Source organism: Carassius carassius, chromosome 37 (assembly GCF_963082965.1).
Source record: "Carassius carassius chromosome 37, fCarCar2.1, whole genome shotgun sequence".
In the NCBI taxonomy this organism is placed as follows: Eukaryota; Metazoa; Chordata; class Actinopteri; order Cypriniformes; family Cyprinidae; genus Carassius; species Carassius carassius.
Window position 1 is genome coordinate 14694762 of NC_081791.1, and position 552296 is coordinate 15247057.

A 552296-nucleotide genomic window follows, 5' to 3' on the forward strand; every position below is an offset into this window, starting at 1 on the left:
TTTGATGACTGGCTTATTTTTTGTAAAAAAAAATAAAATAAAAAAAAAATAAAAGGCCCTAACAAATATATACCAAAGAGCACCAATACTGAGTTAAGCAAAATTAATCAAATTAATAAACTGACTGTGCACATTAAATTAATAACTGACAGTTCAGTCAGTGGATGTAAGCATTTGTTTCCATTTCTTAGCTAGCAAACAGTCAACTGATTGCTAGTTTCAATAAAATATGAACAAAGAACAAAGAAAAAAAATTATGGGGAAAAAATTTAGGGGGGAAAAAAGACGACTCAAGTCAGGAACAGTGAAAAGGACATCAAATTAGACTTCTGGTATTAGATGGTCCATATTTCACCTTCCGACACTTGAAAAGTTTTGACAACCACTGATTTAGCAGAACGACAATAAGACCTACAGTATAGTACTTTACTCTGAAGTTTGTCAACAATTAAGTAGTGAAGCTGATTAGTAATGAAATATTGGGTTGTAATGGAACTATATATGAATCACACAGGGGGTGATTGAGAAGACTGAAGTCTGATTTCAGGCTTTTGTCCGTTATTTACAGTTCCTACTGACAGTTGTTGTAGCCCATGACTTTCAATCGGATATACTCTCTGACTTCTGTAACTTTTTTCTCCAGATCCGCCAATTCATCCCGCTGCTTCTGCATTTTCTGCTCGTTCTTGTTGAATTTTCTCTCCAGTTCTTCAAAAAAGGGGGCACACAGAAAAACAAGAAGATGAGAAAAGATCTCATCTCAAAATATTCCCATTTGTTACAGTGTTTAATAACAAAAAGATAGTATGAAAAGAACATATTAAATAACACTTGGCTCATAGGTTCATTTGAGCATAAAATGTCAGTGCTTTGCTTTAGTAAATGTTCAATGCATTTAGACACATACTTCTGAGGGTGTCTATGCCTGTAGTGGCTTTCTCCAGCAGTTCCTCTGCTTCTTGCTTCATCTCTCTAGCTCTCTGGCTAATGTTACCTTCTCCTGTCCCCCCCACAGAGTCCACCTTCTCTTTCAGCTCCTTATACCGATTCTCAGCATTTACCAGTTCCTTTTAAACCCAAACATGCACAAAATAATATAATAAATAAATGTTAATGGAAGAAGCTCTAAAATATAACTAGACGTGCACACACACACACACACACACACACACACACACACACACCTCTTGAAGTCCAGCAGCCTCTTGAGTTGCATTGTCGGACTGAGCTTTGGCATCTTTTGCCATCTCCCTGTTCAGCTCCGTTTTATTCTTCAATAAATCCACTTCATGTGACAAATTGGCCAGTCGCATCATCACACTCATGAGGTTGCTGCCTAAATTTAAGAGTTTGTTGTCAAGCTGTTCAGGAAAGAGACAGAAGCGGATCCATTCAAATCTTAAACTATGATTCAATATCATTTCAATAATGCTGCACACAATCATGAGAAAAATACAGTTTCCACAAAATAATTGTAAGCAGCCAACTTTACCGTAGTAGTGATGTTCTGGGCATTCTTGAGGTTTTCCAAGGCTGTGGTCATTTCCTTCTCAGCTTTTTTTATGGCACTCTGAGAGGTTTCAAGTGCTTCTTTAGTTTTATTGATATTATCGCTTACCACTTCAGCTTGTGCCCTACGCAAACACAAAATCACACACACATACAAAGTCATTTAATAAATGTGGATTTCTGTGTAAAATAACAAGCAATGTTTTCTCTCGCTTACTTTGCATCTTGAGCTCTCTTAAGCAGATCCTTGACTTTGGCCAGTTGCTCTGAGGTGTGATTAAATACCCCCTCCACGTCGGTGAGGTTGGCGATGTTAGCCTTGATCTGCTCGATGATGTTGAGTATTACGGTCCTGTTTACTGGCAAGGAGATTGCCAAAACCTGCTGGGCCACTTTTTCAATGCTTTCTGGATCTGCTCCCTCCTCTGAATATATCAGTTGTAGTATTAAGAAAAAGGCTTTTTATTGTTTTTAATTTTTATTTTTTTTAATGACAATTTATGATAGTTAAACATGTTAAAATGACAGTTCTGGATCTCTTTTTTAAACTTTTGTTCCTCAGGCAAAGTAAAAGCATTGGTGAATACATTTTCATTTTTGGCTGAACTATCCCCTAGACGCCTCTGTATTTCACACATCCCAAAAACAAAACCGAAAACGCAATCACAACCACTTACCATTCAAAAAATCTTTAATCTTCTGAATGAAGTCTTTAAGCATCTTGTTGGAGTTCTCAAAGAGTTCTTTCTTGCCCTGGGCTTTATCAAGAGTGTCCTTCGCTTGAGTCTTCACAGTCTGGGTGAGTGTAGCAATGTCTCGGAGCTGAGAGTTAAGCAGAGATTGTTCAGGCTCTTTCCGAAGCACAAATGCACTGCACATGCTCAAACAGACACCCGTTTACCTTTCTAGCAATGGTTTGTAGCTCCTCACTGGTCGTGGTCAGGTTCTTATGAACATCTTTAGCATTGTCCAGGGCCTTCAATGAGGCACCAACAGTTCCTTTACATTCTTTCCCTCCACACTTCAGCAGACCATCGCTATCACGGCAGCCAGCTCCTCCACAGGGGCTATCTGGACAGCTACTATTAGCACTAGCATTGCCATGGCCCCCACATACCTTAAAACATAAGAAAATTAAGAATGCGTCACTGATATAGATTCATGATACTCCCTTCCAGGTCTCAAGCCAAAGATTTGACCAAAGTCTCTACCTTGTTGTTGAGGCGCTCGAGTTTTCGGTCAATCTCATGAGTTTTTTCCTCCAGTTCAGACAAAGATTTCTTATTGGCGGTGACTGTACGCATGAAGCTGTCTTTTCTTTCTTTCAGCAGAGCTTCGGTACGGTTACGTGTGTCTTCAGACTGTTCCACAGGACTCTGGGGTCCATATACGGAGGCATTACAGCGCTTCTCTGAATTCAATGAAATCTGGTAGTACATGCGAACGTTTTCAAACTGCTCTGTAAAACAAAAACGACAAAAGACATTAACAGCTTAAATGTTTTTGAAAAAAATGAATGAGTGAATGAAAAGGTGGTTTCCCTGCTAATTTAAAGGATTGGATTTTAAAATTGTAAAGTGTCATTTGCAATCCATTGTACTTTTAGAATGTAACATATGTATGTGACAGGAAAACAGGACAAACAACAAAAAAGACTTTTATTTTATTGATTGGATGGTGAAAAGTAGATTTTACATATGAAAATGGAATGCAGGTTTGTTTGCTAAATAATACTCACGTAGTTATTTGGCTATTAGTTCATATTTTACATTCCAAATACCTTTTAGAAAAGTTATTTTTTTTCAAGGAATTTTGATTAAAAGATTACAAACTAATCAAGTAATTGAGCATTATTTTTCATTATTAATTGTGGATGTTGAATTCAATAAATGTCATATGTCTATATTTTTAACTAAATACTACTTTACCTTTCAATCCAGCATCGTGGTATTTCTCCAGCTCTCTGCGCAGTCGGTGAAGTGTATTGTTCAAGTCCTTCAGTTCTTTCTCCATTGCAGTTAGGTTTCGTTTCAGAGCATTGTCAAGGTCTGCCGTCACATTCAGCTCCCGACTTACACCCATCAGACGCCCATCAGTCAAAGCTATCTCCGCTCTGAAAATATGTCCATTTGAATGGAAAAAAATGAAATGTGAAACCAAAGTCCAGAATTTTATAATAGCAAAGTGCCAACGCAACTAACATTTTATGTTTGGTGCATAATAAAATAGTGTTTGCAAAATAATACATAGTTTAAATTTAACTACAAGATTGATAATATAAAGTTATCTTTGTTAATGTAGGTGACACAAATGATTTTTAGACCCTGTCTGCAAGCTTTACTAAAGTAATAATACATTTCCACTGTGCAAACATTACCTCAAGTCATCAATGGCCTGGCTTATTAGGCTATAGATTCCCTCTCTGTCTCCATCTCGAATCAGGTCTTGAATCTGTGCGAGCTTCTTCTCTAGTTCACGTATGCGGCTATCGTTGACTCCGGGAACCACACCCTCTTCTAGGATCATGGCAATGACATCCTTAATGTGAGTCAGATCTCTGCTGATCTGGCACACAGCATCATCCCATAGCTGGAAGCAGGGATGACAGGGAACACACTTTGGGAAGTTTCCGGTAAAGCCACGGGAGCACTCTTCACAGCGACGTCCTGAAGCCTCCTTCTTACACAAACATGCTCCTGTTACACGGTCACACTGAACCATCTCGGACCCCAGAGGGTGGCAGTCACACTCTGATCAGAGGGAGATGAAGGAATAATGATATGACACAGAGATGAAACAGGAGTAAGTGTACTGTATGTGCTCTACTCACCTTCACAATGCACTCTGGGATCACCCCAGTGAAATGCCTCACATTCACTGCACTGTTGCCCTCCAAAACCTGGCTGACAATGACACTGGCCACTGAACTACAAGTATAGAGGCAGAAGAAGAAAATTATTATGCCATAAAACCATTAAAATCCAGTCTCTGTTCAGAAAACAAAAAATGAGATTAATTAATTATAAATAAAAAAATGTATCTGAAGCATCTTTGATCGTAATATAAGTCTAAAATGTCTGATACATCTGTTTGAGGTAATACATTTTTAGATATCTATTCTAGTTTGTCTTTTTAAGTTTAGATATAAAATTTTAATGTTTTTACTTATGCAAGAAACACTATCATTCAAAAGTCTGGTCTATCTTATGCTCATCAATGATAAATTTATTTGATTGAAAACAGCAAAAATAATAATATTATTAAATATTATTACAATTTAAAATAAAAAAATTCTATTTAAAAAGTAATTAATTCCTGTGATGTCAAAGCTGAATTTTCTGCATCCATTATTACTAATTTTTTTTTAATTGTGATAGGAAATAATTCTAATATGCTGATTTGGTGCTCAAGAAACTTTTTCTATTATTATCTATAATAGGCTGCTTAATATTCTTGTGGAAACTGTGACCATATTTTTAGATTTTCAAGAATATCTGAAGAACAGAAAGTTAAAAAGAGCAGCATTTATTTGAATTAGAAATATTTTGTAACATAACACATCCTTGCTAAATAAATTTTTATAAAATTTTTATATATTTAAAAAATATTTTGTAGCATGTATATTGGCAATTTAAAAAAAGTAAATTCCAAAGTACATAATACATTTATCATTGTTTATTTTTGTTATGTCCCCTTGCTTTGTACTTTATTGCATTTTTTTTATCGTCTTGTACTTCATTGTATATTCTTTATATTTATTGTCTCTGTTATTTATTGTCTGTTCCTCTTCTACCCTGTCATTCTCGTGAGGAGATAACAAATATAATTTCAATCTTAGTAGCATTTAATGTTTTTGCATGTTTTTGCATAACAATAAACAGTTGCCATGTTCATTTAATCACATTTGGGGGTTTGTCTACCTCTGTTGTAATGTATAGTCACGTCTGCTCGTGCCATTTTACCTCAACCTATGTGTTTATTATTATATATTGTTTTATGTTGAGGTTTCAATCTTGAGAGACTAACCCTGATAACATACAGATGTAATGATGAAGAAAGATACTGCATGCCACAGAACATACCATGTTGCAGTGGGTACTGAGGGAATTTGGTTGGGCACATTCGCAGGGTTCACATCCAAAGTCTGAGCCAAAGTTCCAGTGGTTGGGGGCACAATTGTCACAGTTGTGGCCAATGATATTTGGCTTGCAGGGACATTGGCCAGTCCGTTTATCACAGTGACACACTCCATCAGTACAGTAGCCATCTACAGTGCCTGCAGTTACACAAGTACAGCCTGCAGGATGAGACAGAGTGCAGAATTACACATAAATGCATTAATTGTCAGTAATTGTAAATGCAATTACATTTTGAAGCATAAGAGTCACTGTACTTACGCCTACAGTCCTGAGTGAGTGCATTTCCATAATAACCTGGTTTACACTCGGAACACGAGTGGCCGTCAGTGTTATACAGGCACCTGAGGCATTGGCCGGTTCGTGGGTCACATGACTCTGGGTCCTGGGGGTCAATGTTCCTGTTGCACTGACACGGCTGGCACGTCCCTCCAGGCTGCTCAGGAACCCCATAGTACCCAGGGGCACAGCGATCACAGCGAGGACCTGAGAGAGAACACTGTCAGTAAACCTAGTTAATGAGAATTATAAACTATTAATTTTGAGACACTATTTTACCTGCATATCCTTCACCACACTGGCAGAGGATCTGGTTGGAGGCATATTCCATGTGACAGGAAGCTCCATTAGAGTGTCCGCTGTCAGGGTGTCCTGGACATGGACAGGGGCGACAGTGCTCGCCTGAACCCAATATTGGGTTACCATAAAAACCGTTTGCACACCTAAAGTAAGAAAGGGCAGAATAATAGATACATGTCTTTAGAGAATAATATCTTATTCATTTTATTTCTAATTAATTACTTTAAGTCTTGTCTAACTACACTTATTACAGGGCAGCCTAAGGATACATGCATATTAGCATAATACCACATATTAATTATTATTAATTTATTATTATTTTGTTAAAGGGGTCATATGATGCGATATAAAATTTTCTTTTCTCTTTGGAGTGTTACGAGCTCTTGGTGCATAAAGAAGATCTGTAAAGTTGCAGAGACTAAAGTCTCAAATCCAAAGAGATATTCTTTATAAAAGTTAAAAGTCAACCATGCCCCCCTAAAACGGCTGGTTATAACATGCCCACACATCTCTATGTCACAATGTGGGAAGATTTGCATAATGCCATCCAAATGTTCATGTAAAGAAAGAAGGCTTAATTTTTTTTCTTTCTGTTGCTGCCGGCGCCATGTCGTGGAGTCGCAGTTCACAGATGGGATCACAGTTTGGTGAGGGGCGTAACATTTCCATCACACACTTGAGGTATTCAACCAATCACAACGCACTGGATAGCTGGCCAATCAGAGCACACCTCACTTTTTTAAAAAGCTGAGCTTTGTAAAAAATCGCTGCGTTTCATTTTTTGTCTTTAAAAGATTACATTTTTACTGTTTTACTTATTTTAACTGTTTTAGAAAGTCTCTTACAGTATATATGCTATTTAATAAGAAAAATACAGTAAAACAGTAATATTATGAAATATTGCGATTTAAAATAACTATTTAAAATAACTTATCTATATGAATATGTTTTAAAATATTTATTAAAATAATTTATTTCTGTGGCAAAGCTGAATTTTCTACATCCATTACTCCAGTCTTCAATGTCACATGACCCTTTCAGAAAGCATTCTAATATGCTGATTTGCTGCTCAATAAAATTGCTTTAATAATTTGTCATATTTGATATAAAGATTGTGACAGCTTTCCCTCCTTTGCATGGCATGCATCACTTTGTGACATAAATCATTGATTCAAATGTAATTAATTAACACTGATTTAGTCAGTGTATTGTCCTCATTATACAGTCTCTCACCTCTCACACAACTGTCCAGCTGTGTAGTCTCTGCACTCATAACAGGCACCCGTTTCAGGGTCACAGCTCTCCGCATGGCCATTACACTGGCACTGTCTACAGTTTGGAAATCCCCACTGACCTGGCTGGCATTCAGAGCACTGGCGGCCAGTCGCCCCATGCTGACACGGACACTGGCCCGTCACAGGGTCACACTGATGCCCTACAGAGCCCTGAGAGTGGCAGTCACATACTGATGCGGGCAGAGAAAAGGGAGTTAGGACCAATGAGAAATATGTCAAATTTATTTAAAATCTAAACGACATTTGTGAAAAAATAGACAGTTACCATATTAAAAAAACAAAGATGGCATTATTCATTTAAATATCAGTTACTCTTACCAGAGCAGCCATATGGCCCAAATCCGTATGTCCCCGGCGCACACTGATCACATTTACGGCCAATAACATTGGGTTTACAGTGGCATTGACCCCCGACTTTATCACACTCGGCACTCAGTGAACCCTGAGGGTTACACTGACATGCTGCAGAAATAAAAAGTTCATACTATTATCAAGCCATTCATAAGAATCTAAACAACAGCATGAGATTGATCTGAATAAAAAATGAAGTGATGTGACTGTGATGTGACTGTTGTTCTGACAGGACATTGTAGAGGGATCTCCAGCTTTGACCTCACCACTGTGTGACTCACCCAGGGCACCGTTATGCATGATTGCGGAGATGCTGCAGATGAGAGTAGTGCACAGCTCGGCCAGCGCAGGCATCGGCAAGGTCATGAAGGAATCCAAACACATGTACAACTCCATCTCCTGACGTCGACGCTCATCTGGGGTGTCGTCACCCTTGAAACCTGGGAGTTCATCATACCTGGGTATTAGTACAAGCTGTGGGGGGAGAGAGAGAGAGAGAGAGAGAGAGAGAGAGAGAGAGAGAGAGAAAGAGTAAGCACTTGTCATTATTAGATGAACAGAAGTCTCAACAATTATGTTAATGCACCAGCAGGGGGCAGTATTTGTTTTAACTGTGGTTAGGAAATTGCAACACATGCTTTCCTTGTTTTAAAAAGGTACAGTTCACCCAAAAATGTAAATTCTGTCATTAATTACTCATTATTTAGTTGGGCATCATTAAAATATTACAGTTGAACCACTGATGTCACAATGGACTGTTTTGAAGCTAGGAGAATACTTTTTGTGTGCAAAAAAACAAACAAAAAAAGAAATAGCAACGTTGAATATATTATTGAATGAAGTAGAAATTTTTTTGTTTTCTTTCCACACAAATAGTAATCCCCTAGCTCAATAACATTAGAATTGAACCACTGATGTCACATGGACTACTTTAACGATGTCCTTACCTTTCTAGGCCTCGAACATGGTTGGACCCTTGCTGTCTAGTATGCAGAGTTAGAAAGCTCTCGGATTTCATCAAAAATATCTTTATTAATGAATGAAGGGCTTGGAACAACATGAGGGTGTGTAATTAATGACAATTTTCTTTGTTGGGTGAACTATCCCTTTAAGATTTTAATAATATGTAAAAATGACTGAGGATGATAAATGAGAGAGGATCCTTACTGAGTCTATCAGAGTGAAGGCGGTGAGATGTCGGTGAGACACGGCATGACGCTGGAAACGGATGGACACCACATACTGGTTGTTTGGCTCAAAGCAAAAGGGCCTTGGCATTTCAACAAACCTGTCAAGTGTTACAAACCATTATAACAATATTCATTAACAGTCTAATCATACATATTTATTTTCTTTTACTCTACATATCAATTACAAAATGTCTAAACAATGAGGTCCAAAAGTCTGATGAGATCCAGTGAAAATCTTAAATTTAATGTCTAATTATTCTAAATGACTTAAAAATATATAATACAAAGAAATGTTATGGCATGACAAAACACTGTGACCAATTTCAGAAGATCATAATCATATACGACTTTTCCAATTGAAATAAAAACACATTTTGAAGATGGACACACTTCCATTTAAAAGTTTGTTTTTATGCTAATCCAAAAAGGAAGGAAAATAAAGTCTCTTACATATGCTCACCAAGGCTGCAATTATTTAATAAGAAAAAAGACAGCAAAAATAATGTGTAATATTGTGAAATATTATTGTGATTTAAAATAACTATTATCTATTTGAATATGTTTTCAAATGTAATTTATTTCTGTGATGGCAACGCTGAATTTTCAGCATCATTATTCAGTTTTCAGTGTCACATGATCCTCCAGAAATCATTCAAATTATTATCATTCTAATAAAAACCTTAATATTTTGGGGGGAAATAAATAAATAATAATAAAATAAATGAATAACTGACCCCAAACTTTTGAATGGTAGTGTATATCACAGAAATATGAAAGTGCCATGTGAGATATGATTAGTATTTTTATTCACAAAGACCAGTATATTTGACCAGCTTTAACTGGGTGGAGCACATCCAGCTGCTTCCTTTCCCTATGTTACAACATTCATTGACTCAAATCCCATTCCAGCACCAGACAGCCACCCTTGTTTAGTTTCCCTGGGTTAGACAGCAGCTCCACCAGCCTGACAATGTCTGAGAAGTCTTATCTCCTGCCTGGGTTTTATTTTTCCATCGAAAGACTTAGACCGGTAATATATCCAGACTGAACTTCCTGAACTCACATGGCTCCCTCCCTCCCTCCTTTCATTTTCTCTCTCTTTCTCACTCTGCCAGTATCTTATTTTTTATATTTAAAAAATGTTTGCTCAAAAGGTTATGCAGCTCTTGACAGAGTCTAATTTGCTCCTGCATTCCCTGATCCCTGGGACAAGGCCAGAAATCAGATTAGAGTCAGATTGCAATGGCACCCAAAAACTCACCTGTTGCAGGTAAATGATCAAAACAACTGCTGTGGAACTCGGTTTCCCATGAAGTTAAGGTGGCTTAAACAAACTTACAAAAGTATTTTGTACATAATATGCAATAATACATATGTCTACACTACACTAACTATGAATGGAGTGCTTACAAAGAAATATCAGTAAGTAATTGCATCCAAAAACGAAGCATTCCTGATATGTCAGGTAAACACGGACACACACAGACATAAACACAATGGTATTACCTCCTGTGGTGGGACATTGTGACTGTGTACATCTGCTCTGTGGGCAGCATGTTTCCACAGCGAAGACTTGTGGGTAAATCCACAGACGTGATGCTCACTAGAGCCTCCCAGTCCTCTGTGGACTGGATGCAAACAAAAAAGAACAGACAAAATGATTAACAATACAGTATCATTAACTTTAAATCAAAGATGAGATTTTGAGATATTTTATTAAGTACAGTATATATGCAATTTTTTTTTTGTTTTTAGGGGGAATTTGGGGAGGGGTGGGGGGGCATTGTATGATTGTCCAGTACAAATGTTTCTTTAATCAAAATAAATTTACCTGAAAAAAACAGCAACAAAAAATAACATTAAGTGGGTTTATGCTTATAACCAGAAGAAGAAAAAAATCTGTGAATGAGGTAAGAAAAAAACAGTTTAATATTTGAATTATTTTTCTGACCTCACTGTCAGACATGTTTTTCTTGTTTTAAGCTTAAACTCACTTAATTTTGATTTATTTTTCAGAAAAACAAAACTTTAAACAATGTAATTTTCCTTCTTTATTGTCTTTACTGTACTGATTTAAGAATGTTTATATTGAAAAATAAGACAAAAATACTAAGTAAATACTAAAATACTAAGTAAAAAATACTAAGGAAGAAAATAATTTTTCGAAGTGTTTAAGGACATTTAAACTGGTTTTAACTTATTTGTGTTTTGAACCGTGGTAGCTGGTTTCTAAGATTACCTACCAGCTAGTAATCAGTTATTATGTTTTGAAATAATCTCTCAAGTGTTTCAGACCACACACCTCTGGCTCGTATCTGATCATAATGTCATATTCCATAGCGTAAGGGATGTTGCTGATGATGAACTCGAGGCCAGCGCCGTCTTTAACCCGAGCGAAGCCCGGCCCGGTCCATGTGACCATCTGACCCGGTTGTCTCTCTCTATGCACTGTGCTTACACTGGGCTGAAAACAGATTCACAGATTAATATTAAACTAGATACAGCTGTGTGAATGCGGATGTGGAGTTATCTGCTACTTACAGTTTGCTGCAACTGTCGGATGCGTCTCAGTGCTGCCCTCTGCTGTTGGGCGATGTGCCGGCGATGATGACGCCGGTTTCTTCTCAGCTGATTGTTGAGATGCTGCACACAGTCAGTCTCAGCCTGAGGCCTTAGGTTGCCCTAAGAACAAACACACAAACTATATAATATTCATGATATTACATTTATATATATATATATGTCCAGAATCTCCATGCTCTCATATTAATTCTTCTACAACTGCTCCATTATGAATTATATATACTCTGCACACAGTCAGAACATTTTCAATGTAATGCAGTCTTGGTGAGGATAAGAGTCTTTTTTAACACCATTAAAAACCTTCTTACCTACGACAAACATTTGAACACAACATGACACCCATTCTGAAAAAGGTGAGTGAGGTGACAGGCTGAGAAAGTGTGAACTGGAATGATGATGGGGAAGAGTGTGAGAGACTGTGTGAACCAGACAGTGCTGGTGTGTGTTTATATGTGTGGTGGGCATTAATAACTCTCCCTGACAGGCTGGCATCTCTTCTGCTCTCTGATCTTATTCTGGGTCACTTCAGCTGTGGAGCATTCTGCAGTCTCTGTGTTTGTTTGTGTAAGCCACAGAGTTACTGAGGGGGGTACAGTGACCTATCCTGGAAAAACCTCATTAAATTACAATGAAAAAAAGACAAGAAAAATTAATTGAAAATATTAATATATTTGTGAAAGATTCATTTTAACTGTAAAAGAAAAAAAGGAAAAACTGAATCTTTAACCATTGAATAACTAAAGCTGAAGCTACTACCAAACCTCAGTGTGACTCAGAGGTTATGATGGTATCAGATAGCCATGCCGCTCTGATTGTTTTGAGCTGTGGTTGTGAAGTTACCTGAGGGTTCATCTCACATGAATGTAAACCCACAAAGTAGACATTTTTACATTTTACACATTAAATCAACGTTTAAAGACTGAAAGATCCAGCTGAACCCAAAAATTGGGGAATTCTTTTACAGGCATGCACATATTAATCTCTCAATTTATGTGCCTGATCCTGTTTCCGTGACCCATGAGACCAGCATCACCCCCAAGAGCAGAACAGACACCTATTCATAACAACAGGAAGATTTATAGCAGTACCCTGATAATATGACATGAACTCTGCATAGTTATGGCTGCCAAAAGGAAAAATAATACATAGTTAAAATGCCAGTATTAGGTGGATTTTAGAAATGTGATCTCCGTGCAATTGCGCATTACTCACTGGAAGAGTAGGATCATCAGGGGAGCGACCTATAGCTTCCTCTGCTTCATACTTGTTATAATCTAGAGAAGCACAGAAAAACGCAGGCTCCACTTCAGAACACTGCCGACCAATCAGATGAGGCCGACAGTCACACTGACCGTTGTCCATCCTGCATCTGAAGGTGAAAGAGAACAGAGTTTAGAGAATATTGTCATAGATATCTTCAAAATGCTTCAAATCAAGAGTTTAATGATTTGTTTTCATAATGAAATCAGTGCATATTCTGTAGAAGCCCTCAACCTTTTCCTCAGTGTTTTTTCACATTTTCACATATATATATATATAGTTAAAATTATATAGTTAAAATCACATTTCACATATATATATATATAGTTAAAATTGTATTTATTATACATTATGTAAAATGGGAAAAATATTTATAGGGAAGAAATACATAAAAAAAACATCTGGAAAATAGATTCAAAATGTTCATTATTTTCACCTTGCAGTTGGGCACTTCCTTTCAGTTCAATTCTCTAAACTAATTAAATAGTTCCTTACTTCAGTACCCATCCCAGTCAAATCCCAAAAGAATGCAGGACTTTAATCTTGGCAAATCAAAACTACACCCAGATACCAGACACTTCCGTATTGCTAATCAAGGGTAAATACACATTTCAGTGCAATAACTAACATCAGTAACTCACCTGTTATTGGTTGCTCCACCAAAGTCACAATCGCAGGGTCTGCAACCAGCCAGATCATTACTGAGTCCCCAGTGTTCAGGCTGTACACAAACAAATTCATACAGGCATTTTCTGCATTTTAAATCTTAAAACTGCTAATATTTTTGTGCTGGTTATTGCTTAAGGAGAGAGTGAAGTTGTACCAGGCACTGATTGCAATAGCGGCCAGTTACGTATCTCTTACAGGAGCAGTCACCACTGATCTGATCACACGGAGCCCCAATCATAGTGATGCCACGGGGGTCACAGTTACATGCTGCCAATGACATACACATAAGCAAAATAAATATCAAATACAGAGGCCCCTTAATGATTATAAAATTTTAGAGGGACCAAAATTTTTTAACTGTTTCAAATCCGGACAGTTTCAAATGTAAGGTGAACATGTTCATGAGGAACTTGAGAAGAACTGACTTTACATCCACTAAACACACACAATCACTTACGCTGGCATCCTAATGGGTTGTCAAGACTGAGTCCATAGTGTCCCTCTTTGCAGTAGTCGCAGCGCTGACCCTTGACATTCTCCTTACAGCGACACTGACCTCCAATCATACCCAGATCCAGATCAGTATGACTGTCACAAACTCCTCCCTCCACAGATCCCACTGGGTCACAGTCACAGGCTGCACACACACACAAAGGAAACGACATGAACAACAGACAGGAGAAAACCACGCACAAAAAGAGAATCCAATGGAAATGAACAACTTACGGATACATGCTGCCGGGTCTCTGATGTCTTTAGTTGGATCCTGATAGTAAAAATGTTTACAGGTTTCACAGTTGCGACCCATGGTGTTGTGGAGACAGTTGTCACACACACCTCCACTGACGTTCCCCGTAGCCAGGTACACCGCCATGTCAAAATGACACTGGTTGGAGTGACCGTTACAGTTGCATTCTGGGAAAAATCACAAGTGAAGACTTATTTGCCATTTGTATGTGTATTGAACTTCATGTGTGTGTACAGTGTCTTACCCCTGCATGTATGTGCGTTATCAGTCTCAGCGGGTCTCCAGGGTGCATCATGGTAGAAATCTCTACAGTGCTCACAGTTTAATCCCACAGTGTTGTGCTTACACACGCAACGTCCATGAATCTGTCCAATCAAAAAGATGGGATTTGTTAAATAGTGTGCTCCATTCACAATCAAACAATATTCAAGCTGTTATTTGAAATCAGTTTGACCAATACCCACCATGCCTGGATACCTGAAGGTCACTCCGGGTACTGGTGCGCACTCTGACGCGTGACCGTAGCAGAAGCAGCTGCCACGCACAACCAGCTCATACAGCGCATAGTAATATTTCTGCAGAACTTCCGGACGCCGATCAAGCAGGTTATCACCCAGAGTGTGCAGTTTAGTGAAGTTTATCCGGAGATTAGTGATCCGTAACAAATCTGCGGGAAAATAGTTAACAAACTGTGATTGGCAGCTGCATTAAATGCAGTGCTGTATACACAAAATGAACACTCACTACAGTAAATGAGAGAAAAATTGGCTTAAGTAAAAGTTCAGTGAAGAAATGTAAACACAAAATGTTTTCTAAAACTTTACTTACCCTCTGGCTATCCAAGATGTAGATGAGTTTGTTTCTTTATTGGAAAAGATTTGGAGAAACTTACTCACCAATGGATCCTCTGCAATGAATGGGTGCCATCAGAATGAAAGTCCAAACGGCTAATAAAAACATCACAATAATCCACATGACTCCAGTCCATCAATTAATGTCTTGTGAAGTGAAAAGCTATTTGTTTGTAAGAAACAAATCCATCATTATGATGAAACTTCAAACAAGTCTTCTATCTGTAATATTGTTTTCTTCGGTAAAAAAAAAGTCAGGAGAGAAATATGGACAGATCAAGCTCTGTTTACACAAAAACCATCCAAAACAGATCTAAACGAATATGTCAGTGAAGTTTGATGTCAGAAGACAATAGTGGAAGGACTTTTTCACAGGAGGAATCATTATCATGGATTATTTGATCACATTTTGGCTAGAAGTGTCGGTTTAATGTTCAAACACCATAACGATGGATTTTTCTTACGAGCACACAGCTTTTTACTTCACGAGACATTAATTTACGGAATGGATTCTTGTTGATTATTGTGATTTTTTAATCAGTGGTTTGGACTCACATTCTGATGGATCACTGTATTCACTCCATTGGTGAGCAAGTGATGTAATGCTAATTTGCTCCAAATATGTTCTGATGAAGAAATAAACTCGTCAACTTCTTGGATGGTGAGTAATAATCCCATTTAGAATAGGAGAAATATATTTTTATAAAAAATATTACACAACAGTTACATGGAAAAAGATTTGTTACATTTCACTAACCCTGAATGTCAAGACTGTATGGGTCTTTGACATGGATCGCAGGATCAAGCACTTTGTAGATGACCTAAAAAAGAATATTAATACAATCATATAGTGGGACTGTGGGTGAATGCTACACTCAAGAGTAACATAAAAAACAAACAGATTACAACATATCCTTATTAAAATAATCTCAGCACACACACACCTCTCCTTCAGTGGACGGCTCAATGTCAGAGTAGCGCTCCTCACAGATGACCTCATCAATAAACCGCAGCAAGTGGGCAGGAATCCGGGGAAAAGTCTTGGTGCAGTTGTACGCAAAGTAGCGATATGGCTTCCATGTATGGCCGAAATCAGAAGAACGCTCAATTATCATAGCAGCAGGCCTAAATGTCTGTGGAAATGCAAACAGAAGGAGATAGGAAGTTGGTTCACTTTTACTGACATATATATTTATCTATTACTGAAATATATTGTTGTGCTTATGTACTTCCATTTATATTGCATACATACTTTAAACTTCATGATGAGATGAGTAAAATGGAACTCGGCCTCAAGATTCAGTCTAATACTGACATTCTCCTCTCCTGCACACAATAAGACAAAAGATTAGGTTATTTGCGTAACCACGGATCTCTGATAGCATTAAGTGAGGTGTCTCACTTTGGAATAAGCCCCTTCTGTGTATTCCTCAGAAGCACAATACCATTACGCTAGCACCAGTTGGCTGGCAGACATGACGTTGTGTCAGGTAGTGGCTCCCTCCCCTCTGTATAAAAGTTTATAGGTCACCTCTTCCTTGCTTCACACAGCAAGGAAGGTGTTCCGGTTAGACACCTCACTTAATGCTATCAGAGAACCAGGGTTAGGCAAATAACCTATTGTTCTCTTTCAAGCATACGTTTTGGTGCCTCATTATGGGATATTCTAACTCCTGTATTGCCAGATTGCCTGTCTCAAAGTCTCCTGCCAACCAAATAAACTATTATAGGCCTGGTAAAAAAGGATAGTTCACTCAAAAATGAAAATTCTGTAATTAATTACTCACCCTCATGTTGTTCCAAAACCCATAAGATCTTTGTTTATCTTCAGAGCACAAATTAAGATATTTTTGATGAAATCGGAGAGCTCCCTGACCCTCCCATAGACAGCAACACAACTGTTATGTTCCCAGGTCCAGAAACCTAGCAAGGACACCAGTAACAGTCCATTTGACATCAGTGGCTCAACTTCAATTTTGTGATGCTACAAAAATACTTTCTGTGCGCAAAAAAAAAAAACATAACTTATTCAACAATTCTTCTCCACTGAGATACAAGTTCCACCATTTTACCATTTTAAGACACAAACAGCTGATCACTCTCTCTGAACCTTTGTTCTCTCCATGTAAATATGTAAAGCACACACCAGACATAACGTATTCAGCCTTTGCTGTTCTGCTGAAGCAAAAGGCAGTGGATTAAACTCAAGAGGAATAATATAATTGACCACCTTGGGCATAAAAGCAAGACTAGGTTACACACTGAATGTACAGAGAGTGAGTGAAAGTCACTCACGCACTTTGCTGAAGCCAAAGTTAACAGCAGCTTAAATGCAAATAATTTCAGGTCAGCCTTGTCCAGTGGCTCAAATGGAGTCACAGAAAGTGCATCAAGCACCAGAACCAGATCCCATGAAGGAGAAATTGGTTCTTGAGACGCCCTTCATAAACCCAGCATACCAAATGCTTCCTAACAGTTTTATTATCAAAACCTAACTGACAGGCAGATATCGCAGCCAGAAACACCTTTATGGTTGAGAACGCTTTAACCTGAATGCGTACAGGAGAGTGCGAGGCCACTAGTGCGCCAGTGCGTCTATTCCCAGGGGTGCGTTCTGATCCTTAATTGAGCATTGTTCTGCAGCACAGAAAGATCCGCTGTTGCTCTACCGTATATGCTCCAAATTTGACCGACAACTTCCATGTTTCAATTCTCCATAAAGGTGTTCTCCCCTGGACAGCAGATCCCTTGTACGTGCATCACCCTCAGGGATAAAAGATTGGCATTGCTCTACAAAATCAGATTGTGTGCCAACATGTGTAAGGGGAGTGATCTGAGACCTCCCTGCCTGTTTATGTAAGCCACAACTGTAGTGTTGTCCATTCTCATGAGAACATGATGTCCTTTCAGAAAAGGAAGAATGTTAGAAAGACAGCTAGCATTTCCAAGTAGTTTATGTGAGAGTTACTCAGATGGGGACTCTATCTCCTGTTCACTGCCCTGCCCTTGTGAATGCCCCCCAGCCGGACAACATCGAATCCGTTGTTTTGACCTTTCTGGCCTGGACAACGCCCATAGGTAGCCCTTGCACTAGAAAGCACGGGAGCCGCCAATGATACAGTGCCAAGACTGCCACTGACATCACTCTCACTCTCCTGCGGGAGGGCCGTAACGGGGTATAGTCTCAGAGAGGCTACCCAGCGTTGAAACTCTCTTATAAATAATCCAGTAACAACCCTAGATACGTTATTGACTGTCTGGGAACTGAAACACTCTTTTCGCTTATGCTTAATTTTAATCCCAGTTTCTGTAGATGTTTTAGGAGCAGGGCTGTGAGATCCCTCGCTTTGTGCTCCGATTAAGCTGTCACCAGCCAGTCGTCTATGTAGGTAGTGAGACTAATGCCTTTTTCTCTGAACGGAGTTAGGGCCGCTTCTGTTCATGTCACAAATACTCTCTGGCTGAGAGATAGGCCGAAGAGAAAGACTAGATATTTGAATGCAACGCCAAGGAATGAAAACCTCAGAAATTTCCTGTTGGGCAGATATATTCTTATGTGAAAATATGCATCCTTCAGGTGGACTGAGGTAAACCAATTGCCTGGGCGCACCAATTTCAGAAGTGTAGAATGGGTTAGCATTCTGATATTGCACTTCTTTAGGTATTTGTTCAGTGCACAAATATCTAATATGGGACGGAGAGCTTGAGTCCTTTTTTTTGGGACTAGGAAGTATCTTGAGTAAAACCCACTGTGACTTTCCTCGGGTTATACCACTCATATTGCCTTTTTATTCAACACGGAGGTAATCTCTTCCTGAAGAACATGTACTAATCCTTCCCGCATCTGAGAATAAATTACTCCTTTGAATGCGGGGAGAGGTGGCAAACCCCTAACAATCTTTCCGGAGCTTCTGGAAGGGGTTTCCATCACCTAGAAAGTCAGTCCGTTTACTAGTAAAATGCCCGTGTAGGGGGGATCTGATCTTGATTTAGAGGATATAGAGAAGGAGGGCCTTATTTGCATGCCCCCCATGGAGTCTTTAGTCTTTTAGGGGTAGGTGAAAGTGGCGTGGTGGCCAACAAATCGACTATAAGCACAGTATCAAAATGATGAGCTAGCAACCAACGTGGAGACTAGATGATGGTTATCTGAGTTGGGTAGACTTCTGGTGTGAAGCGAGAAGAGGTTTTTGAATGTTGTAATGACATTGCATCACTCATTTTATACAGAGGGGAGGGAGCCACTCCCTGACGCAGCACCATGTCTGCCAGCCAATTGGGGCTGGTGTAACGGAATTGGGCTTCTGAGGAATACGCGGAAGGGCAAATCCCATAGTGAGACACTGAAATGTATGTTTGAATGAGAACTGAAGGTTATTATCTACAACACTGATTCTAGTGGTTAAAAGTTTGCAAGGTGGCTAAATGATGCCTGTGTTCATTTTTTAATCAAGTACTATACATTTGTAGTCCCATGTAGTCAAAAATGTTCCCTTAAAACTCATATTTGATTATTTAAATGTTTTTTCTTGTGAAAATAATTTTCTCATGCCTTAAAATAGCTTGAATGTAACTACACCCCTTGCCTCATTTACTATACACAAATCTATGAATAAGCAAATTAGCCCGCCTTTACTCAGTTACACCAGCCAAGGTCTCCTGGACCACGGATAATGACTGATAAAACTGTATTTTTATTAATGGACAACTACAGTGGATACTGTAACATTTGTCCTCAAAATTCCTTGAAGACTCGAATGCAGCCAAGTTTGTGATTCCAATTTGCGAACATATGCAATGAAGTGAGGCCACCGATGGGGGAGAGGTGGGTCTGACTCCAGGCTACTTTTACACTGTTACCGTGGGTTATTATTCCAGTTAGTGGATCTAAATACAAATAAATAAGTGTTGAAAACAATGAAAAATATCAACAGCTAGTGAAACATCTACAGAAAAATATAACCTGGCTGCCTTCTCGCTAGAGCCCCTCCTTTACAGCACGATTACTGATATGCTAAATGACAGGATCCCTTGACGTGACTGGTTATTGATTTTTGTGACGTAGCAAAAAAGGGTTTGTTTCAAACTGCGTTTCTGGGACAGCCTTTGGGAAAGTACAATTTTAAGGAAAAATATTTAGAAAAAATACTTTTAAAACACTTGTCATTACACTTATTATCTTTATTACACTTGTCATCACCATGTATTAAATAAGAAAAAAACTGACTAAATAAATAAATATACAAATTATTAATCACAAATTATACAAAAAAAAATCTACATGATCTTTTAGGTAGTAGAATTATTATCTTATACATTTTTTTGTTTTAATTTGGTGTTTTTAATTTAGTTTTAAACATTTATTCATTCTATGCTTTATATTTTTTCAATTTGAATATGCAGTACTACTAATTACCATTAGTGTGTAGTAATAATAATTAATTTGAAGAATCATTCATTTTAACGTTACTTATTAAATTGAAAATAAAATATATAATAATAATAAATAAAATGTTACAGTTTTTCATTACTAAGTTTACAAAATCCTAAAACCAAAGTTCAAAATAAATGTAAATGTAAAGTATAAAAAATGTTAACATAAAGAATAAAATAAAAATGTGACTTTTAATGCAATCTCAAAACACAACCCTCACGTACCATTTACAGATTGCCACCAGGTGAGTTCTCCTCTGCCGTCTCTTTGGTAGATGACATTCTCTACCCTGTGGCTGTTGTCATGATGATAGGCATTATATGGCTTCTGAGAGTCACACTTAAAGCACTTATTTAAATCCTGCACAAAGACATAAAAAAGAAACAGTGAAAAAAAAAACGGCGTTCAGCCTGACAGGAGCTTCTCCAAACCTTTTTACAGGTACATTTTCATTTGTAACGACTTAAACCAGCATGGCTTGCGGCTCAGGTAGCTGCCAATACATACAAAAAAAAAAAAATCTGGGTCATAGCTTGAGCAAAATATTCCCTCAGAATGGGAGGCATGTTCCATGCCAACCTGGAAGCAGAAGAAGAGAAGGGAATGGCTTTCTGGATTCAGGTCAGAACATGAGCGTTAGCATGGACGAACGCCAGAGCACTGAGTTGTTGTCATGAGCAACAAAATCTCCAGCAGTGGCCTGGCTAAACTGACTGAGACACGTGTATTTCTTCAGCTCCCTTGAAAAGGTCATAGCTATGACCAGGGGAAGCTCAGTATCTATTTCATATCTTCACAAGCTCTGCATGACACTGATATCAGCACTTCTACAATATTGTGCTTACCACACACTAGACACATGCTTACTGGGGTAGTTTTGAGTGTGAACTGCCAACAATAGGATTAGCAGTGATCAACTGGATTATGAACTACAGGAATGCTATACTGAGACCCTGCAAAAAACACATTTCTAATTCCTCTAGCGTGACTTAACAGCTCTGTGGATTCACACAGTTTAAGTGCATGGAGTGAAATAAGGGATAATAGATAAAGAAAGACACTTTCTAATATTTCTGGTGTACCAGTCTAGTTTAGGAAAAGTTTAATTTATTTGTCTATTTGATACAAGATTATTTACACAAGGAATAGGATTGGTTAAGTTTAAATTTAGATTTATAAAAATAATGACTTGGATATGTCTAAAAAAAAATTTAAGCACAATTAAATTACACAATAGTTTAAATCAAATTGAGAAAATAAAAAAAGAGTTTAAAAAAGATTTGTTTTTAGGTTTGTTAAGATATATTAACATCAATTATTACATTTAGCAAAAACATTTTTAAGCATTGCCTTGAAATTAAATTAGAGCATTCATTCATCAATCCATCCATCCTCATTAGTTCATTAATCCATTCATCCATCCATATTCCTTCATCCTCATTTATTCATTAATTGATTAATGAATAAATCCATCTGTATTCTTTAATATACATTTAATGCAGGTCTTTGGCATCAAGAAGTTTAAAAAACCCTGGTCTATAGGAGGTTTAGATGATAGAAAAGGTATGAATCTTGTGATGTAAAAAAGACCAGAGTAAAAATTATGGATTAAGTATGACAATTACTACTGTGCTTTTCGATAATAATAAATAGCAACGCAGTCAGTTAAAAACTAGAATTTCCATTTGACACTCTTGACGGATATATTGCATTACAAACGGAAATATGGAGAACTCTGCAGACACTATACTGACAAACAAATTGTCAGACCGCTGACAGGTAACACCTGCACTGACAACAAAATGAGCATTACTCTCTCGGTCTAGGATGTATAGTGCCTCCAGGCAGTTGAACAGTTTGTTAACTTTATGCACCCAAAATGCTTTAACGAGAGGAACATACTTAGAACCTAAAAGAACACCAGACATTTTAAATAGACATTCATAAAATATTAAACAGTCAATGAAAATACATTTTATGAGGGCAGAAAAGAGTGCTTTACAGACACCCGGAGGAAAAGGGAGGAGTAGTGATTTAGGATAAAAGAGGAAAAGCAAACAGAAGTAGATGAATACAAGATCTTTTGAATCACACATGCATTAAACAGAAAAGCCTTAGGCTGCAGATTTTACTTCAGTGAAAAAGGTGTGCCATACTGAGCAACACATGTGCAAGACAGAAATGTGTATAGTATCACATAATATATCAAGTGTGCAGGTGTACATTTGTGTGTGTGTGTGTGGATAAAGACATAATTTTGGGGATCAAATCCATACAAGGATGATAAAAAAAAAAAAACATTGTGGTGCTTGAACAAACGGTTTTAATAAAGTTGTGAAGGAACAGGTAATGTACTGTAGATGACAGATTTTTGGGTGAACTATAATTTTTATGAAAATCCATAATTGGCAACAACAGAAGTCAATGGAAAATCCCTGGCATGACGTTAAACTGTGTTGAAATGCAGTGATATTTTGATGAATGGTAAGTTTTCAATTACACAAATTTATCTTACATAAAAAAATAAATAAATAAAAACTTCTAAAGGGGCGGTGTGCACGAGCAAATCTATCATCATATGACAATAATATCTGTGAGCACAGGGCAAGGCCGTACATGCAGGAGTAGAGAGCATGGTTTACACAGCATGAGATCATGTTTCTGTGTCTATATGAAAGAGAAAGAACAGTTCAGGAATAACGTTGGCTTTACCTGCAAATGACTGACAATGCAGTATGGCTCAGGCCCATCAAGGCCACAGGTAGAGGTGGCGGTCAGGTTAATAGCTCGGCCAATCAGAAGGTTTCCCGTCGCCGGATAACAGCTGCCATCCATGCAACCGTGTGGGGCAGAGGGCAGCTCCTGAGCCACAACTGGAAGAACTTTAGAAAAAACAGAGAGGACGTGTCTGTCATTAGCTGTGTATTTTGAGTCCCCAAGCAGTTTACTTCTTCCTACAGACTTTATTGTTTCGCTTGACACAGGTACTGTAAGTAAACTTTTGCAGGAGGTGCACAATGACTTGTAGGTGAATTTCCTTTTCCACTTGCTGTGAAGTGATTTCTTATACATATACTCCTTATCTGCCTTTTGGACATATTAACATATACATTATTCACTACAAATTTCACTTAAGATGACCAAATCTCCCACAGTTTTGTGACTAGAATGCAGCTTTTAAGGAAGTGGTGAATGCAACTGATCCACATTAAGATAATGTGAAAACTCGTTTATCAGTTTTTCCTGACCCACGCCAGTTTTCTTTCCCCATGACAGTCAAAGATTGGATGGCACGGCATACAAGCAACGCGGCTTCTGTTTGATGACCTCATGGGGCTCATGGTCCCACCCAGGCGGCAGAATCAAAGACTGTGGTTTAGTTTCTCATTGAGTCAGGAAAATGACTGGCTTTGTTCCACATGGTTACCTCTGCAAAGGGAAATCTCAAAATGCACTGCATTTGCCTTTTTAAAATCTATCATAGTTTAGCAAAATCTATTGAGTTTATCATAGGGTTATCAGACATTGTCAAATCCAGATGTGTGGGAGGTCTTACATGGATTTCGAACATTCATCTCTAACTTTGTGGAACTATCATTACAGAGGACTAGCATGTAACCGCACCCTCAAAATATACCAGCTCATAATGGGTTAGGATGTGGCAGGTGGAGAATGGCGATAATCATGTGACCGTACATCTCAATGTGTTTGACCCTCTTATCATTGCATTATAATTACAACAGACAGGTCTCAGCAGTCAGGGGCTAGAAGCATTTTGGAAAACCAATGTCCTGGTCAATCTTTGGGCCCCTCAGTGCAAATTTTTTAACACACTGCTGACTCAGAATAATTTTTTCATATCAGACATTTATTAGTTCTCAGCAGTAACACAAATTTGATCCTCATTATAGTCACATTTAGCAGATTAGAGCAGGACAATAATTTTTTTTTTTTTTTTTTACTTTTTTGACAAAACAAGCTGGATATAATATAGTTTAGATTTTGCAATTAAATAAATAATCATGCAACTGAGACTGGGTGCATTGCTCTCTATGTGTACTGTAGGTAAAGTTATATTTAGCTGTTTAATATTTTGCTGGGCGATACTTTAATATATCACTAGGCATACAATCAGTAAATCATTCAATTACCCAACATTGTTTTTTTGCACAAGAGTGCAGATAAGCCTACAAAGTTCATAACAGTATCAAAACCTGGCCCCTTCTCAGTAAAAAAAAAAAGAAAACAAGCACCATAAATTCCATTTGATTGCGTCAAGGTGCTTAACAGTGTGTGAGAGCATTGAAAGGCTTTATGGTTAACTCACGTACTGTAAAATTCCACATAATGAAGGAATAAAGGTACTGATCTTTGGAATGTGTATCCACATATATCAGACTCTCCCTGGGTAAACAAATGTGCTATATGTATGCAGCTAAACATCTGAAAACCACCAGGACTCGATAAAATATTAATATACATATACATATACACACATATATATATATATATATATATATATATATATATATATATATATATATATATATATATATATAATGCTTAATAAGATGAAAATGTTTTATAAAAAGTATTATATACATATACACTGTAATTTTTTTAAATACATAGAAATTGTATTCAACACTTTGTGTTATATTTTTAAGAGTGAGTTGGGATTCCCGTGACACACATATATACATATATATATATATATATATATATATATATATATATATATATATATATATATATATTTATATTCCTGCAAATACCTTTTGTTCACAGTCTCGCTAGTTTTCTTAGTAGATGAGGATATTTCAAAGGCAATCTGTTGAGGTTCAGGTTGCTAATTACAGGACAGGTGTCTGAGGAACTTTCATAAGCACAGAGTGTGCTTCTGTCTTTACAGGTCAAACACACCAGAAAATACCATTTCTCTATAAAGAGTTTTCTGGCTGATAAGAACTGGAAGCTGCATCCCTCATAACAGCTAGATTCTCTGAGGTAAAGGATGCATTTAACACATTTTCTTCATGACTTTTCATGTTCTGACTAGCATGGGCAAAACGTGACTTTATGAGTGTGTGTTTGTGGATTTGAGTAGTAGGCAAGAATAGGTTTTGGCTGTTTTGCCATAGTCTGTCATTGAGTCTATACACATTCTTTTTCTCCTTTAAAGTGTCAGCATAAATGTTGAAAATACTGATAGAGGGAAAGATAGATACATAGGCATCACATATAGAAAAATGGATGATATGTATATGCAGTGGATTATTCCCTCTAAAATCTTTCAGTAGACCAATTAACTACAATTAATAAAAAACAAGCACTGCAATCTAATAGTTTAAGGCCATATTGGAGATAAAAAAAAATAAAAACAGTACAATTTGTAACCACAAAGTAATTTCAAGCTCCATGATTTTCTTGCAATTTTATACAGTAAACAGATTCATATTATTTATATATATTTATATAACAGTTTCTGGTTCATGAATCTGATTGGCTGAGAGCCTTTTCCAGCAGTGTTACCTTAGAGTGATAACAGAACTCTTTGTATCACTCTGCTTGCAGTATTTCTCACAACAAGTGTCAGGGTGGATGCCTAAATACACTATAATTTTATATTAATGGGTCATATGATGCGATTTACATTTTTCCTTTCTCTTTTTGGTGTGTTACAAGCTCTTGGTGCATAAAGAAGATCTGTAATGTTGCAAAGACTAAAGTCTCAAATCCAAAGAGATATTCTTTATCAAATGTAAGACTCTGACACGCCCCCTACACTCTAAAAAATGCTGGGTTAAATATACAGTAACCCAGCACTGGGTTAAAAAGGGACAAACCCAGCGGTTGGGTTATTTTGACCCAGCAGTTTGGCAGAAGTGTAAAGTCCAGGGGTCAGAAAGTAAAAGTCCTGCCATATCTTTATTCCACCCATGAACTCAGACAGCTGATTTCACCGGAGGAGGAACCAAGTCATTCCTTTCAAGTCACAAGCAAGTCTCAAGTCAAATCCTCAAATAGTTAAAGTTAATGAGATAATTAAGTGACTAATTAAATGATGATTGTGCATTAGTGATGAACACCTGCTGTTAACTGAGAAGTACGAGGATGAGATGTTGATGTTTTATTGGTTAAAATGATGCAACCATCATGGAGATCAGTGTTTGCCTTAGTTGGGCTCTTGACCCTTGACTTGCTGCGTTGATGTTTATATGTGGTTGCCACAACCCCCGGCTGCTCCTTCATCGAATCCCCCGGCCTTACTCAAGCCGCTGGCCATTCCTCACTCTTTGCAAAGACAATCTGCCACTTCTGACTCAGTTTGTAATGGGTTTTATTGTTTCAGTAGACAGGGCATAGAGGAGAAACAATAATGTACATTATGTGGGAAATAATGTGTTTTTTTATTCTTAAACCACAACATATGTTGTGTAACAGTATATTGAGTCTGTGGATAAACTCTTAAAGGGACTGCTGCTGTCTGTCATGTCAGACAAAGAACAAAAGACAAAGAAAATCACTTTCTGCTCTTGACTGAATATGTTTTATAACTTTAATGGTAAGCGTTAATTTGTATTTAATTTTTACAATGAACACTACAGAAATTACATTTGAAAATATTTACATTTGATTACTTTAATTTCTGTAGTATTTCTTACCAGAATAAAAACTTACTTTACCTGAAAAACTGAAAAACCCTTATTTTTTCTATTGCATTTATTTGTGCTGTTGTTTGCAACAGTTGTTGTTGCTGTTGTTGTTGTTGTTTTTTAATGAAAATAAAACTTTTTGTTGAAGAAAAGTACATTTTTGTTTCTACATGCTGTCAATTATAGTTCTTAAAAAAAAAATTTAATCGGCATCGGCAGATCACACTAACAAAACATAGGAAATCTGAATCGGCCAAGAAAATTGCAATCCTTGCATCTCTACTAAAAATCTTGATTGGATCATCACTATAAATAATTATACATGATAAAAAGAAGACTTTTTAAAGATTGGTATCAGTGATAGGGGTGGGAATCTCTAGGCACCTCGTGATTTGATTCGATTACGATTCAGAGGGCTGCGATGCGATGTTAAAGCGATTATCAATTAATCTTTTGTTTGAATACAGATTACATTTTTTCGTACTGCCTGACTATTAAAGCAGAGTATCTGGAATGACCCATAATGAATTTACTTCCAATATTTTATTAATGAAACAAATGGAAGTGATTTGGCAAGTCAACAACAATGTTACAAAGAGCCAATGGAAAATGAAACACGTGCCTGTAAAAGCATACTTGTAGTAAATTAATACATATTTAAGCATATTCTGTAATATGGTTTCTCATAATTGTTGTGTTTCCACAATATTTTAGTTTGGCTTGACACAACTTGCATATAGTGTGGCTCTTTTCCAGGGTCTTTCCCCCACCAGCCAGAAGCCAAAGTGCTTCCATACACTAACTCGTAATGCAGACGGTGCTTCTTTCACATGCACCATCATGCATTTGTTATACCTTTACTACACACGTCAGTGGAGCATTACGGCTCCAACGCTACCATCAGAGCTGATTGTGGGCACTCTAGGCAATGCTTCCATTTATCCACGCTGCAGCACGATTTCACCTCTTGCTGCGTCAAATGTGAAAGGGCCTAAACACTGTGAGTTAGCAACGGTGTGAGTTGGCAACGTGTAGAGAATCGAACATAGAAAATCAATTTTTGACATTTGTGAATCGATACAGAATCATCCATGGAACGATTATTTAATATTTATGAAATTTATGAAATATTTATATTTAGTCATTTGTCAGATGCTTTAAGCCAAAGCGACTTACAAATAAGGACAACAGAAGCAATCAATTGTAGTATTAAAACAACTAAAAAAAGATCCAAAACTAAAAGATAAAACTGTATAAATACTAGCTATACACATTTTAAAATTAAAGAAAATAAAAATGACAAATGCATACAACAAAATTTCAAAACTTAACATTTAAATGAAAAACAAAAAATAAAGCTAAAACTATAAAAAATATTAAATGACCATTGAATCAAATTTTTTTCCCCACCCCAATCGGTGATCGTATTGGCAGATACTTTCTGTGATCAGTAATCGGTGATCAGCTTCAAAAATCCTGATTGGAGCACCCCTAATATGCAGCCATGTATATAACGGAATAATGTAACTAATCATCACGAGTACACACCGTTTCTCAATATGGATGTAAACAGGATCACAAACAATCATCTTTTATGTTAATCACCCACAAACTACATTAGCTACCGCACACCTTCTTACCTAAATGCCACATGTACAAAACACACAGATACAAGCTAAACATCTGGCTGAAGACACAAAAACGGTTCCAGAAGCAGATGAGCATCTGCAAAGTGACGACAGTACAGGAATGCCAAGCCAGGAAAATATCATTCATTAAGAGAAAAATTCCAGGTGTAAAAGTATCTCACACTGGTCTTACAAAATGCCCATCTGTAGCTAAGGAATGGCATTCTACAAACATTCGACAACAAGCCACCGCATGTGCTGAACTGCTTGTCATGAGGAAGCGGAGACCACCACAAAAGAGACTAATGTGTCTCCAAACAATCTGACTATGCTTATGTCTTCTATAAGCTCTAAGACTAGGGATACATGACAAATTATTTCAGTTTTCTGACCATATTAGAGATTTTTTTGAACGTTTTAACAATTATTGGTCAGTATTAGATATTTATTTGTGCTCAATATGAATATGTATTTCCAAATCATAATATTATAATGCTATGATGCCTAAATTAATAAGTGGACTTATGGATTGTGATTCAGGAATAATAGGTGGTCTAGCATAGACAAACCCTGAAATGGAATGTGAAAAAAAAATCTGATAGTGAACCTGCAGGTACCGACAAAACAAGGCAGCTATTGTTGTTTAAATCAAACAATCACAACTGAAAACTTGACAGATCATAATTAGATTATTCCCCCATATCCAGATCGAACTGATATAAAGCAGGCTTAAGCAATGCACCATAAACCTGGCAGACCTTTAGATTAAGTCTATATGCAGTTTATTCCAAAATAGGCCAGAGTTCACAAAGTACACATGCTGTAAGACACATAGAGACATTCCATTACAATGGCACACGGTCACACACCTTGATCATATTCCTTGTACAATCATTAACACAAAGTCTCACTGACCTACATCAAGTACAGAGAGTCAAGTCGGCACAGAGCCCAACATTTGATTATGTGCCAGAAGAAAATACTGTAAAACACAAGTCCATGTTATCTGTGATGATTAGCATTTGAATTCTTGGGAAGCAGTGGATAAATTTGTCCAGGTGTTCATCGTCCGTTATAAATTTATAGCATACCTTTGGCCTATATGGAATGAAGGAAGCAAGCAAATAAACAAACTCCCTCTCATTCAGCTTTTTACACTGGCCTGCAACATGCCATTCAGATTACAAATTAAAATGTGATTTAAAAAAAAAAAAAGATTGGTTGTTACACCAATTTACATACATATAATGATGATAGGGTCCATACCTGTCAACACCATTTTTTCAGGAAGTCTCCCATATTTCACACCCATCTACCGCTCCCTCCCATTTTGTTATTTCTCCTTGAAAACTCCTGTAAATTGTATGGCCCAAACCCCAAGGTTGTCGGATCTTTTATCAAATGCATCCTACTCACACAATCAACACATCATACAAATTTCAACCCATTTGTGGCCACAACCAGGCAACCTACAACTCACCTGAGCTGTTGAGATCTGCGCATGGAGTAGCGCAAAACTATTTTAATGATGTCCTTACTACCTTTCAGGGTCTTGAATGTGGTAATTATATTGCTGTCTATGGAGGGTCAGAAAGCTCTCGGATTTCATCAAAAATATCTTAATTTGTGTTCCAAAAATGAACAAAGGTTTTATGGGTTAGGAATGACATGAAGGTCAGTAATTAATGACAGAATTTTCATTTTTGGGTGAATTATTCATTTAAATAGGTTCTACTAGTAAACCATAAGAATCTACTGGAGGTTTTTTTTTAACACTCCTTCATTGATCCCAAATTCCCAGCCACTACTTAAAATGTCTTTTAAAGAGCCATGTATGGAAATCACACACCTGTGACTGTTATCGTTCCTAAAACATTAATCTCATGCTCTAAATTCTGGCTGAACACTTAAACACAGCTTTCCGAGGCAAAAGGAAAAACAATGCAGATAATAACTTCATACCACACATATTCTTACAATTCAAAAGACCAGGAAAGGAACTCAAGTCCTCAAGTGTGTGAAGAGAGTATGTCTGAATGCATAGTATTTATGTAGTACAAATGTAGTTAGTCTGGATTAAATTCAGACTACATACATTCATACTAAATAGAATACCTTTTTTAAAAGCTGAAAAGTTTGTGCACCTTCTCATATAGAATAAAATTTTGGATGCAGCTCAAAACTACGAGCTATGGCTCCAACTAAAGCAGCATCATTTTACTGTTCAGAACAGCCTCACATTGGGAGCGGACCTACAGTATGATGTCTAAACATGCCATCTGGATAGGCAGCTCACTAGGGTTTGGAACAGTGCCAATATTACAGATTTTTTCCATTTTCCATCCATTTAAATCATTTAAGTCATTTAATATTTTAAGTGAAGTACTTTCAACAGGGAATACATATTTAGTCATCTAGCTAAATAACTAATGATTGAGCATATAAGGATCCTGATAAAACAATAAATGAACTGATAATTGTGCTGTGCTACAATGAGAATAATGGGCCAAATTGAGCGTGTTGATCCCCCTCTCCCAGACATGTCAAAGCTAATGGCCATCCTCAGCACTGCTCTCATTCCATTCCCAGTCAAGCACGCTCGATAATGAAATTCTGCTCTCCACTCTTATTCTCCACTTCTCTAAGTCTTGTTCAGTTTTCATTCTCTCTTTTGATTCAGTGCATATACTAGAAGAGTCAAAGAGACTGGATTTAAATCTGCATCCTCTGCATGAACACCAGGTCTTCCTGTCAGAAGTATGAGTCTAATTAACCTAAAAGGAAGCATGTTTGCACTAAATGAATGCCAATAACTTTTTTTTTTTTGCATAAAAGGATTTGCTTTTAAAAACGTGAGCTCTAGGGCAGTGAAATTAAAACCATAGGTCTATAGATGCATTTAAAAGCCAAACTACACTGAACAAAATTATAAACGTAATACTTTAGTTTTTGCCCCCATTTTTCATGAGCTGAACTCAAAGATCTAAGACTTTTTTTATGTACACAAAAGACCTATTTCTCTTAAATACGGTTCACAAATCTGTCTAAATCTGTTTTAGTGAGCATTAGATTTGGCATATCAGGATGCTGATTAGACAGCATGATTATTGCACAGGTGTGCCTTAGACTGGCCACAATAAAAGGCCACTCTAAAATGTGCAGTTTTACTGTATGGGGGGTCCGGGGTACATTTTAGGACATCCTCAGACCTCAGTCATTAAATGAAAAGGCGTCATGCCTCAGACAAAACGGCATCGCTCCTCGGGACTGAAAAGCTTCAGGTCTCAGGAAAAACGACATCAGGTGTCAGGTCTCATACACAGACGAAACGGACTCAGGTGAAGTAACGCGTTTCCCCGCTCCATGTGATGCACACACGCACGCCGTTCAGAGGAAGTGGTATATAATGGTTGATTGATGGCAAAAGGAGGTAAGCAGTGTCTGATATATTATACTTATACTAATTAAGTTATATAGGGAAGAGAACATGCATTTCGAGAATCATGTATGAACTTTTTAAAAGTTAGTTAGCCATATTGCAACCAGCGAGCTTTTATTTTGGCATAGTAGCAAAATTACCCTTATGAAAAATAACCATGGTTTTACTATATATATATAACACCAGAACGCGATACTCCACCTGAGTCCGTTTTCGTCTGTTCGTCTGTCGTCCTTTTTTCAGGGTCCGTTTTATCTGATGTCTAATTGTATGAGACCTGACGTCGTTTTTCCTGAGACCTGAAGATTTTCAGTCCGAGGCGAAATGTCGTTTTGTCCGATGAGTGAAGCCTTTTAGTCTGAGGCATGACGCCTTTTCATTTATTGACTTAGGTCTGAGGATGTCCTAAAATGTACACTGTACTAGCTAGTAGCCAGGGACATCTGTGCACTCCGAACGTGTGTTCTTAATCCAGATCAAGTTGATAGACTGGTGTTTAGAATGCACGTAGATATTCGAATATATTCAAATACATTGCATGATATTTGATATCCATTCAAATTTGATTTTTCTCAAAAGTGACAGCCCTAGAACATGTTGTCGTATACGCTGATCCAGAGCATCTCAAACATGCTCAATGGGTGACATGTCCGGTGAGTATGCTGGCCATGCAAGAACTGGGATGTTTTCACCTTCCAGGAATTGTGTACAGATTCTTGCAACACGGGGCCATGCATTATCATGCTGCAACATGAGGTAATGGTCATGGATGAATGGCACAACAATGGGCCTCAGGATTTCGTCACGGTATCTAAGTAGTGCGGTCACGATAACCAATTTTGCTGGACGATAAATTGTCCCAGAAATTATCGCGATAAACGATAATATTGTCATTCTGAGACCAGTTTCAACTAATATAATGATAATGGCACAATAACGCAGGTACAGCTTTTCAAAGATCAATAAACTTTTATTTTATTTTATGGCAGATTCAAAGCAAGAAATATCAACATGTTGACTTTGTGTGGCTTAAAATTAATTAATTTTGTATGTTATATTATGTTTATATGCCAGTTAGGGATGCTCATATTTACGTTATCTACGTTATTAACGATATCTCTTCATTGCCGGGACACCTGTGCCTTCGGAGAGGATGTTTTCTGCCACGGGCTGTCCACAGGCTGCGCTCCAGACTAACCCCACATCGTGACATGTTACATTTCTTATATAAAAATTTAAAAAAGAAATTATCGTGGCCGAAAAAACTATGAAGCTCATTTTTTTTATTGTGCAATTAATTGATTTATTGACTATCGCGACAGGCCTATATCTAAGTGCATTCAAAATGCCATCAATACAAAGCACCTGTGTTCGTTGTCTATAACATACGCCTGCCCATACCATAACCCCACCGCCACCATGGGCCATTTGATCCACAATGTTGATATCAGCAAACTGCTCACCCACACGACCCCATACACGCTGTCTGCCATCTGCCCTGTACAGTGAAAACCAGGTTTCATCTGTGAAGAGAACACCTTTCCAAAGTGCCAGACGCCATCGAATGTGAGCATTTGCCCACTCAAGTAGGTTACGATGACGAACTGCAGTCAGGTCGAGACCACGATGAGGATGACGAGCATGCAGACGAGCTTCCCTGAGACAGTTTCTGGCAGTTTGTGCACAAATTCTTTGGTTGCAGTGCCATTCCTAGTTAGGATACGTGTGCTTTTTCCCAATTTACTGAGTCTTCCGTTGCCCCACAGTTGCAGACTTGGCATAAAACTCTGTTACTGCGTCTGGTACAGAGTTGCCTTCTTCTCTCTGGACCTGGTATTGATGTCTCAGCTTTTGCCACAGTTGGATTTTACCGTGTTCCCATTGACTCCTTTGTTTTCAAGTTTTTCACATGACCTTTCATTTTGTCATTGTGCTCTGCCCTCCCTCCCCAATGGCTGCCGAAGGAAACTCTGGCAGCGGTGGTGTGCCCTCTTATCTGGCTTACAGGGCATTGGGAAGGTAACAATTTGAGATACATTTGTTCCGATACACTTGCCTGTCAGCATTTGCATTCTCAAATTATGTTACACAGTTCGGGTTGTGGCATTTTCCATAGGGACCCCTAACGTCAGTCGATGTAACGTCGAACGTGATTGACTGAAAGGGATGTCCCTCATTGCACAACCTCGAAATGCGTTGAATGCCGGGATGCGTCTTGGCTCCTCAGCAAACGAGTGGATGCATGCCCGCCATCTTATATACCCGTATGTACGGAGGAGTGGCTTGGCATGCAAATTCAAATAACTAATTCTCATTGGCCTTTTCTTCTAAAGCTCAGAGGCAATTGGGGCTCCCAAGTGAGAACGCTAACATCATCGACATAACGTCTCCATTACCTCCTTCAGGGAACGAGTGTGTGAATTAGTGTGAATGGCACCTAAGGCTAAACTCTAAAGCAGCACAACTTATTAGAAATTCACTCTTATTTGTATGTTTGCATGTTTATGTTGGTTGTTACAGAAATTTGTGATCTCTCAGTACAGTGCAAACATCGACAGAACTTTTCCTTGTCTTGTTTAACAGAGTTCGCTGCAGGTGTATGGTTTCCTCTCCATAATGCATATACCTTTCATTATGAAACACAAAGGACACAAGGACAAGCATACACAATGCCTCTGATTACTTCTCTTCAGAGAGAGAACGGCCAGGCACTGATGCTAAAGGAGAGGGGTAACAGGTTGGTTATGTTTTTGTTTACTTAACTCTAGGTTGTTTCGTGTTGAAAAGGGCTCTTGTAGGAGCTACTGTGAATGACCGCCTGGGTGGGGGGTTGTGGCTTTAAACTTTGTTTAAGAAGTTTATCCCTGTTCACCTCACTGGAGAGTCAGATTTTGATAATCACATGGGATTGTCTGTGTTGTCATCAGTCACTTTATGATCCCACCCTTAGCTTTTTATCTGACATCTGGAAGGTAAAGATATGACCACCAAAAACTAGTATATGCAGAAATCTGTTCAATTTAACATGTGACTCACCCATAAGTAGAACAATGAAATATCTGGCCATCATCATGGACTATCAAACAATCATGGGCAGCTGATTTCCAGGAGCCTGAAATGTAAAGAAAAATAAGAAAAAGTAAAAAGATTAAAGTGGTTCAGCTCACAACCAAAATGTACCACTAGGTGGTAAAGTTATTCATACAGTGCATTTACAACAAGGTGTTTTATATGATTCATAATTCTTCAAATTTAATTTTGCATGATCAGAACTTAAAACAACAGCATCTGACTGTGAAAAATGTTTTCTTAGTATTGAAATATAGCAATATAATGTGTTTATTATAGCTTTGAATATCAAAGGTTCTAATTTTCACAAAATGTAATTATTCACTGGACACAAACAATTCCAAATATGATTTAAAAGGCGCTTTAAAGTTTTCATATTGTGTAGGAAATTTGTAAACAAACTTTTTGTTTACATTATACAATCAATGAAAAAAAAAATGAACTTAAGGTTAATGCAGCAATTTAATTAATTATTAACATTAATAATAAATATTAAAAGTGGTAATATATTAAAGCAATCTAAGTAATAAAAACATACACTCAAAATTTAATGGTCACTTGTGATGCTGTACTGACTTAGGCTAAGCACACACCTGTCAAATATAGTAAAATAATCTACATGAAAATAAATAAACATTAAATAATAAAAATAATTAAATTATTACTTTACTTTCACGCATAACTTATTATACATTGCTTTAAAAAAATATATTAAAGCACTATAGTATATAACACGCAGTGCAATTTAACTAGACATTTCACCAAATTAAAACTGAACATTTAAGGTGAGAGTGGAGCCAGCTTTTGTCTGGCGGGAGCATGTGTGTGATCTGAAGTGAGGAGCGCCGGGCCCCTGGCTGCAGGCTCTTCAGTGTGCGGGTGAGAGGAGTGACAGGTCAGCTTCACCACACAATACAACAGCCTCTGTTTCCCACACAGCTTCCACTCCATATTTCACAGCCTCAAAATCCTGTCACACTCACTCAACTACTATAGCGATATAAATGTTTTCACTGATATCTGCAAATACATCAAAAGCACAGAGCCACAAAAGCACAAGTAATTTATATATTTTTTACTTAGTAAATAGGAAGTGCATAATTGTGATTATGAAACAATGTGAAAACAATTAAACTCTTTACTTATTCAGAAATAATCAACTATCAAATCTAGCATAGCATACTAAGAAATTATGCCTTCCAGATAAAGAGCACAACAAGACAAGAGAGAAAGGGAATAACAGGATGAAGACTGGATTTACAGACCCAAAACTGGCTGGCAATGCAACAGATAATACCAGCATTACCTGCACATCACCTTCATCCATACCTACCAACCAAAACACAGCAGAGTCTCTGATTCTTTATCTAAATCCTTATATGTAAAATACAAGAAACATATAGTACTCACGCAAGCTCATGAACTCATAAAAATCCTCTGGACAGGGATTTCTCAGAAAAGCTCCCTCGGAGGGACAAAAAGGCTGAGGCTGGTTGTGTGTGATATTCTGGCGTGTTAAAAAAAAAGTGTGTAAAGTTGAGCACAAAAAAAAAGTACAGACACAACTGGCCTTTCCGGACAAAAACAGAAGGACCTGCTTAAGCCAATCAGTGGATGGAAAACGGTTCCCCCACCTTAAGCGCAGCAATGGGGTGAATGGAGAGCAATTCTTATTCAAATTCAGCTGTCACTCTGAAAGCCACTGTGTGAAAGGGGGAGCCGGTCTCCAGGCTGACGGAATGCACTGAACCATTGTTTAGGGGGGCGTTGAGCTGGTTAAGGGGTACAGAGGGGAGGGCAGTGATGCTTTGGCTTTCTCTGACCACACACACCTTCTCCCCTTCCAATACAACTCTGAATAGAAGAAAAAACTGAACTGAACTGAAGATATTGGTGCACGGAAACATAAAAACACTATATTTCCCTAGAGGAGTTATGTTTTTCTTAAAATGTAGGTTATATTTTGATGCAGTCATTACCAATGAAGAACATTCCTGAACTATCAGCATTTTATTTTTATGTCATCACCAATAGCATTAGTTATTTCCTGAACATACCTAAGCCTGAAGTGCACATTCAGGACTCAACAAAAAAGATTTGTTCTCCAAATAATATAATAAAATAAACAGCATAAAAAATGCTATCAACCAATCAATAAACTTTTATTTATTTAATATAAATATATTTGCTGGCCCATTTGAACAGCTAGTATTTTTCTTTTCACTGTTGGTTAAATAAATAAACAAACAATTATATATTATCACTTGTTCTTCTTGTGCCTGAGCATAAAATAATTCTAATAAAACATTCTGTAACACACTTTTGTTGTAAAGCAATGACTGCCTCGCAAAACTGATTTGTTTGATGCTTCCAAGACAATAAATTTTGTTCAAACTTCACCTGTCGTCAGCTAGATAGCGTTATCTTGATAACATATTTCAATCAGTTTAAACAGAGATCAACATGTTTACATTAACACTTAACACAGAATAAATATTGCAGTGATGAATATTTATGTATAACATATTAAAACACTCCTTATATTAAATAAAGAGACTAAACTGACGTTGGTCTTCAGTGTTCAATAGACTGCCAGTATATCTGAGACAGAAACTTTCTCATGTATAGCACACAAAGTTGTTAAGACAGCAGCTTAATGACTTTATCTGCAAACATCAGCCGTTGCAAAGGCCAACCTGACCACATAAAGAGAAAGACTACTAATTTATACACTGCTCCGTGTGTGTGTTCACGGTGTGTGTGTTCACTGGTGTGTGTGTGCACTTTGGATGGATTAAATGCAGAGCATTAATTCTGAGAATGGGTCACCATACTTGGCTGTATCTCACGTCACATCATTAAGGATGACTGACTCATGTTGAGCAGGTGCACATGGGTGTGAAATGTGGTAAACCATCTATTTCCTAAGATAGTTGCTTGGTAATGATGGTTATCACTGGTAACTTATTGATTGAAACTCACTTTGTAGTGAAGTAAATGTTTCAAAGCCAGCATTACCTGAATGAACGGAGGTATTTGACTCTTAAGTCCTTGCCTTATCGGAAAATGACGTGTATAGATATATGCTGCTGAGGGCTCTTCTGTCAGATAAAAACCCTTGAAAACCCTCAGCAAATGTGAGAGACATCAGCTCTGAACAAGGCAGGTACAACAAATGTCTGACATCTCAGTCTACGAGTTACAGGTAGGTTTCAGAGAGAGATACAGTATATCTTGGAAATAGAGACGTCATATAAGCCAAAAACACAAAACTAAGGAAGAGTGACAACAGAACATAATCAATTATTGAGAAAGAGCTGAAACTAAGTGTTTGGCTAATTTGACAGAGCTGATTATTGGGCTGGGTGGTATATTGAGTTTGTATAATATATCGATTTTTTTTTTTTTTTAATAAGTGATACAGTATGAGGCAATACCACCCATATCGATATACAGTAGTTTAATATGAGCGCATCTGAATAATAGCAAAACGGCGCACAATAACTGTCATATGTAGAATTTTTAACACTGCATAAGTCTATTTTATGATATCAGATAGCAGTAACTGGGTAATCAAAACATTTAATGCAATCAATCTGTGTTCTTGTGTTTATTTACTTTCATTTTTAGTTTAGTGAATTGAACTTTGAAATGCAGTATTGTTTTAGTTTTTTTTTTTTAAGTTGTAGCCATATGTTACATTGCTAGATTATGTGATAATCCATCTATCAAAACTTTTTGCATATAATGGATAGATAGCATAACCTGCTTACACTAAATACCAAGATAGGCCTATAGTATTGGCTACTGTATATCGCATTCCAACCCAAAAATACCAAGATATGATTTTTTTTGGACATATCTCCCAGCCCTAGTTCACAATGTAAACATCTAAACCTCATGAGATCCAGCTCACAACAGCCAACAAGAACATACTGTTCACATGACTAAAAAGAGTCTGCAAGAGAATCATCCTTATTCAAAATATTAGCAGATAAAGTTACTGTATGCTATCATTCACACACAAAGACTTATCATTGTTGTGTGTAGGCGACAAGAAATCATAGATCTATCTGATTTGCCTGCTTTTTTTTCATTTCGTTTTGCTTGCCTAGTCTAACTGTGGTAAAATATACCAGCATCTAATACATGTATATAATCACTTGGTATAAGAAGGATATTGAATATTTATTCAGGACAGGCTCTGTCTTCTGTACTTGGTTTAAATACCATCTATCATCAAGGTTAATCTCTAACCAACCTGAGGGCACTCACGTGAGCTCCATTCCTACGGCTTTTCCGGAGTAAGACCAAACAGTAGCCAAGAGTAAACTAAAAACCTGTGCTTGCTTTCAGATTCAGTCACACAGCTATAGCATTTCCTAACACTTGCCTTTTCCATGAAACACAAACAAAAAACACATTTACGATAATAAAAAGTCAATCAACTGACTTGTTAATAATTTGGTTGGTCATGCCCTAATGTCATTGAATGCTATTATGCTAATAAATTGAATGATCGCCAAATATAATATTTTAATGCCTAAAATGAGTCATTTAGGCCCATAAAATTTTCCATTTGGTAACTGTACAGGCGGTCAGGAAAACGGAGTTATTTTTGCTTGAAACTCATGACATTTTTTCACATAAACCCAATACAAAAGCTGCTCTTTCTGTTATAATGAAAAAAGCATGCTGATCTTTAATAGGTTAGTTACAACTTTGCCTGGTGTATGACCGGAAAGGTCGCAGATACCTGATTTACGAAGAATCACCAATCAGTCTGACAGTGTTTGATGTTTGATATTATTGCAACATTGACGTCAGTGTTGGCTGAGTGTAAGAGGGAATCACTGGACAACTGTGCAAAATATCTAAGATGTGCCAAAGAAGATGCAGCTTTTCATGACTATTCCATTTTTGGGTCAACTATTCCTTTAAGTACTGTATGTATGTGTTTTTTATGTTCATGTTAACAGTTAATACATAATTATAGGTCATTAATAGATCATAAAATGACAATGGACTATGGAAATTGCAGAAAACTAATATCCCTAATGTATACAAAGCTGTGACTTCATGTAACAGTATAGCAGTATGTTCCTTTTATTTGGTGTGTGCAGGATGAGGAGAATCCTGTGGCCCCAGGGTCCTGAGGAGACACAGTAGTAGAGTTGAACGGCTCATAAACATGAACGATGGGAGCCGAGTCGCGGCTGGAGGGGAGCCGTTCTTTCTGTCGTTCTTTTATCCTATGCGTATTTCACACAGATGCACACAAATGAGCTCCTCCGCGAGACAGAACAGTTATAGGGGGAGGGGCGCACCCAGCGCAGGCCAACCATAGACTGTAATAGCGTGATGATATTAGTTATTAGTTGTGCATGTTCATTGCAGCCCACTTTGTTATTGTTCATTGACTTGAAGGGGCTGATGTCCTATTTGCAAAGTTTACAGTAGTAATAGTATGTAGTATGTAGACATTTCCATTTTATTTATTCTAATTTTATCTACTTTAAATATTTTTTGTTTTCTATCAAAATGTTCTTGTGTGATAACAATGTTCTTGTGTGAAAGTGTTTGTAGTAAAAGCTGTTTTGCACAGAAATTCATTGCAGCCGGCTTTGTTTTTGATGTTTATTTGAGTAGGTATTGTATGAATAACATAAGTCAACGTAGCTTTACACACACACACACACACACACACACACACACACACACACTTTGTACTAAAGGTAAATCCAAAATAGTGATGTCACTGTCTAAGCAGAGGGATTTGTGCAACCCTATGGAATATAGTCCACACGTGACAAATGAGGTACTAATCAATATTTCAGAATAATTCAAACTCAGATATTGGTGTGTGATATCTGAGTTTTAATTATTTGGCTACAAATCTCACCTCATCATTCCTCCCAGTGATTATTTCCAGGATAAACTCTTTTGAACGGCTCTTTGAAAGTAACGGATCGCGAAGATCCGGATCCCCTCAAAGAGCCATAAATCCCATCACTACACAGTAGTGCATGATCAAAGAACCAATTACATGTTAAAGAATTCCTCATGTTGCACTGAATGATCACCTTTGAACTTCCACAGAATGAAAGAATGAGAAGAAGACCAGGTCTTCCAGAGAGGGTCATTCAAGAATGTTCAGTAGAGTGACGAGTGATGTTCCAGAACTGTTCAACTCCCTGTATTCCTCTCAGAATACTAGAGAGAGCTACATTACTCTCCAGTGTCCACACTGATTTTAACTAGGGTTGGTGAGACCAATAGAAGTAAAATTCCACCATTTTCAATATTAAAATGTATATAATTGTTCAATTAAGTACATATTTAAACAAATAAATTGTAATTTGTTAATATTTAATTATTTGTAATTGCAGTTAACCCTATAAAGCCTACTTTATCCTACTGAATATGCAAATGTATTTTGGCCTCTCAATTATTAACATGATCAGAACTTTGCTGTACACAATCTTCTACATGCTTTCTGTCAACTGACTAATTTTTAGGCTTTCTAGCGTAATTCTAAAAATGTCTTTCTGCTGCGAAATATTTTATGACTTTACATGTAAATGTAAGAATAACGTTTACATCATAAGTGGTATTTCAAGGTGAAATATACTGGACTGTTATCTGGACTGTTGAACATTTTTTATAAAAATCATGAATGTGAGTATCAAATATGATACATAATCAGGACTTTAAGAATCTCTCAATCATAGCATTAAACTATATTTTTGACCCCAAACTATTTAAAAGCATTTATAAATATAATTTCACTAATGCATATTATTGTGAGATACAGAGTGATAAGGGATACTTATATGCATTTTATGGAACTAGACTGCTGTTATAAAAATCTCGTTGATTCACAAGCAATCAGAAATTATAGAAATTAAAAAAACTATAGTCAGAAAATATTATATTTTTTAGGCTCTGTGTCTGCGTATATCTTATGTTTTATTTGCATGCAGAACTTCATTCCATCATCATTTAATCATGTCTGACAGTGAAGAATACATCATCTGTCTGATGAGACTGCTCATGTGCTGCTTCAAAAACCAGAAAATCCCAACAATCACAGGACTGACATTTTAAATAAGGCTCCAGAGAGAATGAATGGCCAGCGCAGCTATCATGAGACACAAATGCGTAGAATATATTTTGACAGCTTTTCCAACAGCTGTGAGAAATTATTGCAGAGGCTTCAGAGTTCAGACATAATCTATCATTTCCAAAACATGGGTTTAAACTAATTTTAAGATTATCTGTGTTTGGGAGGGAAGATTTGGGTGGGATTGCTATTAATTAAGTCAACTAGGTCTATAAATCCTGGAGAAAGCTAACCATTAACGTTCACATTCATCTCAGTGGTGGTTACTCAGTTACTCAATTCATTTCTCGAAAACACCTTCTTTTATGTCCCACAGAAGACACAAGGTTTGGAAATGACGTGAAGATGAGTAAATGATGACAGCTATCTTATCTCCATTGAGCTGTTCTTACATTCAGAATAAAGCATGGAGGAAATGATTGGGAACATGGAAAGTCTCCGAATGTGATAAGCTGATATATATATATATATATATATATATATATATATATATATATATATATATATATAATCTTATGACAACCAATAAGAAAACAAAATTCACTGCTTACATGCATCAACTAGCCTATCCTGTATGCATACCCCAGATATACATGATTCAATTTTTTATAGCTAGTATATTGTAATTTATGCATGTAGCTTAACACACTGTACTTGATATTCATATAGTAGTTCAATTCTGTCGATTTAAAATTTGAATGTCTTTTTTGAAAATGTCAAGAGAACATGAAGGTCTGCTCAATTTATTCCGATGACAGATCTCCATCCCCAGATGACAGATGATTTTCCACTCTTTAACTACTGTATCTGAGCTTGCTTTTTTCAATCCAATAGAAAGCGTTTTCCTAACAAGTTTTTGTACTTTTGTTTAGACATAGAAAGATGAAAAATGGTACGAACATCAGTGTCTTTCATAAATCAGTCGGTAGCCCAAGGCAAACACTAAAACCCTACATAAAAAGGTTCCACCTCCCACACGACATGAATGTAATGGTAAAACCAAAGGAACAGAAAATGTGCAGCATTACACTTAAAATAAGAAGTTCATGTAGGCTAATGTAAGAACTGCCCAGTTCCCAAAACTGCTACTTACTAAAAGATTATAACCGTTAATCTTTTAAAATAAGCTCAAACCGGTAAAAGTGCATGTAAATGAATCAAATTACAAAGTTAGACAGCCGAGGTTAAACTCTTACCTGTGAGCTGACTCTCACAAAGACTGGCAGCAGTGCTCCTCTCGCGAGCTGCGCGTTCACCTGTTCAGTGTTCACATGCACAGTTCACTTGTGAAGGAGGAGTCCACGCGGTTTCTCCTCGCGCTGTATTATAAACAGGTAAGTGTGTTTGTATGGCGATGTCATGTCTTGTCTTTTAAATAGACAAGATTTGAGAACGTATACGCCCGTTTGTAACTTAGAGTGGCGTGTCAGTTTTGAAATAAGAAGGCAAAGTATTGTTTTGCAGTCATTGCTTAGTTCCGTTTCATTTTGCTACCTACCATTAAAACAGATGGTAACATAATTCGATAGCGAAAGTGCTACCTTACAGATTTTGCTTCCAGCATGATATTAATAAGATATGAGGCTTTATTAACATGTACACCTATCCCAAACCTAAACCTACCCTTACAGTAAATACAGTGTTGGTATAATCTGATATGTTGCATTATTTGTCAGAACACCGGCCCTGGCCAATTTGCTCCTCCAGGCAAGATTTTACCTGGTGCCGCCTTGCCTCACAGCCCATTCCACCAATAATCACTGTGTTCAGGATTTAAACACTTCAAATTTAGGGCCTTTTCACATAGGCTGAACACCTGAAGATATACTTGAATTACTATATAAATGAGTGAAACACAGCATAGATAATTGCATGCAAGAAAAAAAAAAGAGTTAAAATGGTGTATTCAGCCCTCATTATTATTATTATTATTATTTACTGGTGGGTTGTGTGTGATATATTGACAAGGAAAAAAACTGCTAAATACACAAAAGAAAATATGACACAGATAACAATTTATGCAGTTTCTAATATTGTTTTTATATTGTGTTGGGTAAGTACAATCTGGATCCTTGACATTGAGGGAAAAAAAAGAAGAAGAAAAAAAAAAAACCTACTGGGCTAGTGATTTAAGAATTATTTCTGTCGTGAGACTAAAGGCCAAAATTGCAATCTGCTGCCCCCCGATGGTAGTGACCGTCAAGTACAAAATGCATCACAGTGCACCAGTTTAACTGACTAATTTCTCAAACCTGAACAAGTCTTAAATGAGGCAACAGCACAACAAAAGTGCTGGAAAAAAAGTTGTAATTCAGTTACAGTTTGTTTATGTCCTAAATGTCTCGCTGATCTGAGACACATCACTGATTTCCACAGTCCCCTTCTGTTGCTGTTTCACCTCACCATGTTCATTTTGGTTGATTCTGCCATGTGGACAAGATCAGTTCAGTCCATTATTCATCCTTTAGTCAAAAAGAGGGTTATGTTTTAGAAGGAGGGCAGAGATGGCCTGGTTACGCTGAGCACAGTGGAACATGTATTTCACTCCTGATAGGTGCATCACATGATCCTGTTTCTTGAGTGTCTTGCAGTCTGTCAAACTTCTCACAATCTGTTGAAGAAGAGCAAAGTGTAACATTGCTGATTGCATTGAGGGCTCTGTGTTTGATTCTTGCAGTATCTGTGTAGAGCGTTGTCTCAGCATCTTGTGTGATCTAATAACAGACAATTAAATATCTGAAATAGATCTCATTCATTTCACACAACTTTTCTCAGATTCCATTGTTTTCAGTTTTACAAATCCAAAACCTTTGTTTATTTCCACATGCATGAGGCATGTTTCAGTCAGTAAGATTGAGTCAGTAAGATTTTTGATTTGATTTGATTTTTTATATTTTAACAAAACTGATAGTAAAGACATTTCTAAAGAATCATGTGACACTGAAGACTGGATTAAAATTCCATATTAAAATGTATAAAAATAGAAAACATTTTTTACAATATTACTATTTTTACTGTATTTGCAACATCTAGACATCATTTATTATGACAAATAAACATAGCCTTGATGATGACAAGTGACTTCTTTCAAAAACATTAAAAAAAAACTCTTACTGACCTTTGGCAAAATAAATGTTTGCTCTAAACCAGTAAATATATCCCAAAAATAATTTTCATGCACAGTCATCCACCTGTACAAATAATAATAAAAAACTTTCATGTCATCTTTTAGCTGTGAAAACAAAGAGGGTATTTATTTTTGAACAAACCAGAAGGCAGATTGCCAGCTGCAATGAAACTATAAATTAAATCATCTGAAACTATGTACCTTCAATTTCTAAACCAAATGAACTCCCACCATTAGCGAAAAACACACACCTGATGAGGTATTGTTGGCATTTTAAGGTGCACTGCAGTCATCCTTGGTCAGTTTATTTTCCAACATCATGTTGTGTTTCGTCATTCTAAAAGAAGATTTGACTACAACTGTGAGCAGAGAGAGGATTTTACTCCAGAGAAAAAAAATGTACAATAAAAAGCGTATTTTCATCAAAAACTACTTACAACACATATATACTAAATACATACTAGCAACACATTCAAAAACACTCACCTGTGAGACTATGAACTCCTACAGGTCAAGACATAAATATGTATATGTTGGACAACAGATGAAAAGGAGATGGATATGGGAGCATTATTTGCCCTTCATTTTAATCATCTGTGTAATTGATTGATTTCTGACCCTGCTTGAGTGGTTAAAAGGTTAACAACTTTTAACTTCCCCCCCAACCATTTCCTGTCTTTTCATCATCTACAAAGTGGTCCACATTCTGCTCGTATGAAGGGGATGCCATACCTTTCAGCACGACCGATTTCAAATGGTGCTAGAAAACCCCAGTCCACTCTGAACACCAGAGGAAATCAGTCACGCTACACAAGGTAGAAGCATAGCGGAAGACTGATTTTGGGTGAGATCATTAAATAAGATTTTTAATAAATAGCATGAATGCATTCAAAAGATAAAGCTAATTGAATGCCACTGTCATCCACAAACACATGTCTGCTAATGAGCATAAGAGCCTTCTTCTAGTCTCATTTACTCATACTGATTAATAGACTGCTTCCTGCAGACCTTTCAATACATAGCATACACATTGTTTTTGTTGGTTGCTGTGTCTCTGTGGTAATTGGAGGGGCCCTCTGGAGGACGCTGCAGTGTGTCATAGCAACTTAGCCATGGACCATCAGTGCTGAAAAGAGGGGACATCCCAGAATCAGCATGACAGCGGATCTGAGATGTGGGATATAACCAGCACAAACACACACGTATTTTCGAAACATGCTTTAATTGCTTTTAAAATCATAAATTTGATTTATTTCACATCATTTTTATACATAAACTCGAAATAACATCCTTCAGTCATTCAAGTTTAAATGAATAGATAAGTCACTTAAATCACCAGAAATTTAAAATTCCATCATCATTTACTCACCCTCATGTTGTTCCAAACTCGTATGCTATTATTTTTTTTTAAGTAGAACACACAAAAAAAAAATGTTTTTGAATTATTTTGCAATAAATTGAACTTTGTAATGTCTGTGACTGTCAAAATAAAACTAGAAATGAACCTTGAAATGAGTCCACATATTTAAATATAAAGGTTAAAAAAGTGCCATAGTACACAGGAAAGCATTAAAAGAGCTATTCAGTAAGCAGTTATGTTACAACATGCACACTATGTAGAGTATAAGAGTTAAAACAGCTTTGAGAAGACAATCTAAATTTAATTCACTGTGATCTGTTCCAGTTTAAGGGCAGATCTCAAATCAAAAATTTTTTTTTTTTTTTTTTGTGTGTGTTTTTTCTTTTTGTTCAGCTTACTTATTTGTTTTTAATGTATAACCGGTATGTCAATATGTCCTCAGGCTCCCTATTATAAGCTTGGATAGCTTCTTTGGGAGACCTGATTCACACATATATGTGCTATCTGAATTATGCCATTTGTTCTGATATTATGTGTGGGTGAACTAATAAATACAAATGTGATGCTTGTTTCAGAGGTGATGTTTGAAGTCATTAACAAACATATTGGATTTGAAATAGTCTGTGATATAGCTTCAACTATTTACTTTAAAGTTTTTCCCTTAATATTTCAAAATTGTTTTTTTTTATAATATTTCGAGAATATGCAACGTGTGCATGTCTTTTAACAAAAAGAATGTGTCTTAGGGTTTCGTGAAGATTAGCCCTTGAGGCCAATAAGTTGTGTTTCTGTCAGTTTTAGTTAAATGTAATTAGCCACACCTGTACTGAACCTGAAAGACAGATTTGGTTAAAGACACACCTGTGGTATGTACACAAAAAAGTTAGGAGTCATTAAAAACACACAAAATGGAATGGAATTTGAATCCAGTCTTTAACATTTGTCCCAGGAATCCGCTGATTCAGTCTTTTAATGACCTAAATTAACTTTTGAGAAATATATTTCCAAAGGTTCAGTGCTATTATGAGCAGAGATTTATCATTTAGCAGACACTTTTATCCAAGGAAACGTACGACTGAGGAAAACAAACTGATGTGATCATAAGTGACAGCACAAGGATGTGTGAAGGCACAAGTATATGTTATAACACTACCTTAGTTGAGTCTAGATGTTACAGCATTTTATTATTATTATTTGAATGCTAATACTATGCTCCAGATAACCATATGTGCATAGGGTTTTTTGTACCTTGTTTTAGTATATAGGGCACCCATAAAATCAAACAACATATACTGTCATTTCTGCATGCGCCTTTTAAAATCATTTTTTGAAGTCTGTGTTTAAAGTCACCTTGATGATTAGCAATTTTCTTTGGGCAGAATCTTTCAGTAGTGATACAGAACACACTAATGAAACTATATATACACTATTACCTCACAATGCTTTACAAATTTTATTTATATTTTTACAGTAATGTGTTATTGACTTTTGCATTGATTTGATAGTAATCAGAAAAATACTCATTCTCGCTTTTTTTAAATAATTGTGGGCTTGTCTGGCATGAACTAGGTCAGTGCTTTTTCTGCACTGGAAACCATTGCTGCTTGACTCTGTCCTCCACATGCACTCAGTAACTTGGACTCATGCAGATATGAGCCGACTTGCCCACTGACACACCCTTAAGTAATTACTGGAGCTTCTCAATTATGAAAAACAGGTTGAATCAGATGTGGCTTTTTATTTTTTGAGGGCGTGACCTCAAGGAGAGCACATGGCGATGGGATATGACCACAAATCCATGTAGGTTTAAAAGCAGGGAGTCATGCAGATGGTTTAATGTAAAGCAATGCTATAGTTCTAAACATAGTTCAGTGTAACTGAACCAAAATACCTATGGGGCAGGGATCCTCAAATCTGGCCCACGAGATCCACTTTCCTGCAGAGTTTAGCTCTAACCCTAATCAAACTCACCTGAGCATGCTAATCAGTGTCTTCAGGATCATAAGAAAATCACAGGTAGGTGAGTTTGATCAGGGTTGGAGCTAAACGCTGCAGCGCATTGGCCCTCCAGGGCAAGATTTGAGGAACCCTGCTATAGGGTATCAAGTATAAAGCACAAATATTTGTGTTACAATATTTATAGCATATTATCTATAAATATTAGCCTCAGTTCACGAGAAGCATATTTTCTGTAACATTTATATTCTAATATTATTTTAATATTAATTTTAATTACGTATGATAAATATACATAGTAAAAAAAATAGTTTCTTATAACATGATAGAATAAATACCTTTTTGTCTGTTAGACTCACCTGTGTCTGAAGACGTTGAATCAGCAGCTGAAAGTGAATGTATTTGAAGACCAACTATGAAAAAAATCTATAAATGATAACAATGTTCAGTCTATTCTAAAAAAAAAACTAATCTTACCTTTAGATAAAGTGCTATGAGAGCTTGTAGAGCTCTTATAGTGAAGAACAGACAGTCCCAAAAAAGACACTCAGCCAGTGTGTGGGACGACCATGTGCTCATCCTTGTCAGAAACACAGTGATGCCGTCTTGGCAAAAACGTGTGTTTTTAGTGTGGAAGGAATTGAGGAAGAATGAAATAAATGAATGCTGAGCTGTTTTAAAGACGAAACTTGATTAAAGGAGAAATTTAAAAATACCAGAAAATAACTCAACAAAGGAAAAGACTGAAGGAAGAACAGCATGATGTGAGAATGCAATGGATGAGAGACGAGAAGCTAAGAGAAGCATGGACGCTTGTCTGTCTGGAAACAGTCTCTCAGACAGACTTGACAGCCCCCCGCCCTTACCCCCCAAACTGCTGGCTTTGGAAACACCCCTACACCCACAAAACATCCCTCCTTTCTCTCCCTACCATCACCAACAACCACAACAACTCTACAACACGGCCTTTGTGCAGGGAATTTCAGGTTTTATGCCCTATTTTTAGTACTGTTATCCAAAACTAGTCTATTGTTTACAAGCAACGTGTTTTTAGGTCTGTTGTCTCATGACCCAGTGCATGTGAGGTGAATATGGGCCAGGGTGCCCTCTAAAGGCAACTACTGTAAATAGCAGGATGGTACTCACATGAGAACATGATTACACTTTAAATACAAGATCTAATTTCCTGGTGTGTCATACTTATTACTTACAGTACCTTGTGTGGTACATTTAGGGTGCTTTTTGTCCTTTTAGGAATTTGTCAGCCCCTAGACACTTTCATAGTATATAGCAGCATAAACATCCTGACAAACATCTCCTTTTGTATCCAGCTTAGCAAAGGAAATCAGAAAATCAAGTTTGGAATGATATTAGGGTGAGTACAGGTGTATCTCAAATTAGAATGTCAGAGAAAAGTTCATTTCAGTAATTCAACTAAAATTGTGAAACTTGTGTATTAAATAAATTCAATGCACACAGACTGAAGTAGTTTAAGTCTTTAGTTATTTTAATTGTGATGATTTTGGCTCACATTTAATAAAAATCCACCAATTCACTATCTCAACAAATTAGAATATGGTGACATACCAATCAGCAAATCAACTCAAACACCTGCAAAGGTTTCCTGAGCCTTCAAAATGATCTCTCAGTTTGGTTCACTAGGCTACACAATCATGAGGAAGACTGCTGATCTGACAGTTGTCCAGAAGACAATCATTGACACCCTTCACAAGGAGGGTAAGCCACAAACATTCATTGCCAAAATCATATTTCCAATATTACAAAAACCGCATTCTTCCATCTTAGAAACATTGCCAAGCTACGAAACATGTTATCTGTTTCTGATGCAGAAAAGCTAGTTCATGCTTTCATGACCTCTAGACTGGACTATTGTAATGGACTTCTAGGTGGTTGTTCTGCTTCGTCAATAAACAAGCTACAGGTAGTCCAAAATGCAGCAGCTAGAGTCCTTACCAGGTCAAGAAAATATGATCATATTACCCCAATTTTACAGTCTCTGCACTGGCTACCTATTAAGTTCCGTATCAGTTACAAATTATCATTACTTACCTATAAGGCCCTAAATGGTTTAGCTCCTGCGTACCTAACTAGCCTTCTACCACGCTACAACCCATCACGCACCCTAAGGTCACAAAACGCTGGACTTTTGGTAGTTCCTAGGATAGCAAAGTCCACTAAAGGAGGTAGAGCTTTTTCACATTTGGCTCCCAAACTCTGGAATAGCCTTCCTGATAATGTTCGGGGTTCAGACACACTCTCTCTGTTTAAATCTAGATTAAAAACGCATCTCTTTCGCCAAGCATTCGAATAATGTATCCCTTAAATTGTGAGTGTAGTTGCATCTGCATTTTTATTCTTTAGCTTGGGTTAAACTAATTTTACTTTGTTGGATCAGCAGCTATGCTAATGATGTCTCTATTTTGTTTCTATGTTTTGCCACGGGATTTACATCCCGTGGTAACTAGGATTTACACAAGCTCCAGTCTGGATCCAGAACACCTGAGAAGAGATGATGCTGACCCTCAGAGGACCCCAGATGATGCTAACCTTGAATCAACAAACAGAACTAACAATTATTGCTACATGTGTGACTGCATCCTATAATTACTATTAATTAATAATATTGATAGTTCATCATCTAGCTGACTACGTCTTGTATTATTATTATTATTATTTTTATTTTTCTAAAATCCTGTCAAACGTGCACAAACTACTAGCTACTACTAAATATTGTAGAAACATAATTTTTGCTTTGTAACGATTTGTATTGTAAAAAGCGCTATACAAATAAACTTGAATTGAATTGCCGGGCGTTGTGTTTGGAGTTTACGGCGGTTGACATAAACTGGTTTGTGACTGGATTGAGATGTTTTCTGGGGTAAATGAGGATGATGAAATGGAGTCAGATGATTGGAATCTAGTAAGTAAGAAAGGACAAGAAAAGAGAATGAGTGGGCGAAATGAAACGAGGTTGGAGTATAGCCAATCCAGTAAAAGAGGATTAGAAGAAAACAGCTCTGAGGAAGAGAGTAGGGTTGTCCGGAAAAAGATTGAAAGAGAGCAATATAAAGTAATTCTTAAATTTAGAAAGGAAGATGAACATGTTAACCTAAGTCCAGTAGCATTGTCTAGAGAACTGAAGAAAAAGTTAGGAGAAGTGGACACGGCTAAGATTTTGAGAGACGGAAGCCTGTTGGTGATATGTAAAACTGATGAGCAGAAAAACTAAGCTCTAAAAATTGAGAATGTATGTAAGAAAAAAGTGAATGAAAGAAAGATCTTGGGAGAAAAACGGCTGAAACAGGGAGTAATAACAGGCATTCCAGTTGAGGAGGATCTAGAAAGACTAAAACAAAGTATTTCTGGGGGTGAAGTAAGTAGAATAAAAAGGTTGCAAAAAACAATGAATGGGGAAAGAGTTGACAGTTTGTCAATTCTTTTGGAGTTTCAGGACTCTGTGCTTCCAGGAAAAATCAAAATTGGGTACATGAGTTTTGTAGTGAGGCCATATATTTCTCCCCCACTCCACTGTTATAGATGTCAAAGATATGGACATATAGCAGCGGTGTGCAAAGGAAAACAAAGATGTCCTAAGTGTGGAGGTGATCATAGATTTGAAAATTGTGAAGAGAGTGCACAGGACAAGTGCTGTAATTGTGGTGGGCAACATCGGGTAACATACAATGGATGTAACGTAAGAAAGAGAGCCGTGGAAATTGAGCAAGTAAAAGTTGTAAATAACCTAAGCTATGCAGAAGCAATAAAGAAGGTACAAGAGCAAAGGAGAAGTGATGATACTGGCAAAGACATGTCAAGTCAAGAGATTGGGCGAACAGAGGAAAGTGGTACAACACTGACAGTGGATAGACTAATTTTGTTTGTGTTAAAATTAGTTATGTTAAAATTCTAAATTTTTATAATCCTTGTAAAAGACTATCACTAGAGGTGTTGGGTGAACTATTTGTACACTTAGAAGGAAAAGTTATATGTTGTGGAGATTTTAATGCTCATAGCACACTATGGGACAATTGCAATGATGGAAACGGAATAGTGATTGAAGAATTAATGGAGTTAAAGGAATTAGTATGTTTAAATGATGGTGGGGGAACAAGGGTTAATGTGAGAACAGGAGTAGAATCAGCTATTGACCTTACACTTGTGTCGAGTTCACTAGCGGGTATATGCGTATGGGAGGTGATTAGAGAAACAACTATAGGGAGTGATCATTACCCTATAACAATTGAGTTAAATCCAAGTTTAGAAAAATGTGATACAAGAGGAGTAGACAAATGGTTCTTTGAAAATGCAGATTGGGAGAAATTAAGGAGTATAAGTGAACAAGAAATGAAAAACATTAAAGTTAAAGAAGGGATTGATGAGGTTAATAATGATATTTGTAATGCTATATTGATATCAGCAAGTCAGTCTATTCCAAGGAAGGGAGGTAGGAAAAAAAAAGAAGATTGTGCCATGGTGGACAAAAGAGTGTGATAAGGTAATTAAATCTCGAAATAAAGCTTTTAAAATGTTAAAAAAGAATCATAGTTTTCAGAACTTCATTGAATATAAAAAGATGCAAGCAAATGTTAGGAGAATCGTAAAAAATACAAAAAAAGACTATTGGAGGAGGTTTTGTAACACAGTGGGAAGGGAAACTGAAATTGGGCAAGTATGGAATATGATAAAAAGAATGAATGGGATAAAAAGAGAATTTGGGTATCCAGTATTAAAAGATGGTGATACAATAGCAATAAAAGATGAAGAGAAAGCAGAAATGCTTGCAAAAAGTTTTGTTAAAATACATAAATCAGATAATAGTAGTAAGGAGGGTAAAAGAGGAAGGGAAAGGACATTGGAACAGTTTAAAGACTTAATACAGAATGAGGAATTTAATAATGAACAATTAAATATGATATTTACAAAGGCAGAGTTAAATCGAGCTCTTAGAAAAATCAAGAATTCAGCTCCAGGTATAGATCAGATTTGCTATTTAATGCTAAGACATCTCAGTGAAGTATCTAAGGAAGTTTTATTAAATGTGTACAATAAATCATGGGAAGAAGGAAAATTACCACAAAGGTGGAAGGAGGCGGTGATAGTACCAATACGTAAACCGGGGAAGGATGGTACAAATCCAGGAAATTTATAGACCTATTGCGTTGACATCTAATATTGGTAAAATAATGGAAAAAATGGTTAATGAAAGGTTAACGTATCATGTAGAAATGAATAAATTCTTATCCAAATATCAGAGTGGTTTTAGGAGATGGAGAAATACAATGGATCCGGCGGTGTGTTTAGAACATGAGATAAGAAAAGCACAAATAAATAGAGAAAGTGTAGTGGCTGTCTTTTTCGACATAGAGAAAGCTTATGACATGATGTGGAAAGAACGGTTGTTAATTAAACTGTATAAGTTAGGTATCAAAGGTCAAATGTTTAGATGGATCAAGGATTTTTTATCAGACAGAACACTAAAAGTGAGAATAGGAAACAGTTATTCAGAAAAATTCACAATTGAAAATGGTACTCCACAAGGAAGTATAATAAGTCCTTTATTATTTTCCATTATGATAAATGATGTGTTTGAAGATTTGGATAATGGGCTGGGCCTCTCACTGTTCGCTGATGATGGGGCAATCTGGAAAAGGGGAAGGAATATTGATTTTATTGTGAAAAAATTACAGGAGGCTATTACAATAGTTGAAGAATGGTCATATAAATGGGGTTTTAAATTCTCAGTTGATAAAACAAAAATAATGTTGTTTACAAGGAAGAAAGTGGGAAGTGAGGTGAAACTAAAATTATATAATCAAGAACTGGAAAGAGTAAAATATTTTAAGTTTTTGGGGATATGGTTTGATGAAAGAGTTACGTGGGCGGTGCATATTCAGAATATAATAAATAAATGTAAGAAAATAATAAATACAATGAGATGTTTAGTTGGTAGTGAGTGGGGAGCAGATAGGATGGCATTAAAGGCCATGTATAATGGATTGATTAGATCTGTGTTAGATTATGGGTGTGTGGTTTATGGATCAGCTGCAGAAACATCTCTTAAAAAGTTAGATAATATACAGAATCAGGTATTTAGACTATGTACAGGAGCTATAAAAACTACTCCAATTACAGCGCTACAGGTGGAAATGGGGGAAATGTCTTTGGAAATGAGAAGGGTACAGCTATCATTGAATTACTGGGTTAATTTACAAGGCCATAGTCAAGAGCATCCTACACTAGACACGTTAAAGCCATGTTGGGAGAAAGAGAGGAGGAAAACTAAAAGTTTTGGATGGACTGTGATACAGAAAGCCACAGAACTTAAAATTAATCAATTAAATGTTAGTCCTACTGTTCCATTACCAGTAATAAAACCTTGGGTACTTCCAGATGCTATAGTTGATTTTACATTGTTAGAACAGAGAAACAAGGGTGAGGAATGTAATTCATATAATGTACAGACATATATTAATGAGTACTACAGTTATGTTCAGATATACACAGATGCATCAAAGAGTTCAGACAACAAGATAGGAGTAGCATTTACTGTCCCAGAGTTTCATTTATCAATAAGGAAAAGGATCAGTGATGAGCTATGTTTATACAGGGGAAATGGTTGCATTATTATTAGCAATACAGTGGATAGAAGAAATAAGACCTGTGAAATCAGTTATATGTTCAGACTCATGTTCATCATTGGCTAGTTTACAATACAGTCATTCAGAAAGTAGACCAGATATTTTAATGGAGATAATGCAAACAATATACAGAATTCAAATGATGGGGATTAAAGTAGTATTTTTGTGGGTGCCTGCACATGTTGGTGTCCAAGGAAATGAAATTGCAGATAAAGAAGCAAAAGAAGCAGTTAAAAACAATGACATTAATTTAATTGTTAATTTAAGTAAGAATGAAATAAAGAGTATTATCAAGAAGAGACTAAAGGAAAGGTGGCAAAAACAGTGGGGCAAGGAGAAAAAAGGTCGGTGGTTCTATAGAATTCAAAGGAAAGTGGGAGAGATGAGAATTGCAGGGAAAAACAGGAGAGAAGAAATTGTAATATCAAGGATGAGATTTGGACACACAAGATTAAATAGTACACTTTATAAAATGGGTAAACATGATACGGGAAGATGTGATTTATTGTGGGCAAGAGGAAACAGTAGAGCATGTTTTAATGCATTGTCAGAAATATGAGAATGAAAGAAGGTTGTTAATTCATAATTTAAAAAAAATAAAAATGCAATTTATACCAAAGTATATTCTGCAAAATAACTCGAGAAATGAGTGTTATAATTTTATTCTTCAGTTTCTTGTGGAATCTAATCTGTGGGAGAGAATTAAAAAAAAAAAAAAAAAAAAGTCATCTTGATCCACACTCCATACCAGTTGGTGGCGGAAATACACCATTGTGTTCTGTGTCAACCTCCAATAAAATCCAAGAAAAATATTCATTGCCAAAGAAGCTGGCTGTTTACAGAGTGCTGTATCCAAGCATGTTAACAGAAAGTTGAGTGGAAGGAAAAAGTGTGGACGAAAAGATGCACAACCAACAGAGAGAACCACAGTCTTCTGAGGATTGTCAGGCAAAATCGATTCAAGAGTTCGAGTGAACTTCACAAGGAATGGACTGAGGCTGGGGTCAAGGCATCAAGAGCCACCACATACAGACGTGTCAAGCGATTTGCTGAACCACAGACAACGTCAGAGGCGTCTTACCTGAGCTAAGGAGAAGAAGAACTGGACTGTGGTCCAAAGTCCTCTTTTTTTTTTTTAGATTAAAGCAAGTTTTGTATTTCATTTGGAAACCAATGTCCTAGAATCTGGAGGAAGGGTGGAGATGCTCATAGCCCAAGTTGCTGTAGCCAGTGTTAAGGCCAAGTGTTGAGTTTCCACAGTCTTTATTTATAGTGATTATTTGGGGTGCAATGTTATATGCTGGTGTTGGTCCATTGTGTTTTTTTTAAAACCAAAGTCACTGCACCCATTTACCAAGAAATTTTGAACAGTTTCACAGGTGTGTGCTTTTATGTGGAGGTGAGCTGATGAGGGAATGGTGTACAGGTGCCGGTGATTAGAACTCAGGTGAAGGAGTGCGTTGAGATTGGCTCATTGGTGAGCCTGACCGATCTGTGACAATTATATATATCAATGCACTATGATACTTTATGCTCTGACATGTGGATCAAAAGGCACCTGGAAGTCAGAGGGTAAATTGCACTCCTCCAGTAACTCCTATGACCACCTCCTATATGACCACCATATGCTGGTGAAAAAATTGACATCCTGCCACCTCACTCTGCAAATACCAGAAAAAAATGTGTCCAATTTGTTTGCTCTGTGTTCCAGGAAATTGCAATAGTTAACCTTTTGGTGAAAATTATAGAGGTGAATATCATCCTCTAATGAAGCATGTACAGCTGCATTCATGACTCACCCTTAGTTCTCTTTTGAGAAGGAATCTCGCCCAAACAGCTATCATGATATGGTTCGACTTTAAGGGTCTACAGAAAATGACATGCCTTTATTAGGTTTTCTCAATTACCCAACTATGAGTTCCAAGAAAGAGCTTTAAGAATGCTCATTACTTTGACACTACACCGTAGCACTGTATACAGTATACAGTGGGTCAGTTACATTTGCATAACTTTTTACCTGAACCAGCTGCGGAAGGTACTTCAGTACCTCATCATTGGATAGGATGTCTAATCTTTGAACCGCCAATCTTCTGACCTTCATGTGTGCAAAATCAACACTCAGAAGCTCAAGGGCCACAGACAGCTCTATATCTTCTGGTCCCCAGTGACTCAACAACTAATGGACATCCTGGACCACAGTTGGCAACATCCAGTCAACTGTAGAAAGAACCTGAGGTAAATTTGAGTTATAGTGGACACTTTCTTCTTTAAACCTTCTGAGGCGATCTGTCCTTGTGAAAGGTGTTGTTGGAGAAGCCTCATTGGATGGTGAGGAGAATCTTGATTCTCCAGAGAGGTCCAGTGTAGAAGAGTCAGAAACGGGAGATGTACCTCAACCAGAAGAGCTCTTGCCATGTGGCAGGACAACGGGAAAGCTGTAGCGATCCAACATAAGGGCTCTGTGGTCAATCAGCTGAAGGTTTACAAAGTACTGTACAGTACTTGACCTTTTCCTTTCTGGGAATTTTGTACTTTAGAGGAGGTTGACTTTGTGTCCTTGGTTGACGTGTCTTCTTCCTAATTTAGCTCTGTGAGGAATATCCCTGATCACAATGTCTAATTCCAACCAGGTGTTCCACAGCACTTCATCCGTAACCTCTTTTGAAGTTGAACAAATTGATAACACAGCCTTTCTTCCATTGATTATGGTGGCTTCCAGTGGCCAGTACTCTTTACTTACTGTGTTTTCTGGAAGGGATGAGATTGCAACCACTGAGAGATGAAGCTCCAGCATGTGTTCAAGGCAGTGCTTGACCCACAGGTAGCCAGAGAGCTGGAAGTCTCCAGTCCTGCCACACACATGGAGCATATAATCAATTGACCATCCTTCGAATGACAGGTCCTTCCTTTTGATTACCAGAAGATCTTGAGGAGGTCACAGGGGATGTGTCAGGTGAGCTTTAATTGAAAAGCTTGAACTATTATAATAAAGAGTCACTGAGAGTTTCTGTTGAAGGTAACCTTGCTAGTCATTGATCTGAAAGGGCTCCTGGACCTGGGGGCTGTTCCATAAAAGCCGCTTAGAAAAGCGGGGATTAAAGTCCAAAACCTGACTTGAATGAGCCGAGCTAAACATCCGCGCTTAAATTGGTTCCATAACAGTAAGTTGAGGATCATGTGATCTTACTAATTTGAGTCAGGTTTAAATAGTCTAGATAATTGCGCGTGCACGCCATTGTTTAAAAGTCCTGAAAAGTCGAGCATGGGTCAATCGATTTACTGTGGGCTACCATGGCAACAAAAGGAAAAGATAGAGCAGCGATGTTCACGGCAACGGAACAGCGTTTGCTATTGGAAACATATGAAGAATTTAAAGATGTCTTCACCAAAAAAGGCAATACAGCGGCAATAAATAAAGCAAGAGAGAAAGGTTGGCAGGAAATTGCTGATCGTCTCAATGCGTAAGTAGCGGTGTAAGCTATTTAAAATACTTTATCAACATTGAATGTGTGTCACAATACATTGCAAAGTTTGTGTGTGAATAACCGTAACGTTAATTGCTTTCACTCAGCAGCAACTTAAGTGAAGGAAAAAGAACCTGGCAGCAGGTGAAAACAAAATATAAAAATATAGTTCAGAATGGTAAGTAAATCTAATGGTATGTATATATGTTATCAATGCCAGCTTGAAGTTACAACTATTCATTTTTTTATGTATTTTTTTTTTTCAATTGCAGCAACCAAAAAGAAGAATGAGGTTGCTGGCACTGGGGGAGGGCCACCACCAGCCAGCTTCACTCCTGCAGAGGAGCTGGCTTTGGAAATTAATAAAGGGAGGCCCGTCCTTGAGGGAATAGAGGGGGTATATCATCTAAAATGATATCACGTAGTATAAGGAGTGAGTATATAAAAGGTGTGCGTTTTATTATGATTATTCCTTCCTGACTAACTGATTTCCTCCTTCCTTAGGCATTGTAAGCCTAAGTACACCATAGCAGTAATGTCCATAGCAACTACTGTAGTGGTGCATTTTGGTAAAAAAAAAAGTTTTCTATCAAGATTCTGTATGCTTTATGGATCCACCAGACATCATGTTGCCTGTGAGTATGAGACCATTTAAATCAGTCATGTAAGCTAATGAGTTTAATCAGTGGTCACAGGGAGAAGGCCCATCAGTTGAGGAGGATGAGGAGACTGTGTCTGTATGTTCAAGGAGGCCTGAGGTAGTCACAGGTTCCATGTGATACTGTATTGAATATTAAAAAGTGTACTTGTGTGATAAAATGATCATAATGTGTTTTCAGGATGCTGACACTGTTCTAGAGCCCTCTCAGTCTGGGACCACATGTGACAAAGTGAGTATTAAGAAATGAAAACAATGTGACAAGAGTATTCAATGAAATGACTTAAATCTATGTAGCTACAGAACCCAGAAAACATAAAAGGAGTGTATAAACGCTGCCTCCTTAAACAAATGGAAGCGATTGATATCGACATCCAGTATAAAAAACTGAAGATGAGGAAGTTGGAGCTGGAAATTCAACAGCTACAGAAAAATGCAAGTAGAACTACCATTTTTAAAAAAGGAAAAGAAAAAAAAACGGTACCTTTTTGATCACTTTCCACAATTTATTTGTGTGTTTTCACCCCTAACAGGCAGATTCACTCTGAATAAAGACAAATCACATTAAATACTTTGACTTCTGTGTGTTTGTTCAACTAAGGAGAAAGTTGAGGGGCCAGTGGAAAATTTTAAAAGCTACACATGGTTTAGACCATATTAAGCAAAATAATTATTTGCATATGTGTCTCGTATAAGTCTGCCTGTTTCGTTTTCTTCCAATACTGCTTCATTGCCCCGGTCTTCCTCTTCAACAATCCTTGGTTGCCTCTCTCTCCTCAGACAAGCAATGTTATGGAGCACTACACAAGCAACTACAATGTCACATGCCCTAGGTCAGGGATAGGCAACTCCGGTCCTGCAGGGCCACTATCCTGCAGAGTTAGGCTCCAACCCTAAATAAACACACCTGAACAAGGCAATCAGTTGTATCGGGATTACTAGATAGATACAGGCAGGTGAGTTTTTATGAGGGCTGAAGCTAAACTCTGCAGGATAGTGGCCCTCCAGGACCGGAGTTGCCTATCCCTGCCCTAGGTGGAGTCACTCTGAGGTGCTTCAGACACTGAAACCTTGACTTTATCAGCCCAAATGCCATCTCTATACGACCTCTTGTGCGTGCATGGGCAGTGTTGTAGCGGTGCTGTGCCTCTGTCTGGGGCTCCTGATAGGGAGTCAAGAGGTAAGGCAGGCATGGGTATCCCTTGTCTCCCAGCAAAACTCCTGAGAATTCTCCTGCATAGACTGAATGAATATAGATATATATAATGTAGTTTTTTTTTTTTTTTTTTTTTTTTTTTAGTGATTACTAGCATACCTCTTGCTAGTTGCTGGTAGAGAGATGAGGCTCTAAAGATTCTGGAGTCATGCACAGAGCCTGGCCATTTGGCCTCTACATTTGTGATGATGCAATCTGCATCACTAATCATCTAAAATAAATTAAACCTGTAGGTCACTACATTTTAATTGCAATGAACTAAACACTGGTGCCCAGCTTAGTACAGAACACTTAGTGCTAGAGCATAGCCTTCAATATAATCTCAGTGGGACCGTACCTGTACATTGATGCTGTGTACTGATTTCCTATTCACAAAGTCCGTTTCATGTGGACCAGACGGACACTTAATACGCACATGGGCGCAGTCCAATGCACCGATAACATTTGGGAAACCTAGGAAAATTATGTTTGTTTTAAATATGTCCCATGTAAAATCAATAGTCAAGAAATATTTCCATGTTTTATAGTTATTTGAACTTACCAGCTATTCCATAAAAGGCATGTTTAATGGTACGAATAGCTTCGTGGCCAAGGAATTTGATGAACACTGAGTAGTCTTTTTAAAGAAAGGTACACAGTTCGTACAGAGCGGCAAACTGATGCTTTGCTGATATTCTCTGCATCTCCAACTGTGTACAAAAATGTTCCACTGGCAAAAAAGCGAAGTGCAATGCACACCGTCTGTGGGACTGTGAGCGCTCTGTTGCGGCTTGTATTATTTTCAATATATGGGCTTAGTAATCTACAAATATATGCAATCCCATCTCTTGAGAACCTATATCGCTCATACAGGTAGCTGTCATTAAAAGCCAATGGATCTGACCTGTCTCTGAAAGTTCTCTCTCTTTGAAATGCCCTCCGCAAGACTATAGCTCCCTCATCCACCACCTCATCTATGAAAGGACACGCCATGGTTAAGTTTGGAAACTATTTCAGCTCCCTATTTATATACTTTTAATTAATTACCAAACTCATTAACCAAACTCACCAATTAAACACAAAAGTTTTGAACATTTCTTAGTGTATTTATACCTTATAATTTCTTAATTTATTAGTAAAGTACATTTGCTTATTTATTAAAAAAAAAAATTATTAATAGTGGTTAAGTAAAATAAAATGACATCGAAATACCAGAAGGTGAGTATAAATGGTATGCTCGTTAAGCCTGAACTCAGACTTAGCCTGACATTTAGCCTGCCCCGGACCAGGTTAATTTGCCAGCATAAGTTGCCGGGGTAACTGAATTTGAACTTTTGTAAGTTTGATTTATGAAACCGAATCTACCAAAAATAAGCCTGACTAACCGAAATAAGCCTGGCTTATACTCTAATCTTGGTTTATGGAACAGCCCCCTGGAAACCTTCCCTGACTGGCAACTTGCAAATAAATACAAGGCTGTTATCTGAGCAAGGTTCCTGTTGTTGATGTGCATCTCATTTGTTCTCCATGGATGCTGGAATGGAAGTTAACATGAGCACATTCAACTGTAACTAATTTTATTTTTTCGTGCTGTGCATAGTGTGTTGCTATGCAGTTGCTTGGATATTAAGCAAAGTAAAAGTGGCCAAAATGTATGGAATTCAAAGAAAGAAACTAATGTAATATGCACTATGACATATTTCTACAGATTTTCACATGAGATCTAAAGAAATAAAACCAAGGTGAAGTTAGTCTTAATGAGACTATTTTACTTTCCAGCCATGATAATGTTGCTTCCTCATCTTTCCCCATCTTTGTGAGATTAAATAATGTATTTAGTTAAAAAAATATATTAAAAAAACAAAATTTCATAGTGCTAGTGTTTTTTATTTGGTGGTAAATTGCCAATGTATATGAAATTTATTTTTATTTTTTTCATGTGTGCATGTCCTTGTGTGTGTTTTTATATGGCCACATTTTATGTAGATGACTAACATTACATTGTATATTTTTAAATGTTGATTTTGTGTTTCTCTCACAGACTAGGTGCAGCTAAATATGATAATGACTTACTAAATATCACAACAAAAATTTTGCACAGTTTAGAAGGTACACAGGGCAGCTCAACTTAACACTGCTATATCTCACTCCACTCTCTCTTACTGATATTTAATCAGTAAACTATTATTTAATTAATTAAATGTGAACCTTAGTGTAAGTGTAAAGTGAAGTTTGGCAATGCCCTTTTTTTGTGGTAGCAAGTTGTATCATTCTTGTCTAATTTAAACCAAAAATCTTATATATACATACTGAACATGTTTTTTTTTTTTTTTATAAATACAGTTTTAGTTTGAGGCACAGGCGATGACTATAAAGGTTTTGCAACACACAAACTGGCTCCGCCAATGTATAATTTTTGAGCCTTGCTCTAATGCCTCTGCTAAAGCCAAGAGAATCTACAGACTGTAAGTACTATAATCCTTACAAAATGTTGTGTTTTACAACATGTTTACAATTCCAGCTGAATGACAAGTTGTGTTGTATGATTATAATGGTTTAGAAAATTGCACTCACCTACAGAGCATACGTGTCTTTGGTTTTAGGTCAGTTTCTGTGGCTTGTGTGTGAGCCACAGTGCACTTTCCCTATAATACATCAATGTGCAGTGACTGATTGCACAACAACTAATCATTTCCTCATTCTTTTGTCTTTCTGCACCTGAGAGGAAGAACTTTTGATCACTACATGCTTATTTTCTCTTGTTGGTTTCATTTAATTCAGAATGATTTTTCCACGGACAATTATTTTTATTTATTAATAGATTTTTATCGTATATTGCCGTTTCTCTGTATATAAACCCAAAATGTACTATTATTTTAAGTGTTCATCCTATAATTAAAAGGCCCTTTAAATACAACTGGCCTTTAAATGAACTGAACAGTGACTAAAATGCTAAAGAAAAAAGTCACTCTCTTTAATCACTAGAGGGAGCTCACCAATAATTATTTACAGCGTTTAAGCAAGACTGGTCAGATTAGAAAGTACTTTATCTCCATACAAAAATGAAAAGGGGTTAAGGCTAGATGGTGTACAGATGTGGTTTCTGGGCATGTGCACATCAATATAGCATATTCTTTGTCACATTGTACAACAATTACTGTTTTTGCATTTTTATAAGGGTAAGTTTAGGGTTGGGGTATTTTGGAAGCATGCAGGAGAAAAAAGAAAATGTTGTTTTGCCACTAATTTTTACACATGATAATGAACTTTCAGTTTATAGAAACATTTCACCCTCATTTGAATTTTTGCCATTTTCCCACACTTATCTAGCCATTTAATATACTTAATATACTATTTTAAATAGACTTTGAACTCTATAAATTGGTAAAAGCACTTTTCCAAGACCAAAACATGAGTTGCATGATCGATAACAATATTAGGACAGACTGATCACATTTGAGATTCATTGCAGGTTTTTAAAAAGTGTCAAGCATTGCATTAATGCTTCATGTTCCATTAGGTTAAATTAAAAACAGATTTTCTGAAGAAAATGTGAGTGGTGCTTAAAGTGCAAAGTTGTGGCATTTTTAAGGTGATCTGAGTGTTTGTTAGTATTTTGCTATGCGGTCTGTCAAACATTGCTAAATATTCCACCCACTATACACTGTATGGTTTTGTCCATCATGTCCTGTGTTATGTTTATGTGGGGTTTTTTTCAGCAGTTAGTCAACGGGCAAAAATAGTTAGGGTTATTTGTAAGCACCAAGTCTAACTGCTTAGAAAATATAAGCACACCTCTAATCGACAAACCATACAATTAAAGAAAATAGTCTGAAAAAATATGAAAGTTGCTTTTTAAACACTTACTCGTAGCAACCACTGATTGAGAGATGAAAGAGAGTCTGGAAAATTAAGTTAATGGATTTGATACCATGATTTCCACTAATGAATAGTGCAGGTATCAGACATCTCTATGGAGACACCATGAAGTATAATCAGGTATTTGTATTATTTTGGACCAAATAATTATCATGATATCTCACAGATACATTATATTTTGCACATTCAATTTAGCTAAATTTACTTTTCTACTCAAATTACAACAAAACCAATGAGAGTGTAAACAATAAACAGTGTCTTCATAATGCATAATTGAGCATCAACAAAATGAAAGTTGAATTTTTGGTCACAATAAATAAAGAATCAAACAAATATGAATTAATAAAATGTAGCTATTAAAACATGATTCCTTTTTTGTCTTTTCTACTTTTGTTTTTGTTTTCCATTGTAAATATTAAGCTACAGTATTAGTCTGCAATTAAATGCTGATATATGTTATACTGACATACAGAAACTGAGTTGTTTCACATTTACTCATTTCTGCTATGCCTTTTTACAGTACATCTGCATTCTTGGCAAGTATCATTAAGAATGTTAACATAATTATATTTCACAGCTTTAGGAATATGTGCATAAGGTTCTATATAAACTGACAGATATGCACTTTAATCAATGTGGTTAAGAGGGGCATCTGTGAAATTCAGAGTAATTTACTTCCTTTTTTGTCAAAAATAGACCAAATAAAATAGGTGGTTAATATTAAGCAATCAATCACATATAAAAAATATAAACATAGGTGATACTTCACAATAAGCCTCAGTTTTACAGCATGTTGGGCAATGCAAAAGCTTTCTTAACACTGTTTTAAAATTAAAAGTTTTTATGCATCAGTTTAATAATTTCAGTTTTTATGGACGAACAATATATTTATAAATTAACACATACCTACATTAATAAATGATGTTAGTTCATGATGCACTAAACAGTTTGAACCTATATGTAAGGTGTTACCGAATTATATTTATATAGAAACAACATTGTATAGAAACACAAGTAAAGGCATGTTTTATGAACAAAAGACACATTACATTTGAGTCAAGATTTACTGTTTTACATCTTGCATTAAAGTTTTATAATGTGCATTATTATAATCCCACAATAAACCATGGAAACCACACTCTTCTATTCTTTTTTCCTCTCTGCTTCTTCAAAATGTTGCCAGGTAACTGAAAATTCCCTGAAGCATCTTGAATATCGGTCTCATCTAGAGGTTGTCCTCCTCCACCACAGACTGACCTGCTGGAAAGGCTGAACGGCGTTACGTGCCTCCTGATACATGCGCAGGTACGAGAATGAGTAGGAACAGATGCAAAGCAGCGTCACCACAAGCCCAGACAATTTTCGAAACACAGCAGAGCCCCATGGAAAGCCAAGGTGGGCCTCCAAGGTGTCCGGCTCACAAAGGAGTCCCGTTATGGGTTTCCCCAACAATGAGCTCTTGTGCCCTAAACTAAGCAAAACAGTGATCACAGACGATAAGGATAGTGAAATAATAAAGGCGCTTGGTGGTTAGTACAACAAGGTAGTAGATGGCCTTGCAAACATACAGGTAACGCTCCAAAGCCATGCAGGTGATGGTAAACAGAGTGCAGAAAACACAAACAGTGTTAATAAACAACTGAGTTTTATGCACCAAGCGCCATACAGAAGAGTGGTCTTTTGTAGCAGACAGTATATGCCACCGTTGGACCTTGGGTAACAATGAGTAGGACATCACTTACTATGAGGTTCTTCAGCAGAGCAACTCTGCACTCCACAGTATGAAACATGATAAAGCACGTGGGAAACGTATTTGGGCGACGACAAGTGCTTTTATGACAACTTCGGCAGTTTGACGACGCATGTGGATGATGTTTGCATTTGTTTCGCCTGCACGCGATGTGTCTCCAGAAAAGATGCAGACAGGTGAGTGACTTGAATGAAGGTGGATCTTAAAGTCATTCAAAGAAGCATATCTGCGTAAAAATAACCAGCTGAAAGAGTTCGATTCGATTTTCCATTAAGACTGTTTAACTGTTAAAACCGCCGATGAGTATTAGGTTGGTTTATAATAATCAAGGATTGTTGCTTTCTGAATTTTAAATAAAGTAAAATAAAGAGAGGGGTCAGCTGAGGTGGCTCGGGCATCTGTTCCGGATGCCTCCTGGACGCCTTCCAGGGAAGGTGTTCCGGGCGCGTCACACTGGGAGGAGACCCCGGGGAAGACCTAGGACACGCTGGAGAGACTATGTCTCCCGGCTGGCCTGGGAACGCCTCGGTGTCCCCCCAGAAGAGCTGGAGGAAGTGTCTAGGGAGAGGGAAGTCTGGGGTTCTCTGCTTAGACTGCTGCCCCCGCGACCCGGCCCCGGATAAGCGGAAGAAGATGGATGGATGGAAAATAAAGAAAAAAAGTTTCTTAATGTTAGGCTATTCATTGTAATGGACAATATGCGTTTGTACAAAACTGAAAAAAATTTTTTTAAGTAATTTCCTTATAAATTCATTTAAAATGTTTAATATTAAATCAACATATTAGAATAATCAATGATTTCATTTGTTAATCAAATAATCATGTAGGCTAATCAAATAATCATTTGATTAAAATAGATGGCTAAAATTCTCTTGAATACCCTATATAATAAAAACTAAATGACCTGAAAGCTTTTTTTTTATTGATTGATTGGGTGATTATGAGTGCAATTCAAGTATATATAGCATGTTTGTGTCACGTTCGGTAATACAGGAAACACAGAAGAGATCCAAGTGCAGGTAAGAGGTTTATTGAGGGGCAATCCAAAAGGGTAAACAGTCCAGGCAGGGTCAAAACCAGAATATCCAATAAACATGAAAACAAAACAAGAACACACGGCAAGAGCAGACTATGAAAAGTATCACACATAAGACAAGGACTCCGTGACACAGACTCAGACAGACCGGGTATAAATACACAGAAGGATGATGAGGGAACTGGAGACAGGTGGGGAACAATCAATTAACTCAAACAAGGAGGAAGGTGACCAAATAACGGAACAGGAAGTGATAAGGTGACAGACACCGTGGAAAAGGAGGACACCTAGTGGAAACCCAGGGAACACAACCCAGACACTGTGACAGTACCCCCCCTCTACGGAGCGGCTCCCAGACGCTCCAAGACAGACACAAAACAGAGACCAGGAGGGAGGCGGACAGGTGGAGGCTCAGGGGGAGGGATGGAGGGCCAGAAAAGAAAAACATGGGGAACAGGCACCAGAATGTGAACACAAAACAGGAAGACCAGGAGGGAGGAGGACCAGAGGAGGTTCAGGGGGAGGGACGGAGGGCCAGACTAACAGAGGGGAACAGGGACAGAAGTGAACACATAAAACAAAAAACAACATGAAACCCCCCCCAGGGCGGAGCAGAAGACCACCACGTCCGTGTGGTGGAGACTGGAGTCCCCCAGGGCCGAGCAGAAGCCCACCACAACCATGTGGTCAGAGCGGAAGCCCCCCAGGGCGGAGCAGAAGACCACCACGTCCTCGTGGTCGACGCCAGAGTCCCCCAGGGCGGAGGAGATGACCACCACGTCCCTGTGGTCGATGCCGGAGTCCCCCAGGGTGGAGCAGAAGCCATAAAAGGCTCTGGAGGGTCATCGGTGACTAGCCCTGGCTCTGGAGATTCATCGGTGACTAGCCCTGACTCTGGAGGGTCATCGGTGACTAGCCCTGACTCTGGAGGGTCATCGGTGACTAGCCCTGGCTCTGGAGGGTCATCGGTGACTAGCCCTGGCTCTGGAGGGTCATCGGTGACTAGCCCTGGCTCTGGAGAGTCATCGGTGACTAGCCCAGACTCTGGAGAGTCATCGGTGACTAGCCCAGACTCTGGAGGGTCAACTGGAACCTGACTCGACTCTGGAGGGTCAACTGGAACCTGACTCGACTCTGGAGGGTCAACTGGAACCTGACTCGACTCTGGAGGGTCAACTGGAACCTGACTCGACTCTGGAGGGTCAACTGGAACCTGACTCGACTCTGGAGGGTCAACTGGAACCTGACTCGACTCTGGAGGGTCAACTGGAACCTGACTCGTCTCCGGAGGGTCAGCTGTGACTGTCATCCTGTGCAGCGGCGCTGGGTTAGCGGCCATCTTGTACTGTGGCGCAGGACTGGCGGCCATCTTGTGCTGTGGCTCTGGACCAGTGGCCATCTTGGGCATTGGCGCTGGGTTAGCGGCCATCTTGTGCTGTGGTACTGGGCTGGCGGCCATCTTGGGTTGTGGTGCTGGACCGGTGACCATCTTGGGCATTGGCACTGGGTTAGCGGCCATCTTGTGCTGTGGTGCTGGGCTGGCGACCACTCGGTGCTGTGGCGCTGGGCTGGCGGCCATCTTGGGCTGTGGCGCTGGCTCAGCAGCCATGATGTGAACAGTCTTGGGAATCTCTAGGATCTTTGACAGCATCTCGAAGTAATCGAGAAATGTCTCCGTGGCCATCTTGAGCTGTGGCGCTGGGCTGGCGGCCGTCTTGCTTCGTGGTACTGGGTTGGCGGCCATGTTGCCTTGTGGTGCTGAGCTGGCGGCCATCCTGTACTGTGGTGTGAGGCTGGCTTCCATCTTGCCTCGTGGTGCGGGGTTGGTGGCCATGCACTGCAGCAGCGCTGGGTTGGCGGCCATCTTGTGCTGTGGCGCTGGACCTGCGGCCATCATGGGCAGTGGCGCTGGCTTTCTCCTTCTGCCATGGTGAGACGGCGGCTCTGGTCCCTCCCACATGAGCCCCGAGTCGAAGGGGGGCCATGGTGGAGAGCGATGCTGAGCTTCCTCTCGCCCACCTCCTCCTCAGCGACCTCCCCTGGTCCCCCGAAACACGACCAGGCGGGTTCCCTCAAACCGATTGCTTCTCTCCCGCTCGGTGGCTGGGGAGGAAGCGTCAACCGACATACCGCTGGATCTCTGTGTTGACTGAGTCCTTTTGTCACGTTCAGTGATACAGGAAACACAGGAGAGATCCAAGTGCAGGTAAGAGGTTTATTGAGGGGCAATCCAAAAGGGTAAACAGTCCAGGCAGGGTCAAAACCAGAATATCCAATAAACATGAAAACAAAACAAGAACACATGGCAAGAGCAGACTATGAAAAGTATCACACATAAGACAAGGACTCCGTGACACAGACTCAGACAGACCGGGTATAAATACACAGAAGGATGATGAGGGAACTGGAGACAGGTGGGGAACAATCAATTAACTCAAACAAGGAGGAAGGTGACCAAATAAGGGAACAGGAAGTGATAAGGTGACAGACACCGTGTAAAAGGAAGGACACCTAGTGGAAACCCAGGGAACACAACCCAGACACTGTGACAGTTTGTCCCAAAATTCAGGTTTACAATAAATACAAAGCAAGTAAAGTAGGCTACACTCATTACATTCTCCAGTTCAATTTCACTCCAATCACAACAAAAGTGTAGCATAAATTAAAAGCAACTTTTTTTGATGATTTTCGTATCATGGAGTTTAAGTCAGAATTGCCATAAAATGTGATTCGCAACGGTTTTGTTATATATATGTGCAAGTACACAACTTTATAAAGTCATATATATATCTGTATATATATATATATATATATATATATATATATATATACATATACATATATATATATATATATTATTCGATTTCATTTGTATGACGTTTGAGGTGAACTAGGCAAAAAATATATATAATTAACATAATTAACATAGTTAAAAAAAAAGCTTCTGTGAGTAACCATTTCATATCGTCTTCGTATTTGTTTCATTCTTGCCACTAACAGAAGCACATTAATGAAGGAAGATAAAAATGCTAATGGACGTGATTAAAAATAGAGTGAACTTGTGGCGGTGAAAGGATGCAGGGAGAGTTGAGGTAAGCGATTGTTTATATATCCTTGGGTTGTGATTGACAGCACACGCTACTCACGAAGCTGATTAGATTTTTTTTTCTGCATGTACAGAAAACTATGGAAAAAAGCATAAAAGCAACACTGATTTATCACATCTCAGTAGACAATTGATAAACCAAATCATGTGGTTCAGAGTATAGGTTATTGATACATAATTAGGCCTATCGACTATTGAAACATAGGCGTACATCGACTGGCTCATTTTTCACTTATGATTTAAGGACAGGACAAGAGCAGGGCGTTCACTGCTTTCTCCTTATTTAGCTTGCTACACATCTAGTTGTTCTCCCGAGATTCAGCTGCTGTGCTTAAGAATGTCCAAGAATAGAGTGAAGAAAAAAGGAGGAGTGTTAGGCAGAGCGACTGGAACGAGAGGTTGACAGTTGCTGCTGTCACTTACCTCTGCTAAAGCGTCTTGGAGAGCTTGGGGTGACATAAGGCACTCATGAAGAATAAATGCTTGTTAACTGAGCCTATGTGCAGCAGCCCCACCAGTACACGCTAATGTGTAGTACTGGATGGGGGCTGGATTAGAAACTGTGATGACAGGACACTCACTCTGCCCTGAGTGATTTGTTAATTTATGTAAAGCTATAAATAATGAGTAAGCAGCTATTCGGATGCTTCAAGTCATCCTCATAAGTTTTTGGAAACTTTTTCACTAATAGAAGTTAGTGAGAATATATATATATTTATTTATTTTTTTGTGAAATGTAGGACTATATATGAACTGATGATTATTGGAAGCATACTTGTTTGTTCTGTTAGATCCTGTCAAAAATACCAGATTTGTCTGGTAACTGATATAATAGATATAAACAGATATAAATATAATATAATATAAATAGTGAATCAACGTATGAATCAATTAAATTGGAATATAAATGGCTTACATTTTATTGTAAATAATTATATGAATAAAGGGAATAACACAATTAAATTATTATACTGAATGTATTTTTTTATTTAATTTTGATGATTAGAAGATTACAGCTTATGAAAGTAAAAAATCCAGTATATCAAAATTTTCATTTGAGTTTCATTAAATGACCATCCCTACAGTATAATTCCGGGTATTTCTTGTTCTTTTAACCACAATAATGGGGAAGACTGCTGACTCCACAAAGAGGATAAGTCACAGAAGGTCATTAATGAAAGGACTGGCTGTTCACAGAGTGCTGTATCAAAGCATATTAAATGCAAAGTTGACTGAAAGGACGAAATTGTTTAGGAAAAGGTGCACAAGCAACAGGGATGAACACAAGCTTGAAAATACTGTCAAGCAAAGCCGATTCAAACACTTGGGAGAGCTTAACAAGCAGTGGACTAAAGCTGGAGTCCGTGCATCAAGAGTAACCTCACTCAGACATCTTCAGGAAAAGGGCTACCAAGCCACTTCAGAAACAGAAACAACATCAGAGGCATCTTACCTGGGCTAAGGAGAAAAAGAACTGGACTGTTGCTCAGTGGTCCAAAGTCCTCTTTTCAGATAAAAGTAAATTTTACCGAAAGGTCACTTTAGTGTCACTTTAGCACTTTTAAACGGAACCCCCTGTGCAAGCCACTGTTCACAAGCTATATGGTTGAATAATATTTTAGTTCAAAAGTTTTAAACAAGCCATTTAAAAAAAAAATGTTTTATTGATTGATGTGTCAGACCTACAGTTGCTATGCTTTCAAATTTCATGCCATTTGTAATTTCACAGTATTTTGACCACCTAAATTAGCCTACTACACTTGTGAAGTCACAATTCTAAAATGGTCAAATTTGCTCAGGCCGATGACATTGTGATAACTTCTGATAACTTTTTAACTGCAGGCAGAAATAGGCCTATATTATGGAACAATACAAATATTTGGAGTGTCCCTTATTCTGTCCCTTATGTTCTTAAAGAATAAACACTTATTTTCTACAAGAATACAAGAATAAACACAATAAAGAATAAAAGATAAAGAATCTCAATTGTCTCTTATTTTCCATTTCTGAAGTTAATTGTCAACCCTTATGATGACATAATTATCTTTTGACTCCCCTGACAGCAGCACCTTGTTCAAAACCAAAACAAAAACAAACCTCAGTTGTTGGAGATATGCGAGCGAATAATAGATAAAAAAACAAACAACAAACTTAAAACTTAAAAAAAAAAATGTTTTACTTTACATGTAATTAATCTATAGTATATAAAAGTTTCACTTTTTGAAATAAGTTACAAAAATGTTTTTCACAATATTCTACTTTTTTTAGATGCACCTATATATATGTTTTTATAGTTCAGAAATGTAAGTGAGGATAGCAAACTAAAGTTAATTGTGACATATTATACCCCAGAATTTCTTCATATAGTGGACTATCAGTTAAATTTGAGATCAAAAATTTATTAGACACTTTGATATGACCATGTTTTTTATTGCTAATAGGACCTTTTTTATACCTTAGGCTGAACAAAATTAAGCAAGGCTTTGTAATTGGTTGACCTAAATTGGTATTATTAAGTACTTACATTTAACATCGGAATAATTTTGATTGTAATCCATTACATATCTTTTCAATATCTTCTCACAATATTGAAAATTGTGAGAATAAATTGTTTTTTCACTATATATATATATATATATATATATATATATATATATATATATATATATATATATATATATATAGTGTAGGCCTATTTGTGAACATATAAATATGGGAATCATATTTCAGTTGTTATTTTTTCCCCCTAATGACTACGCTGACTACTTCATTTGCCACATCTGACTCTAAATCACTTCATTCTTTCTGATTTCTTATAGAAAAACGTGTGTCTGATACCTTCAGACAGGTTTTTGCCTTTAACTGTGACCATGACATAAGTCTACATTTGGCTATTACATCTTTACACATCATGACTTTAATTTTACTATATTGCAAGTTTAGTTACAACTTAGTGTTTATAAGTGCTGGGTGTGTTAAGCATGTGGATCAAGACTATCTGCTAAGACTTGGAGTAGATATTTTTGTAAAGCCTACGAAACTCTAGCAGTCAGAGGATTATTAGGAGAAACCGGATAAGGCATGGAAGGGTAATGACAGCGAGCCTTAAGAGTCTGACAAGGTCACTCCTTCTGCTGTCATATTGAAGAAAATATAAACACATGTAGAAAGAAAGAAAAGCAGCAGACTTCCAGTCATATGGACTGACTATAAAGCTTTAATAAAAACTTATTTTTATTAGTGTGAAGAACTTTGTAATATTCTAAATAACTTTTTGCGCAATGGAAAGGTTCCATGGATGTTATAGTTTCTTTATGGAACCACTGATTCCAATAAATATTTTTTACTTTTAAGAATGAGGTTAGCAATTAAGCTTTCATGGTAGAGCCACAGTGGTTGATATCTTTCCATTTTAAAGAATCTGAAATTGTATACTGTCTGAGAATGAAGGACTACAACATTCATGAGGAACAAAATTTATGACCCTTTATGACCCTTCTACATAGTATGAATGTGTCATATGAATGTAATCCAGTAAAGTAGGTCATCCAGGGACTTTTCACCTTCTATTTTATAAATACTATGATGTTTTTCACCTTCTATATAGTAGGGAAATAGGCATATTCAGACACAGTGATTCATACTTCACAGAACATATTTTTTTACAGTCACAATGTTCGTAGCTCTTCAAATATGCTCTCGTTTCATACAAACACAACTTGCACCATCTTGTGTCTGTTATCGTTTGTAGTGGAAATTAGCTCAAAGGATTAGTTTTAAAGGACTTTAAGCTTTAAGTTAGTGTAGTTATGGGCAGTGTTGGGAAAAGTTACTTTTAAAAGAAATGGATTACAATACTCCCTAAAAAGTAACTAATTACGCTACTTAGTTACTTTTTATGGAAAGTAATGAGTTACGTTACTTTTGAGCTACCTTTTAAATCTGGCCAGGGCTTGCTTGCTTGTTTTTAATATAAAAAGTTAGTATTTTACAAATGTAAAAGCCCTTTCACAACAAAGGTGAAATGAGTATGCCTCAGGCTGAAGGAAAAGTAAATTCATCTCTTTACAGCAGAAGGCACAGCTCAAACAAACTGCATGAAGAATATGACACAGGAGGTGAAAGTTCAACACTATTTAGCAATAACAAAAATGAAATGTGGATCATTGAAGTTCAGTAGCAAAGACATTGGTTAATAAAATGGGATTACATACATAAAGGGTATTTGTCTTATTTAACAGATTTAATTATTGCAGGTTTGTATAATATTCTGAGTTTGCATTTGAATGTTTCTATTCATTTTGAGGAATATTTAATCTGTTTTTGTGCAGGTGAGATGAGTAAATACATGTTCATATTTAGTCACAGCATGCACAATGCAGCATGCACAAAGCCTCTGCACTTGCTTTTCTACTAACATGGCAACGTGAGAGCTGTCGGTCAAGACATAGGAACAAAGTAACTTTCGTTACTTATTTGGAAAAAGTAACTCAAACATTTCTCACTAAATTAAAAATGTAATGTGTTACTTTACTAGTTACTTAAAAAGTAATCTGACTCCGTAACTCATGTTACTTGTAATGGCTATGGGTAACATTTATGAACATTATGAATCTCAACATTTCATGTCCACATATTTGTATATTTTGAGAATATACACTCAGAAAAATGGTACAAAAGATGTCATCTGGGCAATACCTTTTCAAAAAGGTCAAACTTTTATATTATAGTACCTAAACTGTACATATTGCTGCCTAAGAGTACCCTATCCATCTTTTTTGAGAGGGTGGCTGTGTAATAAACCCCTTCAGGGTGATACAATGACCAGCTGACTGTGAAGCCTTACATGAATCTCATTGTCTTGTTGTGACTCACTGTTTCCTAATATGCATCAATCTGATGCAGATCCAAGTGAGACGGTCAGTATAGACAGAGATAATCAGCCAAACTCACTGTTAGATGACAGATAACGTGAAGAAACAGTCATGTGGGTGAGGGAACTTATCCCACCTTGTAGCCTACATCTGTCTCTGGAATCTGTTTATCCACTGCTTAAATAACCTTGTGTTGCTTTTTTAAATTATTATTATATTTTTTTCTTGGCAGGGAAATGCCATTGAGACCACTTGTCCATCCTTCAGCTAAATATGGGGCAATGAAGGACACATAGAGGTGGCAGTGGATTAGAAAGGGATGAAGAAGTAGGGTGGGACATTTTTTAAGTCTGAACAGACATTGGTTGACAAGTTCAGTCTGTAGAGTTTCTTGTCCAATCCTGGCCATTTTCTGGAAGAGTGAGAGTCTTATTAGAGAGTCTGGAGACGTACATTTAGGAGGAAGGCTGCTGGACAGAAGACTGTTATTGTTTTCATATACGCTTTGATCTCAATAACAAGCTGTCAATATGGTAAGATTTCTGGAAATTATTAGATATGATTCATACTTATGACTGGACAATATTCTTGGAGATCTAGAAGAGAATGGAAAAGTGGATATGTGTAGGTTTAACATGGCCATTTTAACTTAATGAAATCAAGCTGATTCGGTCACATGAAATTATATTTTCCTTGAATAAAACCAGTTTGCATAGATGCTACACATAAAGCACATTTTAAATATAGAACTTTATGTGTCAACACTGAGCCTGTTCAAATATAAGGCTTTCATGAGTCTTTTTGGCTTGCAGTGTTTTGCAAATATATTTACAGTACAATTAATATTCGAACCATCACTACTGTTAAGTATTTTCTAGTGATTGACAAGTGACTTTTCTTCCTTGCCTTTGCTAGTGTTGGTGATTGTGGTTTCTGGATACCTGTGGTAATCCACATCATCAGAGAGGGAACTAACAGGGTTTTATTACAGTGCTAAGACTATGGTCCTTTGACATTTACAGTGTCATTCTGTGATTCCTCCTGAGAATGTGAATGTGAACAACATGATTCTGGATCTATGAGAGGTGAGAGATGTATATTCATGTTGGTTCTAAATAGCCTTTTTAAACAAAACCAGGGCAAGAACAGGCAAAAGGGTCACTGGGTACTTTTTGTGCCCTTCCCTATCATATTGAAGTGAATCGTATGGAGATTTATTACAGTAGGAACTGCAGCTATATTTAAACACTGTGTTCAGTTCTGGACTATGCAAGAACATATTGTTTGACAGATCTCTTGTACTTGTACATTTATCTTACATGTTCCAGAATACATTTCATGGAGAAACTCATTGATGCAATGTACAGTAGGCATATAGAGACTGTACGCTTCTCCCATATCATGCCTTCTTTAGGGAACATATTAAATACAATTTCATGAAATGTTTATGCATTCAATATTATTACAATTTGAGGACTTGTTCTTACTTATTTCCTTTTACTCTTATATAATATTATTATATCACCTTCATTACTAAAGTGAGATATGAGAGATCTTGTCATCATTAGGTAAATAAATCAGTTTCATTTTTCTGTCGCATTGTCTTTTTTATGGCTGTAGAATTAATCTATTCAAATAATAGTGTGTTCTTTCCTTTTAACTCTTCAATAATAGCTTTAGTAGAAACCCATTAAATCTGCTTCACTTGAGGACATATGGAAGTGGAGTAAATTCCGCATGTTATCTACAGTGATTTGTGATGTGGAGCTAGTCATGACATTATTCCTTCAGTTCTAAATAGATGTTACTTAATTTATTTTATATATTTATTGTATATACATAACCATATACTTTTTAATGTATGCATTTTTAATTTTGTTTTGTTTTTCTAAAATCTAAAGAAATTGATTAATTTAATTATTAAACCCTTGTGCTCTCCTCATTTCGTAGTCACACTCATGGTCTCAAAAGTGACCAGACAGCTGAAATTTAACTTCTTTTTTTTTCTTGAGTGAAATCAATCTAATATATTTTTGTTTTAATAATATTATTATTATTATTTTTGTATTTTTAGATAATTTTATGGTAATAATTAATATTTATGCAATAAGTATTATACATTTTTCCAATTGAAAATAGTAACAAAAGAAATTATCTATTTTTTTTACGATTATTTTTCTATCAATGCAGTATCTCTTATTAAAACTGAGACTAGGCCTTTAAAGAGTAACTAAACCCTAAACCAACTTTTTTTAGTTAATGATCTATAAGAATGGGGCTTTATTAGTGCTGTTCATTGATTCGAGTAACTTTTTTGACATTTCAATATAAAGTGTTTTAATTCTACAATATATGGTGTAAAAACATCTGAGTGCTGCCCTCTTCAGGTTGAACGGTGGCTACTGCAGTTGATTTTTCCTATTGGATGTTGCGGTGGCAAGTGACGTAAGCGGTGGCAGGTGACGTAAGCAGTTTCCAGCTCACCACGCCCCTTGGTACGAGCTACCACGCCCTTGGCAGTATAAAACCATCAAAATCACTGTAGTGAGTCAGGAGCTGGAATTGCGAGTATTGGTAACGACCAGGATAGACTAATATAGCATCTATTTAGCATAGCAGTTATATAGTTATTTAGATCTTCAAGTTAGCGTTGATTTATCTGTATTTAGTACAGTGGTCAGGATGGTACGTAGGTGTGTTGCTAGTTGCGACAGCACTGCTGGACTGCATAGTTTACAGGCAGACTTTAAAATTAAGCGCCAGTGGTTGCATGTACTTGACCTGGAAGACCGCAACTTCCCGCCTAGAGCTCGAGTGTGCAAACTGCATTTTACACGGGATTGCTTCTCCAACGCAATGAAGGTGGAAATGGGCTTCTCCACACAGCTCGCGCTGAAAAGCGACGCGGTGCGGGAGTTAAGACCGCAGTTTGAGCCAGCGGCTCGAATTGATATGAACAGACACCTCGACACCCTCCACTTCAGGTGAAAGTGGGGGAGAAAAGTCCTCTACTTCAAATGATCGCTCTGTTGCAAAGCTACTTGCGTCACTACAGTCACTCTCCATTTTAGCGTCTCTGACAGCAGCTGTCAATCAATCTGTCACTGCGAGTCTCAGGATCACGCCGCACTCGCTCAGCCCCGCCCTAGGTTCGTCCCCTCTATCTCCGCTGTGATCTGCCCACTTTTCAGCATTTTTCAAATATTGTCAGTGGGTGGAGTCAGGCTCTGAGCAGGGGTTTAGTTACACTTTAAAATACTTTTTTTAAAGCAGATTAGCACCTCCTGGTGAGAGCAAGGAAAGAAAAACATGTAATTTCATGGTATAACCACTAGATGCCTGTATATGAATCAATAGAGAGACGTTTGAATTCCATAGTTGTTTTTATACATAACTGTTTGCTTTTATTAGGTTGTGGATTTAAATGCATATTAAGGCATTCTCAAAGACTACTGCTTGTCAAGGTTTATATATATATATATATATATATATATATATATATATATATATATATATATATATATTAGGGCTGCACGCTGACAAGCTACTCAATATCGCGTTTATAACCAAATGCGATTCATCTGCGATTATGAACGCGATATTGCGTAGATTGTCAGCAAACTACGGCTCTGTGTAGAACGTGCTGCTCCATTTGAAAGCAGGTAATGGATATTCAGTACTAATCACAGAACCAGCTTTACTAAAGAGGTATGACAATTGCAAGCGATGAATCGTCCAGCCCTTTTTCAATTATTATTACTATAGTCAAACCTGAATACAAAAATTATTTTGTTATACAAAACATTAAAACTCTATAAAATGTAATAAAAATAATCAAGAACGCTTTATCGGAGCTTAATCCTTCTGGGCCTGATCTCGTTTTAACCTCTTATTTCAGTTTTCTGACTCATTTTGGCTATATGGTTATGGCCATACCAATTCACTTGAGTGTGTATATTTGTGTGTGAGAGTGTATGTGGCTGTTTTGCACTCCTGATGTTTTAGTGTAACCCCTTCCTTGCTGTTATTGTTCCAATACTGAATTGTAGTTGAATTATTGATTTTATTTTACATAGTAAAATAAAAAAATTATTAAATTAAAAAAAATAAAAAAAATAAAATAAAAAAAATATTTTACATTATTTTACATAGTTGCTGTGTTGCTGTGCATAGTTGCTGTGCCTGTAACTCAGACAGTTACAGGCACACCAGTTCATGGGGTGTGTGTATACAAGTGTGTGTGTGTGTCAGCGCGAGGGTGTGCTGATTTTACACTCTAGATGTTTTAGAGTTTCACCCCTTAATTGCTGTGCAATTTTTTCATCATGGGGATTTGTAGATTGTACACACACAAATTGTCTGTATTTTCATTTATTTTTTCCCATTTCCCATTAATTTCATATAGTCAGTCATATTTGACCAAAGAACATGAGTGTGACAATTTTTTCTACGAGCACTTAGCTTTTCGAATCATGCCCTCATTTTTTGTGGGTGGTCACACACCAAGTGCCATAAAAGTCACCAGTTTCTCTCCATTCCAATGAAGCTAAGATTTTTTAATATTCAAAATGTAAAATTCTTGTGTGTAAAAGACCACACAAGGGTTAAGTGTCTCAAGTGTCCACCTTCAGGTTACCTGTAAAGTATTATTTGAGATTCAGTCTATAAATAAAATATGAATTTAATTGCATTAAATAAAATAGAAAGCTAATTACTTACTGTAATTTTGTTATGTATGATAAAGGCTATTGCATCATTTGTTTGAAAATTTCATCTGATTTGATATTTGTTTATTTAATGCAGTGATAATATTTCACTTTTACACTAATGCTGTTTGATAATTAATATTTATTATAACTCTTATTTTACCAAATGCTTTTTAAGACCACTTGAGTTTCTACATATTTTTACTTTATAAAGTTGAACTCAGACAGAACTGTTTAAAAGGAAATGCTTTTCAGAAAGTTGTCCTTGTCTGATCTTTATTTGCCATGAATATACCTGGAAATATATTTTCCTTAATCCAATACTAGGAACCACATGTGAAGGTTGTCCAGTTCCAAATAATGAGCAAAGTCATTTCAAATTTTCAGTCTGATTTGTGCACCATGCGGATCTTAGTATATCGCATTCTTTTTTTTTCTTTTCATTAGCCCACTGATGCCCAGAATGATGCCCGCTCTTTCCTGAGTGAAGAAATGATTGCTGGTGAGTGTGAACTTTGGCAATCTCTACATGATTTTGCTCATTCAGAAAATTTTATTCACACTTCTTGCCTTTAAGTGGTGAATATTCAGTTTATAAAAATCTTATTATGCAGCTTTTCACATCTTGTTTTAAATTATTTCTTTTTTTTCCTTTCTTTCCATCTCAAATCAAAGAGTTCAAGGCTGCCTTCGACATGTTCGACACAGACGGTGGCGGTGATATCAGCACCAAGGAGCTGGGTACCGTCATGAGGATGCTGGGTCAGAATCCATCCAGAGAGGAACTAGATGCCATCATTGAAGAAGTAGATGAAGATGGTAAGTTGGGTCGTGTCCCAAAAATGGACTACACTGAATAAGAGTTTACATGCAAAATGTGAATTCTGTCATTATTTACTCACTATCATGTAATTTCAAACCTGTATGATTTTTTTATTTTATTTTGGTGAACATAATAGATATTTTGAAGAATGTGGGTACCCAGCCGTTGACGATAGCCATTGACATAGTTTTTCAATACTATGAAAGTCAATGGCTACCGACAACTGTTTGGTTACCAACATTCTTTTTATTCTATTTATTTATTGATTGATTCATTATTTATGAAACATTTTAGGTTTGTAACTATTCACAGCAGAGCCTGAACTTTTGCCATATACATAAAAAACATGGGGGGGGGGGGGGGGGACTTACAATATAATATTAAAAAACAATATTAGCAAGATTACAAGTAAATTAATAAAGTGTCAATAAGGTCCAACCAAAATTGTATTGTCTTTCTGGTGACACCATGTATAGTTTGGCTGTGTTACACTCCAAAAGGACAATGTCAAGCAAATACATATGACATCCAAGTAAACCTAACTGGGGTGGATGGATCAAACCACAATTTCAGAATAACCTTTTTGGCAGCAGTAATAGACAATAGTATGTTCCTGCACAACCGGAGGCTGCAGATTCAGGAACGCAGATCTAGGACCGCAGTTCTAGGACCCTAGTTTTTCATGACAGCGCCACCTACCGTACTGGACGATATAGCGATGGCTGCAGTTTCAGGACCGCAGTTTTAGTACCCTGTTGTTTTAGTTTGCAGTCACGTTACTTTGTATATAGCATCAATATATTAATCTCAGTAGTATTTGTTTTTAAATGTGATTTTTGATTCAAAATGCAGCAGAGGTTAATTACTAAGTGTGCTTTGAGTCACAATTTTAAATTTAAACATGAACTTACACAAAACATAAATATCAATTTTGTAAAATTGATGTAGGCCTATATCAATTTTAAAACAATTGTAAAAAAAGAAGAACCTCATTCATCATTGCAAAACAATGCCAAAACAACAGGCTAACACATACTGCAACTAGGCAGTCAGTGCAGTTTAATTATGAAAGATATTTTATACATAAATATGGTAAAACAACGACTATTAAGCCAGTATTCACACTAATACATTAAGCTGCAGGTAAATCTTACAAACCTTACATCAACCATGCTCTTGTCATCTGATAAGTTTAATTACTGTGCAGGCTAGGTTCACTTATAATACTTCGTCATTAAAACTCAACAAGGATTTATGAAATCATGGCCACGAATTAACGTCGTAGTAATTAATAAAACTAGCTCACAAATTCTTAATTTGGTGGGAATTAATCATTAATTCATAGTTAGCAGTTCTCTCTATGTAATCTTCGCACTGTTAAAACGTTATAAAATAAAACTTAATTAAATATCGGTACTCACCGTCTGATTGCTGTCCACGTCGTCCATCTTTAATTAGTGATGATCCAGTACGGTAGGTGGCGCTGTCACAAAAAAACTAGGGTCCTAAAGCTGCGGTCCAAGAACTGCGGTCCTGAAACTGCAGCCTCCGGTTGTGCAGGAATACCCTTCTCGTAAGAGAAGCAGATAGAATCCCTTTTTTTGATTGACATACAATGACAGCAATGAATCATCCAGCAAAAGACAAAGCAGTGAGTCCTTATGGATTTGAGTCTTTAGAAGATCCAACAACAAGTCCTGTATGAAGGACCAGAGCAATACAACTTGGGAACAATCCAAAAACATATTCATACATGTCCCTTGACTTGAGCTGCTAGTGAAAGAAGGGAGTATTAAATACAGTTATTTTATAGTAAACTTAAAAATAAAATACTATTATTATTATTTTAATTTGAACCTTAATTATTAATTTTAATTAGATTTTTTTTAATTTGCAAACTTAAAATCTGCAAGCTTTTATTTTGGTGGGTTGCCAGCAAGTAAGTCTATGCACTTCCGGGTTTAGCACTGCCGATTGTAGAGTATCAGTGCATGAAATGTCATGGTTTTGCATTGTGCTTAAAAAATGTTAGCGGGTAGCCTAGATTTTTGCTTTTAGTTTGAATAGAAATCTTATAAAGTACAGTTTGTCAGTCTAAAATGGTAATTGTGCATTAAAAGCTGTCAACCATGTCGGTACTCAAATGTGCGCTCTGAACTAATTGTTGTGCTTGCGGACCTGCAGACCACTTGCAGTATGTGTACCCCTGATTATACTCACAAAACTTCTGGAAGCCATTTAAGAATCCATCCAGTTTATCATAGGATGAGGTGATATTTTAATCAACCAGGGTATCCATAGGCTTTCACTACAGATCCTAATCTTAAAGGGGTGGTTGACTGTTTTTTCTAGGTTTGATTTATTGATTATGAGGTGCAGTCTAACATGCGTTCATGCTTTGTTTTAAAAAAACACTCATTATTTTTTCAAATAATTTATCTTTATTTTTCACCGCTCTGTTCCTTCTCTGAGAAATGCACTGATTATTTCCTGCTTTTATGAAGCCACTCCCTCAGACATACACGATAGACTCTGATTGGTTAGCTAGTCCAGTGTGTTGTGATTGGCTAAACCGCGTCTAGTTCATGTCTAAATGTCCCGCCCCTGTCCTCAGTGGCATGTGCTTTGGTTGTATTGTAAACAATGACGTTGTCTACAGTATATTGCAACCACCCTTTTAAGTACAAGTAAAAGGAGAATCCTGGGAAAATTAATTCATTCTTTAGAATCTGATAGGACTTGAGCCCATAATCATTGTACAGGTCTTTTAAAGTGTAAATACCACATTCAACCCAGCATTTGGAAATTAATGATTTGTTACCAGTACAAATATTATTATTATTATGCCAAATTAGTTTCTAAATCGGCCATGGAACAGGGGTGTCATCTGGAATGCTAAATAATAGGGTAGGGTTAAGCCACCATGAGGTTTTAGCTGGTGCATAGATTTAAGACGAATTCTTGGCCTTTTATTATTCCACAAGAATTTTGATACTGCAGTATTGATCTCTTTAAAATAACCAGCAGGTGGTGTCAGAGATAACACAGAGAATAAAAAGTTTATCCTCTGAAGTATATTCAACTAATAATAATAACTATTTTAAAGCTACATCCGGAGAAGTGCCAGCTGATGCAGAAAGCAGTAACCTTTCTGGGCTACTATATGAGTGCAGCAGGAGTGGCCACTGATGATCAGAAAACTGCAGCTGTCTGCAATTGGCCAGTCCCATGCAGCCTTAGGCAGTTGAGGGCTTTCCTGGTGTCATAATATCGGAAATTTGTCCCAGGGTTTGCCACTGTTGCCACCCTTCTCCATCAGCTAACAAAGAAACCACAGCGGTTTCAGTGGGGACAAGAACAGCAGTAGGCTTTGTGTCATGCCATAATCTTAGTTGCACCAGACCCTAGATTACCGTTCATCCTGGACACAGATGCGAGTAATGTAGGCCTAGGCACCATTCTCTCCCAGGAGGTTATAAAAGGGGAGAGAGTCATAGCCTATTACAGTCTGGCCTTCAGCAGAGCAGGGCATAATTACTATGTAACCCAACAAGAACTTTAAGCCGTGGTAGAGGCAGTTCAGCCATTTCAGGCATCACCTCTGTGGTCTCCCTTTTGTGATCCGAACAGATCACGCATCACTGCGCTAGGCTGTTGTCTTTCTGGGAGCCATAGAAACAGGTTCTCGGTGGATAGAACTCCTACAGGAGTTTCAATTGACCATCCAGTATCGGAAGGGAAAAGTCATCAGAATGCGGCTGGGTTGTCAAGATGCACCTGTCGGGCTACTTGCCCACAGTGTGAGCTGTTAGCTGGATATATGAGGCAGAAAAATGTCTGACAAGACCCCAGAAAAGCAGATGTAGGGTTTTTGTTGTTCATTGCTGCCTGATTAAAATGTAGCATGGGCCATTGAATAGCATAAGGACCCGAACTCCAGGTACTCATTAACTGGGTGAAAACAGGGCAAAGGCTAGCGTGGGAAGAGGTTGCGGCTTTTGAACCAGTGGTGAGGGGGCTGTGGTCCATGCGAGATGGCCTGGCATTGAATATGAGTGTTGCGGAGGGGATATATGGAACCTGCAACTGGCATAACCAAGTGGCAGAGAGTAGTGCTGTCATCACTTGGTTTTGGAGGCAATGGATGGACAGCTGGAAGTAGGAAATTTTTTGGGTGAACAAAACATTAAAGTACTACTGGAACACCTTTTCTTAGGTATGTAGAGTCCTACTGTCATCTATGTGATGCCTGCACTGCCAAAAAAGGGGCAAACGGGGCAGTCACATGCCCCACTGCAACAACGTCTGGTCGGCTGTCCCATGGATCATGTGGCTGTGGCTGTGTTTGGACCATTTCCCCAGAGCCCTAGAGGAAATCGGTTTGTGGTGGTCACCATGGACTATTTTACAAAATGGCCGGAGGCCAATGCTGTGGTTTTTCCACAGAGAGGCACTTATAGGACCAAAGTGCTTTATGAATTTCACTCTTTCAGTGGATATTTTTGAATGGACAGTTATAGATGACAGAAGATGAATTTCAAGTGGAAATGGATGTGCATGTCAAAACTAGAGGTGAATAAAGCAGGGCTGATGGCAACCACAGGAACGTTGTCTGCTCGGATTAACCCATGTAGTGGTCTATCTTGATGATCCTGATGATCCTGATCACTGGGGTGATGGATGAAGGGCACTTGCAAACCCTGGATGTTGCGATTACTCAGCTACAAGATGCTGATCTGCGCCTAAAAATGAACAAATGTGAATTCCTTTAAAAAGAAAGTGCATTACTTGAGTCATCTGGTTGATGCCCAGGGTTTACAAGCATTTGCAAGCATTGACAAAGGCTCTGTGTCCAAAGTCCTTTCAGGCAAGTCGTGCCACCCGGCCGCCATCTTGGCAACACCTCTGGGCAGCTTTTTCAGAATAACAAGACCAGCTTCTATCTAAATGAATGGGCAGAGAGTCAGAACTGCCCTTTCACTGGTCACCGGGACATGAAAACAGCATGTATAGAAACAGCAGTAAAATATAATAAATATCGCTGAAAAATTTTGATGACTTTGCCCCAAAATAAGGTTTAAAATGCCTTTTTCCCCACAGGTTATACCTTTACTACGCATGCGCAAGGGTTCCTCAACTGTGCGCATACGTCAGTGGAACCAGACGATAGGCTTAAATGTTTCCCGGCTTGACTGTTAAAAGCAGATGATTGGCTTTCCAGCGGGAGAGGCGGGACATGTGCACACAACCGCCATCTTTGCCGTTACGGGTTTTCCTTATATAGTTGTATTGAGGATTGAGAAAGTGGCATGTCTCTTATAAACTGTCTTTGTATGTCCCACTAATGTCACTTAATTAAAAGCTTACTTGGGGGTGCTGAACTGCTATAACAAGCTTCTACCTAATTTGTCCAGTGTCCTAGCTCCCCTCCACTGACTGTTAAGAAAGGGCACACAATGGTGCTAAGGCGATTCCCAAACTAAGACTTTCCAGAAATCAAAGGAACTCCTACAGTCGGCAGATGTGTTAGTACACTATTCTTCTGAGAAAGAGTTGATCCTCTCATGTGATGCCTCTTTATACGGCCTGGGAGCTTTCACATCGAATGGAAGATAACACTAAGAAACCCCTAGGGTTTACATCCTGTACACTGATACCAGCAGAACGACAATATTCCCAATTGGGAATACAGTTTGGAAGTGGAACAAGATCAAGGTAATCCAGATAAAGTTTTAATACTGGACATGCTGGAATTCAAACCAGTTAGATTATGCGGCCCCTTTCTTGGGAAAGATGTTTTTGGTAATTATAGATGCACAGTCTAAATGGATGGACATTTACCCCATGACCTCATCAACATCACAAGCTACCATTGAGAAACTTACCTCAGATCTTATTTTCTGGAAATGGCTTTTTCTTCATACCTTGGAAACCAGGTTATCAGAATTCTTGTTCAACTATTGGATCACCCCACATTCGACAATAGGGGTGTCACCTGCCAAGGTGCTCATGGCAAGGAAGTTGAGATCTACTTTCAATCTTCTCTTACCAGACCTTAAAGCCAAAGTGTTGCAAAAACAACAACAAGGGAGTCATGACAAAAGTGCCAAATTGAGAGTGTTCATGGCTGGAGATGACGTGTTAGTGCGTAATTATAGTTATGTTCCCAATTGGATACTTGCTGTCATTATGAATGCCTCAGGTCCTGTTTTCTATAAGGTTGCAACAAATCCTGAAGTGACATGTTGATCAAATCCGAATCTGACATACAAACAAGTTTCAGGACTTCACCTGGTAAACACTACCGTCTGAAAAAGGGTCCCTGTTTCCTGAAATTCCCTGTTCTACTGAAATGGAGACTGCATCCGAAGTTGTTTAAAGCCTGGTCACGAAAGAAAAGGAGGCTGTGAAGATCTTCAGTTGCCTGAAAAACTGGATACACCAGCTGCTCTGCAGTTGCCATGAACCTCAGAGGAGAGACGTTTCCCCATTCATCTCCAGGACTATGTTAGATAGCTGAAACATAGCTACAACCAAGTTATCAGAATAATTCTGAAAAAATGAAAGGAGATATAAGAACCAGTGATTACTCTATATATAGTTTTGACTGCTTGTAGAAATAAACAGCCAAACCACAAAAAACTCCACTCAATTCTGTCGAATGCTTTCTCTGAGTCTGCTTGTTGAATAAAATGAAGAAGCCTATGTACATTGACTGCAGCAAATCTCCCCCATAAAACCTGATTAGTCTTAGTCAATTAAGTCTCCTGTACATCAATCCAATCTTAAAGCCAGGGCTTTTGTAATTAGCTTTGAATCTGTGGATAGACGTTTTAAACAAGTTACACACAAGTTTCAGGACCATATCACATTATCTCATATCACATTATCAACTCCTCTCTTCACTCTGGAACATTTCCCTCAGCATTTAAGCAGGCTCAGGTAAGCCCACTGCTGAAGAAACCATCTCTAAATCCAGCACATCTAGAAAACTACAGACGGTATCCCTTCTTCCATTCATTGCAGAGACACTTGAGCGACCTTTGCTCAACCAGTTCCCTATGTTCCTTGTACAGAACAACCTCCTGAACAGCAACCAATCTGGCTTCAAAAGCGGCCATTAAACTAATTCGGCCCTGCTGTCGGTTACTGAAGCCCTACGACTGGCAAGAGCAGCTTCAAAATCCTCAGTACTCATCTTGCTGGACCTGTCTGCTGCTTTTGACACTGTTAATCACCATATTCTCCTGTCCACCCTCAGAAAGATGGGCATCTCTGGAACCGCACTCCTGTGGTTTAAGTCCTACCTCTCTGACAGATCCTTCAGGGTGTCTTGGAGGGGTGAAGTTTCTAAGTCACAACAACTTGCTACTGGGGTTCCTCAAGGCTTAGTACTAGATAATCAGTTAAGCTTCACAGACCATATTGCTACAACGACCTGGTCCTGCAGATTTGCCTTATACAACATTAGGAAGATTAGACCCTTCCTGTCAGAGCAAGCCACCCAACTTCTTGTCCAAGCTCTTGTTCTCTCCAGACTGGACTATTGTAATACTCTCCTGGCAGGTCTTCCTGCAAGTACAGTACTATCAAGCCTTTGCAATTGATCCAGAATGCAGCAGCGAGGGTTGTCTTCAATGAGCCAGAAATCAGCTCAATTTACTCCTCTCTTCATCAGGTTACACTGGCTACCAGTTGCCGCTCACATCAAATTTAAGGTACTGATGCTTGCCTACAAGATGACCACTGGCACGGCACCAACATACCTAAGCTCACTAGTTCAATCTTGAGTGCCTTCCAGAAGTTTGCGCTCTGCAAGTGAACGACGCCTTGTGGTGCCATCCCAAAGAGGTTCAAAATCACTCTCACGGACCTTTTCCTGGACTGTGCCAATCTGGTGGAATGACCTCCCGATCTCGGAGTCTTTACTCATTTTCAAAAAACATCTAAAGACTCATCTTTTTCCGCCAGCACTTAACCAACTAATACTAGAACTTACCTTTTTTCTTTTCTTGTCTATCATTTTCTTAAAAAAAATGTGTTCTGTACTAGACTAACTGAGACTTGTCATGGCATTTGTATAGTGTTGTTGTTCTCTTGTTGGTCTGATTGCTTCTATTGTTCTCATTAGTAAGTTGCTTTGGATAAAAATGTCTGCTAAATGATTAAATGTAAATGTTAATGTAGAGCAGCAGGTTAATTGGCCCGTAACTATAGCATTTGAGTGGATCCTTCCCTTTCTTCAGCAGCAAAGTTATTAAAGTTGTGGTAGGTCCCTGGGTAAAGCCCCTTTTTCGTATGCAAAATTAAGAGAATTAAGAATCAAGGGGGCTATAATGTCCCATAGTGTCTTCAGTAACTCTTGGGGAATTCCATCTAGCCCAGGGGCTTTATTTCTGCTCATGGAATGCAGGGCAGATTTTAATTCCTTAATCGTCAAAGGGCTATCCAATATATTGCGCTGAGAGTCATTTCATTTGGGAATATTTTAATGTTTAAGGGATAAACCAACATTTGTTGGGTTAGAGCTGGAAGTATACAAATGTTGGTAGTAGTTTTCAAATACTCTGTTTACATCCTTAGGTTGAGTATATAATGAGCCCTCATGTCTAATAGCCGATATACTGGCCTTAGACTCACCATCGTTCAACCTCAAAGCCAATAGCTTGGAAGAGCGTTCTCGATAGAAATAATATGATTGTCTAGTACAATGTATGATGAATTCAGCTCTATTTAAATATATAGATTTCAATTCTGATTTAAGAACAGTTACTGTTTTGGCTTTGGTCTCACAAAATGTAGATCAATTTGATTTTCTAATTCAAATTTATGGCTCTCCCTACAATTTTTATTAAAGAATGAAAAGCTTATACATTTACCCATAATGAAGCATTATGGGTAAATGTAGGGTACAGGGAACACAGGTACAGGAAAGAATATATAGCCTGAATGCAATATAAGTCACTTTGGATACAAGCATCTGCTAAATGCATAAATATAAATGTAAATTAATTGGTTTCCCATAATACTTGGGGCTCCGTGGCTGAATCTCTGTTAATCGGGTAAAAACTCTGCCAAAGAGCTGCATAAATCAGCCACAGATGTAAAGTCCTGTAACAAGGAGGTATTAGATCTCCATTGGTTGTGTCTGGCAGCCATCGATGCAGGGTTAAAGATGTAATTATTGAAGAATGATCATATAAAAGAAGTGGTGGTTACCAACATTCTTCAAAATACCTCTAGCAGAATCATACAGGTTTGAAACAACAAGAGGGTTGAGTTAATGATGACAGAATTTTTATTTTTTGGTGAATAATCCCTTTAAACTTGTTTTTTTCCTACCACATTTTAGAAACCAAATACACAAACTATTTTCTGTTCATTCCTGTCTGCATTTCGGTCTGTCCCATCACATCTCAGTTTTGCATTCTTAGGCAGTGGCACTATTGACTTTGAGGAGTTCTTGGTCATGATGGTGCAGCAGCTAAAAGAAGATCAAGCTGGCAAGTCTGAGGAGGAACTATCTGAATGCTTCCGTGTCTTTGACAAGTATGTAATGTGATGTTACCATCGAAACAGTGTGAGGAAAGGTTATTAGGGCCCAAGAAAAAAAACTTACTTACACTATGGTATCCATGCTCATTGTATCACAGACACAAATATTTGTTGCCCTTTCTACGTAAAAATCAGTCAAATCAAATCATGTAACATGAATGTTGTACAGTCTCGCTCCAGACAAATGATTTGATAAAATGATTTGAAAGCATACCGAGCCACGGAAGAGACACTGTTTCTCAAGCGCATTCTGTGAGCACGATTTGAGGCTGAGAGAAACATGTACAAATGTGTTTCATTCATTCGTTCATAATCACTCACGTCCCTCTTCCCTGGCCAACACACTTTTGCGTATCACCTCCAAAAGTCTAGGAGCAGCACTGGTTGCAGTAGAGTCATTCAGATTACTGGGCACCATCATCTCTCAGGATTTGAAGTGGGACAATCACATTGACGCTATTGTGAAAAAGGCCCAGCAGTGGATGTACTTCCTTTGCTCACACAGTTTTACTTGGCTGTCATTGAGTCTGTCCTGTGTTCATCTATAACTGTTTGGTTTGGCTCAGCTTCCAAATCAGACATCAGGAGACAACAACGGACAGTCAGGATGGCTTAGAAGATTACTGATGTCCCCCTGCCTAATCTCCAAGACATTTACACCTCCAGAATGAGGAAAAGGGCTGGTAAAATCACTCTGGACCCCTCACACCCATTACACTTCCTCTTTGAACTGTTGTGCTACAGAAATCTGAGGACCAAAACAGCCAGACACAGAAGATATTTTCCCCCAGGCCATTTCCCACTTGAACAACACATCTCAGGACAGTATATCTAAAAATAACTTACATTTTACATGTAAATAGCTCATATGCACAATCACAATTCTGTCTATTGACATTTTCTTTTTCTTTTTTTGTTGATTCTCTTTATTTTTAGTAGGTTTTTTTTTTTTTGTAAATTATATGTATGTATGCACTATCTCTGTACTTTCTGTACTGGAAGCTCCTGACACCAAGATGAATTCCTTGCGTGTGTAAACACACTTGGAAATTAAGCTCTTTCTGATTCTGATACTGATTCTGATTCTAATGGTTCAAACCCTGATACATAGAACAAGCAGACATTTTCATTATTAAAAATTTGTATTTCATTATAAATACTAATTTAATTTCTAGCTTTTTTAGCATCTCTATACAGACACTATAAGTGCCCTCTCATGCTACTGACGTGGATACCAGTAACCAATATTGCTTTATGAAAACCTGTATGAAATACTCATAATATATTTAATAGCAATTAACTGTATCCAGGGCCAGTTCTACGGGAGTGCTAGAGGAAACGAAATGAAAGCAAGAGAACATCAGTTGAAGCTGTAGAAATAGGATACTGGTGAAAAGTGTTTTCCAAATATTTTCCAAGTGTGTATTTGTGTTTGTACTTCAAAGCTTTCTGAATTCAAAGTGTTTTTTGTAGCAATTATCAATGTAGTGGTCAGACTTTGTTCCATGTTTTCCTTCTTCCTTTTTTTCATTTTTTGAGTAGTCATTTGTTTTTCTTTTGTTCTCCGCGGTATGAAGACCGCCCGCTGTGAAGTGTACCCGCCGCGCCATTGTCATGGCCACAGCCGTGGCTCACTCCAGCTGTGCTGAAGACAAGCCTGTCAACTGCTCAGAAGTCAAGTTCACCAGCTGTGCTGAAGACAAGCCTAACAGCCTCCCAGAAGTTAAGCTTGCCGGCTGCACTGTTGTCAATTTCGCTAGCCGTGGCTCTCTCCAGCACACCGGTCGCTCAAAGACAAGCCTGCCGGCAGCTCTGAATTCAAGTTTGCCGGCTGCTCTGAAGTCAAGCCTGCTGGCCCGCCTAGATTAAATTTGCCTGCCGATACGAAGACAGGCCCGCCAGTCATGCTGATGTCAAGCCTGCCAGCCAGGGCTCTCTCCAGCCCGCTGGCCACACCGATATCAAGCCCACCGGATGCTCCGGAGTCAAGCCTCAGCGCTCGCTCCAGTGTCAAGCCTATCAGCAGAGGTGTCAAGTAACGAAGTACAAATACTTCGTTACATTACTTAAGTAGAAATTTGGGGTATCTATACTTTACTTGAGTAATTATTTTTTAGCCGACTTTTTACTTCTACTCCTTACATTTTCACGCAAGTATCTGTACTTTCTACTCCTTACATTTTATTATTATTATACAAATATTTTTATTGATTTTTCTGTTTTCCACAAACACAATACACAGAACCATGAACAACATTAATTCTGGATCTACATACTTATTCACACATCAACATACACACCCCTGCAGCAAAAAAAAAAAAAAGGGAGGGAGGGAGGGGGGGGAATACACATAGTACTGATTATACTATACTGGCCAATGAAGATTCAAATAAGATAAAAAGGGCTGCCAGACCCCATAAAACTTTGCAGAGGTACCTCGGATAGTGTATTTAAGATGCTCAAGTTTAAGACACGACATCACCTCAGTAACCCAGCGTTTGTAAGATGGTGGCAATGCCTTTTTCCAGTTGAGAAGAATCAGGCGTCTAGCCAATAATGTGGAGAAAGCTATGAGCTCTATCTGATTGGTTGTTAGCTGCAATTCTTCCGGCACTACCCCAAAGATGGAAGTCAGAGGATTGGGATCAAGATCTTTGTTACAAATAAATGAAAACGTTCTGAAAATGTCAGCCCAGAATTTTGTTAATCTGGGGCATTCCCAGAGCATGTGACTCAGGTCTGCTGGTTCCAGATTACATCTGGGGCATGTTGCGTCTGACCCTGGATACATTTTAGCCAGCTTGCTCCTAGAAAGATGGAGCCTGTGAAGTACCTTAAATTGCACCAATTCTATTGCCCGTTGCCAAGCTAAATCAGATATTTCTGTACCCAGCTCCTCCTCCCACTGCCTCTTTATATGATCAAGAGATGGGGAAGCGAATCTTTGGATGTTCTCATATATGATAGACACCATACCCTTAAGAGAGGAGTCCATATTTAAGAGCTCATCAATCCAGCCACCCTCTGGCTTGTTCAAAGAAGGAGAAAAATGTTTTTTGACGAAACTACGGACCTGTAGATACCTAAAGAAGTTGGATTGAGGTATCTCAAAATCTATTCTTAATTGCTGGAATGAAATAAACATGTCGTCTTTAAAGAGGTCCTTAACACGCTTGACTCCATTTCTAGACCAGCGCTGAAATGCAGAATCTATGAGGGACGGAGGAAACATATGGTTCGACAGGATGGGAGCTGAGTGCAATGCTTGTTTGCTGTTGAACTGAAGTCTGAATTGTGACCATATTCTAAGTGATCCGCGAATAATCCGTTATTCGTAAAAAAGCTTTTGCTCAAGGGAATTGGAGAACAGAGCCGAGAGCATAGTGATACTGGGTTACACGCGTGCTGTTCCATGAGCAACCAAACTGGGGCTTCCTCCCCCAACATGTCAGAGAGCCAAAATGTCAGTTTATGAAGGTTAGCTGCCCAATAATAATGCAAGAAGTTCGGCATTGCCAATCCACCATCCTCCTTCTTCCTTTCCAGATATTCTTTCCTTATGCGGGGAATTTTTTTATCCCAAATAAAAGTAGAAATACAACTGCTCAAATCCTTGAAAAATGATTTGGGTATAAAGACTGGCACTGTCTGAAATAAAAACAAAAACCTTGGTAAAATTGTCATTTTAATGGAATTGATCCTCCCCGCCAAAGATAAGGGAAGAGTTGACCACCGTACTAAATCGCGCTTGGCCTTATCAAATGCTGTTTTAAAATTACTGTTGAATAAATCCTTATAACTGCGAGTTACATTCACACCTAAATAAAGAAATCTGTCGAGGCTTACTGAAAATGGAAAAGATTGGAATGCCATTTGATGCGCTCTGGGGGAAAAAGGAGACTCTTTGCCAAATTAATTTTATATCCCGAAACATTTCCAAAATCGGAAATAATTGTAAGAGCAATCGGTATAGAGGAATGCGGATTGGACAGAAAGAGGAGGAGATCATCTGCATACAGCATTAGTTTGTGAACAAGTCCCTCTCTATGAATACCAGCCAAACCGGCTGCATTCCTAAGCATAATAGCAAGGGGTTCAATAGCAGCATCAAAAAGCAGAGGAGACAGCGGGCACCCCTGTCTTGTCCCCCTAAAAAGCGGAAAGCATTTGGATATTATACTATTCGTTCGAATAAATGCTTGAGGGCTGGTATATAGAATTTTGATCCATGAACAGAACACAGGGCCAAAGCCAAACCTCCTAAGTGTTGTTAATAAGTAAGCATATTCAATTCTATCAAATGCCTTATGAGCATCTAAGGATATTAAAACCTCTGGGTTAGTGTTAACCTTGGGTGAATAAATCACGTTAAATAAGCGGCGGAGATTGCTAGATAACTGCCTGCCAGAAATAAAACCAGTCTGATCTGGATGAATTATTTTGCTCATAATTGGCTCTACTCTAGCTGCTAGCACCTTAGCCAGGATCTTATAATCGCAGCAAAGTAAACTGATCGGGCGGTAGGATTCACATTTAAGTGGGTCTTTATCCTTTTTAAGAAGGACTGATATGGTGGCTTGTGTCATGGTTGGAGGGAGAGAATTTGAAACGAGGGCCTCTTCAAATACCTTACTCAACAGAGGCGTTAACTTGGCAGAAAACTTCTTATAAAACTCAGCCGGGTAGCCGTCAGGGCCTGGCGCTTTCCCAGATTTTAATTTCTTAATTGCACTGTCAATCTCAAGAGCTATTATGTTGCCTTCTAAAGTGGATCTGTCTGAATCATTAAATGATGGCAACTCTATGTTGCTGAAAAACTCTTCTATCCTGTCAGTGTCATTCACCTCCGAAGTATATAAAGCCTCATAAAAAGATTTAAACTGATTATTAATACCCTGTTGATCTGTAATAATATTGCCCTCCCTGTCTTCAATTGCCGCTATAATACCCGCCGCTGCAGATTGCTTCAATTGATAACACAAAAACCTGCCCGCACGCTCGCCATGTTCATAATGAATTTGACATGATTTCAAATAGAGATCCTCTGCGCGCTCGCTGGTCAAAGAATCAAATTCAGCTTTTAACAGGAGTCTCTCCTTATGCAACACCTCAGAGGACAATGCACAGTGTGACTGATCGATTGTCTTAATTTCATTCAATATTTCCGTAATCCGCCACGATTTCCTTTTATTAACACTAGCTTGATACGAAATAATTTGACCCCTCACAAACGCTTTCAGAGTGTCCCATATAGTACTGTAACTTATCTCTGGGGATTCATTTGTCCCGAGGAAGAAATCAATTTGAGTCTCTATGAATTTAACAAAATCTTCATCTGCCAAAAGCCTTGAGTTTAGGTGCCACATACGCTGAGAGATTGAATTACCTGGGAAACGAAACTTTAGTAATACTGGACTATGATCTGAGATAACTATATTATCATATTCCACTTGTGTCATTAGAGGGAGTAGTTTCTTATCCAGCAGAAAATAATCAATTCTGGAATATGTTTGATGCACCGGTGAATAGAATGAAAACTGTTTGGATGATGGGTACTTAAATCTCCAGGGGTCCATTATGCCATATGTTTGGAGAAAAGCATTGATACATTGCGCTGATTTACTAGCTGGAATAGCCGTAGAACTAGAGCGGTCCAGAATTGGGTGTAAAACACAATTCAGATCCCCTCCTAAAATTAAATTATACGTATCAAGACTAGGTAAAAAAGAAAAGAAATCACTAAAAAACTGTACATTATCCCAATTAGGTGCATATACATTGGCCAGGACCACAGGCATATTATAAAGTCTGCCCTTAATTATTACATATCGACCATTTTTATCCTTCACAGTGACCTCCTCGACAAATTGTACATTCCTATGTATAAGAACAGCAACTCCTCTACTCTTACTGTTAAAGTCAGAGTGGTATATTTGCGTAAAGCCTCCTCTGTGAAGTTTGGGATGGTCCTTGTTCAGCAAATGAGTCTCCTGCAAATATACTATATCCGATTTGAATTTATTAAGGTGGCTGAATACCTGGTTTCGCTTCACTGGATGATTTAGCCCACGTACATTCCAACTAACCAGCCTCGTTTCCGCACCACCTATGCTACTAAAGGCCATCGAATAAATTTCTCAAAAATGCCAGCAGAGGACCCCTTTGCGAAAGAGAGAAAAAAAAAAAAAAAAAACTTGTGGGTGGGTGGGGGTGGGGGTGGGGCTGTTCCTAAACACACAAACAACATATGCATGAGTTTAACTACAATACAGAAACTGACCATAACAACAACCAAAAAAAAATAAAATAAAAATTCTTTGCGTATGAGAATGCAACCTCTTCCAATTATCACTGCTCCCAATTAGCTTACCATGTGAGCCCCCACTTAAAAACAGAACAATATAAGGCTCTTACACTTATTGAATTACTAAGCTACCCCAAACAGAGCACCAGGAGACAAAAACAAAACAAAACAAAAACATTCTGCTCTTGAGCCACGATTTCTGTGAAGTTTGAGCACGTGACTGCTTGTAATGTCTCTTAGACATCTGACAAAAGCTTCGGGGCTCAATATAAACTTAGTGTAAACATTATATAAACATTTTAAGTGAAAACAAAATGAACACCGGCTAACCATAACAGTACCAAACCTGATTTGAACTTCGACGGAACAGTCCTTAACTTGGTTAAGTGAACTCAGTGAACTGCCAGCCGCTGATGTATGTGCGATCGTCACTTTCCCTTACAAGTCAGGTTCTTCAGAATGAAGTCTTTAGCTTTCAGCGGGTCCTTGAAGCTTGACTCTCGTCCATCCTGTGTCGTAATCCTCAAAATTGCAGGGTATCTCAACCCAAAGCGAACCCCCTCGCAGTTACGAAGCAAGCTCCTCACTTCATTGAAAGCTGCTCGCTGCTTGCTCACTGTCTGAGTGAAATCAGGAAGAATCCGTATCCGGTCGCCGTGAGCTGTAGTGGCTAGCTTCAATTCCATAGCTTTCTTCAAAATATCCTCTTTCTCAGAGAAGTAATGACACCTTACCACAAAGGCGCGCGGTGGTTCATTGTCATCAGTTGGTCTGCTGCAAAGAGTGCGGTGGGCTCGGTCCAAGAGTGGGGTCTTGTCGAGGTTCAAGGCCTCTTTCAGGAGGCCGGCCACAAACTCAGTTATCCGTTTGCCGTGCTCTCGCCCCTCTTTAACTCCTGTAATGCGAATGTTTGAGCGGCGTGACCTCGCCTCCAGATCTTCACTCCGTTCTCTCAATACGGCCAACTCCTTTTTCATAGCCATAAGCTCCTTCTCAAGAGTAGTAGTGGAGTCCGAGTAGCCGTTCATCGCAGACTCCAACCCATTCACCCGCGCCTCCGCTGCTTCCAGCCTGGCATTAACAGCATCCACGGCGCTGCGTAACTCTGTTCGGAGCTGATCTACTTGGCTGCAGAGTTCAGCTGATTGGGCAGCAGCCTTCTCTTCTATTTTTGCAATCAAGTCCTCTTTAAGTGAATTAATTGCTTGAAGAACCACGCAGTTGTCACTAGCTGAAGTTGTGTCTTTCTTTGATGTCGCGTGGAGTTCGGCGCTAGCATTAGCATTTTGACTGGCAGTCGATTCTGCATCTCTGCGGTTACTCCGGCCCTTATTCATTTTCCTTAAAAAATAGCCCAAACTGCAATCAGCCCAACTGGATTAACACTGGTACGCTCTTATTAACACACCAGGGCAGCTTTAGCACACTAATATATAAAATAAGAGCAAAATAAACGAAATTTAAAGCTGGTTGTGGGGAGCTCGATAACTTTACGTATTCACATGGCGCCGCTCCAACCACTCCTTACATTTTAAAAATAGCTTCGTTACTGCTATTTCATTTCGGCTTGTTTTCATTCCGGCTTGTCATCATTCAAAAAAAAAAAAAAAAAACTATCCAGACAAATCGCGCCATCCGGATGGAGTGAATTTGATTGTGGTTGGATGAGAAGTATAAACAGATACCATTCCGACACTCTATTGGTTTGTACGCGATCCATCGCACCTGCACAAGACAAAAATCACATCACACTCCAGTCAGGACATAGCCAGTTTTGGGTTCGTTTATCAAAAAATATATTTCTTAAAAGTAAGGTTGGGTATGGAACCGGTATGCACCTAACTGAATAAGAGGAAGCAGATTTCGGTGCCTTTTAAATGCCTGAGCGATCGATTGAAATATTTGTCCTGGTTCTCCGAAATGTACACAAGAAGCACGGGCATCGCTAGGCTTTTTTAGCGGGGCTGTAGCATTTAGCTCCATAAACCGTACACAAATTTGTTTTCGCCTCAGAGTCATTCCCCTTAAGTTTCATATGAAATCGGCGTCAGACCGGTCTCTTCTCCGCGCTCTTCAATCCGCAGACCGCGGCGGAGCAGCGCGAGCGGAAACAAACACAGAGGACACAAGGTATGTGTTTATCGAAAGATTGTTAGAATATCCGTATCTGTGCAGTTCTTTGTCATAAATGCAGTTTACAAAAGGTCACGAGGGAGCAGTCGGTTTCTCGTCTTCTGTAAAGTTTTCGCTGCGTTCACCGCTCATCACTAAACAGCTGTTTCCTCCAGCGAAAATCTAGCCCTTAACACATATGAACGAACACTTAACACTTATTTAAATATACTTAATTTAATCGTACGTACTTCATACATACACTAGCTACTGTGCAAAAGTCTTGGGCACGTTAGTATTTTCACTAAAGAATGGTGTTCGGCCAGTTATTTATATACTTTGCTGTTTCAGTATAAAATATCAGTTTACATTTCCAAACATTCATTTCTCCGTTGTCAGACTGCTTGTGCATTCAAAATCTCACTAGATTATTAATAAAATTAATGGCAAACTGATATGTCCTACTGACACACTACAGCAAAAGATATAAATAACTGGCTTAAAACCCTTTTTTGGGGTGAAAATACTAATGTGCCTTAGACTTTTGCACAGTAGGCCTACCCTACTTTACAAACGACTGTTGCTACTTTATAAAGAATGAGCATACAGTCATTCACAGAATGGATTAAAGACAGTGACAGACAGCACTCTTCTTAACTAAATATCAGAGTGAGTGACAGAGATACAGTCGAAACATTATGTGTGTTTTTTGTATTAAGTAATGACCCAGATTATGAAATACATTTATTAGCCTTAGGCCTTAGATTGAGCACAACTTGGGAAATTAGAGCATCCAAGGTGAAAGCTATGTATTTATTTTAAATATTTGTAATGTTCTTTAATGTTATCCATAGTTTTTTTGTGGGTCTTTTTTTAAAAGTATCGGTTCAGGCACCGTTTAGGCGCCGGTACCGTTTTAAAAGTATCGAAATGGCACTGGATTATTTCTCACTGGCTCATTTACCAAATGGGTGCTTTCTCTTCGTCCTCCACAAATTAAGCTACTGTAGGTAGTTCGGTAGCGAGACGTTTTAATAAATTATCGTTTGCGATTGACGACGCGATTGACAATGTTGTGATAAGTAGGCTATACCAACTCTGTAACTCGTTACCCCCCCCCCCCCCCCCACACACACACACACACACACTGGACATAGCAAATACAGGAAGCTATCAATCAAGAAGGTATCAGGATTATGAGTTATTTTTCATTTTTAGTTTTTGATTAATCACTTGGATTAATCATTAATTATGACAGCACTATAATCTTTATTGTATATAGACAACCATACAAGGCTAATTGTTTTTTAGCCTCCACCAATGTTCTTGTCCATTGCCCTTGCAGATTCCTGCAGCTAAACTTGGATGTACATTTACATTCCATTAAAGGTTATTGATGACATGCCTCTGAAGTTTGACTTTTTGCACCATAACAATACTTATAGGCAACTATAGGGTGACCATATGAGCCATTTTCCCAGGACACGTCCTTACCAGGATTTTTATATTGCCTAAAATATCCAGATTTTGGCTGTTTGTGCTTTGCAGATCGATCATTGTATGGCATTCATAAGAGCTATAGAGAGCAGAGCAGACTGCTCCTTATGCATTAAAACCACTCTCTTGGTACTTTGGTGTCATACAATGATTGGTGCGCAGCGATGCTTCAAGTTGAATGAACGAACAAACACCTAACATGTACGTGTATTTGCGTTACTCTGATCGTTCTCTGTAGATCTCACCTTATCACACGCCACAATTGGTTGATTATGTAACATACCTGCATGTTATTGGTCAAACTACTTTGGATGTTTTAGGCAATATAGAAATTCTGGCAAGGACGCGTCCTGGGAAAATGGCTCATATGGTCACCCTAGGCAACTAGTCATCATTTCTCTAGTTCTTTAATGTATTTGCATTGTACTAAAGTACATTCATTTTCAATGGGCATATATGCGGCTGAAACAGGTAGCCTAGTGCATCCCAAATTTTTCAACATGAACATTTTAATATAACATTATAGTCATTATGGCCTATGGCTTTTAGAATAATGTTTTTTTGAGGAGGTGGGGTAGTGCACAATAGGCCCCTGTGGCGCGGCCTAAGCTTTTGTTCTTAATGGCATTTTTTTCCCTTACATTACTTTTACTTTTATACTTTAAGTAGTTTTTTAAACCAGTACTTTTACACTTTTACTTGAGTAAAAAGCTTGAGTTGATACTTCAACTTCTACAAATACTTTTTCTACAGATACTTCTACTTCTTTTTAAACCCTAGTATCTATACTTCTACTCAAGTAATGAATGTCAATACTTTTGACACCACTGCCTATCAGCCCCAGAGCTTACTCCAGTGTCGGCTCTGCCCCCAGGGCACAAATTATGTCCAAATAGATGCACATTAAGGCTACTGATTTTAGAATCAGCCTCAGTGAACTGATTCTGGAACTGGGCCCGTCTGTATCTGGTTTATATTTACATATAAATATATATTATATTTATATATTTACCCCATATATTAAAGTTTCTTGTCTATATTTTGACCATGCATGGTCCTCTCCACTACCGTGACCTAGATTACACAAAATTATGACAAAATTATACCCTGATATATAATTTCATGACGATAAAGTTTGTCTATTTTAAAATCATATTTGTATTGTTCCAGAGACAGCTCTAGTTCTCAACTACATGCGGGACAAGCATAACTTCTAATCTGGCCAAAGTAAATTTCTTGTAAATGTAAATCGTAAATTTTCTATATTAATTTGTGCATTTTTCAAATGTTTACTAGAGGTGCAAAAAGTAATAAACAAAAATCTGAACATAAGCCAATATTTTACTTTTCAGGCAGCATTTTTGTGTATGGTTCTAATTTCAATTTTGGTTTTTAGCATAGCATTTGAAAATACAACAACAGTTCTTTTTTTATTTTTCATAATGAAAAATGAATGGATGCAAAAGTACATGGACTGATGCTAAACTGTGAATGGATTTTGGATATCTTGAAAGGTGTTGTCATGGTGAGGGATTAAAATAATGACAAAATGGTGAAGCAGAGTCTCATATTGTCTGACAAGTGCAATACTTTGTACATATGGAGAACATTCTGAGGAAACATACTGAGTTTCATGAATTTATGATCAGTGTTGGGGAAAGTTACTTTTAAAAGTAATGCATTACATTTACATCCGTACAGTAGAATGCAGTAGAACAAATTTCAACACACTTCAGCAATAAAAACACATGTTTGTCTAGCGTAATTTTTGCTTATTAGTGAAAGTGAAGTGACATTCAGCCAAGTATGGTGACCCATACTCAGAATTTGTGCTCTGCATTTAACCCATCCGAAGTGCACACACACAGAGCAGTGAACACACACTGTGAGCACACACCCAGAGCAGTGGGCAGCCATTTATGCTGCGGCGCCCGGGGAGCAGTTGGGGGTTCAATGCCTTGCTCAAGGGCACCTAAGTCGTGGTATTGAAGGTGGAGAGAGAACTGTACATGCACTCCCCCCACCCACAATTCCTGCCAGCCCGGGACTCGAACTCACAACCTTTCGATTGGGAGTCCGACTCTCTAACCATTAGGCCACGACTTCCCCGACAAATATTACTATGGTTGACCTGGATCATCGATGGTCAGAAGCAAAGACACTGGTTTATGGAATAGGATTAAATACATGAAGGATATTTGTGTTGTTTAACATTTAAAGGGTTAGTTCACCCAAAAATTAAAATTATGTCATTAATGACTCACCCTAATGTCGTTCCAAACCCGTGAGACCTCCGTTCATCTTTGGAACACAGTTTAAGATATTTTAGATTTAGTCCGAGAGCTCTCAGTCCCTCCATTGAAACTGTGTGTACGGTATACTGTCCATGTCCAGAAAGGTAAGAAAAACATCATCAAAGTAGTCCATGTGACATCAGAGGGTCAGTTAGAATTTTTTGAAGCATCGAAAATACATTTTGGTCCAAAAATAACAATAATTTTTTCTTAATTCAGTATTGTCTTCTCTTCCGGGTCTGTTGTGAGTGCATTCACTGCAGAAAGATTGACTCGTTCTCGGATCACCATGTAGTGATGGGAAGTTTGTTTCTTTTCTGCAAGCCGTTTCTTTCAGACAGTTCGATTTAATAAACCGGTTGAAGAAAACAGTTCACCGGTTCTTTTGCGCTCTACGTAATAACGTCATTGGCAATGATTGCCCTTCATTCAAGCCTTCGGTTTACCTGGGCTCATAACATTAGCACAGAATCAGTTCAGAATCAATCACCAAAAGAACCAGTTCGGTTCAGACGCTCTGTGTCAGTCTGCTTCACGCTGAATTACACATGCGCAGTATCATCAGCTCCTCGGTTCTCGAATCGGACGCGACCGATAGAAACGGTTCTTTGTTCAGTGTACTGTACTGGTGATCCGAAAACCGATGCAACTGGTCTTTGTTCGTTATCTGGCTCGGCTCTGTGTTCATCTCGGTGAAGATGCTAACCGTTTCAAACGATTCAGTTCGATTTGGTGAACTGGTTCAAGAAGATCCGGTTACATCGAATGATTCGTTCGCGAACCGGATATCACTAAACTGCAGTGTTGTGAACGAGCTCACAACAGACCCGGAAGAGACCATGCTGAATAAAGTCGTAGTTTTTGTTATTTTTGTACGAAAATGTATTTTTAATGCTTCAACAGATTCTAACTAACCCTCTGATGTCACATGGACTACTTTGATGAGGTTTTTATTACCTTTCTGGACATGGACAGTATACCGTACACACAGCTTCAATGGAGGGACTGAGAGCTCTCGGACTAAATCTAAAATATCTTAAACTGTGTTCCGAAGATAAACGAAGGTCTCACGGGTTTGGAACTAGAGGTCTGCATTCCCACGGCTGTCCCGCGGGAACCATGGGACCCGACCACATATTTTGCGCCGCGGGTTTAAATTTCCGACTAAAACATGGTAGCGGTCGGTAACTCTGGTGTAATTTGAATGGGAGCGGTCGGTCATTCAATATCACGTTCCCGACATCCTTTCAGAGCAGCATATCTTCGCTTTACTTACTCTTAATCGTATCGACCACCCGGTATAGGCTACAGCCTGCCCTGCACTCAGGACCGTTATGCACGCGCTGCATGCATGGACCAGTTTTTTCTGCGTCATGCATTGTATTTGAGGGGTCTGTGCGTGCAGCATGTGCATAATGGTCCTCAGGGCAGACTGTAGCGGTGGTAAATATATGGCCCTCAAAAAGAATGGCAAAGTGTGGATGCGCTGTCCTTGAAGGACCTTCAACTTTGTTGACAGCAAAATGTTACGTATTTTGACAATACGAATAAAAATAACAAAAACGCTTCCATTTTGTACATTTTTTCTTATTTTTTCTCTGCGACATTTTTCCCCCTACTGTGTTGGCAGCAAAATGTTAAATTTTGTATCTTGACAAGGTGAATAAAATAATATATACAATTTTTGTGCAGACTACATTTTTATTTTCTCTGTGGAAATGTAAATGTGAAATTCTGGAAACAAAATCTAAATTTAGCGGGATGGTCGGGTCGGGAAGAAAATTATTCTAAGCAGACAGCGGGTGAACAAAGAGTGTATATATATTTGGAACGGGTGGGTGCGGATATAACCCCAGAGGGAGCTGCCGGGAGCGGGACTTAAAAAACAGTCCCACGCAGACCTCTATTTGGAACGACATGAGGGTGAGTCATTAATGACATAATTTTCATTTTTGGGTGAACTAACCCTTTAATTATTGCAGGTTTGCATCATATTCAGTGTTGCATTATTTTTATTCATTTTGAGGAATACTGAATGTTAACTGACATTTTAACTGACAGATGAAGGTTGTGATACGAAAGTAAGAAAACTGTCAGTTTGATTGACAAATAAAAGCAGTCAATCATTTCTATGCATTGGCAATATAGTTTTACGTAAATATTTTACAAATACTTATAGGTAATTCAAATAATTAAAAACATGCGTATTAGACCCAGTGTACAAGTTTGTGTGTGTGTGTGTGTCTGTTTCACATTCTTGATGTGATCGTTTCATTGCTGTAAACCTAACAACCAGACTGCCAGAGGGGTAAATGCATCTGCACACTGTGCACTTAATGTCCATTTTACACTTTTAAGGGAAAAAAATAAATCTTTGAAGTGAAAACTCTACAGGCAAAACATTGCTGGCTATAACCTCGCTCTACTCAATAATTATAGCAAATTGCACCCAAAATTCAAGACCATCTATGTGACATGAAAGACAGAAAAATTTTTGCTTTTTGTTTCTCTTTGTTTTAAACTCCTTTATTTGATTACTTTTTATATCTAGTTGTAACCATAATTAATAATTATTAAATTAGATTAAGTTATATTTTGCTATTTTTCTTTAATTGTCATATTCATATGGTTTTAAAATGTTCAGTAATTTCCACTTCCAGCATGACTTTAACACTTATTAATGGGGTCATGAACATTATGAGGTCCCCTTATAATGATGACAAGATTTTTACTTCAAAAACATAATTGATAAGTAATAAGCTATTTTCTGTCCTGTTTTAAACCCCCTCTTCAGTGAAGTGAACAGAGGACCAAGCTCTTACTGACACAGTCTGGATCTTCATTACAAATAAAGTTCTCCCACTCTTTCCTAATGTTGGGACCAGAAGGAAGGTGATGCAAAGACTGTTTTTTTCCACAACTTGGCACTGTTCAGCACCATGTTGTATTCGGAGCATCTTTATCTTTCGTTTTCTGCATAGAGCTGTGTTCACCTCTCTTGTTATTTACATTATGTACATAAATTGGTGGGCGGGGCTGAACAGGCAGTGATGTAGAAGCAGGCATTGATCTTCCGTGGAGGCGGTGTTTAGCCATACTATTACATCATAAAGTGGTACGTTCTAAACTCTGTCATTTTGGCAGATTTGATTCAATATAAGTGTATTTTACACTAACAAGAAAGTTCTTAAAAACGTGCAGGATGTTTTTAAAGTACAGTGACATCTTATATGTCAAAAGATCAAGGGAATTATGGTTTCTCAGTTCATGACCCCTTTAAACAAAAAACACTCATGTAATCATCCTGACATCACAAAACAACAAGTCCCTTAGCTTGACAACAAAATCAAGAACAATTTTGTAATTAAAACAGTATTATATATTTTCCCAACAGGAACCAAGATGGTTTCATCGATCGTGATGAGTTCGGTGATATTTTGCATGCAACTGGCGAGCCGGTGACAGAAGAAGACATAAATGAACTCATGGCAGATGCAGATACAAACAAAGATGGGAAGCTTGATTTTGATGGTAAAGCGAATCTTATTTTTTCTATTTTCTGTCCTGCCCTCATGTGGAACAGGAAAGTTCCAAAGTTTTTTGTTGTTGTTGTTTTGTAGATTTTTTGTTACTACATAATGGAAGAATAATTTTGGTTTCCCAAAGAACCTTTCAGTGAATGTTTGTTAAAATGTTAATTTTTTTATTAGTCTGAAGAACATTTAAATAACCTAAAAAACCTTACTTTACTACAAAGTACATTTTATGGAATGGAAAGGTTGCGTAAATGTTAACATTTCTTTATGGACACATCAATGCCAACAAAGAAATTTTGCTTTTTAGAGTGTAATAAGGCATATATAGATATGAATACACATATGCTTATCGATACAATATAATCTAATGCCGTCTTTAGGGAGCTCTAAATAAAACGCTAGCATATTAAATATAATTTCATGAAATATTTGTATATTCAGATTCAATGGAATGCAATATGAGGACTTGACTTGACTCTTATTATCTATTTAAAAACATCTGTATTACTGAAGTGTAATATGAGAGTTCTTGTCATAATTAGGTAAATTAAAGGTGCAATAGGTTGTTGTCTAAACAAGTATTATAATTCCTTTTAACTCTTCGATAACAATATAAAGTCATTAAATTTCCCCAATCTGAAAACACATGGATGGTAAAAATAAGTTAATCTGAATGTTCTCCACAGTGCTTTGTGATATGGAGTAATTTTTTCTTCTTCATGGAATTCTAAATACATATTTTATTTTATTTTATTGCCTATCCATGGCCATGTTTATTTTTTTTAATTGTGTTACTTTTTCAAATGGTAAAAAATTGTAAGAAGGTTATTAATAAAGGAAATCAACAGATGGTTGACAGGTGGTAAACAGATCTTTACCACCATCAGTTCATTAGAATTTATGTTCAGTCTATACTTATGACTAACAGTCTAATAATGTATTACTGCATTAAATGTCATTTAATGTCATTGCATTAAATAACAAAATATCGAACCAATAGCTTAATTTTAAGTATGAAATAAGCATAATCTGTCTGCAAATTGAGTCTGATTTGGTATTTTTTTATTTCATGAAGTGATAATTGTATGTGTGTGTGTGTGTGTGTGTGTGTGTATCTACAACATAAAAGTTTGTTCATGGAACCATCTTTTAATTAAGAACTTTTATTTTTAAGAGTTTATGACAGCAGATTTAATTACACACAGATATAAATAGATGTCATTACACATGTACTCATGGGGATTCTTCTTCCTGAACTCCAGTTGTTAGTGTGTTCTTCTGAATCCCCCGATGTGAGAGAAGACAAGCATTTTCTTTTAGAAATATAATAGCCATCGTATGATCACAGCATTTGAATACAAAATATGTTCAGAGTATAGAGAGTATTAACAATGCCAGGAAAGGGGCTTGTATGTTAATTCGTATTACATTTTTTATTTTCATTCCAGAGTTTCTTAAAATGATGGAGAATGTCCAGTAAGAAAAAAACACATGCCATCTCCTCCAACCCCTAATGACAGCAGTCAGGATTTCCAAGAACAACCCCCTGAGATGTTTAAAGGAAAAGAGGACTGAGGAAACACAACATCACCCTGCTTCAAATAACACACTAACAATAAAGATGGGCTGGAATTTGCTTTGAGGGACAGAGAATATTATAGATCAGTGCCGTCTTGTTGGAAGTGTTTCTTGTGGGACTGCACTTTAATGGTATCTATAAATAACTCTTCAGAGGAAACCACTTACGCCTCTCCCCTCAGCTGTCTCCTACTACACCTGTTTATTCCCAAGACATTCAGCAACCTTCCTTCAACCCCCTTCCCCTCTCCCTCACCCTCTATGGTGATTCAGAATAACCCTGCTACAGCATTAGCCTTGGAAAAAGACTTAATGTTGTCATGGCAATAAGGAATCTCTTAGCTCACATTTTAGCAGTGTCTGCAAAAATCTATTAAAAAGGCACATCTTGGCCAATCTGCTTGTTTGTTTGGTGATTTTTTTTACTGTGATTGTATCTAAAATTATACAGACTCTCTGTGAATGTTAAAACGTACAGCTCTAACTTTTTTAAAAGCTAAATCCATTAAAAGGTTGTTATGAGGCCAAATATCACATTTCCAGAAGCTGCAACTCATAACGCTCATGTGATCTTCTCACCCACCTTGCCCATAATTTCACTACAACCAATCCGCAAAACAAGATCATCCCACCATGTTGGTTTCCAGAACCCCAAGTCCATAACACTCTGGCCGTCCAGTAGATCCATAGTGTTGCAGATTGTATTTATCTTTTCATTTGTTGGTCTCTTCTGATATTTTTCATACTTAACCTGCCTACAGGGCAGAGTTTTCACAGGGCCAAAAAAGGTAATGAAAAAGATCCATTTCGAATCCTAATGTCAACGTTTTGTGTCAGGAACATGCAAGTTATACATATATGAGTTCTGAAAGATGCAAAAGGTCAGAATTCCATGTTTTCTTCTCATGGTAGAAAGCCATGTGATCCTTCTGACACCTCGTTATCTTCAGGTCATATTGTTGGAGATGTCATCTCATGCCAGTGCCATAATGCAATTCTCCAGAGCTGCAATGATATGCAAACTGCAAAACCGGACCTTTCTGCTCTCCTAAAAATCTCCTTTTAAATCTCTCCATTTCTGCCTGGAAGTATATAGTCCACAACCCCCTCCTCCAAGTTCCCCCACATCCTTCTCCAATCCACGTCTGTACAATTACTCGCTCAGGAATCACATGCCAAACATGGAAACTCCGGTTTAGGCTCTTCGGGGTTTGGGGTACCTGTGTTGCCATTTGTGTTGTTGGGTTTCGGTTGGGGTGGAGTACAGATCTAAACCGTTTGCTATTCAGGGCACGCTGAAGATTTGCAACACAGCACCTTCTCAAGAGGTTTAGGGTTTCACTACTTGACTAAAGGGGTGGGAGTGGGTGGGGGGGGTGCAGAACATTATCGTCTCTCTCCATTTTAAAAATGAATTTCCATCTGTATGCTACTTATTTTAAGCTATTATAAGCCATTTTAGTCCATCATTATGCTACTTCTCAAATTAAGTAGAAATTTTAAGGGGGAATTAGTGAAAAGCAAAGTCTCTGGGTGAAAGTCTGCCAGGATTTCATGCCTAAAAATTAGTGTGGTCAACATTAACATGCAATTTTCACAATTAAGTTTTACCAGACACACTAAATAATTATTTTATTGTGCCTTTGATTTGAATAGATCTTCCAATAAATACAGGCTTTTTGACAATAAACACACCAAAATAAGGCAGTTACCATTTTCCTGTATTCTGGCAGACTGTTCTTAAAGTATACTCATTTCACATTTCTATTGGCTTATGGGAGCCGTCGAACCCTAAAAGTTCAGGATTCTAAATCTGGAGGCCTGGGGGCGGGTCTTGGGTGGCCTGTTTAAAGTGTGTCAGAACTGTCACTTGACGTCTAGTCTTTCTGTTGGGGTGCGAGTGCACTGACCACTGCTTGTCCCCTGGATATAAGTGAGGAGGCTAATCCACAACTATGGTAAGAGTTTAATTTAAGCAGTCATTTTTGCTAATGAACGCATGAAAACAAAATAAAACCTAGTCAAAAAGTCAGAATTACATTTCTGTCATTATTAATAATGGATTATATAAGGTTAAAATATTTTTAATAGTTCCCTTGCAGTTTTGCATGCATTTAATAAAGCTTTAAATAAAATTGATAAATACAAATGTACTTTAGGATGACTGAAAAAAAAATCCTTTTAGTTTTAAAAAATAGATTAAAATATATTTCAATCTGTTTATTGTGACTTCTTTCATTTTCTTTTTCTTTTTTTTATCAGACAATTTATCTATTTTGGACTCATTTTTGCCTGGCCAATAATGTCTGATGAGTATAATCTGAGAGTAACTTTATTAGGGGTTATTTTTAGATGACTTTATTATAGATTCAAAGTTAACTGACTGCTAATTAATCTGTTACATAGCCAAGATTTTTCTCTGACAAAAAAAATACTATTACACTTAATATCATAAATGAATCACATTGCAGCAAAATCAACTGTAAAATTGCTCATTGCCATTTTTCTGATGTAAAGTTTTAACAAGGATAAAAAAATAGCTTGAAGGAGTTTAATTATTCCAAGATCAAATAGCCAAAGATCACCAAGAAATATCATCCATATAGGCCTATCTGTTAAAGTATAATGGTACGAATTGTTGTTTAAAAGAAGGGGTGGTCAGAAATCAGTAAGATGGACATCCTGCTATTTGATATGAATCTGGTCAGCAGGTTTGGTTAAGTAGGTTAACTAAAAGCTGAGGCGACACATTTCAAGGATCCTATTTCGGAATTACCATGTACAGTCACTGACTGTGAGGATAACGTGTTGAGACTTAAAATAGTCGCAAATGGTCTTTGAGGAGTGCTCTGAGTACCATCTGTTGTTTGCAAAGCTTACAATCCTGTCTTAATGGAAACAGATTATTAGGAAAACAAAAACAAATGACTCGCCAGAGGAACCAGGGTTTCTCATTTATCAGATTAATGCATTGTATTGTTTATATCTGAAATTAACTGTTCATAATGCAACTGTTTCACAGACTGACGCGCAACAGGAGGCCCGCTCATACCTGAGCGAGGAGATGCTTGCCGGTGAGTGTAAACAGATATAGGCCTATCGCCAGTATCCACGTAGTTCTGTTCCATTGAACTTTATGTGTCTATTTCAAAGAGTTCAAGGCGGCCTTCGACATGTTCGACACTGATGGTGGCGGTGATATCAGCACCAAGGAGTTGGGTACCGTCATGAGGATGCTGGGTCAGAATCCAACCAGAGAGGAGCTGGAAGAAATCATCGAGGAGGTCGATGAAGACGGTTAGCCAAATGCTAGAGCTGGGGGGGAGGGGGGGTTGTTGGAGGTTGGATACATAGAACTATACACTAGTCAACAAAACCTTTCATCAATGTTGTCCTAAAACCTAAAACCAAAATTCACTCTTGTCTTAGGACAACTTTGATGAACTTTTTTGTTCCACTTCAAATGTTGACTACTATAAAACGCTGTAGACCAAAAAATCTTCCACGCAAGCTCATCCCCATGCATTCTTGTGCTGCCGCTAGGGGCGCTACAGGGGAAAATCTTTTATTTCCTTCGGGACACATACTGCCATTGCGGAGCAATAGTTTAAAAAGTATCTTACTAAGACAAAAAAATTTAAAAGCAACTTACCCTGAATATTATAGCACCCTATTTTAAAGTCAAAAGCATATGAATGATGCTTCATCCTTCAGGCCTATGGAAGAGCGCATGTCAAATATGTATGTCTGTGTTTTCACACTTGCGTTGAAGTGTTTCTAGCCTACATGATGATGTCCGTATATTTTTATTATTCATATAAATGATAATATCTGTTCAACTTAACTGCATCTTTAAGCGTAAAATACAAAAAAATGTAGATTGTAATAACTACTTCATACTGGAAACTGTAGGCAGCGGATCCATCGACTTTGAGGAGTTCCTGGTCATGATGGTGAGACTCCTAAAGGAGGACCAGGCCGGCAAGAGCGAGGAAGAGTTGGCCGAATGCTTCCGCGTGCTGGACAAGTATGTCATCTGATATCTTCTTGTGTGCATCTGTTTTTGAATGTGGCCCAGGCTCACTTTAGCATATGCAACACTATGAATCTGCAGAAACGGTGATGGCTACATCGACAGAGATGAGTTTGCTGAGATCATCCGCAGCACTGGCGAATCCATCTCAGAGGAAGAGATTGATGAGCTGCTTAAAGATGGAGACAAAAACAACGATGGCATGCTGGACTTTGATGGTATGATGGTTTATAAATTACATTTCCTTTTATGTATGAGCGTGCAGTGTTGGGGAGTAACTAGTTACATGTAACAGCGTTACGTAATTTAATTACAAAATTATTGTAACTGTAATTAGTTACAGTTACTAAGAAAAAATTAGTAATTAAATTACAGTTACTTATGAATTTTTTTACGATTACAAAGGGGATTACATTTGAATATTTACACACATCCACATACAGATTTAACTGATTTCTTTCCCAAATTGCACTGACTATTCTGAGACATACGCCCTAATAATCATAAAAACCGAATGTACTAAAGCGATCATTTGCGAATCCGCCATTTGATAATTAAATCTCTAATAAGTCATGAATTGTTAGTCATGACTCGCGCGCTCTCCGCGCCTCCGCCAAACGGTTTGGATCAGACTCAGAGTAATCACTGCGAGAGAGAGAGAGAGAGAGAGAGAGAGACATACAGAGAGAGAGCGAGAGAGCGAGAGAGAGATACAGAGAGAGAGAGAGATACAGAGAGAGAGAGAGAGAGAGAGAGAGAGAGAGAGAGAGAGAGAGTGGACTGCTGGAGCAGAGAAGCAGAACTCCTGTTCAGGGTTTCAGGTCAGTTTCATCTGTAAAGATGCTTTTTTGTCTTTGTTTTTTTATTTATTTAATCAAGCAGCAGCATGTTGCTCATCAGTCATCACTCAAAATACTATATTAATACTATATTTTATTATATTATACTACATTATTATCAGTTGTAATGTTACAGTAGTAATTTAGCTGAAAAAAAATTCTGATTATTTTTTTATAGGTTTAGGGGGAGCTACGAGAGACAACAACACAACCCTTACAAAAATTAACATTTTAATATTTAACTATAAATCCAGAGAAAATGGTTACTTTTGTTTAACTGTGATAACCAAAAATGTAAAATTATTTTACAAATGTATTTATTTAAAAATAAATACAAATCCATTTGCAAAAAAAAAATAAAAAACAAGGTTATTTTACTTTTATATAGGCTAATAAAAGCATGGTTAATTTTTGTAAGGGAAAAACATGACTCGTGTACAGTATTAGGATTTTTCGATAAAGATATTGTAGTAGCTATTGTAGAGTATTGTATTGTAAAGTATAGTTTTGTTCAATCTTGAGTATTAAAGTCATGAGAGAGATGGATAACAGGGCAAAATAAAGAGACTGAAGAGAAAAATGGAAGTGAAGGTCCAGTTCAGGAGAGAACTTTTAATTATTTTGCATGTCCCCAAATTAAAGATTTAAACCTTGTTTATGTCAGGTCCATACAAAAAATAGTTTTGTCCATGAATTAGTTTGTATGAGTTAGAATTTTCCAGTCTGAATTTTTTTCCCAGTCCGCCCCTCCTTTAAATTAATGGCAAAGACATGGTTTCATTTACTACACATAGGCCTACTGAAGCTCGCAGTGTTTTCAACCTCTGCTGCCTCAATATAGGAGTAAACGAGCACATAAACATAATTTCTAGAACTGCTCTGTGTCACTTCATGTGCATTTTACTTATTTTGAGAAACAGAATACGACACATGCTTATTAGATAACTGTATTTAAGTTTATGTATATGATTTTATTTATTATTATTTAATTTTCACAAATTTAGAAAAGTAATCAAAAAGTACTCAAAAGTAATTAGTTACATTACTTTAATAAAGTAATTGAAAAAGTTACACTACTATTACATTTTAAACAGGGTAACTTGTAATCTGTAACCTATTACATTTCCAAAGTAACCTTCCCAACACTGTGAGCGTGCATGAATTCAGTCCAGGTATTAAAACAACACCTGTGTCCATTTTTCCCCAGAATTCCTCAAGATGATGGAGAATGTGCAGTAAAACAGAGACTCAAGGACATTCCTCTCCCCTCTCACCCCTGCAAACAGGAACCTTTACCTCTCAGTGCCACTCAAATTAACTTCCCCCTTTTGTCCTCTTTCTGCCTCCATTTCACCTCAGCAGACAGACAGATAAACACCTCTGTGGGGTTTGCCAAGGTTGGGCTCCCACTGAACCCTCATGCAAGACCCAAGGAGCCAAGATGTGGTGTGGTTCACAGGCTCATCATGTTACGATGGCGCTCAAGTTCACTAGAAGCACATGCCATGGTAGATCCCACATTTGTGGGTGTTTAGTCTAGATCAGCAGCTTGTTACCGCTGCATAGACCAATGCCAAAGCCAAACCACTTCACTGTATTTAAGAACTAATGCTTGAAAACAGAATAAAAAATAAAACACACGTTGTTTAGTTGGTCTGACATTTTGATTTTTATGGTTTCGTTTTGAGGAGTTTATCAATTAAACATTGCTTTTTTTTCTCTGACCCCAATTAGTTGACAATTTCTGTATATACTAAAGACTATAATTAGTACTGTTTATGTAAAAACAAAACCCAAGTCACAATGCCAATACGGCATTCAGTTTGCTTAGACATGCTGTAGGAATAGCTCTCCTTCTCTATTGCACATTTAGATTTTTAACATGACATTCTTTGTGTGCTGCAAGTGTGTAAATCAGTAAATTGTGTCTTGTTTATCTGGTCAATGGCTGATGAGTATTATTTGCAAAGTAAGGGGATGCAGACTAATAATACAAATGTAACTGATGACAAAGTACATTACAAATTCCTCTTTTTTATGATCATGACATACACTGGGGGCGAAATCACCAAATGTTAAAAAGAATACTGAATGAGTCTTATAATAATAATCTGGCTTATAATACATGTCTTAATGTGATTTGCATGTCTAAGATATAAACAGAAAGCCTAATGTCACTGAAAATTAAATAGTTTAAACACATACATAAATAAATTTAAAATTAAAAACCTCAAGATTTCCCCAAATTCCATGCATTAGTTATATTTACACTATTGGCAAGATATAAATGTCAACTATTTTAAATGATTTCCCCTTCTCAGCTTTATCAGGCACAATTTAGCAAAGCAATTAATTTTATACTTGAATTAACCCTTCAATTTACAACAAAATATTTCATCATAATATAATAATATTAATAAAAATAAAAAATGCAAAAGATAAGGTGCACTTAAATGCTTTTCAAAATAATAAAAGTTGCATTAAACGTTTTACAAATGTATTTTTATTGTACATCTTAAACACACACAATGAACACTCATGAAGTATGAACTGGCAAGCAACTGAATAAACACAAAGCTGTAAGAAAAGTGGACAAGGGTTCTCAACAGGTAAAATCCCATTATAGGCGAAAATAAAACGACCCTTTTCATGGATTGCATGGACAACATGGCAACCGATGGCCTATTTCAAGACCCATAATTTGCCTCGTCAAAGGCTTTGCGAGCCTTCTTCAGCTCCTCGTTCATAGTGAGCAGGTCCTTCACTCTCGCAAACTTTCTAGGGTCCTTGCGGATGAGAAACACGATGTCCTCCACCTGCACGCGACCCTGGCGCCCTATAGACATCGCCTTGTGTGTCATCTCCGTGATGAACTCGATCACCAGATCCTCCAGTATATCCACCGATTCGGTGTAGGGATTTTGGTCGTCTCCAAACCCATACATCATGCAGCGAAGCTCCTTGGAAAAAAGCCGCTTTCTTTTACCTTGGCCCGAGTCTGCCCCGTTACCTCCGTCGTCTAAATCCTCATCAAACCCGGGATCATCCTCTTCTTCAGCCATTCTTTAAACGAAACGCAGCGCGCTGGTTAGAAACAGCCATTCAAAACACAAGCGTCAATTGTTCTATATTATAAGAGAATAACAGACACCGCGTTTACGTATAACTTACTTGTGAAAACCGGACGGGAACAAAACAAAACACCCCAGCCACCGAATGCAAAGACAGGAATTACTGCTAATTAATTTCCACATGACGCGCCAGTGGAAGAAACCGTCAGCGCCCCCTGGAGATCTGGATGACGGGGGGGGGGGGGTGGAACGTTCGAATCATTTCTGTGAATTGATTCTTTTGAACAAATGAATCCAGTGATTCTTCTGCGTCAAGCTCAAGTAAAGTCATACTACAGTTGTGGCCAAAAGTTCTGAGAATTACATAAATATTGGAAATTGGAAAAGTTGCTGCTTAAGTTTTTTTAATAGAAATTTGCATATACTCCAGAATGTTATGAAGAGTGATCAAATTAATTGCATAGTCCTTCTTTGCCATGAAAATTAACTTAATCCCAAAAAAACCTTTACACTGCATTTCATTGCTGTCATTAAAGGACCTGCTGAGATCATTTCAGTAATCGTCTTGTTAACTCAGGTGAGAATGTTGACTAGCACAAGGCTGGAGATCATTATGTCAGGCTGATTGGGTTAGAATGGCAGACTTGACATGTTAAAAGGAGGGTGATGCTTGAAATCATTGTTCTTCCATTGTTAACCATGGTGACCTGCAAAGAAATGCGTGCAGCCATAATTGCGTTGCATAAAAATGGCTTCACAGGCAAGGATATTGTGGCTACTAAGATTGCACTTAAATCAACAATTTATAGGATCATCAAGAACTTCAAAGAAAGAGGTTCAATTCTTGTAAAGAAGGCTTCAGGGCGTGCAAGAAAGTCCAGCAAGCGCCAGGATCGTCTCCTAAAGAGGATTCAGCTGCGGGATCGGAGTGCCACCAGTGCAGAGCTTGCTCAGGAATGGCAGCAGGCAGGTGTGAGCGCATCTGCACGCACAGTGAGGCCAAGACTTTTGGAAGATGGCCTAGTGTCAAGAAGGGCAGCAAAGAAGCCACTTCTCTCCAAAAAAAACATCAGGGACAGATTGATCTTCTGCAGAAAGTATAGTGAATGGACTGCTGAGGACTGGGGCAAAGTCATATTCTCTGATGAAGCCCCTTTCCGATTGTTTGGGGCATCTGGAAAAAGGCTTGTCCGGAGAAGAAAAGGTGAGCGCTACCATCAGTCCTGTGTCATGCCAACAGTAAAGCATCCTGACACCATTCATGTGTGGGGTTGCTTCTCATCCAAGGGAGTGGGCTCACTCACAATTCTGCCCCAAAACACAGCCATGAATAAAGAATGGTACCAAAACACCCTCCAACAGCAACTTCTTCCAACAATCCAACAACAGTTTGGTGAAGAACAATGCATTTTCCAGCACGATGGAGCACCGTGCCATAAGGCAAAAGTGATAACTAAGTGGCTCGGGGACCAGAATGTTGAAATTTTGGGTCCATGGCCTGGAAACTCCCCAGATCTTAATCCCATTGAGAACTTGTGGTCAATCCTCAAGAGACGGGCGGACAAACAAAAACCCACTAATTCTGACAAACTCCAAGAAGTGATTATGAAAGAATGGGTTGCTATCAGTCAGAATTTGGCCCAGAAGTTGATTGAGAGCATGCCCAGTCGAATTGCAGAGGTCCTGAAAAAGAAGGGCCAACACTGCAAATACTGAATCTTTGCATAAATGTCATGTAATTGTCGATAAAAGCCTTTGAAATGTATGAAGTGCTTGTAATTATATTTCAGTACATCACAGAAACAACTGAAACAAAGATCTAAAAGCAGTTTAGCAGCAAACTTTTTGAAAACTAATATTTATGTAATTCTCAAAACTTTTGGTCACGACTGTACAGTAAAGTCAACAGGAACACTTTTGTGTTGATTATTTATCTTTTTATGCATGGCTTTATTTAGATTAGAACTGAGATTTATTTTCCTTGGCTGCTGTTTTTGTTCTTTGTTATTTTTCTTGATGCTCTGTTATATTTTGTTTGTTGTTTCGCCCATCAGTGCTGCCAAGCAGTTTAGATTAAGAAGTGTATTTTTATGTTTGGATTTGTTCTAAATAGTTATAATTATTGTTAAATAAAATTACATGCAATCAATTTAGCCACATTATGTCTTTTATACGTGTTGTGGATATAATTATTTTTGTTTTACATTGTTAATGCACGCGACATAATACGATTGTATGTAAGATATTCTAAATAAAACTGTAGAGGTTTTGTAAAAAAAAAGAAAAAAGTATTTGTATAGGCTACTTTGAATCATAAAATATATCTGATAATATGTTATTGTGACTTTTTTTGACAAATTTCACATACACAGCGGCAAACGTAGTGATTATATAGTTTTAAGGTATTAGTTGAGTTTTTATGCTTATTGGTTATTTTAAGTACATATAACAAAACAAATCCAGATTTGCTAGAATTTTAAAGATCATTTACAACTTTTAAACTGATGTCTTTTTTATTTAGTTTACTTCTGTATTTACATTTATTTTTCTCTGTCTTTCGTAAACACTAATAAACACATTGTATTTGGGAGGGAGTTTTCGTGTAATTTCGTGTGTCCATCAGTTAAATGTTCACTTCACAAACTACCAGCTCACTCATCGGTTCTCGGACCATGTCTGTGGTAATTACATTATTACAAGACAACTTTATTCTAGATTCAGACGATGAGAACCGCTCAAGATCGCGTCAGGATCTGTGTCGGCGGGAAAATGGCGTGTTCAGCGTCTCGCAGATCAGCATGCCGGGCGAAGGAAGGACAGCGTGGCGGGTTAAGCGACGGCTGTGGTGTGAATGGAGGAGGAGAAGGTTGGAGTAAAACGATGAGAAAGGAGGATGCAGGGGCGGACTGGCCATCGGGAGCACCGGGACATTTCCCGGTGGACTGACGGTAATTCTGGCCTGCCGGCTGCCGCTGTGCAGTCGATCAGACTGACGTGCAATAGGCTGGTATGCAAATGCAAATTAATTGACGGACTTATGAATCTACGAATCAGACGATCGCTGAGCGAAAATGACACCACCACACGACTAAACATCAGCGAAGCACTGCCTAACTGGCTATTTTCCCGAGGCAGGCTTTATCTTAGAAAATCGCGCAGAAAATGGAGCGTAAACGCAAAGGAGGAGCAGGGAGGGAACGTATAAAAATGAGAAAAGCCCTGGCCACAAGTCGCTGCAAAATCCCAGCCATGTTTACCAGTAAGGGAGCAGGTCGGTCAGAATTACATTTATATTTACTAGGGATGGGAAGGTTCACCGAAAAAACCGAACCGTTCGGTTCTCCACACATGGTTCGTCACACGCTGGGACCGCTGTTCCGCTTAAATCTGACAAAGCATCTGTAATATTAACAAGTAAAACAAACAGGGTTCAGTTAATATATGTTTCTGTTGATGGATGCGCATTCTGGATTCCCAGACATTACCCTGGGCAAATCATTCACTCTTGTTCAATACTAATAAGAACACTGGATCAGTGCTTTATTTTAAAGTGACAGTATTTATATTAATCGAACAGCCACAACAAATAAATCACTCACTGCTCTTGATTAAAAAGCTTTTGTAACTTTAATAAAGAATAATTTTTAAGTTATAGTCCAAAATGCAATGTTGTTTAACATTGTCATTCCTTACCTACTTATTTGTATTTTTTATTCTTTTATTATTTGTTTTAAGTTCTGTCGCTAACATTCTGTTGTACTGTGGAGCTTCTATCACGAAAACAAATTCCTCGTATGTGTAAACATACCTGGGAATAAAGCTCATTCTGATTATTTTATTCAATTTCTGTACCTAAAAACTAATGCAAGACCTACCTAAAAAAACCCTGAAAGTCAGTTTATTTTATTTGTATCTTTACTCTATTGTATTTATTTGTGCTGTTGCTTGTAGTTAGAATATACTTTATAATATGATAAAATATATATTTTTTGAAAGTGTAGTTTTTTCATAAACATAGCACATACAGTACAACGCTACCGAAACCGTGACTCTAAAACCGTGAAACAAACCAAACTGTGAAAAAGTTGAACTGTTCCACCCTAATATTTACATAATCATTTGGCAGATGGATGCTTTCATTCAAAGCGACTTACAATAGATAAAATCTATTCAAAAAATAATAATATTACAAATGTATATAATGATAGAAGTTCAAACTAGCACACTGTTTTACATATGGGATACAGTTTTTTTTTGTGCCAAAATTGACCAGAAATTTTGATTTTCCATTACTAGCCTACAATATGTAACCTAGTCTACAATGCTTATTTATTTATTTTGAAGGTGACAAAGGAAGCAACAGTAGCACTAGTGCTGCTAGTGCTCCTGCTGTTGAACAAGAGAGGGTGGACAGTTCAGTTTTTGAGTCAGAGCAGGAACCTTCAGGTAAAGTTTAAGCTACAGTATAAGCAAAACTAAGCATGCTGGCTATACTCTTAGAAAAATATGTGCTTTTATGATTTATAAGGTTATCAGTAGTAGGACTGTGATCACTGGGACATACAATTGATGGCTGCATAATTAATATCGTTTATTGAAAGCAGGGGCGAAAATCTCATCTAAATGTTGGGGGGGACAATAAACATAACATATCTCACGAGCAAGTTTTGAAGGGGACACCAATAAAACTGGCAAAATTGTACTTAAGGATGTGTACAAAGAGGAAAGCCTTACTACTATTGCATGGAGACCGTTCCGTTAGTTTTCAACTTTTTCCGTTGGTGAAATAGAGCTAAAACAGGCAATATGGTGCCTAAAATGCACTTAATATTAACTTCTTGTTTATTCAATTTTTATAAAAATCAAAATCACATTTGTTATGCTAATATCTGGAGAACAACTGCACTCTTAGTATGATGTTATATTAGATGTACTATATTAAATGAAATAAACCGACCAGTGGCGGCTCGTGGATTTTAAAATAGAGGAGGCAAACTAAATGTATTGGTCTGGGGATCCCTGCCGATTGTTATTATTGGCTTAACCACTTTAAAATGGCTTTTTGGCGCTGAAAGTGAACACTCGATGCTGATTGGTTCTCCTGGCCTCCCCCTCCCCTTCTCTTTCACGTAGCGGTGTAATTACATCAGCAAATTCGGCACATTCGCGATAGAAAAGCTTTCATGAAATGGTATTACAACTGTGAAATTACAAACAAAAATATATACATTCTGAGACATGAACTGAAGTGAATAGTGAATTTTATTAACATTAAATCTTCCTCATTTTCACCTCAAAATTTGGGGGAAACTGTGCCTCCCCTGCCTCACCCGACGAGCCGCCACTGAAACCGACTAAATCATAGTGAACCATTGTTGCCAGACGTACGATAAATATCGTATTTGTACGATAAGTTTTACCTCTGTACGATGTACGATCAATAATGAAAAAATCCCGTAATGTACGATAATTTCAGAATTTAATGAAAATTTAAATGATGGTAGTTGCAATCATAGGGCTCCTTTTCTCATACAGGAAATCGGCTCATTACAGACACTCTAAATGTGTTCGTGTGCACCTCAGGGTGTGTTAAGAATGCAGGAGAGTGCCCTGCTTTAAAGCCAACGAGCACTATGTTGCGGTCCATGACAGCAAGAACCCCTTCAACATCTGGCAACACGCAGGATTCCGATGACAGCAGCTCAAATGTTGAGTTAACTGCACCATGCAGCAACAGCTAAATTCCTTCTTCATTGGACGCGACAATGCAAGTGTTAAAAATCATTTTAATATGTTTTATTATGCGCCGGGACGCAGACAGTCACTGAAAATAATGGGATAGTATTTGTCTCATTGCTTCCGTCCAACAATAAGCCTTGTTATCTATTATGTTAATTTGCAGGTCGTGTCAAAATGTTGTTGGTTTAGAATAGATAAATAACTCATGTACTATGACTCATGTACAGGGCTGGACTGGGACAAAAAATCGGGCCGGGCATTTTTGCCCAGACCGGCCCACTTTATGATCATAAACACCACCCATCTTTGCACGCCCTTAATTATATGCATACCAACTTCTATTCATTAAAACCACTAATGCCATGTAATGAGTGAGTATAGGACCGAGTGAGAGTTAACAGATGAAATAAGTCAAAATTGTATATTTATTAATACAGTTGAACTATACTCCACAGCGGTGAATCCTAAAACAAGCTATAAGCGGCTCTGGCATAGCAATACCAGTGTTTCTTACAGGATTTTTGTTAAAACTATGGTGGTGTGTCCTCGGTCCTTCTAGGGGGGTTCGGGGGCATGCCCCCCCCCCCCCCCCCCCCGTGAGAAAATGTTGTGCATTTTAATGTTAAATTCATTAATCTGGTGCACTTTGAGAGTTCAAAATTAAAAGCTCCAACCCATATTCAGTGTGCAAATTAAACAAAGAAAATTTCAAACCTCTTTTAGTTACAGTGTCTATTTACATTACACCTATACATAATAATAGTTATAATATTAATCCAATGACAGTAATAGCCATATTTTGTAAAACAAATGCACAAAAAAATAAAGGAAACTTTCTTATTTAGTTGTACCAATTTCTATACTTGAAAGAGATAAGCACATGATCTTTTATTTTGACGCAAACTGCATCAAGCTTTTATTTTGGCGGAAAACATGGTTTACAAATGCCTCTTATTAAATTTCTAGTGAATTGCGGTAATCGTCAACTATGCAGATGTGGAAATAATCTACACTCATGACATTGCCTAAGTGTTTTGAAAGTAGTTATGCTTACCGCAGGCTCTACACTTTCTCATCTCTCTCCTGATCCTCCGTCCTCACTATCATCATCTGCCACAGGAGCTGATGAAGGTCAGAAAACATATATTTTGACACAGTTTACAGTGTCTGCTTTAAGGGCCTGGTTCTATTTTTTCACGCTATTTATCTGCACATTCCTTGCGTTTCTTCTCCATCTTTTTTTACAGATACACACTGACACTGCTGCCGCTCGCTCACTCGTTTAAAATTGTGATTGGGCCAGCCCAGTGTCAATCAAGAAAAGAGCCAATGGGCCGCTGATCTACGTGTTTCATGGGCTGGTCTGTCAGAAAAAAAACTAACACTGACTTTGACCAATGCATTACACCGGCACAAACCCAGCGCCGCCAATTAAGCAAAACAAAACAAAACGAATGGGCCGCCGATGTACAAATTTTATGGGCCGTTTAAAAAAAAAAAAAAAAAAAAAAAAAAAAGTATGAGTATGAGATATCGGCCCAAAAAGCACGTCGGCCCACCGGGCAAATGCCCGGTATGCCCAATGGCCAGTCCAGCCATGGGTGGAGGGTGTGCAACGTTTATAAAGAATAGGGTGGCTTATAGGGAAATAAGGGTAGATACACAATATGAATGTATTAAGGTGGAAGTATGGACAACATTAGGAAAAGTAACAATAATAAATTACTACAATCCTTGTTGTCAAAAATCATTGATGGAATTAAGTAACAATTGGAGTAAAGAAGAAGGTATAGGGATATGGTGTGGTGACTTTAATGCACATAGTGTGGTATGGGGAAGTCCAAAATCAGATAAAAATGGCACAGTGGTGGAAGAATACATGGAAGACAATTTATCGGTATGCTTAATTGATGGTAGTTGAACAAGGTTTGACATTAGGAGGCATATAAAATCATGCGTAGATCTAACAATAGTCTCAGCGTCAATAGCAGCAAAATGTCAATGGGAGGTGTAAGAACAGTCTTCAGTTGGGAGTGACCACTTTCCAATAATTTGTATGGTAGGAGCTGAAATGCAAAGAAGTATGATAGTAAAACAATATAGATGGAAATTTGGAAAAGCTGATTGGGAGAGAGAATAGGAATAGAAGGAAGAATGTATAATTGGGTTTTAAGTTTTTTATTTGACAGAACAATTCAAGTTAAAGTGGGTGGTGATACTCAAATTCTAACTGTGCAAAACGGAACTCCTGGGAAGTGTGATTATTCCTATATTATTTAATATAATGATTAATGACATATTTGGAAAAGTGGCTCCGGGAATCAGCACTGGGTTATATGCAGATGATGGTATAATGTGGAAACGAGGAAGGAATATATATTTTAATATGAATAAAATTCAAGAAGCTATAGAAGTAGTTGAAAAATGGTCGTTAGAATGGGAATTTAAATTCTCAATATCCAAAACATGTTACCAGATATTTACAAGGAAGAAAATTAAAGAGAATAAACTACTTAAATTATATGGGTCTTCTTTAGAGAAAGTGTCAAAATTTAAGTGTCTAGGAGTATGGTTTGATGACAAATTATCATGGAAGGACCATGTAGATTTTATATTAAAGAAATGTGGAAAAATTTTAAATGTAATGAGAGCAGTAGCAGGTCAAGATTGGGGTGCTGATAAACAGTCATTAAAGGGCATTTATGTTGGGCTTATGCGATCAACCCTAGACTATGGATGTATTGTTTATGAGTCGGCATCATAAACGTTGTTAAAGAAATTAGATGTCATGCAAGCTAAAGCATTAAGACTAATTTTAGGAGCAGTTAAAACCACACCCATTGCAGCATTACAAGTAGAGACATCAGAAATGGCATTAAGTATAAGAAGTATAAGAAGACAGAAACTAGCAATGGCGTACTGGGTAAACCTACAAGGACAAAAAGATAGTCATCCTGTAATGGAAGTTCTGAATGATTGCTGGGAAATTTTAAATGCAACTGGTAAGGGATTTGCATGGAAAATAAAGGACTGGGTTAATGAAGCTGGGGTAGAGTCAATATCATTTGCTCCAATAGTGGTAGTATCCCCAATTCCACCCTGGATAATAGATCAACCGGAAATAGACCTAAAATTACATGAAAACAGAAGGGAAATGAATGAAGCAGTTAGGTTAAATACATATGTATATGAGTATATAAAAAAATCATACTACACGTTTCTTCAAATTTATACAGATGGGTCAAAGAGTACAGAGACTGGAAGGACAGGGGCTGCATTCTATGTTCCAGAGTTTGAGGTGAGGAAGGCTGGAAGGATAACAGATGGTGCATCAGTATATACAGCAGAGATGATAGCTATTTTAATGGCACTAGAGTTAGAGAAATTTATGTGGGTACCAGCACACGTGGGAATTCAAGGTAACGAGGAAGCAGACAAGATTGCCAAAGAATCAATTAAAATGAAAGAACCAAACATAAACATTGCACTCAGTAGATCAGAAGGTAAACATTTAATTTCAGAAGCATGCAATAGGAAATGGCAGACAGTGTGGGACTCATGTAATTAAGGTCGCCACTATTACAAGGTTCAAAAAACCATAAAGAAAAGCAAAATAATTCACAACTTAAGTAGAAAAGAACAAGTTATTTTCACACATTTACGAACAGGACGTTCAAATCTAAATCACACTTTACACATTATAGGGCAACATGACACAAGTCTATGTGATGTCTGTTCAGTAGAGGAAACTGTAGAGCATGTTATGCAGAAATGCAAGACATGAAATACAAAGGAGGATTCTTAAGGAAGAGTTACAAGCAGTAGGATGCCAAGAATTTAATATAACTAGCTTATTAAATGATGGTCCAAATTCAAGGAAACAAATGCATGCAGTCATGAGATCTATTAAGAATAGTGGTCTAGATAATAGGATATAGGAGGGTTATTCATTCTTTTCACACTCCATCACAGTAGGTGGCGGTATGCACCTTGGAAGTTGGTGCGCAACCCGCCATTAAAACCAAAGAAGAAGAAGATCGCGTCAGTCCGATTCGTGAACGATTTGTTTCATGAACCGGTTCAACTGATTCATCAAAACGATTCGAATCAAAATAACGAACCGATCAGCGCTAAACATAGCAACCAGTCAACTATTTTAACGCATTTATTTTGTCTTTGGTACTTCTTGTGTGCTTAATAAAAATTCAGAAAAAGCTTTAATTTCAAAACATTATGTGTAGGATTCAAATTTTCCCGGGCTGCAGAGCAACTGTCAGCAGAGCAACGTCCACGTCACAGCAGCAGAAGTAACTACACAGGGCTTTCTGTCTGTAGGCTCACAAACAAGAGCAGTAACAGTTATTTGAATGGTAACGTTACAATTGAATGGCAGAGTTTCCCGTTAATGTTAACTTGGTGCTCTGACACGACTCGCGTGTCCAGATGATGGTTACATAGAGTTTAATGCTACCAGCTTTTTGTTTTTCGAGGACTATGTCAACAGTGAGGTAAGAAAATGTGGTCGCTGACCTTAGCTAGTTCTGGTTAGCCGTGACTTAACGATAAATGGCACAGCCAGCGTGTGCAAACTGTCAACAGCATCAGGTGAAGTAACGTAACTATAGTTAGGTTTAGTGCTCGCAAGTGCGTGAGACAATGTTTAGTTTATTTATTGCTTAAACGCCTGTCAAAACAAAACGTAAGTTTCCTCTCGCACTTCATTAGACATTTTAAAAGCACAGCTGTTCTGATACAATACGTTGCACTGTTCAACAAGTGCTTCTTTTATAAATAGGCTACTTGCGCACACCAAACTTTGGCCCTGCATGTTTTTATAAACCTACCCAGAGTTACTATTCTATCTCTGTTTAATTCTTCTTGCCTTCCTCTTGTTGATAGTGTTTAGCTGTGCCGTGTCGGATCTGGGTTGTCCCAGAGGATGGCGTGCCCGACACAGGTGTTCTGCAGGGCGCTGCGCACCGTGGGCCTGGTGCTTTTCTACTATGTGTTTTCCATTGGCATAACATTCTACAACAAGTGGCTCATGAGGGTAAGATATAGTTCAGCTGGGTAAAAACCTGCACTTATTTTTGTCCATTTGGTTTGTATAATGTCTGTTTTTTTTTTATCTGCTTCAGGACTTCCACTTTCCTCTGTTCATGACGCTGGTCCATCTCGTAATAATTTTCAGTTTCTCCACACTGACACGCTTTGTCATGCAATGCTGGACGGGAAAGCCTCGAGTGACACTTCCCTGGAAGCTTTACCTTTCTAAAGTGGCCCCGACAGGTAAGGAGTTTTTGTTTGTTTTGGGAAAAAATTCATCAGTAAGTCCAAAGTACAAAAAATGTGTTTGAATGAGTGTCATAATGGAAGCTGAGGAGATAAAACATGTTATCTTTTCTGTCCAACACACACTCTGGGTGGGTGAAGTCCAAACTAATTGAATGTAGAGAATCTATTTGATCTCTGCTCGGGTATTTGGGAATCATGTTCACAACCCCATTATTCAAGTTTTAGCATGTACAGTATATACTTTGTACTATACTGAGACGGTGATTCATCATTCAATAATATTTGTACAACTGTTTGTCTGTGTCCATCAGCCCTGGCAACAGCGCTGGATATCGGATTGTCCAACTGGAGCTTCCTTTTCATCACCATTAGTTTGTAAGCATGCTATTACCTGAGAGATTTGATTTTACAGTGCTTTCAAGGCAGCATTTTATTCTTATTTCTCAAACATAAAACAGACATACTTGCTGTGTACGAAAGGCCGTAGTGTCATGCTACTCTTACTATTTCTGCAGTATCCAGAATGTATACTGTGAATAGTAAGCAAATTGTCTGTATGCAAGGAATACCCAGATCTACTACATTTGCCAGAATCTGCTAAATATAACTCAAGAACACTGAAATCAGTACAAGTACAAGCAGTGTTCAGAATGGGATACTACCATAAAACTCGTACTTTATTGCAGTATGTATAATGTGAATAGTATGTGAATTTTCCATGTAACGTTTTATCTTCAAATTGTGAGTGAACTGGAAACAGGGAATAGTATTATAAATGTAACACTTTTATATGTATATACACATATTACTGTAAACTACGAACTATTGCTCTGTATCTATAAACAATATAATTAGTAGGGCATAAAATGTAACTTAATTTCTGTGGCACATTTCCGATCAAATCATATGACATCACCTTTATCTCTATAGCACTTTATACAGTAGATATTATACACAAATATATTAAATAATAATATTGAAGCAATATAATATATTAATGAAATGTATTATTATTTGCACTTAGTGTAACTAGAATATATCGCTTTTCCACTGAGTGTAGACAGCTTAAAGCAGTTAAAGACAGCTTAGTGCTGATCCAGTTCTGTTCAACATGTTAAGTTAATTAATCATGAGATGAGTTTAATTGGGCAATGTAGCATTGTTTGCTAGTATGCATCCTTATTAACAAGCCTTTGTAAAAGAATGGTACACTTTTGTTTGTAATGTAACAAGTATGCCATATTGAACACAGTCACAGACTTCATTCAGACATTTCATAGAAATTGTTAGTCTTACATGGAAAAGTGCTGTCTATTTTTAAATGCATATGTAATTAAATGCATACTTAATTGAATAAGTCATGGGAGTGTGCAGTGACTGTTAAAATTATACAAATCATTTGTTATTTTCAGGATGAAACCACACTCTGGATGAAATCATAGCCTGAAGCTTAAAAATCTTTCTTCTCTTCATACTCTACATTATTTTCTGTGAAATCTATCAACGCCAATTATCCAAAATCTGCAGTCTGGCTCTGACTTTTAGCAATTCATTTCAACTCCTACAGACTACAAATTGGGGCAAAATCAGTGCAATAGTCATGTAATGTATTCCGGTCTTAAAATCTGAGCACTTGACCTACAGACACTGGTGTTTGTTTCAGGAAATGCAAGTTAAATTGAAACTACTTGAGAATTTGGGGTTTCTTCTAGGTACACCATGACCAAGTCTTCAGCTGTTCTCTTCATTCTCTTTTTCTCTCTGGTCTTCAAACTGGAGGAACCGGTAAGTGTGAAATACACTCAGTATTTGAATAAAAAAAGAGACCAAAAATGTGAAAACTGCATGTGAGGTGTTAACCCAACTTATTTTTTGTGTTTATCTTGATATATGTTTCTATATTTAGCTGAGCAGTAGTTGGCTTGCCAAATGTAATAGTCAAAAAGACATTATTTTGCTTCTAACTTTTTCCCTGAACAGGTAACACACACACACATATATATGTAATTTTTCTTCTTTTCTTTTTACTCAGAAGCCAGTTTGGCTACAATTTACCAGCCATTTAGAATTTCTACTAGCCAAAACAAAATATCACAAACCATAAAATAGATAAATCACTGCTTTTGAAGGCTTTCAGTTTTACAAAATAAAGTAAGGGAAAGAAAATAAAGCAGTGTGTCATTAAAGCTAGATGATTTCTCTCCAGTTTTGGCACCTTAAAGGGGTCATTTGATGCGATTTAAATTTTTCCTTTCTCTTTGGAGTGTAACAAGCTCTTGGTGCATAAAGATCTGTAAAGATGCAAAGACTAAAGTCTCAAATTCAAAAATATATTCTTTATCAAAGTTAAGACTCTGCTACGCCCCCCTAAAACGACTCATTCTAACGCGCCCCCACAAGTCTATGTCACTATGAGGAAATATTTGCTGCCCAAATGTTCACGCAAAGAAAGAAGGCTTGGTTTCAGTAACCACAGTTAGTGTTGAAGCAGCCATGTCTTGCAACAGAACAGCAACATGGACGACCGTTTAATGAACCTAGGAGAGGAGGTCATTCTGACTTTGCTATGAAAGTCTGGCGCTTCTGAATCAGAATTGTTATAAGTTAAAGTATTTGTTATTGAATGTTCAAATGCGCGCACGCCTGTGTGTGTGTGTGTGTGTGTGTGTGAGAGAGACAGGGTCACAGAATGGAGACAGCTGTCTTAACAGTTCATGGCTTGTGTACTGCAAAGACATAAGAGCTTCATCACTGTGTCTGTCACACCACTCTGTTCCTCTTTCGGACTTGAAATGATGGTGAAACTAAGGACATTATTTACTGTTTTTACATTTATTCTGAAATATGAAGCTCGCGATTATGGAAAGGCGTTACATTTTCAACAAGTGCTTGCAATGTTAAGCCAAACACAATGCACTGGGTCAGTTGGCCAATCAGAGGAGACTGCGCTTGTCAGAAGGAGGGACTTCATAGAAAACTACGCGTTTGAGAGATGTGGGGCATAGAGGACCTACAATAATGTAGAGTATTTGAAAAATAATCTGTTTTTTGAACATTAAAACATGTCAACATATTCTGTTACACCAAATTCACAAAATAATGATCTTTAAAAAAGCATCATATGACACCTTTTCACATATTCTGAGAGTTGTGCTGGAACATTTATAGCAACCAATCATTAATACATGCAGTTGCCAAGCCATTAGGTGGTTTAAGAGGGTAAAATCAGTTGTAATAGGAAGCATTTTACACCAGTTCATGTTTGCTTGTGATTCTAGCTGCATTAAAGATTCCATTAAAATTCATGAATGCAATTTTATTTTCTGTTGATGTATTTTTTTGACTTGGTGTTTTTTGTAGTAATGTGTGCTGCCTGACTTTTTTTTGCACCTAACAGAACCCATTCCTGATCCTCGTGGTGTTGCTGATAGCCAGTGGTCTGTTCATGTTCACTCTGAAGTCCACTCAGTTTAATCTGGAGGGTTTCATCATGGTCCTGTTGGCCTCTTTCATCGGAGGGATCCGCTGGACTCTTACTCAAGTCCTCATGCAGAAAGCAGAGCTTGGTAAGTCAACATGTAATGAATTGTGTTTGGTCTGTATGGTGAAGTGGTGAATTCCTGTGACTCTTATGTCCTTGTCTTTACCACACAGGCCTTCAGAACCCCATAGACACTATGTACCATCTGCAGCCTCTCATGTTCCTTGGCCTCTTTCCTCTGTTTCTTCTTAATGAGGGTCAGTCCGACACCAGTTTTATTAAATATATTACAATGTATTGAAATATATTAAAATATATATTTTAAATAAAAACATTATCAAATTTTACAATATTACTGTTTTTAATGTATATTTGATCAAATACATGCAGACTTGTAGAGCATTTTTTTTTTAAACTTTACCCCAAATTTTTGAACAGCAGTGTAGGCTCCATAATGTGGAAAATGTGGAAGTATTAAAATAGGTATGGAGCACATGGCTCCATAGCGCCATCACTTTACAGTGTTGCAATTACCATCATTTGTCAGTGCATCAAAAGTTTAATGAGTGTGTAGATGACATGAAGCTGCCAATGTTAGCTATATTAAAAACAGATAGGCTTTATTTGAATGGGATCCTAAGGAGACCGGAACAGACTAACATCCAGTTGAAGTTAGAATTTGTAATAGCGGTGCTCATAGTTTACTCAGGAAAAAGGTATATCATTTTTTTTAAAGAAATCTTCATGTAATCATCATAAAGAAATGCTAAAGCCATTAAGTCTTGGCCTAATGGTTAGAGAGTCAGACTCCCAATCGAAAGGTTGTGAGTTCGAGTCCCGGGCCGGCAGGAATTGTGGGTGGGGGGAGTGCATGTACAGTTCTCTCTCCACCTTCAATACCACGACTTAGGTGCCCTTGAGCAAGGCATCGAACCCCCAACTGCTCCCCGGGCGCCGCAGCATAAATGGCTGCCCACTGCTCTGGGTGTGTGCTCACAGTGTGTGTGTGTGTGTGTTCACTGCTCTGTGTGTGTGCATTTCGGATGGGTTAAATGCAGAGCACAAATTCTGAGTATGGGTCACCATACTTGGCTGAATGTCACTTCACTTTCACTTTTAATCGGTTAAAAGTGTGGGATTTTTGTCTTTAATTTGAGCTGTATTTTAGTATTTTGTCTTCCATAAGTGCAAATCTCACAAAGAAATGTCAGGGTCGTATTTTACCTAAATAGAAGACATTATAATGTTGTAGTGGGTAAAAATATAACCATATACATTACATTTTTTTTTTAAATCAGCTTAGGTTAAATACAACAAATATTAACATAATGGGTACTTACAGTTTTACTTCACAATTTAAGAATCATTTTTTACCACAGTGGACTAAATTTTAATAGTCCTAAAATTAATTTAATTAATTAATTAGCAAAATATGTCTCTTGGTTATCAGTGGCATTGCAATCCTTATAGATCTGTTTGCTTGTTTCTTCATCCTGTGATTGCTGAGCAGGGCTGAGTGTGAGTACCACAGAGAAGCTCTTCAGGGTCAGTGAGCTCTCCCACCTGCTCTACTCTCTGGTGACTCTCTCTGTGGGTGGAATGCTGGCATTTGGGCTGGGCTTCTCCGAGTTCCTGCTGGTGTCCCGCACCTCCTGTCTGACGCTGTCTATTGCAGGCATTTTTAAGGTGAGAATATATCTTTGTTGCCTTCAGATAATTATGAGGAAAAAAAAAAAGCAGAAGATCTTTGTATCCCTCATCTTTTTATTTTTCTCCATTTGTCAACAGTATGGTTTCAAAGCCTTTATTAGCCTTACACCTTGAATATTGAATAAGACATTCTCTTTGTCTCTGTCTCTCTCTGTAGGAGGTGTGCACTCTGCTGCTGGCAGTGGAGTTCATGGGGGATAAAATGAGCACAGTTAACTGGTTGGGCTTTGCTGTGTGTCTGTCTGGCATATCACTGCATGTTGGCCTCAAAACATACTACAACAAAGGTAAGACTCATTCCGATTATGCCTGTAAGTATTTGTGATGTTTTGCATAGTTTTGGATTTCACTATAAATGACAAACAAAATGACAACAAGACAAAATACAAAATGCTTAAAATAATAAAATGGAAAAACTTTTTAAGAACAATCAGGGCATATAGGCGGTTTCAGAGTTAATGGTTGTGACTAAACTTAAGTAGCGACAAGTTCTATATTTTGGTAAATGATAAGCGTAAAAGAAAAAATGTAGAGTGGAGACTTTATTCTATGCTTCTTTGGGATGTTGGTGTTGCATTCAAAAGTGGAGGCAGAAGAAATTTCTTTTTTCTTGAAAAAATGAAACACTTGTACAGATTAATTGTTCACAATAAGACCTGCATTTAGGAGATAGATAGGGTGAATTTTCATTTCATGCTGACTGTGTTGTCAAAGTCATTATGACTATGCAGTGCTTATTTGTTAACAGTAAATTTCCTGTAAAAAGTTTTTTTTTTTTTTTTACTTTGTAATGTGAAAAACTATTTTTATTTTTGTAATGTGTGAAATATAATTCTACATCATCGTGCTTTTTTTTATTAAATTAATAAAAAAAAAAAAATTATTAAATGTTTTAAGTAAATTATATAGCAAATATTGGACCTTGGCTGGCATTATCGATTGTGTTTAAACACAGCTTCAATATTAGATTGGATAAAAATGGATACTTGTAAATAAACAGTGGTCCTTTAAGAAAAAGAAAATGTGCAAAGCTGGTTTTTAAATCCATAATCGTTTTGATCAGGTATTGTTCTTAGGGTGTGTGTTTCTGTCTTTTTATAGGAAATGGCCCCATGGTAAGACAACTACAAGTCAGAGACAACCCGGACCTTGAGCTTCCTCTTCTACAGACAATAGAAGACTATTGTGAAGACACAAATGGTGAAGAGGAGCAAGAGATCCTTTATTAGTTCCAGAATGACATGAATGTCCTAAAAAGACTTGTGGAATGTTTTCCCTTAAAGGCTTATATGAATGGTCACATTGATCACAGGTACTCAACTGACCCCAGACATGATATAAATGATCTTTGCTCTTGGGAAGACAGGACTTTAAAAGAGACTGGTTGGGTTAGTTCATCTGAACATTTCATTTCGGTCATCATTTCCTCACCCTCATGCTGCTGCTCCAAACCAGTATGACTCTTTTTCTTTGGAACACAAAAGGAATGTCTTCCATAAAATGAAAGTGGATGGAGACCAAGGGCTGTCAAAAAAGATAAAATAATCATTTATTTACTCTTTGAAGAAAAAGTCATATGGGTTTTGGAAGACAAATGGGTGAGTAATTTTGACGGATTAGACATTTTAATTTATAGATGAAATATAACTTTAAAAGTGCTGGTGGCATTGATCTAAGCACAGGACCAATCTCCAAGTGGCCTTACACATTTGTTTACATGGCAATAAAGGATTTATTTGATTAAATATCAATTCTGTTTCACTTACCCACAATAATTGCTTCACTAATTATAATATAGAATGCAAGTGAACTACTTGTTTGTTTATTTATTAATTAAAATGAATGAAATTGATTTTCTTCTACCATGGATTCCTTCCGTTTTAGCTTTATACGGAGCAACTTTGTGAATTTACTCGCTGTCTAGGTTTATTATACTTAATTTTTGTAATTCAACTATCAGCTCTTAAAGAGGGAGGCATCTTCTTTTTAGCATTATTAAATTTGTGTGGAATTTTCTTGTTGATGCAGGGAAGTCTGTACATTTAGAAACCTGATTGATTTTATTGTGTAATTTCTAAGTCAGAAGGCCAGTTCAGTTTCCAGCAGCCTGAGGATCAAGAGAGAGCACAGCTGTTTTAGAAGACGGTAATGAATTCACTTAGGCTGACAGTATGCTTCTGTTTGCCGATGGGTTTGTTTAAAACAAACATTTAAAAAATGCATTTTGGAACGCTTTAATCAATATATTGGATGCAGTGTTTAATTTGCGCATTGAGCTGCAAGAGTTCATGGCAGATGCCACGGTCTTTCTCGCCATTTCTGCTGTTTTCTCGTTAAAAACTACACTGTTCACGGTGGCGTTTTTTTTTAAATGATGCAAAGTTCCCACAATTAGTATTATTATTGTTGTTGTCATGATTATACATTTTTATTGATCAGCTGCCAGAGTTCTTCCCAGGAGTCAAAGGCAGCTGCCAGAGTTCGTGAAAGCTGCCAAGGTCTTTCTCGCCGTTTCTGCTGTTAACTCTGTAAATACTAGTGGAGTATGCTGTGTATATTATAAACTTATAACCTTACTGTTGTCATATTTCCCTGGTTAAACATTACATAAAAAAGGCTAAAAACAATTATAGTTTGTATTTTTACACTGTAATATTCTGTTTATCAAAACAAATCTAATCAAGTTAGTTTTTATGTATTTTTACATTTATTCCAAAATAATAACAAAGGCAGTAACGATACAAACAATATATTTTATTTGTCAAATGATGTTCAGCTGTTCTTTTTAACTTTACCAGCGGGAGTCGCTGTTGGACAGTTACTTTATAAAAACGAGGGACTTTTACCATTTTTAATGCCACATTTAGTTTATTTTGTAATATTGATAACTTTCTCATCTACTTTTTTTCTAAAGAGACTCTCTTGCCTTGAGTGATGGCATGCAATGACTGATGGCAGAAGCCATACAACAAACAAACATCATACATTTATTCATCTTAATTATGATCCTTGCGGCTTTGAGGTTATGTAGATTTCGGCAGATTATTTTACATTCATTTCATGCATTCCAAGCATAATTTTTGCCATTAATTGTAATAATCCAGTGAGATTTCACAGATCCACACAGAGCTCCACACAGAGATCTGATCCGATCATCATCAGTCTGTCTGGAATAACATGAAGAAACAGAACAAACTGAGACAGACTCAATCCAGAAGGACTATGGCAATGTCTCCAAAACACCTCAAGAAACCTGCAAAGCTACAGTACTGTGCAAAGTTTTATGCTGTAAAGTGAGGATGCCATCAAAAATAATGCGATAAATAGATTTTATTAATTAACTTCTAAACTAAATTAAACATTTTGTGTGAACACACTATGCGTTAAAAAAGCCATCGTCTTCGGTGCCCTTGCACATTGTTTTTCAGGTAGTAGGTAGGTTTCTTGAAGAATCTTAGAGACATTGCCACAGTTCTTCTGGACTGAGTCTGTTTCAGTTTGTTGTGTTTCTTTATCTTATTCCAGACAGACTGATGATTGGATCAGATTTCTGGGTGGAGCAGACTTGGACTCCTTGTGCAAACAAAAATCTCAATGGATTATTATAATTAATGTGACAAATTATGTTAGGAAATGTAAACTGATATTTACTACTGACACACTACAGCAAAAGATAGAAATAACTGACTTAAAACCATTGTGTGTTGGGGAAAACACACACACATATATATATATATATGTATGTACGGTGCCTATAAAAATTAATACCCCTTCATTTTTATCAACTTTTGTTATGTTGCAGCCTTATGTTAAACTGCTTTGAATTACTTTTTTTCCCACATCAATCTACATTCCATACACCATAATGACAAAGCAAAAACAGAACTGTCATAACTTCATAAATGTATTGAAAATAACAAAACTGAAATAGGTACATTGCATAAGTATTCATACCTTTAACCCAGTACTTAGCTGAAGCACCTTTACAGCCGCAAGTCTTTTTGGATATGATACGAAAAGCTTTGCTCATCAGAATTTGGCAATTATCTGTAATTCTTCTCCTTACTCACCTCCTCACCTCTCAAGCTCTGTCAGGTTGGATGGGGCAGACACACATTTTCAGGTTTCTCCAGAAATATTTAATTTAAGTTCAATCCCAGGCTCTTGCTGGGCCACTCATGGGCATTCACAGAGTTTTTGCTTTTGCTGTGTGCTTAGGGTCACTGTCCTGTTGGAAGGTAAACCTTCCGACCAGTATGAGCTTCTGAATGCTCTGGATTGGGTTTTCATTAAGGCTATTTCTATATTTTTGTGCACTGAGGTTTCTTCTACTCTGACCAGAGCCGGATTATCCATAAGGGCACTTGGGCCAGTGCACAGGGGCACCAACCATTCGCAACAACTAGGGGGGCACCACATGACACAAGCTTTAAAAATATTTTTCGTAAATTGTTTTATTATTAACTCGAAATTCTTGAAAGACCATACATAACTCATTTATGAACACTAACTTAACAACAACAGTAATAATAATAAATTATAAATAAATAAAGATTACATGACCACTATCAGTCCCCCCCCCCCTTCCGTCCCCAATCCGTCAGAGTTGAGTTGGTCCACGACGTCAATTGAGTGGTTTTGCAAAAAGAAAGTTAAAGAAAGACAAGGACGCTAGACGTTTAGCTACAATTCAAAATGTTCCAGGGATCGAACATTTTTTTAAACGAGTGAAGAATGAGCTCAGGACGACAATGACACAGAAGCGATCCCTGTTTCCCATTTAAGTTAAAGTTAAAACATTACCGTCTACAGCCGCGAGAGGGCGCTATAGTGTACCACTGAAAACATAGAGCGCCCTCTTGCGGCTGTAGACGGTAATGTTTTCTCTTGGTTCTTGGTTCTAAATAAATGCGACTTAAGGCCCAAGCACGATAACTGTAAAGGCCCGTTCACACCAAGCATGATAACTATAAAGATAACGATAAAGATATAGTTCTAAAAATCGTTCTCAATATTAAAGAATAGCAGAGTCCACACTACAACTATAACGATAAAGGCATAGAGAAACGGTATCGTTGGAATCATTTTCAGAACGATTTTTTACCAGCTGATGAACGATATAAACATTGACATCCAATCAGAATCCATCCTGCTGTAACAAGCTCGAGGATTTAAAGCGGCAGACGCACGTGCGCTCAGAATAAACAGACGATATCGTTCACTGGTGTGGACGCTAATATCGTTATCTTTATAGTTGTCTTTATAGTTATTGTTCTTGGTGTTAACAGGGCTTAAAGATAACAATAAAGATATAGTTCTAAAAATCATTCTCAATATTGAAGAATAGCGGAGTCCACACCACAACTATAACGATATAGGCACAGAGAAACAATATCGTTGGAATCACTTTCGTTCACGTATTTTTGGACTGATGCGACTTATACTTTTTTTTTTAGTTTAGAGCTTTATTAATCCCCGTGGGGTAATTAATTTAATCTTACATGGTGCCTCACATAAAACACTTCCCTTACGAAAATTAACCATGATTTTACTACAAATAAAACCAAAAAACCATGGTTACTATAGTTAAACCATGGTAACCACAAATTAACCATGGTTTTGCTATATTAACCATGGTTTAACCATGGTATTTGTAGTAAATCTGTGGTTATACAAATGGTAGTCAACACGCCAAAAAACCATGGGTTACTACAGTTTTACTATAGTAAAACCATGGTTATTTTTCATAAGGGTTGACATATACAATTAAAACACATAGAACAAAAGAAGAAGAAAAAATAAATAAAATAAAGTCACCTATGTGTGTTACATAAACGTATTGCTTCAGGCACAAAAGTAAATTTATATTACTAGAGCATTTAGTAGAGCATTTAATTGCTCTAAAACGTCGCCCCAGGGGCATCCACTCAAAGTCCAAGTGCAGCGGGTGAGTACTATCTCCTAATATTTTGTGTGCCATCCTCATCACCTGCTGTTCATAATAGGAAATAAGGCTTCTTAAGGGGACACCCATGATTTTAGAGCACGTGCTAACAATACCTTGCAACCAATTTTTGTTTTTTATAGACAATGAAGAAAACCAACAAATAAAAGAAAAGGAAAAAAAGCTTTCAACAAATGAATTATAAAAAGACTTAAGAACAACTCTCTGTACATTAAAAGAATTGAGTTTTCTCAGCACAAACAATCTTTGATGTGACTTTTTGATGATTAACTCAGAATTCTGATCAAACTTTAACTTGTTGTCAAAAACCGTACCCAGGTACTTATATTGTTCTACTTCCTCTACATGTGTACCATAAATGACTATCGGTTGAAGTGCTAATGTCCTCCTGCTAAAATTAATAATCATCTCTTTAGTTTTTGAGACATTCAGATCTAGTTTCATATTACTGCACCAAGAGATGAAATTGTACAAAACAGAACCATATTCCTGATCTGAATGTGAAAGCAAGGAGGGCAACACAGTATCATCTGCATATTTTACCAAGTAACTATTATCTTGCAAACTCTGAAGGTCATTTGTATATAATATAAACAAAATAGGAGAGAGCACTCACCCTTGTGGGGTCTGATAACACCTCATTAAGCCTAACCCTTTGTTGTCTGTCTGATAAAAAGTTCATAATCCATAAAACTAATTGTAATGAATTAACCCTTCGTAATCGTCGGGAAGAAGGAGGCGGGAACCGGCGGACAATCAAATGAAACTTTAATTACAAAATAAACACAAACCAGCGCATCAGCCCCTCGCGGACGACTGATGCGCACAAAATGAAACCAAAACATAACTAAAAGCCCAGGCCTGGTCCTCTCTCGTCCTTCACTGTCGTCGCTCCAGTTTTATATCCTTCCATCTCCTATGTGGGACTCGAGACCGGCGGTGGGTCGCAGGTGTCACTGATTTGCCCAATCATTGCCGGCCTCACTCCTTGTTCCCACGTCCCTTGGCCCCGCCCCACTCGCCACATACCCCCATCGCCCCTCGCAGGCCGGGGGGTACCCACGAGACTCCGCTCTACCCCCCCCCCCTCCCTCCGGGGGGGACCGCTCACGGGAACCAGCGGGAACCTGGGGGTAGGACAGACGAGGCGAGAGAAAAGGAGATGGAAGGAGGAGCGACAGAGACGAGAGAGGGGAGAGAAAAAAAAAAAATATTCCGGTTCCCAGACGCACTGCTGCTCGGCCCTCCACCGGCTGGGTGGCACTGGACGGCCCTCGGCGGACGGCACGACACCCCTCCGCCGCCCGGTGGACGGCGACGGCTCCTCCGGTTTTGGGCAGCCGGCAGGAGTCCCCCGTTCCCTGCTCCTCCGGATACCTTCACGGAGGCAGCAGGCTCCGGCCCCCTGGCGAACGGCGCCGACTTCTCCGCTCCCTCACGGACGGCAGCCGTCCCTCCACATCGCGGGCGGTCGGCAGCGAGCTCGCCCGTCCCCGGCAACTCGCTCCAGTCCACCGCCTCGAGCGTCCATGGCGGCATCCTCTTCGCCTGCTCCGTGGCACCGCGGATTCACCACAGCGGCGAGGGATCTTCAGCAGCGCGTCCCTCCTTCTCCCGGGCTTCGGCACCACTGTAACGAATTAAACCTTAATAATCATCGAGAAGAAGGAGGCGGGAACCGGCGGACAATCAAACAAAGACTTTAATAATTCACAGTAAACACAAAACAGCACATCAGCCCCTCACGGACGACTGGTGCACTCAAATAAAAACCAAAACACAAAGCCCAGGCCTGGTCCTCTCTCGTCCTTCACTGTCTTCGCTCCAGTTTTATATCCTTCCATCTCCACCGTGGGCCGCGAGACCGGCGGGTCGAACAGGTGTAGCTCATCTCCAATCACTCCACCGGCCTCGCTCCCACGTCCCTCGGCCCCGCCCCACTCGTCACACTAATCCATGATTAAAATTAAACTGACTGATAAGTTTTTGCCCCAACGTAACAGGTTGCAAAAGATTAAATGCAGATGAAAAACCTACAAAAACCCGTGCAAAAGCTCCGCTGTTTTCCAGATGACGACTAAGAGTATTTATCAAGAACAGTTTTGCATCATCTACGCCTCTTCCAGCGCGATATGCAAACTGCAGCAGATCTAAAAGTGGTCCAGCAACTGTCATTATATACCTCTTGATCTCTTTTTCAAAAATCTTCATAACTAAGGAGGTCTAGGCGATTGGACGGTAATCTTTCAAGGAATTTGGTTTAGTTTTTTTAGGTATCGGTACAATAATTGAACTTTTCCACAAATCAGGTACCAACCCTTGATCTAATGACGATTGAAAAAGTAACTGGAGAACTTCACTGAGCTGGTCAGCGCAGTATTTCAGTGTTCTACTACATATACCATCTGGACCTGGGGCCTTGTTAAGCTGTCTTGATATATATATTAGATAAATTAATTTTAAAATTATTAGAAATACTCAAGGTCTTTTTAAAAATGGTTATCTCATCAATGACCGAGGATGTATAACGAGAAAAAAAGTCATTAAACTCATTAGATAGAATTAAATCATTTTCAATGTTTCCAATTGGAATGTGCATCTTTGGTACTAATGTACTCACTGCAGCCATACTCTTAATTCCTTTCCAGGCAGCTTTAAGATTACCTTCCATGAACACATCCTCAATCTTATTTTTATAATTATCTTTAGCGATTTTAATTGCTCTTTTTACTTCCCTATTTATCTGTTTTTTCTCCTCATTGGTCCCCACAAGAAATATTCTCTTCTTCTCGTTCAATATGCATTTTAACTCCTTCGTGATCCAAGGTTTATTATTAGGATACAGAGTGATCTTTTTCGTAGGTATAACAGAATCAACACAGAAAGTGATATATTTAGAAATGTTAACCACCTGATCGTTCAAATCAGAAGATGTATTCAAAAACATATTCCAATCGGTGCAATCTAAACACCCCTTCAAAACTTAATTAAACAATAAAACAATTTAAAATTTAAAACAATATTAGAAGGTGTCCATTCTTTCACATGTCATATTTCTTTCTTCACTTGCTTTATAATGGGAATGTATACAGAAGTCAGTAAAATCATATTGTGATCAGCTGAACCAAGAGGAGGTAAAGACAGAGACCGATACGCTCCCGGGATGGGACTGTAACATCTATCCAAGACTTTATCACCGCGAGTAGCGCAGGTAACATATTGATGATAGCCTTTTAGATGTTTGTCCATAAAACAATTGTTAAGATCCCCTAAAACAAATTTGGGAGCATCTGGGGATAAATTATCAAGTTTCTCTAGGGTGTTTTTAACAGTCTCAAAAGCCACATCAAAGTTGGCGCGTGGGTGAGTATATACCACAATAAAAAACAGCTGAGGGAACTCAAGAGGGAGATAAAAAGGACGTACAGATATTGCAATGAGTTCATTATCTGAATTACAAATCTTAAAACACACCATTACTGTTTTACACCAGCTTTCCTTAATATAAACACACACACCTCCTCGACTTTTGCCTGTTGTATGTTTGTCTCTATCAAGTCGAATAGGTGTTCCAAAACCTTCAATCTTTAAAGTACTATTGTCAACTGAATCATCCAGCCAAGTTTCGGTGAATACCATCATGTGACTGTTTCTGTATTCGTGCATAAAACTCACATTGGCTTGTAGTTCATCAAGTTTATAGCGAAGCGAGCGTACATTGCTTAGGAGTATTCCAGGCAGTGGGATGAATCTTTGAGCTCTCTTTAGTCTCGTCGATCTCCACCTCGCTTCCCGCGTTTCCTCCTAGTTTTCCTTTTCGATTCCTGAGTGTTTGCAGAAGACTGGAGAATTTCTTCGGGAACCTCCCAGGCAGGGTCGACAAAGACGGCATTAAAACACAGACTCATCAGGAACTCCCTGGTCAACACTGGCACGCTCTCCACCGAAACTCCGCCATTCACCAAGACGGTCGCATTTCCCCAGTTGATCAGCAGTAACATAAGGAGCACCAACTTCCACAGACTTATCATTTTCTTAGAAAGTGATAAGAAGGATTTAAGAACGATAAAAAAGATTTAAAACAGGACAAAAACCAACGTACACAATTGAGGCACACGCAGCTCAGCCAGTCGCCGCAAGAACAACGCCCGGAACCGGACTTAGGTGCGACTTATAGTCCGAAAAATATGGTAGTTGGACAAGTTAAAAAATTACATTTGAGAAATCACCTTAATGATGTCTGATGGGGGGGGGTTGGGGGGGGGGGGGGGGCTGGGGGGGTTGAGGTATAGTGCCCAGGGGCACCACACTGTCTTAATACGGCCCTGACTCTGACGAGTGCCTCAGTCTCTACTACTGAAAAACTATCCCTCAGTCAGCATGCGGCTGCTACCAGCACACTTCACTTTTGGGATGCTACTCTGCAAATTATAAGCAGAGCTGGTTTCCTTCAAACATGATGCTTAGAATTTAGGTTCATCAGACCAAAATATCTTGTTTCTCAGCGTCTGATGGACCTTTTTTTTTGCAAATTCCAAGTGTGTTTTCATGTGTCTTCACTGAGGAGAGGATTTAGTCTTCCCACACGGCTATAAAGACCAGATCGGTGGAGTGTTGCAGTGATGTTTGTCCTTCTGTAGGCTTCTCCTATCTCCACATATGATCATGGAGCTCAACTAGAGGGACCATTAGGTTCTTGGTCACCACTCAAACCAAAGCCCTTCTCCATCAGTTGCTCAGTTTGGCCAGAAGGCCAGCTCTAGGAAGACTCCTTGTTGTTTCAAACTTCTTTCATTAAGGGTAACTGAGACTACATAACCCTTCAGTTAAGCAGATTTTTTTCTGAACTCTTCCCCAGATGTGTGAGGGTGGGTTGATGTAGGGGGGTGGTGTTGGCGCAGTGGATAAGACACATGCCTTTGGTGTGAGAGACACGGGTTCGAATCCATTGTAAGACACCAATGTGTCCCTGAGCAAGACACTTAACCCCTAGTTGCTCCAGAGGTGTGTGACCTCTGACATATATAGCAATTGTAAGTCTCTTTTAAGCATCAGCTAAGTGAATAAATGTAAAATGTAAATGTGTGGTTTGACACAAACCTGTTTCTGAGCTCTACAGGCAGTTCTTTGACCTCAGGGCATTATCAGCTGTTAAACATCTTAATAAGATGTGTATGCTTGTTTATGCTAATTATGCTAATTAAAGCAATCAGCCACGCAGTCTATTCAGAACGTTCTGGTAAAGTTTATTTATATAAAAGAAGCAGGTGAGTTTTTGTGTGTGTGTGTGTAGGCCTTGTGTCTCAAAAACATAATTACATTCTGGGCAGCAGTTTCTCTTCTCTCTCGAGCCTTGCAGAACAGCTGATATACCACCCTGACTGACTTTCCCCCGCCTCTGTATTACTAGAGGAGGGCACTGCACCCGTATCAGGTTTCACACCTAACCCAGCCGAACTACAGACATAAACGGCAGCAAATGGGAAGTGAGTGACCGGGACTCGATGTGTTAACATCTCTTACCTGTGTGGAATGCGCCAGGTACACGCTTCAGCCTGAGGTAAACTAATAGCCTTTTTTGAGTTATATATATTATATGACTGTGCTTTTCTCATTGCTTTGCTGCAGAAACAAGCTGTTGCTGTTTTGAATTATATTTCATTCGCCTTGACTCGCTGTAAATGTTCCTATTCGTTTACGTTTGTGACTGAGTTAAGCAATATCTATATAAGTAAGGTTTGAGTTAATGAGTAAGACAGTCAAGTCTAACCACATAGTAATACGCAGTTCATCCTATGTTTGCGCGCTGCTTCAGTTTTGGATCTCATATGCGCTTGTGTAGCAGTAATAGCTTTCGACAGCTCACTATAGGTGTGGTATCACAACAGATTAAACTCTTTAAAGTTCCTGATATCATCTATTTCTGCTGTATTGCGTGCAACAAGCCAATGCATGTAAAGGCCGTCTTATTATGGCCCAAAGCAAGGGGAGGGAGGGGGTCCAATTAAAATAGCTGTCAAATAATTCCACTTCTCACACAATATACCAATGCACTGCTGAGAAGTTTTTTTTTTCTGTTCTCTCCATTAATTTTTGATGTGCACAGGTGGGATTGTGATGGGTCAGTTACTAAACTACATTCAGGTTTTGCAGACATGTCTGTTTATGTGTGTGTAACAGGTGTTCATGCAGCTTTCCCTCCCTCGTCTTGTAATAGTCTTCAGTGGGTCTGTAATGACCAGTTTGTTGCATCCTTTTCTTTAAGTGTCCCATCTCTCTCTGTCTGTCTTTCTAGCTCCCCCTCATTTGTTTAGGAGAGTATATTTAAAGCTGTGTGACATTAAAAGCTTTGAAAAGATTTCATCAGAAAACAACAGTTAAACAACTTTATGGTGCCAACAACCATAACTGATTTTAATTTAATCATGATCACTTCTGCTTTGTTTGTTTAGAGTGAATGAAGGTTACACTCATTTTTGCCTGGCTTACAGTGATCATTTTCCCACAGGTCTTTAATTGATACCTGCACATTTATGATGGCCCACAGCTTTCCTTCCGTCCTCTCCAAGCGAACGACACTCATCCTGGTGACGGTTCTCCTGATGCTGGTTTCTGAAGTCCATTGCCAAGGTTATATTTTGACTTTTACCTTTCACTCAAGCCGCTCATTTACTAGATATGCACCATATTTTGGATGATATTGAGAATTATTTTTATGTTACGACGGATATCTAAAATAATGCAAATATTAAATGTCGGTACTATTTTGTACTGAAAGGTAATTTGGTATGGTAATCAAATTTAATATGAATGTAAACATAGAAAATGTTTGTGCACAGCTAAACAGTGGCAGATAAGGATGAACTAAAATAAAGTAAAATCTACTTTTTGTAAGCCCTTAACTGTATGCTTGTTTCTGTATTTTTCTTTGAAAGCCGTGGATAATTGCTAGGGCTACTTTAATTAGATGTCCTTTTCTCTAACCAAAATGCAATGCCAGTGCATTTCAAAATGAAATAAAGGGTCAAGTAGCATTCATGCACGCAGGCAAAAATAGCAAACCACATATAGCTCCCTTCTGGTTCAGAACTACATTCCCTTTCTTATTTATTTACAAGTGAAGTGTGTAGCTTTGGATAACAATGCTCCTAATAATAATCCAGTTCGCAGAAACAAAATTCATGTTCATTTATATATTACTGGTTCTTTCCTAGTGGCACAGAAATGATACTTCTAACCATTAATTCAGTTCATTTTCAATGTATTTTCTGAATGTTAATGCTGGTTCTGTAGTACACATTTGTACACATCACATTTGCCTTGAAAATGCATTTACAGATCCTTTATTCTGTCTTTGTAGTTTTGATAGCATCTGAAATACTGTCAGAAAACACACAGCTTCTGTTTTATTTGTGAAATGTCATCTGCATTCCTAACAGTCCTTCTAATGGGACCAAATTTACAACCCACTTGCTAGAATAGTGTGTTGTAATTTCACAACAATGAAAAACATACAACAGTGCAGAAACACTAACATTTTAAACTCCTTTTTAGCCAAATGATACAGATTTTTTCCCCACCTCAATCTGCCTAAATTGTATTTTTCCCCAAGGGAAGGAAATTCTTGGTTAGCAGTACTCCAGAAGAGAATAGTCTAGAATGCAAACTTACTGCCTGAGGCCATTGTGCAAGATTGTGGAATCCCTAGACAACGGCACATAGCGTTTTGTGGATGTTGCTACATTTGGGAAAGAAATTTACTTTAAAAATGCTTGGAATAATTTATGTGTCCCCTCTAGCCCTGTTGTTATCTCTGTCATCCCTAGAGGATGCATGCTGCGCGTGTGTTTTCCACACTGTTTGTGTCTGAGCAGTTGGCCGCACATTTGTTGACTTTTGGGTTGGTGGTGCTGCTGTGTGAAAGCTTCCTTTTGCCTCTGATCCACTGCCAGTTAACACACACCATGGATATTTATTTGTAGCCACACTGTGAAAATTATACTGTAAGAAGCTAATTCTACTGATTTTCACCCTTAAAGTTACTTTTATTGTTGTAATTTAATGCAGTTATAGAGTAGTCATATACAATAATAATAATAATTTTACTTGAATTAAATGTTGGTACCACATGAAACATTTTGTTTTATACCTGTAACACAGCATTTCATCATTCACCTGGTTTTATATTAATAATAACGATATTACAATTGCATAATATTATATTATAATAATATATATTTTTACTTGAATTAAATCTGTTAATTTTGATGCATCATTTATACCTAATAAATAATTTTTATAATACGTAAAAGCCAGTACTCACTATTCCCTGCTTTTATAATAACAGCAATAATAATAAAAAAAAAATATATAAAAAAATTTTCCCCCTTGAATTAAACCCCTTAATTTGGATGTTAATGCATTTTATACCTAGCCAAGCATTTTTTGTACAGTGTATGAACCCAGCATTTCACAATTTCTCTAATTTTATTCTCTCAATAGCATAATTGGGAGCTTAAAGACACTACAGTAAGAGGGGACAAAGATCTTCATGTTTTTTGGGGTCATCCTCATTGTGACACTTATCTGGGCTATGACGTTACATGCATGCAGCCCCTTCAGGCTGACCTTCAACCCCACCGAAAAGCAGATTTCCTGTGGTCCTCAACCCGCTGTTACCCTGCAGGGCATTACAGGGCCGGCTTTGAGCGCTCACGGACAGCTGGGGAGAGGGGAAGAACATAAAAGAGGGGATTGTGGCAAACTGGCATGTGGAAATTATGCAGATAAGCTGAAGACAAGGGCAGAGTTGAGCAAGAGAACAGTGATGAAGGAAAAGGAGGAATGAATGAAAAACTTCCCGTGCAAATATTAAAACTTTAGAGGGGAAGTAGAGGGGGAAAAAAAGTCACTGAGATGCTTTTAAAGGAAGACTTTGATCTTTCAAGGCATTCATTCAGTATCTCATACATTCTGTTACACATTGTGTGTGCATCTTGCCAAAGACTTATCAAATGACTAACAGTCTTAACTACATCTGTTTTCTTTGCTAATAATGTGTTTTGAATTTTTATTCCAACAAAGCATGTTGCATAAAGTCTTAGTATGCATTTCTAGGCCGTCTGAAGCTGACTGTTCTGTCTGAAGATCGGCTGCAGATCAAATGGAAGGAGGCAGAAGGGCCGATGCAGGGCTATAAGGTCCGTGTGCGGCCCATCACAGGTGAGACTGGAGTTAATTGTAACTAATTAAGATTAGATACAGTATGTGCACGCATTCACATATATAGTACTATTCAAACCCTTTTTAATGTTTTTTTTTCTTTAAAGAAGTCTCTTATGCTCACATAGGCTGCATTTATTTACTTATTTAGTTACTGTCAGTTATAATCTATTTATTAGATCCTTGCAAAATAAAAGTATAACCCCCCACCCCCATCTCATTGATTGTCATAGCATACAGCAGTCATCACTGGTCGCTCCAGGGCAGATTAAATCATCTGCTGCTCTGAGGAAACACCCAAATTTCGTCCGCTACCCAAAACAAGAATTGGATACCACTGAAGCACTCGATTTATTTCATTTCCCAACAGAATTTGAGATTTTGAAACAAAAAAATGTCTGTATTTGTCAGTAAATAAATCAAATACATGGAAAAGTTAAATGAATAAAGATCTGCAGATTATAGTCAGACATTATCAAGTACCTTTCTTTCTTCTTTGTAGAACAGTACATTCTTTTCCCACTGAGTAAGCATTCAGAACAGGTGAGGAATAGGAAAGCAGGATTTTTGAGTGATGATCGAATCAGGATAGGCATAACCTTTGCTCAGATCTCTTCTGTGTGACCTCTCATCTTGCTTTTACCACTCTATATATAGTGTGTGTCCATATCTTTCAGTTAAACCCCCTACCCTTTACCTCTCTCTTTCCCACCATTTCTCTCTCTCTGTCTTTATCTTTGTCTCTCTTATCTTCTGTTCCGCCCTTCTGCTCAGGTGAGTCCAGGCAGGTCTGCTGCAGTCTTGAGAAAGTTCATACAGCAAAACAAACAGCACACATGCCCCACACTGCTCCAGGCAGAGACAGACAGAAATAGGCATTCATGTTTCACAAAAAGAATCTCACACTCCACCATCTTTTGATGATATTAAGGTTTAAGTTAAGTGCCATTTCTCACAGTCCATTCTCTATGTGAGTATATGAGTCACTACTCTTATTTTCCCTCATACCTTGAAATGAAAAACCACATGCTGTGTCTCATTTTGAAGTCTGCGCCTTCAGTAGGTGGCCTTTGTCAGTCGCATGCGTCATCAAGTCTGTCTCATTTCATAAAAGCAACTTTTATATTCCAAAATAAGAAAGAAATTACAGTAATGCATACCTCAAATAATAATATGTTTGTGGACAACAAAAAACACTTCTGGAAGGCACAACATTTGAGAAACAATCACGTCACACAACAATCATATGCATACTACATTTGAATATATATTTGTGTATGTGTGTGTGTGTGTGTGTGTTTATATATATATATATATATATATATATATATATATATATATATATATATATATATATATATATATATATGTATAGAATTTATTTAATTAAATTTTAACATTTCATATTTCATTTAAAGGGTTAGTTCACCCAAGTAGCAAAATTATGTCATTAATAACTTACCCTCATGTTGTTTCAAACCCGTAAGACCTCCGTTTATCTTTGGAACACTGTTTAAGATATTTTAGATTTAGTCTGAGAGCTCTCAGTCCCTCCATTGAAACTCTGTGTACAGTATACTGTACATGTCCAGAAAGGTAATAAAAACATCTACAAAGTAGTCCATGTGACATCAGGTTTGTTTGAACTCAGAGGAAGTGTCAGCCACATTAAAAAAGTTAACAGCTCAAGTCATTTGTGGATTAATGCGTATTGGAGACGTGAACCGTTTAAAATGATTCAGTTCGATTTGGTGAACTGGTTCAAGAAGATCTGGTTACATCGAATGATTCGTTCGCGAACCGGATATCACAAATTGCTTTGTTTTGAACTCTCTCACAACAGACCCGGAAGAGAAGACAATGCTGAAAAAAGTCGTAGTTTTTGCTATTTTTGGACCAAAATGTATTTTTGATGCTTCAAAAAATTCTAACTGACCCTCTAATGTCACATGGACTACTTTGAAGATGATTTTCTTACCTTTCTGGACATGAACAGTATACCGTACACACAGCTTCAATGGAGGGACTGAGAGCTCTCGGACTAAATCTAAAATATCTTAAACTGTGTGCTGAAGATGAACGGAGGTCTCACGATTTGGAACGACATGAGGGTGAGTTATTAATGACATAATTTTGCTATTTAGGTGAACTAACCCTTTAACGTTTCATATAATTGTTTATTAGATGCATTCATAACAGATGTATTCATTTTAGACAAAAGCAGTCCGTTTTCAGTTTAGTCTCAAGCAGTTTTGACTGAATGATCAGGAACAGTACAAATAGTACATTAAACTTTTTTTATATCATAAATTCAAGGGGACTTCCTTAGCTTAACCAGTGGCATATGTTTGGGGTGGGACTATCTGCTTCTCCACCCAGGGCAGAGGACTGTTTTAAAAACCTGTTTGTCTTTTTTAGGTGTTTAGTGATGTTAGTGGCATAAAGATTACAGACACATACAGCTTCATCTAAATCATCATATATTCTCTTTTCTAGAGGTTCCCCAGCCAGAGCTGATGCTCACAACTACACGTGGCCGGGCCACGGTGGCAGGCCTGGACCCCAGACAGGAGTATCTCCTCCAAGTTATGGTGCTCAATGGGACGCTGGAGAAACTCATGGCAAAAAGACGCTTCACTAGTACGACTGGAGGATAAGAGGATGTTGCTTTGTGGTTGCAAACGTGGTTAGAATGGTCACTAGGTCGTTGTTAGGCATCAACACAGTCAACCTACAACTCCTTCCTGTAGCCTCTGTGGAATATTTCACCTGCCAAGCTAAAACTCCAAAGGCTAAAGTGTTTTTATTTAGAAAACTAATTGCACTCCAATACTCAACAAGCTACACAATTTGAGCTACAATTCATGTCTGTACTAAAAAATTTGGAAGTTACAGTAAGCCTTAAAGTTCTATACAGATTAGAGGTTTCCCTTCTGATTTGTTGTTGGAGGTGGGGGATCTTCCCAAAGTGCTTTTTGTGCACAAGAAGCAGAAATCTGTATGTTGTAATTCCCAGCGGTACAAAGTACAGAAACAATCCCTTTTAACACATTACTTACTCCACACACACAAACAATGTTCAGAAGAGATCTGTCTGTAATTGACAGTGTTGAATGGTGGATTCCTGTTGGATTACAGGCTGGGACTGACGCTTGTGTCTTTACAGGCACGAAACACTTTTGGAATTCCCTTTAAAACACAGAAATGTCCCACCGAAACGACAACCCTGAAAGAAACCTGATATCAAATGATGAAATACCTGACTTTCAGATTTCACTTCAGCTGTGAATGTGCTAAAATAAGAATGTAAACACCAGTGATAAAAGTATTTTGTTATGGGAGCTCAGACTTTATTCTATAATAGCCTGGTGCTGTCATTGTTAAAAGATGCAGACTATGCCAAACATCTGTGATACGTTTGGATGAGAAGTTGGGAGAGTAGGTTACTGTGTCGCCCCGTGCAGGTCTGGACAGGCCAGTTGTGAGGTTTGGCTAGAGGGCCAGGCTTGCTTGTCTGAGGGGGATTATTCCATTGTTCTCTCATAAAAGCATAAGCATCCACTCAGTTTTTCCATGTGGATCTGCTTATATTTCAGAAAGGTGTTAATAAAATGGGGCTTAAACACTGTTTGTTTGTTTGATGTAGTAGGACGAACCTAATAGTTTACTAAATAAATCAGTAAAAATGTTATTGTTCACTCCACATCCTTTCACATTTACACACACCCATTCTCTGATTTCTTGTCAGTCGATGGGTTGCGGGAAGAAGAGTTGATCCGCAGCGGGAACAGGGAACAGAAGAAGAAAACTCACTCCATTGGCTCTGGATCTGGAGAGGTGGATGACGTGACAGAGGCTCTAGCAGCCCTTCCCACTGTGCTCTACCGAGAACCAATGACTACAGGTAGAGGATTCGCAAACAATGTCTTCCAGTTTCTTAGAAGTTAACTATATATGTATTTGTAAATACAGCCTTATCTGCAAAATGGGCTTTGTGTTTTATACAGTAATATTTAAAATAATAATAATAATTTTATTCTGCTGGGATGCATTAAATTGATTAAGAGTTACAGTGAAGTCTTTTATGTTTTTTGGAAAAACGAATTTCAAATAAATGCTATTCTTTTAAACTGAATTCTTCAAAGAATCCTAAAAAAGTATTCTTTCCACAAAAAAAACATAAGTATCACAATTTTTTTCAGCATTGATAATAATAAGAAATGTTTCTTGAGCACCAGCTCAGCATATTAGAATGATTTCTGAAATTGTGATAATATTTCACAAAATTACTGTTTTTTCTGTATTATAAATAATAAATGCAGCCTTCATGAGCATGAGGGAATTCTGTGAAAAACTAAAAATGTATATGCCTGCTGTTGCAGTTTTGGCTCCAAGCTCCATATGTATGAAACAGTGGTGCTAAAAAATGTTAACAGCATAACATTTCTTGGTGACAAACCGAACATACTGTTATAGTTCCTGCCAAACCGGGTGTACAAAGCAGAGGAGCCTTCCATCCCGCGGTGTCTCTGTCATTATCAGTGTTTTACTGGTGGAGCTACAGATGGTTGAACTGGCGCCAGCTCTACTATCTTACCTATTAATAAAAGTCCATTTATCCTCCAAATGCCTGTCATTAATGCAGCAGTAATGGGACAGGGGACTGGACCTGTGCTGAATGTGCATTTAGACCAAGGCGGGGTGTGGGAATACAGACACCATCACTTGCTATTGTCACTCATTTAACTGTCAGGGATTTTTCAGTCTTCCAATACTCTATTCAGAAACCACTTAACATGCTTAAACATAATCAACATACTTATATTTTATTTTGCAGATAATTTAAGCTTTTGCTTTCATATAGCAGTTTTTTAGGTGCAGAATATAATACATTTATTTAGCTATTTATCTTAAAGTTATGTCTTTCTACTGCTATAGAGCCTCCTGTTGTACCTGAGCTTGAGCCAGAAGTTGACAAAAACACCAAAGAAAAGAAAAAGAAGAAAGACAAGAATCGATCCAAGACCGAGGATAAAAATGATCAAGAAGAAAATGGAGGGAAGTCAGTGAGGGAAGAGGTCTCCATCACCAACAAACTGAGAAAAACCACACCAACCCAACCTGTCACAGGTAATTCCACTCACAATTCAGATAAATTAAAGCAATCAGGTGGGCAAACCGTTAATGAAACATCAATGCTCATTGTTATTGACTTCATAAATATGCAAATATAAACGTATGACGCGCATTGACTCAGTGATACAGGAACATGTTAGGGTCAGTGTTTAACAGAGTTAATGAGCTGTGTTTCCTGTGTCTGTGTAGTGAGGGCTAATAACAGAATTAGGGACAAACCAGAGTTAATAACACTGTGTAGGTTGTTATCAGGGCCTCTTGTGTGCCCTCAGGACTGAAATTTGTTCCCTCCTTTCTCCCATCTGTAAAAAAACACACACATAGATAGGAATGCACCATTAAGAAACAGTAGATGTATTGACAAAAGGCATCTCGCAAAAGCATTGCACAAATTTTTTTTATATAGGAGCAGAGAGGAATATTGAAGAATATTTGAAAAGACCCTTGAATAAACTTCACAACAAAGTGCAAACATTCCCAGGATAAGAGACATTAAAAGATACACTCAGTTTAAGTTCCACTGCTTAGTGCTCAATGTGACCCTTTATTAAAAACCGGAGTGTTTGACTCTTGTCCATGTGTCTCAAGCTGTTTCCACACGAAAGCCATTTGAATGCAGTGCTGGAGCTCAGGCTGATCTGGTTCTTCTGGTGGATGGATCCTGGAGCATCGGCCGCACAAACTTCAGAAAAGTGCGTGACTTCCTGGAGGGTCTGGCTGTCCCCTTTCACATTGGGTCGCAGGGTGTGCAAATAGGTGAGATGTTATTTTATTTCATCTACAGTATATACATTGTAAATGTATTGCAATTTTCAAAGCTGTGCTTTTCATTGTCATCCCTTATTTTTTTTAATAATTTACTTAATGAAAGTTTAGTTTATATATTACTGTTCAGTATGGCATTTTTAATGGTTTTGAAATAAGTATCTTATGCTTAAGTTATGAAATAACTGTTTTTAACTGAGCTATAGTTTAAAATATTGTTCCCAAAGCTGAATTTTCATCATCATTACTCCAGTCTTCAGTGTCACATGATCCTTCAGAAATCAGAAGTTCGATTCCCTTCTCGAGGTCTTTTGCCATTCTCGATCCCTCCCTCCTCCCAGTGCTTTCCTGTCAACTCTCTACACACCTATATACACATCTATAAAAAAATGAAAGAAAAAAAAACTGTTTAAAAGTTTATAAATGTCTTTGCTGTCACTTTTGATTAATTGAATGCATGCTTACTTATTAAAAGTATTAATTTGTTGTTGTTTCAGCATTATCTCAGTACAGTGGAGATCCACGGACAGAGTGGCATCTTAATAACTTCACTTCTAGAGAGCCACTTCTGGAGGCCATCAGGAACTTCAGATACAAGGGAGGCAACACTTTCACAGGTAACGGTAGATTTCTTAATGACCTGGGATTAAAAAAAATATTCTAAAAAGGAAATTTCAGAATCTAATTCCTGATTGGAAGAGGCACATGGACAATTCAAATAATTGCACCCCTGTGATATCATATTTTTGTCACCATTTATAAGCAATTCTTTTTTTAACATGGTAAAGAGGGTTCCAGGCTGTCTGGATTTGCATTATATATTGCATAATATTTTTGCATTATACAACAAATCTTGTCCATTATAAAGCTACTAAATGCACAGTTTCTTATAATAGTGGCTTATTTTTATTTTTTATTTTTGTCTAATAATCTGAATCCTATATACATCACACATCAATGTAGTCCAGCAGTGATGAAAGGATGCTTATATGAAACAAATACGAGAGTATTGGTTAATTTTTAACATGTCTATATTTCAGGTCAGGCTCTCATACATGCTCTTGAGAACAATCTGAAGGAGGAGGTGGGGGCGCGACCCAACACCCCACAGTTCCTGATGCTGCTGACTGATGGGAAATCTCAAGATGATGCCATTGCTGCAGCTAACAGGCTGAAGAACGCCGGCGTAGAGATCATTGCTATAGGTGAGAGCGTTTTTTTATTTTAACTATTTTGCTTACCAAGGCTACATTTATTGAATATAATAGTCAAAACAGTAATATAGTTAATATATTTAACATAACTGTTTTCTGTTTTAGTATATTTTAAAATGTAATTTATTCCTGTGATGCAAAGCTTTTTTTCAGCACCAGTGATCAAACATTTCTTATTGTTTAAAACAGCTGTGCCATGATACATTTTCTTCGGATTCTGTGATAAATAGAACAGCATTTGTTTGAAATAGAAATCCTTTGTTACATTATAAATTTCTTTATTACCATGAATTTTGATGTGTTGTGTCAATTTAAAGTTTAATTGCTAAATAAAAGTTACATGAACAGTACTGTAAATATAGTATATGCTATTGCATATCTAAAATGACCTTTGCTATAATTATGTGCATATATTATACACATATAAAGTTTTATCTTTGTTTCTTTCCCACTCATGTCCAGGTGTGAAAAATGCAGATGAGGCAGAGCTGAGGCAGGTGGCGTCTGAACCGCTGGAGCTGAATGTGTATAACGTGAATGATTTTCCTCTGCTCAGTAAACTGGTGGGAAGATTAGCACGCATCCTCTGTGGCAAGATTGAAGACCGTATTAAAGCAAAGAGTAGGCCAATCACATACACATTGGTCTTCATTATACTAATCCAAATTCCCTCATACTCCCATTGAAACAAAATGGTATATGTCTTTTTCGAGAAGGAATGGAGCGTCCCACTCAGGACCCAGTTCTGTCCTATCCCAGCCCAACTGATCTGCAGTATGTAGGCCTAGGGTCGAGAGAGGTGCGCCTGCGTTGGACCGTCCTCAGCAAAAGTCCTCAGCAGTACCGAGTGGTGTACCACACCGCTGAAGGACAGAGTCTGAAAGAGGTGAGCCAAGTGTCTTGCACTCTTTTCAGCACTAAAATGTAAAAGCTAAGTCTACATACGTTTCTGAAATCAAGTACTTTTTTTTGAATAATTATACATTGCGACCTTATAAAAGTACATTTTATATTTCTCAGTATGAATTATTTTACTACAGTTGCATCACTGCCATTACAACTCCTCTACTGTGGCCTCATGGGATAATAATAAATAACAGAAATAATAGGTCATCCGGGGATTATTTGCCAACTGTTTTATGAAAACCAAAAAGAGTTCATATTCTTTTTCACCCTTTTTTGTATAGTAGGGAAGTGTACAATTTTGGATGCTGCCTAAAAGTTGGTATCTTCCAGCCATTAGACTGGTATCCTGACAAGATGTTAAAAGCTGGAATTGCTTGTATCAGATCACCATGGTTTAATTTGTAGAGCCAGGAACTGAAGAAATGTTGGTTTGTTGGTGCCACCTACAGGATGCTGTAGTTGTAGTTGAATTCAGAAAACTCACACTTTGTTTTTATATGCATGTTGTTGATTGATTTCAGGTGGTGGTGAATGGAACAGACTCCACAGTTCTGCTGACAGGACTGTCCTCACAGACACAGTACCACCTGTCCATCTTTCCTGTCTATGAGAACAATGTGGGCTCTGCTCTGAGAGGCACCTTCACCACTTGTGAGTTTCAGCACTCAAAATGCATTAATAACATTTCCTAATTTAGATTTAAAAATCCCAAGACCACACTGAATATCTGGGATTTTAAACTTGGGAGCAGAAAGTTTTAGGATTTTGCAAATGAAAAACAAATACTATGGCATAAATGAATATACTGTTATAAATGTAAATGTAATTTTGTGCAGCTAAAGTGCTGTTGACATTAAAGCAAAAAGGGATATTTACTTATTTTTAAGCTGATAATGTAATTTGGTCTCACTGCATATCATAATAAATACTCTCTGCTTTAAAGTACCATTGGCGATACCTGAGGCTCTAGAGGTCACCGCTTCCTCCCCTAGCAGTCTGCGGGTGCGCTGGCAGCCGGCTGCTGGAGCCACACAGTACATGGCCTTATACTCCGCACTCAATGATGGAGAGCCTGATGATGCCAAAGAGGTGAGCCTGGGACATCTTACAATGTTGCTCAGTGTTTCTAATTCTGTTAGAATGGTTTGATGCCACTCGTGTGCTCTTGTTTCTTGTGCCAGGTGAAGTTTGGACCGGCTCAGACGGATGTGGAGTTGGTGGATCTGATGCCATCCACAGATTATTCAGTCACACTTTATGCTCTTTATGATGAGGAACCCAGTGACCCAATTACAGCCATCGGCACCACCTGTAAATACAGATTCATTATCAGCACTTTCATAGAAACGTATCTCCCTAGTCTTACGAGACTGATTTTCCCATTATCCTCACACACGCTTTTATCCACTTCCCAGACAGGTGTGACAATTCTTATATGGATAGTTCACACAAAATTTTACAATTCTGAAAATAGACTCAACCTCATGTGATTCCAAACCTGTATGGCTTTCTTCTGTGGAACATAAAAGATTACATTTTTAGAAAGGTTCTCTTTGTCCTTATTATGAAAGTCAGTCAAATCTGTTTGGCTTAAGATTTTTTTTTAAAGTACCTTTTTTTGTGTGTGTGCTCAGCAATAAAATGAAAGTCATACAGGTTTGCAATGACATGAGGTTGAGTAAATGTTCACAGAATCTTTTTTTCTCTCTTTAATAATGTCTTAAAGGGGTCATCGGATGCCCATTTTCCACAAGTTAATATGATTCTTTAGGGTCTTAATGAAAAGTCTGTAGCATACTTTGGAAGTGTAAAACAACACCCTTTTTACCCTGTCAAAAACAGCAATTTTTACAGCAAGCTGATTTAGCTAATTTTCCTTTAAATGCTAATGAGCTCTGCTCACCCCGCCCTTCTCTTCCGTGGGGTGATGCGCACGCAGAGACTGTTCTCTGAGAGACTGTAAACTTTAGCCACGTTCATTGTGTGCAACTTGCTAACTAAAATTCATTAAGAAAACTTATACTCACTTTTTCTGGAGGTGAAGCTGAAATACAATTGATTCACACAAACATTTAGATAGATCAGGGACGCATTCCCTTTAAAAACAAACTTACTCCACTGCATCTTAAGTAGATCAGATGTCAGGAGTAAATGATGACTGCTATGTTTATTATTACATCGAACAATAAAACACCTCAGTCGCTTAGGAGCCATTCTTGTCTACATCTGCTCCGTTGTCGAAACAATGGCGGACTGATGACCGCTCACTCAGGGCTGGTCTAAGGTAAAACACCAGCAGTGTTGTGCATGAACGCGTTCAATGAACGACGTTCACTGAACGCGTTCATATTTTCGCCGAACGCTGAACTGAACGAATCACTTTTCATACAATGAACATGAACGAGAGCGGAGCTCACTCTGGCAGGAATGAACAGCACGCGCAGTTCACGTTCACGCTCATTTGAAAAGTCAGGTTTTACCAGGGCTTAATTTGAGCCGGAACATGTTCCGTCACCTCCGACATTGGATCCCGGCACCTCCTGTGTCTCTAAAATTAATTGCCTAAATGAAAAAAAAAAATTACTACTACTGATCAAAAATGAGACCACGGTGGACACAGTAGCCTAGTATCGATATCTCGTTATTTCGACATAATATACATTAACTGAGTAAGATAGGATGCGCAATATGAGACATGGAGCGGGTCAGACATGATTTTGACCGTTGAAGTTGTTATAGAAAGCCTTTCTTTAAAGTGAATTTCGTTTTGTATAAATTGTATCTTAATTTTAATCAACTTTTCATCAACCAATTGCCTGTATTTAATGAATAGGCCGACGAAACAAATATAACGGAGGTGCCCGCGCGCTCACTTGCATTGCACGTCAACTAGAGCACATCCTAACTTAACGAAACTCAGTGTATGCCTCACACAGACATGACAAATACATCAAATACACAAAGCTTGAAATTTATAGATAATTGTCTCTTGTTTATTGGTACAATAATTTTGATTAGTTTTGGAGTGGCAGTGATTTGCAGCTGGTAATGGATGGTAAAGAGGTTCTATTGAGTAAGATAGTGGCCTATCTTAAAAAGAATTTAACAAATGAACGTGAACTAGTTTGTTTTTAGATATGTGAACTTTTAAAAAAAAAAATGAACTATGAACGTGAACTAGTTCAATATCATCTGTGTGAACTGAACTTTGAGCTAGTTCTTTTTAAGTATGAACTGGCACAACACTGAACACCAGTGTCAATCAACAATCGTGGGAGGGGCCTGAGTCAGTGTGACATCACACAGCCAAGTATCTGAAAACTGCTTTATTTGAAAAAGTGGATATCATTTATCTGGATTTTATCCGAAAGACCACTGGGTGGAGTTTAATCATTATATGGTGGTTGGGTACACACACTGCCAACACACATTTCAGTTCAAACAAGTGAATTTTGTATCCGATGACCCCTTTAAAAGAAGAAAGGAGAGGAAAAACTACCCATAAATGTAATTTCTATCCCCATAAATTAGGTCAGAAAAAAAAAACTGGTTGTAGGTTCTCATGTTTATAATAACAGCAAGTTAATCACATTAACCTCTTTGTTGCTCAAAGGTAAAATAAAATGAACGAATGGAAACTGTCAAACCAATATGAGGTGGCAAGATGTTTATAACTGTTACTGCTCTGAGCAAAAAAGCTGAATGCTGTTTTGGACATTCATTGAATTATTTTGAACCAATTCTCAATTGACAAGAACAATTGTATATGGTAATTCCCACCATTAAAAGAAAATTAAGAACTGATTAATAATTCAGTTTTTAAAACAAAAATACAAAATAAGAAACATTTTTATTTTTCTGTCAACTCCTGGTTGTAACTTCTCGTACCTGCAACTCAGAAGTTTAGTCTCTTGCGATTATTAAATTGTCCCACAGAAATCCCTTGGAAATTTTTGATGTCTTTTGCTCATTCCCTCTGTTCTTTCTCTCATCTGTCTATTTTTTCCAGTCCCACTGCCGTCTCCTCTCAGTTTGCAGTTTCCCATGGTCAGTCACAGCACTCTGAAGGTCACGTGGGTCCCTGGAGCTGTCGATGTTCCTGCACACCGCGTCATCTACAGCACCAATCACGGCAGTGATGTCAAGCAGGTGAGCAGATGCCAGAAGTCACTTGTTAGGTCTTTGACGTTCTACCCACACTGCTTTGAGTCTTTCTTTTTTGTCATGTTCTAGTAATACAGCATATTACACCATTATTCAAAGGTTTGGGGTCAGTAAGATATTTTTTATACAGCAGGGATGCATTTAAACTTATCAGAAGATTTATATTTCAAATAAATGTGGTTCTTTTGAATATCAAATTCATCAAAGAATCCTGAAAATAATGTATTCCACAAAAATATTAAGCAGCACATCTGTTTTCAACATTGCTAATAATAATAAACGCACCAAATCAGCATATGTTCTGTGTTCACTATGTTCTTTCTGTTTCTCAGGTGGAGGTCAAAGGTGTGAACACAGTGTTGCTGCAGAATCTGTCTTCCCTCTCCAGGTATCTGGTGTCGGTTCAGTCTCTCTATGAAAAGGGCTTGTCCACTCCTATCACAGCCAATGTCACTACCTGTAAGTTGCACACATTTTGACACGTTTAAGTTTTGTTACTTCAGTTTAGAAGATTATTCATTATATCATCTTTAATCTTTCAGTAAGAGTCCCAGCTCCCTCGGATCTGAGAGTTACTAACTTCTCCGGCAGTGACATAACAGTGCGATGGGAAGCGGCGGCGGATGACGTGGTCTCTTATCTCATCAAATGGATCTCCCTCAGTGAAGGAGACCTCAGGCAGGTTAGCTCCAACTCTATCACTTCCTTTGATACATATGTGCTATCAATACTGATTGAGTTAGCTGAAATAAATGTGTGATTTATAGAATCAGGTGACAATAGGTGGTAATTCATGGATATATTGCAGTTGACAGTAGATGGGGAGAGTGAGGGGGCGATCTTGGAAGAGGTTAAGGAAGATAAGGAGTATCAGATTTCACTCTCTGCATTATATGCCGATGGCGCTCAGAGCGAGGCTGTGGCTATACGATACAGCACCTGTGAGTATATATACTTATATGCGTGTGATTCCTTTGACTACAACATGTGAATAACTGGGTTGCATTTTTTGTGTTGCTTTAGTATCTGGAGGTGGTCCGAGCAGTTTGTCCATCTCGGAGGAGACAGGAGTCAGTATGCTGGTCACCTGGGTTCACCCCAACGCTCATGTGCTGCAGTACCGTGTGTCATACACTCCACTCAATGGGGATGCAAGGGAAAACACAGTGAGTGCTTTTATAAGAATGTAACCTCTTATTTTGTATTGCCTGTGTGTATTCATCTACGTGCCCTATAGAGCCCATATTTTGGAAACAGGTATTATAGAGACATGGGTACTTACAGTAACCACTCAAAACCATTTAGAAAAAAGGCACTTAAAACCACTCAGGTCATCTTCGCAACCATATTGCAATTGCTTGACAACCACGCACAAAACCTGAAGATTCTGGCATTGGCCTATGAATGGCCGAACACCAGTCATGTTTTCTTTAGACAATGTAAAGATCTAGTTCACACCAAATAAATTAAAACATTTCTGATAGCTGAAATAAAAATAAAAACATAACTGAAAAAAATATCTAATTACAAAACAATTAAGTTGACTCTTAAATTATATTATGACCATTAAATTAATAATGACCATTGACAAAATTATTATAGATTATTCAAACTTGATAGTGATAATACTAGACGGCCCTAAACAAAATGAACTGTTATATTAATATATTATTATAATATTAATATCCTACCATATGATATTGATATCATTCAAAATTGCACGATTTTTTTATAAAGGAATTCATACTTTATTTAAGGAAGGATTAATTAAATTGATCAAAAGTGTCAGTAAAGATATTTGTTACAAAATATTCATATTTCAAATAAATGCAGTTCTTTTGAGCTTTCTATTGATCAAAAAATTCCTTAAGATTGTTATCACAGTCTTAGATTTTAGTAATTAATATTAGACAGCACAAGTGTTTTCAGCATTCATAATATTAATAATAATAATTTAAAATATCTTGAGCATCAAATTAGCTTATATTTTTTTTCAGTGTCATGTGACACTGAGGACTGGAGTAATGGCTGCTGAAAATTCAGCTGTGCCATCACAGAATTTAAGTCCATTTTAAAAGATGTTCAAACAGAGGAAAAAAAAGAAAACTAAAATAAAAGATAAATGGGAAATAACAGAAGTAAATTCTAAATTCAAAACTATAATAACCCTGGAACATCGCACCGTTCCTTCATGATGTTTGTTGTGTTGTAAATGAGGTGTCCTTTTTTTGTGTTGGTTAAATAGGTGTCATTGCCCGGCATCGAGAGGCGCGTCCTGCTGCAAAATCTGCTGCCTGACACTCGTTACAGTGTGCTGGTGACTGCTGAGTACCGCAATAGAGAGGGTGGCAGCGCCTCAGCCCAGGGGAAGACCAGTGAGTCACACACACACACACACACACATCAAAACAGTATCTCTAGTATTACAGTGTATAAACTTCCCACTGTACATTGCTTTGCCAGACAGTGTCTCGTATTTACTCTCCTATGTGTGTTTCTCTCTCTGCACAAACAGCCAGTCTGCGAGTGAGCAGCGTGAGTGTGGTGCGGTCTGACCACTCCAGTATATGTGTGTCCTGGAGGCCCGTGCCAGCGGTCAGTGGCTATCGCATAGTCATCCAGGCCCTCAGAGGTAGCAGCTCAGTTTTACCGTTTTTGGAAAAAGTTCTAAAAAAGGTAGTTTGTTTTAAGTTATTTACTTTTCTCTCTGGACATTTGTGCTCAGATAAACAGACTAAAGAGGAAATAGTAGATGCTGCTAGCAGCAGTCACTGTTTCTCTGAGCTGCAGCCGGAAACGGTCTACCGCATCAGTGTGCACTCCCGTGTGGGAACAGTAGAGGGCGCTGCGGTCACGATCCTTCACCCTACTGGTCAGAATCCTGTTTGAGTCATACTTCAGCTTTAAAAAATAACTGATGTTTGTTTTGCTCAACTCTGATAATATGTAATTCTCTCATAAAGCAACTGCTCCAGTGAGAATTCAGGTTCCTCCACGGCTGCATCCCATACAAAGAGAAGGTAAAAGTTGCAACAGTTAAGGCATGTTCAAATCCAACACAAATATTTCCATAAGCATTCAGTTAAATCAGGATTTTGAATCGAATTAATGCATACCTTTTCATCTATTCACACCAAACCAGTTGACAAGAGAACAATGGAAATGTACTGAATGCAAATCAACTGAAAGCAATTCGCTTTGCTTTTCCTCATCACTTTTGGTGTGAACAGGCCTTTTACACTGCTTTTGATGAAAAAATATAGCTTTCTTCAAACATGACATGATGTCTTTTTATTTCTCAGTGTGTCCTGAGACGACGGTCAGAAATCATGTGGTTAAAGGTATGGTAATATTTACATTTTACACTTATTGCATTTGTCAAATACTTTTGTCCAAAATGACTTGTTTTGACATTTAGGTTTATGTATGATCAGTTCACACATTCACTGGAACTCAAATCCATGACCATGCACTATGCATTCTCTAGCACTATGCTCTACTTTTTGTGCTTTGCAGAGCAAATATGGCAACAAAAAGATTATATACTTTCTCAGTAAGCAACATTATGCCAATGCAGTAAGGATTTTTTTTCTGTTTGCTCATTCTAGCCAATACTTAAATTCACTGGTGCCCAACACATTTTTAAGATTTAAATATCTGAGTTTATATTTAATTTTTTTTATTTCTCTTTTTTTTCAAGATTTATAGATATAATATACAGTAATATACATTTTACATTGTTATTTCTTTTTCAAATGAAGTATTTTAACAGTTGTTTTTATATATTATATATTTTATATATTATATATATATATATATGCTTTTGTAAATGTTGTTTACAAATAAAATAAGCTGGAAAATAGTTACTTTTACAGAAAGCTCCAAGATTAAATTCCTAAACTCTTAGATCTCAAACCTGAGTTTACAGGCCATCCTCCTTACTGTTGAGCCCTAAACAAAAAAGTGAATTTGTGTCTTCTAGGCTTCGACATGATGGAAGCGTTCGGTCTTACTCAGAGAGCACACTCTACTATTGAGGGTGTGGCAGCTGAACCTTTCATCTTCAGCACCTTACCCAGTTACACCCTCTACAGAGACGTACAGCTGACCCAGAGCACAGGGTGAGAACACAAAACACACACACAGTTACACACGTGCACAGTTACACCCTTCATTCAGCGCTCACACCCTGTCCGCCTGTCTCAGCTTCATTCATCCGGCTGGCTTCTCTCCAGAACACACCATCAGCATGGCCTTCAGGCTCTTGCAGGATTCACCCAGGGAGCCATTCGCCCTCTGGCAGCTCACGGACAATGACTTCCAGCCCAAGATGGGGGTGGTGCTGGACCGTGAGTGCATGGACACAGTAGATAAATTCAAGGACTATTAAATTGTAGATCCCAAGTTCATTAGATGCTTATTCTCTATTTAGCTGAGAAGAAGGTTCTCCTGTATTTCAGTCTGGACTACAGAGGAGAGATACAGGAACTGACCTTTGACCAGCCACAAGTCCACTCAGTTTTCTATGGAAGCTTTCATAAGGTTTGTGTGAAAGGTTTTTTTGGTTAATGTAGCTCAGTCAGACAAGCTTTACAGAACGTCCCATAGAAATGAACTGGAGATTGACAACAGTAATTGTTATTATTACATTATTTGTACTAATCAGCCATTTCACATAAAAAATGTAACTTAAAATCAGAATGTAGGCAAACACTTCTGGACATCAACTAAATTTGAAAAGTTTACATTTATTATAGATTTTATAGATAGAAAAGTGCAGAAGCTTCTCTCAAAATGATAGATAGCAACATTTTATAAGGACTGGCCAGTAATGTTTTAGCGAAGAGGTATAAAAAGAAATATTTAACATTTTATTGGCACTGATTCTTCTCATCTCTTTAACCGATTGGCAGATCCATTTTTCGGTCAGTCAGGTGAGTGTATCTCTGTCTGTAGACTGCCAGCGGGTTGGCGAGAGGCCCGCACGCCCCCTGGGAACTTTGCCCACTGATGGTTTTGAGATGTTGGGCAAACTAGTGAGGACACGTGGACCTAACAGTGGATCTGCGGCAGTGAGTCTAACCTCATGACCACAAACATACTGAGAAAAGTAATGAATATACACATATTAAGGCAATGTGTATTATATTTTTCTGTAGTTCCAGCTGCAGTCCTTTGAGATTGTGTGCAACACTACTTGGGCATCAGAAGACAACTGCTGTGATCTGCCCTCACAGGTACATGATCAGACTAGGTTGAGTTGACCTATCAATATGGCACTGAGTTACGTGATGTAGTGCAGGATGTCTTAAAAGTTGCTTCTTTATTTTAAGTGTGGCTCTCTGTTCTCTAGAGAGACGAGGAGAGCTGTCCTGCCCCTGCTTATGCATGCACCTGCACCACCGACGTCCCTGGAGCACCTGGAGACACAGGGCCACCTGTGAGACTACAACGCTGCATTTTTAAACTGACACCAACATTAGAAAGCTTGTAAAATCATTTTAATAGTTGTTGGAATAATCAGTGTTGTGATAATTATTGTTGTAATGGTATGCATGTATTCAGGGGAGACCTGGCCCTCGTGGGGAGAAGGGAGAAAAAGGAGAGGTGGGACAAAAGGTAAGGAAGCATGAATATAAATTTGGGTTTGAGAATACAACTATTATGTTAACCACTAATTTAAAACCATTTAGAGTAACTGTTTTCTATTTGAATATATTTTAAAATGTGTTTTTTTTTCTGCGATAGCAAAATTGAATTTTCAGCATCATTTATGCTGATTCTACAATGAAAAAAAATTTAAAATAGAAATCTTTTGAAACATTATATATGTATTTACTGTCACTTTTGTGTCTGTTGTTCCTTTTCTGCATCTCTCCAGGGAGAGGTTGGCCCACCTGGTAAACCGGGCCCTGAGGGCGGCTTTGGCACCCTTGGACCCGCTGGTCCACGGGGAATAACTGTAATGGGCAAAGTGGTACGCCTTCACTTGTTCTACAGAGAAGATTTAATGTATTAGCACTTGGAACAGATTTAAACCCTGTCTCTTTGTCTTAATAAGGGCCCACCAGGAGCAAGAGGGGAAAAAGGAGACATTGGAAGGCCTGGGAGCCAGGTGAGCTTCAACAACCATCTTAAAGGCGATGGTTGTATTTGGTCAGATTAGTTTTTTTTTTTTTCTGGAATATCTCACTTTTTTTATTTACTTTGTGTTAATAGGGTTTACCAGGGCCTCCTGGTCAAAAAGGTGAAGAGGGCATGCCTGGTCCTAAGGTAAGTCTGTGTGGTTAGACGCAGGTATTGTCCTAAGTGTGTTTGAAATGTTCAGTATGTCATTCATCCTTATGTCAATAAATTGCCCACAGGGCACCAGAGGAGTGGAGGGTAACATCGGTAGCCCAGGAATCACAGGCCCAAGAGTAAGACTTAGCTTTACCTATATGCATTCATTGAATATTTCATACTGTACATGCTTTCACTGCACTCTTTTTTTACATTTCTGTGTCTACAATTTGTAGGGCTTCCAGGGTTTGCCTGGTCATCCAGGGCCAATGGGAGAGAGAGGGCCATTAGGTCCCTTAGGGCCCACCGTAAGTAAACTTTATGTCCTTCATCCATCCGGTCCAGCTGAGATAGATGGCCAGAAAAGATTTGATATATTTGAAAAATGTTGGATAGAAATGAGCTGTTACGTATGTGTTCCAGATTATTTTTTCTCTTTCACAGGGTCTTCCCGGAAGTAAGGGTGAGAGAGGCGAGAAGGTGGGTTGCAAATGACATACTTGCTATATGCAAACCATGAAATAGATTTTGTTTGTTTTAATAATTCTTCTGTTTATTAGGGTGAGCCACAGTCTCTTGCCATGATCTACCAACTTGTTACACAGGCCTGCGAAAAACTTGTTCACCGTATGTAGTATATTCACTACATCCATTCGAATTAAGTCGCATTAAATGCAGAATTTAAAAGCATCTTTAATGGGATTCTTGTCCTGAGTAACTGCATCTCAAGTATGAGCTGATATAAAACTGTGTTTTAGATGAAGTGCTGAAGTTGGATGCTTTTCTAAACGAGATGAATCGAAAGCCAGTGCCCATCCAGGAACCAGTAGCACCACCAGGAGAGCCTGGGATACCAGGGGGAAGGGGGCCACCTGGAGCCCGAGGGCCTCAGGGTCGACAAGGAAGCAGAGGAGAGTCTGGGAAACCAGGGTACCCTGGTGAGCAGGGTAAGCCATGACATTTTCATTTCTTTGAAGATGCCATCTGCCGGGCAAACAGCACATCTGATGGTCATTAGACACATTAGTTGATTTATAGACATTCTGGATTACGTTATGTAAGTATTTCTGTGATTAACTTGTAGGACGCAGAGGGATGCCTGGTGAGAAGGGCTCTCCAGGAGCAAATGCGGTGGGACCACAAGGAATAAAAGGTTTTGCAGGTATTGAACCATATTTGACTGTGTCAATTGTTGTAAAGGGGTCTTCATTATTTATATCATCTTATTTAGGTTTCTGTACCAAAAGTATGAAAAACATTGCATAAATATATTTTTAATTAGTATTTTTGTCTTGTTCTCAAATAAAATAGCTAAACATCTTTTAAAAGAAGAGAAATGGACCTGAGAGACACAATGAAGTAGTAAAGGAGTATCTTAATTTGATCAAAAAAATTACAAAAACTGTAATGTGTATAAACTGTGATACTTATTTACAGGATTCTGTGATGAATAGAAATTTCAAAAGATCAGCATTTATTTGAAATCAAGATCTTTTTTTAACATTAAAAATGTATGTCATGTTTGATCAATTTTATGCATCCTTACGGAATCAAAGTATTAATTACATTATTATTATTTTTTTTTTTTTAATCTTAGTGGCCTCAAACGTTTGAGCAGTAGTGTATATCTGTAGTATTGTAGTGTATTAATTTGTTTTATATCACTGGCAAATTGGTTTTATTTGTCTTTGTATTTTAAGCAGACAAAATAATGCTATTTTTTTTTCAATATATTTTTTTCTGAAAATCGGTCCTGTTTTTGTTTGTTTTTTGTTTTACATAATTTTGCTTTTACACAAACACAAATAATGTATTTGTGATGAATTTTTAAGTGTTAATTGTACCAATATTTATTTCTACTTTTAAAATACGGTTAAAAAAAAATTATAGTCTGAATGCACTGTAGGTCACTTTGGATAAAAGCGTCTGCTGAATGCATAAATGTAAATGTACTTGTACAGGACCTCCAGGTGAAGCTAAAATAGGGGAACCAGGTCCCAAAGGTGAGGCTGGTAATGTAGGACCTCCGGGTATTCCAGGAGCTTCAGGTCAGCAAGGAGAAATGGGTCCCCCTGGTGTATGTGACAGCAGTGGATGTTATCAAGGACCCCCGGCTGCAGGTAAACTGAATTGTGTCATTATGAACACCATAAAAAAACAGTGTAAGTTCAAGTGGGTAAATTTGCTGTTTATATCATTTTTCAGAGGATCCATTCCCTGGATACCAGCCTTAAGTTACTGAGAAGTAACTGTTTTACTTCAGCACTGCCAGAATCATCTCTCTCCTCAGACTTTGTAGAAAGACACTGTGTGACTTAGTGGATAAAGAGATTCTGCCATACGTTGACTTCGAATGAGCCAGTCGATGGACTCTTTTGACTTTATTTTCTCCACGTGAAAGCTGATCTCAGTTCAGTACTCCCATTCTGAAATCACCAAAGCACTGATCATCCTTGACCCTGTCTTCCACCCAGTATTCATCCTGATCTACTGCTTGGAGACTACAGTAGATGCATGTGCAGAACTTTTTGTGCAGCACAGAGGAAATCACAACACACTCAAACTGTTTTACAGAGACATATATTTTGGTATCCAGTGTCTTTCTGAACAACAGCTAAAATCCGCACTAAGAATGTTTCTAATATTTGACTTTTAAGTATTTTGTTGTATTTAATGCACTCCATGTGTTTTAAATGTATATTGTTGAAGGCATATTACTTTCAATGTTTTCTGTTTCTTGACCTCTTACCTATGGTTTTTGTATCAAGTGTTTAAAAAAAAATGGACTAAGCAATATGTTGCAAGAGCAATACATATGTTAATATGAAATACACTGTGATATTATATTGTCTTTTTACATATGCAGAAGTGCGGTCCAAAGTATTTTATAGAATTATACTAAGTGAACTGGTCTTTTGTTTTTGTGTTAATACATGTTTATGTAAACCCGTATGAAATGAACCTGATAAAGATCATGAATGAGACTCGCCTGAGATCCATCAAGCTTCATCAATGAAATTGTTACTATTCACATTCACTGAAAAACAAAATGAAATAATGTTTTAAAAAAACACTTTTGTTTACAAAAATACCAAATAAGCCTAATTTAATTCTGTAATTACGATCTGTGTAATTACAACTGTGAAATCACACATCATTTTTAAATGAAATTTTCTTTATGTAATATAGTTTCAGATAAACCAAAAGAGTATTTTATGGAGAAACCTTTTATCTCAATGTAAATTATATGCCAGTGCAATGAATGCTATTGGTCATTTTAATAATTGCCAAATGAGCCACACACCAAAAAAAAAAAAAAAAATTTGTTGTCCATTACTATTTTTTCCCCTGGGTGTGTTCATTGTAGCGTTAATTGTTGTTATAATAATATTGTATTGATTTCTTGTCTCAATATGTTATCCCAATGTGCAATGTATCTAGCATACAACCTTTATGAAAATTTAATCGATTAATCCTAAGGGGTCGTGACTAAATTCTACTGACACACTGCACTGCTACTGTTCAAATGTCCAAATAATAGTTGGATTTTTTTCACTCACAGTATTTGAACTGTTGAAATATGTGATCCGGAACCAAAGGAGGAAGCTAGTGTTTTCAACGGACAGCGTACCTGATGTAAACATCCGGTGTCCACTACGTCGGAGACGCCAACATGGCGAGCAGGAGAGGAAATGCGAAGACCGCGGAGCAGTCTGACAAGTATTCTGTTCTGCTGCCAACCTACAACGAGAGAGAAAACCTCCCATTGATTGTGTGGTTGCTGGTGAAGTACTTTGGCGAGAGGTAAGTGTGTTGTTATTTACAGTCAATGGGCGAGAACCTTAATACAACAGATTGCTGAAGTCCTAATGATGAGCTGTCAGTGACATCAGACTGATCACCTGACTGAATCTCTAAGATACACTTAAATATTTAGTTTTAAAAAGAGCGTTCTGACTCAAATGGCCGTGTTTTAATGCAGTGGACACAACTACGAGATCATCGTGATTGATGATGGCAGTCCAGACGGGACGCTGCAGATCGCCGAGCAGCTGCAGAAGATCTACGGCGCTGACAAGATTGTGAGTTGTGCATTATAACATAGACTGTAAGATTATAACAGACACCACATGACTGACAGCTTGTCGAAAGAAATCATGAACATCTGTCTTCTCTATTCTTCTTAGCTCCTGAGACCGCGAGCAAAAAAACTGGGATTAGGTAAACTGGCTCACATCTATTTATACTTCTCAGAGCTAAGTTATAGGAAAAGCGTGACTAACGTTAATGTCATCCCAGGAACGGCTTACATCCACGGCATTAAACACGCGTCGGGAAACTTCGTTATCATTATGGATGCAGATCTCTCACATCATGTAAGTACTCTTCCATTGTATACTGTTTTGTACCTCCTTGAGTAAATACTAGTATTCAATACTTCATTAATAAGAGGCTACTTAATAAAAACGATGCCAATAAAAACATATCTAAAATATACTGTCTTGATGTTGTTTCTACATTAATTTGGAGGTTCAGTGTGAAATTATGACAATAAAAAATGCAATTAACATGATTAATTACAGAAAAATGTGATATATATATATATATATATATATATATATTAATTGGTTAACCTTTTATACATTTTAGATTTCAGTTTTTCAAATTTTATATGTCTAATTTTATTGGCCCCCTTCAAATTTTCAGTTCGATAATCCAGACCTCAAATAAAGCTAATTGAATAGCTTTTCCCTAATCTAAAAATACTGAATAACTGAAAATATCTGCATATACTTCTATTGGATATAGAGTACAACATGCTAATGAAAAAAAAAAAAACACAACAAACGAATTTACTGATTTATCTTATTTTTTATTTTTTGTCCCTAAAAAAACGTTGAGATTCTTGTCCTTTGCATGTTTTCAGCAAATGGAGCAGGCCATTGTGTTACACATACTTAGTTTGCAATGTGTATGTAGTGCATATTTGTTCCACTCCTATGTTAATGGATTAGAGCAGGGCTATTCAATTAGCTTCATTTGAGGTCAAGATTATCGAAATGAAAATTTGAAGGGGGCCAAGGGGGTGGGGGCCGTCTGGATCTCTTTCTAGGGGACCTATAAAATTAGAATTTAAATTAAAATCTATAAAAGGTTAACATTAGTGCTGTCTGTCAATAAATATATAATATATATATATATATATATATATATATATATTAATCACACATTTTTCTGTAATCATGTTAATTGCATATTTATATTGTCATAATTTCACACTGAACCTCCAAATGAATGTAGAAACAACATCAAGACAGTATATTTTAAATATGTTTTTAATGGCATCTTTTTATTAAGTAGCCTCTTATTAATGAAGTATTGACTTCAAATATTTAATCATTAAGTTAACATTTAATAGGCTCTGAAAAATTAAGCGATTTTAAAACAATCTTCACTTAAACTACCGGTATAAATTGTATATGCATATACTATACAGATTACGGTAATCTTTATTCAAGTTACAAAAATGAATCAGTGACTAGAGCAGTCCAGTGATTTCTCTTTTTCTTTTGTTCTGTAATTTACATCATTGACCGACTTCAGCAGGTTTCAATTGAAAAGCAGCACTTTAAAACCTGATGCAAATGACACGGATCTGACATATCTTCTCCAAACTCTTTGCGGTTGTTTAAGACTTTATAACTCATTTAGGACTACGTTGATTTTTACTCACATTTGGCATTAATTATTTTTAAGAGAAGGACCTAAGGACCACCGGAAATGTCATGAAAATCGATATGTTAAAAAAAAGTGTTGGATAGCTTCAAGCATGTTTACTCACATCATTTGATCCTGTTTTCACTAAATGAAAACTTGAGGAGAATTTGTGTACATTAAGTTTTTTTTCTTCTCTCTCACAGCCAAAGTTTATCGCACAGTTCATTGAGTAAGTCGTTTTCTTTCAATTACCTTATGCCTCTGCTGTTAAAAGACATTTCATCTGCTCATTGTATCGTGTAGTGTAGATTTGCTATAATAGCATTTGCATGTGCAATTTTATAACGGCCACTTTCATGATTTTTTGTTTTTTTTTTGTTCAGAAAACAGAAAGAAGGTGGATATGACCTGGTGTCTGGAACAAGGTACAGAGGAGACGGTGGTGTATATGGATGGGATCTGCGCCGGAAACTGATCAGGTATGTGACTGGAAGCTACATTTTATAATAATACCCAGCTATATAGAAATATTCGAAATTTGAGACTGCATCAGTTACTGTCATATATATACACACACACACACATACATAGGTCAGGTATAATTTTTCATGTAGAAATTATTACTGTTTTGTAATGATTGTTTCATTTTAGTCGAGGTGCAAACTTTGTAACACAAGCGCTGCTCAGACCAGGAGCATCTGATCTTACGGGGAGTTTTAGGTAAGGTGGTAATAAATGAATCATTTGTTTGGTTTTTAAACCAGGTTTATATATATATATATATATATATATAAAAATCTAAATTTTATTATTGTCTCCTGTCTTTTGTTCTACATTTCAGGCTTTATAAGAAAGAGGTTCTTGAAAAACTAGTGGAGCAGTGTGTGTCAAAAGGCTATGTGTTCCAGATGGAGATGATTGTCCGTGCTAGACAGCTGGGCTATACTGTTGGAGAGGTCAGCACGCATCTCTCATTCCACATTTCTTAGAAATCTTGTTAATAATTTAATAAATAGAATATCGTTTAGATTATACATTTACATAATAAGACTGTGAATTGTATTGCTGTATTTTACCGAACTTTATTTAATACATGCATTCATTTATAAATTCAAGTTAAGTATCTATTTCAGTGTAGCAAAATGTGTTATTTTATGATTATCTGAAAGTGATCTCGTCTGTCTATTACGCAGGTTCCAATTTCGTTTGTGGACCGTGTTTATGGGGAGTCCAAATTGGGTGGAAATGAAATTGTCTCCTTCCTGAAAGGATTGCTCACTCTTTTTGCCACTACATGAACTTTGACATCATTTTAGCTCATGTTTAGTTTTGTGAGATATGGACAGCACTCAATGCAGTCGAGCTGGAATTCAAGCTTTCCAAGTAACAAGTGCATTACAATGAGTTATTTGTCCTATATCAGGTTACAGTAGTGTTTGGATTGGACCAGTTTACATTTTCCATTTAGCTTGGTTAATTACATTAAAATGTAAAAAAAATCTACATTTTAATAAAAAGGACCAAACTGACAAAGATGATTTTTTTTTATATAACAAAAAAAACTCTTACAAATAAAAGGGGTGTTCCATAGCATAGAACCATTATTGGTTCCCCAAAGAACCTTAAGCGAAGTTCTCAAAATAACCTATTCTTTTTAGGTTGATTAACATTTGAAATGTAAGGAACCTTTTTTCACTATAAAGAACCTTTCCTGCAATGGAAAGTAGTGCCATTTTAGGTAGAGGTAGTGCCTAAACACGCTACTGTATGTAAATGGGCCCTTTTAACACCCTGAGAACCATTTTTTGGCTATAGAGATTTATGCTTTGAAATAAAAACATTAACTGTTTCAGATCATTTGGGTTATGCAATGTATTTGGACATTTTCAACTGGATGTGTTATTTATAAAATACTTTGGACTTGCATCAGAACGGATGAAGTTGCATTATGCCCTTATTTTCACACATAAGTCTACAACAGCCTACATCCTAAGAGCTACTGCCATCAATCTCTTGACTGTCTACCCTGTCTTGTTGACATATCCAAGAGGAAATATTATTTCTCTCTCTCTGGGTGTAGAGTGTTATGTCCTAAATGACACCCAAGCTAGTGTAATGCAAGGAACTGCTCGGGTGAGTTTGTTGTATGCAACACCAAGGGGGTACTAACTACAGAGCTCAAGGGCCAGAGGGTGGGGGAATCACCATGGCTCACAGTCTGCAACCCCAGCACTTCACATGCAGAAGTAGTCCCGGTGAGTTGCGCATGAGCCGGTAGAGCGCCACCACCCGAACTCAAGTTGCTCTGATGCTGCCTGAGTACTGAGGCACTGTATACATCCGACTCTCTGCGGGGGTAGATGCCAGATGCAGAATTGACGCATACGCCTCTATCCAATCAAGTTTCAGCCGATGACGCCCCCTATGGGTTCATTCCATGTAACTGCACCCAGGGGCTGTTTACATCGATTCCGGAAGCATGTAATAAAACATTTTATGCGCGCACAGACACACTTGTGCATTCCAGGTAATCTTAGAATGGGGGTAAAGATTGGATTTGTGGTCGTCTGACAACTCTCACCACATCATCCCCCCACCCACCGCCTCTCTCCGTCAGTACAATGCTTTTTTTATGCTAATCAAACACATATGTCACTTCCGCCTCTTTTCACACGCCATTTTGGATAGTATAGGTACTGGACCGGGTCGTATTGTTTAAGTGGATGGCGGATTACGTTAATTGCTGTCAATTACACCGTCATCGTGCGTCTACTGGACTGTGCATCATCGCAAACGTAGCACGCGCTCATTCTCCCTCCGGGACCCCCGTAGACCGGCACAGACTCTGCTAGATGAGTTGCAGCAGCTCGTTCCCGGCAGACAGGCAGCTCTGGGTCGGCCCGTGACAGGAGTCGAGCTCCCTCTTTCGGCGGTGTGTGTCCGCCCGGGAAGCGGAGGACGAGGCGCTCGGTTCGGGGGGCGGGAAAGTGACATTACGCGCTGCCACTAGCGGAGAGCGGGCCAGGTAAGTTAACGTTCAACCAGCTCCCCGTTGTGCGAACGAACAAAACCGAGTGAGAATTAACTAAGAAACCAGTCAACATATTAATAATAACCGGAGGCAATCTGAAAGGACGTAACGTTAACCAGACTCAGGTGGCAGACCTAGCCAATTGTTTGTGTCATACAGTTGTTAAACAGTTCTCTGAGGTCTTGAATTAAAAATAAAGTTTCTATTGATGTGTTCTTGCCGTTGTAAGTGTAACTGTTAACTGATGGTTTTATCACTTACCGTTTTAAGTGTAACTAAGGGTTTTATCATTCACACAGACGCTTAATCCGACCACTCACTCCAGCCCGCAGTTATATCTCCGTTTGCTCAACTCATCACGAAAAGCTCGCGCTGCAACGAATCAATCGTTAAAGGGACAGTTCACTAACGATTAAACGTTGTTCTCCCTCACGTTGTTCTAAGCTTGTATGACTTTCTAATATAAACTAAAGGAAATGTTAATCAGATTGACTGCCTCAATTTTAATGTTTGTAAAAAAGATGCACAGAAAGTGAATGCTTACTGAAGCTGTCATTTTGTCTGACATCTTTTGTTTTCCGCAGATAAAAGAAAGTCGTGTATAAAACAGTATTAGGTTGAATAAGTGTTTTTTTTATGCGCTTAATTGACCTTTTAATTTACGAATCAGTTGAGCCCATGCGGTTTTACTAATAAGAAACCAAAGTTGGCGCTTGTAGGATTTGATCGCAGTTGACATGTAAACAAACCAAAAAGACCAACGTGTGACTGGTCTTGGTCACTAATTGGTCAGTTGTTTTCCTCGTCAGTGTGTTGTCATACTTGCCTACTAGATTTTGCTCTATATTTGTAATGATTTTTGTTCTTTGAATGGCAAGTTTTTGATGAAAAGGTGATACTGCTGGTAAATACATTCAGTATGTTTTTCTCATTAACACAGGATCCATGTTTTTTGGAAATGGATGGCCATGAGGCAGTTAATTAAAATGTTACAGATATTTTAGTTTTCTGTTTACATGTGTATGCAAACCAAGTCATCTGTATGCTAGGAGATCACCAGATAACCTCCACCCAGAGCAGACACTGCAGATATGGCTCTCCTCACACTGGCCTCTGCTGCTGCCTCAACAGGAGGCGCCATTCCAGGACTGTAATGCAGAAGCCTTCACAAAAATGGAGCAGAAAAAGGGCAGGCAGAACAGGGAGAGGCTTATATAACATGGAGGAAGAGCTGTTCTCTAGCGCCATCTAGAAAGGATGGGAGAAAGTCAGAGGCGATGAGGAACGCCTAACCAAAGAGAGAGAGACCCTATTCAGTGCCGAAGTGAAATACTGCTCTTTGTTCAAGCAAGGTGCACTGTATGATGCTTGTGATTGGTGACGCCAAGAGCTGATGCAGGTTTTCCATGAAGGCCACTCAGATAGGTACATGACCTTTGACCTTAGCTGAACTTTGATCTCATTTTTGCAGGCTGCTGTGGAATCGGCCTGGTTTAGCATTGCAGTTGTGTGTGTTTGGCTCTTCATGTACAATATTCGTTAGAGCACAGATCTGCAATGCTGGTACTGTAGAAAGTTGGCCACAGATTCATTGGATGCGTGTGTGTTTTTCGGTTGTGTCGGTTGTGCAATCGTATTTTGAATTGGTGCCATCCCATAGACATCAAGTGGTGAAGCACTTGTACTTGGTGCTTGAAAAGATTTTGCTTTTGCTTTGGTATTACATGTAAAATAGATTTAATTTATATTCACACTACTATTGAAATGCAGACAATTGTTAGAGTAAATATGCACCAGAAGTGACAGTAGATTTCTGTATCAAGTAAATTGTTCTTTTGTATTTTGTTCTTCAAAGAATCCTGAAAAATAAATCATAAAATGAAGAATTTTCACAAAAAACTTTAAGCAGCACAGCTGTTTTTGCAATAATAATGATGATAATAAATGTTAAAATAAAATGTTAATAATATAAATGTTAAAAAATATTTAAATTTTTTAATAATAATACAAATAAAAGAATTAGCATATTAAAATATTTTTTGAAGGATCATGTGACACTGAATACTGGATTAATGGTGCTGAAATTCAGTTTTGCCATCACAGGAATAAATTAATTTTAACTTATTAAAATAGAAAATATTTTCTATTTCACAATATTACTGTTTTAACTGTGTTCTGGATTAAATAAATGCAGCTTTGGTGAGCATAAGAAACTTCCTTCAAAAACATTAAAAACATCTTTCAAGACCCCAAACTTTTGAATGGTGGTTTATTTTAATTTAATTAAAGAGAATTTGGTAGCACTTTATTTTACAGTCCTGTTCCTCATGTACATACTATGTACTTATTATAGTAATTACTATAACTATGTAATAAATAGGTACTAACCCTGAACCTACCCCTAAACCTAACCCTACCCCATGTAGTTACCTTGTGTTACCAGAACTTTCTTAGATAAATACACTGTAAGTACACTATAAATACATGTTAGTACACGTACTGTAAAATAAAGTGCAACCGAGAGTTTTTATCTCATAATTAATAATAATAATAAAAAATAATTAATGAATTCAATTCCTTTTTAACAAAACATGGAAGGTTGTCAGTTTGTTTGGATTAATTATAAACTATCACATAAGCCTACACTTCAGACGGAGGGTGAATTTTTTTATTATTATTATTTTTTTCATCTTCACCTCATACATTGACTCTCCTCATTCTCAGTGACATTCTCGTTTGTAGAAGTACCTTTGATGATAATTGCATGCCACCATACAAAGGCCGCAAATTAGTTTCCTGTTGTGAAACGACTGTTTGGAATTTAATTCATAAATACTTTTGTTGGTTGTGGCTTTTGATGAAGAAATAAGTTGCCAAACACTATTGTAAAATAAGGAAATTGATATTGCATGGTGCCAAAAGTAAGTTGGCTTTTTGCTGTCTGCATTTAGTATGCAGCTAATTTTCCCAGGCTGTGATGAGAAAGATGCTATCCGATTCATTGGTTTTACTTTCGACCTTTTCCTCTCATAGTGACTGTTTCTTTGACATGAGCTTGTGTTTATGATTTGGATTAAGGTGCATTTAAACAGTCAAATTGATAGTGTCACAGCGAGATGTATTTTAATATACTATTCATGTATTATTCATGTTCTCTGAAGTCACTCAAACAATACAAAATGTGTATTATTCATTCATGATTGCAATAATGTGATTAATTTATTTTCAGGTGGCAGAATGTTTCAACTCCCAGTGAACAACATTAGCAGTCTAAGGAAAGCTAGGAAGAATGTGAAAAAAGTGCTGGGTGACATTGGCTTGGAGTTTTGCAGGGAACACATTGATGTAAGTACAGTTCTCTAACTAAAATGTCTTCATAGACGAAGTACTAATTAAAAAAGTACATGCTCCCTATCATGGACCATCTGAGTCCCCTTAAGACAGTTCCAAATGGTTGAGTGTTTTTTTGTTACATTCTGTGTCACCATGTTACCAATAGCTCTGTAGCTGTGAAATCAGCCTGTTGGTATGCTTTTGCCATTCATCTTCTAACCTTAAGTCTAAACAGTTTTTTGTGTTTGCTAACACAATAACACATATGGAGCAGTTTCTTTAGATTAAGAAGTAGACCCATGTGAACATTTGGTATTGAGATTGCCATGAATAAAGCCGCCTCCCTTGTTTTGGATAAATCCACTTCTTTAGTTGCCTGACAAAATTACCATACCTTCCACAAGTTCCATTTATTCCAATATTCTAAAACAACACCACAAAGGAAATCTGTGTAAAGGTGAAATGTGTGTAATAATTACAATAAAAGGCTGTATTTTATGATTTGTGTCTGATCAGATAAAGTGACATTGTGAATATCAGTGATTTATAATGCACATTTTGGCCATTTCCTAAAAACCATGCCTAGTATCTAGTTGCTTGCTATACAAAAGAGCTATTTTAATAACATCTCTGATTCAAACCTCAAATACCAAAGTTAGGAGGTTTAGAATTTTGTTTCTGGTAATCAGTTTGTGTGAACTGATTGATGCAGTTCATTAGTTTTTTTCAGTCTTTATTCATTTTACACTAAAGTACATGTGCAAAGCATTTGAAAAATTTCTTCTGCAAAGACTTTTTATATGTATTCTTTTTCCCCTCCAGGACTATAAGGACTTTGTTCCCAATGAGTTCTACATTAAGAACACCACATGGGATGATGTGTGCATGTGGGATCCCTCAATGACCAAATCACAAGTGAGTTATAACTTAAATCTTACTAGAAGACAGGGGAAGCATTTTTTTATTAATAATTTGAGTATTTTTTTAAAACCCATCTCAGTTTATTTTTTTACTTATTTGTCCTGTTTGTCTTTTTAGGAGTACCGCACAAAGCCGTTCTGTTGTTCAGGATGTACATTCTCCTCCAAGTTTTTCTCCGCCTACAAGAGTCACTTTCGTAATGTGCACAGCGAGGACTTTGAAAACCGCATTCTCCTTAACTGCCCCTATTGCACTTACAGTGGGAACAAAAAGACTTTGGAGACACACATCAGACTGTTTCATATGCCCAACAATGTCATGCGCCAGAATGCAGGAGGACTTCAGGGGGCAGGGGTTGGCTTGAAGGATGGTGCGCGTTTGGATAAGACACGTGACAATATAGAGCAAGCAGTGTACTACTGCAAGAAATGCACTTACAGGGACCCGCTGTATAATGTGGTGCGAAAGCATATCTACCGGGAACATTTCCAGCACGTAGCGGCACCATACTTAGTGAGGCCTGGTGAGAAGACAACACCAGCCAATGGGACAACTGCAGGCTCTGGAACAGGAAGCAATACTGATTCTGGTGGTACCAACAGTACGAGCACAGGCATCCACTGCAAACGGTGCCTCTTTGTGCCTCGCACCTATGAAGCCCTTGTGCAGCATGTCATTGAGGACCATGAGCGCATTGGTTATCAAGTTACTGCTATGATTGGACACACCAATGTTGTGGTACCTCGGGTGAAGCCTGTGATTATGGTGTCCACTAAAGCTCAGGGTGATAAGGGGATCATTGGTATAATGCCAAAGGGTACCGTCGTGACTGGGGTACGGCCTTTATCCGCTCAGCAGCTGAGTCGGATTGTTATTCCTAAAGGGAGTTTGAACTCAAGTGGGCTCCTGTCAGGTATTCACCTGAAGCAGGGGGCATTTGGTCTGAAGCCTGGGACTACACAATCCTTGACCATTGGGGGACAACAGGTGCAGCTTTCAGTCCCACAGCAGTCTCAAACAAGCAAACCACAGCTTTCTGCTAGTCTTCGTAGTTCAGTTTCTGTATCATCATCCCCTTCCATACTGAAGATCCCTCAACTGAACTCTCGAGTTCAGGCAGCAGCTACTACTGTGTCATCTGTTACTTCCAAGAAGGGCGACTCTGTCATCGGCACGTCGTACACTCAAAAATGGAAGATCTGCACCATTTGCAATGAACTCTTTCCAGAAAATGTGTATAGTTCGCATTTTGAAAAAGAGCACAAAGCAGAGAAGGTACCGGCAGTGGCCAACTACATCATGAAAATTCACAACTTCACTAGTAAATGCTTATACTGTAATCGGTACCTACCTAGCGACACACTTCTTAACCACATGTTGATACATGGCTTATCTTGCCCGCACTGCAAGGCCACGTTCAATGATGTGGAAAAAATGGTGACTCATATGCGAGGGGTGCATCCCAATGAATCTGTTGGGCCACGGACAGAATCCCCACTTACATTTGACCTCACGCTTCAGCAGGGAAATCCCAAGAATGTCCAGCTGATCGTCACCACATATAACATGCGGGATGCTCCAGAAGAATCGGTGGCATTTCATGCCCAAAACAATGCATTACCACCATCATTGCAGGGGAACAAACCGGTAATGCCACCAGTCCCAAAGATATCCCTAGATTCCTCAGACGCCATACCAGCTAAGGCTACACTACAGACGGCCGTACCTTATAAGAAGGATGTAGGCAAAACCCTTTGTCCTCTCTGCTTTTCAATTCTTAAGGGACCTATTTCAGATTCTCTAGCTCACCATTTACGTGACCGCCATCAAGTTATACAAACGGTTCATCCTGTGGAGAAGAAGTTGACCTACAAATGCATCCATTGCCTTGGTGTCTACACTAGTAACATGACCGCTTCCACGATCACTTTGCATCTCGTGCACTGCCGCGGTGTCAGCAAAACTCAGAATGGCCGACCTGCTCCATCCGCAAGAGTTGCACAGGCCCAGGGGGCTGGTCTCAAACGTGCAGGATTAGCAAACTTCGACCAAACTGAGCCAAAGAGACGGAAGTCTGCATCCGATGACCAGACTGGGCAGAGTCCACCACTTTCAGCTGACAAACAAGATGAACCTGTAGTCTTTGCCTTGGACCCAAAGGGTTACGAGAATGAGTCCTACGAGACACGAAAAGCTTTCCTCACTCAGTACTTCAACAGGCAGCCTTACCCCACTCGCCAAGAGGTGGAGAAGCTTGCATCCAGTCTCTGGCTTTGGAAATCTGACATTGCGAGCCATTTCTCAAATCGAAGAAGGAGATGTATGCTGAATTGTGAGACCTTAAACACTCGGGTCCTGCTGGGATTTAAAATGGAAGACATTACAGATTTGCAACATCCCATGAACTTTGAGTCAAAATGTTATTTCAAGAACCATAACCATGAACATAAAAGACGAACTACTAGATATCGGATAGGCCGATCTTCCAATGCCATTCGCTTACGGCAAAAAGCTACAACCAATGGTGACTTGCAGCATAAGCATGGGACACTAACAAGGGTTTCCGCCAAAGCCTCACACTACTCCAATGGTCAAAAGGACATCATAGGGAGTAACTGCAATAATTCAATAAAGAGCACCTTAAAGCCTGGAGCACTTGTCAATTCTGAACCAATTGCTGTGGACTCTGACAGTGATAATGAGGAGAATGTGCAGACTGCACAGTCCCTTAGTAGGGACGAACCAGAGACAAATGATCAAGTAGATAACAGTGACTCTGACATCAGGGAGGACACTCACAGTGAAAACTGTTATGGGTCAAAAGACTTGTTAGACGAAACAAAACTGCAAAAAGGAGAGTGTCAGTCAGGTATCACAAACAAGCATGAACAATCAGAGACCCAGTTAACCAAGCAACAGGTCTGATTTTGGACAGGGTTAATAAAATGCACATGTATACTTTTGCGTTATGTTTGACCTACACCAACAATGCTGCCTCATTGATCTTCTAGACCTTGGTTACGGATAGTAGCTGTAAGGTTCTGCTTTTCCCTCAACTCCTAAAGCCATTTTAGAAAGGCAAAAAAGTCATATTTTACATTTTGAAATATGAAGATGAATGAAATTTTTGATTTCGAAGCTGGGGTCAACTTTTCCACAGGATGCAGGTAAAGAAAACGCTCAACATCTACCAAACAATACATGATTTGTCTTCAGTTTATGATTCTTTAACATAATCCGAAACATAATTGTTCAGCCATTATTGTGGCAAATGGAGTGTTTATTAGAGTCAACCGGTATTCTTGGATTTCATGTTATCACATAGTATCGGTAGTGTATATTTGTACAGTCTTTTAGATATGTCTAAGGAGATGTGTAGGTGTACTCACTGATGAAAAAAAGATTTGCTATACTTTTTGTGCTCATGCTTAATGGTCATATGTTCTACTTCGGTTCACATAGATAATGGATCTGGCTTCAGTGGCTGTTTTTCCTGTTTACTTTTATTAACAAAAGTATAACACTTTGCTAAAAAATATATCAAAGTTTAAATAATGCAAAATAAAAGACATAATCTCTTGCTTTTGTTTTGCCTGTTTGTAACTGAAGCATCTTTTTTATAAATATGTATTTACCATCCTGTAACTTGTTTTGCTTCCAGAGCAGCTTTTCGTACATCCACATCTGCCCTAACGTAAGCGTATATGGCAGTTAAGTTGACCACTGTAGCTTTGTGCTAGTAGATTAGCCTGTGTTTGGTTCAGCCTCTGCTGACTTTTCTTTTTCAACAGTTACACACTTTTTCTCCTCCAGCTGGGCTTCTGTTGTGACCTGGGGTCCAGAATGAGCTTCTCTATTCAGTCTTTCAGCTCTCTGTACGTTTACATTTTTGACCTCAAGTTTATGCTGTTGTTGGGTTTTTTGTCACCTTTATTCTATTTTTCTTTGTCTCTGCAAACATTTCTGAACAATAAAGTGTTGTATTGTCCTTCTTATAATGTTTCTAACCCTGGTCAGTCTGTATTTTCTTTCTTTTTTGCTGTTTTGGTCTGCTGTAAACTACATGTTTCATGGCTGACATGTTTTTCTTTACTTTTGGGGACTAATATTGTAAAGTATGGTGTATAATATTCAAAAAATATAATATTTTATCATTTAAGCAATGGTGTTTGAACTTAAGAATTTTTTTTATAGCTTATTATAGCTTTTTCTTTATGAAAAATGATTTCTTAATGATTCACAACCCATGACACAGCTGTAATATAACATCTCTGAGTAAAATTGGAAATTTTATTCACTGGATTGTTAAAAAGGGTCTCTAAATGACAAGTGGAAAGAGGTGAGGGATTGAAAAACAAAAGAGGCTTCTGAAATCTATGCCATTCACACTAAAGAAAAGTTCTTGCACTCTATACGAATTATGTCATTTGTGACCCTGAGGTCAATCTAGTCATGTCTTTAAAAAGAATTTTCAAGAAGGGATTTCAAAATGGAGGGATGATATGAAAGTGCATAGTCGCTCTTAAAGAATGACTTCTTTCCTGCTATGCAAGTCTAAGGGAAGGAGAGTAGCACGTGTGCTCCAGTTATTGGGTGTGGGAGGGTTTGGGACTGAGGGACAGAGGCTGAAAGGAGACGTACTGCAACAGGCTGGCTGATGGATGTCTATGATGTCCACAGAGCAGTACCAAAATGGGGGAGGAGAACGTGAGAATGTCTGTGGGAAAACTCTATAGTGCCCCCTGCATCCAAAAAGGAGCTTTGCCACTTCTGATGGAGAATCCTGACTTCACCTAATACTGAATCACTGTTTGTTCAGTTGAAATCTGATTTTTCATTCAAGCTATTCTGTGATGGTGATGAAAGTATGAAGATGAATTTAGATTTTTCGATTAATAGTTTTTTTTTAATGACATCGATTCGATATCGATTCTCAAAAGCCGTGAATCGATCTTTTTTCCGATATTTATTTCAGCAGACATTTAAAAGAAGATTTGATTAATGTGAATCTTTTCATTAGTCTTGTCCATTAGATGTCAACCTCTTACCTTGCGCAATGACACAAAACAAAGCCTGTCACTCATTCAGTCCTGATCACTGTTGACAAGAACCAAGAACAAAGCGTGATTGGCAGTGCTCAGGTAAAATTATATAGTAATACTGCAAATATGTGGAAGCATTTGACATCACGCATAAAGGCGCCATAACAAAAAAGAAAACTGACTGACTGAAGTGCATTTATTAATTATATAGCTTTGGCTTCTTGGAAAACATGCACATTGACTTGGAGCATGTGGTTTCGATTTGAAAAAAAAAAAGAAAAGTCTTTTGGTCATGGTCAGAGCACAGTTAATGTAGGACACGAGAGTCAGGGCCTGGGTCACAAGGTTGGACAAGAGGCAACCGCTGTGAGGGAAAAAGCTGGCAACTAACCATTAAAAAAATGCCTTGAAAAGTAAAGAGACAGCATAAGCCTTACTGAATGCAAAGATGTCTTTTGACATTCAAGGACTTAGACATGCTCAAAGGTTGCTCTAGTTTAGAACTGTATAAAGCGGGTTATAAAATCTCTTAAAAGCAGTTCCTTCTGCTGGAACATATTCTAAATGTTTTGGGTCTGAGTCAACGTCTGTGTGTCTGATTTTGGTGTTAATGTCACCGGTGTTATCATTCAAAAGAGGATCTGCATTTTAAAACATATATTGGAAACACTGTATTTTAAGGTGTCCTTGTTATTCATGTTACATGTACTTACATTTATAATAACAATAAATAATCCATAATTACATGCAAGTAACTAAAAATAAAGTAACTCTAATTTACATTTCCTGCAAAACTGCATTGTTAGTAAATGTTGTTTTCTGTAATTAACATGTATTAAAAGAAAATAGATTTTACTTTATTAACATTCTTTAACTGAAATCAAAAAGTATGAAGGGTGTGTACAGTAGATAAACAACTGAAGTTCATGTACTGAAGAAAATGTTAAAAGTAATCCATAAAAAAAGACCTGCACTATTATTTTTATTTAAATATTTCAGAATTCTGCTGCGTTGCATAATGAGAACAGAAATCACAGAATAATGGAAAAAAGTACAAAACTAAGAAAATAGATGTGCGAATCTTTCTTTTTTATTATTACTATTTTCCATAGATTAAGCACAATTTAAATGATAGCGTGAATTTTTTTAAGCTATATTGTTGCATTTCCTGCAATACTTCATTCCCAATTATTTATATGACTAAACACTGAAATAATGAACAGCAAAAAATGTAATTGAGACTCCTTCAAAACAACTTGACGTGAAAATGTTGGCTTCAGGATAAGATTGTTATCACTAGATGGCAGTGTTATAAAAAGGGTGTTAGGGCTACACAACAGATAGGAAAAAGCTACAGCTCTAACTTGTCTGCTGTAATATGACTTACATGATATAACAGTATGACATTTTAATTAGTACATCTATATATTCTGCTGTCTGTGCTGATGGCCAGTGCAGTGGTTATGTTATTGGCCAGCACTGAGGCTGGAGTGCTTATGTAAAGGGGATCTCAGTGGGGTTTTCCATTGCACAGTTGGAACGTTCTCCACTCTGCTCCTGTTTTGGTCCCTGGCCACAAGAGCAATCTGTGCCCTGCTTCCAGTTCCTGATGGCCGGAACTATAAACTGTTTTCCGCTTCACATACTATGATTATATGCACCACATACATGAAATTATCTCTGACGTCAACATAGTTTTTAAAAGTATCCCTTTTTCCAGTCAAAAAAAAAAATCCTATTGTGTTAGATAGCAGTGCACTTTCCTATTTGTAAGGTAAGTTAATAATTTAGAGTGTTTTTCAATTCATGTCTATTGATTATTCATTGCATTTTATTCAGAGAAGAGACGATTGAAATGGAAGCTGATCTTTATACGCTCAGAGGCAGTCTGTTGTGTATTGGTCCTTTAGCTGAAGATATGCAATAAATATATAAATATATATATATTTTTTAGGCTTGAGTTTTTCAGTCATGAATTATTGACAGTTTTTTTTCTCTTGAAAATTATTCATACTTCACAGCTTCTGCTCATTATGCAAAATTTCTGTAACATGGAAGTGATATGTTTCCATCTTTGTTCTCATATCACCTTCTTCATAGCATTTTGCAAATGTGTTTTTAACAACAGCGACTTACACTACATTCATTTCAGTGACAGTTGACATACCAGGGCCTTTATTAAAACAGTGGGCAATCTATATACAGTGGGGTTACAGTTTATATGTCTCTTATATCTGGTCAAAGCTTGGTGCTCGATAGAAACCAGTTACATTCAGTCACTCTTATACAGCCTCAATATGACTCCAATCTTCTTTAGCTGAGTGAAGCAGAGACTTTATTCTCCAGATAATACAAGCTCAAGGTCAGCCGAATAGTTTGAGGGAAACAACATACAGGACAAAAGCAGCAGCCATAGCCTCAGTCAACGCTAAAGAAGTTTACTGATGGTGTATGGTGTGTGTGTGTTAGGGTGTGAAAGGTTAAAGCTGACAGTTCTTGCAAAAAATTTTTGATGAGCTAAACTGGATACAAAGGAAAACCTTGAGTGGGACGTGTGCAAATTAAATGTTTTCAAGCAGAAACCTGTTACAGGTGAATTGGTATGTAGTGTAATATATGGTAGAGACTGAAGCTACCTGTGGATGTTTAACATGAATTTCTGGATATTCAATATAACCTATATTTGTATGTTACATAGCTATTTAAGCAATAAGGCACATGAGGTCATGAAACTGAAAATAGGTCATTATCTAAAATGAATCACTGTTTGTATTTGTCATTTGTAAGATTGCTTTGGATAAAAGCTCTGTTAAATTAATGTAAATGGAAATATAACGAATGTTTCAGCATGCCTTACCACCTCATTAGTTGTGGCTATGTACACAATATTGTTCCAAACTTGAGTTTCTTTCTTTTGCAGAAAGTTGACCGTTACGCTTTCTCCAATAGTAAGCAATACAGACCCTCTCATCTGCCTAATAGAGAAAAGGCTTCTGCTGCCTATCAGTTATTTTGCCAGGTTTGTACAACTGTATGTAAGGTGACTTGGTGATAAAAAAAATAAAAATAACTATTCTGTATCCTCTTTTTATGATATTGTTAGTTTAAACTATAGGCATATATTTTTTCAGTGGTTTTAAGTATTTTACTTTGTTGAGTTTTAATGAAAGTATTGGTGTTTCAATCTATATTTGAAGCGACACACAGTTGGAGACTGAGAGGTAAGACAATTTACTGTGCTATTTTTAACACTTCAACCTTTACAGTTGTGGGGAGAACCAGTGAGTAATCGATTTCATTCGAACTGAATGTACTTTCTTATTTGCTTGAATAGCGCATGAATGAAACTGTTAAAAAGTCTTGCAAAAGCACCTGGTGAGTGAAAGAATCTCCACTCTGACCCATTTCATGTGTTCTCTCTTCAGGGCATATCTCTTTTTATTAGTGACCTCTAAAATCTGGGGGAAAGACTGCTCTGGGTATAGATACATTAATTTTCTCATACTGTACAACCTGTCTTCTGCACGTCATAATACAGATTAATAAGGAGATGAAACTGGAACAAAGAAATTCAGGAAAGTACGAAAAATATATGAACTTAGCTGAATTTTTAGAGTGGGTTGTGAAGGTCCTTCTCAATATTTATGAAGGTAATGGCCCTGGTTAAACTGCAATTTTATGTGTTTTTTATCTATTGGGATAGACATCCTGTCCTAATCACTCATGTGTAGGTCAACATGACATGACAATTATTTTTGGTCAGGATTCATTAATTAATTCAAAAATACTTTAAAAATGCAATTCTTAGATACAATGACATACACCTACTCTCTTAATAAAATAAAAGGCATAAGGGTACTTAGCATGTAAAATGGGTGACAACTTTCCTGATATCATACAATGAAGAAAATAACTCATTAAAATAACTAAATTCCTGAGAAGATTACCATACCTGTCCAAAAATACTTTGGCATAATCTATTATTATTATGTAATCGAACAAAAACATATGATTCACTGTTTATTAATATTTGAAAAAACATAATATCATGTGACCAACATGCTGAAGCATGTCAGATAAATATAAGATAATTTAAACTTTTTTTGTGACAAGTCAAGTTTACTTAAAGTCGAAAAAAATACAAAAAGTATTGAATGAGAATTAAAAATTATGTTTTTCAAAGTGAGGTTTTATATGAAAAGTTAATGGTCCATTAGTACATTTCCAAGACTTTGCAATTTGTGATTTAAACTTTTTATTGTGTATTCTTTATTGTAGGCACTCTTATATGTCATTGACCCATTATTCTTTCCAGTGCCGCAACTGCTCTGTGAACTGACCAGAATAAGGGTGAATCTAGCACCTATTTCAGATGCGCAAATGACAATAGTGCGTGCAAGACTAGATTTCAAAGGATTTCAGGAAAGAGCAGGCTAATTGGAGACCTCTGTCTGAAAATGAGACAGCTTTTGTGCACCCAAGACTTAAAAATAGACCATGTTTTCGAGCAGCTCATAGGAATCCCAATAAAGACCTACAAATCCAGTTTTCAAAACAAATTTAACCTTTTTTAAAATATCAGCCATCACAAACTGTCCCATATTTTTCTTCACCATTATGTCCATGTGATTAATGAAGTCCTCCGACTTACTTCAGTCAATGTGTGCTGGGACAGAAACGCTCAGACTGACTTTTCCTGACCAACCAATTAATGAATTTTTTGAAGTTAAGATCACTCAAGGACACCACTGACAATATGCTCAATTATTGGATTGGTGACATTCATGCAGTGCAGATGTCAGCACACATGCTGAACCGGACATATGCCTTTATGATTTACCTCTATACTCAGTTAATGTCAGAGTAATCCCTGCCCTACATCCCCATTCAAATATAGCCTCATAATTAAGGCCATCTACTACACGTGACCAATAACCCATTAGCCTGGGAACGATTCCTTTTAACCGTATTGTACCAGAAAACCTGTACCAGACTTAGAGTAATTTATTCTGCATCTTTTTAGATTATGATATAGCCAATTTCCTATCATTATCTGTAGAATTTCCAACCAAAAGAAAAAAACAAGTACTCACCCTCTGCGTTAATTTTTTTCTCCTTTGCCATCTTCCATAATTTTTTCAACAGATTTGGAGAAATTTAGCATAACATCTTGTGGAATACTTGTGGTATTCTCCACCGTGAATGGGTGCCATCAGAATGAGAATCCAAACAATAATGTTGATAAAAGCATCACAATAATAGGCAAGTAAACTCCTGTCTGTCAGTTAACATCTTGTGTAGTGAAAAGCTGCATGTTTGTAACAAATCCAGAACTTTTAATTTAATCCATTGCTTCTAGCTAAAATACCAATTCATAATCCATAATAAAACGTCCTCTGTTCAAAAAGTCCATAAACAGTCTTCCTCACACATTAGTATTCGTTTATAACTGTTGTTATATAATGACATATAATTATTTTGGATTGTTTTGGCTGTAATGGTACTTGATCTTTGCACATCTTTCTCCTGATTCAGACAAGATGACATTTTCACTGGAGAAAAGCAGAGGACTTGTATTTTAGCCGGAAATTGGAAGCAACAGTTTTAAGTTCAAAGCATTTTGATGATGGATTTTTTTGTAAAACATACAGCAGGGTTATTCAGATCTTGCCCTGGAGGGCCAATGCGGTGCAGAGTTTGGCTCCAACCCTGATCAAAGTCACCTGCCTGTGATTTTTTCTAATGATCCCAAAAACACTGATTAGCATGCTCAGGTGTGTTTGATTAGGGTTGGAGCCAAACTCTGCACCGCATTGGCCCTCCAGGGCAAGATTTGAATAACCCTGACATACAACTTTTCACTTTACATTCTCATTCTGATGGCACCCATTCACTGCAGAGGATCCATTGGTGAGCAAGTGATGTTATCTGTGCTTTTAAGAAGGACTGAACTAATCTACATCTTGGTTGGCCTGAGGGTGAATAAATGTTCAGCACATTTTAATTCTTAAGTGAATGATTCCTTAAGTTCATTCAAGGACCTTTTCAGGTTCTATTCGTGTTATATATTTATTTGATTTTACCCGGTTTCTATGAAGCATATTGTTGCGAATTACATCCATCTCACTCTTCATCTGTCCAGCAGGCACCATTTCAATCTATGTTCAATCTATGTACAGTTACTGAACATTTGTATTATATATTTTTTGAAGGATATTATTTTTCTCTGAAGAAGGCTTTGTCACACAAACCCAAGGCCACAGTGTGAACTCGTGTGGGGGCGAAAGCCAAATTTCACCCTGAAAGGCTATCTGAAAAAGACAAATGCATGTTAGTTCCAGGACAGGAAATAACTGTATGATGAATAGCATTGCAAAGGCTACCTTCATCCTTTGATCCCTAATTTAGAAATACATGAACAGATTTATTTTTTTACACAGTGTGTGTTTTAAACCACTGCACATACAGATTGCTTATTAAAGTGCATTGAACAGGTTGCCATTTAAGTTGCAACCTCTTACGTAGATTGTATTGCAACTACTACATTTGGGCAATTTAATTATTACAATTAAATGGTAATGAATGATGCAGGGGCACTGTGTAGCTGGTTGAATGGGTGTGCCTGTAGTCCAATTATACGTTGTCTTACACAGGCCTGCCAGTGGGGCCATTTCCTCCCTTCTTAAAAACCAATTGCTAATTATAGAGCTTTTGGTTTTATGGACCATGGGTCAAAGACAAGGCTGCCTTAACAAGGCTTTGTAACATTTTATTATTTGAGTGCTTTATTTTTGTGCGCACTGGAGAACCACTAAAGGAAAACAGTATTGAAAATCTTTATCCAAGACCAAAAAAATCACTTGTGTACAGATAATTTTGTGGGTTTTGTTTACACTATTAAGGTCATAATGCATTGGTCTTCATACAACAATTAGTTCCAGTCCACATATCTGATTGGCTGAGCACCTTTTACTGTCTGTGTTTTCATGTTCCAGATTGTCAGTCTGTGAATTAGTGGTTGGGATTTTCAGTGGCTCTTTCTGCAGGTTACATTGTTATGTCAGTAGGTGGAGGCAAGGAACAAGTGAATCAACTGAATCTTTAAAAGTGAATCAATTGACTCACTCAGTCAACTAATTTGTTCAGAAAAGCAGATTTTATGCGTGTCATTGAATTATTCATTCAAATGATTCATTCAAAATTGATTCTCTCTTTTTTAAATATATATTTTTTTCTCAGTAAAAATTACCTCAGAGGACTTCGATATTAATATTAACTAGTATTAATCATTAAATAAAAGACTGTACATTATCCCCACATATATGTGTCTTATCTAGCACTCCTCTGTGTTGCTAGCTATAATGAATTTCTTAAGGCTGTAAGTGTGTGTTTAACAAATGAGTTTTGATTAGTTTCTCACATTACTATATAGATTAGACCACATTAAAGGGGTCATATGATGCAATTTCAATTTTTCCTTTCTCTTTGGAGTGTTACAAGCTGTTCGTGCATAGATACGATCCCTAAATTTGCAAAGACTAAAGTTTCGAATCCAAAGAGATATTCTTTATAAAAGTTAAGACTTGTCCACGCCTTCCTAAAATGCCTCATTTAAAAACACGCCTCCACATGTCTATGTCATTATGTGGGAAGATTTGCAAACACCGCCCAAGTGTTTACGCAAAGAAAGACAGCAAAAAATTTTATTCTCGCTGTAGTATTGTTGCTGCTGCCATGTTGTGGAGACGCTGTGTGTTTCGTTGCGAAAGCGAAGGTACTTTGTTTGGCCTTCCAAAAGAGGACACAACTAGAAATCAGTGGTTAAGTTGTATTTATAACACTGTTCCAGAACAGTTAAACCTAAATATTCAGATGTGTGCAGCACATTTTACGGTGGACAGTTTCCTGAACCTGGCTGTGCACAAAGGCTGTTTCTATAAAATGGGGCAATTCCAACTTTGCAAGGAAAGTCTAACCCTTCTTACACAAAGCCTGGAAGTATGTTTATTATATTTTAAGAATTTGCAATTGAGCTTTGTAAAAATCCACACGTTTCAGAAAGGTCGGAGCATAGAGGAGCAACAATAATGTATGTGGAAAATAATGTTTTTTTTTTTTTTTTTTACCTTAAACTGCATAAACACATTGTATTACACCAAATACACAAAATAATGTTCTTTTTAGCAACGTCATATGACCCCTTTAAATGTTCTGTTCTTATCAGTCACATATAGTTATCATAGGATGACATGATAGTTGTTTTCTTGAGAAAACAAGAATAATTGAGCATATTCACATTTGAAAACGGAAGCCACACACGCACAGGGGTTAGTTCCTGCGTAATTACACAGCCATCTGTCCGTTTCCCATTGGCACACTATAGACCTTGTTCAGCATCGCTGCCCTGATCTCTGTGTGGTTCAATGGTTCATCCCATTAAGAAGAGACTAACTCTTCCCAGAGAGATATAATGGCTATAAACTGGAAGAAAGGACTTCTCATTTCTCTTTCTGACTGATGAACTTCATAATGGCATGAGATCGTGTATATTACCAAACTCATCCCTACATGCTGAGATGCCAGTATTATTTCATTTGTAGAAGACTACTGAAAACCCACAAAACTCATAAAGAAACTCCAATATATTAACTCTTGTCATTGGATATTAATGCCCAGTATCGTTCTTTCCTGAGTGCAAGTCTATAAAATGTCCAAGTTTATAAAAACAAAACTGGACACAGCAGTGAGTGATTTTCGCCACCACATCGTCCTTTTCAACTGATGCGCAGATAATGAAATGATGCTTGTTGCAGTTTAATCCGACATAGTAATCCTGTCGCATGCAATCTGTTAGTGCTTCTCAATCATAGTCCTGGAGGGCCCCAGCTCTGCACATTTTAGATGTGTCCTTTATCTGACACACCAGTTTCCTTCTTGCAGTCTCTACTAATGAGTTGATTATGTAAATCTAGAGAGACGCACAAAATGTACAATGATGAGGTCCAAAATTGAGAATTACTGAATTAGTCACTGTAAATCCTTTTGAAGGGTATTAAATATTAACAGTGACTAAAGCATACAGTCCCATCAATTACAAAAATATGAGAGCATCTATAGTCAAAAACACATTCTCTTTTGACTCAAACTTTGGCCTCAGATTGCACACAAACCTGTAAAATACACCTACTATTTTCCTGCCTAAAGAACACTAGTGCGATCAATTCAAAACACTGTTACAAAAAACTCCTTTTGGGAAACAGGATTCATTTTGCATCAGTCCGTTACAGTATACAACATAAATAGAGGGGAGCAGATACAGTAAAATTCAGCAACAAACAAATCTCCTTATAGCAGTTTCTTAGTCTTCTGACAAAAGACTTCTCTGCCTCCCCAAGACAGTCTTCTTGTAAAGACTACTTGGCTACAAATCAATTCAAAAGGAATGAGTTTGAGGGTGTACAACTTGTGCTACTGTACATAGAATAATGGAAGCTTTCTAATCTGAAGCACTACTGCTATGTACTGTAATTATATTGTATGTGTATTGTGTAAGTAGTATTGAAACCTTTTCGATGAGCCTGTAGGCCAATTTCCCTCATCATCAGTCCATGCAGAAGAACATTGTCAACTAGGGCTTTGTATTTCATCAGAAACAAATGAAATTCGACCTCACCCCCATCGTTTTTATTTTCTTCTCTAATTACTCTGCCTCCCACTACCAGGATTAATTTTCCAGAACACATAATCAGCTGTGCTCTTGTTCATATCACCCTGACCTTTGTGTCATCAGTTTTGCTACTTAATGTACACACATGAATAAATATGTGCTTTTTTTATGGTTGAGTTAATTGTGTGTTTGTGATATCTTGTGAATGAGAACATGATTAAACCTGTGCAAAATGAGTTTTGCAGAAAACACTGTGCAAATTGGAACGTGTGTGCAAACAGGTGAAATGTATTAAATGTTTTGAGAAACATGTCTTTGTTTCGAGAACTTTATGAATGGTTTAAAAATTGGTCCAGATGAATCAGTTATAGTGTGTTCTAAACTGTAATGGGTCAGGTTTTGCCTACATTGCAGGGCCAAAAAGGCATATCCTACTCATTTTGTCCTGGGAAGTGGGGTTTTATAAAATGTAGTCCCAGGCACCAATAGTGATGCACCAATTCACATAAATTGCGGGGACCAGCAAATGGTCACCAGAATAATGGCTAATAAAACGTCTTAAGTATTTTTTATTAAGATCTAAAGTGTAGACAGTTGACATCGTGAGGGTTGACAGAAAATATTATTAACGCTGTATTAACAACAACAGAAGTAAATGGAAACGCACGCGCGTTTGTGTGTGTGTGAGAGAGAGAAAATGAGAGATAGAGATATACAGTGCGCTCAAACTGGAGCAGGAGGGAGAGATTCGGTGATCCAGATGAAAGCAGAGATTATTTATTTCTATGGGGGAGCGAGAGAGAGGGAGGGAGAGACAAACAGCAGCAGTGAACGCCGATAGTTTTGTCAGAACTGCACCGAGCCAATGCGTCGCTCACAAACGAGCCATTAAAGCTCGCAGTCTTCAAAGTTTGGATTTCCTCATCCATCCCGTGCGTGCTCTGCGCCATTCCGAGCAGGTAAAACAACTTTAGATGTTTTGGTATATTGTCTTAAATTTGTCTTTTATGTATTTCCTTTCAAGTCTTTTCTTCCTATCATATATTTGCATCGCAAAACAGAACATCTGTTGAAACAAACTAAGAGATCACGATTTCTTCCGTTTCGACCGTGTTCAAGTTTATAGACTGGGACGAGTTTGTGAGTGCAGCATTCGTGAAGATGTCACACAAAACCCAAACCTGTCGCTGAGCACGCAGGTGCGTGAGGTAAAGATGCTGTTTCTATGCGCTCCATTGCCTCCAGTGTTGCGTGTTTTAATTATTCCTGGAGTAATTAGTGTCCTGACCGCATTTACGCCGAAAAGTTGTTTAACGCGTGATTTTTAAGCTATTCTGTGAAAAAGAAATTAGAGTGGGAGCGTGAGAGAAACAGATTAGCGACGTACTGTAGCATCGCTTCGCCTAATATTTTGTGAAACTGTTTTTTGAGAGCAGCTGCTCTGAGTAATGTCGAGAAATGTAGGAATAAATAGGCATGAGTTCACAGCGAGTCTGGGTTGAAATAACGTATTAATTATTAATAACTGACATATTGTGACATAACGTTCCCCAAAGAGCTTATTAATTTTTTTTTCATACTGAGACTTGATGTGCTTATGCAGACTATTTATTTGTGGTTGGGCACTTATGTAGTCTTCACATTTTTTCCTATTGTCATGTTGTCCTTGCCATTACTGAGATATTCAGCCATTTATTGTACAAGTAGGCTTAACTCAAGAGTGGTTTAGAGCTGAGAGAAATTCAGGGTCAGTAAAGCCTGTGTATACAGCTTTATTATGGCTACTTGTGAAAACCAAATGTCCTTACAAATATATTGAAATAACATGTTTAGCAAGTCAAAAACCAAGGACATTTGGTCTTGGTTTGCCTAATATCTTATAGCGTGAACAGGTTTTAGAGCAGTGTAGTTATCAAAAAAAAAACATTTATGTGAAGTTTTCACTCATGCAGATTAAAAAGTATAGCCTACTCTTTATGCATAATAAAATATCCGCATGCTGACATATTCGTGGCATGTTTTAATTTCCACTGGAGTTGCACATATTAACTGTTTTGAAAAAGTCAGTTATATTTGGGTTTGTAATATTTAAATTTATGACTGTCAAAGCACTGCATTTTTAGAGTCCCACACATTTAGTTCTCTGTCATTATTGTTCATTATTGTTTTCAGTCAGTCATAATAGCCAGGGGTCTTTAACCTTTTTCATGCAAAGGACTTATGTTATGGTGCTTACATTGCAAAGCCATTAACATACTCATTATTGATGCAAAGAGTCTTGCATGGTTTTAAGTTGACTTTTAATTGTAATGTGGGAGGGAAAATGAAACATTACAAAGGCAAAGTTACACACTGTTTTCTTTGAATCTGAGGACACTTGAACCAGTCCCATTTGGCATAATCTAAAAGATTTAAAATCTGTTACTGCATTTTTTTTGCTTAATGCATAATTTCATTTTTCTGGTCTTATAATTAATAACACTGTTAATATGCTCTCTGGCACATCGAATTGGAAACAAGTTGTACTATCAATTGCCAGACAAACCAAAAGAAATCCAATCTTTTTGTAGATTGAAAATATCTGACCAATTAGATCTAAGATCTTCATTAATATATCATTTCAGCTTAACTTCTTAAATTAAAACATGAAAATGTAACCGTATATAGATATTCTATCTATGTGGTGGCAGTACTAGCATACAGTAATGCCATGCTTGCGGATGCAAAGATCAGTGTGGAACCTTCTAGAGCGTTCAGCTGGAGCTTGTAGCTGCTGAACCAGAGACCATTTTACCCCACTCCACACTTACAGTCTTTTCAGCCAGAGAGGTGTTTGTGAAAGTGACAGACACACCCACAGGTGAGCTGTGAACTTGACTGAAATCTTGCACATCTTTTTAACACATAGCAGCATGATGCAGGATTTCCCAGCTAACACTCATTTACAGGATTTCATAAATGCTAAGCTCTAGAACAGATCTGTTATTAATGGTTAATGACCGTGACGGATGCAAAATCAGAATGTGTCAAAAACCAGCAGTTGAACGAATGAGCAAATGGGCCACAGTGGATTAGCAAGAAAAATAAATAAATAAACAAAAGAAAACAAAAAAAAACTTGGTAGCATGAATGTGGGATTAGCTTGATTTCAGTGGAATTGGACTTAGAATAAAAGAGACTCTCATCAAATTCAAATACAGTCATTGGTGGTCTAGAATATGCAGGTCTGATTAAAAATAATAATAAGAAGAAGAAGAAGAAGAATCTTATGCTTGCAAAATAAATAAATTGTTTGTCGAGGATTGAATTCATCAGGGTCAGCTATGGGGTAGAGTTACTGCCAGGATGTTTTCTGACCTTCTCTTATGTCTATAACGTTTCTTAAGTTATATTAGTGGTATTTTTGCCATTAATTGAATAGGACCGTTAAAGAGAGACAGGAAACAGTCGGTTACAAGAGGAGAATGAGACTCAGAAAGGAACATGAGCCAGGACTTTAACTCGGGTCACCCAAAATGCTGTTGTACCATATGTCTGAGTGGTGCCCACAAGAATATGGCTGTGACTACACAGAAAAAATATCCTGTTAAATTTACAGAAAAAAAAACAACAGCAGCTGTGCTTGCCAGAAGTTTACCATTGTGGAAAAAAAAAATCATGGAGACAGTGTTTTAGTTACTACTGTGTGGCATATTGGTGCCTGTATATTTTACAACTTAAAACCGAGTATTCAATTATATGATTTAATGTTACCAAGTCTACTTGAACTAAAAATCGGACTTGTAGATAAAAAATATATTGATAACCACAATAATAATACATGTAGTAAAACAGAAAGCCACATGTCATTATACTGTTTTTCACCCTGAATTATATGTTAATTAATAGTTTTTACTTGTAAAAACTATACACTTTACAGTATTTTACTATAAAATTACATATAATGCAAGGTTATTTTTACTTTATTTTTATTTTTTAATTATTTTCAATATATCATTTTTACAGTTTATTTCTGCAAAAAGTACAAACAGTTTTGCAGTGTACCTATAATTTAAAGTTGTAATGAAACTGAAGTAGTGACTAATCTTTTTTTCTGTATTGTGGTACAAATTAAATTGATTATTTTAAAGGGAAAAGGGTAGAGACTTGGTTCAATGCATTCGTTGTTGATTGGATGTTGAGATGTGGCTGTTGCACTGAAAAGTGGAGGTAGATGAGCATAAACTTAGTGTAAAATGAATGGAGAAGTCCTGGATACATCACCAGAGAGAAGTTTTCACTGGAATATCCAGTTACAACATTTTGATGAAAAATGTAAAGGTCAGAACATAAAAAAGTACATATATTCACAGATTGGCACCGATAGCTTAGTGGGCAGCGTGCCGACATATAGTCCTGAGTTCAAATCCCAGCTTTTGGGCCTTTTTTTTGGACCCCCCTCTCTCTCTTACTTCTTGTCTCTTTACTGTCCTATCATAATGAATGCAAAAATAGCAAAAATAAATCTTTGGAAATAATTTTTTTTTCAGATTAATTGCACAGAATAAGACGTACAACATGCATTTAAAAAAATGCATGCCAGGACTCTAAAGGATGTGCCAGCTGCTCATCTGCCTGAAATCGACTGCTTCGACTATTTTATATCGACTATTGCTTGGTCCACTAGGTGGCAAGCACTCTTTTTGACTGCTGCTTTTATGAACTCGAGAAAGAAAAAAAAACTAGGTTCCTGCATTTGTACAGTTTGAATTTATAACTATTTAAAGATGATACAACATCTGCAGGTCATCTGCGGTCAGGTGAAATAGTCGTAGTAAACATGTATCTAATTTGCTAACTTTATGTGTATATATATATATATATATATATATATATATATATAAATATAAATATAAATGGTCAGTAAAATTTACTAAAAAGCCTAAAACACTCAAATGTATGCAAGATGTAAAAGCAACCCCATTTGAGTAAGATGTTACTCATCCATCTCACAAAAGATGCATATTCTCCCATCCAGGGGGGTTCAATCTGTCCATCAGGTGGACTCCCACAAAGGTGGCAATGAAATCAAGTCAAGACAAGTACCCGGACAACATTAAATCCCCAGCTGAGGTTTCCAAGACGCCCATGAACGTCACTCACTTTTTACAGCGACTCTGAATGATGACTTTGGCTCAAAATGACATTAGACACAATCAAAACAAATGTAACACCTTAGACATAATCCAAATAAGCAATGTAATGAAAGACACCCATTCACAGTTATATTGACGTAATGGTGCATTGAATTCTTATAAAAGCACCCCTGAGTCCACTGATATGCCGGATGTCAGCATCATTATCTGCGTTTCTACTGGATGGAGCTCTGAATCATTTCAGCCCCCATCCTGCGTTCTATCACCTCCAGGTACTCAACAAATTACGCCACTTATGAGAGTAAGTGCTGGCATGGCATCCCTCAGCTAGACAGAGTGGAGAACCTTTGCGAGAACATATGCTAGTGAGTTCGCATTTTTCAAATGGCTTGTTATCACAGCGTGGAAACATTACATGCTACACCCTCCATAACACTAGTGGAGGGAAATCACAATCACAATTAAATGAGTCACAATTAAAGCTCTATATGCAATCGGTTATGTATAAACATGCACAGTTATAAACATGCACAGCACCCATTAGCACTGGGTCTCACAACATTGTTTTCACCTCTTGGATGGTGCCAATTAAGAGGTTACTTTAATTTTGGAGACTCATTACAGCAGCTCCTTTCAAGCTCTGAGACAAATATATTCAGTGCAAAATAATGCATACACATAACCCACCATATGAGCATAATATGAAGCTTTTCTGTTCAGTTTCCAACCAGTGCAGCATCCAATCCGACTCCTGTGGGCCACCTTGATGCTAGACTACATATAGCAAGCACTTTCAAGTTAGATTCGTACCTTTTGCCCACACACTACACACCTCCCACAGATGCGTTTTGTAAAGTCAGTGTACTATGGACGGGTGTATTTCAGTACTCCAGGCGTCTAAGTCTCTTGTCCAACATTCAGCTTATAAGATCAGATGTGCTGTTTTCAGTTTTAAACAAATAAAGTAAACACTTGCTAATCATATCAGCCTACGACAAAAGAGCTATTCTCCTTGATGGATTTGTAATCTCCGTAAACACCCTCGCAGAAAGATAAATGAAATAGGAATCATAAAAGGATTGTGAAACATATTCTCGTAGGTTTTATAGCTCATATCTAATCAGCTTTACTATATCTATAAAATTAAGATTTTATTATGTGGAGACAGTGTGCTTTAAAATTAAATGTAGACAAACACACAACATTGATATCAATAGTATTTTTTAGGTATTCAAATGTAATGTTTACATGTGCATAAAAAAAAAATTATATATATATATATATATATATATATATACACACACACACACACACACACACACACTCTATGTGTAGCAGATTAAATTAAGTATTGAACATGTCACCATTTTTCTCTGTAAATATATTTGTAAAGGTGCTGTTGACATGAAATTTTCACCAGATGTCGGTAACAATCCAAGTAATCCATAAAAACAAATAAAACAAAACAAATAAGTTCAGAAATTAAGCTCTGTATAATAAAATGGAAAGACCCAGGGAAAAAGTATTGAACACGCGTACTGAAATGTATTTATTACTTTGCACAAAAGCCTTTGTTGTTAGTGACAGTTTCAAGACGCCTCCTTTATGGAGAGTTGCATGCATTGCTCAGGTGTGATTTTGGCCCATTCTGCCACACAAACAGTCTTGAAATCTTCTATGAACTCTAATCTTTAGCTCTTTCCATAGATGTTCTGTTGGAATCAAGTCAGGTGATTGGCTGGGCCGTTCTAGCAGCTTTACTTTCTTTCTCTGAAACCAACTGAGAGTTTCCTTGGCTGTGTTTGGGATCATTGACTCGCTGGAATGTCCACCCTCGTTCATCTTTATCATCTTGGTAGATGGCAGCAGATTTTTGTCAAGAATGTCTCGGTACATTTTTCCATTCATCCTTCCTTCAATTATATGAATTTTGCTAGTGCTACACCATGAAGTTTTGGGGTGATGTGCAGTGCCATTTGTCCTCCAAACATGGTGTGTATTATGGCATCCAAAGAGTACAAATGTGGTCTACTCTGACCAGACTAATTTCTCCCAGGATTTCACAGGCTTGTCTAAATGTTGTGCAGCAAACTTTAAATGAGCTTCAGCATGCTTTTTCTTCAGCAATACAGCCATGCATGGCGAGCATGTAGACAGGCCAGGGCGGTTAAGTGCATTATTGTTTTCTTTGAAACAATTGAACCTGCTAATTCCAGGTCTTTCTAAAGATCTCCACAAGTGATCCTTGGCTCTAAGAAAACTCTTCTGAAAATAATTTTCACTACTCTGTCAGAAATCTTGTGAGGAGCACCTGGTTGTGGCTGGTTTATGGTGAAATTATGTTCTTTTCACTTCCAGATTATGGCCCTAACAGTGCTCACTTGATCATTCAGAAGTATAGAAATCCTTCTGTAACCAATGCCATCAGTATTTTTCGCAACAGTAAGGATGTGAAGGTCTTGAGAGAGCTCTTTGCTTTTATCCCATCATGAAATGTTTCTTGTGTGGCACGTTGGTAATGAGACTCTTATTTATAGGCCATAATTTGTGACTGAACCAAATAATAATAATTTCCACTGACAAGGGGCAGAAATGCTTTCTATTTACTGATAGATTTCAGCCGGTGTCTTAGCTTTTCATGCCTTTTTGCTGGGGAAATTTCAACAGCACCTTTAGAAATAGATTTACTGAGAAAAATGGTGACATGTTCAATACTTATTCTACCCGCTGTGTATATATAATATATATATATATACATACACACACACAGACACACACACAAGTATGGATGTGGATGTATTGACAGCATCTAAAAAACTTCTGTCAGAGAAACATTTGCATTCTCATTCATGCTGTTTTTGTTTTGTGCAGATGTTTTATGTAGTGCATTTTCACAAAAATAAAGTCAGAGCGTTCAGTTTTTTCTTCAAATCTCGAAATTATACAATCTAATTAAAAATAAAAACTGTTCTTTCTGCATGTATGCAGTATCTTCGTTTGGATTAAAATACAGTGGTTGCCTCTAATTGTAAATGGAAACCTTGGATTTAAATGGATATTCAAGCAATAATAAAAGCACACCTTTTCATTTATAATTAATTATAATTATAATTAATTTATCTTAAATCTTATTTTGTTAAAATAAAAATAATTATTAGAAAATTTAATGTGAAATCAGTATAGTGAATCAATATGAGTTATTGAGCATTGTGAGTTAAGTGAATTGCTATATTCCTGTAATTTAAATTTTTATATTAATAGTCATAATTGATGATAATGTTGCTCACAATATATTATTACAGTATATTTACACAGTTTTAAGTTATAAAATAAAAACTAAATGATTCAGTTATGTTTCAATGATGCTGGAATTTTAACTCCTTTTAAAAGTTAGTCTTGGTCAAGGTGATGGAAACATTAAAAATGAGTTTCAGTTCTAAACAGAACAGAATAAAAGCCTTTATAATGTCAAATTTAGGTGAATGAAATAAATGTAAAAAAGGCCTTGATATTTTCATTAATGCCATATTTAATTAATACCATTGTTTATATACAATAAAACCAACTTATAAACTCCACTAATTCAATATATAAAAAGAAAAGAGTTTGTGAAAAAATGTTTTGTCTAAAGTTAGTACATGTGCTGTCATTGCATAAATAATTAACTGTAACAAAAAAAAGTTTAGGATTTTATTTAAAACAGTTTTCACTCAGAAATCGCTAGTAAATTACAGAAAATGGCAAGTAACAAGAATGGCAAAAAAGAATAACATAGTATTTTCTTATAAAATATACTGCAATAATTCTTTAACCATAAACCACTCTTACTGTTACTCTTACTTACTCTTTACTAACAACTCATCAAATCATTTTAGAGTTTGTAAGTGTATATGTGTGAGATCCCAAAAACATACACACTTGCTAACAAATAATAAATGAATCAGCTTGAAGACGCATAGTACGTGTATTCCTGTAGTTCAAATAGTAGAGCATGATGAGAGCAAGACCAAGGTCACAAGTTTGAATCCCAGGGAATGCATTAACTGATGACATGTACTTTAAAGCACTAAAAAAAAAAAGTTTGTTTGTCTATATGAAAAAACGAGAGAGGGTATCAAATGGGTCACAATACGCAAGAACTACATGTCTTGAATTTGTTGGAATATGTTAATTATTGCTTTTAAGTGCCTCATTACCTTAGCACATGCCCTCATTTATGCCAGCTGAGGTTTATTCCTCAGCCGTTTGTGAACCCACTTCGAATGGGGTCATAAATAGTTACGTTGAGTATGGCACAGCTGAGATGCCATACGTCTGCAGCCATGCTGAACACCAATCATTTTCACCCCCTGCAGCACTCTTCACTAACATATTAAACAACTATGATTCTTTTACAATCCCGGCTACGGAGGATGAGTCACTCCCCTTAAAACTATCAAACCCCAGCCTGATAGCCCCTTTAGCAGAAACTAACACTGGACAGAGTGGCAATGATAGTGTAATAGAGATACACGGACAACTAAGACATAACTAGGGTCATGTGAATCTTAATGCAATCGTTCACACTCACACATTCTCTTTCTCTCCCTCAAATTACTTTCAATCATCTACATTATATAATTTCAAGCAGAGGCGCTCTCCAACAACTCCACCTCGCTTAGGCACCTTTTCAGCATAATTTTGTTTCCGATTGCATGTGAAAATAGACAGAACAGCTTCCACTTAAGCATTTGTGATAAAACAAAGCAAAGAGGCTTTGTGAGCGAGATATGCAAGTTGAGGCTTTCCGCATCACAATGAAAGCTGGAGCTTTTGTGTGCGCTTTTGTAATGGGCATGCTTTCGATTACATTCAAAGTGAGGTAAATATATGCAGGACATGGGAGCAAACAAATCAGTGATGAGGACTCCTCGTTTTGTCCGCCATTACTCCCAACTTGAGGATAAAGAGAGATGGAAAAAGAGAATGGAGAATGAGAAGAGGAACAAAAATGAGATGAAGCCTTTGCCATTGAAAGCTTGAGCCTCATTATGACAGCGGTGCTATACATACTCTTGTAATTTTAACGCTGTCCCACACTGAGCCACTGATCGTCCTCTTTCTTTTTATTTATCTAGGGAGGAGGAAATAAAAAAATACTGGTAATTATATTACTGCTGTTGGTGTTGTGTTATAAATGTCTTATAATCAAATTTTATTTAAAGTAAAGATGGTGATAAATCTCTGCTGAAGCCTTTGGGCCCTATTTTAATGATCTAAACACAAGTGTAAAAGCTCACGGCGCAGGTGCACTCAGGGCATGTCCAAATCCCATTTTGCTATTTTAACAACGGAAAAACGGTTGGCGCGCCCGAGCGCATGGTCTAATTGGGTTGTCCCTATTGTCTTAATGAGTAATGGGTGTTTTTTGCAATAAACCAACCACCTTCCATCTCACCTTCCATTCCCTTTAAGAGCCAGTTGCGCTCTTGCCATGACGGATTTGATATTTTCACTGTGAAATTTGGCAAGCACAAAGACAGAACGTGTCTCCGAGATGAAACGGAGCTGCTCGTGTGCGAGCAAATAGATAAGCCTAATTCTGATACATGCGATGACTATCCATTATGACATGTAGGGAATGCATATATATACATACATATAATATATATATATATATATATATATATATATATATATATATATATATATATATATAGCCTACATGTATTTAGCCTTTAATTTTTTATATTTGGCATGTTTGTGTGCTGCTGTGCGTCCCTGTGTTTAATAAGCAGCGTGTATGCTCTTTAAATAACAAAAAAAAAAAAAAAACACATTGCCCCAGACTTTAGACCAGGTTTGAGTTGGTCTATGGCGCAGTCTATTTTCAGCTCCTTAAAAAAGCAATGCGCCTGAACACACCTCTTTTTTAGACCATGGGTGCAAAAATGAGCGCAAATGCATTTGCTAATTAAATGACGTGTCGCTGGACGGGAAAATGCAAATGGCACCGGACTGAAGCTAGCAAACACACTTGCGCTGCGCCTTGCGTCGCATTGTGCCGGGTGTATTATAGGGCCCTTTATTTTAAAAGAAAGTTTTGTAAACTGTAATCTTTTAAATGATTAAATACCTGTAATGACTACATCTGCTCATTTTAATGCAAAGTTTCTGCATCTCTGTTGCACCAAATTTTGCACCAAGATAGCCCTCCCTACCACACACATTATTGGTTGAGCCAGCGTTTCTGTGTTGGGCTGTTTTCAAAGCGCCACAGGTTTTTACACAGGAAAATTACGCACTTTACCTTTAAGTTTTGTTAACTTGGTGTTGATAATTAAGGCAATTTCCTTATATAAGGCATAATGATTTTCTTCCAGCTGTAAAAAAAAGAAAAGAAATAAGTGATGCTTTAATATAGCTGTGTATAGTCAATGTATTGTTTCAACATTTTTCACAATCTGACTCATTTGTTCTGTCCTCCTACAGACATTCTTCCTATTCTGCCCTTTGGCCTCTTGTCTCCTTGTCTTTGATCATTGTGTTTTTCCTCCTTCTCCTGTCCTCCTTTCTGCTGTCTTTCCCAAGCAACTTCTTTCTTCAAAAACATTTACCCATCCGTGATAGCAAATCAACAGCTGTAGCATCATACACACACGCACAGGCACACATACTGTATGCTCGGTTGTTAATGTATTCAGTTTAAGACTCATTCACCTCTCAACACACTTTTACACACTATCCCTCTCTGAGCGTGCTTTAAATAACCGAACCATCAAGTCAAGTCAAGTCACCTTTATTTATATAGCGCTTTAAACAAAATACATTGCGTCAAAGCACCTGAACAACATTCATTAGGAAAACAGTGTGTCAACTGATGAACCATCACCCCTAGGTCCTATATTTGGCTGCTTTGTAACCAATGTGCCTTAGGTTAGAGTACAGGAGATGATGCTAACTGCTAATCTGTTAGCACTGTGAGTTTTTGTGTGTTGATATGATGGCCAGCTTTGACACCATCACAGTTTACAGTGAGAGGAAGCAGCCAAACTCTCCAGATGGGCACTTTTCGGTGACTTTGGCCTGTGCTGATTCACTTTCCTCTTTGGTCGCCACTTCAGACTTCCAGTCAATGTGTTTCTTCACTGTGCTAATTTGCATATGAGCTACAGAATTACTGTTGAGGCAAGCATTTCATAATGTAGCTATCTTTTAACAGGACAAACATCAGAATCTGAATACCACAAGTTAATGAGTTGTTAAGTACCCTTTGCGATAGTGTGGGAAATTGTTCAGCCCTATGGTTAATTTCAGTCTGTGGGCACAAAGAGGATAAATGACGCTGAGAGTTTTCGGAACATGGCCACAATTATCTTCATTTCAATCATTAGCTCTCGCTTCACCAGGGAACGAATTTCACTGCTGAATATTTTACACTTGCCTTTCTGTTCTCTCTCCCCCCTTTCATTTTCCCGCTCTGGTGCTTTCGTGCAGCTTCCCTGGTCTTCGATCTCTGAAGCTGATGCCTTTAGCAGAGGACTTGTCCCTTCATTACACATGTCACTTCTCTGAAAACATTCATCTGTAAAACAGAGTTTGGATTTTTAATGCTGAAGTTGACAGCCTTCTATATTTAATGTTACTTTCAGTTCAGTTTCAGTTTCAGTTTATTGTCCCCTAAGGGAAACTTGTCTTACAGCCAGGTAAACACACAGGTAGCACAACAGGTAAACACCACAGACACATACAAATAACAATACAACTACTAATTAAAAACACTGTTACACTACTACTCATCTAGATCAAGAATTATGCAAGTTTAGCAACCGAATTGCACTTGGTATAAAAGAGTTCTTTGTCCTATTTGATTTAAAACGAGGGACTCTGAATCTCCGGCCTAAGGGGAGGACCTCAAAAGAACAATGAAGGGGGTGATTTACACAATCCAATATGGCATCTGCTTTCCTCATAACCTGCCTCTCATAAATATTTGTCAAGGAAACCTGTGGGCAGCCTATTGGCTTACCAGCCACCTTTACAATATAGCTGAGGTTATTTTTTTCCCTCAGGCTGATGCCCCCATACCAGGCAATAAAAGCAAAAGTAAGGACAGATTCAATAAAAGATTTATAAAATAAAGACAGGATAACCTTATCAACATTAAAAGAGTTAAGCTTCCTTAGGAAGTACAATCGTTGTTGTCCCTTTTTACAGATCATCTCTGCATTTATGTTAAATTTAAGTTTATTGTTTATCACAGTGCCCAGATATTTGTACTGCTCTACCACCTCTATGCTGATTCCTTTTATATAGGTGGGTGGAGGAGAACCAGATTGTTTTCTCCTAAAATCTATGAGCATATCCTTGGTTTTAGAGGTGTTAAGATGGAGAAAAGACCTGTCACACCAATTTACAAACTCATCGACCACTGGCCCATGCTGAGATTCATGTTTCTGCAGTAAACTGACAATAACTGTATCATCCGCATATTTCAGGATGTGTCTATTTCTATACTGACTCCTACAATCGTTAGTGTAGAGGATGTATAGTAAAGGTGAAAGTACACAACCCTGCGGGGAGCCAGTGGAAGAGACACGCCTTCCAGAGAGACAACCATTCACCTGAACACGCTGTGTTCTGTTAGTTAAAAAGTCCATAATCCAGCTAAAACATGTGGCTGGATAGTATTAAAAGCAGAAGAAAAATCCCAAAACAAGAGCCTGGCATGTGTACCAGGACCCTCTAAATGTCTATACAGGAGATCTAAAAGTGTAATCTGGGCATCCTCTACCCCTCTGCTAGCCCTATATGCAAATTGCATGGGGTCCAGGGCCCCACCCACCCTGAACAGCAGAAGCCGCTTTACAATCCTTTCAAATGACTTCATGACCAGTGAGGTCAATGCCACTGGTTTGAAGTCATTTAGTGTGCTCACAGAGTTGCCCTTTGCCACTGGAACTATGACTCCTTCCAAGCCATTGGGACCCTTCCCTGTTCCCAGGACATCTCAAAGATGTCGGCAAACACCCCACAGAGCTGCTCTGAACAGCACTTCAACAATCTCCCAGTAATTCCATCCGGTCCTGGACTCTTATTTACTTTAATTCTCTTAAATACAGACCTAACCTCTTTTGTAATTGAGAAAGGAATAGATTTTACCTGAGCCTGTTCCTCGGTTAATTTCTTTAGTTTGTCTGAAAAGTCATGAATATCAAAACGTGAAAAAAAGGTGATAATATATTGATGAATTTTAATCATACATATTTAAAAAAAATTTAACAATCATAAGGTTTGCCCTTTGAGTGGCTGACAGCCTGGATAAATCTGAAGGACTCTGGTGCACGAACTGAGTTTGGCAGCCTGTTGATTGTCAATAATATTATCCAGATATCCATTTTCTGTTCACTAAGTTTTATGTTAAAGGCAGCAAAAAAAAAAAAAAATCATAATTTGAACCTCAGTTTTGGTTGTTAAATATCCAGCATTGTTAAATACACAGCAAAGTCAGTCTGGTGTCCATATAATAAGGATGTAACGATGCACCCCGAGCTGGATGAAAATTGATACAGATATGTGACGTTTCAAAATGGTTGAGATGTGAATGAATCGCGATGCAGTTGGGGGTGGAAGTTTATATGAATTTAGTTTAGATTGTTTTTTCCTGTTAAAGTTTTATTTATAAAGTGCAGCTCTGCTTTTTTTACAGCGTCAACCTGGAAAAAAAGGAAACACTATATTGTTGCTTTTCCATAAGCACTGCCTGGTGAGCGTGAATTTGCATTCTCATTCAGCCCGTCTGTTGTTTTTGTTTTGTTCAGATATGTTTTAAATAGTATAGTTTCCCAAAACTAAAGTCGGGACATTATGTTTTTTTTTTGCTTCAAATTTCACAGTTATGCAGTCTAATTTAGATGAAAAACTGTTAATGCTGAATGTATGCAGCATCTTTGTTTGGATTGTGATTAAAATATAGTGGTTGCCTCTCATTTTAAATGGAAAGGACACATGCAAAAGCTCAGTTTGTTTATATGAAGAGATTTGTTTTATTTATTTATTTGATTTGGGATTTATTATAAAATTTCATTTTAGTTCTGTTATTTGACACATTTCAATTTCACAAAGAACTGCACAGCATTTTGTCCAAGCAATAAAAGGACAACTTTTCATTTCTAATTTGTCTTAAATCTCATTATCTTTATATATATTGTCAAATCAGTATTGTGAATCGTATTGCATCAGGAGTTGAGTGAATCGTTACATCACTACAGTATATAAAGCAAAATGAGTTGTAGTGGTAATAATATACAGTTTTAAATAAGAATAAAAATTTTTGGTTGAATTAACTTGCACTCCACAGAGCAAGTTGTGTTTATTATTAAATCTAAAAAAACAAAAACAAAAAAAAACAACCGGATAAAATAAACCTGAAAAATAAAATAAATTAAAATAAGTAAAAAGCAAGTATTATGCATAGTTTGGATCAGGTAAAATATTGTAATGTACCTTAAAAGGTACTTAGAAGGTACATTGTATAATACAGCCTAAGCTGAGAGATCATTTCTTTTTCAAAATTATTACAAAATAAAACATGCCAAAATGAATCAGAATTTAATATAATAAAACCAAAATCAAGACCTTGACAATTTAAATAAAAACAGTTTCAAATCTATATCAGCACTCAGCACAAGGACACATTTATGCACATTCCCATTTATTTTTATTTTTAATATTCTGCATCATTCCACTTTGTATGGATACTTTTGCAGTCTAAAATTGAAGACTATAAAGGAAGTGTTCACAGACCTTGAATAAAACAATCAAGGCAGTAGTTTGTATGCTCTTTTTCTGAGTTCTAAGAATTCATTGCTTTATCATTAAAATGTTCTTTACATCAAGAAGAAAAATTTCTTTTAAACATTTTCACTGAAAGGTTCATTGGGGAACCACACAATTTTAAGGCATCCCTACAAACGCATGCTAATGGAACCTTTACTTTTAAAAGTATATTATTTTAAAGTTTTCATGATTTAAAATCTGTCATTAGTAACCATAAAAAAACTAAGAAATTAATCCTGGCATACAAGACAACACATTTCTAAATGTGACAACACATTCAGCAACAATATAACTGACAAATAGTCAGTACAGCCTCATCAATTATGTATGTCCCAGTGCATGCCCAAGGACACATGCATACACATTTCCCAGTTATTTTAGTACATATTTCCAGTTTTCGAGCTTGGCACATTTCCAGAAGGCCAGCAAGATTTTCATTTGAAGTTTGATCCCATAGGAAGTCCCTTAATATTTCATACATCTATTCCAGCCACTAACTAATTACCCCAGTACAGTGTCAAGCCCTACAGTACAGAGCGGGAGATGAGACTGTGTTTTAAAATGACTGAAGGGAGGATGCAGTGGAGGGACACATCAGACATCACAGACATCTATACTCACTTGTGTAAACTTTAGTGCAGATGTGTCAGATTTTTCTCTATGATGCTTCATCTTTTAAATATTTCACATAAGCATCTCTGCATCATTTCAGTTTGTAATAGACACTTTCAAAGTTTTATGATGTAGAAATTAGGCTTTTAATAGAACTTCAAGGAATAAAACATTCAAGGTAATAGACTGCATTTTGTTTAAGAGTTGAATTCATTTGCTTTGGCATTTTAAGTAAATATCTTGACTGAACCTAATGTAAAGTTCACATGATCTAAATGATCATTCAGGAGACTGGATCATAAGAAAACAAGCAAGACAACTAATTTCTAAATGTGTAGACAAAACCATCAGTAATGTAAATAAAATGGCAAATGGTCAATACAACCATATTAATTATATATATCCCAGTGCATGCTGGAAAGAGAGTGCATGGGATGTATTATAAAGATGTTTTTTTCATGTAAGGGCTATTTGACTTTAGAAACAGGTAAATAAAAGCATTAATCAAACTCAAATGCTTCGATTGACAAATTAAAACATTTAAATGCATTACTTGTGTTCCTTCTTAGTTGTAAACTTGAAGTAAACTTAAAAGAAAAACCATACCATTAGTAATTCTTTCATCATTATACTTGATCTATGAATCATTTTTTGATGTACTTTTTTTCTTCTTTTCAAAATAGCATTTAAAACAACAAGCATTGCACTGATACATAGCTGTTTTCTCTAGGTACCTTCCACTTAAATCATTTCAGGTTTTTTTTTTGTCTCTTTCTCCTTCATCCTTCAATTTTAACCTTCTACTTTGTTCACTCCATCCCTTATCCCTGCTGTCTTCTCTGTTTCACTGGCTTGTTCTTGCTCTTTCTCTCTCTTTTTCCCTCTGATTCTCCCAGGAGCCCAACTGACCTAATTCTCCTCCGAAGACATGGCTGCACTCGCATGGGCGCGCAGCGCCGTTTCTCACACTCATATCTTCCATATCCCAGATTCACCTCGCGTTATGAAAAAAAAAACAATATTTTATTTCATCAGATGCAGTGGTTCCATGCAATGTCCTCATTAAATTACCATGAAGCCTAGTGTGGCGTTAGCAGCTTAAAATGTAAAGATTTGTTGCGTTTACTTCCTCAGTGGACCCATTACTCTTGTTTGTTCATTAGCTTGAAGACCCTTCTGATAGGAAGATCTGATTAATGAAGATTAAAGCAGTGGTTCTAGTTTGGTGGGCCATTTGCAAACAAAATGGGTCACAAGTATGTACTGATTGGATAGCAAAATTAATAGGCTAATTTACATTTTCTATAGGCTTTCTGTTGTTATTGACGCCAAATCCGTGTGTCCAGTTAAACTCTTATCAAACTTTTCTTGAACCCCTTACACAAAAAATACCCAGAGATTTCAAGTTAATAATTCAAATTCAATAATTACACATTCGCGTAACAATATGCCTTATATTATGCATAACTATCTTAAATACTATAAAATGTTGGACTGTATAGTTGAAGATATATTGTCTTGACACAATGCAATCAAATTTAAAGTTACTTTTTTCCATCAACAAACAGTAGTGCACTTTAAGTGGCTATGTATATATGTCTTAATGACTATATAATCTTTTCAAGTCCTATTTATGGGTATAGTAATATTAATGATAATTTGGTGGAATGAGTTGAGTATGGGTGAGTGTAAAGTGTATAACGTGCAGATGTCTCACTTCCATAGGAAACAAGCTTGAGGCTCATAGTACTGCAGATGCTCAGTTTACAGCTGGATTTTGAGATCATTCTAACTCTATGATGACGTTATGTGTGGCATATACAGTACTTGACCTACAAACTACTTTGTGGTTGTTTTAACGTATTTCTTTATTATCTTTTCATTTCATTTAACATTTTTGTGATTGTGACAAACAATGAATGACATAACATTTTTTTAATTGGCTGTGTGCATAACAGATGCTCTCCATTTCTGTTGCCAAATTTGGCTTGTATAACAATGTTCAACACAAAGCCTTTGTCCATTGCTGATTTAAATCTGAAAATGTAATCATTCCAGGTTGTGTCCTTTATTTGTTCTTCTCTTCATGTGTGTTTTTTCCACTTTCACATTTGAAAACAGAGGCTGAGCAGGAAGAGGGGGAGCTGGGTAAATGAACAAAAGTGTAAAGGATCAAAGTTTCATGAGAATAGAGAGATAAAGTGTGGAGACCAAACATTTAGAGTAAAATCATCAATTGGGGTTTGAGGGGGATAGAGTATACCACAGATTTTGTAATGGTTCATTTTACATGAAAATACTAAAGTAGTAGAGAGTGAAGTAGCGAAGGCATTTTTCAAACAGAATCTCGAACAGTCTGCAATGTTAGTTTAGCATCACAGCTGGTGAAAGAAAGCGCCAGAAGGATGTGTGTGTGCTTGTGTGAGTGAGAGAGAGTTGAAATGCATGTGAATGTCTATAGGTGAGGGTTGTGCATAATTTTACTTGTATGTGCAATTATCAATCAACCTAAACATTATGCAGCATGGAATATTCTTAGAAACAAATCAATAATTATTAATCCAGAAATTCTTCCTTTCCTCCACTGAATTTATCAGCAGACAACAGGGCTTTGTGACTTATATATGTATATAAGTAGGCTATAACTGATATAGGCTTATCTTTTATTTATTTTTCCCTTTTCATTCAAAATATTCCCAAACATGTTAACTATAACATTAGATCTCGATTCTCAAATATGTGTAAGGAGATGAATTTTGCACATTTATATATTATATTAGTTGATAATTGGAGATGTGCAAAGTAGCCTAATAGTGTAACCTATTAACTACTCAAAAAAAAAAAAAAAAATACTGTCTTTGTACTTTGTACTACCAGAGATGGGTGTCATGCCATAAATTATTTTTAATAAGACTGACTTTGTATTTAATAGAAACATTGTAATTTACAAATTAATGAACACTTTCATTGTATAGAAAGCGAAAAACATTGACATTATCACTCTCAAAAACTCTCATTATAATCACTGAAGCTGTTTACACTGTGAAATAAATATCCTACTTGCATCATATGTACAACTGCACTTTGTTGTTTCTGACTTGAGAATAATCAGAGAGCAGAATACCTTAAAGGGATAGTTCACCCAAAAATGAAAATTTGACTTTATCTGCTTACCCTCAGGGCATCCAATATGTGACTTTGTTTCTTCAGTAGAACTCAAATTCAGATTTTTAACTCAAACCGTTGCAGTCTGTCAGTCTTATAATGGAGGTGAATGCAAATCACGGCATGTCCTCGACAAAGCCAGCATGTGACGGGTCTTCTTCTTCTTCTTTACAGCAGATTGCAGACTAATAAGTTCACTACCGCCACCTATCTCTCAAATGGACCATTGACACTCCCAATTGAGACTGTAGATAGTGTCTATGGTCCATTTGAGATATTAGGTGGCGGTAATGCACTTATAAGTCTGTGATCCGCCATAAAGCAAGAAGAAGACGTGTCACATGCCGGCTATGTGCTTAGTACAGGTCAGGCATTGCAGTGAATCAGAGGTAAAAAAAAAAACCAATATAAACACTATTCAGTTTCTTGCACAGACTGATCGTTTTGTGTCTTTACACATCAATGTATCGTCACGAGTAGCAGGGTTTAATTTTTTTTTTTTTTTTATTGTATGTTTTAGCCGAGAATCCCATTTAACTCCATTATAAGACTGACAGACTGCAACGGTTTGAGTTAGAAATTTTAGTTTGTGTTCTACTGTAGAAACTAAGTCACCTACATCTTGGATGCCCTGGGGGAAAGCAGATAAACATCAAATTTAAATTTTTGGGTGAACTATCCCTTTAAGCGAACACCTGCACTGAGCGAATGATTTCCGCGATGACTCATCTGAATGGCTCTGATTGGTCATTGCATTCATAAGCTCAACAGAGTCGTGTGTAATTTTTTACAATGTGCAGCTGTAAAAATGCGTCTGTTTCTGGCTCAGCGCCAGCCAAAGCTCGATCGCTGATTTCAATTAGCAGCCGATGCTGTGCCGCACTGCATGTTCTAATAACACCAGTATAATTGTATGAAATATAGAAAACTATTATTCTGCTATTTTTGTCTTTTGGAAGCTGCATTCAAAATCCACTTGGCTCAAAAATTTGAGGGGGCACATTTGAGTGGGCATGACGCCTCTGGCAGACAGGTCCATTTATTTAAAGGAATGGTTCCTCCCAAAATAATAATTTATTCACCCTTATGCCATTCAAGATGTAGATGAGTTTGTTTATTCATTGGACAGATTTGAAAAAATTCAGCATTACATCACTTGCTCACCAATAGATCCTCTGCAGTCAATGGGTGCCGTCAGAATGAGAGTTCAAACAGCTAATAAAAACATCACAATAATCCACAAGTTATCCACATGGCTCCAGTCCATCAATTAACATTTTGTAAAGTGAAAAGCTGCATGTTTGTTAGAAACAAATACATCAAGGAATTTTCTTTCTGGCCAGCATACTAACCCCTAATCCTCAATAATATTTTTTCCAGTGAAAAAGTCCATCTCCTTTCATATTGTCCTCTCACATCAAAATAAACTGACATATTTGTTTAGAACTTTTTTGGACTGTTTTCGCTTGTAAACGGTAGCTGATCTGCGCATATTTCTCTCCTGATTTAGACAAGATGACTTTTACACTGGAAAATTATGGATAGAGGATATCGCCAGAAGGAATGGTTTTACTTTAAAATTGTCATAATAATGAATTTGTTTATTACAGTTATGCAAAAACTATGATTCATTGGTGAGTGATGTGATGCTAAATCTTTCCAGATCTACAAATTCAAATGCAATATTTATATGAATTTAGTGTAATCAACTGTGTAAAACAATAATCAGATTATGGTCCCTGACATAATGTATATTCTGCATTTTTTACCATTTTAGCACTATAAGCTGGAAGTACCACCTTTCTGTTTTTATGGGTCTGCAATCTGTTCCTTGCTGTAGGGTAGCACATGCGGCCTTGCATAACCGTAGAAACGTGTAGGTGAGGTTTATTTTTAAAGGAATGATCCGGGTTTAACAAGTTCAGTTTTATCAACAGCATTTGTGGCATAGTGTCGATTACCACAGACATTTTTTACTCGTTCTTCAGAAAATAATGGATCTAAATTATTTTCAGAGATAATTGACAGTATGTCACCAATGTTTCTGTTAGAGCTTAACTTACACTGAACCAGAAACCTTTATTTAACAAGGTGATCGAATCAATCTGACCATTACAGTTGGTGCGACACATTTCAGTGAGTTTTGTTTTGTGAACCTGTCAGAATGTATTGTAAGCTATGCAAAGAGGCTGTTATTGACTAAACCAACTATATTAGACCTGACAGCAAACCCACATTCAGTAAGTAAGCATTGTTACTCATTACACATTTGAAATGGGCATTTACATAGATGCAAAATATGGCCCATTAAAAATGTATATTTTGGTTAAAAACAGTTTAAGCCCTGTTAACTGCAAGGCAGGCTGTCAAACATGACAGAAAATAATTTTGCGGTTTGTTACTGCAGTTAGAAATGGTGTCATGGTAATATTTAGATTTTTTCAAGTTTTAGTAATTTGTTTTTCATTCATTTTAAAATATTTTTCAGTTTGTTACTGCAGTTAGAAATGGTGTTATAGTAATATTTAGATTTTCTTTAAGTTTCAGTAATTTTGTTTTTCAGTAATTAAAAAAACAAATAATTTTAGTACTTCAACTTTTTATGTAACATTTTATTATTTAACATAAAATGTTATTTAATTTAGCTGCTAAAGCCAGATTTGGAATTATTTAGTTTAAATTTAAGTTAAGGTTATCATCTAGTATTTAGATTCTATTATTTAAATTACAGAAATAAATAATGTTTAATACTTACCTTAATACGTGTTTATAATGAATTTAACAATTCCCATATTGACAATTACTTTAAAGGTCTGTTCTCGCCTTACTGTAGTGAAAAATAAATACACAAAAATGTATTTGAAATACTTTATTTCATGCTAAGTGTACTACAAATACATTTACATTCTGCACTGCTGTCGGTTACTGAAGCCCTGCAACTGGCAAGAACAGCTTCCAAATCCCCAGTACTCATCTTGCTGGATCTGTCTGCTGCTTTTGACACAATTAACCACCAGATCCTCCTGTCCACTCTCATGAAGATGGGTGTCTCGGTCTTACCTCTCTGGTAGGTCCTTCAGGGTCTCTTGGAGGGGTGAGGTTTCTAAGTCACAACTTCTTGCTACTGGGGTTCCTCAAGGCTCAGTGTTAGGACCACTTCTCTTCTCCATCTACATGTCATCTTTAGGATCTGTCATTCAGAAGGATGGGTTTTCCTATCATTGCTATGCTAATGACACTCAACTCTACTTCTCATTCCAGCCAGATGATCCGATGGTAGCTGCTCGCATTGCAGCCTGTCTGAGAGACATTTCTGGCTGGATAAAGGATCATCACCTTCAACTCAACCTTGCTAAGAAAGAAACTGCTCGTGGTCTCAGCCAATCCAGCACTTCATCACAACCTCTCTATACAGCCTGGTTCGTCATCATAACTCCTTTCAGGACAGCCAGGAACCTTGGAGTTTATGATGAATGATCAGTTAAGCTTTGCAGACCATATTGCTAAAACAGCCCAGTCCTGCAGGTATGCCTTATACAACATTAGGAGGATTAGACCCTTCCTAACATAGCAGATCGACAACTTCTTGTTCAAGCTCTTGTTCTCTTCAGACTGCTCTCATGGCGGGCCTTCCTGCATGTACTATCAAGCCTCTGCAACTGATCCAGAATGCAGGAGCCAGAGTCGTCTTCAACGAGCCAAAGAAAGCTCACTTCACACCTCTCTTCATTAGCTTGCACTAGCTACCAATAGCCACTCGTATCAAATTCAAGGTACTGATGCTTACCTACAAGACAACCACTGGCGCTTCACAAATATACTTAAACTTGCTAATTCAGACCTACGTGCCCTCCAGAAGCTTGTGTTCTGCAAGTGAACAACGCCATGTGGTGCTGTCCCAAAGAGGCACAAAATCACTCTCACAGACCTTTCCCTGGACTGTCCCCAGCTGGTGGAACAACCTGCTTATCTCAATCCAAGCAGCTGAATATTAAGCCATTTTCAAAAACCATCTAAAGATGCATCTTTTTCGCCATCACCTGACCAATTAATACTAGCACTTACCTATTCTATTCTATTCTATTCTATTCTATTCTATTCTATTCTATTCTCATCTTATTTATAAAAATAAATAAAAAACTTGCTATGTGCACTGTGTTAGAGTAACTGAGACTTGTCACAACACTTGTTTTTTTATGTATTTTATGTATTTAATGTACTTTTATTTTTGCGTAAGTAGTGTTGAGGTCCAACTAAATATATACTGAAGTATATTGATTGTACCAGAGTGGAAATATTGCAAACATACTTCAGGTGCACTTTAAATATCTTGCATTTAAAGACCGATATTATTCAAAGATCATACAGTTCTCATTAATAGTGACATTAAAACACATTTTAGGTTTAATATTAAGAAATGTGCATTGTGCACAAGCAGTATTCCAAATAAAATTTAGTTATAATTTTTTTATATTAGTAAGTCCCAAGCAGTAAACAAATTGATAGATTTGAACTATATTTAGTATGAAATAAATGTAACCCTATTACTGTTTTACTAGGGTACCCTGACTAAATATATTAAGTTTGCAATATTGATTTACTTACAATTTTGAACAATTCTGTTGGATTTGGTGGGGAACTTCAAGTTTACATCATTTGTCCCGGCTTCATATTTGCAAGTAATGAAAAAAGATCCAGGCTATTATAGTGGCAGATAAATTATTTGCTCAGATGACATATTTTTCAGAAATATACCTTGTCAGACATTCTTTTTACTGTCAGTGGGAGGAAGGAAGGACAGATTCGCATGAACTAATAAAATGCTGAACACAACTGCCATAAAAAACAACTTTCAAGTATATTGTGATTTATGTTTAAGCCACAGATGGCAATAGAGAGGCCACAGTTCTTCTGTCATTGCCATTGCCATTAACGTTTAGTCAGGTGCTATGTGATAGTTACTGTAAAGTTTTTTTCTTGGACAAAAATGAAATTTAATTTAATTAAAATCAAGTTTATTTGTATAATGCTTTTTACGATACAAATCATTGCAAAGCAACTTTACAGAAAATTAAGTTTCTACAATATGGGAAATGTCAAGATACCACTGTTTTTGGTGTAGGAAAGAATAATAATTAAAAATGTATTATCTGACCCCATTATTACACTCATCATGCAGCTGAAAATTTGGATATAGTGACTGTGGGTGGCTTTAATTTCTGGGTCGCACAAATCCCCCTCTTACTAACATAATCATTAGACTTTCAAACCATCAGTGACCACGTGTCTGTCTGTGCCTGAACGTGTGAATGTGTGTGTAGGGGCGTGTTATGTATATGTTCACTTGAGTAAGCACATCTCAGACCAAAACACTGAGCAACCCAAAGGTCTGTGCATAATGCTGAATTAAAGTCACAGTTAGTTGGTAAGCAAGTGTATCTTTTTCTCATTACTGCCTTTAAGCGTGAGTTGCCATGCTGCCTTTCAGCGGTAATCCACTCAATGCTAATGCATAATTCATAAACAATAGCAAGCGAACGCACATTTATCCTCCCAACTCCCTATCACAGCCTGTTTTGTTCATTTTTCTCAATCCATCTAATGGAAATCTGCCAATCCAACATCAAACAAGAATGATGCATAATGTTTTATTCGTCTGCAATCCTTCCTGTGTTTATATCTCAGTTTTGGACTATAGCTGTTAGTCACTTGTCAAATAGATTTTTGCTTCAGTCAATCGGCGCTTTTATCCGCAGGTGTCTATTGACCAAAGGTTGCACACACCAACTCCTGTTTTAGCTCCACTGTCTCCCACTGGGAGATATAAAGTATCTATAGCTGAAGAACAGCCTGTAGGGAGACAGAGAAAGGTAATGATGTGGATGTCTTGTATGTGGCCCCGGCTGTGCGAGACCCCAGGGACCTCATTTAGATTATGCTAGGACACAGGCATCCGTGTTAAAAAAGCAGCAGAATTGCTAAAAGAAGGGTCTCATGAAGAGCCCTTTCACCGCTGCTGCCAGCATGCTTTAAAAACTCGTTATATAGCAAACCGGAGCAATAGTCGCATCTCCTGCTGTATTGGATCGGCAAGAAGCCCGTCTTCTAGCTTTAAATGTCTTTGTTTATATTTGATTTTCGCTAATGGGTTTAATGTAACTTAAAAAATGTTTTTCATCACAAAGAAGTGGGACCTGTTTGCAGTTCTGGGTTTCTGCATGGTACGAGCACCATTTCATAGAAATCCATTTACAAGGCTTCATTTGCATTTGTTTTGGAGCTTGGTTTTATAATATGTCCATAATTCTGACAAAAAATGAATAAATACAATAAATTCCTCCTGCAGACTGAGTAAATTGTAAATTTACATTGGCGCACTGAGTTAAGTTTGCTTATTAAAAAGGCGGGTGTAAATCTTTTTTTTGCTCTGTTGTTGCTTGCAGACAGTTCAGTGATGAGGGAACTAAGTATGAACTATGTGGAGATTGCTGATTATAATTGGGCAAAGGGTTTGCTCATGCAGCGAGTAGGCAAACGGCTTAAAAAAGAATGCAACATTTGCATTAGCTTCTCAGAGGCATAAGAGACTACAGAGAGCAGCAGGAGTCCCTCATTATATTGTGGCAAAACCGCAATGAAATCAATTTGTGTCATCACAGGTAACAATTCCACTTAATATTGAAGACAATAGGAGCTGAGTGAAGACTCAGACAGGAAGACGAATGAAAGCTTTGATGGTTTCTGTCTATCTGATGAACAAAATCTGTCCTCCCACAGTCGTGTTGTACCTACGGTCTTTTAACACAATGAGTTCCTCTCCTCTTCCTACACAAGTCTCAAAATACCATTATGGATACTTTAACATTTCTCATGAATCACTGAACTGATTTTTACAGTACATTTGGAGTTTTCATTTTAGATTTCTTTCCCTTCCCACTTGAGTATGACAAATATGTCAGTGGCATGTGGTAGAGTTTTTTTTTTTCTAGTTCCATGATGCAGTTTTTCACTTAAAAGACATAATTTTTGTAGGACAATATTTTTATATATTTATATTAATTATTAAAATAAAAATGTATTTAAATAGTGTATAAACTATGGTTTGAATAGTCAAACATGGTTATAAAAATTCCAAGGTTATGGATTTGATTCCCAAGAATGCATGTAATAGTACAATTTATATCTTGAATACAAGTCCTTATGCATGCCAAATTCATAAAAAAAAAAAATCTAAGTATCAAAACCAAATGAAAAATGTAAATTATGTCCCCATTTCGTTGTAAATCTATCTGTATGACTGTTCTGCTGTGGAAAACATTGTAGAAAAATATATGTTTGGTATATTCACTGAAATTTAATTAATTTTTTTCCCTTTGATTTCATTTTATGGACAGTTTACACATTTCTCAAAATATCTTCTTTTTTCCCCACAGACATCAGGTTTGGAAGAAAATGAGAGTGAGTAAATATGACAAAATTTCCAGGGAAATATCCCTGTTTTTCATACGTAATCAGCCAGTCACAGTGACATGACCACGCTTTTAACCTTCAATCCTCAAGTCTATTGTTCTATTTATTATTTTCTCATTCAGATCTCCTTCCTCCCTGCTAAGAATTCTCCCAATTCTTTTCAATATATTCTCCTTCCTATTTGTGTTACCTGTGTCTTCAACTATGTGCACTTAAACGCAGGGATAAGGCCCTCATAGTAGTCACATACATAATGTACAACCTACAGAAACTGGCAAAACCTACAACCATGTCTTTGGCACGATTCCTGGTCAATTCATAGCATTCCACCTGAAGGGTAACAGATTGATTTAATCCAGGCCTATGCTGCCCTTCCTGTATGGAAGCTGTCCTTTTGCATCAACTCCAGATTTCTGAGCCTCCCTCCTTAGGAGCAGACAGTTTGCATGAGCATCTTGTGTGTGAATGAGAGCCCTTCCCTCCTCCCTCTGCTGATCTGTGGAGCATCCAGCTGCTCCAAGCAGCAGCCCAGCTGGACTCACTCAGCCTGGGTGGGGTTATACTGCCCCATTTAGATTCATGCCAAAGTCCATTCCAAGAATCTACTAGTAAAGTTGGACGCTATTGATTTTGGAGTCAGACCAAGTCATGGGTGAGTTACTTAAAAATGTATCCAAGGCTGTGTTTACACAGGTGATCTGTTCAAAAGTGAGCAGACCAAAAGAGGTCAGTGTGTTTCTGCATCTTGATAAAGCAGAAAAAATTCTAAAAAGTAAAACTTAGCACATGATCTGTATTATTTTGACGTCAGGCAAACACAAGAAGTATTGTATGTTATAGCAGTAGAAGACTAACATTTTGAAGAATGTTCTAGTGACTCACTTTTTTTCAGGAAATTAAAATAGAATGTCGTGATACCTAGAGATAAATGCACAAAGAAGATGAAGATAAATGCAAATAGTCTAATAAATCCACACAAGGGTAAATCCAGAACAGGCAGGAGACACATGTATGACATGGAAGACCGGACAAATGAGGATAATTAACTAGACACATCTGAACCAAATGACATAATGACCGGGAGACAGAAAATAGGTCACACAGAGCACATGGGGAAAGAAAACACAATAAACGGTCCGGGGGGTGTGACAGTTCACTCCCCTCCCGGAAGGCGTGACCTTGCGCCGCAGAAACAACAAAGGGAGGGATGGAGGGGGACTTAAAAGGAGGACAAAGGAGTGGATATGGGATGGTGACAAGGGATGGCAAAGGCCTGGCGGGAAGGCAGGAAGACAATACAGGTGAAGGTTCGGCTGGAGGATAGGCACTAGGGAGGAGAAGGACGAACAGAGTCCAGGGTGGAGATGATGGAGGAAGGAGCCATTTTGGAAGCAGAAGGGGCCAGGGTGGATCAGATGGAGGAAGGAGCCAGGGAGAAGACAGGAGGGAGGGATTTTCGAGGAGCCAGGAGGGACCCAAGCCACAGCCATGATGGTGGCCCATGGTGGAGCCAGAGGACCAAGGTGGAGCAGAGGGAAGGAGGAGCCTGATAGTACAAGAGGGATGAAAGGACGAGATTTAGCCAGAGGAGTAGAGTCCTGAGGCGGCAGATGGTAAACCGCAGACCAAGATGGAGAGATGGTGGAGCCCAATGGAGCTGATGGACTTATGGGCCACAGAGGAGAGGTGGGAGAAAGGAACCATGGTGGAGCCACTGGGTCAATGGGCTGAGGCGGAGTCAGGGACTTAGAGGCTGGAGGCAGAGACAGGGGATCATCCAGCCATGACGCCAGGGGCGGACTGGCCATCGGGAGCACCGGGACATTTCCCGGTGGCCTGACTGTCATTCTGGCCTGCCGGCTGCCGCTGTGCAGTCGATCAGACTGACGTGCAATAGGCTGGTATGCAACTGAAAATTAATTGACGGTCTTATGAATCTACGAATCAGGCGATCGCAGAGTGAAAATGACACCACCACATGACCAAACATCAGCGAAGCACTGCCTAATTGGCTATATCCAGAGGCAGGCTTTATCTTAGAAAATCGCGTAAAAAATTGAGCATAAACGCAAAGGAGGAGCAGAGACGCAACGTATAAAAATGAGAAAAGCCCTGACCATAGACGCAGCAAGTTGCTGCAAAATCCCAGCCATGTTCGCCAGTAAGGAAGCAGGTTGGTCAGAATTACATTTATATTTACTAGGGATGGGACGGTTCACTGAAAAAAACGAACCGCTCGGTTCTCCACACACGGTTCATCACGCACTGGGACCGCTGTTCAATACTAATAAGAACACTGGGTCAGTGCATTCTCTTAAAGTGACAGTCTTTATATTAATCGAACAGCAACAACAAAGAAATCACTCACTGCTCTTGATTAAAAAGCTTTTTTTACTTTAATAAAGAATAATCTTTAATTTATAGTCCAAAATGCAATGCTGTTTTACATTTGATTACTTTATTTAATTTCTGTACCTAAAAACTAATGCAAGACCTATAAAAAAAAAAAAAACTGAAAGTCAGTTTATTTTATTAGTATCTTTACTCTATTGTATTTATTTGTGCTGTTGCTTGTAGTTAGAATATTCTTAATAATATGATAATATATATATATTTTTTGAAAGTATAGTTTTTCCATAAACATAGCAAATACAATGGTACCGAAACCGTGACTCTAAAACTGTGAAACAAACCGAACTGTGAAAAAGTTGAACTATTCCACCCTAATATTTACATAATCATTTGGCAGATGGATGCTTTCATTCAAAGCGACTTACAATGGATAAAATCTATTAAAAAAAAAAATTATATATATATATATGTATATATGTATGTATGTATGTATGTATATATATATATATATATATATATATATATATATATATATATATGTATATATGTATATATGTATGTATGTATGTATGTATATATATATATATATATATATATATATATATTCCAAACTTCCTGCTGTTGAACAAGAGAGGGTGGACAGTTCAGTTTTTGAGTCAGAGCAGGAACTTTCAGGTAAAGTTTAAGCTATTAGCAAAACTAAACATGCTGGCTATACTCTTAGAAAATATGTGCTTTTATGATTTATAAGGTCATCAGTAGTAGGACTGTGATCATTGGGACATACAATTGATGGCTGCATAATTAATATAGATTATTGAAAGTGCTTATTTCATATTGCAGAGAAACTCAATGTGCAGAGTGAGAGAGAGGGGGATTAAGGGAAAGATGTTAGAGACAGTGTATGCCTTGATACTTCTTGATACTTCATTTGATTATTTTGCCCGTCCAGTCTAAGGATTTTGATTTATTTTTTAAGTATAACCCAATTCAAACAACTGAAAGAACCAAAGAGTTTAGCAGTCTGGTGGACACATGAATTGGGTGGTGGTGCCTGCAGCAGCAGAGGTGGCCTGGGCCTGGGGTGGAGTCAAATTCCCGGCCTGATTTACTGTCCCAGTCCGCCACTGCATGACGCCAATGAAGACTGGCAGACCTGTTGCGTTCCCACTGCACAGATGGTGAGCTGAGGGGCTGTCAGGAGACAGCAGTGGCGAGATTAGGACTGGTACAAAGGTGGTGGCAGAGGGAGGCTGGAGTTCAGGATGCTCAAAGGTCTAAGGGACAGTGTGTGCTGCCCACACACACCATAAGACCAATTCCAGCACTGTGAGCACCAGTGACAGTGGTACATGGTTGCTATAGCATAGGCATACTCTCTTAGGTTCTGGCTCATCGTTCATGCACGGTGGGCTCTAGCTCTCCATCAGTGGTGGGCTCAAAATGTAGCTCCGTGAAGAAGGGTGGTGGTAGGCTGGGCTCTGGGTCAACCATAATAATTCAAAAGGAAAATTTAATAAAAAAAAAAAACCGTGGGGAAACACCGCGTTACTTTCACTTTTAGGTCTGGTATTCTGTCGGACAGAGAACAGTGAACAGAGCACAACTAAAGAAGGTTGGCAAATGATATTTAACTAGACACACCTGGACCAAATGGCATAATGAACGGGAGACAGAAACTAGGTCACACAGAGCACATGGGGAAAGAAAACACAACAAACAGTCCAGGGGTGTGACAATAAAGGTATCTTAAAAGTCATCTGTACGACTCAAGTCTTCTGAAGTCATGTAATGATTTTGTGTGTGAGGAACAGACTTCACCAACAAATATCCACCCTAGTCCTTTAAGACATGATCATGAGTGGAATTGCAATGTCCGATTCGTGAACTAATCATTAAAGTCAGATATTTTGAGGGAATCATTTAATTCAGTTCACAAAACAATTCATAGTGTATTTTGTTTTTTATCGTGAATGATTCATCCATTGAGAACAATTTGTAAATTTTCATAGTTTTTTTTTTTCTAAATACTTTGACCTTGTAATTTTTAATGGAAATTCTATATCTTCCGGTGAAATGTCAGACTTCGAATCGTGACATATGTCTGGACCTCTCCAATCATTTTGTCCATATAAACCCCGTCCCTTTCTAAAAGTCGACTGTAATCTTGCATTCAGATCTGCCTCCATCCAATCAACAACCAAGTTAAATTGAACTGAGTCCATGAGTTCTTTTCTTTTCAATAATCCCTTTCACTTGGATGTATGTCACAGTACGGAAGAAAGATCGCTTCTTCCAATCTGTCGCAAGTGTAAATGGTGTTCATTTTCCCATACAATGCTCTGTGATACAGTACCCCAATATGACATGTAATTGTAACAAATAAGCTGAACCGAAGGCAGAATATTTGCTTTACTATTTCGAATGAGTCTTTTCTCAATATTTTCACTACATCTGAGGTTTGAGCCAAGGCTCTGGCAAATATTGCACCTAGTGGTGCCAAAATTCAGTTTCAGAACACCAAATGCATAATAAACCCAGCAGGATGATAATGATTATGGTGTTTGTCTGTGAGAGACAAGAACGCGGGACTGCACACTATAATTTAGCACCAGATTAAGCAAGGGGAAGAAGGGAGGACATCAAACTTCTACACTCCATGCTGTGACTTTTGAACTTGTTGCTGTGCTGGATTGTGAGGCGGTGTGTGTGCTTGCTTGCATGTGTGTGTGTGGGGGGGAGGGGTGGATTTGATGTGTTTGGAGAACAGCACAGCTCCTCTCTATCCTCATCCATCCTGTGGGACTGGATCTAGTGTTTAATGTGTCTGTCTCTAGAGATGAAGATTCATTGCTTTAATAAGAGCAGTACAGACAGAAGAGAGAAGAACATAGCTTTACAGAGGAGTGTCTTGGGAAAGGCTGATGGTTGGGGGTCTCATGGTCTTTAATGATTCCCTTTGTCGCTGCCTTGTCTTTGTCTTTGTATCTTTCTTGAACGCTGTCTCCGGTGGAAGCGTTGCCTTCTGCGACTTAGGAGAATGTTCGAATGCTAATTTTGGGTCCAAAGATGGGTGTGTTTATGTAAGGCATGGGTGTATGCAAAAATAGCCATTATGAATATGCATGGACCCCAATTAAAACAACATACATTTTTTCCCGAACCGATCTGAGAAATCGCACGCTGTCAGACAGCAATCCTTCATCCCAATGCGTCCCATAATGGAACATTAACAATGTCTTCTCAACAAGATTGACTTTTCCCGTACCACAAAGAGAAGGATGTGCAGTTCAGTCAGTGTTTACGCTGCACCTGAGTCCTGTAACGCAGTGCACACGCTCGTATTGAGTGCAACTAATGAGTGAGAGCTGTGAGATGTGATCCGTCACTCTAGTGCAAGGTTCCAATCAAAACGTACACATCACTACCCTAATGTAAGCATTCTGTCACCTTCTGTATTTGCATCCATCTCTGGAGGGAATCCATGCTCGCTGTAAATATATATCTTGTCAGCATATTCATGCCATACGGAAAGAGTGTTAAAAAGTGCCTGAAGAAGGGAAGTAGCAGCTCTGGCTCAAAACATACAACTTCCTCTGTATTACAGATGGGCCACATTCATCAGCTTGCCATCCTCCAATGACTAGTCTTATTTATATTTTTTCTTTAAAAAAAAAGCTACACTGTATGACTTTTGGCCCGGTAGCGGTTGAGGCATAAGACTACAAAACTTGCTGAGCAACATTGTTTTGGGCATAACAGGAGCTTTGCTATTCTGCCTGGATGAATTTTTATGGTTTGAGCCACACAGCTGTGTAGATAGTTACAAATGATCGCCTTATCAGTCACTAACAACATCGACAACAACTCTCCCATTTCAAATCAAATCTCCCAAAAACAGATGAGTTCTTATTAAAGTAAAGTGATGCCAATGCTGTCATTGTTCTGACTTGTTGAAATCTGTAGTTTTAAAATAATGTTACAAAAATTTGGCAATGCTAATGTTAGACTTTATGACTGCTATTTATATCAGATAATGGTGGAAACTATTTGTAAACAAACTAGTAACTGGTTTAGAGATTCAGTTGTTGTGGCTTTAAGCCATTTCCACTTAATACAGTAGTAGCCTTATTTCCTTTATTTACAGACAGGGATGTAGTGATGCACCCTGAGCCAGTTGAAAATTGCTAAAAATGTGTGACGATTCCAGTCAGTTGAAATGTTAAACTAGTCATGATACAGTTTGGGGTGGGGGATTATATGAATGTATCTCTAAGGGGAACCTTCAGAAAAGTTTTGATGGCATTTTCCTTCCATCTTGTCTCTGTATAAAGCATACTGAAGTAGTGTTTATAAGTGCAGTGCTGGTTAAAGCAGCAACAAGGAAACACTATATTGGCGCTGTTCCATAAGCACCACCTGCTGGAAGAGAGTGAATTTGCATCTCATGCAGCCACTCTGCTGTTTTTGTTGTTCACGTATGTTTTATGTAGCCTAATTTCACAAGTTTGAAGTCAGACTATTCTATCTTTGCGTTACATTTTGAGATTATAAAATCTAATTTAAAGAATCATTTGTATTCTTTATTTGTTTGATTTGGGATTTGTTTTAAAATTTCAGTTTACCATCCCACCAATCCTATTGGCCAAATAGCGCGTGGCACCGTCCAGCATGCGTAAGCATATATATACCTGGTGCCGCGCGCCATTTACCTCAGATTTCATGACGAAGAAGAGAAGAAAGCTATCAAGGTATGGCACGACCAGAACCGCAGCATCTCGTTCCCTATTCAGGGAACCTCGGTTACATACGTAACCGAGATGTTCCCTTTCATAGGTCACTTCGATGCTGCGGTGATGTCACCACGTATGGGAACGCTATACCATCACGCCTGACGTACCTGATAGCTTGGATCCAAGGAAGCATCTGCTCAAGCGGAGAGAACCCGGGAGCCAGGAGCCATCCTCACATCCAGACTGTAAGACCTGATAAAAGTGCTCAGTGAGGACCAGCCTGCCGCAGCACAGATATCATCCAAAGAAGATCCACTGAGAAAGGCTTGAGAAGAAGCCACTGCTCTCGTGGAATGACCTTTTACTCCTAAGGGCGAAGCGAGCCCGCGCGCCTCATAGGCCAAGGAAATAGCCTCCACCAGCCAATGGGACATGCGCTGTTTCGTAACTGCATGGCCTTTATTCTTATGTCCAAAACAGACAAACAGCTGGTCAGACTCACGCCATGGGGCAGTACGATCCACAAGTCTTTAACGCTTTCACAGGGCAAAGACTTAGATCTCCAGACCCTGCCGCAGCAGGAGAAAAAGCCTCCAGGACCACCTGCTGAAAATGAAAAGGATTAGACGCGACCTTAGGAACATAATTAGGCCTAGGTCGCAACAACACTTTCACAGAGCCTGGTGCAAACTCCATGCACGAGGGTGAGACAGAGAGAGCCTGTAAATCCCCAGCTCTCTTAAGGGAGGATAAAGCCATGAGAAGAAGTGTTTTCAGAGTCAGGAGCTTATCCGATAAAGTTTCCAGGGGCTCAAACGGATGCCCTGACAAACCCAGTAACACAATGGATAAATCCCATGAAGGAACTCGCACAGGGCGGAAAGGTCTCAACTGTCGCGCACCCTGTATAAAACGAGAAACCAGTGGATGACGACCCACTGAAACACCACCTATATGCTCATGGTGAGCTGAGATAGCTGCCACATAAACCTTCAGGGTGGCTGGTGTCAATCCATCCAAAAAACGGTCCTGAAGAAACTCCAGTACTGAAGCCACAGGGCAGTAAACTGGATCCACATCATGAGTTTCACACCATGTCATAAACAGTTTCCACTTGAAAGCATATAAGCGTCTCGTAGAAACTGCTCTAGAGTTCAGTATAGTCTCGGTAGTTTCAGCAGAAAGACCGGGACATATCAACTCACTCCGCTCAGAGGCCACGCCCACAGGTTCCACAGATCTGGCCTCGGATGCCAGATCCGTCCCTGTGCTTGCGATAATAAATCCCGTCTGAGGGGAATCTCCCACGGAGAGCCCGCTAACAGATTGATGAGATCCGCAAACCACGGCTGTGTGTGCCATCGCGGAGCCACCAGCAGCAGCTGTCCCACTCTGTCCCGCCGTATTCTGCATAATACCGCTGGGAACAGACGAATCGGAGGAAACGCATACAAACTGGTCCTGGGCCAGCTGTGAGCTAGCGCATCCAGACCCAGGGGTGATGGAGGGCATAGGGAGAACCATAGCGGGCAATGCGTAGTTGTGCTCGACGCGAATAAATCCACTTTCGCTTCCCCGAAAATTTGCCATAGGTGATTCACCGTTTGGGGGTGTAATCTCCATTCCCCTTGTTCCAGAGCCTGTCTGGATAGTAAATCCGCTCCGAAGTTCAGTCGTCCGGGGATGTGAACAGCCCGGATCGACAGAAATCTGTCGTGAGACCAAAGAAGAATACGCCTCGCCAGCCTGCACAGGGGGTGAGAAAGCAATCCTCCCTGATGGTTCAGATAAGCCACGACCGCAGTGTTGTCCGTTCTGAGAAGCACATGACGGCCGATCAGTAGACTCGAAAAATACTGGAGAGCCAGAAAAAGCGCCAGTAATTCCAATTTGTTTATGTGCCAGCTGTGTTGTGCCGCTGTCCACACTCCGTGGGCTGGGTGCCCATGACAAACAGCTCCCCACCCGGTCAAAGACGCATCTGTCGTGACAGTCTCTCGGGAAGCACAAATTCCCAGCCGAACCCCGGTGAGGAGAAATTCGGCTGACGTCCATTGTCTTAACGACATCACACACCTCCGCGTCACCGAGATCGTTTGATGCGGAGGACAACGGGGTGAAATATTCTGTCATTTCATCCACCACTGAAATGGGCGCATGTAAAGCAAACCCAGATGAATCACGGGAAGCGCCGCCGCCATTAGACCTAACAGTCTGAGGCACAGTCTCACCGTCACTGTGTGACCCGCCCTGAAGTGCTGAACGCATGACGTAATCGACTGAGCGCGCAGGGCAGAAAGCTTTGCTGTCATCGCGCGAGAGTCCAATTCTATTCCCAGAAAAGTAATCCGTTGAGAGGGGACTAACACTCTTTTCTGGAAGTTCGTGCGTAAGCCCAGGCTGTGTAAATGATTCAGCACAATATCTCGATGAGAGTGTGCTTGAGTCTGAGATTGCGCTAACACCAGCCAATCGTCCAAATAGTTCAACACACGGACGCAACGGGGCCAGAGCTGCGTCCATGCATTTTGAGAACGTACGGGGAGCTAGCGCTAAGCCAAAGGGAAGAACGCGGTACTGATACGCTTTGCCCTCTAAAGCGAATCTGAGGAACTTCCGGTGTCTCTCGATGATCTGAATATGAAAATAAGCATCCTTCAGATCGATCGTGACAAACCAGTCGTTTGGTTGAATCTGAGACAAAATAGACTTTACCGTCAACATCTTGAATTTGCTCGACCTGAGTGCAAGATTCAGACGGCGTAAATCCAGAATGGGTCGTATTCCGCCGTCCTTTTTTGGTACCACAAAATAACGGCTGTAAAACCCTGACTCCATCTGAGATGGGTGTACTTCTTCTATAGCCCCTTTGCTCAGTAGAGCTAACATTTCCTGTCTCAGCACCGCCATGTCCATCGGTTTCATCACCGTGGAGAGAATTCCGCGGAAAGGGGGCGGGCCTTTCCGAAACTGAATGGTGTATCCGTGACAAATTGTGCGTAACACCCATTGAGAAATGCCGGGCAAGCGTTCCCACGCGGCCCGAAACAATATTAGCGGTTTCAAAATGTTTGTTTCCTGCAACGCTGTTGCACACATAGAGATGTCCGGGCACGAAAGACTCACGGTGTTCGTGCACAGGGGAAGTATATGCATAGCAGCCGTTGCATCTCGTTGTACGTAATCCTGAAACGTGTCCACAGCAGGAATTAGGCCAACAGATTGAGCATCGGGCTCTGCCGCTAGCGAAATAGCGGCGGCTGTGCGAGTCGTCATGACGGGCCGTTCGATGACGACCCTTTGAAGCGCTCCTCGAGCTCTGAAAACTGGATCGTGCAGAGTGTCTGAGGAAGCGATTGGTGTTACAGTTCGCTCCAATGCTGTTCGAGGTGCTGTTTGCGGCGAAACAGTCAGGGTTTGAGCGTGGGGACTGCAATGAGAGTGTTGGATGCGCAAAAGCGGTCCAACAGCGCTCTCTAGCGGAGGGCACAGTCCCTGGCAGGCAGCGAAAAAATCAGGAGCTGCTGTTCGGTGCCCGAGAACGAGAGGCATTGGCCGTCTTACTCAGGTTCAACCTTTTTCGTTGGCGTTGTTGAGCCGGTGGAACAACCCTAGGGCCCCAATCCTTGCGAGGGGGCACCATAGGCGAAGGCTCTTCCCGAGAGGGCACTCGCTGGCGGTGAGAGGAGGTTGAGCGAGAACGCGCGGGCGCCTGACGGCGTTCAACCTCTCTGGGTCTGCGGGGAATCAGCTGGCTGATTGCTGTTTCGCTGCTCTGAATTTCTCCACCACTGAAGTGACAGCCTCTCCAAACAAACCGTCCTTAGACACAGGGGCATCCATGAGGAAAGATTTATCCTTTTCCTTTATATCGGTGAGATTAAGCCAGAGGTGGCGCTCAACCGTAATTAATCCAGCCATGGAACGGCCCACTGCTCGAGCAGTATGTTTGGTAGCACGAAGCGCCAAATCAGTTGCTCGCCGTAGTTCCTTAACCGCCTCAGGTGTAATGCCGTCCCCTTCGTCCAATCCTTTTAACAGCTCCGCTTGGTAGGCCTGAAGGACCGCCATAGAATGAAGCGAAGCAGCCGCTTTCCCACTAAACTAGACGTGACTCGACACGCCTTCGAGGGGAGGAGGGGGCGGGACTTCCACGCCGCGGCCGAATTAGGCGCAAGATGTTTGGCGAGAGTCTCTTCCACCGGCGGTATCGCTGTATAGCCATGGCCCGCCATGTCCGAAATGGTGGCGAAATCCGCAGCCGCAGCGTTCGTGATGCGCGCCGCAAACGGCTGTTTCCAGGACCTCGAAACCTCCTGGTGGAGATCCGGGAAAAAGGGTAAAGGCCTCCGGGGCTGCGCAGGTGTCCGACTAGTTAGGAAACGGTCGTCCAGCTTCGAAGAAGGTTGGGCCTCGGCCTTCTCAACCTCCTATTCCAGCCCCAATGTACCCACTGCACGGGAAACCACCTCCAAAAGCTCACTGTAGGAGGGGGAAACACGCCTCTCCTGTCCACTAGGAGGGAGAGGGCTCGTGTCGGCCGCGAAGTCCTCGGACCCCAAGGCCGCAGTGGAAAGAACGTCGTCATCATGGCGGTCACAACTGAAGGAGATGGCACTACATGCCCCCGGTGTGGGCCGTAAATCCTCACAGGAAAAGACGACAGGTTCAAAAGTTTTTCTGTGTATTAGGGTAGGTGAGAGCGAGCGATGTGGAGAATAATTTTCCATCGCTGAACTGTCCTCAAACTCCATGTCACACGTGTCACCCCAAGCTATCACCTCGTGCGGTGCCTCGGCAGTCGCAGAAGTGGTGTGGCGGGGGTTAGACACGGCGACATCGGAGAACACATCTACCCTAGAGCGAAGCACCCTGAGCCGCAGGCCATCGCAATGGGGGCATGAAGAAAGGCCGCTAAGCGCCTCCTGTGCGTGGTGTAAGCCTAGGCAAACTACGCACCTGTCATGAGTGTCCTCCTTAACGATGTACCTGGTACACGGGTCCTTGCACTTTTTGAAGCTCATCGCGTCTGCGGAGAGGAGTATACTGCTCGTAGATGATCGCTGAGAACACGAGACAATAGGGCACAGAAGATTCGCTTCGTACTGAAGGAATGAAATCTGAGGTAAATGGCGCGCGGCACCAGGTATATATATGCTTACGCATGCTGGGCGGTGCCACGCACTATTTGGCCAATAGGATTGGCGGGATGGTATAGGGCTTCAGACATTCGTCACACCGAAGGTGTTCCCATATGTGGTGACGTCACCGCAGCATCGAAGTGACCTATGAAAGGGAACGCCGGTTATACTGTCCACACGACAACACTGCAACCAGCGTTTCTGAAAATGCTCACCCTGGCCGTAGTTTTCAAAAATGTTCGGTTTCGGTGCCCTGAAACTGCGTTTTCGTGTGGACGAAAGGCCGAACCGCATAAAAAAAGTCACGGTTATAAAAATACCCGTGTCCGTGTGGACAGGGCCTAAAATACTAACAATATAAGCTTGCTGTTGTGTGTTACAATCACGCCAGGTTCCACCTCCACACAATCACAACGCACACCCTCACCGGAGTTCTAAATCACATCCACCTGATCCTCATCTCCAGCCTATCACCGCAGCACCATAAAAGCCACACACGCACTCAAACATTGTCCGGTCACGTTAGCAACAAGATCATTCCTGTATGCTTACTATAAGGACTAACTCCTCTTCTACTCTCTCCAGCGATTCTCTCCGAAGCCCTAGTTCCCCAAGTGTGCGTGTGTGTGGCTCACCTTCCCTCCAAGAAGTCTTCACCCTACCTTCACGGATCCATCCTCATTGTCACATCCCTACCTGCTCCCCTGCTTGTGTCTGTGTATAATAAACATCTTCATTCTGTTACTCCTCAGCTTCCCGAGTGATCCATAACATTGTGATTTAGGGTAAGGGATAAACACTGTTCACAAGATTGTTTTATGATGTATTCACTCATTATTTACATTTAGTTAATTTTAAACAAAGTTACATGTATCTTTAAATAAAAAATTATATTTAATACTTTCATATCTATCTGTATGTAGTTTAAAGTTATTTATTATTATTGAAGTATTTATTATAAAGTATTTGAAAGTATTTAAGCATGCTACTTATTTGTTTAAAATTTTTACTTATTTTTGTAAATATTTATTTGACTTATTTTATTTGAGAGAGAGGGATTTGACTGAGCCAAACTCGAACCCCGCTCTTCAGCCCTTTTATATTTCAGAAGCAATGCAACACCCTCTGTGCCACAGCTCTGACATGAGTGTTGCATTAAGATAGCATGTCAAGTTAAATATGGTTTCACTTTTTGAAACGCGTCTGGAGAGCCATGTGTTCGGTTTCATTCTGTTGTGCCCCATCTAGTTAAATTTTAACACAGTAAGACATGTTATGTAAAGGACTCTTAAGAAATGTGTCTGACTGGGGTCAAGTTAACCCAACCCACCTGAATCAGGAAATTAGTCGATTTTGAAAATAGCCCTACGTTTCATTTGCTTTAAAAAAAAAAAAATCTGACCTTTGCAGTTTCTAATATTCTATTCATGGATGAGCATTTTGTTATTGTTGCGACCTGCACATGAAATATTATCCACTCAAAATTTACAACACCACAGCATTGTTCTCATCTTAAATTAGACATAAACCCCATGAATAACAGGGCACTCTTGTAACATGTTTTTTGGGTGTCATAGTTTATTTAAATGCGGAAATGTTCTAAAAGGCCCTGTCACATACAAATCATCGTGGCACAATTTCATTTCAACTGGCTGTTATGGGGTTGTTTGTGTGGTACCAGAAGGCAGGTAACAGAAATAGCTATGCAAATATAACAAACATGATATCTCAGAAGTACGAGTAAGAATGCCATGTTGACTTTGCTGTAGGATGAACAGCTGTCAAGCACAAGCCTAGAAGTGCATGGAAGGTTTTAATTTCTTCACTTTTGCAATATTCCAGTTCATTCATATGAGATATTCAGCGTGAAATCAGCATAGTCCCACACAGTGTTCCAGTTATGTAATCTTTCTCTTGTTCCCGACCTCTCCTACTGTATCCCGACCCCTCCCTTGCATGGATCCATGTGAAGGATTAGGGATTAGGGGCAGGAGCCGGAGCTGGATTACACAGCTAACAGACCAGCGCTCTGTCTTCTGATGCTGGCAGATGCTGTCACTCTCAACACGCTCTTCCTTAAAGATCTTCTTTTTCTCCTCACAGACAAACATGTCCTCTCAACCATCTGTTGAATTATTTTCACTTGAGCATTATATGTCTGATCTTGTCATTGTGTAATACATCAGATAATAATCTAACACAAACCTTTTTCTATATGACACATTTTCACAAACAGGATACAATATTATGTAAATTGTGTTCTCTGGAGTTTTAACTGTTACTATACTATCTATTACTATAAACTGTTATCTATGCATGAGATGTATATAATAGGGAGAAAAGCATTGTGAATATTATTATGCAAATATGGAAAATATATGTTTATTATTAACAATAACATTTGGTCCCATACTAGCTAGCCACTAGTAAGTGACAGCTTAATCTTGGCAAAATCTGCAAACCTGTTACTTACAACCCTGACACATTATCAATTTTATTTATTTGTTCATTTACTCACTTGTTTATTTAATTGTATTGCTAGAAGCATTTACAGCATTTTATACTTTATTCAGAATTGCCCTACATTTTAAAAGAGTTGGTTGGGGGGAAAAACTGTTAACCCAAAATAAACCGAAAACAAAATCTCCTTAAAACCATTTTCTGAGTGCTAAACATATCTCCTTTTACCCAGTCTTAGTTGAAAATTAAAATCTCTAAGGCTTTCCGAATCTATTTTGCATCCTTCTTCCAGTAAGTGTCTTATAATCAGTGAGCCTTATTCATGAAACACAAGCAGAATTAATTTCTGTGTAGCAAATTGTCACATTCTGTCCGATGGGCCAATTTATGAAGGAATGGATTGTTTCACAAGAATGTTTTAAACAGAAATTGTTCTGCATATGTTAGATGAATAATGTCCAATATTTCCAGTTAACGCTCCAAACATTTTTAAGTTAGTTGAAAATCTCTTTTCAGTCATGTTGAGACCGCATTCAATAGCATTTCGCAATTTCTGTGTGGGACCTGTCATGGTGAGGCTAGTTTGTGAAGACGCATGCTCCTCTAGAGTGAATGACATTAGTTTTATTGAGATTGATGGCTGTATGTGTATGTGTATGCTTGTTCTCCTCTGGGCAGGTGGATGCTGTCATGCCATTTGGGTGCCTTGCTCTGCGAGATGGGCGGACATACAACAGCCTGTCAGACATTACTGACAAATACGAGATTGGACAGGTCCTCAAGGCGTAAGTGTGCAAAGATCTGCCATTATAGCCTTAAGAAAGCCAATCCATCAATTACAGATGCATGATCTCATTAAACATTAATTTAAGACAAATTTCTCCTAATAGATAGGTGCTTGTCACAGTAATTTTTACAGCATAAAATATAGCATTCAGAATAATTTCTCTTTGCAGCAAAGAATTTTGTGAGCTGTGCCTGGTAAAGGAACGACAGACGGACAAGGTCTATGTGTGCAAGAAATTCCTCAAGAAGGATGGCAGGAAAGTGCGGAAGGCAGCCAAGAATGAGATCATGATCTTGAAAATGTATGTGGTGACTCAAAACGTCAACAGATGATGTAGGGTTTTGTGAGAGTGCTGATCGGAGAGAACGAAGACAAAAAATTTAAAGGGATGGTTCACCCAGAGATCAAAATTCTGCCCTTGTGTCATTTCAAACCTCAAATTTTCTTTAAACTCTGGAGCACGAAATTGTAAATGTAGCAGGGTGAAGTAGTTCTTTAAGGATGGAGAGGCTAAGAGATGCTGTATGCATCACTCTTACTGTGATTATTTCTGTCTTTTCTAACTCTCTTTGAAGCACTTTTCTATATTAAATGTGAGATAAAGAAACTATTCAGCTTTTTGCCACGATGTGTTTATTCCAGGGTCAAACACCCAAACATCCTGCAGCTGATTGATGCATTCGAGACCAGGAAAGAGTTCTTCATCATACAAGAGCTGTGAGTCTGACCTCCGTTTGCCTCTCTTCATCAGAACATCACTCCAAAAAACACTTCTTCTGTCACCGCTCCTCATGCAAATATCCACATCTTGCCAGGGTTGCAATCTATTAAAACCCTGTCATCTGCTTTTGCATGAATGACACTGACATGCTATTAGAGCTATTAAGATTACAGGAATGAGTAACTATAATAGAAAATATAGTTTCTAGACAGTTAGTCATTTACTATTTCCAATAAGATTTTAAAAGTTATTTTATATTTAGCCTGCAGGATGTTTTTTTATGTAATGGTTAACCAAAATTGATATTAATTTACTAATTGTTTTGTTTGGTGACAAGCCAAAGAGCAAGAACCCAATTTGATGTAAATGGAACATTTATAATATTTAGATCATTTTATAAGATGTGTATTTTTACAAACACACACACACACACACACACACAGTGACCCATTGGTCCAGGGCATAACCCATCCATAACTTAAAGGGATACTCCACCCCTAAATGAAAATTTTGTCATTAATCACTTACCCCCATGTCGATCCAAACCGGTAAAAGCTTTGTTCATCTTCAGAACACAATGAAAACCGGGAGGCTTCTGACTGTCCCATAGACTGCCAAGTAAGTCCATATTACCATATGCTGCCTATGCTCTTCTGTGTCAGCCGTGCCAGAGAATGAGCTGTTTCTACCTATATTTAGCTTTGATTTAAGAAAACAGTGCATCCTCGTGGCGCGGATGATGAAGAGAATATGCAGCATACAGTGATATGGAGAGACACAGAGGAGACTGTTGACAAAGGAATTATTGAATAAAGTCATTATTTTAGTTTTCTTCGCTTACAAAAACTATTCTCGTCGCTTCATAACGTTACGGTTGAATTACTGATGGCAGATGGACTATTCTGACGATGTCTTTCATACTTTGCTGGACCTTGACAGTGTAACTTACTTGGCAGTCTATGGGACAGTCAGGGCTCCCGATTTTCATCCAGAATACCTTTAATTGTATTCCTAAAATGAACAAAGCTTTTACGGGTTTGGAATGACATGGAAGTAAGTAATTAATGACAGAATTTTCATTTTGGTGTGAAGTATTCCTTTAAGTATGAATAAGCAATAAATAAAGATGAAATAGAAGTTAACTCTACAAACATATTCAGATCTCCCTTTTTTTCTCATTTATTTTTGTGACTGTGTGTTTGTCACAGGGCCACAGGAGGAGATGTGTTTGACTGGATCTTAGACCAGGGGAACTACACAGAGAGAGATGCTGCCAATGTGATCCGTCAGGTCTTAGAAGCAGCGGCATACCTTCACTCCCTTAACATAGTACACAGGAACTTAAAGGTGGGTTTACAATCATAATATATTATTTATCAATGAAAATGATATATGTGCAGTCCATATGCATGGTGTATAATACAATAATGGAGTGCAACATGTGCATTAAATGTAATGCAACTGGGCTGATATATGAAATTGAAAAGACAGGCCATTTGTAATGATACCTTGTGTTTTTGCTTCATTTTTTTACTTTAATACAAAGAAACAGTGAATGTGTGATAATAAGGCTGTAACTCTGTGTTAACATGTTATTGTATATGTGTGTGCTGGGGATGTTTTTGTCTGCAGAGTTTAAATGATGATCAGTTATATTAATCAAACGCCTAGTCCTCTTTGACTCATAACACTATGCATTTGTAAAATTGCAGGAGCTCCCTGTGGGTGTTATTAATGTTCAAAACAAATATGAAAGTAATAAACAGTATTGCCACCCCCTGTGGTTCTAATGCTTCATACTAAAGCCATTAAGATTATGATGCCGTTTGTCATGAGACAACATGTGTTTGTAGTGCCCTCTAGTGCATGGCAGCAACACGCTGTGCTCAATATTTGCATCAGAAATTCTGTTACATGTATATGTGCATCTTATTTGCTTAAGGCTCATTCTTGTCAGTAAAGCATAATTCTGTATTGCCTCCTGGGTGTTTTTAGATATAGCTTTGATTCTTATTAAGGCTTTTGCTTGAAATCACAGAACTGAGATACAAATATTATTTGCTTTCAGATTTATCTTAAAGACAAAACTCATTCTTCACATTGAGATGGGTGAAGGGTGTGTCCTGTCAGGTCTCTGTTGGCCAGCTGATAGACTAATATCAATATTATTTAGGACAAAGCAACCTCTTATTCAGTCGTACTTTGGCATAATGCCATGACTTTCCTTGTATCATTACTTAGTATTGATTTTTTGTTTCGTTGTTTTTTTGTTTGATTTTTTACCATGACTTTTTTTATTTCAGCTGGAGAACTTGATGTACTATAGAGAGAGTAACCACAACAAGGTAGTTTTGCGGGATTTCTACCTGTCCAGGTTTGAGAACGGCTCACTCACCGAGCCCTGTGGGACACCCGAGTACCTGGGTAATGATTTATCACATGATTTCTTTATTTATTTGTACTTGTATGTGAAGTACTAACCTTCACATCATTCTTTTTTGTTTGTTTTTCTGTTATATTTCCTGTCAGCCCCTGAAGTGGTGGCTCGTCATCGCTATGGAAGACCAGTCGATTGTTGGGCAGTGGGGGTCATTATGTACATCTTGTAAGTTGGTGTTGGATACATTGTGTTGACATTCAATTGATTTGTCAGCGATTCTTTATTATCTTTATGTATGGCTCTTTAAAACGGGTTTGTGGCTTTCTGCTTTCAGAAGACTAGTCAGAAATTATGAAATTGATTTAGATTTTTTGTTTAGTGTTTTTAAAATTTGTTCAAGAATATCGACCTATTTACTTTGACATCACAAATGTATAACTGTAAAAAAAGAACTGCCTGTCTGTAGTTTTATACAGCATCTATGACACCAAAATAAACTTGATTAAAAATGAATCTGCCATGTATACTCATACATATTAACACAACAGATCATAATACAAATCATACAAATTTCATTTGTAGGTTGTCTGGAAACCCTCCATTCTATGATGAAACTGAGGAGGAGAACACAGACATGCACAACCGGATAATCTTCTGCCGCATTGTTGCTGGAGAATTTGAATTTGATTCACCATACTGGGATGAAATTTCCCCTGCTGGTACTAATATCAGGATATGATATAAGTTCCTGATCTGATCAATTTTTTTTTTAGTTTTTGATGTTTTAAACCTCAGTCCTATTCTCTTTAATGTCATGCAGCGAAAGAGCTGGTATGCAGACTTATGGAGGTTGACCCAATGCTGAGAATTACTGCACAAGATGCCCTTACGCATGGATGGTAAGATTATATACAAACACACAAACTCAAACACACTGTTGCTTTCTTTCAGAGAGATAACGCGTCAACTTTTTTTTTTTTTTTTTTTTGACAGGATCGCTGGAAATGGGGCTTCGGAAAAGAATCTGAAGGAAGGAGTCTGTGCTCAATTTGAGAAAAACTTTGCAAAGGCCAAGTGGAGGGTAAGAGGAATCTACTGTCATACACAACAGTCATGTACAACTTGCCAGGTGCCTCTAATAATTGTACTAATCAATCTTCTAGAAAACAGCACAATAAATAATAGGATAATGAATAAGGACAATAACTGTAAAGATGGTAATACCAAATAAAGCTTTTGTTTATTAAAGGTTCTGATGGTTATTATATTAATGTTTGCTTTTTCCTTGCATGTGATACCCAGGATTTGAAGGTACTGTTGATATTCGTGGGGCAGCCTAGAGGCAGAGATTCTTTTCTCTGTATAACAATCTTTGACTTGGGCACTCATATTTCCTTTAGCATCATACCTAGTGTACATGGCTGTGGTGTCTCATGGCCTGGCCTGATTCTTTAAGGAGCGATCATTCAGGAAATATGTAGTTCAAGTCTGATTGTTGGAAAGATTCTCACTGCACTTAAGCCTCCCTGTATTTACACACCAGTAACTAACAAATTTATCACTGCCCAGCTGGTCCCATGTGCATTCAGTCATATGCCGTCTGGCTTTTAATCACAGTGTCCTCAATATTCCAGTTTGAATTCCAGTTAGTCATTCATTCACTCAGACAAATCTCCAGATTGAATATTCATCATAGTGTCACATGTATGTGTATGAAAAGTTGTCCTTGTGTTTGTGTGTGTGCCAGAAAGGACCAAAGTGGTCCTTATGAAGAGAGAGAGAGAGAGAAGGCAAAGTGATTTGTCCTAAGATGATCTACCGTGGCCCTGATTCATTGATTCACATCATGCTTTTGTCAATGACACATACATATCAAAAACATTTCATTCAGATCAGCAGCCAGTAATAAACATAAATAAGCCAAAAATGGCTCTTACTTTCATTTAATTGTTGGGCATAATTATTAGCTGTAATTTATAGTTGTTAAAATAATTTAACTGTTAGAAATCTATTGATGTTTCGATACGTTGAAAAAAATGAGATGCCTCCCCGAAATTTCTAAAACGCCCATCTCCAATGTATTTGTCTTATGAAAGAGATAGAGATGGAAAACTGCTACCACAGACTGCCATGCTGTTAACAATGCATTTCATCTCCATAGCAAAGAAGACCTCATGTTACTTTAGAATTTAGAAGGTACTAAGTGTTTGGTATGTCTTCATTTCACTTTCAGAAAGCGATTCGTGTCACCACATTCATGCAGCGTCTCCGAGCCTCTGAAATGGGATCTTCTGATGGGGTAGTTGAAGGCCAGGGTGAAGAGGATAAAGCGGATGGATTAGATGGTAAAGGGATACAAAAAGACTCAGGTGGCATTTCTGCTGTGAGCATGTCCCATGAGGTGTCTGTCGAAAGCAGACCGGAGGATAATCAAGACGAGGAGAAAGCAAGACACCTAAAAGCAGAAGAGAAAGAAGCAGAGACCCTTCCCAGATCAAAAAGCTCTATAAATTTACAAGCAGGTGAGCCCAACATGAAAGAGACTACTGAAGGCACTACTGAAAGGGAGGACAAACCATCAACAAGAGCGAGCCAGAAAGCAGCACCCAGCCAGCCCATCAAGACCTCGGACAACCAAAAGAATAATGTTCCCAAGGAGCAAGAGGCCACAACTGTTGGTAGTGTCGAAAAGAAATCACCTTTCCCTGATACTCCAAATCGACGCAAAATGGCAGCCAAACTCTCAATGGATCATGGTTCATGTTCAGATGCCAAAACCAGTACCTTGTCAGTGGGAAAGGAGCCAACTCTTAAATCAGAAGACAAAAAAGACACAGTTCATGATATGGCCGCAAGTAGCTGGTGTCAAACACAGCTCCCGGAAGCAGTTGCAGAGAGTCCAGCAGAAGTAGGAGTAAATTGCGAGGTCAATCCTAAGAGCAGAGAGTTAAATAAAGGACGAATGGACAAGAGTTGCCAGTCGGTGAAAAACATCCAGTGTACATATGCAGGATTGGGATCTTCAAGTCTTAGCTGTGATAAAACAGTATTTGAGCAGGAGCTGCAAGAGATGGTCCATGGTGCATCAGGGTACGGAAGCCCGTACTGTCCAACTTACTCTGTCGGACAGTACGGTGGTCTAGATCCCGGAAGTGGAGTGAGTGCGGACTGGCAAATGGATTGTGTAATCGAACAAATTGAAAAGCAAATGGCTGCCGTGTTAGAGAAGATCGAGGGGGACATGCCTTCCTTGCTGGAGCAGATCAGCGACCATCCCGAGACCCTTCCTAGAGCAAAGAGTGCCAGCTCTTCCCCATCACCCCAACCTCGCTCGTACCATCATTCGAGCCCACCGCCTCTTCCCACCACACCTCGCCCAGCAATGCCTTCTCTACCACACCTGACCATCCCGCCTCCCTCGTACCCACCACCTTCCCCACCCAGTCACATCCAGGGTCACAGCCAACCAACTGCCGACGAGGGTAACAGTGACGGTCAGAATTCAACAAAGCCATCTGGCCAATCACCAAGAGGAAGTTTGACAGGAAAAGGGTTGTAAATATGCTAAAAGTATGTGAATGCTCAAGAATAAAATAGGTATGGCATGTAACAAAAAATAAAATAAAATTGGGATGTTGATTAGGATCCATGAGTACAGCATACCTTTCGGGGCTGTAAATAGATATTTGGCCCCCAATGCAAAGAGCCTTGTTTTTGATTGTACATGGAGGATAAGAAGTTTTTTTAATGTGTAAAGAGGAAAGTGAGCAAAATGAGCACTATTTTGTAATATTAGAGAAAACAGTTGAGGTTATCCCACTATAAATGGTTGTAAATGGCTCTGCTCTACACTACAAGATCATAGCAAACACTATCATGTTTCCTATATAATTTCATAATTATAACGTAGAGTCTGTGGATACAGTTTGGATACAAGAGTTTATATAACCTGAAAAGCTCACCTATAATGAAGCTTGTACACTTAAAACAAGTTGGCGTCCTGCCCTATTTTTGAGAACCGCTGCACATTTGCTCTTCACCAGGTACTGACTTTGGAGGGTGTCATTATTTTTGTCACTTCATCCATCTTGGATTTTTGCTCTGAGATAGTGAAGTTGAAGCAGTGCATCTGTGTAATCTCATCAATCATTTACTTTCTGTTATATTTCCAATAAGACAATTAATTTATCTTTCTTATTGTATATTCCATTCTCACATTGTACAGCAGTACAGACATACGTCTCTGCCAAACATGACAGTCTTTCATTGATTGTGAATAATAATGCTCAGAGGGCGAGAACTGATCATAACTTCAAGACGACTTTAAAACGATATTCTCTTTCCTACCCCCCCCCCCCTTTTTTGCTGTTGTATGTGTCCATCTACATGTTTGTTTGATTCTCTTGCTCTTACTCAGTTTTCTCAATTTATGATGCATACTAGTATATCTTTACATTGTATAGTACTTTTGCTAATATATTCTAAAGTAAGCTCTAATGTCTATATGTAAAGTCCTGGCAAATGTCTGTGAACTGTAACTGTGGCTTCCACCTCCCCAATTATTATATAGATTTTGGTGATGTGAATATTATTCCAAGTTATTTTTTGCACTCTCTACATGACTATTTCAATAAAATTCAGATCAAACTATCTTGTTTTATAGCCTTTTCTTTTGGCATGATTGATATGAAATTACAGTTGGTACATAACTAGCCTTATAGTAAACATTATAACTACAAAATAACTTTGCATCAAATATGCCTAATTTACTACTAAAAAACACATTGTGAAAAAGGTATATCATAGACACTTGCCAACTAGCACATTTGCTACCCTAATTTATGGATGTTTTGGTAGTATACCAAATTGGAAGTGTTTTATTTTCCCTTTTCACAGGATTTTTTACTTTTAGTTCATCACACTACTAGTTCACTCTCTTCTTAGCACTTTGTCACATTCCTGTCAATTACAGATATGCTACTCATCTTATTTTCTACTGAACAACACTTTCAGCACATTGTTACTGCTGCTACAGATGCATTTAACTACATTTTACTACAACACAATGTCTTAAACTTCAGAGTTCCTTAGTGCTCTTATCCCATTACTTAAATCATTGTTTATTTCCCAATCTTTTTATCATTTACCTTAGTGTTTACGTACTATGTGCCTGCGTTTTGTTTGCACAGCCTATTGTTGGTATTGTCAACGTCCTGCAATCTGAGCTCCTTTTTAAGTATTTCAATGCCCAGAAAATCCTGTGTAAGCTTTGAAAATGACAAAAGGGCAGTTGACATTAAATACCTTTGAATCACGTTGATATGCCATGTGGTGGCACGCTACAGCCATCTTAAATTATTTTACATACAGTTGCATTTTAAATGCATTATTATGGGCGTAGTTTTAATAAACTCATACTAATTTTATATTAATTGGAAAATTTTCACTGCAGGACCATTTAAAATTATCCAGTCAATACAGACATAATTTAAACTGTTAACATTTCAAAAGGAATAGTATCAATTTGCTTACCCGTTAATATAAATTTTAACCCGAAATCTTGATGTGTACATAAAAATCCACGTTCTATCTAAAAGCAACTTCACGCACATTTCCACGTATAAAAACTACGTCTACCATAGAGCACAGCGCAACCCAAGCTTTGGGCGAGTCTATTTTGTAATTCGGTGGGGGGATAACAATTGTAAAATAATGGTTTTGACAAAATATAAAAAGGTTTTTAATTATTACCAAACTACGTTTGTTCTAAAATATAATTCTTAACGTTAAACATTTGATCGTCAACGCATTTAATGTATATGACGGTTAAATATAAACACAAGTTTGAGTTATTTCCCTGTATCTTGAATAATAGCACTGTCTGAACTCAAACTCTGCACATGTTGGTTCTACGCTCCTGAACTGAAGAATACTTGCTGAACTCTTAACGGTGCAGGGAATAGCCGGTCAGGCAACCGTCCAGCCTCCCCTCACACTGGAAAGTCACGTAGCTCCCGCCACTTCCAGGGATAAAGTTACAGAAACGGTTTAAGTTGACCTTTTTGTTATTTATCTTTTGCCCGCGAGGTATTTCTATATCCAGTACCGTGGAGAGGCCAAGTAATATCGGATGTGGTGAGTTCTGCATACTTATGTGTCTAGCTAATGCTAACTAGCTAACGTCTCCACAAGAACACAAGTCACAGCTTACCAAAGCCAAGTTTGTACCGCTGAAGTCAGCTAACCTGGCGCAACAATTTGCCTGTAAATTTCAACTGGCCACTTTAGGAACAACCAGCTAACGGCATGCGCGAGACAATGTGCCCCATGCGCGCATCACGAGCCGGGGATAAAAGAAACCAGCTCATTCTTGCGGAAAAGTTGGCTAGTTCTCCCGTCATATGGTTTGGGCTATTTTTCAGATTTCCTTCAAGCTTTGCAAGAAGGTTGCGCTAAGCTAACAAGCTTCTTTTTTGCAGGCTAACGTTATCGCAAAACGTCCTCGCATCGTTTCCCTGAAAGCTAGCCTGGAAAGATAGCGAGATAATCTGACTGCCCACATAATTGCACAACTGCTCAGATTGCAGTCTTTTAAAAGTATCTCAAAATTCACCCTAGGAAAAATAGAGCAAATACTGAATCAAACTGGTCAGCGCTTTGGTTCTTCGCTTAGATCACTGATCATTAAACCTAAACCTGTTTATGTAACCCCGTGCATTGTTAGCATCGATTTGCTATAGTGTAAACTGTAGCTTCTTTAAACCTCACGATCCCTCTTTAGTTAGCTTGTAACTTGCTATGTGAAACTCCTCTTAAGAGGATGTTTTGCAGCGAGGTAACTGGCTCACTCGGACAGTGAGGTGTTGACTATCAAGTGCAGGTGCGTGAGCGACATAAGGATGCGATGCGTTGGGGGGGGTGTTGACATTATTTGTAATTGCTTTAAAGGTAACTCACACAGGGAACATTTGCTTCTTGTATGTACCATATGCGAGAATAAGCTGCCCACTGGGCCTTTGTCACAAGTATCACCCCATCCCCCAACGCTTATTCCTCTCATTTACGAGAAAGCCAATGCATAACCCCTCATTTTAGCAGTCATTGCTTTTGAAAGGAATAGTTTTACATGGTTTGTTGCTTTAGGGTATGTAAACTGTTCTATGTAAATAAATGAGGCAATTCTTCAGTGTATATATATATGCATCATGTGTATGGATGTTCAGTGTTTCTGCAGGCTGTTATTTAATGGTTTTGTTATGGTTTTATATTAAATTACCATCTGCAAGGGTGACACATTTTACCCAAATGGTTTATGTCGAGTATGTCTGCTACTTAGTAAAATAGTTGCGACCTACTTTACAGAGTCAGCTGTCAACTAGCAGGTTGTATGGTTTTTTTTCATGTTGTGAATAAGAATAGCATCTGCTTTAATGTTGTTTTGGTAAATGATTTCTAAGTTATCAAATTAGCACTTCCGCAATTCAGCCTTGACAAAAATTCTACAGATCTGCATGATTATTTATTGCAAAAATGTTTTGCATGCCATAATGTACTGTAATCACTAGAATGCTGCTTGTCTGATCTGACGTGAAGTCGTTTGTGCCCTTTCCTTTGACTAGTAATACATATTCACATTGTTATTACCAAACCCATATGAACATTTTGTTTTGGTGGTTAATTGTAAATGAATCATATCTTTACATTGCTGTAGCGTAAAGTACCACTGAGATACATACATGACAATATATAGCAAAATGGTGTATAAATTGAGAATTGTAGACTGCTTGCATTAACATCCACCCTCAACAAGATTGTAATGTTATTGTTGTCATGTAGCTATAGCTTTATAGCTATGGACAGAGACATGAAATATCTCAGAAAACATATTTTTCAACATGTCAGGACGCAAATAATACATAATAAATAATAATAAATTCTTGCATGCTTTTATTTTCAGTATCATTTGTATCTCATATGTAAATGGTACAAGACATAAAATAATTTAAAGAAAAAGTTCACACAAAATAAAAACTCATCATTTTTTCACCCATCACAGCATTCCAAAAATGTTTGCCTTTTTTCTGCAGAACACAAGATATTTGTAAGAAAATTGGTAACCAAAACGTTTTGGTTGCCATGGACAAACACTGAATGAAAAAAAAACTGTTTTTAACATTTTATGTTGCACAAAAATATGTAAAATGAAATAAAGAAGTCATACAGGTACGGAGTGTCATAATGAGGAAGAAAATTAGGGCAATTTTCATTGTTGGCTTCTACAGCATGTGTTCAGTTCTGTATCCACAGCCTCATGACAATAGATAAGGTGGTTCAGTTTAATGAGCACAACTGAATAACAATTACAGAAGCCTGAAGTCCCGGCATATGCAGAAGTGGGTGGGTTTTCCGTGAAGTCATAGGTAAGGCAGCCAATGGGCGCCTGCTGAGGATTGCAGTAGTCTTGTCCAGACCACCTTTTCCTGTTCCTCTTTATCCGAGCAGCTCCGCCTCTGTGTCACAGCTGCCATTTTGGTTTTGTTCCGTTCAAACCAACCCAGAAACGCGACACAGACAGGCAGCAGACTGAACGACAGTGACTCGGCAGGATAGTGAAGGGGCTTTACTCACAGCATCTCACCCAGAGCTGTTCGTGCTGTTGCTGTCAGTTTTCTCCTCGCATCTACATCAGCCCGCAATCCGCACCATCTAATTTAGTTTCACACGAGGAGCGGTTTGCTGACACAGAGAGTGGACTGAGAAGGATTATTGGTAAGAGGCAAACCATTGCACTCGGTGCAAGCATCTGTCCGCTCGGATAGCTCTTTATCGCGTGTATTTCCCTGCCTAGGCTCTTATAATTACGTGCTGGGTGATCGGCATGGACCAGATCGTTGTGTTTATACAGGCGCCGAGTTCTTTCATTCACTGGTTAGCATGCTAACTTGGTACAAGTGAGCTAGGCCTCAGGCTCAGTAAACTGCCTTTACCTACTATTGCAAAGCATGTAGCAGGCTAGCAAACTAGTTGTCTAAGAATCCCCTCGTGCTCCCTGCTAAGTGATCATCCGGTTAAATTAATTTGTCAAATCTGATTAGCGTGAAATTACGCGACCTGCTTCGCATGTTCGCTGAACGGAACATTTTTTTGTCTTGACATACTGCGGATGATTTTTGTGTGTGTCTCTTTATTCGAAACGGAAGTGAATTATCTAAATTTACCAAGCAGGTGTAACGTTAATCGTTGATCTTTACGAGATAATAGAGCTTGTATGTTATTTTTTGCTTATGCCACGCACAGATTTGTTCATATTTCGGTTTCGCTTGGGTCAGATCAGAGGGTGGGCATCTCAATCTGCTCATTGTACACCCATATGCTAATTTTCTCATATCTTGGTGTGTCAATATATTAAGTATGTACTTAGCCATCTGTACACTAATGGAATTTTTGGGCATTCTTTTGGTTTTATTAAACAAATTAAAATTCACTATCGTGTTGTTCTAAACGTGTGACTGACTGACTTTCTTTCGTGGAACAAAAAAGTTGTTGTCAGGCAGAACGACAGCCTCAGTCATTGCGTGGAAAACATGAGTGAATGATGAATGAGGCTGTCAGTTTCTGCCTGTAAACTCTTTTAATGTAGCACAGGAGTCACCATACAGGTTTGGAACAACACATAGTGTTTAAATGTTCTAATTTAATTCATTAAATCACGAGAATTCTGTTCAGAACGACACGATTAGATGCGGAATTGCAGCTCGTGCACAGCTCGCGAGTTTTGTTTGTAAGTCAGTCTAGAATCTACGCTGTCTTTCGAGGGCCGTTGAACTCTATGCTGCTTAAAGAGCGTTAAAGAGTTTCGTTTCAGTAAAGCAAGTCTAATTCCTCCTGTTTCTTGCACCATAATTGAGTGAATGTCGTAAATATTGAACTACGCGTCATTCGGTGCTTTATTAATGAAATATACTAACATGGTACATGAAATATGAATTAATGGAAACCGTCATAAGATTGTATTAAGTTTGTGTTGTGGAAACGCTGCACGGACTGGTCTTGGGATGTGGCATTCACTGCAGTTTTGTTTTAATGAATCAGCAGTTTTATTAAGACAGATTGGTTGAGCCAGTAAATGCACAGGCCGTTCACCATAAACGCAACGCTTCTGTCCGCCAGCTATTTATAGCCAAAGCGCTTCATACTGCGGCAGAAATCAGGCTGTCCTTGTGCTGTGGAAAGACAAACCTTATTGTTTTTATTCCGCACATAAGTGATCTGAATGTAGCCTGGTGCGTTCCCCTTCATTTTATTTTTTCTTAGTAAAATTTAATTTAAATGCAATTATTTGCGATATAGGAGTAGTCTAATAATAACTAGCCTTGGTTTTATAGAATATAATTTCTTTGCTGAATTGGCTGCATTGCTGGTACGATTGATTTTTAGTTTTTACTCTTAAAGGAACTGTCCAGTGCTGAAATAACCATATTTCAACATTCTTCTGAATGGACATTACATGCTGGTTTACAAAGATGAAATAAAAAAAACAAAAAAAAATAAGAGCACTTTGTGTTGGCTTTATATCAAGATTTTAAAACATGCAATTAGAAGAGCTATTTTTTGTCTAGGTGCTTGCACATTAATGTATTCAAACCATCTGGATGTTGCTATTATTGTTCATTTGCATTTGCTTTCTATTTTTCTGTGGAAATAACACATGAGCTTTTGCCAAGTCCAAGAGCAAATAGCATGAAAATGCACTAAGATGATAATTGGTTTGTTTCATTTGGGGAAACTCATTCCACCAAAACTAAATGACCTGTAAGATGATGTTCTTTTTATTTTCTCTGTAGATTTTACATGATCTGCAGTGTTTGTGTATCATTCTTTATGCGCTCCAAACCCATAATATTATATATAATATCTGAAAAATACAGAGGTTGAGTTTTCTTTCATCTATTCTAGATGTCCAGCTCGCCGCTGTCCAAGAAGCGTCGCGTGTCAGGATCAGAGACGAAGACGGGATCCCACTGCTCCTCCTCTAACTCTGTCAGAACCGAACTGTCTCACACACCAGCTAACGTAGGTTCAAGTCAAGCTTTTCAGAACTAACTTGTTTGCATATAATGGGGACATCTAGATAATCTGATCTAGTATGTGTATTTGCATATTTTGTGAATATAATCTTCATTCTTTACTGTGCCTGGTTATTGAAAGGCAGCCAGTTTCATAAGTTATGCTTGTCTATTTATAGTCTGTTAACTGTGGTTTTGGTCTCTGCAGGGCATGGCTAAGAATGGAAATGATGCTGAGATCGATGAGGGCTTGTACTCCAGACAGCTGTGAGTTTTGCCTTCATTTCAGTTTGATGTATCCTTAGAATGTTCTTAATGAGCAAATAAGAGGTCACACGAGTAGTTGTTAAATTTAGTATGTGTCTCTCAGGTACGTACTGGGCCATGAGGCTATGAAGCGCATGCAGAGCTCCAGTGTTCTGATCTCAGGGCTGCGAGGTTTGGGTGTAGAGATAGCCAAGAATGTCATTCTGGGTGGAGTCAAGAGTGTTACCCTGCATGACCAGGGCGTTGCTGAGTGGAAGGACCTTTCTTCACAGGTCAGTGGTTGGCCGTGAGTCATAACCATAAGTGTGAGGATGCAAAACATGGCCATTGCTGCTAATTTTGTGCAATTTAAAGGTACTGTAAAATAGCTAAAACAATAGAGTAGTCAAAATCCACATTTGGTGAATCAAACAAGAGGTAAAATACATTACTGTTCTATTTGGGTGCAGTAAGACCTGTTTGGGTTCAGTAAGATAAAGTAAAAGGAATGTTGCAAAAGATTTCTATTTATTATATTTACATTTATTTACATTTACATAAAAGGGACCATGCACAAATTTAACAAATGATTCCATTTCATGCTTTGTACCGATTTAACCAATGGCTAGTTTTCATCTGCGGTCCCTTGGCTGGTAATCATAATCATAGGTAAACACAAAAAAAGACAACAAATACAGAGGGTGGGAATCACAGGGTTATCTCACGATACGATATGAGTCACAATACATGGCTTATGATAACGTTAATATCATGATACAGTAATTATTCGATAATCAATATATTGCTGAACTGTTCTATGATACATCATGATACCTGTCTAACTGTGAAAACGAAATGCCTGTGAAAAGGTTAAGGGCAAGTTTTCTCTCTTTATTCAAGTCCAAACTGTTAGAAAACAACACAAAAGTTAAGTTTTAAAAGCAAAGTAAATTAATCATTTTATTCTTGGACTTGAAACTTACACTTCGTCTCATCATAAAAACGGAGCCCCATACACATGACATGCAGGGAAAAAGTAGCTGTAACATTGCCTCTTTTGTGTGCTCAGGTTCGTTATTTCAAATGTACCGTATTTTCCGGACTATAAGTCACACTTTTTTTCATAGTTTGGCTGGTGCTGCGACTTATAGTCAGGTGCGACTTATTTATCAAAATTAATTTGACATGAACCAAGTGAAATGAACCCTCTCAGCCCTCTCGCGGCTGTAGACAGTAATGTTTTCTCTTGGTTCTAAATGAATGCGACTTATAGTCCAGTGCGACTTATGTTTTTTTGCTCATCATGACGTATTTTTGGACTGATGCGATTTATACTCAGGTGCGACTTCTAGTCCGAAAAATATGGTAGACATGCAGCAAATGCACACACTGCAGACTTCTTTGCCGCATTACGGCTCTGACGAGGTTTCATTTCGTCGTCCATGCCATAGGTGCAGATTTATGTTTTTGCCAGTCAGTGCCCACTGCATAACACGCCCTTACAATATCAATAATAACTCAATGAATATTTAGTTATCATTTGAAAAACCTTTACTCATAGAGATTAGGCTAGGTCTACATGTTTTTGTGGAGGAAAATGATTGAATCCACTGTAGATGGTTTCAGCGTGTTCCTGCGCTCACTGATTGTGCGTCATTATTCACTCATTATTCTCATTATAAACATGGTCGAAACTTTTCCACATTTCAGACTTTGCTTTAGTTGCTGGTGCGACCAAAATGTAATTGCCAGAGGCAAGCCTCCGTTACACCTACTCAGCATCCATTTTCGCATCTTTCTCGTGCTAATCGAAACACATCACATGACCGCTCGTTTACCTCGCAAACCGGAGCGCAAACCTGAGCCCGCGTAAGATGATATAAATTAAGCCCGAACCCGACCGGGCAAAGATCTTCAGCTCTACCCCCAACATGTCAGACAGTATGCCAGATGAGAAAAGATTGTAGCATGCATAAGTTTTAACTACATCAGAGGGTGGACATCGTCTGATTTGTCTGAAATTTATCAAGTTATAATTTATAGTCCTCACCATTTTCTTTTCATGTTTTTAAAATGAAGATTTGGATCCAGCGTTAAACCTACATAATTAAACTCCGTAACAATTTCTCTCTTTTTATACAAATATCTGCATCAGATGAACACACATTTGTTTTAGAAAAAAATCATCCCTTTTTGTTTTACCAGTGTCCAAGCTGAGACACGATTGCTCTAACCACTGTGTAATACTTTCCATAGCAACATTTAGCTTTTCAGCTGCTAACTCTGGTGTTCTTGCATGTGTAAAAACAACAGTGTCGTTAGCATAGATTTGCACTCGTATCCCTTCACACTGCTCTGGGAGATCATTAATGTGCAAACTAAATAATAAAGGGCCTAATATCGATCCTTGGGGTACGTCTTTTGTACAGTTTGTTATTGGAATGAACCCCTTTGATTTTTGCACATTGCTGTCTATTTGATAAATGAGAATCTATGCTAAAACCCAAGATGAAAATTGAAATTTAGAAAGTACTTTTTGATTAAGTGTCGAAGGCTTTACGCAAATATAAAAATATAGCATCAACTGTTCCACCTTATCAAGCCTGGATTTTATTTGCTCTGTTAAATGTAAAGTAGCTGTTTAAGTAGAAAGATTTACTCTGAAACCAGATTACATACAGTGTGAACCAACCTTAGCTGTATTAAGTTAAGATATCAATTGTTCAATAACTCCCTTTTCTGCAAACTTTGAGACTGCTGGCAGTATGCTGATAGTTCTATAGTTGCTAACCTTGAAATGATGCCCAAATTTAAAAATAGGAGAAACAATGGCTTGCTGCCATGCAATATGAAAAACACTGTATTCAAATGATAAATTAATTAAATGTGAAATAACAGGAGCTAAAGTATTTTTGAGTTTTGAGAAACTTAGTGTCAAATTGATGGACATCCCTCCATTTAGTATGTCTCAATAAGCTGATAGCTTTGTTAACCTGTGTAACGTTAGTCATGGATAGGTTAAAACCATGGCTGTCAACATCAGACGATAAAATATTTCTTTCCCTTTTTGCAATGCGACGGAGTAATCTAGAATTAAATTTCCTTGAACTTTTCTCTTAAGGTCTTCTGGATAATTTATCTCCTGTAAAAGGCTATTAACATTTTTCAAATCAATTTACTGTTTCCTTTTGCCTTGTTCATTTGGTAAAGATAACTTGATTTAGCTGCTCTCAGTTCACAAATAACTTTGTTCCACAGTCTTTTATAACAAAGCCTGTCGATATCCCTTCCTGGCTTAATAGCTGTCTTTAATGCAGAGTCCCTGTTCTCTATCAGCTTAAGTTCTCGTTAAACCAAGGTAGATTATTTTTATGCTTGGGTTTTTTTTTCTGAACTTTTATAGTGAATTTAACACTTACAGAATTAGTCCTATTGATAAGTGTTACAACCATACTCTATCTACATCCTGTTTTTGGTCAGTTTCTGAGCAACTAATGTTAAATTGATATCAGATAACACGGTGGTCAAATTATAACTCTGTTTGTGAATATAAGGTCTAACTGTGTCTAAGAGGATTTAGCAGTTCTTTTGGGTCCTTTGATTACCTGATTTAAAAGATATTTATCTGCAATAGTTTTCAGGTTTTTTTCTCTTTAGTTTGTCCTCCCAGTTCAAGTTAAAATCACCCATTATAATTATTTCTTTGATTACATCCCTAATTTCTGTAAATTGTTTATAAAATATATAATTTACTGAGGGGGTCTATAAACACACAAGGATTTTTGAGGAGACATAATTATTTTTAGCCCTACGAACTCCAAGTTGTTAACGGAGTTAAACACAAGATGTTCACACTTAATACCATTTCTCACATATATTAACACTCCCCCTCACCTTCCTGAGGATCTATCACGTCTAAAACATTGATATCCAGGCATCATAAACTCTCTTGTTAGATAACTCATGCAACCAAGTTTTAGATATTCAAAGGAAGTCCAAATTTGAATTGGATAGTAAATGAGACAACTGTTCGTTCTTTGAGACAATCCTCCTAATATTCAAATGTCCACCAATAAGTTCTCTCGGTTTCACATTTGGGTCCCACAAAACCTACGGGTGATTTCACTCTCTGAAACATTCTATATACAGTCTGCTTTCTTACCACATGATTATGACATGTGAAGATGTTAAGTGTAGTCGCAGGAGCCTTGATCTTGTAGAATGTCCACCAAACAGTGTAGAAATATCGTGCACTGGAGCATTAATATCTCCAGGAAATCCCCAGGCCCTCACCTCATCATGAGACGCTGCCGAGGTCATCCCCAAATCAACTCCAGAGTCCAGCTGTATTCTCGGGTTAACCGGTCCTGGATTTAGTTGAACATCCCCGGAAAGCAGCAGTACAAAAAGCAAGAAGCCCATGAGTCTTTCATGAATGCGCAGCGAAACCCCACTGTCTAGTGGCATATTTGCGCATCACAGCTTGTACATAGTCCAAAACAGATGAGCAAATTGCATAGTATGCATAGTAGGTTATGATGAAAACTTCCCATGCATTTAGGTGACTGGAGAAAACCAGAATATTAACAGTTTTTCCCCCTGAGCAACAGAACTACTCAAGTTTTTGGAGCACAACTGATCTACATGGAGAGTTCCGGACACAACACGTACCATTAGTGCAGCCATAGAAAAGAGTAATAGTAGAAAAAAACCCCACAAAACTTAATTTTTTTTGTGTTTTGTAACATTTAACTCTGTAAGTAAAGTTTAAAAAGGCCTCTGACATATCTGTATAAAGACATTTATATAAGAAAGAAAACAGCCAGCTAGGTGTAAAGAAAATGGAGTTGCAGCAGGCTTCATCATTTTAAATGCCGATTTTTTTTTTTTTTTTTTTTTTCTTTCAACTTTAATCCAAGAATCCAGAGAAAAGTGTTTCATGGTTCCGACAAAAATATTAAACAGTACAGATGTTACGAAATGATGAATGTTGCTTATCGGCATTTTTGAATGATTTCTGAAGGATCATGTGACACTGAAAACTAACGTAATGATGCAGAAATTCAAGCTTTGGGATAGTGTTGTCACGGTACCAAAATTTCAGTATTCGGTACCGATACCAAAACACAAAAAAATGCTAATAAAAAAAAAAAAAACTTTTTATCACTAAAAATAAAACCAATGCCATTCTTTATACTTATTTACAATTGTGTTTAAAGTTCTTCTACAAGTATTATAATTATGAAAAACAGTAAACAAGTTTCACCCAAATTTAATTTGTCTTTTAATTTATGAAATTTAAACACATTTTATTTTTTGGTAAATAAAAGGGATTTGCTATTAAAATTAAAACATGGAAGAAATATTGTGTGATTAATTTTTAATTAACAGTAGTATAACAGTATCACATACATTTTACAAAATAATAGTAATATTTCTAGCACAATGCCCTTATGTAAAAATGAATTTGTAATGAATGCATATTTGTCATTTATCTGAACTTAAGACTGGTGGTGATGCTTAAGATATTTTTGTTCATTGAGGGTTTCTGTCAAAAAAAAAATAGTAATCATAATTATTAAAAGATAATAATACTACTAATTCTACTACCATACAATATACAATGCACTATGGATTGATGAGCTGCTGGGTTCATGAATATTAATCACGTTGTCTGCGTTCGGTCGAACTGATTTTCTGAAATCAAAACAGGGACGGTAAAAGATGAGCGCCAGCCAATAAAATTGACATTAGCGCATTAGCTCCGCCCACTACCGGCGAAACCGGCATATCTTCTGCTTGTTCGAAAATACGAATAATTCTAAATGAACTCCATTATTTTGACAGGAGAAGACAACAAAGAATATAGTTTACATGTAGCATGTCGATTCAGCGTGGTAAGACTCTCGCTCTCTCTCTTTGCATGTGTGAGAAACAGAGCTATCAGCAAAGCGACGGCGAGTCGGGCTCCTTCACACAGAGTTTACAGTTCGGCAAATACCATAGACAATAAAAGAGGCAAATACAGGTGTAGTGTGCGTCCATTGAGATGAATTGAAAAGTACAGATCGCTTGATGGAGAGAGAACTCTGAAGCGCTCAGTCAGTGTTCAGCGAGTGAAAAATATATCTGCGCCAATCTTATAATAGCCTCGAACACACACACACTGGCGAGTAAAATCTAAGTATTTATTAGCTAACAATAGGCAATAGACATAATTTACCTGCCCTGAGTAAAATTTATTCACATATCAGGTGATTTACTCGCAATGTAGAGGCTGTTTTGACGGTTTTCCATGAATACCTTTAAATTGACACAGGTTTTACTCAAATGAAACGGTAAAATGCTTGTGAAGTGACTCAGAACAGTTCTGGTAATGTTGTATGTCCTCATTATTGCAAGCGTCATGCGCTTCAGTCTATGTAGTAAACAAACCATTCATTCATTCACACAGAGACATGCACGCAGAACATGCAGGATGCAGATTTCAACCAACTTTTGCGGCTTAACATTTACAGATACTAGTCCATATGGAGATTTGATTCATTTATGCTAACTTTGACAAATTCCATGACTGTCCATATTAAAATGTAAGTTTCATTTTCATGACTGGATTTTGAGATTCCGTCCGCGTTTTCTGCTTCGCGGAAATCATAGTGCTGTATGCATCCAGAACCGGGTTTGAACGGGTCCTCGGTACTACCGGTACTTACAGAAACCTGGTACCGTGACATTTTCATGTCTTTTTAAAATGGAGAAATTTAAGTTGTAATAATATTTCACAATATGACTGTATTTGTTACTGTATACTGTTTTGTTAAAGTACTAGTTGTAGTAATAATAAAAATAATAGTGTTTCTTGTCTTAGTTTTACCTGCGTGAGGAGGATCTTGGGAAGAACCGTGCAGAGGTCAGTCAGACTCGACTGGCCGAACTCAACAGCTATGTGCCTGTAACCTCCTACACTGGCGCCCTCAACAACGAATACCTGACCAAGTTTCAGGTACTAGCTTTATGGCTCCACTGGACTACATCCATAAGCTTAACACATGGACTAAATTCCCACATACATACAGAACTTTGCATTAGTTCAAGTTTAATTCATTTAAAAGACTCCGCTAACTGGTGTTTGTGTGTTTGACCAGGTTGTTGTGCTCACCAACTCCAGCCTCGATGAGCAGATACGCCTCGGTGACTTCTGCCATAGTAACGGCATTAAGTTGATCGTGGCAGACACGCGTGGGCTGTTTGGGTAGACACTTAAGTTAATGTTGAGTAATAATTTTTTTCTGGTGTTTTTCTCATTTACTTTGTTTCTCAATAGGCAATTATTCTGTGATTTTGGGGAGGAAATGACTGTGTTTGACACCAATGGAGAGCAGCCGCTGAGCGCCATGATCTCAATGATCACAAAGGTAAAAACTATTAAACCAAAAAAAACAAATTATACTGTGTGATGGTATCATTTAAACCTTGTTTACGGTAATCAGAATGAAAGAAGTGTCACATTGTTACACTGGCTGTCTAAACATTTTGCTCCGTTTGTGTTGTGTGTGTTTAAAGGACAGTGCTGGTGTGGTAACATGTCTGGATGAAGCACGGCATGGATTTGAGAGCGGAGATTTCGTCACTTTCACAGAAGTGCAGGGCATGACAGAGCTCAACGGCTGTGAACCAATAGAGATCAAGACACTGGGTAAGTTATCATAGGTTTTCTAATTTAAACAGACCCAGCAACCACCCAGCTTTTAATCTGTTTTTAGCCCAGGGTCCTTCCGAATAAAAACATGCTAGATTAGTGGTTCTCAAGCTTTTTGACTCCAATAAGCAAGTAAATATAATTACATTTCAGAATTCAAGGAGTTTTCCAGAAATGGAAAATGTGTAGGAACCCTGAAAGTAGTTCCTGGTCTCAGAGGCCAAAGAACTGAACTTGTTACTGTTTAAGTAGGTTTACTGATAACTGTACACCATTTGAAGGTCAGTCTGTAGGCTGTTTTGTGACTGTGATGTCCTCTCCCATCAGGTCCTTACACCTTCAGCATCTGTGACACCAGCTCATTCTCGGACTATGTGAGAGGTGGTATTGTCACACAAGTCAAGATGCCCAAGAAAGTTGCCTTTGTAAGTTGACGCCCATGCTGAGGCTAACATTATATTACTCATGTAAAGTGAAAAAGTGGATTACATATGCACACTTCTGTCTTCGATCAGAAATCCCTGTCCTCTTCCATGGCCGAACCAGAGTTCCTGCTGACTGATTTTGCCAAATTTGATCGTCCAGGCCAGCTGCACATAGGCTTTCAGGCGCTGCATGCATTTGAGAAAAAGCACAGTCGTCTGCCGAAGCCCTGGAATCAGGTGAACACTTTTGCTAGTTGTTAGATTTATGCATGAGGTCCAATCCACTTCCAAGCTTATTCTGGCCAAGAAATGTAATGTCTCATCCATTACACAGTGTTCTATTTAATGGCATATGAATGCTGAGCTGTGGACATCAGTCTCAGTGACTCAGCAAGTATTCCTTTCTCTCTCCGTACTGCTGCAGTCTGATGCGGATGAGCTTGTGGCTCTGGCTGAAGAGGCGAATGCTGCGCAGACAGGATCTGCCAAGCAAGAGCAGCTGGACCAGGCAATCATCAAAAAACTGTCCTGCATGGCTGCTGGAGACCTGGCACCCATCAATGCCTTTATTGGAGGGCTTGTTGCCCAGGAGGTTCTAAAAGTAATGGTCTTCCATCATTTCCTTTGAGTTTGAAATCAATGAGATTTATGAGTGACGTGTTGCATTAGACTCCTCTGTCATGGTCTGTTATATATTGCTTTTTTCTTCTTTTTCAGGCTTGCACAGGGAAGTTTATGCCCATCATGCAGTGGCTGTATTTTGATGCTGTGGAGTGCTTACCTGAGGCTGAAGATGCGGTTCTGACAGAGGAAGAGTGTGCACCTGTGAGTGCTTCTTGCACCATTGTCTATTTATGCGTTTCAGTATTTGTGTGATGCTAGTGGAGCCACATGCATCTCACCCAAAAGAGTGTTGGTTGATTGCAAAGAATAATTTATTCATCTGTTTTCTGTAGAGGAACTGCCGCTATGATGGCCAGATTGCTGTTTTTGGGTCCAAGCTGCAGAAGCTGTTAGCCAAACAGCGATATTTTCTGGTGAGGAGCTGAAACTGGCCATTTATCAAAATGGGAGTTGATTACGCCATGCCAATTATGCAGTTGCACACTGCTTGCGTTTTCCCTTGAAGTTTTAATGAGCCAAACAAAAAAAGCTTCTTTGAATCATATTTATGCTGCAAGTAGTGTTGTCAAAAGACCTGGTACCTGGTACAACGCTCTGTAAACTCTTTGTGAAGGCGCACGACTCACCGTCGCTTTACTGATAGCGCTGTTTCTCACATGCAAAGAGAGAGAGAGAGTCTTACCACGCTGAATCGACGCGCTATATGTAAACTATTCTTTGTTGTCTTCTCCTGTCAAAATAATGGAGTTCATTTAGAATTATTCATATTCATTTTTCGAACAAGCAGAAGACATACCGGTTTCTCCGGTAGTGGGCGGAGCTAATGCGCAAATGGCAATTTCATTGGCTGGCGCTGATCTCGTACCGCCCCTGTTTTGATTTCAGCAAATCATTTTGACTGAACTCAGACAACTTGATTAATATTCATGAACCCAGCAGCTCATCAATTCATAGTGCATTGTATATACATTAGTATGATAGTAGAATTAGTAGTAGTATTATCTTTTAATAATAATTAATGATCTATTACAATTTTTTTACAGAAACCCTCAATGACCAAAAATATCTTAAGCATCACCACCAGTCTTAAGTTCAGTTAAAATGACAAATATGCATTCATTAGGCCTAAAAGTTAATTTTTACATGAAGGCATTGTGCTAGAAATATTACTATTATTTAGTAAAATGTATGTGATACTGCTACTACTGTTGAAAAAATTTATAAAACTTTCTTTTTTAAATAAATAATTCACAATATTTCTTCCATGTTTTAATTTTAATAGCAAATCCCCTTTATTTACCAAAAATAAAATGTTTAAATTTCATAAATTTAAAAGACAAATTAAATTTGGGTGAAACTTGTTTACTGTTTTTCATAATTATGTTACTTGTAGAAAAACTTTAAACACAATTGTAAATAAGTATAAAGAATGGCATTGGTTTTATTTTTAGTGCTAAAAAGTTATATTTTTTTTTATTAGCATATTTTTGTGTTTTGCTTTGGTACCGAAATTGGTACTGAGAACCGTGGATTTTCACTGGTATCGGTACCGAATACTGAAATTTTAGTACCGTGACAACACTAGCTGCAAGTATTAACTGTTCCAACCAAGATTGTTTTGCCTTTAGTCCAGGGTTATTGAAAAATAAAGCTATTAAATACCTTTTTAACTGAAGTAAAATCTTAATATTAGATGAAAAATGTTAATGAAAATGAGATGTTGCCTTTCTGACTGACTGCAATTAGTGTAAGTTGAAGTACTAAAATTACTAACTGAATAAAAATTAAGCTATTTATAAATTAATAATGACAAATGTATAAAATCTACTAAAATAAAGCTAATTTAAAATTCTGAAAACTATAATAGTTTATAAAGTGTACTAAAGTAACACTGATTTAGTCTTAAGTGTTGATTTTAGTGACCTGTTTCTTGTGTTCAGGTTGGTGCTGGAGCTATTGGTTGTGAGCTGCTGAAAAACTTTGCTATGATGGGCTTGGCCAGTGGTGAAGGAGAGGTCATAGTTACTGACATGGACACTATAGAGAAATCCAATCTCAATCGACAGTTCCTCTTTAGGCCTTGGGACGTTACGGTGAGATTGACTGACACAGACTGGAGAAGGAAGGAATTTTATGTCTTTCACGATTGGTTGCTGATGAGTTTGTTGTTCCTTTGAGCAGAAGATGAAGAGCGAAACCGCTGCTGCTGCTGTGAAGCTGATGAACCCATCAGTCCGCATCACGGGTCATCAGAACCGTGTAGGGCCTGAGACTGAGAAGGTCTATGATGATGACTTCTTTGAAAGCCTTGATGGAGTGGCAAATGCTCTTGACAATGTAGATGCCCGTAAGTAATAGTTTTAGAAAGCAAAGTGGCTGGTCATATAGGTCACTTCATAATGTAACATTCAAAAAACTATTTGGAGAAATCAACTCTGCATGCTTTTCTTGTCCAGGTATGTATATGGACCGGAGGTGTGTGTACTACCGTAAGCCATTGCTGGAGTCTGGTACTCTCGGCACCAAAGGGAACGTGCAGGTGGTCATTCCCTTCCTCACAGAGTCGTACAGCTCCAGCCAGGATCCTCCAGAGAAGTCCATTCCTATCTGCACGCTCAAAAACTTCCCTAATGCTATCGAACACACCCTTCAGGTAACTTTTCAAACTTTCTTTGTGGTGAACGTCTGGTGTCTTAAGCCTTGCATACCTTGATTGACCTAAACTGACTGTTTACCCACCTGCTTTCTTAGTGGGCTCGTGACGAGTTTGAGGGTCTATTCAAACAGCCTGTTGAAAACGCCATGCAGTATCTGACGTAAGTTCTGGTCAACCTAAACAACCTGTAAATTTTCCACGCATGGTGCTGTCAGCCGGTTTAAAATGTAATGTTTTCATTCCTCCCCAGAGACCCAAAGTTTATGGAGCGCACACTGAAGCTCCCTGGAGCGCAGCCGTTGGAGGTGGTGGAGGCAGTATACAAGAGCCTGGTGACAGATTACCCACGCAGCTGGGAGGACTGTGTAGCCTGGGCCCGCAACCACTTTCAGTGTCAATATAACAACAACATCCGTCAGCTACTGCACAATTTCCCTCCAGACCAGGTGAGGCCTTTCTGTTCTCATTTAATCAGCTATCATTGGATGGTGTTTACATAAAATGAACCATAAAGGGTCAATCACATGACACCTTTTTCATATCTAACAGGAAATAGTAACCCAGTGGTGCTATTTAGTCGTTTTTTAACTGAAATTTGAATTTAACGTTTTTAAAAGTTTTTACTTTCTCGAAATTGTACAAAACTTGCTTTATCAACTTGCGTTTTTGCCACTTGCTTTGTGAACAGGAAAATCATGGAAATGATTTGAAAAGGTTGAATGGTTGTGAAAATAGTCACACTTATATTCCTCACTGTCAAAAATGACCGCTTTGAGAACTAATGGGAAATTAATTTCTAATCTAGTGATAACAGTTGGTACTGCGCCTAAACACAGTCTTTTTTTAAATATACCATTTTTGAAATATCAACCTTAAGTTTGGAACACAACTTAGATTTATGGCTACTATTTTGTTGTTTTGGAGTAAAACATGTTTTGGAAAATATGTATTTCATATAAAATCTATAATCTGCCAGGTGTTGTCTTTTAAAAAGAGACCAAACATAGGTCTGTGCTAAAATTTCATTTTCAGGTCTATGCTCAAAAATTGGTTAGCAGGTAATGGGTTATAACAACTAGGTAAAAAATAATTTACTGCCATAAAATCCCCTAAAAATACAAAATATTAAAAAACATAAAGTAAAATCTTGTACATTCACAAACTGGTTATTTTTGACTGCTATGTGAGGAGCACCAGAGGCTTAATTTATTAAAATACATTAAAATAGCTGTTTATAAATACAATTACTTTGATGCATAAAAATCAATAAAATGTATTTAGAAAATAGTGTGAATTTCCATTTAATACCAACTGTATTGAACATTTAGTTTAATGTCTTCCTGCTCTTTCTGTCTAGCTTACAAGTTCTGGGGCGCCATTTTGGTCAGGTCCAAAAAGATGTCCCCATCCATTAGAATTCAGCACTAACAATGTGAGTATTCACTGTGAAAAGACAAGTCTTGATTTGAAATTTCATGTCATAAAAAAATGATTGATCTTGATATTATGGTTGGTAGGATCTTCACATGGACTACATTATGGCAGCAGCTAATTTGCTTGCCCAATCATATGGCCTGCCGGGCTCCACTGAACGTTCTGCTCTGACTAAACTGCTGCAGGATATTAAAGTGCCTGAGTTCATACCCAAATCAGGAGTCAAGATCCACGTGTCTGATCAGGAGCTGCAGAGTGCCAGTGCATCAATCGGTAAGAGGAGACGAAGAGTTGCTGAACTCAACCTTTTTGTTCCAGTGATGCCAGAACAAAGGAAACTGGATGCTAAAGCAAATGCTAGGTTTCACTGTCCTGTCATTGCTAATTTTTCTATTGGTCTGTTCTCAGACGACTCTAGGCTTGAAGAACTGAAGACACTGTTGCCTTCTACAGAAGCGTCTTCTCAATTCAAGCTCTGTCCCATTGAGTTTGAAAAGGTACCACTTATAACTTGACCTCAATTTCCTGACCTTTAGAGCTGTTGAACTTCAGTTAAAATGCTAATTAAATTCTCTTCTTCAGGACGATGACACAAACTTTCATATGGACTTCATTGTAGCAGCTTCTAATCTAAGAGCAGAGAATTATGACATTCCTCCTGCAGATAGACACAAGGTGAGAGGACCAGTGTAATGGTTTCTTAACCCTCTTGGGAGTCAAATCCCACCCTTCACATGTCCTCACCTTTCTTTTTCATCTTTCAGAGCAAACTCATTGCTGGAAAAATCATTCCAGCAATCGCCACAACGACAGCTGCCGTGGTGGGTCTGGTGTGTCTGGAGCTGCTGAAGATCATTCAGGGCCACAAGAAGGTTGAGTCCTACAAGAATGGCTTCATGAACCTTGCTCTGCCTTTCTTTGGTTTCTCTGAGCCCATAGCTGCTCCCAAGCACAAGGTAACCAACAGCATTGTGCATTACAGCAGCAGAGCTGGTGTCTCTTTGATTATGAATGAGCTCTTTTGACACTTGCTTTCTTCTGCAGTACTATGAGATTGATTGGACGCTTTGGGACCGCTTTGAGGTGAAGGGCATTCAGTCCAGTGGTGAAGAAATGACACTCCGACAGTTCTTGGACTATTTCAAGGTAATACTTGATGCTCATTGTTGATGAATTTGAAGAAACTAGTGGTAGACATTGAAAATTATTTTAGTACTCTGCAGATAAATTGCTCGATCCGTTTCGCACGTTCACGTGAAGGGGTAGGGGTGTCTCGATTCTCTTTTGGTTGGAGGGTAAGGGGAAGGGCCAGATAGCCCTTCAAACGAAGATTTTTCGGGACCACACTTCAAACGAAGGGGTATGAATTATCTCGGAAACATGGCTGCTACAGCGAACAAAAAGACACATAAATGTAAGCTTTTTTTTGGCATAAAGATTTTAACGAAAAGTAATCATTTGATTTGTTACATTCAATTGTGAGTTCATATTAACGCTCATGTTACTCAAAGAAATGTTTGCAAAAAATCGCTAATATTTGCTAACGTCATATCATTAACTGCATGATAGCGCCACAGCATATGTCTGATCAGGGCGATAACTGCCGTAGACATTAATGGGGATGGGGAATTAGAAATTCGCGTCTGTGCATTTATCTTTTTAGAGTGAGTTTACTTAAAAACAGCGATTGTATCCTCTCGTTGCTGGAGAATATAATGTGGCGATTCAGTATTTAAACTTTATTTAATAAAAGTCGTGGGGCTGCGGTGACAAGTTTTTTTTCTCCTGGATGTGTGAGCTGCGCGATTTCCGATATGTGTGTGTGTCAGTAAGCAGCTCATTAATACAGAACGATAATTAAAGGCTCTAATACACACCAGCACACCAGTATATGTGTGTGTTGTAAGAGCTAGACGACGAATGATGAAGTGTGACGGCATAGTAGTGGTGTCCCAATTCTTATGGGAATATTTTCTCCCCTACCCCTTGACACTCTGTTTCAAGGGGAAGGGGTATAAAATAGAATTGGGATTGGGCCTTGGTAACATTCTGATTGGTTTGGTTGCACATATGATGCTACATGCACTTTTACAAGTTGTTTTTTACTGAAATGTGTGCTGGCAGTGTGTGTGCAGAACCACCCTATAATGATTAAAAATCTACCCAGTGTTTAGTTTTATTTAATCTGCTTAAATCTTTACACCTTTCTCAAATCGAGCCGATCTCAGATGCCTGTCTTTGTGACGTCATAAAAACAGGCCCCTCTCACGTATGGGTAGGTGATATGGGAAAAAATATCATATCACGATGTTTTTTAGAAATATCATGATTCACGATTTTATCACAATTCTTTGTCATGTTGCTTTTACTATTTTGCAAGTTGTCTGAGCATTACAGCTAAACTAATTTCCCTATTATAAAGACTAAGCCTTTCAAGGTAACAAAAAAAAAAATATTTAGGCCAAAGAGGGCAAAGATAAAAATCTTTCTTTTTTAATAGCAAAGATAAAAGAATGACAAAGATACACATTTACATCTACACATAATATACAAATAAAACAAACAGTGCTTTATTTTCAGGTACAATAGGTGTATTTAGCAGGGCCATTCAAGAAATTGAATGAACAAATATAAAAATAAAGCAGTATATAAACTGATTCCTAAAGCAACTGTATTAAATTTATTCAGTAAAGAGCAGTGAGTGATTTTTCTCTTTTTGTTTTATATTAACGTTAAAGGAATGGTTCACCCAAAAAATACTAATTCTGTCAGCTGACTTGTCAATTCTGTCATAGTGTTTTATTTTTATGCCACCATTTACACACTCAAAAGTGGTTTTAAACCAGAATGAGTTTCTTTCTTTTGAACATATGCTATTTTGAGGTACGTTGAAAACCAAACAGTTGCTGGTCCACAGTGATTTCCTTTTATATTCCTTTAAAATATCTTTTTGTGTTCAGCACAAGAAAGAAATTAATAAAGGTTTGAGAAAATGTGACCGTGAGTAAATAATGACAGAAATGAAATTTTAGGGTGATCTATCCACTGACAGTAATGACAGTAGGCTGCATATTTAATAGGGCTACTGTCCCTTTAAGACCTGCACGCATCTCATATACAAGCACGTATACGTTTTTCTCTCAACCGTTTACTTTCATTTTAGACATAACCAACTTGAGCATGCATGTAAACCTTGTGTGTTTTGACAGTATTAGCGTAAAAGATAACTTTGTTCAATAATCAGGCGCTGTTTGACAGGCGTGTATGCAGCGCTCAGAAAAAGCACAGGTCACACCAGCGCGTGAATGAAACATTTAAAAGCGCATGCAAATAATGAAAGATTAACTCTACTGCTGAGTTAACACTGCTGTGAATGCATGTGGCGTTGTACAGTATATGATGGAGGCGCCAGAACTGCAGCTGATAGAATGTGCGTTGTTGCACGATACTTGATACTACTTCAACAGCAGATCGTGGAGATATTTTTATCATCCACAATCAAAAATAGTCATATCACACACTTCTACTCCCACGATAGTTTGATTGACAGTAGCGTTTCAGCACTGACTGACCTGGCGTCTCACCTTAGAACCGCCCTGAGTGAGCTGCCATTAGTCCATCATTGTTTCACCGCAGGAGCAGATGTAGACAAGAATGAATCCTAAGAATTAATCTATATATATATGTATGTATGTGTATATATGCATGTGTGTGTGTGTGTGTGTGTGTGTGTGTATATATATATCTATATATATCTCTATGTGTGTGTGTGTGTGTGTGTGTGTATATGTGTGTGTGGTGGTGTGTGTGTATATATGTGTATGTGTGTGTGTATATATGTGTGTGTGTGTGTGTGTGTGTGTATGTATGTATCCATTTTTTTTTATATATGGTTGTTAAAGTTCTAACAATTGTAAAATGTTTGACCAAGGTTATAGGCATAGTTCACCCAAAAAATTTACATTCAGTCATTACTCGCCCTCATGTCGTTCTAAACCTGTAAGTTCATCTTCGAAGCACAAATAAACATTGTTTTTATGAAATCCGAGCTTTCTGTTTTGGCACTACATAGACAGCAATGTAACTACCACAACCATGGCCCAGAAAGGTAGTAAGGACATTGTTAAAATAGTCCATGTGACATCGGGGATTTAACATAGATTTTATGAAGCTACGAAAAATCCTTTTGTATGCAAAGAAAAAAACATTTTAATTTGTGTTCTGAAGATTAAAGCAAGTATTATGGGTTTGGAATGACATGAAGGCAATTTATGACAGAATTTTCATTTTTGGGTGAGCAATTCGTTGAAGTCATAATTGTCTAAAATAATCCATGTTACTTTAGAAAACTCCTGCCTACAGCTGGGTGATGAAATGACATATATTGAGAAAAGATTGATCAACATCGTACAGAGTAATTTTCTTTATTTACGGTACTCAAAGCTCTTCACAAACTGCAAAAATAATCATTTGGTTTACCTTTAACAGAAGTCTATTCCTAATGTGAAGACTTCTTTTAGTACTAAGAAGTCATCATAATATAATTATATAATGTATTGAGAAATATCATACTATCAAGATGTTTATTAACCCATGTTTTAATTTATACATTGTAAAAGGTCTGTTTTACAGCACTTGAAAAAAATAAAAGGAATGTTTGTCTTATTTTATTTGATTTATATTTTAAACCATTTAATTGTTAAATGTGTAGAATTAATTTCATTAGACAATTTGACACATTTGTAATAAATCTTAACGGCTTGGCAGGTCTTAAAATTTGAAACCTCTGATGAACTACATATGACACATTCCATTATTTGTGTAAATGTTTATTTAACAAAAATAAAACCAAAATGGAAAAGTTAGGACACCCTTATGGTGCTTTTCCATTGCACGGTATGGTTTGATACTGTTCACTTTTGGGGAGTTTTCCACTGTGTACAGTACCTGGTACTTTTTTCAGTACCACCTTGGTTGTGGTTCCAAGTGAACCATACTGTTACCAAAACGTGCAGTGTATACTCTGATCACTAATTGGCTAGAGAGAAACTTAAAAAAAAAAAAAAAAATTTTTTTTAGGTTTTTATGATTTTTTATTTTGTCCTGATTTGGAAAAGCATGGAATTCAGTAGGGTTTTCTAACTTTTTCACATGACTATTTAATGCTATTTAATATTTAATTTCATATTTTACTATTGAATTTCCTTCCCCATTTAATTTTATGAATTGACTAAAATAAATACTAATATTCAATGTAATGGGGAAGTAATATAGTAATATTTTTAGCTTTTTTAATATGCCCTATTGGTGTCTATCCCTTGTAGAAACAAACAAATGTATGTCTTTTCGATCTTAGACCTTGCGTACTCATGGTTGTCGCTCTCTTGCTCCATCAGAATGAACACAAACTGGAGATCACCATGCTCTCTCAGGGAGTTTCCATGCTCTACTCTTTCTTCATGCCTGCCGCCAAGCTTAAAGAACGGCTGGACCTGCCGTGAGTTGGTTTTCCTATCTTCAAAGATTTACTCAATTCTAAGCATACAGGTGGCAGTGAGGCATATGAGATTGAAGAAAATTAAAAGTTTCTCTTTTTTTTTTTTCATAGGATGACCGAGATCGTGACTAAGGTGTCCAAGAAGAAACTGGGGAAGCATGTTAAAGCACTAGTTTTTGAGCTCTGCTGCAACGATGAGACAGAAGAGGATGTAGAGGTCCCCTATGTCAGATACACCATCCGCTGAGAGGGTTATTGGGGTAGGGAAGGGGACTGGTCAGAGGCAGGAGGCAGAGGGCGGCCCACTGGGGATGGGGGAGTATCAGTATGCTTGGAGAGCCCAAAGAGAAACAGTCAATTTTTTTTTATTTTAATCAGTAACTGAATTCTAAAAGTATTATATCTCAAACAGCCCTCTTTCCCTATTGGTTGAGCTCTCTAGGGTATGAATCAATCAGGCTGGTAATGTTTAGGATTATGGGGAGCATGTGAATCTTTGGCTGTAGCTTGTTTGACCTGGTTGTTGTAACGCACAGCTTCAGTGTATGAATTTATCTGTACACCACTCGTCACTCCCTCCCTCTACATCATCTTCACACCGGTCTCCGTTCCTGTCCTCATGATACTTTTGTGGGCAGCACCATACTGCTATGTATTCTGAAGTAAAATATTGACTGATGCCAAAAAATGGAGTACAAAAGAGAAAAACCAGTTATGTTCGCTTAATCGTTTCAATTCACTGCCTTGGCTTGATGTCACCTCAAAATGTAACTTAAAGCGCTCTTTTTGGCCAAGATCTCAGAGCGAGTTGGTCCACTTACTGAACTCCTGCTCTCCCATAAGCCCAGTGGGAACATCCCTCTGCCTCTCTGGCTTCTTTATGGGTTGGGTTCAGGAACTTGCACATAACCTTTTTTTTTCTCCCCCATTTTTTTTTTTGAATTTTTTCTGGTGTACACCTTGTAGAACATAAATTCTGTATTCTTTCTACTTTAAACTCCAAAAACAAAACAAAAAAAAAACATTACATTAAAAAAAGTGATTTTACTCCGTAATGGGAGCACTTAGTGTGTTAGTGAATAAAGTTGAAAACATTTTCTTGCTTTATTGTCTTTTCTTTGCTACGGTTGTTTTTAAAATGTATCTATAAAGTTAATAAAAGAATCTGCAATTAATCAGACTGGCTGTCAGGAATATTTCAGTTGGTAAGATGCACAGTAAACTTTCAACTTTGAGTGTTTCATTGTTTATAGAAAGAAAAGTATCAATTTAAATATATTAGGTGTTAGTGGATATAAACGTTGTAATCTTTAATATTTTGTCAATAATAGCAGAATTGAGTAGTCTAGGTCAAAATTTCATTAGGATCAAGGCTTTGAATCTAGATAATAGAATTTTGTGGAGAAAATTGCATTTATGTGCTGTGTTGAGAGTCACTCCACTTTAACTGGGCCACTTCTTGACATTTTTTTATTTAAATTCACTACAGCTTGGCTTTTACACAGTGATCTGAGTCACAGTTTTACTGTAAATTAAATGATCCAACTCCTACTGGCCTTCAAAGTATAGCACATTGTCCAATTGTATTTTTGTCTAAATTTTACTTTGCCCCCCTTTTCTATTGAATTTATCCCTGCTGCAAAGCTGGAAGTGTGATGCTGGCACTATGTGCTACACATTTGGAACGGATTGTGGTGCTGTATTAATTTTACAAGTTTGCTTTCATCACATTACAGAATCATTCTGCAGGTTATCGTCTTTCAAGTGCATGTGGGTGCACTTCATGTGGTTATGTCACTTTTCAAGCATGGGTACAATTTTAAACCTAACCCCTTAACTGTCACCCCGTCCCGAATACGGGATGCCTACGTTTACTTCACTATATTACAATCAAATCTAATCTAATCTTGACAAACTATATATCGTTGGAAAGGTCTAAGACTCCCAAATATATATTTTACCAATATTTTTTGTTACAAATTATGTAGGAAAAGTAATAGATTAATTTATGACGAGTGAAAAATCAAAAATCTACATTATAACAGGAGCTTTGACCTTTGTTTTAAAAAAATGACTTCTTCGTTTCCTTTTTCTCTATCACATTTTAGAAATCATCAAATTATATATCACTTGAAAACATAAAATCTTAAAATTCATCCTTTAAATCCCATTTTAAAATCAGACATTGCATTACCATGTAAATAGAAATGTGTATCATGCACATTTAAGTCTATCTTCAAAAACGTGAGTGACAGTTAAGGGGTTTGGCTTTGACTGACCTAGCATCTGAAGTAGCATTTTAAATACAGTAAATATCCAGATAGTTATCCACTTTGCTGACTGCATTGCCAATCTCAGCCATTAAACCCTGTTACTATCAGAAAAAAAATATTTTTTTTTAACAAACTATCATTGGTCCCAAAATGATGATTGCATGACTGCTGTTTTTAGGCTACATTTACGTTATTTAGATGTCTTAAACTTATCAAAACGTGTAACTACATAGCAATGGAAACCACTAGAGTATTTAACCTCCTGAAGGTTATGCACCTCATTTCCCAGACATTTGATGGAGAAAAAAAAATACTTATTTTTATTTTAGGCCATAGCTTTTTATTTTTTTTTCTTCCTGACATGCTTCAAGGCGAGCCTAATTTCTGTCATACTGAGCCAGTCCAGACCTAATCAACTGAGCAGTAGACTCCACTGTATTATTTTCAGAAGTGGGTCAGAAGATTTGCTTAACTCCGTCCTCTTCAGTTATATGTGGCTGGTGTAATTGCACACAGACTCAAAGATCTGTGAAGATGTTCAGAGAGGTTGATTTGTCTTCATTCTGCCTGACAACAGGAAGTACACGTTTTTTTTCTGACACAGGATGTGGTTTCAGACATGCAAGTGTAAGAGGAAGAGGGGAGGGCTGGGAGAGAGTGCACATTATCTTTTTGGTCTTTTCTTTAAAAAGTGGGTCCAGGTGCTTCTAAGATTTATGGTCTGATTTTTGTAATGTAATATTCTTATAGTTACTGCTGTTTCTTTTCACAAACACTTTTGGAGATGCTATGAGAGAGGGAAAGATGGAACTTGAAGAGACGGAGGTTGATACATCACCTTCCTGGTATGACTTTTTCACAAATTAACAAGTTGCTCAAACTAAAAGACATTCTGATCAGCTGTAGTGGCCTATAAACTCACTAAATCTAGTAGCTGTTCACTAATGAGCTAACAGATACTCATTTAAATCATACACCTAAGATAATACATTCATGTCTTTTTCAGTGACCTATTTCCACTTTATTTGATTCGCATTCAGGTCTCCTGTATCTAGAGAAAGGCTCCTCACATGCGCCAACCTTTCAGATATAACAGGGGTAAGTTTCGTTTTGGTCATAGATCCTGTGCATATTTTGATGGACAGACCTTAAACTGTAGGTCTTGCTCCTTTGAGGAACACCAATGTGTTATCTGTTGGTTTCTGAGCAGAAGAAAAGAAAACAAGACCCAAGTAGTGATGCTGAGCATTCAGCCCGAATCTTGGAGGACTGTGTAAGTTGTTATCTATGATATAAGATGCAACATGCCTGATCTAAGTATGTTGTAAATCATTCTGACATAGTCTTATAGAGTACTAGATGTTTGAATGTGATTGTTTGAGCATCTGTTACAAAAACAGCCACGATATTTCCTGTTAGTCTCTCTTTTGATGATCTAAAGATAATGTACTCAGCGGTTAAAGTTCTTCTCTATATATTTTTACTTAATCATTGATTATGTGTGAAGATTAATGTACGTGGGTTGAAGAGTCTGACATGGTGAAGGTGGTCTACCTGTTTGTGCTCTACACCGGAAACTTGTTGAGACCAGGTGACAATCCATGGTTTTCACGGTCTGTTGCACAAGACATCTAGAAAAGATCCTTCATCCTTAAAGAGAAATTAAGAAAGATTACAGTAAAAGAATGAAGCAACTTGTGCTCAGCTGTGAGGAAAAAGCTGACAAGAAAAAAAGCTTTACAACTCCGTTTCCGGTCTGAATCTGCATGCACATAGTCTGGATGATAGCGGTTCAGTCTCACTTGCTGCTGTTGCTGTTTCTTCACATACTGGACTTTTAGAAAAGAAACACACTCACTAATAATAAAACACCTGAAATAATGAACGGGTTTAAGCCGTTAATACAGGCTAGAAATACAACACTACTTCAATACTGTAAAAACCAATTCGAATCTAGGACCAGAACCATATGTTTTCCAAAATTCAGATTCTGTTGTGAAAATGGCCTAGTTTTGCTAAGGCGAAGTTTACAGTTAGAATTGAATGTACCCTTAATACATTGCCATTCGTACATTTTGAATAGTTTTCATAATTGCGGCTTGATTAGAATTGGTGCAAAAAAAAAAAAGGCATTAACAAATTAGAAAAGTTGATCAAACTTCTTTAAATAAAAAAAAGTTACTGTGGAAATGACATCATAATTTGTCAGATTTTGATAGAAAATAAACTTAGAAATGTATTTTTTTTTTATTATCATAGATTTTTAAATAAATAGATTTTTTTTTTAACAGATTTTTTATGACATATTTTAGTAATGAACTCTTGGTCTGTGGTAAGGGTACTCATAAATTGAGTTAAAAAAACAAAAAAGATAAATGCTGGAAAATGCTTCCAAATTCATTATAACATAACCGTGGCTGTACTGAAAAAACACACACTGATTTGTGAGTAAAAATCTTTGTGTTCTGTGTTATTATTCTGTTACTGATGTATTCACTGATATTTGGTGGAATAAACTCAAACAGAGCGTATAGGTTTGCTGCTTTCATCTGCATGTGGTTATATGCTTGTGCTGACATCTGTGCTACGCTACACGTCTCTTTCAGGAAGACGATGACTTTCCCATCAGTGACCACATACAAGATTCTGAGGTACAGAAATTAATATGCATCCTTGTTCTAGTACATTTCTGCTCCTGTGCAGTAACGGTCCATAAACCTTTACAGTTGTCAAAACATCATGATCAAATCTGATAAAGCTCAAATTTCATTACTGAACCATGCACCATTTCAGTTAACTTTCTCAGTTTCAGTGGATGCCTTAGTGTTGCATGCTAGATATTTTTAATGGTCCACAATACAATTAAACTTAATGATACAAGTAGATTTTAACCATCACCCTTATTCTCTGCTGTTGGCTTCTTATTAGGGTCCATGTAACAAAAGAGTCAAACCAGTAGATAAAAGTGCTTTAGTCACTGGGATTATAGCACCTGTGAAGACCCCAGCACTGAAACGCTTGGGCCAGTCCATACAGGTACAATAAACCTCTTCATGCACTCAACTTTTCTCATCCATCTTGAATATGTATACATATATATTCATATTAACGAATGTTTGTTTATTATCCTCAGCGTTCTATCAGTTTCCGGACAGAGGCCCGGCCGTTGCCCCCAATGCCAATAAGAACCCGTCAGAAGGCCTCTTCATTTCCACGCCGTCGGAACAGCCAGCTGTGGAGTGATACAGTTGACAGTCTGAGCCACGAGCTCAGTACCAAAGAGATCAAGAGACAAGAGGTGTGAAAAGCTGCTTGAGTTAACGCCACAACACAGAGACATGCTGCATACTATTTAAAGTTGATATTTTTCATGATGTAATTCAGTTCTTGGTTAATAAGATACAGTTTAAAGCATCAGACTGGTAGTTTTGGCTCGTGTACCTTAATACCTTTTTAAAGAGCTTTCAGTGGCCTTAGTTGTGAAACAGGAAGTGAGCTGGTATACAAAGCCATGTTCTCTATTTCAGTGTCAGAATTTCCTCTGTAAGGCTCTACCACACACTGCCAAACTGACTGGTAGCTTGTGACAGTAGCGCAGTTATAAAAGTGTGTGAATTTGTGGTATCTTCTATTTATGTAAGGCCTAATGAGGTTAGCTCTACCTTGTATAGTTTTTACCCTTCATTTATGTATTATTTGCCTCTTTATTATCTTCGCCTGCAGGTAATCTATGAGTTAACCCAGGGTGAGAAACAGCTCATCGAGGATCTAAGTCTAGTGAAAAAGGTTTGTGCAGAATTCAGAAGGTTTGTTTCTACTGTCTTTATGGAGTGAATTTCATTTGAGCTCTCCTGACAGGTGTATTATGAACCAATGCTGAAATTAGACATCATGACAGAAAGTGAGCTGGGACAGATATTTGGAACCCTTGACTCTTTAATACCCCTTCATGAAGGTAAACGAACAAAGTGCACTCATTGTAGTTGTTTCTTTGAGACATAATGGTGTATTCACAATTGTTGACCTGTGCATTTAGATCTTTTAGCTCGTCTTGAAGGTCTTCGTGGAGCAGAGAAGACTGTGCAAGAGGTCGGCCCGACCATGATGGACTGGGTCAGTCTAATGTTTGACAGCCTACCAACGTGTAAAGATGATAACAACACATTGTTGTAGTCCATTTTTCTTTAAACATTGCTATTATCAATGCAACTCTAAAGGCCCATTCACATCAAGGATGATAAACAAAACTGTGAAGTTTCAATTATCGTTCAAATTCTGTGAGAAAAGGGGAAGAGTATGGAAGCCTATTTCCACCACAAATAAAAATAATAATAAACAAGGTAATCGCGACATTTAACCTCACAATTGTGAAATTGTGTATCACAATGTATACTTTGTTCCTCAAAATTCTTTTTTTAAAGTTCTATTTTTGGGCTATTATGCCTTTAATGGACAGGACAGTAGAGAGCAGACAGGAAAGCAATGGGTGGAGAGAGGGGAGCGGGATCGCCAAAGGATCTAGAGACGGGATTCAAACTTGATTCACCCAGAGCACAGTTATCATATTTGTCGACTCGGCACGCTAACCACGAGGCTATTGGCGCCTCGACTTTTGACTATTTCTCACAATTCTAGGGAGCAATAAAAAGCAGAGAATTGCAAGAAATTAACTCAGAATTCTTAGAGAACTGTCCAAATTTTGAGAGAGAAACTCAGAATTTTCCGAATAAACTTGAAAAAAAAATCCGAATTCGGACTTTGTTGTTTACTACATACAGAATTTTATACATATGTAACTGAAGTTTTATTTATAGTAGTAAATAAATAAGATATTGTTGTTGGTGTGAACGGCCTTAAAGGAACACTCATTTTCCAACTCCCCTAGAGTTAAACAGTTGAGTTTTACAGTTTTCGAATCCATTCAGCCGATCTCCGGGTCTGGCGGTAGCACTTTTAGCTTAGCATAGATCATTGAATCTGATTAGACCATTAGCATCTCGCTCAAAAATGACCAAAGAGTTTCTGTATTTTTCCTATTTAAAATTTGTACTAAGTTTTACATGTACTAAGACTGACGGAAAATGAATTTTCTAGGACGAAATGGCTAGGAACTATACTCTAATTCCTGCGTAATAATCTTTGCTTCTGTACCATGGGTGCAGCAGGCGCAGTGAAATATTACACAGCACCTGAAAATCGTCCTAGAAAATCACAACTTTTCATTTTCTGTCAGTCTTAGCACGGATGTAACTACAGAATAGTCAAGTTTTACATAGGAAAAATATTGAAACTCTTTGGTCAAATTTTGAGTGAGATGCTAACGGTCTAATCAGATTCAATGATCTATGCTAAGCTAAACTAAAAAGTGCACCCGCCAGACCCGGAGATCGGCTGAATGGTTTCGAAAAATAGTAAAACCCAACTGTTTAACTCTAGGGTAGTTGGAAAATGAGCCTATTTTCAAAAAAAGTGAAGTGTTCTTTTAAATTTCACCCACGAACTTCAAGAAAATATTTGAATGGGTTATAAGCTCTTTGCTGTCTTTTCATAGTTTCCATGTCTGGAGGCATATATCACATACTGCTGTAACCAGGTTGGGGCAAAAGCTCTGCTCGATCAAAAGAAGCAGGACAGACGGGTCGAGCATTTCCTGCGGCTGTGCCAGGAGTCATCCTTCAGCAGAAAGTTAGACCTGTGGAACTTTTTAGACTTGCCTCGCAGCAGGCTGGTGAAATATCCTCTGCTTTTAAAGGAGATTCAGAAGAGCACTCCACCTGATCATCCAGACGAGGAAGTGCTGCCACAGGCGGTGAGTTTAGATGCTTTCACATATAGCATACTAACACTGGATATGGATCCAAGTTACTTCTTCCTGAATTAATCATTAGGTACATCCCAAGTACCCAAATGATGCACTTAAATAACCGAAAAAACTTAAGTGTGGAATGTTGGACACTTCATGCATTCAACTGTCTCAACTTTAATTACTTTGCGAGGGGGGGGGGGTGCTATTAATGACAGAATAACCTTGTATAACCCTGCATGTTTGAGCACATGGTACGCAAGTACATAGAGTATAAGTGTATAGTGTAAAGTGCATCATTTGGCATTCAGTTAACGTGAATGAGTGATTTATAACATTGTTCACACATAAAGCCAAATGATTGGTGTTTAGACGCAATGCAGCTAACTTTATTGTTGCCTATAAACAAATGGTTGAGTGATTCAGTGATTCACTTTTCAAGACCCCTTTACCAGGGTTGCCAGATTTTGATGGTTAAACCCGCCCAATTGCTACTTAAAACTAATCCCCCGGTTTAAAAACATTTTTCGGTGGCATCCTCCTGATAAAAGTTGCATTCCAGTGTCTAAATATTAAGGTATTGGGGTTGCTTTATCCCGTGGACATGAAAAACATCCTGCAGAATGAGTGTTAAAGTAGCCCATTTTCCGCTGACTTGGCAACACTGCCTTCCACCTGATGTTGTAACACAGCAGCTAGTATATCCTTTTATTTCTTATCTCAGATGGAACTAATCCAAAGGATTATAACAGAAGTCAATCTTAAAACTGGAGAGGCTGAGTGTCAGTTTTACAGACGGGGGCTGTGCTACTCAGAAGATAGCCAGAGGGTTTCAGAAATCCAGGCATCTCGTTTTTTATACTGCCATGGTGAACTGAAGAGTACTAAAGGACAGGTAACTAATCTAAATGGATATTTTATCTATTCAACAAATGTATAGCAGATCTTTCCAGTGTTTAAATTAAAAACAATCCACACAAATATTTTCCTTCTCATTTTTCCTCTCTAGAAGCTGCATGTGTTCCTCTTTGAGCTGGTATTGGTTTTGACCCGACCAATGGCCCAGGATAGGGAAGGACCAGTCCAGTTCCAGGTGTATCGTCAGCCCCTCCCAGCTGCTCACCTCCATCTGGAGGACCTACCTGATGGAGAGCCAAGCAGCTCTGGATCCTTTCGTGGGGCTTTTACGGGCAATGACAAAGGTAGCAGCATTGCATCTTACACTTATAATCATTTATTTATTTAATTGATTTCATTTGAAAGCATATGACGCATACAGTGTTGCAATAAAATGATTACCATTGAAAATAGAATAAACCGATTATTTAGTTTAACAGCAGCAAAGTGTTTAATTTATTTTTTTAATGTTAAATTAAATTTTTTTTTATTATTATATGATATTCAATATTTACATATTTCTGGTATTTAAATATATGTTTTAAAATAATAGAACACAATGTAAACATTTATTTAGTTTTATTAAATTGCTTAATGCTTTCTGCATGCATGTCATGTAAAGGATGGCAATTAAATGATTAAAATGGAAGAGATATGAATTTGAATAAATTTTTTCTTGCAGTAAAAAATATTATTTAAATTTACTAGTGAGTAAACATTATTTTAAAACAGTTACCGTCATATCAATTTAGTTTGACAAAAGTGTTGTTAAATTATTTTCACAAGCAACATAAATTGTTCAAATTTTCAATATTAATTTCCAAATGATTCAATATTTAAAATGTTAAAATAATTACATTTTAATAAGTACATTTTTATTTACTATTGCTTTTATAATGCATGCATTAGAGGCTTAAATGTTTAATTGTTTTGTAATTCTATATGCTTTTAAAGGGATAGTTCACCCAAAAATCCAAATTTTGTCATTAATAACTCACCCTCATGTTGTTTCAAACCCGTAAGACCTCCATTTATCTTCGGAACAGAGTTTAAGATATTTTATTTAATATATTTTATTTAAGATATTTTAGTTTTTTTTATTATATTTAGTCCGAGAGCTCTCAGTCCCTCCATTGAAGCTGTGTGTACGGTATACTGTCCATGTCCAGAAAGGTAAGAAAAACATCATCAATGTAGTCCATGTGACATCAGAGGGTCAGTTAGAATATTTTGAATCATCTAAAATACATTTTGGTCCAAAAATAGCAAAAACTACGACTTTATTCATCATTGTCTTCTCTTCCGGGTCTGTTGTAAGACAGTTCAAAACAAAGCAGTTTGTGATATCCAGTTCGCGAACGAGTCACTCGATGTAACCGGATCTTTTTGAACCAGTTTACCAAATCGAACTGAATCATTTTAAACGGTTCGTGTCTCCAATACACATTAATCCACAAATGACTTAAACTCTTAACTTTTTTTAATGTGGCTGACACTCCCTCTGAGTTCAAACAAACCAATATCCCGGAGTAATGCATTTACTCAAACAGTACACTGACTGAACTGCTGTGAAGAGAGAGATGAACACCGAGCTGAGCCAGATAATGACTCGTTCGAAAATTGTGTTTTAATTGCTTTCACTTCATTCTAATACTACATTTTATTCCTAATTCCCTTGCAGTGAAGAACTGTTTTCGTGTGAGTGCCACGGGGCGCTCCAAGCCTCAATCCCACAGCCTGCAGGCTAATGACTCCTTCAATAAGCAGCAATGGATTTCATGTCTGCGCCAAGCAATGGTCCAGTCACGGGACAGACAGGCTCAAAGCAGTCACTGCAAACCCTCCAAGCGTTTAAGCCCTGAGCCTGCACTCACTAACAACATTGCTGAACTCAACCTTAACTCTGATGTGGAGATGCCAGACACATAGACCAGGGCCACCGGTGCTTTCCAGTTCAATGGTTCATTCACAGACACAGAGTTTCACTGTTATTGTGAGTGAGACAGCCGACTTTCTCAGGACAACACACAGTTGCTGTCTTGCACCCTGTCAAGAAACTGTGAAAATAACGTCATGTAGCTATATTTGTATTCTTCACGTGGATGTTTTTTTGTTGTCAGATGTCTCATAAGGAGAATATTTCATATTAGATTTATGCTTCTTGCTTAACCTGTTTCTTTTTCTTTTACATTGAGAATACTGTGTGATGTTTCTTGAATATATTTAAATGACATAAGGCTATGGGCCATGAGAACTATCTCTCAGTTCCTCATTCCTTTAAATTGTGCCCCATTTCTGTTTCATATAGTTAATAAACAACAACATTTGTGCAATCTGAACGGTAAGATCTTAGATGAGTCCAGGATTTTAGGCATTGAATTTTGGTAGCATCAGAGCTAACAGTTCTGCAAGTCTTTCACTGATATAACCTGAATATAGCCAAAATGCTTATTTTCTCTGTATTTACTATATTTATGTTTTACCTTGAAATGTCTGATTCAAAATTCATTCTGATGGTACAGTGAATAATAAGGCGAACGGCTTCTTTCCAACACTCACCTCATATCTCTGTTGTAGAAGTGTGTAAGTTTGGAGAGTGGGTATGAAATTTTGGCTAAAAGGCAGATCGCTTTACTGCAGCAATAAATGCACGTGTACAGCAATCCACTGTTATTAAGATTCATTTATCTATAGGGGACCCCAAAGTCGCAAAAATACATGCAACTATATGCAGTTGCTTTATAGGTATTCTGTGCCACTTCTATGCCAAAAGGAATTCGCTCCCATTATCATTTCAGTGCCATAATCATTACCGTTTTGTTTTCAATAAACTGACAACTTCCATAAAAAAGGACTTGATTATTTTCATTTTTATTTTAATTCTCAAAGCAGCAGTATTACTAACATTAATTTCATTTATTAGATTAGTGCTAGTTTTTACTTTTTACTAGTTTTTATTTATACTATATCGTATGAACCCTTTTTTTTTCTTTAGCAAGAAAATATGATCAACAAAAATACAATATTGGACTGAATTAAGAAGCAAAAGTATATTTTATGGATACACAAGCATGCAAAACCACTGCTAGAGACAACATACACTAGTGTCAACATTTTACTCAAAATAAAATACAGCAATTTTGACTTCCACAACTTCCTAGTGTGACAACTAACCCCATTTTCGCCTACTAATATAGTTAAGACTATTTCTCTCCATTAACATTTATAACACACTGCGATAGATACTACAGACATTCAGTATTTATTTTATAACATTCTGCAGTTGTAGTTTACTATAGTGACTGTGAGTAGCATGCATACAATGTCTCCTCAGTGTCAAAGCTGTTCTTAAGCAAAGGCGAAGACATGGCTAATTATAGAAGGTCCTAAAGAGAGAGGAAAGATTAGCCATGATTAAAGCTTGTTCACAAACACAGCGACAGGACAGACAGGTGAACAGCAGGTGTAATGAGAGCACAGTAACGCTTATACACATTCAATTTGAGATTGATGTTTGGATAGAAAGACTGACTCTCATTGACCATCAGTCGGAAAATAAGTGGAGACCATACTGTGTTTTGAAGGGTGAGTAAACAAATGTTTATGCGATCATGTAATGTAATTAATGCAATATTATTGAAAATATAGACTACCTTTTAAAAAAACCTTTAATATACCTTTTTGTTTTGTTTTGCTGTTTTCCTTTTATAATTAACCAATGCTCAATGTTCTCTATCTCGCTGCAATTTTTATGTTTTTAAACTAACTATATTCTATGGCCAAGTGAAGTATCACTTCTCTCTTTATTCACTTTGCATGGGAAATAGTTGGTCAAAATCTATTAAAACAGATAATGTAGCAGCCTGCATGGTCTTTGATTAATTGACTTTTTTTTTTAAATGTCTTGACTGAAAATAAAATGTCAAGTTTACAGCTGACATACTGTCAAAGAATGTGACTATTATAAATATTCATGCTACAGTGCACGACTTAATCACAAACCAAAATTTTTAGCAATAGAACAATCCATATAGTTTGCTTAATGAATAAGATATTCAAAGAAATTTTCATTATTCATGATTTCATTCACAGGATCACTGGCAGGGCTGCAGACGTGATAATGCCAAGAGCTGAATCCACTGCAATGGACAACTCGTGTCAGGCCCTGTGCCGAAACTTAGTCACTCAAAATGGCCTTCAGCCAGAAAACGTGGACATTTCACAGTCTGTACTGTACACATCCATCATGGGACTCCTGCTGGTGAAAGACAACGAGGTGAAGCAGTGTTATGCCATTGACACATTCTGTCTGAAACCTGCCATATTAGTGTGTTTGACACATTGCATATATTATATATCTGCCTATTCTGTTAACTCTTATTTGCTGGAAAGAACAGGCTCAGCTTAACTGCGAACCATATTAAAAATTACCATTAAGAAAAAGCATAAAATACATGTGTTTTGGCACTTGTAGGTGCTCACCTCGAGTTAAGTATATCTGGACTTAACCTCAGTGTCATATATGATAGTGTCTTCCCTCTGTGATAATTGGATCATAGACCTATAAATGGACACTCAGTCACTGCAGGGGGGACAATAAATGGCAAACCTGTTGCCGCTTGTGATGTAATTGAGGAAGTCACACTGACAGTCATTTGCTGTCATTTTTCTTCATATAGAAAGAGCTGCAACTGGGAAATGGACAAGTTGGACTACGTAACGTTGGAAATACTGTATGTTCTAATTCAAAGACAGGTTTTAATGCTTATGTTTGCAAGAAAAAAATCTCAGATGCTCTCTTTTGTTTGTAGTGTTTCCTTAATGCGATCATGCAGTGTCTCTCTCACACTCGTAGTCTTCGGGACTACTGTCTGATGAGAACTTACCTTCAGGACAAACACTCCAACCAGGAACCTGTGCTTATGAATGGTAAGCACACTTCGGCTGTTATTTAATAAGGGGTGACGTGGTACAGTAAATCAAAATCTGAGTGGTTTGGGGCTGCATGGTTATACATTCCTCTACTAATCTACGTTCATAAATATATTTGTTGATGACTTTATTGTAGAATTCGCTAAAGTTTTGGCTGGCTTGTGGGAATGTGATGGTGGGGAAACCACAGTGAATCCTGGGAAGTTTTATCACGTCTTTAAAGATTCAGTGCCTTACTTCAGTGGCTATTGGTAGGTTCAATACAAATTATTACCGATATCTATCGAGATTTCTCTGATTAACACAATATTTAAAATATGTGCTAGGGTACTGGTGTTTAGAGATATCCTTCTCAGTTGTTATGCATATGATGATAATTTTGCAGACAAATAATCTATCCATTTCATTTCTCACTCACACAGTCAGGAGGATGCTCAGGAGTTTTTGCGGTTCCTCCTGGACAGGCTTCATACAGAAATTAACCGTCGTCCATCCAAACGTCCTGCAGTTATGGAAATTAAGGAACCAACATACACACGATTCAGGTAAGACAGATCTTGAAAGGAGCAAACTTACAGTATCTGGAGTAATTAAGAGGCTTTAAATCACTCATTGTCTCCTGCAGGATTTCAGAGGAGGCCTTTGCAATGTGGCAAAGGCATCTTGACAGGGATGACAGTAAAATTGTTGGTAAGCAGTAGCGCTGTTAAAATAATGATGTAATAAAAATCCGTTATACCAATAAATTTAATCAATAATTTTGCATGGATATATACACTGAACAAAATTATAAACGCAACACTTGTTTTTTCCCCCATTTTTCATAAGCTGCGACAAAACTTGCGACTTCTGTGGCATTGTGTTGTGATAAAACTGCACATTTTAGAGTGGCCTTTTATTGTGGCCAGTCTAAGGCACACCTGTGCAATAATCATGCTGTCTAATCAGCATCCTGATATGCCACAACTGTGAGGCAGATGGATTATTTCAGCAAAGGAGAAGTGCTCACTAATACAGATTTAGACAGATTTGTGAACAGTATTTGAGAGAAATAGGCCTGTTGTGTAACATAGAAAAAGTCTTAGATCTTTGAGTTCAGCTCATGAAAAATGGGGGCAAAAAAAATGTTGCGTTTATAATTTTGTTCAGTGTAAATCCCAGAGCAGATCTAGACATGTGGAGCTGGGGGAGGTGTAATGCACTACAGGACCAGCTTACAGTAAACTCTGAATCAGACTATTTAAATGTTGAGCAAACAGACTTATTGGCTGCAGAATCATCAGCGGCCAATCAGCTCTTGTCATGTAGTAAATTATAGGAATTCTAGATTGCATGTAAAAGACGTATCAGTTTGTGGAATCTAGAGTTTCATGACACAACTGGTTTGTTTGCATAACACCTTATTCATGCTTATGCCTGTGCTTTTTTTTTTGTTTTGTTTGTTTGTTTGTTTTTGTATGCAGAACCATTTGACCATTAAACTTTCAATACATTTCTGGATTTTATAGATTTTTATTTTATTTTATATTATATGTGAGTGTGTGTATTAATGATTAAAAACAGTAAAATACCAAAGTAAAATCAGTTAAAGTACTGTTAATTTAAATATAAACTTGCAATCATCATAATAATTTATATTTTTATTATTCGAGTCTGTTTATTAAGTAAATACAATAAAAAAAATATTTTATTATTCTATTTTATTTTCTTCCTCTTCTTTTTTTTTTTTTTTTTTTTTTTACTTCTGTCCATTTTAAAGCCTGGTGCTCAAATGTTTTTTTTCCCCTCTGTCACAGATTTGTTCTCCGGTCAGCTGCGCAGTTCTTTGCACTGTTCAGTCTGCTCTCATTACTCCAACACCTTTGACGTGTTTTGTGACCTGTCACTCCCCATCCCAAAGGTAACACTCCCAGGCCCTGTCCTCATCTATTCTGGCATTGTGCAGATGATGTGTCATCATCTTTGTTTGTGTGTATTGCAGAAGAGTGATTATGGACGAACCGTCACACTGAGAGAGTGTCTAGACCTCTTTTCACAAGAGGAAAAACTTGATCAAGAAAACTCCCCAGTGAGTGAAAAGCATGGCCAGTTTTTGCTTGCATTTAAAATGGGAGTTTCTACTGATACCCATGGATGTGTATGTTTCTTAGATGTGTGAGCGGTGTAACCGTTGCACTGAGAGCACAAAGAGACTGTCCATCCAAAGGTTCCCTAGAATCCTCGTAATACGTATCCTTTTCAGTTAGTCAGAAGGTTAATTTATGCGGGTGTAAGTGTAAGGTCTTGTGACCAAGTACATGCTTTACAAAAGGTGCATTGACTTAACTTCCCATCTCAGACTTAAATCGATTTGCCATGTCAAGGTACTCAATCTCAAATAGCACAGTGCCCGTGTCTTTCCCTCTGAATGAGCTGGATTTAGGGCCATTTGGACCTGTTGACTGTGGTGAGATGTTAATATCTGAAAAAGTTTAATGCACATCATAAATTTTGGGTCTTGTTATAAACTGAAATATTACCGAATGTTTGCTTTCAGGTCCAGTGCTGTATGATCTTTATGCAGTATGCAATCATTCAGGCACAGTAAATATGGGTCACTACACGGCTGCTTGTCGAGAGGAGGAGGGCTGGTGCTACTATAATGACTCATGGTAGGTGCAGACCTGTTTTCAATATAAAATAATGGTATTAAAAGGCTAGTTTTCTCACAATATACAAGAATAGTAATTTGCTCCTATTAAAGATAATATAGACAAATTATATTATTTGTTTGTTTGATGATGTTAGAATATTTTTATAGTACTAGAAAATGTGTAAACATTAATGCTCTGTTTCTTTTACAGTGTTGGTGAAATAACAGAGGAGAAGCTTCAGTCCAATCAGGCATATGTTCTCTTCTATGAGCGCAAAAGCTTCAATATCACCAGGAAATGAGGGCAGAGAGGGTGCTGTTATGAGAGACTTCTGTAATTATCTGGCAAATTTCAGATACCACTGAAAAAATGTTGCATTGTGATGTTGGGAGAAAGTGAATGAGCTTGAAAAATACTGGTCAATTTACATGATTAAGTTTCATTGTAAATCCATGATAATGAGGTATTTTTACTACACTAAACAATGTGTTTTATTAACTCAGAAAAGCACATTCTTTTAGAAAAACATGCCTGTTGTATAAAAAAAACCTAGATATGAAATGACTTGTTTACACTGAAATAATGTTTTATTTTTTTCTGCATTTTCTTATTCTTAAATCAAAATCTGTACTTTGTAATTTTAATGTAATTTTAATTAAGAGTGGAAAAACAGGGCTGAACTAAACATGGAAATTCATGCAGCTGGTGGATAATATAAAATCTTTGTCTGACTGTGCAAGCACACTGTATATTATGTCTGGCTTTACACATATGTTATGGAATCTGTTATCTGTTATAGAATGACGTGCAAAATACTGTGCCATAAATGAAGGCTCAATTCCTCCACTTTAAACCTGTTTGATCGAGTGTTAGATTTAACATTCACCCAGTGTATAAATGTATAAAAATGGTTTTAGTTTAGACATAGAGGTAATGATTGAAAGCATGCCAGCCAATATTAATTTACTTTAATAAATTAATATGTGACTCCAGTTCACTTATTTTAATTCACCCTGATACTGCATTAAAGAAATAAAGGTTATTGCAGACCTGATAGATAGATAGATAGATAGATAGATAGATAGATAGATAGATAGATAATATTATTCTTTTATTATTATTATTATTGTTATTCTTATTTTTAATAATAATAATAATAATTTTAATGCTGCCTTGGAAAACATCTTGATTCTTCCAGTCTTTTGATTGGTATCGTATCAATGTGGATTATTATGAATTCTAGGTTATAAAATATATGACTTACAATATTAAACGAACAGTTAAGTCATTCAGTACTGTATCTACACTTTATTTTTTGGTTGCTTATTGATTTATAGAGCAAACACCGCCATCTGCTGGCCTTACGTGAAACCTCAACTTCTCACATTAACTTCTCAGCGTATCCTTCTCTCCCTGTTTGTTCATAATGGTTTGACCCTTCTCTCCCTGTTTGTTCTTGATGGTTTGACCCTTCTCTCCCTGTTTGTTCGTAATGGTTTGATCCTTCTCTCCCTGTTTGTTCTTGATGGTTTGATCCTTCTCTCCCTGTTTGTTCGTAATGGTTTGACCCGTTGCCTAGGCGCTCGGTACACGCTACTGCGAGCAGCTGCAACAAAACACTTGGTAGGCCTCAGGAGATACTAAACTCTACTGTTGCATCAATATTTGTAAACCGACAGACATCATTAACTGTTTCAAGTCGATTTTGAAGGCCAACGACAAACGTAATTTGTTTTATTTTTAACAGGCGTCTGGAGGATATGAAAAGAAGCTCGTGCATAATACCTGCGAACTAATGTTAGCCCGCTAGCCAAAGTTAGCGGACTGGACTGTGCTAGGGTTAGGAAACTTTTTATATTGCAGTAAAAAAGCCTGTTGAGGCCTAAGCAACACCATTATTGTCAAATACACCCGTGACTGCAGATACATTGTTAATGTAGGAGAAACATTTCATAACGTATGATAATGGATTTTTGGATTATGCAGTATATCACGTGTAACGTTAGTCATTGTTTTGCTAGTTGCAGTGTTGTTAGTATTTGAAGGTTGTTGCGTGTGTGCATTTAAAATGCATGCAGACTTCATGCAGAGTTATGTTTTTTGCTTTTCTTTTGTACAGTAAAGTGATGAATAGTCCAGAGACTGACGTGAGCGGAGGCAAATGCTGGAAACCACAATCTAAACTTTGTTCGCATAAAAACGCTTGGCTAATTTGCATGTGATGCACGGACTCCAGTGGAGCTGTACTCGGCCATGGAAAAAGAGGTATGCTGTCGTCATTTTTATATTTATAAATATGACATCCATATGAAATGAAAGTTAATCAAGATCATGCAATATGGCTGTATTGGTAGTTTTTTTGACATACAAGAAAAAACGAATAGATTTTGTAGTTTCTTAACTACAAGGGGGCGTTTGTTTTTCATTTCAACAGGTGTAATAATATGTACTTTATGAATACATCTAATGAAATAACATTATGACAGTAATGCTCAATCTTTTGTAACCCCAAGGTCTTCTTGTATCTTTGTTTAAATTATATTACAGAAAGTTTCAACCAATTTGAGTCCAAGGCCCCCATGTGTCAAGGACAATATTCTCATTGCCACCCATGTAGTCGAAGATATTTCTGGCACTTCTGCTGTAATAGCAATGTAATAAGCTGCTTGTTTTTTAATTACACTGTCAAAATAAGAGCTATATTCAAATGATATTAAAGTTTTTTCTGTTTCTATAATTTATATTTTTCTAGTGTGTATGGAATAAGGTTTTTACATTTTATTTCCAAACGGCCATTTCTCAGCACTTTACTAAACATATTTAGCCCTTAATCTAAAAATAGATATTCATTCTAAAAATTTCCATGACTTCATGATTTTAATCATTTTCAAATCTTTTCCTAGTCTAGAAATCTCGTGTTTAAAATTCCCTCATATATCTGCATTTATTAAGAACCATGGTTCTTAAGAAGAATTATAGTTATTGAGGAAAATAATAGAAATTATAAAAACAATGTCAGTTTTCATCTTGATTTATAGTTTTTTTTAGCTTATTATTACTATTTTAAATTATCTTATGCATCTTGAGGCTTCCTTGGAAGTTCGCTGATGTTTGCATTTGTCGAGAACCACTGATCTACATGCAAAATACACATTTTAATTCAAATGGTATTAATTGTCATTCTAAAACATTTTGCAGCACCTTTGGAAGTTTAAAGGCCTCCCAGTGGATCCCGACCCCCCCTTTTAAAAAAATACATCTTTATGAGACAGTATAGTGAGTTATAAGGCACCTTTTGAGACGTACTTAACACTGAGCAATTAGATGCGCTGTAGACAGGGTGACAGAGTGTTGAAGATGGTGTCGGGTAACCCAGGCCTCATCATTGTTTTGTTTCCTTCTAAGGAGAAGGAGCTGGACGAGCTCACCCTCCGCTTGCAGAGGGACGGTGTGTCCCCTGAGGCTCCATTAGAGGAGCGTGAGCTGCACCTGTGGCGTTTGCTCCAGCGCAGCGAGGGCAGCCTGACCGCGGCCACTGAAGACCTGCAGACTTTACGCACACAGCAGGCCAGCGAGATGAGAGAGGTGAGCCGGCAGATGGCAGGCCGGGCATCCTCCCACCCTAAAGAATAGCTAATGATGGTCTCCCTCATCAACACTGTAACATGACCACACTGTTTCCTGACCAAAACACACCGCTTCTGTAGCTAATGCTTTTGCTGTGCTGTGTGGTGGTTTGATGGGTTTTTTTCAAGGTGGAAAATTACGTGGAGCATATTCGAAACATGTTGGAGGAGCGGGAATCTCTTACAGCGGAGCACGAACGTGAGAGCGAACAGCTCCGTGCTGAGCTCGCTCTAATGAAACACCAGCAGGGTGAGTTTGAACTCGTATTGGTTTTAACATAAATAAAATAGACTGCGGTCTAAGTTTGGTCAGTGAGTAGTTTGGTTGCATGTTACTCATACTATTTGTGTACTAAATATAAGCATGCAGACAGTATTCTGCAGTGTACACAGTATGTAAATGCTCTGTATGCAGAAAACTCATAGATCAGCTACTACATTTGTCAAATGTACAGTATATTATAGAGCGTGCTGTGTAGAATACTGTATCCCACAATGCAATGTGCTCGGCTGGACCTGGAAGTAATATCAGGCACAATTTTCTTCTCTCATTTGATCTGACATCTAAGTGTTACGATGTTTTTACCAGTATTATTTTAATATTTATCTTGTTTATATATTAAGTTATTAAAATTTAGAATTTGCTTTTATTTGTATATTTTCATTTTAACTTTAGTTTGTTTCAATAACTTTGTTCTCGTCATTTTTATTCATTTCTTTCCATTTATATTATCCTTTTTTAGTTTTTTTTTCTTTCATATTTCTCTTTTTAAATTGATTTTTATTTCAGTTTTAGTTTTTTTAGTACTTCATCTTCAACATGGCCTGTTCACACCAAGAACAATAACTATAAAATAACTAAAACAATTACTACAGCTTATTAGTTTATACACCAACAGACATTAATGTTCTGATTATTTTACACACTGCAGTTGCTTTAAATGCATTTCATCAGCTGAAAAAAAAATTGTTCCTTTGTCTCAGTATCATTATAGTTATTCTATATAGCAATTCTTTTTTACTTTTTTTTTATTACTTTTTTCCAGTTAACTTTTTTTAAATGTAATTGCATTTATTATAATTATTATTCACTTAGAATTAGATAAAAAAAAAATAATAATTTCTGAGTTGATAAAAAATTGTTTTGGTATTTAGTGCATACTGTACTGTATGCAATATGTAGTACACTAGTATTCCATTGAGAGCATAGCCCTAGCATTCTGCACAATGTCCTCAAAGTCCAGTAAGTGGTCTTAAGTCATGTTTGTATGTGTCAGACTCCCAGTGTAAGGAGGTGGTGGAGATGCTGGAGCAGGAGGGTCTGGCAGAGATCAGTCAGAGCAGTGCCAGTGAGCAGGTGGCCTATCTGCTGGTGGAGAGAGTCACTCTGCTGGAGAGACTGGAGGCTGCGGAAAGAAAACTGGACACCCAGACCCTCACTGGCAACCTCAGAGAGGTGCATCTGCAGGTACTATGAGAAATACAACTTTATATCAGTTTTCATAAAAGTGTCGGTCAACAGGTAGACTGTTATAATATCAAAATTTTATTTAGGATACAAAAAATGCTAGCTGTGAAATCAGCCAAATGTGCCTATAGCAACACCAGCATACTTATGAAATGTGTAAAACTTGAATGAAATGGCAAATGCAAAAAATAATAATAATATTGCGTAAGTAATATATCTGTTAAAGTGTGGAGTCTTCTCTTAATAGCAATGCCTCAATTGTGGCTCATTAGTTTTGTGGTCATTTTAATATCTCCTCTCTTATGGAAATAAGGAAGAGCTGGATCATATGCGTCACACATTGGAAGATGAACTCGGGCAGCAAAAGGAAAACATGAAGAAGGTGAGAAGACCTCAGTGTCACTTGAGCAGGAAGCAACTTCAAAAGCAGCGTGTTGGAATCATATCCCATTTATCTGTATTTAAGTGTTTCATTCTCCATCTCTTGATATTTTCTTCACCATCATTTCTCCTGATTCTTTGTTCCTCCCTTAAATGGACAGGAATCAACAGTTCAAAGTCCTTGGAGGAAGTTCTTTGGTGTACGCAAGGCTACACTAAGAGCACAGAACCTTCCTGTAGGTTTCCATACATATCATAAAAAAGGCATGACAGAAATGTAAATTGAGAGAGGTGGAACCTTCCATATTGTCCTAGACAGGATGATCCACTTAAGCAGATTAGGGCAGCTCCATGTTCACCTCATGTAATAATGCATGCCTTGGTTGAACACAAAGCAGAGAATAACAATATCTTCTCACATGCTGAGCTTAGCATGATCACATTAACTCCTCTTATTTTCACTCGGGACCCTAACAGCACTATGGACCCCTTTCATTCAGGGTGGTTACTAACCAGAGGCTGCTTGTCCACTTGATACAGTTGTTTCTGATGGTTATAAGGGAGCAGGTGCATATTAAACTCTGTTCACACTGGAACATGTTCCACATTCAGCTTCACCTGTGTTCTGTGGCTTATGCATGTTAAAACGCATGGATGCTGACATGCTCCTTGCTCGTCCTGCTAGTGAAACCAGGTTTATGTCTCACTGAAAGCTCTGTCCCCTGTAGGGCCACAGTGAAGAGCTCAATAGAGAACGCACAGAGCGCCAGAGGCTGGAGAGGGATCTGGAAGAGGCATCGAGTCGTCTTGCAATGGCACATAAAGAGATTCGCCACCTGACGGATGAACTAGATCTCGCTCGTAAGGTCCAAAACTTGTGTGGTAAGTAAATCACTAATTGTTAGTGACGCTGTGGTAGTAAAATTCTGGCTGGTTTCAGTAAGCTGATTATAATTATTTTCATGTTTTGGCAGATAACTGATAAATGACTGATAATAAAATTCTATAGTATGCTTCTATAATATTGTAGCAAACATATAGTACCATTCAAAAGTTTGGGGTTTTGGGTACGAATGTTTTTTCTTTTCTTTCTTTCTGGATGTATCTAAGATGTAGATAAAATAGAAACATTGTGTAATATTATAAAAAATTGAAATGACGGCTTTCTATTTTAACATACTTTAAAATAAAAATTATTCCTGTGATTGCAAAGCTGAATTTTCAGCAGCCATTCCTCCAGTCTTCAGTGTCACATTATCCATCAGAAATCCTTTTAATATGCTTATTTGGTGCTCAAAAATCCCTCTTATTATTATCAACGAAGAAGGCAGTGCTTTTGTGGAAACTACATTTTTTAAATGTCAGGATTCTTTGATGAATAGAAAGTTCAGAAGCATTTATTTGAAATGGAAATATTTTGTAACATTACACACATCTTTACTCTCACTTTTGCTCGATGTAATGTTTCCTTGCTCAATAAAAGAGAGCTCATTTCTATCAGCGTGTGCTTGGAATAGAATGATTAGGTGTGGATGCTAATATCGTTATTTTTATAGTTATCTTTATAGTTATCATTCACTCAGGTCAACTTTAGAAGATTAAAAAATCTAGTATTAGAATTTTGTTTGCTATTTTGCCTTGTAAACTCAAAACAACATTTTCATTTCAGTACCTGACCTGCAGAAAACTGGGGAGGAAGTGGAGCAGTTGAAACAGGAAGTGGACAAGCTTAAACAGTGTGGTGTGTCTTATACTGCAGCAAGATGTCACTTTAAAAGTCACTTTAAAATATTTGCTCACGGTTTATGACAAAAAAATGACAGTGCTGTAAATAAAGAGAGAACAAACCGTAAAAAACATTTCAAATGATGTGAACTGGTTGTAATCCCAATGTTTGACAGATATGGTGGAGCTACAGAAGGCCAAGGAACGCAATGAAAGACTGGATAGTGAGATTCGTGTTCTGAGGGATAGAGTTCGTTCCCTGGACACAGAGAGAAGGACTCTTCTTAAACAGGCAAGAATAGTTGTTTTCATTTTAGTGCCACTACCTGTAAGTTACTCTTATTTCTAGGTAGACTTAATTGCAAACACGGAACAGATATAATTTGCCATGTTGGGTTGCCACAGGTTGAACAATCGAAGCTGAACTTGGATCAAGGGATCAATGTAACTTTAGAACACAATAAAATACACTCTGCACAGGTAGATATTCATACTATTACAGTCTTCTCTTAAAAGCACTAGTTTGCATGTATGACATGACACAGGTAATTTAATATTTGAATAGTTTGAGACTTTGAGAGCCTTACGAATGTTTTTTTTTGTCAGGGTGTTGGGAATAATGTCAATCCTGATCCATCTCTGGATGTAGAGGATGAGATACTTCACAAAAGGTGAAGCTTTGCCTTCTTTTATAGTACTCAAGTTCTACATGTCATTGCTTCCGCTCTTTAAAGATGCTGATATGGCAGTTTTATGATGGCAGGTGTCGGAGAGAGTCTGAAGATAAGGACAGCCGTCTGCGAGAGCTGGAGAGGAGGTTGCAGAAGCAGCAGCGTGAGCATGAGGAGCTGGTGGAGAGGAATGAGGAGCTGGAGGCGCTGCTGGGGGAGGCGCAGAATGCAGCGAAAGAGGAACGGGAGCGACATGAGTGTGAGATAGAGGGGTTACAGAGAAAGGTGCGTTTTTATCCATCCGCATTGGACTCAATTTGATAAGTAAACACCTGAATGTGGAGACTGACTGATTTTGGTTCTAGATTAAAAGTATTGAGGAAGAACTAAGTAAGAGAAATAGTAAGAAACTCGAGAAGAAAGAAGAAGATCAGGTTCGTGGGACTGACTCTGAGGTAAAGGTTAAGACGCATTGAAAAAGTCCCTCTAATTGTGTGGTAGGGTAGGATATATGATATTTTCTTTATCTTTTAATCTAAAGCTAAGCGAGAGCCTTCAAGAAAGACTTAAGTTCCTCGAGGGACGCCTTGCTGAAGAAAAAGGTTGGAGGAAACAGCTGGAGGTGGATCTATCTGTAGCCAAGGCTGCTCTCAATACGGAAAAAGAGGTAATGTCATTGCCACACATGACTCATCGTAAAATACACAGTTTAAAGTCCCGGAAGGAGGTTCATTATTCATATAGCACTATACATTTGTTCTGAAGAGTTATAATAAAGTGATCTGGAACCATAAATGCCACATGGTGATCTTGTGGACAGGTCATGCAAAGAGATCATGAGGAGCTTAAGAAATTACGTGTGGAGGTCCAGAGACTTGAGGTGGAATGTCGACAAGGAAAGACACTAAACAAGAACCTCACACAGATTAAAGGAGAAAAGGGAATTTTGGAAGAAAAGGTAATGAAAACGAAGGTCACTAAATGATAGGGTTATATATTGCAAAGAATGCATTCCATTTGTTGTTGGAATGCTCAGATATCATTCCCATAGCTTTCAAATACTCACTGAGGCTGTGTTTGTACTCTGCAGGTGGCCCAGCTGGAGCGTGCTCAGACACGACTCCAGGACAACCTGACCCTTCAGACAGAGAAAATCCGGGCTGAAGAGGACCTGAGAGACAGCAGGGGACAGGTGGCAGAGCTTAATTCTATGGTGGACAAGCTGAGAACAGAACTAACTCGACTGGAGAAGGAGCACAACACTATAAGGTACAGATACATCGCTATTTTTTTTTCGTCTCTGTATAGCATTGTCTCTTGTCCAATATAGCTGACATTATCCCATCTTCACTAAAAGCTCCAGATCTCTGTAGAAAGCATGTTGTAAGATGTTTTATGGCTCTGTGTTAGAGATGAGCTGATGGAGAAACGCAGGCATGTGATGCAGCTACAGAAGGAGCTCAGCGAGAAAGCCCAGGAGAGGCTTCAGACTGACGGTGAGAGGGAGAGACTCAGTCTGGAGCTCCTGCATGTCAAACAGCAGCTCCAGTATGCTAGAGAGCAGATGCCCAGTGCATCACAGGAGCACACGGCCAACCACAAGCTTACTGTGGAGGATGATGGGCATTGTCAGGTAAGATGTTTCTTCAACAATGAACGATTGGCCCTGTGGATTTTTAGGGGTTTTGTATCCTTGTATTTTTTTATAGAACTAGGCTGGTGATCATTTTTATCTAATACGTGTTCTAAAATTATATTATATTATTTTAAATTATATTAAATTATATTATTTAATTTTAATTGTTTTTTTTAGTCCATTGTTATTTCATGTAACAACTTAATGTTTCAATTTTGTTTTCAGCTTGAATAAATAATAGTACCCTATTAAAGAGAATTATATTCCTATTTTTACATTTACAATTAATTGGTCTATTTGTTTAGCTTAAGTATAAATCTAATCAAATTAGTTTTGTTGAATTATGTTTACATTTATTCCAAAATAATAGCTGTAAGAACAGTAACAAATTTCACATTTCATGAATTTTTTACCAATGTAAAAAGAATTTAATTGACTTATAAACGGTAGTATTAGCCGGAATCATATGTGAACTGTTTGGCGTTATGTGCTGCTCCTCTAGCTGACCTGTGTGAAGTCAGAGATGAGTAAGCTTCACTCCACCCTGGAGGAAGAGAGACAGCTGGCTGGACAACACCAGCTGGCCCTGCAGGCCCAGATCAGTGAAGCTCAGGCCTGGGCTAAGGTCAGTCCTGCTCTCCAGTCACTCATACACCCACACAAACATTCACATTCATTTTTACTTTTATTCAAGCACAAAACATTCTTAGAACCTGCATAATTTAATTATAGCACTATTGTTTTTTTAATGCCAGGCTTAATGTGACCATAATGTGGTTGTCCACAGGCTCAAGACTCACTCCTACAACAGAAGGGAGACGAGAACAAACAGCTGAGACAGGACCTGCAGAGAACCCAGCATCTTTTCACTTCTGCAGAGCGAGAGCTACGCTACGAGAGAGAGAAAAATCTAGACCTTAAGAGACACAATGCACTGCTAGAACAGGAGAAGATCAAGGTAAAAAAAAAAACATGCAAGGAAATTGTGGCAGGTGCCAAAAAGTATTTGGACACTAAAGTTGCACTTAAGATGCATGAACAATTTAATGCTCAGAAATCTTATGTTTCTGCTCCTGATAGCTGTGTGCAGAGCTGAAGCAGGCCAAGGCCAAAGTAGCCCAGCTGGAGGGGAGCGCAGCAGGACATATGGCAGAGCTGGAGAGACTCCAGCAGAGGGTCAGAGATCTGGAGCTGGAGGTGGCCAGAAGCACTCAGAACCGGCAGACTAGCAGCAGCTTGATGGAGGAGCTTAATTCAGAGAGAGCGCGTGTGATCGCTGCTGACAAGAAGGTGTGTGTGATTAAAGCAGATTGAAAATCTTCAGTAGTATAGCAGTTATGAAGAAGGTGTTAATTGAACATCTTTGCAGGTTGTAGAACTGCAGCAGCAACTGAAGAACACGCTGCACCAGCTGCGTCTGGAGGAGGCCCGAGCGGGAGAGACCAGCAAACTGGAGAGAGACACCAGAGACATGTCTGATAACCTGTCCACCCTCCGAGCCCTACTGCAAGAGGAGCAACTACAGAGGTCAGACAGCTCACTGCGTCACAAGTAGTGTTCATTTTGACAGGTGTTTTAAATGTAGTCTTAGTCTTGTGTCAGATGTCCTTTTTTGTAATCATATTTAGTTAACTTATCCTGTTTTTTGTTTAGTCAGGTTGTAGTTGGGTCTGGAAAAAGTCTTTTTAGTCAAATAAAAAATTATCATATTATAGTCATACTGCATAGTGGTTAGACTAATACACACAAAACGTAATTGTTGTATTATTAGAAATATGTCATCAGTTTTATTTCAGCTTATTTGACCTAATCTAGTTTACAGTTTTGTTAAATTGTTATATAAATGAACACTCTCTAAATGATCAAAACTGGTAAAAGTCAAAAGTTTCACTAAACCAGTTAAATCCTTGCTAAAACTGTCCTAACACTCAATAACTTAAATCAATTAAATCCAAAAAATTTTTTTATTACACTTCAATCTTGTTTTTTAAGGGCAAAATCTTAAATAAAATACAGAGATTTTGGATATACAGAATTTTTTTTTTTTAACTACAATTTAGTTTTGTCTTTTTTTTTGTGAAATATATTGCTACATGTTGATGTAGTTATAGTTTAATTGCCAGTGTTGCCTTGTCTTTGTCTCATCTTATCTTAATCATGGTAAAAAGTGGTCACACGTTATTTTAAGGTCCAATTCTTGCTATTATCAAAACATTAACTATGATTTTGCCTCAATAAACTCCCTAATTTGCTGCTTATTAACAGTTAGTAAGATAGTTGTTTAGTTTAGGTGTTGGGTGGATTAGGGATGTAGAATATGGTCATGCAGAATATGTGCTTTAGAAATACTAATACAAAGCCAATGTGTTAATAATATTCATGCTAGAAGTAACTAGTTAATAGTGAGAATTGGCCCCTACACTAAAGTGTTACCAAAAAGGTTGTCAACAAATATTTTTCATCGTAGAAACAACAAACAAAATTAACATGAGTCAGAAGCCAATGTACTTTTAGTGAATTTTAAGATGACTTTCTGTGACAGGAAATTACTTGAGCAGAAAGATGAGAAACTCCAGCAGCAGATGCGCTCATTGCGGGTGAAGGAGGCGACTCTAACACGCAACAACTCAGAGTTGTCTCATCGCACACAAGAGCTGGAGACACGGCTGCAGGTGCTGGACAGTGAACTCAACACTGCTAGAGAAGAGGTTTGTGGGGTGAAACTGAATCTGAATTCTGCTGAAATGATGTGTCTGTCAGTGGAGCTCCTGACCATGAACTACCAATGTGTCCTGCAGCAGAGGAACAGTCAGAAGAGCTGCCACAGGCTGGAAGAACAGCTGCTGTCTTCCCAGCATGAGTCTGAGAGACTGCAGGAGGAACTGAAACTGGTTGTTCAGCAGCTTGACACTAACATCCGGTATCATTCTTCAATGGGTGGACATTATAGTGTATGACACCTAGGGCCGGATTTACTAAAGCCAAAAGACGGTTTGCGCTGGCGCATGCTGTTAGTAAATCTGGCCCCTAGTGATTTAAAATCTGTTGAGATTTTAAAAGTTTTGTAGTGTATTCCAACCTTCACTCTTACTACAAATAGACTTAAAAGTACAGATGTTACATGCAGTTTGTTAATTCGAAATGGTGAAACTCATGTTCTGCAGGAGATACAACGAGAAACAGTCTCAGCACAAAACCAAGTTGCGCAGAGCTAAACAGATCTTCATGAAGACAGTCACCCAACATGAGCACAGGATCCAGCAGCTAGAGAACGATCTGGCTCTTGCTACAAGTCTCTCAGAGAAAGTGAGTGTTTTCATACCTGACCTTTAACACTACATGAGTAACTTGCACTTCATCTTGAGTGTTTTACACTATGAGCAGGAGAAGGACTGGATTAGGACTGCGACAGAAGAAAACGACCAGCTCCTCCTGGAGAGACGAGAACTTCTACAGCGAATAAGTGAAGCTGAGGAGATGGGAAATAATGGACTGAGAACTGCCACTACTATCCAGCAGAGGTAAAGATCTTATGTCCTCTTCTGCATCTATCAGGAAAGCACAGAAACATGCTAAATGTCTCTTCGTCCTGTACTCTCTTAGAGTTAAATTCCTGGAGATGGAGAATAAACAGTTGCAAGAAAAAACTCTAACACTGGCCAATCAGATAGGAATTTTAGATCGCGCGTTGAGAAACCTTCAGTCGCTGTGTACTGTTGAGGTATGTGTTTATTTAGCAGTTATTCTTTTTATTAGTATTTCAATAAACATTTTAAATTATTTGGATCACACCAATGCCACAATTTTGTGTGTGTTTCTGTCATAGGAGGTCAAGAAAATGTTTCCTTCTGGAGCTCATCCCGATAGCCAGCTGCGGACATCAACTCCAAGGTATAATTCAGAAATATTTTAATACAAAATAATTTTAATAATATAATTTTTTCTGCCTCCTAACTTATTCAATATTTCTGTTCCAAAATCTAATCCAATCAAAAATAGATAATACACAAAATGTGGGGTTATATAATGCATAGCAATTACACTATTACATTACTTAAGTATTCTCTATGCAAAGTTTGGGGTCTTTTAAGAACTTTTTTTTAAATTAATTATTTTATTCAGCATGGATGGATTAAATTGACAGTGACAGTAAATATATTTACTTTAATTTAATATTGTTACAAAGGTTTTCCATTTCAAACATGCTTTTTAAAACATCTGTTCATCAAAGATTCCTGAAAATGTCACATTTTCCACAAAAATATTTTAAACAGCACAACTTTTTTTGACATTGATAATAAAAGGAAGAAATTAATATATTAGAATGATTTTTGAAGAATCATGTGACACTGAAGACTAAAGTAATGGCTGCTGCAATTGCAGAAATATATACTGGATATAAAATATAAATTAAAAAAGAAAATGGTCATTTTAATACTTAAACAGAATTATTACAGTTTTACTCTATTTTACTACACCTTATGAACACCTTACGGATATTCTTGCTTCGTCTGCCATTTTGTATTTATTTTTCTGATGAGGCTGCAGTACATTCATTTTTAAGTCTCTTTAAACAAATAGTGACATCTAACATTGCATCTTGCTGTAGTCCCCAGCCTGGGCTCAGTGACTCATGGGGAATTTGGGATGCCATTCGCAAAGTCAAAGTGGGTGAGTCTGGAGTGAAGAGCCTGGAGATCTCCTCGTCTGTGCCCGTTTCACAGTCCACTGAGATAGGCTACCTGAACGTGACCTCACCTGTGGCTCCTAACAGCAGGTTAGAGCAGGAAGAGAGTCTCAGTGCCACCAGCGATGAGGCCTGAGCGAGTTGCGATGACTGTGAAATGCCATTACAAGGTTTGCCAATCCGAAAAAGTCACTGGATCAGTCAAGGCTTAAAAATAAGTGAACTGTAAATGGGTTAAATGCAGACAAATTGGCACTGTGTAAGGGTCTGTCATGTTTGGTCTTCAGTTCATTTCCTTACACTTTAATTGATTTTAAAGCGAATGTGAAGAGCTGGGTTTTTGCCCAGGCTCATATCACCTGGGTTGAATTCAGCATTGAATTGCATTGCCTTTGTGGCTGGTCAGTCTAGAAGACCTGAACTTTTATATCATTCAAAAACATTACACTTCATTGGATGCTATGGTCAGTAGCCTTGTCACATCTATAAGATGCCATATGGATTTTTATACATTTACCCCATAATGGTACAAACTGTGGTGGAGAAGCACTTAAAGCACTATTAATTTGATGTTCAGATGGTACAATCTGCAGGTGTTTACAACTGAAATGCACTATTGCCTTTCGAGAAACGGTATTTGAAATCAAGTGTTTGTAGGTTTTTGTGAGATTTGGTGTACTGTAAATGTACATGTCAGAACTCTTGCATGTATCAGTAGACCTTTTCTCATTTTCTGTGCTGATTTTGGGTGGAAAAAACCTGGTTAAATATTACATGGAGCTCAGATTACTACTCTTTGTAGATAAAAGCATTTACACTACTGTTCAAAGATTTGGGGTTAGTAAGTTGTTTTTAAAGAAATTAATACTTTTATTTAACAAGGACACATTCAATTGATCAAAAGAACATCTGAGAGGTGATGTACTGTACTTTATGGATTAGTCTGCGTCTAGGTGCAGTGTAAATTGGTCTTTATAAGGCTAAAGTTGTGCCGATAGACGATGGTATCGTGCATCGACGATAGTCAAAGATATCACCTGTGGCTGATGCCTTTTACAATATCAAGATGATTATAATTATTATCTTATTAATATTAGTGCATATTTGTTGTCTTATATCCGGGATTTTTTTTTGCATTATTACAGTATTGCGCGTTATAACTAATCACGATTCTGTTGATTGTATGAATGCAATGGCCAATCAGAGGCATTCAGATTAGTCATCGCTGAAACACCTGAGTTTTTTTTTTGTTGAGTGAGCATGAGCGTGCGTTGACTGAATTTTGCTCACTCACTAATTCGCTCATCATAATAGATGTACATGCGATTTAAGTATGAGAGATTTAATCATCATACAGCGTAGACGGCTTCACTGATCATAACGCGAGTCGGTGATGAGGTTTTTTGATCCTGGAAAATGTAAACGTTATTAGTAGCTTATAACGTCGACACTGAAATAAAAATTTTTTTTACAATACCAGCCTTACTGCAGTATTGGAATTTGATCACCTAAAAAGAGTGGGAAACCTTTTTTTTTTTTTTGTCTTTTAGGAGTTTGTTCACTCTCCGGATATGAAACTAAGTAATGAATTTTTTTTATAAATTAGCATGATGATATTGTGTATTGACAATCTCATAAACTGACAATAGGACGATATAACTATGAAGCATATCGCTTAACGCTATAGGACACATTAAAGAATTATTAAACATATCTCACCAACCTTTTGAATAGTAGTGTGCATTTGTATGACACAGTTCACTGTAAATCAGATCACTGTAAAGACAAATGCTATAAAAGCTTGCTGTATATCATCTTTTCATTGGAAAGTTGATCATAATCTGTGTCGTTGCTCAGAATTATTTCTAGAGATTATTTAGTGACTGTATTTCACACCTACACTTTATATTTTTTTTCCATTGCAGAAAAAACCATAACGATGAAATGTCAAAATATTTATTAAGACCTAATGTGTAGTATATGCTTTAAGTACTAATGTGAGCAATGTGTTGTGATTAATAATTTATCATGGAAAATGTTGGTCTGCTGGTATAATGTTCCACTGAAAAAAGAAAAAAAGATTTGGCTACTGACAAGAAAACAGACTTGGTAGCATTATCAGCCTCATGATATTGTTGTTTACTTATGAAATGGGGTGAAATGGGCGTTTTATAGATTTGTATAATATTTTGCACTCCCTTTGTGTTTTGTACATAGTCCTCAGAGACTGAATGACCTGTGATTTGGGAGCAAAGTCATCTGTTAGAGGAGAATTGTTGTATCACTTTAAACCAAGTGCAGAGCTGAATGACATCAGCTCCTCATCTGTAAACCGCATGGGTGGAGCTCCGCCCACTGTTTCAAGAGAGCTGGATATGAAGCTCTGTCCATTTGCTCTGCAGTGAGCAGCCTCGGTTTTGAACTGTGGCAAAAGGATCAAGATCCTGTAGTTGTGCCTGTACATTATGAGTGCATTTTACATTGTGTCCTGCTGCTATGTGATATTAGGATGCATCATTCACAAAATATTAACATAGGGCTCATGTCATTTAAACTGCGAAAGACATCAGTGTACACAAAGCATGTATTTTCTTAATAAACGTATTTTTATGATGACTGTTTGATTGCTTCAGTCGATCTGAGCTAGAATTATACATTTTTTCAGTAAATAAAATGTCATATCGAGTTTTGGGTAACACTTTTCAGTAAACTTCCCTTAGTAAACTTTAAATAACATTAATAAAGGGCGCTGCATTTGTGTCAGTGTGTATTAATCTGTTATTGTTAGCTAATAAAAATACAACTGTTTATTGTTAGTTAACGTTAGCTTGGGTCAATCTGATTTGTATGATCAGATACAGCTTTTGATTTTAATAATGGTTTAGTAAATGTTGAAATTAAGAAGCAGTTAACACAAAGATTCCCATCAAAGTAAGGTCTTAGATCTAAAAACAAAATGATTTAAGATTCAACTTCCTGGGAAATTAATCTGCCAATTTTGAAAGTAACTTGGCAAAATTGTATCATCATTGACTTCAATGCATCTTTAAAAAAATACAAAGGCTCAGGTATAACAGTCTGAATTTAGTAAACAAGATAGAAATACAAAGTGTTCTTGACATTGAGATTTTCTTAATTCACCTACCAGTCTTGTCTGTGCATATTAACCAAATTATTATATGGAACCACAATGCAAGACGAAGGAAAACGTGAATTGTTTCAGAACATACATAACAATGTCTTGCGTAATACATGTTAACAGTTAATTAATAACAAGTGTTCCATGCGGAAAAAAGGCTTAAGAAAACCAAATACTGATAACACTGACATGAAGGGAGAAAGAGAAAGAAATCGGTCTTTCAGCGATGATAAAATTAAGGCATACACATAAAAATGACAAGGATACCTATAAAAACAATGATCAGTTCTTACAGAAAAACATATTAATAAGTTGAAATGTACTAAACAGATACAAAAATGAACAAAGTACAGTATCCAAACCTTGCAATTAGCACTATTAATGATGAATACACAGTATATTTTATAGTAAATGTACACGTTACGGATTTGAGGAATGAACAAGCCAAGATTATACTGTAATGTAACAATCTATTCCCGGCAATGAGCTGAGGTTTTATAGAAAGCACCAAGAAGTAGATCCTCATCAAATTGCTGTCATCTAAATTTAATGAAATTCTGTTTGAGCCAGTAAACCATTACTGCATAACAAATCACCTAAACCGTATATATAATCACAATTATATATATTCTGGGGAAATTTGGGAGCAAAAGCTCGGTCCTTTGCAAACATATAGACAAAAAAAAAGTTTCCTAAATATGAATAATAAAAAAAAAAGAAAAGCTTAACAAATGACTGGTATAAATGACCACAAAAATAAATGTATGTTGTAAAGCTGCAGTGTTGTGTCCTGTTGAAATGATCTAGTTTGGCTAGAACGATTCGATAGACCACATGTGCTTTAACTCAGTAAGAACATTTTATACTGCTGCCAACTACTGTTAAAAATGTTTTATCGGCTTGTATGCTGGTTTGCTTGTCAGAGCAAATATATATATATATATATATATACTGTATTTAAAAAAAAAAACTGTTAAACATACCAGATTTACAGAGTTATTAATTTTGGACAAACTTAATAGAAAAGCACCGGTGGAAATGAACACAACTATATTCAAAATTAGCTTTTTTTCACTTGGTTTTCATAAAACATGATTACTGATATTTTGGTATACAAGATTCTAATTTGACAAATAAAAACATTTCAAAATAGGCCACTGCTTATAGATTGCATCATAATCAAAAAAAATTATACAATTAAAAAAAAAAAAATTCCATCGGTGTAACAATGTCTGAAGGTGCTTTTGCATTGATTATGTTGGGAAGAATAGAGGGCATTAACACTTCAGAGTTCAGAGGTCACGCTACACCCTAGATGTGTGATTCAGTTAACAACACTGAACCTGTGTGACACTTCTTCTGTTACATCATGACAAACATCCATTTAATGGACACTGTCATCGTGCAATTATGCTATTTATTGAAAAAAAAAAAAGACAAAGGACACTTTTTCCTTAAAATATTGTGATTGCAAGGGCAATTGCACACAAAAACTGAAATAAGTTAAACATCTATGATGCAAGTAACTATTTTAGAGAGTGTCATACCTTATTGAGACTCTTTTTTTGTTAGTGGGGGATTTCTTGTAATGCCTTCACCGTTCAGAGCAAAATACTCTGCCAATGAGCGCTCTTATAAAATCCACAAAACTGACTTTACCGCAACTGTGTCAAGGCATACAGAACTCAAAACCTAACCTTTTCATTTCTCACCATGACCTAAAATAATAATAGAAGCTTAAAGTGAAAGAAGTGTCATATCCACAGTAAAATAAAACACAACATCCTGCTGTAACGATGTTTAAACTCTCATAGCTGCCCAAAGCGAGAAGTTGCTCCCATTTTGAAAAGATTCATTCGACTTTGAGCCAAAACCACAAGGCTGAAAAATGCTTAAAGAGTATCTTTGGAAGTCTCCCTTACACACCTTTGAAACAAAATGTTAAAATGATCACAACTTCGACACTGTTTTTGGAATAATCAATTAAAATCCTTTAGACTGGTGTCTGGAGTTGAATTTAACCAATTCAGTTCAGACAGCAGTTGTTGAGTCTGTGGCCTGTAAGGCTTTAGATCACTAAGAGCTAAAGGGGCAAAGACAATATCAGACTCAAATGTCCTCCGAGGTCTCAACACTTAGCATGTTCTTTTTTTTTTTAAAGGGGTCCTCTTATGCTTTCACTTTTTCAACTTTAGTTAGTCTATAATGTTGCTGTTTGAGGATAAACAAGATCTGCAAAGTTACAACGCTCAAAGTCCATTTCAAAAGAAGATATTTTATTAAACAGAAATCACTTTTCAAAAACGTTAATGAATGACTCGTTTGGACTACAACGCATATTTTCTGGGATTTGTGATTTCTCATATACCGAAGAATGGGACGAGACTAGGGCTGCACGATTATGACAAAAATCATAATAGTCGATTATTAATTATGATTATGACAAATTACACTGAATGATATTCATACCATGGTTTGATGCAACTGCATGCTGTATTTTTATATATTAAAAAAAAAATCAGCTCTAACTGAATTTTTATTTTAGTGCTTTTCAATAGTATTAAGCCTTAAATGTCACCTATACATCGAATTGGTTTCTTCTTTAAATTATAAAAAAGTAAAAATATGAATTGTATTACATTGTTATACTAAAACTATAATTTAAATAATGTGAAAAACCCTTAAGATAATTTATAAAATAAAAAATGCATCTTAAGCACGCAGAATAACATAAGTGGACTTTGAACGATTAATTGCCGCTTTGAACGATCACGTAATTGTGGCATCCATAATTGTAATCGTGATTAGATATTTGCTTAATTGTGCAGCCCTTGACAAGACTTGGTTGAGCTGCACTATAGAAGGGAATGAGTGTTATAATCACTATGTCAGAGACAAGCTAGCTTTCCCAAGGCAGACGAACGTAGAGTGGTTACAATCATCTGGGTTTAAATTTGATTTTGACGCAATATTTACACTGAAGCTCACTGGTGGCTATGGTAAGGGGCATGACATTTCCCGATCGGGTGCTGAGTGCTGTCAATCACAACACACACTGGCCCAGCTAACCAATCACAACACATTTCCTATTTCAGAAGGTGGGCCTTCATTTGATACAGGAACTATTCAAGCTGTTCATACTGGGAGAGAGGTGTTGTTATAATGTACAGTAAATGGGAATTTTTTTTTTTTTTTTTTTTTTAAACCTAGTATGAGAAGCTGTTCTAGTACACCCCAAAACAAAATCAAGACTTTGTAAAATAGCATAATGGGACCCCTTTAGCGGAAGACTATTGCAGTGAACAAAATACCTTGTAATAAATAGAATAGCATGGAGGAGGAAGCTCAAATAAGTGAAATGCGTATGGGGATGTTGGGAGATTCTGTTCTCTGTGGGGAATGGTGGCTGATCAGATGCTCCACCACGGTGTGTTTGGACATGTGCTTCATAAGGTAGGTCTCCTGAAAAAGAAGAAAGAAATGGTGTTATAATATGACAAAAGAGGAGGGGCCCATAATTTCCCATAGGTTGAGCTGGATTGATACTCACTGAGGTGTATGTGCGACCACACATGCTGCAACAGTACGATTTAGCGTTCTTAATGGCATGTGCGGAGAGATGGATCTGTAAGGAGGCCGAGTCTGTGTATGCACGGTAGCAGTTCGGACACTTGTATGGCTTGTCTTTGTTATGTTGTCTCTGGTGAGACTGAACAGGAAAAGAAATGAGGAAGAAACTTTAACACCTCTTGAGACTCAAATGTCATGCAATATAAAATACTGTACACATACATGTTAAATAACACATTACTGTTTAAAAAAGTTGGTGGTCAGAAAGATATATATATACATATATATTTATTTTTTATTTTATGCTCACTGATGCTGCATTTATTTGAGTGCAGTGAAACAGTAATACTGTGAAAAATCATTACAAAATAACTTCCTGTGATGGCAAAGCTACATTTATTCAAACATTACTCAAGTCTTCAGTGTCACATGATCTTCAGAAATCATTTTAATATGCTGATTTGGTGCTTAAAAAAATATTTCTTATTATTGTTAATGTTGAAAATTACTTTATATTTTTGTGAAAAATCATACATTTTATTTCAGGATTCTTTGAAAGTAAAGAAAACATTTATATGAAATGATTCTGTTGATTGTTGACAAAAAAAAAACCTGACCCCCAGACATTTTTACATTTTACAACTGCCATATTTTTTACTGTCATATTTATCACAATTATAAGACAATTATATAACAAAGTTATAGAATTTAAAACAATTATAAAGAGAGTTTTAAATACTTTAAAAATGAGAATATGTGTGTATATTTAATTTGTACATTTGAATATGTAATTTTATTTTTGCCCTTGTTATCTTTATGTTGTCATCACCTGTAAGTTCGAGAGTTGTGTGAATGCCTTTTCACATCCTGGTTGGGCACATTTATATGGTCTGTCACCAGTATGAATCCTTAAAAACAAATGCAGATATATTAACACCCTATAGAACTCTAAAGATGCTGTATAGTTTTCGGTTACACATGCACTAAAGGCTTCGCTGTGAGTTCTGCTGACCTGGTGTGCTGCTGGAGGTGTGATAATTGGCGGAAGGAGTTCTCACAATAGGAGCAGTGGTAGGGTTTAATGCCTAAGTGAATACGTAAGTGCTGTGCTAGGTATGAGGCGTTGGCGAATGACTTTGAACAGTGAGGACACTTGTGGGGTTTGACCTCTGTGTGGGACTTGGAATGAATCTGCATCTCTGACTTGTTTAAGAAAGTAAGGGGACACACTTTACACCTGAATGAAACACAAAACCGGAATCATTGGTTACTGAAATTAAACTCTGTGTAGATTACTACAAGATGTAATACAGGCCATTGTATCATTACTAAAATTGTTAAACCTGTATGTTTTTCCCTCTTTGGCGATGGTAATCGCCTGGTCAGGGCCTGAGGCCAGAAGCGGATAGGGCATCACCAACAATGGGCCTGTGTTGTTCTCTGCTTTAATCTTCTTGCGGCCCCGGGGAGCTTTGGGTTGTGGTCCCAGCATCCCCACCAGACCTCCACTTTTCACATGGTCCATGCCAGGGCCGCTAGCCAGGCTGGAAATGGTGTTTAAAGAAGGTGCGCCGCCCAAGCGGTTCTGGCTGCTAGATGTCGGGGTTGTGGGAGTTATAGCCTCAGAGGTGTTGTGGCTTTCCGTGCGGGATGACAGCGTGAGACCTGCTGTTGAAAATCAAAAAATGTTTTTACAACTTGTCTATGGCACATGGGAATGTAATATCTCTTGCTTATACATGCATGTCTCATCCACCTGAGCGATGGTTCACTCTAGAGGCTTGGTCCAATGCTTGTCGCATGTGCCAATCTTCCCATAACCCCTTTGCCTTCACTGTAGACTTGTCATCTATATTCAGCTCTGAAATCATGTAAAAATAAAAGCAAGCATGTATTTTAAAATATACGTACCAATTTGTAAGAAATTATTATTATTTTTTTATGTTCCTTTCATATGGTTTGGAAAAGATAAAGGGGTCATATGGCATTGCTAAGAAGAACATTATTTTGTGTATTTGGGTGTAACAATAAAACTCCATGATCACGGGAAGGAGGAGGCAGGAACCGGCGGACAATCAAATAAAGACTTTAATAATAAAAAATAAAGACAAAACAGCGCGTCAGCCCCTCACGGACGACTGACGCGCACAAATAAAAAGAAAACACAACTAAAACCCAGGCTTGGTCCTCTCTCGTCCGTCACTGTCGTCGCTCCTGTTTTATATCCCTCCATCTCCTCCGCGGGACTCGAGACCGGTGGGTCGAGCAGGTGTCGCTCATTTCCAATCACTCCACCGGCCTCGCTCCTGTTCCCACATCTCTCGGCCCCGCCCCACTCGTCACATTGGGGTAATGCAATGCGTTTACGCAGTTTAAGGTTCAAAAACATATTTATCACATGGTAAAAATGCCCCTCCTCATGCCCAAAACGGGTTGCCTGTGGATGAGAATCCAAAACAAGGACTGGTGGGAGGTTGTTCTGCTCCACTTCACATTTACCGAGTGAAAGGAGAATTTTCTAATGACAGGACATGCATTCATACAACACATTATTCAAAAGGAAGAACTGCTCATTCTGCACGTCATTCCGCTATTTCTGCATCATTGCACATGCGCAGTCGTTTCAGGGTTCAATCCGAGTGTTTACATGCACTCTCACTCGTATTAGAAAAGGAATAAACCACCCCCTTCAATCCGATTGATATTAAATTCCAATCGAGCTCAATCGGATCGATTAAGGTGTTTACATGAAGTCTTTAGTCCGATTGAGCCATCAATACGATTACAAACCGATTATTTGGTTGCATGTCAACATAGCCATTGTTGACCCACATAATACATGAATACATGTAATACTATAATGGTAAAGCATTACATGTGAACCTTGTACCTGCAATGGTGCTGGATGCTGGGCGGGCGTGCAGGGCGATGTCAGGCTGAGAGGAGTTGTGGGCCTGAAGACCCGGCACCTGCTGCAGCTTGGGGATAGACATCACATGTTGCCCATCTTCTGAAGGTGAAGAGGCCACCAGCAGAGTCTGCTGAGAGGGAACAGTGGTGGGCGGCAAATGCGGAGGTCTAATTTTTTCTGCCATCAGTTGCTCTTTGATCTTGTCGATAAGAACCAGGTTATCCAGCTGTAAAAGTCATTGGTTAGGTTTAAAACGGGGGCATGGACACCATGTGACGTGAGACACAAAACCAAAACAGAGCAAACAGAAAAGGGGAAAGTCTGGGGACTCGTATCAAGGTTTTGATGCTCACTCTGTCAAACCACATTAGCATGTACAGAATTGAGCAATCATGCATATTCTCTTACTATCTTACCTCCAAACAATCATTAAATGCCACATGGTTTCGCTTTGTAATCAGTGGTACAGTACGTACAAAAGACTTTTCTACAGTGAGTTGTCATGAATTAATAAACACTATGGCATTTGTTTAGTTTTTGATTAATTAAATTGAAGTCAAAAATTATGATTAGATAAATATTCATTTGTCAAATTAACTATTTCAAATATACTGAAGAATGCTAGTGCATGTCAGGCAACTTTTCATAAAACACAATACTCACTTGACCAGGCATAGAGGGAGGTGGTGGCCAGAAATATGGATTATTGAATCGAGGCTCTGCCATCCTTCTAATAAAACAGATCAAAACAAGGTCAAATCTGTAGAAGATTAAAGCACACACAAGCCTAAATGGATTTAGTTAGAAACATATTTCTTACCTAAATCTTATGTTCATGAGCCAGACTGAGTCCAGTCATGAAAGTAGTCAATTTCTTTTTATAAAATGTACATAAGTCAGACCATGTAATGTAGAAGTATCTATAATATTAAGACCAAAAACCCCCAGTCTTTAGTTTCTTTTTATTTTAAATCACATGTCTATAATAATTTATAGAAACTGTAATAGAGGAATATGCCACACGACCATCAGTGCTTGTTTCAGTTGTTCTCACAATAGATGAGTCATTTTAACTGACATATCATAATTAGTTCCTTTAGTTCCCCCAAAATAAAAACGATGATGTTGTCATCACCATGCCATTCCAATCTTGCATATCTTTCTTTTTTCCCCTTCATTTTTTTTTGTAAAGAAAGGTAACTCAGGCTTTTTGTGGTATATGTCATATGAGTTTGGCAAGAACAGCATGAGGGTGAGTAAATTATGGCATAAATTACATTTTTTGGATTTACTAGGCTGCAAATGTTTCCAACAAAAATACCATAATTATTTCTTGAATTGTTACTACTCTAAAACCAACTAGAAATCACCTTTTTTTCTTAAGGGCCAATACTTGTTTACAGGAACTTAAATTTAAATAAATTCTCAATTGAACCAGTTAAAATAAAATACTATAAAATGAAATAAAAAATTTGCTATACATTCAAATTATATATATTTAGCCCAATTTCTGACCTTAATGGTTACTAGATGTTTGATTTGTTTGTTTGTTACAAATTATGTGAGTTATCATCAGCTCAAGTGTCGGGACTTGTAATATTTGCCATGTGACTCAAGTCTTCCCCATACAGCAGCTGTGCACAACACTGTTATCTCTCATCTCTACTGATCACCCTAAGCCGTCTATTCATTCCTGCAGTTTCGCCAAAAACATTTCAGACAAAAGAAAATAACAAAAATGGCAGTCTGTTATATTTTCATAAAGACGCCATATTCGGCAGAGCCCCAAAATTCACACTCGACTCGGTCCTTTTTTTTTTCGAGCGACTAGATCGATCGAGCGACTAGATGTTTGTGGTTGTGTGTGTGTGTGTGTGTGTGTGTGTGTGCGTGCGTGTGTGTGTTTGTTTATGAAGAATAGCACCTTTGAATTGCCCGGCCCCCTTGAAAAAAACCTGACACTTCCGACAATCATGCCTTGCAAAAATGTCTTACAATTGGCGAAACGCTGCACACGGCTGTATAATTTTACAATGTATGCCTGCCCGGACCGCTTTAGAACAGCGTTATAGTGAATGCACATAGAAACCATTAGTACATGCATGCACAATACATTCAAATATTGCCATTTTTAATGTTATATTCCGCTTTGTGCAACCTGTGGTCGATCAGTCGCGCCCGTCGAACAGTTATGTGTCACACAATGCAGTAATGTGCACGATAGCGCAGTGTGGGAAAAAGGAAAAAACCGCCATGAGCGCACAAACCTTTTATATCGATGTCAGAGTGTTTTTTCCTCGCAAGAGAGGCTTTAATAAAGCAGAGAAGAAGGCTGGATGTTCTCTATGCGCGTCCAGACAGCACAGCTTCCGGGTCAGCCTGTTCACTTCTGGGTGCTTTACACCAAAACCTCTCATTTTAGCTGGCACATTTGAGGCTTTTAGTCTCACACAGACACGGGATCATTTCCTTTAGGCTTAAGTATTTGGTCTGGCTGGCATCTCTGTCTCCTTATATATATATATATATATATATATATAGACCCCTTAAAAGTTTGTAAACATTCCAACGTCTCCGGGTGGGCGGGGCTTAGCTGGAGGCAAAAAGAGGCGTGGACGCAATGTTGACAAGCGTAAGCTAGCACGTTTTAGGAGGGATTTATTAAACGTGGATGCAGAAGAAGGTTCGTAACTGTCCGAATATGTACAGTCCCTGACTCTGCGGGACCGTGACAGCTTTTTTTTTTTTTTTTTTTTTTTTTTTACTCTCCCGGATGGAAGCAGGCTAACGTTACCTGACCCGTATGCCATACGGCCATATGAATTACTTTTGGGTGGTATGGGGAATTTTGTCAAGGCTTATTTTCTAATGTAACCTATCGCTGGGCTAACTATGATTAGAATGTGTATTATTTTAAGAGACCATTCAAAGGATGGCACACACATCTATCGCTGTTTGTTTAACATTTAAACTAGCTAGTGCGCTTAAGTTTGGCGACTTTTCACCTATAAAACAGAAACTTGCTGATTTACTAGATAAAACCAACACACCAGTTCATATGCATATATTATTTTACCTGATATTAAGTGTGCACTGCAAACACGAGCATTATTTATGATCATCTCCGTCCAGTCTGTACGCCGTATTGCATTCAACCTCAATTGTCTTCTTGATTTCTGTGAAGGAATGTCTGCCGGGATCCGTTAAAACTTTAGTTTTGAAACAAAAGTGCTGTTACTTCTATTCTGGCAGCCAAAAACCCAACAAGAAGACATTTTAAAGTCAAAACCTGCAATGCGCACCTGCAATGGGTTCTGCCTTATGTTTTGCCTATATATATATATATATATATATTTTACCTTACCCTTTAATATAGTAACCATATTTACTTTACAGTTCCATTAAGAGACATTTAAGAGAACACATAATTGAGGCTTTCCCATGGACAAACTTTATATAGTAACATATATATATATATATTAACTTTTGAAGACCTACAAGCAGACAGACTGACCATCAAATGAAATCATCACTGACATCAATTCAGGCCTACAGGTTTGGTGTGTTCGTGGTAGTTCAGTGCTGGACTAGAAATCTGCACATCACAGGTTCGAAGCCACAGAGGTGATTCAGAAACTTCAAAGTTCATAGTGGAGTCCCTTTATCACTCTAAAAACTGCTAGCATGCTGAAATTATCTTAAAGATCTAGTTATTCTAGATCTAGTTTAATTAATTTATACTCATGTGAGCTAATCCATTTAGGTTGATTTAGTGGTGTTTAATCCTATTTAAACCTGAATAAAAGCATTTACACAGTTTATAACAATTAGTTTCAGTTCTCGAATCTGATTGGCTGGGCGGAGTTCCCGCAGCACTCAGACTTGTACATTTGTTTGTTGTCTTTCGTGTTCCAGACCGTCAGACAGTGTTATTTATATATTACTACACTTAATATATATATATATATATATATATATATAGAGAGAGAGAGAGAGAGAGAGAGAGTTTATTTATATACATATTAATACAGTTTTTTTCTTTACCCAATTTACATCGTTATGCTCAATAGGTGGCGACAAGTGACCATCTTTGTGAGTGAGTCACTGAATCGTTTATTCAAAACACTGATTCATTTGCTTACTTTGTTGTCGTTTAGTTTGAATTTTTTTTTTTTTTTGGCAGCACAGAAACTGACACATAACTAGCGATATTGTACCTAACATGTGTTGTTCAACATTAACTAATGTAGGGAGCAGTAGTTTATCTCTTGTTGTGCATATTTTTAATCAAAATTCTGCTTCAAATAGCTTACTAAGGAAAAATGAAGACTTTTATTTTTCCCCTCCACTTGCTGTCACTGTTTCAAAACGTAATTTGGTTAGTCATAGCGTCATATGTTGTATTATGTTATGGAATGTTAGTTATAGGTCGGTGAAGAAGTGAAAGAATTCATGTAAGCAGAAGTGAAGCAAATGGAAGAACTTGTAAATGATCTGATATCCAGCTGTATGCAGAGGATATTAGTCTGACGTGCTTTCCTGTTTCTCAGCTACAGTTTCTCACATCTTGTACTTTAAAGCTTTCTAGGTTGGTTACTCACCTTCCTGTCTAAACAGATCTGCCAGAGTGAGGCAGAAGGTGGATGCCACAAATGCTGACATGAAGCAGAGTTGGAGTATTTCATATTTTCATCGATTTGTTGGTCTATGAATTTAAATCATACTATTGCTAGTCATTCATGACTCGAGCTAAAACTGAACAACATCTCATCATGACTTTGTCAACACTGTGTTTGGATTTGGTAAGGATTTAATTTTTACTAACGTTGTTGTTGCCTTTCCTTTGACAGATTGTGCTATATTTGCTATCTTTCCTTATTATAAATGTCTGTACATCATTACAACATTGGAAATCCCTCAGTTTCAACTGTGTGTATATGTGCGTGTATATATATATATATATATATATATATATATATATATATATATATATATATATATATAGATAGGCTATTATTTCCATTTCTGATTATAGATTGTTGAGAAATACCTTTTCAGTAACCACCATCCTGTTTCAATAACATCTGAATTTGGCAAATATTGTTGTGACACATTTGGCTAACCTCAACGACAATAGCAACACTTGTAATTAATACGTGTAATTGCTATCGGCTATATACTTTGTGATATTTGGCCAATATATATACATTTGTAACAGAATATGTCTATACACTTTAAGAATTATATATTATAAGAACTTGCATTGACTGTCCCTTAGTGTAACAGATTCCTGTGTAAACATTATATTTTATGTTTATTGGCAAAATATTTTTCAAAATATTGGATAACCATTATTCAGATTATGTAAGTTTAAGTGGGATACCTTATTTCATTATGGTAGTAATATCTAAATAGATTCATTTTTAGAAAAATAATCCATCTTAAGCAAGTGTTTATAACTTTCCTAGGATTGTGCTGCAAAAAATGTTTCAAACGGACCTCAAAGCGTTCTGTAGACATGATCAGAGACAATGAGTAAAAACTAAAAACTATTACTTTATTCTTACAGAGTTGACATTAATCACAGTTCATCTCAAAACTGTCTCAAACGGTTCTCAGATTTGCTTAAATATTAAAGCAAGTCAGTATAAACTTTTATATATAATATTATAATATTTCTCATCCGATTCTTCAAATGATCTGCGCATTGCTATCAACATTAATTTGACAGCTCTGTAATTTTAGCATATGTCAACAATTGCCTGTCTAGAAACAGAAACAATAGCATTGTCCTTTCTGTATATTATCACACTTAAAATATTTCTCACAAAGTCTTTAACATTTATAAGGGAACATGATTTGGGGGTCTTTTCCATTTAAACATCGGAAAGCTCCTGATTAATAACAGCTTTCCAGATTTCTGTGTTTGTTTTTTTCTTTAAGTAGTTAAAGGGGTTCTATTATGCTTTTCCACTTATTTAATTTTAGTCCGTGTGTATGTTTATATGCATGGTTGAGTGCTACAGACAAGACAATGAAGAAAAAGTGCTGCTGTAGCTTTAAGTTTTCCCAAGTTATTACACATGCACCTGTATAATTATGTATGTAAATATGTATGTTACAATTATAAAAACGTTTCTGACAGTACAATACTGGACAATGATGTAATCTGCAGAATTTACACTTCAATTATGAGACTACAGTGTTTCTCATACAGTGAGTGTGTTTTTTTTTATATCACTGTATTTCTGAAGGAAACCGACTGTCTTCAGAAAAATGGATGTCATTTTCATTTAATCTTGCATGTAATGTCTGATAAAGCAGTTTTTTTGAGCGGAGCTGCTTTGTGTACAGCTGTTACCTGGTGAAACCTTAAACGACCTTTTCAGATCTTCTTTATGCACCAAGAGCTTGTAACACTCCAAAGAGAAAGGAGAAATGGAAATCGCATCATATGATCCCTTTAAATATGATGGTATTTCTTATGTTCAGAAGACAATGAAATTTATTTGATTGCAGTTAATTGTCTTTATTTCAGGTATTTGTACTATTTATAGCCTCCCAATGCCAATGTCAATCTATTCCACCCATGAAAGATGGACGATGTTCAGAAGGTAAACAGACATGCCTCCCACTAACTAAAATAAAAATAATAGAAAAACCACAGTGAAAAACACCCATAGAAGATGGACCTTTGTGGAATATATTTGGTAAAAAAAAAATGAACCAAAATACAATTGTTTTATTTCGTTATTTTGATATTTCCTGCAGGATATTACAAATCAGAACAGGACTGTAAGAAGTGTAAGAGTGGTTATTATATGGACTTTCCTAATAATCTAACATTTTGTTTGAGATGTACATCATGTGATATCGGTGGTAAGTAAAATATCAGAGTACACTAATAATTAATGCATGTGAAATGTAGGCATTTGAAATTTATATAACTGGTGGACTTTTTATCTAAATACAAGACTCCTTGTTTTACAGCTAATGAAGTAAAGAAGGCCAACTGTACACCAACACAGAACACAGTCTGCGATTGTAAACCTGGGTTTTACAAGAGTAATGATCACTGTAATCCCTGTTATAGTTGCCAAAACTGCAAAGAATGTAAGTACCATTAAAGGAAGTTAATTTATGGCCAAAGAACAAAGGTGATGCTTTCTACAGTATTCTAAAAAAAAAAAGCTGAACATGAAATATTTGGAATACCTTGGGGCTAAGAAACCGTAACTGAATAGTATGTTTTTCCTTTTATGTGTCACTCAGGTTTGAACTGTAAAAAGAAGTGTAAACAAGTAACCATTCAAACCAAAACAGAACCTATTAAAACCACAGCAGCAGTGTGTGGGCATGGATCTTTTCTGGAAAGTGGACAATGCCAAAGCTGTGTTAAGTATGGGGTCTAATATTCACATTTTCTGTACATCTTCTGAATCTTCATGGATTTTTGGTAGATTACTCTATTTGTGGAGAATGAGGATTTTTTGTTTATTCAAGTCTTTAGCATGTAGGTTGATGTGTTGTGGTTTTCCTGTGTATAAGGTTTAGCATCTGCATCAGAATTTCCTGCATTTGTAGTAATGTTATTAGCAACTAGGGCTGCACGATTATGAAAAAAAATCATAATTGTTGATTATTCCCTTGAAATTGTGATTATGAATTACGATTATCACAATTTACACTGAATGATGTTTAAACCATGGTTTGATGCAACTGCATGCCGTAGGAGCTGAAAACGCTCTAACTAAAAAAAAACTTTTAGTGCTTTGCTATAGTTATAAGCCTCAAATGTCAACTATACATCAGATCGGTTTCTTCTTTAAATTAAAAAAAATAATAATACAAAATATGAAAATAAAAAATTATGTTATACTAAATCTACAATTAAAATAATGTGGAAAACCCTTAAGATAGCATGTAGAAAGGAAAAATAACAGCTTAAGCACTTAAGTGCTTAACATAAGTGGACTTTGAACGATTAATTGCCTTAATTAAATGATCACATAATTGTGGCATCTATAATTGTAATTGCGATTAGAAATTCAATTAATTGTGCAGCCCTATTAGCAACAAAACACTATTTCAGTTTCCAGCACACCAAAAATATGATGAATGTCTTTGTTTTAAAACATGTGATTATGGAAATGTTTTTTATGGTAAATACATTTATTTTATAGTTATGTTTCGCATATGTTTGTCATGAAAGTGTCTTGGGTCAAAGCACAAGAGTTAAGTACAAATGCTTTATTGCTTAATGTAATTTGTTGCAGGTATAAGTGTAAGAATGAACCCTGTAAATCTTTCTGTTCACCTACCACAGCTGAACCACAAGGTATTACAACATCCTAACATGTATAATTAGAAAAAATTACATAAGCAGAACTTTCAAGTAAGAAATACAGAGTTCAAATTTTGTGTCATATATTGTCCTTTTCTTAGATTCACCTAACCTGCTGTCGCCGGTATTACTGGTCATTGTGACCTTATTGGGTGGTCTACTCTCTCTTCTTCTCATCTGGCTCTGCAGTCGGAGATGGCTTTGCTGTCGAGTCAGAATCTGGAATGTTTGCAAACATCCAGACATTCAGATTGAACCAGGTTCATATACACTCACATGTACTTAATTTAATACTTGCCTTGCACTGTTACAAAGTGGAGCAGCTTAACATTGTTTTGTTTCTATTAATTCTGTGCTTTCTTAAAATAGGAAATGCACATTGATTTAGGAAACCTGCATGTTGCAATAATCAAGAGAAGTGAATTTTGTCTTTGTTTCAGCAGATCAACCTAATGATGTTATCTGCATTCCCACAGCAATGGTTTGTAATTTAACATGTTTCAGTACTGTGTGTACAATTACATAAGGTGGAAAGGATTTTATTTTTTCATGTTTTAAGACATTTTAAGTGATGAGCATCACCTTGATAAGCATATGTTTGTCTTTAAAGGAAAGAAATGGAGCCACAATTAAAACTTTACCAGTGACCAGCTATCCACACAGCGTCTTCAGTGGAGATTTACAGAGCATCATGGCCCCCCTGATAGCAAACGGAAACCCAAAATGTAATTATATACAACATTAGGGGTCATGGAATGAGTATTAAAATGTTCTTGATATTTACATTCATAAGAGATTACAATAAAAACACACTGCAAGTTTAAAAACTAACTCTCTTTTTTAAAATATATTTAAAAAAAAAAATTGACATTGGGAGAATTGTGACCTCACAATTCCCCTCAATGCATACCTTAACATGTGTTGTCAATATATGTTATGTTGTACATTTTTGTGTCCCAATTTATTACTATGCCCTAAAAGTATGCACTCTTTTTGTGATGAAAAAGTAGCAGAAGAGCAAGCTTTGGGAAGTACTACTTTGTCGCAGTTGCGTCTTTAATGGACCGCTCTGTAGCTTAGTTACGTGCGTTCTATCATTGTTTAAGCAACCCTGTAAATCATCTTATCACAGCTAACATCCTCCACATATCATTTCATTTGCAAGCATATTGAATGAAGAGGCATTTAGTTCTAATCGAATATGCCTCCAATGTGCAATGGTTTGTATGCAGTATGCATAGATCTGGTCTGCATCTTAAATCGCATAATATCTTGAGGCACTTTTTTAAATAAGTAATTACTTTGTGCCCGGCAAAAATAATACATTTTTATAGTATGAATGTAATTTGGACGTACTGCATTCATTGTGTTGTCATTTTCACATGACCTATCAGCATCAGTTGCATCGCATCCCTGTCATTCATAAATTCTCTCCTGTGGCCTCGTGTGAAAGCAAAGTGTCCATCATATGCACACGGCAGATCACGGCAGAAGTAGTAGGTCATAAGGATAATCTTTGCCTACTCTTTTACGTGTTTACTATATAGTAAGAAATTTTGTGGTTTTGAATGCAACCCCTGAGTGCTATTTAGGGCAGATATGGTAGTATGTAAATTGGGGCTGGAACAGTCAAGATCAGCATGAATCTATCAGTGATTTCTGCATTTTCACCAAAATTTACACTGCTCAACGATTCTCTTATTTACATTGTGTTTTCACTGTGTAAGTTATGATGGTAGTATTGGTGAGATTGCAGTAGAGCATTTTGAGACAGTAGACATGACTTTTTTCAGCTACAGTGCAGTGCTGCAACCGGGGTAGTTCTAAAAAAAATTCTTTAATCAAGACTTTTCAGGATTAGTTGATCTTGGCGGCTTGCATGCTCATTTGATGCAAAGATGTTAGTCAATCATAGCAGTGGGCATTTATATTGAAGTCTCATGCAGCTGACGCTGCTCTTCCCATGGAGCACTCAAATCAGAGAGCTAAATCCAGGGTGGAACATGACCTCAAATTACCTAAATTATGATCTCAGCAAACATCATAAAATTTTAATAATATATTTCATGACCCCTTTAAAACATTGCAAAACGTAATAAAGTGTAGGTTTATTCTCTGTTTTAGAACTGCTCAAATGTTGCAATTGCTTTTCTAAATATTTCAAGTTTTATTATCTGGTCTTACCCTTTTGCAAATCATGTAGGCGTATATGAAACTGATTCTGATCAGCTAGCCTTCAGTCTTACATCAAAAATTCGAAGAACTTCTGAGAACTGTTTAATCAGATAGTAACTTCTAATAACTCACATGCCTTTAGTTGCTTCCTTGGTGTGGTAAGAGCCTCACAGCTTCGTGTTAAAAGGGCGTTCAAATGTGCTGATTAAACGAAGTAGATAATTTTCAGAGTAAATGAGAATGAAGAGAAAGGAGGAATTTTTGTTTTAGTTGTCATGATTTCCCTGAACCCCTAAACACAACACTGTAATGCAAAAGTCCAAACACGGGGAAAACACCTGTGAAAAGTCAATATGGAAAATTCCTTCATATTACACATACATTAAACCCTATTTTACGTACTTTTGTAGAATGTATCCTAGTGACAGTGACCTCAAGAGAAATTTAGTATATTACCATAATGTTGTTGCAGTGCTCATCTTGTTGCTAGACTGATTGATGTGTACATCGTAATGAACTATTTGGTTCTGCATAATGGTTCTTTTGCGATATAACTTACAATCATCTGCCACTGATAGGGCTACTCTATGTGAGAGCTTGGGCTTTCTCAACCTTTGTATCTAAAGGCCACATCTGCTTTCCCCCAGTGATGCAGGTGTTGCAGAAAGAGTCCTGGCCAGCACCAGTGCTCTACACTGTCATAAGAGCGATTCCTGTGACGCGCTGGAAGGAATTTTTGCGACTGCTTTCTGTGTCAGATGATCAGATGGAACGGATCGAACTGGAGGCAGGCCCATCCTATCTAGAAAAGCAGTATCATATGCTGCGTCTGTGGAGCCAGAGCAGTGGAGCGAAGATGGAAAATATCTATTCAACATTACACTACATGAACCTGTCAGGCTGTGCCCAGGAACTGCAAGAAAAGCTAGAACAATTACAAGCAAGCATGTAAAACAGACTGACTCATCTTCACTCCATCTCCTCATGCGTGTGAGCTGCAGTTGCATTTCACAATCATTTCCAAGGAACCCTGAACAGAAGATGCTCTGTCTTCTGAACAGGAAACCCTCAGTCATGGTTAAATATATTCTTTGTGAATTTTTTAATTTAAGCATAATGTAAAAGTAATGCAGATTATTATGCATATCATAGGTGCTTTGTAATAACTTATTACAATTCTTGTTGGTTATATGAATTAGCCTCGTCACTATACTTGTACAAATGTGAATATTTAAAGAATAATTGACCAATTCAAAGTTTGAACTTTGTTTCAATTTTAGCATCCATCAACTACACTAGAACAATAAAGGTGCTTCACTTTGCCATAGAATGGTTCAAATGGTTCTTTAAAGATCCTTTGACTGAATGTTTCTTTGTGGAACCAAAAATGGTTCTTCTATGACATTGCTATGAAGAACCTTTTAAGCACCTTTATTTTTAAGAGTGTAGTGGTTTTCAGGATAAACCGCGCTGCTTACTTCAGTATTATAAGTTCTCAGTCGTATTGTACAAGTGTGAAGTATTGGTTCATACTCACTTTGTCACACCACTATACATTTGTTACTTTTCTAAATAAAAACACTGTTAATGTGTGGAATATGTCTGGCTCAGATCTTGACTGCACCATGTAGTTATAAAATGGAAAGTGTGACAGAAAAAGTGTCCTTGCTGTGCACACAGAAAAGTTCTGACATTAAGTTTAGTTAGTGTCAGCAGACATTTGCTGTGGCCTCTGAACTATGCAGAAGGAAATTCCCCTTTCATCTGGTTCCCCCAAGTTCCTCTGACTTCTGCCTATACCACAGTGAAGATCAAAAGCAGTTTCACTTTTTTTATTTCGTTTTTCCAGGCATGTATATAACCATAACCTATTACTACTAGGCTGCATGTTGTCAGTTCGAAGAAACATACAAACTCCCACCCCCAAATATCTTTGCTAATTTTAATAGTTTAAATATTCCAGTCCAGAAATACCCAATTCAAACAGGGAAACTGATAAAGCGATATCTGCTCAATTAAATTTAAGCTTAAACTAGTTTTATGTTAGACTATATTTGACGTGCTGTTTTATTATTGCTTGACTGTATTTTTGTCCAGTCCTCTTTAACTTTATTTAAAAATACTTATGGCTCACTTAGAGAGACACTTTCAGAAAACAACACGAATAAAATTTATATTTATAAATTTTATAATATAATCATATAATTTGTATAATATAATTATAATATAACGTGTAACCTTTGGAAACGTTTGCAAAATGTTCTTATATGACACAACATTGTTAGGTGAGTTTGTCGTTTCCATAGCAACTAGTGAACACATGCTGCGTGAAGCGAATGTTTGCCTAGAGCCAAAGTTTTTGGAATTTAGATTTAGATTTAGAACAATGTCCCTCAACAGGTGACTGAATAAAGACCATGGCGACTTTATTACATTTTTTCTTTTGGACGAGTTCTGTGCCAAGACCGACCCGCTGTGTAGCTTAGAGAGATAATTATTAGAATTTTACGAGAGAACAAGCAGACATCTGCCAAGACATTCGTCGTTGTTCCTATTATGATCTCCTTTGATCTCCTTTAGTGGTGTCTTTTCTCGATGTTATAGTTTTTTCTTTCATGTTTCGTCTTCCTATCGTCTTTCACTCATGGGGTCGGCATATTGAGTTTCGGCAGGAGCTTCTTTTTAGGGACTAAGCATTCTTTAACCAGACAGCCACACCATTTGACAGCTGTTTTTTTGAGTAAAGTGTAGAAACATTCATCTGTTGTTTATCTAAATAGTGTTTAATATGCGATACATCTCAGAACACAGTGTTTAACTGTTTTAATACAGAAGTCGAGCGAAAGTGTGTGGACTGCACTGCACTCTCAAACTAATAAACACAGATAGGTGAGTAAACCATCATTAAGAGGTGTGAACGATCTCATGTATTATTTGGATGATATACTGTCGTACTCTCTGTTATATCATATACATTATATATGAAAATTGTAATCTGTTTCAAATTGGTGTCTGCAGGACAGGTTCTGCAATATATTGTTTGGAGCGGGCTACTTTTTAAACTAGTGTTTGTATTTAGTTTCTTAAAAATAACCCAACACTGACTAGTAATTTTTTTTTATTTGTATTTTTTAAAGTAATTATTCATTAGATAGAATACTACTTATTTCCAACAGCGACTAGTATCTGTTTACTTAAAATCACTAATGTTAATTTAATGGATACTAGTAGCCTACCTATTAATTTGCTGCTAGTTACTCTCCAAACAGTGATGATAGGTAATTAGTAACAATTTTATTCCACCAGTAAGATTATACCACAAGGAAGTTAAGAAATGTGACTAATGTAACAGATACTCCTAATATTAATAAAAAAAAATGACTTTGATCTAAGTAATAATAATTAATAAATAGCTAATCATTATTTTTATCTATAGGCACCTTTCAAGATACCTTACAAATAATAAAATACATAAACAATAAATTAAAAGAAAACAATGCACAATAATACACAAAACTATATTAATCAGAATAAGCTAATCTAAAAGAAAAACATTGTTTTAAGGCACGATTTAAAAAAAAGTTATACTGTAAGTGCTAGTAAAGCTAGAATAGCTACTTGGAAATGATTAGTTACTAGTATAAATAGACTGACTAATAGGGACCCTATTTTGCATTATTCTTGTAAGTCCTATAGTGAATAATGAATAGTTACTGGTAAAGTAGAACAATAAATGAATCACTCTTCTTTGAAAATAAACTAGTACCTTTAAAAAAAGATACTAGTTAGTTTAAAGGATGAAATGTTTAAACAGCTTGCTACATAGTGTCATTTATTTGTGCAATCCACATTTAACAGTCATTGCATGTTATTAAGAGCAAGAGATAGATTATGTTTTTTTATAATGATGTGGTTTCCAATTCTTTTAAAGGTTGTTGAGGACCCTTGGAAAGGAAATGCAATCCAAATCTAAATAGCATTACACAGAAGGGAGATGAATGGCATACATAAAGGAGCAGCTGAACTGTGCAGAGAGGGTGACAAAATATTGCTCTCTGGGGATGCTGGTAGAGCTGCAGCTCTGTACACACATGCTTTTGGAAATAATGCTGGTTCCACTGTAGGACATATGCGTGGTCTTAACGCAGGTCATTTAAAGGAGGTGATCTCAACGCTGGAGGCCTGGCTTGATGGCGTTTCACACAGTTCTATTGAGGGCCTGAGTAAAGGCCTTGTTGCTGTATTTCTGTCTACATTATGCCCCAATAATGTATCTGCTTCTCTTTATAAATTGGATTCTGTCCTGCAGGGTACAGGTCATGCTTCAAAAGAGATCTTTGCACGGTGTTCTGCTCTTCTAGAGGGAAAACAAATGCCTAAACCTGAGGGTCGCACACGGTTAATTCTGGAGCTAACTAGAGCTCTGGCCTGCTTGCTCTCTGACACACAAAATCCTAAAGTTCCTCAGCTTTATCTGCAGGCCTTTCATGGAAATAAATCAGAAACTATTAGACTAGTTAAAGAAAGGCAACATCAATATGTGAAGCTATTAATTAAAGCCTTTTACCAGCAAATGTCTCCAAGATATTCCATTCTCCATACTAAGGGGCAGATGGAAAAACCATTGAGTCCAACACAAGCAGGTGAAGACACTGATGCTCCTAAAGCTGTTGAGTTTTTACTTGCCATTTCACCAGATGACATCCAAGTAAGAGAGCTTCAAGCAGCAGTCTTGTTTTCTTCCGGAAAGTTCACAGAAAGTGCAGAAGCTTTGGCACTGGCTCTTAAACTAGGTGAATCACAGACTGAACATGCAATGGCGCCAGAGAAAAGAGCTTGTTTACTCGTGGGCAGAGCAGCTGCTCATTTTTCCGCAGGCGGACGAGCAAGAGAAGTCTGCAGAGATCTAGGTGATGGCTTTGCACTTCATCCAGCCACAGCAAGACAGCAATTCCAGAGTGTTTTTTCGGACAGTGGCGAAGGGTTGGCTGTTCGCATCCAGCTGCGTCAACAGGCCGAGAAGGGCGTCTCAGAGTTCAGAGAGGCCGTTCTAATGAGGCCTGACCTTAGGTCTTCGAAAGGAGTGGAGTTGTTGGATCCTGTTATCACTCAACTGCGAGCTCTATGCCACCTGGAGTCGGATGGAGGAGGCAGGGAACTGCGTGTGCGTCTGGCAGACTGCCTCCTCCTGCGTGGAGAACATAGAGAAGCCCTTTCCATAAGTAGCCAGCTCACCGCTGCAGCTCCAGCCCAGCAGAGCTACCAGAACACTGTGCAAGTGCTCCGAGGGTATTCCCGACTTTTCATTGAAGACCATAAAGGCGCTCTGGAGGATTTCCAAGCGGTGATTGAGCACAGTACTCCTCACCCACCCAGCTGTGTCCGTGCACTCTGTGGTAGGGGTATCCTGCGTATGATGGCTGGCTCACACTACCTTACTGCTCTAGATTACATTACAGCAAGCCAATTACAGCTGCAGGATGCTTCTGTAACTGTTAGGTGCCTGGTGCCTTGGAATTACCGTGGGTTGCTGTGCACCGTGTTGGTGGAACAAGGAAGAGTCATCCTTGAGGGGACCGAAGAGCAAAGAGCTGAGACAAATCCTAGAGCTCAAAAAGAGCACGTGGAGGGTCACACCCACAACAAACAGAGGTACATTTGCATTTTTTTATTTGGAATGAAACTTATTTGTTGTGCTGTAGCTTTTATTTTGTCTTTTGTGTCTTTGTTAGGGATGCACAGTATATCGGTACCATCATGGATTATACTCTTAAATATAACGGTTCTTTTTTTGACATTGATGGTTCCATGATGGACTTTTAACGTCCATAGAAAACTTTAATTGCACAATAGGTTCATTATAGTAGCAAAAAGTTCATCAAATGATTAAAATGTTCTTCACACAAGTTCTTCATAATAATTATTTAAAGAACTATTCATGGAATGGTTCTTCTGTGTCCTGTGAAAAACTTTAGGTTTTAACAGTGTACCTTTGACCTTGTAATTTTCATTGTAAAATTTAGGCTGTCATGCCTAAATTCACTTTGTAACATTTCAAATCACTGATTTTGATTCTATGTTAGACAAAAAAGTATAGAATTTGTATTTTTTTCAGTTATCAGTAATGACATGGTTATTGGCCTATTAGTAACAGGCATAACTTTATTATTGGTTCATTCCTAGTCTAATTCAGAGGTGTCCAATCCTGCTCCTGGAGGGCCACCTTCCTGCACAGATCAGCTTCAACCTACCTGACTAGAAGTGTAAAGATTCTGCAGAACTTATTTAAAAGAGGTTGACTGATGGTGGATTTTACTGATAACAATAACTTGGATTTCACTGGACGATCACTGATTAATCTACCTCACCTCAAGTTTATAAAATGGATAGCAAACACAACACTCCAAAATAGTGCTAAACTTTATTAGAGAAAATAAAAAGGTCTGAACCATGAAAATGTTTCTTTTAAATATAAATAGATGTCAATATACTATTTATACCTTATTCATCCATGTTAGTTCATAGTGTATTAAGTAATGTTAACAGATAGAACTTTAAAATCGAATAAATGCTGTAACTATGTTGGCTAATGAATGCATAAAAATTACCAGCTGGATAAAATCTAATATAAACAGATGGTAACAATTGTTACATTTAACATTTGGGTTGGACCTTCTCAGCCAGCTGACCTCTATTAATTAGCTAGTTCAGGTGCGTTTAATTAAGGATGTAGCTGAACTCTCCAGAACTTTAGCCCTACATGAGTAGGACCGGATGGCACTTATTCAGTCTCCTGTGCTTCCTTTCAGGTCTGCTGTTGGTGTGCATGCTCTCGCTCTTCTCCTAATGGAGTTACAACCCGGTGCCGATGGACCCCAGATTCTTACAGCAGATGCTCTGTACCAGTTGGGTCGTGTTGAGGAGGCTTATCGTCTTCTTCTGAACATTGAGCACACAGCCCCACGGCCACCGATTCTCGCACGCCTTGCAATACTGCAGCTGCATCGAGGCTTCCTCTATGATGCCTATCAGGTTCTAGATTATATTTCTCTCACAGTTCACCTTAGTTAAGTCGCATTAACAAAGGCATCTATGATAAAATAGCCTATATTAATTCTCGTCTTCACAGTAAGTAATCTCTCTGTTGTCTTACAGCTACTAAAGAAGCTGATTAATTCAGGAGAAACTAGCTGTCTGCGGCCCCTTTTATCTGTAACATCTTTACAAGACCGAGACCTTCTAGAAAAACACTGTCACACTGCTTCCAAGCGTATACTGTGTGGCCAACAAGCAGAAAGTGCAATAAGGGAAGCTGTGGCCTATTTGTCCATTGCCATTATGGCTTCAGGTAATGAGAGTGTGTTGTTTTCAGACACACACAGTACAGTAATATATACATTTACATTACAAAATATTTATGATTTTCATAGGGAATAGTATAAATGCTAACAGGAAATCACACCATTAATTTTAATAAACACAGTTTCAATGGAAAAATACAGTAGTTTCCTTTTTCAGTTCTGCAAATTTCAGATACTTGCTTCTGTCATTGATCTTGATTTTCATATAACTTATATACAGTACAGCCCAAAAGTTTGGACACACCTTCTCATTCAAAGAGTTTTCTTTATTTTCATGACTATGAAAATTGTAGATCCACACTAAAGGCATCAAAACTATGATTGAACACATGTGGAATTATATATGGAATTATATACATAACAAAAAGGTGTGAAACGACAGAAAATATGTCATATTCTAGGTTCTTCAAAGTAGCCACCTTTTGCTTTGATTACTGCTTTGCACACTCTTGGCATTCTCTTGATGAGCTTCAAGAGGTAGTCACCTGAAATGGTCTTCCAACAGTCTTGAAGGAGTTCCCCGAGAGATGCTTAGCACTTGTTGGGCCTTTTGCCTTCTGTCTGCGGTCCAGCTCACCCCTAAACCATCTCGATTGGGTTCAGGTCCGGTGACTGTGGAGGCCAGGTCATCTGGCGCAGCACCCCATCACTCTCCTTCTTGGTCAAATAGCCCTTGATGCCTTCAGTGTGACTCTACAATTTTCATAGTCATGAAAATAAAGAAAACTCTTTGAATGAGAAGGTGTGTCCAAACTTTTGGTCTGTACTGTATAAATTATTCTAGAAAGAGAAGGTGGTAATTCAGAACACTGCTGTTTTATATTTCCTAACAAGTTAACTGATTATTCTTTAGGTGGTGGAGCAATAGATTCCCTGCTGGAGAGAGCAAGATGTTATGCTCTGCTGGGCCAATGGAAGACAGCAATCTTTGACTTCACTGTAATCCTTAAAAAGCACCCAGACCATCTGCAGGCTTTGTGTGGAAGAGGATTCACTTATCTTATGCTGAACCAGCAGAAGGTGTGTTAGCAAAAACAAAGACCTCCACCTATGGGAGCCACCTCATTTTATCAAAACATGTTTTTGAAGGTTGTTTCATAACACAGTAACACATGACAATAAGGTTAATGCATAGATAACATGAAATGACAATAAAAACAAACTTTTACAGCATTTAATAGTCTTAGTTTAGTGTTAACCTCTTCATACACATTTCCACTATTTTTTCCGTTTAAATTGTAAAGTAACATAAATATAACAGACACTCAAAGTACTGTTTTCCTGTATGCTTGTAAACTGACACTATAATATCAATAATTCATCAGGAATGCACACTGGACATACTGGTTGCCCTTCAGTGTGGAGCTGAGGAGGTCACTCAGAGCATGCTGTCTCTTAAAGACAAAGCACGAAAACTCGTCAGCGAATGGTTGGGTCAGCACTGTCGCAGTAGCCTGTCAGAGACTCTGTTGGCCAACCCTGTACCCTGCCGGGAGGAGCTCCTTCGAGGGGCCTTTTTGATTGGCGGAGCGCTAATGAACACTGACTGCAGGGAACCTAGGTGGCACCTCCTGTACATAGATACACTACTTGCCAAAGGTGGGGAACAGTATAAAGCATGTAGGAGTCAAGTATGTGGGCCATGGCTATGTAAAACATTACTTTTATTTTTATGAAGGGGAGGTGAGTGCTGCTGGTGCACACTTGAAGCAGGTGTTTGGTCAAGAGCCTCGAGATGCCGCAGCTAAGGCCAGGTGGGGTGTTGTGAAGGCCTGGCAGCAGAACTACAAAGTGGCAGCCAACTATCTGAGTGTGGTGTCTGAGAAAGAACCAGCGACTCTAGACTTTCTAATCACTCTTCTGCAGTCGGCTCAACGAAAACGCCTGGCACAGGTACTTTCTTTTTTGATTCTATATTAATGTAGGGATTCATATGTGTACATTTATTTATGATTATGAGTTCAGTGGTCGATGTGATTGATTTGTTAAGTTTTTATCCATTCACAGCCCTAGTACAATTGCTGTTCTGCTTTTATTTTCTTTTGTATTGACTTTTCCCTATTACTCAACTCTACAGTGGCTAATAAAGCAAATTTGTGCTTCCAGGCAGCTTCTCAGCAGGCCAGCAGTATTTCTGAAAGTGGTCAGTGGGAGCAGGCTTTAGCCCTCCTTACACTAGCAGTGCGAGGGGTCAATGAGATGAAGCTTCAGTACCTCAGACAGCGTGCAGCCTGTCTGGCCCACCTGGGGCTCCACGAGAGGGCGGTGTCTGATCTGAACAAGGTCATCCAGGGCCACAGTGCAGATGGCAGAGAGGAGCAAAGGGTTTGGGCAGAGGACCATTGCCGCAGAGGCCGTAGTTTGTTGTTGTGTTCCCATGAAGAGTCTGGGTTACAGGACTTTTCTCAAGCCCTGGACCTACACGAGGAACAGGCTCTGCTGTGTGTGGAGGCTGGTCCGGGAACACAGCGCCTTGCCGAAATGTTTCTGCGCTTTGCCCTGCAAAACTATGGGCAACAGAAACTGGACAAAGCTTGGCTACTGATAGAGACAGGGCTTAAAGTGGACAGTGGACATGTAGAACTGCGCAGACTGAGGGCTAGGCTAAAACGAGAAATCTCTGGTCCATGCATTGTACACTAGAGATGAAACATACATAAGATTATTTGGTTCATGTCTTATTTATATTTATTTATGGTTAATCAGGCAAACACAATGGCAAATATTTCTGTAAGTTATTGTGTTGCACAAGCCTCTTACAATTGATCTTTCTGTAATAGTAATTTTTGATTACTTTTTTGTTTTATCTATAAATTTTGTCAAATGTAACATTTGACGTAGTCTTGTTTGACATGTACACCACTGTTCAAACGGGGTCAGTAAGGTTCTTTTGTTTTGTTTTATCAATGTTGTCAACACTGATATTAATAAGTAATTTTTCTTTAGCACCAAGACCATATTATAATGATTTCTGAATGGTCATGTGATACTTAAGACTGGAGTTATGACTGCTGAAAATTCAGCTTTGCCATCACAAGAACAAATTACATTTTAAAATAAATCAAAATAGAGAATGGCTATATAATATTACTGTTTTACTTTATTATTATTTTTCATATTTGTATCTTTTGGAGCGTAAGAAACTTATTTTAAAAACATGAAAAATGGTTCTGAAATCTTGAATGGTAGTGTATGTTTAGATATTTTTGTTTTTGTGAAATGTTTCTCTTTGAATGTAGATGCAATTATGCTACTTAACAACTTATGTTTTTGTCATAAATTATATCATCTTGTAAAGATTTTAGTATAGTTATTAATTATAAGAATGTTCCATAATATAAGACATGAAAGAAGTTGTCGTAATTTAAAGTGTTTAAAACTCATTATAGTCAAAGTCTTTGTTTTGTTTACTGAAACAAAATTATGTCCAGAAACGACTTTGCAAGACATTTAACCCATGATCATGGCAAACACTGCTCCCATTAGACACAGGTAATAAATCTAGATACATTTAAAAAAGTGTGCAATGCAAGCATAATGACGTAAAGTGCACCTAATATACTGTACACGACTGTGCAAAGGTTTGGGGTAAGTAATTTTTTTTAGGTTTTTGAAAGAAGTCTCACCAATGCTGCATTTATTGGATCAAAAATACAGTAAAAAACAGAAATATAGTAACATTTTATAAAATATTTATATATTTTTTTAAATGTATTCCTGTGATAGCAAAGCTGAATTTGATGATATTTAGTATTAATGTTCAGTAGATTGATGGGCTGCTGAAAAGCTTCAGTCTTGTTTTTACATTAACATTTATTCATTTAGCTGACGCTTTTCTCCAAAGCGACTTACAATTGCTATATATGTCAGAGGCATAGACAGTAAAAGAAAGGTCGCACGCCTCCGGAGCAACTAGGGGTTAAGTGTCTTGCTCAGGGAGACACGACGAGTCTTTCACACCACAGGCATGTGTCTTATCCACTGCGCTAACACCACCCATCATTTTTGTTAGGCTGTTCATAAGACTTCTCTCAGTCCTCAAAGATGAAGACTACTCAAGTTAAGTAACTGTCACTTTCTTTCTTTCTTGTGCTTCTCAGAAAAGAATCCACACCACAACAGTCTGTCACCTCTCTGTACGTTTTCTAGAACGATGAGCCCTCCATCACCTTGTTGTCAGCTAGCTTTATGCTGCGGCTGCAAAGGTGACACTTGTGGCTGAGTTGTGAAAAGTTGAGAGCTGGACACAAAAAGAAAAAAAATCCAATGTATGACAGCGGGTGTAAAAAATAAACATGCCGTTTTTGTTACATTTTTTGCACCTTTTGAGTGTGTGTGCGTGTGTGTTAAATAAAAAAAATATATACATCATAAAGATTAAATTCTTGAAGTTGTATTAATAACTCGAGTCCACAAGAGGGAGAACTGGCATACTGTTAGGGTTTGATCTCAGATTTGAGTTTCTTGATAAATATAGATCGAGGGGGGAAAGAAGCAAATAGATACAGATACCGACAGAATCAGTGCAAACAGATGTAATAACAATAATAATACAATTCAATGCAAATATCATTGAAATTATCCTCCTCAAATAAATTGTTTATTCATTAATTGGATTGTACGTCTTATAAACATCCAGATTTCAGTGATTTCCTGATCCTAATAATCCAACACCAAACATCCAGATTTCAGTGATTTCCTGATCCTAATAATCCAACACCATGCTCTCGTTTGGCTGCAAAGACTCACACGCGAGTCGTGTGGATGGTTTATGATTGTGCCTTTATGTTGTTTCTTTGTAATTTTAGTCCAGGAGGTTCAAAACATGTTTTGGAGCGACGTGACATCAATAAATGATGGTGTGTTCGTTTCTAGACTTGCTCTTGCGTCATTTGGACGTCATCGCGCAAACGTAAACAAGGAATGTTTTTTACCATAGACAGTAAAGGTTTTTACACAGTCTATGGAATGAGCCGAGCGCTCCGGTTTACGTCTGTTGTTCATTTGTGTTGTCTACTCGTGAGTGAAGTTTGTATTTATACCATAGACTGTATAAAAACAGCTTTATACACGTAATCAAGCACTTATAGTATCCTAACCGTTTCCAGGATCTAGAACTCCGATTTGTTATTGTGTATTTAAAACGCACTTGGATTTCGTTATAAGGCACCCTCATTTTTTTTTTTCATATAAAATCACACCTGTTTGACCTGTTAACAAAAGAAAGTTCACTTTAATGTCTTTAGATGAACAGTAGATTGTTTGACACTGCAAAGATTTGGTTTATCATCAATGTCATGCTTAAAAATGTCTCAATGATTTACTGCATTCTGGAAGCAGTATCTGACCTTTATTATCCTGTGATGTTAACCTTACAGATCTCCAGTCTGTTTTGCATGGTAATATGTTGTATGTAAGATATACAGTAGCTCAAATGTATATCTAGTATTTATTGATAATTTGGTTGTAGGAAGAAGGAAACTTAAAATGTTGTCTTTTTGATTAAAGTCTGTGTTGTTAAATCAGCAGGGATCTGCTATAATGTCATCACCTGTGGATGTTATCGTGGTTGGAGCTGGTAACAGAGGAGAAAACTATTTTGCTGTGATTTTTCCTGACCGCCTACTGTTTTAATATCACTTCAACAGTCAGCAGTTCTGCTGTTTCACCACCACATGAATAGATTTCCTCACAGGTAATGGGAATTGCTGACCCTAGGGATTTTGCTCGAATGGAATTTCAGGCACGTCACAAAGTACCTAATAAAAACACTTTCAATGGTACATTATGTCAATCTTTTTGTTACAGTAACATTATTGTAACAGTTATATATATATATATATATATATATATATATATATATATATATATACAGTACAGACCAAAAGTTTGGAAACATTACTATTTTTAATGTTTTTGAAAGAAGTTTCTTCTGCTCATCAAGCCTGCATTTATTTGATCAAAAATACAGAAAAAACAGTATTATTGTGAAATATTATTACAAATTAAAATTATAGTTTTCTATTTGAACATACTTAAAAAAATAATTTATTCCTGTGATGCAAAGCTGAATTTTCAGCATCATTACTCCAGCCTTCAGTGTCACATGTGTTACGTCCTGTGACGTAGACTTGCCGTTGTATTGTGCTGGTGAATGTTCACTTTTTCTTTTATCTCTCTCTCTCTCTTTCATGCAGCACTCCAAATCATCTGCAGCTGATCTTAATTAGCAGGAGCTTGGCTTTTCTGCTGGCAGCGTTTATAAAGCAGCAAAGAGACTGTGATCGAGAGGAATCCCTCTCCATCTATCCCAGACAGAGTTGTGTGAACTGTTGTTGAAAAGAGAACTTATGTGGTGAAACCTGTTGTCTGAGTACAAGCATTTAGACTGTGTGAGTTTGAATGTTTAAACCGTGTAGGGAGACGGGCGCCAATTTATTTGGATTATCCATCCCTAAACTTTTCTCCTGTTTATGTATTGTTAGTCAGGGAGAGAGGTAAGATGACTGTCTTTATTTTTCTTTTCTTTTGTTAGGTAATTTATCTGGGTTTAAACTTTAGAAATCCCTTGTTTTGTTTGTTATTTTGGCCTGGCCCTCTCCTGACGATTTGGTTATTTAAACTTGTTTTGTTTGTTTGTTGATCATTTGTTTGCTTTATAAATATTTGGATACTTTTTATTTAAATAAAAGAAACGTTTAGTAAGCGTATTTTTCTTTTGTTTGTGTGAATCAAAAGGGTGTTGTGTAGCCTTCTGGATCTAACTCCGTGAGAGGTATTTAGAACTGGGATAGATGGAAAGGAGTTTTCTCACATTTATATATTTGTTACAACACTTGTTACTCCCCTTGAAACCCCTTAGACCAAAAAAAAGGGGTAACGTAACACATGTAACATCCAGTCTATCACATGATCATTTAGAAATCATTCTAATATTCTGATTTATTATGAGTGTTGGAAACAGTTCTGCTGTCTAATATATTTGATGAATAAAAGGTTAAAAAAAAATCTAATAATATTTATTCTAATAATATATTTTCTTTACTATCACTTTTTATCAATTTAACACATCCTTGCTGAAAAAAAGTATTGATTTTATTTAAAAAAAAGAAAGAAAAAAAATTACTGACCCCAAATTACTGACCAGTAGTGTATATTGTTATTACAAAATATTTATATTTTAAAAACATAGTTTCTTTTTTTTCTTTTTTTTTACTTTTTATTCATCAAAGTATCCTAAAAAAGTATCACATGTTCTGAAAAAATATTAAGCAGCAGAACTGTTTCCAACTTTGATAGTGAATCATCATATTAGAATAATTTCTAAAGGATCATGTGATGATGATCCTAAAAATTCAGCTTTGCATCACAGAAATAAATGATAATTTAAAGTATAATGAATTTAAAAACAATTATTTTAAATTGTAATAATATATCACAATATTACATTTTTTTCTGTATTTTTGATCAAATAAATGCAGGCTTGATGAGCAGAAGAAACTTCTTTCAAAAACATTAAAAATATTAATGTTTCCAAACTTTTGGTCTGTACTGTATATATATATATATATATATATATATATATATATATATATATATATATATATATATATTTTTTTTTTTTAACGTAGATTGGCATCACATAGCAGAGAGAGAAATTTGCTGATGCTGTTTTGATCTGCACTCCTGATCATCTTCATAAGGTATGTGGTTTCCATGTACGTTTGGTCAGTGTTCACATGATAGAGTTCTGTTGATCAGCATTGTGTGCTTAGCTATTTTTTACTGGTTAATGAATGGCATACTTGCACTTTAAGTTGTCTGCTTTTAATGGGTTCAGTGTCCAACCGTTTTATTATTCTTCAGGACCCTTGCTGTGGCTTTAGCTAAGAAACACTACCATGTACTGCTGGAAAATCAATGACTGTAAGTGTTTGCCATAAGGCTTCATGACATGATGCTTTTTGTTGGGCTCTATTAAATGATTCAAAAGTGCTTTAAAATGCAGTTCATGCATGCATGATTTATAGGCTCCTATTCTATCATGAGCACATTTTTCATTTTTAAATTAAAATCTAAACATTCTTAGGGGCAAAAAAGGTTACAGATGAGGACTGCAGAGAGATTGATAAACAACTTTCCAAGTCTCAAGCAGAGAAGAACATACACATTTATTTTCAACAATTCTGTTGATTGACAGTGGAGTGATTGGCGATGTCATCCACATTCAACATCTGGAACCAGTATGATGTGTTTAATGAGTTTGCGGTGTGTCTCTCTGTGTTGTGTCAGCGATGGCTTCTCTAATGGGTGGGGTTCTAGCATTTTGCTCACTCCTTTGTCAGAGGAACTGGAGAAACAAGGCAGAAAGTTTATTTTTTCTCTGCTTTTTTTTACTTTTTTTGAAAATGTTTCTATATTCATAAAGTTTTAAGGAAGATCTTAAAGCTGAATAATATTTTTAGGTGAACATTTTATTTTGCAGGTGTATCAAAGTTTAGTCATTTGGTTACCTTAGCCACTTCTAAAAAGAGAATATGGTTGGTATTAATATTATTGTTTTTTTGTTTGTTTTTGTAAATGAAAAATGCTTTTGTGACATCATTAAAAAAAATTATTTCACAATTTTCCTAGCCAGCAAATGCTGCAGATCGCTATTTAGACTGTCATGTAGAGGGGGATTATGCATACTCTTCAAAGAAAATCTATTGGATCAAGTTAAAAGAGTAATGTATTCATGTACAACAAATCAGCACATTAGAATGATTTCTGAAGGATCATGTGACACTGAAGACTGAAAATTCAGCTTTGACATCATAGGAATAAAACACATTTTATAATATATTCAAATAGAAAAAAAGCTGTTTTAAAAGGTCATGATATTTTACAATATTTATCATCAAATAAATGCATCCTTGGTGAGCATAAATTACTTAAAAATATGTAGTATTGAATCTTCTGTATACTTGCCTCTCAGATAATCAGTAATGATGTTCCCTTTATATTTGTCAACAAAGTAGAATATATATATATATATATATATATATATATATATATGTGTGTGTGTGTGTGTGTGTATATATATATATATATATATATGTGTGTGTGTGTGTGTGTATATATATATATATATATGTGTGTGTGTGTATATATATATATATATATATATATATTTACATATATATAAATATATATATATATATATTTACATATATATAAATATATATATATATATATATATATATATATATATATATTATTTGTTGCAGGTAATGAACATGGAATTTGTAATTTTTACAGAGGAAATTGTTTTTTACGCAAAACATACGATTTCAAAGATTTCAGCTCTTTGATGACTGTAAAGGGGTTTATCATCTATTTGCTAATTTTCTCACAAGGGGGAACTGTCCTAAAAAGGATATGAGGTCAAAGTGTTCCACAGATGAATAATAAAAATTGATTTGTTTATGGATTAACTGGATCTCACCATGAATGTAGCCCTAGATGCCGGAATGACAAATCATCTTTTGTTTTATTCAGATAAATTACATTTCTTGTGTTTAACTTAAAGATATGTACCCATGTAATCAAATTAATTATGTGGAATTATTAATTATCTCAATAAAAATCATCATCATATTATGGGTCTTTTGTTTAGGTTTAGTAATATATATATATATTTTTATTTTAGCAGCCATCCAGACTGATAAGAAATTATGCATTTAACTGAATCAATGGCAATTAACATTGCATCACTTGAGGTATCCTCTGTAGTGAATGGGTGCCGTCAGAATGAGAGTCCAAACAGCTGATAAAAACATCACAATAATCCACAAGTAATCCACACGACTCCAGTTGACCAGTTAACATCCAGTGACTCGAAAAGCTGCATGTTTGTAAAAAAATAAATAAAAATAATAATTAAATTGTTGTAACTTTTAAATGTCACTTCTGGCCAAAATGCTAGTCCATAAACTCCACTCCACTGCTGCTCTATCACTTCATAATCTGCTGACATGTTTAAGACTGTTGTGGACTGTTTTCACTGTTTTAGAGTTGTTCATATATCCCTCCTGATTCAGATGAGATAATTTTTTCACTGGAGAAAACAATATGTATAAGAGACTTATTTTTTAGCAACAGAAGCAATGGTTTAAGTTAAAAATGCCTTTTTTGGGTGAACTTTTCCTTTAAGTAGATTGTCTGCATATGCTCAGAAGCCTTTTTTTTTTTTAGGACAAAAAAAATATATATTTATTTATTTTTACCTCTATGCATTATACTCTAGATCTCTAGCTATTTAAAATGATGGTGTGTGAGGAGACAAACTTTAATAGTGTGCTAATAAAAGGATCTATAGTTATATAACAAATAGCAATTTTTACATTAGTCACTAAATGTAAATGGTGTTCCAAACTGAGGAGAGGTTGCGTGTCACAGTGAGCTGTAGGGTGTCATAACCTTGCAGTCTGTCCACACAGTTCCAAACCTTGTTAGTTTGATGACTTTGTGGGTGGGTTATCTTGGTTGTGGGCAGGTTACTTAAACAGATTACAAGATTATTGTATTTGACACTCATGGTGGCAAAAAAAAACAAAAAAAAAAAAACACTTTATGAATATCTTTTTGAACACCACATCTAAAACTTTGCTTTACAAAATTCTTATATATATATATGTATAGTGTATGTAAAACCATCCTTAAAAAGTTGATTTCAATTAAATGAATTGCACAGAAAAGAATTGCAAATGAATTGCACAGAAATTTGTCACAGAAACTCCAAATGGTAGAGCTTATGAAATTTGATTTTATCTCTTTCTTAAGCTTTGTGGTTAAGGCCCTCTGTTGAAGTCATTATTTCGTTTTCACTTATAGAGAGCCAGGGGATAAACCTAACTACATTTTGATACCTCTGCCCTGAATGACTCACAAAATGTCAAATAAATGCTATCTTCTTGCCACAATGTCTAAAATACAGGATATACCACATTGCGTCACTCTGCACACTGGCCACTTTTAAACAAGCATAGTTTCGTTATGACTGTGAGGGAGGGTGAACACTGAACTCACTGGTTGTGTAATGAATCGGATGACAGCTGGCTCCCACCTCTAACATGAGCATTGTCCAGATGGACCTGATTATTGGGGTGAGCAGTAGCCAACAGAATATGTTCTTTTTGCTATGAAATCTGATCAGCCAGGCCAAAGCTAAGAACAAATGATTTCCACTTGAAACCAGCATACATCATCATTATGAGCTCAGCTTGAGAATCTCGTGACTCATAATATACAGCTGTTGACTCAGAAAAAGGCAGGCTTTTATTCTTTGGAAGTACAATTACATTCTTAAAGGGCTGTGTATGCTTAGTTAGTTATCTAGGTTTAGTGATGTCATTAGGACGTACCGAATTGCACGACTTTTAAAAGTTGTACACCTACAATATGAATGTTTCCTCACTGTAATTTGTATGGCGATAAAATCTCTACTCTGGTTTACAGATATTCATACCCAGCAAGGGTCACTAGGGTTTGTATCTGGTGCAAAAGTCATTTAAAACTGCACTTGGTTGAGAAATCCTGTTTTTAAACTTAAACTGTTGAAAAACCCACTCTTGGGATGAAATGGTTCTTATCATGTTTTCTCTCACAAAGGAAGCTGAAACTGCAAACTATCCATCCCGAAGTATTTTTTGTTTTTCTTTGTGGTCAGTTTGGGGGAAGCAGTGTGTGTTTTCTGAAAATTTGGTGAGTGGGAGTTAGAAAGGTTATGGTTTGATGAACAGTAAGTAAGAGGAATGCCAAGGAAAAAGTGAACTTAAAAAACTACACATGGTCTAAATCTTTGAGTGGCTTGAAAGACTGTGAATGATGTTCAGAATCTATTCTTCTGATGTATGTAGGTCACGCTGATGGAATCAGGAAAAAGCCGGGCCAGGAACTGTAACTGCTCAACATGACTCTGATATGGTGAGTCACAGGATGTAGCTTGTGAAGTGAGTGCTGGCTGAAAAACGTGGAGGAAGCAGCAGACTCCTGGATTCCAAAACAAGTTCCTGGCTGGGACCTCAGAGGAAATCTGTAGGTCTAAATAGACAGACCGCTTCCGTATTTACAACCGGATACTCCTTTCCACAAATGACTTGCTCTCACTTTTTTATCTCTTCTGGTTTTCAGTAAGAATAAAGACATAAGCATAACAGTATAGTCAGCATGATTTTTAATGTCCATTTGCTTTCCAGGGTTGTATTTAATTAATTAATATTGTGAAATGTTATTAGAATTTAAACTAACATTAGAAGCTCTAGGAGTTGCATTCAGAAATTTTGGTCTAAGAATAAATAAATTAATAATAATTAGTTTAAGTAGCAGATCAGTAGGTTAGCTTTCTCAAGCCAGTCTAAATATCTATTTTCTAATTCAACATTTAAATATATATTTTTTTTTCTGTGATAGAAAAAAATGTGCCAATACTGCAGCCTTCAGTGTCACATGATCCTTCAGAAATCATGTAAATATGCTACTTTGGTGAACAAAAATCAATAAGAATGATTGTTTTACAGAAATTCCATCCCTCTATCTGTAATGTTGTAGATTTAGAGCTTAATTGTTATTCCACACTGGTTATGTGGGTTACAATGTAATATAATTTCACCAGGATCATGTCATTTTAATGTTTTATTTGATTTCATTTTTAATATAATGGTATAGAATGTATGTTTTAATATATATATATATTAAAATGCTGTATTTTATTTTGTTTCTATTTTTAAATTTATGTAATGGTAAAGTTTATGTGCATATTATGTGGGGTTTTTAAGTTGTATATATTTTATTTTATTTAGTTTTATTTTATTTTATTTATTTTAGTTTATGATATTTATTTGCAATTTTTTTTTCAATGTAGTGCTGATCTGGTGATGCCTTGCTACTAATGTAAAGGTGCTTAAAAGCACAAAATTGATTTCAGATGTTGTTTCATGAGGATACTGCTTTAACTATAATGTCAGTGCTTTTTAGCAGTCAAAAAACATCCCTCATTCCTTAAAATGATCCATGGAAGTTTGTTCTCTCTTCTTATTCCTCTATATCAACCTCTTTTGTATTCATCTCTGAGCCTAAAGAAAAAAAAGGCACTTTTGAAGGAGATTAATGTGCTGGTGTTCTCTCCACAATGCTCTGCGGAAGCCACCCCTCTGGGTGAACAAACCTCATGCCCTTTCTGTTGCCTGGAACCATGGGTAATTGAGTGACCCGTCCTTCTATTGCCTTATCCCAGGCAAACAGCAGTGATTACCTCTTTCTTTTCTACGATCCAGCCTAAATGGCCTTTCATAGTTTCTGTTACCATGAAATCATTTGTTTTTTGTCCCCAAATCATTTGCTACTTCCTAGCACACTTATTCAATTAAAAGACTCCCTTTGTCTAAGTTCCCTTAGCATCCTGGGAAAGTGTGCGTGACTTGAGAATGGATGCCCTTGTTTTTGTGTGACTGGAGCTCAGTGTTTGTGTGTGTGTTTGTCCCAGACTCCTCTTGAGAGTGGCCGTTGTGATTTTGTAAGCTAAAGTACTTGAATGAAAAGGGGGACAGATAAGCATTTTGCCTCATGTTTTTGTTATCTGTATAATACAGCACTTTTTTGTACGAGCAGCTGCTTTGGTATAAAAATACACATCTATACTTCCGTGTGCTCTTTGGTCCCGCTTGTCATGATTGATAGTGCCGCACTTACTGTCATGCAGCTGCTCTCGCCACTCAAGGTCACATTAAAGTGACTCAGAGACGGAGGAAATGAATCCTCCCCTCCAGTAAACCTGCTGATTTATTGAAGAAACTCCTGTGCGGATTTATACTACTTATCTATTAAATATTAAAAGCCTAGCACTATGTTTTTATATGTTAACAGGCCTTTTTATGTGTGTTGCTGGAGTTTTGAGTGGTATGCATATATGGCAGCCTGACGCATCCCTGCAACCTTTGTTCAATACACAGAACATGATGAAATGCAAATATTTCTAAATCAACCTTTGGGACTATTCACATTTCCAACTTTGGTATAATTTGTCTTACGACATGTCCTGAAAGCGAGGCTGTTTTCATCATGCATGAAATAACAATGAGTAACACTTTCTTACAACATATTCTTTCTGATACTTTTTTCTTGATCCTGGTTAAAGGGATAGTTGACCCAAAAATGCTAATTTTGTCATTACTCACCCTTATGTCGTTTCGAACCAGTCAGACCTTCGTTCATCTTCGGAGAACAAATTAAGATATTTTTGATGAAATCTGAGAGCTTTCTGTCAGCAACACGACTGACACGTTCAAGGCTCAGAAAGGTAGTAAGGACATCCTTAAAATAGTCCATGAGACATCGGTGGTTTAACCGTAATTTTATGAAGCTACGAGAATACTTTTCGTGCACTAAGAAAAACAACAACTTTATTCAACAATTTCTTCAGTTCCTTGTCAGTCTTTGACACGCAATTACGAGAGTATCAAGACTAAGGGGAACTATCCCCTTAATGTTATTGTAATATAATGTATATACAGACATTCATACGAAAGGTTGGGGTCGGTAAGATTTTTTAGAGATTTTTTAGTCTTTATGCTCACCAAGGCTGGATTTATTTAATCAAAAATTGAGAAACTTTTCTCAGTGTGCACGTGATCCTTCAGAAATCAGTCTAATATGTTGATTTCTAATATGTTGCTGAAGAAACATTTCTTATTATCATCAATGTTGAAAACAGTTGTGCTGCTTAATATTTCTGTTGAAACTGATACAATTTTAGGATTCTTCAATGAGTTTTTGCTTTTATTTACTGTCACTTTGATTAATTTATTGGGTTCTTGCTGAATAAATACTAATTTCTCTGGATAAATAAAAATCTTGCAGAACATCTGATTATGTATATAACAACATAATAGTTCATGCATTAAAAAATGTAACATATTCTGATATAAGTCTATCTACCAGTAATTCTTGAATCTCTCAGCTACTTTATCTCTTTCAATAGATTGTTTAGATTGTGTGCGATGCAGCAGTACAGTGGTGCTGCAGGGGACCCCGCCTACCGAGTGAAGCTCACTGCAGCACTTGCTTACAAAGAGACTTACTCATAAGAAAAAATGCAGTGGGTGATCTGAGCCACCATGACCCATTAAAACAACAACAGAGAAAGCTACTCAACAGCCCTGTCAGGTTCCTCCACCTATAAACTAACTCAATCATGTGGTAAAAGTAATGGTTACAGTGTTCAAAAGACAACCTTCTAAAATCAACAAGTAAAACGTGAACAGAAACAACAATAAAAAATTGATTTTGCACATCTCATATCCAGAGATGAGATCAAAGTGTCTTGGATGCAGATAAAAACTTTATTTTTTTATAATATCAGATTTTTATCGATTTAGTATGTGGATGTTTTCAAGCAGAGGTCTCCTCCCATGCTATAATGTCATTTCCATTCAGCTGTTTTTTTCAGTTGCCTCTAGAGATAAAGAGTATCTCTGGAGCACGCAATCAGGACAGAGGAAATACTATCAGTCACCTGCTTGTTACTTCCCTATTGCTCTCTAGTGAACTTGCAAAGGATTCTCAGCCTGCAATCATTCATATTGTGGAGAACTCGGGCGGAACATCCAGAACAGAGAGTGAAAAGATGTATGTCAAGGGAAGCACTTTGTGAATCGACAAAACATGCACTGAGAGCAGTCATCCTTGTAAAACATTTGCCTTGCAGTTTATGGCATGTAATTCCTCCATGTACGCCAAATGCATGTGCTGTGCATCAGATAAGCATGGCTAAAATAGCAGTTAGATAGGTTCATTTGGCGTTTGGATGAATTTGCATCAGGAGATAGCATTCAGATATACAGTTCCTGTAGAAATCATTTGTGGTTTTCAGAAATTGCTCTGCACTTTGTTCGCCTACCTGGGAGCACTTCATGTTGACCAAACACCCACAGCTCATTCCCAGGAAGGCCCAATATTCCAGAAAATCTATTTCTCAAGAATAGTTTTGGGGTTGTTCTAAGGCCCACGGGGTGCCTATTGCTCATGGCTTTCACAGGATGATGGTTAAATCTCAAGGTTACTTGGTTGCTATTATTGCTAATTAACACTGTTAAAATTGTTTTCTGTAACTGAAATTAAATAAAATGAATATTTCAGATGGACTTAGATAAAAACTTAAACTTAGACAGAAATTAGAAATGTTTCTTTAATGGGCAAGAAAATCTATATATAAATACTACAATAGAACTACAATGACATAGGTTACAAAAAAGGCTTTCTGTTATATATTTTCAAGAGCAAATGTCATTTATACTTATCACTGATTTTGGCAAGATATTTTTAGTTAATTCCTTCCTGATCAATAAAACCACAATCATTTCCTGTTAATTAAGATGATGCAGAGATTGTGTGTCATTTTATAGATTATGTTAAGTTAAGCAGGATCTGAATAATAGAAAACAGAATTAAAATAGAAAAAGAAACATACAATGACACATCAAAATTACTAAAAATTAAAAAAAAATTTTTTTAGTAGACAAGATTTCTTGAGGTTTTTGTGTCCTTCCCTACTATTTTTAAGTTTATAAACTAGTTCCTGCCACAAAAAGACAAGGATGAACAATATCATAATTTTGCATATGATTCACTGTGCAGTGTTAGCATTAATAAAATATAACAAAGATTAACTGTAAACTTATTACACAGAAATACTCTGAAATTACCCTGAGGTATTGTGGGTCAACTTTGATATAGTTATCTAAGGATGTTGTTCACATGGGATGCATGGCATCAGCAGCTGTGTGGGACCAGGGACAGGAAATGAATTGACCCTCTCCTTGGGAGTTCAGTCCCCCTGTGGCGTCCAGCCTCTCTCAACAATCATCACAGGCTTCAGGGACACAAACAGCACATCAGCATGCTGCTGAGCGGGGTGTTTTTCCACAATGATTTATAGTTCAAACATTCATCTGTTAAGTTAGCGTGCTGTATTTGATTGTGACTATGTTTCCCATATGTGATTTGTCAGAGTGATTTATTCACTCTCTTAAGAGAGCATGAAATGTGTGTCTGAGTCTGAAAGTTTGATTCTGTCTTATTAATGGATTACGTGAAGCCGTCTTCTGTGACCGGAGTGGACGTGATTCATTACACGTTAGTAAAATCCTTGTCTGTAACAGCCTCAGAGTTGTTTGCGTTCTTTAACAGTGATTCAAGACCACACATCTCCATATGGAAGAAAGACCCAGCGGAAACGATCAGCCTCCACAGAAAGTTCCACCCTTGCACCCCCACTTTCTACGCCCACATGCTATGACAGCTAGACATGCCCACATGTACCTCCCAAACGCAGCCTGTGTATGTGGAATGTTTAAAGAAACAGCAATCTGGATTTGAGCTGTGTTGCCAGATCTTTCTAGAAAACAAATATTTGCCTTACAAAATGTGATTTCAGTTTTTGCATATACTTATTATATTATATATATATTTCTTAATATAATTGTTCCGATTAATTCGATAAACTGCATCGTTCTGTAACAAAATGTTTACAAAAAAGGCAGCCTTACTGGCCATATTTGGGCTTTATGAAATAAGTCGTCACCTTTATATAGTGCTTTACATAATACAGATTGTGTCAAAGCAGTTAAAAAAAATTGTTTGTCAGTAATGCAAACAAAATTCTTAAAAAGCTCTAAAAAGAGGACAACAGTAAACAGTCAATTTTTTAGTTCAAGTCAGTTAATCCTTGATTTAGTAATGTCATCATCCAGCTCTGTTCAGTTCCATTCCAATAGTGTCTGTGACAATATTGCCAAAAAAGAAGTGTCCCCAAGCGAGTCAAAGGTGACAGTGGCAAGGAACCCAAACTCCATTGGTGACTGAATGGAGAAAAAACCTTGGGAGAAACTAGACTCAGTCAGGGGCCAATTCTCCTCTGGCCAGATGAAACAACATAGGTGTGGTTTAATTCCAGGCTGCAACACAAGACAGTACTGTGCAAAGGTCTTGTCTGGCTCTCGTAGTCTTTGCAGAGAATTTGTGCTGATGGCCAACTAGGCCTTCACAGGGGATGTCTCTGGGGCTCATCTAGTTTCTGTGGTCTCTTCTGACATTCGGGGCTGTCGGGGTCGTCTCTAGGTGCTGATCCACCATCTGGATTAAGTACAGACTGGATCTGGATGCCTGCCGTGACCATCTGATCTGGATACTGGGTCTGAGTGGCTACAGTGACCTCGGAATAAGAATGAAACAATCTAATATTTGCACAGATGCGATTCTTCGTGTAATGTAATAAGTACATCGGGTGATATGGGAAGTGTTCCTGGTTCTGGTTGACCTAATTAATGCAGCATTATTTAGCGGATTAAAATTATAGAACTGTGATAATGTGTTACATTTTGTAATTTCTGTAAAACAGGTCACAGAGATGCGTCTTTAATCTAGATTTAAACTGACAGAGTTTATCTGCCTCCCAAACAATGCCAGTAAGTCTGTTCCAGAGTTTGGGCACTACATAGGAAAATAATCTACTGCCCTCAGTCGATTTTAATATTCTAGGTATTATCAAATGCCATGGTTTTGAGATCGCAGCGACACAAAGGACTAAAAGACCTTGCTCAAGAACTGAGGAACTAAAGCCTTCAGGGCTATATATGTAATAAGCATTATTTTAATATGTATAAAAATTTTAATAGGGAGCCAGTGCTCTCTAAAAAATAATCCCAAAATGGATTATAATAAATGGACATGGCAACACTGTATTTGAGCCTCCAAAACATGCAACATAATAAGATTGTTACTTTATTGCTAGCTTATCTCAACTTCTCAGGGCTTTATACATATTTGAATTTGAAATTTTAATTTTACATAATTTTCTCAATATAGGAAAACTTGCTGCGTTTTACGTCAAATATTTAAAAACATATGAACTCAAAACGTGCTGTTTGTCACAAGCCATATAAGGTCGCACAAACCGGCGCCTTTAAGACAGTGGGCTGAGCCTACGTCTGACGTAACAGTCCTTATAAATAGTTTCTAGCTCGCTGCTTTCCGCGATGAAAGCGCCAAGTAGAGCGGCAGAATATATTACTACACGTGCGTTTTGTTTAATTTATTGTTGTGTACGTTTTTTAAAGATCCGAGTAATCCGGGATTACTCACAGCACTCGTCTAAGCTGTACTGGATATAAGAGAGCACCTATAAACATAACCCTGCGAAACATTTATCCTGTAAGTAACGTTAGCTTTAAATATTTCAAAGTTGCGTATGTTTTTAGATTCATCATACAGATGAATGTGTCAAAATGTTCAGTGCAATTCACAGTTTATGTGCAACTCCGATTATGGCTGTTCTTTGGACTGGGATATAGTACGAGATGAGTCGCACCTGAGTCAGAAAGGGTTTGTCAGTGGGTGTGTGTTGAAATAGATGTAGAAAACCTGTCCACATATCAGAATGATCTTTATTATTTCCACTGCAATTTCGCATTTTACAAGCTGCCCTACGTCACTCTAGGGAACTGTTTACAAGACTGCAACCAGTTGAGTGCGATCTGTCCTGTGTTGTAGTAGTAACCTAGTTTATCATTGACCACAGCTCTATGAACTCGTGCACGTCCTCTGTTATTGGTTCATCGCGAGCGCGCCTGACAGCCTCGTGCCTCCAGCTGATTCTGCTTTTCTGTTACCCATTTCTTTATTTACTCGCCTTTGAACCCCGCCAGCAATGCACAGATAAAAGAATCAATTACCATTGCATACCAACATTCATTACTAGCTTTACATCTAATCAAAGGGCCCACTGTATGTTTCTGTTTTGTTTAGGTGTTCATCTTTCTTGTTTACAGTGTCACTTAGGCCTATTGTTTTAGAGGGGATTGAAATCTCTTTAGTTAAGTGGGAGTGTCTAATGGGCGTTGATATTATTGCATATAATATGTAATTATATCATTAGGAGAAAGATTAAGATGAGGCACAGTGACGTATAAAAATTACTGAGCGAAAAAATGTGTATAGATAAATACACCAGCATATAGTACTTATAGAACTTAATAATTTACTTTTTTTTTCAGCCAAGAGAAATACTTCTTAAAATATTAATAAACAGCCAACTTGAAAACAAATAGAAGCTAACTTTCTAGTAAAATGTATAATATGATATAATGTAATCTAACGTAATGCAATATAATATGGATGCACCACAATCAAAGATATTCCTATCTGAATAATATGATATCAGGGATATAATCTAATCTAGGCTAATATCCAATTTAACAGAATGTGTACACACACACACACACACACACAAGATAGCGCTGGTGTTTTTTTTTTTTGTGCATTTATTTCCTTTCTAAGTTCTGTGTAGATGTATAGTGAAAGCTTAATTTTGTGTTGTTATGTGGTGTTAGGTTGTATAGTAGATGCTGTAGATCATAGTAGATGTTGTTCCTCTGAGTAGTGGATCAGTATGTCCTCTTTGGCTGCTGTCCCAGGCCCCGCTGGTGACGTCCTCACACCTCTTTCATGCCTTTATGGCAAGGCTTTAACATCATGGATAAGAGCCGACTGATGTTGAAAATGCACAGGCACTCTTCCCAACGCAAACACACAAAGAACCATTTATGCTTTAGCATCGCATCTGCATGGAGGTCTTTACTGGGAGAATTGACGATTGTTAGTTTCTGCCTTTCACGGTTCTGACTGAGGCAAAGCAGAGGCCGAGCATGTGATGAGTTGCATAATGGAGCCTGCATGGGTATTTCATTGATTACATTCTGACTTGCACCCAGGCATTCCAGCACATTTCTCACTGAAAGGTTTTGTTTTCTAGCACAGATGCTTTATTGTGTTTTGGTGTAATGTCTTAAAGAACTGATGTTGCATCACCGCAGCTTCATAGCTGAGCTGTTTGTTATATCTGCCTGCCCATATATAACAATAGAAAAACTGCATTAAAAAAATAATCTGAAGTCACATTTGTCTTTTGCAAGACAACCCATTTCTTCAAAGAACATTGTAGTGTAATGTTTTCTTCCTGTTTAAATGGGTAATTTAGATTTTAATTAGGGCGTTTATTGCTTTATAAAATAGTATTATGAAAACCCATTTGCTATGTTAAAATATTTTAACATTTAATTAACTCCTTTGATGCTAAAGCTGAATTTTCAGCAGTCATTACTCTAGTCTTAAGTCTCACATGATCCTTCAGAAATCATTCTTTGATTTGGTGCTCAAAAAACACCCCCCCCCCCCTCTTTTTTTAATATCAGTGTGGAATTTTTATTTATTTATTTTATGCTTTAATATTTTTGTTAGGGATGGACATTTTTCAAAAATATTGTATTCAAATATATGGGCTCATAAAAAAATGAACATTAGAATACTCATTTAAATGAGGTTTAATGAGAAAGATGTTTTTCATAATCAAGTTTTTGTCATGATTTATGCACAACAAGGTTCTACAACAGTTACGTTATATCTCAAGGTTTTATTTGGTTGAAAACGTGTGTAAACAAAAATATAAAGAATAGAAGCATTCAAGCTCAAGCAGAGCAAACATAAATGTTTATTTATTTGAAATTGAAATCTTTTGTAGCATCATACATGTTGATACTGTCACTTTTGATCAATTTAGTGCAAAGATCCTTAAATCTTGCTCTTATCAAGATCCGCTACCATATTTTTCCCCTCTAATGATCCTGAAGACATTGATAGTCATGCTCAGGTGTGTTTTATTAGGCTTGGAGCTAAACTAAAAAAAAAAAAAAGGTTGAGTGGATCTTGTGGGCCAGTTTTGAAGATCCATGATTTAGTGTGTCCTTGCTGATTAAAAGTATTAAGACCTTGGCCTTTTTAAAAGGAGACAATTAAACATTTAGTTTGTATCTTGAGCTTTGAATAAAGATAACCTTTTAAAGATTTTCTTGTCTTCTTACAAAAAGTAAAACAAAATTTGACAAGATAAATTTCTCTTATTAACTACTCTATATTCAAACAACTTTTTCTTTCTTCATACAGTTTTTCCCATTGCTGTTGGAAGAGTGGAGCATAGAAGGCCTGACTTGGTTACCCATGGCTGGATTATGAGTTCTGCAGGTTCAAGGAAGGTGGAGACCCCATAGGCCTTAACTAGCCTCCACTCTCTTTTACATTATGGCCTCAGCCCAACCGTGCTGGGATCAACACAATGACCACCACACCATGGATAAGTGAGTGTGAGCTGCGGTCCTCAGCTCAACTGGCTGTGTTGAATATTGCCAGATCTACTTCTCCAGTCACCAGAATTGACACCTTCCTTTTTTTTTTTTTTGTCTGTTGTAGGCTGTTTTTTGGATTTGGTTCGGAGTCCATGGACCACAGCTTGAGAATGTATCAGCAAAACTCTGCAAACGTGGGCTTTGAAAGTAAGTGAGCGCTTGATATTGAATTTTATCAACTATATCACAATCTGGTCACCCTCTGTTCTCGAAGCCTGCTGCGGATGTTTCTCAGGAAGCGCAGAAGGTTATAGGAAGTGTACAACTGTCATTTGCTCTGCTGATAAGTGAATCCTTTGATAAACTGTTGAGGCTGACACCATTTTAAGAGATGGAGTCATTGGAAAAATACCTTAAATGAGCTGCCATTTTCGAGGGTTTGTGCTAAATCTTTTCTTTTTTTTCCAGGAAAGATGTCTGGCTCCTGTTCTCCATGTCTAACTCCTAAGACCCCAAATTCTACACAGCTGCTGTTTTCCTCTCAGTGCCACCCACCTGCAGGAGACCAGGTGGTTCCGTCCTTACAGAAACTGTCTGTTTACGAACACATACCTCCTTGTTCGCCCAGGAGAACAACTAAGCCCCTCCCACCCCTCCCGGACATAGGCGACCTCTCTTCTGATGAAGCAGAAGGTGATGAGGTGGAGTTTTTCTCCAGCACCTCTGAGAGCCAATGTCTGGTGCCTAAAACCCCATCCTTTCAGTACGGCTTGCCAGGGAGGCGTAGTTTTCGGGGAAAAGGTCAGATAAACGTTGCGTATCATGCAGGACTTCAATGGGAGCACACGGTTACAGCGAACCAAGACAGACCCCAGCGCCGGCTGCATCGCTCCAATTCTGGCCCTGCCGGATCCTTCAAAGCCCCCAACTTCAGACCGAACGGCCTTCACCGTTCGCCTCACAGCCACCCGCAGGAGAAACCCGAAGTCCCGCCTCGTGTCCCAATCCGTCCTTGCTTCAGTGAAAGCACGGACAGCAGGCGGCCATCAACCGATGACTTTGATGCAGACAAACCCCCTGAAGTGCCACCAAGGGAGCCCATTTCTCAGGTCATACCACGTGCCATTAGTCCAAAAAGTCTCCCGATTTATGTCAATGGGGTAATGCCTCCTACTCAGAGCTTTGCTCCCTATCCGGAGTACGTCAGTAAGGCTCAACACAAGCAGAGCTTTGAGGGCTTGCCAGATCCCCGGAGCCCCTGTATTCTGCCCATCATGGAAGATGGGAAGAAAGTCAGCAGTACCCATTACTTCCTCCTCCCTCATCGGCCCGGGTACTTGGACAAGTTTGAGAGGTTTTTCAAAGAATCAGACTCCTAGTGATTATTAGTGATGAGTGGTTGGTTGTTTGCTTGTTTAAAATGGAAATAAGAAAGGCTGGACATAAACTAATATGTTGTTTGACTGAACTGATTCTTCAGTGTTACGAATTAATGGTCTGTTTAAGTTTTGGATAAGTATGTATTTGGACTACACACAAAGAAAAACAAAAAGAATTGGTTTACCACTGCTGGAAACTACAGAACAGCTCTGAAAGCGTCCTTTGTTGGAAAGGATGCACGATTAATCAAAATGAAACCGAAGTTGGGGTTTTACAGTCTCCCTGTGGTTTTCTGCTAAAATAAAATCTAGGGTAGCTGCTTTAACAGTTGAAAAGAAGAAATTAAGACATTAAATTAAGCCATAAATGTTAGTATTGTAATTTTAAAGTTGTTCTGTAAAAAAAAGACCATTAGTAATAAATACATTATACTTTACAGTGAGCTATTACAATAGCAATATTTCTTGTTTTGCTTGTGTTGTTGTTATTATTATAGTCATATTGATTAGCACAGCAAACCTGGAGCTTTTTTTAAAATGCATTTTAAATTACAATTGGATTGCTTCCCTCGAATCATGCCACCCTATTTATTGAGGTCCATGTTCTTTGTTGTACTGTTTCCTTGCTGTATTAAATAAGAGTGTGCAGTATCCTCTAATGAAGGAATAGGATTAACTGTTACACTGTTAACACTGTGTTACCAGAGTATAAGCTGGTCTTATTTTTTTTTTTCCTCTCTGTAACATGGAATGGTAAATTTGCATGTTTATTTCCTATTAAGACATTATACACCAACAGTATGAATTCATATATTGTTGAAAAATGACAAGACTAGTATTAGTAATAACACTCACCTGAATTACAGATAATTAAGAGCTGCTTTTATTGGTCGAGGACTATGCCATGTGATTTACACCTGTGAAAAGCGTGATGAACAAAAAGACTCAGTACTAATGTAGTGGCATAAATGGAAAGGTCTGGGCACAGGGGTTAGTATTCTAGCTTTCATGTGAAGAATGCATTTTGCTATTTATTTTGGCCATTCAGATGTGACAAATAGATTAATCATTTGATTTTTAAAGAATGTCACTTATAGTTGCATTTTGCTAAGTGAAAACGGATTTATTTGTGTTTTATTCTTCTTCTTTTTTTATTCTTCTTTGGTCACGTCTGTTACAAGGGCAGAAATGCCACTGCCTTGCTGTTTGGTGTCCAAATGCAGGACACTTGGTGTAAATGGCTATTTTTATTTTATTTTACTGTTTATCATGAAGTTAAAGCCCAGTCTTTTTATAATCCTGACATTATCAGACCAGTAACTGTTTACGTTTTCAGCTACTTGTTTTGTCCATCCAACAAAATGACTTGGATATTTTCTGTGTGAAGGCTAATGTTAACTGACTTTGTTTCATCTGCTGAGGAAACATGCACTTCTAAAATGTACAGTATTTGGTTTAGTTTTTCCACACCAGACTATTTAAATAAAGTAACTTATTTATACACCGATTTCTTGAATTATTTTAATTGCAGTGTGTTGAATTTATTATATCCTGGTGTTTTAAATTATCTCTTCATGGCAAACCTTGTCATATGCTATCAAAGGACACACAACACACACACACACACACACACACACACACATCTCTCTCTCTCTTTCTCTATACGATTAGTTGATGATTCACATTTTTTTTTTTTGTTCAAGCCAGTCTGTTCAAGTCAAGTCTGGTTTATGAGTATGAGGTGATGATGAGGCTTTATTGTGAATGCTGTGTCTTTATCTCTGTTGTTTAATCAAAGCTGTGATAGTGAGAAGACTGTTAAGCTTTTGAAACTAAAGCCTGAGTCACATCCTTTAAAATACCACTACATCAAAGTGCGAAAAGTTACAGGAAAGTGGAATATTTCTGAAGTAAGCTGGCCTCAGTGAGTCACCGCTGGCGTCTATGCTTTCTTTTGTGAACTCCAAACTAAGAGTGATTTCCCTTAATGTAACTGTCTATGACCACAAGGGAAGTACAAAGTCTATATGTACATGCATTTTGCTGTTGATTAGCTGTAATAGTCTTCGTTTAAGTTAACTAAAATTTCTGAACATGACAACTCAAATGTTATACCATTTTAAAGCACGTTGCGCCATCTACAGCTTATAATTGGTAATAAAGCGTTTTGAATTCTGGGAGTTTATTTTTCAATAGTCGAGTAGCGCCATCTCTTGTTCTAACATGATCTGTGAAGATAAATCTGGTTTCGTACGTCCTTAAGTCCTGTGACAAAACATTTGTATCTTAATTACTACCATGCCCCGTGTCACAATTTATTTATTTTGCACTAACACAAATCAGTGGTCTGTTACTTATTTATTATGTTAATTATCATTGTATTGTTAATTCTCATGTATTGTACGCATTTAATATTAAGTATAAAGTAGTAGCATTTTATATTATAGTGTTTATATTATGCTGCTTTTGAGGAACGTTAGATAATTCTACGATCTATTTGCAGTGCTTCTGGAAAACATCACACTGAATGTACACCACAGACAGACACATAAGGTAGCCCCACCGGGGCTAGTTGTCACACGGGAAAGGTCACGTGCACAGATGTGTTTTTTCTCAAGCAGTGGTCTTAGGCCTACACAGTATGATTTCTCATAGTTGTAGGAAATGTAGAATATATTTATTTATTTAGTGATCAGTAGTTCATCATATTTTACTTGCTGTTGGACAGACAATACAATAAAGGATAATTTCCAGGTTGGGGCAAGTTTTCTTCTGTTTTAAAGTTTGTAATTTATGTTTTAACATTTATTTATTTATTTATTTATTTTTGTGGCTAAACAAGAATTTGGTACTTTCTCACATTACCTTTTGTTTATTTATACATGCATACATTTCGCCAGCCAGGTTTTTAATGTGTGATACAGAAAGTGACTTACAAAAAAAAAAAAAAAAAAAAAGAACCTACCCTAAGACATATTTGAGTGAATATTTGAATATATGATCTTGCTCTCTGTGCAACATGAAAAAAGAGAATGAGGATGAGGAATCATGAGCTTCTTCTCATTATCTTTTTTAATTCTGTTGCATGCTCACTTTATGTACATTCACTAAATATATTCATGTAGTTGAGGTTAATACATATTTTTTATAATATTTATTTAATTATTACTAAAGCCATAATTATATGTAATTATTCAGGAATGATAATTAATCGCCACGTCAGTAACTTGCCATTTCTACAGATAAAAGTTCATTTCATTTATTTCTAAAGCACTATTCAAACAACAAGTTGCACAAAAGTGCTATACAGACATTAATAAAACATTTTAGTAAGGGAAGGATCACATAATAAAAAAAAAACAACCTCAACCCTTCACTCGCAAAGGCTATAGAGTGGAAGTGCATTTTTTTTAAAAAGGCCTAATGTAGGAGCAGATCTGATATGAAGTAGTAGGTTGTTCCATAACTTAGGGGGAGCTACAGCAAAGGCCCTTACACCCCTTCTCTTAAATTTCGTCCTCGGAACAAGCAGACCCCCTTTATCTGCAGACTTTAAAGACTTAAAGGGCTCATAGACCTGAAGGAGCTCAGATAGATGGATCTAATCCATTTAGGCTCTTATAAGCAAAAATGTAAAGTTTAAAATCAACTCTGGCTTGAATGGGTAACCAACCCAAAGAGGCCAAAATGGGAGAGATGTGATCATATTTACGGGTCCCAGATAAAAGTCTGGCTGCAGCATTTTGTACTTCTTGCAGCCGACTCAAAGATGTTTGGGAGACTAGAGTGAGTTACAGTATGAGTCTTGAGAACACAAAAGCATGGATCAACATCTCCAGATCTTTACAAGATACAAATGGTTTCCCCTTTAGCCAGAAGGCTTAAATGAAAAAAAAAATGCAGATTTCACCACAGAGTTTATCTGTTTATTAAACTTTAAGGAGGAATCCAACATTACCCCAAGATCTCTAACCACCGGTTTACAGTAGGAGGACAATTCTCCTAAACTAGAGCGATCACTCATAGCAGGTCCTCCAAACCACACAAGTTCGGTTTTGCTTTCATTGATGTTTAAAAAGTTATTTGATAACCAGGCTTTAACCTCCAATAAGCAGATTCTAAGGGAATTCAGCGTTGTGTCAGTATTTTTTTTCCCAGGCAGATAAATTAGCATGTCATCTGCAAAGAAATGAAAGGAAATCCCATACTTGCGAAAGATAGACCCTAGTGGTAGTATATATAGGGCAAATAACATTGGAGCAAGTACAGATCCCTGTGGAACTCTACAGGTCAATGGAGCAGATGAAGAAAAGGTCTGGCCTAGGTTAACAGAAAGACTTCTATTTGCCAAAAATTATCTAAACCAGTTTAGAGCAGTACAATGGATGCCAACCACATTCTCAAGGCTTGAAATTAAAACCTCATGATCTATAGTGTCGAAAGCTGCAGTGAGATCTAATAATAAAAGGACAACAGAATGGCCAGAATCACAAAATAAAAAAATAAAAAAAATGTAAACTCTTAAGAGTGCAGATTCTATACTATGATTGGCTTTAAAGCTTGACTGAAACGCACGTCAAGGCCACTGTGCATATTAGATTTTTTCCTTCATCCAATAGATGGCGGTAAAACCTTTTTTTACATTTTAAGTTCTCATGCTGTAGTGTAGAAAGTAAAAATTAATGCATGGAAAAGAGTAAGAATTAATAAATAAAGTTAAACTTTGCACAAAGCATGTTTTAAAATTATTATATCCAGTTAACATTTTGCTTTTTATTATTATTATTTTGTGATGTTTTATTGCTTTATTTAACTTTTCAAATATTTTTTCCCCCCAAGAAGAGCATTTTTTCAACCTGTATTTGTCTGTAACAAATGATAAAATCTGCTGGAAAATAAAATGTGTGACAACTGAAATTAGAAGCTTAGAAGCAAAAGTAATCTTCATCTCTGTATCACTATCATTGGAAAAATGTTGCTTGTTGATTTCTAATTATTTGTGAAATTTACTAGCAATTTCTGTGTGAAATATGGTTTAGATACAAGTTTGTTTCAGATGATTTCTAAGTGGTCAAAGTGATGTTGTTAAAGCCCACTCTGAGAGTTATTACCCTCTGTTAAATCAGTGTCAGTTTAACTGAATTATAGCGATTTCACCATGCAAACTCCATGATAAATACAAACTCTGTTTAGAATTAAAGAGTTAGTCCACCCAAAAATGACAATTCTTTCATCATTACTCAACCGTAACCTCTGTGGAACACAAAAGATGATATTTTGGTTACCACTGACTTCCGTTTTAGGGACAGACATTTCTCGGGTTAGAATGATAAGAGGATGGCTAGGCACATACAACTTTAAGGTGTAGTATACATTTTAAAATGACTAATATATTAAAGCTACATTAACATGGCAAAATTTAATCGTTAGTGCACCGTTTCTTTTAACCTTTTTAATCCTCTAAAATATTGGTCACACTTTAGTGTGGAGACCAATTTGCACTAATAACTAAGTATTTACTACAACATTTACTTCAACTTTAAGTACCGGAAAGGATTAATGGATCTAAAATATGGTCATGCAGAATAAGCTATTCATATGCCATTAACATGAAACAGCCAATATTATGTTAATGCTAATAAGCAACTAGTTAGTAAGAATTTGTCCCCAAACTCAGGTGCTACCAAAATATTTCTACATAGCACTCTATTTAGTGGGAAACTGACATTGAAACATTCAGATAGAGCAAAGTCAATGCATTAAATAGAGAAGCACCAGAAGCCATCTCACTCTGTTAATCACCTATTGTGCCAAATAAAGACTGAAGATGTTATTCAACCATACAACGTCATTATCATGCATTCTGTTTGTGTGTGAAAAATCTGCAAATGAATAGAGACTTCAGATAATTATTTAGCAAACAAAATGCATCTTGCATGGTGGATCTGCAGTTCTTGATCAACAAAGTGCAGACATTGATCCTGGAGGTGGCTCAGCCCCGCATGAAGGTCTCATGCTCTTCTGGATTCCAAAGCTGTCTGTTCCAGTCATAATCATCTATGAAAAAACAACTTAGAGATGCTGGGATGACCTGATAACACTCTCAGAAGTGCAAAAAAATACACCACCGTACTAAATTAGCTATGTTTACAACGCCTTCGCAAACACAAGACTGTGTGTTTAGTTGGCTGTTTGCAAAAGTATGTTTTAAAACATGATCCTGTCTGATTGCTGTATTCACATTGCATCTGGTGATTTCTGCCTTTATGATGTGACAAAACGTGATATGTTTAAAAAGTAAAAATGGATTTTATTTTTCAGACCACATCCTGGCCCATATGATAAATACAAAGTCAAATTTCAAAATTATTATTATTTTTTTAAGAATAGCCAAAATATAATTTATTCCATTAACAGTCTTGCCTGTATTTAGGAGACAAAACATCTTGGTCGAAATCGAAAACATAATTTTATTTATTTTACAGTCTTAACTGAAATCTCAAAATGAACTTTTAAGGTTAGCCAAGATTGTAAAATATGTATCTGTTCATTTAAAAATCTTGTTCGATATCTCAAAATCATTTTCAAAATGATCAAATAAATATTTGATTTTATTTTTATATTTAGATATTCGTATATAAATAGTATATACAATTTGGGGAAAATGCTTCTTCAATTTGATTATCATTTGAACTAACATTTGCGTTTCAGTATTTTGCTGTAACCTCCACGCCACTGGACAGTGAATGACAACAAATTGAGACAAATTTTGCAGAGTAATTTGATTTGATTCATTGTTGATGCCCTGTTTAATGCATGCCAACTCAGTCCGACGAATTAGGGTAGAAATGGGGATTAAATCAATGTTTAGGCTTTCTAGAAATATTGGTATAGTTTAACAATCACTTTTTATATTTTGTCTTTACTGCCATAATGTTATGTGGCTTTAGAGTGTAATCTGAGCTCTACGTGCTAATCATAAAAATGAAAATACAAACGACTTCAGGTGAAATGAATAGATTAAACATCAAGGTTGCAGTCTTGGCGTTTAAGAAAGGAACTTGTGGTAAAGCTGAGGTCGCATATGTCTTACAGGAGTTACTAACTGGAACTGACGAGTCATTTGATAAAACTGGGACCCTATCATTCATCCTTTTATGCACTCGTTTTTTTCATAACTCTTCATGAGCCTTTTTTAAAATGAGCAAGTACACACGCAAGGGGCAAATGTCACAGGAAAGGAGAGCCACAAGGGGCATCAAATGATTCTCTTCATGCACCAGTCTTTAGATTGATTTAGTGAAACCAATTGGGGCAGCATGTAAAATTGGGGATGTTACTTTCATCTACATGAAACAGACTTCTTTCTTCTCTGACATTTTCTGGGAAGGTCCAGACAAACCGATTATGGCAAAAAACAGCAAGTCTATCACATGCTGATAAACCTTGAGACATGTCTTGTTAGAGGAGGTAAACTCAACGTTCAGCCCTACATTAGCCTCATCACACCACTAAACACAGAAGATGATACTGTATCATAACATTTTTCATTGAGCTGATTTGGGTCAATCATGGGATGCTTGTTTTTCCTACCTGTTAATTTATTCAAAATTACTCTCTTACAATGATACTTGATACCTTATCTTTGATGACCATGAATTTAATTTCTGAAAGAAGTCGCCGAACATACCCGAAAATTTAACCTTTTTGATTAAAACTAGTTCAGGTGGTAAAATGTCATGCGGCATGACCCAAAACCGTGATGATGTTTATGAAATATTTATATTTGCAAAGAGCCTTTTTACTTAAAAAAAAAAAAAAGATCTGTAAGATCTGTACACTATAACATATATTAAAGTTGTGAGGAAAATGTTATGTTTTTAACTGATGGTTTAGACCACATAACATTTTAAAACCTTACTTGAAAATGGTATCAAAACAAAAATGAATGAATCCCAAGCACAAAATCATATGTTTCTATATTGTTGCCAAGGGTTTCTTATTTAAAGCAATGGAGGACCCAGCAAATCAAAAATGACACCAAAGGGCCCTGACCAAGTGTCAATATATAACGAGTTGGGAGTGAGAACATGTTGGAGTTTAGGACACGTACTTATTGGATAACTTTTGTATTTCCTATTTCGGTTTATTTATATGCTTAATTTTTTTATTTATTATTTTTAAGATTAAGTTATGGTATTGGCCATAACAGTGTATTGTTTAAATTTTTTCCCGATTCATGGACAATCAAATTTGTCCTTGACCCAAATAACTAGTCTGTTACTTGGCATAATTGTATACTTCATGATATTCCCTGCAGAATCGAGAGTTCATCCAAAATGTGTAAAATGCCCCCATATTACTTTTTTCTGATTCTCATTTCTTAGTTTGTTCATCTAGGATCAATCCATGATCAGTGATCCCAGATCAGCTCAGTTATAGAAATACCTGCCCATGACCCCTGGTTTGTATGTAGTAAGTAGTTAATAGTCTCAGTGTATTCAGGTTTAAGAGAGAAAGAAACACCCCATGCAGCACCCCATGACCTTCCTGGTCACGACCTTTTGACGCTCACTCATGTCCCCCATCATCTTTCACAGCACTCACCAGCACATGAAAGAGTTCATCAGAAGGGAGGTATCGTGTGAGAGGATGAGACACAAGAGCTCATAGTGCAGTGGTTTGGTGCTCCTTGACGAGATCACATGCTTGGCATATGGAGGAATCCTGAGAGCCTTCATGGTGCATTTTATGTCTGAATAAAAGATGGGAGGAGAGAGAATAATATATCTGTCGTTGGACCAAACTTTAAATTCCACTATTTTATTGTGAGATGAGAGTTTTCAACTCTAACTGCAAGGGAATAACACTGCTGCATTAAATAAAGAGTGCAACATTTACATTTTAAATTCATATTTTATTGAATTAAATGCATGGTAGTTCAAAAATAGTTGCATTCTTCATTGTTTATTTTTGTGATTGGACACCAGAGTCCCTTTGTGAGCTCCTTCTACTTCAGCGATACCTCAGTTCAACAGTTATTAATTAACCATTTGCTATAGTGACAGAATATTACTCCTATGTTTATTTCAAAGCCTTTTATTTTCGCCTGAAATAGGTTTTGACTTAACTACCATTCAAAGGTTTGGAGATCTGTAAGATGGCTCTGAAAGAAAACTCTCATATGCTCACCAAGGTTTCATTTATTTGGTCAAAAATGCATAAAAAAATCATATAGCAAAATCTTATTACAATTTTAAATAACTTTAAATGTTTACTATTTTAATATATTTTAAAATGTGATTTATTAATTTAATGCAAAGCTGAATTTTCAGCATCATTACTTCAGTCTTCAGGGTCACATGATCCTTCAGAAATAATTCTAATATGCTGATTTGATGCTCAAGAAACATTTTGTTGAAAACAGTTGTGCCGGTTATCTTTTTTTTTTGTAACCGTGATACTGGTTTTCTTGTTTCTTTCATTAAAAAGATCAAAATAACAACAAAACATTGAATAGTATAACATAATAATAAAAAAGTATATATTTCTTTACCTAATTATTATTTAAATTAGTTAATACCTCTAAAGGTTAGAAAACAGACCTTACCTGTTTTGCTAGTTATTTTGTATCTCAGACAATCGTCACTTAAATTCAACTAAGCTACTGCGCTGTCGAAATGGGTAGGAATGCTTGTGAGAAAGACAGGACTATCACAGACATTCCTTTCCTTGCTTTCAGTGATGTATGGGGACAAAATGTCATTACCAAACCAGTGATTTAACTCCCTTAAACGTTTCCAGCTGTAGTGTTATTCTGCCCCAATGCTAAAAGTGTCATATGGAACTCAACCTTAGTCTGCTGGGCTTTGTGTGATGTGGTGCACCTGCTCTCTTTCCCTCTGCCTCGCTCTCTTTGCTTGCTCTCCTTCTCTTGCATTCATGCTTCAGATACACAGCTCCGTGCTTTCACTTCTCTTACTCTTCTTTTTAGTGTCCACAGGACAGCAATGGGCTACAACACCTGTGATATATATATATATATATATATATATATATATAAGCCTTTAATATATAATTACTTTATGATTGCAGAACAATATTCAGTCATGCAATCTCAGCCATTGTATGTGTAAAAAGCCAATGCTTTTTGCTTGACTGTGTATTATGGACATTATAAAAATCCTGGATTAAAAACTGAATCCTGAAGAATTGCATGTTTGGTTCTTTATCGCCATCTAGTGGCAAGTCCTATCATTTGTCATTCGTAAACGAAGAAGACCATTATGCAGCAAGGTTTTCACATTAGACCAACAGTGAGCTCACGTGCATCAACATATATTTATATACAGGCCGTATGGATTTCTTTGTATTATTGTAGAGAAAGAAGTCAAAGAAGGGTATTCAGGAAATATTTAGTTTTCTGAAAGTTTCAGAGATGTTTGTGTGTGTGTGTGTGTGTGTGTGTGTGTGTGTGTGTGTGTGTGTGTGTTTTAGAATAGGCTAATGCAAGCAGATGCCAAACTGAAGAGAAAAAAACTTGTATTGCTTTCATGCAGCATACTTAATTTACTAAACTGATTACTAGCGGAACAAAATATATATTTTTTAAATTGCATGTGCAATATGAATGTGAATGGACTGATGGATTAAAGCTACACATTTTCAAAAGTAACGATTATCTGCCAGGACATTGGGTTGCGAAAGTATACATTTAAAAAATAGAGGATATATTTTCTACAGCTTGAGCACAATTAAAGAACTAGAATTTACCTTAGCTTCATCTAATTTCTATACGTCTTTATATACCCTATTTGTTGAAGTCTTTGACCAAACAAATCGTGCCAACAAGAGTACTCCGACGCCTGCACTGACCTCAAAGACATTCAAGCTACCGGTCCCTTGGGATCTGACATGCTTAGTCATGTGGAAGTATATTAACAAGCAATGCAGAGTTTGCACACAAATTAACGATGCCATTGTTAACAACAAAGCGCAGCTTTCAAGTCACTTAGCGCCTGTCTGTTCTTAAAGTTGAATTCCAGTGTTTGATGCATCCCTTTCCACAATCACTACTAATCGTAGGTCTGGAAGTGCTTAATCATGAGACTGTACAAGTTATAATTTAATGAGTTTCATCCTGACTCGTACATATATATTAGTAGAGTGTGATTTGGACTGTCAGTGTATGCTCATATGGATAATAAATCATTATCTGATGCAAGAACGTTAGAACTATTTCAGGTGACACTTGAATATCTTTCAAATATAACATTTAGAGAATTATAAATAACCTAACGTATAAATGTTATGAAACGTGTATTGCTTTTTGAATGTTAATTATATTAAACACAATAACTAACATTGTCTATCAATTATTATTGTTAGATGTATTTGGTATTCATCAGCCTCACATTTTACAAATGAAGACTGGCCATTTGTTGGTTATTAAATCATTTATGAGGCTCTTAATTATTTGAATATAGTTTCCCCCACTTTTTTGCAAATCGATATTTTGTTAATGGTTTTTAAAAGACACTTATGCCTTTTCGTTTGGTGCTGGTGTATGTGTACAGTACACATGTGTACAGGTAATGATTTTTGTAGTTTTGACTGTAATGAGTTTTTATTTTATTTTTTATTTGCCTTTGTTTGGTTGTTGTGGAGAGATGTTTAAGAGTTGTGTTGAATTAAAACTATTAAACCGACTATAAAACACATTATTGAAGTTGAAAAAGTCCTACAGGGAAAATTATTAGCTTATCTGTACTTAGATTAAAAGGTGTATGTTATGGTATTACAGAACAAATTAATTGGCATAATATTTGTTTTAACTGACGGACTGGGTAAACCAAGCTTGTGTTTTCGTTCATATACAATGGAAAACATATTTTAGTTACACAGTTTTGTCTGTACAATATAGGCCAAGTAGGCTTTAGCAATATTTGAGAGTACATTAATGAACATAAAGCACTATTTTATATCAACAATTGATGTTTTATTAGCTTATGATTTTTAGGCATTGAATGGCAGTCGATCGATCAAGTGTTTGCATTGTTTTCTGCTCAAAGGCAATCTGATGAAGTGAATGAACAGCTAGGCACTCCGCGTGTGCGTGCGTGTTTGTCTTACCCTCTGCTTTTTGTGATTGGTCGAAAAAAAACTTGCTTGTTCCCCTCCATGCCCACATGAATAAAAGAAGACTGCAAGAGCCTATCGGCGCGCGCGACACCCCTCCTACACCGCGCGCTAAAGTTATCCACTTCAGCAACTCCCAACCCCTAAGCAGACTTTGTCATCCAAAACTATCAGACCTTTTAAGAAAACACTGCAAAGAATTAAGTAACCGTTGTTCACTCGAGAGCGTTTGGAGTACCCCCTCCCTGGCGCGCGCGGCTTCTTGTTCTTGCGGTAGTTATTTTGCTCATGACCCCCTCCGCACAAAACACTGTTTATCTCTGTTTGATTTTTTTGGAGGTTTCACATCCCCGCGATAGTGTGGCTGGATAACATTTTTTTTGTTTTCCCTTTTTTGAAAAAAAGAGGATTTGTGAATTTTAGTCATTAAGAAAACATTCATCAACAAGTCTGGACTTGCTTTCGCAGTTTAAACATCAGCCTTACTGTGCCTCGTCCTTTATTAAAAGTAGAATGTCATCTTTACCGGGAACAGTACCGAGGATGATGCGACCGGCTCCAGGACAGAACTATCCCCGCACCGGATTCCCCTTGGAAGGTTGGTTGGACAGATGCTCGGGTACTTAGTTTTGCTGTCATTTATTGTTGTAAATAATACCAGGCCTACAGATCTCCTATAGCCTAAAAGGTTTTTAAAGAGTTTGAACTGTATTGAACTGTAGCCTATATTACACTTGTGAATGCATCAAGTTCTCGACTGAATATGCTGTAGCAAATGTCCGATTGGCGAGTTATATATATATAAACCAGTGTACACTAGATGGTATTGGTTTAGCCGCATTTTGATGAGCAGGACGCATGTGCATAATAATAAATGCACCAGAATAATAATAATTAAAATATAAATAAATAAATAAAAACTTTTCCAGGGCTATTTTGTTGCTGACATTGTTATTATTTTAGTGGTTAAAATAAAATTTCTAATTCCAAAGCCTGTCCGTAATTGTAAGGTTTGTTGAACTGATCAAGTGTCGCAAGTTAATCCAAAATGCACTAAAGAAAAATATTTGAACAACACCGAGTGCAGAATAAAAATAATAATAATGAAGCAACGCATCCAGGCCCGAGACTCAAGAGATGTGGAAGATCTGTTAAATTATTTTAAGCAAAATTCTCTGCTAAATTTTCTTTCATTAACTGACAGCAAACACAATTCTTAGCGCATCTCAAGACACCAGTAGGCTAAATGATGAACAATTTGCCAGATTCAAATAAAAATTATTATTATTATTTTTTTTTACATTTAGAACAATAAATACAATTATTTATCACTGTATTTTTGTAACAGTTAGACTGGTTAAACTAAAAAGCGTGGCTCTATATTTCAAAGTACCTCTGAGGTCTCTGTTTTTTTTTGGTATTCGTATAGTCAAAGATAAATTATTATCGTTATTGCTTTGAAATCCTATTGAAGGGAAAAAATACGTAGCCTCGGCTATAAAAGAGGGTAAACTGGAAGTCTGAATTTTGAGTGAATGCAAGCCAAAGTTAGATTTGATTCCCCTTTCTTCACTGCAGTTTCAACTCCTCTGGGTCAAGGTCGAGTCAATCAGCTTGGTGGAGTTTTCATCAATGGCAGGCCTTTGCCAAATCATATCCGCCACAAAATAGTTGAAATGGCTCACCACGGCATCCGTCCCTGTGTGATCTCCCGACAACTTCGCGTTTCCCACGGTTGTGTCTCCAAAATCCTCTGCCGGTATCAAGAAACTGGCTCGATCCGTCCTGGAGCAATAGGAGGAAGTAAACCCAGAGTAAGTATAGCCCATTATTATTATTTTCATTTCTGTTGTTATCATTATGCATGATGGGTTTTTGTATCGATTATTTTTATTTGCAAAAGCTAACTAAATATTTAATTTTAAATAGTTTAAGAAAAGCTGAGTATTAAAAGGAAAAGGGAACACGCTACAACTTGTACTAAAATTTATTCTCCTGTCTTTTTTCTTTCCACCCATACTTTCTATCATTTTTTTCTTTCTCTTCACATTTTCTCGCCTTTTCAATCAAACACAAAAGCAGGTGGCAACACCTGACGTGGAAAAACGAATCGAAGAATACAAGCGCGATAATCCCGGCATGTTCAGCTGGGAGATTCGGGATAAACTGCTGAAGGACGGTGTGTGTGACAGAAGTACAGTTCCCTCAGGTGAGGCCTCATCTGGTAAGCAGCCCCCCTTTTTTATCATGTCCACATCACCTATCTAGTAATTTTAGTAATTTTTTATCACAATAATTTTGTATAGCCTATAGTCTTGAACAAACTGAATTGAAAATAAAAGTATTGAGTTTATAATTACTACTGTTCTTTTATAATATGTAGGCCTATTAGCTAATTATAAATTACGATATAGACTAATTTATTTAACCTACTTTATTATTATTAAACTATTATTATTATTATTATTACTCAAATATCTTTATTTTGTTCACTGTCTCCTTTTATTTATTTATTTTCATTATACCATCAGTAAGTTCTATCAGTCGGGTTCTTCGTGCGCGATTTGGCAAAAAAGATGATGAGGACGACTGTGACAAAAAGGATGACAGTGGGGAGAAAAAAACTAAGCACAGCATTGACGGCATACTTGGAGACAAAGGTAATTCATTTTAATTTTCTTTTAATCTTATGCAGAAAAACAACCAACTTCTTGTAGAAATCAACTTTGCGCTTGAGTTTATTGGGGTCTTCTCTGCACGTTAATGCTTTGTGTGTCGGTGCTCGGCGTTCATGCGATTTCTCTGCTTGTTGAACTGTCTTTTAATCATTTGATTTAGTGTATTTATACTGGCTCTGACGGATGGTATTTAGGCCTTGATCTATTTGTACAACAGACTCATTTGACGCTGAGTAAACGGTCCCTTGAAAACGGCAACTGACAGATGACCGATGTGGCAATCAATATCAATTACAGTCCATAAGTTCAACATTGCCCGCTGGTTCTCGCGATAATTCGGCACGCTTATTCACACGTTAACAGACCTTTCCATCTGGCAACCGGTAACAAGTAACAGCGTTGTAATAATATAAATAATTTTAGGTTGTTTAATTTTTTACAAATTAATTTTATATAAATAAAGCAATTGTCTATTTTAGCTAAATGTAATAAGTCGTGCCCAGAATATTTTAATATCTCTGGGGGGAAAAAAAATCTTTAACTAAGCAAAGGACACGATTGTCTTTTTGAAGTAGCCTTACACTACAAAAAAAAAAAAAAATATTCGTCGGTTGTGTGACAGTGTTTTTTTCACACTTGAAGATGAACTTCTGTCCAAAGATCTCTGCTTCACTGAAGCTCTTTTGGAGCGAGGAATCTATGCTACAAAGCAAAGCCTTAAAGCAAGGCTTCGAAAGAAGGAATGAACCCTTCCTTTCACATTCAAAAATCCGTAAAGGGGGGAAAACTTTTAACAAAAGGCCAAGAGGGGAACTATAAAGAGATGAATTATTCAATACACCCTGCTGGTAGATAGTTTTGTAATATTATGGAATCGTCTGTTGGAAAAGAATGAGATTTGGAGGGTGCAAAATGTTTTATTCTTGTTTGGAAATGCCCACTGCTCTTTTTGGAATCACTATTGTGTTTCTTAGCTGACGTTTAGAGAGGTGGTTTAGATGTAGGAGGTAGCCTACCCTGTTCGTCTTTTACACGTATATTATTTCAACTTCATTTGTAAGAAATTCGTCGGCTTTCATTTATTTTGTATTGCCTATATAACAATAAGTGGAACAGCACATTGATTTTGTTCAGTTTTGAAATATTGTAAAGTGCTTTTCTATGTTCATAAAAAGGATGCTGAATATGCATACCTTTCTGTATTATTTATAGCGCCTTTTAACTGTGTGTACGACTGATCTAAAATATGTGTTTTAGAACACGTTTGTGTTTGTTTGTGCTTGCGCGCGAAATTCAAAACCCTACAACCTCCGTGGACAGATTCACAGGCCAGTAATGCTATTGGATTACGGATACACAAATTGGCAATCCGTGATTAAAAAAAATCTGCCATTGCCCTAAACGCTGTGCATTAAGAATATGAATATTTCCATCCGATGAATGCATGCATATCTGCTAGGATTTATGAATAATTTAAATATCATTAATGTTTATTTACATCTCCAAATTCACTCCACATTTGTCTTACATCTTGTGAAATGTCTTTTCACATTTTAGCTTTATGATGTCATGCAAACGAGATGGGGCTAAAATGCAATCTTTTTCCAGACTTAAAAATATTTTTCTCGGGGCTTGTTTCACTTGCTCATCCAACTGGCATTTAATAATGTTAAGTCTTATTAGAGTTCGTAATGAAAACGTGTCTTTTGAACAAGCGGCTGTGTTGGAGATGGGTGTAATAGCTCAGAGGCATGGTAAGAAACTTATTTATCCCCAATCAGCTCTCAGTCGCCGAGTTCCAAGCACAACGTTATTTTGAAAGGTTTTAAAGCAGATTAAATTGAGCCTTTTCTTTCTCTTCGCTTTCATCTTTAAACGACCCTCTCTGGCTAGCCTTCGGCACAACTGCATGAGATTTGACATTTTTCTCACACTTGTTCGTATATTTTTTTGATAATATTGTTTTATTGTATTTTGGTCTATTTTAGTTGATTTGACGCACAAACACATGGCAAAAGAATGAGACCCCAAGCACGCCATTTGTGGACAAATTGAGCAGTTTTGTATTATTACAGGTGTGAAATTACTGAACAAAGAAAAATTGCCCCTGGCCTTATATATAAAAAAATAAATAAAAAATATTGTTTGTCCTTAATCGTGCAGGTTTAGAACAAAGTTTGGTTCTTTATTGACTTCTGAAATAAGCTAATGGATACCTGCATTGTGTATTTTTTTGAATTTCGACCCTCTTGTTGTGCTACTAATTTAACGTGACGTTCACTGCCCTTATTAAGGCATGAAAGGCGCATGCAGCACACGGACTTTACTCGACCAATAAAATGTCATTTGACCCAGAGAAAGATTTGTCAGCCAATTAATAGGGATCGACAGATTCCCCATTTAGGTTCAGTTGATTAAACCAATTGGATTTCAGAGACTTGTCCCAAAGAACAATGCAAAAGATAGTTTAAACAAGTCAGTGGACAATGCATGCATTTACCTGATCTCGGTTTATTAGCCTATAAAAAGTTGACTCTTTCAGCACGACCTTGGGGTGGCACAATGAACTCGTTCAGTGAACATGCTGAAAATAAATTGTTTGACTGGAGAAATCGAACACATTTAAACGAGTTATAAAAATTACAGAGGAAACTCAGAAATCGAATAAAGTGAAATATAATTTTCCTATATGTGCATTTGGAGGAGCGTTCTTAAGAATGCGGCAAAAGGCCAATTAGGCCTACATCGAGAGAATGAAAAGTGTTTGCACACGGCTATAGTTCCCAGATTTTTGTAGAGAAACGAAAGTTGTACTGTATATTTGAGAATTTGAAATAAGCCTCGTTTGAAGAAAAGAGACCATAGGATGAGTCGGGAGACCACTTCAAACAAATCCATCTGGAATGGAGAGAGAGAGAGAAAGAGTGAGAGATTTAGTGAAAGTATGGGGAAGTTATTTAGCTATTAATATTTTTCCTCAGGCATCGAGAGTCACTCCATCTGCACTTTCTCGCAGCTATTTGGCTGGGCTGAAATTGAGGGAGACCCAAATGTTGGGAAGAGATAACACAATCATCACAGCCGCGGTCCTGCGCTCTGCATCAGTGTGTTAAACTCGGATTAACCTCCCCTTTCCCCACACTGCTACTCAACACATTTTATTGGAATTGTGGGAGAGGGAACGTTTTTGTAAAATGTTATTATTATTATTATTATTATCATCATCATCATCATTATTTAGCTAAATAAATCAATATTCACAGAATTAGCCTACTCATTCATATACGTTTAACTGTAGTTAATGTGCAAATATATTAATGAGATTAATCATTCATTGTTCTTTTCACTGTATATGCTATTAATTAAAAATATGTTGTAACGTGGGCACTGCTCTGTGTAAAGTTCCCTGCTGTTATTAGTCGTAGTGCTGGCTGTAATTAGAATGCGCATAATAAAACTGTTGTTAGGCAGTAGCTAATGATGGACAGTGACAATGGTGCAAATTAATAGAACAAGTCTGGCGTTTGTATATCCGATCTGTTTGGTCATCGTCTAATGATGAGACTATGCTGTGAAATATGCTAATCCAGAGATCATGACACCAGAGCGCCTGTTTAGTGTCAACGGCGTTGCTTTGTAAAACATTTGCAGTGTAACTGAATTACATGCTGGTTAACTTCAGTCCTGCACTTTGCTGAGGAAATTATTTTCCAAACGTTCACCCAATATGAAGCTCATGAAAAACTAGGCCTGCGCTAAATCCAGGTCCCTGATTCGTGGATGAATAGAATGTCGGAAAACGTCGAAATAGTGCCCTTCTGTTTTTCCCTACATAGTTTGACAGCTTTTCTTTTACAAATTCTTACACTGCTCTCTTTGAATTCGTCTTTGGGTAATTTTGACATAATATTTGTATATATCGTTGTATATATATATATATATATATATATATATATATATATATATATATATATATATATACAACGATATATACAAATATTATGTCAAAACTACCCCTATTATACAATATTTTATCGCCTACAACAAAAATTAGCCGTAAATATTCGACTAAATGTGTCTAAATATAGCGTGTCATCAGAGTCAGTCTGTAGGAATGAGATTTGACGTTAATCATTTTTAAAATGTAGAAAGATTACTTAAGCCCCTTTGAACAGAATATTAATATGCAATTATTTTCAACAGCTTTGCTGACCTGTTAACCTGGGTCGGATTCTAGATGCAATGAGGATTTTGTGTGTTTCAGATGTTAAGGGAGAGAGGAAGAAAAAAGAAATTGAAAATAGGTGCAGAAAAGTAGAGGCGTCTGGATGAAATTGAGAGGCTTATAGACTTTGAACCTTGGGTGCTTTTTCTTATCGGAAACATTTGTGGTGACACCACGACAATGGAAGTTCATCATATTACAGGCTGCCAGTGCTGCTTTCAAGAAGGCCTGTCTAATAATTAAACTATTTCTTGCCATGTGGGACAAGGACTATCTCAGTGCACATATTACTAGTACATATTATGCGAATGGCTCTTGGATATCTGCGTTTTTTTTTTTTTTTTGGTTAAAGGGACAATCTTCCATTTAATTTGCCGAAATTCATACGTCCACTGCAGAAGACGTGGATGTTTTTTCTTCGCACTAAAATGAAGCTCATATCCCCTTTCTCACTCACCTTATTTGTCGCCAGAAATAAAATGAAACCAAGTTTTCAATTAAGACCTGACAACACGTACATTAAACATACGGGATGTAAACAATTAGTTGGTCAAAAATCAATGTCATTCAGCGAGATTTGCACTGTGCAGTAGAGTGGGGGGCATCCTGTTGGACCAGAAGAACAAAACGAACAAACGACTTGGGAAAACTCCTGCTGACACCAATAAAAGTATTGGCCTCCGGGCTTCCTATGTAATGTCACAAAAGTGTTTTTGATTCCCTGGACTCGCCTTCGCTTTAGTGCTGTACGTTGCCCTGTATAATTGGAAGAGCATGCACGAAACTCTTGGTGACCTTATATAAAGACGTGGATGTTTCGTCCATTGGTCCAACAAGACGCTAAAAAATTCCCTTTAAAGTTAGAAATCGGCAAAACGTTTTGGTTGCAAACCATTTTCTAATTTCTGAAGAAACATGTAGCTATGTGGCATAATAGCCCATGCTTTATAGCAATAATAGGCTATAATCAAGAATGTATCGAATAAAAATAGAATGACTATTTAATTTGATTTGTTTTACTTCCCAGCGACTAAAGAAACATATTTCATAGCACAGAATACATACTACAGGACTACGGAATAAAGCACACGGAATTAATGGCAAAATGGCAATTTATATAGCATGCTTTAATTGCCCTATGGTGTTCAAATTAAAGAAATAGGCAAAGACTGGCAAACGTTTAACATAGGACTCGACTTGTTGATTTTGATCTTATTGTTCGTATCGCTTTCAAACTTGCTTTAATGGCCTCTTAGGGAATACAAATATACGAAAAGAGGAGTTACCAAAGTGGTGGAGGGGGGGTGAATCTGTGGAATTACTGCCCACTCCTTTACCATGGAGTGTTCAGTAGCCAGTCCTTAATCCTGCTTTCATTTCTGCCGACAAATGCCAAGAATCCTGTCTGGAGACCCAATGGGAGACTGATCAGCTAACAAAAGGGAATCCTTCCACAAAGCAGGAGTGCCAAATGTGGTTCAGGGCACTCATAAACAGACCAAAGGAAAAGTAACCTTTTGCCGGTAGATCTAATAACGTTTTGAGTGCAAATGTTGAAACGTCTTGGTCCACATAAGTGTCTGTGCAAATGAAAATTTGCTCAGGCAGTGTTTATTCACTGCAGGTGTCGGTGTACAAATATGCTAAATAAATGCTATCATTGTAGGGTCACTGAGTTGACTAAATTAATGGAATGGGCTATTGAAAGTGGATGTCGAAATAGCCTATTTGGCCACAATTTGTGTTTATTTGTTTTAAATTGTAACTTATCTTCTTTCATTTATTTATGTTGCATAAATAAAATTTAAAAGCATGTTTATGTCTCTTTCAATGGAATATTTTTCAGGCTGGAAGTCTGTTATTTTACACCATGTAGTATTTGTTTTTAGTTGACCTAAAAGTTTGAAATAAAATAGCCTACTTGAATCTAAGCTGCTCTGACTAAAATCCCATCAAGATTTGCATAATGGAGGCCATTAATTATCATTTAGCTCATTAATTATTGTAGGAACAAATCTACCATGTGATGTTGAAGAGTTAAGGCTATGTTTCAAGGTGCACCTTTATCAGATTCATTTAAAGAGTCAAGTCCTCCATTCTTCTGTGAATTAACTTTTGTTCCTTCGGCCGTTTGCGGTTTTTGTTTGAGCAAAAATTATTCTGGTGTCTGACAGCCCTCTTTCTTGATTTAAAGATAGTCACTTCAAAAGGGAGAAAGAAAAGGGGAAAGCCAACCGTCTGTTATTTTGTGTCTCTGGCCTCTCTGTGTTGGCTATTCAGGCAAGTTGATGAACTTCTCCAAAAGTTTATTAAGAGGAGCAAAACAATGGTGTCTAAAGCCTTTAGGCAGCCAAAAGAGACAGTTTATAAACTAGCTGCCATTGTTCCCCAAAGGCAGATGCATGAATACCTTTGAATGGGCTCCCTCAAACTGACACGATCAAGCTAGACAACAGCATGTTAAAAGGAACTGCCTTTCTTTCTGCTGCCCAGATTTGTATTTTTCCTGCATTAATGTACATCTGCGGTAGGAGGGTCCAAGCTGGGACAAGCTCAATCCCAGTCAATACCCAAACCCACAGCCTTTGGGCTGTTTGAAGTAAAGTCCTATGTTCTGCACGCCCTCAGTGGGCTGCAGGTGTCACAAGCCCCAGAGAAATATGGTAATCTAAGAGCAAAAGAAAAGAATCACCCTCCTTTTGACGTTTTAAACAGAGCATTTTCCAAGTGAATGACTTGAAATTGCCTGTTTGTAGGGTTTGAATTTTGTCTTAATGCAGCCTTTACAAGGGCTTCCATGTATAGGTTTAAAGTTTTTTAAAATGTATGACAGGCGGTGTGTTTAATTTTGCAACTTTTAATGTCATATCTGGTTGAATAGTGCTAAAATATATAGGAAAAAATAAACTAAACTAACTATAAGAATTAAACTATAAAATAAGCTATATTTTATGGCTTAATTTTCAAATGCTAATTGATGAGACAAAAAAAAACTTGATTAAAATTAAACTTTTTAATTTATTTACATTTGTCTATTAAATGCTAGCATTCATTTGCAACATCTGCTTTTCTTCTCTGTGTCATTTTTAAGTAGCCTTTTTACTTGTCTCTTTAAACAATCATCATATCATGTTATGTATTCGAGTCCATAATGAGTTATTTATTGAGGACCCATAAAGAGGCTAGTGAAAGTTGAAGAAGCATGCACTGCTGTCTTTCTGGCATGAGAAGCATAATTGCATTCTCCTCCGGTCCACAATGTTGACTCTGTTTAGACATGAATAAAAGCTATTTATTTTTGGCTGAAAATTTACTTGTTCCTGAATGGCTTTCACATTGCCAGCTCCAAAAACAAGTCTTTCAGAAACTGAGTACGTGTACAAACAAGTGATTTTCATGGTTTCATCATTACTGCAGTGATTTTAGCAAGTGACACTTATGATAAGCTGTGGCTGATGTAGTGTTTTGTGCAGGTTGTATTTAATGAATAAGATGTAATGGAATTGATAGTGAAGATTGATTTAAGCCTTCACCGCAGAACTTTGTTTACATCAGTGTAATATCCGCTAATGAATCTCTCTGGGATGAAATGACCTATATTGTGAAAATATAATGCACTATGAAAATATGAGATTGTTGATTTGATCGTTGAGCAATAATTTAGTCACTTGAGCTTGATTATTCACTGGATGTTTGGCACAAGATTAAAAGTCAGCACAGTAGCATAAAAGGTCTTTAACCCTCAATTTCTCATGGTGGAAGATAGATTTTCAATATATAAAGACCATGATTAGGAATAACAGGTGGCGTTTCCGTAACATGTTGCAGTCATAAAAATACCCTTAAAATTCTGTCCAGTTTTGATGACTAAAGAAGCATGGCCCATATAATGGGTAACAGTAATTAAGTGGGGAGGGAAATTGTGCCGCATCAGTCCTATGATTAGTGCCGAACAACATGGTCCAATGGCTTAAAAATCACCATCAGCCCACGCTACTTATGGCCATAAAATTTCCCATTTTATGCTCTTTAGCAGCCTCACCCTGAGATTCTTCATTAGCTTTATTTATGTGTGTGTATTGCACTTGCACAAAGACAATAAACATGTTCCTAGAGTGTTGCAAATCAGAAATTTGCTCAGATTTTTTCCACCAACTTAAATGTTGAATGTGCGGGGCAGTGTGAGAGCAGCAGAGGGGCCAGGCAGCTGTGAGGTAGTCTATCCCGCTCCCCTCTCCCCACGCAGGCTTCAAACAGGGCACTTGTCGTACATTTTTAACTAATGGGCTTATTTATGCAGCCATTGTCAGTTTCTCTTCAGGCTACTCTTTTTCCACATTGACTTTTTTTCTCTCTCACCCTGCAGTATACAAAAGCAAGTGCTGCTCAGTATTTTGCATCTGTTGATATGAGATTTGCCATTTAAAAACAACTGTTCTGCAACGTTGAGTTATTACGGCCTCCATTAAATTGTGTTTACCACATTGGTGCGTAAAGATATCAGAGCACCTCATTTAAGTTATAGGGTCTGCGTTTTGACAGAGCGCTCAAAGAAAAGCTTACCTCTTCTTTAAGAAGCACTACTGTATATACTACAATTTTTCTTCATCTCTGATTATTGATCTGCTTTTCTTTTAGAAATAAGATTATGCCTTTTTTTATTATTATTTATTTTCACTTTTGGCATTTGTATTTAAGCCCTAGGCTGTCCACTTAAAGCTCACATTGATATATTAAGATTTATTTCCCATAAGCTAAGTCAGTGGTAAAATTGACATTCAGCATTTTTTTTGTTTACGCAACTGTTTTATCTCGAGAAGAGACACACGCCACCGCTGTGGGAAAAGCGGATAAAGGCTTTGCATTTAATAAATGGTAGTTTGCTAAGACATAAAGCCATGATAACACAAACATCTTTGTGAGGATGGAATTAAGTTCAGCTGCAGTTTTACCCTCAGTATTTACAGGGAAGGCCTCACACAGAGAAGCGTAAAGTTTTCTGCGAATTTACTTTATTGCAGTAATGCAAGAAAACTTTTATCTGAGGCCAATGTTTCTCCCTTTGACACAATGAGTAGACAAGGGATGTTACCAATGGCATTTTGTGTCAGAGATGCTTGTAATGTCTCTTATATGGAGCATTTAAAATTATATTTTACTTAAAAATTGAAAATGTATCTTTTTAAACCTGTATGTTTTTCCCTGTGCAACACAAATTAAGATATTTTAAAGAACGTTTAAGCTGTTTTACTTATATATTGAAAGAAAATGGACCAAAAATGATATTGTACCCCACTGACTTGGAAAAAATATCTTCTTTTGCATACCACAGAATAAAGTCATACACAATAAATGATTTTTAGATTTTGTTTTTTTAAATGTCTAATTCAGTGTGTTACTTGCCCTTTCTCTGTTATTATTTGTTAAATGTTATTTATCAGTTGGAAACAACATGAGGATGAGAAAGGGATGAGAATGAGTAAATTAAATAAATTTTCTGCTTATAATGTATATTATGTGGGGCAGGTAAAATCTTTCATACAGACTGAAATGTAATGAAGGATGAAGTATGCGCCTGTCTTTTTTCACTCTCTGACACACACATAATAGTTTCATAAGCTATGGGCATGCTAGTTTAAATGGCTGATTTTGCCATCTTTCGCACCTTTTAGATATTTGATTAACTTCCACGGTGCTGATTGCTTTTGACCTCAATTAGCGAGATCTCAATCCCAGGAAATGAAAACTCCATTTTAAAAGAAAGAATGAGGCAGGAAGTAAACGGAAACACCTCTCTCCTTCTTCCACTGACCAAGTTAAGTCAGCACTTCCCAACAAATTGACTGCGCTGCACATATCTTTACAGAATTTCTTCCCTAATTGCCTAAAGATATTTTAAGAACCGTTTCGAAGTTGTTCTTAAATAGCACTGCAGCGAAGTTCAGCTAATACAGCAGAACAGATGTGATCTTCACATTCATGTTCTATGCGGATCTGATAACTTCAGCAAAACATGATTTCTTTAAAGTAGGTCTGATTATTCTTACCAATTCTGTCTTCTCTGTTCTTTAGCCTATCTGTCAATAGTTATAGTTTTGTTGTCAAAACTCTTGTTCAGTCACCACATTCCAGAGCATTTGAAACCCAAGAGATACAAGCCATCCTTAGAGTTTCCCTCTCGCTGTCTCTCTGCCCTGCGCCCCCTTTTCCCTGCCATTAAATGGATTCATATTCAGGCAGAATTTTCCAGTGGCGCTTGGGCACAGAGAGTCAATATGTCAGCATTTATTGATGCCCCACAGAGCTGCACAGGGTTGTCAGGCCTCTTTTCAAGCTTAAATGGCCCCCTAAGGTGCGTCTTCTATTGGGCCTGAAAGGCCACGGAGGCCCTCGAGTCTCTCTGTTGTTTAAGGTGAGCACACTCTCACACAGGCACGGTGGACAAAAAGCCCTCTGAGCCTTCATGCAGATGACAAGACCTATAAAAGAGCATCACCCATCACCTCTCCTTCACATCTTCAATCTCTTTCTATGAAATGTTTTTGAATGCTACAAAAAGAAAGGAGGGCTAATTGTTTGTTGTGGGAGCCAAAATTACTGCGCTTTCCCTCCTTTCCCCTTCTTCAATGGTGTTCTTTTATCCCATGGAAAGAAATTAATGAACATGGAGCAGAAAGCAAATCTAAACTTTTTTGTGTGTTTGTATTGTATTGTGTAATGTGTATTGATGCAAAGTAATGTTAGACAGTAAACACTATGGGATGCAAGGCTTGTAAAAATCCCTAACCATGGATATTAAACATTAGCGCAACTTTCCTACACAATCCTACACACATAAATGATTCCTAAAATTGTGTTCCTTTTTGAAGAGAGATTTAAAAATCATATTTATGATTATTGGATGATAAGTCCGTCAAAACAATCTGACTGACATTGAAAGATGGTCTTGAGTCATCTATGGCCCACAATATTATGGAGACTTGACTTTGACAATCAAACTAGGAAATGAAGTTCCCTTGTTTAAATTTGGGTAATTGTACTCCTTGTGGTGTTCATTATGCCATATTTAAAAGTGATCAATTAATCCAGTCCTATGTTTAAAAAAAATAAAACAAAAGTTCTATATTGGCATCTGGTTCCATTTAAGAACCATTAACATCCATGAAACATTCCATAAGGTTCTTTATAGTGAAAACAGGTTCTTTAGATTTCTGAAAGGTCACACTACAAATAATTTTTTTTTAACCTCATCAATGATTTTAGGGAACCAAAAATGGTTCTTCTATGGCATTGCTGATACCCCCTGATATTTGGATATTCTACCATCAATTTTGGCTCATCCTTTTTTTTGGCTGAATATTCACAGTTGTCAAATTTTCAGTTCATCACTGATGGTAACACCCGGAACCACCTTGCATTGTGGAGGTGAGTTTAGCATTGGCAAACAACTCACAAATGCAAAATTATAGTTTTCATAGCATTGCAACTCACACAAAAATAGTTAGGAATCAAGGACTACAAATATCTATATAGCTAGTATTTTATCCATATGGACAGAGTATGGACATGTTTGAATGAGAGTTCATTAATTGACAGTTTGAATGAGGTTCTAAACTAGTAATTGTTTTTTTTTAAATGGGACAGACACTGCTGTACCTATACTGTTATTTTCAATCTGGAGTCTCACAGATGTGCATATGTCAGAAACAAGGAGGCCAGTTGTGTGCCACATTGAATACCAGACCCAACCTGAGTATAATGTTGTTTTGAGAGCCAACTCTGATGAAGACAAATGTTTAAATGTTTGCTACCATGCTAAGCTTAGTGGAATGTGCAGCTGTGGACAAGCACTTTACCCCAGGCCCTTTAGCTCGCTACACAGAGACTGTGGCAGGAAAGGTTAGGGGAGAGAGAGCGAGAACGAGGGAATGAAAATAAAAAGACAACACAGAAGAGAAAGAGGTCTGAATGTGGCCGTGATGATGAATATCCCATCTGCTCACAGGCTCATCGGTGATGGAAGTGGTCTAAAGGCTTATGTTGGGTGGTCATGACTCCTCTTTGGCCTTGGTCGCTCCTCACCCATAGCGGTTAATCACTGTCCGATGAGTAGATGCTCTCGGAGAGTTTTATGCCCAGCTGTCAACAAAAAGCTCAGTCAGGTTGGCTGCATGAAGCAGATCTATGGGAATCAGTTTGAATGTGTTACAGCAACTCTTTTGGTTCAATTTCACCAAAGGGCTTTCAATCAAATCCATATTCAAGATATATTAGGCCAATTCTTTCCTGATTAACTGTCTTTGATGTGTAAGTGCTACAAATCAGGTTCATCCCATGGGGCACATTCACTCTTAATAACTGATGAGATTCAAAGAGACAATTTTGAGTTCCGAAAATAATAGGATTTGGGGACGCAGTGCTTGTCAGAGTTTGTTTGAAAGGAAATCATTCGCTGTCAGATTAACTTGTTTGCTTCAAAAATCATGGTTTTTTATTGCATCCTTTTGATTGAAACACATTGAAACAAATTGAACAATACTGCAAACACTGGAGGACTACATGGATAAAGGAATAAAATTCACAGGGAATTCTTTAATTGAGCTCACATTTAAGATAAAAACGTTTTATCAGTCCCTTTCATTTTTCAATGGATTTAAGAAGGTCGTCTTATTGTAATTGGAATGTTCCTGTTCTTTTCCGATTAGTGGTTTGGCAAAGAGCACTTTTTATTTTTAAAACCCAGTTTTTCTCTATTTACCTTTATTCAAAAGCTCTCGCTGCTGTCTGCTCCAGGCCATCTCAGACAAAATGTGTCAAACTCTGTTATATTTATGCCGCAGCACATTCGACAGATCTGGGTACTTGCCATGGCTGCATTCGTGTGATGGGACCCAGCATGTCAATCGTGGGATCTCGCAGAGACAAAGATGAGGTCCAGGTTTAGACACATATCTGCATCAGCGTCTGTTTCATTTCCATAATCCTGTCCTCATTATACTGCGAGTAGGAGAGGGAGAGATGCTGACCTTTAGCAGGAGAGTGCTTTCAAACTTATTCAGGTTTTATCTGTCTCTGCAGGGCTGGCTGAGGAGCAGCTTGTGGGTTGTCTGTTATGGCAGCTAAATGACATCGTAATTGTTGTGACGAGGGCAGAATGGGATGTGGCAGGATACTCATCAGTCATGCAGGCGCAACTGCATCAAGCTTGTAGCTTCTCAAATTGTGTTTCTTAGATTTGTCCCCCTGATTTTCATTCATCTGTCTGAAGGTAAAAATGTGGGGATCTCTTGTTTGAAAACAAATATTTTTTTGATAACTGTGGCAGGATTGCGGCTGTTCAGAAGTTTGGGGCAGTAATATTTTTTTATGTTTTTGAAAAAAGTATCTTAAGGTCACCAAGGCTTAAGAAAAAATACAGTAAAAACAGCAATATTGTGAAATATTTCATAAATGTAAAATAATTATTTCTATTTTAATATATTTTATTCCAGAATTTTCAGCAGCATTTACTTCAGTCTTCCGTGTCACATGATCCTTCTGAATGCATTCTAATATGCTGATTTGCTGCTCAATAAACATTTATAATTATTATCAGTGTTGACAGTAGTTGTGCTGCTTAATATTTTAATATTGGAAAGCGTGATGGATTTTTTCAGGACCATTTGAATAATAAAAAGTTCAATAGAGCAGCATTTATTTGAAATAGATGTAACCGTATAAATGTATTTACTGCCACATTTCAATGAATCTTCTTTTAAAAAAAAAATCATCTTATAGACTCCAAACATTTGAACAATTCATTCACCCTCATTTCTTTCCTAACCTGTATGACGTATATATATATTTTGTTTTTTACAGGTTTGAAATGGCATTAGGGTGAATAAATGATGACTGAATTTTCAAATTTGGGTGAACAATCCCTTCAATGTCTAGCCGCATGTAGGGAAGAACAAATATATTCCATGTTGTGTCTTTAATAAAAGTGGTGGCCACTTTTCACAAAAACGATCAGTATAGATCACTGCACTGGCCTCAAGTGGTCGTCATGGCAAGTCAAAAACAAATCACTTTGTCACAATCTCTCCAAAACCAACAAAGGGATTTAAAGAACATGAGTTCCAATATATATGTACACTTCAGTATGATTTTTGCAGAATGTTGGGATGAGGGGAGAGTGTTGGCAAAATGAATCTTAAAAGAAAAGGCAAAGGAATTGATTTAATTAATGCGGCCTCATGTCCTACGGCCATATGTAATCCGTCGAGAATTCCTGAGTGTGAGCTCTAGGAGACAAAAAGACATCTACCAGAGGACTCTTCAAGTGGCCTGTAATGAGAACCTCCCTTTAATCCCATAATTCCTTGTTTAATTAAAAGACAGAGCTGGCCTGGAGTCGAAGCCACTTTGATGGCTCTTTCATTGTTGTGTTTTTGTTTGGAGGCTATATTTGGGATGTTCTGTCCAACTGTCCAACAATCAAATAGAGAAGTGCAAACATATTCATTCTGTACTGTGGTGTTGCTCTTGGTTAGCTTTTGTTTTTGTGGCCAAACCAATGTCAGGTATAAAAACATGACATTTTCACATTTTTAATTTTTCAAATCTAGAACCTTCTAACAAATAAAATAATTTGAACTCGAACTTGGGGAAAGAAGCCAAATGTTAAGAGTTTGTATAAGCATTTCTGTTTCTCAAACTCGCCTCATTGCTGTCCCCTATGGTGTGGAATGGGTAACAGATCTGCCGTTGTTGACCAGATTGAATGTCATTGAATTACCTCTCAAATTCATCTTGTGTTTCACCTGGCCTGAAAAACCAGTTCTCACTGTATTTTACTAGGAAACAGTGGATGCTTAGGGTGTAGAATATATATTTGAAAGCTCACTGTTGAATTATATGTACATAGGGCTGGACATTTATACAGATTTCCTGTTTCAGTTCAATGCCATGGGTGGGGGGCAATGCCATAAAACAATCATTTTGGGTTCCTCGAAGTATACATTCCATAAACAGCCTTTAACAGAACCATTTTTTCTTAGTGAAAAGAATTTGAATCTAAAGATCCATTTCCCTCTTTTGTGCAATGGAAGTGTTCTATGGATCTTAAAGGTCCTTCATGGAACCATCAATACCAAAAAAGAATCTTTGTTTTATAAGTACAGAGTAAATAAAAGATCTTGACATTTTATCATATATCAGGATCTTTTAAATGAAGATGGTGACAAAAATTTTTTTTACCCAGCCTTCACATATTAGAAAAGGCAAAGCACACCCCACTCGGCTCCTCTATAATCAGCCCTATTCAGAGGGGCTAGTCTTGGAAGCCCACACTAGCATTAGCCAATAAGAAGCCAGGGTTCAGCCATCACTAATGTAGAATTGCTTCAATTTAGCGGGAAGTCATGGCCTGGATTAAGGCCAGTGTCTGCAGAGCTAGGCCCCCAATGCTGCTGAAGGGATTTTCGAGGATCAGCCCAGTGCCAGCCAAACTGGAAATAAATAAGGAATCAACTCAAATGAAATGATAAAAATGGGCTGTAAGATCTTCCCTGTCATATATGGAAATGTGACTAAAGAATAAGACATAGGTAGATCTTTTTGAATCTCTATTGTTAGAGAGTTCTTTTTTTTTTGCCAGCATACTTGTCAAGGTTTCATTCTTACTTAATTCTTGCTACAATTATTTGCAAAGTTATCAGCATCATGCATACACACCTGTATAAAGGTCACTGTTTCGCACAGCACGGATAAGCTAATGTGTCATTTTCGTTTCATCACTAAGCTACTCGGCTTGAATTGCCACCCACACACCTCTGGTTTGCATCAGATCAGATTTGGTCTCATTGTTTCTCATCTTTTCTTCAGCTAACCACTAAACAGAAATGCTGTAGTTGACATGGCTGCATTTGACAGATAATCCACCGCTCTTATTTTGAAGACGGCAAGATCGCAAATGGCATTTAATGAAATAAACTTGAGTTATTTGCAAAGTGCCAGTTTTGTTTCATTTTAGCACCGGTACGAGGATCGCTAAGGTGGTCTGCGGAGATTAACTCCCCCCCACTTTTCCCTCTATGGCCTCGGGGCGAGCTGGGATTCGCACTGATGTGGGATTGTATTTACAAGAGCTTCGCTTATATAAATAGCTATCCATTGAAATAATATTCGCTTGAAAGCCACATGAATCCGTTTCACCGTGCTGCAATCCATCCGTGTTTCGGGTCCACATTCACTTACACACATCATATCAGTATGTTGACAGCATTCGTGAACAGAGAGCTTTCTGGTAAGTGCATGACTTTTTTTAATGCCACGCACAACATACTCAGCTCTTTCGTTATGACAGGTCGAATGGATGATGGCTCAGACGTGGAGTCTGAACCGGACCTGCCCTTGAAGAGGAAGCAGAGGCGCAGCCGGACCACCTTCACAGCCGAGCAGCTGGAAGAGCTGGAGAAGGCCTTTGAAAGGACACACTACCCAGACATCTACACCAGAGAGGAACTAGCCCAGAGAACCAAGCTCACCGAGGCCAGAGTACAGGTATGGCACTGCCAAATACTAAAGCAGTTTCTGCAGTTGCTAGATATATACATAGTTTGACTGAGATGCAGATCAAAATGTTTAATTGAATCTTCATCATTCTGTTCATAAAACTTAAAAGGATAGTTCACCTAAAAATGAATTTTCAGTATCATCGTGAACACACATAATGTAAAACTGATGTCAAATGGGTCCAATTATGTTTGAAACCTGGTTAGTTTTTAAGTATCTTCTTTTGAAGAAAGTAAGTCATACAGGTTTGCATTGACATGAGGGTGAGTAAATGATGACAGAACTTTCATTTTTTGGGGTGAACTATCCCTTTAATTGTGCTCATCTATAAAGTTTACTTATGAAAGGATGGTACCCGTAAAAGTTCAGCTATGTGCTTCCAGGTCTATAGAGCTCTAAAGTGTCACTAGATCTTCTGGACTGAGGTCCTCTGATTGATGACGCGTGTAACAATGCAACTGCTCGTCTCAAAGAAAGCGCTAGAAAAACACAGCAGGCCTCTTCCTGTCAGCCATATCGGAGAAACACGATCAGGTGGCTAACATGGCACTACTTCTGTCAAAGTTGGCTTGAAATGAAAGCTTGCCCTATCTTTTTTCTAAATGCGTGTTATTGCGATCTTATATTGTGAATAATTTATCCATGCATGCTTCATTTACTTCATCAAAATGTCAACGTCATCTTTTAGAGAAATTACAGAAAATAATGTTGTATGTTTTAATCGAGCGACTCGTAATCAAGTTACATTCTTTTCTGTCAAGACATACGTGATTCAGTGCATAACTGAATATTTGAACGTTTAAAAACATTTGTGTCACTTATGACTTTTGCAGCATTCACACAACACTGAGACTTGTAGTTGCAGAAACCACACTGGTATGATTTCATTTGGACCAATGCATTTACATGATGAATTGCTTGTTATAGTCTTGACTACATTTGAACTTTAAAAGTGCATGTAAATGTTGCAGAGCATTCACAGGACTTTGGCTCCGTCTACCACTGGTCCTGACAGCTTGTCAACCATGTGGATAGTTGAAACAATGAGAGGCGGGAAAATACAGTAGAGTTATGGCAGCAGCTGTTGGGAGCAAAGGGAGGGGGATAAAAAGAACAAGAGTGCATTCCTGATGGATTTCTCACTTCAGCTTTTGGCTGGGATCTTTTCTTCCCACCACTTTCAAGCCCACCACTGCTTCTTGTAAAATTTGCTGCATATCAGAGAACATCCCACACACTCTCTTGGGACCCCTCTCCACCAGTTACATTAATCAATCAAGAGCTTGTAAAAAAATATGACCGCTCACAGAGGCCCCGCTACCTGCATCACCTCTAAAATGGTATGGGCTCGTGGTCTTCATATGCTAATGATCTGGATGTTACCTTAATGCAGTAATGTGTAGTGAAATACCATGTTAAGTCAATCTGTCTTGGTTATTCGATTTTGTAATAAAAGATTATTTGTTTTAATAAGTAAACTCTGTATGTCCCAAGCTGAGTAAATGACATCACTGCATAATTGAAATGCAGCTGTCTCTTTCTTTTTCCTCTCAGCCACTTTTTAGTTGGCAAAATTGACTTCACCACCTTTTGACTTGCCAAATGTCTTACTCTTTCTGTGATTTGACCACTTAATAAAGCGGAAGACACTTCATTTAGCATCTTTTTTTGCTTAGCAGCATTCATGACTTTGTTTCAAATCAGAATTTATTTGTTATTACAAATATTGTTGGCTCTTTGACAAATGGCTTTGGATAAAAGCGTCTGCTAAATGCAGAAATGTAAATCAGTCAAATGTTTGTGCCCAGAAAAAATGAAAATGACTCCATTTTGGAAAAAGCTGACCCATTGTGGCCTTGTGGCAGGCTTTTTAGCAAAGAGAAGATATCTTGCTGGCAGTGTCAGAGATCCTGCAGATTTTTTTTTGCCATGTCAATGAAAGGAGCCCCATGGGACATTTGGCCCTTTTGTGCATTTATGGTGACTGATGCTAATTAGACAAGTTCATAAACATTACATCACTTCTGACCTGTATATGTCAGAGCTGAATTAGATTTTAAAAATTGATGATTCAATCATGAATATAAATTCAAATGTTCTTTTGCTGTCAAACATTTGGCGGCATGTTGGATGGAAAGTCCAGATCATTCAAAGATCATATGAAACCACCACATCCTCAATATCCTGGCCCAACAGCTCATGCTTTGTTTTCTCAACCCTGTCATGGCCCAGCAGTTGGTTCTTGAGAGGCCAAGCAGATTGTGTGAGGATCTCTGGCTCGAGATAGCTCACATGGAGATGCCAGGGCTCTGGGATCATTGCTTTTGTGGAGGGGAAGGTGTCTGACCCTGTTGGCTTTTGGCAGACCCTGCAGCCTCAGTGTCAACCCACTTGTGTGCAGCTGCACTGACACAGTATCCAGATGTCTGAGAGAGAGAGAGAGAAACTGGGAGAGAGGGAGGGAGCATTCCTGCTGCCAAAAAGAGGAAGTCAGACATGGATCAGTGAGGATGTCAAAGGCTTTAATTTATGTGTTTGGTGCTATTCTATTAGGTGTCATCAGTCTGTCACTGTGGTTATTCTTAACCACAGACACTTTACTCATGCTTCTACTGTTTTACTGCTCCTTATGACAAATCAGAGGAAGTGATCCATATCTGACTAAGTGCTTCCAGGTTTTACAGCACTGCTGCCTGTCTGTCTGGTTCATTGCATTTTGTAAAGCCAGAGGGAAAAAACTAAATGAATTAATGGAGATTTACAGGAAATTTCATAGGCAGTGACAGTTATGTCACTTCAAACTGTTAGACAAGAAATCTTTGTAATGTGTTCATGGATCAGGTTTGAGGTTGTGGTGTGACCACTCTGAAATATGATGAAGATAAACAGATGGAGGGGGAACCTAGACACACTACATTATCACAATGAAAACTGCCTGTATATTTTAGATTAGATTATGAATAATGAATTAAACTAGATACTATGACCTAATTTTGACATACACTACCTTTAAAAACTTTAGGGCTGATAAGATTTTAAATGTTTTTTTTTATATAAAAATTAAAAAAATATTCTGCTCAAGAAATATGTCTTATTATTATCAGTGTTGAAAACAGCTGTCCTGCTCAATAGTGGGAACTGATATTTTTTGATCAATAGAAAGGTTTAAAAGAACAGCATATATTTATAAATCTTTTGCAACATAAACCTCAATTAGTTGAATGCATCCTTGCTGAGTAAAAGTAATTTCGGTAACACTTTACTTAAAGCCTTTATGTATAATGCATTATAAAAGTAGTTTTAATGCATTAATTAGGCTTTGTAATGCACCTTATAATGTATTGTAGAATCTAATGAATAATAGTAACAACAGGTAATATGTTAAAACACTTATCAATTAATTATTATGCAATGCATTTAAAATTTAATTATTAGAATTATTTCTGACAAGCTATAACATATTACAATGCACAGTATGAATAATTATAATGCATCATGACCTTTAATAAACCTTTATAATGCATTATACATAAAGGCTTTAAGGAAAGTGTTACTGTCAATTCTTTCAAAAAATAAATGAAAAATAAAAATCTTACTGACTCCGAGCTTTTGAATTGTAGTTTAAACCTGTTAGGCATAGACTGAGGAGACTTAGTCCTACCACATGTTACGTACAAGCAGGTTTGAAGATGTGTCCACTTCCTCTCTCTATTCTGGCACCCTTTGATCCAATCTGGAAACAAGACTTCCAGGGCACAAATGTCAGCCCCCTGATGTGGAGTCATATCACATGAGTTGTGATTGATCCTTGCAAAATCTGGAGCCAATAATTCTATACTTATGCTGCTGGCTCACATAAAAATGCAGGATTTCAATGAACAGATCAAACAAATATGTGAAAGTATTATATGTGTGTTTATATGCATATATTTATGTTTATGTATAATGATGTTTATAAAAACCACAAAGAGGATATACATGGACTACAACTTCAACTGAGTTTTTCAACTCTCTCTTCTGCTGGAGAGATGCCTCATTTTAGCGGGTATTGCCACACTGTTTACTTCAAGGCCCAGTCCAGCCAGCCTCGACCCTCCATCGTAACCCATCCTGTCCTGCTGCCCATCCAGATTTCCACAACCCCTGTATGGAGCCACTGAGACATCTGCCTTTTTTACGCCTCTCAGCTACTGTTATGTTCTTTTTTGCTGTGAAATTCAATCACGTCATCCAGGTTTTACGCCTCGTCTTCCTGTCTGCTCACCAACCACCCTGCACATGGCCAACTGTAATCCTAGGAAGACATATAGCCATCGACGTCCAAGAATGACGGCGAAAAAGAAAGTGAGAGGAACTGATAGGATGGCCCGGATGATTGATATTGGACGAGAGCTCGAGATGCTGGCTGAAAGTGGAATGTGAAATCATGACACAGTCCACAATCAGATTTGTCTTCCATTTACCTCCCTTCCTTTTGTCTCTCCCGCTCCCCCTGTTCGCTTGGAGATTGAGAGAATATTGAATTGAATTTTTCCATTCCATTCCCTCCAAACCAAATGCAATCAAGCAACAGCTCCTTCAGCCACACTCCACCAAATCTCCTCTCTTAAATGTTTTGCCAAGCGCCAAGCGAAATTATTTGAACTCTTTCAAAAATACAAAATGAGTCGGCCATCTCAGTTGGGCAGTGTGCTTTGTGTCTCAGCTTGGGCATGGAAATGAGAAGAGTGGGGAATTAGAGGGAACAGCAGAGAGAAAATCCCTGCTCAAGGTGCCTTTGCCATCGGGTTCCAGAATGGTGCATTCAGAAGCCCCAGCTCGCAGCAAGCCTCTTAGGAGATCCATTGAGCGTGGGGTGGCAGGCACTCTAGCCTCTAACACTGAGATACGCAGCTCCTAATGCCTTGTGCTACTCTCCACTTCTCGTTAATACCAGAAACCATCCTAAACTAAGACATGTAAAGTAATGGGACTCATGTCAGCGGGACTAGTGGTTTTATGGGAAAGGTCGTTGATGCACGGCATTGTTGAAAGAGCAGTGTGGGACAGCTAATGGGGGATGGTTGAGTACCGCTAACATTTATTTGAATGAAACAGATTTTTACTGGCATGATTTATTAATTAACACTGAGAAAAGAAAGTTTAGTTCTTGATGTTTAAAAAAGTAACCTAGGGTTATGTGGTAAGGATGGGTGTTGGGAATGTGCTTTTTTAAAGTAGTTGCTAACCGTGTGTGTAATTAGTCCCCCGGTGTGTTTAAAAGGGTAATTATATAGGTCTTATAGGTGTTTCCAGAGTCGTATAGGTGTTTCCTAGTTTTTGTTTGGATATGGTAATGGAACAGGAATTTTTTCAAGAAATGCCATAATTGTTGCTTTTGCCCCACGGGTGGGATTTTTTATGATAATACATTATTAATAATAATAAAACTATTTCATTTCATTTCATTTTTCCTATTACCATAAAGGCTACATATTTTTAAGAATATATTGCATTTATTGAAAATATCTTGCTGTAGACTGCTCTCATTGGGTCACTTGAATTTTAGATTTTATTAAAAATGATCAGACCTTTTATCTTGCTTTGTCACTTTGTGTATAAAGATTGAAGGGGAGCCTGGGAGGATAAAAGCAAGAGGCAGAGAAAGAGTGTGTACTCATACAGTATGTCTATGCCAGCCCCTTGATCAATGCCCAAGCTGAAAGCGTCATTCTTGAGGAGCTGTTTAAAAAGGGACGCCCTCTCTTTGTGGTCTGATTCATTGAAGGGCCATTGTCCCCCTCTTTCACTTCCACTCACAATGGTGGGGACCATTTGAAAAACAACAGTAGATTAACTGCACTGCCAGTGTATTAAAGTCTGAAGAATGGCCCCTCTGAGGCATAGATCAATGTCATTCACTCTTTTGCATACACAGGGGCAGCGCCTCGGCCCCAGAGAGGTGCAGGTTACTGGCCGTGCTCCCCTTCCAATGAGTCACATTAGAATGAAACTTTGAAAACGTGTCTTAATGTGGCAGAGGCATTTCTTTCTTTCTAGCGTTCATGCTTTCTTTAAATAGAGGCTTTTTTCATTCAAAATATCACTGAAATGTTTGATATAAAAACACATTTTCTACATTAAAAATAATCTATAACACTAACTTTTAAATGAACTATTAAAAGGATAGATCACAGCAAATATTTAACCCTTTAAGGGTTATCTCTTGAAGTGCACTTTATGAGTACATGTTGGAGTTAGTCGAATAAAAAATAATGACTATAATTTAGGGACATCCCTCCTAGAATATTATGAGGTCTTTGTTTGTGTTTTTTCAGCAACACTTTAGTGTAAGGACCATTTCTCACTACTAACAAGTTGCTTATTAGCATGCATATTTTTAACACATTGGCTCTTTATTAGTACTTCTAAAGCACATATTCTGCATGACCATATTCTACATCCCTAATCCACCCAACACCTAACCTAAACAACTACATTACTAAATATTAATAAGCAGCAAATTATAAGTTTACTGAGCCAAAAGTCAGTTAATGTTTGTTAATAGCGAGAACCTTAAAATAAAGTGTGACCATTTTCACCTAAGCTAATATAGTTTTTGTTAATATATTGAATTACATTTCTGTTTGATTTATATTTTCTAGCGGCTTTCATTTTATTTATCATATCATAATTTAGTACTAGAAATGTTGCTTTTGTGGAAAGTAACATTATAAAATACAATTAATTTAATTTACTGTTTCAATTTATTTCAAGCAATGAACTTTTTTTAATGGTTTTAGTTTGGTTAGCAATAACGATTCTGCTTCTAATTCAAACAGATTTCATAAAAATGAAAAACTTGTGGGGAATTCTTTATTTATTTATCAGGACAATGCATATTAACAACAGTACACCTGTAACATGCCAGAGTTAGCCAATGGCTAATTTTCATCTGTAGTCCTGTTTGCACAATGGCATCCTAAGGAAATCACAATTTTAAAAGTTTGCATGTACATACATCTATATTACATAGCTGCAGAAGACAAGAATTGTGAAAATGTAAAATCTCACTACAATAAGTTCTAAAAAACAGCATTATTATACACACAGGCATTAGCGTCATGTAGCATGCACTGTCAATGCAACAGGTTAAAAAACATTTGTTAGATGAATATAAAAATACATTTTAACAGCATAAGCAGGGTCTTACAATAATACAGTAAATGCGGTTAGCATCAAACAAAAACGAAATACATAAAGTAGAATACATTTATAATATCAGCCATTTTTCATCACTTACTAGACATTAAATTAATAATTAGTTTAATGGTATTGACCAGAATTTCAGTTCACTTATTTTTATTTTTATTTTTAGGTTTGGTTCAGCAATCGTCGAGCAAGATGGCGTAAACAAGCTGGAGCCAATCAACTGGCAGCATTTAACCACCTGTTACCTGGAGGGTTTCCACCCACAGGCATGCCCACTTTACCAACATACCAGCTTCCTGAGTCCACCTATCCTTCAACAACATTACCACAAGGTAAGCAAACCCATGTTTTTGTGAAGAACTTGAACCTTTTTTATATTTATTTAATACTTATTACACAAACTCATTGAACGGCAATACATGTATGGCAATAAAACAAAGGTTCCCATGATGTGTTTCTGAATAATTCTCTGATGTAAATAAATGTGCTGTTTATCCCAGACGGCAGTGGCACGGTGCATCGGCCCCAGCCGTTGCCCCCCTCCACCATGCATCAGGGCGGGCTCTCAAGCGACAGCAGCTCCGCCTACGGCCTCTCGTCCAATCGCCACAGCTTCTCCAGCTACACCGACACCTTCATGAGCCAGTCAGCGAGCAGTAATCACATGAATCCTGTGAGCAATGGACTATCTCCACAGGTCAGTAAGGGTCACTGGCCACAGTGTTTAAATACTCTTCTCTATAGCCACATGTCAAGGAGTCTTTCAAGTGGAATTATGAGACCTCTCTGAAGATAAAACTGCATATTCTTTGTGTGCTGCCATGTACGTTTGGTGATTAGATGCGTCTCATGTGTACTGAGCAGACATGTTTTGGAGAAATCATCTTCTAGTGGATGATACCCCCCTTGTGCTCGAGAAGTGTTTATAAGATAATGTTTTCTAATTAATATTCCTTTGTTTTACTCACTCTCCTAATTAATAGAAAGATTGAATTGTTTGATTCTAAGAAAATGAGTTTTGAGACAATACAGGATACCCTAAAGAGAAAAAATCCCATATGCAGTCATAGAGCTGCTAGCTCTGTGCCTCGTTCAGAAAAGAGCGTAATCTCACTGAACTAATGGATCTGTATGTTTAATTGTCTAACAGTCATTTTCAAGCATTAACAGACATTTTAATAAGTCGGGGTGTTTTAATTAACTAAAAGGGAGCAAAAGAAGTATTGTCTTTGAGTCCTTATTATAGAGGAAAGTGTAAAATGGAAAGCCATTAAGGCTTTTCTAGATGTTAGTCCTTGTGTTTCTAAGCAAAGATTCTTGTTAAAGACGTTACGTAGCATTCTTGAATAATGGAGAGTAACAAATATAGGACTCATTGCTCAGGGTTGATTCCTAAAAGCTAAATAAAAGGAAAATGGCTGCTATTGATGCACTTCATTGGTAAAGAGTGTATTACAAGCAATTATTCACCATTAGTGGGCAGTTCTGCCCACTATAGCCAAGAAGATCTGACTAACAGGCAGAAAATAAGATTGAAATGGTGTGTAAGGAGTTGAAAATGAAATTCAATACTGCATTTGTCCACAATTACCCCCTTGTTCACACGTTTTATGGCCACTCCCCCCCACCCCCCAAACATTTCTCAAAGCAGATTGGAAACTGGTATTACAATTTTTTTTCCCAAAAGAGAGGAAAGAATTAGGGATTTGATGACAAAAAAGAGATTTTCTCTTGTACTGCAGAGTTGAGGGATAACATAAGCGTTTCTCAGCATGTTTGATTGTTAATCGTAGTGGAGGGGCTTTAAGTACTAATGCTTTCGCTGCAAACCCGCATAAATAACTGAACATGATTCGAACATTTTTATACAATTTTTGGGAGTGTTTACAGCCAGAAATAGAGCAAATAACAGCTGTCTATTATATTATTTATTTTATTTTATTTTATAAAAGCAGCAATTTTTATAGATGCTGCATGTCAACAAAAATTCTTATTAAAAACAAAAAGTGGATCCCATTGCAAGAAACAAAAATAATCCACGTCCAGGCACTCACATAGCAGGCAAAATATAAAAAGCCTTCATTTTAAGACAGGGCTACATGTTAATTAAAATTAATATGAATCAAATTATGGTGCACTGCTTCTTCATTGAATTTTCTATAAATTGAAAGGGGATAAATGAGGATATATTTTCCCCCCATGGTTTTTGTAAGAATCTCTCACTAAAATGAAGATGGTTCACCCTCCATCCAACCCCTCCTCAGCCCCCTAACCTCCCCACCTCTGTCCAGCCCCTCTCGCCCATCTCCACATGTCACATGTGGCTATTCCATCAGGCCATTATTGTAGGAAAAATTAATGTTCTCTTTGACAGGAGTATCATAGTTCAACCCCAGCATCACACTGTGCCTCCATGTCCATGAAAGGGCCGCCAGTGCCCCACAAGGCAAAGACCCTCCCATTCTTCTCAGCTACAGGGAGTCCACATGGCAGTCCTTACAAGCTTGTTTTTGTACATCACAATTTTCTACATCATTTGTATAATCTATTGTCTTTCTTTTACTGATAATTCCCCCTCTAGTATTTTATTTTAACACATTCATTTTGTCTTCAGTGAAGACAGTTCATGCAAATCAGTGCAAATAAGTAAGTGCATGCAAGTGGTGCAATTTGTGTTGTACAGAGGGTGCAGTTTTTCCTAAATAGTAGAGCACTGTGGAATTGAGAGCTTTTTTTTCCTAAATAGTAGAGCACTGTGGGATAGAGAGCTTTTTGTTTGGTTTATTTGCTTGTGAAATCTTATCAACCATTTTATAAGCTTTATAGCCTAAAGTTGTTGTCATAGTAGTGTAATGGCCTCTCATTTGTCTAGACAAACCCTTCTTTGACACTGAATTTTTACTGCTGCTTTGTGGCACATCTAACTGACAGTTTCAAAGTCATTCTGCTTATTTTTTTTTTCCATTTATGAAACATCTGCATTTACCTCAGTTTCCTTCTGATTTCTTTTATATTTAGTATCCTGACTTCTGAAGTTTGACTGTTTCTCAACAGTGGATAGTGAACTTAAAAAGAAGTAAAACAACATTTTTGTTTTTCCACCATGCTTCAATAGTTTATGGCACTAGTTTATCCCTGTTATTTAATACCTTTTGAGCTCTGATATTTTGAAATCTTTGCTGGTCAAGCTCATGCATATTACCAATATTTATTGTAACTTGACTGGTTACACAATGACAGAAAAACGGAAATGTAATATGACAATGACAAAAAAAAAAAAAAAAAAAAAAAAACGAGACTGTAGTAAAATTTGTATGTAAATATGTTAATAATATCTATATATGATGCTTTTTATATGGTAGTTGTATATGTAGCAACTATATATTTCAAAAAATTATAAATATAACATATTACATACAGTTTTGTGTGGTCTAAAGATATATGTTAAATGTTAATATATGAAATTGTTCCAATTTCTAATACTTTTCATATATGATTTTGCTTCATATGACAATATATGTACATATATTACATTTGTAAATGGGAAAATTTGCTATACAGAAACACCTGATCTAGAACAAAACTTGATTTAATTTTAATTTTAATTTTTTCATTGTATTTCGATTTACATGAAAATCTAGTGCATGCTTGGAATGACTTGTCTTTCAGTTTAGGAAAATGTGAGAAAGATGGGCTCATTTTCAGTTGTGCATTTGTCAGATTGTGTGGATGGACCACTTTGCAGCTTCTGTCGAGTGGAGAAAACTTGTGGGTTTCAGTAAATGTGCTGTGATGGCTGCTTGCCAGAATGAAATGCAACCCTGCTGGATTCACAACACCAACAGGTGCACAAGCCTCTCTCAGTCTTCTCATGTGCCAGCAGAGGCAGAGCGCTTCTCACTGCACCTCTGGAAAACACATTAAACAGGACTGCAGCTTAGTTCGGATGAAAATTATGCAATGCCAGACCTAATCTCCATTAAGCCCACTTTTGGACCTGATCAGAGCTATGGATGGACTTCTATGGCCTTGACTGCATGTCTTTTCTGTGTTTCATCCACTGCTGGACTTTGAGACCAGTCCAAACATTGGACATGTGGAGAAGGAATGAATGCGGTAATAAAGCCGTACTACCACAGTCACTCCTCCTCCTCCAACAGATGCTTTGTGCAGGTGGCTGATTGGGTTTTACAGTGGGAGACGTTCTGCTATGGTTGTCTGATGTGTGCAGTGTTTCTGTTGTTAGTTGTTGTAACTGGAGAAGAAAACAACACACACCCGTTTTAATGAACAGGTTTTACTAAAACCAACCATTCAGTATAATCAGTCATGCTTTTTGTTTCGGGCCCCGTAGCAACAACGCCACCCCTCAAGGCACTCGAGTCATCTAGTAAAGCTTCCAGAGCCATGTATTAATGAGCATTACTGCAATTTCACTCTGCAACATTAGTGTCAGATTGATTGGGCCGTAACGGGTAGTTATTGTGTGTGAATGCAATATTAACAAAATTAACAAATTATTAAAACTATCTTGTTATTATAGTCATTTAATTGTATTCATTACAAGATTTTTATATTTATAAACATTTTATATTTAATTATAACTCATTTATATTTTTTTCATTCTTTTAGAATTTTTTTTATTTATTAACATTTATACTTATTTTAAAAAAATGTTTTGCCTTAGATAACAATATATGTATATTTATTCTTACATTTGATATTATAGTATATATATGTTATTTTATATTATAGGAGATTTTTGTATTTATTTTCATTCATTCTTTTTTATTGTCTTAGATTTGTATTTTTATTAACATGTATAATTTATACATTTATATTTATTGCAATTTATATTTACTTTTTTAGAAGACATTTGTTTACTTTATATTTTACATTTATATTTTATTATAACAATACATGTATATTTCTAACATTATATATATATTTACTCTTTTAAGAGCCTTTATATTGATTTTGTATTTATAGGCTACATATACACATACTTAATTTATTGTCTTAGGACACTTTTATATGTATTTCAATTGATAATTATTTGTATTCATTCTCACACACACACACACACACACACACACACACACACATTATACATTTATATTTACTGCATTTTATATTTACTTTTAAGAAGATGTTTATTTTCATTTATAATTATTCTATAATTATTCTCTTAAATTGTTATTTTATAATACATTATTATAATATATTAATTATTTACAGGATTTACATAATTATATTATATATTAGAATACTTATACTTATTTTCATTTATATTTATCATTTATTTTTATATTTATTCTCTACACTTTCTATATTGAATAACAATGTTATTTTTATTTTACAACAAAATTTCATTCAAAAGAACTTAAACTGTTAAATTAAACTATTTAGTGATTTATCAGTGTATTAGACACTAATAAAATTGTAATAAATTGTAAATAAAAATATATATAAAAAAACATTTTGGCAATGCTGTATATTAATATAATACATTTCAGCATTTCAATCAATACTCTTTCAAACAAATGCATCCACAGACTTGTAAGAGAAGAGAAAGAAAAATGGCAAATATCATTTTGTATCATTTTGTGTGTGTGTGTGTGTGTGTGCAGTTGGATGATTTGTGTTTTGGAATGAAGGAACTTTGGCTAGCATTTGATGTTAGGAAGGGAGAGCGAATAGGCTGTGTTTCAGCACTGGGGGATCAGAGGCAGAGCAGTGCTCACCAGCTCTCCCTTTGATCCGTATCCCCAGGCCTCCCTGCCTGAGCCACGCGCACAACTCAGGCCTCACCAGTGATTCCTGACAACTGTCTGCTAGAGATAAGGGAGGGGGACTCCAACCTCTCTCCTCTCCTCCATTAGCACAGCAGCCACTTTAAACTGGATGAATTATATTTAAGAAGCCTGCACAGGGGTTGCCAAAAAAGAAAAAAATATTATATGAGAGAGAGGGGGTGAGAAAGAGAGAGAAAAAGAGAGAGAGAGAAAGAAGCTGATTGAGTTTTGGTTCACTTCTTTTTTGCAGCTTTTCGACGAGACATTGTGCACCTGAATGTCAATGAGAGAATCTATGTGCCGTCTCTGCTATTATTACCAGTGCGGTATTAAGCTGCTCGCCGGGCACGGTGTCAGCTGGCATGTGTCACCATCAACAAATCAAAAGACTAAATACATGCATATTTACATCACCCCCATGCTCCGAGAGCAGAGGAGAAATACTTGTTAATTAGAACCCGTCTTAAATACAGATGCTGTTTCAATTTGGCAAGAGTTAAAAAGTAAGAGGCTTTAAAAAAAGAAAAAAAAGAAGATGAGACCTGCTCAGAAGCTGCCAAGAAAATCAGGGGAATTTAAATCATATCCACTGGCAGAATGTTTTCTGCATGAATTTATTTGGTTTCTCTCTCACTTCCTATCTTTTCCCCCCTCTCTAGCGCAAGCTGAGAGAAATTGAAGTTTTGTGCGTGTGTTAATGAAACATAGTAGGTTTCTCAGGTCACTCAAATACATATGTAAATTTCACATTGAACATCTCCAGCGGGTCTAGACTGAAAATAGAGTGTCTGTCCTATAACCCTATGTGTGGAAAGACAGAAAGATATTAAGAACGGTTTAATTATGATCTCCACTACATCTGCTGATTATTTAGAGAGAAGCAATGGCCTTAATCAGGGTAAATGCCACACATATTTTTTTATTTCTTAATTTTGCTGTATATTCTTTGTTTTGTCTATTTTTCATACATGATAAATGAAATATTGTGTCTAGTAGAGTCCACACATTCTCATTACTGGGCCTCTCTATTCATTGCACTTTTTCTGCTCTTCATTTCTAGCATCTCTGATCTGCTTCACTCTCTTACTCTCTTTACTCTTCTTATTCTCTTACATAGATGAAAGGCTGCAGCAGACAATAAGCACAATTTAAATTCAAGAGTGTTTGTGTGTGAAAGCGAGCTGTTGCATCCTGATAAATAAGGGATATAAGAGAATGTGATTTACATTTATCTCACAGAGGCAGCCCAGGAGATGAGGATTTAAGCGAGACCAGTACACTCACTGCATTGTGGCTGAACTGCAGGAGAATTAACTGTTAGGTTGAAAAATACTATTACTTATTAATATTACCTCAGCATTTACAATAGCCTAAATACCCGATTGCATGTATTCATGCATATTGTATATTTGTTTCCATAAGATAGATTCCATAAGCTATAATCGTATTTTCTTATCATGAACAAGGCAGTCCTCGAATATTTATTTAAAGCACTATAAAAAGTGCTTGAACAATATGAACATACATTTGTACAGCTATTATTTTCATAAAGCATTAATGAAGTCTATTATTCAGTTTTTTTATTTATTTTTTTATTAAACAGACATATGTGTGTCTTAGTGGTTACATATTTCTAGACAAGGAGTTGCTGGGAATAGAAAATTGTTGTATATCTCACCAGTAGAGTTTTATTTATGTCTTTATATATTAATTAACTTTTTTTGAAGATTATTGTATTTATTAACATTTATATTTATTTTTATTTATTGCTAGATGATTTTTATATTAATTTACATTTATATTTTATTATAACAATACATTCATATTTATTCTTAAATTTTATATTTACTTATTTGGGAGACTTTTATTCTCTATTATTTTATTTTACTATTATTCTATTTACATCTATATATTTTTATTTATTTTCTTAGGAGACTTTTATATGTATTTTCATAATGATTTTTTATTTATTCTCATAGATTTTTATATTTATTTTATAATTTTATTTTTATATTTTATTATAATACATTTATGTTTATTGCATTTTATATTTACTTTTTTACAAGATTATGTAAGATAATATTAATTGTATTTTAGAATGTATATACTTATAATTGTTTGTATTTATTGTTTATATTTATAATTTATTTTTATATTTATTGTCAGATTTTTTATATTGAGTATTTTTATATTTTATATTATTATTAGCAACTTTACAGAAAATTATTTAATATTCAGTAGTAGTAAATATGTATTTTTTAATTATTTTTATGTTATTTTATTTTTAATTTTATTTTAAAATGTAACTATAATGACAGCTTATACTGATTTACAGTATGAATTATGCTAATCATTTGTTTAATTCTTTAAAAAAAATTAAAAACAGTCAATATTTATTTGATTTGATTTGATTTGATTTTTCAGCTGTGGTAACAGGACTATACACATACAGTGAGTGAGTCTACAGGGTCACTGAGTATGAACAGCAAAATTTCCAACAATTATGAACCTTATGAAAACACTACGAGTTGAGTTGAGTTGGGTTGGGGTGGGGTGGGGGGTGTCTTTGTGCACGTGCTTCCTGTTAGTTCCAGATGCCAGTGTGACAGGTGTGAAGTTATGATTAATATTACTGCCTCGCAAAACTACAACTGCCAATCACCCTGCCCCCTCCACAGTTTATGACAGACTTTTGTAAGCTTGTCTTATTGTTTTGGATTTTGTATGTAAAGCTACAATAGTTTTCTATTTTCTGTGATGTGGTTTTACAGCATCTCGAGTTTTTCCTCCCCCTCCTCCCCTTCCTTCATGCTCTCTCGCCGTCCGTAGCGCTGGAGTCCCCAGCTGGCTGACACTAACTGCCCTGCTCTCTCCTCTCAGACTCCAGCTGAGAGCTATTTCACTATTTATTTACATGTAATTATCCCTATGAAGTGCAGATATTAACACTGTCAAGAACAATTTGACTTGACATTCTTCACTAGTCCTGCTCCCTGCTGTTTTTAGCAAACAAACACCCCCTCCTCCCGCCTCCTACGCCAGCTCTCCACCTTGCATTATTCTTGGACGGCGTTAGCTGCTCCCGAGCCGCTCCTTGTGAAATCATTTAAAGCAGACGTTTAATTTGGCAGAAGCGGAGGCGGCGGCAGCGTCAGGCGTGAAAAGACCGGCGGGTGGGATGAGAGGTCAGAGGGGAATGTTTTTTCCTTGTGACTGAATCTATCTCACACATCCGCAAAACACTGAATAAAATAATCAGATTGCACCTCACACTTTTTCCTATATCAGCTCAATAGGACGCATTAACCTTTGGTTAACTCCAGGCCTTGTAGCACTTTAGGACATTTAGGGTCCAGTGGTACTGAAAAGCCTTGTCTGTATTACACTAGAGCAGACTAGCAGTGATTGCAATGCAAAATATTTCAAGAAAAAATGTTTTAAGAAGCGATTTTTGAAGATAAATACAAAGTGTCAGACTGTAGTGACACTGGGCAGCAAAGCAGACAAGGCTTTATTTATATGTAAATATAGATGGAAAAAAATTGGAAAAAATCCATCTATCCATCAATCCATTTGTTTACTAGATTAAAAAAAACACATATTAATATAAAAAGCTACTTGTTTTGTATTTTTTTATATTTATTGTGAACAATTAACTTTTGTTTTTGATTTATAATTAATTTCAAATAAATAGGTCCTGTTTGCTAAAATAGCTTTTGTTAAATAACTGTTTTAAGCTATTTTAAAATATTTATTATATATGTGCTCAGTACTTCCCCATGATGTAATATACAGAGTTTACTTGTATTTTTCTGTGCTGATTTGGGTGGACAATATGTGCAATTTTGCAGACTATAGCAGAGGAAAAAATTGTTGAGATGAAAATAGTACTTTCTTATTTGTAGCAATCCTGTTAATTTATTTAGAAATATTTAGGTAGATGATGTGTACACGTTTCAACAATTTTCAACAATTTCTTTGACAAATGCTATTACATAAATGGCAAGTATCACACTGAATTAATTGTGAAATGCAGAAAAATATTAGTTTTTTGTTTTTAAATGATGTGTATAACAATTTGTTTTGGGATTATAATTGTACTAAAATTGTACAAAATGTTTATTTTTCCATGTTTGTTTTATGTCTTGCCATCTGTCGGTGTAAGTGATTTTCTCTTTCACTATACAGGGTTAAAAGAGCCATATGCAGAATATTTCCTACAGATAACATGTTGCGAGAAGTGACAGCTTGTGTGGTTGCATGCTAATCGCTCTCATCTGGGCCCAGCTTGTCAATGCCCACTTTCTGTCAATGTCAATCACATGCCTAATTTGAAACAATTAAAGACTCCCCAGCCGCCTCAGCCTCCACTTCCACTCTATAAGAGAGTCTGTGCCATCCCTTCTCACAGTCAAGCACCCAACCCCTCTCCGCTTTTGGCCCACTCTTCTTTTCACTTTCAATTAATGTGTTGTGGCCAATTAGTGCAGTGACATCGAGCCAGGAGAGGAAATCATCTATGTCATCTGCTCCCTGCCACTAGGGGAGAGAAAGATCCCACGAAGGTCTCGCCGTAAACAGACGGGTCTTCTAATTACCCACCTCTGCCTCCAGCCGTGACAAAACCACTAATTGATTTTATGCAATAGTGTTTATTTAAAAAATATCCATTTTGTCTCTCGGGTGGGGGTCTTGTTTTGTCACCTTTCAAGGCGCCTGCACTGATGCCATGATGGTCTGATTCTCTATATGCTTGATAGACTCATAATGTCTTTTCTACTGTAGCTACTAGCTAATAGGTGATGATATATGGAAATTAATATATAGTGCATGATTAGCCCCTTGCACTTTTTATGTTGAGGCTTTATATTGAAGAATATCAGAGAGGAGAGCATTTTATAATAATTTCTGGAACTACAAACTGCAAAATTTGGGGTCAGTAAGATTTATTTTATATATTTTTTAAATACATTTTCACATTAAATCAAAAGTATAGTAAAGGTGTAACATTATTTACATTATTTAAAAAAAAATCTATTTCAATTAAATACTTTTCTTGTGAACTTTCTATTCACCAAATCCCTGAAACCCTGAAAAAAAATGTAACCTGGTTTCCATATAAAAAATATTAAGCAGCAAAAAAAAAAAAAAAATGTTAATGATAAACGAATTGGCAAATTATTATGTTTTCTGAGGAATCATGTGACAATGGGGACTGTAGTTATATTAAAATTGATATTTTAAAATGTAATAATATTCAAAATTTGACTGTCATCAAAAATACAGTCTTGTTGAGGATAAGAGGATTCTTATAAATACCCGATTGATAAATACCTTATAAATACCCTTACTGAATTTTTTTACAGCTCTTACTCTAACTTTTGAACGATAATGTACAATGGTGTGAATCTGGGGAGTAAGTAACTTGAAAGAATTATTATTAATAATAATAATATTGTTGCTGTTATTATTATTATTCGTGATTTATATTGTATATATTTTATATATTTTTATATATATATATTTTTTTTAAAGTGTGGATTTGGGGAGGGAGTAAATTGAAAGAATTGTTTTTATTATCAATAATAAATTATAACAAATAATATTATTATTTTATAGTAATTATTATTATTAATTATTTGTATTTTGTATATTTTGTATATTATTTGTAATTATTTATATTAAATGATTGTTGTAATTCTGTATGTTGTCACTTGTGGTGCAGAAAGACACACTTTTTTTTGGAACTAATGAACATCTCAGCATGAGTCATGGTTGTATTGCCCAGATCGGTGTGGAATTACATCACTCAACACTACCACGCTCAAATGTCCACATTTCCATTTCTGTGTTTTCCTGTTTGCTATCTTGCCTCTTGACATTGTTTGCTAGTTGATTCAGGCATTGTGGGTGTTGGGGTGTTTGAGGATTACGGCTTCTCTCTGAAAAGCGACTTTCCGACAAAGAATGGCAGCGCTTCTTTAATTACGACTACATTGCATCAGATATTGCCCCTGAAATGTAATGCTGAAGTCGGTGAGTGTTTTTATACTCATGTCACTCAAGAGAACATTGTGCTCTGTTTGCTAATCCCCAAATCCAATATCGTTTTTTGGAAGCATTGTTTTTTTTATGTATGTAATGTATTCACACCGCATCTATCCCCCTTAACTCAGTTCATTTACTGCAGCTGATCTCTGTTAGTATGATATTAGGACTGGAGGGCTGAGGGTAGGACATGTAACCTTCAGCTGTGCAGATAGCCTTGTGACATCAACCCTTGTAATTCCAGCTCCCTGCACAGGTGACATTTTCCCAACATGCTTGTGTATATTCCAGCGAAACGAGAGCCGCTCTCTTACACACCAGCAAATCCAGTATTGGACAGATTAAGCTGAGTGTGGATGTGCGTAAAAGAGAGATTTTGTGTATTGTGAGTTAGCTGGCCCACAGACACACACTGTCCTCCTGGAGTCTCCACCCACATTTGTCCTACTGCGCTCTCTCTCTCTCTCTCTCTCTCTCTCTCTCTCTCTCTCTCTCTCTCTCTCTCTCTCAGAGCAGGTGGACAGGCCAGATTTTGGGCTGTATTGTCAGGGACTGTCTTTTTTGAGTGTCTTTTTATGCTATAATAGCTCTCTACAGGGGATTCACCTACAGTTAAACCTACAGCATAACGCTTGTTGTTCTTAAGAGTGTATTTTGGTTTAAATAAAACTTATAATCTATTGACAAAACTTGGCAGCATGAGAAAACAGCTTCCTTTGTCTATAAAAATAGAAAAACTGATGAATTTATATATATATATATTATATTATTCAATTTTATTCATGTAATATATATTATATATACGCTTTATATTAGTATAATATATAATAAATGCATAGACTGATTATAATTTTTCATTATCTAATTGCTTTGATTATTATTTTTATTTTTAGGATATTATATTTTATTTTTATGAATATTTGTAGTCAATCATTTTTACAAAAATGGTATGGGATTTACTTTTTTTTTTAATTGCTGAGAAATGGCACAAAAAAAAATTACTATATTTTATATTTTAAACGTAATATGTATTATATATGCTTTATATTAGTAAACTATATAATCAAATGTATAGACTGATTATAACTATTATTTAATTGTTTGATTCATATTATTATTACTATTATTAATATTTTTATTCACATTTGCAGTCATCCGTTGTTACAAAAATGGAGTGGGATTTACTTTGAAACTATTGTTACTGACAAATTGCTATTCAATTTCACAAATAATTACAAAGAATTGGCAAGTAACAATGAATTAAATGTGAAATGTTGAAGGACACTGAACGAGTATTTGCTCGTACATCTTACAAATTATTTTTTGAAGTTGTAATTAATGTTTAAAAACAAAATGTATATTTTAATACTGTTATTGTTGAGTGATATCAAAGTTGTATCAAAGCCTATAGTAACCACTGGAACATGGCGTTGACAATATACAACAACCTCTAAATTTATATTATTTCTCTAGCAAGTCCTAAAACTCCTGCTTTAATTGGCCTCCCACCCACCAAATGACAACAGATTGTATCGTGATTTAGTTATTATTGATAGATCACATTATTAATAAAGAGTAGTGCTATTAAGCCATCTTCTGTGTAAGTGTTTAGTTCCAGTTTTGTTGAATTAGCCTCTCGTTTTTTTCCTGTCATCGCATTTCAGTTTTGTTCCAGTTAAGCATGAGCCTCGTTCAAAATCCAACAAAGAACCAAGTCACGTCAAACATTTACTTAGACAAAAAATATAATTTGACAGTTAAGGAAATTATGGTAGTGTGAAAAGCTTTCCTTTTTATTGCCACTGCGCTGTTTGTTTATCTGAAAGGATGCACATTGTATCAATTTCCAGTTTTACATTTACACTGCTGCAGGCTAGAGGGCTCTGAAGTAGAGAGAATTAATTACTTTTTATTATTATTTATAAAGTAATCTATCTGTTGGGAGACAGAAAGTGAAAAGGAGCGAGAGAGGGAGAGGAGCAAAACGCCTGCAGCTATGTCCTTTAAACTGGATCTTGCCTGGCATTATCTGCACTAGCAGCTCTCACACAGACCCACAACAAATGAAAGCCTAGCTACTGGGGGGATGCTTCACAGAATGAAAGAGAAAGAGAGAGAAAGAGGAAATAGTTGGGCTGGGGTGGGGGGTGAGGGCTGTGGTGGTGGGGAGTTACTTTGAAAGGGCTCAAGAAAGTTAAGTGTGTCTCAGCCGGGGTGTTCGCACTGTGTGCTGGTGTGGGTCGCCGTGGATTTGTCCTCTGGTGTTTGTGGGCCTGGAGAGTCGCACTGCCTGGGGATGTTGTTTTGTCAGCCAGATTGATTGGCAAATATTCCAGCTTCCTCCCACCAGCCGTATCAGATACAAAAAGGTTACACATGTGGAAAGAAAATCGATTTTTACTTCGCAATGGTATTATGGAAGGAAATAATAGATTACAAGTCTGCATCCGACTGGGCTGTCGACTCTACTCGGTTGTAGTCTTGGTTTCTAACTGCAGGCAAGGTTAATAGAGCTTATATATGTTGCCCTTTAACAGAATCGCAGGCTTATATTAAAAGTTTATGTACACAATTTAAGAGATTCCTAAAAAAATTATAGTGATGTACAGTAGGAACTTTTTCTGCAAACCATATTTTACTTAACTCTGATGCTTTGAAACTAATTTTAAAAAGTACTTTGATAGTTACTTAAAATCTATGGGTTAAATTTAAGGTTTTATTTGATTCTATTTTCCTATTTTTCTGTGTCTATTCTATATCTATTTAATTTTATTATAATCTTTTTTTCAATTTATAAAATTTCATTACCCTTCCCATTTTTATTTTTATTTTCTCCCTTTTTATTTTAATTTTATTTTCCCCTATTTTATTTATTACATTTTATCCCATTTTTTTTTACAAACTGATTGGCAATGTTATGATAATATTTTTACTAGAACATAATTTCATCTTATCATTTATTTATCCAATTTAAATTTTTTTCCCAATTTTGTTTTAAAAATGTATTAAAATGTTTAAAATGTATTTACAAACTGAGTAACAGTGTTATTTTCTATACTAATCATTTAACTTATAATTCTTTTACTTTACATAATGAGTGGCAATGTTATTTTCTGTGCTAATCATTTATCGTTTATTTATTCTAGAACATGATTTAATATTTATTTCTCCAATTTAACTTTTTCCCCATTTTATTTTCCTCTATTTTTTAAACATGTATTTACAAACTGAGTAACAGTGTTTTTTCTATACTTATCATTTAACTTGCATTTATCCTGAAACATTCACACTATTATAGTATCTTAAGAAAAGTGTCTTCTGTTTACTTTAAAAAACAATTCAACTTTAGCACAGCGAATCCCCATGACAAAAATTGTGGCTGATATGTGAGCCCTTTCTAAAATCGTTTCAGCCCTTCTGTTTTGTGGTTGTCCCACTGTGAGTGCAGTAGCCCATGTAAAGAGTTCACAGGCCGTCCTGCTGTTTGTTGTGTTTGTGTTGTGGCTCCATGTGCACTGTAAGTTGAATGTCCTAATTACAGCTGGCTGGGCGCTGCGGTTTAAGGCAGGCCTCTCTCTGCGCTGCGCTGTGCGGCGAGAGGATTGAGCTGACAATAGCCTCACCACGTGCTGCCTCTCGTGATAAAAAGCCAGGCTCTACCTCTCACCGTGCTGGAATATTCTCCGTTTGCCACTTTAATTGATGTCAATAAGGTTATGCTAAATTTGAAGATTTGAATAATTTGTCTTCCAGCACAATAATGGCATCACCCAGGCTACAGGCTGCTTAAGCGCAGGGCTGAATGGAGGTGTCAAGCACCCGGCGCTCTCTGCCCACATTCTGGGCTGACACCCCTTGTGTCGGCATCCCCCACTCATCTGATTAAAACACCACTCCTGGGGAGATGCTGAACTTACATAGGCTCAAGCTATACTATTAGCTCAAATTACCTCATATTACAGTGAAACGTCAGCATTTGGGGAATACAGAGGATTACAGAATTTCATGACTTCATTGTGATTTGCTGGAAATTCTTGTTATTCAATTTCAGACATTACATTTTGCAATGTAAAAGCTATTATATGATTTCAAAAGACTTGGAATATATTGCCTTTATGTAGTATGGGCACCTTCGTGGTGCTTTGATGGCGTTTTTGTAATTTTTAGAGCATAAAAAGGTAAATATGGCTAAGTCTTCCAAAGTCACATAAAGCTTTTTGTTGTGATGAACACAATGAAATTTGAAACAATATGCATATCTATCAAATCCTGCAAAGACTTCAAGTGATGCTAACTTTGGATCAACATACAAAACTGTCAAACAATATCCTTACGTTGTAAAACTACCCTTATATTGTAATCACACTGCTGCCTTATACATTTGATTTGTCTGCTTAACTGAATACATAATGTTAACTAACCATAACTTGTATTTTATTACTGCCATATGGACATTACTTTGATACACTCATCTGTGGCTAATAATAGAATTCTTCCCAAATGTAACATTAAAACAAGCATTTTCGATACAGCTGCTTTAAAACAATGTGTATTGTGAATATATGCTGCACATGGTGCCAGTCAGACAGCAGTGTTTGTCTTATGACTTAATGTTATTTCAATATGCTGTCTAACATCTTTAATACTTTGCTATTTAAAGTCACGATTAAATGGAAATAGCAACTGTGTTGTAGCATCTGTATTGTGTCATATATCAAAAAGTATTCTTAAAAAAGTCCAAATGTAAGGCAGTGACTTTGGTCTATCCGTCAGTTGTTGATTAGATGGAGGCAGATCTGAATGGGAGCTTGCAGTGTATTGTAAGAAAGGGGCGGAGTTTATACAAACAAATTGATTGGAGAAATCTTGCATACATCATCAGAATTATGAAGTCAAACATTTTTTGAGGTCAAACTTTTTTTTTTTTTAAATGAAATATATGCACAGGTGAATTGTTCACCATAATGTGCATAAAGAAAACAGATGAATTTCAGTTCATGCCAATATTAATATGCCATGCATTCAACACAATAGTCGCATACAGTCCTTTGAGGGGCATTTCATTTAACGGCTAGAGCTGAATATAATCAGACCTCAATTAAGCGCCTGTTAAATCTGTCTCCCCTCCAGCTGCCCATTCAGTCCCCTGTCGGGCGGGCAGCTTGCCCCTGACCCATCGCCCCGTGTCCAGGGTCATACACCAGCACTCAGCAGCGTGACAGCCCACTGTGTGCTGCCCCATTAATTAACACATTTCCCTCACTCCCTCCACCACCTTTATCACAGGAAGCCTGCCTGGGCTGCTTATATCATATATCACATGAGAAGAGGGACTTTCCGCACTCGTAAAGTCCAGCATGCTCCATTTCAAGTGGCCTTTTATGTATTTAATATGTTTTAAGAGCTGCATATTTTCCAGGAAGCTTCGGGAGGATATTGGTCTAAATTCATTTATCTGTTTAGGCCATGCGTCTTAGAATGTATGCACACTGGTGGGCCGATGCCTTGTAGTACGTTGATTTATTTCCCAACATGCAGCTGATCATTTAGAAGTCCTCTGTCATCTCCTGGGTTGTATCAGACTTCAACAAATAGCCCATGGATGTTGTTTTGAGTGGTGCATGTGGGCTTGATTTTGCTCGCAGCAGCTCTATGATGGGCTAATTGGTTTAGCAGGTTGGGTCCTGAGACGGCCAAAGGGCAGCAGGGCGTAGCGAGCCACAACGTGAACCTGATGTTCAGGAGGATGCTTTGTTTCAGTCTGTGGATGGGGAGCATGTGGCAGGCAGAGCAACCTCTGCATGCAGCGTCTCTGACCCTCTTTTTCTCCTTTCACACACTTTTTTTTTTTTACTCTGCCTCCACCCCTTCTATCCGGTTGTTTCACACTGGTTTTGAAACAGTGTTGAATGACTCTGACTTTAACCTATCACTCATACAATGGATTAGTTATTATTAATAGTTTTTTGTGTATACATATGTAATTTATGCATATACATATGTAAATTATATATTTTATTTTATTCATTTATTTTTTATTTTATTTTATTCATTAATTCTGTGGTAATCAACAACATGACACCATGAATTTGTGTACAGATGGCTTTATGTACAGATTTCTATGAAAAACTATGAAAAATAAATTTCTATGAAAATAACTGGAAATATTTTAATTTATTCCGTTATAATTAAATTTTATTTCATTTTTACTTTAGATAAAATATGAAAGAAAAATTGAGTAATATTTGTAATTTTATTGTGCATCATTAAGCAGTACATCCGTCTTCAACACTGATCAGCAAATTAAAAAATCAGCAGATCAGCAAATTAGACCCTGAAGTCCAGAGTAATGGATTCTGACAATACATTACATTTTAGCACAAATTAAAATAAAAAGTATGCCTAGTTATTTTAAATTGTAACTATATTTCACAATATTACTGTTTTAATCAAATAAATACAGCCTTGGTGAGCCTAAGAGACTTCTTTCAATAAAATCATAATGATTCCAAAAAAATTTTTTACCAGTAATATATATATTTAAATATTACTATTATAATTTTAACTCGGTTACATTTGCTATAAACAGTATTACACGAAACAAGGGCAGACCTTGTAGAGTGTCTAATCTTCCAATCTCTGGGGGCATCTAATATGAGTGTTTATTATTTTAATCATTCATGAGGGATGAGACTCTGGGATGGCTGAAGGCTCCAGATTAAATTCTCCCTGGGAGCTTGTTATGAAGAAAAGCCTCAGGACAGACAACCCTGGCACTCTCTGAACACCCTCTCTACCACCCGGCTCTGCGCTGTGTCCGTTATTTACCCTGTTTTCAGCCTAGTAAATGCTCCCTTGGGATGCAGGAAAGAGGTCAGTGTAAAGATGTTTAACCCCTATCAAGGATGAGGCCTTGAATTTTGCGTGACATGCAGTGACCAACAATGAATCGGGAAACCGATTTACTGCCTATGATGAAGTGGTTTCCATATCTTTTTGCTGATCCTGACTCTCGCTCCTTTCTACCCACCAGGTGATGAGCATCCTCAGCAACCCTAGCGCCATGGCCTCTCAGCCCCAGCATGACTTCTCCATCTCCCCCTTGCACAGTGGCCTGGAGGCCTCCAACCCCATCTCAGCCAGCTGCAGCCATCGCTCTGAGCCTATCAAGACCGCTGACAGCCTACCCTCCTCCCAATCCTACTGCCCCCCTACGTACAGCACCACCAGCTACAGCGTGGACCCCGTCACTGCAGGCTACCAGTACAGTCAGTATGGCCAGAGTAAGTGCCTCTCCTCTCTTTACTTATAGTGAAAATTAATTACTTTTTTGTTGCATTAACTCAATGACAAACCCATCAGACTCAAGCTGCTTGTAAGTCGCTTTAGATAGAAGCAGCTTAAATGAGTAAATGTAAAAATGTAACCCTTTCATTTGCACCAAACCTGAAATGTGTTCATTTTAACTCCTAATAGTAATTTTTAACATTATTCTATATATAAAACTATCCATATATACCAGGGGGCCACAGCAAACATCTTCCAAGGGGACCTCAAGACGACTTAAAATGGTTTAAATATATATAACACACAAAAAAAATGTAGATTAGCTAAAACAAGACATTTCTTATTTAATTTGTCCCTTAACAACTGTTATATTAATTCAAGAACCAGAACCTTCATAAAAAGTAGTTCATTTAAAAAGGTCATGTATACCATCCATTTCATCCCTCGGTTTCTATAAACAGTGTCTTTCGTTCTTCTATGGTATGCCAAATATTAATTTTTAGTTGAATATCCAGAACACTTTTTTTCTCTATGTAATGAAGATCTCTATACAACTTGTGCACTATAATGCACTATATCCCATATTTTCAAAGCCATATGATAGCTTTGTGCGAGAAACAGACCAAAATTTAAGTCAGCTCACGCACTATACATTTTTCTCATGGATTCTCTAAAACAGATCTATCGAATGAATCAAATGAGCTAGTACACAAAACTGACCTAAATCCTTTGGGCCCCACTTTATATTAAGTGGACTTAAATATATGTACTTGCATTTAAATGAATCATTTGATACAATGCACTTGTGTACATACATGTTTTTACATTGTACTGTACTTATATTTTTGAAAATACCTGCATGTAATTACATCTGTAATAATTTTTTTGTAATTATGTTCATAATTACATTGTTGATCCATCCCTTACACCTTAACCCTCCCCTTTATGCCTGCCAATACCATCAACCTGTCCCTAACATTACACGCCTCAATAGTGTGTTTTGCAGTACAATATGAACACAATAATTGCATTGTAATTATTTTTGATGTAAGTACATGGTAGTTAGACTCTTAAAAATAAAGGTGCTTAAAATGTTTTTCACAGCGATGCCATAGAAGAACCATTTTTGGTTTCACAAAGCAGCATTCAGCCAAGGTTCTTTAAAGAACCATCTCTTTCTCAACATTTTATAATCTGAAGAATGTTCTTTCACCACAAAGAACCTTTTTTGAAACAGAAAGTTTCTGCAGATGTTAAAGGTTCTTTATGGAACCATTTAGACAATAAAGGTTCTTCTATGGCATCGTGAAGCACCTTTATTTTTTAGAGTGTAAGGCCAGTTAAAATAAAGTGGGACTCAGTTTTTATTTAAAAACTGCTAGTAAATTTCTCAAACAATTACACAGAAATATCACATTTACCACTTTTATGATACTTTTTGTGGCATTGCTTTCTATCACACTGAAACGAGTACCTAGTTATTCATTAAATGATTTACAATTCAGTTAATTTACATTCCGTTATTTTAGTTGAGTTTAGTACCAAATCCTAACGTTTGAGGGAACTATTTCTTTAAAGTTCCCCCCCGTGGTGCGAAATCACCCGTCTAATATTTCATTGAAATTCGGGAGACAGCTTAAGGGCGCACTTTGTAGAGGTGTGTGTGTTTGCGTGTGTTGGCTGTGACCGTGAGTGTCAGAGAGCAGATTCGCTGCTCCTCTTAGGGAAGGCAGAGATTCAGTCTGAGCGGGATTTAAGGAGTAAACGGTGCTGACAGGAGAGAAAGGCTTCCTGAGGGAGAGAGGTTAAATGAGCTGTGATTACTCTCTCTGCTAGCTGTCAGCACCAGTGTCTCCTGTACAGACAGCTAGCCCACCCACAGGTATGCGGCTGCTACCGTACGTGCCGCCGTTCCCTGACAGCTTCCTTTTTGCTCTTGCTTACAGACGCTAACGTGCAGCGCTTACTGTCACACTGACAGATGTCTGGCACCGTCCGCACGCACCCTCACTCTGCCCCGCCTCAACACTTCAGCTAATGATGAATAAAGGAAGGAGAGGTTCAAATAACACCTCCTCGACTGGGGTAATCAAAGGGCCTCCGACCAAACAACATCAGAGGCTCTTGACATGCCAGCAGCTAATGCCAGCGCGCTAATGCTCGCCTTTTTTATATCCATTAACTGTAGACTTCTCCTTCTTGATGCGTTTTGTCATTACTGTTGACGTTTTGATCAGATGATCACTGTGTTTACCACTCGTCGGAAAAGGAGTGGCTGTGGTCGCAATGCCAACTCCAGAAACACTCAAGTAACGAATACTCAATCCTGTCAGTTTCGAAATGCAAAGCCCGGAGGTTTAACCTCCTCCGCTTAACTGTTTCCACTTCCATATTTTTCATTTCGGCTTTGAGGATGGGGGTAGGAAACGTCTATGCAAATAATTACCTGAAGGTTACAGCTAGCGCAGGGCTAACTTAATAATTAAACCAATTCCAGTTGGACTCAGCGAGGGAGCCCTTTTCTGTGGCTAGAGGGGTTAATTGGAGCTTCCCCAGTTTTTTGCGCCGCACCACTTCTGTCCTGTCCTTGGTTTGTCCTCGCAACCCCAAACGCAATTCGCTGTCTTTTTCCACCAATCAAATTTCCTTAATGTCTTAAGCTCATGTATTTAAATTGAAACAGTGTGAGATGGGAGGCAGATTAATGCTGAGGTCCTGGGTTGCGACCGGGACTCTGGGTGCCCTCTGACCCTGGATCAGCCCGCGGGATAGAGTCGACACGTGCTCCTGATAAAGATCTCCCAGCGAAGCCAGACTCCAGATCAATCCAATGCAAGCCTTGCCTTCAGGTGATGTGTTAGTCACACCGTTTTGTGTGCTACACCTATCTGGTGGGAATCTCACCACTCTTTCTGCCGTCTCTCTTCTCTTTCTCTATTGTATTTTGCGCAGACGTACAGATACATATCTTGATCAACAGTAACAGTTTTCTCAGGCGTAGAAAATCGAGTGGACTCATTATCTAAATCTACTCAGTACAGCTGAAAAAGTTTTAGCTTCAACTTTTCTTCCCCAACTGATTGTGTTCAAAAGAACTTTAAAAAGGCCTGTATTTATTTATTTATTTAAATCTTGTTTATGCCAATTTGGGAGGCTTTTTTAGGAAGATGCATGGATAGAAAAGATTGGTGTGTCACAAACAATATAATGTTGTTTGATGGGAAGTGTGGAATTTTGAGAAGAGGATGACAGACATAATGAGGAATGTGCTGAGGAATACTCGCTATGACAGGAGTGAGAGACTGTGGGGAACAGGTGCTCCGTGACTCTGGAATCAGCGGCGTGTTTATGAAAGCTCACAGTGATGTGAAGTGTCTGCTCTGAAACTCAACCCAAAACTAAAACCAAAGTAGTATGCTTATCTGGACCAATGACAAATAAGGTTGCCTAAGTTGAAAATGTAGAAAAGTTACCTTTCTATGGATTTTGATTTTTATACATTAAAAAATAAAAAGTTTTTTGTTTATTTAGATTTTAATTCAAAGACTATAAAACGTAAAGTGGTACAGTATAATCGTGAAGTTAAAAGTAATAAAATATATCATCATTTTCAAAAAATTCCTTGATCAATATGGATCAATTACAAATAAGATTATCAAGATGAAAATGCAGAAATATAACATTGTATTCATGTTTATTTCATACATTTCTTTTTAAAGAAAATTGACATTTTTCATTTTAATTTAGATTTAAAGGGACAATAAGTAACTTTTTAGGTATTTTATTATCTAAAATCAATATTTTTATTCATAAATATGCCCTCAATGGTGTACAAATACCTATGCCAATGTTTAAACTAATCCTCGTAAATGAAGAATTTATTATCTTTATATACATGGGACGGGTAGGTCGACGGAGGCTTCCATGTAGTTCCGCCATCTTGCAAAACTATAATAGCAGAGAGGGACAAAAAGTACTAAGCCAACGCGTTTCCACAACGCGTTTTCGGTTAGAGCCAGAAACGCAGGTGCAGAGCAGTGAGAGGCGCTTGAAACTGCACCGGCAAGTTTAAAAGTCTGGATTGCATTCTTATTATGGACCATACATATGCCGCGCCACAGGAGAAGAAAACATCGTCGCCAAAACGAAGTGCTATTAGAAGACATCCTGTCAAAGCTTTTTGGTACATATCGCCTACCGTAGATGCAACGCGCATTTGAAAAAGCGAGGCGCTGGAGAGCAAAATTAGTTTGAATGCAAAATACAATTTCACCACTAGATGGGAGTAATTTCTACTTACAGTCCCTTTAAAGTGAAATATAAAAAAGTCAAATATTTTCCAGAACTTAATCATTATTTAAAATAAAAAATCAAGGTGAAAGGTTAATATATAGAAAATAAATATAGGCCTATCTATTTATAAAAATAAAAAAAATGCTATTTTGGTTATATCACACTGATTTCATTAGGCAGACAAAGTTTATATATATATATATATATATATATATATATATATATATATATATATATATATTGATAATACTTTATTTTTTATTGCTTATTTTAACAAAGCTATAATAGTATATTAAGATATCAATTTTAGATAGATTATGCCATATGGCATTTTTCTTTCTTCACTTTTTTTATTTGTGTTAGTTCACCCAAAAATGTAAAAATTATGTAATTAATGACTCACCCTCATGTCGTTCTAAACCCGTAAGGCCTCCGTTTATCTTTGGAACACAGTTTAAGATATTTTAGATTTAGTCCGAGAGCTCTCAGTCCCTCCATTGAAGCTGTGTGTACGGTATACTGTTCATGTCCAGAAAGGTAAGAAAAACATCTTCAAAGTAGTCCATGTGACATCAGAGGATCAGTTAGAATATTTTGAAGCATCGAAAATACATTTTGGTCCAAAAATAACAAAAAATATGACTTTATTCAGCATTGTCTTCTCTTCCGGGTCTGTTGTGAGCGCCTACAATATATTATATTATTACAAATGTTATTTTTTTAATGAGATCAGAAAAAAAATCTGACATATTTACTGTTGAACTGGTGTGTTCAAGTAACTGTCTGTATGAAGTGCATGAACTTCACAGATCCGGGCAAAATTTCCACTGTTGCAGATTATTTTCACATCACTGAGAAATGAATGAATTGTTTTTTATCTTTGTGTGTAGCTGCGGTGGATTACCTGGCTAAGAATGTGAGCTTGTCCACACAGAGAAGGATGAAGCTTGGTGAGCACTCGGCTGTGCTTGGACTGCTACAGGTGGAGACGGGACAGGCGTATTGATGCATCTCGAACTGAACATCCCCTCATCTGTTTCACCAGCATCCCATCATTCTTTCTGCAGCGCCCACACGTGGTCCATCTGACTAGGAGTGAACGAGACCAAAAGAAGATAAAAAATCACGTGCAGTCTTAGACTTTCTACCTATAGCAGCGTGAATACAAAAGCCATTCCATATAAAAAACAGACACTATTGTACCACATCTCCTAACTCATCCCGATCCTTTCTCTCTTTCACAACAAAGAGACCCTTTCAGGGCTTCAGAAAGAAGCCGAGGGAAAATGAGCATCAATTGTCTGAGCCCAAATCACTAAAGCCCTGCCTGACGGCATCCAGTGTAAGCACACATAGGCTACAGCTGCAGCCGCTTGCCTATTCACAACTGTTCGGACCATGTTGTTTATAGAAAACGATGGTATTATAATTATATTTGTTATTGAAATGTGGTTGTTCCTATTGCTGTTGCATTTACTATTGTAATTACTCTTTGTTTACATGTTTCATTTGTATTTTTTTCATGTTTAGTTCCTGTTACTATTTTGACCACAGGGCCTTGCTTTGTAACATTACATTTCTGATGGATATACACAGAGAGATGCTGCCATTCCACAAAACCTGGGCTAGTCAATGTGTTTCATCTGGGTTGGTGGAGCCTTGATATGGGGCAAAAAAGCAGTCTGTGACCTGCTCTATATGGGTGGAAAGAGTTTTAGGGTTATCAGTGTTATTTATAATGACTTTGTCTTAAAATCATACACTGGTTTGAAATATGATGACCAAAAGACAAAAATACATTGGTAGCATTTTTGTTTTAAGTTTTTTTTTTGCAATGAACACCGGCTAATTCTTTTCTGTGGTCACTATAATTACCATTATAATGAGCCTTTATGGCAAATTTTTTTTTTAGCATTCTATGGCTTTTGATATACTTTCCCATATGCTTCTTTTCTATCCATGGAAAGTATAGATTCCGATATCAGATATTAGCCACTGAATGGCCAAAGGGCGATTTGTGAATTTATGTTTCAGACGTTTGGAAGAGGATGTACTAAATTGGTAGCACTTTTTTATTCATGAGGAAATTAATTTGTCTCTGTGATCACTGTAAAATGAACTGTAGAATGGGAATCAGATTTTTCACAGTTTGTTGAGAGAAGTAGACTTTTACTGTAAGTCTTATTCCATTTACATAGGTAAAAAGTGTGATGGTCTCTGAATAATTGTCTTGAAGAAAAAAAAAAAATCCCAAATTTTACATTGAGAGATGCAATACATGAACACATTTATGGATTCTGTGTTTACATTTAATGTTTGCCTCAATTGCTCCTTATTTCACGTTTCTCAACCGTGTTTTTAACCTCACAGACAATTTCTGTGGCTAAGATGAACTGAAAATAAACTGTGCTCCAGTGTGCCCTAAAATGCCATATATATTCAGGACAATAACTGAAACATGAACACGTGACCATGTGCCAACTTAAGACCGAGGACATTTCCATTTTAACACTTACAATATTTTGTAGTAAATGAAAAAGACAAAAAAGAAATGTGAAGAAAAAAAAAATAATGTTTTTAGTGTGTAGCACTCATTTCTACTGCAAGCATTAATCTACCTTTGGGATATTTGAAGCACTATCGGACTGGGCGATACACCTTTCCCAAATCTCCTTTCAACCTCAGTTGCTCTTTATTCTTTCATTGCTTAACTTTTTGCGCATATGTAATTTTCTTTGATATATTTCCATTCAGCATGTGTGTATATTATCATGGCATAATTTATTCAGCTGTATGAAATACTAGCGTAGTGGGAACTTGTATTGGCATTTACTACCTTCAGCCTGTTGGTGTCTTTACTGTAGCACTGGCATATCTGTTATGGATTAAAGCTCAAAAAAGTGGACAAAGAAACACAGATTGCTTCTTTCTTTCTCAACACCCACTATATGGATCATGCAATCAAATATATGCTCATGGGGCATATATGCTAAAATATGTTTTCTATTTAAACATTTTATTACGCATTTAATAGTTGACTCAGTGATGATATATGGCCAGAAGAAGTATCATGTAGGCCTGCTTTACAATCTAGTACTAAATTTAAGAAGCGCTTTTTAATCTGAATTGCTCATTTTCTGCAATACTTAAAACATGAAAATCTATTGGCATTTATCATATACATGTATACTCTTTTCATTGCTTTGATGTTGCTGTCAACTAGAATCATGATTTAATCCTCATCTTAACAATGCTGTATTTTTATAGCCACTTTGAAGTCAAGAGCATCATGACAGTTGTGGTGATTTAAGATACTAAAAATATCAGTTTCCAGTAATTGAGTTGCGCTGGAAGTGAATAGAGTGAAGTGTTGCAGACAGCGTCACAACAGAGACTCTCAGAGCACTGCATTCACAGAAGAGCTGCAGGGCCTGAGGGAATTTACTGCGTTTCTTATGGGGGCACTAAAGGCTGGGCACTGAATACCAGCCAATGTGTAATGGCATTAACTGCCCAAGATGCAGGCGTTCGTTGCACCTCCCCTCAAAACGAGCACCTCTCTGATGATGGATTAACTCTCAGTGTTTAATTAAGATCTTTAAAGAAACATACATTGTAAACCAGTTTTAGTGCCACCATCTGGGTTTATTCAACACATTCACGCAGTGAGGGAATCTTTCTGGAATGTGATTTTGCACTGACGAATCCTCTTTATGATTCAGCTGTCTTCAATGTGATGTCATAAAATATCATTTCAGATATTTCCAATATTACTGTCAGGGGAGCAGCTGCTGGGATGATCTCATAAACAGTCAAATTTGCTGCTTGGATGGTTATTACAGTTATTTGTCCTTTGACAGTCATATGCTAAACATTTTTTTTTTGTATTCATTTATTATACTGTATATTATTTAGATATATTTATTGTTATAGAAAAATACATATAAGGAAATTTGTGTATGTGATATGGAAAGAAAGAATGAAACACTGAAGACACATTTATTATATTTGGACTATAGGCCTATATTTTATACTATATTACATTGATATTTTTGACGATAATCTAATCAGTATTTGATGTCTATAAAATTTGTTAAACATACATGATATTTATTTAATATTTTTATCTCTATTAGAAAATAATACATTAAATATTATATTTTTTTAATAGGCCTTATTTAATGTATAAATAATATTACATGATATTAGATTATTTGTTAAACAAATTAAAAGTAATATTATAATTGCAATATAATTATAATATAAAATATGGCTTTTGGCTCCATATGCTTTAAGAAAAAAGTGATGGTCTCTGAATAATTGTCTTGAAGATAAACAAATCTCCCAAATTTTACATTGAGAGATGGAATTTATGAACACATTTATGGATTCTGGGTTTACTTTTAATGTTTGCCTCAATGGCTCCTTATTCAACGTTTCTCAACAGTGTTTTTAACCTCACAGACAATTTCTGTGGCTAAGATGAACTGAAACTAAACTGTTTCAACAGTAAACAAATTCAAGTAACATTGGACATGTTCGAAATTACATTTTATGACCACATTACATCGAGGACACCTGAATCATGCCCCATTATTTTCCAAATATGAACACTGAAAAATCCAATAACTAAATTTTATAAATATATAATTTAAAATTATAATAAATAAATAGCCTAGGTGACTAAATAGGTGAAATAAATAGATGGATAAATAACCACTATCATCAATCAAATGAAAGAAGTGACTCTGCAGTGAGGGGAAATGTAAAGAATTTCTGGTACGTGGTGCTTTTATGATAATAAGTATTTTGGGTCACTCACACGGTGTTATTTGGAGGTAGGAACATGCCACGAGGTACAGACTGATTAAAACATGTCTGAAGAATTCACCACGACACCCCCGTCCCCTCCTTTGACTGTTATTATTATGTTTTAGAAACTCTGCGGTGTCAACCTCTCGAAAACGTAACAAAGAAAGCACTTACAAAGCCTAACATCTCCTTAAATCCCATAATTATTCCAGGATACATTATGTACCTGAGCCCGGGTGTCTGATCTTCACCGAAGGGATTCCACATTCCTACAATCAGCTTACACCGACAGATCGCATGATTGCCTAATAACCCGGATCGGTAAGTAGAGCGCTTAGCAGAAGATTGTTACAGAGAGAAGAATGTATCCCTTTGACAGACTCCATTGTTCGATATATAGCCTACTGCATCAGCGAAGCATTATACTCATCTAAAATGGATTTTTTTTTTAGTACAGATGACAATAGGGTAAGACAATTTTATTTCTCTTCGCAATTCACACGAAGTTTCCCATTTTAAACCCAGTCTTTCATTTGCTGTCTCTATGCACCTAATACAAGATTATAGTCCCCCATAGTAACCCTGGCATCCCTCAACCAAGCCTCGGTGTGCCCCTCCTTGCCCCAAGACTCTAATCTCCACACTCCAGCATCACTGCCAAATTAAGCTGTGAGAGAGCTGGGAGTCGTTTTAACCCCACTCAGTCTAAAAGGCTCTCAATGCATCCTATTGAAAAAAAAAAGTCTCGGTGCAGTCAACATTTTTTTTCCCCTACCAATATGTCTCATTCGTATCTCTCTTTAATGTCGCGCGTCGTCTACTTCTCGCGTCCTCCGTGCCATCTCACCTCACTGAGGAAAAAAGGCGGGATTTCAAGGTGAACATGCAGGTATAAATCCAAGAGATAAGTCGCGGGGCCTGTTTACAGGTTGCTTGCGAAATCTACAGTCAGCTTGCGGACTTATTCATATAATAATCCAAAATGGAGGCGAAAAACTACAGAATAAAAAAATAATGAGCAGGCGCTGCTGCATTCTGTGGAGAGATACATACATAAACCTTCTTTCTGAAAGCAGTCAGCTCTTAACAAAGCGTGACGCCTGGGTATAGACTCTCATACACAAAGACAATTTTTCTAGATAATAGCCTATCACGCAGGATACAATTGAAATTAAAAAATGCAATTTTCACCTTGAAATGAACAAATGATTACAATTTCTATACAAATTAAGGCATTCAGGCAGCGCCTCGGTGCACAGCTCAGGCCATGAAACCTGACATAATTACCATGAAATACATTCTCAAATATTTGTATTTTGTCCATAGCTTTAAAACATGCCAGTCTGCCGCCTTCTGATCTCACCTTCTGGGGCAAACACAGAAAAAAAGAGTGGAAATCATCTAAGATGAAAAGCCCTTCAACAGGCAAGATAAAAATGTGTAAAAAAAAGGGATAGGGGAAAAATAAAACAAACAGTAAATTGCAGCCGTTCAGCCTGACAGTCCCTGGAGTTATCTCTAAAAGCCAAATTACTGAGTCTTATCATGGGAATCATATCGAATGGTTATCTACTCAGATGTTTCTCTCTCTCCCTCCACTCTGCACCCCCTGTTCTTTGCCAGAGATTGCATTTATTTATGATTAGGAATATCTTTAGAAGAAAAGATGTTAACTTGTACATTTCGTTTAGAAAGTTATGGTGAATTGCAAGTGGTAGAAATGAAAGAGGCATGTAATTCAGAGGTGAGCGCAGCCTCTGAGGATGATGGGAGAGATGCATGCCAATGACCAGGTGGTAGATATGCAAATATTTCAAATACAGGCTCAGGAATCATTATATCATAACACATAGAATTATTGGGTTTATATCTTAAACATTATATATACATATAAAAATGCTTAAAATAATATAACATTTTAATAATATAATGTAGGTGAATATGCATTGACATAAATAGACAATAGGCTTCTGAGATTATATTATATTATATAGTTATTAAAAACTATATGTACTGTATGTGTATATAAACACACATATAGCTAGATAGATAGATAGATAGATAGATAGATAGATATAAAAAATTTGAAAGATAAATAATAATAAAGCTCAATAAACACTATTATTTCAACATTATTATTAACCAGAAACAGATTATTATATTATATTATATTATATTATATTATATTATATTATATTATATTATATTATATTATATTATATTATATTATATTATATTATATTATATTATATTATATTATATTATATTTCTTAAACATTATATATATATATATGAAAATGCTTATAAATAGAAACATTTAAATAATATATTTAGGTGGATACGCATAGACATAAATAAACAATAGGCTTCTGAAATATAGGGATTTATATTTAAATATATATTCCTATTTATTAAAATTATATGTATATTTATTATAATGTAAAATATAACTTATTATAATAGGCTGGTTAAGACAAATAGTCATATAGTGATCACCCCAAAACAAAATGAGTGTGCTTCAGCACGGTATGACAGTATTTCTTTTTTAAGCAAATTGAAACATATATTACAACACCACTTCATCTACTACATATGGCCTTGTTGACCTTTTCTGAGATAGCTTTGCTCCTCACACAGTTCTGAATATTGGAAAAGGAGAAGAGCAGCAGTTGTCGAGCTGGAATGATGGAGGGTCTTGTGGATTTGCTCTCTCTCTTCTTCTCAGCACACATGTGAAGGCTTGTTTATGCCTAGAGAAGACCTTAACAATGCTAGGAGAGAACTTAAAGACTTTTTCCTTCCTTACCTCCCCTCCCATTCCTCTATCTATCTCTGTGCATTGTCTGCCTGAGAGGCGCACATGAGATTTCAACACTTGATCTCATAATGCTGGAGGTCAGCTCCACACCAGCAGCAATTTCACACACAAGATGAAAGGGAAATTAACATTGAAGTTGTTTGAGGCGGCAGCTCTGGGCTCTGGCCAGCTCAGGCGGCAGTCTCCTAACCCCACCACACTGTGAGCCACAAAGAGGGCGAGAGAAGAACAGGGCTGCTGGGAGCTGGAGGAATGCAGACGTCCTCCCGCTGGAGGCTTAGCCCCTGACCACCTCAACTCAAGAACCAGAAGGCTAAAGAGACCAAAGGAGAACACAGCGCTGCGGCATATCAGAAACAAGGTATTAAAAACAGGGCTTTGTGACCTTCAATTTCAGCCGAGCCATGTTTTTGATGGTCTCCTGTGGAAATTCAATTTTAGTTTTTACTTTGACATGCGCATGTGGAAAAAAAGAAATGTATTGTGTATTTTTGTAAATGTTTTTCAATCCTCACATTGATGTCAAGTAGTAAATGCATATATAGAAGAAAAAGAGTCTTAACTGCATGATTTAATAAAGACAACTATGATTAACATAAAGCACTAAACAACAGAAGTTGATACTGAACCTTCAAAAAATCTCAAAATTGTTCCTCTTCTCTTCTCCATTCACATTAGGCAGGTGGATCTTTTTGCATTCCTGAGCTGCAAGATGGATAAACTAAAAGGTCATTACATTGGTAAAGTGTTACTAATCACATGTACCTGCCACCGTGCACCTACGAAAATCTAATGTGACATACTGAGATCGAAAATCTATTCTATTCGTCAGTGTCCCTGACTGTGTTACCAGTGCTCAATGACAATTTCCCTCACCTTAACCAAACCTCCCCCAAAAACAATTTACAGTTCTGTTGCCATTATGTCCTACCAAGACCAGTGCAGATTCAGTCATGACCTTCATATTATGTGAAAACTGACTTTGCAAACTTGATAAAAGAGAGGGAGAGCAGGCAGAATTGCTTTTTGCTCGAATAGCCCAGCATGAGTTCTTCAGTGTTTGTTTTCTGTGAATAGTGGGGACTTTCCATAGACTTCCATTACTTTTATACTGACCAAAGGATATTTTCTATCCCCTAACCCAACCCTAACCCTAAACCTACCGCTTACAGAAAACCTATTTGCACTGTTACACTTTCAGATAAACATCATTTACTCCTTTTTGATCACTGTCAAATCTTTTAGGTTTTACTATCCTTGTGGGAACATTTGGTCCCCACAATGTAGCATAAACAAGTACACACACACACACACACACACAAAATGACAATAAAATATCATGCAATAAAACGTTAATATTAAAAATACACTGTTAAAAGTTTGTGCATTTGCTTTGTTAAGGTGCCTTAAGTTTTCTATCAATCCTTATATCAAAGTTAATATATATATATATATATATATATATATATATATATTATATACACACACACACACATTTTTGTGATGTGTTTAGTGCTGACCCAGCTGAGGATCCAGGACTGTGTCAAACGTCACTGACTGTTTCTGTGTTTCATTTTGTTTTGCCCCCTACAGCACACTCGCATTGTTTATCCTCCAGCATGTTGATTGTCGCTTCTCCAGCTTTCTAATTTAATCAGTAGTCCCATCGGGATGCAGAAATGAATCAAGCATTTGTTTATCCAACTTGTCTGTGCGTTTGACTGATGTTTTGCCTTGTTTGTGTTGTCCCAGAGCTGTGCCCATTTTGTTATTAATTGAGCTCTTTTTGGCCGTCATTTTGCTCTTTTTAATTCCTTTAAAGGAAAGATTCTTCTTTTCGGATCTGCGGCACTGCGGGTCATTAATTATGACGGTAATAAAAGGTGCTTGTGCTGTGCCAGTAAGCCTTTCCCAGTGCAAGGAATCTTTCTCTGTTAACCGAAGACTTGTCTTTCTTTGCATTCAGGCTGGAGGGACAGTATTGTATGTAGCACCAACAGGCTCTTGGACACTGAGGCCAGTTGCCACATCTTCATGCAATTTACAATATGTGCAGCGACAGTTCTCCAAGCCGCATGAGTGTGTTTGTCTTTTTGTGGAGGACAAGTTTGAATGGAAGGAAGAATAATTACGACAAGAGGTCCCATACGCCGTGTAAAGACTGCAGTCTGGAGAGATGAAGAGTCTTAAGTATGGTTTTATTTTGCATAGATCTTCATTTCACATTTCTTGCTGAGCCACATTGTTGTGATGTTCTCACAAGCTTTGATTGTATAAATATTAGATAAAGAATAGAGGCTTACAAGTGATCTTAAGAACATGAATTATCATAAATATAAATACTACTGAAGGCTTACTTGTTTAGCAAGATTGGCCTTCATTATTTGTGGATGCAGTGATAGGTGCTACAGTGTATCTTTCTTTATTTGCCTGTATTGCGGTCCTGTAGCAGTCAATACAAAGTTGCCATGGAACACGGAAAATTGTAGCAAATATCAATCAGACCACTGAATGTCACGATTGACTAAAAAGAATCAAGTATTTCAGAGCATTCGGATGACTGTTCAGGTGCTTTTTTTCTGTTAATCCTAATCATTTAACCGAAGTTAGACAATTTTTACATATTAAAATGAATAATGATAAAATAAAATTAAAATTTTGACTTTTGAATAAAACCAGTTAGTCCTACATTTTTAGGTTTCTCGACAAAAACTTTTTATTATGTAGCCTTTTAATTTTTTTTTATAATTTTTTTATATTGAGAACATGTTAACAACATTACAGAAAAAAACAGGCATCAAAAACAGAAACTCTTGAATTTTTTACAATTTTAAGAGACTTCATTAACAGAGTGAGTTATTTTATTATGTAGCCTATAATTTTAAGTTAATTGTTTCATTGCCATATGGAATTGAATGTAATTCATTTTCTAAAAGATACACTTCATTATTTTGTTTTGTCTGTCAGAAAGAAAAGCATAAACATGCATGGCTATTAACAAAAATAAAGCATACAGTTTTTGAGTTCGTGCGAACAACAGCGCATGCGCAAATTACATTATTTGAGCTGTTCACAACAACTGTTCACAAAAATGTTTAATTAGGCCTGTTACGTTTTTTTTTTACATTTATAAAATTAATTAAAAATGTAACCTTTATGAAAAAAACAGCATTTTTCATAAAGGCTCAATGATGAATGTGTGCAGAGTCAAATGTTGGTGACGAGTCAGAATACACGCGGACAAAAAAAAATAAAAAATGGGTCAATAGTCTGACTAAACCCATTTGTTTGTTTAAATGGATGGTATTTTGTTAAAGAAAATAAAAAGTTGATCCCAAATAAATAAATAAATAAATTAGACTAAACAAGGGAACAAGGGTTAATATATACTTTCAGATTTCAGGTATATGTGTTTGTAAGGCCAAGACCACTGTTCGCCATGAGTAGTTTAATGATTTAGAGTTTGTAGGCTACTTGCTATGTTCCTCTCTCTCTGTCCCTTTTACTGCTATCTTAGCAGTAATGAATTGTTATTATGAAAACATATTCAAAATGTCTCATAGGACTGTCCTTCACGTTTTGAGAGTATGTTAATCCCTGAGACGGCAAATCAGCTGCCGTCTGTCTCCTATGCTCAGCACCTGTATTAAATCTATTATGCTCTCTGGAGTCTCATTGGGATGAAAATAAGAAATCCCCCTCTTATTGTCCCCGAGTGCAGTCAGGGGAATAGTCAGTGTCTGCAACAGACCTGTGTTTGGGAAAAGGGCAATTACAAATGAATTTAAAATCTAGACGAAAGTGGGATTACAAGGCCTTATATCAGTTATAGAATTCTCCTCCCTCATTACATTTGCACACACAGGCATTTGGTGCTGATCTGAGAATAGCACAGAAGAGGGAGAACATTTTAATTTGAGGGATTAGAGCAACTCAGATCAACCTGATTGTACATGATGCTGTCAAATGTTTCCAAACACAGTGAGATTTAGGCAGTCTAGTTATTTTTAAAGAATGACGTACTCAAATCCAGACATCAGCTCTTTGATGAAAAATGTTACAACATGACATTAACAATATAAAGAGAGATACTTTCAAACTGTTCAGTGCAACAGCTCACACTGCTTTAACAGTTTAAGAATTTTCACCACTCTTTGACAGCAGATGTTAGTCACATTTTGCAACAGTAATTCAGTTTTTAAAAATATACATAAGCTACATGTAGAAGAAATATATTGTATAACTCACATTCTTTCTGCAAGCATCTATAGTAGATGGCAACAATTGACTTCTTGACAGTCATTTGAACCATTCACATTCAAATGATTCTTTCAAATGCTGGTTCAGTCAAAAAACAAAAGTTTGGCCCTGTCCCAAATTGCACCCTAAAGCCTTGTGGTCTTTCTCTAAGTCCACATTTTGTGATGTAATGTCACTTTGACTATTGGGTAGAAATCTACTGCAGAGCTTGCATCAGTTCTGGCTTTGAGGGTGCAAAGGGGGCGCTCAAGAGAACCCTTCTGAAGCTAAAAAATTACAAATGGGACAACCTACAGTCTTGTGGACTTAATGGACATGTGTATGCAGCGGCCATTGTAAGTCCACAAGACTGCAAGTGTCAGTTGGGACAAGACCTTTGATGAGTGAGTCATTGAATCATTTACCAGTTCATTTAAAAACCCATTGAAAAACGCAACCGCACTGTGTGTTGCTTGAAGAAGCAGAGAAGCAAAAAGCAAAAAATACACCAAGTGCAGTTGGCAATAGTGCGTTTAAAATGTAACTTACACAAAATTGACTTGAAATCATCTTATTAAAAATTATTATTAAAAGTTGCAGTATTTTTTTTTAAGTTCCAGCATTCTATGTGATTTTTTTTCTTTCTCTTTGCGCCCGTCTCACTCTCTCTCTCTTTTCAAGATTAACTAGCTCTCCCTATTATGTGGATTCACTGAATGGTACATTCTTATGTTTTGGTAACATAAAACATCAACACTGACAAAATGTGTACAGCTGTAGCAACCATCAAACAGATCTGCCTGTTTAAATTGAGCTTGGATCAACATCACAACTGAAAGCAGAACTTGCAATCCATCAAATTTAAAGGGAACTTGTGCCTCAATATCAATGTTCTTCTAAGCCCTTTGGTACCTCTCTCCTTTGCCTCACTGGGTATTACTTAAAATTATGATCAGAGGCAAGTCCTCAGGTTTCAGGGCATCAAATAAGGGGTGGGGGGAAGGGGAAAAAAGAATGATAGAGAGAGAGAGGGCATAAGAAAGAGGGAGCAAGAGAGGAGAGAACACTTTCCCAGGGTTCTGACAACTAGAACAGCTGAGATTCCGTCCTCCCCCATCCTTTAGGCCAGAGACAGCTCATTGTGCCCACAGATGTGTGTGAGGGAAGGTTGTGATGTTGTGCCAGAACGGGGAAAGTTGTGTAATGAGAAAAGTGGGGAGAATGCCCATTCCTGCTTAATGTTTTTTCTCCCACATGCATAAAGAGAGATTGGCCTAACAGCTGCAGTTCTTCCATGTGTCGGTATGGTACCCAAGCAGCCGGGCTGAAACTACACTCTCAGTTCTCCTGCTGATGGCCCTCAGTCCTTACGCTTTCAATATGCAGAGATATTTTATGAATGAGACGTCAATGATTAGTGTTTTTATATTCAAGAGAAATGATTAATTATGTCATAATCATTTATCTTGTTTCATGTCTTAATTGGATTCCATAACATGGCCCAGAGCAGCTTGTGGTACCAATCAGTAATTATACTGCAGGACATTTTTGTTGGTGTACCCGCACTCTCCCCTTTACTATTTATTTTATAAAAAAAATATATATATCATGACTCTTTCTAAAATTTTAAATGTATATTTTTTTAATAAAAAATATAAAAACCAAGCCAAAAAAAAAAAACAGCAGGACCCTTTCCTAAATTTGTACACTCACAGATTTTTTTTTTTTTTTTACAAAAGCTATGACTGGTGTGGTACCTTGTACCTTGTTTAACCCTGAAAGTTCATATTAGTACCTAAAGCATACATATGATTACCTAAATTATTCATGTTAGTACCTTTTGAAAGGGTATTGCACCAATGACAACTTTTTTACCTTTTATTTTTCTGAGAGTTTAGGACAATTTTATTATTGTACCCACTCTTCCATTTGAGATTTTATTTAGAACTTTAGTGTGCCCAGGATAACATTTCCAGTTTTCCCCTTCTACTGACAGCCTTAGTAACAACACAGTGATTTTTGTTTTAATAGCAGGGTTGAGAGAGGATGCAGAGGGTCGTCTGCTGCCACCATTTATTTAATGCAATTTTAGTTTGCAAAAAGGAGGTCATAAAAAAACTGAACATCAAACATTGGAACCTAAATTAATCCTCCACTCCTGTTCTCTTAATATGGATAATAAGACTCATATGCTCAGTTTACTTACAATATCAGTTTGAGCCATGTGACTCCTGGCAGTTTGAATGCCTTGACTATTCGAAATGCATTTTGGGATGCATCATGAGAACAAATTTAACTTTATAGTGCTATCAAAAATGAAATGCATGGGACGTGGCAAGCTGGAGGGTGGTTTCCCACAAATTTAGTCCTGGCTAAAGGCTTTATTATGAGTGAAATGCTGAGAGCAGATGTCGAACGTACTCTTGGCCCTGCAACTGGAGGTGGGTAGAGAAAGTTGTGGTTGTCAGGGGAGGCCCCCCAAAAGCCAACATCTGTTCCTATCACCATCAGTACTGCAGCTGGAAGGGTGTGTGATGTCATCAGAGGGCAGCTGGCTCCCAGTAGACTACACAGCAAGAGGGTGCGAGTGTGAGAGCGTGAGAGAGAGAGCTGCTGTCAGGAAAGGTGAGGTGGGTGGATTTGCCTTCACTGCTGGTGGGGAATATGATATGGTGCTCGTTTTTGTCCTATCTATTTATAAGAAAAAAAAAAAAAAAAAAAACTTAAAATATCAAAGACTCAGCCCTGAGGATCCTCATGATAGTGTGTCAAGATCAATAATAATAAAAAAAGATGTATACACTTGTATTTAAGGTGAGCAAATGTGTTTACAAAATATGTTTCTTTAGACAAACATAAAATATTACAAAAATGTATTAAAGCAATATACTGTTAAAATATCAATTACATTAAAATATCAAAGACTCAGCTCTGAGGATCCTCATGATAGTGTGTCAAGATCAATTAAAAAAAAAACATTTGTAGGATTTTGTAGGACACAAATATATATATATTTTAGAGAATGTTGGAAACTAAAAAGTTTTGATTTCCATTGATTTTCACTGTATGAATAAACAAAAAAATATGATAAAAATAATGTAGGAGCCAGAATGGTTTGATTATCAACATTGTACAAAATAGCTTTTGGGTTCAGCTGAAGAAAGACATGCATATAGGTTTGGAACAATATGAGGTGGACTATCCCTTTAAGTAGTTCAACACTTACTGGTGTTACTTAATGAGACCCATTGCATTAATCTTTTTAAGTATTTTAAGATGTTTTTATAGGGAAAATCTATACCTTAATGATCATCATACTAGTTCCCATAAAAAAGCAGAGGCTTTATAGCTTAATCAGGAAATTGAGAAATTCAAGTAAAGAGTGGGCTTTACCTTAAACACTAAACCTGCACTTGCAGAGAGGGTCCATAGATCTATATCATATATTTCAGAGGAGATGTGATGTCTGATAGGACCCCACTGTGATGTGAGCACTGAGAAGGGGCCCTCTGCTTGAGAGAGACTCTAAGGCTTCGTTATGGAGCTTAGCTCACCATCCACGCTAATATAAACCACGTAAACCAAACATCTCCATTTCTGTGCCTGCATGTACAGACCATACTGAGCAACCTCAGGGACCCCAGCATTGCTTTTTAATAAGTGGGGCATTACAAAGCAGCTTCCTGAGACTGCAAACTCTACCCTTCGGTCCTTAACAGGGAGAGAATGGTTTTATTGCAATCAAATAGGGGAGATGAAACTCTTACTTGAGCTAAAGAGAAAAGTCATTACTTTCTATGAATACTGAGCTGTTGTTTGTTTTCATAGATGATATTTTCAGTTGTAATGCCTGTGTTGGTCATGTGAAATGATGAGTTATTGATTGTTTTTTGACTCCATCATACACAGATACACTCTGTTTAGAGTGCAATGAACCTTTAAAGTGATATTAGTAGAGAAAACCTTCATCCCTACAGTGTATACTGTTCCCTACTCCCTGGGAAGGGGCTATTTGGCCAACTTCACTTGACATGTCTTAATGACGAACACCTTGAAACCACATCAAGCAAAGACAAAACTTGAGTATGAGTTTGTCCCAGTACTCACACTTGAGGTCTTCTCCACTTCTGACCTGAGAGTGACTACGACAGGTACTAAATCCACACAGTTTCTAATTCAGTGTTATTTATTTATTGTATTTGAGGCTACACGAATCTCATCAATCATTACGTTCATAACTTATGTGCCCCAAAACTGAGAATTTGAGGAAAGTTTCCAAGTTAAATAGACATTAAAATGTGAAGTCTCTGACCGTAGTGGCAGGGCCGAGTTCCGAGGCCAAGGCCACTCTGCCATGGTATCCCAAACTGCCTGCTCTGCCATGGCACCCTAAGCTACCTGCCCCGCCATGGTTCCCAGAACCGGTTCCGCCCTATACTGATAGGCCTCCAGGGCATGAGGATGCACCTTCCGGTAGGGGAAGGTGATGTCAGATTTATGGACCTGTTTTGTTGTGTTTTCTCCCCATGTGTTCTCCTTGACAACCTGTGTTCCAATGTGCATACTATCCATTCTAAATTCTATGTGATTAGTCATTTTTAATGCTATTTAGGCCAGACAGGGTGGATGGTATACACATTGGGACGCAGGGCTAGTTTTCCCTCATGCTTGATTGTTTCATTCTGTTCACCTGTGTTCCATTAATTATCCTCATGTGCCTCCCTACTGCTTCAGTTTGTCTTTATCTGGTGTAAATGTCAGTTTGTAGATGTGTTTGTGTTGATTTAGCCCTGTCATCTGGATTATTAAAATATATTGTGCTCTCCTTCATCATCCACTGCTGCTATGTGACAATATCATGTTCACCCATGGTCAACATAATAGCATCAAATGTTGCATCTTGTGCACTTTTTTTTTTGTCCATAAACAACTGTTCACAAATAAAGACACCTAGGAGTAAACAAAATTGCACATTTTCATCCTATTGAATTCAGATAAATTTCTTCTTTTTTAAAGGACATTGTTCATATCACAAATCTCTCTTGAACCTAAAGTTGGCTTCGAAATGAGCAGTATGTTGGTCAAACAGTAAAACAAATAAGCGGGCCACTGACATGCAATACCAGTCTCCCATCAGCAATTTTTTTTGGACTGTTTTTGTCTGTAAACACCCAGCATCTATTTGTGTCCCACAATAATTTTATATGACCTTGCTCACATGGCCTGTCTCTCCAAACTACCACTCAAAACGTGGCGTCTCACATTGAGGAGTCTGAAAACAAGTTGTTGTATCTATAATAGGACTAGTGCTTTGTGGAAGACTGCTCTTGCCCCAGGAGATATTTTCCCCTCGGACACTGGGCTCACAAAAGCAGCCAGTGTACTGCGGCAATTCCCTTCCTAATCTTCAGTATCCTCTTAACCCCCCACCCTCCTCACCCAAACCCTCCCGTCGCACCCTCCTTCATCTTCTCCATCAATATAATAAGTCTACAGTGCCCATAATTTGGTGTCATGTCTCTGACCTCTGGCTCATGAGCAGCCACAGTGAGCACCACGCTGATAAGCAGAGGGATCCATTTTTCTGCATTGGATTTGGCTAATAAAGATAGACACGCAGCTTGTCGATAGCCCTCTGCTTGTGACGTCTCGTCTGCAAAGCTGCGCTGGGTAATTGCACAGGGTTTCGATCTCAGTCACTGAAACACCGAAAGCTGGGGGTGACAGAGCGTTTGGTGTGAGGATATTCTCATGACACAATATCAACCACAATTTACTGTGTGACTTGACCAAACACCTGCTTGAAGTGCAGCTGTTTCTACCAGTTATCCTAGCATTGTAAATTCCATGTGATCAGCCAGTAACATACTTTATGTCTGGAAAATGTGTACCACACACATTTTGTGAAAGTCAAAAGACTCAAAGTATCCAGCGGAAGGTTTGAGGTGAATGGTGAATATAGCGGATTAAGCTTGAAGACATTTTATAGCTTGAAATCCAGCGAACAGATTGCGGTATAGGCCTACTCTGTCTTGAACTAGAGGGAGCATCATTTAAACAGATTTTTAGTGTGCTATGGACTTTTCAGTCCTAGCTGATCATATTTGGATCATTTCCTCCGCACTAGCATATTTTTTTGGAGCCCCCTTTAATTGATAAGGGTGCCCTCTGTTGACATTATATTGTATTACAACTGTTTTTATCCACTTCCACGTTGGTTACTTCTAAGTGGAGAGAAGCATTTTTACAATTTCATATTATTCTTAATGGTTTTTCTAACATTACATAAGAAAATAAATATCTGGAAAAAGGAAAAGCAAGTCCACTGCTAATGACAATTCAAATAGGCATAATAAAACAGCCATTTAACATTTAAAATAATTCTTTCACACACTTTTTTTTAGAGGGAGCCTAAATGCCACCCAGTAGGCTAACTGGCTTTTAATATTTAACGGCAATTGTAGGCTAAACACACAGAAATGTGGTAACATTTATTTTATTTAGAAAATACCCATGATAAAACGCATATGTGTAGCCTATCTTTACACGTTTTCATATTAATAACTACACAGAACAAATCTCACAGCTGAAAGATTTGTGTTTGATTCATTAAAAAACATGCAACTCGTTAGACTCATTTGTTTGGGAATCGGACTACACCTTTGCGGGTTTTACTCATGAAAAAGAATCAGCTCATATGAGTCATTCGTTGAGGAATCGGACTGCATTGATTGCAAAGTGAAAGTATAGCTATATCTGAAACCACTCCCTGTCCCTTATATAGTGCACTAAATCGTTTGTCTGCTATTTTGTAGTGGTGTCCCAATTCTGAATAAAATGATAAAGTGCACTCAACCACCATACACTATAGGCCTTTAGGGATTAGTAAATGTATGAGTGATTTCGGACAAAGCAGGATATGTTTATTTTTCATTTGCTAAAAACAACTGGCTCATAAGAGTCATGTGTTTATTGTAGACTGCTTTCGCAGTGGAGCCATTAAGGTATTGCAGAAAACTCAAAAAGCATCTTAGCATTCTGTCTGCATCCGCATTTACGTGATTCATAACTTTTGACAATGGAACAACTAAATACAGTCTGGTTTTCAAATCTTCCCACAGTCACATTTATAGACCCAACACGGCCGTGTAATGGTTAAATCACTGACAGTAGCCCACAGAAGACATCAGGGAGCAACTGGGTGAGTAAACCCGGTGAAGTAGAGGCGCCATGCACTGCACAAGCCTTAGATGGCAGCTGAATTCCTCTGTCCTTCCGCCACATCCCACAACACACACGTAGTTGGCTACCGACACGCTTTGCTCTTACTGTGTGAAAGAGGCCTGAGGATGGACACCCAGCTCCACTGACATGCATTAGAAAAGTTCAGCCAGCCTCTCCAGCTGTGACGCATGGACAGTGACTGGATGTCTTCATTGGTCAATTAGCTGAAACATCAATTTTCACCCTTTTAAGAGGGACAAATAGCCGTTCAAAATTAAAACAAACTGAATCAGCGTGAATCATCTTCTGAGTTCTTTGGGAAGCCTATCCAACTGTGATTAGAGCAAAAACAGAAGATAGTCAGTGAGCTGTAGTCATTTTTTATTTGTGTTTTGAATTTCCTCCTTTACATCTCATGAGTAACAGTAAAGTCTGTGCATTTTCTATTGTGAATTTAGAGAGCATTTCAGAGTCACAGTTAAATGTGTAGGTTGTATATACAATCTCCAAATTGCAAATAGCATTTTCTGGATCATCCCACTGACATCCATTTTTATGATGCAACCCGCGGGGCAGCCGGAGAGCAAAAGATGAATGTTTGTTATGGTGAGTGACTCACTGAAGACACACATTTGACACAGCTGACTTGTCTAATGACATGTAGGATTGAACAGAGGCAAAAGAGGGATGTAGATAAGGAAGCATCTGTCCTGTTCTTCAACTGTTCTCCTCTCCCATTTGGAAAAGCTTGTTTCTCTGTGCACATTTGTTTCCAATTCACTGGTGTTCAGTGAGAGGAGCTCTTTTTCTAACAGGAAGAGAGGCTGGGGCACGGCCTGATCTCTTGATTTTTTTTTGTATCTTTGTAGTTTTCAGGGTATCCACCTTATTTTTCTCAGAAGAGCATGATTTTTTTTTCTATTTTTTGTTATCATTAATGTGATCAGGGTGTTAGTTACTTAACATTTATTTAATTATTTCTGGTAACCACATCTGCTGTAGAGTACAGAAGATTTATGTACATTTTTCAGCATAAACTGACAAAATATAGTTTGCAAAGCTGATTTTGGCCAGGCTCTTTGCAGTACTCTGATATGTGTGAATAATCTCATGTGTTAATGATGTTTTCTCTTTTAGCATACAGTATGTATGCTAAAAACTATGTTTAGAGCAAGGCCTCTCAGTGCTGGCTAATGAGGTGTTACAAACATGTAAACCAAGCAAGTATTAACAGAAAAACCTCTGTTCTCCATTACCATTGCTATGTGAATCCATAGCACCATGACCAACAACCCAAATGCAAACATGTTGGCAGAGAAAGTCAGGGAGAGTACAAGCAAAGAGAGTAAGGGGGGAAGAAACATTATACCATGATGTTTTGGGTGTAAATCTCCCATGTGTAAGGGGATTTTGAGGTTTTCAGAGGAAGGGATGGTAAATCGATGGAGTCCATATGTTAACAGAGGTCAGGGTCTTCTGTAAGTGACATTACGCATCGCAAAACCAGAGCCGGCTACCAGATGAAGGTAACTACGGCCTGTGTAGAAGCTACCGCCTGAAACAAGAAGAAGAGATCCTAGTTAATTCATTTAAAACAGTAGCTATATGTGACCCTGGAGAACAAAACCAGTTGTAAGTCACACAGGTGTATTTGTAGCAATAGCCAATAATATATTGTGTGGGTTAAAATTATCGATTTTTTTTAATGCCAAAAATCATTAGGTTATTAAGTAAAGATCATGTTCCGTGAATATATTTTGTAAATTTCATACCATAAATATATCAAACCCTAATTATTAGTAGTATTATGCATTGCTAAGAACATAATTTGGACAACTTTAAAGGCGATTTTCTCAATATTTAGATTTTTTATTTTTTTTGCACCCTCAGATTCCAGGTTTTCATATACTGTAGTTGTATCCCAGACAATTATTTTATCCCTTACTATCGATAGAAAGCTAATTTATTTTTATTTATAAAAAAGTAACCCTTGTGACTGGTTTTGTGGTCCAGGGTTATAGCCGCATTACTTCAGTCTTCAGTGTCAGATGATACTTCAGAAATCATTTATGGAAGCTACTGCATGAAAAAAGGGAATGATATTGTTATCCGTCATCCCAGCAGCATATTTGTTCATGAATATCTGTCTTTATTCCAGAAGGCTGACCTATGCTAACAGTGACTAAACTGTATTCTGTAAATTTGACTCATATCCTGTAAGAAGTATCACACATCTTCACGATAAGGTTCATCTCCACGGTATAACATTGTGTCCCACTTGATGCATAGTGAACTGGTGAACTTCCTTCTCCCACTACCAACTAAATAGCCTGTAAATCTAATCACAGGCTTATCCAGCCCTCCTCGGATTCCTCCTCAATGGCTCCTCTTGTTTCCCCATTCGAGAGGATCGTGCTATGCAACATTTCATCACCATCGCCTCATAAAGACATCAGTCTCTCCCATGATGGCGGGAAGAAGGAGGGACACAGTGAGCAGTGAAGCTGTGAGTCATTGCTATAATCCCAGTGTCTTTATTACTTGGTATGGCAACATTTCCTACTGCTGCGTGCTGCCGCGGGATCAGTTGTCTCCTCGACGTGGGAGGAGGCTCTTTGCTGTGGGTGTTGTAATGGAGGCCGAGGGCAGCTAGCTGAAGGTGCTGATTTGACGTTAGGTGCGAGTGATACAAGGCATGTGGGGCTGGTCTGAGGACAGAGAGAAGAAACTCGAAAAGCTCTGCAGGCGTACATGTCATGTATATTGTATCTGAGACATGTTGAAAGCATAATAAAAACACCTTGTTATGTGGAGCCATTGGTTCAGTGGTTTGAGCCGCCAGTTTAAGTTGTTTTGGAGGCTTTTTGTTAGGTACATGTATGGAAGGAGCTGCTTATTGAACTTCATTTGTGTGGATTTTCTTTCTTTTTCAGCAAGTGTGCGGTCATATTTCCTAGATTACATAACATAACATTTTATTTAGAAAAATCTGTTGCCTCAGAACCACCACATTTTCGAATATTTGTAGCAATTACCAACAATAGATTGTATCGGTCAAAATGATGAATTTTTCTTTTATGCCATAGGATATTAAGTAAGGATCATGTTCCATTGAGCTTTTCTGTAAATTTCTTACTGTAAACATATCAAAGCTTAAATATTTGATTAGTAATATGCATTGCTAAGAACGTTATTTGGACAACTCTCCAATATTTTCTCAATATTTTGATCAATGGAAAGCTTGAAAATCTGAATTTCAGAAAATGTAATTAATAGAATGTTCTTAAGAAATAATTTATTTTTAAATAGAACACTTTTGTAACATTATAAGTGACTTTCCTGCCACTTTTGATTTAATGCATCCTTGCTAAAAATAACTCCTTTATTATTTTTTTGAGTCTTTACTGTATTTTAATTTACAGTATTATTACCATATTGTGATCTGTAGCATTAGTTATTTTGTGGTTATTTTCATATAGTTTAACCTTTTTTATTTGTACAAAAAAAAAACAGAAAACAATCCAATTCCAGTACATCACTGTAAACCTTTTTTTTTTTTTTACCACATCAATACCCTACAAACAAAAACATATCTCATGAGCCCTGATTATATATAATTGATCAACATTTTCTTTTTAAAAGTACACATTACAAATCTTGACCTCTAGGATGCACTAATCTGATACACATAATTTTAGGATGAAGTGACTGTGTGATCATCTTTAAGCTATCAAAATATTATTTTTTATTGCTTTCAGATGTCCAGTATAAACATAGATAGCAAAATAATATAATGCATTTAAATTTTTAATTAAATGACACTTTAAAATATAAGAGTGCAATTGATTTTAATTTATTATTACCCAGATTTCTATTATGTCTAATATTTCTTTAAATGTCTTGGTAAAAGTGTTCAGGTTGATGAGTTAGTGTTATTGTGAAATAACAGTAGTTTGTTCCAAAGGCAAAGATTACAAACTCCAGAAAAAACTGACTTGCAAAAACATGCAAAGTTTTAAGAGATTATACACAGTACAGTGGATTGTTAATTTTTGCTGTGAAGGCGATGTCAGATTCATTGAAAACTGAATTGATCATAAAAAAAATACGTTTTTATTTGCAGGAGGGAAAAGAATAGCTCAGAGTAATTAGTTTACAAAAGGCTTTTTGTTCTTTCCCTCCCTGCGTCTGGAGCGGCTTTCCCCTGCTTTACGACAAACAAAGAGGGCTAGAAAAGAAAGTTGGGTGTTTAGGAAGATACTGTGCTATGGCTGATTTAAGTTTGCAGCGTTTCACAGATGGCACAGCGGGTGTATTTGCATCGTTAGTGTTTCTCAATCTAATCCCCATTCTTACGAGGTTACCTGGTTTACAAGCAAGTTTAATAAGCGTTTCCTCACTATGATCATATGCACATCATAAGCTTCTTTTGTGAGAAATAAAATAAATAAATAAGACACTCCGACGTCTGTATAGGGAGAAATAGCTGGTGAATCTCTGCGGTGAGACCCTATAAGCCCAGCTGCATATTTTGGTAATCACCACAGAGGCTGCTGGATTTGCACACAGTCATAGAAATATTCTGGCTCAAGCCTTCCAAATCTTTGTTTAATCCAGTTTTTCAGTGAATGCTTTTAAGGCACACAGCTATTAAATATATCAGTGTAACATAATGCAAATTGCTGATTTAAAGTGACTACTCATTAAATGTCCATTGGATACAAAATAAATATGGGATACAAATTAAATGTGTGAATATTTTATGAGTGAATACCATCTCATCTTTCAACCTGACCTTGATTTATAAGCACTCCTACATGCACTCTTTATTTTATATAATTATTAAAGAATAAATTTTCGTTTCATAGTTTTGAAATCACATAAATACATTTAACTTATAAATATGTAATAATTTTGGCATCTTTTTACTGACAGCTTGTGAAGTCAATTATCCAGCAAGGTCGCAGCACCTTACGCTTAACTAAGCAAATACTACCATCTAGTGGCAGAGCTGGGAAATAAGCTTCTCAAACATAGTCCTGGAAGACCTATACTGCATATTTTGGATGTATTCCATGTAGGCTCCAAAAAACTGAATTTGATGTTTCAGATTCAAAATATGCAGAGTCAACATATTAGGATTGAAAAACCCTGCACTACACGTGGTAGCTATATTTATTAGGCCTTGGGGAAATTTTGTTCCCACGCCTTTTGAATTTCAGAAACTTACGTTTCTTAAAAATGACCACAATGCACTGCAAAATCCTGTAGCCTCTCAAGTTGACAGAAATAGAAAAAAGGTAAAATTTAGGATCTCAACCGACTGGCTGAGGCCAGCGTAAAAAGACGCTCAGGACAGTTGATGGGCTGCATGTCGTCACGAAAGCTTATCATTTGCACGTTTTTAAGCCTTTTCAAATTACATTCAAAAGCATTCAAAAGATTTTAAAGCATTCAATCTCAACTGAAGCCTAGCCTACTCCCGCTATATTCGTTGAGTCTCACGGACAGCAAAACCAATCCGATCTCTTCTTCACGTCCCCCTGCACCTAAACTAAAATATATAAATCACAGTTTAAACATGCAAACAGAAAAAAAGATGTGAAAGAGCCCAATTCAGCACCTGTGGTGTTTTGTGCACACAGGGCGCATGCAGAGAGATGTGTCTCAAAGCGCTTGAACACCGAATTTGCCTCTTCTTGCTCTTGTAACGATAAATACATACAAAATTATGTCAAAATACCCGCCTTTGAGAGTTTTCTAGAAAAAACTGTCGGTTATGTCTTGAGTGAAAGTAAACAGTGGAAAAAAATCCATGATGCATTGATGCATTTAATGCAATGATACATTTAATGATGCATTGCCTCTTAAAGTGACCACGCCTGCTGTCGGTGTCCTTAATGTTAATTCAAGAAAATTAAAGAAAGAAAATCGCTTACTGCTCTTGACTGAATTACTTTGTAGTTTTAACAAAAAATTATCCACACAGTCAAACCAAAAATTATACAGACACCAAATATATATATTTTTTACTCGTGGCGTGGGTGCAGGACAGTTCATATATGTAAGTGAGTAGAGCAAAATAAAGTAAACATACTAACACACGACACATGTGACATATATTATACCTCAAAAAATGTCATACAGGGACTACCATTAAAACTGATAAAAAAATAAATTCAGACACTTTGACCTGACCATGTTTTGCTTAAGTGGTTTTTCTTTAATTGCTAATGCAACCTTTACATCTCAGACTGAACAAAATGATGCCTTGCTTAGTAATTGTTAAACAAAGTATTGATAGTTGTGTAAATATTGTCATGCAAACAGTTGTCTGTATTTTTGTATTTAAGATGACTACGCAGTGCTATTCTATTTAAATGTAAATAGCACAAATAAATAAATAGAACGAACATACAAATTAAACAATTTCAAAATAGGGCCCACTGGTAAAACTGCACCAGAGCCCCGCAAACCCCAGCTACAGCCCAGAGTTGGCTAATTAACTGGTGAAGTGTTAAATCAAAATTGTTTACTCAAATTTCCAAATATCAATATTCAAATTTATATATATATATCCTTGAAAGAATTGGCTATTTTTTATTTTTTATTTTATTTTTTTATTGCAGTTGAAAGAACAACAACATAGGCTATATGAAGCAAGAATTGGCTTGTTATTTCAATATGACTATCGTTGGACGCTGTCTCCGCGGTGACGTCATGTCATAACGTGTAGTGGATTACCTCATCACACACAGCGACTTTCACAAATGGCGTCATAAACACCGGGTTCCTTCCCAGCTCTGCTCTGTTGGTCAATGACAGCTGCTCGCGTGCATCCGTGGCGTGCGGCTTTGCGCTAGAACCGAGAGCAGCGGGCTTTGTTCATTGTCTATGTTGTTGTTTTGTATTAAGAATTCCCCGACATCATCTCACAGCGAGAACTCATGTTTCACAATTGAGAGGTAAGGCAGCTCGCGGGCACGAGAACGCAAATATGTATTTATAACTCTTAGCGCGAGCACATAGGCTATTCGCAGACATCAGTCATACTTTGAAAAGCAGATATGTGAATTGTTTTTACGTTTGCATTATATAAACGGTCCATCTGTGTTGGGTTCCTCTGTCAAGGACAGTTAGAATACTTATAAAAAAATATTAAAAGGTCTATAAATCAGCGCGTGCTCCCATGCTGCGTCGTCCTGCTTGACCTCGTTGACCCTGATGACCTAACCTTGTACATCACTTTATCTGTATTCTTCTTAAGAAGTGGCTTATTTAACTTTTGCTTAGTCATTGCATATTTTACTCATTGCATTATTGCATGTAGCTCAGATGTGAACACATTTACTGAAATAAGGCAGGGAGCTTTGTGGTATGTGGGGGCTATCCTTCATTAATCTAAAGCTAAGCTCACCTGGTTGTAACCCATGATAAGAGAAGATAACATTGCCTTAACCGTGTACTGTCTTGTGTTAAGCATTTGAACAGAACACTATCATCTTAGTTTCTAAGGATGTCTCCGACCTTAAGATGACTCTTAAACTGATTTCAGACTAATGGGTTTGTAATTTAAGCAGCAGATGTATTAATAGACAAGATGAATTAGAGCTTCTGCCCAGTCACATAATGTTCATCTTTGGCAACTTAACATTTTTTTTATATCACTGTTAAATGTTAAATCTTCAGCAAATATCAGATCTCACTTGTAGCATTTCAGATGTTTGATTTTAGGTTTTAGAGTTTTATAGGTGCATCCCAAATCACGTACTTGCGCACTATTCTATGACCTTTTTTTTTTGTATAAATAGTGCACGTAAGTGTGTTTACACTGAAAAAAAAAAAGTGCACTTTATATACCCGGATGATGCACTTAACTGAAAAAATGAAGTGTGGAATGTTGGACACTTCTTGCACTTAACTGTTGCAGCTTTTCTTAGGTCACGAAGGGGGCTGGGCTATCAAACTCAGATTATTAATGACAAAATAACCATAAAATTACACTAGATTGCTGAGTACATTGTGCATAAGTACATAGTGTATAAATGCATAGTATATAGTGTGTCATATGGTACACAATAATAGCTTTAATATTGGTCATTTATTAATTATTGGCCATAGCATAAAACAGTTACATGCTTATCTGTATTGATTGTATTGTATTGTGCATCAATATAAAGCAATTTTGAGTGAAAATTTATATTCATTCGATTTTAACACACAAATATGAGACGTGATTGCATTTATTTGGAAGTCGATGTGATTGTCCTAATTTTGTATGAAACTGATTTTGGATGTCAATATTGTATTTATTTGCTAAATATTTCTCAGTTTTATTGATTAAAAGATTTCCTGATGCTTTTAATAATTTAACAGCATCACTGGATTTAATGTAACTTTTTTTCACAACAACAAGGCATCAAATTTCTGTTTTCAGAGCAAGTGACACATCAGTATTTGACCTCTAAATGAAATTTAATATCCATTGTCAGAGGACAGTTGAAAACATAATGGCAGTCACTGCTGTTTTGGCTCAATGCTACTGACTTTGATAAAAAGACACGTATTCAAAACGTGGTCCAGAGAACGAATCCTTCCATTCAGCAACTCGTATTCTTTTTAATGCCAAAGCTGAAATAGCAGTAAATAACGCTATGAACATGACTAAAACATGAATTGAGCATGGTAACATATATATATATATATATATATATATATATATATATATATATATATATATATGAATTGAAGATGCAGTTTTGTCAGATTTTAGTCCTCTTTATCAGATTATCTTCTGATGAATTAGAATATAAGAATATTTACATATGTATTTATCTATAGCTTCAAAGGTTCAGCTTTCTCACAAGGTTTTTGCATGACATAAGTGGTGTGACATAAAAGACTTCAGCTGCTCCGAGCAAGTCTATCACCACAATCTGTAAGACCCGAAGTGACAGAGAGGATGGAAATGTTCCTGTCTCTGTACTTCAAGGACAGGGCCTGTAGCGGAGCTTTGCCGTCACCAACTTCAGCATCTATCACCTCTATTTCCAGTGATGCTCCTTGAGGTTTGGGTGCAAGTTTCAGTAAAGTGTTGAATGTTTAGTTGGATGGAACAAACCCTGTGATGCGGTGTCACTTTATACAGCCCAGACAGAAACCAGAGCTTATCTATAGAAAGTGTTCCTTCACCTTTGTATCCCTGGAAGCAAATTGATAGTTTAGCTTGGTGGAACCTGTAAGTTGATGATGTATTTCACTGTTCCATATGAGTGCACTTACAGTCATTAAAAGTGTATGAAGTGGCATTTTAAGAGCATTTGGTTCCTTGTTTTGTCATTCAAAGCGATTCTACTTTTTATTCCATGACCAAGTAAGCTGAGGCTATGACTTGCTAAAGGTGACAACTCTTGTTTTTTAGTTGAAAATTCTCTGGAAGATCCCAGCCGGACCAGAATCCCATCACTATTAAAAATAAATATTTAGTAGAGAACTACTTTATATTAAACAAATCTAAACAGATGGTTTAAGCTAAGTTTAAAAAAGAACAGCATTTTAAACAATCATTTGAAAGAACCGTGTTAGAACATTTCCTTTTAGCTGTTATTTACTTGCCCTGTAAATTGATCACCATCCCAGACAGTATGTCCATAAAGCATGCTGGGAAGTAGACACGATGATTCAGCATGAATGGTTTGTGATAGTTTACAGAAAGACAATAGTCAGGTGAAGCATGAGGTTCTTTGGTGAAATGCTTATATTAGTCAAGGTTGTTTTATGGGCATTTCTGGTTCCATGAAGAAACTTAAACATCCTTGGAAACTTTCCATTCCACAAAAGGATCTGTAGTGGAGCTAAAACACACACACACAAAAAAACTGAAATGTTCTTTGGGGAACCCTTAATAGTTCCCCAAGAGGCATCACTGCAATAACGTCATTTTGGAAACTTCATTTGTAACAGTAAAGAATCAAAATAGTTAATCAGAATCATTAAAGTTTTGAAGAGCTGTGTAAGTTTTAGATGCATCATCGCACATACTTGGCTTAATCCAGATCAGATATTTGTATGACTGTTTGTGAAATCCAATAGAAGACATGTTGTCAAGCCAAAATGTGAAATTGTAGCAAGTCAGCGCTTATCAGTCAAGCACCACACTTTTAGAAAGAAAATCATTAGCAACAGGCTGTTATCTTTCACTAATCCTTGTCTAACTAGAGATACATTGGTCCTTTTCCTAATAGATTTATCTTTAAAGAGTGCATTACAAACCAATGGATCATCATAGAAAAGATCAACAGCAGTAAAAGCATTCAGGCAATATGAAACAACTGTATATTGGTTCATTTAAAGGGATAGTTCACCCAAAAATGAAAATTCTGTCATTAATTACTCACCCTCATGTTGTTCCAAACCTGTAATACCTTCATTAATATTCAGAATGCAAATTAAAATATTTTTAATGAATTCCGAGAGCTGTCTGACCCTCCCATAGACAGCAATGTAATTAAAGGGTTAGTTCACCCAGATAGCAAATTTATGTAATTAATTACTTACCCTCATGTTGTTTCAAACCCGTAAGACCTCCGTTTATCTTTGGAACACAGTTTAAGATATTTTAGATTTAGTCCGAGAGCTCTCAGTCCCTCCATTGAAGCTGTGTGTACGGTATACTGTCTATAATGTTTGAAACAACATCAGGGTAAGTTATTAATTACATTAATTTGCTATATGGGTGAACTAACCCTTTAAAACGATCAAGGTCCATAAGCGTAGCAAGGAAATTGTTAAAATAATCCATGTGACATCAGGGGTTCAACTGTAATTTTACGAATCTACGAGATTACTGTTTGTGTGCAAAGAAAACTAAAAATTAAAATAATGACTTTATTCAACAATTCGTCTCCTCTGTGTCACCCTGGCACCATTTATGTAAACAACGTATGCAGCGTATGTATGCAGATTCAATTCTTTACGCTTCGATCTGAATGTAAACACTGTATCTGAGCACATAATTTGCATACATATGTGCTTTTAGGTGAACTATCCCTTAATTGAATTCAATTCATTATTTTATTTTTTTTTTGCATTCCATATTTATGCATGTTTTGTTTGCCTGATGGTTGAATTAACATTGTCACAGTATCTCCAGTAAAATCCTACATCTACAAGCCTGCTCTGAATGGCTTTTGTTTTGTTTACTCAGCACATAAATATCAGCAATTATTATGCTTTTGTGTTTCAACCTCAAATACTTTTCCTCACATTCACACAGACACACACACACACACACACACACATTCAGAGTTGATGATCTGCATAGCCGAGTAGCAGATTCGCTGAGCTTGGAAAGGAATACATTACTGCAAGCCAATGCACTGGCAACATCCTGAGCGCACTCCTCCCTTTCTCTCTCTTCCCTGTCTGTTTGTTCCTTTCTCTATCTTACACCTCTCAGACAGGATTCTGCTCAGCCCATCTGTGTTTCAACAGTGAAAGCCAAGCTGGAGTTATCAGGCAGAAACACAGCACAAGACACCGGTGAGTGTGCATCTGCAGTATGTCTTTTTATCCATACTAGAGGGGTATCTAGTCTTTTTTACGTTTAATGCCAGAATCCTTTGTGTTCTTTGATGCTCAGTGAGAGTTCTGTTCTGTGGGAAATAACCTTAACAAATGTTATGTCTGATAATGTTAGAAGAGATGTATTGCATCCTTATTTGTACGCTGATGCATCTCTTATGTGTATATTCATGTTTTAGCACTCTGTAGGTGATCACTGTCTACTTTCGCAGAGTTTTGGCTTCAGTTCAAACTCTGCTCTGTGATTGGCTCACTGCATTCATAGGGTTGCCAGGTGCCTCATATATACAGTTATACTGTATTTTCACTGGAGTGAGATGATTGATTTATTACAGATAATCTTTTCTTGAGTATATGAGAAGGTGGATAGACTAGACTGAATTATCAGCTCAGCTTTCTGCTGCTCTGTGTTGAGGAGTTAAAGGGATAGTTCACCAAAAATAAAAAAATGGTGTCATTACTCTCATGTCGTTCTAAACCTGTATGAATTTGTGACTTCAGTGGAAGATACTAGCAGATATTTTGTAAAAGTAACATAAGTGTTATAAACTAACATCTTTTGTGTTTTACAGAAGTGATAAAGATAGGATTGGCATTAGGGTGAACTCACTTTAAAAGTGTTATTTAATGTGTTACAGAGTTGAAATGCATCTAAATGGATTTACACGGATTTACACAACTGTATACTTGGTCATGAATCATACCATACCAGTTTTGGATAATGATAAGATAAAATAATAATAAAATGTAACCTTTTTTCTAAATTCCTTCCCATAATGGTGGAAACTCCACATTCAAAATGATACCTTTTAATATCAGTCCCTTAATTGCTGATACAGTCAGTGACTTAACACTTTTGAATGAATGAGCCTTCAGTCTTTCAAGGCAACATAATGTCATAAATTCAAGTGAGCTTTTAAAACAACCAAGGGAATTTATATTTTATATCCATACTTATTTCTCAGTATTGATCAGAAGTAAACAAAATTAACTGATGGAGAGAGGGAGGCAAAAAAAAAATCCCATCTTGGATGCATTCCTAATTAGGACTGGCACGAGGCCAGCAAGCACTTTCTGTGTTCTTCAGCTGCTCTTAAAAGCCCTCGGGGAAGCGGGATGTCTACAATAGACACTGACCACCACTCAGCTCATCTCTAACACACAACAGAGTTAGGAGACACCCCACAAAGCACTGTAGAGGAGTTGAAGGAGTGCTGAGAGAGCGAGAGCATGCTGACAATGCAGTACAGTGCCCAGAATCCTGATGAGGCAACAGTGAGGCTTCACTGCATTATGATCTCAAAGCCTGCCCCACCTCTCCTTCTCTAAACCTGACTCACTCAATATGTCTGAAGGGTGGATCACTCTGTTTCCCTGACTACTTTGTTTCAGGATGTTATGTAACCTTATGCATGCTGTAAACACTGATGCATAAGATAAATGTAATAATGATCTTTTGCCATTTTTAAATAGCATAGCTTACATGCACAGGCATATTAATGGAAGTTACAGTAATTATGAGCTGGGAAGTTGTCATTTTGAATCCGGTGCATTCATGTCACATTGATCAGAGCAAGATGGCGATTCCCTTGGTCTACAACAAATTCAGCAAATTTGACTCTGCTTCCACAAAATTATAAATACAGAATGCACATCAGTTTTTATTTTATTTTGGAAATGCTAGTTTTATCTTGAATGAAAATAATATAACCCCTGGTTTCGCAGACAAGACTTAAGCCTTAGTCCCAGAATAAAATGTAAGTCTGAGCTGTTTTAACTGAAAGAAACTTGCACTGACCAATCTTAAAATATATCAGTCTTTTTTTTGTCTCAAGACACAAACCAGTAATGTTATTTTCTAAAGGCACGTTTTTAAAAATGACTTCAATTTCCCAATAGAACTATGGCCTAATCCTGGTCTAAGTCCTGTCTGTGAAACTAGGCCATAATGTTTTTATTAATTTGAATACATTTATCATCGACACATCACAGTGACACATATAGACACTGCAACTTTTTCCACCTTTACCTTCCTATATTGGAAACTGTGGGCTTAAAGTTTCAAATTTCCCTCTCCTAATTTAGACTTTGTGTGCATTCAGCTTTTACAATCTTTCTGACATGACTTATAATGACATGACTTATGAGTCCTGGCTAATTCTGGCACATTTACAGTCATGTTCATTCATGTGCATTGCCCATGTAAACAAATTAAACTTCAATGCACTGTAAAAGCTGATATATACTGAAATCTAGGAAACTAGTTCTTCATTTTGCGTTATAAAATGTATTTGTACTGCATTCAATTATTAAATAATTTAATATTTTCATAATATTAACTTATTTTAATGTTGCCTTAGATTTTTGGACCTCACAGGATATGGACATTCCTGAATCATGATCATATGTCACGATGGGTCAAGAAACATTGATATTCTGGTTTAGATTTTGAAATAAACTGCTGAGTCATGGAAATGACCTGCCACTCTGTTTGTATGTGTGTGTGTGTGTGTTGCAGTGGTGCTCATGTAATGTATGACTTTGTACTGCAGCCAATTCTATTCCCTCCCCCCACACTTTGCCACCCGTAACAGCATGAGACAGCAGAAATGTGAACTTGATATTATACATCTAACTTCCATTCCCTTCTAACTTCCATTCCGTTCTCTGAGTATCCGTGAGCTAAATGTCTTATAGCCGAGCTGTTATTGAGCAGTGTGTCATTCACTGTAGGATGATGAACTGAAGAACATGTTATGCAGGACAATACCAGTAGCTATTATGTCACATTAATGCTGCCTTATGTTTATAACCACCTACAGTACAGAAAGAAGTCATTTCCATTAAATTAATCAAAAGTACAGTAAAAACAGTAATATTGTGATATATTATTGCTGATTTGGTGCTCCAGAAGCAATACAAATTGTATATTGTAAATGCTGTTACAGTAACTAAATATTTTATATACATTTTGGTATGTCAAATTCCAACTAACTTTTGTAATGGAATGAACACTGACATTGCAATTGGCCCTTTACTTAAATGCTGAACATACAGTGTGTGATGCTTTTTGCCGCATCTACTGTCGCTAAAGGCCAATCAATAATCCTAGCTATTAACATAAATATGTAACATATAGTCTGTCATGCATAAAGTCTCTCTCTCTTCATATTGCGCTTGTCTTCAAGTGACTTCATGTGTGCAGTGTGTTCCGGTCATGCAGGGTGATTACTAGTTCATGCCACCTGGCCTCTCAGAGGACACCTTTAGCAAACATATCGAGGGCCAGATTGTAGCTGTTGTCTCAGTCACATGGACATCCAAAACCAAAGCATTAGCCATCAGTCTGAAGGGTTGGGTATCCTGATATGAGACGTATTCCGACACAAGAGTTGCGGGACGTGATGCGATTAAAGACTGATAAAACGTACCTAATTGTCGGTGTAGGTTTCAGGAGGTTGTTTTAGGTTATTTAGGGTGTGATACTGGATTAGTTGATTTCTGCTTCGTGTGGTTCAAAAGTAGGATACAAAATCCTATTTTAACCTGAAAATAAGCGGCCAGTTTCAGGATTATTAAACGTAGATCAATCAGAATAAAGTTTTCCAAAGAGTTATGTATAGAGTGCAACAGTCAAAATGACAAACTAAATTTATTTTCTTCATAGTGAAATTGGTTTTTAACAATAACTTCTAAACCTTCTAGGACAGACCTACTATGATTTACAACTACTATGATACAATTTGTTAATTGATGCGGTACATGGTTTTGTTGAAACCAGCCATTTCCTTTTTTTTCTTCTTTTTTTTTTTTTTTTTGACAGTTTAATGGTTTGTTGACAAACTACATTATCCAGGATTGTAGTTCTTTCCCTCATTAAAGCCAATAAAGGAATAGATCACCCAAAAATGAACATTTTGTCATTATTTACGCTTTAAATACTCTCTGTTTGAGTTTTTTACTTACAGTATGTTGAACATGAAATAAGATATTTTGAAGAATGCTGGTATGGGAAGGAAATACTATGGAGGTCCATGGGGACCATTAACTGTTTGGTTATTCAAAATTTGAAATATCTTCTTTTGTTTAACATAAGAAAAAAACTTCTATAGGTTTGGAACGACATTAGGGTGGGTGAATGATGACAAATGATTAATGCACTCTATTAAGTGTATGACCCAACAATCTTACCCTCTTTTCTGCTCTTTTTTTGGCTCTGTGTAAAGTGTCGACCCTACGCTTTCTCTTACTTCTCTTGACTGAATGTTTTAGCTCTGCAGTTTATAATGTACTGCTGGTAAAATTCAGCCAGGCTGGAGACGGGCCAGTTGGCCATGCAGTGAGAGGATACAGCAGGTGGACCTCTTCAAGCTTTCAACAGAGTCATGTTTGTTCAGTAATATTCACAGAGTTCACTCATGCTGCAAACAACACACAAGGATTACAGCTTGACACCTCATGTAGTTCTTTGGCATTGTTGTTTTAAGGTACATTGATCAAAAGTTTGGAATGCTGTGATATGCAATGATAATTCTTGTTTCCAATGCATGAACTAACAAACAGGGTGCACTTTTATGTCTCTTTGATGTTATTAAAGCATGACAGGCTCATATCCTGTGTTTTTATATTGTTGTGTGAACTATTGCTATTTGCCATTACTACAGCTATTAAATTTTTTTTATGCTTTTTGTGTTTATTTGGGGATTTGTTTAATGTTTATTGATTAAAAGACAGGAGACAGAATATACACACGATTGGATTTCATATTGATTTTAATAATGTCCCTAATTGTAGTAACTAGGTTGCTACGTTTCAAACTTCATGTGAACGTAAAACATATTAGTCTCTTTTTGTACCCTATTTGTGCCAGTGATCATACATTTGCCATTACGTTCACAATTGTAGATTTTATTTATTATAAAAAAAGACTCATTGACCTCACTGTTATTTCAATAGCAGTTAAAATAATATGAATACTATATTAGCAATAACAGACCACTGAGGACATTTAGGACTGTTCTTTTTGAGAATCTGCATATTTATGTCCTCTAACCTCTGAATTCGTGCACTAGTGAGATGTGATAAGTGACTCCTGGGGCTAAAATTCACCGCTGCACTGAAATCGAATTGATTTTCAGGTTAAAGTTACACCATAATGCATCACTTAATCATGTTCTTGTGTTAAGCTTAGCTATTAATGGCACATCATTAATGCTGAAATATGCATTAGCGTAGTAGCTAAATAAGTCATCAGTGGGTCAACCATGGACCAAGATGTGCAGCAGTTAACAATTCATTAACCTATCCTGTCCTTTAATGTTTGTGTTTCAGGGAACACAAAAACTATAGTTAATAGAAGTGGTGGTGCTAGAGAGTTTGAATTTGAGTGGTTATTGTTGAGACTGTCTTATCAGTGTGTCAAATCACAACTTTTCCGCAAGGGATTCTGTGGGTTGCCTTAGACTCAAGAGCTGAAGAAGAAGAATTCTGAATAGGTGCCATCGCACCTTCTGTGCTTGGCCCCTAATTAAGTCAGCATCATGTTTAATTTAGCTCAGGAAGAGTTTGTTTTCAGAAACCGAATCATACAGATCTATACGAACTGAAGATATTCAGGCTAACCAGCAATGAGATATGAAGTAAACTGATCTTAGTATTTTGGTTTCCAGAGTGCTTATGTACTGCAAGTTCGCAATGAGTGGCACAAAATAAATAAGTTGCACCCTTTCCTGGCCGTTTTAGTTCTTTTAACAGACATATTTTCTCTGTGTTCTGAACAGAAGCTGAGAGTCTGAGTGACAGCTGTCAGCTGGTCTCACGACTCCATGTACCCTGAACCCAACACGGATTCCCCTGCTCGTCTCTCCACACGGCAGACTGGATCCCCCTATACGTGAGCAGAGCCTTCTCACTCACAGAAAAGACCCATATGACCAATACATAACCAGTGTGCTGTATTTATATCATTCTTACCACCTTCACTAAATAAAGGTAAAAAGGACAAATGAAGTTGTATTAAGACTCCTTTTTTCTGTTTTGCTGTTGCTGTAGAGCTCGTTATGGGAGTCCAAAGAGGCAGTTGCAGTTTTACAGGTACTGTGCATCTGCTCTTCATGTGTAAATATAGCCAGCCCTCCACGAGATTACGTAAAATGCTTTCCACCATAGCACTATACAGTAGAGTCAAATAAAGAGAGGGTCCCCCTGGAGTATACTGGAGTTAAGTGCCTTGCTCAAGGACAATGGAGATGGAGCAGGATTGTAAAATCAGTATGCTTAACTCTCCACTTCCTAATATGTTCTGAGACTGAAACTATTGTGTTGACAGCAAAGATTTTTTTAACCATTTGTACGGCTGGTGATATATTTTTAAATATATCTTAGGGGAGCATTTCCAACTGAAAACAGATTACTTTTTATGGATTTTGGCCATTCATTTACATGACAACACAGTTTTGTGCGCCTGAAAGTCTAAAGGTAGTCTAAAGGTATGTGTTCAGGTGCGTAGTTTTTCTTTGCCAACTAATGGCCTGGCCTGCATAATACAGTATTTGTAGCCGTTTTTATGGATCTGTGTGAACAGGGATTGTTTTGTCTATTGAAACTGAAATTGAAACGTTTAAAAAAATTCAGAGTTGCAAAGGAAAAACTTAATGTATATGTAGTATTTTGTATTTTTATATTTGGTATTCATTGTACTGTATAAGTTGATATTTGCTCTAAAATTTTGCTTCAGTCAGAGGAGCCGTATTTTCAACCTAATAGACATTATTGCAAAGTTAATGCAAGTATGGAGTTTATACTTATATACAGTATGGTATAAGGATGTCAGTAAGGATGCATTAATTTGATCAAAGAAACAGTAAAGACATTTGTAATGCTACAAAATATTTCTATTTCAAATAAATGTTGTTCTTTTGAACTTCATAATTGAGAAAGCAGTTTTCAACATTGATAATGATAATGATTATCTGTGAGTGAGCTGGTATTGATTTGTTGGTTCTGGCTAATTCTGGCACGTTGTCCCGGTCAAATAAACCTAAAAAAAAAAAGAAAAAAGTTATTTTTAGCAACATCATAGGCCCCCTTTAAATGCGTAAATGCATAAGTGAATGTGTGTGTCACTCTTTGTTGTTTTTAAGTGCATATATATTCCACTTTAGATAATAATGAACTCAGGACCTTAGGAACGCGAATGAGATGTTAGAGAGAGAGCGAGAAAGAGGTTACGTATTCAAGTAGTCAAACCCAGCAGACCGTAAACTTGTTCATACAGTAGATGGTGAGTGCTGTTCTTAGCTTGCCATTACAACAAGAAACACATTAGCTTTGAATGTATAAACACAGTAGCTTATTTGCTCGTTACAGTTCTTCATACTGGGCAACAATGCGGCAACCTTTGCGGTTTCCTTCATTTCCCTGCGACTAAAGACTCTAGGCGTGCCTTAAAACAGTAGCATCTATTATTTAGCATACACCATTTGCCTGTGATGTCACATCCAGGCTAAATATATAACTCATTTCATAGGCCAGTTCAAGTCTGCGTTCCTCCGTCTCTCGTGTGAAACCAGATCGCCAGCAAGCGCAGATTCAGTATTCTCTCAAATGACTCAGCAGAGCTCATTATGAAATAGTTACACTACATCTTGGCTTTGTGTAAGATGTTCATGAGAGGAATAGTTAAACCGAGACAGGAAGAGCTACTGCATCACTCTGACAAGATGGAGAACATATCTATGTGCCGGTGATGAACACTCGGGGCTCTTTTACAATAATATCAATATTTTATAAACACAATTTCTTAACCAAAGTATAAGTTTGGGGTCAGTAAGAATTTGTCTCTGTTTCCTATTTTACTATATTTTAAAATGTAATTTATTCCTATGATGGCAAAGCTAAATTTTCAGCATCATTACTCCAGTCTTCAGTGTCATATGATCTTTCAGAAATCATTCTAATATGCTGATTTGATGCTCAAGAAACATTTCTTAAGCAGTTTAAGGTTAAAAAAACATTCTTTTCCACAAACTGTACATTGTTTTTCCTCTATGCCCCGCCTTTCTGAAACGAGTCATTTTTTACGAAGCTCATCGGTCTGAAAAGCGAGGCGTGCTCTGATTGGCCAGCTATCCAGTGAGTTGTGATTGGACGAATGCCTCAAGCATGTGATGGAAATGTTATGTCCTTTAAAATACTGTGATGACATGTGTCCCGGCATGACAAGACAAAAACAATAGAACCCATTACAAACGAGGCATTTGTTGCATCCGGTGGGGACATAAATACTGATTATAATAACTTACTACACATTGCGTTGCATATCCCGTTGTGGAAACAAACTATGTCTGTATTTGTGAACAGGGAAACGACAAACAAGCTCTGCTCTACACTGCTCAAAACTCACGTTTGAATCATTAGTGAAATCCTTTACATATGTAAACTTACTTACATACTGTGAGTCAGAAGCACCAGACTGTCTTTGCAAATATGGAACTGCCCAACTTTATAGAAAAAGACACCTGTTTCATGAGTTCGCCTCGCAAATAATAAAGCGGGAAGAATATTATGCGTATTTGGCATGCTGCCCAGGTAGAGGGCTCGGAGCTCGACATCTGCCCGAACACTAAGCGCTCCCTCCAGAATGGGTCGATGGTGAGGAGTTGGGGTGGAGGGATGCTGAAAGACTAGAGAGAATGAAGGTAAGACTGCTATGATTATTTACAGTGGTTCTCTCTCGTGATGGTAGGATAGATGATTTGATTACTGATGGTGAATTGGCCCCGACGATTATCTGCGCGTGGTTCTCTTTTGAGGTTGTTGGATGGATGGTGCAGTAGAAGGGAGTCACTTGCGCTTCAGCCTGGTTGGTGCTCACGGAACAGGACACAATGTTCAAGAGAGGAAACCCAAGGTCTAGCTAGGACCAAGGAAACAGAACTGGAGCACACAACGTTTTCAATAATTTATTAATAAAAAACGACTAACGTTTCGACGCTCATGCGTCTTCTTCAGAGTCAAACAATGAATGGCAACATACAGATTTTATAGCATTGAAGTTCAAATCATTGGCCACAAGCCTAGATGGGTGTGGTACATCAATTAATTAATCATAATTAGGCACTCAGGTGTAAACCAGTGTGAATTATAAAAAACATGAGAGGCCCAGTTCCTCATTCAGACCATTAGGTTCCACTGTATTGAGAGTGAAAATCCAGAACGCCTCTCTTTGTAGTAGGGACTTGACTATATCGCCGCCTCGTTGGGAGGGTATTGATGGTGCGTGCTCCTCCTAAAATTGTTTTAAAACATCACGTTGTAGGCTACTCACACATGAAACAGTCCTTATCCTTGTAAAATGTGTTGCACACATATTTGAATTGAACTGTTCCGGAACCGTGTTGAAATACAACTTAACCACTGATTTCTAGTTGTTTGCTCTTTTGGAAGGCCAAACAAAGTAGTTTCGCTTTCACAACGAAACACACAGCGTCTCCACAACATGGCAGCAGCAACAATACTACAGCGAGAATAAAAATTACGCCTTCTTTCTTTGTGTGAGCATATGGGCGGTGTTATGCAGTGTTTTAGGGGGGTGTGGATGAATCTTAACTTTTATAAAGATTATCTCTTTGGATTTGAGACTTTAGTCTTTGCAACTTTACAGATCTTCTTCATGCACCAAGAGATTGTAACACTCCAAAGATATAGGAAAACTAGAAATCGCATCATATGACCCCTTTAAATTATATTTAGCACCTAATTATTACAGTATATCCTATGTTTGTAGAACTTTACTTTGTGTACCAAAATATTTTTTGTTTTAAAATGTAGAATTGTATTATTTGCATTATATATAATATATTAATCATTCAAAACATATCAAATATTTTTTTATTAATTTAAAATTTTAAAGAATTTTTAATCTAGTTAAACATATTTTTTATTTTATTTTAGCAAGATTTACTCACTATACAAAGTAATATGCAATGTTTTTTTGTTCTTTATTCTGCTTGGGATAACTTGCATTGTACTTTTGAATTCTGTATTCGTACAAAACAGAGAACAAGCAAATATGGCTTTTAGTACACTTTCTTGTGGTACAACATCAAAGGCTTTTAGAGCAAGAGCTGTCTTGAATAATTCATATTTGCAGAGCATTCTGGCACTGCGATAGGTTTGCAAAACATTCTCTCACTGTAACATTCACTAGAGTGGGTGGTGTTTTTGAGGGGTGGAGCTTTTATTTTGCCTTTCACTAATTACTAAAGCTCATATTCAAAAGACTAGGTTTAAGAACAAAAACGGCAGTCTTCTTTAGTGTGCTGACCACCATTAAGTTGTCAGATGAGCAGTGTGGTGCAAAACCCGTACGTGACTCGACCTCCGAGGAACCGGGTAAGTACAAGGCTGGTACTTTAGCTGGGTCCCGCTTGAGGATGTTGCATGGTGATCCCGCTCACACCCATAGTCCTCTCTCAGGTTAGAAGCGTTAGTGTGACGGGGGAACGGAGAGCAGGGCTTGCATCCACAGACTGTCTTGGTCTACTGTACGCTACTGCATCATGATGTTTTAGTTATGAGAGTAAAGAAGGTCGGTTTGCCTCATACCGAGTCACTTTATTCCCACTGTAGAGCTTTTGCAGTGTAGAAAGAAAAACTAAGCTGTGAAGAATGAGCAGAGGCTGTAATGCTGCAGATATTGTGAATTTTATCTCTGATGAGATAAAGGTTTCTACTTATATGATGGTAGAAATGTCGTTTTGGACCAGGATTGTGTCTTCAGACTAGAGATGTGGATTCAAATGATTAGATCTGAATAAGCATGATTGTATACAGTACATGGTCTATACATGCTGTACTGACCACAGTGACACTGTTGACATTTTCTAACAGGCGTTCTAAAATAAAATGTGCTACACTGAATTCAACTGTCATTTATAATAACGAGAAAGGATCTCTTTATAATCATGTGACATGGATGTATGTTGAGTAAATTATTCAAATATGTTCTAGGCATAAGGTTCTGTGCACGAGGGGATCTTGTATATTGTTTTAAATGGATTTCTGTTGTCGTTTGTCAGCAGAACACCAGTCAGTTTGGCATTGTTTGAGCAGTGACTATTTTTAGCATTCCTCATGACAATCTTACAAAGATTTAGATCTGTGATTATTAGTTTATTATTTATCAAAACCACAGATAACCAGCATCAAAATTATACTTTTTTTCTTGATATTGCTCGATTGCAAAAATATATGGGTGTTTCTTCAGGGTTTTTTTTTTTTTTTATTCACCCTGTCTATTTTAAATCTCTTAAAACACACTTTTCACACTCTCACTAGTTTCTCACTAAATTTATCAACTAAAAATGTCCAGCAGTGATACATATGCATCACAGAAGAATTTCATCTCTTTGTATTATATTTTTTTTTTCCATTTCCAACACATCTTATATGGTAGAAAGCTAAATTCATAGTTAATATTTTATGTATTCTTAAAACACAGTAAAAATGAAACAAGTATGTGTTACATAATTTGACAATTGCATAGTTTTATGGTGGATTTTAATTAAGTTTGAAATTGTGACTTTTTAGCCTATAAATAAAAAGTAGTAAAAAAAAGTGATGGAGGCATGCTCATTTTAGTGTTATCTTCATATAACAAAGTAACTGAAAAAAAAAATCAATAAATCTGTGATAGTAGATTTGATTAAAAAAATAATGAATTAACCTAAATCGACCCAGAATTAGCCTAGTACATAAAAGTACCCAAAGTTGAAGAAACATGAATATAGTCACATTTTATATTTAGCCCTCTTATTATGTTGCTGTACAAAAGAAAAGTACATGATGTTTACTTTCAGGATTCTGGCCTTAGTTGGGGTCAGTGCCTAGTCTATTTTTTGACCATCATAGGTTAGGCTGATTTAATTGCCTGGATCCTGGATCGTTTTGGTATTTGGGTTCTCCAGAACAACTGCGGCAGGCCTTACAGCATTCTTCATGCATGCATTAATGTCCACTCACCTCTGTTGCTTGATCACGCATGTATGTGGAAGAATACTCCCACTTGACTTTATTCTATGAAGATCAACCCATTAAAGCTGGCCATTGTATTGGAGTCCTACAGGAGAAAGGGGCTGGGAGGTTGGTCTCTGAATGTGGTGTTGATTGCCATGGGAGGTGTACGCTATTTACAGTGGCTCTGCTGGTCTCTGTCATGCCACTTGCTTCACTCTTCTGTCTGTGTGTGAGACCGGGTCACCTGGTGGTAGCAGGAGACAGAAGCAGTTTGACTGAGGTGTGGGTCGGGCACACCGGCCACCGTCTCAGCTGCCAACACAGTGTCCCCTCCGAACCCCTGCAGATCGCCAAGAATGGGCCGCCGGGGAACAGTATACGGAGGAGCAGCAGCATTAGCAGCGGCAAGATGCTGTCCCTGTCCTTCAGCGAAAGCATGCGGAGCGACATCGACCGCTACCTGTCTGACCAGGGCCTGTACCCTTTGCGGCAGGGTGGGGGGGAACTGGGGGAGACTAGGAGTCTGCGTGAGGTGCGGGCGGCCGCCCAGTTTAAAAACCTGGAGGACTTTCTGAGGACCAATGGAGTATCTCTACAGGAGTCCATCTCCTTCCAGACTGGGATGAGGTACAGGTAAGGGCCACAGAGGATGCAAGTCCTGCTTTTAAATCTGGGACTCAGTTTTTTACAAGTGATTAGCGATCGATGATAAATTCGTTTTTATTTTTATATTTTAATTTATGCAATTATCTTATGCTGTTCTCAGTTTATATATATATATATATATATATATATATATATATATATATATATATATATATATATATACAGTACAGACCAAAAGTTCGGAAACATTACTATTTTTAATGTTTTTGAAAGAAGCTTCTTCTGCTCATCAAGCCTGCATTTATTTGATCAAAAATACATAAAAAATGTAATATTGTGATATATTATTACAATTTAAAATAATTGTTTTTAAATTTATTATACTTTAAATTATCATTTATTTCTGTGATGCAAAGCTGAATTTTTAGGATCATTATCACATGATCCTTTAGAAATCATTCTAATATGATGATTCACTATCAAAGTTGGAATATTTTATATATACTTAAAAATATAAAAATATATACTTAATATTTTTTCAGAACATGTGATACTTTTTTAGGATACTTTGATGAATAAAAAGTAAAAAAAAAAAAAAAAAAAAAGAAGCTATGTTTTTAAAATATAAATATTTTGTAATAACAATATACACTACTGGTCAGTAATTTGGGGTCAGTAATTTTTTTTTCTTTCTTTTTTTTTATAAAATCAATACTTTTATTCAGCAAGGATATTGATAAATTGATAAACAATTGATTAAAAGTGATAGTAAAGAAAATATATTATTACAATATATATTATTAGAAATTTTTATTTTTATTTTGAATAAATGCAGTTCTTTTTAACCTTTTATTCATCAAATATATTAGACAGCAGAACTGTTTCCAACACTCATAATAAATCAGAATATTAGAATGATTTCTAAAGGATCATGTGATAGACTGGATGTTACATGTGACACTGAAGGCTGGAGTAATGGTGCTGAAAATTCAGCTTTGCATCACAGGAATAAAGAATTTTTTTAAAGTATATTCAAATAGAAATATTTATATTTAGTAATAGTATATTTCTGTATTTTTGATCAAATAAATGAAGGCTTGATGAGCAGAAGAAACTTCTTGCAAAAACATTAAAAATAGTAATGTTTCCAAACTTTTGGTCTGTACTGTGTATATATATATATATATATATATATATATATATATATATATATATATATATATATATATATATATATATATATATATATATATATATATTAGTACAGTATTTGTTTTAACAATAACAACACTCTACCTATCTTTTTGGATGAATGTTTTCTAGCATGGTTATGCTGGTCTGTTCGGCAGGAAAGAAACCTTTTTAAAAATCATTTCAACCCCAATCTTATTGTACTTCATACTTATTGCCTGTTGGTCTATTAGACTATTGGTTGTCACTTTGGAGGTGTAATGGAGTCTTGCAAGTGTTAAGCAGAGACTGAAGAGGGTCTGGACCAGCTGTGTGATTTGGATTAAGTGCTTTGCTTTTATATGCCATTAGGGCATTGGTCCCACCATAGCCTGCTAGTATAGTGTTTTCAGTTTTTACATGACTGTTCTGTCAGCAACAGATCAGGCATATCATGATTTTTAGAAATGGTAAGTGTTTTTGTAAATTATACATTGTTAGTCATTCTTGTTTTAATGCTACAATTGTAACACTTTTCAATTCATTATCATAAGGTCTCATTTATTAGCATTACAGTAGTTTCATAGTAGTATGAATAGTATGAATTTGCTAGCATGAATAAGACCAATTTAATATTTTTCTAGTTGATTCCTTTCTTCATAATGAGTTTGCAGTGTGAAAAGGAAATGATCAAAGACCAAATATTTATCACCTTGTGTTATCTATCAGTCAGTATGGTTGTCAGGCAGAACTTCAAGCAATCAGATTGAACAGACAAAGAGTGAATAATTGAAATAAATTGTAATTTTGAGTTTTTAAAACATTAATTTAACAGATTTTAGTGCCACATAAAATAATAAATTATTTAAACATACTTATTTGTATGATGATGTCAAAACATGGTATTTGAAGTAATGTTGACTTATGAGGACTTGATTGCTTTACAGCATTAGGGTTTACAGTGTAGTAAAATATTTCATTGTAAGTTCGTTAACTAAAGTTAACAAATTATATCTTATTACGTTGTTACTATTTTATAAATATACTGTACAAGTGTTTATTGATCAATTTTATTCATAATACATATTTAATGGAATTAGTTAATGTATTATGGCCAGCTTTGATCAATGAAACACTTTATTTGATAAATAAATGCTCTAAATGCATCCATTGTTAGCTCATAATATCCAATGTATTAATGTTAATGAATTGAACCTTATTATAAAGTGTTAAAGTCTTAAATCATAAATAGCCTAATTTACCTGTAACTGTGTATTGTGTTTTCCAGTGCTTCCTGTGGAGGCTTTTGGAATTTAGACAGAATGTCAGTTTGCACTGATGATCAGGGACAGTTGGTGTTTTGTCAAAAGTGGTGTAGAATGAGTCTGTGTCTTCCAGTTTGGATCAAAGGTTGCTCAGTGTGTGACACGTTCTTGCACAGATGATTAAGTAACACAACTAATCACAATGGCTTTAAAAAAAAAAGCAAATGGTGAAGCAAAGGTTCCACTCAACACAAACCATTCTGTTTTTAGTCACATTCTAACTCTGTATCGATTAAACAAAGCGCCACAAGCAGGTGGTTTTTCAAATGAGAAATACAAATGATCTTCCTGCTAAAATGTCAACTGTTTACAGTTTTCACACTTTACACAGGGTAATTTCATAACAGTGCTGATATTCACAGCCTGACCACTTGTTGCTTAATTTGTTATCTTTTTTCTACCTGTCACATGCTCTCATACATCTATATCAGTCTATTTAATCACTAAGTCCATCATTAGCTTCCTTTACCGTCCTTTTTGCCTGTGTGGATTTAAATAGTCTTTGTGTTGGCATGTCTAAATAGTCCCAAGCTTTTTATTAGCGACTATCATGACATGAAAAGCAGCAGCCAAGTCCAAACATCTGCTATAATTAAATATTTAGCATTATATATATTGCCTGCAGAATATACGGCTACTTTTAAATGGTTGTAAATGTAAAAAAGTGCATTGTTGGTCCAAATAGTGTAGTTACAGCAACTACCAACATGATCATGCTAACCGGTCAAATCCTGGCACATTTGGTGGCAATAACCTAATGAACTGCTGTGCCAGGTTTGTCCACCAGATGGCAAAAAGTGCACATCATCTTGGCATGATTAAGTCTGTTGCTGTGTTCCACATGCCATACTATCATACTCTTACTATTTCTGCATTATCCTGTATGTATGCTGTACATAGTGTGCAAATTTTCTGTATCCATCAAATACCCGGATGACCTACTATATTTACCAGAATCTGCTAAATATAACTCAAGTTCACTGAAATCAGAACAGAAGCAGTGTTCAGAATGGCATACTACCATACAACTCCTGCTATATTGCAGTATGCTACGTGTATAATGTCAATAGTAAGAGAATGTTCTGTATGCATGGAATGCCCGGATTATCTGCTACATTCGCTGAAATTTGATGTATGCATCTGAAGACACTGCATGGGATACTGTTTCCCAGAACACAACACGCTCCATGTAATGCTTTATCTTCTGAGTGAACTGGAGGCAGTGAATGGTAATTATAAAACACTTTTATACATACACGTTACTGTAAACTACAAACTATCGCTGTGTATCTAAAAGCAATATCGTAAGTAGGACATAAATTGTACTTTAATCTCTACAGCAAGTAAAAATAAAGGAAATATTTTAAAATTGGAAATAAAATGTCTCATTAATAATACAGTGTTATTAGGAGGTTAGCAGTATAGGTGTAGGGAGGTTTTGTACTGAAATATAAATATCTAGCTACTATTTACACAATTATTATTAGTTCTGCTCAGCATGTAAAGTCTATTAATTATGAAATGAGTTCAATTGGGCAATATAGCATTTTTTACTAGCATGAATCCTTAATTAACAAGCCTTTGTAAAAAGAATGGTTAATACATTTATTTGTGAGGTAACAACCTCAGCAGTTGTGCTGAGTTAATGTTTTGTCATGTGACGACACTTTAGCAAACTACTCTGAAACATTTGTTGCTTATTGTATACGGTTTCACACACTATTCTTTAAAAAATAAGTGAGCAAGTGTGCCATTACGAACACAGCCTGTGTCTGTAAAAAAACATACCTACCAGTCCATATGTAGTTAGTGTTTTCATTTGTCAAGTTCAGTTCTCATAGAATTACATATTTATAATGCTTACATTTCGAGATTTTCAGTTCTATGATTTGATTGTTTGTCCCAGAATCCCACTGTAGTCTGGTATCACAATGCAATTAGCTGTCATCCCAAGATCGACTCCTGGACATGAATGTAATCAGTTAAGCGTACAAGAGTAATAATTAATAACTAATTAAATGCCATGCAGGAGAGACTTGGAGCCCGTGTCTCTGTCTCTGTTTCTCTTTCTTTCTGTCCTGCAGAACAAAAGAGGCAGGCCTCTTTTCTGCTCTACTTCCTCTTCAGTTAAAGGCCGCCGCTCATTCTGTCTCTTTGTTTTTCCTTCTGTGTTTCCCCTTTATTTTTAAGCAATATTTTCCCTTAGGGAATGTACTCTGGAATAAACATGCATTTACATAATGCAGCCTGAATTATACATAAATGCATACACTGGCAGCCAGACGTTTGGAATAATTACCGTCTGTTTAATGAAATCAGTGTATTATAAATGATCTGAAGGATCATGTGACACGTGATCATGTGAAAATTCAGCTTTGCCAGCACAGGTTTAAATATCATATTAAAATATATTCAAATCGAAAGCAGTTATTTAAAATTGTAATAATATTTCACAGTAATACTACAACTTTTACTTAATTTTTGTATCCAGTAAATGCAGCCTTGGTGAGCATAAGTGACTTCTTTTAAAAGCATATATATATATAAATAATAATAATTTACATGCATTTAACGTCTTTGTATTTGTTATGTCCCACTTTAAAGCAGCAGCACTCAAGCTGCATGACCTTCATGGTTTAAGCGTTGAAAGTCATCCATCTTGTGCTTCAATAGAAAAAAGGAAAAGAGAATAAAGGCGTTAATCTCGGTACATCAGACTAATTGGGAAAATGACATTCTGGAAAAAGAGCTTTCTTCAGGCTGATACCGAGCTAAAGACGGGTCCATAAGACATGCTTCACTGGGCCTGGATTAGACGATGCTGTAAAACTGCCTTGAATGGACTGGGTTCCATCACATCTTTGTCTTCCCTTTATATGAAAGTTAACTTATGTGTATGATTTATATCCCCTGTCCGCTGAAGGTCAGAAAGAAGCATGGGTTCTTTTGCTGATTGTAAGTCTTTTTGTAAGACTAATTGTAAAGTATTTTATTCTTTCTTAAACTTTGTGAAAAGTGCCATACAAATTCATTTCAATTTAATTGTTACTGCAATGGAAAGAATATTTAATATAAATCCTGCATTTGAGCTGTAGAAGTTATTCTATCTAACAGAGTGCCAATGTAAATTTGAATATGCAGCATTCATTCCTGCTTTCCATAATAACAAAATTCTTTTGATATACTTTAACTACTGATAAAATGTAATCTTTTTCAATTTTAGTACATTTAATCTTTTGATAAAAGATTGTTTTTAAACATATTTTTAAACAACAGATTTTATGTTGTACTTAAATTTAAGAAAATATCTGCGTGTAATTTCATCTATAATTACACTGTTGACCATTCCATACACTGTATCCCAAAATAATAGGAAGTATAAATCCAAAGGAATTATTTTTTTTTTTTTAATACATAAGCAGTTAAAGACACATATTATTAAGTGGGACCAAGTGTGCTTATAAAATGTCAAAGTCTAATCTAAACCCATTGATCTATTCTGTTCTTTTCCACTAGTCTGTAGTGCTGACGGACAGCAGTCCCCTCCAGGTCTGCTCAGTAAAAGGCCAGGCTGTATGAATTCAATTTAAAGAAAGTGCAGTTAGATTTTTTTTTAAGAGCATCTAGAATATTGAGCGATGTAAGAGAGAACCGCAGGCGCAGTATCTGGGAATTAAGCTGCTCATGCAGCATAAGCTTGAAATTTCATCCTTATAACTGCTGCCTTATAATAGATAGACTTTTGGGGAGTTGAACGTGTGCAGATTCTAGCAGTCTTTCCCTCAGTATCGGGAATTTGTCCTGTGGAAGTTTTTTTTCTTGCCAATAAATGCATTGGTGTCCAACAGTCTGACATTACTAATGAAAACTGCATCTATTCTGCTTTTTTTCTAATTAGGTTTAACAAAAAAAACATGCTAATAATTGTATTTATTTTATTAGCAATACAAATTGTTACAGAGACTGTAAAAAAAAACAATAAATAACACACACTAGTGTGGGAAACCGGTAAACGGTGGACATTTTAGCAAATTTGAAATCATTACAAACATTTTCGGTTTATGTGTTTCTGCTTGAGTTTTCACATGCACACAAATATGTTCTTATGTACCTGTAAAAGCCTAATATCTTCTGCAAATGATAACACCTTTGTGTTAATTTGAGTAATCTGAATAACATTTATTCATTTTACTGTACGGTACATCAGTGGTTCTTAAGGCAATTTTCCAGTGTGCATTAATAGGTCTTAAAACTATTTTAAGTTAAATTAGTTAATTAAAATGCACAAAAAAAGTAAGTGTAAAACTTTTAAATGCATTTTAAAAGAATTTTAGTTTATTTGTATTACAACAGCTACGAGGGGGCCTTTGAATATTGTCTTGACTAAAGCGGGGGACTTGTAGTGAAAAATATTGAGAACCTCTGTTTTATCACTACCTTCACACGTTTCTTCATGTACCACTTGAATATGTCCCCACATGCAAAGACTACTGAACCAGGACAGATGTCAGATTTACAATATCTGCACCTTCTTATTCCTTTGGAGCTGTGATTGCGCTTTTGTGTGCATTATTAGCGGAAAGAAAGCTTATGGAATTGCAGTTTTCTGAAACGTGTTCATTTTAATTTGTTGATCATTACACTCTTAATTTTCCTTGCTTTGCGGACCAGCTCAGCGCAACTGAATTGCAGCAGCTGGTATATGTAGGTGTAATTGCTGCCAGTGCTTTAATGCAGTAATTGCGATGCTGTCCACCTGGTGTCTTATTGCCTGCTCAGGCTCTCACACATCAAATACTACTAAAAATCAAATGAGATTTAGGTATTTTTTTTCTATTCTCTTCACTTGTCTCAAATAAATATTTTTGTTTTGTTTGACATATAATCTCTGAAACAGAGCCTCTAACACATGTGATAGCTCTAGCATGTAACCACACAGCGTTTGACGTTGAGAGGCAAAGCAGCTGCTCTCTGCTACACCGAGTTCGATTTTGCATTAGAAGTCTACTCGCTTCATCATAGGGAGCAGCGGGGATGTTAAAGTCTAATGAGATATAGCTTATGTAAAAAAAAAAAGGCCGCTTACATGAAATATATTTATTTATGGATTTTGCATGAGTTGCGCACTATATCGGCAGGCACATTTTCTGAGAAGCCCGTCTTGTGCGTTCATATATGTGTGTGTGTCCTTAAGTCTCTTTAATGTCATCAGGATTGCAGAGCTTTAGGATATGTTGAGTCTTTTACAGTAACCTTCAGGGCTCTAACAGAACAAAGTTACAAATATACATGAGGAGCAACTTTATGATTGTGTGCTTGTGTTTTCCCTCATTTGGTTTGGTTGTTTTATTTTAGATATAAGAGAGCAGTTGACCGATAATAAGTACATTAACTTCTTTTTTTTATTAACTTTAAAGAAACAGTTCTTGAAAATTTGCTGAAAATGTACTCACCCTCAGGTCATCCAAGATGTAGATGCATTTGTTTCCTCATTAAAACGGCTTTGGAGAGAAATGTAGCATTACATCACTTCGATCCTCTGCAGTTGAATGGGTGCCATCAGAATGAGAGTCCGAACAGCAGAGAAAACTTCACAATAATCCACGTGACTCCACTCCATCAATTAAGTGAGAAACTGTGTGTTTGTAATAAACAAATTTATGAAGACATTTTTAAGTTTGAACCGTTGACGAGTCCTCTGTCCATAATAGTTTCTCCAGCTGTCTCGTCTGAATCAGGAGAGAACAAGCCCATTTTGGATGACTTGAGGTGAGTAGATTTTCAGCAAAAATAGGCTGAAATAGTCCTTTAAAATTTAAAGGTTACAATTTAAAGGGAATATTTTTTTAAATGCCTTTATAAATTCATTAGTTCATTTTAAAAGTATAAATATTTCATTTGATGTCTAAGTTCATTTGAGCTCATAAAAACTGGAATCCACTGTAATTAATCTTCTGAGAAGATATGAGTTTTTTTTTTTCTGTATGGTTGAGTCATCATCACTGATCTGATAAAGCTCTTGTTTGAGTCCTGCTGAGAAGCCTCAAGCAGAATGAGTTGGCACACTCTTTTGTTTTGTTCTGTTCTCCTGTACTTAGGGCTGAGCACTCTTGGCTCATGGGTAATTCAAAGTATTAACTGCCACATTTAATGTTCAGGCACTCAAAAAGTCTGTTTTAAAAAGAGCTGATAGAGGATTTTTGTGTACTGTATGAATCTCTCAACAGACTTGAATCTGCAGTTCACCCCAAAATTAAAATGTCCATTATTTACCTGTTATTTCCTGTTTTTTCCCGTTGTTGTAGCTTTTGACATAAAAACCATCATAAAAGTAGTATGCTAGTAGTAGACCATACATAGACCTTACTGTAGGCCCTATGAAATCCATTTTACTTTTTTTCCCCAAATTAGTTTTATTTTTCCCTTTTGAATTTTCTAGATTGTTTTTTTTTATTTTTTATTTTTTTTTATTTTCTAGTTTTAATGGATAAATTAAAGTTTATTAATCAAGTCATGACTAATTAATTGAAATTTACACAATTTAACAGCAATTTATTAAAAGTTAACAAAAGTAAAATTTGTAAGGCCCTGTACATCTTTCTCAATTTTGTTTTGATTTTTACCAGATTCTGTGTTTTCCATAACGTTTCTGGATTTCATTTTAATGGTTTCGTTCAATTTTAACAACCAAAAGCATCTCTAAATAATTGATATATATATATATATATATATAATACATATACAACTTTTTTCCCCACAGAAATACTGTATTTTGTATTATTTACATTTTTCTGATAATTCTAGTAAAAAAATATGTATATTCTGGTAAATAATCCTTAAAATAATGTTTTATTAGTAGTAGTGGTGTTATTAATTGATTATATTAATTAACATATTTCTGTCACAGTAGTTTCTGTTTGTAGTCTCTATGATATAATAATAGTTTTTCTTCAAAAGAAATGGTAAATGCTTATGAAGTGACTCTCAGAGCAGTTCTAGTTTATGTTCATGTGTTCATGTACACATACTGTATATTGAGGTGACAGAGGCTGAAAATGAAACCGCGTGTCTGTGCCATTCATTCACAAAGACATTCATTTTAAAATAGTATTTTGTGGCATAATATTCACATACACTACTTTCGTGTTTATTGTGTTTTGATTTAAGTGTACCGACCTTCTTTTGATGTACCCATCCAAAATTTGGCAAATTCTGTGACATTATGCTTTATACAGTAAATTCGCGGAAACCATAGAGCCATACATTAGGATAATGATCAACCACAACTAAATAATTCTTTTCATTCAAAATACTTTTCAAATATTTTTGGTTGGAACCACGTGAGTAAATACTGGAAGAAGTTAGAATTTTGGATGAACTACTGTTTTAGTCCCCAAAGTTGTGAATATAATGAGGATGAGAGTGTCGTTTGTAGCTCTGAGAGGTAATTGTTAGGTGTTTGCGTGAACTTATGATGAGAGCCGGAGCCCTGTGGTGGAGCTCACTGTGGAGAGACTGAGCTCTGCTGTGAGGTGGTAGATGATTGAACGGCTCTGGGGGATTTTCCAGAGCTTATTTGACTGTGGATAAGTCTGGAGTTAGGATTCTAATCAAAGGTGAAAGGAGGGAGCGCTTGACAGTTTAAATGGAGTAGAGGTGTTTGGAGTCAAAAGTGCCAGGAGGTCAAAAGCAGGGAACAATGGGAGATTATTGCCTTTTGGAGACCTATGGCCCCAGCCCAACTCCCACATGACAGGACACTTTCCTTTAAGAGAAGAATGGAGTTGCAATTTTGACAAGTTTCATGGTGAAGTCATGAAGTGTAGTGTGCTGTACTCCAAGTAAACCATTCAATTGGTTTTTCATTTAATTATTCTTCTTCTATAATTGTTAAACCTTGTTTATGACCTCATAATAATTTATATAATTTATATTAATTAATTTAGAAAACACTTTTAACCAAAGCAACCTACAATGCAGTCCACATGTTTTCTCTCTCCATCTGTAATACTACGAAGGTTTTGATTCATGATTTTCACCTCCAGATGGATGGCCTTTCTAGGCAGTACAAATGCCCCACTAAAACAAGTGCCCTTAAAACAGAACCAGGCTTACAGCTGATGCACGGTAGCCTTCTCTTTCTAAAGTACACCTCACACAGCCCACCTCTCTCATTAGAAAGGTCAGATCTCCCCTGGTGCAACACTAAGCCTCATACTCAACCATTTGACAAATAATGGGCTGTGGCTCAGGTTTCCTTTCTCTAATGATAATTCAGTTACTGCTTACACATCCGGCTGCACTGACATTTAAAACTAACCTATAAAATCTAATACTATCTGGTACCTGCAGCAGTGGTGAGGGATTTGACTTACAATGGTGTGTTGGAATGGCAGGAGGCTGACAGGTGATTGCAAGTGTGGCAGTGGGCTGGTGTCTGTATGTAAACTCATAACTTCAGTGTTAATCCATTCAGAGGGTCACCATGACACAAATACATTTGTGACCATGACAATGTACATTGTTCTGCCCCCCTTGTTTATTCACTGTGTCTGATAAGTGGACTCTCTTCCACGAGGATCACATTGCATCTTTTTTTTGGGAACAACAGCAGCATTCAATAGATGTCCAGCAATGTCAGCAGAACAGTAGTGGCGTACTGTTCATTTTTACACAGTTCTATCATGACAACTCTTGGATGATTTTAGAATGGTAATGGATATGAGTGTGTTAATGTATTTGGTCTTGCCAGAATAGATCTGCTATGCTGCTGAACTGCTTCTGCTGTTTTTTATTGCTGTTGTTGTAAATTATTGCTGCTGCTGATGCAAAGCAAGTACAGGAACTTGCTACTGCCAATACATATGTCGATACGGTGCTGTATTTAAGACATACTGTTGCTGCACAAATAGCATATTCAGTATAATAACCCATAGCAGAACCACAGGTGGAGCTGGGGAAGGTGGAGGGTTCATTCATGTGATGGCAAAGCTGAATTTTCAAGTTAACATTAAATATCAAACAACTTCATGTCAGTTTAAGTTAACATTGCCATCAATATTTGCATAATATTTCAGTGTGTTGTGTTAGCATGTGGCATGCCTGTGACTCTGGATCATGTGCAGTGGCAGATGGGGTGAAACTGGTTGCCAGTGGATTGGAGTTTACATATCCATAGACACAATTTCTCATCTCATCTCAAGCCATGATTTCCTGTCAGTTTTCTTTTTCAAGATACAGCGTGATGAAAGATGCCTGAGTTCAGTATCCTGTTTTTCTGTCTGTCTGATTTAAATGGGCCGCTGCTTTACTCAAGCCTGCTGGCAGTCTTTGTTCGGATGCTAGCGAGTGTCAAAGTGCCATTCAGGAAACTCTGTATGTTCACTTAAGCCGCCTGTCCACTTGCTTTCATCTAGAGGTGGGATGACACGCATTCCTCTAATCCCAAGTGCATGAAAACCGGGCAGTGGCCCTGTCAGTCAGTGACTTTATGCGCAGTAGTGGCTTTAGGCGCTGTAATATGCTAGAGATGCAGGAATAGCATGTGTCATTTGTGTGTCAGATTATAAAACAGCTCATCTCAGTGTTTACGGTCTGTTGGACATACACTCATGCACATTCACAGACACCATCGCACTAAGGACCACAGCAGTTAGCTTAGACTAGAGATTTTTTTCATTTTAATCTATGGCTTCCTCTCTGATCTATGACTTGCAACTGTTTCTGCAAATACTCTGTAGAGGTATGAAGAAATGTTATTGTTTGTTTAACTGAAAAATCTCTGTCAAGATTTTTTGTTTGCTAATTTGTATCCTCAAGCTTCTAGTGTAACACTATATGTGACCCAGCAACACAAAACCAGTTTTAAGTCGCTGGGGTATATTTGTAGCAATAGCCAAAAATGCATTGTATGGGTCAAAATTATCGATTTTTCTTTTATGACAAAAATAATTAGGATATTAAGTAAAGATCATGTTCCGTGAATATATTTTGTAAATATCCTACTGTAAATATATAAAAACATAATTTTTGATTAGTAATATGCATTGCGAAGAACTTAATTTGGACAATTTTAATGGTGATTTTCAGATTCCAGATTTTCAAATATTGTCCTATAATAACGAACCATACATCAATGTAAAGCTTATTTATTCAGATGCTTTTTTTTGCATTGGCATATTTTTTCTTCCATTACTCTATTATAATCACTGTCTGAAACTTACTTTATCCAGAAGAATTTTGAATAAACTTTTAGGCAATAATGTGACTTATTCATGAGATTAAAATTTGTTGAATGAAATTAAACCTTCTGCACAAGAAGTCATCAGAAATGAAGGCTAGTGGACATTCTGCATTCTGCATGCTCAAATGTTTGTCATGAATATTAATGGCTGGTCAGACTGCATAATAGACCTTACTTCACTCCCACACTCATAGAACTGCAGCAGTCATGTGCACTGAAGTCACTGAAATCTACTCAAGTGAGAATTCTGCTCATCACCACACTGGACCGTTTGTTATAGAACGAACAGAAAGAAAGAAGAAAAAGCCACATCTGTGATTTTATCAGCTCTTTTTAACATGTGACTCTCAAACCAGACTTGTGTTTGTCCTCGGACATTCTGTCATGCGTAGGCAGTGTGGAATATCAGGTACGAGCTGATCTAACACAACATAGTGAGAGATTAGACCTTCCCACTTTCTCTCTCTCTCTCTCTTGCTTGCTCGCACTCATCATACTATGCTGTTTTATATACTCTCTCTCACACAGCATTTATGCATTTGCTCAGCACATAGTGGGAAACATTACTGGAAGTTGGAAGCCTGATTATGAAAACTGACTGTCAGTTAACATTAGGAATACTGGATGGACAACAATAAAGCAACTGAATAAAGTGGGGAATAAAAAGGAGCAAGTTCACTCATAGTGCAGTCAGAGGAGAGTGGAGAAGAGCGGATAAGCGTGCGCTTGATGTGCTGCAGTGTGACGTGGATGGATGTGGGATTTCTCCCATTCTGTGTGTTGATGTGATTGGTGCCCAGAGTTCACCGCTTCATGGGCTGCTGCTGCCCTGGAGCTAGAGCGCAGGAATTCACTCTCACAGAGACTTGTGCGCACACACGCACCGAGACACTTACTTACACACAGTTCATACACACAGACAGCACATGGACAGATACACACTCTGGCAGCACTTCAGAGCGATAACTGCACAGAGTGTTTAAACAGAGTGTTGCGCTCACCTTTTTGACAGCTGCCACATCCATTCTGACCTTTTTTAATAACATTTTCTTCATGTTTTAAGAAAAGTGACTGTCTTCTCCTCGTTGTCCTCAGGGCAGGAAGACACTTGTCTTTAGTTGTTGAGGTAACAGCATTGGGAGATTTTAGGACTATTTGCTCTTTGTAGCGTCAGCATCCTCACCGTGGTAAAGCTGTCTGCGGGGGCTCGCCGTCAGCATGCAGGTGTCTTTTGTGTGCACGGACCACCGAGCTGTCAGCCGCAGCACAGAGGACCGACTGAACAGACAGAACACCAACAGCCCGAGTTTGGGGACAAAAAGCAAGTTTCGTACTGTGGCGATGGTGGCCCGCAGCCTGGGCCAGCTGTCTGTGCAGAGCATGCCTTCCTCTGGTGACCACTGCTTGAGAACTGGCATGAAATATAGGTAGGTGAGAGGGGAACTCCAAGAATAAACATGTAGTACTTTAACCTTTCTGTGAAGTTTCGGTTTTGGTTCCAGTTTAGACAGTTTGTAATCAGATGTTCACGTGATTTGAGCAAAGTAAAGTTGTCTCAGACCGAAAATTGTAACTCTTGAGATTTGATTTGTTGTGCAGGGTCAGTTTGGTTCACAGGTTTAACAGATTAAAGTTGTCACGGTCTGAAATGTTATTTAGTTGACTGGTAATTTGGCTGTTTAGTTAGTTTGTTCATTGATCTCTTGTGGTTAAGTTAGTAGCTGTGAATGTTGAGATGGTAGTATCTGAGAAGCATATTTTAGCATATTTTATTCAGCGTACTGTAAAATATTTGTGAATTAAAAATATTACATATAGTTACAAACTATGAGTAATTGATGTGGTTATTTATATATACACTACTGTTCAAACACTGTATCTTATGCTCACCAAGGCTACATTTATTTGATCCAAGATATAGTAAAAACAGTAATATTGTAAAATATTATGTCATATTATTATTATTATTATTATTATTATTATTATTAATAAACAACTGCTTTCTATTCTAATATAAAAACAATTATGTAATTTATTAATGTGATAGCAAAGCTGAATTTTCTGCAGTCATTACTATAGCCATTATACTTCATTGTGGCATGATCAAAATATTTGTGAATTAAAAAAATTGAGAATATTTCAAATAGTTACAGTAAGTCATGATCATGCTTCGTTTTCTTTTAGTATGCATATACATACAAAATATTTTATCTTTTTTTTTTTTTTTTTTAAATAAATCTGCTCCATATTGGTTCTTTTTCGAATTTCATGTTTGTTTGTTCGATTTAATTAACATTTACCCTTTTCTTTTTTAATGAATTTCCATCTAACGATCATTTAATCTAACACTAATAAATTAATAACATTAAATGTAATTTGTAAATGTAGGCTATTTGTTAATAAATCTCAATATGATTATACATTTTTTTTCATGCTGTACATTAATGATATCATGCTTAAATTCGCTTATAGCATTCAAAGCAGTTGAACTCAGTTTGAGGTGTTTTATTTTAGACAAACTAATATAAATAGTAATAGTTTTAATATCGACCTCTTAACATCTCCAAAGCTGAAGATCAAGATCTTTCATTTGACTAATTGACTGAATTTGTGTAGACGCATTGCTCTGCTGTCTGGGTTCAGAGGAGGTTAGAGATGGAGATTTCTGAGTGCCTGTTAAACCCATTAGCATGTTCTCTATATGAAATAGAGATACAGTGTGATCATGTTCCACTGCTTAGCATTATTAGGAGCACAGGATGCTCTCTCACTTTTTTGACTGCAGCGTTCATACAGCCCACGGTCTTTTGCAACATAGCCGTGCTGCTTACTATCTGCTCACTGATAAAATAATAGTGTGCTCGATCCTTAAAGTAGGCCCACACTCCATCCTAATTTTTCCATACTGTAATATGCGTAATTGTACATCAAAGGTACTTTGTAGCTATGCAAGGTAATGTAGAGTGTCTTCCACTTCCTGATTAAACTAATGTGTAACTGAACACCTGAAAAGCTTCTCTGTCTCGCTGCACTGCTACCAAATGTCTTGCCACTTAAAGCTAATTCCCCCATTGTAATTAAGTCTTTGAAATTCAAAGCTGTAAATATGTAAATGTCATAGTCGTGAAGGCTGGGTTTATTCCACTGGAATACTGATGGTTTTTGGACTTGCTTAACATGATATTTGTGTGAAATTTTAATTTACCTGGTCATGATTATGTCTCTATTGATAAAAACAATCAAAATCTGCTAGTGGGATTAGACAAATTGCAATGTATTTATTTAATTTCTATCGGTTTGTATGACTTTATGATTGTCTGAATATTTGTTTTCCATGCTGAGCCTTTTTACTTTTACTGTGGAAAGCAATAGAAGATATTTTGAAAAATGCCTCTGTGTTTTTTGTTCATTCTATAAACATCAATGGGGTCCTTCTCGTCAATGGGTGCTTCTTTTGTCTTTTACAGACAAAAAGGTTACTTGATTGGAATGACATGAGGGAGAGGAAACATGAAAAATCATTCATTGTTGGGTGGACTGTCCCTTTAAGTTTGATCGGTATTATGTTCACATAAAAGGGTCTTTGCTGAAATTATGACACAATCACAAATTTCCTCTGAGCAGTTTGCAGCTACAGACTATGAATGAGTAACATGATAACCTCTCCAAGTCTGATGAGCCAACATTAAATGTGCATTAAATGAGTGTATGCACATGCACCTGAGGCGAGAACCTTTAAAAACCCTATACTTGTGTGACTTGCGTCCGTTGTGGTCTTACATTTGTGAATGCTCACTCATGAAATGTCATGAGCTTATGAATTAAACCTGGAGGGTTTGTTCCTGTCGTCCCATTCTGTGGCATGTATCTTTCTGGGCGCTACGATTAGCCCTTGACTGTTATCAAAGTTCCTGTGCTCGTTTTGTACATAAATTCGATGAGAATGATGAAGAGGGTTGTGTTGAGGCATTGTGTAAGCGTGTGTATCTCTGGGGTCTGCAGAAAGAAAACTGAAGTGGTGATTACATAAACACACAAATGGGCTGCAGTTTCTGCCTGCTGTTCCCTGGGCAGTAAACAGCAGGACTGCTTCAGTCTGGCCAGCCAGTTATGCAAGCTACCCTTTATTTGTCCAAGATAAACCCATGAATACAATGTGCACTCTTAACTGGGAATACCCCAGAGTGGAAGATGATGTTTCTTAAACAGGACGTGTGCAGTGCTGCATTGATGGAAGTTTTGAGATAAACACCATAACAAAATTTCAACCCAGTCTACATTTCTGCAAAACCTGAAATACATTGCTGCAGGTACATACAGTATTGCTTTACAAGAGGTGCTATAAGTGCTATTTTTTTTTTTTCTTGAAGATTTGTCTTTTGCCGGTAGGTACGTTTTCGCTAAATGATATTGTGTTTCTTATAGCATGTTTCGCAACACTTTCAAAGTGAAATTTCCAGTGAATGGTGCTAAATAGAGTGCATTTTTTTCTCCAGAACAGGTAAACCTGACAATGTATTATTACATTAGTTGTTGTACATATCATAGCAGTTCAGAAGTCAGTAAAATGTTAAAGTTCTTTTACATTTGAAATTATCAAACCATCAACACTAAACCCTACCCTAAATATAACTAATAGTGTTAACAAAATCAAAAGTGAAATCAAAATGCATTTGCTGTGACATCCATGTCACTTTAGGTTATTTATGTGAGGCTTTGAGCTTTTTCATTGAATTTTGTGACTTGTGTTACATGGGACTCAAACATTAGTGCTTTATAATATATTTTTGAAATAAAATATGCATAGAAACTATGCAGAATCCTGCACATTTTCCCCTTAAATCAGCAAAGAAAATGTGATGTGAAAAACAGTCAGCAAATTCAGTTTGGGCTTGGAAATATGGCAGAGATATCATTAACCCTCTGAAGTCGATTAACCGTATACTGTACGCATTATGAGGCATTTTCTCCTGATAACCCTGAAAAGAACTTAAATTACACTTTCAGTTTTGATCGTACAGATTAGAGCAATCCATCAATCGAATCTGTAAAGGGTCTACTTTTTTCTGTATACAGACATAATAACAACAAAACTTTGTGCACTTATAAAATAAAGATTAAACAAACAAGGTGTGCTGTCTGCAGCCTTTGTCTGCGCTGATCTTCATTTACAAACACGTCATTAAAATGAACTGTAACTTCGTGAATGCTGAACGAAGAGACATGAGAGAGATATCTATAGAAAGCCTGACATGTCTACTTTTAAACTAAATAAGTGCTGTCGAAAATATCTCTGTGATAAAGTAATCCATATGAAAACAATGCGATGTCCGTTTTTCACGTCTCCCTTCATTATCTTCTAATGTGACCATGCCCCCGCGCTGAACGCGCTATTCAGATTCTAATGTTTCAAACTGAAGCGCCCGGCTTGAATACGCCCACACAGAAGAAAAAGCAGCAAGACTGTTCTTCAAGTTTTTTTATTTTACTGTTTGCTTCATGATAAGAGGAATAAGACATAATTCACCCCAAAAAGATGCGATGTGGTTGAGGATTTGAGATTTGGATTTCCTCAGAAAAAAAAATTAAGCACTTTTTTCATCAGAGATCATAAACATGAGTAAGTCTCTTTTTATTTATTTATATACTTGTACTAGTTTTGACATAACGTGTAAACATTTCTTAGGGCCCTATTTTAATGATCTAAATGCAAAGTGCAAAGCGCACGGCGCAGGTGCACTCAGGACATGTCCAAATCCACTTTTGCTATTTTAACGACAGAAAAATGATCCGTGCGCCAGGGCGCATAGTCTAAACAGGTTGTCCCTATTCTCTTAATGAGTAATGGGTGTTTTTTGGGTGTAACGTGCAATAAACCAATCAGAGTCTCATCTTTCAATGCCTTTAAGAGCCAGTTGCGCTCGTGCCATGATGGATTTGAATATTAAGTGCCGCTCCATTTAAAAGCAGGTGATGGATAATTTAGTACTAATCACAGAACCAGCTTTACTAAAGAGACACGCATGACAATCGCATGCGATTAATCGTGCAGCCCTAGCAGATACTCTACTTTTGTATGCTTAAGTGACTTTTTTATTTTTTTTCAGAGATATGTCTTGAAGGACCTTCTTTTTTTATGCAGAAGATAAATACAGAAGGACAACACAGTAAACACACACACACACAAAGATAAAAATGTTCTTCCACAAGTTACTTTCAATGTTATGTTTCAACCACAGCTTTCAAAAGAGAGCCAGAATTCAGTGGTGCACCTTTTTGTTGCATTGTGACTTTTACCTCTACCAAAAATTGAGTGTGCATACCTTTTTCTGTATTTTTGTAATATGTTTACTGATAATTCCTTAATCCAACAATAATCCTGTACAGCAATTGTTTCTGTAGTGACTTTATCCTCTAAATACAGTGATATATACTTCATTATTTTGAAACTATTTCTTAACAGATTTGCCCAACAGGCCATTTTTCATCCACACAATGTGATATTTTGGCACCCGATGTGGAGTATTTGGGCAGGGGGGAGTGGGCCCCTGTGGGGATAAAATTACTTATTTTGATAAGTGCCCATGCCTTCTAGGCAATATCATGACTGTAAAACCCTTGTTGATGCATCCTCCTCCTGGTTTCCTAACCCTTCTTAACGTTTTGTCTTTTACTTCCCTCATATCCTTTTCACCATATTACTCGTGCCCCAAGCCTTTCTTATATAACTATGTTGCATACCTTCCTACTCTTCCACTTAAATCCCTGTTTTTAGTCTGGAGTGATGAAACCGTGAATATACTGGCTTTTTATCTTGCCTGAGTGGATCTTGTTTGAAAGTTCAGTCTTGATATGATGAAAACATTCTCAGAGGGATTCGTGGTGGCTCACTGTACATTGAATGTGTGTTGTGGACTGTTTGTGTATCACTATTCTTAACCTCTTTAAAACCCCAGATGTTTGCTCATCTGCCATGCTAATGAGCTTGTAAGAGTGTGTGCATGTGTGTGTGTGTGTACGTGTTTTTTAAGACATCTGCTGTTTGGGTCAGCTGTAGGGCTGAAGAGGAGACTGCCATAAGGCTGTTTTAGAGTCTGGAGTCAAACCATGCCATGTTGTACGGGTCAATGACAAATAAATGACGAATAAAACTGTGTGTCCATGATAAAGGCAAAGGAAAAAATCACCAAGGTCTTAAAAATTAATTTCAGGTTGGTTTCATATGATTTCCAAAAATGTTTTCAAACTCTTAAGAATGCCTTGTGGTGTAATCATATATAACAAACTATAAATTCATTTGAGTATATCATTTGTAATCATCATTTTAAATTATTTTTTTATAATATTTTTTTTCCCTGTACTGTATGTTTGTTCCACAACATGGCTTTGGTATGGCAGAGCAAAATATTTCAAATATTAATAAGCTGCAAAGCACTTTTGTGATAAAAAATAGCAATAATGCCGAACTCCCAAATACATTTTATACATACACATATACTGTGAAATGTATGTGCATATATACAGGGGTTTTAAAGTCACTATATGTCAAGAGATGTATGTTTAAAGTACTTTTTAATATTTTAATTGATCTGCACAAAAAAATACATCATATCATTGCACTTGCTGTGCAATCTGTCATTAAATAATCTGTGTTACTAATTATAAACACTCAAGACTGCTTAAATGGGCAACAATGAGAGTGTCTGCCCACAGTCCAGCACTATCCAGTTACTGTAGCTCCATCAGCTGCTGTGATAGAGTATGGAAGGCAGCACGCTGCATTAAGATACCAATTTTGTTCCATGGTAAAGGCCCTGTCAAAATCCATTAACAAATGCCAAAGATTAGTGGAGCAGGCCCAGTGTATCCCACACATGCAGCCTCAGCCAAGTGCAGCTCTCTGGGGAGATACTGAGTGAGTTTCTCCTCTCAGTGTGAATGTGACTTTTAAAAACCCATACTCTGCCATTCACCTTAGAAGTGTTGATTGATTTTAGTAATGGGTTTTCCACGTGTACTGTTAGGTAGCAAGTTCTCTGGCTAATAAACCATAGTTCTTTACAGCAAATGATGAATTGCAGTCTGCATTGTCCCTCTGAAGTTATACTGAGACATTTACTATAATTCAATAATTCAGTTCAAACTCTGTTTCCATATCTGTCCAGCAGAATCATCCCTTCAATTTAACTCGTTCAGTGTAATTCAATCTTTTATTCACTGTGACATCCAATAGACTTACTTAATCTGCCGTTAGAGTAAGTGTCTTTCTCAAGGTGCTGATAGATTACAATTTATGCCTTTCCAGGGTTTGAACCAACAACCATCTGGATGCAAGGGCTGAACTATAGCTATGATGCCATGCTGCTAAAAACAACTGTCTCAGAGTCATTTATTCATGTTTTTGATTGTCAAAAAAATAAAAAGTAATTTGATTGTGTATCAGTCGACTCTAGTTACACAGTATGTGTTTGATCCTTCAAATGAAAACTACAGTTATTTAAATAATCAACTTCCAAAGCCATTTTGGGTGTGTGGGACTTAACTCTAGCATTTCCCAGGCTGCACCTGTGTTGTTCAGTCACATTGACCCTGTCCAGCAATCTTCAGCTCAGACAGTGCAGACACCCTGCAGCAGATGGAGCATTAGTAATTGCATTAAACTTCACCTTTGAGAATCAGAATAAGGGAACGGTTTGTGAGGGAGAAGTTTACTTTTAAGGAAACCACATAGTGAATCAATGAGAGAGCCTTTAAAAGTGAATGACTTTTATTAGAGGAACTCAAAGAAAAGACCACTTTCACCGTCCCTGAGCAGATCTGAGCTTTTTTCAGGCCAGTCAAGTTCTTTGAAAACCAAACTCCATTTTAGGCTAATTTAATGGTGGCACGATGGCATCCTTTGACTGTGTCTCATTGAATCATTGAAAGTCAGTGAGTTCTTTGTGCAACCACATTCTATTGTAAATGCTTGTCCATGTGCTTGATTTTAGAAATTTGTTCTTGGTATTCTTTGACTTGAGTTTTTATGAATTTACATTTGTATTCTGTCAATTCCAGTGTTGCCATACAATATTTAGGGTTTAAAGCAAGTCATTAATTGAATATAATATGTTTGTTATATATATAATATATATAATAATAACTGTATTTCGTTGCCTTATGCCCACTTGTGCAATGACAATAAAGTTGAATCTAATCTAATATATATAATAAAACTGAATAATAACACTGAAAAAATTAAATATTTTATTTGTTTAACTGCATATTGTGAAAAATAACAGGTATCAAAGAACCATGAACATGAGTTTGTGAAGTTAGCACATTATACATTTGATTATACCAAATTATATATATTTTTTATTTCAGTCATTTAACTATACATACTGGTAAAAAAAAATTATAGCCTGAGTGCCCTGTTAGTCACTTTGGATAAAAGTGTCTGCTAAATGCAATAAATGTAAATGTAACTACTAAAGGGAACATTCTGTCCAATGATTATGTTCTACAGTTTGCTGCATTTCATAATTGAAGAGGGCTAAAGACGTGCTTGACTGTCTTTCTCTGTTCTCTGGTTGCAGCCACAGTTGTCTTCAGCACTACACTACTGTACTGCAAGAGAGGAGCCTGTGTAGATGGAAATATCAATTATGTGAACATGTACAGGCTTTGTGCATCAGTTTGAGCCCCATCAGCAGGTGGCCACTTCACCTTCACAGGCTGGTCAATGGATCGCCCATCCTGTAACTCTATCTCCATCCAACCAGTTAAAAATTCATCACTGGTTTTCAGGACCTGATAATTTGATTTGAGTTGATAAGTTCTCCGCTGATGTTCTGTTCAAAGCCACTTGGAAGTGACATTGATGACAGCCTGTACATACAACGACTACAGGCCTTTATTGAGAATACACTCAAGAGCAAGTGCATATAAGTGCATTCTGGTTATATATTTCAAGACATTATGTACTGTACATTATTGATTATGATTAATTCATAATAATTCATTGTAAAACTATACAAGCCTGTTCCACTACTGTTTCAAGTGCTCACACTCTTTAAAAAAAATATGCTGGGTTAAAAACAACCCAACTTGGGTTATTTGGCAACCCAGCACTGAGTAAATATTGGACAGAACACATGCTGGGTTATTTTGACCTAGCTGGTTGGGTTTAATGTTTTTACCTAACATGCTTGGTTCTTTTATTTAAGTCAACTAGCATATTGTTTAAAAATTATTATATCGCTGACTTAAAATGGACTGGAAATGAATAATCACACACAGAATTACTAGAGGCAACACCAATAATCGAAAGATGCTGCAACCCAGCATTTTTTAGAGTGTGGGTTTACAATACGGAGGGGTGGGCGATTATACCACTAGGTTGACATTATTAACTGGTAGAAATTTGTCAACAAGTAGAGATTTTGAACTGTCGTGTCTATCCTGGTTACAAGCCTATATAACACTGCTGTGCTACATGGTAATTGAAATGAGCATTGTGGTTTAAAAACAAGTCATTTTATGCCATTAAAATGCAATCAGCAGCGAAAGACAACTTATTTCCCTAAATGCACGCACGGTCTGATTGACTGAGCGCTGTCAGAGAGGTGTGTTCATATGAAGAGAGTGCTCATTGAGAACAGGAGTATTTAAGTTGTCCAAACTTTTGGTCTGTACTGTATATAATTAATTATATAATTATAAAATTATTTATAAAATGTATAAATCCAGTCAGGAAAACGTATGAAATCACTGCTTAATTTTGTCTCTTCAAAATAACTTAATTTGTTTACGATGAAGTTATGCGAACCAATTCTGTTTATTAAATCATGTAAATTCAATTTTGTCAGTGTGTGATGAAAACAGGGTGAATAACTTGCCTCGAGGATATGGTACAGTAGCAATGTCTCTCAAGGATAAATTCATGACTCTTTATTGGTTTCTTCTGAGAAATCTTGTACCTTTTCATAAGCGTTGCTGTTCTCTTCTAAAAGGTTTAAACGTTCTTTTTTATTTGGAAACCATGAAAGGTCTTTTAAAGCAACATCTTTGTTTCGTGCCAGTCATAAATTGCCTCTCATCCTTCAAATAAGAATCAAAAGCTCACTGAATAGCTGTAATTATGAAGGCAGTCTGTGTCCTTGACTGTGTGGTCTTATAGTAATTTCTCAACTCAAAAGATATCGAACAAAAGACCCAGGTGGTCTTCTGATTGGTTCATCAGGCTGAAGGTACTGTAGTGCTGTATCCAGGCTGGATTACATTCTCTCTCACTCTCTGTGTGTGAGTGGGAGTTACAAACAAAGACTGCTACAGTACATATGTAGCCTATGGCCCATGTTACACATAATGAAAACACAACGAGTTCAGATTTATTCATAACTATGATGCTGACCACAGGGCACAAATACTATATACATCTTTAGACCAGTTTGAAACATTAGATTATGTGCATCACAGTACATTTATTTATGCATTACATTGAAACATGTTATCATTGATTTGCATTAATCAGAATGATTGCATTTAATTTTATTATTTTGATATTTTTTTAGGAACCTTGGGAAATCTGGCTTACGGGTATCATGTCTAGGGCTGGGTGAGTAAAACATGCTATGCTATTTGTAGTCTCTTATTAATGTCAGAAATTTAGATTAAGATTCATTGCTCCAGTATATAATATTGCATGTGTCACTCTGACATTACCTTATTCTCTCTTCAGGCACATGGGTGACGTTTGGTGGTCAAATAACGGATGAGGTAGAGTTTTCATTGATTGTTACTCTTTGTTAATTCACACATTACTGGGCAATAGCATTTAGCATGCTAGCATGCTTTTGCAGCAAAGCATAAAAACCTGAATAAATATAACATGAGAACACTATGCTTTAAAGGAATAGTTCACCACAAAATGAAAATTCTGTCATCATTTACTCACCCTCATGTTGTACATAACCTGTATAACTGTCTTTCTTATGTTAAACACAAAAGAAGATAATTTGAAGAACCAAACAGTTTTTGGTCCTCATTGATTTCCATAGTAGGGAAATAAATATTATGGAAGTCAATGGGGACCAACAACTGTTTGCTTACCAGCATTCTTCAAAATACAGTATCATCTTTTGTGTTTAACATAAGAAAGAAACTTATACAGGTTTGGAACGACATGAAGGTGAGTAAATGATGACAGAATTTTCATGTTTGGGTGAACTTTCCCTTTAGGTGTAGTTTTAATCAACGTCTACTGTACAATTACTAAATAGCAGCACAAAATGCAGTACAGATAATTACAACCATGTCATTTGAGGTTTGTACTGCTGAAGACAACATAAAGCTATAATGCCCTCTCAGGTGTCCGTTTTCTCTCCATCTCTGATCTGTCCCCATCTCTCTTCTGTCTCTGTCTTCTCTCAGATAGCTGAGCAGCTGTTGACGCTGGCGTATGAGAACGGTATCAATCTGTTTGACACAGCCGAGGTGTATGCAGCAGGGAAGTGAGTACTCTTTACTCTTTTCATTCATTGCTGCTGCTCATCATAAGCGATAGGGCTTTACACTTATATATATATGAGGAGATTAGTAAAGTATTTTAACAACATTGTCTTTTATAGAACTGTTTAGACTTCTCACAGGTCTGATAGATCTAAAAATGCTTTCAATCCCAAATCAATGTTTGCTATTAAAAAGTCTATAAAATTTTTTTTTACTATACTGTAGCTTTTGCAACAAGGTTTGTGCTGCTTAGCACTGCTTGTGCTACTTTTATTTAAATTAAACAGGTATTATATTTGCATTTATTTATTATATTAGTTAATTTCACGAGTTGCTGAATTGTTATACATTACACTAAAATTCATACTTATTACATTACAGCTGCTGTTTACTGTATACCTTCGGTATCTATGTTTAAGATGACCTTGTGAAAGAAGTTAGTGTTTTGTCAGCAAAATTCATTTTGTGCAAGAAGAGAAAAAAAGACGGAAAGGTAAATAGCCAAAACCCGCTAGCTTGCAGTAAATTTAGCATTGGAGTCTTTATTTTCTGCAATGCCGTGGAGCTGTAACATCAGCGAATTGCTGATAAAGTTGAGTGGAAATAGCCTGACTTGGCTACCAAACGGCATTTTAAAGAGGCAGACCTCATGAGTGTTAAAGGTCATACATTTATATATGTTGTTTGTGTGTGTAGGGTGGGGGGGAACATTTGTGTTGCAGTTTCATGCCATGTCAAGCTGGTGATATGGCTCGTGCAGAATGATGAAGATAGCACTGTAAAAACTTCAGCACAGATGATCTACCCAACATTTATTAGTCATACACATACACGTGTCTTCACAAACAGGGGATTTACTCATCTAGACTGCTAGTTAAATAAAAGACTAGTACTGTTTGTGAGTTTGTCTGAGGACATCTGCTGCCCTCTTGAGCCCACATTACAATAGCGCTTCATTTGTTACAAGCTGTCACAAGGACTCACATTCTCGCAAAGGGATGACGAGGCATGATGGGAGAACCATTCATGAAGAACACATTGGTCCTGAGGGCAAAAATGTAACATCTGTCATTAGAAGCTCTCCCTCCCTTCCAGTCTCTCCCCTTAAATTAAAAATCTGCTCACAGGAGGGAAAAAAACATGAAGTATTTTGCCTGTGTTTACACTGGGAGTTCCTTTCATATTACTGTAAAGTGAATGCTTCATTAACTTAATTCTGTGGAAGCTGAGAACAGGGAATCCCCCAGTGTAGAGGACACTTTTGCTCACCGACTGTGATGTAAGTAAAATAATAGCATGATAATTGCTTCTTGCTTTCTTGCAGGGCTGAAATGGTTCTCGGCAGTATTATCAAGAAGAAAGGATGGAGGTAAACATATTGATTTGCTGTTTTTAAGGGTTCAGAATATTTTCAAACTCTTATTTGATGTGCTATGTTTGTGCGCTGTTTTCTCCTCTTCAGACTGTCAGAATAACTGCTGACCTGATGCTTGCTTGTTCTTTGCAGCTCCTGTTAGTTTGTGAAGGACTAATGTGAAATTTGCACTTAAGGGGACATTAACTTATATTCATCCTACCATTCACTGTATGCAAGCACTGAGGCGAAAAGCCACTTCCCCCCGTGGAAAGATGCCTAATTTTGGACACAAGTTTTTGCCAGTTTTTAAAAACATGGCATGACTGCAGTATCATGTTTTCAAAAAGTCTTCTCTTGGGAGAGGAGAATATTTTAGCATGAAAATTCTCTACAAAAGCCGCTTATTAAATAATCTTCTGCAAAAAAAAAGTGTACTTTTCTTTAACAGAAAAGATACGTAAAATTCTAAATTATTATATTTATTATAAAATAAGTATGTTATTTTAGGGTTAACATTGTAATAGATTTTATGATTTTATATATATATATATATACTTTTATTTATAATAAATTATCTATATTTTATTTGTTATTCAAATATGTTAATACATCTAAGGTTTGAAATGTTCACCAAGGCTTGTTTTTTTTTAATACAGTTTAATTAAAATTGAATAAATCATGCACATTTTTTAAAAAGTTGTCAATTAGTATTTAAAATTAGGTTTACAAATATTTAATAGATTTAAAAATGTTTTATATTTTATTAGATTTATTTCATTATAATATAATATAATATAATATAATATAATATAATATAATATATACAGGACTTTGGATTTAATTGAATTGAAAAAAATGTAAAGCCCTGGTTATGATGTTCAAATACAGTGGTACCTGGACTTCTCACTAACTAGACTACAGTGTAACTACAGTCTCACTTCCTGCAGCCTAAACTGACACCATTGTTTACCCATCAATCCTCGTGATGTGTGGCCCGTCCTTGCCTTTTCTTTCGCTTTCAACCCCTTTGTCTTCTGTGTTTCATAGACGTTCCAGTTTGGTCATCACCACCAAGATATACTGGGGTGGAAAGTAAGTGCTGTGCTGTGCTGTGCTTATACGTGTGTGTGTGTGTCAGAAAGAGGTTAATGATGATTTATAACTGGCTGTGAGAGCAACAGGGGAAGCAGCTTAATGATAGTCTCTTTCATAGGAGTGCGAGTGAAGCTGTGTGTGGGATATAGTAAGGGAAGTCCTGCAGACCCTCACTGGAGAACGATCCAGGTCGAATCCCCCCTCTGAGCTGTGCTCTTTCATTCAGGGCAAATTAAAGGCCAAAGATGAGCACTGATGTGAGGTCACCATCAAACATTAATGGGTTTAAATTTCCACTGTGCTTACAGTTTGATATTAATTAGTCTCACATACAGAATCAGTGGCCATTATAAATGTGACTTTTATTAAATTTACCTGAGAAGGATCACTGATTATTATGTGTGCACCACTGCACAATTTACAATGAAACAGAAGTAGCAATAGATGTTTTCTTCTGTATTGTGACATATATTTGAGTGTATTATTTAAAAAAAAAATGGATGGGGACTGTGCATCATTTGTTGATTGGATGAAGACAGATCTGAATGCCGGCAAGATTTATGCTGACTAAATGATTGGAGAAGTCTGACATACATCACCAGAGAGTAGTCCGTCATTTCACCGGAAGATCAAGCTGACATTTTTTCTAAATAATTAAAGAATCATTCACCTTGAGTTCAATAACAAAACTTTAGAAAATAGAGGTAAATTTACATCATGCTGACTTCCACATCCAGTAAGCCTCTTCAGTTCACTTTAGTCATACTTTAATGTCACATTCTTGTTTGTTTTTCAGAGCAGAAACTGAGAGAGGCTTGTCTAGAAAGCACATAATAGAAGGTAAGTCTTGTTAAATATATTCATGAGTTAGATAAATGGAATGGGTAATGTATTTCAAATAAAATAGCACATTTCAGCTTTAAATAGTCTTTGTTTTTCAGGTCTAAGGGCATCACTGGAGAGACTTCAGTTAGAGTATGTGGACGTAGTGTTTGCTAACAGACCTGACCCCAACACGCCAATGGAAGGTAGGTGTGCTTGATGGGAGTTTTTGCATCTTTCCCAGCACTGGAATGGCTCACTTAATTGTTTTGCACGGAAGCATGGACTATATCATAGCAACTAATAACAGAAATCAAACACATTGAGACCAATGGCAAAGAATTGTTAAACCTTTAAGGTGCAAAAGTTCCAAAAATAGTCTAATCATCCCATTTATTTTGTATTAAACTATGTCAGTTGGAGTAATGAAATGTCTGTCTCGGAACATTGAGCAGAATGGAGTGAATGGAGCATGTTGTCTAAGTGTGCTGTCAAGATGATTCAAGTTTGCATCACAGCAGTTGCATCTATTATGCATTTAATGGCTGAATCAAGTTGTAATTTAGTTGAGGAAGAGTGCATGCTTTTGCTTTGGAGAGTTTTGCAAACGCATTAAGTGGACTATTAGATCTACATATCGTTGCAGTAGATCTTTGATTATAGAAAGCAATAGTTCAGAGGGCTAAACAACTGAAGCAGCATGACTGAAAGATTTTAGGTTAATTAGCATATTCACAGCACTATAGCATGGTAGTTTTAAAGGACTCAGACCAATCTGTTTTTGTCCCCACATTTCTTTAATGTCCTGATTGGCTGATAATGCGTGTCTCCTAAAGAATGGTGAGATATTAAATGAATACAAGGTCAATTCAAGTTAAGCTCAGTTGATATCATTTAGTGCATCATTTTCATTTTGATTTGTTCCTCTTTTTCCTTAAAACAAGGGCTAAGATCTGGCTTACAGTGAGGTACTTATAATGGAAGTTAAATGGAATGTTAAAATACTCCCAAAATGCTGATCTAAATAACTTTGCAGCTCAAATAATGCTTGCGTTTTAAGAGAAGAATTCATCTAAATGCCCTTATAAAATTGTAAGCCTTGCATTTGTCTTTAAACCCTCCAAACTTTGGTCCCATTCACTTCCATTGTAACTTCCTCAGTGTAACCTCTATTTTTGTCTTTTTTTATATGTTTTTTTTTTTTAAATGAGGGATGGGAAATGAAATGTTGAGGTTATCGACATCTTACAAATGCTGTTAATTGAGCCTAACTTGACTAAACTGTGACGATACCATGCTGTACAGCTGTGAGGAGTATGTGGAGAGATTGAGACTGAGCCTGATGCTGATGATTTGCAGAATCCACTCTGGTCCAGGTTTTTTTTTTCTTTTTTTCATTTGCTGGTTGGTAAACCTCGTTTCACAGTCTTTTGTTTGTTTGTTTATCACCAGGAGATCCATTTAACACTTCAAAATCAAGAACATTCATCATAGAAGGTACATGGTACCCTCAGTGAGAGTTTTGACCTCCTGTCTCCAAAAGCATTTTATGGCTTTGATTTGTGATAGTTTGCCCTCTTTTCCTGGTGTGAGGAACCTGACTTTGTCCATAAAATGCTGAAGATTTCCAGACGCTCCTATTAAACCTTGTATGCCATAGAATGATTGATTTCTTTGACTATCCTGTCCATCTTGCAAGTTAAATTTGGAGAAGGTCATTGCATCTTACTGACCCGTGATTATAGTGTCTTTTTTTAATCCATTTTATCAATTTTTGTTGTTGTTAAATATTTACCATTCATTCCATTTTAATATCTTCTCCGTTATTCATTTTTCCTGAAATGCACTTATGTAGGTGTCGACCGGATCAATATTTGGGCTTTGCTTGTTTTTTCTTTTTTTTTCTGTCAGTTCAGACATAAATACAGTTGCATATATTACTCATATTATAATGAAATGTAAATAATTAAATATAATTAAACACTTTAACTTGCTTCTGCTCATATTAAACTTTAGCTTAATATTTGGATTTTTTTTTGCGAAAATGAAAAATTTTGCAAGATGATTGACTGCAGTGTCCGCCGCTTCCCTGCATGCAAATATTTTATTACTGCAAGAGGCTACTCTCTTTTTTGCATGCGTCTGTCATTTTTTATATTTTCTCTTTTTCTACTAACTGTTCACACTGATATTATTCACAAATCTTAAAAAAAAATACATATTCTGTTACTGGTAAATTGCAAAAATTCTACCATATGAACACATAGTTTGTCTTCATACTGTATGTTAGAACAGATTGGAAATGTAATTTACTAGAGGTTTGTGAATGCTGTCCTTTCCTGCCTGCAGTGTTTTACTTACTAAATAATAGTAATAAATAATTGGATGATTTGTCATATGACCTTCTTGATTATGCTTGTCTATTTCAGTGGATATTTTCTTTTTTTGCAGTTTAATATGTGGGAATTTCTGTATAAAATACAGAAATGTGTAACAGTAAGCTATGTGAATAGGAACACATATATTGGCATCTAATGTGGGTTTATAAAAAAAAGAGACTGTAGAGACGAAAAAGACCCACAAAATGCATTTTTAAACAAACAGCCTTTTGGAATCCTTTAAAATGTTGCTAATTGAACCTCGAGAATCTAATAAGTCTGAAGGATGGAGACCTGCTAATTCTTTTTAAATTAATGCAATGTTTGCTATTATTAACAGTTTTTTTTAATCAATTTTATCTGGTTCTTTTCTCATGAGGGTTTGTTCATGCAGCAGTGTTTATTAATCTCATGACATGAAGTAGATTGTAGGCTGGACCGTGGAAAACTGCTCCTCTGCTAAATGTCAATGAAATGCAGCCTCGTGGAGATGTCATGCAGTCGCATTCTGATTTATTTTCCACCCACTGAGAAACTCTTTTGAGTAGAGTTACTATAACATGCATAACCTTCAGGCCAGTTTTAATGCCCTGTAACTTTGTATAAAGAAAATATGAATAATGGCCTTTCTTGCTACTGTACTTCTGCTCCACTTCCATTACTTTACTGTTATGTGCGTCCTTGTTCTTTACTAGCTAGGTGTATTGCGGTCATCTTACTATCTCTCAGATACTCTCTGATCACATTTGCTTTTGTTCCTCGGTCCCTCAATATCTGAGTGTTGTCCAGACTTTGATGGTTAATATTGTGATTGGCAGAGACGGTTCGAGCGATGACCCATGTGATTAACCAGGGAATGGCCATGTATTGGGGCACGTCCCGCTGGAGCTCCATGGAGATTATGGTGGGTTTGAAAGCACAGTGAATTGTTTAACCCATTCAAATAAAGCCTTTTTGTTTTCAGTAAGATGAATGTTGTATAAAATACGTTTTCGGGTTGTTTCAGCATCTTATATGCTGTCTGTATATTTTGGATAGATAAGTATTATGCTGATTCATGCAATTCAGCCACTACTTATCTACAAATTTTTTGCTTTTCATTTGCCCTCTTACGTATGGAAAAAAAAAACCTGACCACAAATGATGATTTTGTTACCTTTTTTTTGTTAATCGTAGATACATTATATTAATTTGTTAATTTTATTTAATTATGGTTACAATATACAAATTAGTTCCCTCGGTTTGGGACATTGTGCTAATCTGTTCCCTTGTTTTAGTAAATTGTGGCAACACTGTACTAAATTGTCTTTTTTTTTTTTTTATTGTGGCTATATTGTACTTAATTCATGGACACAAATTAAAAATATTATTGTCCTAGTGTCATCTGTTCTGTTGTTTGGCTAATGCACTGAAAAAATATGGTATAGAATTTACTTTTAAACAACTTTTACATTTACATGGTAAGTAACACATTGAATCAAACTGTACAAATAGAAGTAGAAAGTTAAAATAGTATTTTCTTGTAAAAAAAAAATGTGTGCATGTATGGAGATGCTTTTGATGATAAAGAAATCTGCACACACATAAATGGATTTGTTTCTATTATGAGCAGCTGTGAATCTGTGTGTATTATTCTGTGTTTTTCAGGAGGCATACTCTGTGGCGCGACAGTTTAACTTGATCCCACCTGTCTGTGAGCAGGCCGAATATCACATGTTTCAGAGAGAAAAAGTGGAAGTACAGTTGCCTGAACTCTTCCATAAGATAGGTGTGTGAGTTTTTGCTAGAGAAATGTTATTTTTCAATGCAATGAAGTAACAGAGTTGTTGTAATGGTGGCTGGTTGATTTGTGCAGGCGTGGGAGCCATGACGTGGTCTCCGCTGGCCTGTGGAATCATCTCAGGGAAGTATGACAGCGGTGTGCCTCCTTATTCCAGAGCCTCTCTCAAGGTATTCCTCGGTGTTTGTTCTGGTCTGTCCTGGCTGTTGTTGGTGGTGGTCTTCATTGATGACTGCGTGTGTTTTAAATGAAGGCCTTGCTTGAGTTTTCGTTTGTATTTTGGGATTATTTTTCTGTCACTTTGGATTGTGAAGTGATCCAAATCCTCAACACACTTGTGTTTAGATGAATGCACAAACTTTGTGTTTCTTCTCTTTTCTTTGCTGTGATATATAGTGGTTTTACATACATAACTTTATGCACAGCCATTGAGTGCTTTTGATATCTGAAAGATTTGATTTACTGTACATTGCATTGTATGCATAATAATACATACAGATGCAAGTAGACTGCACCACTTTCTCAACATATTCCACTGAAAAGTATTCAAAATATGAAAAGTAGCATGCATATTTTCAAAATAGTTTAAAATTAATATATTAATAATAGATTAAGTATTTTACAGTTTTGTGCTTGTTAATCATTTTGAAATATCACCCCCAAAATTGTAATTCTACTATTATTTACACTAAAAAAAAAACAACATTATCATTTAAAGGTTTGGGGTTAGTTGTTTAAAAGTGACATTAAAGATTACATTTATATTTTTGTATAACAAATGCGATACCTTTGAACTTTCTATTCATCCAAAAATCCTGATAAAAATCTATCACAGTTTCAACAAAGTTCTTTTTCTTGGCCACCAAATCAGCATATTAGACTGATTTCTGAAGGACGCTGAAGACTGAAGTAATGATGCTGAAAATTCAGCTTTGCCATCACATGAATAAATGACATTTTTATTTGTATTAAAATAGAAAACTTTTATTTTAAATTGTAATAATTGTGCACTTAATGAATCAAATAAATGTGCTCTTGGTGAGCAAGAGAGACTTTTTTTTTCAAAAACACAAAATCTTCCCAACTATTAAAATTTTGTGAAAAATCTTTAAAATGTTACCTTTTCTGTGATCCATGAAAAAAAAAAACTGCAACATTTTTTATTTTTTTATGAGATGTGCTTCCATCTAGCAGCAAGTAGCATAAATTATAACATTATACAACTATCATTTAATTATTAATTATGAATGTCTACAACATAGCCCTGTCCTATTTCTTGTAAGAGTTTGATCAGCTGAGCAAAGGTTTGAGAAGTATGATGTTTTCCACCTTTAGGCAGCTGGCACCCATCATATTCCCACTGCACTATCCCATCAGCACCCACTCATAAAACATGTTCCTGTGGCTGTGTGTGCAGATATCATCCATTCCATCATTACTTTACAAACACAATGAATTTCCAGCAGCTATTCCTGTGGCTCATCAGCCGGTGGTGTGTGGCTCTCTGAGCAGGTGTGCTGTCTGTTTGAAACAGGGCTACCAGTGGTTGAAGGACAAGATCCTGAGTGAGGAAGGCCGCCGTCAGCAGGCGAAGCTGAAAGAGTTGCAGGCCATTGCGGAGCGGCTGGGCTGCACGCTGCCCCAGCTGGCTATCGGTAATACTGCCAGGGCCTTGCTGCTCTCTCTCTTTCTGTCTGTCTGTCTGTCTGTCTGCCTGCCTGGAGCTCAGGACAGGCTGTCTGTCCTCGTCTCCTGCTTCTGTCTGGGGTCTTTTATTGGCAATCTTGTGTCTGTTAAATGTCTGTTTCTGTTCCTGAACTTTGTCAACCGATAAGAGGTTCCATTCCATTCACCTGATGCCATGGAATAAGGTTTGGTTGATCAATATTGCCCTATTAAGTAATGCTGGTTAATTAATTTGACCTGGTCCATGCTTCAAGTCTTAAAAAGTCGTAAGTGCCTTAAATGTTTAGCTTAAAGGGATAGTTCAACCAAAAACGAAAATTATCCCATGATTTACTCTCAACCCATCTTAGGTGTATATGACTTTCTTCTTCCAAATGAACACAATCTTGCTCCACACGGCAAAAACATGCTCCGCACGGCCCTAGGGCGTTAATAAAGGCCTTCTGAAGCGAAGAGATGCATTTGTATAAGTAAAAATATTCATTTTTAAAACTTTATGAACAATATCGCATGCACGTTCACAAGAGAGTGACATTTATTACAGATTAAGTTAAAGATGTTGTTCTTACATTAAAACATTGATTCACTTCAGAAGGCCTTTATTAACTCCCAGAGCCCTGTGGAGCTCTTTTTATGATTGATGGATGCACTTTTTTAGGCTTCGAAATCTCAACCCCCATTCACTGCCATTATAAACATCGGAAGAGTCAGAACTTTTTTTTTTAATACAGCTACGATAGAATTTGTCTGAAAGTAGAAAGTCATATACACCTAGAATGGCTTGAGGATAAATTTCACTTTTAGGTGAACTATCCCTTTAAGGCACTTAAGGCAGGAATACATTGGACAGCTTTTGCTCAGATTTTTGCTGCAATTTGCAATCTGGTCTCTGGAGGAGTCAATTCTAGTTGGTGAAAGTCGGAGACAGTATGCAGATTTTGGGCAACTGGTATTGACAAAAAAAAAATGTATAGTGCGTGATGGGAACAGACTACAGTTGGTAGTGTGTGATCTTTCATTTACTCTGTATGTGCACAGAAAGTGTTTGATGTCCAGTGTGTTAAAATCTGTTCAGGTTTTAAAAGGCATGTCATATTCCAGCCTTTAGTTGTAAGAAAACTAGATATCCATAAGAATTCCTCTCTAGATGGAAAATGAGTATAATGAAATGCTGATTTCTTGTCTTTTGCATAGTATACAAATGTTAAAAAAGTTAAAAAGCTGTCACTTGGGTGTCCTTTTTTCAAGCAGTGCTAAAATGTACTATTAATATATTAAAATGTACACTTAAAGTACTAATGCAGACCCTAGGGGTATACAAAAGTGTCCCTTTTAAGAGGATGCCACACCAATGACGGATTTTTCTACCTTCCTTTGGATTGTGTATTTCAATGTGTAAGGCAGGGTTACCTGTGGCACTTTGCATTATTACTTGTTATTCGGGTGGTCTCTTCCTGGCTTAGTGAACTGTTCTTGGCCAAGATAAGTTGTAATATAGACCAGACTAAAATTCAGACTAATCATGTATTTAACCGTATTTATTAGAGCAGTAAAGGTCAGAGTAACAGCATGTGGTAACTGCAGGCCTGATACACATTGTTTGGCACTTGATTGTGTGTCTGTTCTTGTGGTGTGACTGTTTTAATGTGATGTGGCTTTCTGTGAATGTTTTTTAAAATGTCAAAGTTAACAAAGCTCAGTTTACTTCTATAATGTTAATTATGTCTGAACGAAGTGATAATGATATTTAGTGATTAAAAATTTGAGCTTTCAAATGGCTTTTCACATTTATAGTTCTAGACTCTTTCTGTTGACTGTTTAGAGAGATGTGAAGTGTCTCTGCTTTGGTGTGTCTCTAGCGTGGTGTCTGAGGAATGAGGGGGTGAGCTGTGTGCTGCTGGGCGCCTCCAGCACTGAGCAGCTGATGGAGAACATAGGAGCCATTCAGGTGAGCCACTCGCAGCAGGATTCATACATGAACATAGCGTTCAACAACACTGTTCACACCAGAAATTCTGAAATATAAATAAAATATAAATGCAAATATGCAATGTATTATGTAATAACAAAAATAATTCTGACTGAATTGATTTATTTTTCATTACAGATCATTGTCAGGGCTATATTACTTAAGCAAATATTTAAAGGGTTAGTTCACCCAGATAGCAAAATTATGTAATTAATAACTTACCCTCATGTTGTTTCAAACCCGTAAGACCTCCGTTTATCTTTGGAACACAGTTTAAGATATTTTAGATTTAGTCCGAGAGCTCTCAGTCCCTCCATTGAAGCTGTGTGTACGGTATACTGTCCATGTCCAGAAAGGTAAGAAAAACATCATCAAAGTAGTTCATGTGCCATCAGAGGGTCAGTTAGAATTTTTTGAAGCATAGAAAATACATTTTGGTCCAAAAATAGCAAAAACTACGACTTTGTTCAGCATTGTCTTCTCTTCCGTGTCTGTTGTGTGAGAGAGTTCAAAACAAAGCAGTCTGTATATCCGGTTCGCGAACGAATCATTCAGTTCACCAAATCGAACTGAATCGTTTTAAACGGTTCCCATCTCTAATACGCATTGATCCACAAATGACTTAAGCTGTTAACTTTTTTAATGTGGCTGACACTCCCTCTGAGTTCAAACAAACCGATATCCCGGAGTAATGCATGCACTCAAACAGTACACTGACTGAACTGCTGTGAAGAGAGAACTGAAGATGAACACCGAGCCGAGCCAGATAAGAAGAATCAAGGAGCTGATGATACTGTCACGATCGGTGTTACAAGGAAACACGGGAGAGGGAACCAATTGCAGGTAAGTCCTTTATTTGAAGGGTAATCCAAAGGGGTAAACAGTCCAGGCAGGGTCAAAACCAGAATATCCAAACATAACATAAACCAAACAAGAAGACAAGGCAAGGGCAAGGGCAAGGGCAAGGGCAAGAACTGACGGACATGAATTAACATTCAACAAGGAACATTAAACAAGGACTCCGTAACACAGACTCAGACAGACCGGGTATAAATACACAGAAGGATAATGAGGGAACAGGAGACAGGTGGGGAACAATCAATTACTCAACAAGGAGGAAGGTGACCAAATAAGGGAACAGGAAGTGATAAGGTGACAGACACCGAGAGAAAGGAGGACACCTAGTGGAAACCCAGGGGAAACAACCCAGACACTGTGAGATACTGCGAATGTGTGATTCAGCGTGAAGCAGACCGACACACAGAGCGTCTGAACAGAACTGGTTCTTTTGGTGATTGATTCTGAACTGATTCTGTGCTAGTGTTATGAGCGCGGGTAAACCGAAGGCTTGAATCAAGGGCAATCATCGCAAATGACGCCATTACGTCGAGCACAAAAGAACCGGTGAACCATTTTCTTCAAACGGTTTATTGAACCGAACTGTCCATTGAAGCTGTACACACAGCTTCAATGAAGGGACTGAGAGCTCTCGGACTAAATCTAAAATATCTTAAACTGTGTTCCAAAGATAAACGGAGGTCTTATGGGTTTGAAACAACATGAGGGTAAGTTATTAATGACATAATTTTGCTATCTGGGTGAACTAAACCTTTAAACCAATCAATATTTAAGTTTATAAATACCTCAACGCCACTTAACACTTATACAATTATTGCCCTAGAAAAAGCTCATGACACACACAAACATTAACCTCTTTTATTATTATTATTATTATTATATTATTAAATATTGAATTTGATTACTAAATAAAAAAAATAATATTACTATTGTAATAGTATAAAATAATGTATTTTATTATATTACTTTTGTACTACTGTTGTACTATTGAATTATTATTATTATTGAAATAGTGATTTTATTTTAAAATATAATGAATATACTGATATTTTAAACTATCAAGCTTTTATTTTGTCAGAAAACCACGAGGAGCCCTCAAAAGCTTCCTGTTTTCATGTTTTGATGGTTGATGCATGTTGCTTTCCTAATATTAAATAAAAATATATCAATTATGAAACGGCAAAAATGGAAAACATAACATAAAAAAAACATATTAGGGGCTTGTTTTTAGCCAACACATTTTGTTAATAAATTTGTAACATTAAAAAACACATTAAACTTCAACCCAACATTCTTCCAGGTTCTTCCAAAATTATCATCATCAATTATACATGAAGTGGACAGTATCCTAGGCAACAAGCCCTACAGTAAAAAGGACTACCGGTCTTAAAAGGAAAGCCAGTGATGCTGTGTCGACCTGCTTCTTTCTCTGAACTCTGACTGAAAAAAACATTGGCACATAGGACCAGCACTGTCACAGGTCCTGCAGGAGACGCCAGCTCGCACACTGCAGTACATGGAGTCTGCCGACATTAGCCTGATAATAGGCCAAGATCCGCACAGGCAGAAGGGAAGCATGCTCACGTACAAATCAGCTAGGCCGGCTCAATAAGCAGAAGGCCGCTCCAGGAAACCACTGAAATCAAGCGCACGGGCTCGCTTCCTCCTCCCCTTTGAAGTAGTACATTATTAGAGATCCAGAATTTGTACTTAGTCTAGAAATGCATGAGATCCACTAGCATTTGCACGTGCTTTTTTCCCTACATTTTGGAAAACAAATACATTTGCATATGCTCACAGGAAGTAATGAAGCTGATGATGCACTTTTGTTAATGCAGAAAAGTATTCATTTAGTTTCATGACTGTATACACTAAATAAGGCATTGGATGTTACTCATCTCTAGTTTCATATCAAAATTGTTAGCCAATATAGTGCTTGTTTACAAGACCTCATTCATACAAGCTATATAATTTCTGGCTGTGTTTTAGTTTTAAACATAGAAGGGGAAGCTATTGTAGAGTTACACATGATACAAAGCTTGGGTTGTGAGACCTTCAAAAATATAGACATTAAATACAGGCCTCAACAAATGTGCAATATTTGAAAGTGTTTGTAAACCCAACATTCTTTTTACATTTAAGAAGTAAATGACCTAGAATTGACGGTAGTTGAGTGGTGGTCTGTGTGCTCATTTGTCATCACTTCGTCAAGCTGAAACCAAAGAAATTTAGCTCCATCCAAACCACGTGTATAAGGTCGTTTGATCACGTGACTTCTTGTTTAAAACGCTTTTTGGTACTCATCATATGTGCTCAGTGTTTTATGCCTTAATGTTGTGTATTTTAAGTCGATTTGGATGTGTGTGGAAATCTGTTACTATTTATATATTTTAATGCATGTTACCAAAATCATTTTGAGCGGACTGGATTTTATTTTTCAGTCTGCCAGTATTTAAACAAGACAAGTCTAAACAATTTTTTTAAGGCATCAATAATTTAAGCTTTTATTATTTGTTGTTATTTATCAGTTTTACCTTGTTATGTTTAATGTTTGTTGTCCTCTTGTATATGTGATTGTGTGCGTCTCAAGTTTTATTTTTATTTATTTATTTATTTATTTATTTTTGTCCAATGGCGCCCTCTACGGCCTGGAAATACATCACTACACGTCTACTCCCTTAGAGAAAAAATAATTAAGTAACTATTGCTTTTGATAGTTATTAATAGTTTGCAAGGCAGTGGATCTTTTCTACTTAGTATAAAATATTCGCATGTGTTTTCCATAAAACATTATTCCAGATGTGTCTACAAAACTGGTAAATGAAATCTTAGACCTTTCTGAACTAAAAAGACAATTATTAGCAGTGTTAATTTGCGTTCTGAGAGTTACTAGATTGCCTTATTTAGAAATAAGGAAATCTTAGATTGCCAATAGAATAATTTAGGCTATGCATTATGGCATTTTAAAACAGTCAGTAGTAAATGGCAAGCATAAGCTTGGCAGTTGTAACAAAGGTTTAATGGAGTAATTTATATGTCATCATAATTATTTACTTTAAAATAACACCAAAATAAATTCATAACATATCAAGGCAGTTCAAAATATTCTCACACTCCAATATGAATGGACATTTTACTGAATTTAATCTTCAAGAAGTCGCAATACAGTTGGCTGCATGTACATAGTAGTAATACATTTTAATAATGGCCTATTAGTTTAGTGTAGAACAATGCTTATTCTTGTTTGGGTATGAAAGTGTTGACCTATAGTTGGAATGTAATGCAGTTTATAAGGGTCTTGATTGTCGTCTGAGCTACATTGAGTCTTAAGAGAGAAAATGCAAACATACTGTTTAAATAAGAAAAAAGTGGAGAGATTATTAATTATATCTGTAAGGCTTTTTGAAGTAACACTTTAACCAAAGACCACAGGCTTTGATAGAAGTGGAAGACATTGCTTTTAACTGAGGGTCATTGTAAAGTTCCTTATGTTTGTTATTAGTATGTTGTTAGACTGCATCTATCATATAAGACGTTAGTGGTTTAATATGTTGTCAGTAATAAGATTGTCAAATTGAGACAGTTTTATCAGTTTAGTCATGTGGAGGAGAAATATCATTGAGAAATTGTTGGTGTACAGTTGTTTTTCTGCAAGGATAAAGGTTGTTGTCGAATGAGCCCAAGTTGAGTGCTTTGCTGTAAAATTAGTCCAATATTGTCAACAGAATTAACTATGTACAGGAAATCTGATGTTTTGAAGCTGATTTGATTGATAAGAATAGATTGTTTTTTGGTATGACCTATGATTATGACATTTGTTAACTGTAATATGACCATTACTGTTACAGATATGCATTAAGTTATGGTGATTTCTGTAGATACATAATTGAATGGTTTGATAACATGTAGATAATCTAAATATATACATACTATACTGGTCTTAATGACCATTATCACATTTGCCTTCATTTATTTTTTCATTGGCAATTATTGCTTATGTCATTGTGCTTGAAGGAAAAAAAAATATGTACAGCTTCAGACAACTGAAAATAAATTATTCTAAAATTCTTTAATTTAGTCTTTGTATTTTTTATGTGTTTAAAGACCATAAAAGGAATACATTTATTGAATGGTTAAGTGTACAACAAATGTTGAAATATTTAATATGCATGATTTATATATATTTTTTGCTCTTAAAAATGTTGTAATTTTTTTTATTATTATATGTTTTTTCTTTATTAAAATTATATATTTTGTTCTGGAAAACTGAAAAAAGTACCAGTTTAATGCCCCCCCCCCCCCCTTTTTTTTTGGTAAATTATTTTCGTTTAATCATGTGCAAATTGCAAAGTAATGTTAGCATTCTTTTGATTATTTCTGCCTGTTAAACTCATTAAGAGTGCACACAGAACAGCATATAAAATTTCTCAATTATTTAACTGCAGGTATTAAGAAAAATCTTTAAAAATGAAATGCCTATTTCTGCACCCCTTACAGACGTTTAACCATGAATAAAACATTTGTAAGCTTCCTGAAAAACAACCTTTACAAAACAAAGAAAAAGCATCAACCATGTTTGCCATGGCTGCTGAGAAAACAAGCTTTTAAGTGCTATCTTTGGCCCTGGCTTAGCTGCAGAAATATTGAAATATACATTTTATTTGAGTTAATTGAGAATGCGAATCACACTTTACAATATCCATAGTTATGTAGAGATGGTACTGTACAAAAATAAATCCGTTTTCTGCACAAACCCTAAAATGACAAAACACTGGTTTAGTATAAGAGGAATCATAGTGATTATAAGGTTGACAGTACAGTTATCTTTAAAATAAAATTGTACACAAGAATTCACACATGAAAACTTACATTCATACAATATGTACACAGGTTAAAAAAAAAGACTCCAGTTTCATATTTTTGTATTATTTGAAATATTTTGAAATACGGACAGTATGTCAACATCCAAATATTGTACACCGTAGTAACAAATCTGCTCAATTTTGTGCAACATTCTACCTAAAATCTTAAAGAAATTATTACTTAAAATATTCATAATGAAAGATGTAAGATACCGTTAATAGAAGTATTCCAAAAATTCTCACTCAAGAAAAAAAAACCTGGGGTTAAATGGATACCAAACCATAGAATATGAAGTTACATAAATGACAACAGAAGTTTGATTTTTGGGTGCACTGTCCCTTTAAGACCCTTGTTTAAGATCACAGTGTTACTGGGATTCAGCTCAGTTCCAGGTGAAGCCAGGGCCTTGATTTGGTGCTTTTCTTGATTAGAGATAAACTGAAGTCATCAGGAAGTTCATTCTCCCTGAGCAGAACTGATGCTGAAAAAGCTCCTTTGAATTTGTCCTAATCCATGAGGAAATTCAATATGAATAGTCTTCTCCTTCATGTTGGACTTTTTGTTGTCCACTTTTCCTTGAGAAAGTATATCATTTATTGACTCCATCTGAGTTTGTCCTAGTCAGAGTCATCTGAATTTTTGGACCTTAGTGTTCAAAGAAATCTTAAAAGTAAAAAAATAAAATAAAAAACTGCTACAAGGCTTCCATTTTAGCAAATAGTCCAGTCACAAATTGAAGCCAGGTCAGTTTATAGTCAGTGAAACTGTGTATCTGTTAGTGAACTGGGTGGGATTGCTATCCTGATTCGGAGTCCTTTCTTTTGCTTCTGCTAGTTCTCTGACTAGACGTGAACCCTGTTATAAAGAAAATGATTATTATTTGAGCTTGCTGTAAAATGTGAAGGTTATTTTGAATTACTACCAGTGAAATTACCCTGTTGACAGCTTGGTCCGACCCAACCGTTGAGACAGGTGCAGCGTCCATTGCGTGGATTGCACGCACCTCCGTTGTGACATTCACATCTTTCTGAGCAGTCAGGCCCAAACTGATTCACTCCACAGTCTGGTAGGAATTTAAAAATAAATTTTTGAATAAATTATCAAATAAAATATAAATCAAATGACTCAAATTTGGTGGAAGGCTTACCTATATCACAGTGAGATCCCGTTTTCCCAGGTGCACACAGACACCTGCCACTGACAGGGTCACATGGTGTGTCTTCGTCACAGTCACATTTGTGGACACAATTAGTCCCAAATTTACCTGGATCACACTCTGAAACACAAACATATATATATATATCTCATATAATGTAATAATCATATATAATTTATCATCCACATCACACAATAGCTCCTCTGCACCTCTATCACAGAGGAGCCCTTGATATCCTGGAGGACAGAGACAGCGGCCAGTTCCAGGGTCACAAGGTGCATTGGCACGACAGTCACACAAAAGCTGGCAGCGATGTCCATGGAAACCAACAGGGCATGCTTTTGATAAAAAAATTGAATCATTAAATAACTGGCTAAATTGGTCAGGATGCAGTGGTTCGATTAGTTGAAACAGGTGCTGTGTTTTCTCACCATGTTCACAGAGATGTCCGTAATACCCAGGAGGACAGCGACACTCGCCCGTCACTCTGTCACAGGTGCCGTTATTTTTACAATAACATATTTCCCTGCAGTTGGCCCCATATCGGCCTCTGGGACACTCTGATCAACACAACATGTTTGAACAGAATTTAATAACTTATAAGCCATTTTTCATACTATACATTAGAATGTTAAATTCCTAAATGTATTACTTTTTTTTTTTGTATTTATTAGAATAAAATTATATTACATATTGTATTATAATTATAACACATTAACAATTGATTTTAATAAACAAATAATATTATAAAAATATATTTAAATTACTTAAGAATTTATTTAAAATGTATTACTTTATTCTTTCTTTATTTTATAATTCTATAATTTTATTTTTATTTATTTTATTCAGCCAAAATTGTATTTAATAAAATAATTTTTTATATATATATATATATATATTCCATTATATTTACATAAATAATAGCACATTACCAATTTATTTAAAAAACAAATAATATAAAAAAAAATATTTTAAATGTTTTCCTTTTTATTTTCAATTTATTTATTTTAATCTTATTTAGACAAAATTGTATTTAAAAGAATACAATTATATTATACATTCTATTATAATTTCATATATTTATTATAGCACATTAACAATTGATTTTAATAAACAAATAATATTATATTTAAAAGAAATCATTTATTTTAGAATTTTACATTTCAGCTGAAAATAATTATTGGCTTATCAGTTTTGGCTTGAATTTTTATATCCATGTCACTGTGTTTTCATTGTATTGCAAGCTTTGTCTGCAGAATTTCTATGTGCGGGTGAACTGTGCACAGCTAACCTGTATCACAGCTGTCTCCTGTCCAGCCCAGTCCACAGGTGCAGTTTCCTGTGACCGCGTCACACAGTCCTCCATTACTACAGTTACAGCGCTGAGCACAGTCCTCCCCAAACCAGCCCTTAGGACAACCTGAGACATAATTACATCAGCTTATTTCATACAAACTCAGCAAAATATTACTCAATCCCTTCACCGTCACTTTTAACAGGAATACAGTCAGACCTTTGCCACAGTCTTCCCCTCGCTGTCCCGCTTTGCACACGCATCTGCCAGTGACCGGATCGCTCCGGGCCCCTTCACCACACAAAGCCACTCGTGCACAGTCCTGCCCGTAACGCCCTGATGGACAGGCTTTAGAGAGAAACTAGTCTGTTAGCAATTACAATCATCTTTAAAAAGAAAAAAGAGAGAAAAACTGTAAATGTGTGACTGACTGATATTGCAGTTTGGTCCAATGTATCCCGGTGGACAGGTGCAGGTGCCAGTGCTGGTCTTGCACACTCCGTTATTCAGACACTGGCACTTCTGTTCGCAGTTAGGACCATAATGACCCACCGCACACTCTAAAACAACAAGGTTTCATGGGTAAGACATCCTTCATGCAGCTTACAGTAATAATGAGGATTTACACCTTTGAAACTTCTCAGAATTTTAATGTGGATTTTTCAACAAAGGCCTTTTTTTTTTTTTGCAATAAAACAACTGTATCCTTTGTAATGCTAAGGCTAATTTCATAGCTTTTATATCCTAAATACATATAATTAAAATTTTCACACTTTTTTGCATTATTATACAATTACAGATTGACTGGAAATAACAAAAAAATATCACGCAGATATTTTGATTATTTATTTTTTTTAAATATATAAATACAAATATAAAACATTTAATAATAATACTTTTCACATAGTAAATATTGAGTCTTTTTTGGATTTTCATAATATAATTATGATATAAATATAAAACAATAATATAATTTTTAAAAAATGTTTAATTTAAAGATATGGGACAAAGTTCCACATATATAAGACATTTGAAAGGTAAATTGCGAATAAAAAATAAAAGCATGCATATAAAAAGGTTTTTATTTTAATATGACATAAAAGTAAAATAAAATAAAAAAATTTGATCTGTTAGATTGGTAACACATTACAGTAAGGTACCATTAGTTAACATTGGTTAATTAACTAACATTAACAATGAGCAACACATTTCAGTATTTATTTATTTTTGTTTACCTTAGCTAAGAAAAATACAAATGTTCACAGTGTTAATTAAATAATATTAACAGAGTCAACTTAGGATTTTAATTATGTATTAGTAAATGTTGAAATTAACTAAGATTAATAAATGCTTTTAATGTCGTTAACCTAAGTGTTACCATTAGTTTTAATAAGAATCAACACCTGTGACAATTAAATAAGAGAATATTTGATATGTCTGGTGTGTTTGTCAATGAATTACTATATTCTTTTCCAAATAGCCAAAATTGTCAAATCTTTTCTGTTCATCTTGAATGTTTACAACTTTTTAAGACGAAAGAAGGTGAGCTCATGAAGGCCACACCTGTGTCACACTTGCTGCCTTGATATCCTGGAGCACAGTAGCAGACGCCGGTGACGGGGTGACAGAGCTGATGAACCTCGGAGCACTGACACACCTGATTACAGTTCAGTCCGAACATACCTGACTGACACACTGCAGAGCAGAGCAGAGCAACACAACAACCTTTGAGATCCAGGGCTTCAGGGTTGGTGTTTTAACAACTGATCTGCTGTCAAAGACATAACGACATCAGGACATAACCACTCACTTCGCTCGCAGCCGTTCCCAGTAAACCCAGGTGGGCAGCCACACTCCCCGGTCACATGGTTACAGGAAGTGCCACGAGGACAGTGACATCGCTGAGCACATCGCTTCCCAAATGAACCAGGTAAACAAACTGAAAGAACACAAATGAGTTACTCTGGATCTACCAGCAGGGGGCAAACAAGATAGACATTGGGTAAATTACTTTTCTCGCAGTGCGACCCTCTCCAGCCTGCAGGACAGATGCAGGTGCCAGTGATGTGGTGACATGGGGCGTTATGATCGCACCTGCACTGCTGCTTACAGCCTGGACCATATGAACCTTGAGTACATGCTGATCAAAACACACAGAATGGGAATATATATATGTTTTGTCATGCAAAAATACATATTCTTCCTTATGGTCAGTTTTTAAAGACATTTATTATGATGACTTCTAAAGCACTGTGATGTTTTTTACCCATCTCACAGTGTGAGCCCATCCAGCCTGCAGGACAGGAGCACCTGCCATTCTGTCCATCACACACACCGCCATTCTCACACTCACACTTGTGTTGACAGTCCATGCCAAAGTGTCCCGGAGCACATTCTGAACAAAAAAAAACAACAACAACACATAAACAGGAATTGTGGAAAACAAAATTGTAAATTTGCCATCTGAAAGTTTCTATATATTTTCACAGATTTTTTAGAAATGCTGTTGTGTATCAGAAATGTCTGGTATATGTCTCACCCAGTTCACATGCCACTCCAGTCCATCCACTTAGACATGTGCAGTGCCCACTGGTTCGGTCACATGACCCTCCATTCTGGCACAAGCAGTGCTGGTGGCAGCCCACACCATAGAAACCAGATGGGCACTCTGGGAAACAAATGCATACAATACAGACAAAGATCTTCTCTTTCATGTGAACTTTCAGTTGAACATGATTCTTGAGGTGTCAACCGATTAGAATGTCATTTAAATAATTTCATAATGGAATGCCTAAAGTAAGTGTGTGTGTGTGTGTGTGTGTATATATATATATATATATATATATATATATAGTACAGATCAAAAGTTTGGACACACCTTCTCATTCAAAGAGTTTTCTTTATTTTCATGACTATGAAAACTGTAGAGTCACACTGAAGGCATCAAGGGCTATTTGACCAAGAAGGAAAGTGATGGGGTGCTGCGCCAGATGACCTGGCCTCCACAGTCACCGGACCTGAACCCAATCGAGATGGTTTAGGGGTGAGCTGGACCGCAGACTGAAGGCAAAAGGGCCAACAAGTGCTAAGCATCTCTCGGGGAACTCCTTCAAGACTGTTGGAAGACCATTTCAGGTGACTACCTCTTGAAGTTCATCAAGAGAATGCCAAGAGTGTGCAAAGCAGTAATCAAAGCAAAAGGTGGCTACTTTGAAGAACCTAGAATATGACATATTTTCAGTTGTTTCACACTTTTTTGTTATGTATATAATTCCATATATAATTCCACATGTGTTCAATCATAGTTTTGATGCCTTCAGTGTGAATCTGCAATTTTAATAGTCATTAAAATAAATAAAACTCTTTGAATGAGAAGGTGTCCAAACTTTTGGTCTGTACTGTGTATGTATATATATATATACCAGTCATACGGGTTTGATTCATACATCACCTAAAAGCTGAATACATAAGCGTTGATGTATGGTTTGTTATGATAGGACAATATTTGGCTGAGATACAACTATTTGAAAATCTGAGGGTGAAATAAAAAGCACAAAATGTAAAATAAAAGTTAAAGTTGTCCAAATTAAGTTTTATCCATGCATATTACTAATCAAAAATAAAATTTTAATATATTTACGTTAGAAAATTCACTAAATATCTTAATGGAACAAGATCTTTACTTAATATCCTAATGATTTTCGGCATACAAGAAAAATCTATAATTTTGACCCATACAATGCATTGTTGGCTATTGCTACAAATGCTGTATACCCGTGTGATTTATGACTGGTTTTGTGGTCCAAGGTCACATATATTATATACACATATCTACTAAAGTAAGATGTTAATCAGATATCCCCGGATAAATGTAATAAGAAAAATCTCAGCATGTTTTTGATTAAAGAAAGTATAAACATCTCTGATGATTGCATGAGGACAGTTAAAAACACTACCTTGTTCACAGCTGCTCCCTGTCCATCCTGCTCCACACTCACATTTTCCATCAGCAGGGTCACAGGTGGCATTATTGTGACAGTTACAGGTTTGACTGCAGCCAGGGCCATAGGTGCCAGCGTCACATGCTACAACAAGACAGATAAGATACAGACAAATATGAAACTCTATACACAAGGAACTTCAACACATGCAGAAATACAATGCCACCAGGTTTCCACATCAAAGGCAGAGCTGTAGCCTGCAGACACACACCAGGAAGAGTGTGTGCCGCCATTCATTACTTCACATGCAAAGTGTACTGATACATAGACACAAACTGAGAGCATATGTTTTATTGCTTTACTTTTACCTTACACAAAAGACAGAGGGAATGCTTTGAACATGCTTCTTGTTACCATTTATTGTTATGGGATGTGGACCGCAGTAAAATGACTCACTGGTGTTGCAAAGAGGACCAACCCAACCAGATGGACACTGGCAGTCTCCAGTCACGGGGTGACAATGACCACCATTCAAACACCGGCACTTCTGCTGGCATTCGAAACCATGAAAACCCTCAGGACAGGCTGTTGAAGATACATATATACACTTGAATATGTTAACTGGATTAGTTTTAGTGATAGTATGCCACACCACCAACTACACCCCTTCTCCTCTCCTACGTTTTTCACAGTACGTTCCAGTCCAGCCTGGTAAACAAGTACAGGCACCGCTCACATGCTCACACACTGCTTCATTCTCACACTGGCATCTGTGACGGCAGCCCTGGCCGAAGAAACCCTCTGGACACTCTAGAAAACGCAATGAAAACATCAAAAAATGCTAGATTTGTGTTCCCTGGAAATGCCAGTGGTTGCTCATACTTTGATCACAGCGTGGTCCCGTGTAGCCTGCTTCACAGAGGCATTGCCCAGTCACAGGGTCACAGCTGCCCACGCTGCTCCTGCAGTCACACTGGTTGGCACAGTTCAGTCCCCAGCGTCCTGCCTCACAAGCTGCCACAGAATATACATGCCCATTATATCAAATAATTAATTCCCACTTTACCACTGAGATCTCGTTATGAGTGAAAGAAAAGGACCAGATTTATTAAAGCAGTTATTTTCGGTTTTCCTGGCAGATGTTTTGCAACAAATTGCATGTACATAGTGGATCTGAGGACAAGGATCATTTATGTGCAGAAACCTGATGCAGGTGTTCGCATTGGTTTGGCTGGAGTGTATGTTGAGAAAGGCACTCAGAAATAAATAAGGCAAACTCATAAGCTGAATTTTCACTTCTTTTTACAAGCCATTAATTAAAATAAATAAATAAATAAAACTAGCTCTACCGAATCTTTACAATTACAACTTCATTAAACGATTAAGAGTTTTAGATTCAAAAGTTCTAAAACATAATATATATATGTATATATATATATATATATATATATATATATATATATATATTTTTTTTTTTTTTTTTTTTTTTTTTACTAAAAGTGTAAAACAAGATAAAAAAAACTAATGTCTGTGGAGTAAGAAATATACTGCTATATTTATAATATAAATAAAAAAATAAAAAAAAACATGTAAATGGACATAATATATGTGTAATAAGAATAAGAATATATACATAATATATTCGCGTGTGTGTGTATTATTTGAAATAAATATTTAATTCTATTTTGCAATTTTGCTTCTCAAGTCTTTTTATTTATTATCAAAAATGACGAAAATGCTGTTTACAATTATTAAATGCTGAAAATAATTTATGGAATTATATCTTATTAAAAAGACTCGCTTTAATTACAACCTTATGAAATTATAAAGATTTTTAGATTCCCTTTTTGCAAATTTGTTTCTCAAATGTGTATTAATTTAATTGTGACTGATTCTACTTGAGCTACTTGACTGGATGTGATGTAACAGTTAGAGGCTGAATTGTAGATAATGAGCTCTTAAATAAGTATGCCAATGCAGAGAACAGGGCAAAGGCATTACGAGGAGCTTCGTTTTGGGTGAACTCAGCCATGCAGCTGAGCCTAAAGCAATGTGTAATTATAATAGATGTAAAAAATGCTGCCTGACATCCATACAGTCTCAATGATCACTGAATGGCCACCTCATATCTAGTGTGCTTTCTTTCACTTCTAGACAAACTACTTAATCTGAATGAAGTTTGACTTTTAAGTATGTCCTTACCTTTCCCACAGTTGGGTCCTGTCCAGCCATCTTTACAAACACAGAAACCGGTCACATGGTGGCAATGCCCGCTGTTTTCACAGGTGCAGCGCAACTGGCAGCTGAGGCCAAAGTGCCCAAATGGGCAGACTTGAAATGAAACAAGATTCACCAGCATGTCAGAGTTATCAACAGATATGTTAAAAGCTGATGAAAACAGACATAGAAAACCAGAAATATGCAACAGACATTTTCTCTTCCAATGTGTGACACAAAACCATGGCCGATGTCTGGTACTGAACAGAGGTCTGATGATGCATTAAAATTATGAAAATGTAATATTAAATCTTACCATTCTGACAGAGGTTTCCCATGTATCCCCGTGGACAAATACAGGTGCCATGACGCCGATCACACAATCCACCATTATCACAGGAAGGGCATAGCTCTGCACATCCCAGCCCCCAGCGGCCCTCTTCACACTCTGAACATTAGAATAAGTTCATTCATAAAGGGATAGGCCGAAAATGTTATTACATAAAAAGTCATAATTCTGAGATAAGTGACATTTTGTGTCATAATTGACTTTTTAGGTAAAAACTCACTTTAAACTAACTTTACATTTTATGTCAGAATTCTAACTTTTTATGCCATAATATCTTAGAATTGTCACTTTTTGTCATAATTTTTACTTTGTCAATTTCGTATTTTTATCTTATATTTGACATGTCATGATTTAGTGTTTTCATCTCGTAATTGAAATAGCATGTTATAATACCAACATTTTATCCCATAATTATGATTAAGCATTTACTAATCTCATTTACTAATATGATTTACCAATGCTTTTTATTTTTCATTTCAGACCCATAATACCTTTGTTCATCTTTAGAACACAAAGATATTTTAGATGAAATCTGAGAGCTTTCTGACCCTCCCATAGACAGCAACGCAACCCTTGGATTTCATCAAAATGATCTTAATTTGTGTTCCGAAGATGAATGAAAGTTTGCTTTTTGCAATGCGGTTCATTATGACTTTCTGTATTTGAGAGAGAACTCCTCTAATGGATTGGCCCGTGAGGAGGATAATATATTACCACACTTCTGTTTTTGATCTTAGGCTCAGCAAAATGTGGCTAATAATAGACCTCCAAAATCACAGCAATTTCTCCTCTTTAAACTACCCTGTCCACTCCAAAACAGAACAGAATGAAAAGTCATTAATGGCAAAACAATTTTCCTCACTTTTAAACATGCAGAGCAAGGAGAGAAAGCAGAGGTCAGCGTGTTTAATTTGGTTCAGATGAAACACATTGTAAATGAGATTCCAGACCAATTTGGAATTAGTTAATTTGATGGTTCACTTGCTAACTATTTGTCACCTACCATAATTAGCACAGGTACATAATGCCAAAAATCATTAGGATATTAAGTAAAGATCATGTTCCATGAAGATATTTAGTAAATTTCCTACCGTAAATATATCTAAAATTTATTTTTAATGAGTACAATTTTAAAGGCAATTTTGCTGTTTTTCTTACCTTTCTCACAGTGTTCTCCTATCTGCCCAGCGGGACAATGGCATTTCCCGGTCACTGAGTCGCATGGAGCTCCATTACAGTCACAAGACTGTGAACATCCAACTCCAAATTGTCCCACAGCGCACACTGTAAAAGATAGTACAAATACTTTTGAGTGAATAGAGAAAATAAACCTATTACTGTTTGTTTGTACTTGAGCAGGAGGGGCATTTGGAGGTTCATGGAAAATGTGCTGGAAAAGAAGTGCTAAATTGTTTAAGAATATTATTAAACATTATCCTTAAGTTAATACATCTACTCTAACAGTGGGTAGAAAAAGTAACAAACAATAAGGTAAATACTTTACTATTATATTTATTATTTTACAGTGAAAATACTAAAGTATATTTGAAAGATTTAAAAAATATATATGGTATTTAATTAGGAAAAAAGACAACCTGTGTTTTCATGCTTATCATTTAGCCACACAGTATAAATGTGTATTTTACATGGTTTGTCAACTGAGTCAACTGAGCATCCAGAGAAATGAATGGCCAGGTCAAGCAACCACAGAGGCTACGAGTGAAATGCAGAGGCAAGCCAAATCGACTCCCTTCACAGCCTGTTGTTCCTAATTGATGGCAGACGTAGCACTCTGATCGTTAAATGACTTCCAGCTTGTGAGGATTGACTGCCAGCTCAGTGTTTCTGTCGAAATATTCTGGATATTTCCGTACCCCCTGCCAAGTGGAATGGACTCAGGCAAGAAAGCTGCTGGGTTTCTGTACATGGAAGCAGGACAATTTTATTTTATACTCATAAAAATCATATATTCATATCAGTTCAAGTAACTGACTGTCATCTGGCCCGGATATCATTAATAAATAAAAGTGTGGCCAGTGGTCCCAGTATGGCCACATTTGGTTTTGAACTCTTTCTTACCTTGGACATTCCTTATTCTACACTTTTGTAGCATGTTATTTATTTCTCAGCACAATTAAACTGTATAAGATTTCTTTCAGTAAAAAGTGTCTTAGTTTAGTTTTCCACTGCCATTTTCTGACCCCTCTAACCATTTGTATTAAACAGGCTAGTTTTACTACTGTGTATATGTACAGTAAACTGACACATTCTTGTAGTTCGGATCATAGTTTAAGGATGAGGGAGGGTGTGTATACAACCATATTGGCATCTATCACCAAGTGACAGATTTATTCCCACTAAAATACCAAAAGAGCTCATTTTTTGTGCCTTTGACATCAACAACAAATAGGGGGGAATTATCTCCTCCCTTTTAGAAGTTTATTTTGCTATTGAGCGCTGCAAGGATGACGTATAGTTGTAGGCCTAAATCCAGAAATGAGTTAGCATTTTTAGCACTTCCATTTAGCAGTTCCATTGCCCCAAACTGAATTGATTTTTTATTTATTTTTTATTCTTGAAATAAGGTCTGTTTTTAACACAAACTCAAGACAATGTCACATTTTATTCTACGACACAAAATACATTAGTAATATCACCTCGTGATTTGTTTTCTAAAGCTTTTACTAAAAAGCAGTTTCTAACAAGTGGCTAAATAGGACTACATAGATTGTTGGCAACATTAAACTTTATCAAGCCAAACAGGAAAATTCATCTTCTCAGTATTAGGTGTTTACAACCTCATTGTATTTCTAAATGCCCTCTTGCAAACTATTCAAACTCTTGTCAAACTTTTATGGAAAATATATTTTAAATAAAGGCTGGAAGAGTTTTCTGAAGCTTAGTAATGGTGACAATTAAGTCACGTGACCGTGGTGTAATTAGTTCATAGCTTTACTTCTGAAGATTGCCTCAAAATTCATAAAAGTTCTGAGAAGATTATCACGAAGAACAAACCGTATAAGAATCATAAACCTTTGTTGGCCACAGAGCTTAATTTCTACAATAATCCAAAAATCTTTTAGGGTTTCTGTCGAGGGAACTAGGGTGATGGTAATTTCTGTGTTGGCCTACAAAAGTATGAAATCAGTGTTCTAGCAATACATGGTTAAACTTAGTTGTAGCATTTAATTAGCATTTTTCGGACTATAAGTCGCACCTGAGTATAAGTCACACCAGTCCAAAAATACGTCATGATGAGGAAAAAAAACATATATAAGTCGCACTGGACTATAAGTCGCATTTATTTAGAACCAAGAACCAAGAGAAAACATGAACCGAGAGAAATGAACCAAGAGAAATGAACCAATAGAAAACATTACCGTATACAGCCGCGAGAGGGCGCTCTATGTCTTCAGTGTAGACTACAGGAGCACTGAGCAGCATAGAGCGCCCTCTCGCGGCTGTAGACGGAAATGTTTTCTATTGGTTCATTTCTCTTGGTTCATTTCTGTCGGTTCATGTCAAATTAATTTTGATAAATAAGTCACACCTGACTATAAGTCGCAGGACCATCCAAACTATGAAAAAAAGTGCGACTTATAGTCCAGAAAATACGGTATGTGGATTAGACACTCTTTTCCCCTGCTGACCATGTCAGAACTGAGCTGCAACCTCCGCAAAGTTCATCAAAGACCCAAACAATTCTTGTTATTCAAGATATTTCCCTTTTAAAATCTGTTTTGTAACATGTTGGGCTGCAATATTTATTCTAGATCTTCAGTTGAGTGAAATACAGGTTCATATCTGTGTTAAGGGAGCACACTTTACCAGCAAGCCAGGAGATAAAGGTATTTCCATCATGTATTCCAGTGTTTGGCAGTTGTGTTTGGCCGGCCCGTTTATGTTATTCATACTGTCAAACATCAGCGAAACTTACACAATGACTCTCAGAGATGGCCATAAATTCACTTTTATGGATCTCTTCTAGCACCGTGTATTGCAAATGTCACTGTATTTCAGCTAATGCATTACTTTAACTCACTTCGGTCGCAGTGATCCCCATGCAGACCGGCTGGGCACTGACATTGTCCTGTCATGTGATGGCAAGACACTCCCTCTGGACACTGGCATTTTGATTTACATCCTGGACCATAGTATCCACTATCACACTCTAAACAGCAAAGAACAACAGATAAAACATGCTTTCTACACACAAGATGTCAATCAAGTGAATGGGACTCCCTGAACTGACCCAGGTTGCAGGTCTTGCCCTGATAACCAGGCTTGCACACACATGTTCCATGACGTCGATGGCACTGAAGCGTGTTCTGCTGCACACATTGACACTCCGATGAGCAGCCTGATCCATACGACCACTTGGGGCAAGCTGGAAAAGACATTGTACAGGACATTCTGTTTACAAGCAGGAGGAGCATCAGATGTTAAAAAGATTACATTATTAACCCAAATATGACATGTTCCTGGATCAACATCTTTGTTAGTTCTGGAACAACAATCCACTGAATCAATGTTTCAATGAATCAGGTGTTACATTTAATTCAATTTAATTCAATTTAATCCATTAGGTGTAAAACTTTACAATGAGGTTCCATCTGTTAGCTCAAATAAACTAACAATGAAAAATAATTATAAACAGTGGCGCCCCCAGAAAATGTTAACAGGGGTGGCCAAATGAGGCCACAGTAAATTTTGGGGTGGCACATTAAAATAAAGAAAAAAAAAAGTTTTGCAATATAGACAAAAAGTTATATCTGTGAGTTCTTGGATTTTATCGATAACGATAATTACACTATTTTGCTGAGTGTTATTGTGCTGATATCTTATTTTTAATTGTGCTGACAGCTGATTTTTTTTTTTTACCTTTACAACATTGTTTCTAAAAGTGTGCAGCATATTTTAGGTCAAATACTTGCATTTGGGCTGTTACCAAGCAAATGCAATCAGTATCAACAAAATTGATCTTTGCAATGCAGATAAAACAGAAGCTGCATCTGAAGTGCTGATGTTTACACACTGTTTAATGTAGCTCCGTGGAACATGGAATACTTTAACCTGCAGTTACAAATGAATAAATAATGTTTTGATATTTTAAAGATAAAACATTGAAAACTGATGTTTGAAATTATTTAAAAAATGAAAAGGTTCCATAAAATGTGAAATTTAAAACGCCAATAGGTGGCAGCGAGTCACTGTTAATAAGTGAGTCATTGCGATTGAACCGAATCATTTAAACGGTTGATTCATTCAGGAACGAAACACTTTAATGTTGCTAAGAGACGCAAAACTGTGGCTGCAGCAGCTGCTGCACTTTTTTTCACTTCTTAAACTATTGTGAATTTACATTCTGCATTTAAATTAATAGTACCCACTGCAAATAATCCTAGGGGTGGCCACAGGGGTGGCCAGAGTTTATACAGGGGTGGCCAGCCTTGGGGGCGCCCCTGATTATAAAACATTTATTATTCATAATCTGAATTTGTTAATATTGTTCAATGGAACCCAAGCTAACATGAACTAACAATGAACAGCTGTATGTTTATTAACATCTCTAACAAAAATGAATAAATACTGTAACAACTGTATTATGTAATCTTTGTTAATAACATTAACTAATGGGATCTTTTTTGAAAGTGTTTTTAAAAATGTTTTAGGGGTTTTAAATGAAGAAACATTTGTGCCATATGATAGTAATCAAATAAGATTGTATAATTGAATAATTGTGTGACTTTGATCATGTGTTGATCTTTTCTTTCTTCCTCTAAAGCTAAAGATGCTTTTTGGATCTATGACTATCAGGTTTTACACAAACTTGTATTCACTTAGTGAATATCAAACTATCTAAAAAAAAAAAAAATTTCATTAGTGGACTCATACATCTGGACCTCGCTGTCTCTTTTCCCTTTGATTTTATGGTTATGGTTTGGAATACGATTAGGGCTTTGATTGCTTCATAGGAATGTTGTGAAAGTCCAGAAAAGGATGTTGATCCAGAAACAAGTCCTACTTGGGAAAATCACACTGTGCGAGTATCTCCTGGAGTTTTAAGTCACTGTCGGTCTAATATACTGCTGGACTTACATAGGTGACAAAACCTGCCATAGAGTCCCGGATCACACAGACAGGCTCCATATGTGCGATGGCAGCCGCCGTTATTAGCACAGTTACATTTCTTGTTGCAGTGCTTTCCGTATAGTCCCTTCGGACAGCCTGAAGAACACAGAATAAAAATGACTTGCTCTAGCTAAAGCACAAGGCACATTTCATCTAAACATGCCAACAGTGATTTGAACAGCAGATTTGGCACAGATACGGTTTAATTTTATGTTGCAACCTCGCAGTCACTCACCGTCCTGGCACAGGTCTCCACTGACTCCAGGTGGGCAGCGGCACTTCCCACTGATCGGGTCACAGGTGCCACCGTTTTTGCACTTACAAGTGAATGAACAGTTTCTACCAAATGTTCCCTCTGGACAGGCTAAAATGGACAAAAGCAAGTGTTTTTTTTTACAGAGTAATTATTTGAACAGTAGTATAGGCCTACACTTCAGTTCAAAAATACTTTTTCAGGAATCCTGAAAAAAAGTGTCACAGTTTCCACAAAAGTATTAAAGCTGCACAACTGTTCCCAACATTGTTAATAATAATCAATGCAATCAATAATCAAATCAGTATATTAGAATAATTTCTGAAGGATCATGTGACACTGAAGACTGGAGTAATGATGCTATGATGAAAATCATAGAATTCAATTAAATTTACAAATATATTAAAATAGAAAAGTTATTTTAAATTGCAAAAATATTATAGGTTTACTATTATTTTTAATTAAATAAATGCAGAATCTTCTCAAAATATGAAAAATCCCAAACTTAATTGTTATGCATAACATAAAATACACACTTTGGTTACAAATGATTGCTGTCCAACCGTCTGGGCAGTCACAACCGTCTCTGTCAATGTTACACAGTCCTCCGTTCGAGCAGTCTTCACACGTCAGGCTGCAGTCATGGCCAAACGTCCCATTCAAACACACTGTGACCAGACAGAGGTAAGGGTAACAAGAAGCAAGAGCCACTAATAATATATAAAGACACTAGATGTATAACAACAGACCAAATTTCTCAGAGAGGGTGCTCTCTGAGCGCAGCTCTCCAAAGCCATCGTTGTCCTCATAGTCGTGATAATGCTCCAGGGGTTGTGGGTAATCCTGGAGGAGTGTGAGATGAAGGAGAGGTCTCTCAACCAACACTGGACTGGACAATTCCTCCACCGCTCTCTCCAAGGCTACACAGAACAGAGAGAGAAATAGATATATTGACATGATTAATGTTGTCTTGGTGTTACACCAACTATGCAAGTTATAATGCTGTTTTTATTACAAAATAAGCCTTGACAGGATGATTAGATATTGCTGGCTGGACAATATCCTGCTTATTGGATAGATATTTATGTAATGCATGCACATTCTTTATTCAGTTCCCATTTAGCTATCACTGAGTGGTTGCTAGTCTACCTATTTACTTAGCTATTTACATGGATTATGACAAAAACAAAGATAAAATTAAAATATTCAGACCACCAAACAATACTTCTCCCATATCATCTTACAGTATTATGAATAATAAAATACTAGTGCTGTCAAACGATTAATCACATCCAAAATAAAAGTTTTTGTTTACATACTTTATGTATGTGTACTGTGTTTATTTATTATGTATATTTAAATACATAAACATATAGTAAATATTTAGAAAATATTTAGATGTCTATACATTTATATATTTATATTATTATATTTTATATTATATATCAATATATTTAATATATAAACATAGCATATTTTTCTTAAATATATACATGCATGTGTTTGTATTCATATATACATAATAAATGTATACAGTAAACACTCATATATTATGTAAACAAAAACTTTTATTTTGGATGTGAATAATCGTTTGACAGCACTATGACATACACATTAAAACAAAAAACAAAATACATAATTTAATTATTCAAATAAAAAATACTGAATATTTCATTGTGTGAAAAAATGCTATGTACTGTAGGGAATTAAAAATAACAATTATTTAGAAAATGAATTGCATAGTTTAGAATTATTTTACAAAATTATTACTGGTACAGATTTGACTCTGATTGGTCTGAGGTCATTTTTTTGTATGATGGACCCTCAACTATTAGCGGTCTCTTTCTACTCAAATAAAATAAAATTCTTATTTGCTAAGCACCCATGAAATACCAGATAATGTATAGACAGCTGATTGTTATAATCACAAACATAACCCTTTACAATCTAAGTGATGCAACACATTGTGTTTATTATGCAATAATGGCCAGATGGCTGTACATTAATCATTACAGATTTGACCACAGAATGTTGTGATTGACCAATCAGGATCAAGTATTCTAGAAAGCTGTACATAAAGCCATCCTAATGCACACCACATACAATAACTGATGTCCACTATGCACCCCTATAGTGTACTTACGAATACAGGAGTGTCTGTCTTCAGCAAGTCGGTTTCCAAACTCACAGAAGCAGTGATAGGAGCCAGCTGTGTTCTGACATGTGTGTTCACAGCCCCCATTATCAGACAGACACTCATCCACATCTAGACACCAGTGGAACACACAACACTCTTTATGCAACATGATGTATCTAGTGCTGTTTATTATTATAGCACATTGCCAGTAACTGATATGTCTCCTTGCTCTTTTTAATAGTTGCTTGTACCGTCACATCCACATCCATCATTGTTGAGTCTGTATCCTGCCCTACAGTAGCACTCATAACCTCCGGGGTAGTTTGTGCAGTCCTGCTCACAGCATGAAGTTCCCTCCTCACATTCTTCCAGATCTAAAGCAAAAAAAAAGCAGTACAGGAACAAGGCCACAAGCCATCGGCATGTATTAGGACCCTGTAGACTGAGTATTTATATAAGGAGAATTCCAGTTATGAAGAGAGGTCAACATTTGGAAAGAACCTTCAGGGCACAGCCAGAGAAACAAGACCCACAACTGCTGAGATCCAGCTGGCTGACATTTGCTTTTGTAGGAAATAGTCATTAATATTGGTTGAGGAATTAAGATTTTAAAGGATTATCAGTGCAGCTGGATGCCCACTGAATCCAAAACTTATTTATGCATCTGTCTCACACTCACCCAAACAGGCTTTGAGGTCCTCCGCGAGCTGATAACCCTGGTTGCAGCTGCAGACGGGTCCGAGTGTGCCGTGCTGACAGTGGTGTGAACAGCCACCGTTATCCGAGTCACAACTATTAACGATCTCTATTGCTATACCTACAGAGAGTCAATAATAAAAAGGGACAAGTGTTCAAATATGATTATGAACATACAGTAGCATGAATGCCATTGTATTAGATAATAAAAATGCTAACTAAGTGTCATTTACTTCAAAATTCAAGACTTTTTGGTTGTCAAATGTTAATGGACCGTGTTCGTTGTAGTTAATAATGCAATATCAAGTGCAAGGCCAATATTGCTGATACCAATTCTAAAAGTACATTACCATTCAAAGGTTTGGAGTAAGTAAGATTTTAAAGAAACTAATGTTTTTATTCAGCAAGGATAAATTGGTCAAAGTGACATTAAAGACATTCATAGTGTTACAAGATTCACATTTCAAATGAATGCTGTTCTTCTGAATTCCTCTTTAAGAATTCTTTAAAAAATCACTGTTTGCACAATAATACTGATATTTACATTGATGATAATAATGTCTCTGGAACACCAATTAAGTTTAAGGTAACTCACGGTAGCATTTCCTGCCATCAGAGCCCAGCTCGTATCCTGGATTGCAGATGCATGAGAAGGAGCCCGGAGTGTTCCGGCAACTGTGAGCGCATGCCTCTAACCCTGTTTCACACTCATCGACATCTGAAACACACCAATTACTAGCTACTGATGACATGTCGCCTTTTTCTATTTATACATACATCTAATTAGATGAGAATCCCAGTTGAGTCACTTTTAGTCAGACAAACAGAAATTTCTGCCCCTTGCAATCACTTAAATGAAAATCAATGAGTGCAACCTCTCAAGCACTAATATGTTCCATCATGGACTTCAGAGTGGAAATCTCTGCTCACTGTTTCAATGAGATGATGAACCATGCTCTACAGCTTTCAGCCATCTAATCAAACACAGTGCTTCCACTGTTCTCACACCATGGGAAAGAAACTTCTTTAAAAACTTTGGAAAAAAGAGGATCCAGCAGATGAGAGACCATTTAATACTTTCCATGACAGTGTAACTGAACCCTAGCGTGGTGGAAAAGCCCTTCACTGCTGCTGTCAGAAGCTTTTACCTTCACAGCTCTTCTGGTCCGGGGCCAGCATGAAGCCTTGGTGACAGCTGCACACAGCATGACCGCCATCACTGCGACATAAGTGCACACAGCCGCCGTTCCTCTCTGCACATGGGTTCCTCTCTGAAACACATGCTGTTTAAGTCAGATCTTGTAAGTCATTTCCCTGGCTGTCTCTCTCACGCACACAAACTCTCATTATCTTGTCAACACAATCCATGTAAGAGGTTACACATACATAATTTCTGCAGTCTTTCTCTATCTGAAGTCCCATATTTCTCTTGCCAGCTTTGTTTCCTCAGACACATTATGACAAAACACATAATACATACAAAGCAGTTTTGAGACGACAGATTCTGATCCAGAATAAATAAGAAAAGAAAAATGTATGGCGTCATATACTGCATTTGGAGAGCAACAAATAATGTCAGGTTTATACCTGCCATAAACTTCCTTTTCAGCACGTTTTATAGATCTGGGGAAGCAAATCTCGGTCATATGATCTGATTAAAACCATAATACACATTAACTAAGTACTAATAGTACTCTGGTAATTGCATGTCTTTTAGAAGTACTTCCTTGGATTACCACATAAATACTATCACTTTCAGTTTTTGTGCATTCCAGTGGTGGGCATTTAACAGTGATTCTTTCTGCATATTACATATTATGCCAGTAGGTGGTAACAAGTGACTGTTTTTATGAATGCATAACTCATTCATTAGCTCAACTGATTTATTCGACACTGATTTATTAAGAAATGGAACAAATGGCTCCAACTGTCCAAATATGCCTATAGTAGGTGAAAAACAGTATGTCAAAAGAGTAGCATGATTCTAAAATCTGCATCTGATTAACACAACTATCACATGAAGTAAGCAACTGATGCTGTCGGTCATGTGACAATAAGTACATCAGTACATCAGGAATTCATTTTAAACTATATAGTACATCATTTTTTACAGTTTGCAAAGTAAGCTCTTCATCAGATATGGAATACTCAGACTGTATGTGATTTGAACACATCTGTCTTTAAGAGTCAGTGAATCATTAATTTAAATGATTTGTTCAAAATCACAAATTCACTTACCAACGCCATTACTGTATCTTGTTCAGAGATGCGTTTAAATTTTACATTCTGGTTAGGCTCCATGTTGAACTCTTTTTGGTGGGTCAAAAAAGGGAACTGGTAAAATGCATCGAAAAATTAACTAACAATATTGAATCGAAGTTACTCAACATTAACGTCTTGTTTATTTACCTGTTGTATAAAAGCAGTATCAAAATCATGTTTGTCTGAATATCAGTACTCATATACTTTATTTTTTAACACAGAAGGAAGGTAAATACTATAGGTAAATAACCAGAAAAACAACACTTTGCAGTTAAATTGTACAATTATTTATCATCCCCAAACCATGCAACAAATCAGTGTACTATGGTATTACCATCGCTGTAGCATTGCACAGCCATAGTAGTGTTTTAAGGATTGTCTAAATATTAAACTACCACAGAGACTTTTGTCCCAGGACTCATCTGCACTTTGATCACAATAATATGAAAACAGTTTAATGGCAATGTTATCCATTTGCTGAATTGCACTGCTCTCTTATGAACACACACAGATGCTATGATGTTTTTTTATACTAGTTACTCAATAAGACCCCTTGTTCTTTCCCCTTGTCTTCAGCTAACTCTCAGTAGTAACACTTCATAGGGGAACAATTGGCTCTGGTGAGTGTCAGGACATTGGATCTGTGGGGTTGTGTACAGTGAATGTGAATTTTGGCAGACACACTGGAATTGACACAGTGTTCGCCAAGATGATGATGATGCTGTAGTCTGAATAATATAAGTTTTTCTCTGTGAAAACGGCTATTTAAAGCAGGCCAAAACGCTTTCAGATACTGCTGCTCAAGTGACTCACACTGCACTAACTGAGGTCTGTTTTCAAGTTCATTGTTTCTTGAATCCTTGATCCTGTTATTAAGGTTAGTAACTGCTTTTGAGCTGAACCACTTTTTGGAAAGTATACAAGTTTTTCATTTGTGATTTAAGCCATCAATTCAAAGTATACAAGTCAAGGGTCAAGGGTATCTCTGGGAAAACAGCACATCTGGGTTTTAGAGATGCTGATCACTTTCTTTACCTTCCACGTTTCTGCCAAGAACCCTTCCATCCATACTTCCAAGAGCTACATACTGACTTTATGACATAGCCTTAGACCAAAGCTTTTCCTTCTTTCATCCTCTCGTCAGCATGCTCTTTGACTAACAGCATGTGATATGCACTGCCGGGACATTTTATGGACGACATCATGAACATAACAAAACTTTCAGAAGGTAAAGAGTTTAAATAAGCAACAAAAGAACTGCTTCTACACCCTGCTGAAACGACCGGCTTTGGCCATCGTGAACTTATACATTATACCGCTCCAGACTGGTTAGCACTAGGATCCAAAACATACTGAATGATATATGACTTCTGATTACTGTACTGTACTAAACTATTAATATTACTGTACAAAACATGAAGCTAAGTAAAACAACAACATTAACTGTTACAGTAAGTTGAACATGGAGGCTTGCAATTTCGAAACAGCAAACAAAGCATAATTTGATGTTAATTTTGGTAGACTTTTTAACATTTCTTGCAAACTCAACAAGACAAGCCACTGTTAGATCTCTATTTTAGATAAATGAAGAGAAAGCCTCACGTCTGCAGTGCTTTCCATCAGCTGGGAGCTGGTACCCACGTCTACAGCGGCACTGGAAGTGAACTGGAGAAATCTGGACACATCCATGCTCACAGCCTCCATTATTCACTGAACAGGATAGGACAGCTGAGGGAGGAATAAAGAATAAAAGAAATGACTGTATGTGTTTATACACAATATATTTACTATCACAATATCTTTACTATCACTTTTTATCCATTTAACACATCCTTGCTGAATAAAAGTATTAATTTCTTTCAAAAAGGAAAGGAAAAATAAAAGTACTGACCCACGGTAGTGTACATAGTTACAAAAAATTCTCTCCATTTTGAATAAATGCTGTTGCTTTTTACCTTTTATACAAGAATCCTTTACAAAGAAAGGTATTACAGGCTCCAAAAAAATATTATAGACACTGAAGTATGGAGTCATGGCTGATGAAAGTTCAGCTTTGACTAATATTTTGTCATATATTTTAAAGTATATTAAAACAGAAAATTGCAATAATATTTTGCAGTATTATTGTTTTTTTTCCCTGTATGCTTGATCAAATGAATGCATCCTTTGAGCAGAAGAGACCTGATCAACGCCATTGTATGCTACATTTACACACGCGCACACACACACACACACACACACACACAAACACACACACACACACACACCACATGTCTGATTAACTATCCTTGTGGGGACTCTCCATAGGCATAATGTTTTTTCTACTGTACAAACTGTATATTCTATCACCTTACACCTAAACTTACCCCCCACAGGAAACTTTCTGCATTTTAACATTCTCAAAAAAAGATTTATAAGTTGTATACACATGGGGACCTCAATTTAGGTCCCAATGGTGACACGTGTCACCAAGAGTTGTGTGTATTCAGGTCTAAGAAAAACAAGACCCCCCACACACACATTTATATATAGTATATTTAAATTTATATGATCTCTTATTTGTCTTTTATACACATAATGAATGCAAGACATTAAACTGAAAAACAATGGTATTATTCTTGGAAGAAAATAATTAAAAACTGTCAGTACTTTGTTTGCATAAGAGTGCACTCACTTTATAAAATACTTTGTGGTAGCACCTTTGGCTTTAATTATATCAGTAATCCTGTTTGTTCTGGACCCCGTCAATGTAGCACATCTGGATTTTCTTTTTCTTGCAAAAGAGTTCAAATTGCAAGAAGACTTCCAGTTCACAGTCCGGTGTGGGTCAGTTCAAAGATTTGTTACAGATCTGAAGCCTGTCCGCTGACACCAACGCCAATCCTGGACACCGATCTTTCTTTTTTTAAAACCATTTTCTTTTTCAGAAGGCTGTGGGATTTGGTGTATCCTTATTTAACTTTCTGGCAGCTTTCTAAATATAGTCCTGTCAAAAGCATTCTCACTAATCATCCAAAATAATACCAAGCAATTATTTTCAGAAGCTGAATCATTTAGTGAAAACAGTTCACTGCAAACTGACCTTTTTTTTCCAGATGACTGAAATGAAGCTTTTGATGGAAAAACAAACAGTGTCTTATCATACTCAAGTGTTTGGATTGTGATACTTAGCGATGTTGCCGTTCTTCTGTTTTTCAAAAAGGATAATCATCTCAGGAGAGAAACCAATCATTAATTATATTCAGTAAAATACCACTAAACAGCTTTGTTCTGCGCTATTAAAAAGCCATCTGGTGTGGTGATAAGGGAACGGTCAGCGTGAATGTTTGATAACTGACATTGAATACACTCTGAATGACCAGGAACCTGTACTGTGTAATTTAGATCTTGAATGACTAGCAAAGATACTTTTGGAGTAAATCCTGAGGTGTGTAAGATTTAAGACTAAAGACTGGGGCATGTGCTCTTTCATTATTTGGGTTCTAATGATTCAGCGGGGGGCAAATGATGTCCTGTCAGCACCTTTCAGTCCGTCTTCTCCACCCTTTTCCTCTGAATGTTCACTCACCTCTTTCATCAAACAGGGTCAGACAAAGGTTACAGCTGAGCTCCAGATAAACACACTGTACAGTTAATGTAGTCTCATTCAGTCTGGCCATCTGCACTCAAAAAATGGCTCTTCACAGAGGCTCTCTCTGTAAGTATGCTGTTGTGCTACCATTAATTGTTAATACAAGTGCTTTTGAGGCTCAATTTGTATCAAACCTTTAAAAAAAATTATTTGAGGCACTAAATAGCAGGTTAAAAATGTCCAAAAGAAGAACTGCATGTTTTACTTTGTTTTCTATGTTTGTAAGTTAGACTTATACAGGTTATTTCTATTTTTTATGGTTTTTTGAAAGTCTTTTATGTGCACCAAGGCTGCAATATTTGTTTTCATTATTATACTGTTTTTTTAAAAACAGTAAAACAATATAATGAAATAATATTTTAAATAATATAAAAAAATGTAAATTGTATTTTAAAAAAATTACTTTCTCAAACATTTCACATTATCAATGTTAAAATCTGTTGTGCTGCTTAATTTTTTTTGTTAAAATTTTGCAAGAATATTTGTATTTATATTTTTTTGAAGAATAAAAAAAAGATTTATTTTAAATAGTAAACTTTTATAAGAATATAAATATCTTTCTGATCAGTTTAATGCATTTTTTTCATGAAGTAAGCTTTGAAGTGAAAAAAATAATAATTGTGTTGTAGGATAGGAACTATTTCCCATCTGAACGCAGACAAAAAGTAAAGCTAAAAAGACTTTCTGATCACAACGTCTATACATATTTTAACTATTTTTAAGTGTTTTCTATATAACCTTCAATAGAAACTGCTGAACATTTATTTGAAAAAAGAAATAAAATAAAAAATTTCACACCAGTTTGGAATAAATAAACTGACACATAAGAAAAGAAAAAAAAATCAGATGACGGTTACAAATTCCACTTACAGTACATATATATAGATCACTGTTAAAATGTGTCACCATCACAAGGAGAATAATACTCCAAACCACAAACCTTAAGCCATGAACAGTCTATATTTCAGCACTGAGACTGAATATATACTGGCATAACAGGCATATCAGTCATCCTTAATGAGGAGGAGTCAGCTGTCTAAGTGTCAGCTATTTGCTCACTGTCCAAAACATATTTGAAAATGTCATTAAAAAATCCTATATAAATGAGACAACTGTCTCTCTTTTTAAATTAATTATCAAATAAAAGTGATAATTCTTGAAACAGGATAAGTTTTTGGAGAAGTGTAGATGGAATGCGGTTGAAAAAACAAAACAAAAAAACTCTTTACCTTAAGAGACAGTGTCTAAAGGATAATGATAATATTTCTTTTGCCAGAAAATCCTTGGATGAATTAAAAATAATTAAGGGTTTACCTGTTGGCCATAACTCATAACTTAATAAGCTTTAGGCATGAAGTATCAGCAAGATTACCAACTTCTCAAATTACTGTTAACCAAAACCAAATGATCCTGGATTAAACCCTCATTGATTAATTAGTGGCATCTGTTTCTGGTTTATTCTCGCAGTGTGTTCCATCCCACTCAGCTTTGGTTCAGATTGTGGTTCTGTAGAAGAGCTGGTTTGATTGCGGAAAACAAACTGACAAATGAGCCTGAAGCCTGACTGGCTGGAGCTCTCTTGGGAAGGTAAAAATTTAGCTGCTGATTCAGCTAAACCAGAATGAACCAGCAGAATCAGCAAAGTGAACAAATCCCAGAATGCATCTGAAATATAAATGTCATTTGCTTTTTTTACTCCATTTCAAACTGTCTTGGAAACTGAAAAGAATGTTCTAGGTTTTTACTTGTTTTTGTTTTTGTTTTGTTTTTTAGTAAATACCACAGCATTTCATTACTATTATAGTTAAACTGAAATAAAGATGAAATCAAATAAAATATCAGTATTAGATAATAAACAGATCCCAGAATGCATCTGGAATATAAATGTCATTTGTCTATGTTCCATAGACTTCCAATGTCTGTTTTGTTTTTTGCTTGTTGAAAGTATTCTATTGTAATGAACAGCATATCACAGACGCTGAATAATCTGATGCTATTTTACATTCCTTTAAAGATTTATGCAGTAATCTGATAGAATTTCATGTACTTTACACTAATAAAACTTGGTGTTTGGCAGTAAAGTGTTACATCTCAGGGCCAAGAGTCCAACTGAAATATTGCACCCCATGAGCGCACACAGAAAACCACAAGATTCTCACCATATTACAAGGGAAAAAAGCTATAACATTTCCAAGTCATGTCCAAATGAAAAGTCTTTTTCAGCTGACATGTGGCACCCCAGCTGATGAAGAGGCTCATTGTGTGGCATGGCATTGTCTTTGAAGAAGGTATTTGACTGGTATCCTCGTTTGTCATTTTTATTTACCATGTTGTTTAATGTTTTCAAAGTTTCTATAAAGAAATTCCTGAGCCTGAGTCTGGTCTATCTCGAAGGTCCATCACAAACTCACCATGACAAGACCCGTACAGTACCAAACATTCCACTTTTAAGAAAACAAGAGGCTCTTTGATTCCCCCTCATACACAGAGCTCAAGGTGGGCACCCCTGCTAGCTTTAAAGAAAAACCGTTCTAAGGCCATGATGATTACAGTCTCTAAACCTTTGGATGCAGGCCAGTCTGTCAGTGACCTCTCTCGACCCCCGAACGACTCACCTATGCAGGTGCGGCCGTCTATGTGCAGACGAAACCCCGGATTGCACTCGCAGTAGAACGAGCCTCTGGTGTTCACACACCTATGCTGGCAGCCCCCGTTGTGAACCTGGCACTCATCAATATCTGAGGAAGAAAAAGTGGACACATGAGGCCATATGTTAGAATGTGGTTTGACTCTTGCACAAGTTTTCAAAGCATTCACCTAAGAAAACAAAGCATGTCATTCTGACTTCCTTAATTAATTTATCCAAGACATATGCAAAAAGCATTTATTTTCCTGTGTCAGATGCTACTCTGTTTCTTTTTAACTGAAGTCTCTCTAACCTCCAAAATCAATAGCTGGCAGCTCAGATACCGTTGACACACTGAATCAAAATCAAAGACGCAATGCTTTTAAGTCATAATTATTGTCCTTGGATGAAAATGAAACCAATATATTTTAATTTATCATACATTTTATTAAGTTTTAATCCATAAATTTAGGTGGATAATAAAACATGGATCATAAATAATTCATTTTATTCCAATCTTTATAGATTTTTCTTTAAAAAAAAAAAACAACAACATTAGTGTATGGTTATTATCCTGTTATTTTCTTGTTGCCACATTTTTGTCAACAGTGTGTTTTTAAGTAACACATGTGCACCCTCACACACTATTTATTACTTGTTTTCATTATTTTTTTAATCTTCTTTTGTGTTTCACAGACAAAAGTAATACATAATGACAACTTTTGGGTAACTTTTTTGGGTGAACTACTGTATCCCTTTAAAACTGCTTCTAGGCAATTCAAAAAGTTGTTTCCGTAAGTTCACTTATGAAACTGTGGAAATATGCAATCTGCACATTATAAAGATCTTCAAGTGAATAAGTTCTTTGTGTCCTGTCTGATTCAGGCCATGTGTTTTACAACCACCCTGACCTTTATAGTAGCATTGCCAATGCTTCATTTAATTACAGTAAGCAGAACGATCAGGTAAGGATCAATGTTGACAAGCTGAAACACAGGAATCATTTTTGTTAACTATGTATGGTGCATTTAAAAGGTCAAAACACAACAGGTCAATTTCATACTCAGTTTACATTCATGACAACAGTGGATTCCACTGAGTAGCCTATTTAAGAAAAAGATGCAGAGGGGAGATTTTGGATAGGTCTAGTACAGGTGGAGTGATGATCCAAGAGACATCAGAGATCTGTAGCAGGCCTGTGAATGCCCTGCTGGTGAGAAACTGTAATGCCAGCAGACTGTGTCAGTGATATTACATATGGATCTGTAATATCAATATGAACTTACTAAAATATGCATGGGACTGATTCAGGGAGTAGATGTTACTGTAGTTTTTTCAATATCATTTCGGTATTAATCTAAGAGGGATTATAATTAGATGTTAATTATACAAATAATAAACATGTAATGATTTAAACATATATTATACATACAGTTAAAATGGATTTATTAAAAAGAAACTTCCAAAAAATATTTTTATTTACACTGAAAAACTAAGAGCATTAGGGGGTTGAGTGTAAATTATGACATTATTATTATTTTTATTTTTTTTACTATTCATAAACTCCCTTCCCAGAGATGCTTGTCCTATTGTTTTATATATCTTTCCAAGAGATATAGTGAAAGAGCCTTGAGAAAATTTTCCATAGTACTTGTTTTAATCCTCTTTATCTATAAATTAATTGGCCGATTAACTTTTTGGACAGATTAATGGAGGACTAAATAGTATTTTAAAGCAAACCTTAGAGCATAATGGCCAATATTCTGTAAGCAAGAATTATTTCCAGGACAAATGATATCAAAACATTAAAATATAGTTACTGTAGAGCCAGAGAGACTTTTATCTGTTGGATGCATGGCAAAAACTGAAGAATCCAAGGAGAGGATAATTCAAAGTATGAGTTACTGCAAACTATAATGAGGTGTCTCCATAACTGCTTATATTTTGGAGATAAATTGAAAGAAATCAGACTCATTAATGCATTAAATATTCCAGTTTGAACTCCACAAGAACTCCTACTATAATACAATACTTTCCTGTGTTGCGTTAATGCGTGTGAAGGTGGATTAAGTTCATATACTATGTTCACCTACAATTCATCATATTTGTATGAAAACTTTTAGCTTTTATAATTCATGCCTTAAATGAAAATCTCAAGCAACCATACCACTAGCCAGGAAGATGGAAGTGATGGTCCACTTGACTGCAGCGGTTTTACTCATTAAGACTGAACCTTAAAAACTTTAAACCAGGCATTTAGACAGACCGACTGACCCTGAGCAGTTCTGTTTAATGAAAGTGCTTTGATTAAGTGCAATAACAGACCTGGAGCAGAGATTAAAGATTAAAGGTCCACTATAATTAATATGTGAAGAATAATTCAGCTCCATGCACTTAAACTAGAGGAAGCCATGTTACATTATTGCAAAATATGCTAGTCCACAAAAAAATTATCTTAGATTTCAGATTTATAGTTACTAGTAAATCAATATTGTAATGTTGTGTCTTGTTGCTAGGGAGATTATTTTCCTCTTTGTTATGGACCGTTGTTATTGGCAAAAGCTTAAAACTAATCTACAAATTTAAATCTCAAATCAGTATTTTATGTCCACATATTTATTTATGGTAAGAAGCCATGAAAAATGGGGGATAACGTCCAGTCAGCAGGTCATTATCCTAAAATAAACCCCTTCAGGGTGAGCAGATCGGCTGGCTGTATATTATCTCTTAGTTATTTAAACCACAATGACATATAACAACAAATCTGGTTTAGATTGGGATGACAGTTAATATAGGGCTTATATGCTGATTTTCAATATTTCAATATGTAGTTTAAATAACTGTTACTAATGATGGATCATTTCGGTTTTGCTGCCAGACAAACAACTGCAAATGGAATGTAATAACAGACAGCCAAGAACTAGATGAAATCCATATTTGATTTAGAACAAACAAGTAATTATCTGACACAAGGGACACATGCTTGATGTGACATAAACAGAAGAGAAAATATATCCATGAATATAAAGACGTGATTAGGCAGACTTTTTACATTAAATATTAAGTGTGTACACTGAAGCAAAAATTTAGCAGTGAAACAACTTTCACTCAAAAATTACAAGTTCGTTTTACAAATAATTACAAAGAAACTGCAAGTAACACATGGGTGTGGAAGTCTTTTTTTTTTAACACAGCTTTTTTTCACTGTTTTCTATAGTCATATAACACCAATGTTTAAAAAAAAATATTTTTTTCTGCATACATAGACAACTTTTATTGAAACTTCATCTCGTCAGTGGTGAAATACCCCTTTAATATGCAGAAACAACTATAAGTAATACATTTGTTTAATTATTTTGGTATGAGCATCTCGACCAGCCTGACACAGCAACTGGCTCAACCAATGGCGTGAGATTAGGGGTGGGACTATCTGCATGTCCAACCAATGGAAGACAGGATATGGTATAAAAAGAAGTTTGATAGTTCAACTCTGTGTTTTCCTTTAAGTTTTATATTTAAGTTTTATCAATAAAATTAAGGTGATAATATACTGTAATGTTAATCAAGTAAGAAATTTAATGTAATTATGTGCTAATAATTAAATAGTCAGTAAGATAAAAAAATATGTTCAGGATATCTTAATTTCTCTTATTTGCTTTAATGACAGCAGCACTCAAGCTGCATGGACTCCACAAGTTCTTCCACAAGAGCATCTTGAGCTTCAGTGGAAGCAAGAACATTTGATTCATTGATATGATTAATGCCACAAATTTGCTTAGTGACCCAGACAAAGTATAGAATCTGAAATGTATTTTTCAATTCATGTAAAACCTTCAAAAAATCTCAGAACTTTGGTCTTAGACTTCTGGATCCCATACAAGGTAACAGTGCAACCCACATTTCAACCAAAATAACAAATGTGATGTCGTTTGGCCCTCAAAGTCCTGCAGTTATGTCAGGTACAGCTGGGACACTGCAATTGAATAGGAATGTCAAACCAATGACATATGTGAACTTGAACTCCTCAGGTCTACAGGTTAGAAAAACAACTGCTTCTTATCACGATAACCCTGAGTTGAGGTCACAGACCTTTGCTTTGAAGTTTAGCAAAGATCTGGCTTGATATCACAGATGCGAGCCACATTTTAATCTTGCACTGCTACCTGTATTACAAACATTACAGGCTTGTGTGAAGACCGTCACATTCGGTTTGCCAGGGAAGTGCGTCTTAAAAATGCATAGTTCTGTGGTGCCAGAATCTAAATCTGTCTTCCACATTGTTGGAGTAAAGAAGACACATCAAATAGCAAATCAGGAGGCAAAATATTAGTCCAATATTCATAAATAAAGAAGATCAGAGGAATTCTTATAGTGGACATCTCTGACTGCAGACTGATTATGCCAAGCAGCCTCCCTTTAATCCAAAACACGTTTCTCCTTAATCTTGCATTCCGTGTAAGAGAGCATTACCCTGGAGCACGTTCATTTAAGTCTAGCTCTCTGTTTAAGGTTATTACAGAAACCTTGGAACTTCAAACCTTACAAGACCCAGATTAAGTCAAAGAGACCACTAATTCTAACTGCAAGAATTTGCAATATACACTACAGTTGGAAAGCTCGGGGTCAGTTCATTTTTTTTAGTTGTTGTTTGTTTGTTTTAAATAAATTCATTCATTCATTCATTCATTCAGTAAGGATGCATTGAAAGTAAAGACATACATAATTTAATAAATGATTTCTATTTTAAATAAATGTTATTCTTTCTTTAAAAAATCCTGAAAAAAGTATTACAGCTTTGACAAAAACAATGTCATATTAGAGTGATTTCTGAAGGATACTGAAGACGGGAGTAATGACTGCTGAAAACTCAACTTTGCCATCACACAAATAAATGACATACATCAAAAAATATATCAAAATGAAAACAATTATTTAAAATAATATTGCACAATATTACTATTTTTACTATCATTCTGATCAAATAAATGCAACCTTGGTGATTCTTTAATTTCTTTAATCGTTTTGCCCACAGTTAACAGAAATCAATGTGTCTTTCACATCATTTGGCAGAGAAAGAAAGAATGGAAGTTGAATAAACTGTATATGCCGGAACATTCTTGTCTTTCCATGACCTTAGTGTCATCTTCATAGGTGTTGCAAAAGATGTAACCCTGGGGGTGTTTTAAAACTCATTTATCCCAAACATCTTAGAAAGCATCCTTTATAAGCAAAACAGACCTTATTTTCACCAAATGAATAACAGGCATGGGAGAAAAAGCAGTTTTCTTACTTTACCAAAAGTATCACAGTCAAAGGCTGAGCTCGAGTTAGTTTACTCTGGTAAAGTGATTGGTTACGTTCTGACAGTCTCCCTAATACTCCCAATCCCTCAATTTAGAGCAAATCCATAAATCCAGCTCTAGAAATTACTTTTCAACAGTCTAAACTCTTTTTCACTTAAAAATTTGAATGTGAAATATTACTTGAAAAGACTAAGAAGTCTAAATTACACAGTTTTGCAGGTTCATAAAACTGAAAACAAAACATTAGTCGTATTTGGCAAACACTAATGTAGCAGCTTATTATTTGTTTTGTTACACATCTGACATCTGTTCATGGCGGAGTGAAGGCATTATCGTCTCCAGTCCTTCATGGTGAATTATGAGTGCTGAAAGAAGCTTCTTTGGCCACAGCCAAAACGGTACCAAATCATACAGCATGACCGAGTACTGTCCCAGAATTTCACTGAATTCGCACAGTCATTAAACTAATGCGTTCCACCACATTCCGGCTCCGAGTAGGAAAAACAAAATGAAAACCACAAAATAAAATAGCAAAAACCTGAAAATCTAATGCTTAATAACAGTAAATGTTATTCCCTTAACCAAGTGAATCAATTCACTGAATCAACTGAATCGATTAACAGTGAATCCAGTAACACTCACCTGCTCCCAGGTGTCCTGAGTTGTATCCCTGATATCCATTGAAGCAGGTGTAGCAGTTCCTGTGATAGTAGCGGTAACGCGTATTTCCAGCACCCAAACATGGGACCAGCTGAGTCCAGAAATTAAATATGAGCACTAACCTCAGCCACCCGGACAGCATTGTCCAAGCGCAATGTGTTGCAGACCTCACTCAAACAGAAAGAAATAAGATTAGGCAAACAAAACAGGATAAAAAGACTCTCAGCATGTCCATTATGCAACAGTAGAGAACAACTGCCGCTGTGGGCTTGAGAAGCTATTTAAATAAGCTGTGTGTCCTGGCAGCAGAATCAAGTAATTTCACTCTCTCTCTCTCTCTCTCTCTCTCTCTCTCTCTCTCACGGCATTGACAGACATGTAGTTTTCTCGTGGCTCTGTCTCTCCTATTATGTCTCCATCGCCTGTGTCCAGGGCAGGCCTCAGCAGTCCCACCCTCCTGTCTGTCTCTGCTCCTCCCTCCTCCTCTCTTAGGTATTGTAGTTTACCAAATGTTGTATGAAATGTTCCCTCAAAACAAAACAGTGAACAGTGGAGATTTTCTAAATTGGGCTCACATTCTGGTCACTTTGGCTTTCACTATATTGAGTATTTCTTTTCATCTTGGCTGTTATCAAATTAATTATGGCCATTGGGAACAGTGTTGGGTTTATTGCATTACTAAATCATTTTTACTGCACTTTAAATACATTTCCCTTGAAAAGTTAAATAAGGGATTACTCTTAAATTTTCAGTAATTTGACTACACAGTTACTTTTGATGTAATTGCTTTAAACACTGTATAGACTATAGAACAATTCTATAATAAACGAGAGTGGATTGGTCTCACTTTATTTTAACGTCCAGTTCTCGCTATTAACAAACCATTAATTACAACCTTTGCCTCAAACTCCTAATTTGCTGCTTATTAATAGTTATTAAGGTAGTTGTAAAGTTTAGGTATTGGTTAGGATTAGGGATGTAGAATATGGTCATGCAGAATATGTGCTTTAGAACTACTAATAAACAGCCAATATTTAGACATGCTAATAATTGGTTGCAAAGCAGATTAAGCAGATTTTTTTAGTGAGGAAATAAGAACAGGAAGCTGAACTTTTTAATAACCTGTCAAATATGGGCTTTCTCGATTATAAAACCACCTTTACAGCTGTCATGAAATCATTTTATTAAAAAGATGAAAGAGCCCCGGTCTTGAATTCTCATATAGCCATTGCTGTCATAAGCTCAGTGATTTATACAGCCTTGGTTATTAATAATCTTTAGATCAATTCAACTTTTTTTTCTACAGCTCAGAAGTTGAACAGCAATACAAATGAGTCACAAATAACCCTAATTTTGACAAGTTGTTGGGCCATTGCAGTGGACCCTAAGAGAAAACTTTTTTACAGGAGGGTAAAGGGAACCAAAGAAAAGCTAAAATGCTGAACTTAAGCAAAACATGGTATAGACTTACAAACCCAAGAAAAGTCATGGAATAAGAGCCTGACCAGTCCAAACATGGCATGTGCTTGCAATATCAGATATCTTGCATCTTGAACAAGACAATAATCTATCCAAAGTGACAAGGACAAGGAAATGTGTAGTGAAAAATAAGAGGGGAAGCATGCAACCAACGTAGTATCAGTTTTTCCGAGAGTATGAAGGTTGAGGGGAGTTTAAAAGGTGCACCTGGACACGATTCAAGCGTCTCTTTTCATGTGAGTTTTGTGAGTCAGATGAAAGGAAGGTCACTGCATGTCGTACTCTCTGTGTGAATGCCTTTGTGTCAGTGAGGCGGTCTAAACTGCTGCCAGGTGTGGGTTAAGACTCATCTTAAACCATTTGATTAAATTACATTAATAAGGACACACAGAGGCTTCCCTAAATTACAGAAGAAAACTCACAGATGCACACAATACAATGGTAAAACACACCATTACCACATGCTGCAGCTATTTATTCAGAGAAAAACCTTCATGTATGTCATACAAACAGTAATATCCAATAAATGATACACATTAAACCTACTTAAGCGGGAACCATTGGGTTACGACTTAAAATAGATTAAATATAAAACTAGCGCTGTTATTTAGAAGAAAAAACATGGAATTAATTACAGCATTACTTTTTTTAAAATAATTGATTTTATTTTTTCATTTGTTTTCTTTTTAAATTGTATTTATTATTTACAATGTAAATCATTTTATTACATTTTTTATGATGCACGTTAAAATAAAAAATGTAATAAAACTATTTACATCAAAAATGACAAATTTATCAAATGACATCATATGCAGGTTAAGTCCATATATAAATATTTAGTAAGAAAAGACATCAAATGAATCATTTTGAAGCTGCTACTACTTTAAACTACTAATAGATATTAACAAAAGCTAATTGTGATTCTTCGCATTTCTCAGTCCTGTTTCAGAATTCAGAGGTGGGTAGTAACAAGTTACATTTACTTCGTTACATTTACTTGAGTAATTTTTTGGGGTAACTAATACTTTTCGGAGTATATTTAAAGATGGGTACTTTATACTCTTACTTGAGTACATTTTTGGGGAAAAATCTGTACTTTTACTTCGTTACTGTGGGCGACGCTCCTCTCGTTACTTTATCTTGATGCAATAAATGTTATAAATACTTCAGTTTATTCCAAACGCGCCGTCTACTTTTCTCTGGGTAATGAGCGATGCTCGTTCGCGAATGATTCATTCTTTTGAGTCAATTCTGTTCAAAGGCTTGATCAAACCAATTGGCAAACGAGTGAATTGGTTCATGAATCAGTTTGAATGAGTCGTTCAGTTCCCTGCCGCGCGCGCTGAGCGTCTGAAGTGGTTCACTCGGAGTTGTAACGTTTAAGAACAGAAAGAGCGTTGACAACGTGGCTGGAACAGCACTGAATTGAAAGCAAATCTGCAAAGGATATTATTTGCTAGCGATGGAGATCCTTATTAGATGAACACCGCGTGTGCTGTCCACTGTTTAACAGGTAATAACTTGGGCTACATTCGATTACAGTACACGATACCACTGTGACATTAGTTTGTTGTACGTGTGTGGCTTATATGGCTCTACCTTCTATGGCTCTGTGTGGCTCTACCCACCTCTGTCAGAATTTAAATAATGTGTGAAATATTGTTTGTAAAGCTTTATGCACGTTCACAGCATAATGCTCTGCTTTATGAGTCTGTTTTATCCAAACTGACACATTTCTGATTTGGTGTCACTGAGGTGTAGAAAAGCCTTATTGTTGAGGATTTGGAAGCAAGTAAAAAATATAAAAAGTGTTGGGAAACACTGACAAAGAAAACAAATAGAAAACATAGTCCATTGCCATTGAACTTGCTTATATTTCCAGTAAGAATGTTGGAAAACATTTGAAAAATCCATTATTCACATGATTTTATGCTGATTGTAAAATATATGCTTGCTTTAGTCTTGCATATGAATGACAAATGAAAGCTCATTTTTTATTTGGTTTGTTGGAACCAAAATCATTGATCATAAAAAAAATACATCAAACTAAACTGAGCTTTAAATCAGTCCCATTAAATTACAGTCAGCTTCACAAGGATAGAGGATCTGTTGGGGAGACTGAGAGTACAAAAACAATCAGTTCTCCTGCATAGATCAGATCTCAGAGTATCCACATGTGTCTTGAGACACACAGGATCATGGTCCAGTATAAACTCGCAGAGCAGATACAGCGCACTGCTTTGAATCTGCAGTTAGTTAGAACGGAACTAGCTTGAATGAAAGTAGTTGAATGGTCACACAGTTGTGATTGATTCTGGTTAAATATCCTCATGAAGAACAGGACTTTGCTTAATCGGTTTTATAGGAGAGCAGCATAACTCTAAAATGTTTGCAGAAATCCATTCTGCCACAATAATCTACAGTATGAGATATCAATCTTCTTGAACTGAATCTTCTTGCCATCTGCCTGGCACAGGTCTTCGGGACTGGGAAGCATTAAACGGACAAATACACTTGGTGATTTTCAACTTGAATTTCAAGAAAAAAGCTTTCCATTTTACAGGACATTGATTTTTTTAATTATCTTCATTAGGTCATGAATTAAGTTAAATAGACCATATATCTTGCAGCACTGAAGCTGTTCCAATTATCCCTCCAGTGATTAACCATAAATCATATGGTGTCTCAGATGTTAAAGGTAAGCAGTTAAGGGAGTTAAGAGAGAGCTGTTTTTACATAATCTATCAAAGCTGCTGTATTTAGATTGAATGTCAAGCAGACTGCCAGTTTCAGCTCAGCTAAATATTTAGACCATTGCCATTTAGCTTCAGTGATGTGCCGGTAACTTGTCGGGGATCCACAAAAAATACACAGCTATAGTTCATATAGATACTGACAGTCCTGGCCTATAGTTTAAAGTCAAGGTGTCTCCTAATTATTGTTTGATTTCAAACTAATATCAAACTTTGATTTCATGAGTAACAAAATACTGTAAAGCAAACCAGAGCAAAACAAAGTAACACAATACAAAGCAAAGCAAAACACAACGCAACGCAACACAGCAACGCAAATCAAATCAAATCAAATCAAATCAAATCAAATCAAAACAGGGAAACACAAAGCAAAGCAAATTAAAAAAAAAAGCAAAGCAAAATAATAATAAAACAAAAAAAAAACGTCAAAACAAAAATCAACTCACACACACACTAGAATTATTACTAAGGAATATTATGAAAAAGTCTTTGCTAAGTCTTTATATCCGCTATGGGATATTTGGACTGAAACAGATGTATACCAAAGGAACCGTTCATGCCATTGGCTTTCACAATGCCACCACTTTAGTCAGTAATTTGGTTAAATCCAGTGCTCACAATGCAAGCCTTTGCGTTGGTATTATCCCAGAAGCTCTTCTGTCTTTTCCATGGATCTGTGACCTCTGGGGAGATTACAGAGGAAGAAATGTTCCTTACATTTATGACGCCGTCCTCTCGCCAGCAGGACTGATCTCACAGCAAACCTCACATATGCAATAAAACCCATCTCAGGTTGCAGGATTTTCAGCTCATCTTTATGAGCTGCAGTTCGTTGAGAGGAACTTCTTAGGAGATATTATGCCCTGCAACAATTAGCGTGAGATGGAAAAATGTGGTTCGCTAAGTATGTTGGTTGCTGAGTGGTAAAATTGGCTTCTCAAAATGGACTAAAGCTGATAAACAGAGTCATGCTTCTCCATGTATCTAATACAGTAAGTTGTCTGTATAGTCTAATGCACTGCCAGTTGAGCTCACTAATATTTCCTTTGATTAATGAGGAGAAGGAAAGACCTACATTTTTTGCCAAAACGTAATGCAAACCGTGCAAACGGTCTTGATTTATAATATAGTCCAAAACTCCCTCTTTATCTCAAAAGCAAGTCTTACTGATGGACATATAGATAGCACAAAGTTTATATTATTGGCCGATGGTAGCTCTGGACTGATCCATCACCCATGCAGATGTGAATGAACATAAACAATTTAGATAAATGAACTGTAGCCTCGGAAGTATGCATTTACTGTGGAATGTCTTTATGAAAACAGTTTTGATAACCTTTCTTTATCCAGCACACTTTGTGGGAAGAAAATAACTCCTACTGTGGAAGCAAATGTGATCTAAAATTTAAGATAATTTGACTATGTAGTCTCATTCACTTCACTTAAATTAAGGGTGTGGAGACAAAACTATATATTATTTATAATGCAATGATTCATGTGGCAGTCACATTAATTTTTTGTGACACCTTTCAGCATATAAAGAACATGATAGTATACTGTTAAAACATTATGCTGATGCAAACCATAGTCAAGATGTTTACATGGGTAAACTGCCAAAAGAACCCACTCCCAAGTTTCTAAGATTTTACCCAGATATGCTTGGAGTGCTTTGCTACGGTTACTTTGGTTACTGTGGCATTGTTATGTGGTAGCTGGGATGTTCTGGATGGATCCTAGTTTAACAGAGGCTAGTAAGTGCAAACATAATAAGTCAGGCAAATTATAAAATTCATCCCTTCTCCATAAGCCACATGATTTGAGATCTCACTAATATCCATGTCATAAAACAGTGATAAAGGAGTAACTCACCAAACGAAGAATGCATATGCAGGAATTTTAACCATCACCACTAATAGACTCAGTTTTAAAAACTATTTACTAATGTACTGAACCCAAGTACTACTTGTGTTTTCAGTTACTGACCTAAATAGAGGTTGTGTGGTATGAAGGTCTACTCTGGACAAAGACTCCCAATGGCTACATGCCTTACCCAGTACTTAAAGAGGAAGTTTTCTTTGGTCCCTCAAGTGAAGTAACAGCAGTCAAAGCACTTTTTGATGTCCACGTTGTTCACTAAGTGTCATTACAAAGCCGAGCTTGTCCTATCTAATGAGAGACGCTTCAGGTTTAGGACACTAGCAAGAGTCCACAGACCACTCCTAAACACTTTAAAGCAGATCTAACGGAGCAGGGAGTGTCCGTCTGTACTCTTGCATGCTTATTAGGAATTCTTGGGCGTATCCGACAGACACCTGATTGGTGTGACATTTCCACTCATTTTTTAAATGAAAATGCAAATTAAACTAAATATGACATACATTTGACAGGTCTCTCCATTCTCTCTAAGTGTTTGGTTAGTGTTAGAGCAAACTCTTTCCCACTGGTTCATGTGTATAAAATAGAGGTCAAGAGGTGTAGTGTCTAGCAGTGGAAAACGTAAAGTGGTTGTGGTGCTGTGGGAATGCAGCCTTTCAAATAAGCAAAATTGGAAAGCTGGTGTGGAAAAGCTACTATGCCATTTCTTTTTCCCCCTAGTGTTTTTAAGAGTGAAAGGTCATTCAATTTTACAGTATGAACAAAGTAAGCATTCTTACTCCAGAGAAAGCTGGACACAATTTAGTTGCAGGATCGGCCACAAAAAGACTTTCTGGTTTATTTTATTTATAGAATTATATAAATAGTGACAGAAAAAAAAAGCCAATGTACTTTCCAACATCACAAAAAGCCATTTCCCCTAATTTCACAATTTGGAAAATATGTTTGGTTTATTTTATATGACTATGAATCCCTCCTTTTTATGTGCAGCTGCAATCTGACCAAAGGCATGAACCAATTAAGACCAAAAAGGGAAAGAATTCCATATTAAAAGCATTTAATCTGGACATACGAATCATAAAAACAAAAAATACAACACCCTCATTATTTATTTACCGTCAGAAGCTGTTTAACTGTTTGGAAGATGAAAGAAGATATTTTGAAGAATGTTATAACTGTTTTATATGTCAATGGAGGCTAAAAAAACAACAAAGCACAACTGACCTTCACTGTATGGACAAATACTACTATTCACTTTCGTGTTCCATAGAAAAAAAGTTTTTAATCAATGTAGCCAATTTAGAAACCATAGCTATGCAGCAAACAATATTCAGAAAAAATCATAATGGAGTTTTTAATGGCTATTTTACCTTTCATTTTTAACAATTATTCTACCATCTGTACGTCTGTATAACAAAAAAATTCAAATCCAATGTAAAATACTGAAGCCAATACTGAACCACTGCTTATAGATTAAAAAAAGACTTCTCAAGGCAAAACTCATTAAAAACGTACTCTTGACTCATGTTATTTTCCTGCTCTGACTTGACAAAATCCCATTAAATTTAGGATTAAATGCTCAAGACATGGGTGTGTTGTGAAGCTGTGAGCCCAAAGGAACAAAGCCTTGCCAGTTTGTCTCTGCTGAACACCAGTGCTGTTCCATCTTCTGAACAGATAACCATTCCACCAGAAACACAGTGTTAGTCACATCCTGAGTAACCATGTTCTGACGCAAACCATTCGATAAAGCACTGGAGATGTCAAAACTGTCTAGACAGGTCTGCTGCCACTTATCCCAACACCTCCTATACAGCAGAGATTAGGAAAAAATATTGCATCATATTTTATGCAATTGAAATCTTAATACCCAGTTATGAAAATTACATATAGACTTTACCTCCTGGGTCTCATGTATTGTGAAAAAAAAACAATAAAAAAAAAGAAGAAAACAGATAAAAGATGCCTTAAAGTGTCTTATAATGATAACTGACTTTAATCAAGCTTTCACTATGGACGTTTGGGTTCATGGGAAGAAACCGAGATTAGAATGCAAAGCAAAAAAGTAAGCGAGATCTCAAAGTATGGCTATATATTTAGACCATGTTTTGATTGGGCTTTTTGCACTAATAATTCTCTCATCCAAGTTGCACATTTGAACTCCAAGAGCACTGCAGGGGAAAAAAGAAATCAAGCAGTTTAGATCTAAATAAACAGAATGGATGTAAAGCCCCATCCATCACAGAGGAACGTGGAAGTCAGGTTGCTGAAGGAGTATAGAGGGTCAGACATGTACATTAAGTCTTTAAGAACATAATACAGGTCAAGTTATCTTTCCTGACACAAAGTCTACAATAAATCCATCAAAATGTGATATTTAGTATGAAACGTACAGGGAATATAATATTTGTGTGTATCAGTTTCAAAGTGTACCCATCAAGGTGAAGTTGACAGCTTCTAAAACCCTCTATAACATCTAACCCAAATTCTGATGAGGGTGAAGGAGAGCACACGTCGGGTAACTATAAACAGATGGGTTTTTTTTGTCTTTATAGTCATCCGGGCAGGGAGAAAATAGGGCTCAGCATCTTTTCCACAACAGTATGCAAACTGCAAACTAAATCTTGTGAGCCCTGACACGCTGACCTAAGCAGGATATTTGTTTCTTCATTTGGACTATAATTCAGGGTCCGCCCTGAGGCTCAATTACTGTCGACACCTGCAACAGCCTCACAAGAGACGTTTTTTCACTTAATACTTTCACATTAATCAAATGGAGAGACTGCACCTGCTTCAAGACAAATCATTCAACATTTTTGGAAAATTTCTTATTTTATTTACATGAAATCTCAGCATCAAAGCAGTAACACATTTAAAAAAGAATTTTAAAAAATTATAAAAAAAAAGATTACAATATATACAACCCCAAATCAGAAAAAGTTGGTACAGTATGGAAAACGCAAATAAAAAAAAAGAAGTTATTTCTAAATTTACTTTGACTTGTATTTCATTGCAGACAATATGAAAAAAAAAATATTTCATGTTTTGTCTGGTCAACTTAATGTCATTTGTAAATATGCATCCTTTCCTGTCATTCAGACCTGCAACACATTTCAAAAAAAGTTGGGACAGGAGCAATTTAGGGCTAGTAATGAGGTAAAATGGTTAAATAATGATGTGATTTGAAACAGGTGATGTCAACAGGTGATTGTAATTATGATTTGGTACAAAAGCAGCATCCAAGAAAGGTCTAATCCTTTAGGAGCAAAGATGGGCAGAGGATCGCCAGTTTGCCAACAAATACGTTATAAAATTATTGAAATGTTTAAAAACAATGTTCCTCAAAGAAAGACAGGAAGAGATTTGGATATTTCACATTCAACAGTGCATAACATAATTAAAAGATTCAAGGAATCTGGAGGAATTTCAGTGCGTAAAGGACAAGGGCGCAAGCCTAAGCTGAACAACTGTGATCTCCGATCCCTCAGGCGGCACTGCATCAAGAATCGTTATTCATCTATAAGCGATATCACCACATGGGCTCAGGACTACTTTGGCAAACCTTTGTCAAGTACCACAATACGTAGTTACATCCACAAATGCCAGTTAAAACTGTACTGTGCCAAAAGGAAGCCCTATGTTAACAGTGTCCAGAAGCGCCGTCGACTTCTCTGGGCTCGGAGGCATCGAGATTGGGGGCATCTGGGATGGACCATCACACAGTGGAATCGTGTACTGTGGTCAGATGAATCAGTATTTCAGGTATTTTTAAGGAGGAATGGACGCCGTGTGCTCCGGACCAAAGAAGAAAAGGATCATCCAGACTGTTACCAGCAACAAGTCCAAAAGCCAGGGTCTGTCATGGTATGGGGTTGTGTCAGTGCCCTTGGCAAAGGTAACTTGCACTTCTGTGAAGGCACCATTAATGCTGAAAAGTACATAGAGATTTTGGAGCATAATATGCTGTCTTCAAGAAGACATCTTTTCCAGGGACGTCCATGCATATTTCAACAAGACAATGCAAAACCACTTTCTGCACACATTACAAAGTCCTGGCTGCGGAGGAAGAGGGTACGGGTACTTGACTGGCCTGCCTGCAGTCCCGACCTGTCTCCAATAGAGATATGTGGCGCATTTTGAAGCGCAAAATGCGACGACGAAGACCCCGTACTGTTGCCCACCTTAAGACTTGTTTGCAGGAAGAATGGGACAACATTACACCTGAAACACTTCATCACTTGGTGTCTTCAGTCCCAACGTCTTTTAAGTGTTGTGAAAAGGAATGGCAACATTACAAAGTGGTAAATGCTTTACTGTCCCAACTTTTTTGGAAATGTGTTGCAGGTCTGAATGACAGGAAAGGATGCATATTTACAAATGACATGAAGTTGATCAGACAAAACATGAAATATTTGTTGTTCATATTGTCTGCAATGAAATACAAGTCAAAGTAAATTTAGAAATCACTTCTTTTTTTTTTTCTTTTTTTTTTTTTTCGTTTTCCATACCGTCCCAACTTTTTCTGATTTGGGGTTGTATATATATATATGTATATATGTATATATATATATATGTGTATATATATATATGTATATATATATATGTATATATATATATATATATATATATATATATATATATATATATATATATATATTAATTACGAGTAACCATAGATTTTTTTAAGAAAAAAAAAACAATTACAAAAATACATCTTCCCCACATGAATGGTTCAAAAAATATTTTTTACAAATAAAATAAAATATGTCTGTGATCATTAAATGTCACAGTTATGTTACAAGTACAGTAGCAGTTTGTTCTATAAAATATAAACTAAATAGAAATATTCCATGTAAATCTCTAAATTTGGTCAGTCTAATTTAGTTATACATTCTAAAAAAATATTCATGTAGTATATATCATATATTAAAAACAATATATATACATATATATAATGTTTTTACTCTCATAACATCAAAAACTCAATTTAAGTTTTATTTGAAAAAAATAAATAAACCAACTGTAAAGTTTAGTCGCAATTTCACTAAATTTATATTAAATGTTTTATTTTAAAATATTTATAATACAATTTTATAAGCATTTTTTAAAATATTTTTTAATATTTAGGAATCTGAATCAAAATTATCTTAATTTTTATTTCTTACCTTTGTATGACTCTGTTATAGATAATTCGAAATGATATCTAAATGAAAATTTCAGCTTTTTTCTTAGTTTTTATTTATTTAATTTCATAAACCTTTAGCAAATATCTGATTATCATTCAGCAAACAGAAACTGGAAATGTACTGTATATACTAAGATGTCTAATCACCAAAAATAGTACATATTGCCCCCACTAGAGAGCAACATTGACACATTTCTGCAAAAGAGTTTATTGTGGCGATATTGTCATATCCAACAGTGTAAGGGTTTGAAACAATATGTGGATAATTAAATACTGGCAAAATTTTTATTTGGGGGCAAACTCTCTCTTTAAAACCAGGGAAGAACCAATTAGTAATTACAAAAATATGTAAAAGGTAAACTTGTTGCACAAAAGAGCTTCAGGTAGCATGTGGTATCATGTTCCCAAAAAACTAAATGGCCTAAGTGAGTAGAGAAGGATGTCCCACTGAGGACAGTAAGAGGAGAAAGTAAAGGTCCCTGCAGTGGGTCTCTGCCAACACAGGTGTGCTGAGAACAATAAAGGAAAATCTCTCTCATGAGGTAATGGTACTGTCCAGACTGAGGGAAGCTACCATTTGAAGACATTTTCGTTTTGTTTAAACATGTACATATTAATCTGCAAATGAATGAGGGGTGAATTAACTTCATAGTTTGTTTTAGTTCTAAGTTTGTTATTCTGAGGAGCTCGAGCTATACACATTTTAAGCCACTAATAAACCTGACGCTGGATTTCCTGTTTGTTAGCTTTCTTTGAATGAAACCACATTAGTGCCAATAGGAGCAGAATCAGAATCACTCATTCCTTCCAGTCCACAACATTCTAGAGCTCCTCTCTGAATGCAGTGGGTACAACAGATCCTTGTGTTTTTCAGGCAAAGTACAGGTTATGAATATGATATCAGGGAATTCCTGCATATCCATGCAATTTGATTTTATTCACATAGATTAATAGAAAGTATATTCCGAAACAGAAATATGAATAAAAATGAAACTTAAAAACGTAGGACCTTATCCAAATCCAATTTTTCATGAACACACTGAACATAGATAGAAAAAAATTAATAAATCTAAGATCTTAAAGAAAGCAATTCCTACTGCTAAAGCTGAAGATTTATTGTTTCCACATATCAGTCAGGCTGATGCAAAGCATTTCTTTCATCCTGAAAGCTCCATTGCTATTAAAACTAAGCACCCCATCATCAAAAAACAAAGCTTTCATATTTATGCATTTCCCAGACATTTGGACCAAATAATTTCCGTGAGTTTTATTCAAATTTCAAAGTTATTCAGACCTATTTGTGAACCGGTTCATTGAATCATTGAACTGATTTGATTCAGCAAGTTTAACTCTATCCAAGTAAAATATCCATGTCTTAGATACATCATTCTAAAATTACCTGGCATTATTTCAAGATATACAGTGTCTCTTTTGCCTTATTTATCATCTACGGTGGAAAAATTGCATGTACATAAATAACAGCTAGTCAAAAGCCTAAATATGACTTTGGAATGGACCTCAGTCTTATCGAATAAATATTATATACTGGACACATCATACATAATATTATGAATGGAATTATAGATAACAGACAAAAGCCAAAAACAAAGATGAATGAATGGACAGGTATGCACAAAACCAAAGACAGACGGATAGGTGGATGGACAAACAGACTTAATAACATCTTAAACATGTAATGCAACACCAAACAGTGGTTTTGGTTTCAGTAAATAGGCTTACGCCGAAACATGGTTGTGAAAAAAGGTAATAAAGATCTATGAGTAATCTGATACAGAATTACACAATAACATACTGAACAAACCTGAACATGCTTTACATATGTAACATTAAAAAATGATAGATGGCATAGACTCTGACAGGAGAAAGACAATCCTTATAAACGCTTGATTGCTTCTAAAATTTTTCCTTGTTATTTGATATTAGGTTTTGGGATCCCCACAAGAGAAAACTCTGATTAATCAGGCTGAACTGTCTTGGTAATAACTGCGATTTACTGCTGATAAATATGTTTGTGTGATTTTATAATTCGTGATAAATCTTTCCTTTGGGGGAAGAAAAAAACCTGGACAAGTTTCCTTTTCTCTCTTCACTAAACCCAGTGCCAACACAGAATAGCGATCTCCTAATAAGCTATTATCTGGGCAATATGAGCCTTTAATACCTTGCTGCAATTCCCTCACAGGTAAGTGACTTCCCAAGTAATACCCAAATCATGACAGACCAGAGACACAAGCAAAATAAATAATGAGATGGTAAGAGAAAAGAGACATTTCCATTTCGCTTCAGAGAGTCCTAACTCCATGATCCCTCTCACATTAAGAGTAATTAATGAGAGTTAAGACTTTATACACAGCTACAGCTACTATTCTCATGAAAGATTTTCCTCTGCACATGTCTCCAATCAGATTTCAGTTCATGGCAGCAATTCATACTGTAACTCATATACATATATTTCATCAAGTTCTAGTGGAAGCTGGATGTCTTCCAGATACAAATGCATGAGACTGAACATGCACGCCTTCACATCTTGATAGCAGGTGTCATAGAGTCCAGGAAATAAAATTGTCTACTAAAGTTAACATTTACTTTGGCATTGACTTTACAACTAAATTTATACTAAACTTAAAGACAAACTTGATAAACATTCTAAAGGTTAGATAATATTGAATAAGGTCAATGAATACCCACATATATGAATTATATCTTGTAACTACTTATACAAATATTGAGTTAATCAAACCAGTAGCAGTGCTGCTGCACCATTGAAACAGTACAGTATTCCTCCCACAATAGAGGAATGCACATACAAAAACCATTAACAGACTGATACGTTACCGTATATACATACACAGTACAGACCAAAAGTTTGGACAACTTCTAGTTCAAAGAGTTTTCTTTATTAACACATGTGGAATTATATATGGAATTATATACATAACAAAAAAGTGTGAAACAACTGAAAATATGTCATATTCTAGGTTCTTCAAAGTAGCCACCTTTTGCTTTGATTACTGCTTTGCACACTCTTGGCATTCTCTTGATGCGCTTCAAGAGGTAGTCACCTGAAATGGTCTTCCAACAGTCTTGAAGGAGTTCCCCGAGAGATGCTTAGCACTTGTTGGCCCTTTTGCCTTCTGTCTGCGGTCCAGCTCACCCCTAAACCATCTCGATTGGGTTCAGGTCCGGTGACTGTGGAGGCCAGGTCATCTGGCGCAGCACCCCATCACTCTCCTTCTTGGTCAAATAGCTCTTGATGCCTTCAGTGTGACTCTACAAATTTTCATAGTCATGAAAATAAAGAAAACTCTTTGAATGAGAAGGTGTGTCCAAACTTTTGGTCTGTACTATATATATATATATATATATATATACAACACTTTCAATTTAATTACATTCATATGTATCCTATTCTGTTCTTAGGGTGCTTAAGTGTCACTCGAAGGCATCTATAACAGGAAGAAAAAAAATGAATCACCCATACTGATGTGCAGCATTACTCAAAGATGTCACTCTGTCCTGCATGATTTTAATGAAAAGCTTCCAGATATATGAGTCCCTACAGACTTCATGCTAAAATGCATCACCTGCTACTGCTAGTACAAACTGTAGCTCTGTGAAATAAATGACAGCAACTTAACAAAGTGTGTGGCATGAGTGGTTAAGTTTAAGGACAGGAAACATACTCAAGTTTTAAAATCTCAAAAGTATATGAAAAGCATACTTCTGTGTCATCTGTAAGTATTTGTGGCATAGCCAGCAGAGCCATGGAAAACCTCAAGGATATTGTCTAACATTTATCTAGGAATGTGGGAGCGTGACCAGCATTTGTCTTGTATCAGGGGTTTGGCGATATGGCAAAGTATTTCCTCCATTATCAAACACATTTTGGCACTGAATTTTCAGTAGATACTGCAGAAAAAAAACATTGGTACTGCATCTAATGACAATAAACACAAGGATTCGGGGGAATGTCAGAAATAATAGAATATCTTCTGAAAATGACAATACTACATGAAACCGTATTTATCTGCCAGCAAAGTTTTAAAAGTTATAAGGATATATAGTACACCCAACTTTATCCGCAAATAAATCTGACTTGAAGTTACACATCCTTGTATCATTCAGTTAAAAAAGTCAGTCATACTCTGACTTATTATAATATTATCGCACCTTAATCTGCATGTTTCTACCAACGGCACTTCCACTGTGTTCTCGCAAGTACCAGTTCTAACACCATAGTGAAGGTTTTAGCAAAGCATGTTAACTGTTCTGTTCTGATGATCACAGAACACTGTTCAGAGTCCCAACCTCAGAGGAGACAAGAGAGCAGTGGATTTATTGACTTATTGACTGTATATTATGCTGCTGCCACACAGATCTAATATAAACATGCAATTTCTTTCCCAGCTGTTTACCTTCACAGACATAACCGACTGTGTGTTTTAACATAAACTTGTGTGTATTTGACAGTTTAAGCACAATAAAACATGAAAGAGAACTCAGTTAAGTGCTCACATGCTTTCTGTGTGTGGTTCAGATGTGTGCGCTCAGAAAACCATATATCAGAAGTTTCAACTAATATGGTCTAAAATGCATGATTTCAGCACGATAGAAATGATAATCAAAAACAAACTGATGTTTTTTGACAGAAATCTGAGGTACAAGGTAGAGTTCTATTCTAGAAAAGGGGGCATTTAAATATAATAAATGATCTCTGGGGTATTTTGAGCTGAAACTTCACAGACATATTCTAGGGATACAATATTATATATGGTACAAATTGGCATAATAGGTCTCCTTTAAGACAAGACTAACCCAGTTCTATTTAAAATGAAATTTTGAAATTCTGGCATCACTGGCACAATGAAGGACACCCACAAAAAGTCAAATGAGGCTTGACAAGAAGAAAAGAGGCAAATAATCTGTATTAAACTGTTAGACAACAGTGTACAAAAGGACTGTTCTTTTTGTGCAGTGAATGAAGAGTTTATATAGGGCTGCATAAATTGTGTGCACACCCGGCATGCTCATAGAAGCATTTTCATATACAGAATATTTAAAGGGCTTTTTCATTAGGAGAGCAACATGTATTGACATTGCTAGCTACTTTATAATGTCCAAGATTCCTGAACTCAAAACAACCTCAGAAACTCTGTTAAAACAATCAGTTTTGCTTTAGCCACTGAAAATATTACAGTAAGAAAACTGTCATGTCCAATACATCCATTGAAAATTTGATTCACAGCCTCTCAATGTAATGACATCCCTTGAGCGACCGAATCAAGACTATACCAGACACCTCAGCCAAAGCTATTTCACACAGATTGGTTTAGATGTAATTCATGACACAAGGTGCATCGAGGGACCACATACTGGCCTGCTATGTATGTTGCATCTATGTGTTAAATTCACAACAAAGCTTCAGAACTTAAACATGAATTGGTCACACAACAACCAAAGGAAACTGATGACAACATACGATTTAAATGACATTAATTTCCCATTTTTTCCATGGCAAAACACTGGATTTCATTAGTTTTGTCTTCAAAATCACGGAATGAGTTGGAAACAAATTTGCTTCTACAAGTGAAACATAGTATTCAATATGTATTAATATTCCTGTAAAAAGAATAATATGAAGAGAATGTAATGCATCATATTTTTTTCTTACAATGTCTTCAATTCCTTTGACCGTTGTAATACTTGACATGTCTTCAGGGCCGTAGCTGGGGTTTGCGGGGCCTCGGTGAAGGTTGTACCAGTGGGCCCTGTTTGAAATTGTTTAATTTGTATGTTCGTTCATTTTTATTTATTTGTATTATTTAAACAATGTTTAAGTTTTTTTCAAGTTTGGTCAAGTGTCCAGGTACAGAAACCGAATAATTAAATGTAAAATAGCACTGGATAGTCTTCAATGTAAAATGAAATATACAATCAAACCAAAATTTATTCAGACATGTTCAACTCTGTTCAGCTTTTCCGCGCCTTGTGTTTGGATGCTTTAATGTTTAAATCGCCAAGCGGTAAGTCTTAAAAACACGTGAAAAAGATAAGCTTTCATGACGACGCGCAGCAGTGGCCTGTCAACTTTCCTGAGCATCTATTTAGGCTGCCATCAGCCAGTCGGTTGAGATTGTTGGGGGCCCCCCCTCAGCCGTTGGGCCCTATAATCATCACCACCTTTCACCCCACTAGCGACGGCCCTGCATGTCTTTAATCTCTTGGTTAAAGTTAATTTTCTGTTATTCCGGATCTGGACATAGTACTTATTCAACTTCAGAGAAACCTTTGAGAAAAAAAAATCTAATTACAGAACAAAAAGAAAGTGCGGAGGGGAGAATTATCCACTGATTAATATAAAATAGTGCTGTCAATTGCAATTAATCGGGTCCAAAATAAAAGTTTGTGTTTATATAATACATATGTGTGTACTGTGTATATTTGTATGTTGCCTGTACTTATACAGTATATATATATAAATACACACACATATTTAAAGAAAATTTTGCCTAAATATTAAAACGTGATTAATCGTTATTAATCATGATTAATCAATTTGACAGCACCAAAAGGTGTGATTAATTCAGCTAATTTGCTGCAGTAATTAAATCTTGCATTTTTCTTTATTTAGTTTTAAAGTAAGAAAGTTCAGATTATAATGAGTTTCAGTCATCTACAATTGCTATTTTGCCAACAATTTTACGCACAGGAAACTTCTCACGAGACAATTCACATGTGTGCACATGAATTTGTTCATAACCTCACTGGAATATTCAAGTGAGCAATCACTTTCCGAGGTTAGTCATTTGCATGAAACAGGCCCAAACTATCTCCATAATGTGTTAATGTGTTTAGTCCTGGCAGAATAGATCTGCTACACTGCTGCTGCGGCAGAGCAATTACTGAGACTTGCTGTATTGGATAATACATCCACAGACATGCTGCTGTGAGAATGTAGGAAATACTGCTGCTGCACATGAAACAATACATAGCATACATGAACCACCCTGTAGCAGATCTATACAGGTGGAGCTGGGGAAGGTGGAGGGTTTCTGAAGGGTGCTGCAACTGCTACAGCAAGCACTAGCCAAGTATTTGAATACTGAGCAGCAAGCTCTTTGGCTGTTTTTGTGAAAAGAAATCAATCAGATGCGCCATGTGAATAATGATGTGATTATATAAGATTGAGAACCCGTCCTCCTGCGCCACCTAGAGTTTCATGACAGACCTTTGTGTTTACAATTAAATCAGTTACCGCTACAATGGGGCTTAAACAAAGTGATTAACGCAACTGAACCTGTGACAAGAACTGTTTTCTCTGATGTATATCTGAAAACATTCTTGACAAATCACATTACACAATCAAACTCTATTAGGATCGTTTCCTAGTACAATGAATTATTGCACACCTAAACTGTTCTTCTGCCACTCCTGGAATGTTAAAACATCAGATCAGGACAAAATGGATAATGCCATAACTGTAAAAGAAAGGGCTTTTGTTGTACCATCAATTGAAGACAACAATTCCCAAGATGTTCTTGAAGACAAATGGACAGCACAGGACACAAAAGCAGCATAAATCTGCATTAAGCACTTGGCATACATGAGAACTGGGATTTGGGGATTTTCTTTTGCCCTGTTGTTGATGATTCTCACTGACGTTCAGCCAAAATGTTTCCTCCAGTCTGATACATGTGGTGTGACTGATGCCTGAGGAGTGTGATAGAATACCGCAGCTGTGCTGCGACTAAACCCTCAGATTTGATCTTCCAAACATTTCTTACAGTCAGTGATCACTATCAGGGCTTAGTGAGCTCTAAGGTCACATCTCTGGTTGGTTTAACACAAGGTATGCTTAATGATGTGAGTATCATAAAGGGACAGTCGATCGAACACTTCGTTTGACCACAGGAATGAGAGTCATTCTATTAGACCCATGAGACAAAAGGAGTTAGTAACAGCACATTCATAACTACAAGTCCTGCAGCCTCTTGGGCTGCATCACACGCAATCTTCACAATGCAGCAGATTCTGGAGAGGAAGACAGACCACCTGCTGAGGTTTGTGTGTCCAATACAATCATTTGACTAAAAAGACTTTGCAGAGGAGGCCAGAAGAGAATATTTCAAATTTCCAATGGCCATGAAGAAAACTGAAGAATTATTTATAGTAATCATGCATCAAACACGAAAAAATCTATCTCTTACAATTACTTAGAGGATGTAATTTAAAAAAGCAATAAACATACTGTCAGTTATCACCATTCATGGCTACTAATGTAGCACAACTGAGCAGTCAGAATCATGTCAATCATCTCACATCACACTCTCACTGACCCTGTTATAGCTGCAGGTATTGCCACCAAAAAGAAATTCAGAAAGCATCCTGTTGTTATTCTTGGATTTTTTTCAGAACCCTGAGTGATTTATTTAGAAACTATCTGGCTTTCCTCTCATATTTCAGAGAAAATACTCTTATGTTAGTTTTGCAAATAACATACAAAGTCCCTTTGGAAACAATGGAATACTGGCAAGATGGAAACTGTGAGACAGTGTTTAAACATTAAAAACTGAATTACATTTCTGTGATATACTGTAGACCATACATATCTTAACAAACAATCCAACATTTTTGCGATTCCATTGTTTCTTTGGGGAGCTTTCCAAAAAACACATCAAAACTTTTTCACATTTTTCTAATTTTCCTAAGCTGAAAACAACAGGAGTTTTAGTGGAGCTTAATTAAATGGAAGGGAAATAGCAAAGGGAAATGTTTCCAAATAGATTACAAACAAATGCTGCACAGAGTAGGCTTTCGTCCTGTGGGCTCTGCCAGCTATAATTGCTTAACAACACAAACTTTTATCCGTGCCCACTTTTTGATGGTGTCACTGGAGAACATCACAGTGCAGAATGCTGATTACCCTTTTTTTTATCAAAGCCTCCATCAAAACAAGTCTAAGAAAATTATAAACTAACTGATTAAATGTGTTAAAGCCTGCCATTTGATGGAAAACTGGTTCTTTCTGTAGAATGCTAAGCTACAATTAAATTATTTTTCGATGATGAAGTCAACCAATTCTTTTGACAAAATGCAGTTAGCAACACTACACACACTGCCAAACAATAACAACACTTAGGCTATTTAAGGGGGCCATAACTTTTTACATAACACATAAAAACCAAGAAAAGAACAGACGAACCAGAAAAAAATGTAAGACCACTTGATTTTTTTTCTTGGTTTTTGGTAAACATTAGAGTGATGTGAAATAACAGGATACACCTTCATTTTTAAAAATGAATTAAAAGCTTCATTCATTCATTCATTCATTCATAAATTAATTTATTTGAACAAACTGGTTCCCTAAAAGTCTACAAAACCAAGAACTCTTGTGCAAATATTTATTGAGAGACTAAATCACATTTTTACAGGTTAGAGCATCTAACACTCCCATAGTTTTCTCTGAAACACAAATCACATGCCATGCTCTACATTGTCTATTTTCTAGCCCTTTCTGCAGTAGCCAGAGGGTCTTTGGTAACCTGCATGAAAATCCCACCCGCACAGACAATGCAGCTGTGCAGAAGGACCCCCGAAACCTCCAGAGATCTGCTCTAAATCACAGTCACTTCACAGAGAAGCCAGACTCTCCTCCAGAACTGTATTCTCACACTCACTTTCACAGAAATGCCATAATGGAACACTGATCCTACAGTGTAAGGACAGGGATTTAACTGCCCTATCAGCCCTGCTGACCTTAGAGTGGTTATGTTCTACTGATGCACCTGGAGGCTGTTCTATATGAATGCATTGGAAGTGCTGATGAACAAAATGAGTAAAGCAGAATGAACTGACAGAGAAGTCCAGAGGATGCAATAATGAAAGTGAGAAGCCCTTTGGGAGGACAACATATATTCTGATATAGGGGTTGGAGGTGCATAGGTGCATATGTGAATACTCTCTCAGGAGTATCATAGGAAGGAAGAAAAACAGCCTTTTATTTGTGTTA

General features: G+C 37.0%; 20 protein-coding genes and 2 pseudogenes across 46 annotated transcripts; 16 read left to right on the forward strand and 6 right to left on the reverse strand.

Moving 5' to 3' along the window:
• Positions 1–474: 474 nt before the first annotated feature.
• LOC132118124 (laminin subunit beta-1-like) lies at positions 475–36931 on the reverse strand. Its single transcript, XM_059527685.1, has 35 exons — positions 36808–36931; positions 35365–35440; positions 23318–23487; positions 20830–20965; positions 16424–16497; positions 16116–16304; positions 15929–15992; positions 14785–14987; positions 14565–14685; positions 14299–14487; positions 14030–14209; positions 13727–13839; positions 13545–13624; positions 12856–13012; positions 11602–11742; positions 11363–11524; positions 10567–10688; positions 9038–9158; positions 8152–8344; positions 7838–7981; positions 7458–7689; positions 6204–6367; positions 5907–6131; positions 5592–5806; positions 4340–4436; positions 3887–4259; positions 3438–3622; positions 2721–2968; positions 2411–2626; positions 2187–2331; positions 1727–1934; positions 1493–1634; positions 1185–1361; positions 908–1067; positions 475–708 (listed from the first exon to the last, which is right to left on the reverse strand). The coding sequence occupies exons 2-35, from the start codon at positions 35399–35401 to the stop codon at positions 572–574; spliced, it is 5520 nt and encodes a 1839-aa protein (XP_059383668.1). The 5' UTR covers positions 35402–35440; positions 36808–36931; the 3' UTR covers positions 475–571.
• Positions 36932–57132: 20201 nt separating this feature from the next.
• LOC132118672 (phosphatidylinositol 4,5-bisphosphate 3-kinase catalytic subunit gamma isoform-like) lies at positions 57133–58650 on the reverse strand (annotated as a pseudogene).
• A 1616-nt stretch (positions 58651–60266) lies between these two features.
• On the reverse strand, positions 60267–61932 carry LOC132117711 (putative nuclease HARBI1; annotated as a pseudogene).
• Positions 61933–75963: 14031 nt separating this feature from the next.
• On the forward strand, positions 75964–108385 carry tnnc2.1 (troponin C2, fast skeletal type, tandem duplicate 1). The gene is made up of 6 exons (XM_059527686.1): positions 75964–76117; positions 80738–80792; positions 80966–81109; positions 90548–90662; positions 106270–106406; positions 107860–108385. Exons 1-6 carry the CDS (start codon positions 76115–76117, stop codon positions 107889–107891), a joined length of 486 nt encoding a protein of 161 aa, XP_059383669.1. The 5' UTR covers positions 75964–76114; the 3' UTR covers positions 107892–108385.
• A 1414-nt stretch (positions 108386–109799) lies between these two features.
• tnnc2.2 (troponin C2, fast skeletal type, tandem duplicate 2) lies at positions 109800–114501 on the forward strand. Its single transcript, XM_059527720.1, has 6 exons — positions 109800–109947; positions 111012–111063; positions 111143–111286; positions 111902–112016; positions 112104–112240; positions 114069–114501. Exons 1-6 carry the CDS (start codon positions 109945–109947, stop codon positions 114098–114100), a joined length of 483 nt encoding a protein of 160 aa, XP_059383703.1. The 5' UTR covers positions 109800–109944; the 3' UTR covers positions 114101–114501.
• A 1014-nt stretch (positions 114502–115515) lies between these two features.
• LOC132118142 (transcription initiation factor TFIID subunit 13) lies at positions 115516–370454 on the reverse strand. Of its 2 annotated transcripts, none has more exons than XM_059527722.1 (2): positions 370451–370454; positions 115516–115924 (listed from the first exon to the last, which is right to left on the reverse strand). In XM_059527722.1, exon 2 carries the CDS (start codon positions 115921–115923, stop codon positions 115549–115551), a length of 375 nt encoding a protein of 124 aa, XP_059383705.1. In that variant the 5' UTR covers position 115924; positions 370451–370454; the 3' UTR covers positions 115516–115548. The 2 variants fall into 2 exon arrangements, with proteins under 2 accessions (XP_059383705.1, XP_059383704.1); XM_059527721.1 differs by lacking the exon at positions 370451–370454 and adding an exon at positions 116033–116176.
• Positions 125794–134009, forward strand: slc35c2 (solute carrier family 35 member C2). Its single transcript, XM_059527689.1, has 10 exons — positions 125794–126179; positions 126571–126721; positions 126810–126960; positions 127278–127341; positions 128679–128751; positions 130364–130532; positions 130621–130704; positions 131958–132133; positions 132315–132444; positions 133259–134009. The coding sequence occupies exons 2-10, from the start codon at positions 126611–126613 to the stop codon at positions 133384–133386; spliced, it is 1086 nt and encodes a 361-aa protein (XP_059383672.1). The 5' UTR covers positions 125794–126179; positions 126571–126610; the 3' UTR covers positions 133387–134009.
• LOC132118127 (collagen alpha-1(XX) chain) lies at positions 143548–168795 on the forward strand. Of its 2 annotated transcripts, none has more exons than XM_059527687.1 (42): positions 143548–143682; positions 144631–144752; positions 147240–147344; positions 149841–149984; positions 151093–151248; positions 152283–152474; positions 153069–153236; positions 153743–153862; positions 154286–154450; positions 154922–155080; positions 155176–155345; positions 155887–156016; positions 156309–156454; positions 156547–156676; positions 159375–159514; positions 159862–159988; positions 160072–160211; positions 160338–160470; positions 160553–160695; positions 161775–161904; positions 162045–162161; positions 162255–162401; positions 162493–162549; positions 162832–162870; positions 163512–163650; positions 163736–163878; positions 163962–164071; positions 164443–164601; positions 164689–164766; positions 164883–164969; positions 165095–165148; positions 165411–165506; positions 165591–165644; positions 165749–165802; positions 165895–165948; positions 166048–166119; positions 166256–166291; positions 166372–166438; positions 166570–166758; positions 166896–166973; positions 167773–167931; positions 168017–168795. In XM_059527687.1, the coding sequence occupies exons 2-42, from the start codon at positions 144656–144658 to the stop codon at positions 168043–168045; spliced, it is 4713 nt and encodes a 1570-aa protein (XP_059383670.1). In that variant the 5' UTR covers positions 143548–143682; positions 144631–144655; the 3' UTR covers positions 168046–168795. The 2 variants fall into 2 exon arrangements, with proteins under 2 accessions (XP_059383670.1, XP_059383671.1); XM_059527688.1 differs by having other exon boundaries at positions 147270–147344.
• LOC132118130 (dolichol-phosphate mannosyltransferase subunit 1-like) lies at positions 169424–173062 on the forward strand. The gene is made up of 9 exons (XM_059527692.1): positions 169424–169615; positions 169794–169893; positions 169999–170032; positions 170111–170187; positions 171733–171758; positions 171913–172008; positions 172181–172249; positions 172371–172485; positions 172723–173062. Exons 1-9 carry the CDS (start codon positions 169485–169487, stop codon positions 172825–172827), a joined length of 753 nt encoding a protein of 250 aa, XP_059383675.1. The 5' UTR covers positions 169424–169484; the 3' UTR covers positions 172828–173062.
• Positions 173223–182812, forward strand: LOC132118129 (activity-dependent neuroprotector homeobox protein-like). Its single transcript, XM_059527691.1, has 4 exons — positions 173223–174554; positions 177790–177905; positions 178716–178808; positions 178932–182812. Exons 2-4 carry the CDS (start codon positions 177798–177800, stop codon positions 181737–181739), a joined length of 3009 nt encoding a protein of 1002 aa, XP_059383674.1. The 5' UTR covers positions 173223–174554; positions 177790–177797; the 3' UTR covers positions 181740–182812.
• On the forward strand, positions 194259–243947 carry camkvl (CaM kinase-like vesicle-associated, like). Of its 2 annotated transcripts, XM_059527694.1 has the most exons (12): positions 194359–194482; positions 220687–220711; positions 236088–236194; positions 236366–236497; positions 236839–236913; positions 238126–238264; positions 239221–239341; positions 239447–239522; positions 239880–240016; positions 240118–240196; positions 240291–240378; positions 241531–243947. In XM_059527694.1, the coding sequence occupies exons 2-12, from the start codon at positions 220706–220708 to the stop codon at positions 242854–242856; spliced, it is 2286 nt and encodes a 761-aa protein (XP_059383677.1). In that variant the 5' UTR covers positions 194359–194482; positions 220687–220705; the 3' UTR covers positions 242857–243947. The 2 variants fall into 2 exon arrangements, with proteins under 2 accessions (XP_059383676.1, XP_059383677.1); XM_059527693.1 differs by lacking the exon at positions 220687–220711 and having other exon boundaries at positions 194259–194482.
• Positions 245228–270041, forward strand: uba1 (ubiquitin-like modifier activating enzyme 1). Of its 2 annotated transcripts, none has more exons than XM_059527696.1 (26): positions 245228–245432; positions 250254–250370; positions 250572–250630; positions 250734–250902; positions 257478–257612; positions 257755–257861; positions 257934–258024; positions 258173–258305; positions 258636–258733; positions 258824–258970; positions 259158–259334; positions 259451–259558; positions 259690–259770; positions 261298–261450; positions 261539–261704; positions 261814–262010; positions 262109–262173; positions 262264–262459; positions 263371–263445; positions 263531–263720; positions 263856–263944; positions 264030–264122; positions 264212–264403; positions 264492–264593; positions 268844–268944; positions 269056–270041. In XM_059527696.1, the coding sequence occupies exons 2-26, from the start codon at positions 250254–250256 to the stop codon at positions 269189–269191; spliced, it is 3177 nt and encodes a 1058-aa protein (XP_059383679.1). In that variant the 5' UTR covers positions 245228–245432; the 3' UTR covers positions 269192–270041. The 2 variants fall into 2 exon arrangements, with proteins under 2 accessions (XP_059383679.1, XP_059383678.1); XM_059527695.1 differs by lacking the exon at positions 245228–245432 and adding an exon at positions 247786–248066.
• Positions 271857–280580, forward strand: LOC132118133 (rho guanine nucleotide exchange factor 3-like). Of its 2 annotated transcripts, XM_059527697.1 has the most exons (13): positions 271857–272062; positions 272258–272315; positions 272428–272490; positions 273824–273868; positions 274146–274253; positions 274351–274515; positions 274941–275003; positions 275076–275172; positions 275254–275330; positions 276769–277026; positions 277745–277915; positions 278030–278222; positions 279599–280580. In XM_059527697.1, the coding sequence occupies exons 1-13, from the start codon at positions 272007–272009 to the stop codon at positions 279844–279846; spliced, it is 1602 nt and encodes a 533-aa protein (XP_059383680.1). In that variant the 5' UTR covers positions 271857–272006; the 3' UTR covers positions 279847–280580. The 2 variants fall into 2 exon arrangements, with proteins under 2 accessions (XP_059383680.1, XP_059383681.1); XM_059527698.1 differs by lacking the exon at positions 272428–272490.
• Positions 281353–286025, forward strand: usp21 (ubiquitin specific peptidase 21). Its single transcript, XM_059527029.1, has 13 exons — positions 281353–281502; positions 282010–282193; positions 282597–282650; positions 282729–282846; positions 282986–283100; positions 283272–283394; positions 283475–283539; positions 284646–284749; positions 284831–284917; positions 285000–285078; positions 285188–285295; positions 285386–285500; positions 285693–286025. Exons 2-13 carry the CDS (start codon positions 282038–282040, stop codon positions 285781–285783), a joined length of 1215 nt encoding a protein of 404 aa, XP_059383012.1. The 5' UTR covers positions 281353–281502; positions 282010–282037; the 3' UTR covers positions 285784–286025.
• Positions 287050–300788, forward strand: ccdc30 (coiled-coil domain containing 30). Of its 4 annotated transcripts, XM_059527699.1 has the most exons (30): positions 287050–287105; positions 287230–287321; positions 287602–287754; positions 288891–289067; positions 289238–289358; positions 290386–290576; positions 290890–290958; positions 291119–291193; positions 291686–291839; positions 292627–292698; positions 292859–292974; positions 293088–293162; positions 293289–293353; positions 293446–293638; positions 293719–293808; positions 293895–294020; positions 294174–294311; positions 294444–294622; positions 294764–294986; positions 295492–295614; positions 295777–295947; positions 296070–296279; positions 296359–296516; positions 297532–297697; positions 297788–297909; positions 298154–298295; positions 298374–298510; positions 298593–298710; positions 298816–298880; positions 299599–300788. In XM_059527699.1, exons 3-30 carry the CDS (start codon positions 287704–287706, stop codon positions 299810–299812), a joined length of 3741 nt encoding a protein of 1246 aa, XP_059383682.1. In that variant the 5' UTR covers positions 287050–287105; positions 287230–287321; positions 287602–287703; the 3' UTR covers positions 299813–300788. The 4 variants fall into 4 exon arrangements, with proteins under 4 accessions (XP_059383682.1, XP_059383684.1, XP_059383685.1 ...); XM_059527701.1 differs by lacking the exon at positions 291119–291193; XM_059527700.1 differs by lacking the exon at positions 287230–287321 and having other exon boundaries at positions 287062–287105.
• On the reverse strand, positions 304932–311778 carry znf362b (zinc finger protein 362b). Of its 3 annotated transcripts, none has more exons than XM_059527705.1 (9): positions 311564–311778; positions 309960–310026; positions 309276–309522; positions 308142–308246; positions 307729–308050; positions 307398–307622; positions 307215–307293; positions 306366–306524; positions 304933–306277 (listed from the first exon to the last, which is right to left on the reverse strand). In XM_059527705.1, exons 2-9 carry the CDS (start codon positions 310020–310022, stop codon positions 306161–306163), a joined length of 1317 nt encoding a protein of 438 aa, XP_059383688.1. In that variant the 5' UTR covers positions 310023–310026; positions 311564–311778; the 3' UTR covers positions 304933–306160. The 3 variants fall into 3 exon arrangements, with proteins under 3 accessions (XP_059383689.1, XP_059383688.1, XP_059383687.1); XM_059527704.1 differs by having other exon boundaries at positions 304934–306277; positions 307729–308053; XM_059527706.1 differs by lacking the exon at positions 311564–311778 and having other exon boundaries at positions 304932–306277; positions 309960–310025.
• On the forward strand, positions 313726–321074 carry LOC132118137 (tumor necrosis factor receptor superfamily member 1A-like). Of its 3 annotated transcripts, none has more exons than XM_059527707.1 (10): positions 313726–314098; positions 315835–315910; positions 316068–316175; positions 316287–316409; positions 316569–316695; positions 317573–317634; positions 317742–317918; positions 318084–318121; positions 318251–318365; positions 320463–321074. In XM_059527707.1, the coding sequence occupies exons 1-10, from the start codon at positions 314036–314038 to the stop codon at positions 320765–320767; spliced, it is 1194 nt and encodes a 397-aa protein (XP_059383690.1). In that variant the 5' UTR covers positions 313726–314035; the 3' UTR covers positions 320768–321074. The 3 variants fall into 3 exon arrangements, with proteins under 3 accessions (XP_059383690.1, XP_059383691.1, XP_059383692.1); XM_059527708.1 differs by having other exon boundaries at positions 317742–317900; positions 318081–318121; XM_059527709.1 differs by having other exon boundaries at positions 317742–317900.
• Positions 323721–330203, forward strand: ttc34 (tetratricopeptide repeat domain 34). Its single transcript, XM_059527030.1, has 7 exons — positions 323721–325467; positions 326625–326847; positions 326971–327163; positions 328030–328196; positions 328502–328775; positions 328855–329069; positions 329283–330203. The coding sequence occupies exons 1-7, from the start codon at positions 323810–323812 to the stop codon at positions 329817–329819; spliced, it is 3267 nt and encodes a 1088-aa protein (XP_059383013.1). The 5' UTR covers positions 323721–323809; the 3' UTR covers positions 329820–330203.
• On the forward strand, positions 346237–352272 carry LOC132118138 (ERBB receptor feedback inhibitor 1-like). The gene is made up of 4 exons (XM_059527710.1): positions 346237–346424; positions 349212–349402; positions 349515–349597; positions 349859–352272. The coding sequence occupies exons 2-4, from the start codon at positions 349347–349349 to the stop codon at positions 350767–350769; spliced, it is 1050 nt and encodes a 349-aa protein (XP_059383693.1). The 5' UTR covers positions 346237–346424; positions 349212–349346; the 3' UTR covers positions 350770–352272.
• Positions 362992–415892, forward strand: LOC132118139 (paired box protein Pax-7-like). Of its 8 annotated transcripts, none has more exons than XM_059527711.1 (9): positions 362992–363526; positions 364486–364721; positions 364987–365131; positions 365439–365567; positions 382157–382353; positions 389723–389888; positions 390057–390253; positions 408433–408682; positions 413870–415892. In XM_059527711.1, the coding sequence occupies exons 1-9, from the start codon at positions 363421–363423 to the stop codon at positions 413983–413985; spliced, it is 1542 nt and encodes a 513-aa protein (XP_059383694.1). In that variant the 5' UTR covers positions 362992–363420; the 3' UTR covers positions 413986–415892. The 8 variants fall into 8 exon arrangements, with proteins under 8 accessions (XP_059383694.1, XP_059383696.1, XP_059383695.1 ...); XM_059527713.1 differs by having other exon boundaries at positions 364987–365116; XM_059527712.1 differs by having other exon boundaries at positions 364990–365131.
• A 22914-nt stretch (positions 415893–438806) lies between these two features.
• LOC132118143 (voltage-gated potassium channel subunit beta-2-like) lies at positions 438807–495259 on the forward strand. Of its 8 annotated transcripts, none has more exons than XM_059527724.1 (17): positions 438808–439037; positions 443531–443613; positions 449436–449548; positions 449707–449748; positions 480573–480616; positions 480740–480777; positions 481432–481511; positions 482834–482878; positions 483914–483958; positions 484758–484801; positions 484903–484989; positions 487980–488065; positions 488809–488929; positions 489017–489111; positions 490476–490596; positions 492487–492575; positions 494755–495259. In XM_059527724.1, exons 3-17 carry the CDS (start codon positions 449481–449483, stop codon positions 494842–494844), a joined length of 1095 nt encoding a protein of 364 aa, XP_059383707.1. In that variant the 5' UTR covers positions 438808–439037; positions 443531–443613; positions 449436–449480; the 3' UTR covers positions 494845–495259. The 8 variants fall into 8 exon arrangements, with proteins under 8 accessions (XP_059383711.1, XP_059383707.1, XP_059383708.1 ...); XM_059527725.1 differs by having other exon boundaries at positions 443566–443613; XM_059527726.1 differs by lacking the exon at positions 443531–443613.
• A 3752-nt stretch (positions 495260–499011) lies between these two features.
• LOC132118144 (multiple epidermal growth factor-like domains protein 6) lies at positions 499012–531317 on the reverse strand. The gene is made up of 34 exons (XM_059527732.1): positions 530957–531317; positions 525001–525123; positions 520357–520482; positions 517641–517763; positions 517088–517210; positions 516476–516613; positions 516048–516170; positions 515803–515925; positions 514409–514579; positions 514196–514327; positions 513642–513770; positions 513374–513502; positions 511527–511661; positions 511317–511445; positions 508433–508558; positions 507242–507373; positions 506911–507039; positions 505591–505722; positions 505390–505518; positions 505165–505293; positions 504724–504852; positions 503307–503435; positions 503034–503162; positions 502779–502907; positions 502578–502706; positions 502331–502462; positions 501199–501327; positions 500987–501115; positions 500765–500893; positions 499905–500033; positions 499683–499811; positions 499465–499593; positions 499252–499380; positions 499012–499172 (listed from the first exon to the last, which is right to left on the reverse strand). Exons 1-34 carry the CDS (start codon positions 531114–531116, stop codon positions 499114–499116), a joined length of 4380 nt encoding a protein of 1459 aa, XP_059383715.1. The 5' UTR covers positions 531117–531317; the 3' UTR covers positions 499012–499113.
• Between the last annotated feature and the right edge of the window lie 20979 nt (positions 531318–552296).

Excerpts from the sequence above, each read along its gene's own strand:
- LOC132118124 (XM_059527685.1), bottom strand. The coding sequence starts at position 35,401 with ATGATGATGGCCAGATATTTCATTGTTCTACTTATGG. Across the intron at positions 13,625-13,726 it reads GCTATTGCAATCAGTGCCTG|CCTGAACACTGGGGACTCAG; the intron begins GTACAACTTCAC and ends GTTTGTGTACAG. Across the intron at positions 5,807-5,906 it reads ACTCACTCAGGACTGTAGGC|GCTGTACTTGTGTAACTGCA; the intron begins GTAAGTACAGTG and ends CTCATCCTGCAG.
- tnnc2.1 (XM_059527686.1), top strand. Across the intron at positions 90,663-106,269 it reads TGCTTCCGTGTCTTTGACAA|GAACCAAGATGGTTTCATCG; the intron begins GTATGTAATGTG and ends TTTTCCCAACAG. Across the intron at positions 106,407-107,859 it reads TGGGAAGCTTGATTTTGATG|AGTTTCTTAAAATGATGGAG; the intron begins GTAAAGCGAATC and ends TTTTCATTCCAG.
- tnnc2.2 (XM_059527720.1), top strand. Across the intron at positions 111,064-111,142 it reads GAGCGAGGAGATGCTTGCCG|AGTTCAAGGCGGCCTTCGAC; the intron begins GTGAGTGTAAAC and ends TCTATTTCAAAG. Across the intron at positions 111,287-111,901 it reads CGAGGAGGTCGATGAAGACG|GCAGCGGATCCATCGACTTT; the intron begins GTTAGCCAAATG and ends TGGAAACTGTAG.
- LOC132118142 (XM_059527721.1), bottom strand. The coding sequence starts at position 116,115 with ATGTGGAAATTAATTAGCAGTAATTCCTGTCTTTGCATTCGGTGGCTG. Across the intron at positions 115,925-116,032 it reads TTCCCGTCCGGTTTTCACAA|AATGGCTGAAGAAGAGGATG; the intron begins GTAAGTTATACG and ends TTTCGTTTAAAG.
- slc35c2 (XM_059527689.1), top strand. The coding sequence starts at position 126,611 with ATGGCGTGCCCGACACAGGTGTTCTGCAGGGCGCTGCGCACCGTGGGC. Across the intron at positions 126,961-127,277 it reads TTCTAAAGTGGCCCCGACAG|CCCTGGCAACAGCGCTGGAT; the intron begins GTAAGGAGTTTT and ends TGTGTCCATCAG. Across the intron at positions 130,533-130,620 it reads CATGCAGAAAGCAGAGCTTG|GCCTTCAGAACCCCATAGAC; the intron begins GTAAGTCAACAT and ends TTTACCACACAG.
- LOC132118127 (XM_059527687.1), top strand. The coding sequence starts at position 144,656 with ATGATGGCCCACAGCTTTCCTTCCGTCCTCTCCAAGCGAACGACACTC. Across the intron at positions 165,645-165,748 it reads TTGGAAGGCCTGGGAGCCAG|GGTTTACCAGGGCCTCCTGG; the intron begins GTGAGCTTCAAC and ends TTGTGTTAATAG. Across the intron at positions 167,932-168,016 it reads TCAAGGACCCCCGGCTGCAG|AGGATCCATTCCCTGGATAC; the intron begins GTAAACTGAATT and ends ATCATTTTTCAG.
- LOC132118130 (XM_059527692.1), top strand. The coding sequence starts at position 169,485 with ATGGCGAGCAGGAGAGGAAATGCGAAGACCGCGGAGCAGTCTGACAAG. Across the intron at positions 169,616-169,793 it reads GTGAAGTACTTTGGCGAGAG|TGGACACAACTACGAGATCA; the intron begins GTAAGTGTGTTG and ends GTTTTAATGCAG. Across the intron at positions 169,894-169,998 it reads TCTACGGCGCTGACAAGATT|CTCCTGAGACCGCGAGCAAA; the intron begins GTGAGTTGTGCA and ends TATTCTTCTTAG.
- LOC132118129 (XM_059527691.1), top strand. The coding sequence starts at position 177,798 with ATGTTTCAACTCCCAGTGAACAACATTAGCAGTCTAAGGAAAGCTAGG. Across the intron at positions 177,906-178,715 it reads TTTGCAGGGAACACATTGAT|GACTATAAGGACTTTGTTCC; the intron begins GTAAGTACAGTT and ends TTTCCCCTCCAG. Across the intron at positions 178,809-178,931 it reads CCTCAATGACCAAATCACAA|GAGTACCGCACAAAGCCGTT; the intron begins GTGAGTTATAAC and ends TTGTCTTTTTAG.
- camkvl (XM_059527693.1), top strand. The coding sequence starts at position 194,309 with ATGGGGGAGCGAGAGAGAGGGAGGGAGAGACAAACAGCAGCAGTGAAC. Across the intron at positions 194,483-236,087 it reads CTCTGCGCCATTCCGAGCAG|GTGGATGCTGTCATGCCATT; the intron begins GTAAAACAACTT and ends TCCTCTGGGCAG. Across the intron at positions 236,914-238,125 it reads TTCTTCATCATACAAGAGCT|GGCCACAGGAGGAGATGTGT; the intron begins GTGAGTCTGACC and ends TGTTTGTCACAG.
- uba1 (XM_059527696.1), top strand. The coding sequence starts at position 250,254 with ATGTCCAGCTCGCCGCTGTCCAAGAAGCGTCGCGTGTCAGGATCAGAG. Across the intron at positions 257,613-257,754 it reads AATACCTGACCAAGTTTCAG|GTTGTTGTGCTCACCAACTC; the intron begins GTACTAGCTTTA and ends GTGTTTGACCAG. Across the intron at positions 258,971-259,157 it reads TGCCGAAGCCCTGGAATCAG|TCTGATGCGGATGAGCTTGT; the intron begins GTGAACACTTTT and ends GTACTGCTGCAG.
- LOC132118133 (XM_059527697.1), top strand. The coding sequence starts at position 272,007 with ATGAGAGAGGGAAAGATGGAACTTGAAGAGACGGAGGTTGATACATCA. Across the intron at positions 275,173-275,253 it reads TTTAATACCCCTTCATGAAG|ATCTTTTAGCTCGTCTTGAA; the intron begins GTAAACGAACAA and ends CTGTGCATTTAG. Across the intron at positions 275,331-276,768 it reads GCCCGACCATGATGGACTGG|TTTCCATGTCTGGAGGCATA; the intron begins GTCAGTCTAATG and ends GTCTTTTCATAG.
- usp21 (XM_059527029.1), top strand. The coding sequence starts at position 282,038 with ATGCCAAGAGCTGAATCCACTGCAATGGACAACTCGTGTCAGGCCCTG. Across the intron at positions 283,540-284,645 it reads GGATGACAGTAAAATTGTTG|ATTTGTTCTCCGGTCAGCTG; the intron begins GTAAGCAGTAGC and ends CCTCTGTCACAG. Across the intron at positions 285,501-285,692 it reads TGCTACTATAATGACTCATG|TGTTGGTGAAATAACAGAGG; the intron begins GTAGGTGCAGAC and ends TTTCTTTTACAG.
- ccdc30 (XM_059527699.1), top strand. The coding sequence starts at position 287,704 with ATGCACGGACTCCAGTGGAGCTGTACTCGGCCATGGAAAAAGAGGTAT. Across the intron at positions 287,755-288,890 it reads CATGGAAAAAGAGGTATGCT|AAGGAGCTGGACGAGCTCAC; the intron begins GTCGTCATTTTT and ends CCTTCTAAGGAG. Across the intron at positions 297,910-298,153 it reads CAGCTTGACACTAACATCCG|GAGATACAACGAGAAACAGT; the intron begins GTATCATTCTTC and ends CATGTTCTGCAG.
- znf362b (XM_059527704.1), bottom strand. The coding sequence starts at position 310,022 with ATGGCAGAGCCTCGATTCAATAATCCATATTTCTGGCCACCACCTCCC. Across the intron at positions 306,525-307,214 it reads CACAACTCTCGAACTTACAG|TCTCACCAGAGACAACATAA; the intron begins GTGATGACAACA and ends TTTCCTGTTCAG. Across the intron at positions 306,278-306,365 it reads GTGGTCGCACATACACCTCA|GAGACCTACCTTATGAAGCA; the intron begins GTGAGTATCAAT and ends CTTCTTTTTCAG.
- LOC132118137 (XM_059527707.1), top strand. The coding sequence starts at position 314,036 with ATGACTCGAGCTAAAACTGAACAACATCTCATCATGACTTTGTCAACA. Across the intron at positions 317,635-317,741 it reads TACCACAGCTGAACCACAAG|ATTCACCTAACCTGCTGTCG; the intron begins GTATTACAACAT and ends TCCTTTTCTTAG. Across the intron at positions 318,122-318,250 it reads TCTGCATTCCCACAGCAATG|GAAAGAAATGGAGCCACAAT; the intron begins GTTTGTAATTTA and ends TTGTCTTTAAAG.
- ttc34 (XM_059527030.1), top strand. The coding sequence starts at position 323,810 with ATGAATGGCATACATAAAGGAGCAGCTGAACTGTGCAGAGAGGGTGAC. Across the intron at positions 325,468-326,624 it reads CACACCCACAACAAACAGAG|GTCTGCTGTTGGTGTGCATG; the intron begins GTACATTTGCAT and ends GCTTCCTTTCAG. Across the intron at positions 326,848-326,970 it reads TCCTCTATGATGCCTATCAG|CTACTAAAGAAGCTGATTAA; the intron begins GTTCTAGATTAT and ends GTTGTCTTACAG.
- LOC132118138 (XM_059527710.1), top strand. The coding sequence starts at position 349,347 with ATGGCCTCAGCCCAACCGTGCTGGGATCAACACAATGACCACCACACC. Across the intron at positions 349,403-349,514 it reads GACCACCACACCATGGATAA|GCTGTTTTTTGGATTTGGTT; the intron begins GTGAGTGTGAGC and ends TGTCTGTTGTAG. Across the intron at positions 349,598-349,858 it reads TGCAAACGTGGGCTTTGAAA|GAAAGATGTCTGGCTCCTGT; the intron begins GTAAGTGAGCGC and ends TTTTTTTTCCAG.
- LOC132118139 (XM_059527711.1), top strand. The coding sequence starts at position 363,421 with ATGTCATCTTTACCGGGAACAGTACCGAGGATGATGCGACCGGCTCCA. Across the intron at positions 363,527-364,485 it reads TTGGTTGGACAGATGCTCGG|TTTCAACTCCTCTGGGTCAA; the intron begins GTACTTAGTTTT and ends TCTTCACTGCAG. Across the intron at positions 390,254-408,432 it reads GCAATGGACTATCTCCACAG|GTGATGAGCATCCTCAGCAA; the intron begins GTCAGTAAGGGT and ends TCTACCCACCAG.
- LOC132118143 (XM_059527730.1), top strand. The coding sequence starts at position 456,083 with ATGCTGTCCCTGTCCTTCAGCGAAAGCATGCGGAGCGACATCGACCGC. Across the intron at positions 483,959-484,757 it reads AAGATATACTGGGGTGGAAA|AGCAGAAACTGAGAGAGGCT; the intron begins GTAAGTGCTGTG and ends TTTGTTTTTCAG. Across the intron at positions 490,597-492,486 it reads GCTGCCCCAGCTGGCTATCG|CGTGGTGTCTGAGGAATGAG; the intron begins GTAATACTGCCA and ends GTGTGTCTCTAG.
- LOC132118144 (XM_059527732.1), bottom strand. The coding sequence starts at position 531,116 with ATGCTGTCCGGGTGGCTGAGGTTAGTGCTCATATTTAATTTCTGGACT. Across the intron at positions 515,926-516,047 it reads TGATGGATGTGGATGTGACG|ATGTGGATGAGTGTCTGTCT; the intron begins GTACAAGCAACT and ends ACTGGTGTCTAG. Across the intron at positions 499,812-499,904 it reads CGGACATCTCTGTGAACATG|CATGCCCTGTTGGTTTCCAT; the intron begins GTGAGAAAACAC and ends TTTTATCAAAAG.